We start from the raw sequence: 498,376 nt of genomic DNA, 5'->3' as shown, positions 1-498,376 counted from the left end.
GTGTCACGAGCGGTCACGGACCGCTCCCGGCGCTTTAACCCCTGGAACACTACGATCAAATAAGATTGCAGCATTCCGTGATTGCGTTGTTCTGAGGTTCTCCCTGCCTGCAGACCCCCGGATGCAAGATGGCCACGGAGTCCTTCCAGGTCCTTCAAGGAGGTGGCTTGTCAATGCCTGCAAGCCTCCTGCACTGCCTGTCAGATCGCTGGTCTGACACAGTACTCTGCAAAGTGTCAGATCAGCGATCTGACTTTGTCCCAGGGTGGGACATCACTATACAATGTAAAAAAAAGTTTTAAAAAAATGTATACCATGTAAAAATATTTTTTTAGAAATTCTTAAAGAAAAAAGAAAATATTGTTCCAATAAATACATCTTTTATGTAAATTAAAAAAAAACAATAAAAGTACACATTTAGTATTGCCACGTCCGTAACGATCCGACCTATAAAACCAGGGCTGTGGAGTCGGTAAGCCACAGTTGCGACTCTGACTCCTGGATTTTATCAGGTTCCGGCTCCGACTCCGACTCCTTCATAAATGGCCTATTTGCAACAATAAATTTACTGTTGTCAAATATTAACATCGTGCTTATTCAGTTTCTCACCATCATATAAGTAATCAGACCACTTAGAGCAAAAACTATATTTATTAGAATACATGATCTGTTTTTTAAATGTATCTACTGTCATTGTCACAGTAACTTTGTCACTGACAAAATATCTTGCAACTGATGGCTGCAAAGTTCTCTGCTCCTTTGTTTGGCTGGAAGAGCTGGGCACTGGTTCATTGGTTTGGATGCAGTCATTCTCATCCACTGCTTTCAGTACTTCTGGATGAAAGCGCTGTAAATGTCTCTTTAGATTAGAAGCTCTGGTAGGAGCATTTTTATCTTTGTCTGAATATGCACTGATCTTGGCTTCACAGCATTTGTTTTCGTCTGGATCATTTGTCATACGCTGACAGACATAATGTTTTCTATCTTGAGTGATGGTGAAATGTTCAAGTACAGCTGATTTAATGTGACGCTTCTTTGACATTCTCAGGTTTTTAATTCTGCATTCACAATCCAAATGACAATTGTTTTTCCTAAAAACAATTGTACAAAATTATTGCCAGGTTGTACAACTGATATAGTGGTCAGTAATACTGTTATTCCTCATGAACGCACAGTTAACTGATGCAAAGTTTGTTGAAAGGATAATACTTCTTAAGGTACCGTCAGACTAAGCGACGCTGCAGCGATACCGACAACGATGTCGATCGCTGCAGCGTCACTGTTTGGTCGCTGGAGAGCTGTCACACAGACAGCTCTCCAGCGACCAACGATCCTGAAGTCCCCGGGTAACCAGGGTAAACATTGGGTTACTAAGCGCAGGGGCGCGCTTAGTAACCCGATGTTTACCCTGGTTACCGTTGTAAATGTTAAAAAAACAAACACTATATACTTACATTCCCGGTGTCTGGTCAGGTCCTTCGCCTTCAGCTTCCAGCACTGACTGAGCGCCGGCCGTAAAGTACAGCGGTGACGTCACCGCTGTGCTGTGCTTTACGGCTGGCCGGCGCTCACCAGTCAGTGCGGGAAGCTGAAGGCGAGGGACCTGACCAGACACCGGGAATGTAAGTATGTAGTGCTTGTTTTTTTACATTTACAACGGTGACCAGGGTAAACATCGGGTTACTAAGCGCGGCCCTGTGCTTAGTAACCCGATGTTTACCCTGGTTACCAGTGACGACATTGCTGAATCGGCGTCACACACGCCGATTCAGCGATGTCAGCGGGAGATCCAGCGACAAAATAAAGTGCTGGACTTTCCCGAGCGACCAACGATCTCCCAGCAGGGGCCTGATCGTTGTCACACATAACAATTTAGTTAACGATATCGTTGCTACGTCACAAAAAGCAACGATATCGTTAACGATATCGTTATGTGTGACGGTACCCTTACAGTCTTCCTCTTCTGAGTAGCAGCTGTGAGATACTTGGAAGACGCACACCAAACATCTAGTCTAGAGGAGGAGCTTTACTACTAGAATTTGCAACACATTTTCACTTTGTTTCCTACATTGTAAGTAGGGGGTTGGAGCAGCATGAGGTTAACCAAGTATAAGATTAGATAAGGGCAGTGGAGAACAGTTACACACAAGAAGTAAGAAATGTCTCTATCTCCAGCAGAAATGCTTATCACTGTTGTTCATAGTTTGATAGAACACATATATTTGAGTAAAGGTACCTTCACACTCAGCAACTTTACAATGAGAACGACAACGATCCGTGACGTTGCAGCGTCCTAGATAGCGATCTCGTTGTGTTTGACACGCAGCAGCGATTTGGATCCCGCTGTGATATCGCTGGTCGGAGCTAGAAGTCCAGAACTTTATTTGGTCGTCAGGTCGGCGTGTATCGTCGTGTTCGACAGCAAAAGCAACGATGCCAGCAATGTTTTACATGGAGCTAACAACCAGCGAGAACGATAAGTGAGTCGCCGTTACGTCACTGGATCGCTCCTGCATCGTTCTGGAGCTACTGTGTTTGACGTCTCTACAGCGACCTAAACAGCGACGCTGCAGCGATCGGCTCGTTGTCTATATCGCTGCAGCGTCGCTGAGTGTGACCTTTACATTTATAAAATTCATATGAAAGTTCAATTATGAAATATAAATACATTTTTTTAAAGCTGGAGTCTGTACATTTCTACTGACTCCGACTCCAACCAAAACTAACTCCGACTCCATGACTCCGACTCCACAGCCCTGTATAAAACTGTCCCACTATTTAACCATTTAACCCCTTCAGTGAACACCGTAAAAAAAGGCAAAAAACAATGCTTTATCATACCGCCGAACAAAAAGTGGAATAGCACGCGTTCAAAAAGACGGATATGAGCTGCCATACAGCGTCATCAGCGAAAAAATAAAAAAGTTGTAGCCCTCTGAATAAAGCAATGCAAAAATAATTTTTTTATATAAAAGTTTTTATTGTATAAAAGCGCTGAAACATAAAAAATATGAGGTATCGCTGTAATCGTACTAATCCGAAGAATAAAACTGCTTTATCAATTTTACCACAAGCGGAACGGTATAAACGCCCCACCCAAAAGAAATTCATGATCAAAAATATGTCATGTGCCTGAAAATGGTACCAATAAAAACATCAACTCGTCCCGCAAAAAACAAGACCTCACAAGACTCTGGGGGCCAAAACATGGAAAAATTATAGCTCTCAAAATTTGGTGATGACAAAACTATCCCTTTGCAATAATAAGCTTTAGTGTGTGACAGCTGCCAAACATAAAAACCCGCTATAAATAGTAAGTCAAACCCCCCCCTTCATCACCCCCTTAGTTAGGGAAAAATAATAAAATAAAAGTATTTATTTCCATTTTCCCATTATGGTTGGGGCTAAATTTGGGGCTAGGGTTAGGGGTCTGTCAGGGTTAGGGGTTTGGTTAGGTGTTGGGATTAAGGTTAGGGGCGTGTTCGGGTTAGGGGTATGATTAGGGTTATGGTTAGGTTTGGGATTAGGGCTAGGGGTGTGTTCAGGTTATGGTTGGAGTTAGAATTGGGGGCTTCCACTGTTTAGGCACATCAGGGGCTCTCCAAACGCGACATCGTGTCCAATCTCAATTCCAGCCAATTCTGCGTTGAAAAAGTAAAATGGCGCTCCTTCCCTCCTGACTCTGCTGTGCACCCAAACAGTGGTTTGTTGGGGGTATATTGCGGTCCAATTTCTCCTGTTATCCTTGGGAAAATAAAAATTTGAGGGCTAAAAAATCATTATTGTGGGGAAAAAAATGATTTATTTTCACAGCCTTGCATTATAAACTGTAGTGAAGCACTTGGGGGTTCATTCAAAGTTCTCACAACACATCTAGAGAAGTTCCTTGGGGGGTCTAGTTTCCAAAATGGGGTCACTTGGGGGGGGTTTCTACTGTTTAGGTACATCAGTGGCTCTGCAAACGCAACATGACACCCGCAGACCATTCCATCAAAGTTTGCATTCCAAAACGCCACTACATCTGTTATGTTTGCTAATGACATGTGTTATGAAGGCAATCCAGAAACCCAGTGTGCTTAGCGATCAGAGCGCACACAGTGATCTGACAAATACCCAAAAATACAAGAACGAGCTCTGAGAGGTGGAAACTCTGTAGACTGCACACCTGATCCTATCCTAAACACAACTAAAAGCGGCTGTGGATTGCGCCTAACAACTACCTAGGCAACTCGGCACAGCCTAAGAAACTAGCTAGCCTGAAGATAGAAAAATAGGCCTGACTTGCCCCAGAGAAATTCCCCAAAGGAAAAGGCAGCCCCCCACATATAATGACTGTGAGCAAGATGAAAAGACAAAACGTAGGGATGAAATAGATTCAGCAAAGTGGGGCCCGATATTCTAGGACAGAGCGAGGACAGTAAAGCGAACTTTGCAGTCTACAAAAAACCCTAAAGCAAAACCACGCAAAGGGGGCAAAAAAAACCCACCGTGCCGAACTAACGGCACGGCGGTACACCCTTTGCGTCTCAGAGCTTCCAGCAAAACAAAGACAAGCTGGACAGAAAAAAAAAGCAACAAAAAAAAAGCAAAAAGCACTTAGCTATACAGAGCAGCAGGTCACAGGAACAATCAGGAGAAGCTCAGATCCAACACTGAAACATTGACAAGGAGCAAGGATAGCAGCATCAGGCGGAGTTAAGTAATGAAGCAGTTAACAAGCTCACCAGAACACCTGAGGGAGGAAGCTCAGAAGCTGCAGTACCACTTGTGACCACAGGAGTGAATTCAGCCACAGAATTCACAACAGTACCCCCCCCCCCTTGAGGAGGGGTCACCGAACCCTCACCAGAGCCCCCAGGCCGACCAGGATGAGCCGCATGAAAGGCACGAACAAGATCGGAAGCATGAACATCAGAGGCAAAAACCCAGGAATTATCTTCCTGAGCATAACCCTTCCATTTAACCAGATACTGGAGTTTCCGTCTAGAAACACGAGAATCCAAAATCTTCTCCACAATATGCTCCAATTCCCCCTCCACCAAAACCGGGGCAGGAGGCTCAACAGATGGAACCATAGGTGCCACGTATCTCCGCAACAACGACCTATGGAATACATTATGTATGGAAAAGGAGTGTGGGAGGGTCAAACGAAAAGACACAGGATTGAGAACCTCAGAAATCCTATACGGACCAATAAAACGAGGTTTAAATTTAGGAGAGGAAACCTTCATAGGAATATGACGAGAAGATAACCAAACCAGATCCCCAACACGAAGTCGGGGACCCACACGGCGTCTGCGATTAGCGAAAAGTTGAGCTTTCTCCTGGGACAAGATCAAATTGTCCACTACCTGAGTCCAGATCTGCTGCAACCTATCCACCACAGAATCCACACCAGGACAGTCTGAAGACTCAACCTGTCCTGAAGAGAAACGAGGATGGAACCCAGAATTGCAAAAAAATGGAGAAACCAAGGTAGCCGAGCTGGCCATTAGTCTGAGGATGGAAAGCCGAGGAAAAGGATAGGTCAATGCCCATCCTACCAAACCCACCATGACATCCTTAAGAGCCTCAGAGAGACCCTTTCTGAACAAAGCTGCCAGCGCAGATTCATTCCACTGAGTGAGTACTGACCATTTCCTAAATTTCTGACAATATACTTCTATATCATCCTGACCCTGGCACAAAGCCAGCAAATTTTTCTCAGCCTGATCCACTGAATTAGGCTCATCGTACAGCAATCCGAGCGCCAGGAAAAACGCATCGACACTACTCAATGCAGGGTCTCCTGGCGCAAGAGAAAATGCCCAGTCTTGAGGGTCGCCGCGCAAAAAAGAAATAATAATCAAAACCTGTTGAATAGGATTACCAGAAGAATGAGGTTTCAAGGCCAGAAATAGCTTACAATTATTTTTGAAACTTAGAAACTTAGTTCTATCTCCAAAAAACAAATCAGGAATAGGAATTCTTGGTTCTAACATAGATTTCTGATCAATAGTATCTTGAATCTTTTGTACATTTATAACGAGATTATCCATTGAAGAGCACAGACCCTGAATATCCATGTCCACACCTGTGTCCAGAATCACCCAAATGTCTAGGGGAAAAAAAAAAAGTGAACACAGAGCAGAAAAAAAAAAAAAAAATGATGTCAGAACTTTTTCATTCCCTCTATTGAGAATCATTAGTATGGCTCCTTGTACTGTTATGTTTGCTAATGACAGGTGTTATGAAGGCAATCCAGAAACACAGTGTGCTTAGCGATCAGAGCGCACACAGTGATCTGACAAATACCCAAAAATACAAGAACGAGCTCTGAGACGTGGAAACTCTGTAGACTGCACACCTGATCCTATCCTAAACACAACTAAAAGCGGCTGTGGATTGCGCCTAACAACTACCTAGGCAACTCGGCACAGCCTAAGAAACTAGCTAGCCTGAAGATAGAAAAATAGGCCTGACTTGCCCCAGAGAAATTCCCCAAAGGAAAAGGCAGCCCCCCACATATAATGACTGTGAGTAAGATGAAAAGACAAAACGTAGGGATGAAATAGATTCAGCAAAGTGGGGCCCGATATTCTAGGACAGAGCGAGGACAGTAAAGCGAACTTTGCAGTCTACAAAAAACCCTAAAGCAAAACCACGCAAAGGGGGCAAAAAAAACCCACCGTGCCGAACTAACGGCACGGCGGTACACCCTTTGCGTCTCAGAGCTTCCAGCAAAACAAAGACAAGCTGGACAGAAAAAAAAGCAACAAAAAAAAAGCAAAAAGCACTTAGCTATACAGAGCAGCAGGTCACAGGAACAATCAGGAGAAGCTCAGATCCAACACTGAAACATTGACAAGGAGCAAGGATAGCAGCATCAGGCGGAGTTAAGTAATGAAGCAGTTAACGAGCTCACCAGAACACCTGAGGGAGGAAGCTCAGAAGCTGCAGTACCACTTGTGACCACAGGAGTGAATTCAGCCACAGAATTCACAACATACATCCTTTCCGAGCCCTGAAGTGTCCCCAATCAGTAGTTTTCTCCCACATATGGGGTATCGGCGTACTCAAGACAAATTGCACAACAACTTTTGGTGTCCAATTTCTCCTGTTACCCTTAGGAAAATACAAAACTGGGGGCTAAAAAATCATTATTGTTGAAAAAAAAAAAAAGATTTATTTTCACGGCTCTGTGTTATAAACTTCTGTGAAGCACTTGGGGGTTCAAAGTGCTCACCACACATCTAGATAAGTTCCTTGGTGGGTTTATTTTCCAAAATGGTGTCACTTGTGGAGGGTTTTCACTGTTCAGGCACAGCAGGGGCTCTCCAAACGCGACATGGCGTCCGATCTCAATTCCAGCCAATTTTTCCCTCTTTCCCTTCCGAGCTCTGCCATGCGCCCAAACAGTGGTTTACCCCCACATATGGGGTATCGACGTACTCAAGAAAAATTGGACCCCAAAACTTGTTATACAATTTGTCCTATTACCCTTGGGGGAAAATAAAAAAAATTGGATCTGAAGTAAATTTTTTGTGAAAAAAAGTTAATGTTCATTTTTGTTTTTTAAACATTACAAAAATTCCTGTGAAGCACCTGAAGGGTTAATAAACTTCTTGAATGTGGTTTTGAGCACCTTGAGGGGTGCAGTTTTTAGAATGGTTTCACACTTGGGTATTTTCCATCATATAGACCCCTCAAAGTTACTTCTAATGTGATGTGGTCCTTAAAAAAAGTGGTGTTTCAAAAATGAGAAACTGCTGGTCAACTTTTAACCCTAATAATTTCCTAAGAAAAAAAATTTGGTTCCAAAATTGTCGATGTAAAGTAGACATGTGGGAAATGTTACTTATTAAGTATTTTGTGTGACATATCTCTGTGATTTAAGAGCATGAAAATTCAAAGTTAGAAAATTGCGAAATTTTCAGAATTTTTGCCAAATTTACATTTTGTTTTTTTCACAAATAAATGCAAGTCATATCAAAGAAATTTTTACCACTAACGTGTAGTTAAATATGTCACTAGAAAACAATGTCACAATCACCGGGATCAATTCAAGCTTCCAGTTAGAACTGTAAAAATGGGCCCGCTTAATAATGGTCGTGTTGTCTGGGTAGGCCTTTCTTGATTTTCTTTTCAATATTTTGGTATTTAAATCTCAGTTGTTTGACAACATCATAATTTTGTAGATCTCATGTTTCCATTAAAAAAATGGGATTCATGGGTTACCGTAGTTTGGTTTCAAGCTTGGGTGCAAAGCAAGCAGCTTCATTCAAAAGTCATCAGTTTATTATGGTTCTGAGACATAATGATCATTCCATTCAAGGATTTGCTGAGGAACTGGAGCTACATCATAGTGTATACTACTCAGGTTACAGAATATCGCAAACTAGTAATCACTAGGATTGGAAGAAGTGGGTGGTTTCCGATGCAAAACTATGGAAAGCAATGTCTCTATTTTGGTAAATTTAGTGTTGTCAATCTTCCACAGTCCTTTACAGACATCATCATCACTGGCCCACTGGGACTCACAATCTAAATACTCTATCTTTGATGTGTGTATGAAAACATGGGAAACTCCTTGCAGATGTTGTCCATGGGGCTAATCATTGAGCTTCTAAGACGGTAGATTGCCAAACAAATCGCGGGTCTTTTACAATAAAGTGGCTCTGGGATGCTTTTTCCTGGCTACTTTTCAAATTTAAAAAAAAAAAACAAACATCTGATACTGGTCAATAAAAGGAAAAATGGGCAAACATTATGCATTGGACAGAAGATCCAGAGTATTCAGAAAAAACTTGTGTTAAACACAGAGTAAAGATGCTTGACAAATGGGTGATGCTGATTGCCAAAAAGAATTGAAAAAAAAAAACACATGGTAAAAAAAAATGAAAACTTTCCTTTAATTTAGTAATGCCATCATACCAGTTGCTTCATTGGAACCAATTTCATGCTGAAACAGGACGGTACCCAGGCTGGCAGTGCAGGCAAAGTTTCTGAAGGTTACTGAGCGGTAGTAAGAGTACTCAACAAATTAATGTTGCAATACAAACTGGTTGTTACAGTGTAGCTGTCTATATTTCTGTGCAAAGTTTTGTAAATTGGTCTTTTTATTTTATAGAAAGGATATGTAATCTGATGAATCGTAACTTGTCACGTTTTAAGAGCTTGTGCAGACAGGAACAGTTGAAAACTGCTTACAATGAGCTAAATTAATAAAAGAAGCCATACTTAAACAATCCCCAATTTCTCGGCTTACTGGGTTTCCTCGCTGGTCTCTCCTTGCTCCAGTCCTGACATTCCAACCCAGACTTGTTACCATTACAAACCATTTGTGAGGCCTATAACCAGGAAATCCAAAATAATACTTTTTCCAGTCTACTGTGTTGAACATTGAATGGAACCAGTCACTAGACTCGCACACCTAAACCACCAGAACGACGACGTGCTGCTGACAACACTCACTGTTACGACATAATTTAGGAGTTTGGATGCAGTCTGGCTTGTCATGCAATGTGTAGGAAATGCGCAGTGAGCCAATGAATGCTGTTTGAGTATTTTACAGTAATTACATACGTCAGCCAATGCATGGAAACACTCTTTTTTCCCACATAATGTCATACAGGAGCGTTTCAATGGGTCCATGTTTGGTAACCTAAATCCCAGCAGTATAATTACATGCCAGTGGTTTAGGCTACAAAAACAGATTCCATTTAAATGTAGTTTTTCAAAAACGTTGATCTGTTTCTTTACAAAAAGAAAAAGTGAACATATATTCCCTTAAAAACAATCTTTAATAATTGGGTATTAAAAAAAATACCTACCCAGTGAATATTGGCTTAATTCCAAAATAGAAAACGACCTTTATTTGCGACCTAGATAGCCCTAATCTGAATACCTGCCTTACTGTGGAGGTTGGCACCTGAATAAAGACGATTGTTTGGCGCCCCATTCAACTTAGGCTATCCCTATCTCCCCTATTAAACCCTATCATGCAGGTGGGAAAACAATATTAGAATAGAAAACAGGCAGGTCAAAACGCCTATAAATCCCTGCAGGTGTATTACAGATACAAAATAGTAGCAAGAATAATGCTATTAATTATAAACTAAATCCCATAGAACAATAAGCATTAAGATAACCACTCAGAAAACCGTTATTAAATCCCTGTTAGATGGATCAGGCAACATATAAGTTAGTCAATACATTCAAAATGGTGACTATATAAAGCAGAGGGTGCACTTATCATGCATAGGGTATGTCCCGACACGTTTCCCCGCTGTTACGGTTCATCAGGAGGCCAAGAAGATGATAGCGATGTCAAAAAATGCCAGATATCATTATTAGTGATGAGCGAATTTACTCGTTACTTGAGATTTCTCGAGCATGCTCGAGTGTCCTCCAAGTATTTTTTTAGTGCTCGGAGATTTAGTTTTCATCACCGCAGCTGAATGATTTACATCTGTTAGCCAGCATAAGTACATGTGGGGGTTGCCTGGTTGCTAGGGAATCCCCACATGTAATCAAGCTGGCTAACAGATGTAAATCATTCAGCTGCGGCGATGAAAATGAAATCTCCGAGCCCTAAAAAATACTCGGAGGACACCCGAGCATGCTCAGTAGGCTTGAGCGAAACGGATGGGACAAATTCAAAAGTCGCCGAATTTTGGCAAAGTCAGGTTTCATGAAACCTGACCCGATCCTAGTGTGGGATCGGCCATGCGGTCGGCGATCTTCGCGCCAAAGTCGCGTTTCGTATGACGCGTTTGGCGCCATTTTTTCAGCCAATGAAGGAGCGTGGGCAGAGTGATGACATAAGTCTTAGGGGCGTGCCCACCTATCGTCATCTTCTCGCTTGTGCGCTGTAGCGATTTGCAATGTGTAACACCAGCTTTTCTGTTGAGAGAGAGAGATATTTCCCATTGACTTTGCATTGGGTTTCGTGTTACGGTCGATCCCCGACTTTTCGCGATAATCGGCCGATTTCACTCGACTCGACTCGACCCTAAAAAAGTAAAAGTCGCTGAACCCTAGTGCTCAGGAAATCTCGAGTAACGAGTATATTCGATCATCACTAGTATCACCATCACCATTATGAATGGATGACATTTATCCATTCATCATGACATTTGGCATTTTTTGACATCTCTATCATTTAATAACGGTTTTCTGAGTGGTTATCTTAATGCTTATTGTATGGTATTTAGTTTATAATTAATAGCATTAATCTTGCTACTATTTTGTATCTATAAAACACCTGCAGGGATTTATAGCTGTTTTTACCTGCCTCTTTTCATCTCTTTTCTATTCTAATATTGTTTTCCCACCTGCATGATAGGGTTTAATAGGGGAGATAGGGATAGCCTATGTTAAGTGGGGGCGCCAAACAAATCGTCTTTATTAGGGTACCAACCTCCACAGTAGGGAAGGTATTCAGTTTAGGCCTATCTAGGTCGCAAGTAAAGGTCGTTTTCTGTTTTGGTATTAAGCCAATATTCACTGGGTAGGTGTATTTTAAAATCTAATTATTAAAGTTTGTTTTTAAGGGAATATATGTTCACTTCTTCTTTTGAGAAATTCCTAGTCTCTTGTATGACACTGGTATGAATATGTTTCTTTACAAGAAAACTCCACCAGAAATCTGGACTTTGCTGTTCTTGGAGATTTGATTCCAGCTTTTGGATGGAATTCTTTAACTTTTGGGATATATTCTCCTATTCTTGTTTATTTCTTTTAGAATATTCAAAGAACCGAGTATAATCCCTTACAGTTGCCAGTCAATATTCCTTATTTTCTAAACTATGTTAAAGACAAAGAAGACCTATTCATTCAATTGTGTTTATTGTTCAGCATGGATTTAAATACACATCGAACAGGATGAGGTCTTCTTTGGCGAGCCGAATGTCTGACTGGTGTAGAACAATATGTAAGCTGAAGATGTTTTCACCATAGATTCTGAAATCCGGAAGCACCTAATGTCATCAAAGGCATTCCACTCTTTGGTCACAGGGTGCTTGCAAAATGCAGTGTAATGGCCAATATCTAGTTCCCCAAAATGATTCTGGAAAAAAAAAGCAGGGCAGTTATGTAACATTTTATTAAAAACACATTTTTTTTTATTTTTACATGGTTCTCTGCCTAATCACAGTTACACAAGTAAGCTGAACCTCCTAGAGGCTAAGAATATACCTTTGACATGGGCAAGTTCTTAATCATATACAGTAAACACACTAAGCCTATTGCCTATGTTAGATGCACACATACACTCTTGTGTGGTAGAACGTAGCCAATCCACACTATGCTATGATGGCTGTGCCTTTCCATATGATGTAATGGAAGTCCAGGATCATTTTCCAGTCTGAAGGAGGAGCCAAATAGAAAAGTATAAGAAAGCACTATAAATCAGCAGAGTCACAAGCACTAAATGAACAAGAAAATTTTTATGTTAAAATAAAATTAAAAACAAACACATATCCACGGGGTTAATAGACATGGGGGCTCATGGAGACAGGAGGCTAAAAAACCAAAAGACATGTATTGGAAACACTATAGAAAAGGGGCGAAGCTTAGAGATTCGTTAAGGCCTTTCGGTGTCATGGTATCTAGTTGGACGATCCACCTTGTCTCGATTTGTGCAAGTTTTTTATTGTCACCTCCTCTTATACCAACATGGAGGGCATCGATCCCCCTCACCTACAAAATTCTTGCGTCACTATTATGATACAATTTAAAGTGACGAGGGATTGTTTTCAATTCCGAAACGTCGGACACAGATGCAGTGCCAATGTCCCGCACATGCTCATGTACTCGTACTCTTAGTTCTCTTTTGGTAAGGCCCACATATATCTTGGGGCATGAACAGGTAGCATAATATATAACATTAGAAGTACCACAAGAGATACGTTGTCTAATTTTAAATTCCTTCAACCCATCTGATGAGACAAAGGTAGAGCAGCGTAGGACATTGGCGCAGGCAAGACAGTGCTTGCATGCAAAAGATCCAAACTGAGGACCACTAGTGCCAAAGGGATTGCATGGAGCCGGGACATAGTGGCTCCTAACCAGCAAATCACCAAGGTAAGCATTGCACCTTCTATTAGTCACTATTACGCTTTTAATGGAAGATGGACTGGTGTTACTGCATTTCCAGTCACTTGGCTGATGCATGCTGATCTCCAGATGCCCCCTTTTTTGATGCACTACTTCCCTTTGGGTTACGGTCTTTGGACCTTTATTACTTTAGGGATTTATGTGTATACGTGGGGTGGGGATAGGTGTGGAGGCGGGGTATACAGCAATCTGCATTGTTTATGGTTTTTTATGTATTATTGTGACATTTTACCTCTTCTATGTAACAATAAAATGAAATGACTTTTTATCAGATATAATCAGTTGGCTCCTCTGTCCTCCTATTATCGCCTGATATTGATTGGAGCTGATATTGTTTGATCAGGGATTGCAGACAATCTGTGTCGCTACTCCGGTCTTTAAGTATGTATATGGGATTCCTGACTGTTGCTATCTCCTTCCATATAAGACTCTTGAGGCTAAAGCAACCAAGAGGCAATCTTGCGATAAGCACACCAGGAAGTTGATCTTAAGAAAGCCAATGTTCTTGGCGCCTGTTTACACTTGCCAATAATAAGGAGTGTGCCTTCCTAGGACTCCTTATGTCCCTATTATTGGCCTATCTAAACAGGTGGGCAATCACCTGATGATCAAGCAAAACTTTGAATTAAATTATTTTTTAAGTAAGCTAGAAATCGCCGTCCTTGGCAGCATGTTGTCATATATAAGCAGGATAAATGCTAACGAGAACATGATCTTCACTTGTAACACCTTGTTCACAGACATGAAAGTGTACTTCAGACCCCTTACACTCCTCAGCGTTGCGCGTTTGTTCCGGCTGGCAGGCCTCAGTTACGCGTCCTTCACGTTGTCATCCTCTCCCCCCACCGCTTCCGGCGCCCGGCATGGCTGTTGCAAGCGCCGTCAATCAGCTGACCGCACACATACCTATTTAAGGACCACTTTGACCCCTCTTCATTCACATACCCCCAGGAAGAGGCCATAAAGCACACATCTATGTCCTGTTCTGTGCATCAATCCCACTAAGGTAGTACTAGCAATGTTTTTGACTGTGTCTTTGATTGCATCTCTGATTCCTACTGGTGTATTTATATGAAGTAGCAACCTTATGGATAACAGGCATTTGTTCATGTTTTCAATAGAGGCATATACTCTTATCCTACACTGGTAGTCTCATTATATGGCCGGGGTCACACTAGCCTATATCACGGACGAGTGTTGTGTGAGAAAACATCGCATAGCACCCGGACCAGTGTTAATCTATGGGGCAGATCACATCTGCGATTATTTTCGCATGCCGGCACAGAGACTCGGCCAAGTCTCGGCTCACTCCCACCCATATAAGTCTATGGGTGCGAGTGACACAGTGCACATCACTCGGATATCATCCGAGTGCTGTGCGATATACGCCGACAATGGAGGAGATGGATGAATTAATTTCTCCGCCTCCTCCGCAGCTGTGCTCCGATCCACTCTGCGCGAGAGGCTTGGAGCACAGTAGTATGACACTCGGCTCCCACTTGCAGCAAAGCAGGAGCCGAGTGTCATTAGCATATCGCATCCGAAGCTCTCGCATCGGATGCCATAAGCTAGTATGGCCCAGGCCTATGTATAATACATTTATATGCCTTTATCTCAATGCATTAGCACTTTATTTTATACATTTTTGTATTTGATATTTGTAAGGCTAGGGTCACATTGCGTTAGTGCAATCCGTTTAGCGCTAGCAGATTGCGCTAAACGCAATGTTTTTACCGGGGCCGCGTTCCGGGGTCGCGGTAACGACCCCGCTCTCGCAGATCCCCGATCTGCGAGAGCGGGGAACGGACCGCGGGCGCGCCTCGGACGCTGCAAGCAGCGTCCGTGGCGCGCCACAAAACACCGGCGCGTCGCTAGCGCGTGCCGAACATGGCACGCGCTAGTGCTGCGCGTTCCCATTGCCGTGAATGGGCGCGCTAACAGACGCGTTGCACGGTGAAATTAACGCTAGCGCTGTCCGTTAGCGCGTTCCCATTAACGCAATGGGAACCTAGCCTAAGTCTTTTAGAGATGGGTAAACCCAAACTCCTACTGTTCAAGTTCGGCCCCCTGAACACCGGGTGTTTTTCGCTCTGCCATAGCCAATCTTGCTAAAGCTGACAGCTGAGGGTTGCAGCCCACGGCTGTCAGTTTTGCCTGGCTGGTTATCAAAAATGCAGGAGAACCCATGCAGTTTTTTAAAATTATTTATTTAGAGCGCAGACGCCGGCTGATGAATACTCCCGTAAGCCGCCGCCTGCTCTGCAGTAGTCCCATCAGCTGATGCCAATAACTGGAGGTAAACTTTTTATCTCTGATCACAGCTGCGGGCTCACGTCATTTGACAGCGTGGGAACCACGGCTGTCTGACCAGTGGTAATGATTTTACCGCCTGTCACAGGCAGCATTTGCCTCGCCGTCATGCACATGACAATGTGACAAACACTGTATGTTCGGGCCCCTGATTCAAGTGAATGAGGTCCAGGTACTGTTCTTGTACCCAAACTTTTTTATTTATTTTTTTACTGTCGGCCGAACCCGAACATCCAGGGGTCCGCCCATCTCTAGTCACTTTTATCTATGATTTTCTTTTTTTGGTTGCTCTATTATATTGAACTGTACTAGCACTTTCATGGTTTTCATCTTTTATTCAATTCTCATATAAATCGAGTTCATGTCTAACTAACTTAACTCTGATTTACCACTATGGGTCATTAATATACGTGGTGATTGTCACTGCACAGGCTCTTCTGCACTTTTTTGTACCCTTTTTTATGATGTTTTTATATATCCCTTCAATAAAGATTGTTTAATTTTTATCATTTGGGCTTTACTGCTTCCCTTCTTTTGGATTCTCTTAGCTTGTCTAAAGTGGCCTTTGAATGGCTTGCCTTTAGTTGATCCTAGGTTGTTTAATGACCCAGGGTTCTCTGGTTTCAGAAGAAAAGTCTGCAGCTATTCTATGTGACTGCACACTGCCAAATCATGACCGTGTGGGATGCACGCACACTCATGATTCTCTGTATTCCCCATGCGGGTGGGCGGTCATGTGTCCGCAAGTTCGCAGAGTCTGTCTAGACCCCTGCATTTCTCTCAATTCTCTTCTTTTGTCAGACGCCAGGTGAGACTTGTTGGCACGTGACTTCATGTATTCAAATCATACATGTTTGGTCATGTGACTGCTCTCCCGTATGGGGAATATAGGGGTTACGATTTTTGCAGTGTGCAATCATATAGAGTGATTGCACACTTTTCTTCTGAGACAGGACAACCCTAGTCATATAAGGTAGGTATTATGGTGGGAGGTGAGTGTAGAGAAAATAGGATTTTCGCAAGGAGGCAGTGAACATCAAGTTCATAAATATGTGTACAAACAATTTATATACACAAAGCAAAAATATAAAAAATCACATTCTGACCTGAATGACATATCCAGGGTACCACATTAAGGTTATGTGCACACGTTGTGGATTTTGCTGCGGATCTGCAGCTGTTTTCCATGCGTTGTACAGTACCATGTAAACGTATGGAAAACAAAATCTGCAGTGCACATGCTGTGGAAAAAAACGTGCAGAAACGCAGGGGTGTTTTTTCCACAGCATGTCAATTCTTTGTGCAGATTCCATCTGCTCCTCAATAGGAATCCGCACAAAAACTGCGGCAAATCCGAGGGTAATTCGCAGTGCAGTTTACCTGCGAATTTTGCAAAAACAGTGCGGAAAAATCCGCACACCAATCCGCAACATGTGCACATAGCCTTAGAGTTGGTTGATGTCCACCAATATGTGTAACACATATGCAAGCTCTTTGTGGGCTCATCAGTTCCCTGTTCAGATACTTATAGGGTGAAAAACACATGATGACTCCAAATTTGTGATGGTCAAGGATGTTGGACCTCTTGTACTTACTACCCAGTTCTCCATTCTCAAAGCAGTGCATAATGCAGGTCTCTGAGCATACAACACTTTTTCAAGTAATCTTCTTAGGCTGAGAAAATTGGAGACAGTGTACAGACTCCAAAAAAAACAATAACCAATAAACAGCCAATACTCTGACAGCTGGAAAAATCTATCAAAGCCATATAAGCACAACTCCCAACTTTTCGCCTTTAATCAGAACTTGACATGCTACAGCCCATTGCCACTGCCTTACCTTCTTACATCAGGGATTCGGCTCACTTTATTCATGCTTGCCGTAACATCTCTCTTGGTAGACAGACTTTACTGGTGACTTGTGATGTCGAGTCTCTTTACTCGAACATTGGTCATCACGACGGTCTGCAGGCAGTAGGTTATTTTCTCAGCAGACAGAGTACTGCAGATCGCCTTCACAATTCCTTTTTAATTGATTTTCTTAAGTTTATTTTACAACACAATTATTTTCTTTTTGAGCATTCTTTTTTCCGGCAGGTATCGGGAGTGGCGATGGGCCTTCGCCAACATCTTTTTGGGCTGGTGGGAAGAAACCATCGTTTACAATTCCGACTCCTTCAGAAAACATGTCCAACATTCGCATCGGTTCATTGATGATGTCTTCTTCATTTGGACCGGTACTGAACAGGAGTGTCTTCAGTTTCTTCAGGAACTGAACCATAACAAATTCAATATTGTTTTGACGCATAATTTTTCTTTTACCTCAGTCACTTTTTTGGATTTGAAGGTTTCCACCCGGGAAAATGGCCTTATCACGGACCTCTTCCGCAAATCTACAGCAACCAACAGTTTACTCAGGTATGATAGCTTCCATCTCCTTCATACCAAAAGGGGTATTCCTGTTGGCCAATTCTTGAGAATTCGCCGTAATTGTACTTCGGATGAAGATTTTTCTTTTCAATCTAGGACTCTCGCAACTAGATTTCAAAACGTGGCTGCCCCAAGAAATTAATCTCTTTTGCATTCCAGAGAGCCTGGGGACATAGTCAGGACTCATTACTTTCCCCAACAAACGTTCCCAGGACAAATTCGTCCGTTTCATCTCGGGCTACAACGATCAATGGAGTCAGGTGAGAAACATTCTTACGTCCCATTGGGACATACTCACTACGGATGATCAAACCTCACCTCTTGTGGCCCCACCTCCCCTCATGACTGCCAAGAGGGACCCCAATTTGGGGGATATTTTGACCAGGAGCCACTTTTCACGTCCTTCCATCAGACTGAACCGGGGTACCCGCTGGAGGGGGTCACTCCCCTGTTGGGATTGTAGTGTCTGCACTTATGTTCCTGTCACCAAGGACTTCTTTACGAACCCTAATGACCAGAAAACGTATCGTTTAACGTCATACATTAACTGCAAGACTACTAACATCATTTATGCCATTGTTTGCCCTTGCAAAAGGGTCTATGTAGGTCAAACCTCTCAGGAATTCAGGAAGAGGGCACAGAAGCATTTGTCCATAATACATTTGGCATCTTCAGATGTCAAAAAGGGCAAGACCCTGACCAAACATGGTGGCTCTGTCACTAACATTCGATTTTTTGGTTTACAGAGGATCCACTTGAATACCAGAGGCAGAAATCTCAAGAAACTCCTGCGCTCCAAACTGAATCACTCTGGATTTTTAACCTACGAAGCCTGGCTCCCAACGGCCTCAATGAGGAACTCCTTTATACAAGCTTTCTGGGCTGATGTTCTTATTCACCTGTTATCGATTGAACTTTTGGCATTATTCATTATTGTTTTAGCATTGTTTTCTTGTTGTGCCATCATGGACTTCTCTGTGGGTTCATCCTTTTCTCCAATTTATTCTTATATGGCGACACTTTCTGCCTTGTAGCGGAAATTTTGTGGTCATTTACTTACTGTAATGTATCATCCTGGTAACTGTACCCTTCCCCTCGGGGCTAGCATGTACATGTGTAATTTATATATACACATGTTTATGTATATTTGTTCATCACCTTTTCTTTATATGATCATTGTTTTCTCATACACAATACTTATTTTGCCATCCCTTTTGTATCGTGTGTTTGTATATATTTTTATTCATGTATTATATTCTTAAGCAGATCTCTTGATGGCCTCTCTGCATCCTTTTCTCCGTTCGCGCAGTTTGTTCTTTCAAGGAATTCTCTTATCTTAGTTATCTTTATCATTATATATATATATATATATATATATATTTTCTTGCAGCGGACTGAACAGTGCTACTTAGTTTATATCACATAGGTCCCTTTATTATAAGGGCATGGGGAACATATGTATCCCTAATGTGCCATCATTACTTTGTCCCCCCTGTGCCTATGTTTCCAATGTTGTGCTCTCTATTAGGAGACTGTGCTCCAGGGCGTAGGCGCTGATCGGCCGGCAAGCGCTGGCCCTTTAACTGTCATTGGCTTCTTTGCGCCTGCGCACCTTGCACTTTGATACTCTTCCTTACACGGAGGGCCTCTTCTTTGGCGCATGCGTCTATCATGGCCAGGATAGGCTTCCGGGTTCGTACTGCTCTGCTTTTTTCTACACACCGGCCACATGTTATGCCTGATTGCTCCACTATTTAAGGTTGGTTGATCCTCTTCCCGACACACTTCCCCTTGCGAAGCTGCGGCTCGCAGCGATACGCGTGGGGCTTCCCACATCGCCTTGGTCCCTTGATTATTGACCCCTGGACCTGACATCTTTGACTCCTCATGTACTGCCTTATCCGGTTATCGGATGGTTTTTTCCATCTTTTGGTGTATTTTTTTTCTCTTCCCGTCTTTCTTTCTGTGTGCATTACTTACAGCTTTCCCTTATCTTCCACACAATTAGGGAGCTGTTCATCTATTTGCTAAGAGGGGCTATATGCTTATAATAGGATCTATTGTGGTCCTGTTTAAGGTCCTTTCTCTCTATGTCCCTGGGGATGCCCAGTGTGAGGTTTTCATTTGATTTAAGATTTTTATTTGCTGTAATTGGTTTTGATTTCCTGTTTTTTGGGGTCGGTTTTCTGTATGTGTGTGTGTGTATATATACATGCTGTGTTTCACTATGGTATTGTATTACTATGCATCATAGATATATGTGACTTTGAGTGATGTGCTTTGTCTTTTAAATGTTTTTATTGTGGGTCTTTTTGTCTACTAATAAATTTTGCACATGACTTCAGATATATAAATAGAATTTCCCTATTATTCTTGGTGTGCGCCTTACATGCACGGATCTTTCTATCCTCTTTGTTTAAAACTTGACATGCTACTATGACATTTCAGAAGTTTTTTTTTCTTAAACTGCTGTGACCTTTTAATTAATCGAGTATACGATATACTTACCACTACAGCATACAACTTATATTTCTGCTGTTTGACATCACATGATGACAGAAATGGAGAAAGATCCAAATGGTCCAGAGGAAAATCTACACTTGTCTTCAGCTTCCTCTTCTGATGACTTTTATATTCAAACCTGGGAAGGAGATCGGTAACATTATCGTTCTAGTAAGTCAGTTTGTGGAATATTTATGAGGGAAAAAAATTTAATGATCAACTGACTGAAAAGTTGAAATGTTTAGGAACCCCAGGCAATCAGTATGAAGTGGCAGACCACGTAATGTTACAGAGCGGAGTCACAAAGCGCTAAGGCATATAGGGGCCAACTCATCACAATCTTTACACCATTTTTCTGGCATAAAACATTTTAAAAAGTTGCAATTTTGGCATTTTCACACTAGATTCAGCCAGCTCCCCCAAAATGGGCGTAACTGGGAACCAGCAGGATGGGATGCCGATACGCCTACCTGTCAAATTCTGTCAAACTGGCAGCGTTTCTTAAGTCAGAAATGCTACTCCAGTCGCATACCAGAGTCAAGATGCACCAAATTCATTAAGTGTTTTTTGCCTCTTAATTTGGTGCATTGCACTCCAGCAGGCCCTTCATTACAAATGGCATGTGCAATGCTAGTCTTACTGAATCGGCCCCATAATGAATGAAAGTCACCAACACTTTGCTGATTCTATACAGAGTTTCAAACCTTCTTTGGCATTAAAATTAGCCCTCAATTGCATTGGGATCTTCATGGCATAAGTTTCCTTGGCCAAGCAGCTGCATGTGCCTAAGTCTTATATCAGTAAGCACAATGCCAAGTATCAGAAGGAGGAGAGCAAAGCACTGGACTCTGGAGCAGTGGATACATACTCTATGGCAGTGTTCCCCAACTCCGGTCCTCAAGAGCCACCAACAGGTCATGTTTTCAGAATTTCCTTAGTATTGCACAGGTGATGGAATTATTGCCTGTCCAGGTGATGCAATTATCACCTGTGCAATACTAAGGAAATCCTGAAAACAGGACCTGTTGGTGGCTCTTGAGGACCAGAGTTGGGGAACACTGCTGTAGTCTGATGGACGAGTCTGGGCTAGGTGAAAGCCAGGGGAACGTTACCTGCCTGATGCCTTGTGCCAACTGTAAAGTATGGGCTTTTTTTTCTGGCGTTGGCCTAGATTCCCTGCTTACGGTTAAAGGTAATCTTAATTCTTTGGAATACCAAGACAGTTTAGACAATTGTATATATCCAACTAGCATCAATGCTTGTAGCAAAAAAAGAAAAAAATTCCTCTAGGCTGCCTTTTATACAAAAAAAATTGGGTAATGGACGTTTGCAAGAATAGAATTGCATGGGTGCCGCATTAGGGGGAAGCTGTGCCACAGATCCAGAATCCAGCCATGTGCACAAGGCCTTATCATCTGAATGTTGCTCCATGTAAACATAGTTTTAGATTACATTAAACGTAGGGAATTGGTTCTGAGATATGAAAGATCTTATTGGCACATCAAATGTACTGGAAGCAGCAAATGCCAATCACACACATTGGTTCAGTGACATTTCTTGCATGACATTTACATTGGTGTGGATTTACGGCCTTGGCATTTACTGTATTACTGAAATGTATTTTACTGTATGTAAAATATACTGACACACTTTGAGCATGTCTGGTCTGATATCATACCTTTTTAAATGGAGTATTAGAATCCTAGGAAGTTTCCATATTTGGACTTTGACTGTAGCGTTTTGCTTCATTTTACAAAAGGGACAGAAGATTTTATTTGTACTGGTCAGAGTTACTTGTTGAAAGAAACATTTGAGGCATTCCTATAATGTACAAAAGATGATAGAAAAAAAGTGACAAAAAAAAGAATTTAAAAAAATATACGGCATATAAACGATATATAACTTATTGATCGTTCGGGTTGGAATCCTGGGACGCTCAGTGATACAAAGAATGGAGCTATGGATCACGGGTGTTGTATGTCTTAACTAGAAAGAAGGGACACATGCTGGATCTGCTTCATCCAGTGTCTATGGGTCGGCCAGAGAATGCCAGATCTCTGCCAGTGCTGTAGAGAATACACAGGACAAAGGTTGAGCACGTGCACCTCTGCTCCATTCAAGACAAGGTTTTCCTGAACCAAGATTTTGGGATCCAGAGAACTATTCGTTGGATTACTGGGGTCCCAGTAGTAAGATATTCCATATCTTATGGATAGAGGATATGTTATGACTCTGGGAATGATCCGTTAATGTAAAACCTTAACAGTTTCAGGTAATGTGGCATTAATCACCAAATACACCAATCTATATACATATATAAATCTGTAATATACAGTGGGGCAAAAAAGTATTTAGTCAGTCAGCAATAGTGCAAGTTCCACCACTTAAAAAGATGAGAGGCGTCTGTAATTTACATCATAGGTAGACCTCAACTATGGGAGACAAACTGAGAAAAAAAATCCAGAAAATCACATTGTCTGTTTTTTTAACATTTTATTTGCATATTATGGTGGAAAATAAGTATTTGGTCAGAAACAAAATTTCATCTCAATACTTTGTAATATATCCTTTGTTGGCAATGACAGAGGTCAAACGTTTTCTGTAAGTCTTCACAAGGTTGCCACACACTGTTGTTGGTATGTTGGTCCATTCCTCCATGCAGATCTCCTCTAGAGCAGTGATGTTTTTGGCTTTTCGCTTGGCAACACGGACTTTCAACTCCCTCCAAAGGTTTTCTATAGGGTTGAGATCTGGAGACTGGCTAGGCCACTCCAGGACCTTGAAATGCTTCTTACGAAGCCACTCCTTCATTTCCCTGGCGGTGTGCTTTGGATCATTGTCATGTTGAAAGACCCAGCCACGTTTCATCTTCAATGCCCTTGCTGATGGAAGGAGGTTTGCACTCAATGGCCCCATTCATTCTTTCATGTACCCGGATCAGTCGTCCTGGCCCCTTCGCAGAGAAACAGCTCCAAAGCATGATGTTTCCACCACCATGCTTTACAGTAGGTATGGTGTTTGATGGATGCAACTCAGTATTCTTTTTCCTCCAAACACGACAAGTTGTGTTTCTACCAAACAGTTCCAGTTTGGTTTCATCAGACCATAGGACATTCTCCCAAAACTCCTCTGGATCATCCAAATGCTCTCTAGCAAACTTCAGACGGGCCCGGACATGTACTGGCTTAAGCAGTGGGACACGTCTGGTACTGCAGGATCTGAGTCCATGGTGGCGTAGTGTGTTACTTATGGTAGGCCTTGTTACATTGGTCCCAGCTCTCTGCAGTTCATTCACTAGGTCCCCCCGCGTGGTTCTGGGATTTTTGCTCACCGTTCTTGTGATCATTCTGACCCCACGGGGTGGGATTTTGCGTGGAGCCCCAGATCGAGGGAGATTATCAGTGGTCTTGTATGTCTTCCATTTTCTAATTATTGCTCCCACTGTTGATTTCTTCACTCCAAGCTGGTTGGCTATTGCAGATTCAGTCTTCCCAGCCTGGTGCAGGGCTACAATTTTGTTTCTGGTGTCCTTTGACAGCTCTTTGGTCTTCACCATAGTGGAGTTTGGAGTCAGACTGTTTGAGGGTGTGCACAGGTGTCTTTTTATACTGATAACAAGTTTAAACAGGTGCCATTACTACAGGTAATGAGTGGAGGAAAGAGGAGACTCTTAAAGAAGAAGTTACAGGTCTGTGAGAGCCAGAAATCTTGATTGTTTGTTTCTGACCAAATACTTATTTTCCACCATAAATGCAAAAAAATTATAAAAAAAACCAGACAATGTGATTTTCTGGATTTTTTTTTCTCAGTTTGTCTCCCATAGTTGAGGTCTACCTATTATGTAAATTACAGACGCCTCTCATCTTTTTAAGTGGTGGAACTTGCACTATTGCTGACTGACTAAATACTTTTTTGCCCCACTGTATCTAAGTAATCCAGGGGCGGACATACAGCATGTGCAGCCACTGTAGCTGCATCGGGGCCCGGTGGTGGAGGAGGTCCCCTGCAGGGCGGCTAACACTGAGGGCAATCTGGCCTGTTTATCCAGCCCCAAGGGGGCCCTGGCCAGATTGCCCTCATGTGTGACAGGCAGGGAGCGATGCCTGCAGCTCCGCTGCCTACAGTAGAAAATGGCAGCGGAGCTGCAGGGATCCATCCTGCTTCCTGCCCGTGCTTCCTGTCTGACACAGCAGCGCGGCTGAATGACGTCAGCATTCAGCGTGCATCGATGTTAGACAGAAAGCTGCCGGCGATGACGATGCTGCGACTGTGGAGAACATGCGGAGAGGTGAGTGGTGTGTGTGTGAATGTGCGGATAGATGAGTGGTGTGGGTGTGTGTATATGTGTGTAGGTGGCGGAGATGTGTGTTTATGTGTGTAACATGCAGAGAGGTGAGTGGTGTGGGTGTGTGTGTAGGTGGTGGAGAGGGTAATGATGGAGGTTGTGGAAAGGGCAATGATGGTGGTGGTGGTGGTGGAAAGGGCAATGATGGGGGTGGTGGGGGAGGAGGCAATGATGGAGGTGGTGGAATCAGCAATGATGGGGATGGTGGGGGAGAAAGCAATGATGGAGAGGACAATGATCGGGGTGGTGGGGGTGAAAGCAATGATTGGGGTTGTGAAATGGGCAATGATTGGGGTGCTGGAGAGGGCAATGATGGGGGTGGTGGAGGAAGCAATAATGGAGGTGATGGAGAGGGCAATGATGGGGGTGGGGGAGAGGACAATGATGGCATGCAGGGGGAGGACAAGGAGGGATGTGGGGGATTGGGATGGGAGGAAGGGGGACTTATAATGGACTTATGAACAATGGATGGGGAGGAGGACATTAGATATGGGAGTAAAATGAACTGGGTGGTGGAAGAGGGTGCTAAGTCCCTGATAGCGTCCTCCCCAATCTCACAATTCATTGTGATGCTATAGGGGACTTAACATTTATTGGGGATTGGAAGAGGAGGCAACCCTTTATAATGAACTGAAAGGTGGGAGAAGATGCTGTCAGGGACTTGTAATGAATGGATGTTCAGCACCTGATAGCATCTTCTCCCACTTCCAAATTCATTTTGATGCTATTAAAGGGACTCTGTCACCTGAATTTGGAGGGAACAATCTTCAGCCATAGAGGCGGGGTTTTCGGGTTTTTGATTCACCCTTTCCTTACCCGCCGGCTGCATGCTGGCTGCAATATTGGATTGAAGTTCATTCTCTGTCCTCCGTAGTACACGCCTGCACAAGGCAATCTTGCCTTGCGCAGGCGTGTGCTATGGGCGTGTACTATGGAGGACAGAGAATGAACTTCAATCCAATATTGCAGCCAGCATGCAGCCGGCAGGTAAGGAAAGGGTGAATCAAACACCCGAAAACCCCGCCTCTATGGCTGAAGATTGTTCCCTCCAAATTCAGGTGACAGAGTCCCTTTAAAGTACTTAGAGTGAATGATGGGGACACAGGACAGGGACTAAAGGTACCGTCACACTCAGCAACTCAGGGCCGCGCTTAGTAACCCGATATTTACCCTGGTTACCATTGTAAATGTAAAAAAACAAACACTACATACTTACCTTCCGCTGTCTATCCCCTGGCGCTGTGCTTCTCTGCACTGACTGTGAGCGCCGGCCGGAAAGCACAGCGGTGACGTCACCGCTGTGCTCTATTTTCCGGCTGGCCGGCGCTCACAGTGCAGAGAAGCACAGCGCCGGAGGACAGACAGCGGAAGGTAAGTATGTAGTGTTTGTTTTTTTACATTTACAATGGTAACCAGGGTAAATATCGGGTTACTAAGCGCGGCCCTGCGCTTAGTAACCCGATATTTACCCTGGTTACCAGTGAACACATCGCACACGCCGATCCAGCGATGACAGCGGGTGATCCAGCTTCCCGCACTGACTGTGAGCGCCGGCCGTAAAGCACAGCGGTGATGTCACCGCTGTGCTCTGCTTTACGGCCAGCCGGCGCTCACAGTCAGTGCGGGAAGCTGACGGCGAGGGACGTGACAGACACCGGAATGTGAGTATGTAGTGGTTTTTTTTTTTTACATTTACAATGGTAAGCAGGGTAAACATCGGGTTACTAAGCGCGGCCCTGCGCTTAGTAACCCGATGTTTACCCTGGTTACCCGGGGACTTCGGCATCGTTGGTCGCTGGAGAGCTGTCTGTGTGACAGCTCTCCAGCGGCCACACAAGGACTTTCCAACGATCACGGCCAGGTCGTATCGCTGGTCGTGATCGTTGGAAAGTTGATCAGTGTGAAGGTACCTTAAGGCTATGTGCACACGTTCAGAATTTGCAGGAGAAAATTCTGCTGCATATCCTAATGTTTTGGCAGGAAGAAAGTTACATAAAATATTTTTTTTTTTCACATTTTTGCCATGCTTTTGTTACGTATTTTTCCCCATTAGTACGGTTGAAATACTCTTCAAGAATTTACATTATGCAGATTTTAATCTGCTGCAAATCTGCAAGGAAAAATAAGCAGCGTGTGCATGAGACTTTAGGGATCTCATTCACTTTTCCTGTACTGTAAAACTTTACATATATTCCATGTGCACATAGCCTTACAGGTAATTGGGGAGAGTCACAGACTGAATAATTTATAATATTGGGAGTCAGAGATTATAGTTAATGGTGGACACAGTGCTGATTATCACTTTATACTTTTAATGGTGCGTGGCTAATAGCATATAAATGGCGGGGTACATATTTGTATTCGGGGGAGACACATGTATGTATACAATATATGTGACCTTATTTTCAGGGCTACAAAGTTCATCATGACAAGACGTGTCATGTCTGGGAGATGTCAACATGAAGGTCTGACAAGATGGACAAGAAACAGGAGAAAGCGGCTCTAATCAGATGAGGCGTCAGCGGTAAGTGCCTGGATGTAAATGTTATTTTGTATAAGCACTGTGTGACTTAGAGTGATAATGTTATTTGTAAAATCCCCTATTCTACATTCTCACACTTGTGTGAAATGTCCGTGTGCTTCTATCTGATGGCACACGGATTCATAGAGTTTTATAGGTCCATTCACACATACATGAAAATCATGGATCTGAGAATGAAATCTGTGAGAGTCAGAGAATGTTCTGTTCTGATCCGATTTTGAGGATTAGAATAGGACATGCTCAATGTGTTAGTAAAAGCGGGCAGATACAGGAATGTAGCCTTATTATGTATAGCACAGCCCTTAGTATATAGTGTACTCACTTATTATGTATAGAACAGTCCCTTAGTATATAGTGTACTCACTTATTATGTATAGCACAGTCCCTTGATATATAGCGTACTCACTTATGTATAGCACAGTTCCTTAGTATACAGTGCACTCCCTTATTATGTATGGCACAGTCCCTTAGTACATAGCGTACTCACGTATTATATATAGCAGAGTCCTTTAGTATATAGTGTACTCACATATAACGTATAGTGCCGCCCTTAGTTACATAGTTTAGACTTTTATTAGGTATAACACTGTCCCTTATTACATACCATCCTCTCTAGTTATATATGGTGCAGTCCCTTATTATAAAGTTTTCTCTGCTGTTATGTATAGTGCTGTCTCTTACATAGTGCATTCTTGTTATTTTAGTTATTAACAGCGCCCTCTTTTATTACATAGTTCCCTCTCTTGTTAGATATAAAGTGACTGCTGATGGAGCAGCCGGTGACCAGACGACCAGTCCATCAGCTCCTCCATTAGAAAAGAAGCTTTCCCATGCTCCATCAGCGGTCATTGCATTATATATCTAAGGCCGGCGTCACACATGCGAGTTTTACGGATGTAAGAGCGCAGAATCTACGTCCGTAAAACTCGCAAAAAATACGGCACAATTATTCTCTATGCCCCTGCTCCTATCTGCCGTATTTTACTGATCAGTATTATACGGCTTTCTACGGCCGTACAAAATCGCAGCATGCTGCGTTTGTCACCGTACTGCGCAAGAAATACGCCAATGAAAGTCTATGGAAGCGTGAAAAATACGGATTACACACGGACAAGCAGTGTGACTTGCGAGAAATACGCAGCGCTGTTAGAGAGAAAAGCCGGTAATTCAGTGCGGTGTACAGTAAAATCACACTGACAGCTTACAGTAGAATAGGTAGAATAAATGTGTACACATAGAATAGGTATATATATATATATGTCAGTGAGACACATATATGTATATATATTAATATTTATTCCAGCGCTAGACAGCTTGAAAGCCGGTAATTCAATTACCGGCTTTTTCCTTCTCCTTCCTAAAACCCGACATGATTTGAGACATGGTTTACATACAGTAAACCATGTATTCTCTCCATTTTTTTTGCAGATTCCACACTACTAATGTCAGTAGTGTGTATCTGCAAAATTTGGCCGTTCTAGCTCTTAAAATAAAGGGTTAAATGGCGGAAAAAATTGGCGTGGGCTCCCGCGCAATTTTCTCCGCCAGAGTAGTAAAGCCAGTGACTGAGGGCAGATATTAATAGCCTGGAGAGGGTCCATGGTTATTGGCCCCCCCCTGGCTAAAAATATCTGCCCCCAGCCACCCCAGAAAAGGCACATCTGGAAGATGCGCCTATTCTGGCACTTGGCCACTCTCTTCCCATTCCCGTGTAGCGGTGGGATATGGGGTAATGAAGGGTTAATGCCACCTTGCTACTGTAAGGGGACATTAAGCCTAATTAATAATGGAGAGGCGTCAATTATGACACCTATCCATTATTAATCCAATTGTAGTGAAGGGTTAAATAAAATACAAACACATTATTTAAAATTATTTTAATGAAATAAAAACAATGGGTGTTGCAGTATTTTATTCAACGCCCAATCCAGTCACTGAAGACCCTCGTTCTGTGAGTAAAAAAACATAATAAACCAACAATATACTTACCCTCCGCAGATCTGTAACGTCCAACGATGTAAATCCTTCTGAAGGGGTTAAAACATTTTGCAGCAAGGAGCTGTGCTAATGCAGGCTGCTCCTCGCTGCAAAACCCCAGGGAATAAGGCTAAAAATAGATCAATGATCTATATTTAGCTTTATTTGCGGTGAGGCGCCCTCTGCTGGCTGTTCATAGATCGTGGGAAATTACCTAGAAAGCTCCCAGGCTTTCTAGGTAATTTCCCACGATCTATGAACAGCCAGCAGAGGGCGCCTCACCGCAAATAAAGCTAAATATAGATCATTGATCTATTTTTAGCCTTATTCCCTGGGGTTTTGCAGCGAGGAGCAGCCTGCATTAGCACAGCTCCTTGCTGCAAAATGTTTTAACCCCTTCAGAAGGATTTACATCGTTGGACGTTACAGATCTGCGGAGGGTAAGTATATTGTTGGTTTATTATGTTTTTTTACTCACAGAACGAGGGTCTTCAGTGACTGGATTGGGCGTTGAATAAAATACTGCAACACCCATTGTTTTTATTTCATTAAAATAATTTTAAATAATGTGTTTGTGTTTTATTTAACCCTTCACTACAATTGGATTAATAATGGATAGGTGTCATAATTGACGCCTCTCCATTATTAATTAGGCTTAATGTCCCCTTACAGTAGCAAGGTGGCATTAACCCTTCATTACCCCATATCCCACCGCTACACGGGAATGGGAAGAGAGTGGCCAAGTGCCAGAATAGGCGCATCTTCCAGATGTGCCTTTTCTGGGGTGGCTGGGGGCAGATATTTTTAGCCAGGGGGGGGCCAATAACCATGGACCCTCTCCAGGCTATTAATATCTGCCCTCAGTCACTGGCTTTACTACTCTGGCGGAGAAAATTGCGTGGGAGCCCACGCCAATTTTTTCCGCCATTTAACCCTTTATTTTAAGAGCTAGAACGGCCAAATTTTGCAGATACACACTACTGACATTAGTAGTGTGGAATCTGCAAAAAAAATGGAGAGAATACATGGTTTACTGTATGTAAACCATGTCTCAAATCATGTCGGGTTTTAGGAAGGAGAAGGAAAAAGCCGGTAATTGAATTACCGGCTTTCAAGCTGTCTAGCGCTGGAATAAATATTAATATATATACATATATGTGTCTCACTGACATATATATATATATACCTATTCTATGTGTACACATTTATTCTACCTATTCTACTGTAAGCTGTCAGTGTGATTTTACTGTACACCGCACTGAATTACCGGCTTTTCTCTCTAATATATGTGTCTACTGACATATATATATATATATATATATATATATATATAGACAGTATATATATATTTTCTTTTCTTTTTGGGACACATGGATCACTTCTATAGCGGTATGTTGGTTTTGCTAGCCTGCGAGAAAACCACGCAGTACGGATGCCATACGGATTACATACGGAGGATGCCATGCGCAAAAAACGCTGACACACCCTGCCTACGGAGGAGCTACGGACCACTTTTTTCGGGACTTTTCAGTGTATTACGGCCGTAATATACGGACCGTATTGTTTTACGCTGTGTGTGACGCCGGCCTAACAAGGCAGGACAGTATGTAATAAAGACAGTGCTCTATATAACCCGGTATGTAGAGGATGATACTGTACATAACAAGAGAGGGCACTGTGTAATAAGGGATGTCAATATACATAATAAAGGAGACTATGTAATATATATACATATATGTGTGTGTGTGTGTCTATATATATATATATATATATATATATATATATATATATATAAAAATAGAATTAGAGCAGCACAAAGAAAAAGTCCGGGTGCAGAGCCCCCCAGGCAAATACCAAACCTCAATTATAAAAAAGAAAAAGAAAAATTGGAGGCAGCACACCGCTTGTAGTGAAAAAGAGCTTATTTAATCAGCCCAGAAAGCGACGTTTCGGTCCCAACAGGAACCTTTCTCACTATATAGTGGGGGAAATAAGCATTTGATCCCTTGCTGATTTTGTAAGTTTGCTCACTGACAAAGATAAGAACAGTCCATAATTTTCAGGGTAGGTTAATTTTAACATTAAGAGATAGAATATCAAAAATGAATTCCAGAAATTCACATTGCATAAATTATACAAATTTATTAGCATTTTGCAGTGAGAAATAAGTATTTGATCCCCTACCAACCATTAACCCCTTAATGACCGGAGCTTTTTTCGGTTTTGCGTTTTCGTTTTTCGCTCCCCTCCTTCCCAGGGCCATAACTTTTTTTATTATGGCCATGTTATTTTTTGCAGGACAAATAGTACTTTTGAATGACACCATTGGTTTTACCATGTCGTGTACTAGAAAATGGGAAAAAAATTCCAAGTGCAGTGAAATTGCTAAAAAAGTGCAGTCCCAAACTTGTTTTTTTGTTTGCCTTTTTTTGCTAGGTTTACTAAATGCTAAAACTGACCTGCCGTTATGATTCTCCAGATTATTATGAGTTCACAGACACCAAACATGTCTAGGTTCTTTTTTATCTAAGTGGTGAAAACAAATTCCAAACTTTGCTAAACAAAAAAAAATTTTTTGCATTTTTCCGTTACCCGTAGCGTCTCCATTTTTCGTGATCTGAGGTTGAGTGAGCTCTTATTTTTTGCGTGCCGAGCTGATGTTTTTAATTATACCATTTTGGTGCAGACAAGTTCTTTTGATTGCCTGTTATTGCATCTTAATGCAATTTCATAGCCACCAAAAGAACGTAATTCTGGTGTTTTTACTTTTTTTCTCGCTACGCCGTTTAGCGATCAGGTTAATCCTTTTTTTATTGATAGATCGAGCGATTTTGAACGCAGTGATACCAAATATGTGTGGGTTTGATTTTTTTTATTGTTTTATTTTGAATCAGGCTAAAGGTTGGGTGGGGGATTTAAACTTTTATTTTTTTATTTTATTTTTTTAATTTTTAAAAACATTTTTTTAAATTTTGGCATGCTTCAATAGCCTCCATTGGATAGGTGTCATAATTGACGCTTCACCATTATTAATCTGGCTTAATGTCACCTTACAATAGCAAGGTGACATTAACCCTTCATTACCCCATATCCCACTGCTACACGGGAGTGGGAAGAGAGTGGCCAAGTGCCAGAATAGGCGCATCTTCCAGATGTGCACTTTCTGGGGTGGCTGGGGGCAGATGTTTTTAGCCGGGGGGGGGGGCAATAACCATGGATCTATTAATATCTGCCCTCAGTCACTGGCTTTACCACTCTGGCGGAGAAAATTGCGCGGGAGCCCACGCCAATTTCTTCTGCGGTTTAACCCTTTAATTTAATAGCTAGAGCACCCAAATTTTGCACATACACACTACTAACATTAGTAGTGTGGAATATGCAAAAAAAAGGGATATGAGATGGTTTACTGTATGTAAACCATGTCTCATATCATGTCGGGTTTGTGAAGGAGATAGGAAAAGCTGGCAATTGAATTACCGGCTTTTCTATAGAACACTGTTGCGTATTTCTCGAAAGTCACACTGCTGGTCCGTGTGTAATCCGTATTTTTCTCGCCCCCATAGACTTTCATTGGCGATTTTTTTTGCACAATACGGTGTCAAACGCAGCATGCGTATAATACGAATCAGTAAAATACTGCAAATAGGAGCTGGGCCATAGAGAATCATTGTACCGTGTGCAATCCGTATTTTCTGCACCTCTCATACGTCCGTAATACTCGCTAGTGTGAGGCCGGCCTTAGGCCACGTGCACACACTGTGGATTACTCTGTGGATATTTTCCAGACTGATTTTGGTAAATCTGCAGGTAACCCGCACAGCGGATTTCCTGCGGAATTACCGCGGATTTGCCGCAATTTTTTTGCGGATTCCACCTGCGGTTTTACACCTGCGGATTCCTATTATGGAGCAGGTGTAAACTGCTGCGGAATCCGCACAAAGAATTGACATGCTGCGGAATAAACAATGCTATGTTTCCGTGCGGTTTGTTCTGCAGCATGTGCACTGCGGATTTTGTTTTTCATAGGTTTACATGGTACTGTAATCTCATGGAAAACTGCTGCGAATCGTCAAACCTGCCACAGACAATTTTTAAAAACAAATTTTGTTCGTGGAAAAACCCCTTTAATGTGATCGACTTCCTCTGTCTGTAGACATGTTGCACATCTGCTGCCTTGATCAGCTGAATGATTCACTGCGCCTTTGCGAAGTTTGCGCAGGTGCAGTCAATCAGACCGCCGCCATCTTTGTGCAGACAGAGAGCGGCGGTTACATTCAAACTGCGCATGCACTCCTCCTGTACAAAGATGGCGGCGGTCAGTGAATCATTCGGCTGATCCCGGCGGCGTGTTCGCGACGGTGTTCCGCTGGTGGTACCACTAAAGAGGCTACGTACGGCGTATACAGTGTTTGTGTGTGTGTGTTGCGTACGGCATATACAGTGTGTGTTTGAGTGTGTGTGCGTGGTGCGTACGGCGCATACAGTGTGCGTGCTGCGACAGTGTTCCGGTGGTGGTACCACGCAAGAGGCTGGTACCACCAGCAGTTTCCATATTTAGACACTCATCACTTGGGTGTCCCAATATGGAGGTCGGTCAACTTCCACCGCTTGGAATTCTAAGATCCGGACACATCTAGACGGAACAGTATGTGAAGACATTACAAGGTAAGTATATATTAAGATATATATGTATACAGTTGTGGTCAAAAGTTTACATACCCCAGCTTTATTTTTTGCTTTCTTGGCCTTTTTTCAACACCAAAACTTTTCTCCACTCTTGGTTAGTGGTTGGGCGAAACCATTTATTGTCAAACTACTGTGTTTTCTCTTTTTAAATCATAATGCCAACCCAAAACATCCAAATGACCCTGATCAAAAGTTTACATACCCCATTTCTTAATACTGTGTTTTGCCCCCTCTAACATCAATGACAGTTTGAAGTCTTTTGTGGTAGTTGTGGATGAGGTTCTTTATTTTCTCAGGTGGTAAAGCTGCCCATTCTTCTTGGCAAAAAGCCTCTAGTTCCTGTAAATTCCTGGGCTGTCCAGCTTGAACTGCATGCTTGAGATCTCCCCAGAGTGGCTGAATGATATTGAGGTCAGGAGACTGAGATGGCCACTCCAGAACCTTCACTTTGTTCTGCTGCAGCCAATGACAGGTCGACTTGGCCTTGTGTTTTGGATCGTTGTCATGTTGAAACGTCCGAGTACGTCCCATGCGCAGCTTCCTGGCTGATGAGTGCAAATTTGCCTCCAGTATTTTTTTTTAATCAAAACTATTTTTATTGTGGCAATCATGATTTCCCAACAATCCATATTACATTCTTGTTTTACATATCACTGCAAATCCATCCATTTTCATGACAATGTTACAAGCATACCTGTATTGTATCATGGAATAATCTTAGAATTTTATTGTAAATCAGTTAACAAAACCTTCCCCCCCCCCCCAATTAAACTCTTCCCCCAAAACATCCCCCGTCCCTTTGTTTGGTATGTCTTCTTTTCCTATGTGCTTGTTTCTTCAACATTCACTAATGTATTCATTCTTCAGATTTTAAAATTCCTATGCCCTTCTATATCCTACTCTAACATAAATGTATTAAATATCACATCTCCAGCAAGAGCCTCTGAAACAACCCAGGTACATTTGATCCATGTTCCCCATTATTCCCCAAATTTCTTAACAGCACCTTTTTTAAAGGGAACCTGTCACCCCCAAAATCGATGGTGAGGTAAGCTCACCGTCATCAGGGGCTTATCTACAGCATTCTGTAATGCTGGAAATAAACCGCCGATATTACCTGAAAGAGGAGAAAAAGAGGTTAGATTATACTTACCCAGGGGCAGTCCTGCTCCGATGGGTGTCTCAGGTCCGCTCCGGCGCCTCCCATCTTCATTCCATGACGTCCTCTTCTGGTCTTCACGCCACGGCTCCAGCGCAGGCATACTTTGTCTGCCCTGTTGAGGTGAGAGCAACGTACTGCAGTGCGTAGGCGCCGGAAAGGTCAGAGAGGCCCGGTGCCTGCGCACTGTAGTACTTTGCTCTGCCCCCAACAGGGCAGACAAAGTACGCCGGAGCTGGAGCCGCGGCGTGAAGACCAGAAGAGGACGTCATGGAATGAAGATGGGAGGCGCCAGAGCGGACCTGAGACACCCATTTGACCGGACCGCAGCGGGACCGCCCCTGGGTGAGTATAATCTAACCTCTTTTTCTCCTCTTTCAGGTTACATCGGGGGCTTATCTACAGCATTCCAGCCTATTCCCAATTGAATGGATGCGTTAATGCCACAATCCCCCCAGATATCCCAGGATACACATTTTTGGTTTCATACCCAAATATACATTAAACACCTCTTCAACCAATTTATCCACATCCCCCCATAGCCTTCCAAGCTTGGGGCACGAAAAAACATATGTAATAAGTCAGCTTCTTCTCTACTACATCTCAGGCATTCATCTTCCCTTCTCAACTTCATTTTTTCATCATCTTTGGTGTCCTATAAACCCTATGAATATGGAACAAGTGGGATCTTCTCTGCGTTGTGTTTACTGATAATTTACCTGTAGCTTCCAATATGTCCTCCCACTCTTCAGACGATATTTCTCCCACCTCCCCTTCCCACCGTGACTTAGTGAGTGCCATAGGGTCTCACCAAATTTTACTCAATAGTGATTGATATACTAAAGAAATCAGCCCTTTCTTCCTGTTTGCTTTGACAACATGGTCTAGTAACCCGTTGGTGGATACTCTAATCGATGTTATATTATCCTGGGCCCTCAAAGCATGTCGCAATTGTAAATACTTATAGAATTCTGAATTTTTTATCTGATAAGTTTGTTTTAAATGGTCAAAGGAACAAATATACCCCACCCCCCCATATACAGTTGCATTTCACTTGTTAAAGACTAAACTTCAGACAGAAAGGCCAACAAACAAACAGCAACTGAAAACCACCGCAGTGAAGGCCTGGCAGAGCATCAAAAAAGGAGGAAACACCACGTCTGGTGATGTCCATGAGTTCAAGACTTCAGGCAGTCATTGCGAACAAAGGATTTTCAACCAAGTACGAAAAACGAACATTTTATTTAACATTGTTGAATCTGTCCAATTACTTTTGGTCCATTTAAAAACAGGGTGGCACATGTTAAGGAGCTGAAACTCCTAAACCCTTCATCCAATTTTAATGTGGATACCCTCAAATGAAAGCTGAAAGTCTGAACTTCAACTGCATCTGAATTGTTTTGTTTAAAATTCATTGTGGTAATGTCTGTAACCAAAATTAGAAAAATGTTGTCTCTGTCCAAATATATATGGACGTAACTGTATACCTGATGCAAATATCTCAACCCTTGTTTTTTCCTCACACCCCAAATCCCTCCAAATGGTATAATTCTCCCAAGTGTACAGTACAGACCAAAAGTTTGGACACACCTTCTCATTTAAAGATTTTTCTGTATTTTCATGACTATGAAAATTGTAGATTCACACTGAAGGCATCAAAGCTATGAATTAACACATGTGGAATTATATACTTAACAAAAAAGTGTGAAACAACTGAAATTATGTCTTATATACTAGGCTCTTCAAAGTAGCCACCTTTTGCTTTGATTACTGCTTTGCACACTCTTGGCAATCTCTTGATGAGCTTCAAGACGTAGTCACCGATAATGGTCTTCCAACAATCTTGAATGAGTTCCCAGAGATGCTTAGCACTTGTTGGCACTTTTGCCTTCACTCTGCCGTCCAGCTCACCCCAAACTATCTTGATTGGGTTCAGGTCTGGTGACTTTTGAGGCCAGGTCATCTGGCATAGCACCCCATCACTCTCCTTCTTGGTCAAATAGCCCTTACACAGCCTGGAGGTGTGTTTGGGGTCATTGTCCTGTTCAAAAATAAATGATGGTCCAACCAAACGCAAACCGGATGGAATAACATTCCGCTACAAGATGCTATGGTAGCCATGCTGGTTCAGTATGCCTTCAATTTTGAATAAATCACCAACAGTGTCACCAGCAAAGCACCCCCACACCATCACACCTCCTCCTCTATGCTTCACGGTGGGAACCAGGCATGTAGAGTCCATCCGTTCACCTTTTCTGTGTCGCACAAAGACACGGTGGTTGGAACCAAAGTTCTCAAATTTGGACTCATCAGACCAAAGCACAGATTTCCACTGGTCTAATGTCCATTCCTTGTATTCTTTAGCCGAAACAAGTCTCTTCTGCTTGTCACCTGTCCTTAGCAGTGGTTTCCTAGCAGCTATTTTACCATGAAGGCCTGCTGCACAAAGTCTCCTCTTAACAGTTGTTGCAGAGATGTGTCTGCAGCTAGAACTCTGTGTGGCATTGACCTGGTCTCTAATCTGAGCTGCTGTTAACCTGCGATTTCTGAGGCTGGTGACTCGGATAAACTTATCCTCAGAAGAAGAGGTGACTCTTGGTCTTCCTTTCCTGGGACGGTCCTCATGTGAGCCAGTTTCTTTGTAGCACTTGATGGTTTTTGCCACTGCACTTGGGGACACTTTCAAAGTTTTCCCAATTTTTGGACTGACTGACCTTCATTTCTTAAAGTAATGATGGCCACTCGTTTTTCTTTACTTAGCTGCTTTTTTCTTGCCATAATACAAATTCTAACAGTCTATTCAGTAGGACTATCAGCTGTGTATCCACCAGACTTATGCACAACACAACTGATGGTCCCAAACCCATTTATAAGGCAAGAAATCCCACTTAGGCTACTTTCACACTAGCGTCGTTTGGGATAGGTCGCAATACGTCGTTTTGGGTAAAAAACGCATCCTGAAAAGTTGTCTGCAGGATGCATTTTTCCCCATAGACTAACATTTGCGACGCATTGCAACGCATTGCAGCGCATTGCCACACGTCGCAAGCATCGTGCGACGGTTGCGTCATGTTGTGGCGGACTGTCCGAACAAAAAAACCTTGCGTGCAACGTTTTTTTGAGCGTTGTGTCCGCCATTTCCGACCGTGCATGTGCGGTCGGAACTCCGCCCCCACCTCCCCGCAACTCACAATGGGGCAGCGGATGCGTTGGAAAAATGCATCCGCTGCCCCCGTTGTGCGGCGCTTCCACAGTATGCGTCGGTACGTCGGCCTGACGCACTGCGACAGGCCGAGTACGACGCTAGTGTGAAAGTAGCCTAAAGGTACCGTCACACTGAACGATATCGCTAGCGATCCGTGACGTTGCAGCGTCCTGGCTAGCGATATCGTTCAGTTTGACACGCAGCAGTGATCAGGATCCTGCTGTGACATCGTTGGTCGCTGCAGAAAGTCCAGCACTTTATTTTGTCGCTGGACTCCCTGCAAACATCGCTGAATCGGCGTGTGTGACGCCGATTCAGCGATGTCTTCACTGGTAACCAGGGTAAACATCGGGTTACTAAGCACAGGGCCGCGCTTAGTAACCCGAATGATTACCCTGGTTACCAGCGTAAAAGTAAAAAAAAACACTACATACTTACCTACCGCTGTCTGTCCCCCGCTGTGCTTCTCTGCACTGGTTGTGAGCGCCGGCCAGCCGGAAAGCACAGCGGTGACGTCACCGCTCTGCTTTCCGGCCGCTGTGCTCACAGTCAGTGCAGGAAAGCACAGCGCCGGGGACAGACAGCGGAAGGTAAGTATGTAGTGTTTGTTTTTTTTACTTTTACGATGGTAACCAGGGTAAACATCGGGTTACTAAACGCGGCCCTGCGCTTAGTAACCTGATGTTTACCCTGGTTACCGGCATCATTGGTCGCTGGAGAGCTGTCTGTGTGACAGTTCTCCAGCGACCAAACAGCGACGCTGCAGCGATCAACATCGTTGTCGGTATCGCTGCAGCGTCGCTTAGTGTGACGGTACCTTAATTAAACCTGACAGAGCACACATGTGAAGTGAAAACCATCGCTGGTGACTACCTCTTGAAGCTCATCAAGAGAATGCCAAGAGTGTGCAAAGCAGTCATCAAAGCAAAAGGTGGCTACTTTGAAGAACCTAGAATATAAGACATAATTTCAGTTGTTCACACTTTTTTGTTAAGTATATAATTCCACATGTGTTAATTCATAGCTTTGATGCCTTCAGTGTAAATGTACAAATTTCATAGTCATGAAAATACAGAAAAATCTTTAAATGAGAAGGTGTGTCCAAACTTTTGGTCTGTACTGTATGTCATTCCATAGAGGGGTGTATTAAGAATAAGTTCCCATTTCCCATAATTTTGTACAAGTCCACCATATCTTATGAATAAGGAACAGGGTTGGGGCACTACGGAACCTATCCCTAAGACCATCTGATTCCAAAAAGTCTAAAATATTATTGCCACCCCACCATAAATGTAATAACCAATGCCCCTACTTCATTATTTTCCTCCAGAGCCCATCCTTTAAAATGTTGTAGTTGAGAGGCCAGAAAGAATCCCCACGTATGAGGTAATGCCAGTCCACCCTGATCCTTTGGTAACTGCAATTTCTCCAATTTGATTCTAGGTACCCCTTTCTTCCACACTAAATCTCTACAAATGTTATGCATTTTTTGAACCAGTGTTTCAGAATCCACACTGGGGAATTATGTAAAATGTAAAGGATAGATGGCATGAGGCACATTTTTGATTTGTTCTCCCAATGGTAATTTTCCCCAAGTTCCCACCTTTTTCCTTGATTTTACTGTTAAAGGGTGAAGATTCAGTGACGTATCATTCACTTCCCTAGTTACTTGAATACCTAAATATTTCATTTTTTTAACTACTGGGATTTTTGAGAAACTCCCCACTTGAAGATTGTCGTTGTTTTCTAGAGGGAGTAAACCCGACTTTCCCCGACTTTTTTAATCTCGAGAATACACCAAACCTAGCAACTTTGTCCATAATCTTCAGAAGAGATGCAGATATATCCCCCACAAACAACAATATGACTTCTGCATATAATGCTATCCTCTCCTCTCTGCATCCATAAGGAAAACCTTTTATCTCCTGGTGCTGTCTAATAATGCATGCTAATGGCTCTATTGCTATAGCGAAAAGGAGAAGTGACAATGGGAAGCCCAGCCTTGTTCCCCTGAACAGTTTGAAACTTCCCAGGTTTCCCCATTAGCCCTTACCTTTGCTACTGGGGCTTTATATAATAACTGTACCCACTTAATAAATATAGGGCCAAAGCCCATTTTTTTGCAGAGTCTCCCACATGTATCCCCACTCCACAATATTGAAAGCCTTCGTGGCATCCAAAGGAAAGCGCTGCTTTGCCCCCGTGGTCAGATTGTGCTGCCTGTAGATTTAAAAATAGCCTACGTAAATTAATGGCGGTTGCTTTGGATGGCATGAAGCCGGCCTGATTTTCGTGGACTATTGTCGTAATAACGGAGCTCAACCTATTCGCCAGTATTTTAGCTAATATTTTTATGTCTGTTGTTAACCCCTTTACCCCCAAGGGTGGTTTGCACGTTAATGATCAGGCCATTTTTTACAATTCTGACCACTGTCCATTTATGAGGTTATAACTCTGGAACGCTTCAACAGATCTTGGCGATTCTGACATTGTTTTCTCGTGATATATTGTACTTCATGATAGTGGTAAAATTTCTTTGATATTACCTGTGATTATTTGTGAAAAAAAAGGAAATTTGGCGGAAATTTGGGGAAAATTTTGCAATTTTCCAAATTTGAATTTTTATACAATTAAATCATAGAGATATGTCACACAAAACACTTAATAAGTAACATTTCCCACATGTCTACTTTACATCAGCACAATTTTGGAACCAAATTTTTTTTTTGTTAGGAAGTTATAAGGGTTAAAAGTTGACCAGCAATTTCTCATTATTACAACACCATTTTTTTTCAGGGACAACATCTCATTTGAAGTCATTTTGAGGGGTCTATATGATAGAAACTACCAAAGTTTGACACCATTCTAAAAACTACCCCCCTCAAGGTGCTCAAAACCACATTCAAGAAGTTTATTAACCCTTCAGGTGTTTCACAGGAATTTTTTGAATGTTTAAATAAAAATGAACATTTAACTTTTTTTCACAAAAAATTTACTTCAGCTCCAATTTGTTTTATTTTACCAAGGGTAACAGGAGAAAATGGACCCCAAAAGTTGTTGTATAACAATTAATAAGATGGGACGCCATGTTGCGTTTGGAGAGCCCCTGATGTGCCTAAACATTGAAACCCCCCACAAGCGATACCATTTTGGAAAGTAGACCCCTTAAGGAACTTATCTAGATGTGTGGTGAGCACTTTGACCCAACAAGTGCTTCACAGAAGTTTATAATGCAGAGCCGTAAAAATAAAAAATCATATTTTTTTACAAAAATGATCTTTTCACCCCCAATTTTTTATTTTCCCAAGGGTAAGAGAAGAAATTGGACCCCAAAAGTTGTAGTCCAATTTCTCCTGAGTACGCTGATACCCGATATGTTGGGGTAAACCACTGTTTGGGCGCAAGGCAGAGCTCAGAAGCGAAGGAGCGCCGTCTGACTTTTCAATGCAAATTTGACAGGAATTGAGATGGTACACCATGTTGCGTTTAGAGAGCCACTGATGTGCCTAAACATTGAAACCCCCCCCACAAGTGACACCATTTTGGAAAGTAGACCCCCTAAGGAACTTATCTAGATGTGTGGTGAGCATGTTGACCCACCAAGTGCTTTGCAGAAGTTTATAATGCAGAGCCGTAAAAATAAAAAATCATATTTTTTCACAAAAATGATTTTTTCGCCCCCAATTTTTTATTTTCCCAAGGGTAAGAGAAGAAAATGGACTCCAAAAGTTGTTGCATAATTTGTCCTGAGTACGCTGATACCCCATATGTGGGAGTAAACCACTGTTTGGGCGCATGGGAGAGCTCGGAAGGGAAGGAGCGCCGTTTGACTTTTCAATGCAAAATTGACAGAAATTGAGATGGGACGCCATGTTGCGTTTGGAGAGCCACTGATGTGCCTAAACATTGAAACCCCCACAAGTGACACCATTTTGGAAAGTAGACCTCCTAAGGAACTTATCTAGATGTGTGGTGAGCACTTTGACCCACTTAGGGCTTCACAGAAGTTTATAATGCAGAGCCATAAAAAAAAAAAACATTATACCACAAAAACTATTTTTTAGCCCCCAGTTTTGTATTTTCCCAAGGGTAATAGGAGAAATTGGACCTCAAAAGTTGTTGTCCAATTTGTCCTTAGTACGCTGATATCCCATATGTGGGGGGAACCACCGTTTGGGCGCATGGGAGGGCTCGGAAGGGAAGGAGCACCATTTGGAATGGAGACTTAGGTGGAATGGTCTGCAGGCGTCACATTGCGCTTTCAGAGCCCCTAATGTACCTAAACAGTAGAAAACCCCCACAAGTGACACCATTTTGGAAAGTAGACCCCCTAAGGAACTCATCTAGATGTGTTGTGAGAGCTTTGAACTCCCAAGTGTTTCACTACAGTTTATAACGCAGAGCCGAGCAAATAAAAAATATTTTTTTTCCACAAAAATTATTTTTTAGCCCCCAGTTTTGTATTTTTCCAAGGGTAACAGTTGAAATTGGACCCTAAAAGTTGTTGTCCAATTTATCCTGAGTACGCTGATATCCCATATGTGGGTGGGAACCACCGTTTGGGCGCATGGGAGGGCTCGGAAGGGAAGGAGCGCTATTTGGAATGCAGACTTAGATGGAATGGTCTGCAGGCGTCACATTGCGTTTGCAGAGCCCCTAATGTACCTAAACAATAGAAACCCCCCACAAGTGACCCCATATTGGAAACTAGACCCCCCAAGGAACTTATCTAGATGTGTTGTGAGAACTTTGAACCCCCAAGTGTTTTACTACAGTTTCTAATGCAGAGCCGTGAAAATAAAAAAAAAATTTTTTTAGCCCCCAGTTTTGTATTTTCCCAAGAGTAACAGGAGAAATTGGACCCCAAAAGTTGTTGTCCAATTTGTCCTGAGTACGCTGATACCCCATATGTTGGGGTAAACCCCTGTTTGGGTGCACGGGAGAGCTCGGAAGGGAAGGAGCACTGTTTTACTTTTTCAACGCAGAATTGGCTGGAATTGAGATCGGACGCCATGTCGCATTTGGAGAGCCCCTTATGTGCCTAAACAGTGGAAACCCCCCAATTATAAAATCCTAGTCCAAACACACCTCCAACCCTAATCCCAACGGTAACCCTAACCACACCTCTAACCCTGACACACCCCTAGCCCTAATCCCAACCCTATTCCCAACCGTAAATGTAGCCCTAACCCTAACTTTAGCCCCAACCCTAACCCTAACCGTAACCCTAACGGGGTTTTATTTTTTTATTTTTTCCCCAACTAAGGGGGTGATGAAGGGAGGTTTGATTTACTATTTATAGCGGGTTTTTAGCGGATTTTTATGATTGGCAGCCTTCACACACTGAAAGACGCTTTTTATTGCAAAAAATATTTTTTGTGTTACCACATTTTGAGAGCTATAATTTTTCCATATTTGGGTCCACAGAGTCATGTGAGGTCTTGTTTTTTGCGGGACGAGTTGACGTTGTTTTTAGTAACATTTTCGGGCACGTGACATTTTTTGATCGCTTTTTATTCCGATTTTTGTGCGGCAGAATGACCAAAAACCAGCTATTCATGAATTTCTTTTGGGGGAGGCGTTTATACCATTCCGCATTTGGTAAAATTGATAAAGCAGTTTTATTCTTCGGGTCAGTACGATTACAGCGATACCTCATTTATTTCATTTTTTATGTTTTGACGCTTTTATACGATAAAAACTATTTTATAGAAAAAATAATTATTTTTGCATTGCTTTATTCTGAGGTCTATAACTTTTTTATTTTTTTCGCTAATGATGCTTTATGGCAGCTCGTTTTTTGCAGAACAAGATGACGTTTTCAGCGGTGCCATGGTTATTTATATCAGTCTTTTTGATCGCGTGTTATTCCACTTTTTGTTTGGCGGTATGAGAATAAAGCGTTGTTTTTGGCCTCGTTTTTTTTTTGTTTTTACGGTGTGTACTGAAGGGGTTAAATAGTGATATAGTTTTATAGGTGGGGTCGTTACGGACACGGCGATATGTGTACTTTTATTGTTTTGTTTTTTTTATTTAGATAAATAAATGTATTTATAGGAAGAATTTTTTATATTTTTTGTAATTTTTTTTGGAATTTTTTTTTTTTTTTTTACACATGTGAATATTTTTTTTTTTACACTATAACATTGCACTGGGGGGGCATCATGTTATAGTGAAAGATCACTGATCTGACACTTTGCTGTGCACTGTGTCAGATCAGCGATCTGACGTGCACAGAGCAGTAAGGCTTCCCGGCACCTGCTCCGAGCAGACGCAGTGAAGCCACCTCCCTGCAGGACCCGGATGCCGCGGCCATCTTGAATCCGGGCCTGCAAGGAGGAGGAGGTGGTAAGAGACCCTCGCAGCAACGCGATCACATCGCGTTGCTCCGGTGGTCTCAGGGAAGCCCGCAGGGAGCCCCCTCACTGCGCGCTGCTTCCCCATACCGCCGGCACACCGCGATCATGTTTGATCGCGGTGTGCCGGGGGTTAATGTGCCGGGGGCGGTCCGTGACCGCTCCTGGCACATAGTGCCGGATGTCAGCTGCGATAGTCAGCTGACACCCGGCCGCGATCGGCCGCGCTCCCCCCGTGAGCGCGGCCGATCACTATGACGTACTATCCCGTCGGTGGTCATACGGGCCCACCCCACCTCGACGGGATGGTACGTCACAACGGGATAGTACGTCATATGTCAGAAAGGGGTTAATAATGAAATGGGTCTATAAGAATCTGGCAATTCTTTATCTTTTCCCTCCTTAGGCAATACTACTATTGTAGCTTCATATAGTGACTTTGGTAACTCTCCCTCATTTAATGAGCCATTAATAATTTCTAAGTAATGTGGTGCCATGGTCCTTCCTGAAATTTGTTAAAAATTTCTATCAGGATACCATCTGGTCCTGGCGCTTTGTCATTTGACATGCTTCCTATTGCTTTTTGTATTTCTTCTATGGTGACTGGTGTTTCTAGAATATTCTTGTCATCCTCGCTCAAGCTTGGTATGTGAATCCCTTGTAGGTATTTCCTTAAGGTACCGTCACACTAGACGATATCGCTAGCGATCCGTGACGTTGCAGCGTCCTGGCTAGCGATATCGTCCAGTGTGACAGGCAGCAGCGATCAGGATCCTGCTGTGATGTCGCTGGTCGGGGAAGAAAGTCCAGAACTTTGTTTCGTCGCTGGATCTCCCGCTGACATCGCTGAATCGGCGTGTGTGACGCCGATTCAGCGATGTCTTCGCTGGTAACCAGGGTAAACATCGGGTTACTAAGCGCAGGGCCGCACTTAGTAACCCGATGTTTACCCTGGTTACCATTGTTAAAGTAAAAAAAACAACCACTACATACTTACCTACCGCTGTCTGTCCCCGGCGCTGTGCTTCTCTGCACTGGCTGTGAGCACAGCGGCCGGAAAGCAGAGCGGTGACGTCACCGCTCTGCTTTCCGGCTGACCGGCGCTTAGTAACCCGATGTTTACCTTGGTTACCGGCATCTTTGGTCGCTGGAGAGCGGTCTGTGTGACAGCTCTCCAGCGACCAAACAGCGACGCTGCAGCGATCCGGATCGTTGTCGGTATCGCTGCAGCGTCGCTTAGTGTGACGGTACCCTTAGTTCTTCTTGTGTATACTCCACCCCAGTTGAATATAATTTCATGTAGAACTCTCATAGAACCTGTAGAATATCTGACACCTGAGTATGTAATCTATCCATCTATGTAAGTATCTTTCCAATAATGCTTTTATTAAACTTTTTTGACAATACAGATATAAAATTTAGATAAAACACACACAAAAAAAAAAAAAAAAAAAGGGGAATACAATTTGCACATTCTTGTATCAATCAGTAAGTAAATAAAATAATTTGCCTAAACATAACAAAGAAATAAAAAAAAAAAAAAAAAAAAAAAAAAAAAAAAGGGGGGGGGGAGGGGGAGAAGAACACATGAGGGAAATGAAGGAAGGGGGAAGGGGGAAGAGCACACGGCTTCCACTCCTACATCCTCAGGTTTATATGTCTCAATCCGCGAATCATCCTCACAGAGATGTAAGTATCTTTCAACCTGTATATATACGCGTTTTCTTTTTGAGCTTGAGCCATTTGAGCTAGTAATTTTCTCGTGTTCTCCCCCTCCTCATAAAACTGTTGTTTTAAAAACATTCTTTTATTATCCGCCTGTTCTATTTGATGTATTTTTAATTGTTTTGGGGCCTTCTTCCAGTTTTCCCTATTTTCCACACTATTGTCTTGTATAACCCAGTGTAACAGGCCAGATTAACCCCCCCCCCGCCCAGAATATACCCGGGGTTAAAGTGGCCTAGTCCAGATTATACCCCTCCAGGTCAGAATATACCCCAGCTGCTGTAGATCAGGCAGCGCACAGGGCCCCAGGCAGAGTACAGGGCCCCAGGCAGCACACAGGGGCCCCAGGGAGCGCATAGGGCCCCAGGCAGTGCACGGGGCCCCAGGCAGCGCAGAAGGCCCCAGGCAGCGCACAGGGCCCCAGGCAGCCCACAGGGGCCCCAGGCAGCGCACAGGGGCCCCAGGCAGCGCACAGGGCCACAGGCAGCACACAGGGGCCCCAAGCAGCACACAGGACCCCAGGCAGCACACGGGACCCCAGGCAGCACACGGGGCCCCAGGGAACACACGAGGTCCCAGGCAGCACACGGGGCCCCAGGCAGCACACGAGGTCCCAGGCAGCACACGGGGCCCCAGGCAACACACAAGGTCCCAGGCAGCACACGGGGCCCCAGGCAGCAAATGGGGCCCCAGGCAGCACATGGGACCCAAGGCAGCACATGAGGCCCCAGGCAGCGCACAGGGCCCCAGGCAGCCCACAGGGGCCCCAGGCAGCGCAAGGGGCCCCAGACAGCACACGGGGCCCCAAGCAGCACACAGGGGGGCAGAGACATTGCACAAGGGAGGGGGAAGAGACAGCGTGCAAGGTGGGAAGAGACAGTGAACGGGGATCCAGGCAGCACACAGGGCCCCAGGCAGCGCACAGGGGGCAGAGACAGTGCACAAGGGAGGGGAAAGTGACAGTGTGCAAGGGGGAAGAGACAGTGAGCGGGGATCCAGGCAGCACACAGAACCCCAGGCAGCGCACAGGGGGGCAGAGACAGTGCACAAGGGACAGTGTGCAAGGGTGAAGAGACAGTGCGCAGGGCCCCTGTGCGCTGTCTCTGCCTCCTGGGCGCTGTCTGGGATCCCATGTGCGCTGTTTGGGACCCCCTGTGTGATGTCTGTGGCCCCGTTCTTGAGTATATTAAAGATTAAAGCATATTAAAGATCTGATTTTTCACGCTTATGAGAACCATTGAGTGATGTACTCAAGAACAGGGCCCCAGACATCGCACAGGGGCCCCAGACATCACACATTGCACAGGGGGCGTAGACATCTTAGGCTAGTTTCACATTTGCGCACGGCTGTGTACACTCTCAGTGAAGCCCCGCCCATTGCCGCACCCGCCAATTAAGCTCCGCCCAGGTGCGCATGCGGCCTGCGTACCCTATCTTTATCATTGGGTACGCAGGCCCTGCGGATGTTTGCGTTTGCGTCCACATGCGTTGTTTTGACGATTCGGTGAACGCAAGAAAATCCAGCTTGTTGCCTTCGCCGCGGGTTGCAGCATCGTCAAAAGAACGTCAGCGGAGCTTAACCGGTGGGGCGCAGCAGTGGTCAAGGCTTCACTGAGAGCATATGCATGCGCACGGCTGTACGCAAATGTGAAACTAGGATTGAGTGATATTCTCAAGAGCAGGGCCCCAGACATCGCACAGGGGGTCCCAGACAACGTACAGTGGGTCCCAGATAGCACACAGGGGACATGCGCTCTGTCTATTTCCCCCCTTACGCACTATCTCTTACCCCCTTGCTCACTGTCTCTGCCCCCTGTGTGCTATCTGGGACCCCCTATGGGCTGCCTGGGGTCCTGTGGGCTGCCTGGGGCCCCTGTGGGCTGCCTGGGGTCCTGTGCACTGCCTGGGGCACCGTGCGCTGTTTCGGGCTCCGTGCGCTGCCTGGGGCCCCTGTGTGCTGCCTGGGGCCCTGTGTGCTGCCTGGGGCCCCTGTGTGCTGCCTGGGGCCCCTATGCGCTGCCTGGGGCCCCTGTGGGTTGCCTGGGGCCCTGTGGGCTGCCTGGGGCCCCAGTGGGCTGCCTGGGGCCCTGTGTGCTGCCCGGGGCCCCTGTGTGCTGCCTGGGGTCCTGTGCACTGCCTGGGGCACCGTGCGCTGTTTCGGGCTCCGTGCGCTGCCTGGGGCTCCTGTGTGCTGCCTGGGGCCCCTGTGTGCTGCCCAAGCCCCTGTGTTCTGCCTGGGGCCCCTGAGTGCTGCCTGGGGCCCTGTGCGCTGCCTGGGTCCCTGTGGGCTGCCTGGGGCCCTGTGGGCTGCCTGGGGCCCCTGTGGGCTGCCTGGAGCCCAGTGGGCTGCCCGGGGCACCTTTGTGTTGCCTGGGGCCCTGTGTGCTGCCCGGGGCCCCTGTGGGCTGCCTGGGGCCTTGTGTTCTGCCAGAGGCCTCGTGTGCTACCTGAGGCCCCTGTGTGCTGCCTGGGGCCCTGTGTGCTGCCTGGGGCCTTGTGCACTGCCTGGGGCCCTTGTGCGCTGCCTGGGGCCCTTGTGCGCTGCCTGGGGTGCTGTGCACTGCCTGGGGCCCCTGTGGGCTGCCTGGGGCCCCTGTGGGCTGCCTGGGGTCCTGTGCGCTGCCTGGAGCCCTGTGGGCTGCCCGGGGCCCCTGTGTGCTGCCTGGGGCCCTGTGCGCTGCCTGGGGCCCCTGTGCGCTGCCTGGGGCCCTGTGGGCTGCCTGGGGCCCCTGTGCGCTGCCTGGAGCCCTGTGGGCTTCCAGGAGCCTCTGTATGCTGCCTGGGGCCCTGTGCGCTGCCTGGGGCCCCTGTGCGCTGCCTGGGGCCCTGTGCGCTGCCTGGGGCGCCTGTGGGCTGCCTGGGGTCCTGTGCACTGCCTGGGGTCCTGTGCACTGCCTGGGGCGCCGTGCGCTGTTTGGGGCTCCGTGCGCTGCCTGGGGCCCCTGTGTGCTGCCTGGGGCCCCTGTGTGCTGCCTGGGGCCCTGTGCGCTGCCTGGGGCGCCTGTGTGCTGCCTGGGGCCCCTGTGTGCTGCCTGGGGCCCTGTGCACTGCCTGATCTACAGCAGCTGGGGTATATTCTGGCCCAGAGGGGTATAAACTGGACTAGTCCAATTTATACCCCGGGGTATAGTTTGGGCTAAGCCAGAATATACCCGGCCTGTTACACCGGCCCTCAGTTTCTCGAACTTTGTCTTCCAAGATCTCCCCTTTTTCCGTTGACTTATCTTTTACCATCTTAATTTCTCTAATTCCCCTCAGAAAGGCTTGCATCGTATCCCAAACTGTACGACTATGAGCCGTGCCAGAGTTAATTTTTAAAAAATTCCTTGATCTGCTCTGTAATATTAGCGCAATTAATTATCTTGAGCTAGAATAGGTTAAGTCAGAGGTGTATCTAGGGTTTCTGGAACCCGGGGCAAGAATTGAGTTTGCCTCCTCCCCCCCCCCCCCCAAGGACAAATGCGATTTGCACAATTAGTCATGTACCGACGAGCTGCTCTCCCTTATGCTCTCAATGTTCAGTGAAAAGCTAAGAGAAGCTCATTGTCACAGGACCATAAGTATGACAGTCACATATGAGTGAAGTGTCCATGTGATTACTACTGGAACCTGCAGAGCTGAATCCTGACATTGCAGGCTTCGGAATTCTTACAACGAATGCACTGCACACTTTTAGGATTCTCCCTTGCAGGTGGACAGTCATGTCAGCACAAGTATGTGATTTGTATACTTCTGACCACATTCCGACTAGATGTGCCTGGCCTCGCTCAGTTCATTTTCATTGAGTGAGGCCACACATGTCTAGTCAGCACGTGACTGTATGTATGTAAATTGCCAGCATGAGAGAATCCTGACAGCGTGCAGTGCGCACTGTGAGAATTCAGAAATCTGCAGTCACAAAGAATGACTGCAGACACATTACAAACCTGGACAACCCCTTTAATGCTCCTAACATAAATAAAAACATGAGAATTAGTATGACAAATAACATTTACATCCAGGTACCTTATAGATGACGTCATCTCTGGAGTCGTTCTTCTTTTCTTCATCTTGTCCAGACCCCATGATGAGTTTTCTCATCCACAGCTCGTCTCTGCAGACTTCCATCTTCTCTGGTCTTTTGCAGAAAGTCTCATGATGCCCTTAAAGGCAGAAGTATCATTATAATGCTCCTGAGTAAAAAATTGCCCCTCACTATATTGTCTGCACAAAATATGACCCCCGCACTGTCCCTCTTATGGTACATGCTCTTTACACTGACCTCTTTTTTCCATACCGGCCCCTTCTTCACACTGTCCTCTCATACTGTGTCCCCCCTATAGGGCCCAGTATTTACACTGTACTCTCTCATCACACTCCCCCTCCTTGGTATACTGTCCCCTCCTGGCTGTGCCTTTACACTGTCCCTCCATGCTACGCCCCCACTACTCAGTTTCTATTCTGTGCCCACTCACTTTTCTCCCCCATACTGTCTCCTCACACTATTCCCCTCCCTCCTCATACAGTCTCCTCTCACATCTCCCTGTTCACCACCCCCTGTTCACCATACTGTCTGCTCATATATTTACCCCCTCACTTTCTATACTGCCTACTCACCTGACTCCCCATACTGTATCTGGATACATCCCATCACCCTCACTCCCCATACTCTGTCCACATACATTTTTCACATTGCTACTCATACTGTGTCCGCATACATTCCCGTTTGCTCCCCATACTGTCTGCACCCATCCACCCATACTGTTTCCTCATGTATGACCCCCATTCCCCCATACTGTTTTCTCATACATGCTGCTCATTCCCAGTACCGTTTCCTCATGCATGCCCTCATTCCCCCATACTGTTTTCTCATACATACCCCCATCTCCCTCTTTGCTCTTCATTTTGTGTCCTCAAATCTCCACCACACAATAAAGCGCCCCATCCCCACTGCAAATCTTCCCACACACAATAAATAACCCCATCTCCACTCCAAATCTCCCCACACACACTAAATCCCCCATCCCCACTCCAAATCTCCCCCCCACACATTAAACAACCCCATCCCCACTCCAAATCTCCTCACACATATTAAATCCCCCCATCCCCACTCAAATTCTCCCCACACACAGTAAATCCCCCCATACCCACTCCAAATCTCCCCACACACAATAAATCCCCCTATCCCCATTCTAATTCTCCCCACACATAATGAACCCTCTATCCCCACTTGCATTCTCCCCACATATCCCATTATTGTCCTCTCCCCACCCCATCATTGCCCTCTCCACCATCACTATCATTGCTTTCTCCCCCACCACCCCATATCATTGCCCATTCCACGACCTCCATAATTTCCTCCTCCCCCACCACCCCATCATTGTCTTTTCCCCACCACTCCCATCATTGCCTATTCTACCACCTCCATCATTTCCTCACCCCACCCCCATTATTGTCCTTTCCACCACCACCATGATTGTCCTTTCCACCACCACCATCATTGCATTCTCCCCCACCACCCCATCATTGTTCTTTCCACCGCCTCCATCATTGCTTTTTCCCCACCATCCCATTATTGCCTTTTGCACCTCCTCCATCATTTCCTGCTCCCCTGCCACCCCCATTATTGCCCTTTCCACCACCACCATCATTGCATTCTCCCCCACCACCCCATCATTGCCCTTTCCACCACCTCCATCATTGCTTTCTCCCCTACCACCCCATCATTGCCCTCTCCATCACAGCCTTCTCCTCCACCATCCTCATTCATTGTCTCCTTTCCCACCACTCCCATCATTGTCTTTTCCATTACCACCATCATTGCCTTCTCTCCCACATCCATCATTGCCTTCTCCCCCACCACCACCATCATTGCCCATTCCACCACCTCCATCATTTCTTCCTCCCCACCATCCCCATCATTGCCCTTTCCACCACATCCATCATTTCCTCACTCCATCATTGCCTTCTCCCCATCTGCCACATCATTGTCCTCTCCTCCCCTACACACACAGACACACACAGCACCATTCACCTCTCTGCATTTTCCCTCACAGCGCTACACACACACACACACACTCTCACCGCTCTGCTGCAGCATCTCTGTCTGCAGCTTCCTCTCTCTGGCACAGCCGGCCGCTGAATGATTACTGTTACAGAACCCCCAGCACCAAGAATGTTATGCAGTATATGTATGTATAATAGTTTCCATGTGAAATGCATCAGTCCACAGGCTGCGCCCCTGGACAAGATATTCTCTTTCTGACCTCCCCCCACCTTTGTAATTCCCACAGTAAATATTGGCAGGCTCCGGCCCCCTGCGGCTATTGTAATGTAGGTCTGGCCTGCTGTGTTCCTATTGGCCTGCCCTGTGTATCTGTGTTATATATTCTGTGTGCTGTAAATAAAGGGGGTTCTTAGACTGGAAATACGTGTAGAAGCAGTCAGCTTTTATATGCTCTCATGTAATCAAGAAATTCCTGCCAGTGTCCTTCATTCAGAACAAAGCAAAAGCAGAGTGGACCTCCTGAAACACAGGGTGGTACTGAAAGAGTTACCCCAGCTTGGTAGACCCCGTTACAATTACATCATCCAGCGGTGTGGCTGTCTGAGTGAGAGGAAGCGCAGGCACGCTGCAGCTCCTCTGTTCCGGCTGTCTGCTTGACAGTCGGCACAGGGAACAGCCGACTCTCAGTCCTGGGGGCGGCAGAATGCAGCAGCCGGGGGGAGACACTTCGGTCCGCCACATTAGGTGGGCTGACTGCGCCCCTCTGCCGGCTGTGCCTGGGGCACATGCCCCGGCTGCCTCCCCTACATACGCCTCTGGGTTAAGTTTCCACCCTCACAGTTTTCTAGTGCATCCTGGAGCCACCTATATCTGCATCCAAAGTGGAGAGTGGTCTGTTAGGGATCTAGGATGATATTCAATTTTTGTGACCATTGAAATCATTTGAGCATTGCACAGAGCAATTGCTATTCTTGATAATGACTGATAAGTTGATGATGCACATGAGTATACTCTGTTGTTCAGAAACTTTTCCCTCCAATGGTCCACCAGTCCAACCTCTCTAATTTACCTTCCAAAAGGGGATATTATTCCACCCCCATCCCCCAAACTGGGAGCACTGACATTATTAAAGTCTCCTATAATCACCATTGGCAGCTCTGGGCATACTGCTACTTTTTCTAGAAGGAATCTATTTCTGCAAACGGAAGGATTTTATGTACAATTAAGCTAACCCCCTAGAGTAACTAGAGTGAATTTAGTGCAAACCATACCCCAACCAAGATCTGTGTATCAGGTTAACCTGATCTGTGTATCAGGTTAACCGTATCTTTTGTTAAATAAGTTTCTTGCTGAGCAAAGCAGAGCAGAGCACTATGGCTAAAAAAACTGGGCTGCAGATTTTCAGTCAAAAGTAAAACTCTGTTCAGTCCCTTGTGAAGGACAGTACCTCTTTGGGAAGGCATTAGACAAACTTTTGGAGAAAGAGTCAGATAAGAAGAAACAGTTTCCACCACCCCCCTTCTCTAGGTGCCGTTGGGGTGATGCTCACTTGTCCTATCGAGGATCAGGGAATAGAGGTGGCCTGGAATGCTCAGACGACAGATCCATGCGAGGAAAACCCTGGAGGAAAGATAGGGGATTCCTCTTCAATAAACCTCCCCTAGATCACATTCCAAACCTCAATGACGCCACAAATCCGGTGGGGGGAAGACTCCTACATTTTCTCCACCAGTGGTCAGCATTACCCACATCACAGTGGATAACCAATTTGTTATCTGAGGTCCTGCGACTAAGTTTCCTCAGCCCCCGCTGCGGAGGGTGATTATCACTCGGGTGGCCAAGAAAAACCAAGCCATACTAAAAAAAGAAGCTCAAAACCTCCTGCAGAAAGAAGTACTAATAAAGGTACCACATCACTAAATAGGAGAGGGATCTTACAGCACCCTTTTCCTTACACCAAAGCCAGACGGTTCACTAAGGACAACATTCAATTTAAAAGCGTTAAACAGATACATCTGGGTGGAGAGTTTCAAAATGGAAACTTTAAAGTCAGCACTAAAGCTACTCAATCCTGGCTGCTATATGGTGGTAATAGATCTAACCGACGCTTATTACCATGCACCAATCTCCGGAGAACACTAGCGGTACCTAAGGTTGGTAATGGAAATTGCTCAAATCCCCACTCACCAGCAATATCAGTGTCTTTCTTTAGGAGTCTCAGTAGCCCCTCGTATATTTACAAAAATAATCTCCGAAATTGGCGTTCTATGTGAGGAAGGAAAATATACTGCTGATACCCTATTTAGATGACTTTCTTGTCATGGCAGACGACAAGGAAAAATGCGCAAAAGCAGTCACAAGAGTGCTAGAAGTGCTAACCAGTTTAAGCTGGTTAATAAATTTCAAAAAGTCAAGACTAAATCCAACTCAGATACAGGAATTCCTGGGGATCCGTCTGGATTCAGTCAACCAAGAATGCGTCCTCCCAGAGAAAAAAATATGGACCATTCAACAAAAGATACAGCAGGTACAGTCAGGCCAACCCATCTCAGTAAGATCGGCAATGTCACTCTTGGGTGTCCTAACAGTCCCAGCAGTCAGTGGGCACAAGCCCTTACAAGAGAGTGGGCAATGGCAGATCCTGACCGAGCAGGCAGCAGATCCATAAACCTAAATAGAAAGATTCTCCTGTCTCCATGGGTGCAAGAATCATTAAAGTGGTGGTTGAGCATCGAAAACTTAAGCAATGCTGTACCTTGTTCAATTCAAAACCCGGTAGTATTAACGACAGATGCAAGTCCATTTGGTTGGGGAGAACACCTGTTAGGCCAAATTCTGCAGGGTCTATGGGAACCCTCAATGAGAGCTGCATCCTCCAACCTAAAAGAGTTAACAGATGTAAGACATGCAGAGATAGAAGTCAGAGGGAAACATGTCACCATACTCTCCGACAACAGCACCACCATAGCCTACATAAAACGACAAGGGGGTACGAGATCAAAATGCCTGATGGCAGAAACCAAAGAGCTGTTCAGATGGGCAGAAAGCAACCCTTTGTCCCTATCAGGTACACACTTGAGAGGAACAGACAATCTTGTGGTAGATTTCTTAAGTTGCCATGTATTACGCCAGGGAGAGTGGTCCCTGAATCAAGAGGTATTTGGGCAAGTCTGTGCCATCTGGGGCACGCCAGAAGTGGATCTGTTTGCCACAAGAAAGAATCGGAAGGTAAACAGATTCTACTCCCTAAACCCAAAAGAACACCCGGAAGGAGTGGATGCACTGCTGCACCATTGGCAGTTTCACCTGGGGTACGCATTTCCCCCAATTCCATTAATCCCGATAGTCCTAAAGAAGATTCGAGAGGACAAGGCTCAGATAATCCTGGTTGCGCCCTTTTGGCCAAAGAGGGCATGGTTCACATGGCTCAGACGCATGTCTATCTCGGACCCATGGATTATCATGGATATCCCAAATCTCCTGTACCAGGGTCATGTGCTTCATCCCCAAGTGCACAGACTCCATCTCACCACCTGGAACTTGAGAGGGGGCTGTTACTAGCAAAATGGTTTTCAAACCTTTTAGTAAACACTTTGCTTGCTAGCAGAAAGAAAATAATGTCAGACAAGTGCCAAAAAATATGGGAAAAGTTCCTGGAATTCTCGGGACGACAGTTGTCCAATACAAGTCAGAGAGTCCCAGTAAAGGAAATTCTAGAATTCCTTCAAAGAGGGCTGGAAAGAGGGTTATCCACTAACACCCTAAAAGTGCAAGTCTCTGCATTAGGTACATTGTTTGAGCAAAAATGTGCAGATCACCCTTGGGTCTACCGGTTCATCTGAGCCTCCTTTGCAGCCAGACCCTCAAAATCACTAACCAAGGTAGCTCCCTGGAATCTAAATTTGGTTCTAAATGCCTTAACTTCTCCTCCTTTCGAGCCCCTTACTTCTATTTCAGTAAAGGCCTTGACATTGAAAACAGTGCTCCTGGTTGCCCTGATGTCAGCTCGACGTATCTGCGAGCTGCAAGCTATCTCTGTAAATCCCCCATATACTACCTTTCTGGAGGACAGAGTAATCATAAGAACTGACCCAGCCTTCTTCCCAAAGGTTAATTCAAAATTCCACAGGGAACAGGAAATAAATTTGCCCTCATTTTGTGCAAATCCCAGGGAGAACAAACCTTCCACTGTCTAGATATTAGACGCTGCCTACTCCAATATATAGAAATCTCAAAATCCTGGTGATAGTCATCAGCCCTTTTTGTCTGCTTCCAGGGGACAAACAGGGGGAAAAAAAAGCTTCAAAATCAACTATAGCACGGTGGCTTCATATGGCTATTTCACTATCTTACTCCTCCTCAGGTCAGACTTCCCCACTGGGTGTAACGGCTCACTCTACAAGGGCCATAGCCACGTCCTGGGCTGAAAGGGCGAATGCATCTGTAGAACAAATTTGCAGAGCAGCAGTATGGTCTTCACCCTCCATTTTCTTCCGCAACTATAGGCTAGATCTAGGGCTCTCAAATCTAGCCTTTGGTAGAAAGGTGTTATTTGCTGTTGTCCCACCCTAGGAGTCTCTTCTATTTCTTCCTCTCATGTGCGGTGCTGTCATGGGAAGGGAAAAAATGATAATTACTTACTGGTAATTTGATTTTCCAGAGCCATGACAGCACCGCATTAATTCACGCCCTATCTTGGTGATGGTTGTGTGATGCGCAAAAAAAGTTTGTTAAATATAAAAGAAGGTGAATAAGAGTGACTTTGTTTAAAAAAACAAACATGTGAACTAATTAGGCGATTACCTTGCATACTCTGAAACAAACTGAGGAGAGAGGTGCGGCCCCCTTTTTTTTATCTCTGCTACAGGTTTCCTGTTCCTGGGGGCGGATACCATCTCTCATGTGCGGTGCTGTCATGGCTCTGGAACATCAAATTACCGGTAAGTAATTATCATTTTTCCATCAGTGCACTTCTCTGCATACTGGGGTAAATGCATCTTCCAGCACACTCACTCTGCCCTCCACTACTTTTGTGCGTTCTGCCCCTTTCTGCACATCATGGTGTATGGTAGAAATCGACACCTGTATTTGGCCCAGCAGTTTAGTAATACCAAGACTGCTTGTATTCACAGCATTAAGGACATCTTGCAGAGAAGGGGAGTCTATTGAAGAAGCCTCTGCAGAATTATCTCCTGCCACCTCAAAATTCCCCTCCCCCGCCTCTGCACACTGGCCAGGATCTCTCTTCCTCCAGATACAATGCTCTATATCTGGATCCTCCTCCAGCTGCTGCCCCCGGTTTTTGTACTGACCGTTTTGCTGTCATGCTAGTGGATAGCATACTTTTGGAGTTTTGCAGCCGCCTTCCTTGAAAGGTCTCTCTGCCTCCTCTCTCCTGCTGTGTGGGGACCATCTTGAATTCCAGCCTCTACTACTTCCTCTTTTCTCCGTTGTCTTTTTTATTTCATCATTGCACCTCCAGCCCCAGATTTCACACCTCAGGTCTCCAGGCAGTCTGTGGCAGCAGGGAATCTGGTTTCTTCCCCTCACTTACAGCTCTTATGGCTTTTACAGGATGTATACGGCAAAAGCTCCAAGCAAACACGACTTACTGCATTCACCTCTTGGCCACGCCCCCCTTGCCTCCAGCATTTGCTGATAATGTGCCACATTCATCTTTCCTTCAACTTTGACCAAGTTTTCTGTGACTTTGTAGCTCACACATCCCCAAAACATCAGCAATCCACCTCCATGCTTTACAGTAGGAATGGTGTTCCTTTCATCATTGGCCTTGTTGACCTCTCTCCAAATGTAACGTTTATGGTTGTGGCCAAAAAGTTCCATTTTGATCTCATCACTCCAAATTACCTTGTTCCGAAAGTTTTGAGGCTTGTTACTGTGCTGTTTTGTATATTGTAGGCAAGATACTTTGTGGCATTTGTGCAGTAATGGCTTTCTTCTTGTGACTCGAGCATGCAGCCCATTTTTCTTCGAGTGCTTTCTTATTATGCATCTTGACACCGCCACACGGCTAGTTTTCAGAGAGTACTGTATTTCAGCTGATGTTATTTGTTGGTTTTTCTTTGCATCCCAACGAATTTTCCTGGCAGTTGTGGACGAAATTTTTGTTAGTTTAGTTGACCGTGGTTTTGTTTTTACAGAGCCCCTGATTTTCCATTTCATCACAGTTTGAACGCTGCTGACTGGCATTATCAATTCCTTGGATATCTTTTTGTATCCCTTTCCTGTTTTATACAGTTCAACTACCTTTTCCCATAGATCCGTTGACAATTCTTTTGCTTTCCCTATGACCCACAATCCAGAAACGTCAGTAGCTGGATGAAAGATGCAAGAGTCTGCCTGGATCCCAGAAACTCACTCAGCTTTTACACACACACACTGATTACAAGCAAACAGGTCACAGGTCACAGGTCACAGCAGAGCGCCGGGGACAGACAGCGGTAGGTAAGTATGTGGTTGTTTTTTTTACTTTAACGATGGTAACCAGGGTAAACATCGGGTTACTAAGCGCGGCCCTGCGCTTAGTAACCCGATGTTTACCCTGGTTACCAGCGAAGACATCGCTGAATCGGCGTCACACACGCCGATTCAGCGATGTCAGCGGGAGATCCAGCGACGAAACAAAGTTCTGGACTTTCTTCCCCGACCAGCGACATCACAGCAGGATCCTGATCGCTGCTGCCTGTCACACTGGACGATGTCGCTAGCCAGGACGCTGCAACGTTACGGATCGCTAGCGATATCGTCTAGTGTGACGGTACCTTTAGTGGAGAAAAAGTTTTGGTATTATCATTCATATTCTCTGAAAAAAGGCCAAGAAAGCAAAAATTCTACCAGGGTATGTAAACTTTTGAGCACAACTGTATATATATATATATATATATATATATATATATATATATATCTTTGTCGCCATAAAAGTAGGGAGGTCCAGACACATTTCTTGCACAGGGGCCCCAAGCTGTCAATGTTCGCCCCTGAAGTAATCAGTGATAAGAACTAAAGTTGGAAAAAATGTATTTAGCATTTCTGTCTTTGTAATGATGAAATAGTGCTTTCTAAATGTTCATACATCTTACCTGGATGGAGGTTTCGTCTTGAGAGGCCAAAGGAAGTGATAGTACAGTAAAAATGTCATCCTTGTAACTTGTGTTCTCACATACCAAGCAAGTTGTGTTTTGTCTGAGAACTCCCTGTAATAAGTTGGTAATCAGAGATTCTGATGCATTGCCTCCTATACCGCTGCTGCTTCCAGCATTGCCTGAACCGGTCTTATTTTTCTGCAATGAAACAATTCTATAGATTAGTTTAAATTGAAGGCAATTTCACAAATGTCTTATTGATACTTAGGACCCGGGTAAACCTTAAAATATCCACATATATTATGCTGCACTGCAAAGCCACCATCAGCATGATAAATTGAGAAATAATAAGTTTATGAGTGACTCTTTCTCACCTCCCATATTCTGATCCCTCCATATTTTCCATTTATTATCCACTGCTACCTCTATTTTATTTTAATTCCTCACCTTTTTAACGCCTTCCCACCAAAGCCAATTTTTGTTTTTATGCTTTAATTTTTTCCTCCATTTCTTCTAAGAACCATAACTTTTCTTGTTTTCCATCAAAATAGCCATCTGTGTGCTTGAAGTGGTAGTTTTGAATAACACCATTAATGTTAACATAATGTATTTGAAAGTGCGGGTGAAATGGGGAAAAAGCGCAATTCCACCATTGTTGTTTTTTTTTATAAAACCGTTTTTATTGAGCAATAAAGGGTACATGGATTATTCAGAAGCATTAGAAAAGATTTGACAAATAGAGTTTTACAGTACTCCTTGAACATTAGACAGTGTATTATAACTATAACCAACTTCCCCTTTTCCCCCGGGGCACAAATCCACACCTTCATAGCATAATATCAATCAAGCCCAACAGGAATTTTGCTGTCAATTCGCTCTTTCATGTACCAGTCTGTAAATTGGAAGCAACCATGAATCGCCTGGCATCTAGATAATGTCTGGGCATTAATAAAAGAAGACCATGTAAGGAAAAGCCGTTCGGTGTATTTTTCTTTGTTCAATATGGACTCTATCCAGTCCATCTTGAAGAGATAGGCTACCTGTGTAGTAATTAAAGGGACTCTGTCACCCCCTCCGGCCGTTAGAAACTAAAAGAGCCACCTTGTGCAGCAGTAATGCTGCATTCTGACAAGGTGGCTCTTTTAGTTATTGGTGCAGTCAAAGCAGAAATAAAGCGTTTTATAATTTCGCAAAAATATCTGTCTTTAGTCCTGGAGGCAGGTCTTAATCCCCCTGCTGCACACGCTACACTGCCGTCACTCAAAGCTTCTTTGGCGCCGGGCGCTGCCCCCTCCGCGCTGTTTTCAAATCAAATCCGGCACCTGCGCTGTTTTGTTCTGCCTGGGGCAGGCGCAGTGAGCGTTGCCCTTCTGACCTCAGATGCAGTCTCGCAGACTGTTCCTGTGTGGCCACCCAGCTTGTGAATCCCAGCCCCGCAGTGTGCATAATGCATAACACACTGCGGGGCTGGGATTCACAAGCAGGGTGGCCGCACAGGCGCAGTCTGCGAGACTGCATCTGAGGTCAGACGGGCAGCGCTCACTGCGCCTGCCCCAGGCAGAACAAAACAGCGCAGGCGCCGGATTCGATTTGAAAACAGCACGGAGGGGGCGGTGCCCAGCGCCGAAGAAGCCTTGAGTGACGGCAGTGTGGCGTGTGCAGCAGGGGGGTTAAGACGTGCCTCCAGGACTAAAGACAGGTATATTTGCGAAATTATAAAACACTTTATTTCTCCTTTGACTGCACCAATAACTAAAAGAGCCACCTTGTCAGAATGCAGCATTACTGCTGCACAAGGTGGCTCTTTTAGTTTCTAACGGCTGGAGGGGGTGACAGAGTCCCTTTAAGCTCAAAGAAGGAGTATTATCTTGTGCCCATAAATGAAGAATTCTTTTGCGGGTTGCTGCCGCCCAGATGAATAAAATGCGGAGCTGCTGAACACAAAGCCTCACCAACTGATCTTGTGAGAGAATTTTGAATATGGCGCACTTCGGAGAAAGATGAAGAAAAAAATGTGCTGTCAGACAGAGTGGTGGGCACACAGAAAGGGGCAAAAAGTTATTAAAATGTACTGACCTTTAATAAAGATGCTGAACACTCAACGCGTTTCGGCAGCTGAGTGCCGCCTTCATCAGGTGATGGCAAAACATTACAAGCAGGTGGTTTATATATAACAAATGAACAGGAAGTGATCTGAAACCCATTAACCCCTACTTAACCTAACAATCGTCAGCATGATTAACCCCTCTCTGACCTTAGACGTACTATCCAGTCGAGGTGACCTGGGCCTATCTGACCCTCGTATAGTACATCATATGCGATCAGCCACGCTCACGGGGGGAGCGTGGCCGACCCCCGCCGGGTGTCAGCTGATTACTACAGCTAACATCAGGCACATTAACCCCCGGCACACTGCGATCAAACATGATCGCAGCGTTCCGGCGGCACAGGGAAGCATCGTGCAGGGAGGGGGCTCCCTGCGTGCTATCCTGAGACCCTCCGAGCAACACGATGTGATCGCGTTGTTCCGAGGGTCTCCTACCTCCTCCTCCCTGCAGACCTGCATCCAAAATGGCCACGGGGGGCCTTCTGGGTCCTGCAGGGAGGTGGCTTTCAAGTGCATGCTCAGAGCAGGCGCCGGGAAGCCTCCCTGCAGTGCCTGTCAGATCGCTGATCTGACACACTGCTTTGCAAAGTGTCAGATCAGCGATCTGACACTACAGTATGATGTCCCACCCTGAGACAATGTAAAGAAGTAAAAAAATATATATATTTACAAGTGTAAAGAAAAAAAATATCCTAAATAAACAAAATATATATATATATTGTTCCAATAAATACATTTCTTTGTCTAAATAAAAAAAACAAACAATAAAAGTACACATATATAGTATCGCCGCGTCCATAACGACCCGACCTATAAAATTGTCCCAATAGTTAACCCTTTCAATGATCACCGTAAAAAAAAAAAACGAGGCAAAAAACAATGCTTTATTATCATACCGCCGAACAAAAAGTGGAATAACACGTGATCAAAAAGAGGAATATAAAAAAAATGGTACCGCTGAAAACGTTATCTTTTTCCGCAAAAAACGAGCCACCATACAGCATCATCAGCAAAAGATTTCGGCTACGCCTATAAAAAATTCTTGGTTTAATGGGTAGGCTTTTTGACAAAACTGGGTCGTTCATCAGGATGAACCAATATTTATTCATCAACCTTTGGAGTGTCTGCCGAGACTGGCTGAAAGACTCAAATTTTTTACAACATCATCCCGTTCTTTTGAATAGAATATAGACTGGATCTTTTCGATGCAATCAGCTTGGGTCACTGCCTTAGTTCTATTAAAAGCATCATTATGCAGCCTTCTAGGATATCCTTTAGCCACAAATCTTTTTTTCAGAACTTTTGATTCAAGGAGAAAACTTGGTCACTACTACAAGTCTTACGTATTCTCCAATATTGCCCGTATGGAATGTTTTTAATCCAGCTGGGGAGGTGACCACTGTTGAACCCAAGGTATCTGTTCACATTGGCCTGTTTAAAATGCGTGGCTGTTGACAACTTCCCAGAGGCATCCAGTCGGATGGACAAGTCCAGGAATTGAACAGCTCCATCTGCAATGTTAGAAGTAAATGACAGCCCCCAAGAATTGGAATTCAAATGGGCCACGAATTCAATAGCCTCCTCCCTAGTGCCTCTCCATATAAAAAACAGATCATCGATGAAGCGGCGATATAAAACAATATGGGTTAGAGCCAGGGCGGACTGCGCAATGTGGACGGTTTCGAAGAGCCCAATATTTTCTGTGTTTTGTTACACTCCGGAGAAAGAGAAATAGATACACCAAAGGTATTAGTAAGATGTTGCAAGATTTTATCCCAAACCTCCCATATTTGTGGGCAGTCAAAGAGACAATAAAAAATATCAGCTGGAGAATGTAAGCATTTAGGGCAGGGAAAATCACCCGAGGGAGACATTTTAGATTTAACCTCTGGGGAGATATATGCTCTATGGAATATAATGAGAGTCATGGTTGTGTAGCTATCATATGGTAACAGAGTTAATACGTAATGTGGCTTTCAAGAGGTATTTTAACTGACAGTCAGTTAGCTGAGATACCCATCTCCCCGAGCCGGTGAAGAGTCTTACCATTGTATGGAAGGTTTCAGTGACTTGTATATAAAACTCAAAGAGTAATTCCCCACCTGAGGTTTAATAGAAATTAAGTTTAGAGGGTGCACTCTAACGTCATACTGTATATCCTGCAGTACCGGGCCTGGATAATGTCTCACTTGAGTAATAGTAAAGTTATTTCCCACCAGGATTGGGTATCTAAAGACAGTGTCTTCCAAATTAAGAGGACATTGATTGTCCACCAACATGTCACAGACCAGTCTACATCCATTATTCCTAAGCACATAATAGATGGGAGGTGGCCTGCCCTGTAGAAAGGAGGGATTGCATTGGAAGGGAAGAAACACTGAAATATGGGGGTAAAGTACACTAATTCCTCTAGCATGGTGCCATCCCAAGATTACTGACCACTAGAGTTGAGCGACCTTGACCTTTTTAGAGTCGAGCCGGGTTTCGCGAAACCCGACTATCTCAAAAGTCGGGTCGAGTGAAATCGGCCGATTATGACGTAAAGTCGGGATCGACCGAAACACGAAACCCAATGCAAGTCAATGGGGCAGCATAGTCGCCAGTGAGTGGGGGCCAGGAAAACACCTAGAGTGCCCATTTTAATGTCAAAACCATCCATTCTTCTTAATGAAGCTTGTCAAGCGTAATTTACCTTATAATAATTGGAAGGCATTTGAAATTGGGGGTCATTTGGCTAAAGTTGTGTGGGGTAGGGCTGGTTCAAGTAATTAGTGGGCCCAGGAAATCTGGACCACGTCACGGCAGTGGAGCAGGGAGAGGTAAGTATTTCAACTTTGCAAGTGCTGTGATCCTGAGCAAGCAGGGGGGGCCCACTTGTTGGCATTGGCACTGGCACAGGGCCCCTCAAAGTACAGCGGTGTGTTTGCACGGCGGGGGCGCCTCCCACCGGCAGCAACACTTTTGCGTACTATGAGAGGCCCTGTGCCAGTGACGTCGCCAACTAGTATTCCTCCCCCCACCTGATGAAGGAACCTGCACTTTCATCTGCACCTTCCTCTTTGTCCCCGTGTAAGGTGGTATGGTATGCGGGAAGAGCAACCTGACTTTCAGCAGGGTCACAATGTTGTTGTGTAGCATGCACGGGGAATATTGCGTTATGGGTCAATGTACCAGCAGACTCATCTATCACTGGCTGGGCAATGGGCACGATGAAGTGGAAACACAGATATAGGCCCAAAGAATAAAGTGGGCTAAATGCAGTTCAAAATTGGTAACACAGGAATAACCAGGGGGCATTGCAGTGGAGGACAACTGGAATGAGAGGCTGACACAGAGAGTAGGGCCAAATCAGTAAGTAGTCGAAATGCAGTTCAAAATTGGCAACCGTAGTAAACAGGCGGCACAGCTTTGTTCAGTGGAGGAGAACAGCAAGGAGTGGCAGACACCGATAGTAGGCCCCAACCCAACTAGTAGGCCAAATGCAGTCTAACATTAACAACTACTTAACGAGAGCCTGAAAATGGAATTTCAGGACAGGAAACCAGGAGAACAGCAAGGAGTGGCAGACACCGATAGTAGGCCCCAAACCAACTAGTACTCCAAATGCAGTTGTTCCATTTAACCACAATTTAATGAGAGCCTGAAGATAGAAGCTCAGGAAAGGCAACCTGGAGAACACCTTGGAGTGTAACACACCATCTCTCTCCACCCCATACCCATTTTGTAGGCCTAATGCAGTGTACTTTTCTACAACTACTAAACGAGAGTCGGAAGACCGAAGCAATGGCAAGGAAACCTGGGGAACACCTTGGAGTGTAACACACCATCTCTCTCCACCCCATACCCAATTTGTAGGCCTAATGCAGTGTAGTTTCCAAGAACTACTAAACGAGAGCCGGAAGATCGAAGCTCAGGAAAGGCAACCTGGGGAACACCTTGGAGTGTAACACACCCTCTCTCTACACCCCATACCCAATTTGAAGGTCTAATGCAGTGTAGTTTCCAAGAACTACTAAACGAGAGCCAGAAGATCGAAGCTCAGGAAAGGCAACCTGGGGAACACCTTGGAGTGTAACACACCCTCTCTCTACACCCCATACCCAATTTGTAGGCCTAATGCAGCGTAGTTTCCGACAACTACTAAACGAGAGCATGAAGATCGAAGCTCAGGAAAGGCAACCTGGGGAACACCTTGGAGTGTAACACACCCTCTCTCTACACCCCATACCCAATTTGAAGGCCTAATGCAGTGTAGTTTCCAAGAACTACTAAACGAGAGCCGGAAGATCGAAGCTCAGGAAAGGCAACCTGGGGAACACCTTGGAGTGGAACACACCATCTCTCTACACCCCATACCCAATTTGAAGGCCTAATGCAGCGTAGTTTCCAACAACTACTAAACGAGAGCCGGAAGATCGAAGCTCAGGAAAGGCAACCTGGGGAACACCTTGGAGTGTAACACAACGTCTCTCTACACCACGGAAGGGCTGATTCTTAGGAAGGAAGGCTGTTGGAAATAAGCATTGCGCGTCCGAGGGTGATTATATTCTTATTAGGTATATACTCACCCTCGGACGCGCCCTGCTTCTTTATTTGGAATGAATGTTTATTTGCAATGTGGTGTTGACTTTCTCTATTATTTTGGTAATTAATGATTTTATTATTTTCATTGTTTTGCATCTTCTCGGCAATAATATAAAGAAGACGCGACAGGACAACACTCGGTGGATGCCATATGTGTGTTTTCAATTTAAAAAACCTTTCAGTTAACTACTTGCAGGAGAAAGTAATTGTAGCTGGTGGCCATTTTTAGTACTGTACCAGATTTTAGTTGTGTGTTTGTTTTTAATGTTAAAATGTCTGCATTTGATATCTCACCAGTATTTTCTTTTTTATAAGCAAAATACTTTTTTTTTTATTTTATGATGTTGGTTCAAGGGGTACACGGGCAGCAGTAGACAGGTCAGTGGAGGCCTAGTGGAAGGAGGAATCGCAGACAGGCTTCGAAGCCCTAACATAATAAATTGGGCTGCCTGTAGGCAATTTAAAATTGGTTCCAGGGGAACACGGGCAGCAGTAGACAGGTCAGTGGAGGCCTAGAGGAAGGAGGGACCGCAGATGCGCCAATGTTTCCCCCATACCAAATTTGTAGGCCTAATGCAGTGTAGTTTCCAACAACTACTAAACGAGAGCCGGAATATCGAAGCTCAGGAAAGGCAACCTGGGGAACACCTTGGAGTGTAACACACCCTCTCTCTACACCCCATACCCAATTTGAAGGCCTAATGCAGCGTAGTTTCCAACAACTACTAAACGAGAGCCGGAAGATCGAAGCTCAGGAAAGGCAACCTGGGGAACACCTTGGAGTGGAACACACCATCTCTCTACACCCCATACCAAATTTGAAGGCCTAATGCAGCGTAGTTTCCAACAACTACTAAACGAGAGCCGGAAGATCGAAGCTCAGGAAAGGCAACCTGGGGAACACCTTGGAGTGTAACACAACGTCTCTCTACACCACGGAAGGGCTGATTCTTAGGAAGGAAGGCTGTTGGAAATAAGCATTGCGCGTCCGAGGGTGATTATATTCTTATTAGGTATATACTCACCCTCGGACGCGCCCTGCTTCTTTATTTGGAATGAATGTTTATTTGCAATGTGGTGTTGACTTTCTCTATTATTTTGGTAATTAATGATTTTATTATTTTCATTGTTTTGCATCTTCTCGGCAATAATATAAAGAAGACGCGACAGGACAACACTCAGTGGATGCCATATCTGTGTTTTCAATTTAAAAAACCTTTCAGTTAACTACTTGCAGGAGAAAGTAATTGTAGCTGGTGGCCATTTTTAGTACTGTACCAGATTTTAGTTGTGTGTTTGTTTTTAATGTTAAAATGTCTGCATTTGATATCTCTCCAGTATTTTCTTTTTTGTAAGCAAAATACTTATTTTTATATTTTCTGATGTTGGTTCCAGGGGTACACGGGCAGCAGTGCCCTGGTCAGTGTAGTAGTAGTTGAAAGAATGGACCGCAGACAGGCATCGAAGGCCTAAAATAAAAAAATTGGGCTGGCTGTAGGCAATTTTAAATTGGTTCCAGGGGTACACGGGCAGCAGTGGTGTGGTCAGTGGAGGCCTAGTGGAAGGAGTGACCGCAGACAGGCATCGAAGGCCTAAAATAATAACTATATATAAGTAGCGTGGTGTATTTATCCAATAATATTTATACCGTATAGTAGCAAAAGGATAAAATTTAACCTTTATTAGGTATATATTAAAAATAGGCCTCAAATAGGACCTGACTATAGACCAAAAAACAAAAATAATAAGACAAACCAAAATAGAAAACCAAACGTGGTATGTGCCCTATTGCCTACACAGAAAGGAAAAACGAGAAACAGACAGACAAATAACATATATTCTGCAGCACTGACCGTGCCAATACTGAGTAACCAATCCACAATAGTCTTTACAGGCTCACACAAAGTGGGCCAACTATTGAACCAACCAGCTGGACATAAATATATTTATGACACAGGATGCACCTCTATATGAAGGTATTATGGCTATAACTATGTCTATACAAACAGAATATCACCTTGTCACAGCTGGTTATTAAACCGAAGAATGTACTAATAGTATATCACTGGTAGATAACATATCATTGCTTTACCAAAATAGATATACCCAGATGGAAATAACGTCAGTGCAGAGTAGCAGACCACATATGGAGCATAGTGAGATGCCCAACAATAAAAAATAATAATACCCTTCCATATAACTTAGGGATACATGTTAACTCATTTACATATACTATGAGTGTTCCCTGAAGGATTCAGTTGTGGCATTCTTAAAAGGGTTAATGACGGTGGGGTATAGTAACGGGAACGCTGTGATACACGAGATCAGTCATGTAACCACCATGTAAATTGGTTAGATCTCACCGCGTGTTCAACTCATCACCAGCTGATCCTCTTTCTTCGTCCACCTCATATCCTGACCCTTAGTCTTTTACAGAGTGGTACTGCAGAGAGCGTCTCCCGACGCGTTTCCTCCTTGCGGATTCATCAGGGGAGAATGCTGCTGCCATTACGGGTCTCCCCCTTCTGTGTCCTTTGTAGATTAAGCTCGTGCCGCGCTGACATAAGCCCCGCCCACCTGGCGTGTGACGCGCTGCTCGAGCTTGTCCAGACTATACCAGCCGCTCACCGTCTTCATTGAACCTAGGGAATCCCGGCACAGTAGCGCATGCGCGTCTGCCGTAGCGGGGATAGAGATGTCCCAGGGTATGTGAGTGAACTGTATCTTATTCTTGATACGGGGGAATAAAGCGTAAATGTATGAATTCATACATATACCCCCCTAAGGTGTCTGTACACATTGCCGCACGGAATCAATAATCCATCCAATATGCCGCACACTTAGTCAGCACCCTAAAAACAGGACCTGCAATAGAACACCGATCCTGTTCACCAAACGACATGATTCATGGAAAAACTCAGCATATTATCATACCAATTAAGTTACAGTAGACCAACAGAGGGTTGTCTACTTTTAGTATATGACCATATCAAATATAAACTGCGAGAAACAAGGACGAGAGAGCCTAAAAAACGTAAGAATTTAAATACTGATTTGTTAATATACAGAAATATATAGGGTAAAAATTCCTATGCGCGGGACACCACCATCCATCACCAAAAAACCCAAAGGAGGGAAAAGGTGACCCTAAAAAACATTACCCTATCATAATATCCCTACTCTCCTGTCCCTGCCTGTCGCGGAGGTTGGCACCCTACAAAGAACCCTGCGCAAATGGCGCCCCCACTCGACGTCGGCTCACCCAAAACTATCTCTCCCTATAGCACCCTCATATCTACAAAGGACAGCTATAAAGAAAGAAACACAGATAGGGGGGAGAAAAGGAACTGTAGGATTTTCCAATAATTTGAAAATATTTATTAAGGTCAGATCCGTAATTAGGCGATATAAACAATCCCTAAGATCCTGACCCTACCTGTCGCGGGGGTTGGCACCCTACAGCCTTCGCATGTGGCGCCCCCACTCCACGACGGCTTGCCCTAATTGGAAACCCTATCAGATATAATCACAAAAGAGGTGGAAAAAATGGTAAAATACAGGACCACTTAAATACATACTACAGAAAACAACTGTATGATTGTGTCTCATTTAGTCCTAACGGTTGTACAGTCTTCAACATGAATATCCATCTTGTCTCTTTTTGCAATATTTGTCTGTCCCAGTCGCCTCCTCTTGGTGGAGGTATAATCCTGTCAATCCCTACGAAATAGATCTTATCGGGGTTACCCTGATGAAACTGATTCATGTGGATAGCCACGGGAGTGTCCCTTTTATTAGCAATATCACGGAGGTGCTCACCAATTCTCTTACGAAACTCCCTTTTTGTTTTACCCACATACTCCAGGTTACAATCACATGTGGCCTTGTAAATAACCCCCTTGGTCCGGCAGTTGATAAAATGCCGAATTGTGTATGTGGTACCAGTGACATTGCTTATAAAGCTCTTTGAGGGTCTGATGGATGCACAGCTTTTGCAGCCACCACACTTATAACAACCCTTAGTCTGGTTTGTCGTTAACCAAAGGCTGTTACCTGAGTCAAAATGGCTGTGAACCAATCTGTCATGAAGAGATTTGCCCTTTCTGTATGTGATCTGAGGTACCGGTGGGACATGTTTGTTTATATCCCTATCCATCTGCAGGATGGGCCAATGTTTCTGAAGAATTTCTCTGACATAATTCGACCCATTGGAATATCTAGTGATGAAGCGAATAACATTGTCTTCATCAGACTTGGGCTTGGGTATCAATAAATCTTTCCTTTCTTTTTTCAGAGATTCTTTGTAGGCCTTATTGAGTACCCCCTCCGGATATCCTCTTTCCAAGAACCGATGCTTCAAATCAATGGCTTGTTCTTGGAACACTTCATTGTTTGAGCAATTTCTGCGCACCCTTAAATATTGCCCCTTAGGGATCCCTCTTTTAAGAGGAGCAGGGTGACTGCTTTCCCACCTGAGGAGAGAATTTGTGGCCGTGTCCTTTCTGTGTGTTTTTGTGGTCAATTCACCATTAGGACGTTTATTAATGCGTATGTCCAGAAATGCCAGGCTAGTGTTGTTGGCTTCAAAAGTGAAGTGCAGGCCTAGGTCATTGATGTTTAGCCCCTCAACAAAGTTGCCAAAATCAGTGGCTTCTCCTCTCCAAATTACAAACACATCATCAATATATCTTAGCCACAAAATTATCCTCTCCTCAGGATGGGTCAAAGTGTCTCCAAAAACTACCGTTTCCTCCCACCAGCCCAGGAGCAAATTTGCATACGAGGGCGCACAAGGGCTGCCCATCGCAGTGCCCCTGAGCTGGTGGAAGTACTTCCGGTCAAACAGGAAAAAATTATGGGTCAAACAGAATTCTAGGGCCTTTATCACAAAATCATTATGTCTGTTATATTGTGTGCCTCTGGTATGTAAGAAGTGGCTCACAGCCATTAGGCCCTTGTCATGTGGTATTGAGGAGTATAGTGACTCCACGTCAATGCTGCCTAAGATCATGTCTGGGTCCAGGCAAACATCTTCCAATTTAAGCAAGAGGTCAGTGGTGTCCCGCACATAAGAATTCAGAGCTCCCACAAATGGTTTTAAGATCTTATCGATATAAACACCAAGTCTTTCTGTCAAACTGTTGTTTCCTGAAACAATCGGGCGCCCCTTTAGGGGATTGGTCCCCTTGTGAATCTTTGGAAGACAATAAAAAGTTGGAGTAACCGGATGCTTGGGTACCAGATACTCCCTCTCGTCCTTGCTTAACACTCCTTCTCTGAAGCCCTCCTCAACGATAGATCTGAGTTCACACTCATATTGTTTAAGGGGGCCATGTGGTAGTATCTTATAATCCTCCTCACCCTCCAAAAGAGAAAGGCATAGAGTACGGTATTTAATAGTATCCATTACCACCACATTACCCCCTTTATCTGAGGGCTTGATGGTAATATTTTTGTCCTTTTCCAAATTACACAGACAGTTCATTTCACTTCTGGATAAATTGTGGGAATTTTTTCTTTTTTTGTCTGATATTCTCATGAGATCTTCCGTGACCAAGTTTAAAAAAATATCAATGGAGCTTAAGTCTCCCATAGGTGGGGGCATACTGGAGCTTTTATTCTTAAGTTTGGTGAAAGGTCCCAACCCTTCCATATTGGGATCAACATCTCCCAGATGGAACAACAACCGAACGTCCTGCAATAGATCCTCTGCTATACCCAAATCTGCACATTGTTTTCTCTCTTCCCTCAGAAAAAATTTCTTCCACTTGAGACGTCTTACAAATAGATTTACATCCTTAATAACCTCAAAAGTGTCCATGTCTGAACTAGGTACAAAAGAAAGACCCCTACTTAATAATGATATTTCAATCTCTGATAGTGCTCTGGAAGAAAGGTTTACTACCTGCATATTTAAGTTGGGGGATTGGTTCGACTCCTGAGCGGATAACTGAGGTCTAAAAAATTGTTCTTGACCTAACAATAATAACACATGGCTGTAGGCAATTTTAAATTGGTTCCAGGGGTACACGGGCAGCAGTGCCCTGGTCAGTGTAGTAGTAGTTGAAAGAATGGACCGCAGACAGGCATCAAAGGCCTAAAATAATAACACATGGCTGTAGGCAATTTTAAATTGGTTCCAGGGGTACACGGACAGCAGTGGTGTGGTCAGTGGAGGCCTAGTGGAAGGAGTGACCGCAGACAGGCATCGAAGGCCTAAAATAATAACACATGGCTGTAGGCAATTTTAAATTGGTTCCAGGGGTACACGGGCAGCAGTGGTGTGGTCAGTGGAGGCCTAGTGGAAGGAGTGACCGCAGACAGGCATCGAAGGCCTAAAATAATAACACATGGCTGTAGGCAATTTTAAATTGGTTCCAGGGGTACATGGGCAGCAGTGCCCTGGTCAGTGTAGTAGTAGTTGAAAGAATGGACCGCAGACAGGCATCGAAGGCCTAAAATAATAACACATGGCTGTAGGCAATTTTAAATTGGTTCCAGGGGTACACGGACAGCAGTGGTGTGGTCAGTGGAGGCCTAGTGGAAGGAGTGACCGCAGACAGGCATCGAAGGCCTAAAATAATAACACATGGCTGTAGGCAATTTTAAATTGGTTCCAGGGGTACACGGGCAGCAGTGGTGTGGTCAGTGGAGGCCTAGTGGAAGGAGTGACCGCAGACAGGCATCGAAGGCCTAAAATAATAACACATGGCTGTAGGCAATTTTAAATTGGTTCCAGGGGTACACGGGCAGCAGTGGTGTGGTCAGTGGAGGCCTAGTGGAAGGAGTGACCGCAGACAGGCATCGAAGGCCTAAAATAATAACACATGGCTGTAGGCAATTTTAAATTGGTTCCAGGGGTACACGGGCAGCAGTGGTGTGGTCAGTGGAGGCCTAGTGGAAGGAGTGACCGCAGACAGGCATCGAAGGCCTAAAATAATAACACATGGCTGTAGGCAATTTTAAATTGGTTCCAGGGGTACACGGGCAGCAGTGACCTGGTCAGTGTAGTAGTAGTTGAAAGAATGGACTGCAGACAGGCATCGAAGGCCTAAAATAAAAAAATTGGGCTGGCTGTAGGCAATTTTAAATTGGTTCCAGGGGTACACGGGCAGCAGTGGTGTGGTCAGTGGAGGCCTAGTGGAAGGAGTGACCGCAGACAGGCATCGAAGGCCTAAAATAATAACACATGGCTGTAGGCAATTTTAAATTGGTTCCAGGGGTACACGGGCAGCAGTGACCTGGTCAGTGTAGTAGTAGTTGAAAGAATGGACCGCAGACAGGCATCGAAGGCCTAAAATAAAAAAATTGGGCTGGCTGTAGGCAATTTTAAATTGGTTCCAGAGGTACACTGGCAGCAGTGGTGTGGTCAGTAGAGGCCTAGTGGAAGGAGTGACCGCAGACAGGCATCGAAGGCCTAAAATAATAACACATGGCTGTAGGCAATTTTAAATTGGTTCCAGGGGTACACGGGCAGCAGTGGTGTGGTCAGTGGAGGCCTAGTGGAAGGAGTGACCACAGACAGGCATCGAAGGCCTAACATAACAAAAATATCAATACAATGGTATTGTCAGTGGCAGGCATTGAAGGATGTCAGCGCATAGACTAAACATTGGTGGAGCTGTGAGATAATTTTGCAAGTGGTAGAGCACTGTTTGAGCTGGGGTGGGGGAAAACTGTCTTGTGGCCGGCGGTACAGGCCCAGGGCCCCTCATATTACAACGGTGTGTCTGACGTTGGGTGCGCACCACCACCGCCAGAGACACTTTATTGTACTAGGAGGGGCCCAGTGGCAGTGCCGTCGACCAAAAGTGGGCTCACCCACCTCTTCAGACAAACTGCACTCTCACGGGTGCTGTCGCCAAGTGTCGATACCACGGCCCCGTGTGGGGAGTTTGGCCATTTAGTGAGGTGTAAACATGTCGTATGCTGGACAATCAGGTGCTGAAAATTACGAGATTGGAAAAGGCATTCAGAATAGTCCACAGGCAAGACCTTTTCATAGGAAAGCTAGGTGTCAGCCGGGCAAGGTGGGGCAAAAGATTTCGAAATCCAGTTGTGGTTCATTTTAATGAAGGTTAGATCATCTACATTTTGGGTAGCCAGACGAGTCCTTTTTTCTGTTAGTATTGAACCTGCAGCACTGAATACTCTTTCTGATAGGACACTAGCTGCCGGGCAAGCAAGCTCCTGCAATGCATATTCTGCCAATTCTGGCCAGGTGTCTAATTTTGATGCCCAGTAATCAAATGGGAATGACGGTTGAGGGAGAACATCGATAAGGGATGAAAAATAGTTTGTAACCATACTGGACAAATGTTGTCTCCTGTCACTTTGAATTGATGCTGCAGTACCTGTCCTGTCTGCGGTCATAGCAAAATCACTCCACAACCTGGTCAGAAAACCCCTCTGGCCAACGCCACTTCTGATTTCTGCCCCTCTAACTCCTCTGGTCTGCTGGCCCCTGCAGCTCGTGTGAGAACGATCACGGGCGCTGTGTGCAGGGAATGCCAGAAGCAAACGGTCAACAAGAGTTGATTGTTTGGTTGCTAATATTAGTTCCAAGTTCTCATGTGGCATTATATTTTGCAATTTGCCTTTATAGCGAGGATCAAGGAGGCAGGCCAACCAGTAATCGTCATCATTCATCATTTTAGTTATGCGTGTGTCCCTTTTGAGGATACGTAAGGCATAATCCGCCATGTGGGCCAAAGTTCCAGTTCTCAAATCTGCGGTTGTGCTTGGTTGAGGGGCAGTTTCAGGCAAATCCACGTCACTTGTGTCCCTCAAAAAACCAGAACCCGGCCTTGCCGCGCCACCAATTTCCAGTGGCCCCGGAAAAGCTTCCTCATTAAAAATATAATCATCCCCATCATCCTCCTCGTCCTCCTCCTCCTCTTCGCCCGCTACCTCATCCTGTACACTGCCCTGGCCAGACAATGGCTGACTGTCATCAAGGCTTTCCTCTTCCTCAGCTGCAGACGCCTGATCCTTTATGTGCGTCAAACTTTGCATCAGCAGACGCATTAGGGGGATGCTCATGCTTATTATGGCGTTGTCTGCACTAACCAGCCGTGTGCATTCCTCAAAACACTGAAGGACTTGACACATGTCTTGAATCTTCGACCACTGCACACCTGACAACTCCATGTCTGCCATCCTACTGCCTGCCCGTGTATGTGTATCCTCCCACAAAAACATAACAGCACGCCTCTGTTCACACAGTCTCTGAAGCATGTGCAGTGTTGAGTTCCACCTTGTTGCAACGTCTATGATTAGGCGATGCTGGGGAAGGTTCAAAGAACGCTGATACGGCTGGAGTGTACGGGCGAACGGCGGATATGTGAGCAAAGTCCACGCACTTTGAGGAGCAGGTCGGATAACCCCGGATAACTTTTCAGGAAGCACTGCACCACCAGGTTTAAGGTGTGAGCCAGGCAAGGAATGTGTTTCAGTTGGGAAAGGGAGATGGCAGCCATGAAATTCCTTCCGTTATCACTCACTACCTTGCCTGCCTCAAGATCTACAGTGCCCAGCCACGACTGCGTTTCTTTCTGCAAGAACTCGGACAGAACTTCCGCGGTGTGTCTGTTGTCGCCCAAACACTTCATAGCCAATACAGCCTGCTGACGTTTGCCAGTAGCTGCCCCATAATGGGAGACCTGGTGTGCAACAGTGGCAGCTGCGGATGGAGTGGTTGTGCGACTGCGGTCTGTGGACGAGCTCTCGCTTCTGCAGGAGGACGAAGAGGAGGAGGAGGGGGTGCGAACGGCTACAGCCAATTGTTTCCTAGACCGTGGGCTAGGCAGAACTGTCCCAAACTTGCTGTCCCCTGTGGACCCTGCATCCACCACATTTACCCAGTGTGCCGTGATGGACACGTAACGTCCCTGGCCATGCCTACTGGTCCATGCATCTGTTGTCAGGTGCACCTTTGTGCTCACAGATTGCCTGAGTGCATGGACGATGCGCTCTTTAACATGCTGGTGGAGGGCTGGGATGGCTTTTCTGGAAAAAAAAGTGTCGACTGGGTAGCTCGTAGCGTGGTACAGCGTAGTCCATCAGGGCTTTGAAAGCTTCGCTTTCAACTAACCGGTAGGGCATCATCTCTAACGAGATTAGTCTAGCTATGTGTGCGTTCAAACCCTGTGTACGCGGATGCGAGGCTAAGTACTTCCTTTTTCTAACCATAGTCTCATGTAGGGTGAGCTGGACTGGAGAGCTGGAGATCGTGGAACTAGCGGGGGTGCCGGTGGACATGGCAGACTGAGAGACGGTGGGAGATGGTATTGTTGCCACCGGTGCCCTAGATGCAGTGTTTCCTACTACGAAACTGGTGATTCCCTGACCCTGACGGCTTTGGCCTGGCAAAGAAACCTGCACAGATACTGCAGGTGGTGCGGAAAATGGTGGCCCTACACTGCCGGAAGGGATGTTGCGTTGCTGACTAGCTTCATTGGCCGAGGGTGCTACAACCTTAAGGGACGTTTGGTAGTTAGTCCAGGCTTGCAAATGCATGGTGGTTAAATGTCTATGCATGCAACTTGTATTGAGACTTTTCAGATTCTGTCCTCTGCTTAAGGTAGTTGAACATTTTTGACAGATGACTTTGCGCTGATCAATTGGATGTTGTTTAAAAAAATGCCAGACTGCACTCTTTCTAGCATCGGATACCTTTTCAGGCATTGCAGACTGAGCTTTAACCGGATGGCCACGCTGTCCTCCAACAGGTTTTAGCTTTGCCACGCGTTTTGGGCAAGATACGGGCCCAGCAGATGGAACCTGTTGCGATGTTGATGCCTGCTGCGGCCCCTCCTCCTCCGCTTCAGAACTGCTGCCGCCTGCACCCTGTTCCCCCAATGGCTGCCAATCAGGGTCAAGAACTGGGTCATCTATTACCTCTTCTTGTAGCTCGTGTGCAACTTCGTCTGTGTCACCGTGTCGGTCGGTGGTATAGCGTTCGTGATGGGGCAACATAGTCTCATCAGGGTCTGATTCTTGATCAGCACCCTGCGATGGCAATGTTGTGGTCTGAGTCAAAGGACCAGGATAGTAGTCTGGCTGTGGCTGTGCATCAGTGCACTCCATGTCAGATTCAACTTGTAATGGGCATGGACTGTTAACTGCTTCACTTTCTAAGCCAGGGACGGTATGTGTAAAGAGCTCCATGGAGTAACCCGTTGTGTCGCCTGCTGCATTCTTCTCTGTTGTTGTTTTTGCTGAAGAGGACAAGGAAGCGACTTGTCCCTGACCGTGAACATCCACTAACGACGCGCTGCTTTGACATTTACCAGTTTCACGAGAGGAGGCAAAAGAGCTAGAGGCTGAGTCAGCAAGATAAGCCAAAACTTGCTCTTGCTGCTCCGGCTTTAAAAGCGGTTTTCCTACTCCCAGAAAAGGGAGCGTTCGAGGCCTTGTGTAGCCAGACGACGAACCTGGCTCCACAGCTCCAGACTTAGGTGCAATATTTTTTTTCCCACGACTAGCTGATGCTCCACCACTACCACTACCCTCATTACCAGCTGACAATGAACGCCCCCGGCCACGACCTCTTCCACCAGACTTCCTCATTGTTTTAAAAACGTTACCAAACGAACGGTATTTGTTGCTGTCACACAACTTACACGGTTAGCTATAACTTCAGTATGATTTAGCTACCCCTTTACAGGTGGGTGAGACCACAACGAAAATCAGCCACAATGTTACACACTCTGTTGTTGTTGGCAACAAATGAGATGGCACACACGCAGGACTGTCACTGAAGCGCAAATGTAAATATTTATCTCCCACTGATTTGTGTTTGGTTTTTTTAAAAGGGAGACTTCAGAAAAAAAAAAAATTAAAAAAAATTATTTTTTACAGAAGAATTTATAAAACAAATAAAATGAAATGATTGTTTCAGGGAGAATTTAGGAAAAAAAAAAAAAAAAAAAGGCTTTGTAGGGCCCACTGAGTGAGAGAGGACGCACACAGGAGTCAGGAGTGGCACACAAGCCCAGAGGCCAATATTAATCTCCCACCGATTGATTTAGTTATTTTTTTTGGTAGATTTTGGAACCCAAATCAAGCAAAAAAATTAATAGGCTTTCTATGGCCCACAATTGGGGAGAGAGAGAGAGAGATGGCACACCCAGGAGTCAAGACTGGCACACACGCAGAAGGGGCAATATGAATCTCCCACAGATTTTTTTTTTTTTTTTCAGGGAGACTTGAGAGAGAAAAAAATACAAAAAAAATGATTTTTTTCAGGAATAATTTAGAAACCAAAGAAAATAAAATGATTGTTTCAGGGAGAATTTAGAAAACAAATAAAACAAAAAATAGGCTTTCTAGGGCCCACTGAGTGACAGATGACGCACACAGGAGTCAGGAGTGGCACACAAGCCCAGAGGCCAATATTAATCTCCCACTGATTGATTTAGTGATTTTTTTTGGTAGATTTTGGAACCCAAATCAAGCAAAAAAATTAATAGGCTTTCTATGGCCCACAATTGGGGAGAGAGAGAGAGATGGCACACCCAGGAGTCAAGACTGGCACACAAGCAGAAGGGGCAATATGAATCTCCCACAGATTTTTTTTTTTTTTTTTTTTTCAGGGAGACTTGAGAGAAAAAAAAATACAAAAAAAATGATTTTTTTTCAGGAATAATTTAGAAACCAAAGAAAATAAAATGATTGTTTCAGGGAGAATTTAGAAAACAAATAAAACAAAAAATAGGCTTTCTAGGGCCCACTGAGTGACAGATGACGCACACAGGAGTCAGGAGTGGCACACAAGCCCAGGGGCCAATATTAATCTCCCACTGATTGATTTAGTGATTTTTTTTGGTAGATTTTGGAACCCAAATCAAGCAAAAAAATTAATAGGCTTTCTATGGCCCACAATTGGGGAGAGAGAGAGAGATGGCACACCCAGGAGTCAAGACTGGCACACAAGCAGAAGGGGCAATATGAATCTCCCACAGATTTTTTTTTTTTTTTTTTTTTTTCAGGGAGACTTGAGAGAAAAAAAAATACCAAAAAAATGATTTTTTTCAGGAATAATTTAGAAACCAAAGAAAATAAAATGCTTGTTTCAGGGAGAATTTAGAAAACAAATAAAACAAAAAATAGGCTTTCTAGGGCCCACTGAGTGACAGATGACGCACACAGGAGTCAGGAGTGGCACACAAGCCCAGAGGCCAATATTAATCTCCCACTGATTGATTTAGTGATTTTTTTTGGTAGATTTTGGAACCCAAATCAAGCAAAAAAATTAATAGGCTTTCTATGGCCCACAATTGGGGAGAGAGAGAGAGATGGCACACCCAGGAGTCAAGACTGGCACACAAGCAGAAGGGGCAATATGAATCTCCCACAGATTTTTTTTTTTTTTTTTTTTTTTTCAGGGAGACTTGAGAGAAAAAAAAATACAAAAAAAATGATTTTTTTCAGGAATAATTTAGAAACCAAAGAAAATAAAATGATTGTTTCAGGGAGAATTTAGAAAACAAATAAAACAAAAAATAGGCTTTCTAGGGCCCACTGAGTGACAGATGACGCACACAGGAGTCAGGAGTGGCACACAAGCCCAGAGGCCAATATTAATCTCCCACTGATTGATTTAGTGATTTTTTTCAGGTAGATTTTGGAACCCAAATCAAGCAAAAAAATTAATAGGCTTTCTATGGCCCACTATTTGTGAGAGAGATGGCACGCTCAGGACTGGCACACAAGCCCAGAGGCCAATATTAATCTCCCACTTTTTTTTTTTTCCAGGGAAAATTTATAAACCCAATAAAAAAAATAATAATAAATAGGCTTTCTATGGCCCACTATCTGAGAGAGAGAGAGATGGCACACTTAGGACTGGCACACAAGCCCAAAGGCCAATATTAATCTCCCACTGATTGATTTATTGATTTTTTCAGGTAGAATTTAGAACCCAAATTAAGCAAAAAAATTAATAGGCTTTCTATGGCCCACTGAGTGAGAGATGGCACACACAGGAGTAAGGAGTGGCACACAAGCCCTGAGGCCAATATTTTTCTCCCACTGATTGATGTGATTTTTTCTGGTAGATTTTGGAACCCAAATCAAGCAAAAAAATAAATAGGCTTTCTATGGCCCACTGAGTGAGAGATGACACAGACAGAGATGGCACTCTAGCAGAAATGTCAATCTTAATCTCCCACAAAAAAAAAAAAAAAAAAAAAAAGGAACTGTCCTTCAATTACTATCTCCCTGCAGTAATCTCAGCCAGGTATGGCAGGCAGCAATAAGGAGTGGACTGATGCACAAATTAAATAAAAAGTGTGGACAAACAAACAAGATAGCTGTGCAGAAAGGAAGGAACAAGAGGATTTGTGCTTTGAAAAAAGCAGTTGGTTTGCACAGCGGCGTACACACAGCAATGCAGCTATCAGGGAGCCTTCTAGGGCAGCCCAATGAGCTACAGCGCTGAGGAAAAAAAAAAAAAAAGGAGCTTCCACTGTCCCTGCACACCGAAGGTGGTGTTGGGCAGTGGAAATCGCTACAGCACAAGCGGTTTTGTGGTAAATGGACCCTGCCTAACGCTATCCCTGCTTCTGACGAAGCGGCAGCAACCTCTCCCTAAGCTCAGATCAGCAGCAGTAACATGGCGGTCGGTGGGAACTCCCCTTTATAGCCCCTGTGACGCCGCAGACAGCAAGCCAATCACTGCAATGCCCTTCTCTAAGATGGTGGGGACCAGGACCTATGTCATCACGCTGCCCACACTCTGCGTTTACCTTCATTGGCTGAGAAATGGCGCTTTTCGCATCATTGAAACGTGACTTTGGCGCGAAAGTCGCGTACCGCATGGCCGACCACGCACAGGGGTCGGATCGGGTTTCATGAAACTCGACTTCGCCAAAAGTCGGCGACTTTTGAAAATGTTCGACCCGTTTCGCTCAACCCTACTGACCACAGTAGAGGGTTACGCCTAACCTCACCCTTTTATTTTACCTGGACTGTCCCTTCGGCCACTGATCCTCTCAGTCCCAGGGTTTCCCAGTTCAGATCCGCAGTACACCCAAGATCAATTAACTTTCAAGCATGTGGTTCCACATCATCTTCCTCTTTACAGAACAAGTTGAGGTACTCTCCATAGCATCTTTCTTGAGCCTTTCATAAGGCTTCATACTGCCCAGGACGATCTGTACTCCTCGTGCTGTCAGCCCACTGCACTTTAAACTTGACCTTGTCACACTACTCAACGAACTTTAACTCTATGTCTGTCCAGGAAGCACAATCCTGTTCTTATGACAAAGCCCTCCCTCTCTGGAATAGTCCCAACACTTAATTATATCTGTCTCTGCAGCTTGTTGCTGGGTAGATTTTCCTTACAAACACTATGCATCCTATAAGAGTATGCACTAAGCACATTACATTTACAATGCCTATCACATTCTATCATATGTACTTAATCTATATCTTACCCTGTGCAGTTCGATGCTATACACTACCAGCACTATGTACACTACCTTTACACTATGCATATTACCATATTGTAGTCTACATCACAATACATAATAAAAACCACAGGACATAGTTTAAACTTCACATGACATAGTATATGTAAAAGACGCATGACATTAATGACATGATGTGATTGGTAGTAATAGAGGACACGGCACTCAAGGCTTGTTGGAGGTGCACAAGTTAGGTATCCAACCCATCAATCATAAATAATAAATTACTTGGCACTCAGGAGATAGTTTTTGCAAGATAAGAAGTGAACAATTTGTTTATTAGGTACATCCAGTTCCACATATAAACGTTTTCGGTCTAATCATAAGACCTTCATCAGAAATGGTTATTGAGTACTGGATGACGTAGAAAATCTGAAAAGGCCCATAAGGTGCCAGCATCAGAGCAGTCCTGGGAGAGGGAGGGCGCCTGTGAGTCTGAGGGTATGAGAGACGAGCGCTGTGGGAAGCGAAATAATCGCAGGAGCAGGAGCGCTGTTACACCGGAGGACGCCGACGCCGTGCTGCAGGAGCGCTGTTACACCGGAGGACGCCGGCGCTGTGCAGCCCCGGGAGTCTCGCAGCCTCTGCAGCACGGCGCCGGCGTCCTCCGGTGTAACAGCGCTCCTGCGATTATTTCGCTTCCCACAGCGCTCGTCTCTCATACCCTCAGACTCACAGGCGCCCTCCCTCTCCCAGGACTGCTCTGATGCTGGCACCTTATGGGCCTTTTCAGATTTTCTACGTCATCCAGTACTCAATAACCATTTCTGATGAAGGTCTTATGATTAGACCGAAAACGTTTATATGTGGAACTGGATGCACCTAATAAACAAATTGTTCACTTCTTATCTTGCAAAAACTATCTCCTGAGTGCCAAGTAATTTATTATTTATGAATGATGTGATTGGTGTCTTCAGGGGCAGGAACACGACAGTATAGTCCAACACCCTTACAATATTACCTATATGCTATTAATAGACTCACCCTTTTCTACTTTTACCTCCACCTTATTTAATTGAGTGCTATACCATATTTAAACACACAGAGAAAAACTGGGTTAAATGAAAAATGCAGTATGCCTTTTTCTCGCATTGACTATAATAGGGAACAAACATGTCACGCACATCGGGACGGTGGGCGCCTACCTGATCCCTCAAATTAGGGGACTCCCTAATCTATCCCTGTCTCCCCGATTACCCCAGAGGATGGAGATACCGCTGCCATGTACCTTGCTGTGCTCCTATCTTAAACTTTATCTGTTCCCTCCCCCACCCAGGGGTGAGGCTGAAGTGTATTGGATTATTCTAGCCAGACAGACAAGGGTCGACAGATAGGGATGAAAGAAAACTACAATCATAAAAATATACCCACAAAACAACAGAGTGGAACACAGGGGAGGGATAGGTATGTGAAACCAAGTAAGAGAGGATGAGGATAAGCATGCAACCCAGTTCCAAGCAGAAATCTCCTGAACAGCTCTTCAACCGCCTACTCCAAACACTGAATTTACCTCCAACATCTATCCAGGAAATAGAACTATCACTGGCAATTTCCAAGTGCCAGTGATGAGCGTATATACCAAAGGAGAGTGGCTAACTCAGAACAACTGAGACAATTCTGGATGGAAAGCTCCAGGAGATCAACTGAACTGATTAACCCTTGCAATGACAGAGCAAGGAAAAAAACTGCACTGTTTTATAGGATGGTGAAGCAGTTCAAATCAGTGCAGGGTTTTGTTTGACTAGACACTAAGGTCTTCTGGTCCCTTTCTGTCACAGTATCCCCATGACAAAACATATGTAATGCTTCTCCCCCTTTTTAAAAAAAATATTGTGTAGCACCGTGATTCTCTATATACCGTAAACATTTAAAGGGAACCTGTCACCCCGTTTTTTGAGATTGAGATATAAATACTGTTAAATAGGGCCTGTGCTGTGCGTTACTATGGTGTATGTAGTGTACCCTGATTCCCCATGTATGCCGAGAAATACATTACCAAAGTCGGCGTTTTCGCCTGTCAATCAGGCTGGTCTGGTCAGGTGGGCGTGTTCACAGCGTTCTTTTCTTCCCCAGGTTTCCGTTGGTGGCGTAGTGGTGTGCGCATGTCCAAGGTCCGGATTCCCTGTGCCCACGTGAAGACACAGCGCGCGATCTGCGCTGTCATTCCTTTCATCGGTGCGGGCGGCCATCTTCCTGGGGCCGTGCGTGCGCAGATGTAGTGCTCTGCTGCACGGGGCTTCAGGAAAATGGCCGCGGGATGCCGCGCGTGCGCAGAAGAGATCGCGGCGGCCATTTTCCCAAAGCCGAGATGCAAACTCGGCTTTGGGAAAATGGCCGCCGCGATCTCTTCTGCGCACGCGCGGCATCCCGCGGCCATTTTCCTGAAGCCCCGTGCAGCAGAGCACTACATCTGCGCACGCGCGGCCCCAGGAAGATGGCCGCCCGCACCGATGAAAGGAATGACAGCGCAGATCGCGCGCTGTGTCTTCACGTGGGCACAGGGAATCCGGACCTTGGACATGCGCACACCACTACGCCACCAACGGAAACCTGGGGAAGAAAAGAACGCTGTGAACACGCCCACCTGACCAGACCAGCCTGATTGACAGGCGAAAACGCCGACTTTGGTAATGTATTTCTCGGCATACATGGGGAATCAGGGTACACTACATACACTATAGTAACGCACAGCGCAGGCCCTATTTAACAGTATTTATATCTCAATCTCAAAAAACGGGGTGACAGGTTCCCTTTAAAGGATTATTTTGTAAAACTGCCACCTTACCCTCCCCCTCAGCTACATCTCTGATGGGTTCACTTTACTTACATTTGTTAGGTCCTCATGTAATGCATTGAGGGTGTAAATCAATAATTCCTGAGCATCCTGTTGAGTACGCTTCCCAAAAGGGGGATGGAGTTTATATATTACAGCCAAGAAATCTTCTGGTGACACATACTGGTCTTTCCCAAACCACATGTCTGCCATTAGGTTGGCAAATGCATTCAGCATTTCTTTTTTCTCTCTGTGAAAGAGCCATAAATATAGAGTAGTCAGAAATATACTATGAAATGTTTTGTTTTGTGTAAAGAGACTTTTAGATATTGACTAGTTCACATGTCATGTTATAGCTCTAAGGGTATGTGCACACGCTGCGAAAAATGCTGCGGATCTGCAGCGTGTCCACAGCTGCGGGTCCGCAGCAGTTTCCCATGAGTTTACAGTTCAATGTAAACCTATGGGAAACAAAAAACGCTATGCACATGCTGCGAAAAAAAAACGCGCGGAAATGCAGCGGTTTACATTCCGCAGCATGTCACTTCCTTCTGCGGATTCCGCAGCGGTTTTACGGCTGCTCCAATAGAAAACCGCAGTTGTAAAACTGCAGTGAAATCCGCAGAAAAACCACAGAAAAACCGCGGTAAATTCGCGATAAATCCGCAGCGGTTTTGCACTGCGGATTTATCAAATCCACTGCGGTTCACATGACCGATGTCTCCACATATGTGAAAAATTCATGAATTATTCTAATCAGATTTTGGCATCAGTTTTTCTCATATGTCAAGAGAAGAAAAAAGTTTCTCCACTTTCTCTTTTCTGACAGTCCATGAAAATTGGACATCCTCATGGATTATCACAGTTATGTGTGTCTTCTGTGAAAACTACAGATAGAACTTGTACAAGAAAATTGGTCTTGTGCACGAGCCCTGAGACTAGTTTTATCCACCTGCAATATGGGTGCGTTTTACACCTGGTACTCCTCACCCGATTATGGGTCTCATCACTAAAACTGACAGCACCAGAAGATTGAGGGTGGTGGTGTTGTTTCTTCAGGTCATTACATCAGTGGACAGGATGGGACTTGCAGTACTGGTGCACAAATCAGCCATGTTAATCTGTTGTGAAAAATACCTCATGCCTTTCACACTAACATATTTGTCATCCATAATTCATTTATTTTATATTGATTGAAATAAGGTGCTAATTAGTGATGAGCGAGTGTACTCTGTTGCTCGGGTTTTCATGAGCACGCTTGGGTAACCTCCGAGTATTTATGACTGCTTGGGGATTTAGTTTTCATCCCGGCAGCTGAATGATTTACAGCTACTAGCCAGCTTGATTACATGTGGGGATTCCCTAGCAACCAGGCAACATGTACTCAACCTGGCTAGTAGCTGTAAATCATTCAGCTGAACTTTATAATATCTCTGCACTTCAGCTTTCGACATCAGCGCCAAGATGACCTTTTGGCTTTGATTCTGGTGTGTCATGAGCATTGATCATTCCCAGGTCGACCATAGGATATTCTTCAGTAGCTTGTTGAGTACCTTCTGACCTAGATGTGCATCTTCCAGCACTATATCAAATTCCTTTAGTTGTAATCTCCATCACGTTTTCCTGGCATAATATGGAAGTAGATTTCCATGCCTTTCTTCCGCACACTAATGTGGCACCCGTGAAGGAGTCACACTGAATCAGTTGGATGTTGTCAATACAAACAGCCTCATTATCACCAAAGCAGAAACAGGATTAAAAACAACAATGATAACACCCCCATCCATGCACAATAATACATCTATGTGACCCTAGGACATGATACCATAGAAACATAGGCACTCATAATGGAAGTGCAATATGCATGAATAAAGTTATCATAAGGTCATAACAATCCAGCCATAAATAATAAAATAACCATCAAGTCAATATAGTTGGCTGAGTGCACATACCATGGACCCTAGAATGTGGGTGTCCCCACAGGTGCAAGCTCGGTGTCTGAGAAAGATAAAGCAATTGTCCAAAGAAGGGGGGGTCACATAATGTGGCAGGAAGTGATTCCCCTGATGAAGCTGCACCGCAGCGATACGCATGGGACTGTCCCACACTCCCACCTTTCCACGCCATCCATCTTATTGAATTGATTATAAATTGGGTTATTCATTTTTAAAGCTGGTTATTAGATCCCACTGAATTCACAAGTAACAGCTATATGAATGTTACCTAGTGACAAACGTCTCAAACTGATGAGAGAAGAAATATTCTACGAGGGTTGTGGTGCAGCTCAGACACTGCAGGACTGCGTTCATATAACAAGTATTTCCTAAGTTACGCAGGCCAGTCAGTCCTATTCTTTTTCTGTGTGTAGAGATGCCATAATCGGAGGCAGTTGCTCCAGCTTCGCTGTAGTAAAAGAAAAGTAAAAAGTTAGTAAGTTCTGTATTATTGGATTTTTCAAGTCCTAGTGTGTTGGGTTCACACTTTGCGGTAATGAAGCAACAGAGAGTCGCACTAAGGCCTCATTCACACCTCCGTGTTCCACATACATGTTGTATTCATGTTTTTCATGGATACAACATGTATCTGTTATAATCTATAGGTCTGTTTATGTGTCTGTGTTTTTCACGCACTTTGTGTCTTTGGTAAAAAACTGACACTGATGGTGAAAACGGACACACGGACAAAACACTTATGACGCACTGCTCCAAAACACTGAGGACTCACTCATGGTAGAAATGGACACAGAGATGACACTGGTACCATTTATTCATGTACAAATTCAAGCACGGAAGTGTGAATGAGGCCTAGAATTATGCACAGAAGAAGACTGCATAAGGACTTTTACATCACTGATGGACTACTGTCAGATGGATTTTTAAAATTTGGCTAATTTGATTTTTTTCTTTAGGCAGATCCAAATATGCTGTGCAGGCATGCAGTCATATACATTGATATTTTCATTGAATTTAATTGAAATAAAAGCATCCTTTTTCAAGGTCTAATCTCTTGACAATATATAACTATACAATACCAGCTATTTCTTGAGATATGTTAAGCATAAGTCAAAAAATACATGCTTTTCTCACATAAGGTACTGTATGTTATCCTTATGGTGGCTCGCCCACACTAGTGCATAAATCAGACGAGTTTTATTGGACAATGGGGCAGAGCTAACGCATGATCTTTCTCCACTAACAGAATCAGTTTGAAATCAGATGCCACTCACCGATTCAGGTCTCTGGGTGCGTGGAAAACATCAGATTGCACTCGGATGACACCTGAGCGTGGTTCGATTTCCACAGACTCACAAAATGGAGAAGATGGAGAAATATAGTTTTATATCTTCTCCTCATAGTCTGCTATGATTCTGTCATCTGAGAGAATCGGATCACACTAAGCTGATGCTGATCAGACATTGATCCCAGTGTCATTTACAGAATTCTCTCGGATGAGAGATTCTACTGACCGTAGCCTCTCGCTAACAGCCCTGTACATTCGCTCTTCTATCTGGAAACAATGCTTAAATGACAGTGAAGTTATATACTGTAGAAGATGCTTTATTGAAATTGTGGATCCCATTAAACACATGAGGTGCCCCCCACTTGTGATCTTTACTGAGATATTTTTAATATAGTGGCAAATAAATATAAACTTTGCTAAAAAAATCTGTAACACAAAAAGCATACTGATTTATAAATCCTACAAGTATGGTTTTATGAAACTTACATTTCAGAATATGGTTTATCTTGCATTTCATTTCCATCCATTCATTAATTGATTTCCTGAACGTGGCCTGCTAGAATTATATTATGGTCGATCACTTCTCCATGTCATTGAGTACTGGGGTCTTACAGCTCATAAAGGAAAAGCTCCGAGTCAGTATTACATCACAAAGAGAATTCCGAAAGCAATGACACTATATGTAAAGGCTATAGGGGACTATCAGAGCACCAGTGCTTGATTGAGAGTTTGAAGAGGTCAATACTATATTTTTATTTTGCTGGTCTGATACTGGTCTTGGGTCTGAATGTATTTATGGCTTTGATTTAAAGGGTCTGTCCATTCTCACAAGCAAAGTCTGTTGTGACTCTATGCGACTACAAAATAAAACAATGATATGGCCCGCACACCTTTACTATCAACTTAATGTACTGGTGCACAATATACAAACATTTATTATGATGGAATATAGGCTGAACTGGATGGACAAATGTCTTTTTTCGGCCTTACTAACTATGTTACTATGTTACTATGTTACTATATAGACGATGTGTCTGCACACTGCGATTAAAGAATGCATGAACTCCAATATAAACATTAAAAAGTAAGGTACTTAGTTACCGCTTTTTAATCAAAGAGCGCAAAAGCCATCCAACCATATCAAGGTGTATCTTTAATATTGATGGTCGCTATCACTAATGTCCTACCTCTCCATGTGCCAAAACAACCAACCAGGCCAAACCTGAAAGGTGAAGTGGGAGAAAACCAGGCATAGCTCACAAGTAAAACCTAGTCTGGGAAGGATGTGTTGATAACGGTGCTGAGCCCTAAAGGGGGTCATATTCCTATATGTATATTACAAAAATAAAATAGGGACCACACACCTTTAGTATTAAATTGATGTACAGGTGCACAAATAAGTTATGTGGCCCATATACTATGTGATTACACGCTGCCGAATAGTGACAGCGTGCAATCCTGTTTCCTGGTCATTTTAACCACAAATGAAAGGCGTAAAAAACAAAAGCCAAAAAATAATGGTGAAATAGCATTGTTTTCACCATTTCACCATACTTTTTCGTTTTCTAGTAGAAGGAATGGAAAAATAAATGGTGTCTTTCAAAACTACAACATGTCCCGTGAAAGACAATCAGCCTTGATTTGTGTGTGTAGAGAAAGATGCAAGTCCAAGTTGTCACGGTTTCATAACTGACTGTGGCTTGGAAATGCTGTCAGTGACAGCTCAGTCACCCTTTGGAATCTGGAGTGTGCTGGACTGTCAGTTTTGTGAGCGACAGTTCAGTCCTCCAATCTGATCCTAAGGCATTCTGGTCTGTTAGCATTTTGATTGACTGCCCTGCTGCTCAATCTGTTCTGATTTGCTGACATTTCCCCAAGTGCCTCCCATACACAGATGATTTGCTAGGTACTTAGCTGGCATGCTGTGAGCAGCAGATTGTCAGTTGTAGCTTTGCTTTAAGTAGGTGTGTGTGTGCTTAGTCCCATGTCGGACTTCTGATCTTGTTTTTTACCTTAGATCTCTTGTGAAAATTCTCATGGATTATTCCTTCTACTTTTGAAGCTCTCTGACTTCAGGTGTCTGACACTGGACTTGGCCTCTGAATATCCGATTGTTGTACTCCCGGGTTTTTGATGTTCCCTTCTGGCATTTGATCCCGGTCTGTTTCCTGACCACACCATTGATTTACTCCTCTGTACTATGAGGCCCTCCTACTATCTGACCTCGGACCTCCTGACTACCCTTTCCCACAACTTGTTAGTGAGTAGTGACTCAGCGTCACATGTTATGTGGCATAATTTTCTACGTGTGTACCTGTGGCAAATTTTGTTTAACAAAATGAGGGTTTAAGAAAAATGTCATCACATTATGCTGTGCCAATGTGCTGCAATGACAAGACCCTTCAAGCTGTAGAGAGAGATAGACAGTAGGTTCAATTGATAAATATGTAGAACTAGATGGTAGCCCGATTCTAATGCATCGGGTATTCTAGAATATGTATGTAGTTTATTTATGAAGATTTTAGAATAATACATTGAATACACAGGATTCGGCCGGCCGGGCGGGACCAATTAGCAAAGCGTGGTTCAAATCCCACGCCAATTCGCGGCTGGACTGCGCATGTCGCTGATTGTTCGCGGCCGGCCACGTAGTATATAGCACAGCCACGTAGTATATAACAGCCCACGTAGTAAATAGCACAGTCATGTAGTATATAACAGCCCACGTAGTAAATAGCACAGCCACGTAGTACATAGCACAGCCCACAGAGTATATAGCACAGCCCACGGAGTATATAGCATAGCCACGTAGTATATAACACAGCCCACGGAGTATATAGCACAGCCACGTAGTACATAGCACAGCCCACGGAGTGTATAACAGCCCACATAGCATATAACACAGCTCACCTAGTATATAACAGCCCTCGCATGCAGTATATAACACAGCCCATGTAGTGTATAACACAGCCCACGTAGTGTGTAACACAGCCTACGTAGTGTAGAGCACAGGCCACGTAGTATATAACAGCCCACGTAGTGTATAACACAGCCCACGTAGTATATAGCACAGCCCACGTAGTATATAGCACAGCCACGTAGTATATTGCACAGCCACGTAGTATATTGCACAGCCCACGTAGGATATTGCACAGCCCACGTAGGATATTGCACAGCCCATGTAGTATATTGCACAGCCCACGTAGTATATTGCACAGCCCACGTAGTATATAACACACCCCACGTAGTATATTGCACAGCCTACGTAGTATATTGCACAGCCTACGTAGTATATTGCACAGCCCACGTAGTATATTGCACAGCCCACCCTTGGATAAGTCTGCTGCAATCTTAGGAATATAAGATAATGTTGCTCCTCGGGGGGCAACATTGCGAAATGCACGTTGGGGTCCGCTTTTCCACACCATGCTTTCAGGTTGGTGCACTATGGGCATCTTTTTCCCTTTATTATGTTTGATATAGCCAACTGTCTGTCATCTATGGATTGATGTTTTGGTACAATCTCTTCAGTATTGGCCTAATTTCATAATATGTGATCGATGGCTTTTGTTATTATTTCCCCTGCATTACTTTGACCCGTATGTTTACCTGGATTATGCAGTCATTTTATACCTTGGGTCTATGTATGAATCTTTGAATAGGAACTACCAACGGTCACTACCACATGATTTAGTGGTATATTCTATACATGGCTATCTGTTTTGGGAGTATACGTGCATATTTGTATTATTCTCTTCTTTTTGACAAACAATTTGACCAACTGCTTTGCGGACGTGGCACCTTGATGTCATTACACCCTGATTTTCCCTGCATATAGTTGTTTTTATGGTAATATTACTGTGTTTTTTTTAATTTTCTCAATAAAATTTCTATATATATTGTCAAGAAATGCTCTAAGACCCACTTTTTTTAGTTTGGTTTAATGCTTATATTTCTGTGGATGAGCTTATGATTTATGGCCCGTATTTTGGAAATTAGTTTATAAAGCAGAGCCGTGAAAATAAAAAATCATTTTTTTTCCCACAAAAATGATTTTTTAGCCCCCCAAATTTTTATTTTCCCAAGGGTAACCAGAGATATTGGACCCCAAAAGTTGTTCTCCAATTTGTCCTGAGTACGCTGATACTCCATATGTTGGGGTAAAGCCCTGTTTTGGCGCACGGGAGAGCTCGGAATGGAAGGAGCACTGTTTTACTTTTTCAACGCAGAATTGGCTGGAATTGAGATCGGATGCCATGTCGCGTTTGGAGAGCCCCTGATGTGCCTAAACAGTGGAAACCCCCCAATTCTAACTGAAACCCTAACCCAAACACACCCCTAACCCTAATCCCAACCCTAACCATAACCCTAACCACATCCCTAACCCGAACATGCCCCTAACCCTAATCCCAACCACACCCCTAACCCCAATACACCCCTAACCCTAATCCCAACCCTAACCACACCCCTAACTCCAACATACCCCTAACCTTAATCCCAACCATAACCCTAACCCTGACACACCCCTAACCCTAATCACAACCCTAATCCCAACCGTAAATGTAATCCAAACCCTAACTTTAGCCCCAACTCTAACCCTAACTTTAGCCCCAACCCTAACCCTAACTTTATCCTCAACCATAACCCTAACTGTAGCCCAAACCCTAACTGTAGCCCTAACCCTAACTTTAGCCCCAACCCTAACCCTAACTTTAGCCCAAACTCTAACCCCAACCCTAATGGGAAAATGGAAATAAGTACATTTTTAAAATTTTATTATATTTCCCTAAGTGGGTGATGAAGGGGGGTTTGATTTACTTTTATAGCGGTTTTTTTAGCAGATTTTTATGATTGGCAGCTGTCACACACTAAAAGACGCTTTTTATTGCAAAAAATAGTTTTTGCGTCTCCACATTTTGAGAGCTATAATTTTTCCATATTTTGGTCCACAGAGTCATTTGATGTCTTGTTTTTTGTAGGACGAGTTGACATTTTTATTGGTACCATTTTCGGGCACGTGACATTTTTGATCGCTTTTTATTGTTTTTTGTGAGGCAGAATTACCAAAAACCAGCTATTCATGAATTTCTTTTTGGGGGGGCGTTTATACTGTTCCATGTTTGATAAAATTGATAAAGCAGTTTTATTCTTCGGGTCAGTACTATTACAGTGATACCTAATTTATATCTTTTTTTATGTTTTGGTGCTTTTATACGATAAAAACTTAGGTTTTCTTTTTTTACACATGTAAATATATTTTTTTTTTACTTTTTTACTTTGTCCCAGGGTGAGACATCATGCTACAGTGTCAGATCGCTGATCTGACACTTTGGAAAGCACTGTGTCAGATCAGCAATCTGACAGGCAGTGCTCCAGGCTTGCCGACGCCTGCTCTGAGCAGGCGCTTGCAAGCCACCTCCCTGCAGGACATGGAAGGAGCCGGTGGCCATTTTGGATCCGGGGCCTGCAGGGAGGAGGATGTAGGAGACCCTCTGAACAACGCGATCACATCGCGTTGTTCCGAGGGTCTCAGGGAAGCACGCAGGGAGCCCCCTCCCTGCGCGATGCTTCCCTATGCCGCCGAAACGCTGCGATCATGTTTGATCACAGTGTTCCGGGGGTTAATGTGCCCGCTCCTGGCACATAGTGCCGGATGTCAGCTGTTATAATCAGCTGACAGGCGGCGGCGATCACCTATGACATACTATTCCGTTCATGGGAAGTAGGGCCCATTTCACATGGATGGAATAGAATGGGGTTAATCTTGTTGGAATGAAGCTCACTATTTTTATCTTGAACATGGCTGGAGGACTTCTTATCTTCATTATTCAGATGTCACTGTTTGTTGTCCATGTCCAATTGGGGAAAATGTATCACAAGGAGAATTTTTAGTCAATTTTGCCTGTGGCTGTGTTGCCAATATTTGCATCAAATTTATCAAAGTATCAAGCAAAGCATGAAATGTTACTCCAACTCACCAGTTTGGGTAATTTCCCACGCGGTCGGCGGGCGCGTCAAAATGACGCATCTGTATACAGGTCCTTCTCAAAAAATTAGCATATAGTGTTAAATTTCATTATTTATCATAATGTAATGAATACAATTAAACTTTCATATATTATAGATTCATTATCCACCAACTGAAATTTGTCAGGTCTTTTATTGTTTTAATACTGATGATTTTGGCATACAACTCCTGATAACCCAAAAAACCTGTCTCAATAAATTAGCATATCAAGAAAAGGTTCTCTAAACGACCTATTACCCTAATCTTCTGAATCAACTAATTAACTCTAAACACATGCAAAAGATACCAGAGGCTTTTATAAACTCCCTGCCTGGTTCATTACTCAAAACCCCCATCATGGGTAAGATTAGCGACCTGACAGATGTCAAGAAGGCCATCATTGACACCCTCAAGCAAGAGGGTAAAGGTACCGTCACACTAGACGATATCGCTAGCGATCCGTGACGTTGCAGCGTCCTCGCTAGCGATATCGTCCAGTGTGACAGGCAGCAGCGATCAGGCCCCTGCTGTGCTGTCGCTGGTCGGGGAAGAAAGTCCAGAACTTTATTTCGTCGCTGGACCTCCCGCAGACATCGCTGAATCGGTGTGTGTGACACCGATTCAGCGATGTCTTCACTGGTAACCAGGGTAAACATCGGGTAACTAAGCGCAGGGCCGCGCTTAGTAACCCGATGTTTACCCTGGTTACCATCGTAAAAAAACAAACAGTACATACTTACATTCAGCTGTCTGTCCCTTGCCGTCTATTTCCTGCACTGACTGCTGGCCGCAAAGTGAAAGTGAAAGCACAGCACAGCGGTGAGTCACACAGCGGTGACTCACCGCTGTGGCTGTGCTCTGCTTTCACTTTGCGGCCAGCAGTCAGTGCAGCAAACAGACGGCAAGGGACAGACAGCTGAATGTAAGTATGTACTGTTTGTTTTTTTACGATGGTAACCAGGGTAAACATCGGGTTACTAAGCGCGGCCCTGCGCTTAGTTACCCGATGTTTACCCTGGTTACCGGGGACCTCGGGATCGTTGGTCGCTGGAGAGCGGTCTGTGTGACAGCTCTCCAGCGACCAAACAGCGACGCTGCAGCGATCCGGATCGTTGTCGGTATCGCTGCAGCGTCGCTAAGTGTGACGGTACCTTAAGACCCAGAAAGAAATTTCTCAACAAATAGGCTGTTCCCAGAGTGCTGTATCAAGGCACCTCAATGGTAAGTCTGTTGGAAGGAAACAATGTGGCAGAAAACGCTGTACAACGAGAAGAGGAGACCGGACCCTGAGGAAGATTGTGGACAAGGACCGATTCCAGACCTTGGGGAACCTGAGGAAGCAGTGGACTGAGTCTGGTGTGGAAACATCCAGAGCCACCGTGCACAGGCGTGTGCAGGAAATGGGCTACAGGTGCCGCATTCCCCAGGTAAAGCCACTTTTGAACCATAAACAGCGGCAGAGGCGCCTGACCTGGGCTACAGAGAAGCAGCACTGGACTGTTGCTAAGTGGTCCCAAGTACTTTTTTCTGATGAAAGCAAATTTTGCATGTCATTCGGAAATCAAGGTGCCAGAGTCTGGAGGAAGACTGGGGAGAAGGAAATGCCAAAATGCCTGAAGTCCAGTGTCAAGTACCCACAAATGCTTTATGGAGATGAAGATTTCATTTTTCAGCACGACCTGGCACCTGCTCACAGTGCCAAAACCACTGGTAAATGGTTTACTGACCATGGTATTACTGTGCTCAATTGGCCTGCCAACTCTCCTGACCTGAACCCCATAGAGAATCTGTGGGATATTGTGAAGAGAAAGTTGAGAGACGCAAGACCCAACACTCTGGATGAGCTTAAGGCCGCTATTGAAGCATCCTGGGCCTCCATAACATCTCAGCAGTGTCACAGGCTGATTGCCTCCATGCCACGCCGCATTGAAGCAGTCATTTCTGCCAAAGGATTCCCGACCAAGTATTGAGTGCATAACTGAACATTATTATTTGTTGGTTTTTTTGTTTGTTATTAAAAAACACTTTTATTTGATTGGATGGGTGAAATATGCTAATTTATTGAGACCGGTTTTTTGGGTTATCAGGAGTTGTATGCCAAAATCATCAGTATTAAAACAATAAAAGACCTGACAAATTTCAGTTGGTGGATAATGAATCTATAATATATGAAAGTTTAATTGTAATCATTACATTATGGTAAATAATGAAATTTAACACTATATGCTAATTTTTTGAGAAGGACCTGTACATCCGCATGTCCTGCATACCCAATGTTAAAGATAGGTACGCAGGACGCATGTAGAAGTAAGCGGACCTAAACGGAAGAAGTGCGGAAGTGGGCGGAGCTTCAGGGAGGAAGTACGCAGCCATCCACAAAGCCCCCGTATGCAAATGTGAATGTAGCCTTAGAAGATGGATATACTGTCCACATGTCTCTCTTGAAGAACAAATGTTATTGCAATATAAAATGTGAATCGTGACTTTCGCTTATGATGTTACTATTTTGTGTGTTTTTGACAGTAGGAACTGCAAGAGTTAATGGTTGGAAGTAATTCAGAGTGGTAGGGGCTAAGTTGAAGGGAAAGAGACAGTTTCTTTTTGAGACATCAGATAGGGCCAAGAGTTCATAGAAAAAAAAGGTCTGGTGTGAAAAGTCACGCATTTCTTGGGTGTCCCTAGTAGTGAGAGGAGACAGGGAGAAAGAGATAGCGTGATCTCCAGCAGAAATGAGGAAGAGTGACTTAGGAAGAGGGATTTATCAGAGACGGGTTGTGGGAGAGGACACATACAGAACATACTGAGAGACTAAGGCTATATTCACATGTTTGTATGCTGTCCATTTCTTTTTTGGACCGCACACTGACCCATAGAGTTTCATTGATACATACACACATCAATTTTAAAACCAGATTTGTGTCTCACGCTCTGTTCTATGAGACTCAGAGCATGTCCTATTCTCATTGATTTTACATATTAAACTTGGCCATTAAAATATATGGAGATCCGTGTAATACAAATGACACACTGTATGTAGATTTAGAATTCATCCATGTACTATTATTTCAATCAAAAGAACACTTCAACAAATAGTGATATACTTCATCATACTTATTCCAGGTTGCTAAAGGCGCTGCATGATAAAAGTGCAGATTAATCACATGCTTGATTTTAACATATTTCTGATTATAATTCAGGAGAATATAATAAACCTGTGCAACTGATGATGCTGTTTGAGGACCCAAGAGGGAGTGTGGCCCTTCACAACTAGAAAAAACGTCTGGGACCTGAAAAGTGTACAATGTAATGTATAGCTTTATGAATTTTACAAAATTGTGTAATATGGATTGAATGGAGACTAGCTTAATAGCGCTACTGGGAGAGGTTAACAGATGGTCAGAGCTTTCCATTTTTTGAATTGAGCCTGTTAGAGATCAGCCATGATAGTGTAAGGATTCTAACAATGTAACTGATATGTTAATATGTGGTTAGTGCAGTGATAACTGTGCACATACTGTGTGTTTTTGTGCTTGTGACGTTTGCTGTTCTTGTATTACATGTATAAAGTTCTATGTGACGTACAGTATGCTCTATACTTTTGTTACCTGTGCAGTGTTCTTATGTGACATACCTAATGTGCGTTTTGTGCTTGTGTTATGAATGCGCTGTGCTTGCACGATGTGCATGATGACAGTTGAGTGATCCATCTGATGTGTGCTCGTGTGATGTCTGTGTCAAAAATATGTCTGTGTTTTTCTGATGTGAATTGAAACGTGTTTTTCTTGTATGACATCTGTCCCTTGGAATTTTCCTTTTATCTTTTTTTATACTCGTACATTTATACAAGGGAAAAACAATAAAATCATAGTTATTCCTCCTTCGACTTTGCTACATTTGGATGCTGCATTGAGCGGTGACATCAGTGATGTGACCTCTTATTATGGCAGTCAGTGACGAGCAGTGACGTCATTAAGGTTATCGCAGTTCATAGCCAATGAACTGCGGTGACCTTACTGATGTTACCACTTGCAGTGTGTGAAATACATCATGTGGGTACTTATGGCCTACCCCTTTGGACTATTTTATTTTTTAATGGTAATAAATGGGTAAAAGAGCGTCAGTGAATGCTTTTTACAATTAAAAGACTTTTCTCTGTGTATGTATTTATTTCTTTTGACTACAGGATTAGTAATGAGGGTGTCTTATAGACACCTCTCCATTACTAACACCTGGGCTTGATGTCAGCTGACATTAGACAGCTGACATCAACCCCAAAGTGATTACCCCAATTGCCATTGCACCAGTGCTATCGGGAAGAGCTGATGCTAAACACCAGATATTATTATTATTATAGCGCCATTTATTCCATGGAACTTTCCATGTGAAAAGGGGGCAAATATAGACAAATACATTAAACATGAGCAAAAAAAACAAGGCACTAACAGGTACAGAAGGAGGGACGACCCTGCCCACGAGGGCTCACTGTCTGCAGGGGATGGGTGAGGATACACTAGAAGAGGGTAGAGCTGGTTGTGCGATGGTTCAGTAGGTTGAGGATCACTGCAGGCTGTAGACTTCCAATTAATGCGCCAATTCTGTGGAGGCTGAGGGCTGGTGTTATAAGTCTGTGAGGGGGGCCAATATCCATGGCCTCTTTCCAGCCTATTAATATCAGCCTGTTGGGGAGAGGCTGAGCCATAAGATCAAATACTTAATTAACCTCAAGACATAAGAGGTTGAGAGAAGTGACCCATAACGTGTATTGTTTAACCTTACATAAGCTTTCTCAGATCAAAGTGAGACCCTAAAGATGGCTGCCAATTCCTGTATCAGCAGACCATGTGCTAATATCCAATATGACGCCCACCCTGATTACCTTGTGGACCAACCCACAGTGACGCCCACCTTGATGACCTCATGGACCAACCCACCCTGATGACCTCATGGATCCGCCCATGGACTTGCTCATTGCCCAACCCACTAACCAATGGAATACATCCGATCAATCCCATTTTAAAGCTAGCTGAGCCCCCTTACAGGGGTTATATAAATCTGTGTCCTGACTGAATAAAGCCCTTGGAACTAAGCCATAGATTGATCAAGGAGAATTTACATCTGACTGTGTCATATGTTATTTCTTTAGTGCGCACCTGATCAATATCCATTAGGCCAGGAGTAGGCAACTAAGTGAACATTTATTAATTGTTCAACCTAACAAGCCCACAGCTGTCTGCTTAGCCTTTTCTGGTGATTAAAATAGGGGGACCGCATATCATTTTTTTTGGTCCCCTTTTTAATAACCAGTAAAGGCTAAGTAGACAGCTGTGAGCTGATAGTAATAGCTTGGGAAACTCCATGTTTATTGCTTCCTTTCCACGCTACTAAGACCAGCTCTCATCTGTCTGCTTACCCTCAGATGGTAAATAAAAATAAGGGGGACCCAATGCCATTTATTCCTTTTATTTCTGTATTAGCTAAATACATGTACAGTAAGCTACACATGCACTGCACTAATTACGGTATATATCTCACTGACATCTTCCTATCTATCAATTTTGACGAGTCACGCTGTGAATTTACTGTACTTTGCTGATGAAATGTCAAGTGTTCCTTTGAGATGCGTGCTTAAAAATTGGACGTCACACCCATGGTCAGTGTGCTGTGTGATTTTTTTTCTCGTACCCTTCGACTTGTATTGCCATTTTAAGTGGCCATATGCAGCATGCTGAAATTGTTTCCTCATCCCAATTCCAGGTGAAGAATACTCGCAGATGAACACTTCTCATTAAATAACATTGTTGCGAGTGCAATGCGATTTTTTTTTCTCACATTGCACTCACTGATTTTATACGCAGTTGTGAGCGTACCCTAAGAGATAAGGCGCGTATACAATTCTCACACAGATGCCCCCTGTTCTCAGATGCCCCCTGGTATAATCAGTATATTGTTTAATGCACGGGTTATTCTGGCATTTAGTATAAAATCGATTACACACTTACCATTCTGAATCACTGTACATATCTGCATCTTGATCTTCATCAGAACTAGTTTCCTCATACTGGAAAACACTCAAATGGGTATTATTTCCAAGTATCTCTTCTGATAACATTTTTACAAACCTCTGTAGTGAGAAATATTCACCATAGTTTACATGTTCCATTGAATAAAGGATGAAAGCATTAATACAAGAAAACTTTACTAAAATCCCAAACGCCACCGAAAATGTGATTGGATTAATGTCTCTTCCATAGATTGGGAATATTTTGTATCCATTTAATATCTTTAACATCTTATCCATATGGTTTTCTTTATTAACAAGTGATCCATATTTTTCTCCGAGCTTGGAAACAAATTGTAGGTTTAAGCCCAGCTTGTTAAATTCTTTAAAAATTGCCTCATTTACTAAAGCTGAACTGTCAATCTGCACAGTATAATTTCTCTTACAAAATGGGATGAGAAGTTTGCGTATGATGTATAGGAATGGGATGCATTGAGCTTTCCTAAGGACTTCAGTAATTGAGTATATGTAGAAATTACAAATGTAACCAGTTTCCTTTTCCACCAGTAAAACAACTCGCAGGTCTCTGGGATGTTGGGATTCTTCAAAGTCAATTTTGTATTTTTCAATGAAAAGAAACTTTACAGGTCGATAACTTGTCCTAAAGTTTAATCCAAGTCGCTCTTGCAGCAAGTCAATTTCTTGAAACAAAGTTCTTACATTTTTACTTCCTTCTGCACAGAATAGATGGAGCAAATCTTGGAATGGTTGTTGTGAGATAGAAGTGAGATATTTTTTCATTGAAGTAGACACTGATTCTTTTGGAGATTTTCCATATGGTCCAATTAGGCCACTCAACAACAAGTCTCCCACCCATTTCAGTACGTCTGCCTGCTCCACCTCCACCAGGCACGGACGTCCATTTTTGTGCAGTCTCTTAACATTCTTGATGATTTTCTTTTGCACTCTTCCTAGTATCTGTTCATCTAAGAAGTGAAAAAATAAATGTCTTGTTGCTGCTGCTGCTGCTGCTTGGGAAATAGCTTTTCCAAACTTAGACTTGTTACCTCCGGTTAGTTTTATTCTGCCTTTCAAATGAAAACATCTTCCACAGAGCGAGCAGGAAGAAGTGGCAATTCTAACTGCCGAATAATCTTCAAAAGACCATTGTACGCATGTTAGTGTGGCGACTGTGATATCCATATCCATTAAATGGATTGTGAGGTCTCCGGAAAATCAGTATATGACATTTGCTGACGGCCTTTATTTATGGGAGTGGTTAGGGTGGTTTCTAGAGACGCCTAAATAAAGGCCACTGAGCTTTAGCAATCTGTGTACTGTACTCAGTTGTTAGAGCTACAGCAATGTCAACGACAGAATTGTATGAGAAGCAACCTGACACCTTCTGCCAAACACTGGAGCATTATATGGTGGTAAAGAGGAAACTGAACTATGACATTGAAGAGCTAACTAATCTTTCTTGTGTGCCGTCCAGATATTTGTTGAAAGTTTCTAGCAGAGTTTTCGTGTGCCCTATAAATCTGCTAAAGTATGTTGTAGAAGCAACATAGCGTTTTATTGTATTATTTTGGTGTCCTTTCGAATAAAGTTTTAGTGCTCCTTAGAGGGCACCCATCCATTAGTTTGATAGGCTTGCTGCCTTTGATCACTCCTAGCAGTGTCCATGTAAGGGCTCATACACGTGTCTGTGATTTTATTGTTAGAGAAAAGTGGTCAAAGTTTCATCAGTGTTTTTGATCAGAGTTTCATCACTTTTTTTTCTGATGAGGAAAAAAAATGTTTCCTCACCTCCTAACAATTTGTGAAAAACGATCAACATTAGGATGGAAATCGAGAGGTGTCCAATTTTTTTCAAGTACACAAAAACTTTCATTGCTGATTCTGATCTGACACTCTGATCAATATCAGATATGTATCCATGATACTGCACTGACTACAGACATATGAATGGCCCCATAGACTATTATAGGCACAAGTGCTATCCGTGAAAAACAAACTCGTAAGCAATAACCTGTTGTGGAAATGAGCCCTAAGGGGTTAAATGTATAGCACCTCTTATTTAAGGTAAAAAAAAAAAAACCTTCTGCCATATTCTGTTTTTGCTCCTGCTTTGTAGATATTGACAGATTGTCTTTATGTATGGAACTGACTGCCAGGAAATAGCTTTGGTGCTGTAATAGCAGCACAATATGTAATTGCAATGAAAGGCACGTGGTGACAGCCAACACCAGAAGACTGCAGATGTTTAACCCCTTAAGCCCCGAGGGTGGTTTGCACGTTAATGACCGGGCCAATTTTTACAATTCTGACCACTATCGCTTTATGAGGTTATAACTCTGGAACGCTTCAACGGATCTTGGCGATTCTGACAAAGTTTTCTCGTGACATATTGTACTTCATGATAGTGGTAAAATTTCTTAGATATAACGTGCACTTATTTGTGAAAAAACGGAAATTTGGCGAAAATTTTGCAATTTTCCAACTTTGAATTTTTATGCCCTTAAATCACAGAGATATGTCACACAAAATAATTAATAAGTAACATTTCCCACATGTCTACTTTACATCAGCACAATTTTGGAGTTATAAGGGTTAAAACTTGACCAGAAAATTCTCATTTTTACAACACCAATATTTTTTAGGGACCACATCTCATTTGAGGTCATTTTGAGGGGTCTATATGATATAAAATAACCAAGTGTGACACCATTCTAAAAACTGCACGCCGCAAGGTGCTCAAAACCACATTCAAGAAGTTTATTAACCCTTCAGGTGTTTTACAGGAATTTTTGGAATGTTTAAATAAAAATGAACATTTAACTTTTTTTCACAAAAAATTTATTTCAGCTCCAATTTGTTTTATTTTACCAAGGGTAGCAGGAGAAAATGGACCCCAAAAGTTGTTGTACAATTTGACCTGAGTACGCTGATATCCCATATGTGGGGGTAAACCACTGTTTGGGCGCCTGGCAGAGCTCGGAAGGGAAGGAGCGCCATTTGACTTTTCAATGCAAAATTGACTGGAATTAAGATGGGACGCCATGTTGCATTTGGAGAGCCCCTGATGTGCCTAAACATTGAAACCCCCCACAAGTGACACCATTTTGGAAAGTAGACCCCTTAAGGAACTTATCTAGATGTGTGGTGAGCACTTTGACCCAACAAGTGCTTCACAGAAGTTTATAATGCAGAGCCATAAAAATAAAAAATCATATTTTTTCACAAAAATGATCTTTTCGCCCCCAATTTTTTATTTTCCCAAGGGTAAGAGAAGAAATTGGACCCCAAAAGTTGTAGTCCAATTTCTCCTGAGTACGCTGATACCCGATATGTGTGGGTAAACAACTGTTTGGGCGCATGGCAGAGCTCGGAAGGGAAGGAGCGCCGTTTGACTTTTCAATGCAAAATTGACTGGAATTGAGATGGTACACCATGTCGCGTTTGGAGAGCCCCTGATGTGCCTAAACATTAAAACCCCCCACAAGTGACACCATTTTGGAAAGTAGACCCCCTAAGGAACTTATCTAGATGTGTTTTGAGAGCTTTGAACCCCCAAGTGTTTTTTACTACAGTTTATAACGCAGAGCCGTGAAAATAAAAATTCTTTTTTTTTCACAAAAATGATTTTTTAGCCCCCAGTTTTTCACAAGGGTAACAGGATAAATTGGACCCCAAGAGTTGTTGTCAAATTTGTCCTGAGTACGCTGATACCCCATATGTGGGGGGGAACCACTGTTTGGGCACATGGTAGAGCTCGGAAGGGATGGAGCGCCATTTGGAATGCAGACTTAGATGGATTGGTCTGCAGGCATCATGTTGCATTTGCAGAGCCCCTGATGTACCCAAACAGTAGAAACCCCCCATAAGTGACCCTATATTGGAAACTAGACCTCCCAAGGAACTTATCTAGATGTGTTGTGAGAACTTTGAACCCCCAAGTGTTTCACTACAGTTTACAACGCAGAGCCGTGAAAATAAAAAATCCTTTTTTTCCCACAAAAATGATTTTTAGCCCCCCAAATTTTTATTTTCCCAAGGGTAAAAAGAGAACTTGGACCCCAAACGTTGTTGTCCAATTTGTCCCGAGTACGGGAGAGCTCGGAAGGGAAGTAGCACTGTTTTACTTTTTCAACGCAGAATTGGCTGGAATTGAGATCGGATGCCATGTCGCGTTTGGAGAGCCCCTGATGTGCCTAAACAATGGAAACCCCCAATTCTAACTGAAACCCTAATCCAAACACACCCCTAACCCTAATCCCAACAGTAACCCTAACCACACCTCTAACCCTGACACACCCCTAACTCTAATCCAAACCCTAATCCCAACCGTAAATGTAATCCAAACCCTAACTTTAGCCCCAACCCTAACCCTGACTTTAGCTCCAACCCTAACCCTAGCCCTAACCCTAGCCCAAACCCTAGCCCTAACCCTAACCCTAGCCCTAACCCTAGCCCTAACCCTAACCCTATCGGGAAAATGGAAATAAATACATTTTTTTTAATTTTATTATTTTTCCCTAACTAAGGGGGTGATGAAGGGGGTTTGATTTACTTTTATAGCGTTTTTTATAGCAGATTTTTATGATTGGCAGCTGTCACACACTAATAGAAGACTTTTATAGCAAATACGTTTTTGCATCTCCACATTTTGAGACCTATAATTTTTCCATATTTTGGTCCACAGAGTCATGTGAGGTCTTGTTTTTTGCGGGACGAGTTGACATTTTTATTGGTAACATTTTCTGACACGTGACAGTTTTTGATCGCTTTTTATACCGATTTTTGTGAGACAGAATTACCAAAAACCAGCTATTCATGAATTTCTTTTCTTTTGGGGGAGGCATTTATACCGTTCCGCATTTGGTAAAATGGATAAAGCAGTTTTATTCTTCGGGTCAGTACGATTACAGCGATATTTCATTTTTGTATGTTTTGGCACCTTTATACGATAAAAACTATTTTATAGAAAAAATAATTATTTTGGCATCGCTTTATTCTCAGGACTATAACTTTTTTATTTTTTTGCTGATGATGCTGTATGGCAGCTCGTTTTTTGCGGGACAGGATGACGTTTTCAGCGGTACCATGGTTATTTATATCCGTCTTTTTGATCGCATGTTATTCCACTTTTTGTTCAGCGATATGATAATAAAGCGTTGCTTTTTGCCTCGTTTTTTTTCTTAAGGTGTTTACTGAAGGGGTTAACTCGTGGGACAGTTTTATAGGTAGGGTCGTTACGGACGAGGCGATACTAAATATGTGTACTTTCATTGTTTTTTTTTATTTAAAGAAATGTATTTATGGGAATTATTTTTTTTTCTTTATTTAGGATTTTTTTTTTCTTTTTTTTTTACACATGTGGAAATTTTTTTTTTTACTTTTTTACTTTGTCCCAGGGGGAGACATCACAGATCGCTGATCTGACAGTTTGCACAACACTCTGTCAGATCAGCGATCTGACTTACAGGGCTGCAGGCTTACCAAGCGCCTGCTCTGAGCAGCCCCCTCCCTGCGCGATGCTTCCCTGCACCGCCGGCACACCGCGATCATGTTTGATCGCGGTGTGCCGGGGGTTAATGTGCCGGGAGTGGTCCGTGACCACTCCTGGCACATAGTGCCGGATGTCAGCTGCGAAAGGCAGCTGACAACCTGCCGCGATCGGCCGCGCTCCCCCCGTGAGCGCGGCCGATCGCGCTGGACGTACTATTCCATGTGGGGTGGGCTGTTATGAACAGGTGATTCAGAACCACAATGGACCTAGTGGTTAAGAGCGCACAAAGTGACCTGATAGTTACTAACATAGGACGAGCTCTGAGACATGGGAACTCTGCTGACCGCAATCCCTAATCCTATCATACCACACTAGAGGTAGCCGTGGATTGCGCCTAACGCTCCCTATGCAACTCGGCACAGCCTGAGAAACTAGCTAGCCCTGAAGATAGAAAAATAAGCCTACCTTGCCTCAGAGAAATTCCCCAAAGGAAAAGGCAGCCCCCCACATATAATGACTGTGAGTTAAGATGAAAATACAAACACAGAGATGAAATAGATTTTAGCAAGGTGAGGCCCGACTTACTGAATAGACCGATGATAGGAAAGATAGCTTTGCGGTCAGCACAAAAACCTACAAACAACCACGCAGAGGGGGCAAAAAGACCCTCCGCACCGACTAACGGTACGGAGGTGCTCCCTCTGCGTCTCAGAGCTTCCAGCAAGCAAGAAAAACCAATATAGCAAGCTGGACAGAAAATATAGCAAACAAAAGTAACACAAGCAAAACTTAGCTTATGCAGGGCAGACAGGCCACAAGAACGATCCAGGAGAGAGCAAGACCAATACTGGAATATTGACTGGAGGCCAGGAACAAAGAACTAGGTGGAGTTAAATAGAGCAGCACCTAACGACTTAACCTCGTCACCTGAGGAAGGAAACTCAAAAGCCGCAGCCCCACTCACATCCACCAGAGGAAGCTCATAGACAGAACCAGCCGAAGTACCACTCATGACCACAGGAGGGAGCTTGACCACAGAATTCACAACAGTACCCCCCCTTGAGGAGTGGTCACCGAACCCTCACCAGAGCCCCCAGGCCGACCAGGATGAGCCAAATGAAAGGCACGAACCAGATCGGCAGCATGAACATCAGAGGCAAAGACCCAGGAATTATCTTCCTGACCATAACCCTTCCACTTAACCAGGTACTGGAGTTTCCGTCTCGAAATACGAGAATCCAAAATCTTCTCCACTATATACTCCAACTCCCCCTCAACCAAAACCGGGGCAGGAGGATCAACGGATGGAACCACAGGTGCCACGTATATCCGCAACAATGACCTATGGAATACGTTATGGATGGAAAAAGAAGCTGGAAGGGTCAAACGAAAAGACACAGGATTAAGAACCTCAGAAATCCTATACGGACCAATGAAACGAGGCTTAAACTTAGGAGAGGAAACTTTCATAGGAATATAACGAGATGACAACCAAACCAAATCCCCAACACGAAGTCGGGGACCCACACAGCGCCTGCGGTTAGCGAAACGTTGAGCCTTCTCCTGAGACAATGTCAAATTGTCCACCACATGAGTCCAAATCTGCTGCAACCTATCCACCACAGTATCCACACCAGGACAGTCAGAAGACTCAACCTGCCCTGAAGAGAAACGAGGATGGAAACCAGAATTACAGAAAAACGGCGAAACCAAAGTAGCCGAGCTGGCCCGATTATTAAGGGCGAACTCAGCCAAAGGCAAAAAGGACACCCAATCATCCTGATCGGCAGAAACAAAACATCTCAGATATGTTTCCAAGGTCTGATTGGTTCGTTCAGTCTGGCCATTTCTCTGAGGATGGAAAGCCGAGGAAAAAGACAAATCAATGCCCATCCTAGCACAAAAGGCTCGCCAAAACCTCGAAACAAACTGGGAACCTCTGTCAGAAACGATGTTCTCCGGAATGCCATGTAAACGAACCACATGCTGGAAGAACAATGGCACCAAATCAGAGGAGGAAGGCAATTTAGACAAGGGTACCAAATGGACCATCTTAGAGAAGCGATCAAAAACAACCCAAATGACCAACATTTTTTGAGAGACGGGGAGATCCGAAATAAAATCCATAGAGATATGTGTCCAGGGCCTCTTCGGGACTGGCAAGGGCAAAAGCAACCCACTGGCACGAGAACAGCAGGGCTTAGCCCGAGCACAAATCCCACAGGACTGCACAAACGAACGCACATCCCGCGACAGAGACGGCCACCAAAAGGATCTAGCCACCAAATCTCTGGTACCAAAGATTCCAGGATGACCAGCCAACACCGAACAATGAACCTCAGAGATAACTCTACTCGTCCATTTATCAGGGACAAACAGTTTCTCCGCTGGGCAATGGTCAGGTCTATTAGCCTGAAATTTTTGCAGCACCCGCCGCATATCAGGGGAGATGGCAGACAAAATTACCCCCTCTTTGAGAATACCCGCCGGCTCAGACAAACCCGGAGAGTCGGGCACAAAACTCCTAGACAGGGCATCCGCCTTCACATTTTTAGAGCCCGGAAGGTACGAAACCACAACGTCAAAACGGGAGAAAAACAGCGACCATCGAGCCTGTCTAGGATTCAACCGTTTGGCAGACTCGAGATAAGTCAAGTTCTTGTGATCAGTCAAGACCACCACGCGATGCTTAGCTCCTTCAAACCAATGACGCCACTCCTCGAATGCCCACTTCATGGCCAGCAACTCTCGATTGCCAACATCATAATTACGCTCAGCAGGCGAAAACTTCCTGGAAAAGAAGGCGCATGGTTTCATCACCGAGCCATCAGAACTTCTTTGCGACAAAACAGCCCCTGCTCCAATCTCAGAAGCAACAACCTCGACCTGGAACGGGAGCGAAACATCTGGTTGGCACAACACAGGGGCAGAAGAAAAACGACGCTTCAACTCTTGAAAAGCTTCCACAGCAGCAGAAGACCAATTGACCACATCAGCACCCTTCTTGGTTAACTCAGTCAACGGTTTAGCAATACTAGAAAAATTATTGATGAAGCGACGATAAAAATTAGCAAAGCCCAGGAACTTTTGCAGACTCTTCAGAGATGTCGGCTGAGTCCAATCATAAATGGCCTGAACTTTAACAGGGTCCATCTCGATAGTAGAAGGGGAAAAAATGAACCCCAAAAATGAAACCTTCTGAACACCAAAGAGACACTTTGACCCCTTCACAAACAAAGAATTCGCACGCAGAACCTGGAACACCATTCTGACCTGCTTCACGTGAGACTCCCAATCATCCGAGAAGACCAAAATATCATCCAAGTATACAATCAGGAATTTATCCAGGTACTCTCAGAAGATGTCATGCATAAAGGACTGAAACACTGATGGAGCATTAGAAAGCACGAATGGCATAACCAGGTACTCAAAATGGCCCTCGGGCGTATTAAATGCTGTTTTCCATTCATCGCCCTGTTTAATACGCACAAGATTATACGCACCACGAAGATCTATCTTGGTGAACCAACTAGCCCCCTTAATCCGAGCAAACAAATCAGACAGCAGCGGCAAGGGGTACTGAAATTTGACCGTGATTTTATTTAGAAGGCGGTAATCAATACAAGGTCTCAGCGAACCATCCTTCTTGGCCACAAAAAAGAACCCTGCTTCCAATGGTGACGACGACGGGCGAATATGACCCTTCTCCAAGGATTCCTTTACGTAACTCCGCATAGCGGCGTGCTCAGGCACAGACAAATTAAACAGTCGACCTTTAGGAAACTTACTACCAGGAATCAAATCGATAGCACAATCACAATCCCTATGCGGAGGTGGGGCACTGGACTTGGGCTCATCAAATACATCCCGGTAATCCGACAAGAACTCTGGGACCTCAGAAGGGGTGGATGATGAAATAGACAGAAAAGGAACATCACCATGTACCCTCTGACAACCCCAGCTGGACACTGACATTGATTTCCTATCCAATACTGGGTTATGGACTTGTAGCCATGGCAACCCCAACACGACCACATCATGCAGATTATGCAACACCAAAAAGCGAATATCCTCCTGATGCGCAGGAGCCATGCACATGGTCAGCTGGGTCCAGTACTGAGGCTTATTCTTGGCCAAAGGCGTAGCATCAATTCCTCTCAATGGAATAGGATACTGCAAGGGCTCCAAGAAAAACCCACAGCGCCTAGCATACTCCAAGTCCATCAAATTCAGGGCAGCGCCTGAATCCACAAATGCCATGACAGAATAGGATGACAAAGAGCAGATCAAAGTAACGGACAAAAGAAATTTCGACTGTACCGTATCAATGGTGGCAGACCTAGCGAACCGCTTAGTGCGCTTAGGACAATCGGAGATAGCATGAGTGGAATCACCACAGTAAAAACACAGCCCATTCTGACGACTGTGTTCTTGCCGTTCAGCTCTGGTCAAAGTCCTATCGCACTGCATAGGCTCAGGTCCATGCTCAGATAATACCGGCAAATGGTGCACAGTTTTACGCTCACGCAAGCGTCGACCGATCTGAATGGCCAAAGACATAGACTCATTCAGACCAGCAGGCATAGGAAATCCCACCATGACATCCTTAAGGGCTTCAGAGAGACCTTTTCTGAAAATTGCTGCCAGCGCACATTCATTCCATTGAGTGAGCACAGACCACTTCCTAAACTTCTGACAATATATCTCTACCTCATCCTGACCCTGAGACAGAGCCAGCAAATTTTTCTCTGCCTGATCCACTGAATTAGGTTCATCATACAGCAATCCGAGCGCCAGAAAAAACGCATCAATATTACATAATGCAGGATCTCCTGGCGCAAGGGAAAATGCCCAGTCTTGAGGGTCGCCACGTAATAAAGAAATAATGATCTTAACTTGTTGAACTGGGTCGCCAGAGGAGCTGGGTTTCAAATCCAGAAACAGTTTACAATTATTCTTAAAACTCAGAAACTTAGCTCTATCTCCAGAAAACAAATCAGGAATAGGAATTCTTGGCTCTAACATAGAATTCTGAACCACAAAGTCTTGAATATTTTGTACTCTTGCAGTGAGATGATCCACACAAGAAGACAGATCTTTAATGTCCATCACTACACCTGTTTCAAAAACCTGACCGGCACATCCAAACATAGACTAAGTGTGAACAGGTGCTGAACCTAGAGTCACCAACTCGTATATAGTTAAGTAAATAAGGCAGCACACTGCAACGCTGAAACATGCAAACTTGAAACACGAAATTTGAACTGCATTACTGCACTAGAAATATGAAAAATGAGAGCGTTTAGCGCATAAAAATGGCCAATTTTATGTGTACCTGGTAGCCCCTTTACGGCATCTCTCTTATACCAGGTCCTACACTTGCCTTACCTCGCTGAGAATAAACGTCTCCATCTGAATGGGTACATGGGAAACCTCTTCCTAGACTAAAATTCTCTCTCTCTGTGGAGGGGTATTGGACCTGCTGTAATTAAAACACCTGTGGCTAGGAGGCAGAGTGCACGATCAGAAGGCTAAAGAATACATTTCAAAAACCTGACCGGCACATCCAAACATAGACTAAGTGTGAACAGGTGCTGAACCTAGAGTCGCCAACTCGTATATAGTTAAGTAAATAAGGCAGCACACTGCAGCGCTGAAACATGCAAACTTGAAACACGAAATTTGAACTGCATTACTGCACTAGAAATATGAAAAATGAGAGCGTTTAGCGCATAAAAATGGCCAATTTTATGTGTACCTGGTAGCCCCTTTACGGCATCTCTCTTATACCAGGTCCTACACTTGCCTTACCTCGCTGAGAATAAACGTCTCCATCTGAATGGGTACATGGGAAACCTCTTCCTAGACTAAAATTCTCTCTCTCTGTGGAGGGTATTGGACCTGCTGTAATTAAAACACCTGTGGCTAGGAGGCGGAGTGCACGATCAGAAGGCTAAAGAATACATTTCAAAAACCTGACCGGCACATCCAAACATAGACCTGGTGGTTACTGATGGTACTGGGTGACTTGTGTTCTCTGCGGTCTCTGGTGTCCACCTGTTCCATCAGGTTATGGGAGTTTCCTATTTAACCTGGCTTTTTTGTCATTTCCTCGCCGGCTATCAATGTAATCAGCGTGTCTTTTTACCTCTGCTCCCTGCGTCTGTTATCTTCAGGACAAGCTAAGTTTTGATTTTCCTGTTCCACGTTTTGCTTTATTTTTGTCTTAGTCCAGCTTGCAGATATGTGATTCCTTGCTGCTGGTTGCTCTAGTGGGCTGAAATTACTCCTCATGTTCCATGAGTTGGCACATGATTTCAAGTAATTTCAGGATGGTTTTTTGAAGGGTTTTTCGCTGACCGCGCAGTTCACTTTTGTATCCTCTGCTATCTAGCTTTAGCGGGCCTCATTTTTGCTGATTCTATTTTCATAACTACGTATGTGCTTTCCTCTCATTTCACCGTTATTACATGTGGGGGGCTGCTATTTCTGTGGGGTGTTTCTCTGGAGGCAAGTGAGGTCTGTGTTTCTTCTGATAGGGGAAGTTAATCCTTCGGCTGGCGCGAGACGTCTAGGAATCATCGTAGGCACGTTCCCCGGCTACTGCTAGTTGTGTGTTTAGGTTCAGGATCGCGGTCAGCTCAGGTTCCATCACCCTAGAGCTTGTTTGGTTTTTGTGCTTGTCCTTTTGTGATCCCCTGCCATTGGGATCATGACAGTCCTTGACCATATAATAACTGCATGAGATCCCGGCATCAGCGCCAAAAATGTATACGTACAGAACAATTCCTATATCAAGGAGCACCCTTAACCGATAGAGCTTTGGAGGCACATCACCTCGCAGTCAGGTAGACCACGGACCCTACACTATAATAGACCAATAGTCAGGCGTATTGAGGCATTATTAACGTTGTGCCTAGTAATCCATATCTTGTCCAAATATAGACATAAAAACGCCGTCAGCCTTGCAGCACGAAGGTATAGGTAAAAAAAACACTTATCTCATGGAGACAGATGTCTCATCCCTACGCGTTTCGCCCCATATGTCAGTCCAAAGGGGCTCATCAGGGGACTGCCATCAGTGGGCACGGAGGCAGCAGGAGACGTGAGTGCTGCACGCGGTCCGGAGAAAGCTGTATAGACAACGGCATTCCCGCAATCTATATGCCGTTAACCCGGAAGTAGAAGAAAACACCTCCGGGATATCTGAGGCGCACTAGTGCGCATGTACCGAGGACCCATAGGGCAGCTGCATAAGTGCAGATCAATCAATGATGCGCACAGCCGGCACCGGCGAAGGTAATGAACAGTACATACTGCCGGGCGCGAGCTCAGCACGGAGCAACCGCAGAACGCGCAGGGCACCGCGCAGGCGCACAATGCATCGCGCCAGGAGGAGCAACCCAAATATGTGTAAAATGCAGAATATAGAGGTAAAAAAGCCAAGCCCTTGTCTGGTACACAGCTATGGAGCCAGTTTTGCAGATGCATAATAGTCAGATATGCAAGTGGCTAGCATATCTACAGGCCATAAATCGTATATACAGAATAGCATCCCATGCTCAATACCGGGTGACCACAAAGAATACGAGGCACTGTATATAAGCACGGGAGGGGAATACCCTCAAACGCATATCAAAAACCTAGGAGCCCTCATACGGTAAGCAGTACTAAGAACAATAGAAACAAATATAGCAGCGTCTCAGATATAAAGGACCCACCTGGTTAGTCGCCGGGGACGTCTTATAGGCATATATAGGACAATGTAGTCACGTGCATACATTAAACCATCTGGTCTGGAGATATTTTTTAGGAAATACATAGAAAGTGATTCACAGCAGTCATCGACTGTGGATAAACAATAGATATAAAGCGTCATGGTCTGTAAGGACCAATATAACGTCGGCAAGACGAAGGAAATTCTACGCGGATTAACCAACCTTAGAGCTAAATGAAGCTACCAAAATTTAATTGCTCATTCAGTCCCCCCGGACTGACGGATTCCATCAGGAAGATCCATCTGGTCTCCCTCTGGATAATTTTCCTGTCCCAATTCCCCCTTCTCTCTGACTGAGGGACCGTCTCAATGGGTTTAAAAGAGATAGAGCCCACATCACCCGCATGGAATTCGTTGACATGACGTGCCACAGGGGTATCACGTTGATGTAAAATGTCCCCAATGTGTTCCCCTATCCTCACTTTAAAGGGTCTTTTAATTTTACCTATGTAGTTCAACGGGCAAGTGCATGTACACAGGTAGACAACCCCTGCCATCTTGCAGTTAGCAAAGGACCTGTTGTAAAACATTCTGCCTGTGGCTGCACTTGTAAAGGTATTACTTACTGTAATGAATTTACAAAATTTACATGAACCACATCTAAATGTGCCTTGTTCCCGACGATCAAGCCAAGTGCCAACTGGTTTCGGTTTACTCAAATGGCTATGAGATACAAAGTCACATATTGATCTACCCTTTCTAAAAGTCACAGAGGGATGTGGTGAAATGATACCGCCTATATCCGGGTCCGTCTTCAGAATACCCCAAAAACGTTTTAGAATCCCCATGACCTTTTGATTTTGGTCATCAAAGGTTCCAATGAGACGTGTTATCTGATTTTCATCATCCCGAGGTTTGGGTATCAGGAGTTCAGTACGATTACAGGCAGTTGCCTGTCTACACCCTTCATCAATAACCTGTGGTGGATAGCCTCACTCTCTAAATCTTTTTTTAAGGTTGTTAGCCTTTGACTCAAAGTCCCCCAGAGATGAACAGTTTCTCTTCAATCTTAGAAACTGTCCCTTAGGGATACCCTTCCTAAGGCTAAGAGGATGGTAGCTCTCCCAGCGTAACAGGCTGTTCGATGCCGTGGGCTTATGGAAGATCGACGTCCCCAGATGTCCATCCGGGCATCTGGAAATAAACAGATCAAGAAAGGAGATCCTGTCTCTCCCTACCTCACAGGTAAATCTGAGACCCAAATCATTGATGTTTAAATGTGAGACAAAACTCTCAAAAGAGGGGCCATCCCCGGACCACAGGACGAGGATGTCATCGATGTAGCGCCCCCAGAAAACGATCCTGGGGCACCATGTCACATCCTCGTCCCGGAAGACGACGGTGTCCTCCCACCAGCCCAGGAGCAGGTTGGCATAGGTGGGGGCACAAGGGCTCCCCATAGCCGTGCCCCTGAGCTGGTGGTAGAACTTGCCGCCAAACAGAAAATAATTATGTTCAAGAATGAATTGCAATAAACTGACAATCAGTCTGTTATGGGCCCGGAGATGGGTACCCCTAGTTTTCAAAAAGTACTCTGTTGCCTCGATACCCTTGTTATGAGGAATACTACTATACAAAGATTCTACATCAATAGATGCAATGATGGTATCAGAGTCAATCCGTATATCCTCGATTTTATTAAGTAAGTCAGTCGTGTCCCTAAGGTATGATGGCAAAGCTGTGACAAAAGGGCGTAAGACATTGTCCAGGTAGACACTTGTATTCTGACATAAAGCATCAATGCCCGAGACAATCGGGCGGCCTTTTAGAGGGGTAAGCCCCTTATGGATCTTAGGGAGTGAGTAAAATGTTGCAATAGTGGGAAATTTAGGAAACATGAAATCAAATTCCCTTTTTGATATTAGGCGATTATCTAAGGCTTCTGTCAATAAATCCAACAGCATCTCAGAATAGGTGATCGTAGGGTCACTTCTCAATACCTCATAAGTTGTAGTGTCCGACAAAATAGAGTTGCACAGTGTGACATACTGGTTAGTATCCAGAATGACAACGTTTCCACCCTTGTCGGATTTCTTAATTATAATATTGGTATTCTTTTCCAGGGTTTTGAGGGCTACCATCTCAGGAGGGGTCAGATTGGAATCAATACATCTCTTTCTCGGATTGATTTTCTTAATTTCATCCATCACTAGTTTGGAGAAGATGTCAATATTCTTGTAATCCCCTGGTGGCGGTAAACGTGTGCTCTTATTTTTTAGGTCAGAGAAGGGACCTTCCCCTAACCCTCTGGCACCCTCCTCAAATAATTCTGCCAGAAGGTTCACGTCTGGTAGGGAGTCCAGGGAGATGCCCAACTGTAGGCATCTATTAGTATCGTTGTTAATGAAGAATTTTCTCCATTTTAGTTTTCTCAAGAAGAGATCAATATCTTTAGCCCAGGAGAAACAATCAAATCTAGTCGTTGGCACAAACGACATACCTGAAGCAAGAACAGATTCCTCGGCTGGGGATAAGACATGGGAGGAAAGATTAATAATGTGCTTCCTATCGCTAGAGAAACCTATCTTTTTTGACCTGTTTGCGTTCTGGTCCTCAAATCGTATGGTGGAAGATCCCTGTTCTCTAAAAAAGAGGAAACTAAGGGTAAGGACGAAGATTGTGGTGTAGGTGTCCCATCCACATTGTGCGACATCCCTCCCTCCTTGGTTTTTGGTCGGGCCCCTAGTGATCTCACCTCCGTATCAGAGATCTCAAGATCGGAGGATGAAATGTCCCCTGGAGGATGGGTGTCCTTATTAAATATAAATGCTCTTTTTTCTTTAAAATCTGTCAGATCTCGTACAAAGTGTCTATGTTTTCGGTCCTTCAAGTTGATCTGGAACTTCTCCACTGAGGTTTTAAGAGTCGCTTCTCTGTTGGTGAAATCAGGGTCTGTCTTGTATTTCAGGGCCTCCTCAATCTGGTCCTGTAATATTTTAGATGTTTTTTCCAAGGTGTTCTTTTCTTCCTCCAGCAGGATATTCATAAACCTCACTGAGGACTGGATAGACTCTCTTTCCCACTTCTCAATCAGTGTATCTGATCTAGATCGAAGAGCCGGTGAAATCTGTATCCTCAAACCCCAACCAGGAACCATTGACAAGTGGCACTGGCTGAAGGGAAGAGCCAGGCATAAATAGCCGAGCAGAAAGACAATCATTGAAAGCAGCTGCAGACTGCTAAATCCAAGGAGCAGCCATACCACTTAAAACCACCGGAGGGAGCCCAAGAGCAGAACTCACAAAAGTGCCACTTACAACCACCGAAGGGAGCCCAAGAGCGAAATTCACAACAGTACCCCCCCCTTGAGGAGGGGTCTGTTATGGCTGGCAATCAGGCAACACAGCGTGCAGTAATCAGCGCACATACAGAGATCTGGCAATAACCAAAAACAATAGGACGAGCTCTGAGACGTGGAATCTCTGTAGACTGCAGTACCTGATCTATCCTCACACAACTATAAGCAGCAGTGGATTGCGCCTAACAACTACCTATGCAACTCGGCACTGCCTGAGGAGCTGACTAGCCTGAAGATAGAAATACAAGCCTGACTTACCTCAGAGAAATACCCCAAAGGAATAGGCAGCCCCCCACATATAATGACTGTTAGCAAGATGAAAAGACAAACGTAGGAATGAAATAGATTCAGCAAAGTGAGGCCCGATATTCTAGACAGAGCGAGGATAGCAAAGAGAACTATGCAGTCTACAAAAAACCCTAAAACGAAAACCACGCAAAGGGGCAAAAAGACCCACCGTGCCGAACTAACAGCACGGCGGTGCACCCCTCTGCTTCTCAGAACTTCCAGCAAAAGACAATAGCAAGCTGGACAGAAAAAAACAGAAAACAAACTAGAAGCACTTATCTAGCAGAGCAGCAGGCCCAAGGAAAGATGCAGTAGCTCAGATCCAACACTGGAACATTGACAAGGAGCAAGGAAGACAGACTCAGGTGGAGCTAAATAGCAAGGCAGCCAACGAGCTCACCAAAACACCTGAGGGAGGAAGCCCAGAGACTGCAATACCACTTGTGACCACAGAAGTGAACTCAGCCACAGAATTCACAACAGTACCCCCCCCTTGAGGAGGGGTCACCGAACCCTCACCAGAACCCCCAGGCCGACCAGGATGAGCCACATGAAAGGCACGAACAAGATCTGGGGCATGGACATCAGAGGCAAAAACCCAGGAATTATCTTCCTGAGCATAACCCTTCCATTTGACCAGATACTGGAGTTTCCGTCTAGAGACACGAGAATCCAAAATCTTCTCCACAATATACTCCAATTCCCCCTCCACCAAAACAGGGGCAGGAGGCTCCACAGATGGAACCATAGGTGCCACGTATCTCCTCAACAACGACCTATGGAATACATTATGTATGGAAAAGGAGTCTGGGAGGGTCAGACGAAAAGACACCGGATTGAGAATCTCAGAAATCCTATACGGACCAATAAAACGAGGTTTAAATTTAGGAGAGGAAACCTTCATAGGAATATGACGAGAAGATAACCAAACCAAATCCCCAACACGAAGTCGGGGTCCCACACGGCGTCTGCGATTAGCGAAAAGCTGAGCCTTCTCCTGGGACAAGGTCAAATTGTCCACTACCTGAGTCCAGATCTGCTGCAACCTGTCCACCACAGAATCCACACCAGGACAGTCCGAAGACTCAACCTGTCCTGAAGAGAAACGAGGATGGAACCCAGAATTGCAGAAAAATGGAGAGACCAAGGTAGCCGAGCTGGCCCGATTATTAAGGGCGAACTCAGCCAACGGCAAAAATGACACCCAATCATCCTGGTCAGCGGAAACAAAACATCTCAGATATGTTTCCAAGGTCTGATTGATTCGTTCGGTCTGGCCATTAGTCTGAGGATGGAAGGCCGAGGAGAAAGATAGGTCAATGCCCATCCTACCACAAAAGGCTCGCCAGAACCTCGAGACAAACTGGGAACCTCTGTCAGAAACAATATTCTCAGGAATGCCATGTAAACGAACCACATGCTGGAAGAACAAAGGCACCAAATCAGAGGAGGAAGGCAATTTAACCAAGGGCACCAGATGGACCATTTTAGAAAAGCGATCACAGACCACCCAAATGACCGACATTTTTTGAGAAACGGGAAGGTCAGAAATGAAATCCATCGAAATATGTGTCCAAGGCCTCTTCGGGACCGGCAAGGGCAAAAGCAACCCACTGGCACGTGAACAGCAGGGCTTAGCCCTAGCACAAATTCCACAGGACTGCACAAAAGCACGCACATCCCGTGACAGAGATGGCCACCAGAAGGATCTAGCAACCAACTCCCTGGTACCAAAGATTCCTGGATGACCGGCCAGCACCGAACAATGAAGTTCAGAGATAACTTTACTAGTCCACCTATCAGGGACGAACAGTTTCTCGGCCGGACAACGATCAGGTTTATTAGCCTGAAATTTCTGCAACACTCTCCGCAAATCAGGGGAGATGGCAGACACAATGACTCCTTCCTTGAGGATACTCGCCGGCTCAGATAACCCCGGAGAGTCGGGCACAAAACTCCTAGACAGAGCATCCGCCTTCACATTTTTAGAGCCCGGAAGGTATGAAATCACAAAATCAAAACGAGCAAAAAATAACGACCAACGGGCCTGTCTAGGATTCAAGCGCTTGGCAGACTCGAGATAAGTCAAGTTCTTATGATCAGTCAATACCACCACGCGATGCTTAGCACCCTCAAGCCAATGACGCCACTCCTCGAATGCCCACTTCATGGCCAGCAACTCTCGGTTGCCCACATCATAATTACGCTCAGCAGCAGAAAATTTCCTGGAAAAGAAAGCACATGGTTTGAACACTGAGCAACCAGAACCTCTCTGTGACAAAACCGCCCCTGCACCAATCTCAGAAGCATCAACCTCGACCTGGAACGGAAGAGAAACATCAGGTTGACACAACACAGGGGCACAGCAAAAACGACGCTTCAACTCCTGAAAAGCTTCCACGGCAGCAGAAGACCAATTAACCAAATCAGCACCCTTCTTGCTCAAATCGGTCAATGGTCTGGCAATGCTAGAAAAATTACAGATGAAGCGACGATAAAAATTAGCAAAGCCCAGGAATTTCTGCAGACTTTTTAGAGATGTCGGCTGAGTCCAATCCTGGATGGCCTGAACCTTAACCGGATCCATCTCGATAGTAGAAGGGGAAAAGATGAACCCCAAAAATGAAACTTTCTGCACACCGAAGAGACACTTTGATCCCTTCACGAACAAGGAATTAGCACGCAGTACCTGGAAAACCATTCTGACTTGCTTCACATGAGACTCCCAATCATCTGAGAAGATCAAAATGTCATCCAAGTAAACAATCAAGAATTTATCCAGATACTCACGGAAAATGTCATGCATAAAAGACTGAAAAACAGATGGAGCATTGGCAAGTCCGAACGGCATCACCAGATACTCAAAATGACCCTCGGGCGTATTAAATGCCGTTTTCCATTCATCTCCCTGCCTGATTCTCACCAGATTATACGCACCACGAAGATCAATCTTAGTAAACCAACTAGCCCCCTTAATCCGAGCAAACAAGTCAGAAATCAATGGCAAGGGATACTGAAACTTAACAGTGATCTTATTAAGAAGGCGGTAATCAATACACGGTCTTAGCGAACCATCCTTCTTGGCTACAAAAAAGAACCCTGCTCCCAATGGTGACGACGATGGGCGAATATGTCCCTTCTCCAGGGACTCCTTCACATAACTGCGCATAGCGGTGTGTTCAGGTACGGACAAATTAAATAAACGACCCTTAGGGAATTTACTACCAGGAATCAAATCGATAGCACAATCACAATTCCTATGCGGAGGTAGGGCATCAGACTTGGACTCTTCAAATACATCCTGAAAGTCCGACAAGAACTCTGGGATGTCAGAAGGAATGGATGACGAAATAGACAAAAATGGAACATCACCATGTACTCCCTGACAACCCCAGCTGGTTACCGACATAGAGTTCCAATCCAATACTGGATTATGGGTTTGTAGCCATGGCAACCCCAACACGACCACATCATGCAAATTATGCAGTACCAGAAAGCGAATAACTTCCTGATGTGCAGGAGCCATGCACATGGTCAGCTGGGCCCAGTACTGAGGCTTATTCTTGGCCAAAGGTGTAGCATCAATTCCTCTCAACGGAATAGGACACCGCAAAGGCTCCAAGAAAAATCCACAACGTTTAGCATAATCCAAATCCATCAGATTCAGGGCAGCGCCTGAATCCACAAACGCCATGACAGAATACGATGACAAAGAGCACATTAAGGTAATGGACAAAAGGAATTTGGACTGTACAGTACCAATAACGGCAGAGCTATCGAACCGCCTAGTGCGTTTAGGACAATTAGAAATAGCATGAGTAGAATCACCACAATAGAAACACAGTCTGTTCAGACGTCTGTGTTCTTGCTGTTCTACTTTAGTCATAGTCCTGTCGCACTGCATAGGCTCAGGTTTACTCTCAGGCAGTACCGCCAGATGGTGCACAGATTTACGCTCGCGCAAGCGACGACCGATCTGAATGGCCAAGGACATAGACTCATTCAAACCAGCAGGCATAGGAAATCCCACCATTACATCCTTAAGAGCTTCAGAGAGACCCTTTCTGAACAAAGCCGCTAGTGCAGATTCATTCCACAGAGTGAGTACTGACCATTTCCTAAATTTCTGACAATATACTTCTACATCATCCTGACCCTGGCATAAAGCCAGCAGATTTTGCTCAGCCTGATCCACTGAATTAGGCTCATCGTAAAGCAATCCCAGCGCCTGGAAAAATGCATCAACATTACTCAATGCAGAATCTCCTGGTGCAAGAGAAAACGCCCAGTCCTGTGGGTCGCCGCGCAAAAAAGAAATAATAATCAAAACCTGTTGAATAGGATTACCAGAAGAATGAGGTTTCAAGGCCAAAAATAGCTTACAATTATTTCTGAAGCTCAGGAACTTAGTTCTGTCACCAAAAAACAAATCAGGAATCGGAATTCTTGGTTCTAGCATCGATTTCTGATCAATAGTATCTTGAATCTTTTGTACATTTACAACGAGATTATCCATTGAGGAGCACAGAGCCTGAATATCCATGTCCACAGCTGTGTCCTGAAGCACTCTAATGTCTAGGGGAAAAAAAAGACTGAAGACAGAGCTAAGAAAAAAAAATGATGTCAGGATTTCTTTTTTCCCTCTATTGGGAATCATTGGTGTGGCTCCTTGTACTGTTATGGCTGGCAATCAGGCAACACAGCGTGCAGTAATCAGCGCACATACAGAGATCTGGCAATAACCAAAAACAATAGGACGAGCTCTGAGACGTGGAATCTCTGTAGACTGCAGTACCTGATCTATCCTCACACAACTATAAGCAGCAGTGGATTGCGCCTAACAACTACCTATGCAACTCGGCACTGCCTGAGGAGCTGACTAGCCTGAAGATAGAAATACAAGCCTGACTTACCTCAGAGAAATACCCCAAAGGAATAGGCAGCCCCCCACATATAATGACTGTTAGCAAGATGAAAAGACAAACGTAGGAATGAAATAGATTCAGCAAAGTGAGGCCCGATATTCTAGACAGAGCGAGGATAGCAAAGAGAACTATGCAGTCTACAAAAAACCCTAAAACGAAAACCACGCAAAGGGGCAAAAAGACCCACCGTGCCGAACTAACAGCACGGCGGTGCACCCCTCTGCTTCTCAGAACTTCCAGCAAAAGACAATAGCAAGCTGGACAGAAAAAAACAGAAAACAAACTAGAAGCACTTATCTAGCAGAGCAGCAGGCCCAAGGAAAGATGCAGTAGCTCAGATCCAACACTGGAACATTGACAAGGAGCAAGGAAGACAGACTCAGGTGGAGCTAAATAGCAAGGCAGCCAACGAGCTCACCAAAACACCTGAGGGAGGAAGCCCAGAGACTGCAATACCACTTGTGACCACAGAAGTGAACTCAGCCACAGAATTCACAACAGGGGTCACCGAACCCTCACCAGAGCCCCCAGGCCGATCAGGACGAGCCAAGTGAAAAGCACGAACCAAATCGGCGGCATGGACATTGGAGGCAACAACCCAAGAATTATCCTCCTGGCCATAACCCTTCCACTTGACAAGATACTGAAGCCTCCGCCTCGAAAAACGAGAATCCAAAATTTCCTCAACCTCATATTCCAACTCTCCCTCAACCAACATCGGGGCAGGAGGATCAACCGAGGGAACAACGGGCACCACATATCTCCGCAATAAAGATCTATGGAAAACATTATGAATGGCAAAAGAGGCTGGAAGAGCCAAACGAAAAGACACAGGATTGATAATTTCAGAAATCTTATAAGGACCAATAAACCAAGGCTTAAGCTTAGGGGAAGAAACCTTCATAGGAACATGACGAGAAGACAACCAAACCAAATCCCCCACACGAAGCCGGGGACTAACACACCGACGGTGGTTAGCAAAACGTTGAGCCTTTTCCTGAGACGTCAAATTGTCCACCACATGAGTCCAAATCTGCTGCAGCCTGTCCACCACAGAATCCACACCAGGACAATCAGAAGGCTCAACCTGCCCCGAAGAAAAACGAGGATGAAAACCAAAATTACAAAAGAAAGGTGAAACCAAAGTAGCCGAACTAGCCCTATTATTAAGGGCAAACTCGGCCAACGGCAAGAAAGCCACCCAATCATCCTGATCAGCAGACACAAAGCATCTCAAATAGGTTTCCAAGGTCTGATTAGTTCGCTCAGTTTGGCCATTAGTCTGAGGATGAAACGCCGAAGAAAAAGACAAATCAATGCCCATCCTAGCACAAAAGGCCCGCCAAAACCTAGAGACAAACTGAGAACCTCTGTCAGACACAATATTCTCCGGAATGCCATGCAAACGAACCACATGCTGAAAGAACAATGGAACCAGATCTGAGGAGGAAGGCAACTTAGGCAAAGGTACCAGATGGACCATTTGAGAGAACCGGTCACAAACAACCCAGATAACAGACATCTTCTGGGAAACAGGAAGATCTGAAATAAAATCCATGGAAATATGCGTCCAGAGCCTCTCAGGGACCGGCAAAGGCAAAAGCAACCCACTAGCGCGGGAACAGCAAGGCTTGGCCCGGGCGCAAGTCCCACAGGACTGCACAAAAGCATGCACATCGCGTGACAAGGAAGGCCACCAAAAGGACCTAGGAACCAAATCTCTGGTACCAAAAATCCCAGGATGGCCAGCCAACACTGAACAATGAACCTCAGAAATTACCTTACTTGTCCATCTATCAGGAACAAACAGCTTCCCCACTGGACAGCGGTCAGGCTTATCAGCCTGAAATTCCCGAAGCACCCGCCGCAAATCAGGGGAGATGGCAGAAAGAATCCCCCTTCCTTAAGAATGCCAACCGGCTCAAGGACTCCAGGAGAATCAGACAAAAAACTCCTAGAGAGGGCATCAGCCTTAACATTCTTAGATCCCGGAAGATACGAGACCACAAAATCAAATGGGAGAAAAACAGGGACCATCGAGCCTGTCTGGGATTCAGCCGCTTGGCCGACTCGAGGTAAATCAGATTCTTATGATCAGTCAAGACCACAACACGGTGCTTAGCTCCCTCAAGCCAATGTCGCCACTCCTCAAACGCCCACTTCATAGCCAACAACTCCCGATTGCCGACATCATAATTGCGTTCCGCAGGCGAAAATTTTCTGGAAAAAAAAGCACACGGTTTTATCAAAGAACCATCAGAATCCCTCTGAGACAAAACGGCCCCTGCCCCAATCTCAGAAGCGTCAACCACAACCTGAAAAGGAAGAGAAACATCCGGCTGATGCAACACAGGGGCAGAAGTAAATCGGCGTTTAAGCTCCCGAAAGGCCTCAACAGCCGCAGAGGACCAATTCGCCACATCAGCGCCTTTCTTAGTCAAATCAGTAAGGGGCTTAACCACACTGGAAAAGTTGGCAATGAAACGGCGATAGAAATTAGCAAAGCCCAAAAATTTTTGAAGGCTCTTCACAGATGTGGGTTGAATCCAGTCATGAATAGCTTGGACCTTAACAGGATCCATTTCCATAGACGAGGGAGAAAAAATAAAACCCAAAAAAGAGACCTTCTGAACTCCGAATAGGCACTTAGACCCCTTCACAAATAAAGCATTATCACGAAGGATCTGGAATACCATCCTGACCTGCTTCACATGAGACTCCCAATCATCGGAAAAAATCAAAATATCATCCAAATATACAACCATGAATTTATCAAGATAATTGCGGAAAATATCATGCATAAAAGATTGGAACACACATGGAGCATTAGAGAGCCCGAATGGCATCACGAGGTATTCAAAATGGCCTTCGGGCGTATTAATTGCAGTTTTCCATTCGTCACCCTGTTTAATACGAACAAGATTATATGCCCCTCGGAGGTCAATCTTAGTAAACCAACTAGCCCCCTTAATCTGAGCAAACAAATCAGAAAGCAAAGGCAAGGGGTATTGGAATTTGACCGTGATCTTATTAAGAAGACGATAATCTATACAGGGTCTCAAGGAGCCATCCTTCTTAGCAACAAAAAATAAAACCGCTCCCAATGGTGACGAAGACAGCCGAATATGCCCCTTCTCCAAAGATTCCTTAACATTACTCCGCATGGCGGCATGCTCTGGCACAGACAGATTGAAAAGTCGGCCCTTAGGGAACTTACAACCTGGAATCAAGTTAATAGCACATTCACAGTCCCTATGTGGAGGAAGGGAACTGGACTTGGGCTCATCAAATACATCCTGGAAATCCGACAAAAACTCAGGGACCTCAGAAGAGGGGGAAGAGGAAATTGACATCAAAGGAAAGTCACTATGTACCCCTTGACAACCCCAACTAGTCACAGAAATAGATTTCCAATCCAGCACCGGATTATGTTCCTGTAACCATGGAAATCCCAGTACAACCACATCATGCAGGTTATGCAACACCAAAAAACGGCAATCTTCCTGATGTGCTGGTACATGGTCATCTGCGTCCAGTACTGAGGTTTATCCTTGGTCAATGGTGTAGCATCAATGCCCCTCAAAGGAATAGGGCTCTGCAAAGGCTGCAAGGAAAAACCACAGCGCCTGGCGAATTCTAAGTCCATTAAGTTCAGGGCAGCGCCTGAATCCACAAACGCCATTACAGAAAAGGACGACAATGAGCAAATCAGGGTCACAAATAAAAGAAATTTAGGCTGTACAGTACTGATGGTAACAGACCTAGCGACCCTCCTAGTACGCTTAGGGCAATCAGAAATAACATGAGCAGAATCACCACAGTAAAAACACAGCCTATTCTGACGTCTGAATTCCTGCCGTTCTATTCTAGTCAAAATCCTATCACATTGCATAGGCTCAGGACTCTGCCCAGAGGACACTGCCATATGGTGCACAGCTTTGCGCTTGCGCAGACGCCGATCAATCTGAATGGCTAGAGACATAGATTCGCTCAAACCAGCAGGCGTAGGGAAGCCCACCATAACATCTTTAAGGGCTTCAGAAAGACCTTTTCTGAAAATAGCAGCCAGAGCATCCTCATTCCATTTAGTGAGCACAGACCGTTTCCTAAATTTCTGGCAGTATAATTCTGCCGCTTCCTGACCTTGACACAGGGCCAACAGGGTTTTTTCTGCATGATCCACAGAATTAGGTTCGTCATACAATAATCCGAGCGCTTGAAAAAATGCGTCTACATTCAGCAATGCCGGATCCCCTGAATCAAGGGAGAATGCCCAGTCCTGAGGGTCACCACACAGCAAGGATATGTGTTATGATCTGGTGGTTTAGGAACAACATGAGACAAGCTCTGAAGGAGGTGGTATCTGTACTGACCACAAACCCTGAACCTAGCAGCGCAACTAAAAATAGCCGTGGGGGGTACCTGAAGCTCCCTAGACCCCTCGGCACAGCCTAAGATCTAACTTCCCCTAAAGATGGAAACAGGAAACCTATCTTGCCTCAGAGAAAATCCCCAAAGGAAAGATAGCCCCCCACAAATATTGACGGTGAGAGGAGGGGAAAATAACATAAGCAGAAATGAAATCAGATTTTAGCATAGGAGGCCAGTCTAGCTTGATAGACAGGACAGGAAAGGATACTGTGCGGTCAGTATTAAAACTCTACAAAAATTCACGCAGAGTTTACTAAAAATCTCCACACCTGACTAAAGGTGTGGAGGGTAAATCTGCTTCCCAGAGCTTCCAGCAAGACAGAATTAATTCATACTGATAACGCTGGATAAACATAGAAAACACAGAACGGATAAGTCCACAATCTGTGAACAGAAAAGAGCAAGCAAAAACTTAGCTTAGCTGAACTGGTCAGGATAACACGGAAATCCAAAGAGATGTGAATCCAACCAGGAACCATTTACAAGTGGCAGCAGCTGAAGGACAGAGCAGACATAAATAGCAGAGCAGAGACGATCAGTGGAAGCAGCTGAAGACAGCTATCTCCAAGGAGCAGCCACACCACTAGAAACCACAAGAGGGAGCCCAAGAGCAGAACTCACAAAAGTGCCACTTACAACCACCGGAGGGAGCCCAAGAGCGGAATTCACAACAGTACCCCCCCCTTGAGGAGGGGTCACCGAACCCTCACCAGAGCCCCCAAGCCGATCAGGACGAGCCAAGTGAAAAGCACAAACCAAATCGGTGGCATGGACATCGGAGACAACAACCCAAGAATTATCCTCCTGGCCATAACCCTTCCACTTGACAAGATACTGAAGCCTCCGCCTTGAAAAACGAGAATCCAAAATCTTCTCAACCTCATATTCCAACTCTCCCTCAACCAACACCGGGGCAGGAGGATCATCCAAGGGAACAACGGGCACCACATATCTCCGCAACAAAGATCTATGGAAAACATCATGAATGGCAAAAGAGGCAGGAAGAGCCAAACGAAAAGACACCGGATTAATAACTTCAGAAATTTTATATGGACCAATAAACCGAGGCTTAAACTTAGGAGAAGAAACCTTCATAGGAACATGACGAGAAGACAACCAAACCAAATCCCCAACACGAAGCCGGGGACCAACACACCGACGGCGGTTAGCAAAACGTTGAACCCTTTCCTGAGACAACGTCAAATTGTCCACCACATGAGTCCAAATCTTCTGCAGCCTGTCCACCACAGAATCAACACCAGAACAATCAGAAGGCTCAACCTGCCCAGAAGAAAAACAAAGATGAGAACCAAAATTACAAAAGAAAGGTGAAACCAAAGTAGCCGAACTAGCCCGATTATTAAGGGCAAACTTGGCCAACGGCAAGAAAGACACCCAATCATCCTGATCAGCAGACACAAAGCATCTCAAATAGGTCTCCAAGGTCTGATTAGTTTGCTCAGTTTGGCTATTAGTCTGAGGATGAAACGCCGAAGAAAAAGATAAGTCAATGCCCATCCTAGCACAAAAGGCCCGCCAAAATCTAGAGACAAACTGAGAACCTCTGTCAGACACAATATTCTCCGGAATGCCATGCAAACGAACCACATGCTGAAAGAACAATGGAACCAGATCTGAGGAGGAAGGCAACTTAGGCAAAGGTACCAGATGGACCATTTTAGAGAACCGGTCACAAACAACCCAGATAACAGACATCTTCTGGGAAACAGGAAGATCCGAAATAAAATCCATGAAAATATGCGTCCAGGGCCTCTCAGGGACCGGCAAAGGCAAAAGCAACCCACTAGCGTGGGAACAGCAAGGCTTGGCCCGGGCGCAAGTCCCACAGGACTGCACAAAAGCACGCACATCGCGAGACAAGGAGGGCCACCAAAAGGACCTAGGAACCAAATCTCTGGTACCAAAAATCCCAGGATGACCAGCCAACACCGAACAATGAACCTGAGAAATTACCTTACTTATTCATCTATCAGGAACAAACAGCTTCCCCACTGGACAGCGGTCAGGCCTATCAGCCTGAAATTCCTGAAGCACCCGCCGCAAATCAGGGGAGATAGCAGAAAGAATCACCCCCTCCTTAAGAATGCCAACCAGCTCCAGGACTCCAGGAGAATCAGGCGAAAAACTCCTAGAGAGGGCATCAGCCTTAACATTCTTAGATCCCGGAAGATACGAGACCAGAAAAACAAAACGGGAGAAAAACAGGGACCATCGAGCCTGTCTAGGATTCAGCCGCTTGGCCGACTCGAGGTAAATCAGATTCTTATGATCGGTCAGGACCACAACACGGTGTTTAGCTCCCTCAAGCCAATGTCGCCACTCCTCAAACGCCCACTTCATAGCCAACAACTCCCGATTGCCGACATCATAATTGCGTTCCACAGGCGAAAACTTTCTGGAAAAGAAAGCACACGGTTTCATCAAAGAACCATCAGACTCCCTCTGAGACAAAACGGCCCCTGCCCCAATCTCAGAAGCGTCGACATCAACCTGAAAAGGAAGAGAAACATCCGGTTGACGCAACACAGGGGCAGAAGTAAATCGGAGCTTAAGCTCCTGAAAGGCCTCAACAGCCTCAGAGGACCAATTCGTCACATCAGCGCCTTTCTTCGTCAAATCAGTAAGGGGCTTAACCACACTGGAAAGGTTGGCAATGAAACGGCGATAGAAATTAGCAAAGCCCAAAAATTTTTGAAGACCCTTCACAGATGTGGGTTGGATCCAGTCATGAATAGCTTGGACCTTAACAGGATCCATTTCCATAGACAAGGGAGAAAAAATAAAACCCAAAAAAGAGACCTTCTGAACTCCGAATAGGCACTTAGACCCCTTCACAAATAAAGCATTATCACGATGGATCTGGAACACCATCCTGACCTGCTTCACATGAGACTCCCAATCATCGGAAAAAATTAAAATATCATCCAAATATACGACCATGAATTTATCAAGATAATTGTGGAAAATATCATGCATGAAAGACTGGAACACAGATGGAGCATTAGAGAGCCCGAATGGCATCACAAGGTATTCAAAATGGCCTTCGGGCGTATTAAATGCAGTTTTCCATTCGTCACCCTGTTTAATACGAACAAGATTATATGCCCCTCGGAGTTCAATCTTAGTAAACCAACTAGCCCCCTTAATCTGAGCAAACAAATCAGTAAGCAAAGGCAAGGGGTATTGGAATTTGACCGTGATATTATTAAGAAGACGATAATCAATACAGGGTCTCAAGGAGCCATCCTTCTTAGCAACAAAAAAAAACCCGCTCCCAATGGTGACGAAGAGGGCCGAATATGCCCTTTCTCCAAAGATTCCTTAACATAGCTCCGCATGGCGGCATGCTCTGGCACAGACAGATTGAAAAGTCGGCCCTTAGGGAACTTACAACCAGGAATCAAGTTAATAGCACAATCACAGTCCCTATGTGGAGGAAGGGAACTGGACTTGGGCTCATCAAATACATCCTGGAAATCCGACAAAAACTCAGGGACCTCAGAAGAGGGGGAAGAGGAAATTGACATCAAAGGAACGTCACTATGAACTCCTCGACAACCCCAACTAGTCACCGACATAGTTTTCCAATCCAGCACCGGATTATGTTCCTGTAACCATGGAAATCCCAGTACAACAACATCATGCAGGTTATGCAACACCAGAAAACGGCAATCTTCCTGATGTGCAGGAGCCATGTACATAGTCATCTGTGTCCAGTACTGAGGTTTATCCTTGGCCAAGGGTGTAGCATCAATGCCCCTCAAAGGAATAGGGCTCTGCAAAGGCTGCAAGGAAAAACCACAGCGCCTGGCGAATTCTAAGTCCATTAAGTTCAGGGCAGCGCCTGAATCCACAAATGCCATTACAGAAAAGGACGACAATGAGCAAATCAGGGTCACAGATAAGAGAAATTTAGGCTGTATAGTACTAATGGTAACAGACCTAGCGACTCTCTTAGTACGCTTAGGGCAATCAGAGATAACAGGAGCCGAATCACCACAGTAAAAACACAGCCTATTCTGACGTCTGAATTCCTGCCGTTCTATTCTAGTCAAAATCCTATCACATTGCATAGGTTCAGGACTATGCTCAGACGATACTGCCATATGGTGCACAGCTTTGCGCTCGCGCAGACGCCGATCAATCTGAATGGCTAGAGACATAGATTCGCTCTAACCGGCAGGCGTAGGAAAGCCCACCATAACATCTTTAAGGGTTTCAGAAAGACCTTTTCTGAAAATAGCAGCCAGAGCCTCTTCATTCCATTTAGTGAGCACAGACCATTTTCTAAATTTCTGGCAGTATAACTCTGCCGCTTCCTGACCTTGACACAAGGCCAACAGAGTTTTTTCTGCATGATCCACAGAATTAGGTTCGTCATACAATAATCCGAGCGCCTGAAAAAATGCATCTACATTCAGTAATGCCGGATCCCCTGTTTCAAGAGAAAAAGCCCAGTCTTGAGGGTCACCACGCAGCATGGATATGATGATTTTTACTTGCTGAATGGGATCACCAGAAGAACAGGGTTTCAAAGCAAAAAACAATTTGCAGTTATTTTTAAAGTTCAAAAACTTGGATCTGTCCCCAAAAAGCAAATCAGGAGTAGGAATTCTGGGCTCTAAAGCCAGAGTCTGGACAACGTAGTCCTGGATACTCTGTACTCTTGCAGCAAGTTGATCCACACGAGAAAACAAACCCTGAACATCCATTCCAAAACATATATCCTGAACCACCCAGATATCAAGAGGAAAAAAAAAGACAAACCAAAGCACAGAAAAAAAAATGGTTCAGAACTTTCTTTTCCTTCTTTTGCGATGCATTTAATTCATTTTTGGCCACTTGTACTGTTATGATCTGGTGGTTTAGGAACAACATGAGACAAACTCTGAAGGAGGTGGTATCTGTACTGACCGCAAATCCTGAACCTAGCAGTGCAACTAAAAATAGCCGTGGGGGGTACCTGACGCTCCCTAGACCCCTCGGCACAGCCTAAGATCTAACTTCCCCTAAAGATGGAAACAGGAAACCTATCTTGCCTCAGAGAAAATCCGCAAAGGAAAGATAGCCCCCCACAAATATTGACGGTGAGAGGAGGGGAAAATAACATACGCAGAAATGAAATCAGATTTTAGCATAGGAGGCCAGTCTAGCTTGATAGACAGGACAGGAAAGGATACTGTGCGGTCAGTATTAAAACTCTACAAAAATCCACGCAGAGTTTACTAAAAATCTCCACACCTGACTAAAGGTGTGGAGGGTAAATCTGCTTCCCAGAGCTTCCAGCAAGACAGAATTAATTCATACTGATAACGCTGGATAAACATAGAAAACACAGAACGGATAAGTCCACAATCTGTGAACAGAAAAGAGCAAGCAAAAACTTAGCTTAGCTGAACTGGTCAGGATAACACGGAAATCCAAAGAGATGTGAATCCAACCAGGAACCATTTACAAGTGGCAGCAGCTGAAGGACAGAGCAGACATAAATAGCAGAGCAGAGACGATCAGTGGAAGCAGCTGAAGACAGCTATCTCCAAGGAGCAGCCACACCACTAGACACAACAAGAGGGAGCCCAAGAGCAGAACTCACAAAAGTGCCACTTACAACCACTGGAGGGAGCCCAAGAGCGGAATTCACAACAGTACAGAGCAGACATAAATAGCAGAGCATTTATTTCAAAAACCTGACTTGCACATCCAAACATAGACTCAGTGTGAACAGGTGCTGAACCTAGAGTCGCCAACTCGTATATAGTTAAGTAAATAAGGCAGCACACTGCAGCACTAAAACATGCAAACTTGAAAACACGAAATTTGAACTGCATTACTGCACTAGAAATATGAAAAATGAGAGCTTTTAGCGCATAAAAATTGCCAATTTTATGTGTACCTGGTAGCCCCTTTACGGCATCTCTCTTATACCAGGTCCTACGCTTGCCTTACCTCGCTGAGGTAAGCCTTCTGATCGTGCACTCCGCCTCCTAGCTTCAGGTGTTTTAATTACAGCAGGTCCAATACCCCTCCACAGAGAGAGAGAATTTTAGTCTAAGAAGAGGTTTCACATGTACCCATTCAGATGGAGACGTTTATTCTCAGCGAGGTAAGGCAAGTGTAGGACCTGGTATAAGAGAGATGCCGTAAAGGGGCTACCAGGTACACATAAAATTGGCCATTTTTATGCACTAAAAGCTCTCATTTTTCATATTTCTAGTGCAGTAATGCAGTTCAAATTTCGTGTTTTCAAGTTTGCATGTTTTAGCGCTGCAGTGTGCTGCCTTATTTACTTAAATAAATAGCAGAGCAGAGACGATCAGTGGAAGCAGCTGAAGACAGCTAACTCCAAGGAGCAGCCACACCACTAGAAACCACAAGAGGGAGCCCAAGACCAGAACTCACAAAAGTGCCACTTACAACCACCGGAGGGAGCCCAAGAGCGGAATTCACAACAGATATGATGATTTTAACTTGCTGAATGGGATCACCAGAAGAACGGGGTTTCAAAGCAAAAAACTATTTGCAGTTATTTTTAAAGTTCAAAAACTTGAATCTGTCCCCAACAAACAAATCAGGAGTAGGAATTTTAGGCTCCAAAGCCGGAGTCTGGACAACATAATCTTGGATACTCTGTACTCTTGCAGCAAGTTGATCCACACGAGAAAATAAACCCTGAACATCCATGCCAGAGCATAAATCCTGAACCACCCAGAGATCAAGAGGAAAAAAAAGACAAAACAGAGCACAGAAAAAAAAAATGGCTCAGAATTTTTTTTTCCTTCTTTTGAGATGCATTTAATTCATTTTTGGCCACTTGTACTGTTAGGAACTGGTGGTTTAGGAGCAACATGGGACGAGCTCTGAAGGAGGTGGAACCTGTACTGACCGCAGTCCCTAAGCTCAACACAACACTAGAAGTAGCCGTGGGATGTTCCTGTCACTCCCTAGGCACCTCGTCACAGCCTGAGAACTAACTACCCCTAAAGATAGAAACAGGAAAACTATCTTGCCTCAGAGAAAATCCTCAAAGGATAGATAACCCCCCACAAGTAATGACTGTGAGGGGAGAGGGAAAAGACATACACAGAATGAAACCAGGATGTAGCACAGGAGGCCAGTCTAGCTAGATAGATAAGACAGGATAGAATAATGTGCGGTCAGTATTAAAAACTACAAAAATCCACACAGAGTTTACAAAAATCTCCACACCTGACTAAAGGTGTGGAGGGTAAATCTGCTTCCCAGAGCTTCCAGCTTAACTGAATTAATCCATACTAACAAGCTGGACAAAACATAGAATGCACAGAACGAATAAGTCCACAACATGTGGACAGAAAAGAGCAAAGCAAGGACTTAACTTTGCAGGACTGGTCAGGATATCAGGGAACTCCAAGAGAGATGTGAATCCAACCAGGAACCATTGACAAGTGGCACTGGCTGAAGGGAAGAGCCAGGCATAAATAGCCGAGCAGAAAGACAATCAGTGGAAGCAGCTGCAGACTGCTAAATCCAAGGAGCAGCCATACCACTTAAAACCACCGGAGGGAGCCCAAGAGCAGAACTCACAAAAGTGCCACTTTCAACCACCGAAGGGAGCCCAAGAGCGGAATTCACAACAGTAACCCCCTAATAAGGTATAATGCAGCCCCCATAAAATATACTGTAGCCCACTGATAAGGCATAATGCAACCCCCCTCGACAAAGGAATTTTATTACGAAACGCACATCGGTGTGTGCGCTGTGCTAGGACTTGGCAGACCTTAAAGGTATAAGCCTCTTTTATTGATTCCATATTATAACTCACTGCATTTCTGGCACTTTATGTATCGCATTGCATCTATTTTTTTCATTGCACTTTTGAATTGTTCCTACATTGGAGAGGGATTTTTATTCATTTAATTAGGGATATATATTTCCCTTGTGGATGTGTTATTGTTTGTGTTCACTACTTTGTATATTAATTTCACACATACTTATTTGATATGAATAATTGAATAAATTCCTTTGGGGCTCTTTACTTGGACCATATAGCTTTATTGACTTCTATGTGACCCATTTTTATATTGTTTATTCAATTCTTTCCTTGGTCCGTCGCTCTGAATATTTGAGATATATATTTAATCTTAAATTTTATTTTTTTATATACTATCTTATTATCATAGCACGGGCACCTGCTTTTATTCTTATGTAGTGCTACTTGTTTGCCAAATTTTTGTAACAAAAGCAATTTTATTTGAACACTTCAGTTGTCCAGTATTTCCTTCAGTCCGTTGTTTTGGGGTACTTTTCTCTTGGTTCTTCATATTTGAATGGTATGAGGACTAGAGAAGTGGACCCTCTGGGCCACGGCTACAGAGCCCCAGAGGACGAGCGGACCAGATGGTGCCACCCCCTGTACAGGGAGCTTTAGGGACAGGCCCAAGGAGCGTGAAGCTGCAACTGCTGGAGCCAAAGGGACAACTGAGGATAGGATAAAGGGAGAACAGGAGATGGGGGAAGGTCGGAGCTACAGAGGAGACCAATATGGTGGAGGCACAAGACATACAGAGGCACCAAAGACAAAGTACTGACCGGTAAGGTGAAAACACACGTTTGACGGGACACAACTGGAACACAGGACTGGTAGATACGGCAGGAATGGTTCTAGGATGTTTTGCCCCCAGCAGTTCGCCCCCAGCAGTTCGCCCCTGGGTGCATTTCGCCCCCGCACATTTCGTCCCCAGCCTTTGGCCCCCAGGATGTTTCGCCCCCGCACATTTCACCCTCAGCAGTTCACCCCCAGGCAGTGCGTCCCTGGGTACATTTTCGCCCCCGCACATTTCGTCCCCAGCATTTGGCCCCCAGGATGTTTTCGCACCCGCACATTTCACCCCTGCACATTTCGCCCCCAGCAGTTCGCCCCCAGCAGTTCACCCCTGGGTACATTTCGCCCCCGCACATTTCGTCCCCAGCATTTGGCCCCTGGATGTTTTGCCCCCGGCAGTTCACCCCTGGATGTTTCGCACCTGGCAGTTCGCCCCAGATGTTTGCACCCTTGTGGCTCATGAATTCCGGTCAGTCATCAATGTTTCCCCAGCATTTGGCCCCCAGATGTTTCGCCCCCAGCAGTGCGCCCCCGGATGTTTGTACCCTTGTGGTTCATGAATTCCCGTCCATCATCAATATTTCGCCCCCAGCCGTTCGCCCCCGGCAGTTTACCCCCAGATGTTTGTACCCTTGTGGTTCATGAATTCCTTTCCATCATCAATGCTTCGCCCCCAGAAGTTTGCCCCTAGCAGTTCGCCCCTGGATGTTTGCACCCTTGTGGTTCATGAATTCCTGTCCGTCATCAGTTTCGCCCCCGGCAGTTCGACCCCGGATGTTTGTACACTTGTGGTTCATGAATTCCCATCCATCATCAATGTTTTGCCCCCAGCAGTTTGCCCCCAGCAGTTCGCCCCAGGATGTTTCACCCCCGAATGTTTCTCCTACAGCATTTTGTCCCTGGATGTGTCACCATCTGATGTTTCGCACCTAACATTTTGACCCCAGATGTTTCACCCTCAACTTTTGGGGTCAACATGCAGGGATCAAAACATCTAGGGCTGAACATACCTGGGGTAAAATATACAGGACCCCAATTGCTGGGGATTCCTGTGGCTGCCCTTTCAGCAGCTCACCCAGTGCCTCTTCTGGCTGGCCTTAAAGGAGTAGTATCACCCTAGAACAAAAAAATGGACATACTTACCTGTCGCAGCTGCAGCTCCTTGGGTCACGGAGTGCAGTCTAGCAGTTCCCCGTGATGTCTTCTCCTGCTTCTGGCTGTCTTTTCATCTTCCCTGGATCACTGATCCATGAAGCATGATGAATACCGCAGCAGTAAGGCCGAATGTCTCCAGGCCGCTCACTGACATGACGTCACTCCTGCCCCATTCATCAGTCAATCCAGGGGGCAGGATCAATAGTTGGCGGTTTGTAAGTAAAGCACTGGCAGTAGTCCCAGGAAGGGGAAGGTAGACAGCCAAGTCCCTGTAGCTCCAGCCGGGCACCCCCAATAGAGGATATAATAACAGGTTATAGAAGAAAAAGCCAGTCCAAGGAGCGCAAAAAAAAAAAGGACTCTGACACCAGGTTGGGTAGAGCCACAATGCATTTCAATGGCATACACTGGCTTCTTCAGGTGGTCCACCTGAAGAAGACGGTGTATGCCGTTGAAACGCATTGTGGCTCAACTCAACCTGGTGTCAGAGTCCTATTTTCTGCGCTCCTAGAACCGGCTTTTTCTTCTATCTCCTGTCACCAAGACTCATGGTGGCCTCTGGATCCAGCATGGCCATCACCAGCCCACACAGCCAGGAGTAGATTAGGCAAAGATGAGCAGAAGACCTCTAGGTGAGTACCAGGAGGGGAAGATCAGAAGCATGCTTACTGCAACATGATTGCTGAAGCATACTGCCTTATTTTGATTTTGCTGTTCGGCATGAGAATACACCTTTAATGCAGGCTATGTATGGAAGCAGGGGGATTGTTGACTGACTACAGGGTTAAACCCACCAACCATCTCTGCAGAACTGAGATATTGGCTTTGCTGAACTAAAGTGGTGGTTAACCAGCTTCTACAGAACCTCTTTATCAGGTCTTCAGATGGGGGGTTTTGGGAATAGCCCTCACAGAACACTCTGCCAGTATACATAAGAATGGAGCAGCAGATAAAAGTGGTATTCTCACTTCAGGATCCGTTCTTCTATGGATACCCATTCCTCAGATTAGGCCAAGAATAGGGTCCAGTTGTATTCTGCATTGAACCAGCTGTTTATGGCTAGTTTCACATTAGCATTTGCATGAGCTGCAGAGGGCTGCAGACTTCCTCCATGAAGCCCCGCCCACGGCCGCACCTCCACCGCTAGCTCCACCTACTTCTGCATGCGGCCGGCATGCGGCCTGCGTACCTATCTTTAACATTAGGTACGCAGATCGTGCGGCTGTATGCGGATGCTTCCGCATGCATCGTTTTGACGATGCGGAGAAAAAAAATTGCTACAAGCTGCGTTCTACGCTGGTCGCCGCATCGTCAAAATGACGCATGTGGAAGCATCCGCATACAGCCGCACGACCTGCGTACCTAATGTTAAAGATAGGTACGCAGGCCGCATGCCGGCCGCATGCAGAAGTAGACGGAGCTAGCGGCGGAGGTGCGGCCGAGGGCGGGGCTTCACGGAGGAAGTCTGCAGACCTCCGCTGCTCATGCAAACGCTAATGTGAAACCGGCCTATCAGCAACTTTCAGCACCAACGACAATGACAAGTGACTGAAAGCTGCAGCCATAGCTCTCCATGATTTCAGTGAGATCCAGAGAAGATGTGACAGTGCCTGGCAAAGAGCTGATCCACCGTGCCATGCCTTATACAGGGGCATGCACTGCTCTGTGCAGAGAAATGCATGTTCTGGATGGGACTCGGTTGTGTTCATTTGGGCTTTCAGCAACAAATGGCCCTTTGGGGACAACCATTAAATTGGTGTTGCCCTTAGTGAATATGAGTTTGACACCCCTGATCTAAGACAAGTGACCATCATTTTACTGTCATGTACTAGTGGTGTTACACTTAATGGCTTCTTTTTGTCATCCATTACATATCATACTGTATCTAGTGATGAGCAAACTCGATCTGGAAAGTTCAGGGTTTGTATCGAACATTGCCTGCTCGGGTTCAACCACACCAACCCCAAACAGGCAATGTTCGGAGTTTGCTCATCAGAAAATAAAAATTACTTCTCTCCCTTTTGCTGAGGTCCCGACCTGTGTGGAGAGTCTTCTTGGCCAAGGGAATCCCTAGCTAGGAATCCTGAAAGGGATTCCCTCAGGTAGGATGACTTATTCACACAATGTGGAAGTGCATGGAAGAGGACTGAAGAGGACCCTCCGTGTCTGCCGGTACCTCAGCAAAGGGGTAAGTAGCAATATATATATTTACTATCTGGTTAGTGATGAGGATGTGGTGGACAGATCCTCCACTCTGAGTCTCCATACCCATTGAGTTCAATGGAGATGGTAGTTTGGGGGTGCTGAATCTGGTAGGTTCATTTCTCACTAATCATATTTTGGGTCTAAGATGTATAAATGTGATCAAATTACAGTTTTTTTTAATTCCAAAACTTTGAGTTTTCTAGATAAGTAACTTTACAAACAGACAGAAAAATATTAACAATTGGTCAAACCAACCAACAATGCAGAACAATATATTTAAAGCGTAACTCTAAAAAAAAGCCCCCAAACTTTTGATATGTTATAGCAGGGGTCCCCAACTCCAGTCCTCAAGGCCCACCAACAGGTCATGTTTTCAGGATTTCCTTTGCATTGCACAGGTGATGCAATTATTACCTGGACAAGACTAAGGAAATCCTGAAAACATGACATGTTGGTGGGCCTTGAGGACTGGAGTTGGGGACCCCTGTGTTATAGTACCTGGGTCACTGATCTTTTTCAATGGCGAACCCCTTCCAGCAGCTTTAGTTTATTTTTTTAAATATATTTTATACATTTTATTTAGTTTTGTGTGAAAAGTCGCATCCGAGTTACAGCAGCAGGCTCTATGTGCTGCAGGATTTCAGTGGTTACTAAGGAAGTCGGGTCCCCTTGGTAGCAGAAATTGTGGCCAGATTCAGGCTTTCTGTGATACATTCAGGGCTGTTCGATCACAGCCCTCTGGAAAGTTCCCCTTCCCCTCTTGTGCTAGGTCCTGGACAAGAGGAGGGCTTCCCCCTGTGTAAAGCCAGTAAAGGACTGAGCACATGGGGCGTTGGGGAGCTTTGCAGGGGGCTGTGAACCAGAAGCCCTATATACATCATAGGGAGCACATTGATGCCTCTTTCAGACTTGCTGTTTTCCTGGCGATTACCGTGGCGGTTTAAAACCGCAGCGGTAATCGCCAGGAAGATAGAACATTTTTTTAAATGGAAAACCATTCGGCTTTTGCTGCACAGTTTTTCCCTCAATTTGAGCCCCTTGACTTGCATTGGGCAAATCGAGTGCTATGTAGTGGTTTTCTTGGCAACTACTGCCGCGGTTTTAAACTGCTGCGATAATCGCCAGCAAAACCGCTAGTCTGAAAGAGGCCTGACAGTTGCAAGTCCCATGTAGCCATTCCTCCCTATCGTCCATCCAAAAGTTTTGCTACTAAGGCAAAGCAACCTCCTTATTAGCCACTGAAATCCTGCACAACACATGGAGCTGCTGCTGAAACTTGGATGGGACTTTTCACACAGAAGTGAAGTTGCTGGAAGGGTTTCTCCATTGGAAAAGAAGATTAGTGCCACAGGTACTATAACATAGCAAAACTTGTTTTTTTTTTTTTAGAGTTACGCTTTAACTATATAAATTAAAACTGCTAAACAAGAAACATAAAGGGTATAGAGGGGGAAGGGTTAGAGAAAAAGAGGAAAGAAAAGAAAAATTGCAGGTGTTAATGTTTGAATTATTTTACAGCTAAATATATGACCATCAACTAAAATTCGAAGCTGTAGGCGATGCCTCTCAGATAATCTATCAAGATTCTATTGCTGAAATCTTGCACAAAATGTTTAACCCTTGCTGAAATTGCAGCGTATTTTTTGTTTCTTGCAGTGGTGAGATTTTCTGCTATTATGTGAATAATTTCTAAACTGTGGAGCTCTTGCTAATGTTTCAGACAGTTAATGAACCGGTATATATTTGGGAAAAGAGTACTACATGTTTCTTGAAAGCTATGGTGGCATCCTTCAACATTATTATTTGTTCGCTGTTGATCATTTAATGTTCGTTCATACATATTCCAAAAATTAACTGGAAACATAGGTGCCTGATGTCCTCTGCGAGTCATTTGACCAATATAGGTATCTTCAAAATAGTTGGCAATGGGTATGGTTTCTGGTGGAAATTCAGGATTTTCCACTAACTCTTCAAATGAAGGGACAACATTCTGTGTTGGTAGAAAGGCAAGGGCAGGTATCATACGTTTCATGGTCACCTTGATGTTGCACCTTGAGTCCTTCAATTTGAACTTTACGCCAAACTGACTGTGATAGGTGGAAGAAGCAACCGGTCTTCTTGAGGTTGAGAAATTCATTCTCAAATGCCTGGATTGCAGCTAGTTCAAAATCCAACATCAGGTTGTGTGGCTGCAGTCCAGGTTGCATGTTCTTCAGCTCTTGTAGCAATCTCTGGTACGTTGAACGGCTCTTGTCCGTCAGTAAGGTGTACATTACAGGAACAAGGCCGCTGTGGACTACATGATTTGTATAAAGTTGCTTGAATAGGGATAGTATAGTGGAAAAAATGCCATCAGCAAACCACTCTTTACTTTGGGCCAGTAGATGGAGATTGTACTGCAGTGCGCAGGCGCCGGGCCTCTCTGACCTTTCCAGGTGCCTGCGCACTGCAGTACTTTGCTCTGAAAAGTACGCCTGCGCCGGAGACGCAGCGTGAAGACAAGAAGAGGACATCATCGTAAGAAGATGGGAGGCCCCGAACCGGACAACCATTGGACCAGAACAGAACCAAGACCGCCCCTGGGTGAGTATAATCTAACCTCTTTTTCTCATCTTTCAGGGTACATCGGGGGCTTATCTACAGCATTGCAGAATGCTGTAGATAAGCCCCTGATGCCGGTGGCCACAGCTTATAGGTGAAAAATTGGGTGACAGGTTCCCTTTAAGGTCCATTCACATGAACTAAGTAGTTGCAGCAGACAATCTGCAGCTAATTTATAGCAGAAAATTCTACACTAAAATTAAAATCTAGTGATGCGGGTTTGATGCGACAACCTTGTCCTCTGGCTGTGATTGACAATGGCTGGATACCTGCAAATCATGGTTGGTGGACAAGGTTACCACTCTGCTTATGAACATGGCAGACCACTGTATCTTAAAGGCAGGACTTCTACTTTAAAGCTGAGCAGAGAATTAAACTGCAACTAAACAAGTGAGGCATAGTGGGAATCAGTGGGTCTCATCCTACATGTACTATTCTCAAAGTTTCCCTTTAAGGCAAAAAAATCACATAGTATTCTATATCAACTCTTTGTAATATATAATTTTTCACATTTGTGCAACATAAATTTTGCAATAATTCTGCATAATGGAAATGTTAAATGCTTACCAGAGTCATGCAGAAGGAACTGCTGCTGGATGCCATCAATATTGATCTCCTGGGGAATAACATTTTGATCAAGGGTTTGGGGCAACCTTAGAATATTGCCAAGTTGCCTTGATAATTGTATTGTTCTCTTCAGTGATGCTTTCTTTGGGAGAAGTGCTACAACATTAGAATGGGCTCCTGAAATGACTTATGTGAGAATCTGTTGTGGTGTCTCCTGTGTTGTCCTTGCCCTGGTGACTGCCTCATTGACAAGTAGGATTGCTTCAGGTCATGCTACTTGGGCTGCGTGGTTATGGGGATTGGTTACTTTCACCGCTTCATTGGTCCAAACACGTCCCTTGCAAGTTGACCATTTTTCACACACCCAGATGGAATGGACATCGTCAGCCGTTCGTTTGGAAAATACGTAAATATGATTCTCGTAGACCAACTTCTTCTTCCCACGTTTGGATAGAACTGAATTCATACTTGTAGAAAGTGAATTGCTGTGGAAGCTAACTGATTTTTTTGTGCTAGTACACCTCTCTTTGTAGAGATTTTAGACACTGCTATATTCTGATGTAAAGATGGAATAAGAGCTAGTCTAAGGTAACTTGCAGCATGAAAATTGTTACATCTGCAACAAAACTTGCAAACAAGCAGGTCAGTGCTGGGTCAGGTAAAAATTCTCAAAATGTTTTGATTTTAGAGTGGTTTACATTCCCCACCTAAATCAGGCCTCATTCACACTACATTTTTTTAATCTGTTTATTTTTTTTGTGTTATGTTTTTGCAGCGCCCCAGAGACCTGGTCGTTGCAGTAACGTTGCTCTGCCACTAAGGGGAGTGATGGTACGTCTGATGGCACTAAAGGAGTTCTTCTGACTAGGTATCACCAGCACACATTACACTTCACACTCCGGCCACTAGGGGGAGCAAAAGGTTTCATTTATTAGGCCACTCCTCACACTGGTAAAACTAGGGTTTGGATAGGAAGTTAGTCAGAAGCTGACTGGGTTTTGTTCAGGCAACATCCCGTGGCAGGGGGTGTTGCGGGGGAAGATTCAGGGGGGTCCCTGTCAGGCGTGGGAACCTGGCAGGCACCTAGCAACAAGGATAGAACATTACGGAGCCGCGCCTGCGCTATCTGCGGCGGCATCCAAAGAAAGGACACAAGGCGAAGGATATTGTGGACAGTGAGAAACGAGATCAAAGCACAAAGGAGAGCCAGTAGGAGTCGTGCCCGGAGAACGGCAACATCCTACTGAGGCGCGTAGTCGGTGCCTGGAACACCGAGGAAGTAACTGACTTTATGCTTTACTTCAAATACCGCAGGACAGTTAATTATAGGTTGGCTGTCTACCTTACATCACCTAAGCAGACATAGGGGTCAACGCTTGGAGAGGGGCATCTCTACGGTCCCGGAAGAGCTCCGAGCCTTCCCGTCAAACGGGTGCGTCCTAGTCATAACAAACCTGGGGGACGGAAAATAGAAAGAACGAGAAAGAACTGGAACAAACGAGAACAGAAGTTGTGAGGACTATCCCGAATGCTCAGCAGGGAAGCACTACCACACACAGGCGCTAGTGGTAGGCCACGATTTCCACCTGCAAAGGGACCTCTGGATGTGCCTTCGGACCGGCCGGTCTCAGACAGCCCTGTTAACCGTGCTCTGGATTTAGGATCCTGAAGTTTTCAGTAAAGAGGTAAAGAGACTGCAACCTTGTGTCCTCGTTATTGACTGCACCTCACACCATCACCATCTGCACTACTGGGAAGCCCTGGGGACATACTTCACCCGTGGGAAGGTATAGCATCTAGCTGCCATCACATCACCCCAGTGGACCCCAAGCAGCGTCGGTCGCCCTGACCGAACACCACAGGTGGCGTCACGAACCCTTGACAAACTATCATCAACCCTTTCATTGGACGCCTCTTAGCAGGGTCACGGACCGGGTCCAGCCACCGTGACAACCCCAGAACTGAGACAGAGAGGACCGGTACCAAGTGACCTGTGGCCCTGTGTCTGGGGGCGCTCCATTTTTGTAACACAAAAATGTTTTAGAAAAGTTTTGGAGAATGTCTTGTTAAATTTGCGGGCAAAATGCACTGACACTATAATGCAATCAGTTGTGAGGTTAACAGATGGAAACAGTTGATTTAACATGTCACAAAAGTGCAGCACTCTGTACAGTACTTTTGTGGCATGTGGATTGATGACGGACGGGAATTCATGAACCACAAGGACAAACTAGCTAAACATCCAAACACAAAATTCTGGGGGCAAAACAGGGTACAAATATCCGGGGGCGAACTGCTGGGGGCGAAACATTGATGACGGACGGGAATTCATGAACCACAAGGGTACAAACATCCGGGGGCGAACTGCTGGGGGTGAAGTGCTGAGGGCAACACATTGATGATGGACAGAAATTCAATAACCACAAGGGTACAAACATCCGGGGGCGAACTACTGGGGGCGAAACATTGATGACGGACGGGAATTCTACAAACATCCGGTAGCGAACTGCTGGGGGCGAAACATCCGGGGGGCCAAATGCTGGGGACGAAATGTGCGGGGGCGAAATGTACCCAGCGGTGAACTGCTGGGGGCAAAATGTGCAGGGGTGAAATGTGGAGGAGCGAAACATCCTGGGGGCCAAATGCTGGGGACAAAATGTGCGGGGGCGAAATGTACCCAGGGGCGAACTGCTGGGGGCAAACTGCAGGGGGTGAACTGCTGGGGGCGAACTGCTGGGGGCGAAACATCCAAATCCCGGTATTGGCACCTGTCCATGCTGCCAAAAGTAGCAAGTCCTGCTGGAGAATGAAATTTCCATCTCCAAAAAGCTTGTCAGCAGAGGAAAGCATAAAGTGCTCTAAAATTTCCTGGTAGATAACTCCGCTGACTTTGGTCTTGATAAAACACAGTGAAACTACACTAGCAGATGACATGGCTCCACAAACCATCACTGATTGTGGAAACTTCACACTAGACCTCAAGCAGCTTGGATTGTGTGCCTCCCAGCTCTTCCTCCAAACTCTAGGACCTTTATTTCCAAATGAAATGAAAAATTTACATTCAACTGAAAACAACACCTTGGACCACTGAGCAACAGTCCAGTTCTTTTTCTCCTTGGCCCAGGTAAGAAGCTTTTGGCGTTGGTCTTGAGTGGTTTGACACAAGGAATGCAACACTTGTAGCCCATGTCCTGGATACGTCAGTGTGTGGTGGCTCTTGAAGCAATGACTCCAGTAGCAGTCTACTTCTTGTGAATCTCCCCCAAATTTTTGAATGGCCTTTTCTTAACAATCCTTTCAAGACTGCGGTTATCACAGTTGCTTGTGCACCTTTTTCTATCACACTTTTTCCTTTCACTCAACTTTCCATTAATATTCGGAAAGAGGAAAAATATGCTGCACTCACCCCAAGATAGCAGTGAAGATCGTGAACTTTATTGGAGGAGATAAATGAAATACACCCGTCAGGACATCAGGTATACAGGAGGCTGTATTGGAGTACGGACGACGGCCGTTTCGCACACACAGGTGCTTCGACGGGTCCAGATAGTAGATTACAACACGTCATTTCCTTTTAAAGGATCTCTGATGTGTATACATAATCAAAACCGTGAATATAATGGTTCTATCTTTCATACTCGTTGTGGCTTTCCATTAATATGCTTGGATACAGCACTCTGTGAACAGCCAGCTTCTTTAGCAATGACCTTTTGTGGCTTACCCTCCTTGTGGAGTGTGTCAATGACTGCCTTCTGAAAATCTGTCAAGTTAGCAGTCTTCCCCATGATTGTGGAGCTTACTGAAACAAACTAGGGGACCTTTTTAAATGCTTAGGAAGCCTTTGCAAGTGTTTTTTGTTAATTATTCTTATTTAATGAGATAATGACTTTTGGGTTTTCATTGGCTGTAAGCCATAATCATCAACATTAACAGAAATAAGAACTTGAAATAGATCACTCTGTTTGTAATGACTATGTAATATATGAGTTTCACATTTTTGATGATACTCTAACTTTGTGAGAAGCACCTGTATATTAGTAAGAGATCTGAATGTATTCTCATTATACAGGGAATAAAGCAAGGTGTAAATACATTACACAGGATATCCAGCAGTGTGTGTACAAGTATACTCTGTTGTAAACATACATGCAGATAGGAGCGAGAGCAGGGTCTGCAGAGAAAGCTTGCAGCATTCACAGATACTGAGTGAGCTCTGCTGAATGCAGCCCTGGCCCCCATCAGATTCCAGGGCCCAGAAGTGAGGGAGAATGTGCCATGACATCACAGCTAGAGATGAGCGAATTTGATCAGGTCCCTGCTTATTTGACAAGCTATAGCGCTGACCGAATAAGCTGCATGTGTCGTGGCTGTGTGACAGTCACAACACCTGCATGGAGAGCCTGTGTGTTGGGCTTGAATCACAGCAAGCAGGAGATTCTCCCCCAGAAACCATGTGACCAGAATAGGAGCTCAGGTTATAGCAGGATTTGGACTTAAACTCTATAGCGCCACCTGTTGGAAGTAGCGATCCTACAAGTCACAATCAACCCTTTAACGAGTCGTGCAATATGACTTAGGATAAAAGCCAAATCAATACCTCAATCCGCAGACACGGTGTTTCGGGCTGTTGGCCCTAGTCAGTGCGAAGCATGAGAACTAATTTGGCTAGGTGAGAGGCTCTGGACTGGGGTCTAAGGGGTATCGTTTCTCCTTATGGAGAGTGACATACCATCTCTGGCTTGTCAAGGTAAGGAGGCTTATTCGCCATGCGCTATAGAGTTTAAGTCCTCTTTTTCTCAGAAGAGGCAATTTGCATATTATATTTCCCAGAGGAGCATTGCATGGTGAATAAGCCTCCTTACCTTGACAAGCCAGAGATGGTATGTCACTCTCCATAAGGAGAAACGATACCCCTTAGACCCCAGCAGGATTTGGCAAAGCAAAGTATTTAATGAAGTGCTCATCTATGGGAGTTAGGGCACATGAAACATACATGTAAAGTAGTGGCTGGCCCTTTTACGTATAGAGGGAACACAGATGGTGAGGAGAACTTGAAGAAGAGTTGGGAAAGGTGAAAGAGTAATAAAAATGTAATATTCTACGTTTATCCTCCAGATGCCAGAGCATTAAATTTGTTATTCACTACAAATCGAATTCTCTGGTAAGATCTGGTTGATTTGCAGAATCGATCTCTAGTATAATCAGATCTAGAAATGCAATAGAACAGATGGCAGTGACAGGGCAGGAGGTAATGGGGTGATTGGCACTAAAGGATGAAATGGTGAGAACAGATACTGAACTTTAGAACCACTCATTACATGGGTCACACTTTGTTTCTTGTCATCAAATTACTTCTCAATGGATTCAGTTCTATAATATGTTTAGCAAGTACGGTAATATTATCCAAGACAAAAATTGTCTTGGATAAAATTGTGAATAATTTCTATTATAAAAAGGCCAATTTTGTCTCTACCCGTGCCCTAATGACATTCAGTAATTGCAGACTGAGGCTTGAGTGATCACAGAGAAAATAAAAATAAGAGATAACACGTCAGACAATATATGGAGCATTTATTGGATGCGGAGCAAGGTTATAGCTGAGTTACAGACTTTAAGACCAGATTCTAAGATTGTTCGTGATTTCTTCCACCTTTTTGATGAAACCAGTCATTAACAGAATCTGCTCTTATCTGTAAACCAGTCGGTCTTCAACTCTTCCTTCCTTTATTGGACAGTGCAGCTTTTTTTGTTTCTGGTGACTTTGTCAGCTTGCTTCCCGTCTTTCATCTTCTTCAGCGCTTCTATGATCTAATTACACAAGGATCAGAAGTATGTTACTTTATTACATGACATAAAAACAGAGAAGTTTTACATAATGCAACATACTGCACTTTGCTATACAACCAACCTCGTGCAGGACAAATGTGACATCTATCTAGTGTAAGGTCCTAATGCAGCCTCGTATGCCTCCACGAGTGGTATTCTAGCATTGTATCTGAGATTGATGAAAATAGTTACTACACTTAAAATATATACGTATAATATATATATATATATATATATATATATATATATATATATATATACAGTGGGGCAAAAAAGTATTTAGTCAATCAGCAATAGTGCAAGTTCCACCACTTAAAAAGATGAGAGGCGTCTGTAATTTACATCATAGGTAGACCTCAACTATGGGAGACAAACTGAGAAAAAAAAATCCAGAAAATCACATTGTCTGTTTTTTTAACATTTTATTTGCATATTATGGTGGAAAATAAGTATTTGGTCAGAAACAAAATTTCATCTCAATACTTTGTAATATATCCTTTGTTGGCAATGACAGAGGTCAAACATTTTCTGTAAGTCTTCACAAGGTTGCCACACACTGTTGTTGGTATGTTGGCCCATTCCTCCATGCAGATCTCCTCTAGAGCAATGATGTTTTTTTTCTTTTCGCTTGGCAACACGGACTTTCAACTCCCTCCAAAGGTTTTCTATAGGGTTGAGATCTGGAGACTGGCTAGGCCACTCCAGGACCTTGAAATGCTTCTTACGAAGCCACTCCTTCGTTGCCCTGGCGGTGTGCTTTGGATCATTGTCATGTTGAAAGACCCAGCCACATTTCATCTTCAATGCCCTTGCTGATGGAAGGAGGTTTGCACTCAAAATCTCACGATACATGGCCCCATTCATTCTTTCATGTACCCGGATCAGTCGTCCAGGCCCCTTTGCAGAGAAACAGCCCCAAAGCATGATGTTTCCACCACCATGCTTTACAGTAGGTATGGTGTTTGAGGGATGCAACTCAGTATTCTTTTTCCTCCAAACACGACAAGTTGTGTTTCTACCAAACATTTCCAGTTTGGTTTCATCAGACCATAGGACATTCTCCCAAAACTCCTCTGGATCATCCAAATGCTCTCTAGCAAACTTCAGACGGACCCGGACATGTACTGGCTTAAGCAGTGGGACACGTCTGGCACTGCAGGATCTGAGTCCATGGTGGCGTAGTGTGTTACTTATGGTAGGCCTTGTTACATTGGTCCCAGCTCTCTGCAGTTCATTCACTAGGTCCCCCTGCGTGGTTCTGGGATTTTTGCTCACCGTTCTTGTGATCATTCTGACCCCACGGGGTGGGATTTTGCGTGGAGCCCCAGATCGAGGGAGATTATCAGTGGTCTTGTATGTCTTCCATTTTCTAATTATTGCTCCCACTGTTGATTTCTTCACTCCAAGCTGGTTGGCTATTGCAGATTCAGTCTTCCCAGCCTGGTGCAGGGCTTCAATTTTGTTTCTGGTGTCCTTTGACAGCTCTTTGGTCTTCACCATAGTGGAGTTTGGAGTCAGACTGTTTGAGGGTGTGCACAGGTGTCTTTTTATACTGATAACAAGTTTAAACAGGTGCCATTACTACAGGTAATGAGTGGAGGAAAGAGGAGACTCTTAAAGAAGAAGTTACAGGTCTGTGAGAGCCAGAAATCTTGATTGTTTGTTTCTGACCAAATACTTATTTTCCACCATAATATGCAAATAAAATGTTAAAAAAACAGACAATGTGATTTTTCTGGATTTTTTTTTCTCAGTTTGTCTCCCATAGTTGAGGTCTACCTATGATGTAATTTACAGACGCCTCTCATCTTTTTAAGTGGTGGAACTTGCACTATTGCTGACTGACTAAATACTTTTTTGCCCCACTGTATATATATATATATATATATATATATATATATATATATACAGTATATACACACACACACACAACACCACCAAATGATTGTGCTGAAGGAAAATAGCCATCAAATTTCTCAGAACAATCTTTAAACCATTGGGTGGATTCGCAGGTGGCAATTTTTTTGTTACGTATGCTTTTAAAACTCCTACCGAATTAGGAGCATCTGTGTATAAATGGGCTTTACACTACTGGACAACTACAGCCTATGGTGCTTTCACATTACGTTTTGTCACCCATTTCTTGGTCCCCTCGGTGCTTATGTCCGAATCCCCTGCAAAATGGGATACAGGTGTATACGCAGACAGGGCCACCCACCCTGTCTGCTACATATTCGCCCAAAATTTCGTTTTGTGGGGGTTCGGACACAAGACCAATGAACGGATAACAAAACGCAATATGAAAGCACCCTTAATTAATTCAGGATTCGTATTAAATTAGAAACAGCTTAGGCTCACCTCCTGTAATATTACCGTTCTAGCTGTTGCTGGATGGTGATGTAAATTGTGATGTCACTTGTCTGCTGCGGCCAGAGAACAGATGGTTGTCAGTTGCAGCTCAGGGTTGATGTCTACTCTGATGAAATAATAATGTTTGCAGCAGGCAAGTGGCTGGTCATTGGCTTCAGCCTGTACGTGACACAACAAGCCACGTTGCTCTCCGGAAACAGCAGCACTGATATCGCTAGAATGGCGCCCCTCTAGGAGGTGTGTATACACTGTTTATATTTTAGGGTCCTGAATTGATAAAGTTGGGGTTGTGCAGCAGTGTAAGACCCCTAACAGCCACAACTTGAAGTTGAGATTTGACCATGTCTGTTAACTATTTAGATGCCGCTGTCAACTGGCAACTGGAATTAAATGGAGCAGATGCCAGTGTGTGTGTGTGTGTGTGTGTAGATAGAAACCTATCGGTCCCAAGGACGTGATCATGAGGTATCAATGGGCTAATCAACCAACTAGAATAATATTAGGATATACTTAATTGAACAACCAAAAAGAGACGCAATATCCTAAAAAAAATGTGTCAGGGATACATTTGTTACTATTTCCTGAATTTTTCCTACCCCACCCGAACCCAGGTGGTTGATGTTGGTAGTCATACATTTAAGTATATTTAATTGTCTATGAGATTTTTAGATATTATTAATAAAGCATTTTTTTTAGGATATTGCGTCTCTTTTTGGTATTAATGGGCTACCATGTCAGCTGAGGACCTACTAAAGGCTCCATGTCTGCCAAATTGGTGCTCATGTCAAGTTCAGCAAGTGTCGAATTGCAATTTATAGTATAAGCAATGACAATCACAGAATCAAGTTCCCTAAGGGATCTAAAAAAAAATAATGTAAAAAAGAAAAATAAAGTAAAACGTTTTAACACATATGTTCAAATGACACATATGTTCAAAAAAGTATTAATTATACACAATCAACTCTAAAAGCAGTATTGCCAATTTAGATAAGCATAGCTTCCAAATATATATTTTTCCAATTAATACACTCCAATCCTTAGTCACTATCTTGACACATTTCGGTAGTCCAATTCAGGCCAGGCCATCAGAAGACATACCAAACGTTAATTACAGAAAGCAGGAGATTTCATGTCTAGATGAAATGGAGTCTCATTTGCAAAGCAATACATGTGCTTTACCAGGAAAATGCTCCTTTATTGTAGCCCTGTATGTTACTTTGAAATTCTCAGAGAAAACAGAATAAAAAAAAAGAGAGGTGAACAGGGACTAAAGTTATCCATGTGAGGGTGTGACCCCGCCTGATTGACAAAGAGAGAACTGCCAATCAAGTCAAGCCAGGTGGGGACCCACCCAAGTTATTTGTTCTGCCTATTCTCGACCCCACCTTAAGCCATGTTTCCACTAAAACAAAACATTTCAGAGTAAACATGTAATTATGTCGCCTAATTTATGCTGCTTTTGTTTAGTGACAATAAATTGCCCAACAGGTTCTCTTGTTTACCAGCCCAGGATAAAAACAAATTACAAATTGTCTGCGCTGTTGGAAAGAAGTCTCTTGCTGCGATATTCTTTGAAGGTTAATTTATTATCCATTACAGGTTTCAATGCCATACTGGAATCTTTATCAAGTGTAAAAAAGAAGACCTGTTTGTTTGTTTATACAGTACGGTTTATCCACACTGCTGATAAGGAATGAAGATCCTGATCCTGGAGTTTTTAAAACTGGATTTTTTGCCTTTATGGTTCTTTAGTCAACGCTTTTCAAAGTTCAGAGCCCCTGACGTAGCTACCTAGCGGTGGCGATACGTGTCGGGCATCTCCACAGGCTCCCCCACATATGGCCGTTTAAGTATCGCTTTATCGGGTTCTTTCTGATGGCTTATGAGTATGCTTCTTTTGATATTTCGGTACCCTGCCCACTTATTCTCTGTGGGTTATGACTCTTTCTAGTGGTCTTGTTCTATTGGAGATAAAGGGTTTTCCTCTATATCGAAGCCCCCACTATTTGTCAAGGCCCGTTTTTTGAGCATTGGTATCATTATTAGGCTTTTTCATTTTTATACTGTTACATGCATATGTTTTTAATCTGTTATTTTTTGTGTGTTTTGTTTTTTTTTGTGCCTTATTATAGGAACACAAACTATTTATTCCCATTATATTGTATGTTTTACAAATTATCCAGTCATTCATGTTTACATTGTTGCATGTTACTCTTTAGCCTTGCATGTACCTTGATACTTCGACATTTGGGGTAGGGGCCTTTTGGCTTCATTATGAGCCATATGTGCTGTGATTATGTCAGGTCAGTGACTTTTTAAATGTTTTTATGAGTATGGTCTGTCTTGTACTCTATCAATAAAATGTTCTAATTGTTTGAGGTGATCCCTGGTATTGGTCAGAAGCTTTCTCTGTTGTAATCACTTTTCAAAGTCATTCCAGACTGCTTCCTCAGGACAAAGACCGTACATATAGATAATAGAAAGTGAACATATTTATACTAAGGATTTGAAAAAAAAAGGGAGCCAAAAAGACACATTACAGACCAAAGTTCAATTGCTTGCCGTTTTTTAAAAGTTCAAAAAGAAGAGAAATTAGAAAAGAGAATTTCTTAAAAGGGACTAAAAATATGTGTCAGTATGCTTTTATTGTTGTGTCTCTTTAAAAGTGTTATCATCAATATATAAATAAAAATATGTATATAAAAATATCTTGTCTCTTTAAAACTTGGACTCGAATTGGAATCATGGAATCCTCCATGGTCTGACACCCTACTCCATGGTCTGACACCCTCCTCCATGGTCTGACACCCTCCTCCATGGTCTGACACCCTCCTCCATGGTCTGACACCCTCCTTGTATGCCCTTCAGTTCATATACACACCGAGCCACGGAGAACTGAGTCAGAATAGCCGGTAATGGATGAGTAACCGTGACGAAAAGCTGCTGAGGTCCAAATAACTGGTAGACGATGAGTGAACATGACAAAAAGGAAAGTTATTTGAGTGGATATTCTAGACTGTGTTCAAAGTGGAATACATGTGAGAATTGATTCATTTGTGGCAAGTGGGAAAAAGGAATAGTTCTTTATTATGAGAAGAATGTAGATGTGAAATAGAACTCAAAGAAAAGGGGTGGTCAGAGGAACTTTTTGTAGATCTACCTACGTGATTCACTGTGTGAAAGGTTACCTGCCATACGGCCAGGAATCAGTCCAGTGCGTGCGGCAGAGAAAGGAGACTAAAAGAACATGGATGTATGATCATGTGCGTGATCGCGGACTAACATAAATGATCATATTAAAAACATGCTGGTGTTATATTTTTTATGCTTCTTTTCTCTCTCTTCTTTTTCCTCTCTGTCCTTGGATTTGCAGTGAGCTGTTTATTTCTATACATGGTTGTGTGATACACAACCTTCTCAGGTTGGTGGATCCTTTCATACATTATGCCAGTACAGCCTTGAAATGCGTAGTGGATACTAAAGAATCTCCCAAGAATATTGCAACAGACTTCTTTCCAGCAGCACAGACTATTTTTCAGCTTACGTTTTGGTAAACTCCATCTGGCGGCTTTCCCCAACGACGGGGCAGCGGCAGCTGGCTAACAAAACCTTTATATTGGTTGTGTCCTCACGTAACCACATAAGGTGAACCTATTGTATATACTAGGGTTTTACCCTATGGGGCGCTTCTTTCTTCAGTCATTGCTTCCTCGGGTTCTCTGTATTATAATCTGCTCTCTCATACTAAGGCTTCCTTTACCAATTTAACTGCAAGTAAAATTAAAATATTAACACTTACATCTTTTGGATAAGGAAACCCTCCACATTCTAGTTTAGAAAAGATCAACTCATCATTCACTTTCACTTCAAAGCTTCCTGTAAGTGAATACAATAATACTATTATTATTAATAATAACAAATAATAATAATAAAATATTAATTATGCCATTCTACTCAGTGTGCAGGCATGATTTGAATTCAAGACCAAGAGACCCATTTCACATAGTGGAGAAACACCTGACATTCCTCACTAAAATACCATCCTGGCATACTGCTCACTTGTTTATGACCCTTAGCACACGCCACAACCGAAACTGGATTATTAAAGAGAAGTAATTTATGGCTGAAACAGAGATAAGTGCTATATAACTCATAAACTACAGATAGTACCCAGCACTCCTTGAAATACATGTGATCTGAGAGAAAGAGTCTTTTGGGGTTCTGGTACATAGTATTAGACAAAAAGTGAGTAATAAAAAAAAAAATAATAGCCAGTCACAGGTAGCAAACTCATGTAGAGCTGCAATGGCTACAGATGGATGTGATTTATGACCTAGTGCTCCTACCTGTCCACCATGGAAAGATAAAGAGACAATTATTTGAAATTGGTCATTAGCCTATACTAACAGCTTGGTCTGCCTGGAGGGTGTGGAATTTTAAACCCCATCCTCTCCTCCAGAGCATACAATTTTTTGTGGGTAACAGCGCTTTGAATATTTTTTATCATTGCAACCGATAAACAATAGCCCATGTTATTTATTATTATTAAAAAAAATGTCTGTGCAAAATGGATTCTGAATTCATCCCTTGATGACTGGGAGATCTCCTAAGATATAAGCGAGTGTGTATATATATATATATATATATACACATAATCTCTATCTGTGGTACAGTATATCCACAAGATGTCAAATACCCTACAGATTGGGTCACACATTTAGGGCCACCACCTATTAACATAATGGAGTCTAATCTCATGAAGTGGTTGCTATAGTCAATCTCTTGGCTACTATAGGTAGAAATGTTAGGACATATGCTGTGGATGTATGAAATACCCCTTTAACACACCAGGCAGTATTGGGAAGGAATAAAACTACATTGTGCCCATCTTGTAATGTAGGTGGTATATTGTAGTACTCTCCTATGGTGACATATTTTCTCAATACTGACACATACCATAAACAGGCTTATTTATAGAGAAACGTAACGTGTACTCACCGACTCTGCCAACACCACCGCTAATCTCCGCATCAGGTACATGCTCCTTGATTTCAAAGGCAAGCTCCCGATACCGGGGCTCGTACCCTCACCTTCCACTACAAGGCAACAGGAGGAAAGTTTCATCAATCAAGGTTTGGACTGCGGGATTTACTTTTACACCTGTTTTCTCTTCTTTTAACTTGTGTGTAATACTTCACCCATGTACTATTAATGAACTTATTAACGCCAACAGTGCTGTATATTACCAGGTAGAGGTGCAATGCTGATCAGGGGTCAGGAAATACAGCTGAAATCAACTCAGAAAATCTTGAAAATGTTCAAGAAGAGACATAAATGTGCTCGAAGACAGATCCTGCCATCATTCATTTCTAAGAGAACATAATCCCACGTGCGTTATATAAATGATAAAGATCGGGGCTCCAGTATCTGATCTATCAGCCATACATCTTACCAGTATTCTACGTGAATCTTCATGGCTTGTTTCTGCATGCTGAGGATGCCTTGTGATGTGGAAGGCTGTAGTGCTGGGACTGATGGGAGTGGTAGAGGAGGACCTGGCTTTGGAGATCTGCCTAGTCATCCAACTAGTGTTTTCTCTGTCATGTGACTTGTAATTTGAAGCCAGCAACACAATACCCTGCTTGCTTAGATTCTGAGACAACACTCATGGGAGTAATAAAGGTCTAGAAACAATCTCTGAGGCGGCACAGATATAAGGCCTGACTTTACTATGGCAACCGTGTGTGGTAAATAGAAGCGCCTCTACGTAAGGACCATTAATATGGAAAGCACATCCCAGACAACTGTCAGTATATGGCTACACAGAACCACGATCAATAGTATTCAAGGGCTGAACTCATTAACATATAGCACTACACAAAGAAAGTAGGGGAACCTACGGAGTATATATGCAATGCCAATCAAAAAATATTTTTATTATTGAAAATTAAGACATACATGAATAAGAAAATCTAAAAAACATATCTTACCAGATGCACATGCAAGGGAACATAGGCAAATGCAGGAGGTGAAAAAACAGCAACAGCATGCATAATGTAGTATAAATATATGGTAATCCCCAGGGAGATGCTGGAATCACATGGTTAAACTTTCCATAACATGTGAAAAAGCAAAGGGGAGACTTAAATAACCATATTAAGACTTACATTTAGATATCACCTGCTGCCTGCAGTGTTCCCACTGCCCCAACGCACGTTTCGTTAGCTCTTCATCACTACTCCTCATATCGTTCAGAACATATTAGCTAGGTTATGTGTTATCAGTCCTTGATACTAAAGAGGTGGCAGACCCATTTTTAATTGTCTTCAATGAATCCAAAATGTTATATGTTTTCACATGGAATGAAGTAAAGTAGACTGAATATATGGAGTTTTGGCCAGTGCCAGGACTATTCCTATCTTCTGTGAATGCATGCAAAGAAAGCTGATACACATACTTTTTATATAAATATTTACACCATACTGTATGTCACAGTTAGTAACTTCTGCAACCACTATTGCTACAATGTGCTGTATGCAACAGGATACAATGTCACTATAGCATTGCTGAACATTGAGTTACGCTCTCATATGTGGCCACAATATTTCAAAAGGCAAAATATAAAGTTATTACAGGTTGGGTTGTCTTGATGCTAGAAAGCCATTATGGTAAATAGTAATGCTAAAATGTCAGCATACAGACATTACAAGGCCAGATTCACACCTCTGAGGTTTGTGGTCTGGGTATGGACTGAAATACATGGACCTTTCACAGGGTTCCTGGCTCAACCTCGACAGCCTCATACATGTATATGCCTATGAGTCTGTGGAGTATAGGCCAGGAGACCCCCGGTCAATCCTGAGAAACACAGATGATGTGTGAATCCCGCCTTAGTGTAATTTGTAGTTTTCTGAGGTTTACATGTCATGTGCTTTTATATTTTAGGGAATGTTTACTACTCATTTGTAATAATTAGGCTACTTTCACACTAGCGTCATTTGGGATACGTTTTGGAGAAAAAACGCATCCTGCAAAATTGCTTGCAGGATGCGTTTTTTCTCCATAGACTAACATTAGCGACGCATTGCGATGCTTTGCCACACGTCGCAACTGTCGTGCAACGGTTGCGTCGTCTTGTGGTGGACCATCGGCACCAAAAAATGTTGCATGTAACATTTTTTGGTGCGTTGTGTCTGCCATTTCCGACCGCGCATGCGCGGCCGGAACTCCGCGGCCTCCTCCCCGCAGCTCAGAATGGGGCAGCAGATGCGTTGGAAAAATGCATCCGCTGCCCCTGTTGTGCGGCGCTTCCACAGTATGCGTCGGTACGTCGGCCCGACACACTGCGACGGGCCGAATACGATGCTAGTGTGAAAGTAGCCTTAGGGTATGTGCACACGTCTGGATTTTTAGCGGTTTTTTTGCAGAATTTCGCTATAAAAACGCTATAAATCCGGTAAAAAAACGCTAACATTATGCATCCTATCTTTTAGAATGCATTCCGCATTTTTTGTGCATATATTAGCGTTTTTTTCCGCAAAAAAACGCATTCCGCAAAATAAACGGACATGCTCATTCTTTTTGCGGATTTTTGCGGATTTCCTATCAAAAAGGACATTCCGGAAAAAAAAAATCCGCAAAAAATCTGCGCAAATTCCACGAGAAATCCGTGCGAAAAAAGGATGCGGATTTCTGGCAGAATTCTCAGGATTTTGTCAGGAAATAATCCTGACGTGTGCACATACCCTTAGACTACATAAATGTTGATATCCTTGACTCTTATCACAATGGTTCATGATGGCTAATTACTCTGGTGCATTTGTAGACTATCTAGTCTAAAACCTCCTATCCACCTTAAATGGCTGTTGGACGAACAATGGTTTGGCCGGCTGCTTTCTTGGCTGACTCTCTCCCATACACAACTGACATTAGACTAATGTGCATCCATGGGCGTAAATTTGCATAATTTATTTGGGCAATTTCACACGTTCAGATAACGCTCCCTGCATTTCATTCATTCCCCAGTCGTTTACAGCCAGGAGCGGCCGCATTAGCATTAGCCGGTTGTAAAATGTAAACGCCCCCAGATATGGATTACTATGTGGGACTTGACTGTATGGCGGACAGGTATGGTATATTGTTGGTTTTTTATTTTGACTTTTTTCCAGGAGATCGAGGGCTTCGTTTGGAATGGCAGAAGAATAAAGATGGAAAAACTGTGTATATTGTTTTATTTCATTAAAATACTTTTTTCTTACCTTGAGTGTTTTAACAACTGTGGGATTAGTAATGGACAGGTGCCTTATTGACACCTCTCCATTACTAAGCCAGCTTAATGTCACCTTACAATAGGAAGGTGACATTAACCCCTCATTACCTCACATGCCAATGCTACAGGGCAGTGGGAAGAACTGGGCAAAGCTCCAGAATTGGTGCATCTAATAGATGCGCCTTTTCTGGGCAGCTGCGGGCTGCTGTTTTTAGGCTGGGGGCCCATATCCATAGCCCCTTACCAGCCTGAGAATAGCAGCCCGCACCTGTGAGTTTTGCCTGGTTGGTTGTAGAATATAGGGGGGATCCCACTCCATTTTTTTTCTTTCATTCATTGTCCGCTGCTCGCTGGCAGATCAGAGGACAATGGATGAGAGCCGGATTCAGTACCAGGGGACAGTGGCTTACAGTACCGCTGTTTCTCCCGCCACCGTCCGTGCGCACGTGTGCGGGCCATTTGGAAGGCCGTGTGGCCGGGAAAAAACAGACATGTCTACGTGTTTTGCACATGGACAAACGGTCTGTAAAAACACGCTGACATCTGCATAGACCCATTCATTTGAAAGGGTCTATGTGTGTCAGTGTCTCCGGTACGTGAGAAAACTGTCACTACACGTACCGGAAGTACTGACGTGTGAAACCGGCCTTAGATGGATTACTTTTAAATTACTTTTTAGCCCACCTTTAATAAATTTGGTGTATATTACAAGCTGCACCCCGTTTTCAAGATACTTTCTAAAAGTGTCCAGTAAGGAGCAAATGGCAAGATCACCAGAATTCTGGTGTATTTTAATTATTAAATTTCCACCTCGATTTAATCATTTTGCTATACTGTATCTAATAAGAAAAAAAATGAGAAAGATCCACATATGATGTCACTAAACAAAGCTGTCTTACTACAGCAGTAAGTATAATAAGTATAATATGAATATTTCATTTTTGAGCGGGAATTATATTGGAAATTGTAGTTTCCAAAATTTGTAGGCGAACTAATTACCGTATATGCAATGTCAAATAGCATTACAATGTGTCTGTGCAGCAGTGGCACACAATATATCACTGTGAAAGCCAGGCTTATTATGAGGAAAACAGGCAATAAATACGGCAGTATATATCAGAATTCATAAAGAATATATATTTTGCAAAAAAAGTCTTTTATTTAAGTATAAAAATTATCAAGAACAATAAACAACAAAATTACACAAGCCGTCTTACTTGAAATATAATGATCTCTTTTTTTTTTTTTAAACCAGGTTTTATTGGTTTGGTGATCAGTACTCATACTATGAACAATTTGTACATTTTTTTTTTATTTTATCAACACAAATTCAAGTGTTTCATGATAATACCTGTATATTCCAGTAATGTTTTTCATCTGTAAACTAATGCATATAATCCAGATGCCTGTTAACAAAGCTTTTACATGACAATGCAGTAAGCAGATAAAGGTAATCTGCAACTGAAATACATTAAAAAATGTAAGAAAAATAGAAAGAACACCCCCTCATCATAAAATCTAGTATCTATATCTTCATTCATGCAGTTATTTTATCTGAAATTTAAAAAAAAAAATGCTTATGCTGGGATTTCCAGTGGCAGGAGGATTCCATGGGGATGATGATGTTAGGGAACATGTCACTAAGGTTTATGAGAGTAATCCGGAGACATGCTAATATACTGGCAGTGAGGACATACTTACTAACATTACTGTTGGTATACAAGGAACATTTAGGATCTACTTTGGAACGCCTCAAACTCAAGGTGGGGATTACATAAAGCCCACCCCTTTGTTGGCTTGAGACAGCTCAGAATTTACTTGCATACTTCTTAGCTGTCCCAAATTTGTTGGGACTCTCAGAATTTTGAAGATATTTGCAGATACAGTCTCGGTTAATTTAGTCCTGCTGTCAAGCATGCATGGTCCAGATAACTGGTTAGAGTTGTATATGGCGGCATAATTGCTTTTGTTCAACATATTAAAGTGAATATGTCAGCAGGTTTTGCTATGTAAATAAGGCAGCACACTGCAGCGCTAAAACATGTAAACTTGAAAACACGAAATTTGAACTGCATTACTGCACTAGAAATATGAAAAATGAGAGCTTTTAGCGCATAAAAATGGCCAATTTTATGTGTACCTGGTAGCCCCTTTACGGCATCTCTCTATATACTCCTCCTCCTAGCTTCAGGTGTTTTAATTACAGCAGGTCCAATACCCCTCCACAGAGGTCTCACATGTACCCATTCAGATGGAGACGTTTATTCTCAGCGAGGTAAGGCAAGTCTAGGACCTGGTATAAGAGAGATGCCGTAAAGGGGCTACCAGGTACACATAAAATTGGCCATTTTTATGAGCTAAAAGCTCTCATTTTTCATATTTCTAGTGCAGTAATGCAGTTCAAATTTCGTGTTTTCAAGTTTACATGTTTTAGCGCTGCAGTGTGCTGCCTTATCTACTTAACTATATACGAGTTGGCGACTCTAGGTTCAGCACCTGTTCACACTTAGTCTATGTTTGGATGTGCCGGTCAGGTTTTTGAAAAGCAGGTTTTGCTATGTGATCTGAGAACAGCATACAGTAGGGACAGAGAGCCTGATTCCAGTTATGTAAAATGATAAACCTTTGCACTCAACTTTAATGCTCAGGGGAAGTTTTATTGTAGTACTAAAACGTTTCGGTCCAAAACATACAGGACCTTCATCAGTTACGTACTAATGAGTAAGCACTATGTGTGCCCAGGTCTAGCGGGGGACACCGCGTCTGACCTGGGCACAAATAGCTACTATCCCGCAGCCTATCTGGCGCGACTCTCATGGTTATTTCAGGCGCTGCCTTCCTCGTGCCCTGGGACTTGCTTGTTACACACCTTGTCCCTATACTTACTCATTAGTACGTAACTGATGAAGGTCCTGTATGTTTTGGACCGAAACGTTTTAGTACTACAATAAAACTTCACCTGAGCATTAAAGTTGAGTGCAAAGGTTTATCATTTTATGTACTATAAGGTGTGGGAACCTACCTTTTGCACCATTACTAATAGTGCACGCGCTGTTACCATTAACGTGATTCCAGTTATGTGTCACAGCACACAGCCTAATAAGTCACACATCCCTGGAATCAAGATCTCTACCCCTACATTATGCTGATCTCAGAGTGGGGCAGGCGGCACAGTGGTTAGCACTGCAGCCTAGCACAACAAAATGTATGTATGTGCTGTGACTTAATGGTCTTGCAATTTTCTCCATTTTACTAGCCAAAAAATGTAAGAATTTTTCAGAAAACGATGCAGTTTGTCGAAACCTAGCTGTGTGTAAAGTACACGTTGTTAGGATTCAGCTCTGATGTGATTTGCACAGATGAATTATTGTGACAACTAGAGTCTTTGGTGCTTCCATCAATGTTCTATTGAGAGACCGGATTGAGACTCTAGAGGGCACATCACCACAAGTATGCTGATCTCATATGAGCCGTCTTGTGAGGAGCGGCAGGAGAGTAGAAACAGCAGAGTCCTAAGAGTGAGCACATTACACACAGCTAGGAATAGGCAAACTGCAGGGCTTGCCGAAAAAATTCTGCATGACTGCATATCCCCTTTAATAAACCGGAAACTCCCTTCTCTTCAAAAAGAGGTTCTGCAGCAGTTGTAGAGTTATTAAGGAATTCTTGGTGCATTACGTTATACTATGAAATAGTGAAACTTTTGTCATATGCCTTTACAGACTGATAAACAGCTAACATCATCACAATTCTCATCAGATACAATTTGCTTTGTATATACCTGCACTGAGCCCGGTAATTGCTATCTGTCATACTGCATATATGACGAAAGTAGTTTTGCTACTTGGTTACGATTATTCATGGGCTTGACTCACAAACTGGTTGTACTGGTTAGAATAAATGAGTAGATATGACAGGAATACAAATGTTGGTTTAATGTAGATTATTAGATACAGTTTTACTTTTAGCATTTTTTATTTGTTTAAAGGGGTTTTCCAGGATTGGGAAAAATTAGGCTAAGGGTAGTAAATCACTGAAAACCCCCCAAAACAAAACGATTACTCACCAGGTAACTCCCCAGCCACCCCAATTTCACTCTGGCGCCCTTCACTAATCTTTTGCATCAATCGCATCCTATGTACTTGCATGACCCTTGGAAGCCAATCACAGGCCTTAGCAGAGTTCAGTACGAGACTGCTGAGGCCAGTGATTGGCTGCAGCAGTCACAGGGGTAGAGGACATGTGACCTCTGCAGGAAAATACAACAAGGCCAGCGCTGGACCGGCAGGGTATGTATCGGGTCAGTTACAGTCGGTTTGTTAGTTTATGATTTTTATTATTTTTAGCCTAATTTTTGTGAACCCCAGAAAACTCTTGTAATATAGTAATCTCTAAACAGACATTTACAGTTTTGTTCTTAGCTGTTATGTATGACTGAATAGCCAAATAGCTGGTGATGACTCTTGTGGCCTCCCATAGTGCGGACGTCACTAAACTCCCATATTTTCTTTCTGCATACAATGTAAACGACCTCTAATATACTGAATTAGAGGAAGATGCTAAATACAACAGAATTGTGCGCGCAGATTGTCACGGTGACACAGCAAATACTGTCGCTGATAATAGGACACCTATTCCCAGGCAAGGTACGCAGCGAGCAGTCATCAGTCCCTGCATGACAGTGAGAGGTTGTTCACTTGAGCTTCAGTCCTGCAGCTTTCCATAGAGACTTGAGATTTCCCTCGAAGCAAAGCAGCATCTGTGATGTACTCATTTCTTTTCATTTCTGTGACAACAGAGAGCAAAAAATAGCTGAAGAGTGTAATAACATTCAGTGTTCAAAGCATATATACATTTCCTCCATTCTAAGCAGATATAGCACTTAAAAGGGAATTCAGTGGCCAGGTTTCTGCTGCCCCATCTGAGAACAGCGTGATATAGGAAAAAAGACCATGATCCAAGCAACGTGTCAATTTCTAGGCTACTTGCTGCAGTTTAGATGAAATCTGCTGCTGATCTACCAGTTCTCTGAATGATGAGCTCTGTATAATCCCATCTACGCCACTGATTAACAACTTTCTGTTTGCACTGTTCATAGGCAGAAAGCTGGTAATCAGTGTTGGGGTTTTAGATAGCTAACAAATATGGAGTACTACATAGCAGCAGGTTTACAAGTCTTAGGCTACGTTCACATTTGCAGTGCGCCATGCGCCCCTATATTTAACATGGGGGGCGCATGGACATGCGTTGTGTTGCGTTTTGTGACGCATGCGTTTTTTGGGCGCAAGCGTCAGGGCGCAGAGGACGCTGCTTGTTGCATTTTTTTTTGCGCTATAAAAATGAACGCATGCGTCACAAAACGCAGCATTTTGCTGCGTTTTGCATGCGTTCTTGCATGCGTTGTGCGTTGCGTCGCCGACGCAGCACACAACAACGCAAATGTGAACGTAGCCTTAGTAATGATAATATGCTCATAAAGCAGTGATTTTCTCAATACTACCGCAAGGAGCTGAGTAAGGGACACATCAATGGAATCAAGGTCTGTGTCTCTACATTTTGCTGCCACTATCTTACATAATGAATATTATATTTTTTTTTTTAACCCCTTCCCGACCTGTGACGCGACGTAGGCGTCATGAAAGTCGGTGCCAATCCGACCTGTGACGCCTATGTGGCGTAATGGAGGGATCGCGTCCCTGCAGATCGGGTGAAAGGGTTAACTTCAATTTCACCCGATCTGCAGGGACAGGGGGAGTGGTACTTTAGCCCAGGGGGGGTGGCTTTTCCCCCACGTGGCTACGATCGCTCTGATTGGCTGTTGAAAGTGCAACAGCCAATCAGAGCAATTTGTAATATTTCACCTATGAAATTTGGTGAAATATTACAATCCAGCCATGGCCGATGCTGCAATATCATCGGCCATGGCTGGAGACCGCGCTCTGACCCCCCACCGACTGACAGCGGCGATCTGCCACTGCTGTCAGTCTTTCCTCCCCTCCGTTTTGTGCTCCGCTGCCCTCCGCTGCTTTCCTCTCCCCTCCTCTCCGCTCCGGTGCCCCCCGCTGTCTGATCCCACCCCCGTACCGCTGGAGTCCCGGAAACCCTCCCGGTTTCCGTCCGGCATCATCGATGGGCGCCGCCATTTTCCAAAATGGCGGGTGCATGCGCAGTGCGCCCGCCGAATCTGCCGGCTGGCAGATTCGTTACAGGTACATTTTGATCACTGTGATATAACGTATCACAGTGATCAAAAAAAAAAAAGTAAATAAAGCCCCCCCCCCCCCTTATCACCCCCATAGGTAGGGAAAATAATGAAATAAATAAAATATATTTATTTTTCCACTAGGGTTAGGGTTAGAACTAGGGTTAGGGCTAGGGTTAGGGATAGGGCTAGGGTTAGGGTTACAGCTAGGGTTAGGGTTATGGCTAGGGTTGCAATTAGGGTTAGAATTAGGCTATGTGCACATGGTGTGGATTTGGCTGTGCATTCGTGGCAGTTTTCCATCACGTTTACAGTATTATGTAAGCCTATGGAAAACCAAATCCGCTGTGCCCATGGTGCGGAAAATACCGTGCGGAAAGGCTGCATTATATTTTCCGCAACATGTCAATTCTTTGTGCGGATTCCGCAACATTTTACACCTGTTCCTCAATAGGAATCCGCAGGTGAAATCCGCACAAAAAACACTGGAAATCCGCAGTAAATTTGCAAGTAAAACGCAGTGCATTTTACTTGCGGATTTTTCAAAAACAGTACGGAAAACTCCGCACACGAATTTGCAACGTGGGCACATAGCCTTAAGGTTAGGGCTGGAACTAGAGTTAGGGTTGGAATTAGGGTTAAGATTAGATTTAGGAGTGTGTTGAGGTTAGGGTTAGGCTTGTGGTTAGGGTTGGGATTAGGGTTGGTTGTGTGTTGGGGTTAGGGTTGGGATTAGGGTTAGGGTTGGGATTAGGGTTAGGGGTGTGTTGGGGTTAGGGTTGTGGTTAGGGGTGCTGGGGTTAGGGTTGTGATTACGGTTATGGTTAGAGTTGGGATTATAGTTAGGGGTGTGTTGGGGTTAGTGTTGGAGATAGAATTGAGGGGTTTCCATTGTTTAGGCACATCAGGGGGTCTCCAATCACGACATGGTGCCACCATTGATTCCAGTCAATCTTGCATTCAAAAAGTCAAATGGTGCTCCCTCCCTTCCGAGCCCGGACGTGTGCCCAAACAGTTGGTTACAGCTGGTTACTCAGCAGGAAGTACGGCGGCGTCTAAAAATCACTAAAATTGACAAATCTCTGGGCCCGGATGGGATACACCCCCGAGTACTGCAGGAATTAAGTACAGTCATTGATAGACCATTATTTTTAATCTTTAAAGACTCCATAATAACAGGGTCTGTACCACAGGACTGGCGTATAGCAAATGTGGTGCCAATATTCAAAAAGGGCACAAAAACTGAACTTGGAAATTATAGGCCAGTAAGCTTAACCTCTACTGTGGGTAAAATCCTGGAGGGCATTCTAAGGGATGCTATACTGGAGTATCTGAAGAGGAATAACCTCATGACCCAATATCAACATGGGTTTACTAGGGACCGTTCCTGTCAGACAAATCTGATCAATTTCTATGAAGAGGTAAGTTCCGGACTGGACCAAGGGGACACAGTGGACGTAGTGTATATGGACTTTTCAAAAGCTTTTGATACGGTGCCACACAAAAGGTTGATATATAAAATGAGAATAATGGGGATAGGGGAAAATATGTGTAAGTGGGTTAAGAGCTGGCTCAGGAATAGGAAACAAAGGGTGGTTATTAATGGAGCCCACTCGGACTGGGTCGCGGTTAGCAGTGGGGTACCACAGGGGTCAGTATTGGGCCCTCTTCTTTTTAACATATTTATTAATGACCTTGTAGGGGGCATACAGAGCAGAATTTCAATATTTGCAGATGACACTAAACTCTGCAGGGTAATCAATACAGAGGAGGACAATTTTATATTACAGGATGATTTATGTAAACTAGAAGCTTGGGCTGATAAATGGCAAATGAGCTTTAATGGGGATAAATGTAAGGTCATGCACTTGGGCAGAAGAAATAAGATGTATAACTATGTGCTTAATTCTAAATCTCTGGGCAAAACCGTCAATGAAAAAGACCTGGAAGTGTGGGTGGATGACAAACTCATATTCAGTGGCCAGTGTCAGGTAGCTGCTACAAAGGCAAATAAAATAATGGGATGCATTAAAAGAGGCATAGATGCTCATGAGGAGAACATAATTTTACCTCTATACAAGTCACTAGCTCGACCACACTTAGAATACTGTGCACAGTTCTGGTCTCCGGTGTATAAGAAAGACATAGATGAACTAGAGCGGGTGCAGAGAAGAGCAACCAAGGTTATTAGAGGACTGGGGGGTCTGCAATACCAAGATAGGTTATTACACTTGGGGCTATTTAGTTTGGAAAAACGAAGGCTAAGGGGTGATCTTATTTTAATGTATAAATATATGAGGGGATAGTACAAAGACCTTTCTGATGATCTTTTAAATCATAGACCTGAGACAGGGACTAGGGGGCATCCTCTACGTCTGGAGGAAAGAAGGTTTAAGCATAATAACAGACGTGGGTTCTTTACTGTAAGAGCAGTGAGACTATGGAACTCTCTGCCGTATGATGTTGTAATGAGTGATTCATTACTTAAATTTAAGAGAGGACTGGATACCTTTCTTGAAAAGTATAATGTTACATGTTATATATACTAGATTCCTCGATAAGGCGTTGATCCAGGGAACTAGTCTGATTGCCGTATGTGGAGTCAGGAAGGAATTTTTTTCCCCAATGTGGAGCTTACTCTTTGCCACATCGGTTTTTTTTTTGCCTTCCTCTGGATCAACATTTTACGGCATGTTAGGTTAGGCTATGGGTTGAACTAGATGGACTTAAAGTCTCCCTTCAACCTTAATAACTATGTTACTATGTTAGTACTGGCTGGTGAATCTAGTCTACTGTCTAGTCTAAGTTTATACCATTTTACTTGGCTTACTTTGCTCCACAAATTTTCAGCAAATCCCTGCTCATTTTTGGTACATAGGATTGTGATATAGACCAAGTCCTTCCTCCACCTATTTTCTGGTGGACCATGATTCTTTTTCAACATGTGGAAAATGTGTCTAGAACACATCTGAAGTATGTCAGGTGTGGTGCAAACCACGAAAAAAAAACAGTTTTCCAGATTAAGCAAGATTATTGCTGCATGAAGCCCCATAGTCTCTACTTACCGGGTAGTTTCAGATGTCTGCAGCATGTGTTGCATTGATGTTTTGTACAGAAGTTTTTAATGGCATCATCCCCCAGGTTGGCTGGTCCAAATATCATATCATGTGACCTGGGAAAAGGAAGAAATATGTAAAAAAGGATGCAAGGAATGTGTGACCTTTATTATCATTCAGTTTTAATGTGCATTGTAGGCAAGCTTTGCATTCTTTCATGTTTCTCTTCAGGTTAGTTTTAGATAACTTTTTTGCCCCTGTTCATGCTCTATTGGGGGCTTCTATTTGAATCAGAAGAAGATAGGATTCAGACGTGCAGCTGAATAAGCTTTTGACTCAAATTAGGCAAGCAAAACCCAAAACATTAAAAAAACAGAACAAAAAAAAACGAAACTTTAGACACTGTTATTCTTCTTTCCACCAGTGTCCATCACTTAGACGAGAAACAATAACATAGTAGATCACACTATTGTGTCCAGCTAAAATGATGGACACCACCAAAAAGAAGGTCAAACAAAGTCCTAAGTCCCATGTTGTGAATTTATTTTCCTAAGGCTACTTTCACACTTGCGTCCGTATGCGGCCGTCACAAAGCAAAATTCGGCACAACGTGGGCAACGGATGCAGTTTTTCAACGCACCCACTGCCCATTCTAAGTCCCGGGGAGGAGGGGGCGGAGTTTCAGCCGCGCATGCGCTGTAGAAAATGGCGGATCCGATGTACGAAAAAACGTTACAGTGAACGTTTTTTTCATGCCGACGGTCCACAAAAACACGACGCATCCAGTGCACGACGGACGCGACGGATGGCCATCCGTCACAATCCGTCGCTAATACAAGTCTATGGGAATTTTTTTTGCAGGATCCTGCATTTTCAAAAAACGACGGATTGTGACGGAAGCTGAAAAACGCAAGTGTGAAAGTAGCCTAACTGATGCCAGCGGCTCCATCAATGGTATGGAAGTCCTCGTCAGAGACAGTGGCACAGATATGGTCTACTCCTGGTCTAAAGATATGATTGCAGCTTCCATTGATTCTAGTCATATGTACCTAAAACCTAAGACATGTACCAATTGGAATTAGTGTGCTGTCCTTTAAAGTGTTTTCTGAGATTAGAGAAAGGAGCCGGCATATTTTTCTGTAATTGGTTGCTATGGGTAGCAAAGAAAGTTTTAATTTTAGACAGTTTTAATAGTCCCCCATTAGTCTAATAAAACATTAAAGGGTTAACCTGCAATAGATTTGATATCACATCCTATTATGGAGTAAGAAATGCAGCAATGTAAGAATATATTCTGGCCAAGAAAAGAGTACAAGATCAATTTTGCACATTCTTTCTACACCTTAATGTTCACAAATGACGCTTATTTCAGGGTAGCAGGACAGGTAATTGCAGTCTTGAGTGGGATTTTTAACATTCCTATTAGAACATGTTATGTAACGTGCTGCAGACATTCCTCTTATATAAAGCCAAGTCTCACCTGTGCTCCCCTGCTTTAATAACAGATGGATCTGTCAGATTTTCACCGACACCTGAAGGAAACAAATGAATATGAATACAGGATAATATGTGTGTTAGGTTTCTTAACACAGACCGTTCGCGTGACATACATCAGCGACCTTCACTCTCTAACTGCTTAATTGTCACTTAGTGAAGAAGATAGCTAATGGTTGGAAAATGACGATATGTAAGTAAGGTAACCGCGCAGATTCAGATGAACGATAGCTGATGTCAACACAAAGATGTATGTTGCTGCATAATTCAATTTCATGTTATTATTAAAGCCCAGGCAGGCATATCAACTCACCTGGTTTTACAAGGAGTCACCCTGTTTTAACCCTATATCAACCGATCACCCTGGGAGAATCTACTATATAATTGTCTAAGGGTAACTTCCGTCTGTCTGTCTGTCTTTCTGTCTACCTGTCATGGATATTCATTGGTCGCAGCCTCTGTCTGTCATGGAAATCCAGGTCGCTGATTGGTCGCGGCAAAACAGCCATGACCAATCAGCGACGGGCACAGTCTGGAAGAAAATGGCCGCTCCTTACTCCCCACAGTCAGTGCCCGGCGCCCGCATACTCCCTCTGGTCACCGCTCACACAGGGTTAATGCCGGCGGTAACGGACCGCGTTATGCCGCGGGTAACGCACTCCATTACCGCCGCTATTAACCCTGTGTGTCCCCAACTTTTTACTATTGATGCTGCCTATGCGGCATCAATAGTAAAAAAATGTAATGTTAAAAATAATAAAAAAACAAAAAACCTGCTATACTCACCCTCCGTAGTCCGCCGAGCCGCTCGCGCCTGCCGCCATCTTCCGTTCCCAGCGATGCATTGCGAAATTACCCAGAAGACTTAGCGGTCTCACGAGACCGCTAAGTCTTCTGGGTAATTTCACAATGCATCCTGAGAACGGAAGATGGCGGCAGCCGCGCGCCTATCGCCGGAGCTTCGGTGGATCCCAGGGGTGAGTATATAACAATTTTTTATTTTAATTATTTTTTTAACAGGGATATTGTGCCCACACTGCTGTATACTACGTGGGCTGTGTTAGATACCGCGTGGCTCTGTGCTGTATACTACATAGGCAGTGTTATACTCCGTGGGCTGTGCTAGATATTACGTGGCCATTTTTATATACTGTGTGGGCAGTGTTATATACTACGTGACTGGACAATATACTACGTGACTGGGCAATATACTACGTGGCTGTGCTGTATACTATGCGGCTCTGTGCTGTATACTACGTGGCTCTGTGCAATATACTATGTAGCTGGGCAATATACTACGTGACTGGGCAATATACTATGTGGCTGGGCAATATACCACGTGACTGGGCAATATACTACGTGACTGGGCAATATACTACGTGACTGGGCAATATACTACGTGGCTGGGCAATACACTACATGACTGGGCAATATACTACGTAGCTGGGCAATATACTACGTGACTGGGCAATATACTATGTAGCTGGGCAATATACTACGTGACTGGGCAATATACTACGTGGCTGGGCAATATACTACGTAGCTGGGCAATATACTACGTGACTGGGCAATATACTACGTGGGCTGTGCAATATACTACGTGGACATGCATATGCTAGAATACCCGATGCATTAGAATCGGGCCACCATCTAGTCAGCTATCATCATGATTATGAGGTCCCACAGTTTAAGAAAAAGGAATAATAACAGAAGTCAGTGAAAGGGCTCACAGTGCAGGGATCACAGAATGGGATGTGGAAACATTTCTATGGCAGAGTGGGAGGATCTTGACAGGGAAAATCTCGATTAACAAGGCACAGAATAGGTCTGAATTATTTCTGGTGCACAGGGTGTGTATAGGACCCCCAAAGCATAATGTAAGATGGGCCTTAGAGGAGAGGATGCTTGTCTGAGATGTAACGAGGAAGGAGCGGATTTAATGCATATGTTTTGGTCTTGTTCCAAACTGGCTGAACTGTGGGGGAATGCTGGAAAATTAGTGATGGAAGTTACTGGTATTTAAATTTCACTTGATCCCAAGATATGTATTTTGGGTTTGGTAGGGGATGAGATAGGGTCTGACCCAACCCAATTGACCATAAGCAAAATATTATGCCAGGTTAGAAAATCCATAGCCAAACACTGGTTCGCGCACAAGGCCCCCCCAGGATAGAATAAATAATCCGATGTCTAAACAATAGAATTCTTATGAAAAAGAAGGTTTATATTCAAGAGGGAGCAATAACGAAATTTGGTAAGTGATGAGGAACCTGGATTAGATGTTCTAGGGTGGTCTCTGAGGAGTTGGAGAGAGATGTGGTCTTTAATTATCTATTTCTCTAATAAAAACATTTTTGAAACTTAGTTTGGTTGCACACCAGTAAGGGAGGGGGATTAGTTGGGATTGGGTAGTGCTTTGTTCAGTTTTGTGGTTTCTTCCTCTTTGTCATTTTCTTTTATATACAAAGAAAAATGTAAATGATTTGTTGCAATGCAGTTGTTTGAGATACACAATGATAAGTTGTATGGATAATGTTGATTATGACAAATGGTTAAATGAATAGCTTTAAAAAGGACCATAATAAGACCCTAAAAAACTCTACCTAGCCACGTAGGTAGAGACACGTGATAGCTAGGTATAAGTGTTTACATGTATCGGGATTTTTGCATACACTGGCTCATGTTGTAGTTAGGCGTCTAGTGGATATTGATATCTGATTTTACAAATGTTACTTAGCCCAGACCATTAAAATACCTTGCAAGTCCAGAACCAGAAATTCTCCTCTGGTATATTCGTAAGTCCAGTGACTGAAGGCCAGCATTGTCTTCTCCAGCTTGTTAGATGGTACACTTTCACTACCAGTGTTGTTATTGTATTTTCTAAACCTTCCTGCCATGAATTCTTCTACTGTAAACCACTGACTAACTGAGTGACAGTACAAGAGGAACACTTCCAAAAAGCTGCCAACAAAGAAACAAATGTAAAACAAATATAAAACATTAAGAATTCTTATACATCTCTTCTACTCCCTTTCCATCCAGCAATAATATAGGTGTTTTGGAGGGGAGCTACCACCACATTTTCCCCAGGTGTTGAGTGTCATTGGAGGGCAAAAAAACAACTTTTCCAGACCCAAGGTATTTAGATACAGTGTGAGGCTACAGCTCTGGCTAATGCTCCTGTGATCCCCCCAGTCTTTATTTATAGCCACTGACATGTTACCACGCTCTGTACTACAGTTATCATGGTGGAGTGCTAAGATGTAGCTAAACCCCTTCATGACCCAGCCTATTTTGACCTTAAAAACCTTGCCGTTTTTTGCAATTCTGACCAGTGTCCCTTTATGAGGTAATAACTCAGGAACGCTTCAACGGATCCTAGCGGTTCTGAGATTGTTTTTTCGTGACATATTGGGCTTCATGTTAGTGGTAAATTTAGGTCAATAAATTCTGCGTTTATTTGTGATAAAAACGGAAATTTGGCAAAAATTTTGAAAATTTCGCAATTTTCACATTTTGAATTTTTATTCTGTTAAACCAGAGAGATATGTGACACAAAATAGTTAATAAATAACATTTCCCACATGTTTACTTTACATCAGCACAATTTTGGAAACAAAATTTTTTTTTGTTAGGAAGTTATAATAGGATAATAGGAGAAATTGGACCTCAAATATTGTTGTCCAGTTTGTCCTGAGTACGCTGATACCCCATATGTGGGGGTAAACCACTGTTTGGGCGCACGGCAGGGCTCGGAAGGGATGGCACGCCATTTGGCTTTTTAAATGGAAAATTAGCTCCAATCATTAGCGGACACCATGTCACGTTTGGAGAGCCCCTGTGTGCCTAAACATTGGAGATCCCCCAGAAATGACACCATTTTGGAAACTAGACCCCCAAATGAACTAATCTAGATGTGTGGTGAGGACTTTGAACCCCCAAGTGCTTCACAGAAGTTTATAACGCAGAGCCATGAAAATAAAAAAAAAAAATTATTTTCTCAAAAATGATCTTTTAGCCTGCAATTTTTTATTTTCCCAAGGGTAACAGGAGAAATTTGACCCCAAAAGTTGTTGTCCAGTTTCTCCTGAGTACGCTGATACCCCATATGTGGGGGTAAACTACTGTTTGGGCACATGCCGGGGCTTGGAATTGAAGTAGTGACGTTTTGAAATGCAGACTTTGATGGAATGCTCTGCGGGCGTCACGTTGCGTTTGCAGAGCCCCTGATGTGACTAAACAGTAGAAACCCCCCACAAGTGACCCCATTTTGGAAACTAGACCCCGAAAGGAACTTATCTAGATGTGTGGTGAGCACTTTGAACCCCCAAGTGCTTCATAGAAGTTTATAATGCAGAGCCGTGAAAATAATAAATACGTTTTCTTTCCTCAAAAATAATTATTTAGCCCAGAATTTTTTATTTTCCCAAGGGTTACAGGAGAAATTGGACCCCAAAAGTTGTTGTCCAGTTTCTCCTGAGTACGCTGATACCCCATGAGTGGGGGTAAACCACTGTTTGGGCACACGTCGGGGCTCAGAAGGGAAGTAGTGACTTTTGAAATGCAGACTTTGATGGAATGGTCTGCGGGTGTCACGTTGCGTTTGCAGAGCCCCTGGTGTGCCTAAACAGTAGAAACCCCCACAAGTGACCCCATTTTAGAAACTAGACCCCCCAAGGAACTTATCTAGATATGTGGTGAGCACTTTGAACCCCCAAGTGCTTCACAGACGTTTACAACGCAGAGCCGTGAAAATAAAAAATCATTTTTCTTTCCTCAAAAATTATGTTTTAGCAAGCATTTTTTTTGATTCACAAGGGTAACAGGAGAAATTGGACCCCAGTAATTGTTGCGCAGTTTGTCCTGAGTATGCTGGTACCCCATATGTGGGTGTAAACCACTGTTTGGGCACACGTCAGGGCTCGGAAGTGAGGGAGCACCATTTGACTTTTTGAATACGAGATTGGCTGGAATCAATGGTGGCGCCATGTTGCGTTTGGAGACCCCTGATGTGCCTAAACAGTGGTAACCCCTCAATTCTAACTCCAACACTAACCCCCCCACACCCCTAACCCTAATCCCAACTGTAGCCATAACCCTAATCACAACCCTAACCACAACCCTAATTCCAACCCTAACCCTAAGGCTATGTGCCCACGTTGCGGATTCGTGTGAGATATTTCCGCACCATTTTTGAAAAATCGGCGGGTAAAAGGCACTGCGTTTTACCTGCGGATTTTCCGCGGATTTCCAGTGTTTTTTGTGCGGATTTCACCTGCGGATTCCTATTGAGGAACAGGTGTAAAACGCTGCGGAATCCGCACAAAGAATTGACATGCTGCGGAAAATACAACGCAGCGTTTCCGCGCGGTATTTTCCGCACCATGGGCACAGCGGATTTGGTTTTTCATATGTTTACATGGTACTGTAAACCTGATGGAACACTGCTGCGAATCCGCAGCGGCCAATCCGCAGCCAAATCCGCACCGTGTGCACATAGCCTAATTCTAAAGGTATGTGCACACGCTGCGGAAAACGCTGCGGATCCGCAGCAGTTTCCCATGAGTTTACAGTTCAATGTAAACCTACGGGAAACAAAAAATCGCTGTGCCCATGCTGCGGAAAAACTGCACGGAAACGCAGCGGTTTACATTCCGCAGCATGTCACTTCTTTGTGCGGATTCCGCAGCGGTTTTACAACTGCTCCGATAGAAAATCGCAGTTGTAAAACCGCAGTGAAATGCGCAGAAAAACCGCGGTAAATCCGCCATAAATCCGCAGCGGTTTAGCACTGCGGATTTATCAAATCCGCAGCGGAAAAATCCGCAGAGGACCAGAATACGTGTGCACATACCGAAACCCTAACCCTAACCCTACCCCTAACCCTACCCCTACCCCTAACCCTAACCCTACCCCTAACCCTACCCCTACCCCTAACCCTAACCCTATTCTAAAATTAGTGGAAAAAAAAAATTTCTTTATTTTTTTATTGTCCCTACCTATGGGGGTGACAAAGGGGGGGGGGTCATTTATTATTTTTTTTATTTTGATCACTGAGATATAATCTATCTCAGTGATCAAAATGCACTTTGGAACGAATCTGCCGGCCGGCAGATTCGGCGGGCGCACTGCGCATGCGCCCGCCATTTTGGAAGATGGCGGCGCCCAGGGAGAAGACGGACGGGACCCCGGCTGGATCGGTAAGTATGATGGGGTGGGGGGGGACCACGGGGGGGGGATCGGAGCATGGGGTGGGGGGATCGGAGCGCGGGAGGGGTGGAACGGAGCACGGGGGGGCTGGAACGGAGCACGGGGGGGTGGAACGGAGCACCGGGGGGGTGGAACGGAGCACCGGGGGGGGGGGTGGATCGGAGTGCAGGGGGGGTGATTGGAGCACAGGGGGGGTGATTGGAGCACGGGGGGAGCGGACAAGAGCACGGGGGGGAGCGGAGCACTGGATGGAGGGGAGCCGGAGCAGTGTACCGGCCAGATCGGAGGGCTGGGGGGGCGATCGGTGGGGTGGGCTGGGGGCACATTAGTATTTCCAGCCATGGCCGATGATATTTCAGCATCGGCCATGGCTGGATTGTAATATTTCACCCGTTATAATAGGTGAAATATTACAAATCGCTCTGATTGGCAGTTTCACTTTCAACAGCCAATCAGAGCGATCGTAGCCACGAGGGGGTGAAGCCACCCCCCCTGGGCTAAACTACCACTCCCCCTGTCCCTGCAGATCGGGTGAAATGGGAGTTAACCTTTTCACCCGATCTGCAGGGACGCGATCTTTCCATGACGCCGCATAGGCGTCATGGGTCGGATTGGCACCGACTTTCATGACGCCTACGTGGCGTCATGGGTCGGGAAGGGGTTAAAGACAAACACTTAGAGAAGACTCATTACTATTAGTATTATTAATAGAAGTTTGCTGCTATACCACTTGTTGCTTCAATGTATCAAACAACGCTGCACAAAACTTACCGTGGGGAGTACGCAATTGTTTTTGGTTTCATTTGATTGAAGGCATAAAGTAGTTTTTGAGCAGCTCTCTGTTGCTGGATTTCCTATGAAATGTCAAACTAAAGATGAGTTTATTATCTTCCTAAAAGGGCTTGTGTGATGCCTAAAAGGTCCTCTATAAATGTCTATTTTAAACTGCTAGCAACTTTTGTAATTTGCTGTACCTTCACTACTCTTTTGCCTTTTTGGCTAATCCTTATATGTGCATTTTTTTCTTTATGTCTTGTGACACGTTGCTTGAGAGGTGGTCATCAGAAAGTGGTGATGAGTGATGAATGATCACCGTGCCCCCAATGATGACATCCTGTTCCAGGCGAGGTAATAGAAAGGAGAAGTGAGCGCAGGGCCATCCTATTGATGATGTTTGAGACTCCCGTTAAAGCTAGCGTCACAGGACATAAAGTAAAAAAACATATATGGGGATTAGTTGTAAAGGGAAAATTATAGGGTATTTTAAAATAAAGCAAACATTTTAAAATAATTATAAAAGTCGCTGGGGCTTAAAATAGATACAGTCATGGCCGAAAATGTTGGCACCCATGAAATTGTTCTAGTAAATTAAGTATTTATCCCAGAAAATTATTGCAAGTATTGTTTTGCTATACACGTTTATTTCCTCTGTGTGTATATTGGAACAGCACAAGAAAACAGGGCAAAAAAGGCAAATTGGACATCATTTTAAACAAAACCCCCAAAATGGGTCGGACACAATTGTTGACACCGTCAACTTAATATTTTGTTGCACACTCTTTTTGAATAAATAACTGCAATCAATTGCTTCCTATAACCATCAACAAGCTTCTTACACCTCCTGACTGGAATTTTGGACCCTTCTTCTTTTGCAAACTACTCAAGGTCTCTCATATTTGAAAGGTGCCTTGTCCCAACAGCAATTTTAAGATCTTTCCACAGGTGTTCAATGGGATTTAGATCAGACTCATTGCTGGTCACTTCAGAGCTCTCTAGCGCTTTGTGTCCATCCATTTCTGGGTGCTTCTTGAAGTATGTTTTGAGTCATTGTCCTGCTGGAAGACCTATGACCTAGGACACAAAGCCAGCTTTCTGACACTACATTGCGACCCAAAATCCATTGGCAATCTTCAGATATCATGATGCCTTGCACACAGTGAAGGTAACCAGTGCCAGAGGCAGCAAAACAACCCCAAAACATTTGAATCTCCACCATATTTGGCTGTAGGTACTGTGTTCTTTCTTTGTAGACCTCATCCATTTTTATTAAATAGTACAATGATATGCTTTGCCAAAAAAGCTCTATCTTGGTCTCATCTGTCCACAAGACACTTTCCCAGAAGGATTTTGGCTTACTAACGTACATTTTGGCAAACTGCAGACTAGCTTTTCTTATGTCTGTGTCAGCAGTGGGTTCCTCCTGGATCTCCTGCCATAGCATTTCATTTCATTCAAATGTTGACGGATAGTTTACACTGACACTGATGTACCATGAACCTGAAGGACAGCTTGATTGGGTCTGCTTATCCACCATCTGGATTATCCTGAGTTGTAACCTTTCATCAATTTTTATCTGCCGTCCATGTAGAGGGAGATTAGCTACAGTGCCATGGGTTGTAAACTTCTTGATTATGTGGGACAAAGGAACATGAAGGTCTCTAAAGATGGACTTGTAACCTTGAGATTGTTGATATTTTTCAACAATTTTGGTTCTCAAATGCTCAGACAAGTCTCTTCTCTTTCTGTTCTCCATGCTTAGTGTGGTACACACATACACACAATTAAAAGATTAAGTCAACTTCTCCCCTTTTTATCTGGCCTCTGGTGTGATTTCTATGTTGCCCACACCTGTTACTTGCTATAGGTGAGTTTGAACGTGCTTGAAACAAAATTGTTTGCTTTAAGTTTTGGAAAGGTGCCAACAATTTTGTCCTGCCCATTTTGGGGTTTTGTGTGAAACTATGTGCAATTTTCCTTTTTTTTCCAGGTTTTTTTTTTTTAATTTTTGTATTATTCCAATACACACAAATATAATAAACATGTGCATAACAAAACATGTATAATTGCAATTCTGGGAGAAATACTTCATTTCCTGGAACAATTTCAAGGGTGCCAACACTTTTGGCCATGACTGTATTTAAAAAGTGAATTTTAGGTATCAGACAACCCTGTTAATGATCAACAAAGTGAAATATAAACTAATTTGCCCTGCTTATTCATCACTCTCTACAAACTTCTTTAGAGAGAGTGACGGATAATCTGAGCTGTCTACTGAGTAACAAGGTTGAAGACAAAACAGAAAATATCTACAACACTCACTCTGAGGCATAACTGGAGTACGGTTTCTGCCTTGTAAACTTTTGACCAGGTATCTATCACCTCAGGGAGGAAGGATTTGATAATGTAGAGGTGTCCAGCCTTGAGGATGTCATTATGAGACCAGGTACATGCTACTTTCACGGCCTTTCTTAATCCTCCTCCCATCTCTTCTTTACTAAGTATCTCTATTGTGGCATAGAAGCCATTATGTGACCAGGAGGACATGCTGTTATTTAGGATGCCAGGAGAACTCTCGTCCAGGCGATACACAGTGACCAGCTCTCCTGTAATAAGGCAGAAAAAAGAAATCTAAATAATACCCATAACAGTCCATAGGGTTCAGTTGTAATATCAGATGCAGACCATGGACAAGGGTCACACTGTATGCAAAAAGTATTTTTTTTCTACTCCGTAAAACAATTTTGGCAAAGATACATTGTCCACTTACCTACTGGAGGGAGCGGGGTAAAGGGAATACTCTGGGAAAGACGATACAAGTTATTTCTTTCAATGGCTGCAGGAAGCATAAGTGTCATTATTAATACCATCAACACTAAAGAAATACTTGCTGAACATAATATAGTTTGCCTCAAACAATACTTACCAGAATAATAGAAAGATGTATCCATGGATGTTTTGAAATTACATCCAAACTCTGGAAAAAAAAGCAGAATTGGTTCCAAATAATTTTTATTTTTAATTCCTTTCTCAGTTTTGCCTGTTTTTTTTTTTTTAAAATAATAAAAAAATATACTTTCTATCTACATTTCTAATTGTCAATCTATTTTCAAATATTTTAAAATATGTTCATAAGAGGGAAGATACTGTATATTTTTCACTCTGCAATCTGTAGAACTTTATGGGAGATATTAAAGGGAATCTGTCACCTGAATTTGGCGGGCTATGTAAATGCGCTGTTTTCGGTCCGATGGGCGGTGTTTCTTCTTTTTTCCTCCACTCCATCCTTCCCCGCTGTCCGCAATATTTTCCGGAATTGGATTAGGAGTCCTCTGTAGTTCTAGCGTGCAATGCAATCTTGTCTCGCGCACTTGCAGTATGCTTTGCCCATCTGCGGGCAAAACTGAAAAGCATTACTGTGCATGCGCCGGCGCACTATGCCCCGGAACACAGAGAAATACTTCCGGAACATAGTGCGCCGGCACATGCGCAGTAATACTTTTCGGCTTTCCATACCATGCAGAAGAAAAAGAAAAAGAAGCGCACTTACCCCGGTACGGTGGTCACAACTTTATTCGGACATGTATTAAAACAATAGCAGGGAGGAATGTGAAAAACAAACGGACCTCTTTTCGCTTGTCGCCGCAGTAAAAACGTAAGAGACCAGCTAGTACGGAATAGATTTGCATCCAGACGGGAGAATTGGTTGGGTGGTAATATGCCAAAAGGTAATTTCAAGTGCGGACAGTGCAATTTTTGCGCATATCATCTTACGGGCAATAGTATTAGAATTGGTCCTATTCAACACGTAGTACGCTATTTTATAACATGCAGGTCCACATATACTGTTTATATTATTTTTTGCCCTTGTGGCTTCTTTTATATCGGTAAGACCATTCGGCCTTTGTTTATTAGGATTAGGGAACATTTCAATTCTGTCCAGACGGGAAAAGGGGTCTCCAAATTGATCAATCATGTGAGGACTTACCATGAAAGCGATGTACAGACCTTGCGGTTTGCAGGACTGGAAAGAGTTGTTTCGCCGAAACAGGGAGGAGATTGGAACTGCCTCCTGTTACAAAGAGAAGGGAGGTGGATACTCCGTGCAGGTGCCTTGGGCCCATTAGGCTTGAATGAGAGAATCGATACGTCGGTCTTTTTGTAAAGTTTTGTTAAACAATGTATTTAATTATCGTCTTCAGATTTTTGCTTAGTATTTTAGTATCGTTGTTTTTAACTTTTGTATTGTTGTTCACTTGCACTCATGTTTCGTAGATAGGTGATTTGTTCACCTGATGTGTGATGAAGGGGGAGGAGTAGCACAAACCTGTGGAAGTAAAAGAACGCTCCTCACTTCCTCTCGTCATCAAGGACCTGTTGAAGTGCTATCCAGCACGAAACGGCCGTGTCCGTTTGTTTTTCACATTCCTCCCTGCTATTGTTTTAATACATGTCCGAATAAAGTTGTGACCACCATACCGGGGTAAGTGCGCTTCTTTTTTTTTTTCTGCATGGTATGGATTGTTATGGACTTTTTTGAAGCAGCACCCCCAATGGTATTGGAGGGGATTTATACTTAAGGCATCTTACACAGATACATTATTGGGGTTGAAGATTTTTAGGGTCAGGCATACAGCAGCAGTGCAGTGGGGCTCTTTCCTTCTTGGCTGATACTTTTCAGCTTTGCCCACAGATGGGCAAAGCATACTGCGAGTGCGCGAGACAAGATTGCATTGCACACGCGTGAACTATGGAGGACACCTACTCCAATTCAGGAAAATATTGCTGACAGCGGGGAAGGATGCGGTGGAGGAAAAAAAGAAGAAACACCGCCTATTGGACCGTAAATAGGGCATTTATATGGCCCGCCAAATTCAGGTGACAGATTCCCTTTAAACAAGTTGAGCATGCTGTTACGAGAGTGACAGTAAGGATGCTCAACGACTTAGTCCTCCTTACTGATGGTCCCCGATTCTAGTTATCCAGTGGTAAAACCTTCATTGATCTACCACCTTTAAAGGGAAAACCCCTATCTGAAGCTGTACAGATCCTCATGCAGTGAGCTCTTGTCCACCAGTCATAGCTGAACTGTCAAGTCAGGAATGTTTCAATTCATGTTCAAAAAGGCCCCCCATCCCACACCACTGTTATTTTACACTATGAGACTTTCTCCAGCTACCAAGAGCACTCAACAGATCACTAGATTCCTCACTCAACTAACTACTCATTGGAATCTTATTTGCAGCGAAAGAAATATAGTTTCTGGAAAGAAAAGTCTTACTTGTGAAGCCTTCTTTCTGAAAAGACCTAAGAAAATGAGAACTTAAGTTAGAATATCAGTTAATAAATTTGATAAAAATCAAAGAAAAAAGATCTGCAGACCACATTGTTATATAAAAAAGACCTACATAAAAATGGTACAAAAGCAGTCATAGATAGCCAGTGTACAAAATACTGTACAGTCCCAACTATACATGTAAAAGTCCAGTAATGTTATCCAGATGATTTGATAAGTATCCAATGTTGCGGTTAAACAAGGTCCCAGTATATCCACAACTAGTTCACTAGTCTGTGTGTAGATCCTGAGGAGTGTACTGTTGTCGTAGAAGCGTCTCATAAGGCAATACCAAAAGAGGCTGACTGCAATCAAAAGAGTTAAAGGCCCATACAGTGAGACATCTCCTGCTTCGAACAGAGTCGTGGATCAAAGATAAAAAAGTTCATCCAATGTGTTTCAAAGGAATCATAAGGATCCAATCGACGTAAATAGGTCAGCGTCGCTCCAAACAATTACAAGATCAATTGTGCCTCTTTAGATCCATCACAGTTTAGTCCCTAAAAGCAAAACGTTCAATTTCACTGTTATGTCCGGTTGGTGGATTGAATCCTCAGGAGTCATGATCCCTGACAAAGAAGGACGATTTCTTTGAAACGCATTTGATGAACTGTTTCCTTTTTGATCCACAGCTCTGTCCATGGTGGGTGATGTCACACTGTATTGGCGTTTCACTCTTGATTGCTGTTAGTTTGTTTAGGCGACATTGAACGGGGGCGCATCTACAACAACCGTACGCGCCTTATAATCACACAGACTAGTGAACTATTCAGGGACATATTTGGATCTTGGTTTACCACAAGATTGGATACTTATCGAACCATCTGGATTACATTACCGACCTTCCAAGGGCCAACCAAGACACTGTATGGAAGATCAAAGTGTCTAATAGAGCAAGGAAGATGTGCCAAATTGATGACAAACTTTACACAATTTCTACCTGTCTGATCTAGGTATACACTGTTTAAATTTTGGACACTATTTGTTCCAACAGATTAAAAGAGGAATATTGTTAATTTATTAAAACTGTCTGCAAAAGGGTGCAAAAGTTAGTAAATATGTATCATATTCTTGCAAACAGTAAAATGGGGGACAGAAAGAATTTGGTCCAATATTATATATTGCCAAAATCCCTAATTCAGGTCAATAGCATTGCAGAAATGTGTGTTAGTACCAGAATTCTTGCAAATAAATGAGCTAATAAGTATGCACTATCCTATTATAATAATAATCTTATTTTTTTTATATAGCGCTAACATATTCCACAGCGCTTTACAGTTTGCACACATTATCATCGCTGTCCCCGATGGGGCTCACAATCCAAATTCCCTATCAGTAAGTCTTTGGAATGTGGGAGGAAACCGGAGAACCCGGAGGAAACCCACGCAAACACGGGGAGAACATACAAACTCCTTGCAGATGTTGCCCTTGGTGGGATTTGAACCCAGGACTCCAGCGCTGCAAGGCTGCAGTGCCAACCACTGAGCCACCGTGCTGCCCTAATAATTAAATAACTAAAATGTCAAATGCTAACGTACAAACTGAATCAGTGAAAATGCATGACATTTTACTTTTTGTTCAGTGATAACTTATTAGGTGCCATAGTCTATTTAAATGGAACCTGTCAGCAGGATTCTGCACAGTAACCTACAGACAGTGTCAGGTTGGTGCCATTATACTGATTAAAATTATATCTTGGTTGGTGAAATTTGTCTTGTGGTTGCTATTTAATCTTAATCTTTCTGTATTTTATTCTTCTCTGTTTCAATTTTTATTTTCAGTTTTGAGTTAATGATATAGTCGTGCCCTGGGGTGGCCTGTGGCTGTGGTTAGGATCTTCATGTGGTGCTCTCATTAGGTATTCGTCAGTATGGCTTCTGATGGGTCACCTCTATATACACCAATGACAGCTACTGCGCAGGTGCGGCGGTGGGTGCCATTTTCAAATGAATTTTTTTAATGTCAGGATAACCTCAACCACAATAATTATATACACAGTACACATGCGATTATGCTGCAGCGCAGGTGCCATGGCTGGCGCCTGCATGCAGAAGGATTTTTTTTCAATACGTATATATAATATTCATTATGTAAACTAGGGGGCAGGTCATTGAGGAAACAATGACCTGTCAGAGGCCATAAAGATGAATTCCTAATCAGAGCACCACATGAAGACCCCCCACAGGCCACTCAAGAGCACGAGCATATTATTAACTCAAAACTACAAATAAAGATTAAACAACAACCCCAAGACGGATTTCATCAACCAAGGTATCGTTAAAATCAGTATAACGGTGCCGACCTTACACTGTCTGTAGGTTTCTGTGCACAATCCTGCTGACAGGTTCACTTTAACATCGACTTTGAAATACAGCCTGTGCTCATTTGAAGAAATGTTCTCCAATATTCAGAGATCATAAAAAAGAGGTAAACTTACAACTTGTGGCTTGAGGAGTATCGACTGTTATACTGCTCCTGTTTATAAAAAAAATATATATAATCTGTCATAAGATTCATGCTACCTGAAACACAGGCAGTATAAATCAAAGTTTGGCTGCACAATTGAAGTCAGTATACATATAAGTCCATAGACAACCTAAACCACAAAGATTATACTCCATATGTAAATATGTTTATTAGAACCCAAAAACGAGGGAACAAGGAATGTACAAGTGATTCTCAATAAATTACAATATCATCAAGAAGTTAATTTATTTCAGTTCTTCAATACAAAAAGTGAAACTCATATTATATAAAGTCATTACAAACAGAGTGATCTATTTCAAGTGTTTATTTCTGCTAATGTTGAGGACTATGGCTTACAGCCAATGAAAGCCCAACAAATTAGAATACTTTATAACACCAGCTTAAAAAATTATTTTGAAATCCAAAATGTTGGCCTACTGAAATGTATGTTCAGTAAATTCACTCAATACTTGTTGGGTCTGGTGTCTCTCATCTTCCTCTTGACAATACCGCATAGATTCTCTATGGGGTTAATGTCAGGCAAGTTTGCTGGCCAATCAAGCACAGTGATAGTGTTGTTTTTAAACCAGGTATTGGTACTTTTGGCAGTGTGGACAGGTGCCAAGTCCTGCTGGAGAATGACATTTCCATTGGTTGTAAACACTTGAAATAGATAGATCACTCTGTTTGTAATGACTCTATATAATATATGAGTTTCACTTTTTGTATAGAAGAACTGAAATAAATTAGTTTTTTGATAACATTCTACTGAGAAGCATCTGTATATAACAATAGTGGAATTTAATTAATACATTAATGGAAAAATCAATAAAATGGATGCTTCATGTCAGACTAAAAAGGCACAGCAACAGACAGACAGCCCTTCCAATGTGACATATAGAGTTATATTAGGCTAAGTGGTTGTTGTTGGATTTCTTTTTAAATAGTCACCTACACATTTGCTTGAATGACAAACATTGGCTACATGGATGTATTAAACTAGGTCTCACAGTGGGTACAACACCCGAATTAATGATATAGGGCAAAGTACCTTTTAAAATATTCAAACATAGGTGCATGTGACCATGGAAAAAAGGACTATAGATTATGCTTATGCAGAGATGTATTCGTATCCACACTTACAGTATATAAACAAGTACTCACAGAGATAGCCCTAAAGTGCATGTGCAAACAGATATTACTGCTATTGGAGCAACAGACAATATCATATGAGAAATGAAGACTGCCTCATTACATATAGCATGTTCGTCAATTGTAGACTAAAGGTTGAAACCACATTAAATAAAGTGCATGCACACGCCCCCGGAAGAATCATCGGCAAAATGCGCATTGGGGTGGGAGACACAGCAATCTCTGACTCACAACCCAGGTATAATTTGTTGAACATGCACTTTATTTAATGTGGTTTCAACCTTTAGTTAATGCTGCCCCAGGACTCACTGATATATATAAAAATAAACCACAATACTCAACTCTCCTCCTCGCTCCCACGCTGATTCCGGCGGCAGCTCTGCTCTGATGTCAGGAGCTATGCTGCAGTTGGCCTGGCAGACAACAGGTACATCACTTCATCGCGCACCTGCTGTTTGTCAGAGGCAAAGGGGAATGATGGGAGAGGGAGCATCAGCTGATGCTCTTTCCTCCATTAGTGCGCACTGGGGGCGGTGCTTACTCTGGGAACCCATGGCTTATGGCACTATAGTGGCCGCATGTGCTGGGGGCCCCTGAGGGGGGTGGGGGCCCAGGTCTGCAGGCCCTGATAGCGGGCAATGTTAGCTGCAGCCTGCCGCAAACACTGCCCGCTATTAAAGTGAAATGAAGTCACACCTCTCCACGCCCATAAGGGCATGGGGAAGCATGAATATTCATTTCACTTTAGCAGTGGGAACAGGCTTAGGCTTCCTGGCACCAGCGGCCCCCATAGCAGCTGTGTGATGTGCTGCTATTAGCGAAACGCCACTGGCTGGGGGGCCTGGAGCAGCGGGGGCCCTAGGCAGCTGCTGGCCCTGTATGCCAGCAGGTGTCAGTGCCTGGGCCCACCGGAGAATCCTCTAGTTCTTTGGTGGCCCAGTCTGACCTTGGTGGCAAGGACCCATCGGTAACATTTACTCTGGGGGTTCACTGTTCAGCTACAAGCATAGATTACATGACCCTAACTCACAAATTGACTTCTGCTTCCATAAAATAGTACAGTAGGTAGCTTGTTGAATGAATGAGGAGATGCTGCTTTTGTCTGTACATAATGTAAATGTATTGGGCCAACTAATGCTCATGTTGGGGAGTAAGTAGCTCATTCCTGCACAGGGGCCCAACGGGGGATTCTCTTGTTCTCCTGTGGGCCAGGCCAACCATGGCTACACTGCTTTAGTTGATAGGTCTCTTCTGTGTGTACTTAGGCAGGGACCTGTCAATCACCTGGAGTGAGGAGGGGAGAAGCCATTCGGGAGCCGCACTGGAACAGTCAGGTCTTTCCCTGTGGTCAATGGATGGCTGTTAAAACTATGTTATCTCTGAAATGTAGCAGTCCTTCAGAGAAAAATATACTTGGTTGTAATAATGCAGCCAGGCTCAGATTAATGCTTCCCTTGGTTCAGGCAGTATGAATCTAGTGACAGGTTATCAATAAAATAATATTCCCCAGGTAGCAGGGCTACCTCCAGGCATATCAGGTAAATTATCTAATGTGATGCTGTCATATCGTGTAATAGATGTTCACTATACCGACCTTTAGTAATGCTGCTGTAGAGTCTGTCTGGGGCAGGTCCTCACATGACATCGATCTACCATCCAAATCAACTACATTAGAGAGAATAATACCAGGAGAAAGAAAATCAAACCTAGATTGTCACTATTTTTCAAAAGAGGATTTACCTTAAATGTTTGACATGATCATTTGTTTTTAACTACAGTATATAGGTCCATCATTTTGTACTGATAAATTCTAAAATTGATCTTGATAGGTGTGGAGCTCAGTCTTCTCTTAGGGTACCGTCACACAGTGGCACTTTGATCGCTAGGACGGCACGATCCGTGACGTTCCAGCGATATCGTTACGATCTCGCTGTGTCTGACACGCTACTGCGATCAGGGACCCCGCTGAGAGTCGTACGTCGTAGCAGATCGTTTGAAACTTTATTTCGCCGCTGGATCTCCCGCTGACATCGCTGAATCGGCGTGTGTGACGCCGATTCAGCAATGTCTTCACTGGTAACCAGGGTAAACATCGGGTTACTAAGCGCAGGGCCGCGCTTAGTAACCCGATGTTTACCCTGGTTACCAGCGTAAACGTAAAAAAACAAACACTACATACTTACCTTCCGTGTCTGTCCTCCTGCGCTGTGCTTCTCTGCACTGGCTGTGAGCGCCGGCCAGCCGGAAAGCACAGCGGTGACGTCACCGCTCTGCTTTACGGCTGACCGGCGCTGACAGTGCAGAGGAAAGCACAGCGCCGGAGGACAGACACCGGAATGTAAGTATGTAGTGTTTGTTTTTTTACGTTTACGCTGGTAACCAGGGTAAACATCGGGTTACTAAGCGAGGCCCTGCGCTTAGTAACCCTATGTTTACCCTGGTTACCCGGGGACTTCGGGATCGTTGGTCGCTGTAGAGGTGTCTGTGTGACAGCTCTCCAGCGACCAAACAGCGACGCTGCAGTGATCGACATCGTTGTCGTATCGCTGCAGTGTCGTTTCAGTGTGACGGTACCCTTAGGCTCTGTGCACATTGTGTATGAGTCTTGTGTTTGGTGTAATTGATGAAAAAAGCGCATCTTCATAGAATGTATTCATAGGGGTTCGTTCAAACGACAAAAAATGTCTTATGCGTCTTTGTCAGGCAGGTATATGCCGGTATACTTTTTTTCTACTGTTCAGGAAAGCAGTTTGCACTTATACAACGGGCCACCACAGAAAAATCTATAACGCGAGATATGTCTTTTGACTTAATAAATACTTTAACACTGTGTGCACCTTCCCAGAGACAACTTAATTTAGATGGATTTATTCATCTCCCATTCAATTCAAGAACAAATTTGTCTTAGCAAGCTCTTCAGCAAATAATTTTTTAGATTTCTTGATACACAGGATTCCAGGTAAACTTTAATTTTGTATTTAGGGGTATATGAGAACTAAAGCAAAATTCTTTGCATTACTTGTTTTGTACTGATACTGAATATTAGGCTACATTCTCACAATGAGTATTTGGTGGCTTTTTGATGTAGCAGATTTTCTGCAGCATTCCTGCACCTACTAGGTAACTTAGGTTTATTCAGTTTTTTTTTTTTACATTGAAATTTTAAGTGCATTTTTTCCATGGGTTTTTATTACGTATTTGACTTTGCAGTTTCTCTATTTTATTGTGTCATGTTATAAATAAAGTTGCTTTGTTTTAGATACTTCCTGGTATTTAGCTTTGACAAAACCTTATTTATAGTGTCATGTTTCGACATCATGGGCTACATGTGCTTCTCACAAAATTAGAATATCATCAAAAAGTTAATTTATTTCTGTTCTTCAATACAAAAAGTGAAACTCATTATATAATATATAGAGTCATTACAAACAGAGTGATCTATTTCAAGTGTTTATTTTTGTTAATGTTGATGAAAACCCAAAACTCATTATCTCAGTAAATTGGAATTAACAAAAAAATACCTGCAAAGGCTTCCTAAGAGTTTAAAAAGGTCCCTTAGTCTGTTTCAGTAGGCTCCACAATCATGGGGAAGACTGCTGACTTGACAGATGTTCAGAAGGCAGTCATTGACACACTCCACAAGGAGGGTAAGTCACAAAAGGTCATTGCTAAAGAAGCTGGCTGCTCACAGAGTGCTGTATCCAAGCATATTAATGGAAAGTTGAGTGGAAGGAATAAGTGTGGTAGAAAAAGGTGCACAAGCAACTGGGATAACCGCAGTCTTGAAAGGATTGCTAAGAAAAGGCCATTCAAAAATTTGGGGGAGATTCACAAAAAGTGGACTGCTGCTGGAGTCATTGCTTCAAGAGCCACCACACAGACGTATCCAGGACATGGGCTACAAGTGTCGCATTTCTTGTGTCAAGCCACTCATGACCAATAGACAATGCCAGAAACGTCTTACCTGGGCCAAGAAGAAAAAGAACTGAACTGTTACTCAGTGATCCAAGGTGTTGTTTTCAGATGAAAGTAAATTTTGAATTTCATTTTGAAATCAAAGTCCCAGAGTCTGGAGGAAGAGTGGAGAGGCACACAATCCAAGCTGCTTGAGGTCTAGTGTGATGTTTCCACAATCAGTGATGGTTTGGGAGCCATGTCATCTGCTGGTGTAGGTCCACTGTTTTATCAAGACCAAAGTCAGCGCAGCTATCTACCAGGAAATTTTAGAGCATTTCATGTTTCCCTCTGCTGACAAGATTTTTGGAGATGGAAATTTAATTCTCCAGCAGGACTTGGCACCTGTCCACATTGCCAAAAGTACCAATACTTGGTTTAAAAACAACAGTATCATTGTGCTTGATTGGCCAGCCAACCCGTCTGACCTTAACCCCATAGAGAATCTATGAAGTATTGTCAAGAGGAAGATGGGAGACACCAGACCCAACAATGCAGACGAGCTGAAGGTAGCTATCAAAGCAACCTTAGCTTCCATAACACCTCAGCAGTGGCACAGGCTGATCGCCTCCATGCCACGCCGCATTGATGCAGTAATTAATGCAAAAGTAGCCAAAGCAAGTATTGCATGCATTTACTGAACATACATTTCAGTAGGCCAACATTTCGGATTTTAAAATTATTTTTCAACCTGATGTTATAAAGTATTCCAATTTACTGAGATAATGACTTTTGGGTTTTCATTGACTATAACCCATAATCATCAACATTAACAGAAATAAACACTTGAAATAGATCACTCTGTTTGTAATGACTCTATATAATATATGAATTTCACTTTTTGTATTGAAGAACTGAAATAAATTAACTTTTTGAAGATATTCTAATTTTGTCAGAAGCACCTGTATGTGTTTTTCACCTGCGGATTTTCTGCATCAAATGTAATTCTATGATGAAAGTCTATATATAGAACTCAGTGTTGACATGTGAAAAATCTACACATAAAACTCAGAAATTGACATGTTGCAGATTTGAAAAATGCACCACAGGTCAGTTTGCACAACGTAAAAAACAAATGTACAGCAGGAATGAGAGGTCTGTAAATCCCATACACGTCCAGTGTCAAAAACTCACCAACAATTAATCGGAGAACACAACATTGAGGTCCAGAGCAGCATTCACAGTTTAGCAGACTTCAGAACTGAAATCTTTAAAATTCCTTGATTTCTTAATTTACAGGCACAATCAGCGCTTCACAATATTATGGTGTAGAAGAACTATTACACCAGCAATCAAGCATCTGTCTGCTAAAAAACTGAGCCTGCAGCCTTACAATAGTCAGTATAACCAAACACTTTACCCCTTTTGTGTTTTTGTTTTTTCCTCCTTATTCCAAGAGCAATAACTTTTTTATTTTTCAGTCCACGTGGCTTGTATAAGGGCTTATATTTTGCGGAACAAATTCTAGTTTTGAATGACACCATTCATTTTAGCATAAAGTGTACTAGAGAACAGGAAAAAAATCCAAGTGCAGTGAAATTGAGAAAAAAAGAGCAATTCTGACATCGATTTTTGGGATTATTGTTCCCGTTGTTCACTATGTTGCAAAATTACCTGGTGTCAAGATTGTCCAGGTCAGTACAATTACAGCAACATTAAACTAAATAAAGTTTGAAATTTGGGGAAAAAATTTGTTTTTCTTGTGTTGTCATTTTCCAGGACCAATAACAATAACATTTTTATTTTTTCTGACAATTAATCTTTGTGAGGGCATTGACACCATTTTGGGATAGATAAAACATTTAGATCGTTTGTTATTGCTTTTTATGCGATGTTGAGCAATCAAAAAAATCCAATTTTGGTCTTTTTAATTTTTTCTGTTTATAATGTTCACTGATCTGGTTGAATAATTGATAGATTGAACGTTTATACTAAATATGTGTATTTTTCATTTTTTAATACGTTTATTTTTAGTGGGAAAAAAAGGGACAATTTGAATTGTTATTTTTTTTGTAATTTTTTAAAATCTTTATTTTTTTTTACTTTTTACTGTATTTGTTGGTCCCTTGAGCGGACTTGCGCCTGCAATCGTCTAATAACTTATACTATAACAGCAATTAAAAATACATCTGCATTGTTTTATATAGCACAAATCATGGTTTTCTTTGAAGCCCATCCACTGGTTTGGTTTTAGAGGAGTACAGTAATGACAAACATGGGGGTCTACATCAGACCCCCAGCCACCATAGCAAGCCATCGTTATGCCACAATAGCGTTGCGAGGGTTCGAGGGGCGATGGGCACTTAGAACGGCGTGCCCCTTGACTACATGCTGTAAATGCCATTGTCAGCAATTGACAGTAACATTTAGCAAGTTAATAATTGTGGGGAAAACTCAGCTCTACTTGCAGCTGTTAGGCCTCATTCAGACTTCTGAATTTTGTGCATGAGTGCTGTGCTATCCTCGATTTTCATGGATAGCACTTGTACCTGTGATAGTCTATAGGGCCATTCAGGTATCCCACTTTTTCCTCTGACAGAGTGGCTGGCGTAAACATTCGAATTTGATCGGAGAGTCAGATAAAAATCGGCAGTACAAATCAACGGGTCCGTGAAGAAAAAAATCAATTTTCACTGACTGTCGGAATGGAGCAGGTGGAGAATTTTTTTTCTCTTCATATGATAAAATCGGATGACACCTAGACCAAACTCGGACCACACTTTGATCAAACTCTGAATGTCTGAATTAGGTCTTAGAGGAAGATCCTCGTAAACATCCATTACGGGGCAGGCTCAGTCTCTGAACTCTCTCCATAGACTCAATCTTGACTATTGCTTTAGATTTTCACTGAATCTCAGGAAAGGGTTAAATAAGTTAACTAAAAATGAGCCCATAGAATGCAGAATTCCTGTACAAATTCAAATGTACAGTCACAGGAAAAAGTATAAAAGGAAAACAAACTTTAATAGTAATATTAGTATGGAATATGGGAAAACCGATTTATATGATGCTAGTGAAAATGATCGTTGACGTGTTTGACCAGCTCTTCATCAGGAACACGGATCCAGGACCCCTCATTTACAAAGTCCCTTCAGTTTTATGACAAAGGTATTCCTAAGCAATGAAACATTATCTGTGAATGGTGTAGACAAGGCATTGAATCATATGGTTACATGAAGTATATATTACATACATTGGCTTCTGGATATTGTAGAAAAATGTTGTGGTAGGTCCTCTAATGCTGTACATGAATGTGTTTTTCTGAGATTTTCCTCGTCGTTGCAGCATGACTGTGATTGAGATTAAGATAAAAATTATCCTTGAGGTCATCCTATGATTTTTAAAAAGAAGCACATACCCCTCCATTCCCCACAGTGTGATAGTTACTGAATTTGAATGCAGCATTTGAACATATCTGATTTTAGTGGGACCGACCGACCATCTGTTCTCTTACAGGAAACCTGAGAACCCAGAGGAAACCCACGCAAACACGGGAAGAACATACAAACTCCTTACAGATGTTGTCCTTGGTTGGATTTGAACCCAGGACCCCAGCGCTGCAGTGCTAACCACTATGCCATATATAGGTGTCTGGCAGCGGCTATCTCCCCTCTCTTCAATGAAAATAAATGAACACTCGGCTCAGAGTCTCCATTTTTGGAATTTGAAGATTTTCTTTATTTATTTGTAATTATTTATTAGCTAATATTTCTTACCTACACTACTGCAGTGGTCAATATTGTTTAGCTAAACCCTTTACCAAGCTACCAAGAATAGGAGTAGTGTTGTCTCATGAAAATAAGAGTAGCCGAATCTACCTCCATGCTTCACAAGTGTACACTGCCTCTGTGCACCTAGCCTACAGTTATACATCTGGAAATGTTTCTGATGTAAAGTGTAACATTTCAATAGGCCTCCATTCACTCGATAGGGGGAATAGTGTGTTTTTCGCCCTGTATCTTTCCAATATGCATCGATATACCATTTAACTGCATAAAGAAAGCGCTGTACACTGAACTTACACAGAGGGCCACTTAAAAAAAAGGTATACCATGCGATATACTGTATGTTTCTTTAAAGTGGGTCCCTATGGTTGATGGAAGCCTTGAAGCAATCCTGACTCTGACCACTGTCGGATGCATACCTCCTGAGTGGATGTGCCCGACAGCGAACACAAACATAACATATAATTGACCGCTAGTGATGGGCGAACACTAAAATGCTTGGGTGCTCGTTGCTCGGGTCGAGCAAATTGGAATGCTCGGATGCTCGACCCGACCAATGAGCCCAATGTAAGTCTATGGGAAACTCAAGCATTTTTCCGCTCGGCGATCTGTAGAGAGTCTAGAAATTGAGGAAATCGATGGGAGCAGTGCTCATATGACATGTGAACAGCATAGGGAACAATGTTGTCTTATGCCAATTTTACAGACTCACAATAAAACATACAACAATGAAACCAAAATGAATTTTCCTGAGAAATATGTTAAGGAACATTCTTTCTAGGGTAATGACTTGTATATAAGGCAAAATAAATAACCAAAAACAATAATGCTCCTCACCTTGGGCTATGTTCACACGTAGCATTTTTGATGCGTTTTTGAACTTTAGCATTATTTTTAACCAAGACAAATGCATTCACTGGGAAATGTCATTTCAACATTTTACAACCTTATCTGGCCATTTCGTGTGTGACACATCATCAGACACATCCTGTTTCATTTATGAAGGAGGGACTCTGAAAGTCACAAAGCCTATTTTTATAGGGCCATCAGGTGGCCTTTACTATTCTTAACCCCTTTACCCCCAAGGGTGGTTTGCACGTTAATGACCAGGCCAATTTTTACAATTGTGACCACTGTCCCTTTATCAGGTTATAACTCTGGAACGCTTCAACGCATCCCGGTGATTCTGACATTGTTTTCTCGTGACATATTGTACTTCATGATAGTGGTAAAATTTCTTTCATATTACCTGCGTTTATTTGTGAACAAACGGAAATTTGGCGAAAATTTTGAAAATATCGCAATTTTCCAACTGTGAATTTTTATGGAATTAAATCACAGAGATATGTCACACAAAATACTTAATAAGTAACATCTCCCACATGTCTACTTTACATCAGCACAATTTTGGAACCAACATCTTTTTTTGTTAGGGAGTTATAAAGGTTAAAAGTTGACCAGCAATTTCTCATTTTTACAACACCATTTTTTTTCAGGGACCACATCTCATTTGAAGTCATTTTGAGGGGTCTATATGATAGAAAATAACCAAGTGTGACACCATTCTAAAAACTGCACCCCTCAAGGTGCTCAAAACCACATTCAAGAAGTTTATTAACCCTTCAGGTGTTTCACAGGAATTTTTTGAATGTTTAAATAAAAATGAACATTTAACTTTTTTTCACAAAAAATTTACTTCAGCTCTAATTTGTTTTATTTTACCAAGGGTAACAGGAGAAAATCGACCCCAAAAGTTGGTGTACAATTTGTCCTGAGTACGCCGATACTCCATATGTGGGGGTAAACCACTGTTTGGGCGCATGGCAGAGCTCGGAAGCGAAGGAGCGCCATTTGACTTTTCAATGCAAAATTGACTGGAATTGAGATGGGACACCATGTTGCGTTTGGAGAGCCACTAATCTGCCTAAACATTGAAACCCCCCACAATTGACCCCATTTTGGAAAGTAGAACCCCTAAGGAACTTATCTAGATGTGTGGAGAGCACTTTGACCCACCAAGTGCTTCACAGAAGTTTATAATGCAGAGCCGTAAAAATAAAAAAATCATATTTTTTCACAAAAATGATCTTTTCGCCCCCAATTTTTTATTTTCCCAAGGGTAAGAGAAGAAATTGGACCCCAAAAGTTGTTGTACAATTTGTCCTGAGTACGCTGATACCCCATATGTGGGGGTAAACCACTGTTTGGGTGCTTGGCAGAGCTCGGAAGCGAAGGAGCACCATTTGACTTTTCAATGCAAAATTGACTGGAATTGAGATGGGATGCCATGTTGCGTTTGGAGAGCCACTGATGTGCCTAAACATTGAAACCCCACACAAGTGACACCATTTTGGAAAGTAGACCCCCTAAGGAACTCATCTAGATGTGTTGGGAGAGCTTTGAACCCCCAAGTGTTTCACTACAGTTTATAACGCAGAGCCGTGAAAATAAAAATTCTTTTTTATTCCTACAAAAATTATATTTTAGCCCCCAGTTTTGTATTTTCCCAAGGGTAACAGGAGAAATTGGACCCGAAAAGTTGTTGTCCAATTTGTCCCGAGTACGCTGATACCCCATATGTGGGGGAACCACCGTTTGAGCGCATGGCAGAGCTCGGAAGGGAAGGAGCGCCATTTGGAATGCAGACTTAGATGGATTGGTCTGCAGGCGTCACATTGCATTTGCAGAGCACGTGATGTAACTAAACAGTAGAAACCCCCCACAAGTGACCACATATTGGAAACTAGACCCCCCCAAGGAACTTATCTAGATTTGTTGTGAGAACTTTGAACTCCCAAGTGTTTCACTACAGTTTATAACGCAGAGCCATGAAAATAAAAAATCCTTTTTTTCCACAAAAATTATTTTTTAGCCCCCAGTTTTGTATTTTTCCAAGGGTAACAGGAGAAATTGGACCCCAAAACTTGTTGTCCAATGTGTCCTGAGTACGCTGATACCCCATATGTTGGGGTAAACCCCTGTTTGGGTGCACGGAAGAGCTCGGAAGGGTAGGAGCACTGTTTTGCTTTTTCAACGCAGAATTGGCTGGAATTGAGATCGGACGCCATGTCGCATTTGGAGAGCCCCTGATGTGCCTCATCAATGGAAACCCCCCAATTATAACTGAAACCCTAATCCAAACACACCCCTAACCCTAATCCCAACCGTAAATGTAATCCAAACCCTAACCCTAACTTTAGCCCCAACCCTAACTTTAGCCCCAACCCTAACTGTAGCCGTAACCCTAGCCCTAACCCTAACCCTAGCCCTAACAGGAAAATGGAAATAAATACATTTTTTAAATTTTTCCCTAACTAAGGGGGTGATGAAGGGGGGGTTGATTTACTATTTATAGCGGGGTTTTTAGCGGATTTTTATGATTGGCAGCCGAGATGCTTTTTATTGCAAAAAATATTTTTTGCGTTACCACATTTTGAGAGCTATAATTTATCCACATTTTGGTCCACAGAGTCATGTGAGGTCTTGTTTTTTGCGGGACGAGTTGACGTTTTTATTGGTAACATTTTCAGGCACGTGACATTTTTGATCGCTTTTTATTCCGATTTTTGTGAGGCAGAATGACCAAAAACCAGCTATTCATGAATTTCTTTTGGGGGTGGCGTTTATACCGTTCCGCGTTTGGTAAAATGGATAAAGCAGTTTTCAGTTTTATTCTTCGGGTCAGTTTGATTACAGCAATACCTCATTTATATCATTTTTTATGTTTTGGCGCTTTTATACAATAAAACTATTTTATAGAAAAAATAATTATTTTTGCATCGCTTTATTCTGAGGACTATAACTTTTTTCTTTTTTTGCTGATGATGCTGTATGGTGGCTCGTTTTTTGCGGGTCAAGATGACGTTTTCAGCGGTACCATGGTTATTTATATCCGTCTTTTTGATCGCGTGTTATTCCACGTTTTGTTCAGCGGTATGATAATAAAGCGTTGCTTTTTGCCTCGTTTTTTTACGGTGTTCACTGAAGGGGTTAACCAGTGGGCCAGTTTTATAGTTCGGGTCGTTACGGATGCGGCGATACTAAATATGTGTACTTTTATTGTTTGTTTTTTTTTATTTAGATAAAGGAATGTATTTATTGGAACACATTTTTTTTTTAAATTATTTATTTATTTAGGATTTTTTTTTTTACACATGTAATTTTTTTTTTTTTTACTTTTTTACTTTGCCCCAGGGGGTGGGGGACATCACAGTAAAGTGACAGATCGCTGATCTGACACTTTGCTGTGCACTGTGTCAGATCAGTGATCTGACGTGCACAGCTCCAGGCTTACAGGTGCCTGCTCTGAGCAGGCGCTTGTAAGCCACCTCCATGCAGGACCCGGATGCAGCCCCGTGGCCATTTTGGATCCGGTCCTGCTGCAGGGAGGAAGGTAGGAGACCCGCCGTCACATTGCGTTGCTCTGAGGGTCTCAGGGAAGCCCACAGGGAGCCCCCTTCCTGTGCGATGCTTCCCTATACCGCCGGAACACTGTGATCATGTTTGATCGCAGTGTGCCTGGGGTTAATGTGCCGGGGCGGTCCGTGACCGCTCCTGGCACATAGTGCTGGATGTCAGCTGCGATAGTCAGCTGACACCCGGCTGCGATCGGCCGCGCTCCCCCCGTGAGCGCAGCCGATCACGCTGGACGTAAAATTCCATCCTTGGGAAGTAGGGCCCACCCCACATGGACAGAATAGTACGTCCAATGGCAGAAAGGGGTTAAAGGGCCAGCAGTCGGCCCTCACTATTCTTAGAGAGCCAAGTTTTGTTGTGCCCATTATTAAACAGTGGGTCTCCTATACTGTTATTGCGTATGCATTGAGTGGCAGGGCTGCCCAAAATTTGGATGCACCCCAATACCCCTTTGAAGAGACGTACAGGAGGGCCTTCTGAAAACAATGTTCCCATTATTAGGAAGTATGTCTCCCACACTGTTTGCCTATGCAGTGAATGCAAGAGCTGCCAAAAATGTGGACCTACTCCAATGCCTCTTGGAAGAGACGTAGAGGAGGGCCTCATGAAAAAAATGTTCCCATTATTAGGAAGAGGATCTCCCATAGTGTTTGCCTATGCAGTGAATCAAGGGCTGCCAAAAACTTAGAGGAACTCCAATGCCCCTTTCAAGAGATGTAGAGGTCAGAGGACCTCCTGAAAACAATGTTCACATTATTAGCAAGTGGGTCTCTCATAGTGTTTCCCTATGCAGTGAAAGCAAGGGCTGCCAAAAATGTGGAGGCACTCCAATGCCCCTTGGAAAAGACATGGAGGAGGGCCTCATAAAAATATGTTCCCATTAGAAAGGAGTTTCCTATACTTGTAATGCCCATGCACTAAGTGTATGGGCTGACAAATATTTAACCCTTGGGGGGTATACATGAACATACTGTATAACAATTTTTTTTATAGACATCATAAACACCCTTTAAAAAAATTATGTGAGTGTTGCATCACGGACCTCGGTCACCCTGGTGATGTGGTGGAGGATGAAGAGAAGGAGGAGGACAACAGCAAATAGCCAAAATCAGGAAGCATATAACCATGTGTGGGTGTGAAGAGGTGCATGGGAATAGACCTCCCAAAAAAAGGACACTGGATTTGAGTTTATGTTACGCTACTATCATTTAGTGGTGTTGAGACGTCTGGCCCAATCTAGCCCTTGTTCATTTTTATAAGTCAGTCTGTCAGCATTTTCAGTTGACAGGTGGATGCGCTCATGAGTTACAATTCCACCAGCAGCACTAAGGTGTAGAGAACCAGTTCATGCCACGTGTCCAGCTTGGATACCCAATAATTATAAGGCACAGAGGAATCACAGAGGATGTTGGTACGATTAGCAAGGTACTCCCTCAGCATCTTCCCAAACTTTGCAGTCCTTGTGAGAGTACCCCGCGCCTCAGGGCCTGTGCGATGGGAGGATCTGAGAAAATTCTCCCAAAACTTTGATAATGTTTCCCTGCCTCTGCTGAATTGGAGTTGTGCCTCTCTCGCCTGTACTCCGTGGTTGCCCAACGAGCTGTGACCTCTGCCGCCAGTGTTTTCAGATGGGAATTTTTTAATATTTATGCAACAAGGGCCTTCTGGTAATGCCCCATTTTAGTAGACCTGTCCGCCTTAGGAATAAGAGATAGGAAATTCTCCTTGTAGTGTGGGTCTAGAACTGTCACTAACCAGTAATGACTGTCACCCAAAATTTTGAGAGCGCGAGAGTCACAGGAAAGGCAGCGTAACATAAACTCAGCCATGCATGCCAGACTGCTAACAGGTAAGACTTCCGTGTCCTCATGAAGAGGACAACTGACCATGCTCTCCTCCTCCTACTCCTCCCTGTCCTCAGGCCATCCATGCTGATCAGACGGTATGACAGTTGTGCAGGTAGTACCGTCTATAGCACATGAAACTAGCTCCTGTTCTTTCTCCTCCTCCTCTTCCTCATTGTCACCCAACCCACGTTGGGATGAGATGAGGCTGGGCTGTGTGTAATCACCCTGTATGGTTCCTTGCTCCATCTCATCATGATCTGCCTGCAATGCATCCTATTTGATTGTGAGCAGAGAGCATTTCAGAACACAGAGAAGTGGGATGGTGGCGCTAATTATGGCATCATCGCCGCTCACCATCTTGGTGGAGTCATCAAAGTTTTGGAGGATGGTACATATGTCTGGCATCCAAGTTCACTCCTGAGGTCTTATGTGTGGAGTCTGAACTGAATATCAATGGCCTTGTTGATGCTGGTAGTCAACAACTGCCCTCCTCTGCTCACAAATCCTTCCCAACATCTGCAGTGTAGAGTTCAAAAGGGTGGGCCTATCACACACCAGTCGGTGAGCCGGAAGCTGCAAATGCTGCTGAAGAACAGCAAGGGCGGCGGAAGCTGTAGCTGACTTTCTAAAATGGGCACACAGGTGGAATACTTTGACAAGCAAATCTAGCAGCTCCGGGTAGGTTTTGAGAAACCGCTGAAACACGAGGTTAAGCGCATGGGTCAGTCATGGTACATGTGTGAGCTCGCCTCACTTCAGAACCGCCACCAGGTTTTGGCCATTGTCACACACGACCATGCCTGGCTGTAGGTTCAGTGGTGTAAGTCACAGATCTGCCTGCTCTTTCAGAGCTGTCCACAACTCTTCGGCATTGTGTGGTTTGTCACCTAAGTGCATTGCGCGGTTTGTCACTAAGCATATTAGCACAGCCTGTTGCCGCTTGGCTAAGGCAGTGCTGCAGTGCTCCCAGCTTGTGACTGATGTGGTCATTTCACAGATGGAGGCTGAAGAGGATGAGGAGGTGCAGGAGCTGTAGACTGTGGGGGAACCCTGGAAACAGGAACACATGGGCTACTTGCACAGTGAACAAGTCTGTATGATCATGTTCACACACCACCAAGAAACCTGAAGACACAAAAGAGAATAGTAAAACCAAAAACACTCAGTTTGAAAAAATGTTGCAGTAATCCGCAAGTGCTAGTAAAAGATGTAAAAAACAGGGTATTTGGTTGATACGTTTTTTGAAAAAAATGTATACTAAGCTGCTCTACCAATCTTCACGGTATACCCTTATCAGAGCAGATAAGGGTATACCGTGAAGATTGGTAGAGCAGCTTAGTATACATTTTTTGCAAAAAACATATCAACCAAATACCCTGTTTTTTACATCTTTTACTAGCACTTGCGGATTACTGCAACATTTTTTCAAACTGAGTGTTTTTGGTTTTACTATTCTCTTTTGTGTCTGTGGGGGAACCCTGATTGACCTAGGGCCCGCAATCCTTGGCATCGGGAGGATGTTTTCCATCCCAAGGTCCGACTGGGTCCCGGCTTCCACTATGTTAACCCAGTGTGCCATCAGCGAGATGTAACATCCCTGCCCACAAGCACTTATCCACGTGTCCGGGGTTAGGTGGACTTTCCCAGTAACTGCATTGTTGAGGGCACGGCTAATGTGGGACACGTGCTTGTGTAATACGTCACACAGGGAGGAATAGTGGCGGCTGGGGACCGAGTACCGAGGGTCACCGCTGCCATCAGGTAGCGGAAAGATTCCATCTCCATGAGCCTAAAAGGCAACATTGTGAGTGCAAGCACTCAAAAAATGTGGGAATTTAGTATTGTGGCCTGTGGGGCGTTGGCTGCGCATTTGCACTTGCGTTCCAAGGACTGCTGTATGGATAACTGAAGGCTGCACTGGGACAAGGACGTGGACGTGCTTGCTGATGGAGCTAGTTGAGTGTGTGTAATGACAGGTGCAGGGCAGGAGGCATCCTTGCATGCACTATGGACAGGGGATTGGCTTGCACATACAACAGCGGAAGAAGCAGTGTTGTCACCTGCAGACTGTTCCTGGACCCTGGGTTTCGGCCCACAAAGTCAGGTGCTTTGCTGCCATGTGCCTGATCATGCTGGTGGTGGTCAGGCTGGTAGTTTTGCTACTCCTGCTGATGCTGGCCTGGCAGGTGATGCAAATGGCCTTTTTGGGGTTATCGGCAGAGTCTTTAAAAAACAACTAGATTCGGGAAGACCTAACAGTTGTACTGGCAACTTCCGTCGTGTTGGTGTTACGGGGAATGGTTGCCCGCTTTCTGTCTATGGCCAGCACATTGCTCCTTCCTGCCTGTTGTGGCGCTCACCTCCCTCCCCGTGTGCTGCTGTCCTTACTCTGCATGTCCTCCTGCCAGGTTGGGTCAGTTACTATATCATCTACCACTTCGTCTTCCACTTCTACACCCTGGTCCTCCTCCTGACTTTCTGGCAATTGTGTCTCATTATCGTCCACATCTTGTGACACTTTCCCTCCATCGCCTTCGTGTTACCGTGGCTGCTCAAATATTTGGGCATCGCTACATGCGATCTCCTCTTGCCCTGCTTTAAGTGGTCCGGGCGAAAGGCCCAAATCTATAAATGGAAAAGTGAACAGCTCTTTGGAGTGTCCAAGTGTGGGACTCAGTTGTTCCCGGGCACTCGGCATGGAGAGAGGTAGGAGGATCAGGGTGAGGAATATGCGGTGCAGACTCATGGCTACTGAGACTTGACCGTGTGGAAGACAGGGTACTGGTGGTAGTGACAAAGTGACTGGAAGCATTATCCGCTATCCAACCAACAACCTTTTGACACTGCTCTGGGTTCAATAGTGGTGTGCTACGGTCCCCTAGTAATTGGGACAGGAAGGTCGGGCGAGAAGATGTGGGTGTTTGTTGTGGCACAATATCAGCTTGCCCACAGCCTCGGCCTCTGCATGCACCATCACCATCACGTCCAGTTCCCCGTCCCTTGCCATGCGCCTTGCCCATTTTAAATGGAGGACAATATTTTCCATGTTCACTACTAATGGCTGAATTTGGAGCAAACTTATATGTGATCTGTGTGACGGACAAATCACAGTTTTAAATAGCTGGCCTGTAGGTAACTATTGTTAACAGCAAACAGGTGTACAGGTGTCAATAACTTCGCTAACACACTGCAACAAAATTTAAATGGAGGCCCGAAATGGCAGAATTTTGAGCTCACTTATATGTAATCCGTGTGACGGACAAACCACAGTTTTAAATAGATGGATTTTAACGCTGTAAGGATCTGACTGTATTCTGGCCCCAGATACCTGGGACTATGTCTAGAAATATCTTGAAAAGCAGCAGCAGCAGATAGAACTGGAATGAACCCTCTTGCTATATGCACTGCAGTCTGCCACATACACTGCCTGCCTGCCTAGCCCTGATATCTATGTAGCTGGATTAGTCCTCAGAGTCAGGACCATTAGTTGATATGGATATGTGTATAATATATTGTGGTATACCTACACTGACTAAGAAACAAGCAAATCTCTCCCTAGCTCAGCAGCAGCTCTCCCTACATTGCCTGATTCTGTAGTAGAATGTGACGAGCATGGCGGTGCCTGGTCTGATATAGACCTGATGACGCTGTGCGGCCAGCCAATCACTGTAATGTCACAACCAACATAGCTGTTCATTGGCTATCTAAAGATCGCCAAACATGCAGGGCGGGGACCCGAGCTCCCGCCGAGCAACCCCGGAAATACTTGGCGAGCTCCAAGCATCTCGAGCAGTGAGATGCTTGGGCGAGGACCGAGTAGTGGCAAGCATGCTCGCTCATCACTATTGACTGATTAGTTCCATTTATCTAAACATAGGTGGTTTTTATTGTACCAAGCACATGGATTTCTCCAATCCCTATTGAAATAAACAGGAAAGTCAGATATTTCTACAAGAATTCTGCTGCATGCAGGGTCGGACTGGTCCACTGGAGAACCGGCAGACTAGGGCCTCCCGTTCAACTAGGGTCTCCTAGCCCACGCTGCTGCTATGAGGCCCGTAAGCCAGGGGCAGCTGACGACAGCGCTGGCCATCAGTGCGAGCCACATTCAACTGTATAGATGAATAGACGCTGATTGATACAGTTGACAGCAATAACAGAGGAGAGTCAGATGATTCTCCTTCTCCAATCATTCCCCTCTGCCTCTGACACAGCAGTTGCACGATAACATCACTTCATCGCGTACCCGCTGTGTGTCGGGCAGACGACAGTGAAGCTGCTGATACTGGAGCAGAGCCAAGAGCAGCAGTGAATGAGGAGGAGGGGTGAGCATTGTGTATATATATATATCTTTATACCTTGTAATGTCTTCACATCCTGTTCTGTCCAGATGTGTCCGGATGCCAGAATTCCAAGAGGCGGAAGTTCATCGACCTCCATAGTGATGAGTGTCTCAATATGGAAACTGCTGGTGGTACCAGCCTCTTGCGCGGTACCACCAGCAGAACACCGTCGCACCACACACACACACTGTATACACCGTATGCATCACACACACAAACACACACTGAACATGTCGTACGCACCACACACACACACACACACACACACTGTATACGCCGTACGCAACACACACACACTGTATACACCGTATGCAGCCTCTTGCACGGTACTACCAGCGGAACACGCCACCGTCGGGCTCAGCCGAATGATTCACTGACCGCCGCTATCTTTGCACAGAAGGAGCGCATGCGCAGATTTAATGTTACAGCTGCTATCTGTCTGCACAAAGATGGGGCGGTCCGATTTACTGCGCCTGCGCAAATTCAGGCGCAGTGAATCATTCGGCTGGTCCCGGCGGCAGATGCGTGACGTGTCTACAGGCAGAGGAGGCCGGTCACATTAAAGGGGTTTTCCCACGAACGAAAGTTCATTTTAAAAATTGTCTGTATCTGACCGTTTACGGAGCATACCACATCTGGGCACGGGAGGAAGCAAAAGACAATACTGACATAACATCAGGGGATCACGGAGGATTTCTTTTGTCAGGTAAAATATTTCACTGACTGTTTTTAAACAATATTTTACCTCACAAAATGTATCTTCCTGCTGTAATGTCAGTATTGTCTTTTGCTTCCTCCCCTGCCCAGGAGCTGTGGTATGTTATGTACACGGTCAGACACAGATAATTTTTAAAATGAACTTTCGTTCGTGGGAAAACCCCTTTAATAAGCAAATATCAACGCCAACATGGCTCCTCCTAAAAAGTACACCAATGTCAAAGAAGAGAGCACAGACGGGAGAAGTCAGCACATGGGGAAAGAGAGAGTGGGTAGGTGGGTGAGCACATGGGGGGAGAGATTCTCAACACTGCAAAGCCTGCACCCATCGTGACATTACCGCCCTCTCGATGCGATAGCATTGGACCTCCATCTAGTATATATATATATATATATATATATATATATATATATATATATATATATATATATATATATATATATATATATATATATATATATATATATATATATATATATCAGTGAGTCTGTCCTGGTGGCCATAGGACTGTAGGACTGTGGGGCTAGATAATATTCTAAGGGGTGGGGGGCTACATTATACTCTATGACGGTCTACATTATATTCTGTGGGGAGGGGCCTCATTATACCCTATGAGGGGGCCTGCATTATACACTGTGAGGGGGATGCATTATATCCTATGAGGTGGGCTGCATTATACCCTATGAAAGGGCTGCACTATACGCTATGAGGGGGCTGCATTCTATGGGGAGCTGCGTTATACTTTATTAGGGGGCTGCATTATACCCTATGAGGTGAGCTGCATTATACCCTATCAGGGGGCTGCATTATACAAGATGAGGGGGGCTGCATTATATCCTATGAGGGTGGCTGTATTATACCCTATAAGGAGGTTGCATTATGAAGGTCAGAAGGCCGAGTAAGCAAATGAATATAAACACAAAGCAGAGAAGCCGAGAGGATCAAACAGACCAGATCAAGCACGGAGAGCAAAACGAACAACACAGTATGCTCACGCACACCAGGGGGGTCAGGCACACAGAACAAATGAAAGTATAACTGACAGAGAATCCTAGTCCAGCGTGGGTATAAATATCCCTCCCAGATCCAAAATGAAGCCACAATAATTAACCCTGAGAGGGCAGGGCATTAACCCTGTCCAAACAATGACAATTATACCCTGAAATTAATTTGTTTTACCGCACAATTGGTGATCTTGTATTTATTTCTATGTAGCTACATAGTGGGCCCCAAGAGTGATTTTCTCTGGTGGGACCAAGGTGCTCTAGTCCGACGCTGGCTGCATGTGACACCCTTTTAATACATCATTATCAGACAGCATTGTTTACCTGCATCACATAATGCGAGATACTGGCTGAATAACCTGATATGTATAACATATCATTACATATCTTAGTATCATCCCCTGATTATTCTTTATCGGTTTAAAAAATATGTCTGTTATAAAAACTAAAATTACCTCTATGTCAGAAAAGTCTTGCTTTGCTGCTGGAGCCTTGATTCCTACAGTGAAAAAAAAAAAAAACAATATCATAAATGACATATACTCACTGTCACCATCTTTAAAAGGTTCTGGTATTTAAAGGCATTATTGCGCAATTGGTACTAAAATTATTAGAAATTAGCACATTTAGTGACTAATCCACAGCCAAGACTTTTGATGAACCTTTGCATTTTAGCCTGCTTGCATAGGTACTGCATAGTTTCATAGTTTTTAAGGTTGAAGGTAGATTTAAGTACGTCGAGTTTAACTACCCTAACATGGTGATCCAGGTTACAGGTTGAACCCAATGGACTTATGTATACCTTAAACCTTAAAGACATGGTATATATCATGTGCTCCTTACATGAATCATAGGAAACTTGAGGTTTTCTCTACCAAGTTTTCCCTTGCTAAATAGGTTGTCGAGTGATACCTTGCAGACGAGTGTCCCACCCCTGGGACCCGCACCAATTGACAAAGTAGATTTTTTATCTCCCTTATTATGTTTGCATTACAAAATGGTGCGGTAGGTCAGACATCCGACTGTCGCTCTACTAATTTTCTATAGGCCTGCTGAAAAAAGCTGAATTTAACACTATTGGAAATGAATGGAGCGCAGGTTGCAGGTTGATCATTTATTTTCACTGCTTGTTCCATATAAGTAGAAAGAATTACACTGAAATATGAAGATCAAATTTATTATGAGTATTTGTCAGATTTCCTGGCCTGTGTTTTTTTTTCTCATGAAATAACTATAACTATATATATTCTTATAACTATGTGTTATGCCAATTATTCCTTCTACGAATTTATGAATACTTTTAGAACTGGGTGTTACAAGCTGGGAGATGTATCCATACAGTCTAACATTGTCCAAAAGTGTTGAACATAGCACACTGTGTAGGACTCACCCAGGGGTGTAACTACAATAGCTGCAGGGGTTGCGATTGCACCCAGGCCCTGATACCTAAGACACCCAAAAAGTCCCTCTCCCATACTGAAAACACCAATACTATTAAAGACTTTCGATAATTGGGGGGTCAAATTGGAGTTTTTGCATTGGGGCCCATGAGCTTGAAGTTACGCCACTGGACACATGTCTTTGACAAGTTAAATGGTAATGTCAATGTATTCATAAATTGTCATGATGATTAACAGAGGAATAGGAAAACTCTGCTGAAAAAGAGAATGGACAGCACCTCCAAAAATCATACATTGATCTAATGCCACTAGGCAAAAATATATATAACTGAACATGAGGTTCTTAGTTTAGCATTCTGATCAGACTGTATGAAGCCCACTGTTACTTCATGGCGAACCTCTTAGTGGGTCTGTGAGGCAGTGACAGGTGTTATATGCGAAGGTTGCTATGTGTCCCCCATGATGTGCAAAAAAGCATATGGAGGTCACGAGAGTGCATTGCAGTCACAGGCCTAGCTGTGATTGCAATGCAGAATAAAAGTGAACTTTGGTCTTGGGTAAGCGATTTGTCCAAGGCAGATTTAAAAAAACCTGCTCTGGGCTTTTATTTTTGCAGTCCGTTTCCTTCCCAGCTGGGTTTTCCATGTGGCCTATGGCCACAGGTTCCTTGTAAAAACCCCTGAAGTAGAAGTTTGTTTGTGTCAGTTTTGGTTTTGCAAGCGTGCAGAGCCAACCTGTGTGAAGCAACACAGAGACAAGCTGAGCCAATAGGCCTGGTACCCCTCAGCGTGCATGGTGGTGCAGTCGCCCACAGTAACTGGTCCCGATTACAGAAGATCTTGTTTCCCTGGCTGCGATCCGGATGATACCATGTGCTATTCATTTATGTTAGTTTTGGACATTAAAAACACATTTTGCTTTGAACTTTGCTGGGTCATTGCCTCACCGGTGCACAATGTGGATACCGCTGCACTACAGAGTCTCTATCCACTTAACAGAGAAGAGCCGTGAGCCGACCACCGCCATAGCGACAATGCAGGAAAACTCTGCCTTACATGAGAACATGATCCTTAATTATTTTATGGGGTATTTAAGTATTTACTAAAATATATTAATGGAATTGACCTATAGCCCCCTATTTTGTACAAATATAATTTGGTCATTCTGTTTAATTAACCCAGAAGCTAGAATTGATCAAAACTTAGCAAGCTGAAGAAAATAAAAAATAAAAAAGTTCTTATAGTTATATCATCAAAATACAGTAATCAATAATGTTAAAACGCTAAAAAAGGAGTAATCAGGGATCAAAAAGGGATTGTTGATTCTCTCATATTTTTTATCCAAATTATATCACTGCATGCAAAAAAGGGTAGACAAAAACAACAGTTATGTTACCTGGACTTTTAGATTGTTTCCAGAGTTTTTGAAATACTCCTGTAATTTTATTATTGCTACTGTGTTGACCTTTACATTTTTTTACAATAGTATCGCATTTATCTCCATTTGGTGATGCTACTGGCAATGGTTGTTCAGTTGTGGCAGATTCCAATTCAGAAGATAAAATAGAATATGGACCTTCATCTCCAGAATTATTTTCATAGATAACTTTGCCGTCATCATCAGTAAATGCACAATTAACAAATCCTTCCTCTTTGAATGTTTTATCAATCAATGCTGAACTGGATGAATCTGGACTTTTTGGTAATGGACTCTTTTTTGACTGAACAGTTGTTGATACATTTATAACTTCAGAAACCCTGTTTGGTTTGGATTCAAAATTTGCAATTGTTACATGAGACCTGCTTTTTAGAGATTTTTGTTTGCCATAATCAATGTTATTATCATCGGAAGCTCCATGCTGGAATTCCGGGAGATGGTCAGATAAGTAAAATAAAGCATTGTGTACAGGAGCAAAATCTGATCCATTGATTCTTTGCAGTGAATTTGAAGTCTTAGTAAACTTTTCTATACCAGATTGTGAGAAGGAGCGAGCCAAAATTTGGCTGCTTTTGCTCTTTTTCCATGCAGTTGATTGTCCAAGTCCATCATCAGTGGTTTGCTTTGAGAGGCTTAAATCACAAGACATCATGCTGTGGCTCCTTTTGGATTCCATGGCTTTTTGTGCAGTGAGGGTCTTTATTGAATCCAATGTAAAACCTGAGAGATCCTGCAGATGGCCAATGTGATCATCTAAATGGTGAAGTAAACTTTTAATGAAGTTGACATGACCTCTAACATCCTTCATGTCTTCAAATACATCTTCAACTCTGCAAAAAATAGAAATAATGGAATGTAGTGGATGTACAAGCATATGAACAACCGTGGAAACATAAACATGCTAATTTATAATGGAGTTGTCAAGAATAGAAAGCATTACAGCGATCACCATGTACGTACGGTATAAGCAAATGTAAAACCATTCAAATATACACTGCTCAAACAAAAAAAGGGAACACTAAAATACCACATCACAGATTATTATTATTTTATTATTATTATTTATTTATATAGCACCATTAATTCCATGGTGCTGTACATGAGAATGGGTTACATACAAGTTACAGATATCACTTACAGTAAACAAACTAACAATGACAGACTGATACAGAGGGGCGAGGACCCTGCCCTTGCGGGCTTACATTCTACAGGATTATGGGAAAGGAGACAACAGGTTGAGGGTTGCAGGAGCTCCGGTGTTGGTGAGGCAGTATCTCCGGTAGTGATGAGGAGGAGGCAGCGGGGTCAGTGCAGGCTGTAGGCTTTCCTGAAGAGATGGGTTTTCAGGTTCCGTCTGAAGGATCCGAATGTGGTTGATAGTCGGACGTGTTGGGGCAGAGAATTCCAGAGGATGGGGGATATTCTGGAGAAGTCTTGGAGGCGGTTGAATGAGGATAAGTGTGGAGGAGAGAAGGAGGTCTTGGGAGGACCGGAGATTATGTGAGGGAAGATATCAGGAGATTAGTTCAGAGATATATGGAGGAGACAGGTTACGGATGGCTTTGTAGGTCAGTAATAGTAATTTGAACTGGATACGCTGAGGGAATGGGAGCTAGTGAAGAGATTTGCAGAGGGGGAAGTGGAGGAGTAGCGAGGGGCGAGATGAATTAGTCGGGCAGCAGAGTTAAGGATGGACTGGAGAGGTGCATGGGTGTTAGCAGGGAGGCCGCAGAAAAGGATGCTGCAGTAGTCATGCAGGGAGATGATGAGGGCATGCACAAGCATTTTAGTAGATTGACGGTTGAGAAAAGGACGGATTCTGGAGATATTTTTGAGCTGGAGGCGACAGGAGGTGGACAAAGCTTGGATGTGCGGTTTGAAGGACAGGGGAGAGTCAAAGATTACTCCGAGGCAGCGGACTTCCGGTATGGGGGAAAGCATGATGTCGTTGATTGCGATAGATAGGTCAGGTAAGGAAGATCAATGGGATGGAGGAAAGATGATGAGTTCAGATTTGTCCACATTGAGTTTGAGGAAGCGAGAGGAGAAGAAGGAGAATATGGCTGATAGACACTCTGGGATTCTGGACAGCAGAGCGGTGACGTCTGGGCCATAGAGGTAGATCTGAGTGTCATCAGCATAGAGGTGGTACTGGAATCCATGGGACTTTATGAGTTGTCCCAGGCCAAGTGTATAGATAGAGAAGAGTAGGGGTCCTAGAACAGAGCCTTGGGGGACTCCAACAGAGAGAGGGTGGGATGAGGAGGTAGTGTGGGAGTGGGAGACGCTGAATGTGCGGTTGGAAAGGTACGAGGAGATCCAGGATAGGGCGAGGTTTTTGATGCCAAAGGAGAAGAGGATCTGTAGTAGGAGGCAGTGGTCAACTGTGTCAAAAGCAGAGGACAGGTCTAGAAGGAGGAGGACAGAGTATTGTCCGTTAGCTTTGGCGGTAAGTAGGTCATTAGTGATTTTGGTCAGGGCTGTCTCAGTTGAGTGATGGGGGCGGAAACCAGATTGTAGATTGTCAAAGAGCAAGTTAGATGAGAGGTGGAAGGAAAGTTCAGAGTGGACGTGCTGCTCCAGGATTTTGGAAGTGAATGGGAGCAGCGATATTGGGCAATAGCTGGACATAGCAGTTGGATCGAGGGCTGGATTTTTAAGGATAGGCGTGATTGTGGCATGTTTGAAAGCAGAAGGGAAGGTGCCAGAAGTTAGTGATAGGTTGAAGATGTGGGTTAGGGATGGGATAAGTGTGGTGGTGAGGTTGGGGAGGAGGTGGGATGGGGTCGAGCTCACAGGTGGTGAGGTGCGATTTGGAGAGGAGACAATTAAGCCCCCTTCAGTGATGTTGGATAGGGAGGTTATGGGGTTTGGGCATTGGTCTGGTATACAAAGGGATTGTGGTGGTTGAACAATGAAGACTTGCCTTGTCTGGTCGATCTTATTTTTAAAGTGTGTGGCAAAGTCCTCAGCAGAGATGAGGGAGGTTGGAGGGGGAAGTGGGAGGCAGAGGAGGGAGTTAAAGGTTTTGAATAACTGTTTGGGGTTGTAGGATAGGGAAGATACAAGGGTTGTGAAGTAGGCCTGTTTAGCAGAGGTGAGAGCAGATTTAAAAGTGAGTGTTGCTTGTTTGAATACAGTGAAGTCATCTTGCGAGTGTGTTTTCTTCCAACGCCGCTCTGCAACCCTGAACACTTGCCGGAGCTTTTTAGTGGTGTTATTGTGCCAACCCTGTCTATTGATACGTCGCATTCTACCATGGACGAGAGGGGCAACCGTGTCAATAGCTGATGTGAGAGTGGCATTGTAGAAAGCAGCGGCACTGTCTGTGTCGTGGAGTGAGGATATGGATGCCAGTGGTAGGATGGAGTCAGAGTGTGTGGGTGTCTAGGTGTGCAAGGTTTCTGCGTGGGTGCGCATGTTGCTGGGCATTGGTGACCGTTGAGGAGGACAGGGATGAGAAGGTGAGCAGATGGTGGTCAGATAGAGGAAAAGGGGAGGTGGTGAAGTTAGATAGAGATGAGACGGGTGAAGACGAGGTCTAGTGTATGTCCATCTGTGTGGGTGGCTGCAGAGGACCACAGAGTAAGTCCAAAGGATGAAGTAAGGGACAGACATTTGGAGGCTGTTGACTGAAGGGTATCAATGAGGATGTTGAAGTCACCCATGATGATGGTGGGAATGTCAGCAGAGAGAAAGTGAAGAAGCCAGGTGGAGAATTGGTCAATAAAGGCAGTGGCCGGGCATGGAGCTCAGTATATGACGGCCACTTGCAGGTTGGAGGGAGAGTAGATGTGTTCAGATATCACTGAATTAAATATTCCAGCTGCAAATCTTTATTCAATACATAGTGGAGTGCATTGAGAACAATAAAAAATAACAATGATCACTGTAAATAAAAAGTAATATCCCATGAAGGTCTGGATTTGGAATGATGCTCAAAATTAAAGTGGAAAATCAAATTACAGGCTGACCCAACGTCAGTGGAAATGCATCAAGACAAGGAAATGATGGTCAGTAGTGTGTGTGGCCTCCACATGTGTGTATAAAGTCCCTTCAACGTCTGGGCATGGTTCTGATGAGGCAGCAACTGTTCTCCTCAGGGATCTCCTCCCAGACCTGGATTAAAGCATCAATCAACTACTAGACAGTGTGTGGTGCAACATGGCATTGGTGGATGGAGAGACATGATGTCCCAGATGTGCTCGATTAAATTCAACTCTGGGGAATGGGCAGGTCAGTCCATAGCATCAATGCATTCATCACGCAGGAACTGCTGACACACTTCAGCTACATGAGGCTTATCATTGTCATGCATCAGAAGAAACCCAGGGCCCTTTGTACCTGCATATGGTCTCACAATGGGTCTGAGGATCTCATCCCGGTACCTAATGGCAGTCAGGGTACTTTTGGCTAGCATAGGGAGAGCTCTATGGCCCTCCAAAAAATGTCTTCCCACACCATTACTGACCCACTGCCAAAACTGGTCATGCTGGAGGATGTTGCAGAATGGTCTTCACGACGTCTCCAGACTCTGTAAACTTGCTCTCTTTCATGAAGAGCACAGGGTGCCAGTGTTCTCTGGCAAATGCCAATCACTCTGCATAATGTACGTGTCATGATCCAGGTCGGGGTTTGCCTGCTGCTTTTCGTTCCCCGGCCTGGTCATGTAAGGGTTAACCTTTTCTGCCTCTCTCAGGGATGGGGGTGGCTATTTCTCGGCGCTGTTTCCGATAACTCTTGTCAGTGATAGTTTCTGCTTTCGGCTTGAGGTGCTGACCCAGTTCGCCCAGTGTGTGTCCTTTGCCTTCTGACTTCCCAGCTTAGTGTGCTCCTCTCCCCATCCCTTGTTTAGTATGTTTCCATGTGCCTGTTTCCTCGCTGTGCATGTCCCGGTTTGTACTCTGACATGCCCTGCTGTACTCCGTGTCTGTTTCCTCTTGTCCTACCTGGCTCCGACCCTTGTGCTTGTGTTTGACTACGCCTCCGTCTCACCCCGTTCTGATACTGTGCTCCCGACTGGCTTATGACCTTTGGCCTGTCTCCGACACTGCTCTTGTCTCTCTCCTTTGTACTACGTTCCCAGCTGTGTACGATTTGGCATGTTAGACCTCTCTCCTGCCATCTATCGGTGGTTTCCCGACTGCTGGTCCTCACTTGTGGGGAGCTGCTGTATTCCGTTCTTCCTTGCCCCCTGGTGGTTGTACCTGGAATAGCGTCTCAGGTACCCACGACATTATCACTGACCCTATTTAGTTTAGTGGGGATTTACTTCTTGTTGCTGTTTTCTGTGGTATGGACCCCCTTCAAGTTCTGACAGAGCAGATTGCCGGTCTGACCCAAACGATGCAAAATCTATCTGTGGAGCATGGGGCCTTGGCCACATCGCATCAGCAGGTACGGAGGGAGTTGGATGAGACAGTTAAGGTAGCCTGGGGTGTTTCCTCTGCATCTAGCACTAATGATGGTTATGTGTCTGTTGTTTCTTTGCCCTCCCCTGAACCTTCTGAAAAACTACCAGACACCTTCTCTAGAGAGAAGGAAAAATTCTGGGTGCTTAGGGAGGGTTGCATGCTATTGTTTTCCCTTAGACCCCGATCTTCGGGGGATGAGAGTCAAACGGTGGGTATAATTATATCTTTACTGAGAGAGGGTCCGCAGTCTTGGGCTTTATCTTTACCCCCAACTGCCCTGGAGAGAATGTCTGTGGATAGGATTTTTGAGGCCCTGGGGCTGATTTATGATGAACCGGACAGGGTCAGGTTGACAGAGGATACAATAATGGGTCTCTCAGGGACAGCTCTCTGCTGAATTGTACTGTTCAGAATTTAGGCAATGGCTTCCGGAGATGTCCTGGAACGACTCGGTGCTCAGGTGCCAATTCCGGAGGGGACTATCTGACCATCTTAAGGATGCTCTGGCCCTCCATCCGCTGCCCAGTTCTCTAGAGAAGGCTATGACGCAGGCTGTCCGTATGGACCGGAGACTACGGGAAGGGAGAGTCATGCAACGGGAGACACAATTGATCCCAGGGAAGCCAGAGTTTGTGCCTCAAGCTGAACCTATGGAGGTAGGGTCCACCACCTTCAAGGAAAAGGAGAGGAGAAGGGAAGCTCTGTTTCTATTGTGGGGCTCCAGGAAATGTCCGAATACCACAGGTGGCATCACGAACATAAACTCTATCCCTTTAAAGACCTTTCCCTTTTACACAGACGTCCCAGGGCCACGGACCGGGTCAGCCACCGTGACATCCCCCTGTGAACCGAAGGACCTGGTACCGAGTACCTCACGGCCCCATGGGGGCGATCCACTAATTATTATCGGAAGCTTATTAGGGGGTTCTCGCAGGTGGTCAAACCCCTCACTGAACTGACTAAAAAAGGGGTCGATATCAAGAATTGGACAGCCTCAGCCGAAGTGGCATTCTTTTCATTAAAAAGATGTTTCATTTCCACCCCTGCGTTGATTCAGCCATCTGAACCTTTTATTGTTGAGGTGGACACATCGGAGGTGGGAGTGGGGGAGGTGTTGTCCCAGGGTCCTGCCACCCTTACCAATTTAAGACCCTGTGCCTTCTTTTCTAGAAAATTTTCGCCGGCAGAAAGAAATTATGATGTTGGTAACTGAGAGTTGCTAGCTATTAAATTGGCATTCGAGGAATGGAGGCATTTTTTAGAGGGGGCGGCCCATCGAATCACAGTAATTACTGATCACAAGAATTTGTCCTACATTGAGTCTGCCAAAAGGTTGACTCCTAGGCAAGTTAGGTGGTCACTTTTCTTTCACGATTCCAGTTCTCTATCACCTTTTGGCCTGGCTCCAAAAATGTCAAGGCTGATGCCTTATCTCGTAGTTTGGATCCTATATCACCTCCCGAACCTCCCTCCTCCATTCTTCGACATGGTGTGGTTGTCGCTGGGGTTTCCGTGGTACTGAGTGGGAGATTCATGTGGGCTCAGTCTCTTGCACATCGTCTAAGCTTGTCAATAAGCTTTTTGTGCCTGTTCAATTTTGACTCAAGGTGCTCCGGGAATTTCACGATTCGGCTCTGAGTGGACATTCTGGAATCTCGGCCACCTATAGTGCCATTGCTAGATTGCTTTGGTGGTCTTCATTGGCCTTGGACGTTGTGAAGTTTGTGTATGCCTGTGAGGTTTGTGCTCGTGCTAAAAACTCCCATAGCCAGCCAGCTGGGGAATTGGTGCCTTTGCCAATTCCAGACAGACCATGGACTCATCTGTCCATGGATTTTATCACCGATGTTCCTCCTTCTAAGTGTAATAAGGTCATTTGGGTGTTGGTGGACAGATTTAGTAAGCAGGCACATTTTGTGCCATTGACAGCTTTGCCCAATGCTGAAATCTTATCAAAATTGTTTGTGAAACATGTGGTACGGTTGCATGGTTGCATGTGTTTCAGATAGGTGGGGTACAGTTTGTATCCATGTTTTGGAGGGCTTTCTGTACAAGTTCGGGTATTTCTTTGTCCTTTTTGTCCGCCTACCATCCGGAGAGGACCAATGAGTCTCTAGAACAAATTCTACGGTGTCTGACCACAGCACGGCAGGATGATTGGTGATCTTCTTTGCCTTTGACTGAGTTTGCCTTTAAGAACTGCATTAATCAGTCCACGGGCACCTCCCCTTTTTCTGCAATTATGATTTTCACCTTCATTTTGGGGAATTTTTTCCTTTGGATTCAGGGTGTCCAGGGGCATATCAGGCGGTTGGGGGAGGTGTAGAGGGAGGTCCAGAGGAAGATTGGGGAGGCTCAGGGAAAGTATACATTTTTTGCTGACAAAAATGATCTGTGGGGCCTGTATTCCGGGTTGAGGATAAGGTACGGTTTTCTACTAGGAATATAAACAAAAAGCAGATAGGATCAGGCTCAACCCCAGTTAGGAGCTCAGGGATAAAGCGGTAAAGGTACCTTCACACATAACGATATTGTTAACGATATCGTTGCTATTTGTGACGTAGCAACGATATCGTTAATGAAATCGTTATGTGTGACAGCGACCAACGATCAGGCCCCTGCTGGGAGATCGTTGGTCGCTGAATAAAGTCCAGAACTTTATTTCGTCGCTGGACTCCCTGGAGACATCGCTGGATCGGCGTGTGTGACACCGATCCAGCGATGTCTTCACTGGTAACCAGGGTAAACATCGGGTAACTAAGCGCAGGGCCGCGCTTAGTAACCCGATGTTTACCCTGGTTACCATCCTAAAAGTAAAAAAAACAAACACTAGATACTTACCTACCGCTGTCTGTCCTCCAGTGCTGCGCTCTGCACTCCTCCTGTACTGTCTGTGAGCCGGAAAGCAGAGCGGTGACGTCACCGCTCTGCTTTCCGGGTCCCAGACAGTACAGGAGGAGAGCAGAGAAGCAGAGCGCAGCGCTGGAGGACAGACAGCGGTAGGTAAGTATCTAGTGTTTGTTTTTTTTACTTTTAGGATGGTAACCAGGGTAAACATCGGGTTACTAAGCGCGGCCCTGCGCTTAGTTACCCGATGTTTACCCTGGTTACCGGCATCGTTGGTCGCTGGAAAGCGGTCTGTGTGACAGCTCTCCAGCGACCAAACAGCGACGCTGCAGCGATCCGGATCGTTGTCGGTATCGCTGCAGCGTCGCTCAGTGTGAAGGGGCCTTAAGACAATACAAAAGATCTAACCCCGGCAAACTCCAAAATCGTGAAGACAGAAGTGTTGCTTTCAAAGTTTTTTCAAATATCTTGTGCAAAAAAGAATGATTTCCAACGTTTCGGCTCAGGCATGAGCCTTTGTCAGTAAGACAGTCTTCTGGTAGTTGTATCGTATGTAGGTCCTGGGCTCTCAGATTGCCCTATGGAAGTCTGTCAAAAGTGGTCTTGATTGGCCAGCAGAATGGAATTAAATAAAACTGTTCACATCCATAGTAGCCTATCCTTTGTTATCAATTGCTAGGAATACAGTTGTATTGAAGTAGACTTATCCTTTGTATCTTTAAGATTCAGCCTCCACACTAAAGCGGTCCCTAACAAGGACACAGGGTGGGAGCCACATGCCAGCTGCAGCCTTTTCTATGAACAGTGAATAAGGCTCATTGTGGTCTAACTACATCTTACAACACCTTATGCACATTCCATTACTTTTTAAAGATACAAAGGCTAAGTCTACTTCAATACATCTGTATTCAGTGGAGAGTGATCTGCTGCCTGAAACATCTTTCAGCATGATTGGTTTGGCAGTGGGTCAGTAATGGTGTGGGGTGGCATTTCTTTGGAGGGCCGCACAGCCCTCCATCTGCTTGCCTGACTGCCATTAGGTAGCGAGATGAGATCCTCAGACCGCTTGTGAGACCATATCCTGGGTTCTTCCTAATGCAGGACAATGCCAGACCTCATGTGGCTGGATTGTGTCAGCAGTTCCTGCAAGATGAAGGCATTGAAGCTATGGACTGTCTGTTTCCCAGACCTGAATCCAATTGAACACATCTGGGACATCATGTCTCGCACCATCCACCAACGTCACGTTGCACCACAGACTGTCCAGGAGTTGACGGATGCTTTAGTCCAGGTCTGGGAGGAGATCCCTCAAGAGACCATCCGCCGCCTCATCAGGAGCATGCCAAGACGTTGTAAGGAGGTCATACAGGCACATGGAGGCCAAACACACACTTCTGAGCATCGTTTCCTTGTCTTGAGGCATTTCCATTGAAGTTGGATTAGCCTGTAACTTCATTTTCCACTTTGATTTTCAGCATCATTCCAACTCCAGACCTCCATGGGATATTAGTTGTGATTTACGTTGATTGAATTTTTAGGTTTTATTGTCCTCAACACATTCTGGAATATCAGGAAAACTAAAAAAAAATCCTTTCAAATTAAGCGATAAAAGCTTTGACTCTAAGAAAGGTAAAGTTAAAGGAAACCTGAAAGCTTATACATGCTGTCCAATTCCCAAGCAACAGTTTCTGATTACATTATTTCAGCCATATATATTCTTCTCTGAAATAAAGCGCTGTTTCATAGAAAAGCATAGTTTAAAACAAAACATGGTTTAATAACACCCGTGGACTGAGCCACATAGGAGACTACTTGGAAAGGCAGGTCCTTGGCAACTTGTCCCTGCCCACTAGGAATACCCCTGCTTTTTGTCGGAACTGTAGGCAGAGTTATCTTCCTGCTCTAGGCCAGAGAAACCAAGAAGAGACCTGCCCACAGGCCCAACCCGCAGCACAAACAGTCTCTCTCTTTGTCTATGATGATGAACATTTTTGTGCTTTTGTGCTTTGGGGCTTTCTCTGGCTTAGAGCAGGAAGATAACTCTGCCTACAGAGTCTCCTGTGTGTCCACAGTCCCACCCCGAAGCACGGGCATATCATTAACTAAAAACTTCAAACACTGATTACACAAGAACGATTAGATGGATTTCTGCACCCCAGGTATCATTTTACAACCTGATAGTGTCTATAAGTTACTTAGCAAAATCCTGCTGACAGGTATGCTTTAAGATCAAAATTAACTCTGTCACTAAGGGGTTAAGTGGATATGCTGCTCATTACAATGCATTTCTGAATTCTGTTTTGGAGAATTTATGAGAAAAATAGGTGATATATCTCCAATTATATTCTTTGGATTATTCAACAAATTTGAAAAACAGGTCAAATTCTACCAGATCTGAGCAGATATATGGCGGTGCAGCAATAGTTACCACAGCCATGTTGCCCAGCGATAGGCCTAAAACATCACTGCTCTAGAGGAGATCTGCATGGAGGAATGGGCCAACATACAGGGCCGTATTTAGAGTTTATGCTGCCCTAGGCACTTTTCGTGCTGCCTCCCCCATTGGTCAGTATGACTAATGCAGAGACTGTCGGCAGGGACTTACGTTACTTTCACATCAGCGATTTTTGCCATTTGCAGCAGATCCGGCAGTTTTTCCGCATCTGCCGCATAATGGATCACTTACAGTAACACAGCGTTCGGCCTCATTCATTCCCTCTGGGACTTGCAGACATATGCGACACTTGCGGTTTTGCTGTGATCCTGCAAATGCGGTACTTGCAGCAATGGAAAAAAAACGCTGCTAGCGGTATTTTTTTGTCTCACCACAAGTGCAAAACCGTAAGTGCTGCACATGTCCGCAAGTCCCATAGGGAATGAATGAGGCCAAATCTATGTATATGCCCATGTAGCTCTATAGTGGCCATAAATACTTGCAGCGCTGACCCCCGTCACGCGAGTCACGTGATCGGGGGTCAGCGCTGCGTTGCCATAACAACCTGAGGTATCCTCGAGACCTCTATGGTTGTTGATGCTGGATTGCTATAAGTGCCACCGTGTGGTCGGCACTCATAGCAATGCTGTAATTCTACTACATAGAGGTGATCTATGCATCACCTTTATGTAGCAGAGCCGATCAGGCTATGCCAGCTTCTAGACTCCCATGGAGGCTACTGAAGCATGTCAAAAGTTAAAAAAAAAAAAAAGGGTTTAAAAATTAAAAAAAGTAAAAGTTTAAATCAGCCCCTTTCACCCAAATCAAAATAATAATCAAACTTACACATATTTGGTAACGCTGTGTTCAGAATCACCCGATCAATCAATAAAAAAAAAAAATGAATTAACCCGATCACTAAACAGCATAGCGGAAAAAAAAATCAAAACACCAGAATTACTTTTTCTGGTTGCCGCGACATTGCATTAAAATGCAATAATGGGCGATAAAAAGATTGTATCTGCACAAAAGTGGTATCACTAAAAACGTCACCTCGGCACGCAAAAAATAAGCCCTCACACGACCCCAGATCACGAAAAATGGAGACGCTACGGGTCTCGGAAAATGGCGCAAATTTTTGGTGAGATAGCACTTTTGCAATTTCACTGCACATGGACTTTTTTTTCCCCACATTCTCGAGTACACAATATGGTAAAACCAATGGTGTCTTTCAAATGTACAACTAGTCCCACAAAAAAATAAGCCCTCACATGGCCAGACAGACGGAAAAGTAAAAAAGTTATCGCTTTGGGAAGAAGGGGAGTGGAAAACGAAAAAAGCTCCAGTTATGAAGGGGTTAATATAATCAAACAAGTCCCATTATGTTCATAAAGGAGATTCTTAGACTTGTAGTTCCACTAACTGCTGAGCCCCGTCCTCTTTTAGAGGGGGGAGATGGGACACATCAGATGTAAACCATCAGATGTAGCAGAGCTGAAGCGGTCATGCTGCCCTGTATGTGCTGTGTATTAGACCAGCAGCCCCCGGGGTTATGTCAGAGCATCGCAGAGGAGCATGATGGGACATTAGTACAAGACGTAATGTGAGCAGAGGCGTCTGATGCCCAATAAATGTGGTATATAAGAAACCACAATAGTACGATTCCCCCAGATAACACACAACTCCCTCAGCTCTGCTACATCCATACTGATGCCGCCTCTGCTCTGCTACATCCATACTGATGCCGCCTCTGCTCTGCTACATCCATACTGATGCCGCCTCTGCTCTGCTACATCCATACTGATGCCGCCTCTGCTCTGCTACATCCATACTGATGCCGCCTCTGCTCTGCTACATCCATACTGATGCCGCCTCTGCTCTGCTACATCCATACTGATGCCGCCTCTGCTCTGCTACATCCATACTGATGCCGCCTCTGCTCTGCTACATCCATACTGATGCCGCCTCTGCTCTGCTACATCCATACTGATGCCGCCTCTGCTCTGCTACATCCATACTGATGCCGCCTCTGCTCTGCTACATCCATACTGATGCCGCCTCTGCTCTGCTACATCCATACTGATGCCGCCTCTGCTCTGCTACATCCATACTGATGCCGCCTCTGCTCTGCTACATCCATACTGATGCTGCCTCTGCTCCGCTACATCCATACTGATGCCACTGCTGTCGGGTCTCCTAGTAACAATTTTGCACAAGTCTTGACACCTGGAGATGTCACATTGTGTAATAATTCTGTTTTACATTTAGTAAGACCATAGGCTTTTCACTAGATTTCTAATGCATGGAGCCGATTTGCACCATCCACTAAGCTGCGGCGCTGCAGTGTGTGCTGGGACCTGTAGTTCCACTCAAGCTGCACAGCTATAAGCTAGTAAGTAACCCCTGCCACAGAGACTGGGGGCTGCATATCCCACCTGTAGCTTCTAAGACTCCCAGCACAAAGTCTGCCTCCCATTCTAATAAGTAAAACAAGCTGTGCAGTCCGCCCCCCTTCCCCCACACCAGCTGCAGCGGACTGAGGAGTCAGACCAGACACACAGCACTGACCTGCTGGAGGTCACTCGGCAGAGCAAGGAGCCTGGCCGCATCTGCAGTGAACCGGAGCAGCTCCTGCTAGGTGTTGAGGAGAACTAGGAACCACGTGACACAGGCAGGTCACATGACTCGCCCCTGCAACATCTCCGCTCTGAAGACAGACAGACTGACTGACTGACTGAGCCGAGGTGGGTGGGCGGGGCGACCCCAGACTATGAACCCGAACTAAAATAAAAAAAAAAAAACAAAAAACAAAAAAAAAAACACCTTGCTCGGGTGCCACCCCCCCAGCATGCTGCCGCCCCAGGCACCTGCCCTCCAGTGCCTAATGGCAAATACGGCCCTGCCAATATACCACCAACAGTGTGTGCCAACCTTGTGAAGACTTACAGAAAATGTTTGACCACTGTCATTGCCAACAAAGGATATATAACAAAATATTGAGATGAACTTTTGTTAATGAGCAAATACTTATTTTCCACCATATTGTGCAAAATAAATCTTGCCAAATCAGACAAGGTGATTTTCTGGATTTGTTTTCTCATTTTGACTCTCATAGTTGTGATCTACCTATGATGTCCATTACATGCCTTTCTTATCTTTTTAAGTGGGAAAATTGCACAACTGGTCACTGATTAAATACCGTACTTTTTTCCCTCACTGTACAGAGCTCCTGTATATAATGTCACTGGTGTTAGAGGCCGGGACTTCCCTGCCAGGTGGGATGTATCGCAAGCATTGTTTGTTGCTCTCATCTCCCATTCAAGGTCCAGCCACCAGGTCTGCTGCTTAGCACAGTCATTGGTTCCAGCATCTTGCTCAGGCTCCTGTTATACATGTGGTTACTGCTTGCTCTCCAGCTAAAGTCTATGGTAACCAGTGGTATACATAGGTAGCCCCACTCCTGGAGTCTAAGTCCAGAAATCACCTTACTGAGCATGTCAGTGATGTGGTGCCTTGTCATTGGTGCTCGGATGCTTTCCGCTCTGGAGATGTGGCAGCTCTTGATTGGTCCACGGACGACGCCCCATCTGACCGATTGTGAGTGTTTGGGGTGGAGTCTGGCGCATAAAGGGCTTTCAGCAAAGCACGCGGGTGTGCTAGCGTCACTTGTGTTTTTTGTATGTGTGGGTGGATACACTATCACTCTGTCTGTGCTACCGTGATGGGTGTCAGAATGTGTTCAGGGATGGCCCTGTGCTATTAGAATTCCGGCTCCTCCAGAGAGGAGGTTTGCTGTGTGTTCTCGCGGACTGTGAATATTTGCTATCTGTTTCTGTTCTGTGTGTATGCGATACAACCTGTGGGGTTAACAGGGTATTGCACCACAGAGCAAGTTCAACCCACGTGTTCTTTTGCAGTGGTTCTAACAGGGTATTGCACACTTCCTATTGTCCCTGTACCTCTCGGTGGTTAACTGAGTAGGTACTCCTCCCCCTGTGCACCTCTGAGTAGTATTTGGGTTTGATTTTCTGTGTTCCATTCACAGTGTGGAGTTGACTCAGTGTGTTTAAGGCACTTCCGTTTTTACAATCTGCACAGGATCCGTCAAAATGTTGAAATGACGGATCCTGTGCAGATTGTAAAAAAACGGGTCCACTGGGCCTGTTTTTCTGACGGACTCATCGAGGCTATGTGCACCTGTTGTGTATGCGTCTTTGCAGCGGTTTTCCACTGCAAAAACGCATACACAACACAACCCATGTTCCAGCGTTACCGATGCTCGCGCTGCTCCCGGCAGCTGGCGTTCCCAGTTATGCCTTGCGTTACAATGACCTCTGATGACGTAGCAGTCTCACAAGACCGCGACGTCATCGGGTCATTGTAATGCAAGGCATTACTGGGAACGCCAGCTGCCGGGAGCATCGCTGTGCGGGACGCCGAAAGGTGAGAATACTTTGAATTTTTTTTTTAACATTATATCTTTTTACTTTTGATGCTGCATAGGCAGCATCAATAGTAAAAAGAGAGAGTGAGCGAGAGAGAATTTCCCTGACGGGAAATTCTTCCGCGCATGCTCAGTTTGAAAAGATGGCATCCGTCGCTGGATTCCTGCTTTTCACAGTCAGTGATGGAAACTGCGCCCATAGGCTTCCATTATAGCCAACGATGGGCAGCGCAGGATCCGTCGCTGAGCGATTTTCCGATGTGCAGAAAAAACGTTCCTTTGTGCATTTTCTCTACCCGACGGACAGCAATTTTACAATGGATCCAGTGCACGACAGATGAAACATCCGTTACAATCCGTCGCTAATACAAGTCTATGAGAAAAAACGGCATCCTGTGAGAAAAATCGCAGGATCCGTTTTTTTCACAAAACGACGCATTATGATGGGAAATGAAAAACTGAAGTGTGAAAGAGGGTCTAAGGAGGAACATTCACAAGTTTTTTATCCATCATTCACACTAGCAGCAGTTATTCATCTCTGCACGATGGACCCCGGGTTGCGATTGCACTATATAGTTTTGTTTAATTTAGTGCAATCCGCCAACACTAACAACTGGTGATCACTGTATTACTTGTACACTATATACAGAGCTCCTGTGTATGTCACTGGTGATCACTGTATTACCTGTTCACTCTATACAGAGCTCCTGTGTATAATGTAACTGGTGTTAAAAACAATGTTGTTAGTATTGTGGTTTTTATTAATGTTCAGTATTGTAATATTCGGTCACTATGTCATAATAAGTGGTCCGGTCATGCTGTGGTGGTATTTGTCCCTGTATATGGTATTATTCGGTCACTATTTGGTCTGGTCTTGGTGTGGTGGTATTTCTCCCTTGTATGTGGAATTATTTAGTCGCTATATGCTGGTAATGTGTTCTGGTCATGGTGTATTTCTCTCTTGTACAGTATGTGGTATTATTCTGTCACTACTTGGTGGTAATATCTAGTCCTGTCACGATGTGGAAGTATTTCTCCCTTGAATGTGGTATTATTGGTCTTGGAATAGTGAATTGTGCTGTGTAGGGTGGCTAATTGCTCTCTCTGATATCAATTAGGAGAAGATTCTTTATTTCAATTAGTGATTAAATACTTGGAACAAGATGCATTTACAGGGGTTCTCTGGTGAAAACAAATAATCATATCTCCACAGGATAAGTGATAAGTTATTGATTGATGGGGTTCGAATGTGAAGCTTTAATTCCCATTAGACTCGAGCGGCATGCTCGACTTGACCACTGATCCATTCATTCACTCAGTGGCTGGGAGTGCTGCTCTTGTTTTTTTCTGAAAGCTCCACAAAGAATGAATAGAGCTGAGGTCAGAAAATCCCCCCTGCCGCTGCATTTTCAAATGGGGATAAAAGTGTTAGGGATAAAACTTCCCAATTCTTCTGATCGGTACGGTTTCCAATGGTTGGACCCAAACTATCAATAAGTCATCACCTATCCTGTGGAGCCCATGGATCGGTGTGTTTTAACCAAAAAAGCTACCGTAATTGTAGATTCCAGTTATGGTGACTCACAGTAGATGTGCAGGAGCAGCCTGTGTTTTACAGTTGATGCTCCACTATAACAAGGATAACGGCTAACAGGTATTTGCATATAGCTGTAGGGTGGGCCCCTAGGGTCAATTTCTTTTGTGGGCCCCAGACATCCCAGTCTGACGCTGTCTCCTAGAGAAGAAATTCTCCATATTTTGTGATCACTCAGGTACAGTGAAAGAAAAACCTGTAATCATGTAATACTAAGCAAAATCATCTAATTTGCTAATCTACATATATATAATTGTCTAAAGGGTACTTCCGTCTGTTTGTCTGTAACTTCCGTAACGGAAATCCCGGGTCGCTGAGTGGTTGCGGCCAATATTATCGATATTGCCTATGCAGCATCAATAGTAAAAACAGATAATGTTAAAAATAATAATATAAAAAAAAATTATATTCTCGCCTTCCGGCGTCCGGGGCACACTTTCCCGCTCCTCGCGACGCTCTGGTCCCAAGAATGCATTGCAGCAATGACTCGAGATCACGTAGCGGTCTCGCGAGATGATGACGTCTCGCAAGACCACTACATGATCACGGGTTATTGCCGAAAGGCATTACTGGGAACGGAGCGTCACGTGGAGCATCGCGTGGAGCATCGCTAAAGGACTGGGATGGATCCGGGGGCCGCCGGAAGGTGAGTATATAACTATTTTTTATTTTAATTGTTTTTTTTTTAACAGGGATATGGTGCCCACATAGCTATATACTACATGGTCTGTGTTATATACTACGTGGGCTGTGTTATATAATGCATCAGCTGTGTTATATACTACATCGCTGTGCTATATACTACGTGCCCTGTGTTATATACTACGTCGCTGTGTTATATACTACGTGGCTCTGCTATATACTACGTGGGCTGTGTTATATACTACATGGTCTGTGTTATATACTACGTGGGCTGTGTTATATACTACATGGGCTGTGTTATATACTGCGTGGCCTGTGTTATATACTGCGTAGGCTGTGTTATATACTACGTCGCTGTGCTATATTCTACGTGCCCTGTGTTATATACTGTGTGGGCTGTGTTATATACTGCATGGCCTGTGTTATATACTACGTCGCTGTGCTATATTCTACGTGCCCTGTGTTATATACTGTGTGGGCTATGTTATATACTGCATGGCCTGTTTTATATACTACATCGCTGTGCTATATACTACATGCCCTGTGTTATATACTGCGTGGCCTGTGTTATATACTATGTTGCTGTGCTATATACTACGTGCCCTGTGTTATATACTGCATGGCCTGTGTTATATACTACATCGCTGTGCTATATACTACGTGCCCTGTGTTATATACTGCGTGGCCTGTGTTATATACTACGTCGCTGTGCTATATACTATGTGGGGTGTGTTAGATACTACGTGGCTGTGCAATATACTACGTGGCCTGTGTTATATACTACGTTGCTGTGCTATATACTACGTGGAGTGTGTTATATACTACGTGGCTGTGCAATATACTACGTGGCTGTGTTATATACTACGTTGGCTGTGTTATATACTACGTGGACTGTGCTATATACTACATACATATTCTAGAATACCCGATGCGTTAGAATCGGGCCACCATCTAGTGACATATATGTCGGAAAATTCTTACAATTTCATGTAGTGTCACTTTTTCTTCCCAATTGATATGTTCTTTTTAAGAATTATAAACAGTCTTTATTCTAAAACTCCAGTATTATAAAAACCAAATAAATAAGTTGAAATCCTATATTTAGGCTTAGCAATGTTTACCAATCAGTTTCATGTACGTAAAGGTACCGTCACATTTAGCGACGCTGCAGCGATATAGACAACGATGCCGATCGCTGCAGTGTCGCTGTTTAGGTCGCTTGGAGACGTCAAACAGTGTAACAGCAGAACGATGCAGGAGCGATCCAGTGACGTACTTATCGTTCTCGCTGGTTGTTAGCTCCATGTAAAAACATTGCAGGCATCGTTGCTTTTGCTGTCAAACATGACGAATCACGCCGACCTGACAACCAAATAAAGTTCCAGACTTTCAGCAACGACCAGCGATGTCACAGCAGGATCCTGATCGCTGCTGCATGTCGAACACAACGAGATCGCTATCCAGGACGCTGCAACGTCACGGATCGTTGTCGTTCTCGTTGTAAACTTGCTCAGTGTGAAGGTACCTTAATCGGAGAACACTATCTTTAAAAAAAAATCAATATTGCTAAAATAACAGATCACAAGACGTAACAACTAAATATTATAGTATTTTCACTGTTCCTGTTGTGTGTCAAGAAGCAATTTCCCAATAAAATGTACCTTTCTGATGTTACACGAATTCTTTCATCACTCTTTGAATGATTATCATCTTTTTTATCTTTAACATAGATCTGGACACATTCTTCTTCAAATTCATGCAGCCTTTTTTTCTCTTCCTCGGTCAAGAAGAGTTCTGTGGGCAAGTAGGAATAAAATAAAGGAGCTTTGCTCTGTTGGATTATGAAAACAGAAACATCGGAAAATAAATACTGAAGATTTAACTTACTTGGGGCCTGAGAACCTGATCTCTTTTTCCATCCACACAACCAGTTTATGACAGCATATAAATGGCTGAAGACAATAAAGGGTGGTGGAAGCACAGGCTTATTGTGGTAAAACATGACAAAATAATAGCGCTGAAATTTCCACAGATGATCAGATATGGTTTTGCATTCCAAATACACGTTACTGTAAAACACAGAATTTTTAACACCATTAGTTGCAATGAATAGTACATATTTTAGTTACAGCGGGTGAATTATCAATAAGTATTGAACACATCACTAATTTTTAAAATAAATATATTTCTAAAGGTGCTATTGACATGAAATTCTCACCAGATGTCATTAACAACCCATCCAATCCACAAAGGCAAAAAAAAATCAAACTATAGATGCCCATGAATTAAATTATGTGTAATAGTGAGAAATTACACAGGTAAAAAGTATTAAACGCGCTTACTGAAACTTATTTCCTACTTCGTAGGAAAGCTTGTTTTGCTTTTAATTTATTTTACACTGCTCAAAAAATAAAGGGAACACCAAAATACCACATCCTAGATATCACTGAATGAAATATTTCAGTTGCAGATCTTTATTCATTACATAGTGGAATGCGTTTAGAATAATAAAACATAAATATGATCAATGTAAATCAAAATCAATATCCCATCTCGGACTGGATTTGGAATGATACTCAAAATCAAAGTGGAAAATCAAATTACAGGCTGACCCAACTTCAATAGAAATGCATCAAGACAACTAAATGATGCTCACTCAGTAGACTGTGTGGCCTCCCAACAACATCTGTGCATGCTCCTGATGAGGATGGCGGATGTTCCCCTGAAGGATCTCCTCCCAGTCCTGGATTAAAGCATCAGTCAACTCCTGGACAGTGTGTGTGCAACGTAGTGCGTTGGTGGATGGAACAAGACGTGATGTCCCAAATGTGCGCGATTGGATTCAGGTCTGGGGAATGGGCAGGCCAGTCAAAAGCATCAATGCCTTCACCATGCAGGAACTGTTGAAACACACTTCAGCCACGAGGCTTAGCATTGTCATGCATCAGAAGGAACCCAGGATCCACTGTGCCTACATGTGGTCTCACAATGGGTCTGAGGCTCACCCGGTACCTAATGGCAGTCAGGGTACCTCTGTCTAGCACATTAGGGCTGTGCGGCTCTCCATAGAAATGCCTCTCCACACCAATACTTTACCACTGCCAAACAGGTCATCCTGGAGGATGTTACAGGCAGAAGAACGTTTTCCATGATGTCTCCAGACTCTGTCACATCTGTCACATGTGCTCAGTGTGAACCTGCTCCCATCAGTGAATAGCACAGGGTGCCAATCCAATGTTGAATCTGTCAATCTTGGTGTTCTCTGGAAATGCCAATTGCCCTGTATGGTGTGGGGCTGTAATCACAACACCAACTTGTGGACATCGGGCCCTCAAACCATCTTCATGGAGTCTGTTTCTAACAGTTTGAGCAAACATATGGATGTCAGTGGCCTGCTGGAGGCCATTTTGCAGGGCTTTGGCACCTGAGCAATTTCTGTGGGTTGTAGACACAGCCTTATGCTAGTGTACAGTGCCTTAGGGGTGAGAGCAATGACAAAATGCAAAAGTGACCAAAACAACAGCCAAAAAAAAAAATGAGAACAGAGAAATGGTCTGTGGTCACCATCTGCAGAACCACTCCTTTATACGTATTGTCTTGCTAATTGCCTATCATTACTACCTGTTGTCTGTTCCATTTGCACAACGCAGGAGAAATTGATTCACAATCAGTGTTACTTCATAACTGGACATGATGATTTCACAGAAGTGTGATAGACTTGGAGTTACATTGTGTTGTTTAAGTGTTCCCTTTTTTGAGCAGTGTAGTAAAATATAAAAAACTATATAAATTTAGTATAGCCACAGTTGTACTTTCCTACAGAATAAAATAGCATGCCATTTTCACTGCACAGTGAATTCTGTCACATTGAAAATCTACCAACATAGCCGAATTGTTTTGTGTTTTATATTCTACCTGACAAAGTACGGAAAAATACAAATGCACAAAAATAGAAAATGGCCAAGGATTAAAGGGGTGAGAATAAAGCTTACAATATGAATTAAATGTTTTTGCAAAAGTCTTATTAAGTGCACATGGTTACATGGTTTCCTTGGCAGCCATACTGACCAGCAGGCTACTTGTGTTTCTCCATGTACAATATAAAGCCACATTCACACATTCATGTTTAGACACACACGTGGAAAAAATGATACCGGTCTCATCAGTGTTTTGATCAGTCTGTCTGTAAATAAATCCAACACATTTGTGCATCATCGACGTGTGAATGAGCCTAAAATTAGGCAGGTAAGTGATTGATGTCAATCCTATCAAACTCACCGAATAAGATATTGATGTCCATGAAAAAAGTAGATCATACTGTAATTTTTTCCATGCTAGCTATAAGTAAGCTCAGTCATATTTGTTCAGCATCAATAGTGGGGTGTTTTAGGTGTTAAAAAGATTAATTAAAGAACATGCTATAAATGATTGTTTTACTTACTTAAAGATTGCAATGAGAAGGTTAACCATAATGATGTATTGTACGAATACATAAACAGCCTGCAAAAATCCATTTAGCCAACTTCCGGTAACACAGAGTTCTGGAGTGACACTGTCATTCGCACAAGCTAAAAATAAAATAAAAGCAATAAAACAACAAAAAAATAAAAAATAATGAAACAAATAGATGTAGACTTATAAAACATATATGATGTATATATACTGTATACCGTATCTTTCGCTTTGTAAGACACACTTTTTTCCCCCTAAACTTGGGGGGAAAGTGGGGGTGCGTCTTAGAAAGCGAACATGCCTTACCGGAGAGAAGGTCCGGGTGTCTCCGGGTGCCCGGCGGTTGCTGCGGCTGTCTCCGGTGCCCAGCGGTGCTATATGGGTGTCCGGCGCTGCCCGGGGCTCTGACGAAATTTTGCGACAGGCCAGAGCCTGCTGCACTTATAGGGTTCCACGTGCGCTGGTCTCCGGGAATATGGCCGCCGCCGGGGGCGGCGCATGCGCTGATGGTGATCTTGGGATCAAGACCTCGAGAGATGAGAGTTCAGCGCTGATTGCAACCGCCGGACACCCAGAGGCACCCTGCAGCAGCACAAGAACCCCACAGCAGCACAAGATCCCCGCAGCAGTGCGCCACACATCGGAGCCCCCACTCATCCCTATATACCCCAAAGAAAATATTTACTGACAACAAATAACAAAATTTTATTAATTAATTTTATTTTTAAAAAGACAAAACACAATCAATAACCTTTTTATTAAAACATATATATATATATATATGTATAATCTGAAATAAAATATGAGTAAAAATATATACCCGTATTTTTCGGACTATAAGACGCACCGGACTATAAGGCGCACCCAGGTTTTAGAGGTGGAAAATAGGGAAAAAAATATTTGAAGCAAAAAAATGTGGTAAAATATTTAATAACATAAATAACATACTATTACAAGTGGTGTTATTATATATAATAGTATGTTATTATGTTGGAAGCTGCGGGACCAGTGTGGGGTCTGTACAGTACTATATGAAGATGCTGGAGGGTGAGTACAAGAATGGGGGCACAGGGCTTATATTTAAAGCACCACTCCAGCACTGCAAAATAACACTGGAGTGCTGCTTTAAAATCCCATGGGAGAACTATAACTCCCAGCATGTCCTGCAGATCCTATGACATGCTGGGAGTTATAGTTCACCAAAGGAGTGGCAGAGTGCTTTATTGTGTTTTGTAAAGACTAACCTCTTAAATGTGGCAGCCAGCCACACTGTGGTGAGGTAAAAGCATCCCATGACTGCACACAGAGCTTTCCCTCGTTTCCTTTCCACAGCACAGGTTATGAGGAAGCTGCAGATTCTAGTGGAGAGCCTGAAGGACCTGTGATGACGTCAAGAAGAGGGAGGGCTCTGAGCTGCCATGTGATGCTCCAGCCCGCCCACTCCTGACATCAAACAGGTCCTGTTTGTGCACAGCACTTGGCGTCCAGCCCAGGCATGGCAGGCAGGTATGCAGCAATCTCTCTCCTCTGGCCCCTGCTGCTGCTGCCTCCTCTCCCCCAGACACACAGACCTCCCCAGCTGCTGCAGGAATCAGCGCTGGAGAAGCCATGTGTGTCCCTGCTTAAGTGCAGTATTCATTTGCTGCTCCCGGCTCACCACTCAGCTGATAGGTGGGCGGGAAGCCACTAATGATTATTCACTGCACTTAATCAGCCGGACCACATGGTTTCCCCAGCGCTGATTCTGGGCAGCGGGGACATCCTGAAGTGGCATAACAGTGCGATCCCACTCACTGCTGCCCCCCTCCCCACATGCTACATCCGTACCATAAGACGCACCCACACTTTCCTCCCAAATTTGGAGGGAAAAAAGTGCGTCTTATGGTCCAAAAAATACGTTCTGTACAATATAGACCAGTATGTGGGGGGGGGGAAGGGGGCTAGGGCACACCAAAACTGATTGATAACAAAATACAATAATATATATCAGGTAGGTAAAAGTATGATCTAATAAAAAATATATATAATTAAATAATAACACGGCTGACATAATACATTACATCTATTCACAATGAAATATAAAAAATATATGTATATATATATATATATATATATATATATATATAAAGTTGATATTAAATAAATAATATTTCATGTGATAAATAAAAAATAAATAATAATAAAAAATGCAAAATGATATACGTACACAAACCAAACGCCAAAACTTAATGAGATCCAATAATAATTAAACACATATCCATATGTAATGAACCTATAATTGATACATAATTGGTGACATGATGAAAAAAGTTTTATATAAGAGAAATATATCTGATATAATGAAATAACAAAAAATAAATCAAAAAATAAGAAAATAAAAAAATAAAAAATAAAAAAATATAATAAAAAATAAAAATGATAAAAATAAAAAAAATATATAGAAAATATATAAAATATATGTGTGTGCAAATAAATATGTGAAAAAAGTAAATATATAAATAAATATCAGTGGAAAAATAAATGAATAAATAAAACAACTGTGTGAAAAGTACTACAGACCATCCAAAGTATAAAAAAGTGTAATAAATAAAGTGCCAAAAAAATTAAAGCTGTAATGTGTATATATAAAAAAAACAATGTGATAAAAAATGGTGAAAAGTGATGAATGAATTAATTGTAACTATATATGTGTTTAATAACATGGTAATATAATATATATGAATGTAATTAAAGTGATGGTACTATGTGAAATTGAAGTAAAAAATGATGAGGGGAAAGTTGATTATATATACAATATGTGAAAAAGAATAAAATACATAAAAGGTATATACTGAAGTGTAAATGTGGTATACCGCCAATATAATCAAGTGAACAGTTGTGTATGAATGGAGTGATTGATAATATAGATAAAATAACTAGACAAGAAACCAATTATATATCATAAATTATAGATATGGCATATGGTGTGACCTGATCTCATATGAATCCTCCAAAGGGTAGGCGCATAAATGGTATAAGATAAAAATAAAAATAAATACTATGCACATAACAAAATATCAGCCGTGTATACCAACCAGATATGCGTGCCACAGCCCCCTCACACACCACTCCAGTGAGGGGGCTGTGGCACGCATATCTGGTTATTAGATCATACTTTTACTTACCTGATATATATTATTGTATTTTGTTATCAATCAGTTTTGGTGTGCCCTAGCCCCCCCACATACTGGTCTATATTGTACATATATATTTTTACTCATATTATATTTCAGATTATACATACCGTATATACTCGAGTATAAGCCGACCCGAGTATAAGCCGACCCCCCTAATTTTGCCACAAAAAACTGGGAAAACTTATTGACTCGAGTATAAGCCTAGGGTGGAAATGCAGCATTTACCGGTGAATTTCAAAAATAAAAATAGATAATTATTTCCCCATAGCTGTGCCATATAGTGCTCTGCACCGTTCATATTTCCCCATAGCTGTGCCCCATACAGTGCTCTGCACCGTTCATTTTGTTCCATAGCTCTGCCCCATACAGTGCTCTGCACCGTTCATTATTGCCCCATATCTGTGCCCAATATATGCTCTGCACCGTTCATTTTGTCCCATAGCTGTGCCCCATACTGTGCTCTGCACCGTTCATTTTGTCCCATAGCTGTGCCCCATACTGTGCTCGGCACCGTTCATTATTGTCCCATAGCTGTGCCCCATATATGCTCTGCACCGTTCATTATTGTCCCATAGCTGTGCCCCATATAGTGCTCTGCACCGTTCATTATTGCCCCATAGCTGTGCCCCATATAGTGCTCTGCACCGTTCATTTTGTCCCATAGCTGTGCCCCATACTGTGCTCGGCACCGTTCATTATTGTCCCATAGCTGTGCCCCATATATGCTCTGCACCGTTCATTATTGTCCCATAGCTGTGCCCCATATATGCTCTGCACCGTTCATTATTGTCCCATAGCTGTGCCCCATATAGTGCTCTGCACCGTTCATTATTGTCCCATAGCTGTGCCCCATATAGTGCTCTGCACCGTTCATTTTTGTCCCATAGCTGTGCCCCATATAGTGCTCTGCACCGTTCATTATTGTCCCATAGCTGTGCCCCATATATGCTCTGCACCGTTCATTTTGTCCCATAGCTGTGCCCCATACTGTGCTCGGCACCGTTCACTTTGTCCCATAGCTGTGCCCCATATAGTGCTCTGCACCGTTCATTTTGTCCCATAGCTGTGCCCCATATAGTGCTCTGCACCGTTCATTATTGTCCCATAGCTGTGCCCCATATATGCTCTGCACCGTTCATTTTGTCCCATAGCTGTGCCCCATACTGTGCTCGGCACCGTTCATTATTGTCCCATAGCTGTGCCCCATATAGTGCTCTGCACCGTTCATTTTGTCCCATAGCTGTGCCCCATATAGTGCTCTGCACCGTTCATTTTGTCCCATAGCTGTGCCCCATATAGTGCTCTGCACCGTTCATTATTGTCCCATAGCTGTGCCCCATATAGTGCTCTGCACCGTTCATATTGTCCCATAGCTGTACCCCATTTATGCTCTGCACCGTTCATATTGCCCCATATCTGTGCCCCATATACAATGCTCTGCACCGTTCATTTTGTCCCATATCTGTGCCCCATACTGTGCTCTGCACCGTTCATTATTGTCCCATAGCTGTGCCCCATATACAATGCTCTGCACCGTTCATTTTGTCCCATATCTGTGCCCCATACTGTGCTCGGCACCGTTCATTATTGTCCCATAGCTGTGCCCCATATACAATGCTCTGCACCGTTCATTTTGTCCCATATCTGTGCCCCATATACAATGCTCTGCACCGTTCATTTTGTCCCATATCTGTGCCCCATACTGTGCTCGGCACCGTTCATTATTGTCCCATAGCTGTGCCCCATATATGCTCTGCACCGTTCATTTTGTCCCATAGATGCTCCACATAAATCTGTGCCGCTGCTGCTGCAATTAAAAAAAAAAACCCATACTCACCTCTCTTGCTTGCAGCTGCCAGCGTCCGGTCCCGGCGTCTCGTCCCGGCGTCTCCGCTCCGACTGATCAGGCAGAGGGCACCGCGCACACTATATGCGTCATCGCGCCCTCTGACCTGAACAGTCAGAGCGCAGACGCCGGGAAGATGGAGCAGCGCCCGGCGGCTGGAACGCGGACAGGTGAATATTACATACTTACCTAGTCCCAGCGATCCTCGCGCTGTCCCTGCCGTCACAGCTGGTCTTCGGTGCCGCAGCCTCTTCCTCTATCAGCGGTCACGTGGGACCGCTGATTAGAGAAATGAATACGCGGCTCCACCCCTATGGGAGGTGGAGCCGCCTATTCATTTTTCTAATGAGCGGTCCCACGTGACCGCTGAAGAGGGGAAGAACTGCAGCACAGAAGACCGTGGGACGGCAGGGACAGCGCCAGGATCGCTGGGACTAGGTAAGTATACCCTCACCCCCTCACCCGCCAACCCTGCCACCCACCTTGACTTGAGTATAAGCCGAGAGGGGCACTTTCAGCCCAAAAATTTGGGCTGAAAATCTCGGCTTATACTCGAGTATATACAGTATATATATTTTTTTTTAATAAAAATGTTATTGATTGTGTTATGTCTTTTTAAAAATAAAATTAATTAATTTTGTTATTTGTTGTCAGTAAATATTTTCTTTGGGGTATATGCTTTTTGTGGAATATTTACTTTATTAGATATATTTTCAATATTATTTGGTATTTCTTTTCTATATAGGATTTCTTCCCCACTCATCCCTGCCTGCAGCCTGGAGCATCACCCCACTCCTGCCTCCTCCAGCAGCGACCCTGAAACCCTGCTTCACTGCAGCCACCACCCCCAGTAAGCAATAAGATGCAAGGATTGTAAGAAGCACCACCAATTTATTAAAAAAAAATTTTTTTTTTCTCCCCAAAATTTGGGGTGCGTGTTATAATCCAAATTATACGGTATATACTTTTTATATACAGTGGGCATGGAAAGTATTCAGTCCCATTTACATTTTTCACTCTTTTTTGAATTTACCAAATGGCTGCAATGAAACAAAGTTCATTTTTTTTCTCAATAATGTACACTCTGTACAAAATCTTGACTAAAAAAAACAGAAATGTAGTCATTTTTGCAAATTTATTAAAAAAGGAAAACTGAAATATCACATGGTCATAAGTAGTCAGACCCTTTGCTCAGTATTGACTAGAAGCACACTTTTGAGCTAGTACAGCCATGAGCCTTCTTGGGAATGATGCAACAAGTTTTTCACACCTGGATTTGGGGATCCTCTGCCATTCTTCCTTGCAGATCCTCTCCAGTTCTGTCAGGTTGGATGGTGAACATTGGTGGACAGCCATTTTCAGGTCTCTCCAGAGATACTCAATTGGGTTTAGGTCAGGGCCCTGGCTGGGTCAGTCAAGAATGGTCACAGAGTTGTTCTGAAGCCACTGCTTTGTTATTTTAGCTGTGTGCTTAGAGTCATTGTCTTGATGGAAGGTAAACCTTTCGGCCAAGTCTGAGGTCCAGAGCACTCTGGAAGAGGTTTTCATCCAGGTATATCTCTGTACTTGGCCGCATTAATGTTTCCTTCAATGACAACCAGTTGTCCTGTCCCTGCAGCTGAAAAACACCCCCATAGCATGATGCTGCCACCACCATGTTTCAATGTTGGGATTGTATTGGGCAGGTGATGAGCAGTGCCTGGTTTGTCCCCACATACCGCTTAGAATTATCACCAAAAAGGTCTATCTTCATCTCATTAGACCAGAGAATATTATTTCTCATAGTCTGGGAGTCCTTCATGTGTTTTTTTTTAGCAAACTCTATGTGGGCTTTTATATGTCTTGCACTGAGAGGCTTCAGTCGGGCCACTCTGCCAGAAAGGCCCAACTAGTGGAGGGCTGCAGTGATAGTTGACTTTGTGGAACTTTCTCCCATCTCCCTACTGCATTTCTGGAGCTCAGCCACATTTATCTTGGGGGTTCTTCTTTACCTCTCTCACCAAGGCTCATCTCCCACGATTGCTCAGTTTGGCTGGACTGCCAGGTCTAGGAAGACTTCTGGTGGTCCCAAACTACTTCCATTTACGGATTATGGAGGCCACTGTGCTGTTAGGAACCTTGAGCACTGCAGAAATTCTGTTGTAACCTTGGTCAGATCTGTGCCTTGCCACAATTCTGTCTCTGAGCTCCTTGGCCAGTTCCTTTGACCTCATGATTCTCATTTGGTCTAACATGCACTGTAAGCTGTGAGGTCTTCTATAGACAGATATGTGCCTTTCCAAATCAAGTCCTATCATTTAATTAGGCACAGCTGGACTCCAATGAAGGAGTAGAACCATCTCAAGGAGGATCACAAGGAAATGGACAGCATGTGACTTAAATATGAGTGTCTGAGCAAAGGGTATGAATACTTATGACCATGCGATATTTCACTTTTTCTTTTTTAATAAATATGCAAACTTTTCTACATTTCTGTTTTCTTCCAGCCAAGATGGGGTGCAGAGTGTACATTAATGAGAAAAAAATAAACTTTTTTGAATTTACCAAATGGCTGCAATGAAACAAAGAGTGAAAAATTTAAAGGGGTCTGAATACTTTCCATACCCACTGTATGTCTGTGATTTAAGGGTATGAAAATTCAAAGTTGGAAAATTGTGAAATTTTCAACATTTTAGCCAAAATTCATTTTTTTCACAAATAAACGAAAGTCATATCAAAGACATTTTACACCTATTATAAAGTACAATATGTCATGAAAAAACAATCTCAGAATCACTGGGATCCATTGAAGCGTTCCATAATGATTACCTCATAAAGTCACAGTGGTCAGAATTGTAAAAATTGGCCTGATCATTAATGTGCAAACCACTCTCTGGTGGTAAAGGTGTTAACCTGGTGACAGGTCCTTTTGAAATTTACAAATGAAAAAATACACATCAATGCACTTGTGCAGTGCAGAACTTACCATCTATTTCATATGCAAACATTTCACCATATGTCATCCAGTATGGACGAAACACTATATCTTTAGCAAGGGACCAAGAAGGTTCTTCATTAGGATAAAGGATCGCCGTTCTTGGCACGCCAAAGGAAAATACTACTATTCCCATTATAACTACAATGAAAAACATTCTTGTCATCTAAAATGGAAAAAAAATATTGATTAAAAGAAATGTTAAAGGGAAGTCCGGCACTGCACATGTTATTTGTAAGTGACAATTTAGTTTCTTTTTACATGACAAATAAACTGTGCAAAACACACTCCAATCGACTATATTGGAAGTTGATTGATGCTCCTTTAGTTAAATTTAAATGTGTCAATTATTTTGATTTTTTTCACGCCAATGGCAGTTCACACAATCACCCACCCCAAAATATAGTTCATGTTATTGCTGGCAGCACATTTATTGATAAGAGAGGATGTGCAACAAAGAAAAAAATTTTAATTGTTTTATGTCATGACTCATCATAAAAGACACAACTAGAAAACAAATTATTACTCAAGGTGATGTCTTGGGTGATGATTGGGATCATCACTTAATTACATTTGTCTATGACTATCGAATAATTTGTTCTAAATAATCCCCCTAAGTTTTTTTCACAAGTTTTTCTTAAAAGAGTTTTCAGGGAATAGAAATAAATAACTAACTAAAGGAAATATAATTGTAAATGAATTGAAAAAATATCTTTTAGCAAATTACACTTGTTTTAGAGGCAATCACTATAGAATTAAAATGCCCACTGTTTTGTGGCAAAGACAGAAACCTGTTCTAGCATGCTAATAGGACCGGTGTCTGTGAGTGTGTAAGGAGGTGAAGCACAATAAGAGTCCAGGGCGGTTACCTTCTCGGCTCTGTGCCTGGAACCATTGAGCTGTGCTACAGGTTCCCCAGGGGGCAGACTTAGAGACTGGGACAGAAAGGGAGCCGGGCAGAGAGCGGGAAAGGCACGCGTGCAAGGAACAGGGCAGCGTGAGCAGCGGTCAGAGCAGGGTGCAGCTGCGCTCCGGGAAAGAGAGAGAGCTCCCGGTCAGAGGACAAATACAGGGAGATTGCCCAGAAAGACTGCATCTTGTGAGTACATTAAAGCGGACTCTGCTGTGACTGGAGAGGAGCGCTTTGAGACCCGTGTAGAGACATTGGCCCGTGTAGAGACTGTGACCCCCTGGTACCCGTGGTATCAGTGTAACATATAATCCCTTTAAAAACAAATATATTTATTTAGAAATAGTCTAAAAAAATACCACTTCCCAGTGAACACAGAAAAATGGAATACAGAAACGAATCCACTAAGTGCACCTTTCCTCACAGATAGCCCTACACTCACCTACTATCCCTTCCTGACAGTGGAGGTTGGCACCCTGATAGATATTTTGGCGCCCCCACTCCGCGACGGCTGACACCTGCTATCCCTATTAATGTAACTAGTCAGCTATAGGAGGGAAAACAATGAGCAATAAAAAGAAATGAAGGAAGATGTAGGGTAGAGAAAAACTAAGGTGCACAAAAAACCTATATACCGTACTCCCTCAATAACATCCCATATAAAGCCACAAAACACTGGAAAAAATATATATATAAAGTAGTATACTCCCAGCGTTTCAATGTAACGGTCCCATTGTACACCAGCATTAGATACAACTATGTGCATAAATGGCGAGATGGCAGTGGGAGGGCAGGTATACGGTAACAAAAGACCTGGTTAAGTCTAAAATAGACAAATTGCATGGCAGCACCCCCTTAGCAAAAAGTATATTTCAGAGTGCAGGACAATGCAACACATCTCAGTATGGCTACAGCATGATACTATGCTGGTGAAAAATACCAAAGGAATATCTTGAGCCACACACTGGCTGAACCAAACAAAGTCCAGTGGGCTCTAATGGGCTCAATAATAGGTACCTATACTCATGCACAGTCAAAAAGACAAAAATAGATGATATCAACAGCAGCCAGTGAAAGGGGTGTTAGCCCAAAAATAAACACTTAGCTGTCAGTATAACGCCCCGACGCGTTTCCCCGTCATACGGTTCCTCAGGGGGCATGGATGATGATAAACCAGAGGTCATAGATACAGGTGTGTTGTGAATTCTGTGGCTGAATTCACTCCTGTGGTCACAAGTGGTATTGCAGCCTCTGGGCTTCCTCCCTCAGGTGTTTTGGTGAGCTCGTTGGCTGCCTTGCTATTTAACTCCACCTGAATCTGTCTTCCTTGCTCCTTGTCAATGTTCCAGTGTTGGATCTGAGCTACTGCATCTTTCCTGTGGCCTGCTGCTCTGCTAGATAAGTGTTACTTAAACCAGGGATTCAAGCTTCAGGAGGCTAATTTGCATATTCCAGGTGCCTTCTGGGAGAAGCGAAGTCTCCCTAAGCTAGAAGATCGTTGGGTACAGCCGGGACCAGCTGCTTCGAAAGCATCACCAAACCAGGGATTCAAGCTTCAGGAGGCTAATTTGCATATTCCAGGTGCCTTCTGGGAGAAGCGAAGTCTCCCTAAGCTAGAAGATCGTTGGGTACAGCCGGGACCAGCTGCTTCGAAAGCATCACCAAACCGCGCGCCGTAATTTTTGCCTGTAGGACATTATTGCAAGAGAGCTTGGCTGAGTAGATTACACAAGAAGGAAAACACACAGCAAGTCAGCAGGATCTAGGAGCAACATGGCAGATGTGACAACCTACATGGTGAGCTGCAGCATGTGCTACATGTTCACAGATCGACCAGAAGAAGAATCCAATTTCACCTGTCAGAAGTGTAGACTAGTGGCCCTTTTAGAAGAAAAGGTGCGGGGTCTGGAAGAAAGAATAGCAACTTTGAAACTCATCAAAGAGAATGAAGACTTTCTAGACAGAACAGAAGCATCTCTACTGGTCACAGAAGGTGCAAAAAGTGTCAGAGAACCTCCAAAAGCAGATGAGTGGAAGCATGTGACCAAAAGAAGCAAGAAGACCGTGGAGAAATCACCAACCACACAACTGAAGAACTGATATCAAATCTTTGTAGAGGATGAAGATGGCACACCTAAGAATGAAGCAATACCAGCAAGCAAAAAAGAAAAGGGCACACAGCAACAAGTGACAGCAAAAAGTACAGCCAAGAAGCAACGAAGAGTGGTGGTGGTGGGAGACTCACTACTGAGAGGCACCGAAGCAGCCATCTGCAGACCGGACATAACTGCAAGAGAAGTATGCTGCCTTCCAGGTGCGATGATCAAGGATGTGACCGATAGGATACCAAAGCTCTTCAGCTCCAAGGACGTCCACCCATTTCTTCTGATACATGTTGGCACCAATGACACGGCAAGGAAGGACCTACCGACAATCTGCAAGGACTTTGAAGAGTTGGGGAAGAAAGTAAAGGAACTGGATGCACAGGTAGTTTTTTCTTCTATCCTTCCAGTAGACGGGCATGGCACCAGGAGATGGAACAGGATCCTTGATGCAAACAACTGGCTAAGACGATGGTGCAGACAACAAGGATTTGGATTCCTGGACCACGGTGTGAATTACTGGTATGATGGACTCCTCGCCAGAGACGGACTACACCTCAACAAACCTGGGAAACACACATTCGCCAGAAGACTCGCTACACTCATCAGGAGGGCGTTAAACTAGAAGAAGAGGGGACGGGAAGAAAAACATTAGACTCGAACAAAGACGACCCAGGAAAACATACTCAGAAGGGAGGTAAGAACATTTCTAAAACAATCCACAGTGAGGAGATTGGAACAAAACAATATCCTCTAAACTGCATGCTCGCAAACGCCAGAAGCCTGACAAACAAGATGGAAGAACTAGAAGCAGAAATATCTACAGGTAACTTTGACATAGTGGGAATAACCGAGACATGGTTAGATGAAAGCTATGACTGGGCAGTTAACTTACAGGGTTACAGTCTGTTTAGAAAGGATCGTAAAAATCGGAGAGGAGGAGGGGTTTGTCTCTATGTAAAGTCTTGTCTAAAATCCACTTTAAGGGAGGATATTAGCGAAGGGAATGAGGATGTCGAGTCCATATGGGTTGAAATTCATGGAGGGAAAAATGGTAACAAAATTCTCATTGGGGTCTGTTACAAACCCCCAAATATAACAGAAAGCATGGAAAGTCTACTTCTAAAGCTGATAGATGAAGCTGCAACCCATAATGAGGTCCTGGTTATGGGGGACTTTAACTACCCGGATATTAACTGGGAAACAGAAACCTGTGAAACCCATAAAGGCAACAGGTTTCTGCTAATAACCAAGAAAAATTATCTTTCACAATTGGTGCAGAATCCAACCAGAGGAGCAGCACTTTTAGACCTAATACTATCTAATAGACCTGACAGAATAACAAATCTGCAGGTGGTTGGGCATTTAGGAAATAGCGACCACAATATTGTGCAGTTTCACCTGTCTTTCACTAGGGGGACTTGTCAGGGAGTCACAAAAACATTGAACTTTAGGAAGGCAAAGTTTGAACAGCTTAGAGATGCCCTTAATCTGGTAGACTGGGACAATATCCTCAGAAATGAGAATACAGATAATAAATGGGAAATGTTTAAGAACATCCTAAATAGGCAGTGTAAGCGGTTTATACCTTGTGGGAATAAAAGGACTAGAAATAGGAAAAACCCAATGTGGCTAAACAAAGAAGTAAGACAGGCAATTAACAGTAAAAAGAAAGCATTTGCACTACTAAAGCAGGATGGCACCATTGAAGCTCTAAAAAACTATAGGGAGAAAAATACTTTATCTAAAAAACTAATTAAAGCTGCCAAAAAGGAAACAGAGAAGCACATTGCTAAGGAGAGTAAAACTAATCCCAAACTGTTCTTCAACTATATCAATAGTAAAAGAATAAAAACTGAAAATGTAGGCCCCTTAAAAAATAGTGAGGAAAGAATGGTTGTAGATGACGAGGAAAAAGCTAACATATTAAACACCTTCTTCTCCACGGTATTCACGGTGGAAAATGAAATGCTAGGTGAAATCCCAAGAAACAATGAAAACCCTATATTAAGGGTCACCAATCTAACCCAAGAAGAGGTGCGAAACCGGCTAAATAAGATTAAAATAGATAAATCTCCGGGTCCGGATGGCATACACCCACGAGTACTAAGAGAACTAAGTAATGTAATAGATAAACCATTATTTCTTATTTTTAGTGACTCTATAGGGACAGGGTCTGTTCCGCAGGACTGGCGCATAGCAAATGTGGTGCCAATATTCAAAAAGGGCTCTAAAAGTGAACCTGGAAATTATAGGCCAGTAAGTCTAACCTCTATTGTTGGTAAAATATTTGAAGGGTTTCTGAGGGATGTTATTCTGGATTATCTCAATGAGAATAACTGTTTAACTCCATATCAGCATGGGTTTATGAGAAATCGCTCCTGTCAAACCAATCTAATCAGTTTTTATGAAGAGGTAAGCTATAGACTGGACCACGGTGAGTCATTGGACGTGGTATATCTCGATTTTTCCAAAGCGTTTGATACCGTGCCGCACAAGAGGTTGGTACACAAAATGAGAATGCTTGGTCTGGGGGAAAATGTGTGTAAATGGGTTAGTAACTGGCTTAGTGATAGAAAGCAGAGGGTGGTTATAAATGGTATAGTCTCTAACTGGGTCGCTGTGACCAGTGGGGTACCGCAGGGGTCAGTATTGGGACCTGTTCTCTTCAACATATTCATTAATGATCTGGTAGAAGGTTTACACAGTAAAATATCGATATTTGCAGATGATACAAAACTATGTAAAGCAGTTAATACAAGAGAAGATAGTATTCTGCTACAGATGGATCTGGATAAGTTGGAAACTTGGGCTGAAAGGTGGCAGATGAGGTTTAACAATGATAAATGTAAGGTTATACACATGGGAAGAGGGAATCAATATCACCATTACACACTGAACGGGAAACCACTGGGTAAATCTGACAGGGAGAAGGACTTGGGGATCCTAGTTAATGATAAACTTACCTGGAGCAGCCAGTGCCAGGCAGCAGCTGCCAAGGCAAACAGGATCATGGGGTGCATTAAAAGAGGTCTGGAGACACATGATGAGAGCATTATACTGCCTCTGTACAAATCCCTAGTTAGACCGCACATGGAGTACTGTGTCCAGTTTTGGGCACCGGTGCTCAGGAAGGATATAATGGAATTAGAGAGAGTACAAAGGAGGGCAACAAAATTAATAAAGGGGATGGGAGAACTACAATACCCAGATAGATTAGCGAAATTAGGATTATTTAGTCTAGAAAAAAGACGACTGAGGGGCGATCTAATAACCATGTATAAGTATATAAGGGGACAATACAAATATCTCGCTGAGGATCTGTTTATACCAAGGAAGGTGACGGGCACAAGGGGGCATTCTTTGCGTCTGGAGGAGAGAAGGTTTTTCCACCAACATAGAAGAGGATTCTTTACTGTTAGGGCAGTGAGAATCTGGAATTGCTTGCCTGAGGAGGTGGTGATGGCGAACTCAGTCGAGGGGTTCAAGAGAGGCCTGGATGTCTTCCTGGAGCAGAACAATATTGTATCATACAATTATTAGGTTCTGTAGAAGGACGTAGATCTGGGTATTTATTATGATGGAATATAGGCTGAACTGGATGGACAAATGTCTTTTTTCGGCCTTACTAACTATGTTACTATGTTACTATGTTACTTTGTTTTTGTTTCCGTTTTTTCTGTCCAGCTGTGCTATTCTCTTTTGCTGGAAGCTCTGAGACGCAAAGGGTGCACCACCGTGCCGTTAGTTCGGCACGGTGGGTCTTTTTGCCCCCCTTTGCGTGGTTCTGCTTTAGGGTTTTTTGTAGACTGCATAGTTCTCTTTGCTATCCTCGCTCTGTCTAGAATATCGGGCCTCACTTTGCTGAATCTATTTCATTCCTACGTTTTGTCTTTTCATCTTGCTAACAGTCATTATATGTGGGGGGCTGCCTATTCCTTTGGGGTATTTCTCTGAGGCAAGTCAGGCTTGTATTTCTATCTTCAGGCTAGTCAGCTCCTCAGGCAGTGCCGAGTTGCATAGGTAGTGTTAGGCGCAATCCACTGCTGCTTTTAGTTGTGTGAGGATAGGTTCAGGTATTGCAGTCTGCAGAGATTCCACGTCTCAGAGCTTGTTCTATTGTTTTTGGGTTATTGCCATATCACTGTATGTGCGCTGATTACTGCACACTGTGTTGCCTGATAGCACAGCATAACAGTACAAGGAGCCCAAACCAATGATTCTCAATAGATGGAAAAAAGAAGTCCTGACATCATTTTTTTTTTTTTTCCTCAGCTCTGTCTTCAGTTTTTTTTTTTTTTTTCCCTAGACATTAGAGTGCTTCAGGACACAGCTGTGGACATGGATATTCAGGCTCTGTGCTCCTCAATGGATAATCTCGTTATAAATGTACAAAAGATTCAAGATACAATTGATCAGAAATCTATGCTAGAACCAAGAATTCCTATTCCTGATTTGTTTTTTGGTGACAGAACTAAGTTCCTGAGCTTCAAAAATAATTGTAAGCTATTTCTGGCCTTGAAACCTCATTCTTCTGGTAATCCTATTCAACAGGTTTTGATTATTATTTCTTTTTTGCGCGGCGACCCACAGGACTGGGCGTTTTCTCTTGCGCCAGGAGACCCTGCATTGAGTAATGTTGATGCGTTTTTCCAGGCGCTTGGATTGCTTTACGATGAGCCTAATTCAGTGGATCAGGCTGAGAAAAATTTGCTGGCTTTATGCCAGGGTCAGGATGATGTAGAAGTATATTGTCAGAAATTTAGGAAGTGGCCAGTACTTACTCTGTGGAATGAATCTGCGCTGGCAGCTTTGTTCAGAAAGGGTCTCTCTGAAGCTCTTAAGGATGTCATGGTGGGATTTCCTATGCCTGCTGGTTTGAATGAGTCTATGTCCTTGGCCATTCAGATCGGTCGTCGCTTGCGTTAGCGTAAATCTGTGCACCATCTGGCGGTATTGTCTGAGAGTAAACCTGAGCCTATGCAGTGCGACAGGACTATGACTAAAGTTGAACGGCAAGAACACAGACGTCTGAACAGGCTGTGTTTCTACTGTGGTGATTCCACTCATGCTATTTCTAATTGTCCTAAGCGCACTAGGCGGTTCGATAGCTCTGCCGTCATTGGTACTGTACAGTCCAAATTCCTTCTGTCCATTACCTTGATATGCTCTTTGTCATCGTATTCTGTCATGGCGTTTGTGGATTCAGGCGCTGCCCTGAATCTGATGGATTTGGATTATGCTAAACGTTGTGGATTTTTCTTGGAGCCTTTGCGGTGTCCTATTCCGTTGAGAGGAATTGATGCTACACCTTTGGCCAAGAATAAGCCTCAGTACTGGGCCCAGCTGACCATGTGCATGGCTCCTGCACATCAGGAAGTTATTCGCTTTCTGGTACTGCATAATCTGCATGATGTGGTCGTGTTGGGGTTGCCATGGCTACAAACCCATAATCCAGTATTAGATTGGAACTCTATGTCGGTAACCAGCTGGGGTTGTCAGGGAGTACATGGTGATGTTCCATTTTTGTCTATTTCGTCATCCATTCCTTCTGACATCCCAGAGTTCTTGTCTGACTTTCAGGATGTATTTGAAGAGCCCAAGTCTGATGCCCTACCTCCGCATAGGAATTGTGATTGTGCTATCAATTTGATTCCTGGTAGTAAATTCCCTAAGGGTCGTTTATTTAATTTGTCCGTGCCTGAACACACCGCTATGCGCAGTTATGTGAAAGAATCCCTGGAGAAGGGACATATTCGCCCATCGTCATCACCATTGGGAGCAGGGTTCTTTTTTGTAGCCAAAAAGGATGGTTCGCTAAGACCGTGTATTGATTACCGCCTTCTTAATAAGATCACTGTTAAGTTTCAGTATCCCTTGCCATTGATATCTGACTTGTTTGCTCGGATTAAGGGGGCTAGTTGGTTTACTAAGATTGATCTTCGTGGTGCGTATAATCTGGTGAGAATCAGGCAGGGAGATGAATGGAAAACGGCATTTAATACGCCCGAGGGTCATTTTGAGTATCTGGTGATGCCGTTCGGACTTGCCAATGCTCCATCTGTTTTTCAGTCTTTTATGCATGACATTTTCCGTGAGTATCTGGATAAATTCCTGATTGTTTACTTGGATGACATTTTGATCTTCTCTGATGATTGGGAGTCTCATGTGAAGCAAGTCAGAATGGTTTTCCAGGTACTGCGTGCTAATTCCTTGTTCGTGAAGGGATCAAAGTGTCTCTTCGGTGTGCAGAAAGTTTCATTTTTGGGGTTCATCTTTTCCCCTTCTACTATCGAGATGGATCCGGTTAAGGTCCAGGCCATCCAGGATTGGACTCAGCCGACATCTCTGAAAAGTCTGCAGAAATTCCTGGGCTTTGCTAATTTTTATCGTCGCTTCATCTGTAATTTTTCTAGCATTGCCAGACCATTGACCGATTTGACCAAGAAGGGTGCTGATTTGGTTAATTGGTCTTCTGCTGCCGTGGAAGCTTTTCAGGAGTTGAAGCGTCGTTTTTGCTGTGCCCCTGTGTTGTGTCAACCAGATGTTTCTCTTCCGTTCCAGGTCGAGGTTGATGCTTCTGAGATTGGAGCAGGGGCGATTTTGTCACAGAGAGGTTCTGGTTGCTCAGTGTTGAAACCATGTGCTTTCTTTTCCAGGAAATTTTCTGCTGCTGAGCGTAATTATGATGTGGGCAACCGAGAGTTGCTGGCCATGAAGTGGGCATTCGAGGAGTGGCGTCATTGGCTTGAGGGAACTAAGCATCGCGTGGTGGTATTGACTGATCATAAGAATCTTACTTATCTCGAGTCTGCCAAGCGCTTGAATCCTAGACAGGCCCGTTGGTCGTTATTTTTTGCTCGTTTTGATGTTGTGATTTCGTACCTTCCGGGCTCTAAAAATGTGAAGGCGGATGCTCTGTCTAGGAGTTTTGTGCCCGACTCTCCGGGGTTATCTGAGCCGGCGAGTATCCTCAAGGAAGGAGTCATTGTGTCTGCCATCTCTCCTGATTTGCGGAGAGTGTTGCAGAAATTTCAGGCTAATAAACCTGATCGTTGTCCGGCCGAGAAACTGTTCGTCCCTGATAGGTGGACTAGTAAAGTTATCTCTGAACTTCATTGTTCGGTGCTGGCTGGTCATCCAGGAATCTTGGGTACCAGAGAGTTAGTGGCTAGATCCTTCTGGTGGCCATCTCTGTCATGGGATGTGCGTGCTTTTGTGCAGTCCTGTGGGATTTGTGCTAGGGCTAAGCCCTGCTGTTCACGTGCCAGTGGGTTGCTTTTGCCCTTGCCGGTCCCGAAGAGGCCTTGGACACATATTTCGATGGATTTCATTTCTGACCTTCCCGTTTCTCAAAAGATGTCGGTCATTTGGGTGGTCTGTGATCGCTTTTCTAAAATGGTCCATCTGGTGCCCTTGGTTAAATTGCCTTCCTCCTCTGATTTGGTGCCTTTGTTCTTCCAGCATGTGGTTCGTTTGCATGGCATTCCTGAGAATATTGTTTCTGACAGAGGTTCCCAGTTTGTCTCGAGGTTCTGGCGAGCCTTTTGTGGTAGGATGGGCATTGACCTATCTTTTTCCTCGGCCTTCCATCCTCAGACTAATGGCCAGACCGAAAGAACCAATCAGACCTTGGAAACATATCTGAGATGTTTTGTTTCTGCTGACCAGGATGATTGGGTGTCATTTTTGCCGTTGGCTGAGTTCGCCCTTAATAACCGGGCCAGCTCGGCTACCTTGGTCTCTCCATTTTTCTGCAATTCTGGGTTCCATCCTCGTTTCTCTTCAGGACAGGTTGAGTCTTCGGACTGTCCTGGTGTGGATTCTGTGGTGGATAGGTTGCAGCAAATCTGGACTCAGGTAGTGGACAATTTGATCTTGTCCCAGGAGAAGGCTCAGCATTTGGCTAATCGTAGACGCCGTGTGGGTCCCCGACTTCGTGTTGGGGATCTGGTTTGGTTATCTTCTCGTCATATTCCTATGAAGGTTTCCTCTCCTAAATTTAAACCTCGTTTTATTGGTCCGTATAGGATTTCTGAGATTCTCAATCCGGTGTCTTTTCGTCTGACCCTCCCAGACTCCTTTTCCATACATAATGTATTCCATAGGTCGTTGTTGAGAAGATACGTGGCACCTATGGTTCCATCTGTGGAGCCTCCTGCCCCTGTTTTGGTGGAGGGGGAATTGGAGTATATTGTGGAGAAAATTTTGGATTCTCGTGTCTCTAGACGGAAACTCCAGTATCTGGTCAAATGGAAGGGTTATGCTCAGGAGGATAATTCCTGGGTTTTTGCCTCTGATGTCCATGCCCCAGATCTTGTTCGTGCCTTTCATGTGGCTCATCCTGGTCGGCCTGGGGGTTCTGGTGAGGGTTCAGTGACCCCTCCTCAAGGGGGGGGGTACTGTTGTGAATTCTGTGGCTGAATTCACTCCTGTGGTCACAAGTGGTATTGCAGCCTCTGGGCTTCCTCCCTCAGGTGTTTTGGTGAGCTCGTTGGCTGCCTTGCTATTTAACTCCACCTGAGTCTGTCTTCCTTGCTCCTTGTCAATGTTCCAGTGTTGGATCTGAGCTACTGCATCTTTCCTGTGGCCTGCTGCTCTGCTAGATAAGTGTTACTTTGTTTTTGTTTCCGTTTTTTCTGTCCAGCTGTGCTATTCTCTTTTGCTGGAAGCTCTGAGACGCAAAGGGTGCACCACCGTGCCGTTAGTTCGGCACGGTGGGTCTTTTTGCCCCCCTTTGCGTGGTTCTGCTTTAGGGTTTTTTGTAGACTGCATAGTTCTCTTTGCTATCCTAGCTCTGTCTAGAATATCGGGCCTCACTTTGCTGAATCTATTTCATTCCTACGTTTTGTCTTTTCATCTTGCTAACAGTCATTATATGTGGGGGGCTGCCTATTCCTTTGGGGTATTTCTCTGAGGCAAGTCAGGCTTGTATTTCTATCCTCAGGCTAGTCAGCTCCTCAGGCAGTGCCGAGTTGCATAGGTAACATAGTAACATAGTAACATAGTTAGTAAGGCCGAAAAAAGACATTTGTCCATCCAGTTCAGCCTATATTCCATCATAATAAATCCCCAGATCTACGTCCTTCTACAGAACCTAATAATTGTATGATACAATATTGTTCTGCTCCAGGAAGACATCCAGGCCTCTCTTGAACCCCTCGACTGAGTTCGCCATCACCACCTCCTCAGGCAAGCAATTCCAGATTCTCACTGCCCTAACAGTAAAGAATCCTCTTCTATGTTGGTGGAAAAACCTTCTCTCCTCCAGACGCAAAGAATGCCCCCTTGTGCCCGTCACCTTCCTTGGTATAAACAGATCCTCAGCGAGATATTTGTATTGTCCCCTTATATACTTATACATGGTTATTAGATCGCCCCTCAGTCGTCTTTTTTCTAGACTAAATAATCCTAATTTCGCTAATCTATCTGGGTATTGTAGTTCTCCCATCCCCTTTATTAATTTTGTTGCCCTCCTTTGTACCCTCTCTAGTTCCATTATATCCTTCCTGAGCACCGGTGCCCAAAACTGGACACAGTACTCCATGTGCGGTCTAACTAGGGATTTGTACAGAGGCAGTATAATGCTCTCATCATGTGTATCCAGACCTCTTTTAATGCACCCCATGATCCTGTTTGCCTTGGCAGCTGCTGCCTGGCACTGGCTGCTCCAGGTAAGTTTATCATTAACTAGGATCCCCAAGTCCTTCTCCCTGTCAGATTTACCCAGTGGTTTCCCGTTCAGTGTGTAATGGTGATATTGATTCCCTCTTCCCATGTGTATAACCTTACATTTATCATTGTTAAACCTCATCTGCCACCTTTCAGCCCAAGCTTCCAACTTATCCAGATCCATCTGTAGCAGAATACTATCTTCTCTTGTATTAACTGCTTTACATAGTTTTGTATCATCTGCAAATATCGATATTTTACTGTGTAAACCTTCTACCAGATCATTAATGAATATGTTGAAGAGAACAGGTCCCAATACTGACCCCTGCGGTACCCCACTGGTCACAGCGACCCAGTTAGAGACTATACCATTTAAAACCACCCTCTGCTTTCTATCACTAAGCCAGTTACTAACCCATTTACACACATTTTCCCCCAGACCAAGCATTCTCATTTTGTGTACCAACCTCTTGTGCGGCACGGTATCAAACACTTTGGAAAAATCGAGATATACCACGTCCAATGACTCACCGTGGTCCAGTCTATAGCTTACCTCTTCATAAAAACTGATTAGATTGGTTTGACAGGAGCGATTTCTCATAAACCCATGCTGATATGGAGTTAAACAGTTATTCTCATTGAGATAATCCAGAATAACATCCCTCAGAAACCCTTCAAATATTTTACCAACAATAGAGGTTAGACTTACTGGCCTATAATTTCCAGGTTCACTTTTAGAGCCCTTTTTGAATATTGGCACCACATTTGCTATGCGCCAGTCCTGTGGAACAGACCCTGTCGCTATAGAGTCACTAAAAATAAGAAATAATGGTTTATCTATTACATTACTTAGTTCTCTTAGTACTCGTGGGTGTATGCCATCCGGACCCGGAGATTTATCTATTTTGATCTTATTTAGCCGGTTTCGCACCTCTTCTTGGGTTAGATTGGTGACCCTTAATATAGGGTTTTCATTGTTTCTTGGGATTTCGCCTAGCATTTCATTTTCCACCGTGAATACCGTGGAGAAGAAGGTGTTTAATATGTTAGCTTTTTCCTCGTCATCTACAACCATTCTTTCCTCACTATTTTTTAAGGGGCCTACATTTTCAGTTTTTATTCTTTTACTATTGATATAGTTGAAGAACAGTTTGGGATTAGTTTTACTCTCCTTAGCAATGTGCTTCTCTGTTTCCTTTTTGGCAGCTTTAATTAGTTTTTTAGATAAAGTATTTTTCTCCCTATAGTTTTTTAGAGCTTCAATGGTGCCATCCTGCTTTAGTAGTGCAAATGCTTTCTTTTTACTGTTAATTGCCTGTCTTACTTCTTTGTTTAGCCACATTGGGTTTTTCCTATTTCTAGTCCTTTTATTCCCACAAGGTATAAACCGCTTACACTGCCTATTTAGGATGTTCTTAAACATTTCCCATTTATTATCTGTATTCTCATTTCTGAGGATATTGTCCCAGTCTACCAGATTAAGGGCATCTCTAAGCTGTTCAAACTTTGCCTTCCTAAAGTTCAGTGTTTTTGTGACTCCCTGACAAGTCCCCCTAGTGAAAGACAGGTGAAACTGCACAATATTGTGGTCGCTATTTCCTAAATGCCCAACCACCTGCAGATTTGTTATTCTGTCAGGTCTATTAGATAGTATTAGGTCTAAAAGTGCTGCTCCTCTGGTTGGATTCTGCACCAATTGTGAAAGATAATTTTTCTTGGTTATTAGCAGAAACCTGTTGCCTTTATGGGTTTCACAGGTTTCTGTTTCCCAGTTAATATCCGGGTAGTTAAAGTCCCCCATAACCAGGACCTCATTATGGGTTGCAGCTTCATCTATCTGCTTTAGAAGTAGACTTTCCATGCTTTCTGTTATATTTGGAGGTTTGTAACAGACCCCAATGAGAATTTTGTTACCATTTTTCCCTCCAGGTAGTGTTAGGCGCAATCCACTGCTGCTTTTAGTTGTGTGAGGATAGGTTCAGGTATTGCAGTCTGCAGAGATTCCACGTCTCAGAGCTTGTTCTATTGTTTTTGGGTTATTGCCATATCACTGTATGTGCGCTGATTACTGCACACTGTGTTGCCTGATAGCACAGCATAACACAGGTGCCCTGATGCCCAGGCAGACCTGTGCATGAGTATAGGTACCTATTATTGAGCCCATTAGAGCCCACTGGACTTTGTTTGGTTCAGCCAGTGTGTGGCTCAAGATATTCCTTTGGTATTTTTCACCAGCATAGTATCATGCTGTAGCCATACTGAGATGTGTTGCATTGTCCTGCACTCTGAAATATACTTTTTGCTAAGGGGGTGCTGCCATGCAATTTGTCTATTTTAGACTTAACCAGGTCTTTTGTTACCGTATACCTGCCCTCCCACTGCCATCTCGCCATTTATGCACATAGTTGTATCTAATGCTGGTGTACAATGGGACCGTTACATTGAAACGCTGGAAGTATACTACTTTATATATATATTTTTTCCAGTGTTTTGTGGCTTTATATGGGATGTTATTGAGGGAGTACGGTATATAGGTTTTTTGTGCACCTTAGTTTTTCTCTACCCTACATCTTCCTTCATTTCTTTTTATTGCTCATTGTTTTCCCTCCTATAGCTGACTAGTTACATTAATAGGGATAGCAGGTGTCAGCCGTCGCGGAGTGGGGGCGCCAAAATATCTATCAGGGTGCCAACCTCCACTATCAGGAAGGGATAGTAGGTGAGTGTAGGGCTATCTGTGAGGAAAGGTGCACTTAGTGGATTCGTTTCTGTATTCCATTTTTCTGTGTTCACTGGGAAGTGGTATTTTTTTAGACTATTTCTAAATAAATATATTTGTTTTTAAAGGGATTATATGTTACACGGTTTTTGATTATCCCTTTTGTTTATTTGTTTTTTGGATGTTTTTTCTTACCCGTGGTATCAGTACAGAGACTGTGACCCCTGGTACCCACGGTATCAGTGCAGAGCCCCTGATTCCTGGTGAGAGACTTAACAGTGCAGAGCCCCTGATTCCTGGTGAGAGACTTAATAATAGACTGACCATCGTTTTCCCGGGATAGTCTGTGCTGTAAAAGCTAAAGACTCAGAGCCTGTGCATATCACATTAACTCCCGAAACCCCAGGAAGCGGGCTCCTAGAGACTACTTTGCCCACGGACAACAGAGGGACGACAAGTGCCTCTGTTTCTCGGCGCCTACGTTGGAGAAGACGACCCTTCAAGCAAGTCCTCATCAGACTGATAAGTGTTCTTTTCTCAAGAAATCCTGCTTACTTCTGTTACACTGTTTGACTCCCATATATTTGCACTGTTCATTGCTAGTTATATTCCATTGCTTCCTCCCTGTGAATAGAACCTGATTCCTGTTATTAAACCCCTCAACTGTTGGTCTGTCTGTTCCGTGGTGACACACTCAGTACCTGCATACTATTACATTTGGCGTAGTCGGCAGGATGTCACACGGTAGCGCAGAAAGGGCAGACCAAGCAGCTGGGGAAGTTCCCAGGTCTAGCATTTCCCTGGGAGCCATGTTGAATAACACTGGGGAACACAATTTTTTAGGAGTTAGGTCAGACAACTGTTCTTAACTAATTTTTGGATGCTGAATCCAGAAATGATCTCAGTTTTTCTCTATCACGTCAAGTTTAATGAACTACAGCATTGTTGTCTTCTCAAAAATATGTAAACTACTGTACCTAAAAAGTGTTTTGTTTTTTTAAATAGTACAAATAGGCATTTACGACGAGAGGAAGGAGGAGCAGACATGATCTGAAACAAAGGAAATATGTACATATGTAAATAAAACACTGAGATGGAAAGTTACAAGCTTTGAAAACTAACAAAGAAAAAAATCATAAAAGATATATAAATTACAACTAAGCGCCCAATGTAAAGAGAAAAGCTATCACAAATCCTATTTATTCCTACTATGATAAATTTTTTGTGTAAAGATATTGATAATTATGACGTATTGGGAGCTGCACACACCTCTCACCACACTGTCTCAGTTGTGACTACTCTTACAAGTTGCCACGTAGCTCTATATGAGTCGAATTGTAATCAGATAACAAGTCTTATTACAGATATCAGTGCAATTGTGCTTCTCTGGCAGGTAAGTTGTGGAGGAAAAACTTGACGTGCTAGAAAAAAACTGACTACATTTTTGGAATCAGCATGCCAATTTTAGTATAAATCAGCTCAAAAACCTAACTCGATTCTTTGGAATGCACTACCTAGGTTAATACGATTAATCCCCAATCCCCACAGTTTTAAGCGTGCCCTAAAAACTCATTTGTTCAGACTGGCCTACCGCCTCAATGCATTAACCTAACGATCCCTGTGTGGCCTATTTATAATTAAAAAAAAAAAAAAAAAAAAAAAAGGTTCCTCACATCATGTTCTCATACACTTTATGCAGTTAATAGCCCTCTGTGTCTGTACTGCTACATACTTAGGCAGGTAACTGGTTCATGCAGCTTTACATGAACACCTGAGCCTTACACTATAGCTGGTCCGAATAACTAAAGCAATTGTTACCATCCACCTCTCGTGTCTCCCCTTTTCCCCATAGTTTGTAAGCTTGCGAGCAGGGCCCTCACTCCTCTTGGTATCTATTTTGAACTGTGATTTCTGTTATGCTGTAATGTCTATTGTCTGTACAAGTCCCCTCTATAATTTGTAAAGCACTGCGGAATATGTTGGCGCTATATAAATAAAAATTATTATTATTATTATTATAACTCAACAGAAAGTTTTTTCAAATTGTTCCCCAGTGTAATTTGCCAAGGTTCACTGGAACAATGTAATGCTGTGGAGTTGGACAGAGCGTATCCGGGGAATGATGTGGATGCATCCCATGACACCAGCCCTGGAGGCAGAAATTGCATTGATGGCCCTGGAGGGGGAGGCGCGGGATTCTGTCAAGAATAGGTCCCCCGGGAGAGAGATACCCTGGACAAAGTGCTGCGCAAACTTGAGGAGACGCATGGCGACCCCACTGACGTAGGGGAACTTCGCATGCGACTGTTTCACCGGGTACAACGGGAGGGGGAGACCGTGACCCAATTCATGAACGCCCTACAAGAGCTTCACAATGCTATCAGATGAAAGGATGGTGTAGGGGTTGGGTCAGTTGATGTGGTGCTCAGAGATCAGCTGGTGACGGGACTGCGTGACGCAATGATGAAACAGGCACTCCGAGAGCACATGCCAGTAAAGCCAGACATGACTTTCTCTGAGGTTGGTAGTGAGGCGCGTGTGTGAAAACAAGAACAGGAAGTGATGGGGCTGGTGGGAAGGGTGCAGAGCGGGGAGGTAACCACCACCGCAGACAATATCCCGCAGTGGGTGGAGGACCTGAGAATGGAGATTAGACAGGTCCATGAAGAAATGGCGGCCTCCAGAAGAACTCAGGCAGAAGGGCCCGGCCCTCTGGTGCGAGACAGAGAAGCTGCCCTCCTAAGGGAGGGTGAAACTACCAGAAGGAGAAGCCCTCTTACATGCTACACTTGTGGAGAAGCCGGCCACATTGCTCAATGGTGTCCCCGGTGTAGCCGACCATCCCCGCGCCCTCCTTTAAACTAGGTGGCTCTGAGCTCGAGGGGCACCGCTCGGACCATGAAGAACAGAGGAGGAGTAGTAAAAGTCCCCACAGCCTTGTTTCCATGTGCCCTCTTGTCCGGGCACAAATCAATGGAAGAGCAGTGCGGTGCTTGATAGAGACCGGCTCACAAGTGACCACCATGCCTGAGAGAGATTTCCGCCATCACTTCACAGAGGCGCCACGGCCCGAATGGGGCCCTGTGATCAAACTTATGGTGGCCATCCTGGTCACAGGGGTGGTATGGATGAACATAGAGGTCTGCGGAAAAGACCTCAGGAGAAGAGGAGTGGTTCTGGTGGATGGAGAGGTAGCTAGAGACCATACCGTGACCCTGGGCATGAATGTGTTAAAAGACCTCGGAAGCCTGGTTTTCAACGAGTCCCCGGAACAGTTCCTGCAACAATGGAGTGACCAAACCCCCCAGAGAAGGGTCTATCAACAACTGATACGGACCACCCAGGTCCGGGAAGCGTACAGTGACGGAAAGGAACTCGGCAAAGTCGTCGCCCCCGCCTCAGTCAATCGAGTGTTGCCCCCTGGGCAGATGGTGCTTCCCCTGCCTATACGAGCCGGCATCCCGCTGGAAGGGGTCGAAGTCCAAATTGAGCCCAGCAGAGCCGACCAGCTGCCATCAGGAATATTGGTCGTGCCGTCCCTGGCTACCATGCGGGATGGAACTGTCCTTGTGCGCTGCATAAATTTGGGGGAGACAGATATAACTTTGCCCCCTAGAAGTGAAGTCGCCCAAGTCCTGGGCCTCCCAGACAAGTTGGTCCCAACTGAAGCGGTACAGCTGACCGCAAGGCCAGAAGATCCGTGGCTGGTGACCGTCAAAGCGGAGGGAGCTCCGGACCCCAGATTACTGCAAGAAGGGAGCCAGATACTGGAACGCATGAGGGCGGAGCTTTCAGAACTTACTCCGCAGCAGGTACCTCAGGTGGAAGCCATATAGGGGAAATTTCAGGAGGCGTTCGCCAAAGATGAAGATGACTTTGGACATACCACGGCCATCACTCATGAGATACCCACCGGGGATCCGGCACCAATCCGGGAATGGTACCACCAAATACCCCCACAGATGTACCAGGAGGTGAAGGGAATTATGTCAAGCATGCAGAAGAAGGGAGTTATACGCGAGAGTCAGAGCCCGTGGGCTGCCTCTATAGTCTTGGTGAGAAAGAAAGACGGGTCCTTGCGGTTCTGTGTGGACTATCGTGGCTCAACGCTTGCACAGGGCGGGACTTGTACCCACCGCCCAGAATAGAGGAGTCCCTGACGGCCCTAGGGAATGCCAGATATTTCTCCACGTTACACTTGGTCAGCGGCTACTGGCAGGTGCCCATGTCTGAGCAAGACCGAGCCAAGACTGCTTTCATCCTTCCGATGGGACTGTATGAGTTCGACCGGATGCCCTTCGGCCTAGCAAACGCCCAAGGAACATTTCAACGACTCATGGAGAGATGTCTGGGAGACCTGAACTTTGAAGCCACCTTGATATACTTGGATGATATCATCGTCTTTGCCCCCCCCACCTTTGAGGAGCATCTGCAGAGACTAGAGCAAGTTCTGAGTCGGCTACAGAAGTATGGCTTGAAAGTGAAACCCCAGAAATGTCACCTCTTCCGTACAGAGCTTGAATACTTGGGACACGTTGTATCCGCTGAGGGGGTGAGGCCTTCCCAGGAGAAGATCGCTGCGGTACAAGAATGGCCAACTCCAAAACTGTGAAAGATGTGCGTGCATTCCTGAGGATCACAGGATACTTCAGACGCTTCGTAAAAGACTTTTCCTGCCTTGCTGATCAACTCCTGGAGTTGTTGAGGGGAGTGCCCTCTTGCGCCAAAAACAGGAACATACAGTGGGGGAAGCGTCAGGAGGAGGCATTCTTGGCTTTGAAGAAGGCTCTGATGGAGGCCCCCATGCTGGCCTACGCTGACTTCACACAACCGTTCATCTTGCACACTGATGGGAGCCTACAGGGCCTCTGGGCCGTACTATCGCAGATGCAGGATGGGAAAGAGCGTGTCATCGCATACGCCAGTCAGTCTTTGCATGACTCGGAAAAGAATCCAGAAAACTACAGTTCGTTTAAGCTGGAGTTGTTGGCACTGCTGTGGGCAATGACTGAGAAGTTCGCGGAATATCTGGCTGGCTCAGAAGTTCATGTACGCACCGATAACAATCCATTGCCCCATCTCGAGAATGCCAAGTTAGGGGCCCTAGAACAACATTGGGTAGCCCGAATGACCAAGTTCCGATACAGAATTTCATATAAAAGAGGAGCTGAGACTGTTCATGTGGATGCCCTCTCCCGAGTAAACTATCGCAAACCAGCACCCAGCCAGGATGAAGAACTGGAAGATGTGGAGGTTCCAGGTTTTGGAGAGACTGCCAGGACGGGGGCAGTGACGCGAGAAATTGAACAGGAAGAGGCCTCTGTGAATTTGCTGGAGCAGCCCCGCGATGAGTGGGTCCGAGTGCAGCAGGACGATCCAGAGCTAGCTCAGTTGAAAAGGTAGGTTGTGTCTGAACAAATGCCCAATCGGCACGAGAGGAGGTCCATGTCACCTGAAGTACTGAAGATGCTACGCCAGTGGGAGAGGCTCCAGTTGCGGGATGGTATCCTGTACCGGAAGGTATTCCTGCAAACAGAACTCAGTCTTGTATGGCAGACGGTGATTCCCTCTCCTTGATAAATCAGGTGGCTAAGGAAGCACATGAGAAAGGAGCACACTTTGGGCCAGAAAAACTTTCCAGTGGTTACAGCACCTATTTTATCATCCCAACTTAAGGAACATTGTGGAGAAAGTATGTCAGCAATGCAGAAGCTGTGAGCTGGTCAAACCACCAGAACAACGAGCCCCCACAGAGACGGTGAGGTCTTCTGGCCCCATGGACCTACTGGCAATAGATTACTTGACAATTGGACCAGCACACCAAGGCTATGAGCATTGCTTAGTGATGATAGACCACCTTACTAAATTTGCCGTAGTGACGTCCACGCGGGACCAGACTGCCGAGTCTGCTGCTCACTCAATTTGCAAACACATCATACAGGTGTACGGGTGTCCCAAGCGCATCCATTCTGATCAAGGGGCCTGCTTCCTCAGAAGAGTGATGGAGGAGCTGCACCAGCTATACAAAATCGAAGTCCCGGATCATCCAATATCATCCACAGGGAATGGGGCTTGTGAAAGATTTAACCACACTCTGATTCAAATGCTGAGGACCCTGGAAGAGGACCAGAAGGCGAAGTGGACTGAGTCCGTCCCTGAATTGGTGTGGGCGTATAACAATCGGAAACACAGCACCACCGGATTCACCCCCTACTCTTTGTTCTTTGGCCGACCCAGGAAGGGATTGGCAGAGCTGGAGCTGGAACCCGAGCAGGACTACTCACGGACGGGGATGTACTCCTGGGTTCAAGAACATCGTCGTCGGCTGCGGACAATTCAATGTCTAGTGCAGAACGGGCTGCAAGAATTGGAGCATCCCCAGGTAGCTCCTCAAAAGGGGACAGCCCTGCGGCCTGGAGACCAAGTCTTAGTGAGGGAAAGCTCCCTCACAACAAACTAGAGCACCGGTGGGAGAAAAGGCCATACCGAGTGAAGCGGCGGCTTGGCAATGGGGGTCCCGTTTATGAGGTCCAGCCCAAAACGGAAGAGGGGACTCCCACCCACACACTGCACAGGAATATGTTGCGTCCCTGTTTGTCTCGAGATCCTGAATCAGTCCAATTGGCTCCAGCGCCCCCACCGGCTGCGCCAGTGATCAATGTAGATGTGGAAGACGAGGAAGACTCCCAATCTTTCCCAGGGAACCCAGAAACAGGGCTGGTGCCTGAAACTACCAACGTATCGGAGGAAACCTCGACTCCTCCCACAGCAGTTGACACCACCGCCCCTGCTGATTTGAGACGCTCTGAACGTTCAACAGCTGGTGTACCCCCTGTTCGCTACAATCAGGACGAGTTCATCTGGCAGCAGATTGTGCAAGGACTGGAAGATTGCCAACAAGAATTCCTGAAAATATCGCCCGTGGAATGGCGAGCAGAAAGAGGGGGGAATGTAAGGAGGTGAAGCACAAGAAGAGTCCAGGGCGGTTACCTTCTAGGCTCTGTGCCTGGAACCATTGAGCTGTGCTACAGGTTCCTCAGGGGGCAGACTTAGAGACTGGGAAAGGAAGGAAGCCGGGCAGAGAGCGGGAAAGGCACGCGCGCAAGGAACAGAGCAGCGTGAGCAACATAAGCAGCGGTCAGAGCAGGGTGCAGCTGCGCTCCGGGAGAGAGAGAGCTCCCAGTCAGCTGACAAATACAGGGAGATTGCCCAGAAAGACTGCATCTTGTGAGTACATTAAAGCGGACTCTGCTGTGACTGGAGAGGGGCGCTTTGAGACCCGTGTAGAGACATTGGCCCGTGTAGAGACTGTGACCCCCTGGTACCCGCGGTATCAGTACAGAGACTGTGACCCCTGGTACCCACGGTATCAGTTCAGAGCCCCTGATTCCTGGTGAGAGACTTAATAATAGACTGACCATCGTTTTCCCAGGATAGGCTGTGCTGTAAAAGCTAAAGACTCAGAGCCTGTGCATATCACATTAACTCCCGAAACCCCAGGCAGCGGGCTCCTAGAGACTACTTTGCCCACGGACAACAGAGGGACGACAAGTGGAGCTGTTTCTCGGCGCCTACGTTGGAGAAGACGACTCTTCAAGCAAGTCCTCATCAGACTGATAAGTGTTCTTTTCTCAAGAAATCCTGCTTACTTCTGTTACACTGTTTGACTCCCATATTTTTGCACTGTTTTATTGCTAGTTATATTCCATTGCTTTCTCCCTGTGAAGAAAACCTGATTCCGGTTATTAAACCCCTCAACTATTGGTCTGGTTGCTCCAAGGTGACACACTCAGTACCTGCATACTATTAGAAGTGCATGCAGTAAGAGTCTTAGCACCCTCTCTCCATGTATAGCAAGATGTACTGGAAATACCTGGGAGGCTTAGGTAAGAAGAGACCACTCACACCCTATCTGATCTGATACTGGAGATGCTATGCTGGAGTATCTGAAGAGGAATAACCTCTTGACCCAATACCAGCATGGGTTTACTAGGGACCGTTCCTGTCAGACTAATTTCATCAATTTCTATGAAGAGGTAAGTTCCGGACTGGACCAAGGGAACCCAGTGGACGTAGTTTATATGGATTTTTCAAAAGCTTTTGATACGGTGCCACACAAAAGGTTGATAAATAAAATGAGAATAATGGGGATAGGGGAAAATATGTGTAAGTGGGTTAAGAGCTGGCTCAGGGATAGGAAACAAAGGGTGGTTATTAATGGAGCACACTCGGACTGGGTCGCGGTTAGCAGTGGGGTACCACAGGGGTCAATATTGGCCCCTCTTCTTTTCAACATATTTATTAATGTTCTTGGGCAGCACGGTGGCTCAGTGGATAGCACTGCAGCCTTGCAGCGCTGGAGTCCTGGGTTCTAATCCCACCTTGGACAACATCTGCAAGGGGTTTCCTCTGGGCACTCTGGTTTCCTCCCACATTCCAAAGACATACTGATAGGGAATGTAGATTGTGAGCCCCATTGGGGACAGTGATGATAATGTGTGCAAAACTGTAAAGCGCTGCGAAATATGTTAGCACTATATAAAAATAAAGATTATTATTATTGTAGGGGGCATAGAGAGTAGAATTTCAATATTTGCAGATGACACTAAACTCTGCAGGGTAATCAATACAGAGGAGGACAATTTTATATTACAAGATGATTTATGTAAACTAGAAGCTTGGGCTGATAAATGGCAAATGAGCTTTAATGGGGATAAATGTAAGGTCATGCACTTGGGTAGAAGTAATAAGATGTATAACTATGTGCTTAATTCTAAAACTCTGGGAAAAACCGTCAATGAAAAAGACCTGGGAGTATGGGTGGATGACAAACTCATATTTAGTGGCCAGTGTCAGGCAGCTGCTACAAAGGCAAATAAAATAATGGGATGCATTAAAAGAGGCATAGATGCTCATGAGGAGAACATAATTTTACCTCTATACAAGTCACTAGTTCGACCACACTTAGAATACTGTGCACAGTTCTGGTCTCCGGTGTATAAGAAAGATATAGCTGAACTGGAGCAGGTGCAGAGAAGAGCGACCAAGGTTATTAGAGGACTGGGGGGTCTGCAATACCAAGATAGGTTATTACACTTGGGGCTATTTAGTTTGGAAAAACGAAGGCTAAGGGGTGATCTTATGTCAATGTATAAATATATGAGGGGACAGTACAAAGACCTTTCTGATGATCTTTTTAATCATAGACCTGAGACAGGGACAAGGGGGCATTCTCTACGTCTGGAAGAAAGAAGGTTTAAGCACAATAACAGACGCGGATTCTTTACTGTAAGAGCAGTGAGACTATTTATTATTATTATTATTATTTATTATTATAGCGCCATTTATTCCATGGCGCTTTACATGTGAGGAGGGGTATACATAATAAAACAAGTACAATAATCTTGAACAATACAAGTCACAACTGGTACAGGAGGAGAGAGGACCCTGCCCGCGAGGGCTCACAATCTACAAGGGATGGGTGAGGATACAGTAGGTGAGGGTAGAGCTGGCCGTGCAGCGGTTTGGTCAATCGGTGGTTACTGCAGGTTGTAGGCTTGTCCTACCAGACTATGGAACTCTCTGCCATATGATGTTGTAATGAGTGATTCATTACTTAAATTTAAGAGGGGACTGGATACCTTTCTTGAAAAGTATAATTATACAGGTTATATATACTAGATTCCTTGTTAGGGTGTTGATCCAGGGAACTAGTTTGATTTCCGTATGTGGAGTCGGGAAGGAATTTTTTTCCCCGTATGGAGCTTACTCTTTGCCACATGGTTTTTTTTGCCTTCTTCTGGATCAACATGTTAGGGCATGTTAGTTTAGGCTATGGGTTGAACTAGATGGACTTAAAGTCTTCCTTCAACCTTAATAACTAGGGTTGAGCGACCTTGACTTTTTTAGGGTCGAGCCGGGTTTCGCGAAACCCGACTATCTCAAAAGTCGAGTCGAGTGAAATCGGCCGATTATGGCGAAAAGTCGAGGATCGACCGAAACACGAAACCCAATGCAAAGCCAATGGGAATTTTTTTTTTTTTTTTTTTTTCTCTCTCTCTCTCTCTCTCTCTCTCTCAACTGAAAAGCTGGTGTTACACAGTGCAAATCGCTACAGCGCACAAGCGACAACATGGCGATAGGCGTCCACGCCCCTAAGACCTATGTCATCACTCTGCCCACGCCCCTTCATTGGCTGAAAAAAATGGCGCCAAGCGCGTCATACGAAACGCGACTTTGGCGCGAAAGTCGCGTACCGCATGGCCGACCCCACACAGGGATCGGGTCGGGTTTCATGAAACCCGACTTTGCCAAAAGTCGGCGACTTTTGAAAATGAACAATCCGTTTCGCTCAACCCTATTAATAACTATGCAACTATGTATATATACCAGGGGTGTAGAGGTAAGAAGAGTCTGCTCACACTGCTGTCCACCTTGTCTCTCCTCTTATACTGAAGATACCAGGAATGCTTAGAAAAGAAGAGGACGCTCAAAATGAGGTTCAACTTGTCCTTCTGATGGAATATTGGAAATACCGAAGGCATCGAAGGTAAAAAGAGGTCGCTCATACTGCTGTCCATCCGGTCTATCTGATCTGATACTGGAGATACTATGAATGCTGAGGTAAGAAGAGGCCGTTCACACTACTACTAATCACCTTATCTTGATGATCTAATACTGGAGATACCAGGTGTGCTGAGGTAAGAAGAGGCCGCTGACACTGTGGTCCATCTTATGTTTCTGATCTAATACTGAAGATACTAAGGGTGCTGAGGTAAAAGGAAGCTGCCCACACTTCTGTCCATCCCGTCTGATCTAATATTGGAAGTACCAGGAGTGCTGAGGTAAAAAGAAGCAGCTCTTTCTGCTGTCCACCTTGTCTTTCTGATCAAATACTGGAGATACTAAGGGTGATGCTGTAAAAGGTGGCTGCCCACATTGCTGTCATAGAATCATAGAATGTTAGAGTTGGAAGGGACCTCAGGGTCATTGTGTCCAACTCCCTGCTCAATGCAGGATTCACTAAATTATCTCATACACGTACTGTCCTTTCATACATTTATACATAAAATAAGATCACCCCTTAGCCTTCGTTTTTCCAAACTAAATAACCCCAAGTGTAATAACCTATCTTGGTATTGCAGAACCCAAAGTGCTCTAATAACCTTGGTCGCTCTTCTCTGCACCCACTCTAGTTCAGCTATGTCTTTCCTGTAGACTTCTGTACATGTATTTTTTTTTGTTCTTCTTGTCCAGATGTAGAATCTTGCATTTTCCCTCTTAAATACCATTCTATTAGTAGCTGCCCATTGTTCAAGCTTACCTAGATCCTTCTGAATCCTTCCTCTGTCTTCTCTAAGGCTACTTTCACGCTAGCGTTGTTTTGAATATGTCGCAATGCGTCGTTTAGGGGAAAAAAACGCATCCTGCAAAGTTGTTTGCAGGATGCGTTTTTGCCCCATAGAGTAACATTACTGACGCATTGCGATGTATTGACACATGTCACAACCGTCGTGCGATGGTTGCGCCGTGTTTTGGCGGACCGCCGGGAGCAAAAACGTTAAATGTAACGTTTTTTGCTGCCGGCGGACCGCTTTTTCTGACCGCGCATGCGCGGCCGGAACTGTGCCCCCACCTCCCCGCACCTCACAATGGGGCAGCCGATGCGCCAGAGAAATGCATCCGCTGCCTCCGTTGTGCAGCGCATCAAACGCTAGCGTCGGAATCTCGGCCCGACGCATTGCGACGGGCCGAATCCGACGCTGGTGTGAAAGTAGCCTAAGCTTTGCATGTTCTGCAAATCTGATCAGTATACCTTCAGTTCCCTTATCTAGATCATTTATAAAAATGTTGAACAACACTGGGGTCAAGACACCCTATCTGATCTAATACTGGAGATGTCATGGTTCTTAGGAATGAAGAGGCTGCTCGCACTGCTGTCTTTCTGAATGCTGAGTAGCTACTGTGATCTATGGGTAGTGTGACATTATGTGGTATAGGACATCTGCATGACAGCAGCAGAGGAGCTTCCTACTGCACATACTCACAGGTACCTGCCCTTTTAACATAAAACAGGTTTCTCCACTTTATTAAGCCGGCAGCTATTTCAAATCTATGATTACCTCCTGAGTAGTGTTGAGCATTCCGATACCGCAAGTATCGGGTATCGGCCGATACTTGCGGTATCGGAATTCCGATACCGAGATCCGATATTTTTGTGATATCGGGTATCGGTATCGGAAGTGTAAAATAAAGAATTAAAATAAAAAATATTGTTATATTCACCTCTCCGGCGGCCCCTGGACATCAGCGGGAGGATCCGGCGTCCGGCACGGCTTCTTTCTTCAAAATGCGCGCCTTCAGGACCTGTGGAATGACGTCCCGGCTTCTGATTGGTCGCGTGCCGCCCATGTGACCGCCACGCGACCAATCAGAAGCCGCGACGTCATTCCTCAGCTAAAGTCCTAGAATGAGCGCCTTCTAGGACCTGAGGAATGACGTCGCGGCTTCTGATTGGTCGCGTGGCGGTCACATGGGCGGCACGCGACCAATCAGAAGCCGGGACGTCATTCCACAGGTCCTGAAGGCGCGCATTTTGAAGAAAGAAGCCGTGCCGGACGCCGGATCCTCCCGCTGATGTCCAGGGGCCGCCGGAGAGGTGAATATAACAATATTTTTTATTTTAATTCTTTATTTTACACTTTAATATGGATCCCAGGGCCTGAAGGAGAGTTTCCTCTCCTTCAGACCCTGGGATCCATGAGGATACATTCCGATACTTGATGTCCCATTGACTTGTATTGGTATCGGATATCGGTATCGGCGATATCCGATATTTTTCGGGTATCGGCCGATACTATCCGATACCGATACTTTCAAGTATCGGACGGTATCGCTCAACACTACTCCTGAGACAAATGTGTCAATTGCTAATTAAAGGTATTTAAAATTGTATTTATGACATTTATTTTAGTTTTCTTTTCCCAGAGAACTCCTTTAATCCTATTTATTTAATTAATAAATTCTAAGCAAGTTTTAATAAATTGAAAATAGGCCTAATACCTGTATACCAAGGCTGTTAAAGGGTTTGTTCAGAAGTGTGATACTTATTTCCTTGTCCATAGCATAGGTCTTCAATATCAGATCTGTGGGAGGGCTGACATTGGTCAGCTCCAATGGCGGATAGATGTAAACAGCATATAAAGCCAGAACACCACAGGTCGGTACGCTGTGTAGTGGTCACTTCCAGGTACTGCGTCTTCTTTTTAAAAACGAATAGAATTTGAACTGCAGTAACTGGAAATGAAAACTACAACAGTGTATGAAGCCATGCCGTTTTGTCTCTGAACACTCTTTACAAGCATCAACATCCAGAGCCAATAACAGCTGATCAGTGGGTGGGGTTGTCAGGAGTCTTATCATGCAAACAGGTAAATTATTATTATTATTATTTATTATAGCGCCATTTATTCCATGGCGCTTTACATGTGAGGAGGGGTATACATAATAAAAACAGGTACAATAATCTTGAAGAATACAAGTCACAACTGGTACAGGAGGAGAGAGGAAATAATATATCATTCCTGGACAACCCCTTTAATTCCATCATTCTGGTCCCCCAAAAGGAGGTTCTTCATACACTACATATCGTTAATATCACAGGTGATACAACCACTGCTCTGTGTTACAGGGCTGCACACCAACTCCTCTTTTCCTCCCTTCAGCTCTGTAATTATTGGCTGGAGCTGCACTCTCTACTCGTTTTCAGCTATTTCCATCTGCTGAAGATAGTGAAAATGCTTGTGCACTAACACAAGATCCATGATAGGGTAGAGAAATACATTGCGATCACTTATGAGAGTTCAATGGATTTTATCTGATTTTAACTCTGATATAATCACACAACATTTACACCAGTAAAAAGCACTGCAAATCTTACAGATTCATGGACTTGAGACTTACTAATCAAAATCTTACCATTTTTCCAATCATGAAAACATACGGCCCAGCATCTTGACTCACATTTAATATGTCTAATAACTTTACGAACCAAAATATTGTGTTCAGACAGTATATTAATCTTCCGGCAACAAACACTAAGTCTTCAGAAGATTCATTTGTGACATTTCTGGAACCAAATCTCAAAGAAAAACCGACAAAGAAAGTCAATATTCCCAGGAATTCATTAACATTGAAGTAGCTGCGAAGCCATACTTTTAGCTTCTGAGTACTTTTCCCAGCTTCTGAAATAAAAACCTGGAACACAGAAAGTACAAGAATGCTTTTTATTTGTGTGGGAAAAAAGAAATATAATGAGTAAATTGTATTATATTACATTTAAGTGCATATAATGCAAGTGTATTTTCTAAATGGAAAAACTATAGAACAGATTGAGAAAGATAAAACAACATTTCCACTGTGCTAGACAGTGAGCAATGTGGGAGATATAGTAATTCTTTAACTTCCAGATTTCTGGTGTAAAGCTCCAGAGTGTCATGGCTTCCCTTTATAGCTTTGACTGAATGATCCCAGTGATATAGAATTGGAATCTGTGGTTTCTTTTATGTTTGTGCTGCTTTGAAACAAAAAATAATACTGTATGGAACTTTTAAAGGAACCCGTGACAAAGAGGTTGTCCACTACTTTATCATTGATCACCTATCCTTTCCATTGCTTCGTCTACCGTCATTTCATTTACCTAGTAAATGCTGTACATGGTATTGTTTAATTGACGTGAATAAGATAATGCTGCTGCTACTAAGTAGACATTGTGCAAGTAAATGGACCTGCAAAACACAAAGTGTCCCCGTCTCATCAAACATCTGATCATCTGGGACAACAGGGATGCTAAAAGCCTTACCAATGAGTATTGTGATCCAAGAAAACTCCCCTAAATTAGTTTACAAGTCAATAAAGCATTTTAGAATGACAGTAATTTAAAAGTTTTTTTGCAACGTACTCACCTCCCGTATTCTTTCCACAGCAGTGGTGACTATAAAAGATAACACAATCCATTCTTGAACAGAAGGCATGCTTTCCATTTTAACCAGGACCACATAGGTGTAGAGCATTAAAAATGCCAGGTATGCCAGCTAAAACAAAAGAAGCAAACCTCAAAAAGTTATCAATAAATATTATATGAAATGTATTGTATAGTCGTTCCTTGTAACAAACTTTGACAAGCCTTACAGTATCAGCATTTTCTTGCCCGAACATTTGCGGTTGAAATAAGGCTTTTATGGGCTATACACTTTTTGTGAAGTGTTGGATTTACAGTTTGCTTTTTTAAGTTTGATGAGTGTGAGAGTCAGCTGGGTAGTGTGTTTCAAAGTATGAAGATGAAAGGGAGAAATCTTTGGAAGATGATGGGGGATCTTGTAAGGATTAGACAAGCAGACAGTGAGTTTTTTTGGTACTTACCATAAAATCACTTCCTTGTAGTCTTTATTGGGGGACACAGAAATCATGAGTGAAGTCTGCTTTCACCTGGAGGTTGTCAGTAATAATACACATTAAAAAAAAGTTGGCTCCTCCCCGGTAGATTACGCCTAGTCTACCGGCAACAAGCGAGAAAGCAGTTCGAAAAGCAACAGACCAAAAAGAAAGAACAACCACTTCGAGAAAAAAGCAACATAAATGCACATTTGAATGGGTAAATAATGGAAGGTTCACTGTCACCCAATGAAGGCTAGAGATATTATGGTAAGTACTAGTGATGAGCGAGTGTATTCGTTGCTCGGGTTTTCCCAAGCACGCTCGGGTGGTCTCCGATTATTTGTAATTGCTCGGAGATTTAGTTTTTGTTGACTCAGCTGCATGATTTATGGCTGCTAGCCAGCCTCAGTACATGTGGGGGTTGCCTGGTTGCTAGGGAATCCCCACATGTATTCAAGCTGTCTATCAACTGTAAATCATGCAGCTGAGGCAAGGAAAATGAAATCTCTGAGCAACCCAGGCAACGAGTACACACGCTCATCTAAATATTCTCATTTCTTGGGTGGGACTTATTAAAGTAGTTCCTGGGGTGGGGAATAACAATAATAATAACAATGTTACCACAGGAAGAATATTCATTACTCAGCTAACTACCCAAGCAACTACTGCTTGCAAGAACTTCCTACCAAGATTTGTGTTTGCTGATGCAAAGGTATGTACTCTGGAAAACCTAGAAAAAGTATGGACTGATGAGGAAATAGCCACCCTACAGTGCCTGGTGACATATGTCCAAGGAGGCTCCAACAGATTGGGTAGCGTGAGCCGAAACCCTGAAAGTACGGTAAGTGCTCTGGCCTTAACCACGTCAAGCTTGTGCCAAGCTCTCCAGAAGGATGGGGGGTCTAAGGAAAGAAGCAGAGAAGTATAATGTCCTTATTGAGGTGAAAAAAAAAACCACCGTACGAAGCAGAGAAGGACTAAGTAAAGAATAAGGAATGGAGAGTGGCAGGAGAGGGCAGCCAGCTCTGAAACCTGCCTGATAGAGATTCTTGCTATAAGGAATGCCACCTTACAGAAATAGGCCCCTTTCACATATCAGTTTTTTGCCATCAGTCGCAATCCGTCGAATTTTGAAAAAAATGGACCCGTCGAAGATTGTGAAAAACTGATGCGACGGATCCGTTTTTTCGATGGATCCGACTAGGGGGGCTGGCTAAAGCATCCTAAAAAAATCGGAGCATGCTCAGTTAAAAAAACGGAATTCATAGCCGAATTCCATCATTTGACGGATCCAGCGCCCATAGGCGTCCTTTCTAACAAATGACGGACGGCGATGGATCCGTCGCTGTCCATTTTTTGGATGAAGACAAAAAACGTTACTTTGTCTGTTGTCTCCGGCTGCCGGACAGGCAATTTTAAACGGATCAGGCAAATGATGGATGAAACGTGAGGCCATCCGTTGCTGATACAAGTCTATGAGAAAAAACGGATCCAGCGGCATCAGTTACTGGATCCGTTTTTTTCAAAATTTGATGGATTGCAACTGATGGCAAAAAACTCATGTGTGAATGGGGCCATAGCCAGAATGGTGAGAAATTCCTGATCATCTCAAATGGCAGGTACTGAAGATCGTTGAAAAGAAGATTAAGATACCAAGGATCCAAGTGGGGTAGGTACTGTGCTCTTCAGTGGGCCACCAACTGAAGAAAAGTCTTGACCTGAGGATTGAAAGCCAGATCCCTTTGGGATAGAACAGGAGATGTGGAAACCTGGCCTTTGAAGGAACAAAAATCCAATCCCAACAGCTTTGACTGCATAAAGAAGGAAAGAGCTGTAAAGGATAAAGACATAGGAGCAAAGTCATTGAACTCACATCAACCAAATAAAGCCCTTCTAAATGTAATGGTCTATAGATAACAATGAGGGCTTTTGTGCCTCGATCATAGTCTGAATAATTGGATCAGAAAGGTCTGATTCAACAGCCAAGCTGTTAAATTGAGCCACCGTGAATTCTGATGGAAGAGCAGAAACCATATGAAAGTAGATCTGGACAGTCCAAGAAGCTCCACGAGGTGTCTGTGAGGAGGTTGATCACTTCCACGTATCATTACTTTCAAGGCCAGTCTGGAACGATGAAGATGACGGAAACCCTCTCTGTCGTGATCTTCATGAGGAGACTGGGTAGGAGGGGCAGTGATGGAAACCCATAAGGCAGGGAGAAATGTGACCAAGGGATTGCCAAAGCATCGGACATAATTACCAGAGAGTCCTAATACCTGTCCACTAACCTTGGAATCAAAGACGACAAATCTGACTGATGAACTCCAGATGAAGTGACCACTCTCCTGTGGATAGCCCCTCATAGCTTGAAAATTCCACTGCCCAATTGTCCATTCCTGCTCTGTCTATCACTGAAATCTACTGCACTCTGCTCTCTGCCAAATCCAAATCTCTACCAAGGCTAATCAACTTAGAGTTCCTCACAAATGCTTGATGTATGCCAACAATCTGGCATTGTCCGACTGGATCCAGACAGGCAGATCAGAAAGAAAGTGCTGCCAAAGAAGAAGAGACCCGCCCTCCTGCTTCTTCCAACAACCTTGAACGGAAAACTGTGTGAAAACTACTCCCCAGCTGAGTAGGATGGTGTCCATTGTCAGAATCTTCCACTGATACTACAGAGATGAAGTCCGGCAACAATCAAGAGACTGGTGGACAAGAAAAGATAGATGGACCAACAGATCCAAGGAGACAACAACCCTGTATCAACAAGAAGGAAGTGCACTATGCAAGGGTCTAGAATGAAGATGAGCAAATGTAATTGCCTCAAAGCTTGCCAACAACTTGCCCAGGATGCTCCTGCAGAAGCAGAGGAGGTTTCTCAATGGCAATCTCAGGTAATGGATGAAGAGCCGATCTCTTATCTTCAGGGAGAAAAATACCTTAGCCTGAGCTGCTTCAAACAACATCTCAAGAAAACATAGACGTTGTGCCAAGATCAGAGAGGACTTCTACCACTTGAGAATCCACTTGAAGCCTGAGTTCTGTAGAGTCTCTAGGTTTTCCACGTGGGAAGAAAACTTGATGAAAACATCATCCAGGTAAGTGATAATAACGACCCCACTGGTTTGAAAATGAGCTATAACTGTTGCCATCCAAAGGGAACAACCAGAAATGGAAAAATATCCTGTTTGACCACAAAGTGGAGAAACCTTTGGTGAGTGTAATAGATGGAAATGTTGAAGTAGGCATCCCGAATATCCACTGAAGGCAGAAATTCCCAGGGAGGGACAGTGCGAAGAGACTCCATCTTGAAGTGACGCAGTTGGATCACATTGTTAAGTAACCTTAGGTTTAGGATGTGCCGAACTAACTCTAAAGCATTTCCTAGGCAGAACCGGGACAATGACTTCTGCCTGGAGTAGGGAGTCCTAGGAGGATGAGACCTGAAGAAACTGTCATTTGGAAGATTAGTGAATGCTATCCCGTAACCAGAGGAACCGACTTCTATGAGGGAAGCAACCTTGCTGATTGGCTGGTGAAGGATGGAGATGTGACCTAGTGAGACAGTAAGCTAAATTAGAGTCCCAGACATGCCAAATATCCAGGGGCACTGTGGGCTGCACAGGAAAGACTGGAAAGGGAATGGTGCGGCCCCCTAACCATGGAGCCGGAGGGACCCGCATTCGGTTGGAGGGATGTTATGAACAGGTGATTCAGAACCACAATGGACCTAGTGGTTAAGAGCACACAAAGTGACCTGATAGTTACCAACATAGGACGAGCTCTGAGACGTGGGAACTCTGCTGACCGCAATCCCTAATCCTATAATACCACACTAGAGGTAGCCGTGGATTGCTCCTAACGCTCCCTATGCAACTCGGCACAGCCTGAGAAACTAGCTAGCCCTGAAGATAGAAAAATAAGCCTACCTAGCCTCAGAGAAATTCCCCAAAGGAAAAGGCAGCCCCCCACATATAATGACTGTGAGTAAGATGAAAATACAAACACAGAGATGAAATAGATTTTAGCAAAGTGAGGCCCGACTTACTGAATAGACCGAGGATAGAAAAGATAGCTTTGCGGTCAGCACAAAAACCTACAAACAACCACGCAGAGGAGGCAAAAAGACCCTCCGCACCGACTAACGGTACGGAGGTGCTCCCTCTGCGTCTCAAAGCTTCCAGCAAGCAAGAAAAACCAATATAGCAAGCTGGACAGAAAATATAGCAAACAAAAGTAACACAAGCAAAACTTAGCTTATGCAGGGCAGACAGGCCACAAGAACGATCCAGGAGAGAGCTAGACCAATACTGGAACATTGACTGGAGGCCAGGAACAAAGAACTAGGTGGAGTTAAATAGAGCAGCACCTAACGACTTAACCTCGTCACCTGAGGAAGGAAACTCAGAAGCCGCAGCCCCACTCACATCCACCAGAGGAAGCTCATAGACAGAACCAGCCGAAGTACCACTCATGACCACAGGAGGGAGCTTGACCACAGAATTCACAACAGTACCCCCCCCTTGAGGAGGGGTCACCGAACCCTCACCAGATCCCCCAGGCCGACCAGGATGAGCCAAATAAAAGGCACGAACCAGATCGGCAGCATGAACATCAGAGGCAAAAACCCAGGAATTATCTTCCTGACCATAACCCTTCCACTTAACCAGGTACTGGAGTTTCCGTCTCGAAATACGAGAATCCAAAATCTTCTCCACTATATACTCCAACTCCCCTTCAACCAAAACCGGGGCAGGAGGATCAACGGATAGAACCACAGATGCCACGTATCTCCGCAACAATGACCTATGGAATACGTTATGGATGGAAAAAGAAGCTGGAAGGGTCAAACGAAAAGACACAGGATTAAGAACCTCAGAAATCCTATACGGACCAATGAAACGGGGCTTAAACTTAGGAGAGGAAACTTTCATAGGAATATAACGAGATGACAACCAAACCAAATCCCTAACACGAAGTCGGGGACCCACACAGCGCCTGCGGTTAGCAAAACGTTGAGCCTTCTCCTGAGACAATATCAAATTGTCCACTACATGAGTCCAAATCTGCTGCAACCTATCCACCACAGTATCCACACCAGGACAGTCAGAAGACTCAACCTGCCCTGAAGAGAAACGAGGATGGAAACCAGAATTGCAGAAAAACGGCGAAACCAAAGTAGCCGAACTGGCCCGATTATTAAGGGCGAACTCAGCCAAAGGCAAAAAGGACACCCAATCATCCTGATCAGCAGAAACAAAACATCTCAGATATGTTTCCAAGGTCTGATTGGTTCGTTCAGTCTGGCCATTTGTCTGAGGATGGAAAGCCGAGGAAAAAGACAAATCAATGCCCATCCTAGCACAAAAGGCTCACCAAAACCTCGAAACAAACTGGGAACCTCTGTCAGAAACGATGTTCTCCGGAATGCCATGTAAACGAACCACATGCTGGAAGAACAATGGCACCAAATCAGAGGAGGAAGGCAATTTAGACAAGGGTACCAAATGGACCATCTTAGAGAAGCGATCACAAACCACCCAAATGACCGACATTTTTTGGGAGACGGGGAGATCCGAAATAAAATCCATAGAGATATGTGTCCAGGGCCTCTTCGGGACTGGCAAGGGCAAAAGCAACCCACTGGCACGAGAACAGCAGGGCTTAGCCCGAGCACAAATCCCACAGGACTGCACAAACGAACGCACATCCCGTGACAGAGACGGCCACCAAAAGGATCTAGCCACCAAATCTCTGGTGCCAAAGATTCCAGGATGACCAGCCAACACCGAACAATGAACCTCAGAGATAACTCTACTCGTCCATTTATCAGGAACAAACAGTTTCTCCGCTGGGCAACGGTCAGGTCTATTAGCCTGAAATTTTTGCAGCACCCGCCGCAAATCAGGGGAGATGGCAGACAAAATTACCCCCTCTTTGAGAATACCTGCCAGCTCAGGCAAACCCGGAGAGTCGGGCACAAAACTCCTAGACAGGGCATCCGCCTTCACATTTTTAGAGCCCGGAAGGTACGAAACCACAAAGTCAAAACGGGAGAAAAACAGCGTCCAACGAGCCTGTCTAGGATTCAACCGTTTGGCAGACTCGAGATAAGTCAAGTTCTTGTGATCAGTCAACACCACCATGCGATGCTTAGCTCCTTCAAGCCAATGACGCCACTCCTCGAATGCCCACTTCATGGCCAGCAACTCTCGATTGCCAACATCATAATTACGCTCAGCAGGCGAAAACTTCCTGGAAAAGAAGGCGCATGGTTTCATCACCGAGCCATCAGAACTTCTTTGCGACAAAACAGCCCCTGCTCCAATCTCAGAAGCATCAACCTCGACCTGGAACGGGAGCGAAACATCTGGTTGGCACAACACAGGGGCAGAAGAAAAACGACGCTTCAACTCTTGAAAAGCTTCCACAGCAGCAGAAGACCAATTGACCACATCAGCACCCTTCTTGGTTAAATCAGTCAACGGTTTAGCAATACTAGAAAAATTATTGATGAAGCGACGATAAAAATTAGCAAAGCCCAGGAACTTTTGCAGACTCTTCAGAGATGTCGGCTGAGTCCAATCATAAATGGCCTGAACTTTAAGAGGGTCCATCTCGATAGTAGAAGGGGAAAAAATGAAACCCAAAAATGAAACCTTCTGAACACCAAAGAGACACTTTGACCCCTTCACAAACAAAGAATTCGCACGCAGGACCTGGAACACCATTCTGACCTGCTTCACGTGAGACTCCCAATCATCCGAGAAGACCAAATTATCATCCAAGTATACAATCAGGAATTTATCCAGGTACTCTCGGAAGATGTCATGCATAAAGGACTGAAACACTGATGGAGCATTAGAAAGCCCGAATGGCATAACCAGGTACTCAAAATGGCCCTCGGGCGCATTAACCCCTTCATGACCCAGCCTATTTTGACCTTAAAGACCTTGCCGTTTTTTGCAATTCTGACCAGTGTCCCTTTATGAGGTAATAACTCAGGAACGCTTCAACGGATCCTAGCGGTTCTGAGATTGTTTTTTCGTGACATATTGGGATTCATGTTAGAGGTAAATTTAGGTCAATAAATTCTGCGTTTATTTGTGATAAAAACGGAAATTTGGCGAAAATTTTGAAAATTTCGCAATTTTCACATTTTGAATTTTTATTCTGTTAAACTAGAGAGTTATGTGACACAAAATAGTTAATAAATAACATTTCCCACATGTATACTTTACATCAGCACAATTTTGGAAACAAAATTTTTTTTTGCTAGGAAGTTATAAGGGTTAAAATTTGACCAGCGATTTCTCATTTTTACGAGATTTACAAAACCATTTTTTTAGGGACCACCTCACATTTGAAGTCAGTTTGAGGGGTCTATATGGCTGAAAATACCCAAAAGTGACACCATTCTAAAAACTGCACCCCTCAAGGTACTCAAAACCACATTCAAGAAGTTTATTAACCCTTCAGGTGCTTCACAGCAGCAGAAGCAACATGGAAGGAAAAAATGAACATTTAACTTTTTAGTCACAAAAATTATCTTTTAGCAACAATTTTTTTATTTTCCCAATGGTAAAAGGAGAAACTGAACCATGAAAGTTGTTGTCCAATTTGTCCTGAGTACGCTGATACCTCATATGTGGGGGTAAACCACTGTTTGGGCGCACGGCAGGGCTTGGAAGGGAAGGAGCGCCATTTGACTTTTTGAATAAAAAATTGGCTCCACTCTTTAGCGGACACCATGTCACGTTTGGAGAGCCCCCGTGTGCCTAAAAATTGGAGCTCCCCCACAAGTGACCCCATTTTGGAAACTAGATGCCCCAAGGAACTTATCTAGATGCATAGTGAGCACTTTGAACCCCCAGGTGCTTCACAAATTGATCCGTAAAAATGAAAAAGTACTTTGTTTTCACAAAAAAATTCTTTTAGCCTCAATTTTTTCATTTTCATATGGGTAACCTGATAAAATGGATCCTAAAATTTGTTGGGCAATTTCTCCTGAGACACCAATACCTCACATGTGGGGGTAAACCACTGTTTGGGCACATGGTAAGGCTCGGAAGGGAAGGAGCGCCATTTGACTTTTTGAATGAAAAATTATCTCCATCGTTAGCGGACACCATGTCGCGTTTGGAGAGACCCTGTGTGCCTAAACATTGGAGCTCCCCCACAAGTGACCCCATTTTGAAAACTAGACCCCCCAAGGAACTTATCTAGATGCCTAGTGAGCACTTTAAACCCTCAGGTGCTTCACAAATTGATCTGTAAAAATGAAAAAGTACTTTTTTTTCACACAAAAAATTCTTTTCGCCTCAATTTTTTCATTTTCACATGGGCAATAGGATAAAATGGATCATAAAATTTGTTGGGCAATTTCTCCCGAGTACGCCGATACCTCATATGTGGGGGTAAACCACTGTTTGGGCACACGGCAGGGCTCGGAAGGGAAGGCGTGCCATTTGACTTTTTGAATGGAAAATTAGCTCCAATTGTTAGCGGACAGCATGTCGCGTTTGGAGAGCCCATGTGTGCCTAAACATTGGAGATCCCCCACAAGTGACCCCATTTTGGAAACTAGACCCCCCAAGGAACTTATCTAGATGCATATTGAGCACTTTAAACCCCCAGGTGCTTCACAGAAGTTTATAACGCAGAGCCATGAAAATAAAAAATAATTTTTCTTTCCTCAAAAATGATATTTTAGCCTGGAATTTCCTATTTTGCCAAGGGTAATAGGAGAAATTGGACCCCAAATGTTGTTGTCCAGTTTGTCCTGAGTACGCTGATACCCCATATGTGGGGGTAAACCACTGTTTAGGCGCACGGTAGGGCTCGGAAGGGAAGGCACGCCATTTGGCTTTTTAAATGGAAAATTAGCTCCAATCATTAGCGGACACCATGTCACGTTTGGAGAGCCCTTGTGTGCCTAAACATTGGAGATCCCCCAGAAATGACCCCATTTTGGAAACTAGCCCCCCAAAGGAACTAATCTAGATGTGTGGTGAGGACTTTGAACCCCCAAGTGCTTCACAGAAGTTTATAACGCAGAGCCATGAAAATAAAAAAAAAAAATTATTTTCTCAAAAATGATCTTTTAGCCTGCAATTTTTTATTTTCCCAAGGGTAACAGGAGAAATTTCACCCCAATAGTTGTTGTCCAGTTTCTCCTGAGTACGCTGATACCCCATATGTGGGGGTAAACCACTGTTTGGGCACACGTCCGGGCTCAGAAGGGAAGTAGTGACTTTTGAAATGCAGAATTTGATGGAATGGTCTGCGGGCGTCACGTTGCGTTTGCAGAGCCCCTGGTGTTCCTAAACAGTAGAAACCCCCCACAAGTGATCCCATTTTAGAAACTAGACCCCCCAAGGAACTTATCTAGATATGTGGGGAGCACTTTGAACCCCCAAGTGCTTCACAGACGTTTACAACGCAGAGCCGTGAAAATAAAAAATCATTTTTCTTTCCTCAAAAATGATGTTTTAGCAAGCATTTTTTTATTTTCACAAGGGTAACAGGATAAATTGGACCCCAGTAATTGTTGCGCAGTTTATCCTGAGTATGCTGGTACCCCATATGTGGGGGTAAACCACTGTTTGGGCACACGTCGGGGCTCGGAATTGAGGGAGCACCATTTGACTTTTTGAATACGAGATTGGCTGGAATCAATGGTGGCGCCATGTTGCGTTTGGAGACCCCTGATGTGCCTAAACAGTGGAAACCCCTCAATTCTAACTCCAACACTAACCCCCCCACACCCCTAACCCTAATCCCAACTGTAACCATAACCCTAATCACAACCCTAACCACAACCCTAATTCCAACCCTAACCCTAAGGCTATGTGCCCACGTTGCGGATTCGTGTGAGATTTTTCAGCATCATTTTTGAAAAATCCGCGGGTAAAAGGCACTGCATTTTACCTGCGGATTTTCCGCGGATTTCCAGTGTTTTTTGTGCGGATTTCACCTGCGGATTCCTATTGAGGAACAGGTGTAAAACGCTGCGGAATCCGCACAAAGAATTGACATGCTGCGGAAAATACAACGCAGCGTTTCAGCGCGGTATTTTCCGCACCATGGGCACAGCGGATTTTGTTTTCCATAGGTTTACATGGGACTGTAAACCTGATGGAACACTGCTGCGAATCCGCATCGGCCAATCCGCAGTGTGGACACATAGCCTAATTCTAAAGGTATGTGCACACGCTGCGGAAAACACTGCGGATCCGCAGCAGTTTCCCATGAGTTTACAGTTCAATGCAAACCCATGGGAAACAAAAATCGCTGTACACATGCTGCGGAAAAACTGCACGGAAACGCAGCGGTTTACATTCCGCAGCATGTCACTTCTTTGTGCAGATTCCGCAGCGGTTTTACAACTGCTCCAATAGAAAATCGCAGTTGTAAAACTGCAGTGAAATGCGCAGAAAAAACGCGGTAAATCTGCCATAAATCCGCAGCGGTTTAGCACTGTGGATTTATCAAATCCACAGCGGAAAAATCCGCAGAGGACCAGAATACGTGTGCACATACCGAAACCCTAACCCTAGCCCTAACCCTAACCCTAACCCTACCCCTAACCCTACCCCTAACCCTAGCCCTACCCCTAACCCTACCCCTAGCCCTAACCCTACCCCTAGCCCTAACCCTACCCCTAACCCTACCCCTACCCCTAACCCTAGCCCTAACCCTAGCCCTACCCCTAACCCTACCCCTAACCCTAACCCTATTCTAACATTAGTGGAAAAAAAAAATCTTTATTTTTTTATTGTCCCTACCTATGGGGGTGACAAAGGGGGGGGGGGGGGTCATTTATTATTTTTTTATTTTGATCACTGAGATAGATTATATCTCAGTGATCAAAATGCACTTTGGAACGAATCTGCCGGCCGGCAGATTCGGCGGGCGCACTGCGCATGCGCCCGCCATTTTGGAAGATGGCGGCTCCCGGGGAGAAGACGGACGGACCCCGGCAGGATCGGTAAGTATGATGGGGTGGGGGGGAGCACGGGGGGGGGATCGGAGCATGGGGGGGTGAATCGGAGCGCGGGAGGGGTGGAACGGAGCACGGGGAGGGTGGAACGGAGCACGGGGGGTGGAACGGAGCATGGGGGGGTGGAATGGAGCACGGGGGTGGATCGGAGTGCAGGGGGGGTGATTGGAGCACGGGGGTGAGCGGAAAAGAGCACGGGGGGAGCGGAGCACAGGACGGAGGGGAGCGGGGCAGTGTACCGGGCAGATCGGAGGGCTGGGGGGGGCGATCGGTGGGGTGGGGTGGGGGTACATTAGTATTTCCAGCCATGGCCGATGATATTTCAGCATCGGCCATGGCTGGATTGTAATATTTCACCCGTTATAATAGGTGAAATATTACAAATCGCTCTGATTGGCAGTTTCACTTTCAACAGCCAATCAGAGCGATCGTAGCCACGGGGGGGTGAAGCCACCCCCCCTGGGCTAAACTACCACTCCCCCTGTCCCTGCAGATCGGGTGAAATGGGAGTTAACCCTTTCACCCGATCTGCAGGGACGCGATCTTTCCATGACGCCACATAGGCGTCATGGGTCGGATTGGCACCGACTTTCATGACGCCTACGTGGCGTCATGGGTCGGGAAGGGGTTAAATGCAGTTTTCCATTCATCGCCCTGTTTAATACGCACAAGATTATACGCACCACGAAGATCTATCTTGGTGAACCAACTAGCCCCCTTAATCCGGGCAAACAAATCAGACAGCAGCGGCAAGGGGTACTGAAATTTGACTGTGATTTTATTTAGAAGGCGGTAATCAATACAAGGTCTCAACGAACCATCCTTCTTGGCCACAAAAAAAGAACCCTGCCCCCAATGGCGACGACGAGGGGCGAATATGACCCTTCTCCAAGGATTCCTTTACGTAACTCCGCATAGCGGCGTGCTCAGGTACAGACAAATTAAACAGTCGACCTTTAGGAAACTTACTACCAGGAATCAAATTGATAGCACAATCGCAATCCCTATGCGGAGGTAGGGCACTGGACTTGGGCTCATCAAATACATCCCGGTAATCTGACAAGAACTCTGGGACCTCAGAAGGGGTGGATGATGAAATAGACAGAAATGGAACATTACCATGTACCCCCTGACAACCCCAGCTGGACACAGACATTGATTTCCAATCCAATACTGGGTTATGGACTTGTAGCCATGGCAACCCCAACACGACCACATCATGCAGATTCTGCAACACCAAAAAGCGAATATCCTCCTGATGCGCAGGAGCCATGCACATGGTCAGTTGGGTCCAATACTGAGGCTTATTCTTGGCCAAAGGCGTAGCATCAATTCCTCTCAATGGAATAGGATGCTGCAAGGGCTCCAAGAAAAACCCACAGCGCCTAGCAAACTCCAAGTCCATCAAATTCAGGGCAGCGCCTGAATCCACAAATGCCATGACAGAAAAGGATGACAAAGAGCAGATCAAAGTAACGGACAAAAGAAATTTCGACTGTACCGTACCAATGGTGGCAGACCTAGCGAAACGCTTAATACGCTTAGGACAATCAGAGATAGCATGAGTGGAATCACCACAGTAAAAACACAGCCCATTCCGTCGTCTGTGTTCTTGCCGTTCAGCTCTGGTCAAAGTCCTATTACATTGCATAGGCTCAGGTTTATGCTCAGGTAATACCGCCAAATGGTGCACAGTTTTACGCTCACGCAAGCGTCGATCGATCTGAATGGCCAAAGACATAGACTCATTCAGACCAGCAGGCATAGGAAATCCCACCATGACATCCTTAAGGGCTTCAGAGAGACCCTTTCTGAAAATTGCTGCCAGAGCACATTCATTCCATTGAGTGAGCACAGACCACTTCCTAAATTTCTGACAATATATCTCTACCTCATCCTGACCCTGACAGAGAGCCAGCAAGATTTTCTCTGCCTGATCCACTGAATTAGGTTCATCATAAAGCAAACGCATCAATATCACATAATGCAGGATCTCCTGGCGCAAGGGAAAATGCCCAGTCTTGAGGGTCGCCACGTAATAAAGAAATAATGATCTTTACTTGTTGAACTGGGTCACCAGAGGAGCGGGGTTTCAAAGCCAGAAATAGTTTACAATTATTTTTGAAATTCAGAAACTTAGCTCTATCTCCAGAAAATAACTCAGGAATAGGAATTTTAGGTTCTAACATAGGATTCTGAGCCACTAAATCTTGAATGTTCTGTACACTTATAGCGAGATTATCCATCAAAGAGGACAGACCTTGAATGTCCATGTCTACACCTGTGTTCTGAACCACCCTGATGTAAAGGGGGAAAAAAAGACAAAACACAGTGCAAAGAAAAAAAAATGGTCTCAGAACTTCTCTTTTCCCTCTATTGAGAAGCATTAGTACTTTGGGCCTCCAGTACTGTTATGAACAGGTGATTCAGAACCACAATGGACCTAGTGGTTAAGAGCACACAAAGTGACCTGATAGTTACCAACATAGGACGAGCTCTGAGACGTGGGAACTCTGCTGACCGCAATCCCTAATCCTATAATACCACACTAGAGGTAGCCGTGGATTGCTCCTAACGCTCCCTATGCAACTCGGCACAGCCTGAGAAACTAGCTAGCCCTGAAGATAGAAAAATAAGCCTACCTAGCCTCAGAGAAATTCCCCAAAGGAAAAGGCAGCCCCCCACATATAATGACTGTGAGTAAGATGAAAATACAAACACAGAGATGAAATAGATTTTAGCAAAGTGAGGCCTGACTTACTGAATAGACCGAGGATAGGAAAGATAGCTTTGCGGTCAGCACAAAAACCTACAAACAACCACGCAGAGGAGGCAAAAAGACCCTCCGCACCGACTAACGGTACGGAGGTGCTCCCTCTGCGTCTCAGAGCTGTTGTGAATTCTGTGATCAAGCTCCCTCCTGTAGTCACGAGTGGTACTGCGGCTTCTGAATTTCCTTCCTCAGGTTATGAGGTTAAGTCATTAGGTGCTGCTTTATTTAACTCCACCTAGTGCTTTGATCCTGGCCTCCAGTCAATGTTCTAGTATTGGTCTTGCTTCCTCCTGGATCGTTCCTGCGGCCTGTCTGCTCAGCATAAGCTAAGTTCTGCTTGTGTTACTTTGTTGCTATATTTTCTGTCCAGCTTGCTTTTTTGGTTTTGCTTGCTTGCTGGAAGCTCTGAGACGCAGAGGGAGCACTTCCGTACCGTTAGTCGGTGCGGAGGGTCTTTTTGCCCCTCTGGCGTGGTTGTTTGTAGGTTTTTGTGTTGACTGCAAAGCTATCTTTCCTATCCTCGGTCTATTCAGTAAGTCGGGCCTCACTTTGCTAAATCTATTTTATCTCTGTGTTTGTATTTTCATCTTAACTCACCGTCATTATATGTGGGGGGCTGCCTTTTCCTTTGGGGAATTTCTCTGAAGCAAGGTAGGCTTATTTTTCTATCTTCAGGACTAGCTAGTTTCTCAGGCTGTGCCGAGTTGCATAGGGAGCGTTAGGCGCAATCCACGGCTACCTCTAGTGTGGTTTGATAGGTTTAGGGATTGCGGTCAGCAGAGTTTCCACGTCTCAGAGTTCGTCCTATGTTTTGTGGTTTTTGTCAGGTCACTTGTGTGCTCTGAACATCAAGGTCCATTGTGGTTCTGAATTACCTATTCATAACAGTACTGGAGGCCCAAAGTACTATGCTTCTCAATAGAGGGAAAAAAGAAGTTCTGAGACCATTTTTTTTTCTTTGCACTGTGTTTTGCCTTTTTTTTTCCCTAGACATTTGGGTGGTTCAGGACACAGGTGTGGTGATGGACATTAAAGGTCTGTCTTCACGTGTGGATCTTCTCACTGCAAGAGTACAAAATATTCAAGACTTTGTGGCTCAGAATTCTATGTTAGAACCAAGAATTCCTATTCCTGATTTGTTTTCTGGAGATAGAGCTAAATTTCTGAGTTTCAAAAATAATTGCAAACTGTTTCTGGCGTTGAAACCTCGCTCCTCTGGTGACCCAGTTCAACAAGTTAAGATTATTATTTCTTTATTACGTGGCGACCCTCAAGACTGGGCATTTTCCCTTGCGCCAGGAGATCCTGCATTATGTAATATTGATGCGTTTTTTCTGGCGCTCGGATTACTGTACGATGAACCTAATTCAGTGGATCAGGCAGAGAAAAATTTGCTGGCTCTGTGTCAGGGTCAGGATGAGATAGAGATTTATTGTCAGAAGTTTAGAAAGTGGTCTGTGCTCACTCAATGGAATGAATGTGCTTTGGCAGCAATCTTCAGAAAGGGTCTCTCTGAAGCCCTTAAGGATGTCATGGTGGGATTTCCTATGCCTGCTGGTCTGAATGAGTCTATGTCTTTGGCCATTCAGATCGGTCGACGCTTGCGTGAGCGTAAATCTGTGCACCATTTGGCGGTATTATCCGAGCATAAACCTGAGCCTATGCAGTGCGATAGGACTTTGACCAGAGCTGAAAGGCAAGAACACAGACGTCAGAATGGGCTGTGTTTCTACTGTGGTGATTCCACTCATGCTATCTCCGATTGTCCTAAGCGCACTAAGCGGATCGCTAAGTCTGCCATCATTGGTACGGTACAGTCGAAATTTCTTTTGTCCGTTACTTTGATCTGCTCTTTGTCTTCCTATTCTGTCATGGCATTTGTGGATTCAGGCGCTGCCCTGAATTTGATGGACTTGGAGTTTGCTAGGCGCTGTGGGTTTGTCTTGGAGCCCTTGCAGTGTCTTATTCCATTGAGAGGAATTGATGCTATGCCTTTGGCCAAGAATAAGCCTCAGTATTGGACCCAGCTGACCATGTGCATGGCTCCTGTGCACCAGGAGGATATTCGCTTTCTGGTGTTGCAAAATCTGCATGATGTGGTCGTGTTGGGGTTGCCATGGCTACAAGTCCATAACCCAGTATTAGATTGGAAATCAATGTCTGTGCCCAGCTGGGGTTGTCAGGGGGTACATGGTGATGTTCCATTTCTGTTTATCTCATCATCCACCCCTTCTGAGGTCCCAGAGTTCTTGTCTGATTACCGGGATGTATTCGATGAGCCCAAGTCCAATGCCCTACCTCCGCATAGGGATTGTGATTGTGCTATCGAGTTGATTCCTGGTAGTAAGTTTCCTAAGGGTCGACTGTTTAATTTATCTGTACCTGAGCACTCCGCTATGCGGAGTTACGTAAAAGAATCCTTGGAGAAGGGTCATATTCGACCGTCGTCATCGCCATTGGGAGCAGGGTTCTTTTTTGTGGCCAAGAAGGATGGTTCGCTGAGACCTTGTATTGATTACCGCCTTCTAAATAAAATCACGGTCAAATTTCAGTACCCCTTGCCGCTGTTATCTGATTTGTTTGCTCGGATTAAGGGGGCTAGTTGGTTCACCAAGATAGATCTTCGTGGTGCATATAATCTTGTGCGTATTAAACGGGGCGATGAATGGAAAACTGCATTTAATACGCCCGAGGGCCATTTTGAGTACCTAGTTATGCCATTCGGACTTGCCAATGCTCCATCAGTATTTCAGTCCTTTATGCATGACATCTTCCGAGAGTACCTGGATAAATTCCTGATTGTATACTTGGATGATATTTTGGTCTTCTCGGATGATTGGGAGTCTCATGTGAAGCAGGTCAGAATGGTGTTCCAGGTCCTGCGTGCTAATTCTTTGTTTGTGAAGGGAACAAAGTGTCTCTTTGGTGTTCAGAAGGTTTCATTTTTGGGGTTCATTTTTTCCCCTTCTACCATCGAGATGGACCCTGTTAAGGTCCAGGCCATTTATGATTGGACTCAGCCGACATCTCTGAAGAGTCTGCAAAAGTTCCTTGGCTTTGCTAATTTTTATCGTCGCTTCATCTGTAATTTTTCTAGTATTGCTAAACCATTGACCGATTTGACCAAGAAGGGTGCTGATGTGGTCAATTGGTCTTCTGCTGCTGTGGAAGCTTTTCAAGAGTTAATGCGTTGTTTTTCTTCTGCCCCTGTGTTGTGTCAACCAGATGTTTTGCGTCCGTTCCAGGTTGAGGTTGATGCTTCTGAAATTGGAGCGGAGGCTGTTTTGTCGCAAAGAGGTGCTGATTGCTCGGTGATGAAGCCATGCGCCTTCTTTTCCAGGAAGTTTTCGCCTGCTGAGCGAAATTATGATGTTGGCAATCGAGAGTTGCTGGCCATGAAGTGGGCATTCGAGGAGTGGCGTCCTTGGCTTGAAGGAGCTAAGCATCGCATGGTGGTCTTGACTGATCACAAGAACTTGACTTATCTCGAGTCTGCCAAACGGTTGAATCCTAGACAGGCTCGTTGGTCGCTGTTTTTCTCCCGTTTTGACTTTGTGGTTTCGTACCTTCCGGGCTCTAAAAATGTGAAGGCGGATGCCCTGTCTAGGAGTTTTGTGCCCGACTCTCCGGGTTTGTCTGAGCCGGCGGGTATTCTCAAAGAGGGAGTAATTGTGTCTGCCATCTCCCCTGATTTGCGGCGGGTGCTGGAAAAATTTCAGGCTAATAAACCTGATCGTTGCCCAGCAGAGAAACTGTTTGTCCCTGATAGGTGGACGAATAAAGTTATCTCTGAGGTTCATTGTTTGGTGTTGGCTGGTCATCCTGGAATCTTTGGTACCAGAGATTTGGTGGCTAGATCCTTTTGGTGGCCGTCTCTGTCGCGGGATGTGCGTTCTTTTGTGCAGTCCTGTGGGATTTGTGCTCGGGCTAAGCCCTGCTGTTCTCGTGCCAGTGGGTTGCTTTTGCCCTTGCCGATTCCGAAGAGGCCTTGGACACATATCTCTATGGATTTTATTTCGGATCTCCCCGTCTCTCAAAAAATGTCAGTCATTTGGGTAGTTTGTGATCGCTTCTCTAAGATGATCCATTTGGTACCCTTGTCTAAATTACCTTCCTCCTCTGATTTGGTGCCATTGTTCTTCCAGCATGTGGTTCGTTTACATGGCATTCCAGAGAACATAGTTTCTGACAGAGGTTCCCAGTTTGTTTCGAGGTTTTGGCGAGCCTTTTGTGCTAGGATGGGCATTGATTTGTCTTTTTCCTCGGCTTTCCATCCTCAGACAAATGGCCAGACTGAACGAACCAATCAGACCTTGGAAACATATCTGAGATGTTTTGTTTCTGCTGATCAGGATGATTGGGTGTCCTTTTTGCCGTTGGCTGAGTTCGCTCTTAATAATCGGGCCAGCTCGGCTACCTTGGTTTCACCGTTTTTCTGCAATTCTGGGTTCCATCCTCGTTTCTCTTCAGGGCAGGTTGAGTCTTCGGACTGTCCTGGTGTGGATACTGTGGTGGACAGGTTGCAGCGGATTTGGACTCATGTAGTGGACAATTTGACCTTGTCCCAGGAGAAGGCTTAACATTTCGCTAATCACAGACGCTGTGTGGGTCCCCGACTTCGTGTTGGGGATTTGGTTTGGTTGTCATCTCGTTATATTCCTATGAAGGTTTCCTCTCCTAAGTTTAAGCCTCGTTTCATTGGTCCGTATAGGATTTCTGAGGTTCTTAATCCTGTGTCTTTTCGTTTGACCCTTCCAGATTCTTTTTCCATCCATAACGTATTCCATAGGTCATTGTTGCGGAGATACGTGGCGCCTGTGGTTCCATCTGTTGATCCTCCTGCCCCGGTTTTGGTGGAGGGGGAGTTGGAGTATATAGTGGAGAAGATTTTGGATTCTCGTGTTTCGAGACGGAAACTCCAGTATCTGGTTAAGTGGAAGGGTTATGGTCAGGAAGATAATTCCTGGGTCTTTGCCTCTGATGTCCATGCTGCCGATCTTGTTCGTGCCTTTCATATGGCTCATCCTGGTCGGCCTGGGGGCTCTGGTGAGGGTTCAGTGACCCCTCCTCAAGGGGGGGGGGGTACTGTTGTGAATTCTGTGATCAAGCTCCCTCCTGTGGTCACGAGTGGTACTGCGGCTTCTGAGTTTCCTTCCTCAGGTTATGAGGTTAAGTCGTTAGGTGCTGCTCTATTTAACTCCACCTAGTGCTTTGATCCTGGCCTCCAGTCAATGTTCTAGTATTGGTCTTGCTTCCTCCTGGATCGTTCCTGTGGCCTGTTTGCTCAGCATAAGCTAAGTTCTGCTTGTGTTACTTTGTTGCTATATTTTCTGTCCAGCTTGCTTTTTTGGTTTTGCTTGCTTGCTGGAAGCTATGAGACGCAGAGGGAGCACCTCCGTACCGTTAGTCTTTTTGCCCCTCTGCGTGGTTGTTTGTAGGTTTTTGTGTTGACCGCAAAGCTATCTTTCCTATCCTCGGTCTATTCAGTAAGTCGGGCCTCACTTTGCTAAATCTATTTCATCCCTGTGTTTGTATTTTCATCTTAACTCACCGTCATTATATGTGGGGGGCTGCCTTTTCCTTTGGGGAATTTCTCTGAGGCAAGGTAGGCTTATTTTTCTATCTTAAGGACTAGCTAGTTTCTCAGGCTGTGCCGAGTTGCATAGGGAGCGTTAGGCGCAATCCACGGCTACCTCTAGTGTGGTTTGATAGGTTTAGGGATTGCGGTCAGCAGAGTTTCCACGTCTCAGAGTTCGTCCTATGTTTTGTGGTTTTTGTCAGGTCACTTGTGTGCTCTGAACTTCAAGGTCCATTGTGGTTCTGAATTACCTATTCATAACACAGAGCTTCCAGCAAGCATGAAAAACCAATATAGCAAGCTGGACAGAAAATATAGCAAACAAAAGTAACACAAGCAAAACTTAGCTTATGCAGGGCAGACAGGCCACAAGAACGATCCAGGAGAGAGCTAGACCAATACTGGAACATTGACTGGAGGCCAGGAACAAAGAACTAGGTGGAGTTAAATAGAGCAGCACCTAACGACTTAACCTCGTCACCTGAGGAAGGAAACTCAGAAGCCGCAGCCCCACTCACATCCACCAGAGGAAGCTCATAGACAGAACCAGCCGAAGTACCACTCATGACCACAGGAGGGAGCTTGACCACAGAATTCACAACAGAGGGAATGCCCAGAAGACAGAAGGAAGAGCGCAAAATATGAAGAGAGTTAAAGAAACTTGTATGTCCTGCTACTAGACTGCCACGGGAATGCCATGACTCTGTGACAAAGATGTTGCAGAAAAGACTACAGGGAACGCCAGTGCAACAAAGGGCCCCACTAAGGCACATATCTTAGGCACCACTCCAGCAGTTTTTATTTCAGTACTGGAGTGGAGCTTTAAATGTAAGCCCCCTGCCCCGTTCTTATACTCACTTTCTGACAGCTTCACCTTTAACCGACACTGCTCCAATCCTGCGGAGCCATCTTATGCACGTAACTTCTGACTGTCTGGAAGTCAGAAGGTACATCACAAGAGCTTAACGCAACTCTATGAGAGCCAGAATCAGGCTCTCATAGAGAAGTATTGAAAAGTGACCTCTAGCGCGCTCCATGAAACAGTGGAGCAGCTGGCAGTTCACTTTTCACTGGAGGCCGACAGAAGCAACACTGGAAAAGGATGAAGGCAGCAGCAAGTGAATATGAGGCAGGGGCCAGGGGAAATACATTTAAAGCACCACTCCAGGGGTGCAATATAAAAAAAACACTGGAGTGGTGCTTTAATTGTCCTGAAGAGATGTGATTTGTGGTCCTGGAAGTCCTGGCTCCATCTTCTCTTCCATACAGTGTGCCACACTCAGGGTGCAAGCAGGATTCAAAATGCAAAAGGACAGTCCTTCATGGTATCTGATTGTTTACTTTTGTTGATGTACTATGGTCCACCCTCCTGACAAGAGAGGATACAGACTAACCACTCTAGTCTGTACTCTAAGTCGCTTACTGAGGTGACGCAGAGTTGGCCACGCTTTTCTGTTACCCAATTTAAAGGAAAATAAGAGTGAGGTTAGTTCTTAACATGACAAGCCACAGGCAGAAACTGGTCTGAAACTCACATCCCTGTCTATCTCATATGTGACACTGTGCTAAAACGAGTAGCTTGGTGTCAGTAGGCTAGGTGTAGTCTGCTGGGGAGGTGCCAAATTTTGTTTTTAAGGTGAATTATTAGTGTTAGTGTCCAGATGGCACCAGACTTCACCCATGATTTCTGTGTGCCCCAATTAAGAATCAAGCTTTGTAACGAGGACTAGATATAACATGCTGGAAGGTTTTCAGTTGATTAGAGATGCACAATATAGAGAGAACACGTTGTGGACGGCCTTGTATGTCATTGTCACTAGAAGAGTTAGAACAAGAAGTGGGTTAGGGAGGAAGCCGCAGAGGAGGATGTTACAGTAGTCCAACAGGATATTATGAGGACATGTACAATCATTTTGGTTTACTCAAGATTTGTAATGGAGCGGATTCATTAAATATATTTTAGAGGTAGAAGAAGTTTTTTCTACAGTATCTAATATATAATTGCCTAGAATACTACTTCCTGCAATTTGTGCCAACTTCCGTGGCTTTGTCCGGAGCTAATGTCCGGAGCTAATGTCCGGAGCTAATGTCCGGAGCTAATGTCCGGAGATTAATTGCCTAGAATACTACTTCCTGCAATTTGTGCCAACTTCCGTGGCTTTGTCCGGAGCTAATGTCCGGAGCTAATGTGCGGAGATAATGTCCGGAGCTAATGTCCGGAGCTAATGTCCGGAGATAAGTGACGTCAACAGTGTCCAGTGTCTGATTGGTTGCCGCCTGCTGTGAGCGACCAATCAGAAACGTGCCGTACTGTGACACACTCCGCCTGCCATTTTGGTGTGATATTTGAATTTTTACCTCACAGCAAGTTTCTACTGCGTGGAGGCGGGCCCAGTGACGTTGCTCTTCAAGCTCCTGCCGAATTTCGTCAAAAAAATGATAATACCATTTACCAAAACTATATATATTTAGTTGTGAAGTGGTTCAGTGACATTTTCACACCAATTTTGAACTTTTGTTTGGTGTTTTCTCCATATACTGCCTATTATTTTTGTTCTTTCTTACTATTATTTATTAATTGTATTATTCTTACATTTGAATAAATAAAGTATATATGGATTCTAGACTCCCGATTCTTTAGAATCGGGCTGCCATCTAGTATGATATAAAAGGACAAAAATTATAAATGACGATTAAATAAAAAGTTGGTTTACCGTGTTAAACCAGAACTTCACAATTGGTGCGTGGTAGAATGCAAAATATTTCTGCGCCAGTGGAAGACGGTGAGCTTTTCCTTTCATTCTCAAGCCAGGAACATATTCTTCAAATCCATCAAACAATTGGGCTCCTTTTTGAATACCCTAAAATATACATCGTACAGTCTGTACTTGTATTTCTACAGATATACATAAAGATTAAAGATACTATAGTATCAAGAGTTGATACTGACCAACCTAATTAGATTTTAACTGACGTGGTGAAAATTAATATTTTTGCTTTGAAAGATTCTATTTAACTTTAAATTAAGAATAATGCTTCTATTATTTTTTATGTTAGTGACTAGTTACATTGGGGGGGAGGGAATGCAATTGACAAGCATCCATAGCATATTAATATGAAGAATAAGAAGTAAAATGACTATTCACGATATCATTCTGCATCCTAAGCCAGATTAACAGTCAGAGGGACATTTTTGACATAGTGACTGCTTAATAATTAGACTTTACCTCAACACCTCCTTCTACAGAAAACTTCACCACTGGATTTTCATTTACAATCATCTCATGAGCATCTTGGGACACAGGAATATGGGACATTTGTGCTCTTGATTTGTATTCCAACAATGGTATTACTGGTGGAAGCAGAATGCCAATAATCACCTGGAGAAAATGATGCAAATATGGTCAATATATTAATTCTTTTAGGACTCATGTTGGGTCCTCAGAACAAAGCATTTTTTGTTTGTTTGATTATAGTTGCATTCAAAGGGTCATAACAATTATATTTTCCTTTGACCTGAAGGTTTGTTTTTTTTCTTTGTGGGGAGAAATTGTATTTATCGGTGGCACCGTTTTGGGTTCCATATGACTTATCAACTAACTTTTATTAACTCTTCATGGGAAAGAAACAAACACCAATTTTGCCATTGGTTTATTTATTTTTTCATTTTTTAGTTAATCATACTTTGTGGTGGATGTGGAGACACTATACTGTGTCATACAGTATCATACTGTCTAGAAAGCTATAGGTGGATCATGATGTGGTGTTTCATACTGTGTGAGGAGTTGTGGGAGTGATTATATTGTGTGAGAAACTGTGGGGCATCATAATGTGTGTGGGCTGGTGACTTACGGCATCATATTGTTTAAGTGGTTACTGTGAGGGCATCATACTGTGGGAGAGGGCTACTGTAGGGGCATCATACTGAGTGGAGGACTGTAGGGGCATCATACTGTGTGTGAGTCACTGTGCCATCATCTTACGGTGTGTGGGTCACTGTGGTGATATGTTAGTGGAAACACTGGGGATATCATACTTTATGGGGGACACTATAGGGGAATCACACTCATAATCATGTGTTGGGGCTCTGGGTGCATTATACTAAGTTGGAGGCAGGGGTGTAACTAGAACGGGTGCAGGGGTTGCAATCACACCCGGGACCTGGAGCCAAGGGGAAAAAGACTATTGCTATTAAAAAGTCAAAATATTTGGGAGCCACGTGGGAGCTTTTGCATCGGGGCCCATGAGTTTCAAGTTACGCCACTGGATGGAGGTATTGTGGGGACCTCATACTGTGTTGAGAGCATTGTGGTGTCATAATACTACGCTTGTGGTGGTACTGTGGGGAGAATTCACTGTGGGGGTATCATACTGGGTGTGTGTGCATTTTTGAGGAAATTACACTTTATGGGACCATGACAGTGTTATCTTAGTGGGTGAGAAAACCAAGGGTCTTCAACAGAGGCACAATTACGGTGTCCATGCCGCAATACATATCCTTCTCCTTGTTTGGAGGTATGTGCTTCTGTGATTTCACCTATGTACTGTGACCCCGCCAAATAATTATTTACATGTCCACTCATATGAACACCCACTGTTCATGAGAACCTTGGTATAAACAAATGGAGTGTAAACTTTTTTTTATATTTCCTCATAAATTGCTGTTTTTGTATAGTAAATATCCCCAAATAAAACCATAACAGTTACCTTACACCAATTATTTTTCCTTAGATTCAGGCGTCCTATCCACATATCTGTCAGCAGTTTCTGAGTGCACGCGTGGGAAACAAATGATCGAAGTTTTCCAGAAACAGCGAGTTTAAGGCAAGTTAGATTACTCCAGTTGGTCAGCTGATATGTTAGAAGTTTCATTGTCATTATTTCATTCTGTTTATAGGTTTTATCCAGGAGTTCTATTGCAAGGTTCCCAAATTCTCTAAATACAGGACAAAGAGAAAATATAAGAAATACATACAGTATGTCTATATATTAGAAAAATACATACAGAAACATACTATACAGTGAAACCTCATTGAGAAGACCAAACAAAGTGGAATTAAAAATGTTCTAACGACTATCTTCTCAGAGAGGACAGTCGGTATACATAGTATGTAAAGGTGCTGAAAGGTGTTACACACTGTCATTGTGTGTATATAATATTAAGGTATATGTATATATATTTTAATAATTAGTAATGGTCTATTTTGCAGTAGTTGAACAGATAAAACACTATAAAATATTTGCAGTTACGTGGAGTAGGCTTTTAATTTTTCAGGTGTATCATCAAAGATGTCCCACTGTCGAGCCTCATGGGACATAGCTTTGTAAAGACATCTTGCAACCAATGCCTTGGCCATGGATTCTTCGTCACGTTGCCAGAAGAAGAGCGCCATCTTTTGTCTCTTCATTAACACTGCCCAGATCAGAAGATCATTAAATGGATAATGGAAAGGTCTCTCGTTATCATCCCCAGTTCCAAGAGTTCCAGCTTTACATGACATTTGCAGATTCTCTTTTTCACATCCACTATCCTATAAATAAGTAACCAGGAAAATTAGTTATATGTAGGGGATATCTGCTGGGCTGACTTGTACTTAGAGACATTGGGCCCAATTCATTATTGCATTTGCAGCTGCTCTTTGTCTGATTTTAGGGTTTTATCACCTGTTTTTTATTTGCTCCTAATTCTTCCTTCTTGACATTTTTAAGACTATTTTATGAGTTTGCCTGTTTTTTTTTATGTTTGCAATTGTGGGCCGAGTTTGGGGTTTCCAGATGTTTTTGGCTGATTCATCAATTGCATCTTTTTAAAAAGTAGCAAAATTTGTTTCAAATGTACCCCAGTCTCCTCTTGTAGTAAATTTAAGTATGCCAGTTATTTTGCTGCAATTTTTGCATGATATTTTGTGAATTTTTACATTAAAGAGTCAAAAACAAAAGATAAAGACAAAAATAAAAATGAATTTTGATGTTGCACACAATTTGCAATGGGCAGCACGGTGGCGCAGCCTTGCAGCGTTGGAGTCCTGGATTCAAACCCCACCAAGGACAACATATGCAAAGAGTTTGTATGTTCTCTCGGTGTTTGCCTGGGTTTCCTCCGGGTACTCCGGTTTCCTCCCACACTCCAAATACTGATAGGGAATTTAGATTGTGAGCCCCAACGGGGACAGCGATGATAATGTGTGAAAACTGCGGAATATGTTAGTGCTATATAAAAATAAAGATTATTATTATTATTATTATTATTAATTTGCGAACCATTTTGAAGAATATGGCGCAAAGAATACTACAAGACAGAAAAGTGACTTTAAAAACGCTGGAAATGATGAATCAAGGCCATTGTCTAAGTTTGAGCCATCATAATTCTTCAGTTGTCTGTGCTAGCTATCATTGTTCTGCAATACTTTTGGGTACCTTAGCTTTATAGGGCTGCGCTGTTTGAAGAAAGTGATTATGCCTTGTCTTTTCTCTTCTTTGTGTTTTGCCGAAGGTTTCTTTGCTTTGAGAGGCACTGACTGACTTTTGCATACAGTTCTGAAAAATAAATTTGAATAATTAAAAGCGATATGGCCTAAATACCAATTCCTCAGTATCTACCTTAAAGCTTTATATTATTCCCAGAATCAAATAAATCCATTTTTTTACATCTTTTTGGAAATATCTTATTATTATCAATTTTTTCATTTGCTCTTATTGTATATTTTTATGCATCTGCATGGCTGTAAATATGGGGTTGCAGAAACTGCAGTCGCACTTGTGCCTGTGTAGGCCCTTATGCCCCTCTGCTTTGTGTGTATGTACATGTTTTATCTGTTATCCCAATTACCAAGTTTTCTCAACTCGTGTATTGGGAAATCACTGGATAAATCACTGCATAAGTCATTAATGTTAAATCAATGTACTTATAACCTACACATTTGGTAAAAATTGTTGGTACCCTTCTGTTGACACAGGAAAAACCCCACAATGGTCACTGAAATAACTTGAAACTTAGGGTACCTGTCCACTGTCCGGATAAACGGCGCTTTGGACGGAGCGGAAAACCCGCTCCGCCCAAAGCGCCGCCCCCTTCTGAACGCACGGTGATTCCGGATGTGTTCATTGCACACATCCTGAATCTCCGCACCCCATACATAGGGCCCTGTGATTTACCTTGCGGCGACGGAGTGTCGCTGCAAGGTAAACAGACATGCTGCGTTCTAAAAAGACGCGCCGCATGTCCGTAAACGGAGGGCCGCCGGGTGCATGTTCGCACACATAGTGCAGACAGGATTTCATAAAATCCCCTCCACTATGCGGTAACATCTGGACGCTATGGGTTAAACGCTGTGGTTGTATGCAGCGTTGAATCCGCAGCTAATCCGGATGTAAACCGGCCCGCGGACACATACCCTTACAAAAGTAATTTTCAATTTAAATTTACTTAATATCAATTAATGAAAATCAGACATTGCTTTTGAATTGTGGTTCAACAGAAGTTTTTTGCTTTTTTTTAAACAAACTAATGACAAAAATGAAGGTACTCTTAACTTGATATTTGATTGCACAACCTTTTGAGAATATCCAAATGGCTTGATAAAGACTTAAGTATTATATAATGTAATAAAAAAGAAAAATATAATTTTTGCTATTGTGGAAGCTGTTGTCACTCTCTTCACCTTTTGGATATTCTTGAGGATTGGGATCATCTTCTTTTTGGCATGCCTGCAACCACTATCTTCATATCAATTTATTTCGGGTGAGGTGCTGCCCTACACATGCTATTTTTAAAGGGACTCTGTCACCTGAATTTGGCGGGCTCTGTTAATGGTCAGATGGGCGGTGTTTTCTGTTCTTTCATGCACCCCTTCCTTTCCCGCTGGCCGCAATATTGTCTTAAATTTGACTAGGTTTCCTCCGTAGTACACGCATGCGCAATGCAATCTCGCCTTGCGCACGCGCAGTATGCTTTGCCCAACTGCGGGCAAAGCCGAAAAGCATTAATGCGCATGTGCCGGCGCACTATGTCCTGGAACACAGCGAAATACTTCCGGGACATAGTGCGTCGGCACATGTGCGCTAATGCTTTTCCTTTCCCGCTGGCTGCAATATTGTCTTGAATTTGATTAGGTTTCCTCCGTAGTACCCGCGTGCGCAGTGCAATCTCGCCTTGCGCACGCGCAGTATGCTTTGCCCAACTGCGGGCAAAGCCAAAAAGCATTAGCGTAGCTCTTTTAAAGACAAGTATGATAAGTTGATATGCAAATGAGGTTGAAGAGATATTGTAGATTTGAAGCCTCTGTCAAACCAGCTCTATTTCCCGTCAGCGCCACCGCAGGCAAAGAAGCTATCAGTCAAGCAGGAGGAGGCAGCAATGGGCAGGGAATACATGTGAATAACTTGTCTTGGAAAAAGCTACATGCACATATAATTAGTTTGTGGTGTGAAATCCTGCTGACAGATTCCCATTAATCCACTAAATCTCACATCATTTTATTTTCATGTTCTTTGAAACCATTGACATAATTGTGAGTAAATTGTAGTGACATACTGTAGCCAGTGGCATAACGACTGTGAGAGAGGGGGCCCGCCGATGCCAGTGCCTATTACAGCTGGATGTACCTCTCTTATATCACTGTTTTTATTATGTATGTTCTGTGACATAACTGTAATACTTATTCCTGTTTAGTGACATCAGTTTATGCATCTTCAGTGTAAAGGTTCCCACTAGAGATGAGCAAGCACTAAAATGCTCAGGTGCTCGTTCCTCAAACCGAGCAATCCCTAATGCTCGGATTCTTGTTACGAGTGTAATGGAAGTCAATGAGAAAGCCGAGCGTTTTTCCGGAAGACCCTACAAAGAGGTCTGACAGGTAGTGAAAATGTTGAAATCGATGGAAAAAGTACTGAATGGAAAGAGAACAGCATGGGGAAGACACCTTGAAGTATATCTGACTCCCCGATCACTATCAATGGTGTCACACTTCTACTCCACTTTAAGGACTGACAATAAAACATTCAAAATCGACAAGAAATTGGCATTTAAATGAAAAAAAAAAATGTTAAGGAACATTCTTTCCTGTATAATGACTTTTATATAAGACACAATTTAAAAAGAATTATAAATAAATTACTTAAGTAAACCAAAATCGACATTTTTAGTAAAAAATTGAAAATTTCAGTGTAATTTATGAATGAAGCAAGAACTGCCAAAAAAGTGATATGAGGGACTCAGGTACACCCTGTATTAGACATAAAAGAGTACCTCATACACATTCTGTTCAAATTGTCATGTAGTGGTACTCCTAGACTCATAAAGACTATGCACTAAGTGAAAAGCCTTCCAAAAATTACAAGCAAGGTCATCCATACATCCTTGAAGGCACCAACTGTAGTGCCTCATTCAAATTTTGCGATCAAAGTGTAGTTGACATATGTACTCCTACACTCATAAAGGCTTTGTGTAACACCCCTGGTAACCGGTTGTTACAGTGGCATTGCTTTCCTCTCGGGGAGGGTGATGCCATGCTTGGAAGCGAGGAAGGATTCCTTTAACAGGTAACCAGTACATATACACCAGAGAGAATAGCGGGCACCACTCTAAATAGAATAACCCGGGATCAACCATATGCATATAGAAGAAACCATGGGACATAATACAAGAAAAAGGATATGCATAACTATGGGATCAACCAGGAAATAACTTTATTAATACAAAAAGCACAGCAAGGTAAGACACACATTTAAAAGCATTTAAAAACCAAAAAACAAACATGTGGCAAATACGCTACATGCAATACCCCCAGCAAGTGGAAGACAAATGCCAACCAGCACCAAATAAATTATGACACATTGGATAAATTATATATATACACCTGTCTAATAATGGCTGCCCTTCTACTATCAGTTATAAACCACTCATATCATACACTTTAACCACGAAATAGTGCTAGGAACCGGACACCGATTTCATATTCCATATATATTTACCAAAGAGTGCCACATCAAAATAGGTACCACGAAGTTGCAGCAAATATTACCCCCAAGCCTGGGAGCAAAACATATACTAAGGTCCAAGATCCTAAAGGGTTAGCCCAAAGACATGGGCATAGGGCAGAGATGCAGCAGCCGAGATTAAGGTGCTCGTGCTGGTGGGATGGGAGCCCTATGCCCATGTCTTTGGGCTAACCCTTTAGGATCTTGGTGTCCGGTTCCTAGCACTATTACGTGGTTAAAGTGTATGATATGAGTGGTTTATAACTGGTAGTAGATGGGCAGCCATTATTAGACAGGTGTATACATATCATTTATCCGATGTGTCATAATTTATTTGGTGCTGGTTTGCATTTGTCTTCCACTTGCTGGGGGTATTGCATGTAGCGTATTTGCCATGTGTTTGTTTTTTCATTTTTAAATGCTTTTAAATGTGTGTCTTACCTTGCTGTGCTTTTTTGTATTAATAACGTTATTTCCTGGTTGATCCCATTGTTAGGTAACCAGTACATGCAACACTGTTTTGACTACAGACCAGAAAGGGGGAGCTCGAGACCCGGATTCAGGGGACCTTCCCTATATAATCTGGCCTTGGGGAGGAGTTAGTCTGTGAGAGGAGATTGTGAGAGGGACAGAGGCGAGAGGAAGCAGAGAGAGTCTGAGAGAGGAAAGCTGGGGCCGTGCAGAAAAGTGGTGCTGCAGCTCCGAGAAGGAAGAAAGAGAAACAGAGCAGTCTGTAGAAGATTGAGAGGGGAAGATAATCACAGGAGAAGTAAAGCTGTGACTAAGCTTCCTCCACGCTGAAGCGCAGAATACCGGTAGCCAGAAGATCGAGGTTGTGGGGGTAACTCTATGCCCCACAGCAGAAACCGGCAGACAGGAGATTGCAGATCGCCTGCCCACCATTAACACCCGAAGGCACAGCAGCACATAGAGCTCGGAGTCATCATAGAGACACCTGTAAAAAGGCTCGCGCTGTCTGCCATGCGGGTAGTGTCCTACTAAAAGGGACAGAGAGAAAGTGAGGACCTTGTGCGAGGCCTAAGGCAGCAAGGGACTACAACACAGCAAAATGAAAAAGGGGAGAAGCCAGCACTGCTTATGGTCAGAACACAATACTGTTGTGAATTCAGCTTTTGGGCTCCCTCCGGTGGTTGTAAAGGGTAATGCAGTTGTGCCTGGATTGCAGGAGTGGACATGTGTATCTACTAATTGCAGGACTGACTGGGGTATATAGCTTTGCAGGATCCTTTAGTCAGTGCCAGTTGTCCATTGTTCTTGAAGGATTCACTTCCCTGCTGGTCTCTCCAGTTTGCTGTGTTTTTCTACAAAGATAAGTCCTGGCTTTGTTTTTGCTGTCCACCTGCAGTGGACCTTATAGTTCTGTGCATTTTCATGTTTTTGTCTTGTCCAGCTTGGTCTGTGAAGGATTTTTTGCAGCCTAGCTATTTCTCTGGAGATGCAGATATACCCCCCATGTCTTTAGTCAGATGTGGTGATCCGTATTTTCTGCGGTGGATATTTTCTAGTGTTTTTATACTGACCGCATAGTACTCTGTTCTATTCTTTCTTTTTAGCTAGTATGGCCTCCTATGCTAAAATCTGATTTCATATCTACGTATTTTATTTCCCTCTCCTCTCACAGTCAATATTTGTGGGGGGCTATCTATCCTTTGGGGATTTTCTCTGAGGCAAGATAGGTTTCCTGTTTCTGTCTTTAGGGGTAGTTAGATCTTAGGCTGTGCCGAGGGGTCTAGGGAGTGTTAGGTACCCCCCACGGCTGCTTCTAGTTGCGCTGCTAGGTTCAGGGTTTGCGGTCAGTACAGGGACCACCTTCTCCAGAGTACGTCTCATGCTGCTCCAAGGCCACCAAATCATAACACAATACATAAAGTGCACATGCACATATTAATTTCTAACTGTATATCAAAATGAGACATTTAGCAAACAATTGATCAATTCTTTGAGCCACTCCGACACACCAAGGCATTCTCATAATGGGGCAGTCCTACTCTACGATTTTTATATTCGATGTGCCATTACAGCCTCCTAAATGTGTTGGAAGCAAGACCACATTAATCCCACTTTACGCTTTTTATATTCTCTGTGCTATTACGGCCTCCTAAATGTATTAAAAGCGGGACCATATTGAATGCAAACTGTACCTGTAGCATTTCAGAATCACTTCCATGGCGCCAGAAAGGGCACGGACCGAATAACACAGGTGGCTTCACGAACAAACTTTATAAACTTTATTTCCCATTTACTCAAACCCCTTTTATTGGATGCTCAGTGCCACGGACTAGGACCACCCCTTTAATGACCACCGGACCAGGCCCGAGTACCACAGGGTCCTAGCGGGCGCTCCAAACTTGGCGTCATGAACAGGATGGACCCATTAAAATGGGTCTTGTGCACCTAAGAGACTGTGCTTAATTGAGAGATCATTGATCAGCTAATTGCCACCAAAACCGCCATCTTTATAGCACCATATGGCGTGCAGGAGGAGAAGGACGTGTTGTCGTGGGTGAATCTTGGAAAAATGGAGCAAAAGTTATGGCCGCCCCTCACCATACTATTATGTCCGAGAGATCTGTCCATCAACAAGGGAAGTCCGCCTCCTAGTCTGGGATGGCAGGAATCGGAGGAGAAAGGACCACCCACAGAAGAGAACATGGGAGCAGCAGGAAGGTGTGGCCCAGAACCCAGCCAGCAAGATGGTGAGCAGAAGTCACCCGGAGGATGGGAAGGAAGCAGGAAGCTGCCCCAGCCAAAGGGAGAAGAAAGAAGACCTGCCGTTAGCAATGAACCCGGAGGTTCTTGGAGCCGAGGTGGAGGAGCTATGCTGTCAGCTCCGGCGGTCATGGTTCCATTGGAGCAGCAGAGGAGCAAGCTTCCGATACACCAGCCTGCAATGGAGAAATCCAGCACTGGAGACCCAGCAGCGGCAGGTAAGGAGACCGACCCTGTACCGGTAGCCGGAGACACCCTAATAGGGCCTGTAGATGCTCCGACACCCCTACCACCTGGCCAGGTGTGCAGATTAATTGATTGGGAGCAGCCCTGGGATATCGCACATACCTCCACAGCCCCACTACAGCCGTCAAGGGGGACACAGGAAGAAAATGGAGAATGAGTGATGTTCTGGTGGGAGCACTCCGGCACTGACCTGATCGAGTTCCCCAGAGAGGCCCAGGCTGAGGGAGAGTGTCTGGAGGTCATCAGCCAGAAGGAATATTGCCAGCAGCAGGCGCTCAAACAGGAGCAGGAGGACTGAGAGCGGGACCTCCGACGCAGGGCTATAGAGGACATATCCATTTTGACTCCCCCATATATCCATCCTGGCGCCCTCATATATCTATCCTGGCCCCCTCATATATCCATCCTGGCCCTCCATATGTCCATCCTGGCCCCCCATATGTCCATCCTGGCTTCCCCATATATACATCCTGCAGTATACTTATTCACATGCAAATACATCAAGCTAATGCAAGGATTTAAATTGGACAAAAAGGTAGCTTTTATTTATGCTAGTTAGTGATGAGCGAGTGTACTCGTTACTCGGGTTTTCCCGAGCACGCTCGGGTGACCTCCGAATATTTGTTAGTGTTCGGAGATTTAGTTTTCATCACAGAGCTCCTGTATGTAATGTCACTGGTGATCCCTGTATTACCTGTACACTGACGCAATATACAGAGTTCCTGGGTATAATGTCATTGGTGATCACCACATTACCTGTTATGAAAGGCAATTCAGAATCACAATGGACATGGAGGTCAGAGCACATACAGTGATCTGACAATAACCCAAAATAATAGAACACGTGGTAACTCTGCAGACCGCAATCCCTAATCCTATCAAACCACACTAAAGGTAGCCGTGGAGCGCTCCTGACCAGAACCTAGGCGCCTCGTCACAGCCTGAGAAACTAGCTAGTCCTGAAGATAGAAAAATAAGCCTACCTTGCCTCAGAGAAATTCCCCAAAGGAAAAGGCAGCCCCCCACATATAATGACTGTGAGTAAGATGAAAACACAAACATAGAGATGAAACAGATTTAGCAAAGTGAGGCCCGACTAGCTGAACAGAACGAGGATAGGGAAGATAACTTTGCGGTAGGCACAAAAACCTATAAATAACCACGCAGAGGGGACAAAAAGACCCTCCGCACCGACTAACGGTACGGAGGTGGTCCCTCTGCGTCTCAGAGCTTCCAGCAGGCGAGAAAAACCAATAAAGCAAGCTGGACTGAAAAATAGCAACAAAATAACATAAGCAAAACTTAGCTTTGCAGAGCAGCAGGCCACAGGAATGATCCAGGGAAAAAACAAGTCCTACACTGGAACATTGACAGGAAGCATGGATCAAAGCATCAGGTGGAGTTAAGTAGAGAAGAAGCTAACGAGCTCACCAGATCACCTGAGGGAGGAAACTCAGAAGCTGCAGTACCACTTTCCTCCACAAACGGAAGATCCCTTAGAGAATCAGCCGAAGTACCACTTGTGACCACAGGAGTGAACTCTGCCACAGAATTCACAACAATTACCTGTATACTGACACTATATACAGAGCTCCTGTGTATAAATTCACTGGTGATCACTGTATTACCTGTACACTTATACTTACTAGATACAGAGCTCTTGTATATAATGCCATGGGTGTAATAACAGTGTTTTTAGTATTGTGGTTTGTATTGATGATCAGTATTGTACTATTCGGTCACTATATGGTCTGGTCAAGGTGTGGCAGTATTTGTCCCTTAAATGTGGTATTATTCGGTCATTATGTGGTGGTAATATGTAGTCCAGTCATGGTGTGGTGGTTTTTTTCCTTGTATGTGGTATTATTTGGTTGCTATATACGTGTAATATGTGGTATGGTCATGGTGTGGTGGTATTTTCTCCTTTTATGTGGTATTATTCGGTCACTATGTAGTCTGGTCATGTTGTGGTGGTATTTCTTCCCTGTACGTGGTATTATTGGTCTTGGTATAGTGGATTGTGTTGTGTTATGGAGGTAATTTGTTCTATCTGGTATTAATTAGGACAAGATTCTTTATTTCCATTGGAGATTAAATACTTGGATCACAGCGGCGGAGATGCACTACTGGGGTTCTCCACTGGAAAAAAGTAACCACCCCTCCACAGAATAAGTGATAATGTATTGATTGGTGGGGGTCTGACTGCTTGGACCCAATCAGCAAAATGTGGAGCTTTTATCCAAATTAGACTGGAGCGGTGTGTGTGACTTGACCACTGATCCATTAATTCACTCTGTGCCTGCGAGGGCTGCACTTGTCTGGAAGCCCCAAAGAGAATAAATTGAGCTGTGGTCAGACATCCCACCTGCCGCTACATTTTAAATTGGAAAAAACTTCTGCAGTCTTCCTATCTGTGCAGTTTCTAATGGTTGGACCTAAACAATCACCTATCCTGTGGAACACATGAATCTTGCGTTTTAACCAAAGAACCCCTTTAACCCCTTCCCGACCCATGACGCCACGTAGGCGTCATGAAAGTCGGTGCCATTCCGACCCATGACGCCTATGCGGCGTCATGGAAAGATCGCGTCCCTGCAGATCGGGTGAAAGGGTTAACTCCCATTTCACCCGATCTGCAGGGACAGGGGGAGTGGTAGTTTAGCCCAGGGGGGGTGGCTTCACCCCCTCGTGGCTACGATCGCTCTGATTGGCTGTTGAAAGTGAAACTGCCAATCAGAGCGATTTGTAATATTTCACCCATTATAACGGGTGAAATATTACAATCCAGCCATGGCCGATGCTGAAATATCATCGGCCATGGCTGGAAATACTAGTGTGCCCCCACCCCACCCCTCCGATCGCCCCCCCCACCCCCCCGATCTGGCCGGTACACTGCTCCGGCTCCCCTCCGTCCTGTGCTCCGCTCCCCCCCGTGCTCGTGTCCGCTCCCCCCGTGCTCCAATCACCCCCCCGTGCTCCAATCACCCCCCCTGCACTCCGATCCACCCCCCCCCGTGCTCCGTTCCACCCCCCCGTGCTCCATTCCAGCCCCCCCGTGCTCCGTTCCACGCCCCCCGCGCTCCGTTCCACCCCTCCCGCGCTCCGATTCCCCCCCCCGTGCTCCGATCCCCCCCCCCCATGGTCCCCCCCCACCCTATCATACTTACCGATCCAGCCGTGGTCCCGTCCGTCTTCTCCCGGGCGCCGCCATCTTCCAAAATGGCGGGCGCATACTCAGTGCGCCCGCCGAATCTGCCGGCCGGCAGATTCGTTCCAAAGTGCATTTTGATCACTGAGATATAATCTATCTCAGTGATCAAAATAAAAAAAATAATAAATGACCCCCCCCTTTGTCACCCCCATAGGTAGGGACAATAAAAAAAATAAAGAAATTTTTTTTTTTCCACTAATGTTAGAATAGGGTTAGGGTTAGGGTTAGGGGTAGGGGTAGGGTTAGGGTTAGGGTTAGGGTTAGGGTTAGGGGTAGGGGTAGGGGTAGGGCTAGGGTTAGGGTTAGGGGTAGGGGTAGGGTTAGGGTTAGGGGTAGGGGTAGGGTTAGGGCTAGGGTTAGGGTTAGGAATGTGCACACGTATTCTGGTCCTCTGCGGATTTTTCCGCTGCGGATTTGATAAATCCGCAGTGCTAAACCGCTGCGGATTTATGGCGGATTTACCGCGTTTTTTTCTGCGCATTTCACTGCGGTTTTACAATTGCGATTTTCTATTGGAGCAGTTGTAAAACCGCTGCGGAATCCGCACAAAGAAGTGACATGCTGCGGAATGTAAACCGCTGCGTTTCCGTGCAGTTTTTCCGCAGCATGTGCACAGCGATTTTTGTTTCCCATAGGTTTACATTGAAATGTACACTCATGGGAAACTGCTGCGGATCCGCAGCGTTTTCCGCAGCGTGTGCACATACCTTTAGAATTAGGCCATGTGCACACGGTGCGGATTTGGCTGCGGATTCGCAGCAGTGTTCCATCAGGTTTACAGTACCATGTAAACATATGAAAAACCAAATCCGCTGTGCCCATGGTGCGGAAAATACCGCGCGGAAACGCTGCATTGTATTTTCCGCAGCATGTCAATTCTTTGTGCGGATTCCGCAGCGTTTTACACCTGTTCCTCAATAGGAATCCGCAGGTGAAATCCGCACAAAAAACACTGGAAATCCGCGGAAAATCCGCAGGTAAAACACAGTGCCTTTTACCCGCAGATTTTTCAAAAATGGTGCGGAAATATCTCACACGAATCCGCAACGTGGGCACATAGCCTTAGGGTTAGGGTTGGAATTAGGGTTGTGGTTAGGGTTAGGGGTGTGTTGGGGTTAGTGTTGTGGTTAGGGGTGTGTTGGGGTTAGGGTTGTGATTAGGGTTATGGCTACAGTTGGGATTAGGGTTAGGGGTGTGGGGGGGTTAGTGTTGGAGTTAGAATTGAGGGGTTTCCACTGTTTAGGCACATCAGGGGTCTCCAAACGCAACATGGCGCCACCATTGATTCCAGCCAATCTCGTATTCAAAAAGTCAAATGGTGCTCCCTCACTTCCGAGCCCTGACGTGTGCCCAAACAGTGGTTTACCCCCACATATGGGGTACCAGCATACTCAGGACAAACTGCGCAACAATTACTGGGGTCAAATTTCTCCTGTTACCCTTGTGAATCTAAAAAAATGCTTGCTAAAACATAATTTTTGAGGAAAGAAAAATGATTTTTTATTTTCACGGCTCTGCGTTGTAAACGTCTGTGAAGCACTTGGGGGTTCAAAGTGCTCACCACATATCTAGATAAGTTCCTTGGGGGGTCTAGTTTCTAAAATGGGGTCACTTGTGGGGGGTTTCTACTGTTTAGGCACACCAGGGGCTCTGCAAACGCAACGTGACACCCGCAGACCATTCCATCAAAGTCTGCATTTCAAAAGTCACTACTTCCCTTCTGAGCCCCGACGTGTGCCCAAACAGTGGTTTACCCCCACATATGGGGTATCAGCGTACTCAGGAGAAACTGGACAACAACTTTTGGGGTCCAATTTCTCCTGTAACCCTTGGGAAAATAAAAAATTCTGGGCTAAATAATTATTTTTGAGGAAAGAAAACGTATTTATTATTTTCACGGCTCTGCATTATAAACTTCTATGAAGCACTTGGGGGTTCAAAGTGCTCACCACACATCTAGATAAGTTCCTTTCAGGGTCTAGTTTCCAAAATGGGGTCACTTGTGGGGGGTTTCTACTGTTTAGGCACATCAGGGGCTCTGCAAACGCAACGTGACGCCCGCAGAGCATTCCATCAAAGTCTGCATTTCAAAACGTCACTACTTCAATTCCGAGCCCCGGCATGTGCCCAAACAGTGATTTACCCCCACATATGGGGTATCACCGTACTCAGGAGAAACTGGACAACAAATATTGGGGTCAAATTTCTCCTGTTACCCTTGGGAAAATTAAAAAATTCTGGGCTAAATAATTATTTTTGAGGAAAGAAAACGTATTTATTATTTTCACGGCTCTGCATTATAAACTTCTATGAAGCACTTGGGGGTTCAAAGTGCTCACCACACATCTAGATAAGTTCCTTTGGGGGTCTAGTTTCCAAAATGGGGTCACTTGTGGGGGGTTTCTACTGTTAAGCCACATCAGGGGCTCTGCAAATGCAACGTGACGCCCACAGAGCATTCCATCAAAGTCTGCATTTCAAAACGTCACTACTTCACTTCCGAGCCCCGGCATGTGCCCAAACAGTGATTTACCCCCACATATGGGGTATCAGCGTACTCAGGAGAAACTGGACAACAACTTTTGGGGTCAAATTTCTCCTGTTACCCTTGGGAAAATAAAAAATTGCAGGCTAAAAGATCATTTTTGAGAAAATAATTTTTTTTTTTATTTTCATGGCTCTGCGTTATAAACTTCTGTGAAGCACTTGGGGGTTCAAAGTCCTCACCACACATCTAGATTAGTTCCTTTGGGGGTCTAGTTTCTAAAATGGTGTCATTTCTGGGGGATCTCCAATGTTTAGGCACACAGGGGCTCTCCAAACGTGACATGGTGTCCGCTAATGATTGGAGCTAATTTTCCATTTAAAAAGCCAAATGGCGTGCCATCCCTTCCGAGCCCTGCCGTGCGCCCAAACAGTGGTTTACCCCCACATATGGGGTATCAGCGTACTCAGGACAAACTGGACAACAATATTTGGGGTCCAATTTCTCCTATTATCCTTGGCAAAATAGGAAATTCCAGGCTAAAAAATCATTTTTGAGGAAAGAAAAATTATTTTTTATTTTCATGGCTCTGCGTTATAAACTTCTGTGAAGCACCTGGGGGTTTAAAGTGCTCAATATGCATCTAGATAAGTTCCTTGGGGGGTCTAGTTTCCAAAATGGGGTCACTTGTGGGGGAGCTCCAATGTTTAGGCACACAGGGGCTCTCCAAACGCGACATGGTGTCCGCTAACAATTGGAGCTAATTTTCCATTCAAAAAGTCAAATGGCGCGCCTTCTCTTCCGAGCCCTGCCGAGTGCCCAAACAGTGGTTTACCCCCACATATGAGGTATCGGCGTACTCGGGAGAAATTGCCCAACAAATTTTATGATCCATTTTATCCTACTGCCCATGTGAAAATGAAAAAATTGAGGCGAAAAGAATTTTTTTGTGAAAAAAAATTACTTTTTCATTTTTACAGATCAATTTGTGAAGCACCTGAGGGTTTAAAGTGCTCACTAGGCATCCAAATTAGTTCCTTGGGGGGTCTAGTTTCCAAAATGGGGTCACTTGTGGGGGAGCGCCAATGTTTAGGCACACAGGAGCTATCCAAACGCGACATGGTGTCCGCTAACGACGGAAATAATTTTTCATTCAAAAAGTCAAATGGCGCTCCTTCCCTTCCGAGCCTTACCATGTGTCCAAACAGTGGTTTACCTCCACATGTGAGGTATTGGTGTACTCAGGAGAAATTGCCCAACACATTTTAGGATCCATTTTATCCTGTTGCCCATGTGAAAATGAAAAAATTGAGGCTAAAAGAATTTTTTTGCGAAAAAAAAGTACTTTTTCATTTTTACGGATCAATTTGTGAAGCACCTGGGGGTTCAAAGTGCTCACTATGCATCTAGATAAGTTCCTTGGGGCGTCTAGTTTCCAAAATGGGGTCACTTGTGGGGGAGCTCCAATTTTTAGGCACACGGGGGCTCTCCAAACGTGACATGGTGTCCGCTAAAGAGTGGAGCCAATTTTTGATTCAAAAAGTCAAATGGCGCTCCTTCCCTTCCAAGCCCTGCCGTGCGCCAAAACAGTGGTTTACCCCCACATATGAGGTATCAGCGTACTCAGGACAAATTGGACAACAACTTTCGTGGTTCAGTTTCTCCTTTTACCATTGGGAAAATAAAAAAATTGTTGCTAAAAGATAATTTTTGTGACTAAAAAGTTAAATGTTCATTTTTTCCTTCCATGTTGCTTCTGCTTCTGTGAAGCACCTGAAGGGTTAATAAACTTCTGGAATGTGGTTTTGAGTACCTTGAGGGGTGCAGTTTTTAGAATGGTGTCACTTTTGGGTATTTTCAGCCATATAGACCCCTCAAACTGACTTCAAATGTGAGGTGGTCCCTAAAAAAATGGTTTTGTAAATTTCGTTGTAAAAATGACAAATCGCTGGTCGAATTTTAACCCTTATAACTTCCTAACAAAAAAAAATTTTGTTTCCAAAATTGTGCTGATGTAAAGTAAACATGTGGGAAATGTTATTTATTAACTATTTTGTGTCACATATCTCTCTGGTTTAACAGAATAAAAATTCAAAATGTGAAAATTGCGAAATTTTCAAAATTTTCGCCAAATTTCCGTGTTTATCACAAATAAATGCAGAATTTATTGACCTAAATTTACCACTAACATGAAGCCCAATATGTCACGAAAAAACAATCTCAGAACCGCTAGGATCCGTTGAAGCGTTCCTGAGTTATTACCTCATAAAGGGACACTGGTCAGAATTGCAAAAAACGGCAAGGTCTTTAAGGTCAAAATAGGCTGGGTCTTGAAGGGGTTAATGTAAACTACCGTAATTGTACATACCAGTTATGGTGTGTGCACAGTAGATGTACAGCAGCTACCTGTGTTTTACAGTCAATGCTGCATTATAACGGGGATAACGGCTAACAGATATTTGCATACAGCTGTAGAGAGGGCCCAAGATATCCCAGTCCTATGAGTACTTTCATAAAAATGCATCAAAGTATGTTTCTTAGAATCAACTATGCACCAAATTGGCATCTACATTTATTTAACTATTTTCGCAAACATTAATTATATTGTATGGCTCAGTACTAGATGATAGCTCGCTACACATAAGGTAGCAGTTAGCTACTCTCTATAGAAAAGAGCGGGCAGCTAACTGTATACCTATAAATGCAAAAACAAGTTTGGTAATACTTGGGGAGTATAAATACATTGTTGATGAGGTTTTGTGGTAAACCGCCAATATTTTTGCTAGGATTTAAAAAAAACAAAATAAGACAAAAAGCCATACACGTTGATGCAGACCAGGTTTCTTGCCTACTTACTAGACCATAGTTATTTAATTAATAAAATACCTGTTTTAAAAGTTTGTACATAGCTCTGAAGCCTTTCTTGGTGTAGCTGCATCTAAATGTTCCACCCATAAGGTATTCAATAACTAGTCCGATGTCCATGAGATTGATCTTGTATTCTGCTGATAGATTACCCTGAAATAAAGTCCATGATTACTAAACTATGTAATAAACATGAAAGGGAACCTGTCACCACTGTTGTGACATAGCCGCTAAAAATATCACCTTATTCAGTGTCTGCGCTGCATTCCCTAAATCCTTATATACTCTCTTGACTCCCCCTGTATGCCCCCCGAAAACCTTTTTAATTTCTCCAGCGGTGTATCATAATCTTCTCGGTCCGGTCCAATGGGTGTTGCTTCGGGCTGCTCCATCCCTGCCCCGACTGCTGCTCACTGTACTCCTTCTTTAATTGATGTGGATGATGCCTCCTGCGTCATCCACATAGCCATGCAGCACCTCAAGCCTGTGCAGAAACGTTGCATCTCACACCTGCCCAATTGCAGGCAAACCTGAAAAACAGAAGGGCGCATGCGCCGCACACATATTTCCGGCTCATGTACCGGAACTACTTCTATGTACTGGAAATACGTTTGCTGGTGCATGTGCAGTTCTGGAGGAGGCGTCATCCATATTAATTAAAGAAGGATGGTGAGCAGCAGCCAAAGGGAGAGATGGAGAGGCCTGAAGCAACACCCATCGGACTGGACCAAGAAGATTACCATACAGCGCACGAGAAATTAAAAAAAAATTTTGTTGGTAAACAGGGTGTGTCAGGGGGTTATATAAGGATTTAGGGAATGCAGCGCAGATGCTAAATAAGCTGCTATGTCACTAAACTGGTGACAGGTTCGCTTTAATTAAAAAGAAAAATAGCAAAGAAAAAACAAAAAGCAAATGTATACTGGCACATTGGACATGTTTTACATGGCATATGCAATATAAAATTGTCTATATATTGGTAAAGTTGACTTAGGCCATATTCAAACATTTAGTATTTGGTGAGTCTTTTACCTCAGTATCTGTAAAGGTACCGTCACACATAACGATATCGTTGCTTTTTGTGACGCAGCAACGATATTGTTAAGGAAATCGTTATGTGTGACAGCGACCAACAATCAGGCCCCTGCTGGGAGATCGTTGGTCGCTGAGGAAAGTCCAGAACTTTATTTCGTCGCTGGATTTCCCTCTGACATCGCTGGATCGGCGTGTGTGACGCCGATCCATTGATGTCTTCACTGGTAACCAGGGTAAACATCGGGTTACTAAGCGCAGGGCCGCGCTTAGTAACCCGATGTTTACCCTGGTTACCAGCGTAAACGTTAAAAAAACAAACACTACATACTTACCTTCAGCTGTCTGCTTCTCTGCACGCCTCCTGCATCCTGTGTCAGCGCCGGCCAGCCGGAAAGCAGAGCGGTGACGTCACCGCTCTGCTTTCCGGCTGACCGGCGCTGACAGTGCAGAGGAAAGCACAGCGCCGGAGGACAGACAGCGGAAGGTAAGTATGTAGTGTTTGTTTTTTTAACGTTTACGCTGGTAACCATGGTAAACATCGGGTTACTAAGCGCGGCCCTGCGCTTAGTTACCCGATGTTTACCCTGGTTACCGGGGACCTCGGGATCGTTGGTCGCTGGAGAGCGGTCTGTGTGACAGCTCTCCAGCGACCAAACAGCGACGCTGCAGCGATCGACATCGTTGTCGGTATCGCTGCAGCGTCGCTCAGTGTGAAGGTACCTTAAGCCAAAACCAGGAGTGGTGACATGCTTCTATTATTCTTTTCTTCTGAATGTTCCACTCCTGGTTTAGGCTTACAGATACTGAGGTAAAATATTGACCAAATACTGATCGTGTGAGCGTGGCCTTACACTGTGACCAAGCTATTACCTGTTCAGCTATGTAAGGCAAATTCTTATTTAGAAGACTATTGATTTGATCATCCTAAATAAGCCTGACATCCAGACAAGTATAAAGATGAGCAAACCAAATAAATCCTTTAGAAAAAAAAATTATTATTTACAATTTTTAGTTTTAAAAATGGAAATGGAATTACAGTAAACTGACACTGCAGCAAACTTAGCTGAAGTAGGCTGGATTTCAGCAAATGCCACAATCTGTATTTAATTATCAGAAGGTGGCAAGAATTCCTATGACTACTTAGCAATTCAAATTAAAAAGACAGATTAAAAATTGAGTCAGTCTCTTCCCCACTCCCCATTTTTCCCTTTTTATTCTCTGACTTCGAAAGCTACGTTCCGATGAGCTTTTGGTGCGTTTTTGACGTTGCGCATTTTTGCTGTGTCAAAAATGCAGGCCTTACAATTCTAGCAGGTAAAATACACCCATGTGTTTTAAGTGCATTTCTGCCCTGGAAATGTATCAAAAAGGCATGTAACCCCACCTAAATATGTCAACAAAGTTTTGTCAAAGCCAAATAAAAGAAAGAATCAAAAACAAAGCAGCTTAAGGCTATGTGCACACATTCAGGATTTTTCACGTTGTGTTAAGCTATAAAACCACAAAAAAATGCAGACATTAAGCATCCTATTATTAGAATGCAATCCGCAATTTTTGTGCACATGTTGCGTTTTTTTCCGCGGCGGAATCGCATTCCGGAAAAGACGCAGCATGTTATTATTATTATTATTATTTATTATTATAGCACCATTTATTTCATGGTGCTTTACATGTGAGAAGGGGTATACATAATTAAAACAGGTACAATAATCTTGAACAATACAAGTCACAACTGGTACAGGAGGAGAGAGGACCCTGCCCACGAGGGCTCACAATCTACAAGAGTTCATTCTTTGTGCGCAATCGCTGGGATTCCGCACACATAGGAATGCATTGATCCGTATGTGGCTATGCCCACCATGCGGGAAGTAAGCAGATCATATGCGGTTGGTACCCAGGGTACAGGAGAGGAGACTCTCCTCCAGGCCCTGGGAACCAGATAATTGTAAAAAAAAAGAATTAAAATAAAAAATCATGATATTCTCACCTTCCGGCGTCCCCGGCAGTCTTCCTGCTCCACGCGATGCTTCCGTTCCCAATAATACATTGCAAAAATGACCTGTGATGACGTGCGGTGTCGCTTGCAAAACGCTAGTGTTTAGCGGGAATGCGCATGCCAATTCCGCATACGATATACCCGTGGCAGGAGTTGCAAAATTGCCAAGGAAATTTCCGCTGCAATTCTGCAACGTGTGCACTTAGCCTTATTTAAAGCATGACACACCAACAAGAGACAAAAACTGAAGCGTCAAAAACACAATAAAAATGCTTGTTAAAAAAATGAACCCAAAAAATGTAATGAAAAACAACCTAGTTTAAATAATAGGTGCAGAAATTCTGCAGGCTCAAAACCTCACCAAAAGCTCATCATGAGAATGTAACCTAATTCGTTAATTAGAATATTGTTCTCCTCGATTGGAGAACGCAAGTTTAGTTTATTTAGACTGCGTTCCCATGATGAGCTTTTATCGCATTTTTGATGCTACGTGTTTCCCTGTGCTAAAAAGGCAGTGCTTTACAGTTCCAGCAAAGTGGATGGGATTTCTAGAAATCTCATGACCACGGAGCTTCTTATTTACTTTGTGCAAACTCAGAGGCGCGTTTTGCAAATCCGCAGCATGTTAATTTCTCTTGCAGGTGCGCTGAGTTTTCTGTGCAGATTTTCCCAATAGACATTTGATGTGGAAAATTCACAGGTAAAAAATGCAGATGGACCTTTTAGCTGCATTTAGTTCGCACCTCTGTATGGCAATGAAGTTCAGTGAAATCAAAATACCAGAAAGTATCAAAAACAAGCCAGCTTTATTTAAAGAATGACACACTAAACAGAGACTAAAACCGCAGTGATAAAAATGCATGTTATAAAACCCCACACAAACGCAATGAAAAAAACGCTATTTTTCTTAATAGGTGCAGAAATGGTGCAGCAATTTTGCAATATCAAAAACACACCAAAAGGTCATTGGTGTCGTAGCTGTCACAGGGATAGCACGACAGAGATGGGTCAGAAAATCGTGGCGTCTGGTTACACAAACCCCTGCACATATTAGATCTGCTTCTTCCTATTAGCAGTGCAGGTTTATTGCACGGGTAAATCAGGTTTGTCTATCTCCTGGAGCTCTCTATCCTGAATTGTCTCAGCTGTTCTGTGTTTGCCACTCCTGTCAGGTACACTGATGAGCAAAAGGGTAACAACATTTTGAACTTTTGACATTCAGGCTCCATATCTCACCATCCACTACACCTTTGAATGTGAGACTACCATCATTTTATATACAATCATCTTGCCTATCTCATACATAAAGTTGACCTGTAACTATTTAGCATATGATTGGTTATTAGATTCTTGTTATGTCACTGCATTGTAACTGTTTTCCTCCTGGTGGTGGAAAAATCTTTTTCTTCAAGTATACTACAAAATATAACCTGTTCTCACATTTCATAATAGCTCAGCATGTTATTGAGGTTATTCTCAAGCAAAACATCACTGGTTCAAATAAAGGAGCAGCCATGAAGAAGATTTCACAAGAAAAAAGGAACAGCATCTTCCTGGTCATCGATAGCAGTCTCACGGCCATGCAAATTGCCAAACTGTATCATGTGAATGCTAGTTGGAAGAAAACAAAATTATGTCCGTCAATGCATTCAAAAGCCAAGAGGTGGACATCCAGGCAAAATATCAGAGTCAACGAGTTGGCTGATCGCAAAGTCTATCAATTCTGGAACGACAAACACGCCAGTGGATGTGGCTCATATGCCTCATAATATTGGGATCACAGACATCCATGTAAGCACCGTGAGACAAACATTACACATGTCTGGAATGGTGGCCAGAAAAAAGATGAAGAAACCTTGACTTCAATATTGTCATAAGAAGAGTTGGTTCAAGTTTTCAAAAAAGTACTAAAAGTGTACACTAGCAGATTGAAAATGAGTGATTTGGAGCGATGAGACGAAAGTCAATAGATTAGGCTCTGATGGGGGCAAATGGGTCTGGAAGAATCAAGGGAAAAAGAGGCTAACAGATTGAGAAATTGAAGGACCTGTCACGTTCGGTGGAGGAACAATGATAATATTGTTTCATAGTCAAAGGCATTGGATACTTGATCTGGGTTTCAATGCTGAGCTATATGCGAGTATCCTACAAGATGAGTTACTTCGTACACTCAAGTACTATGGGTATGAAAAGGATGACATAGTGTTCCAGCAGGTCAACGACCAGAAGGATACGTAAAGATTGGTGATGTAATGGATCAATCACAATGAAGTAGAGGTACTGGACTGACCCCCACAGTCCAACATCAACCCAATCAAACACTTTTGGGTAGAACTGAAGATAAAGCTGTATACATACCAAAGTGAGTTGAACATATATGCACCAACTTTGGGAACATGTAGAAAATATGTAGGATCAGATTTCGGTCAAGACATGCCCAGAAGGATTCAGGCAGTGTCGAAAACCAAAGTTGGTTATACAAAATATTATCAAAATAAAAAAAAATTAAGCTTTTTAGGAGCAAAACAGTAAAAATGCAGTGACATAACATGAATCTACATAACTAGTTATATGCTAAATAGTTGCAAATATATGTGTCAGATAGCCAAGATGATTGTCTATAAAATGATGGTAAATCAAAAATTATAAGTTAAACCCCACCTCATATAGGCAGGGTCCTACAGGACACTACTTGGGACGCACGTCACAACCAGGGAGTTCACCCTGGAAAAAAGTCCATACCAAATAGTAGAAAAGACAGCGCCTCAAACGTTGGTGAAAAAAAATCACATTTTATTCCGCCTCCTGTGGTAACGTTTCGATCCAAAAGATCTGTGCTTGAGAAAGAGCTTTTGGATCTAAACGTTGCCACAGGAGGCGGAATAAAATGTGATTTTTTTTTCACCAATGTTTTGGGTGCTATAAAATGATGGTAGTCTCACGTTCAAAGTAGTGGATGGTGAGTTATGGAGCCTGAAAGTCAAAAGTTCAATTTTTTTTTACCCTTTTGCTCATCCGTGTATATACGCTCACCTCTTGCATTAGGGAATTGCTGATGACAGTTACAACTTCCTGGTTTAGTAGTGAAGGAGAGTTCTGATTTAGTAGAAGTTGGTTGGTGTAGTTTACAGGAAATATCTGCTTGGATTTGGTATTGTGTATTTATCCTAATCCTCTCCCATTTGGTTTACCCCCTCCAACTGTTCTCTTGATTTCCACTCAATTGCTTGGTGAGTGTATTTTTAGAATTGTAGTTTCCTTTGATCCCTGTCTGTTTCCCCTGTCTGTGAGGTTTGTGCTATCCTATACACATCCATACATCCCTGGGCCGCCTATCTCTATACACAGAGCGGTGACTGAACCCACGCCGCAGTCACACCTATGACTGAACGTTGAACGCTGCTGAAAGAAATAAAGTTAATTTCCTCCCAGCAGCTGGGGTCTCAGACCATTATTAACCTGCAGATTAATCCAATATCTGCAGGTTAATAGCGTTTTTCATGTGACATGTTCCATATAAGATTATTTTCACATGTTTTTGTGTTTTTTAAATGAATAAAACTGATTAAGCATAATGATTGAGTCAGTTGATGGTAGAAGAGCCCATATCCAACCAGAGGGTATTTAAACAGAGGGCTATTGTCTGTAGTTGGTTGTGGGTGGCAGCCAATGAAATGTTAAACTTCGGCTACTTTCACACTAGCGTTGTATGACGCACGTCGCAATGCGTCGTTTTGCAGAAAAAACGCATCCTGCAAAGTTGTCTGCAGGATGCGTTTTTTCTCCATAGGCTTGTATTAGCGACGCATTGCCACACGTCGCAACCATCGTGCGACGGTTGCGTCGTGTTGTGGCGGACCGTCGGCACGAAAAAACGTTGCATGTAACGTTTTTTGGTGCGTTGTGTCCGCCATTTCCGACCGCGCATGCGTGGCCGGAACTCCACCCCCTCCTCCCCGGAGCTCACAATGGGGCAGCGGATGCGTTGTAAAACTGAATCCGCTGCCCCCATTGTGCTGCGCTTTCACAGCATGCGTCGGTACGTCGCCACGACACATTGAGTCATGCGTCGTACGACGCTAGTGTGAAAGTAGCCTAATACTCAGCAGTGGCAGACGGCAACACTTTTCTCTTGTGCAGGAGGTAATTCACGGTGTCTAACTAGAAGTGAATAAGGCATTGAGGAGCATGTCAAGACCTTTTATCGTAGAGGTTGACGCTTCTGAGGTGGGGGTGGGGGCAGTTTTGTCTCAAGGTCCTTTCACCCTTACTAATCTTAAGCTGTGCGCCTTCTTTTCTAAAAAAAATTCTCTTCTGCCGAGAGAAATTATGATGTCGGCAATAGGGAATTGTTGGCGGTTAAATTGGCCTTTGAAGAATGGAGGCATTACTTGGAGGGGGCCGTCCATCCCATCACAGTTATCACTGATCATAAAAATCTGGCCTATATCGAGCCTGCCAAGAGATTGACCCCCTGACAGGCTTTGTGAGCGCTTTTTTTTTCCTCGCTTTCATTTTACTATCACATTCCGCCCGGGATCTAAGAATATTAAGGCTGATGCTTTATCCCGAAGCTTTGATTCTGTGTCCCCTCCAGAACCCCCCTCCTCCATTCTTCAGCCAGGAGTAGTGGTGGCCGAAATGTCATCTGATTTACAGAGAGAAATTTTGGAGGCACAAACGGGGGCTACTACTAATAAACCTTCAGGTAAATTGTTCGTACCTGAACATTTCCGTCTCAGACTCCTGCAGGAGTTTCACGATTCTGTGTTAAGTGCTCATCCTGGGATTGCAGCTATTCGGGGGGCAGTTGCGAGAGGTTTCTGGTGGCCCTTTATGGTATCAGATATAAAAAAGTTTGTGACTGCATGTGGGGTGTGCACTCGTTCTAAACGTCCTCATGTCTGATCGGCCGGGGAATTGATGCCTTTGCCAATTCCGGATAGACCATGGACACATTTGTCCATGGACTTTATCATGAATCTTCCTCCTTCCAGGGGCAACTCAGTGATATTGGTGGTGGTGGATAGGTTCTCCAAACAAGCCCACTTTGTACCTCTGCCCACATTGCCGGCTGCTGAAACCTTGGCCCGCTTATTTATACAGCATGTAGTTCAGTTGCATGGAGTGCCTGTGAATGTTGTGTCAGACACAGGTGTGCAGTTTGTACCCAGGTTTTGGAGGGCTTTCTGTAAGAACCTAGGGATTACGTTGTCCTTTTCCTCTGCCTATCACCTGGACTCTAATGGACAGACTGAACGCATGAACCAATCTTTGGAGCAAATTCTGAGATGTCTGGCCTCTTCCAGACAGGAGGACTGGTGTGATGTATTGCCCGAGGCAGAATTTGCGTTCAACGGTCGTGTGAGTCAGTCTACAGGGAAGTCTCCCTTTCAGGTCAACTATGGGTTTAACCCACATTTTGGGAGTTTTTCTGCATGGATTCAGGTTGTCCTGGGGCCGAATGCCTGGTACAACGTTTGAGAACTCTTTGGAGCGAGGTTCAGAGGAACATCTCTAAGGCCCAGAAAAGGTACAAAACGGTTTGCAGACAGGAGTTGGGGGTCAGGTCAGGCGTTTGTAGTGGGGGAAAGGGTCTGGCTATCCACCCGTAATATCAAACTTAAGATACCCTCTCTGAAGCTGGGCCCCAAGTTTATTGGTCCTTACAAAATTGTGAGGGTTGTCAATCCGGTGGCCTACAGACTTCAGTTGTCCACCTCCTTTAAAATTTCTGATGTTTTCCACAGGTCCCTGTTAAAGCAAGTGGGGATGGTTAGGGAGGACTCTTCATTCCATGCTCCTCCAGTATTGGTAGAGGGGCATCTAGAAAACGAGGTGGGGCGTATCATTGACTCCCGGTGGGTGCATCGGAAGCTCCAGTATCTGATACACCAGGGTATTCTCTTGAGGATTGCTCATGGGTCCCGGCCAGTTTGGTGCATGCCGATCGACTGGTGCGGGCCTTTCAAGCAAGATACCCAGAGAGGCCTGGGAGTCCAGTGGCCCCCCATCAAGAGGGGTGTACTGTCATGGTTTGGACAGGGTTCATGCCTGCCCTCTGAGGGTTAATTGTATGTGGCCTGCTTTTGGATTTGGGAGGGGTATTTATATCCACTCTGAACCTGGATTCCCTGTCAGTTATACTTTCATTCTGTCTATGTGGTACTTCTTTGCTTGATTTGATCTCAGGCTTTCACCTGACTATCCTTGCGTCTCACCCCCGGTACCTCATTTGACCTCGGCACGTTTGACTTCTCTCCGGCGCTGTCTGGCTCCCTGGCACTCCGGTGCGTGTCTCCACCCTTGGCTACTCCCCCTCAGTCACATGGTTCAGGCCCTGCTTGCTGCCCAGTGAGTTCTCCCCCACTCTGCTCATGTCTCCCCTACTGCTGTGAGCCGCCCGCCTTGCGGCAGGTACACCCAGGGTTCATGACAGTTATGATGACATGTGACTCCAGCGCAGGGTCCAATCAGCGCTGACGTCACTGTCTCTGCTTTCTGTCGAATTGAACATGAAGAGGAAGTCAGAGTCTGGACTTCCTCTTCATGTTAAATTTTTCTGAAGACAGGGACAGTGACGCCAGCGTTGATAGGGAGCCGGGTACCACGTGTTATGCAACCGCACAAGAGCTCTGAGGAGTATAGGCTTTTTTATTTCATTAGGGCCTAGCATGGGGAATGAGAAGGTGTTGTCTTACTAGTGGACTACCCCTTTAAGGAGTCAAATGCCATATTTTAGGCCCCATAATGTGGTTTACCACTCATTTATCCAAAAGAAAAAGCATTTATAAAGGTTTTGGGTTTTTTTAACGGTGCTTGAAATTCTTATATTCTAAAATTCTTACACTGGCTAAATAAGATACTTTATACATGACCTTGCATAGCTCTTGTACATTATACAATCACTGGATACCTTCTTAACATCCTGGATGAGATGTAGTATGGTGTCTTTACTTGTGTTCTGTGTCTGAAACAAGTAAGAGAAGGCAAGTAAGTTCTAAAATGTCAGTTGTTAAAGTGCAAATTTTTCATGGAAACACTACATAACAGGCATGCAATTTACATAAGAACATGACTACTTTGAAGCTTGGCTGCTTTGTGACTACTGTATGTTGAACAGGCCTCAAATAAAAGTTTGTATACAGTTTTTTTGTCTTTTGTCAATGTGACATGCAGAAGTAGTGCTGAGTGCTGTTGCTTCAAAATCATCCAGCAACTAGAGGGGTTAATACAGTCACAGGAGACAGAGAGTGGTTAGTAGAGCCCTAGGGGGATTGTGAGGAACTTTTTTTCTATTCTGGCAGCAGCCGAAGGGGTGTGTGTGATCCATCTCTCACAAAAGTTCAGGCAAGTGAGCCATAGGGACACAGGATTCCATTAAAGAGTGAAGCTGGGCTGATCCCTGTACTGCTAGTTGAGAAAGTGTATCAGGAACAGGAAGATAAGTACTGGAAGGAATTGTGTCACTGGAATCATCTTCCTCAGCAAACGCCCCCCCTCCATCTCACTGTGCTAGAAGGAATGCTGTGTACCCATAGCTTCAATGCCTTCATCTTGCAGGACACACGTGGTCTGGCATTGTCCTGCATTAGGAGGAACCCAGGGCCAACCGCACCAGCATATGGTCTCACAAAGGGTCTGAGGATCTCATCTCGCTACCTAATGGCAGTCAGGCTACCTCTGGCGAGCAGATGGAGGGCTGTGCGGCCCTCCAAAGAAATGCCACCCCACACCATTACTGACCCACTGCCAAACCGGTTATGCTGAAGGATGTTGCAGGCACCAGATCTTTCTCCGGGGCATTTCCAGACTCTGTCACGTCTGTCACATGAGCTCAGTGTGAACCTGCTTTCATCTGTGAAGAGCACAGGGTGCCAGTGGCATATTTGCCTATCCTGGTGTTCTGTGGCAAATGCCAAGCCTCCTGCACGGTGTTAGGCTGTGAGAAAAACCCCCACCTGTGGACATCGGGCACTCAGACTATCCTCATGGAGTCAGTTTTTAACCATTTGTGCAAACACATGCATATTTGTGGCCTGCTGGAGGTCATTTTGCAGGGCTCTGGGAGTGCTCCTCCTGTTCCTCCTTGGACAAAGTCTGAGGTAGCGGTCCTGCTGCTGGGTTGTTGCCCACCTACGGCCCTCTCCACGTCTCCTGGTGTATTGGCTTGTCTCCTGGTAGCGCCTCCAGCCTCTGGACACTACGCTGACAGACACAGCAAACCTTCTTGTCACAGCTGACATAGATGTGCCATCCTGGACGAGCTGCACTACCTGAGCCACTTGTGTGGGTTGTAGAGTCCGTCTCATGCTACCACAAGTGTGAAAGCACAACCAACATTCAAAAGTGCCAGCCAGAAAGCATTGGTACTGAGATGTGGTCTGTGGCTCCACCTGCAGAACCACTACTTTATTGAGTGTGTCTTGATAATTGCCAATAATTTCCATCTGTTGTCTATTCCATTTGCACAACAGCATGTGAAATTGATTGTCAAACAGTGTTGCTTCCTAAGTGGACAGTTTGATTTCACAGAAGTTTGATTTACTTGGAGTTATATTCTGTTGTTTAAGTGTTCCCTTTATTTTTATGAGCAGTGTATATACATCTTTCCGCCTATTCCCCTACACTCCTTGCCCTTCCCTTTCTCATATGCAGTTCATTCTCCGCTACTAAATATCTAGGCTATGGATGTTTACGAGATTAAGGATATTTTATTTTTTTACTTTTCGTGACAAACATTCTATTTTTTTTACTTATTTCCCTTATATTTCTCCTTCCTTTCTTCAGAAACATTATCATAATTGGGTAATAACAATATACTTTCACTATGAACACACATTCAGAGTGGCATTTCTTAATTTTTCTCCTTGCTTCTTAATTGCTGCCATTCGTTGTATTCATGGTTTCCAAATAGGATGAACACCTTTATTTGTTTCCTTTTCCTATTCTGTTGTTAAAGTGTTCCCTTTATTTTTTTAAGAGTGTACTTCTTATTTCAGGCCAGAATTACTTATTGTACAGTGTATGGTATTGATTTCAACGTTGTCCACAAAATTACTAGGTTGGATTTCCAAGAGATAAAATGGCTTAGGAACAGGATAAAATGTAAAAAAAAATTCTTCTTTTTAGAGACACAAATTAGTCTGTATTGAGTGCCTGGGAGATGTTTCACTTCTGACTTCAATTTGCAGTTTTATTATTATTTGAGACATTTGATATTTTGATATCTTGTTATACCATAAATAATTCTTTTGAATGAAAGGAGTAGAATCTTCTGATTCGTAAATGTCAATAAATGTTCTGAATTATTTTTTACTACAAGAAACTTCAGAATCTTCTCTGAAAAGAATAAGGTCCCTATCTGGTGTGCATGATGTTTTCCATTATTGGCACATCTTACTGCTACAAGCAGCCATAATTTCAAAACCTGGATGATCACAATTTTGGCTTCATTTAACAAAATTTAGCCAAGGAAACAATGTGTCTTCACCACCAGAATTTAAGCTAAGAGTACTTACTGCATTGTACAATTCTTCCAGCCTGGGGATTGTAAGAAACCTGTGCATACTGATGCCATGCTCTATAAGAAGTTGGACAAATGCCACTCTATCCATTACAAGTGCATCTAACATGGCTTGTTCTAATGGTGCAGTCTGTAGAAAGGAATTGCCAATTAGAAAATTATTTTATTATAAATGTAGTAAATAGTGATATTATGTGTATCAAATTTATGTGAGATTAAAGCTGTGCAAGAGAAACTTAGCATTAGTTATATTCGTATTAAAATATACTGTATACATACCAACCACTGTTGTCCGTGTATGAAAATGTAATTTTTGGCAATATCTACTCTGTCCCAGGCCAAGGCAAGAACAAGTTGATCATAAGGAGACATATTTGTACCTGAAAGCACAATAAAACATAATGATAAACCTTTACGTTTGCAATTGTTATTAGTTCGTCCATTTATTTTTAGTGTTATGTAAAATGTTATAGGTAATTAATACAATCATCCTGGAAAATAACCAATGAGTAGCAAGTTATTAAAGCCTCATGCTTATAGAAATGTCAGTCCCAGGGTAACGGAGTCAATGTGCCCCCATTTCTACCTCAAACTCATTCAGATGTCCATTTTACCACACTGAATGGCACTTGAAAGTTTATAAACCCTTCAGAATTTTCCATAAATTTCAGCATAAATTGGATGTAAAACTATATCAGATTTTCATACAAGTTGTAAAAGTAGATAACGAGACAAATCAAACAAATGTAAAAATATTAGGTTTTGGTACTTTTTAAATTAGTCAAATGATCCAATATCACATTTCTATGAGTTTCCAAATTATGTGAACTTTTGCTTTCAGTATCTGGTGTGACGCCCTTCTGCAGTAATAGCTGTATCTAAACCTTTCTGTCTGACTGTAGATTGGTAGAGTCTAGGGTTGAGCGAAACGGGTCGAACATTTTCAAAAGTCGCCGACTTTTGGCTAAGTCGGGGTTTCATGAAACCCGATCCGACCCCTGTGCGGGGTCGGCCATGCGGTACGCGACTTTCGCGCCAAAGTCGCGTTTCAATGACGCGAAAAGCGCCATTTCTCAGCCAATGAAGGTAAACGCAGAGTGTGGGCAGCGTGATGACATAGGTCCTGGTCCCCACCATCTTAGAGAAGGGCATTGCAGTGATTGGCTTGCTGTCTGCAACGTCACAGGGGCTATAAAGAGGCGTTCCCGCCGACCGCCATCTTACTGCTGCTGATCTGAGCTTAGGGAGAGGTTGCTGCCGCTTTGTCAGAAGCAGGGATAGCGTTAGGCAGGGTCCATTAACCACAAAACCGCTTGTGCTGCAGCGATTTGCACTGTCCAACACCACCCTCGGTGTGCAGGGACAGTGGAAGTTTTTTTTTTTTTTTTTTCCCCTCAGCGCTGTAGCTCATTGGGCTGCCCTAGAAGGCTCCCTGATAGCTGCATTGCTGTGTGTACGCCGCTGTGCAAACCAACTGCTTTTTTCAAAGTACAAATCCTCTTGTTCTCTTGTTCCTTCCTTTCTGCACAGCTATCTTTTTTGTTTGTCCACACTTTTTATTTCATTTGTGCATCAGTCCACTCCTTATTGCTGCCTGCCATACCTGGCTGAGATTACTGCAGGCAGGGAGATAGTAATTGTAGGACATTCCCTGTTTTTTTTTTTTTTTTTTTTTTGGTGGGAGATTAAGATTGGCAATTTGGCATTTCTGCTAGAGTGCCATCCCTGTGTGTGCCATCTCTCTCACATAGTGGGCCATAGAAAGCCTTTTCATTTTTCTGTATTTTTTTTTGTGGGGTGTATAAATTCTCCCTGATAAAAATACAGTGGGAGATTAATATTGGCCTTTGGGCTTGTGTGCCAGTCCTGAGTGTGCCATCTCTCTCACAAATAGTGGGCCATAGAAAGCCTATTTTATTTTTTTTTGGGTTTTATAAATTCTCCCTGAAAAAAAGGGAGATTAATATTGGCCTCTGGGCTTCTGTGCCAGTCCTGAGCGTGCCATCTGTGCCAGTCCTGAGCGTCCCATCTCTCTCACAAATAGTGGGCCATAGAAAGCCTATTTAATTTTTTTTTTGGTTTTATAAATTTTCCCTGAAAAAAGGGAGATTAATATTGGCCTCTGGGCTTGTGTGCCAGTTGTGAGCGTGCCATCTGTGCCAGTCCTGAGCGTGCCATCTCTCTCACAAATAGTGGGCCATAGAAAGCCTATTTAATTTTTTTTTTGGTTTTATAAATTTTCCCTGAAAAAAGGGAGATTAATATTGGCCTCTGGGCTTGTGTGCCAGTTGTGAGCGTGCCATCTGTGCCAGTCCTGAGCGTGCCATCTCTCTCACAAATAGTGGGCCATAGAAAGCCTATTTAAATATTTTTTTGGTTTTATAAATTCTCCCAGAAAAAAAGGGAGATTAATATTGGCCTCTGGGCTTCTGTGCCAGTCCTGAGCGTGCCATCTGTGCCAGTCCTGAGCGTCCCATCTCTCTCACAAATAGTGGGCCATAGAAAGCCTATTTAATTTTTTTTTTGGTTTTATAAATTTTCCCTGAAAAAAGGGAGATTAATATTGGCCTCTGGGCTTGTGTGCCAGTTGTGAGCGTGCCATCTGTGCCAGTCCTGAGCGTGCCATCTCTCTCACAAATAGTGGGCCATAGAAAGCCTATTTAATTTTTTTTTTGGTTTTATAAATTTTCCCTGAAAAAAGGGAGATTAATATTGGCCTCTGGGCTTGTGTGCCAGTTGTGAGCGTGCCATCTGTGCCAGTCCTGAGCGTGCCATCTCTCTCACAAATAGTGGGCCATAGAAAGCCTATTTAAATATTTTTTTGGTTTTATAAATTCTCCCAGAAAAAAAGGGAGATTAATATTGGCCTCTGGGCTTCTGTGCCAGTCCTGAGCGTGCCATCTGTGCCAGTCCTGAGCGTCCCATCTCTCTCACAAATAGTGGGCCATAGAAAGCCTATTTAATTTTTTTTTTGGTTTTATAAATTTTCCCTGAAAAAAGGGAGATTAATATTGGCCTCTGGGCTTGTGTGCCAGTTGTGAGCGTGCCATCTGTGCCAGTCCTGAGCGTGCCATCTCTCTCACAAATAGTGGGCCATAGAAAGCCTATTTAATTTTTTTTTTGGTTTTATAAATTTTCCCTGAAAAAAGGGAGATTAATATTGGCCTCTGGGCTTGTGTGCCAGTTGTGAGCGTGCCATCTGTGCCAGTCCTGAGCGTGCCATCTCTCTCACAAATAGTGGGCCATAGAAAGCCTATTTAAATATTTTTTTGGTTTTATAAATTCTCCCAGAAAAAAAGGGAGATTAATATTGGCCTCTGGGCTTCTGTGCCAGTCCTGAGTGTGCCATCTGTGCCAGTCCTGAGCGTCCCATCTCTCTCACAAATAGTGGGCCATAGAAAGCCTATTTTTTTTGGGGGGGGGGTTTTAGAAATTCTCCCTGGAAAAAAAAAGGGAGATTAATATTGCCCTTTGGGCTTGTGTGCCAGTACTAAGCGTTCCATCTCTCTCTCTCTCTCTTAGTCAGTGGGCCATAGAACGCCTATTTTTGGTTTTATTTGTTTTCTAAATTCTCCCTGAAAAAATCATTTTATTTTATTTGGTTTCTAAATTCTTCCTGATAAAATCATATTTTTTTTATTATTTTTTTTTCTAAAGTCTCCCTGAAAAAAAAAAAAAAAAAAAAAAAACAGTGGGAGATTAATATTGGCCTTTCTGCTTGTGTGCCAGTCTTGACTCCTGGGTGTGCCATCTCTCTCTCTCTCTCTCTCTCTCTCTCTCTCTCCAATTGTGGTCCATAGAAAGCCTATATTTTTTTTCCTTGATTTGGGTTCCAAAATCTACCAGAGAAAATAACTCCATCAATCATTGGTAGAAAAATATTGGCCTCTGGGCTTGTGTGCCACTCCTGATTCCTGTGTGCGTCATCTCTCAGTCAGTGGGCCATAGAACGCCTATTTTTGGTTTTATTTGTTTTCTAAATTCTCCCTGAAAAAATAATTTTATTTTATTTGGTTTCTAAATTCTTCCTGATAAAATCATATTTTTTTTATTTTTTTTTTTTCTAAAGTCTCCCTGAAAAAAAAAAAAAAAAAAAAAAAACAGTGGGAGATTAATATTGGCCTTTCTGCTTGTGTGCCAGTCTTGACTCCTGGGTGTGCCATCTCTCTCTCTCTCTCTCTCTCTCTCTCTCTCTCTCTCCAATTGTGGTCCATAGAAAGCCTATATTTTTTTTCCTTGATTTGGGTTCCAAAATCTACCAGAGAAAATAACTCCATCAATCATTGGTAGAAAAATATTGGCCTCTGGGCTTGTGTGCCACTCCTGATTCCTGTGTGCGTCATCTCTCACTCAGTGGCCCATAGAAAGCATATAGTTTGTTACATTTGTTTTCTAAATTCTCCCTGCAAAAATCAATTTTTTTTTTTTTGGGGGGGTTTCTAAAGTGTTCCTGAAAAAAATAAAAATAAAAAACAAATAATAGTGTGACATTAATATTAACATTTGTGCTTCAGTGACAGTCCTGCGTGTGGGGCATCTCTCTAATTTGCAGCCACCAAAAAAAGAGTGTGTAACATTGTGCCTGATTTTCGCGGTGGTCTCACCAACCTGTAAAGGGGTAGCTAAATCATACTGAAGTTATAGCTCACCGTGTAAGTTGTGTGACTGCAACAAATAACGTTAGTTTGGTTACGTTTTTAAAACAATGAGGAAGTCTAGTGGAAGAGGTCGTGGCCGGGGGCGTTCATTGTCAGCTGGTAATGAGGGTAGTGGTAGTGGTGGAGCATCAGGTGGTCGTGGGGAAAAAAATATTGCACCTAAGTCTGGAGCTGTGGAGCCAGGTTCGTCGTCCGGCTACACAAGGCCTCGAACGCTCCCTTTTCTGGGATTAGGAAAACCGCTTTTAAAGCCGGAGCAGCAAGAGCAAGTTTTGGCTTATCTTGCTGACTCAGCCTCTAGCTCTTTTGCCTCCTCTCGTGAAACTGGTAAAAGTAAAAGCAGCGCGTCGTTAGTGGATGTTCACGGTCAGGGACAAGTCACTTCCTTGTCCTCTTCAGCAAAAACAACAACAGAGAAGAATGCAGCAGGCGACACAACGGGTTACTCCATGGAGCTCTTTACACATACCGTCCCTGGCTTAGAAAGTGAAGCAGTTAACAGTCCATGCCCATTACAAATTGAATCTGACATGGAGTGCACTGACGCACAGCCACAGCCAGACTACTATGCTGGTCCTTTGACTCAGACCACAACATTGCCCTCGCAGGGTGCTGATCAAGAATCAGACCCTGATGAGACTATGTTGCCCCATCACGAACGCTATACCACCGAACGACACGGTGACACAGACGAAGTTGCGCAGGAGGTACAAGAAGAGTTATTAGATGACCCAGTTCTTGACCCCGATTGGCAGCCATTGGGGGAACAGGGTGCAGGCGGCAGCAGTTCTGAAGCAGAGGAGGAGGAGGGGCCGCAGCAGGCATCAACATCGCCACAGGTTCCATCTGCCGGGCCCGTATCTTGCCCAAAACGCGTGGCAAAGCCAAAACCTGGTGGAGGACAGCGTGGCCATCCGGTTAAAGCTCAGTCTGCAATGCCTGAAAAGGTATCCGATGCTAGAAAGAGTGCAGTCTGGCATTTTTTTAAACAACATCCAATTGATCAGCGCAAAGTCATCTGTCAAAAATGTTCTACTTCCTTAAGCAGAGGTCAGAATCTGAAAAGTCTCAATACTAGTTGCATGCATAGACATTTAACCACCATGCATTTGAAAGCTTGGACTAACTACCAAACGTCCCTTAAGGTTGTTGCACCCTCGGCCAATGAAGCTAGTCATCAACGCAACATCCCTTCCGGCAGTGTAGGACCACCATTTAGCGCACCACCTGCTGTATCTGTGCAGGTATCTTTGCCAGGCCAAAGCAGTCAGGGTCAGGGAATCACCAGTTTCGTAGTAGGAAACACTGCATCTAGGGCACCGGCGGCAACAATACCATCTCCCACCGTCTCTCAGTCTGCCATGTCCACCGGCACCCCCGCTAGTTCCACGATCTCCATCTCTCCAGTCCAGCTCACCCTACATGAGACTATGGTTAGAAAAAGGAAGTACTTAGCCTCGCATCCGCGTACACAGGGTTTGAACGCCCACATAGCTAGACTAATCTCGTTAGAGATGATGCCCTACCGGTTAGTTGAAAGCGAAGCTTTCAAAGACCTGATGGACTACGCTGTACCACGCTACGAGCTACCCAGTCGACACTTTTTTTCCAGAAAAGCCATCCCAGCCCTCCACCAGCATGTTAAAGAGCGCATCGTCCATGCACTCAGGCAATCTGTGAGCACAAAGGTGCACCTGACAACAGATGCATGGACCAGTAGGCATGGCCAGGGACGTTACGTGTCCATCACGGCACACTGGGTAAATGTGGTGGATTCAGGGTCCACAGGGGACAGCAAGTTTGGGACAGTTCTGCCTAGCCCATGGTCTAGTAAACAGTTGTCTGTAGCCGTTCGCACCCCCTCCTCCTCCTCCTCCTCCTCCTCCTCGTCCTCCTGCAGAAGCAAGAGCTCGTCCACAGACCGCAGTCGCACAAACACTCCATCCGCACCTGCCACTGTTGCACACCAGGTCTCCCATTATGGGGCAGCTACTGGCATACGTCAGCAGGCTGTATTGGCTATGAAGTGTTTGGGCGACAATAGACACACCGCGGAAGTTCTGTCCGAGTTCTTGCAGCAAGAAACGCAGTCGTGGCTGGGCACTGTAGATCTTGAGGCAGGCAAGGTAGTGAGTGATAACGGAAGGAATTTCATGGCTGCCATCTCCCTTTCCCAACTGAAACACATTCCTTGCCTGGCTCACACCTTAAACCTGGTGGTGCAGTGCTTCCTGAAAAGTTATCCGGGGTTATCCGACCTGCTCCTCAAAGTGCGTGGACTTTGCGCACATATCCGCCGTTCGCCTGTACACTCCAGCCGTATGCAGACCTATCAGCGTTCTTTGAACCTTCCCCAGCATCGCCTAATCATAGACGTTGCAACAAGGTGGAACTCAACACTGCACATGCTTCAGAGACTGTGCGAACAGAGGCGGGCTGTTATGTTTTTGTGGGAGGATACACATACACGGGCAGGCAGTAGGATGGCAGACATGGAGTTGTCAGGTGTGCAGTGGTCGAAGATTCAAGACATGTGTCAAGTCCTTCAGTGTTTTGAGGAATGCACACGGCTGGTTAGTGCAGACAACGCCATAATAAGCATGAGCATCCCCCTAATGCGTCTGCTGATGCAAAGTTTGACGCACATAAAGGATCAGGCGTCTGCACCAGAGGAAGAGGAAAGCCTTGATGACAGTCAGCGATTGTCTGGTCAGGGCAGTGTACATGACGAGGTACCGGGCGAAGAGGAGGTGGAGGATGAGGAGGATGATGGGGATGAGTATATTTTTAATGAGGAAGCTTTCCCGGGGGCACGGGAAATTGGTGGCGTGGCAAGGCCGGGTTCTGGTTTTTTGAGGGACACAAGTGACGTAGATTTGCCTGCAACTGCCCCTCAACCAAGCACAACCGCAGATTTGACAATGGGAACTTTGGCCCACATGGCGGATTATGCCTTGCGTATCCTCAAAAGGGACACACGCATTACAAAAATGATGAACGATGACGATTACTGGTTGGCCTGCCTCCTTGATCCTCGCTATAAAGGCAAATTGCAAAATATTATGCCACATGAGAACTTGGAACTAATATTAGCAACAAAACAATCAACTCTTGTTGACCGTTTGCTTCTGGCATTCCCTGCACACAGCGCCCGTGATCGTTCTCACACGAGCTCCAGGGGCCAGCAGACCAGAGGTGTTAGAGGGGCAGAAATCAGAAGTGGCGTTGGCCAGAGGGGTTTTCTGACCAGGTTGTGGAGTGATTTTTCTATGACCGCAGACAGGACAGGTACTGCAGCATCAATTCAAAGTGACAGGAGACAACATTTGTCCAGTATGGTTACAAACTATTTTTCATCCCTTATCGACGTTCTCCCTCAACCGTCATTCCCATTTGATTACTGGGCATCCAAATTAGACACCTGGCCAGAATTGGCAGAATATGCATTGCAGGAGCTTGCTTGCCCGGCAGCTAGTGTCCTATCAGAAAGAGTATTCAGTGCTGCAGGTTCAATACTAACAGAAAAAAGGACTCGTCTGGCTACCCAAAATGTAGATGATCTAACCTTCATTAAAATGAACCACAACTGGATTTCAAAATCTTTTGCCCCACCCTGCCCGGCTGACACCTAGCTTTCCTATGAAAAGGTCTTGCCTGTGGACTATTCTGAATGACTTTTCCAATCTCGTAATTTTCTTCACCTGATTGTCCAGCATACGACATGTTTCCACCTCACGAAATGGCCAAACTCCCCACACGGGGTCGTGCTATCGCCACTTTGCGCTTGGACCCTTGAGAGTGCTGTTTGTCTGAAGAGGTGGGTGTGGCCGCTTTTGGTCGACGGCACTGCCACTGGGTCCCTCATAGTACAATAAAGTGTCTCTGGCGGTGGTGGTGCGCACCCAACGTCAGACTCACCGTTGTAATATGAGGGGCCCTGTGCCTGTACCGCCGGCCACAAGCCAGTTCCCCCCCCCCCAGCTCAAACAGTGCTCTACCACTAGCAAAATTATCTCTCACAGCTTCACCAATGTGTAGTCTAGGCGCTGACATCCTTCAATGCCTGGCACTGACAATACCATTGTTTTGACATTTTTGTTATGTTAGGCCTTCGAAGCCTGTCTGCGGTCACTCCTTCCACTAGACTTCCACTGACCATACACTGCTGCCCATGTACCCCTGGAACCAATTTAAAGTGCCTACAGCCAGCCCAATTTTGTTATGTTAGGCCTTCGAAGACTGTCTGCCGTCACTCCTTCCACTAGACTTCCACTGACCATACACTGCTGCCCATGTACCCCTGGAACCAATTTAAAGTGCCTACAGCCAGCCCAATTTTGTTATGTTAGGCCTTGGAAGCCTGTCTGCGGTCACTCCTTCCACTAGACTTCCACTGACCAGACCACTGCTGCCCATGTACCCCTGGAACCAATTTAAAGTGCCTACAGCCAGCCCAATTTTGTTATGTTAGGCCTTGGAAGCCTGTCTGCGGTCACTCCTTCCACTAGACTTCCACTGACCAGACCACTGCTGCCCGTGTACCCCTGGAACCAATTTAAAATTGCCTACAGCCATGTGTTAATATTTTAGGCCTTCGATGCCTGTCTGTGGTCACTCCTTCCACTAGGCCTCCACTGACCACACCACTGCTGCCCGTGTACCCCTGGAACCAATTTAAAATTGCCTACAGCCATGTGTGATTATTTTAGGCCTTCGATGCCTGTCTGCGGTCACTCCTTCCACTAGGCCTCCACTGACCACACCACTGCTGCCCGTGTAACCCTGGAACCAATTTAAAATTGCCTACAGCCATGTGTTATTATTTTAGGCCTTCGATGCCTGTCTGCGGTCACTCCTTCCACTAGGCCTCCACTGACCACACCACTGCTGCCCGTGTACCCCTGGAACCAATTTAAAATTGCCTACAGCCAGCCCAATTTTTTTATTTTAGGCCTTCGATGCCTGTCTGCGGTCCATTCTTTCAACTACTACTACACTGACCAGGGCACTGCTGCCCAAGTACCCCTGGAACCAATTTAAAATTGCCTACAGCCATGTGTTAATATTTTAGGCCTTCGATGCCTGTCTGTGGTCACTCCTTCCACTAGGCCTCCACTGACCACACCACTGCTGCCCGTGTACCCCTGGAACCAATTTAAAATTGCCTACAGCCATGTGTGATTATTTTAGGCCTTCGATGCCTGTCTGCGGTCACTCCTTCCACTAGGCCTCCACTGACCACACCACTGCTGCCCGTGTAACCCTGGAACCAATTTAAAATTGCCTACAGCCATGTGTTATTATTTTAGGCCTTCGATGCCTGTCTGCGGTCACTCCTTCCACTAGGCCTCCACTGACCACACCACTGCTGCCCGTGTACCCCTGGAACCAATTTAAAATTGCCTACAGCCAGCCCAATTTTTTTATTTTAGGCCTTCGATGCCTGTCTGCGGTCCATTCTTTCAACTACTACTACACTGACCAGGGCACTGCTGCCCAAGTACCCCTGGAACCAATTTAAAATTGCCTACAGCCATGTGTTAATATTTTAGGCCTTCGATGTCTGTCTGTGGTCACTCCTTCCACTAGGCCTCCACTGACCACACCACTGCTGCCCGTGTACCCCTGGAACCAATTTAAAATTGCCTACAGCCATGTGTGATTATTTTAGGCCTTCGATGCCTGTCTGCGGTCACTCCTTCCACTAGGCCTCCACTGACCACACCACTGCTGCCCGTGTAACCCTGGAACCAATTTAAAATTGCCTACAGCCATGTGTTATTATTTTAGGCCTTCGATGCCTGTCTGCGGTCACTCCTTCCACTAGGCCTCCACTGACCACACCACTGCTGCCCGTGTAACCCTGGAACCAATTTAAAATTGCCTACAGCCAGCCCAATTTTTTTATTTTAGGCCTTCGATGCCTGTCTGCGGTCCATTCTTTCAACTACTACTACACTGACCAGGGCACTGCTGCCCAAGTACCCCTGGAACCAATTTAAAATTGCCTACAGCCATGTGTTAATATTTTAGGCCTTCGATGCCTGTCTGTGGTCACTCCTTCCACTAGGCCTCCACTGACCACACCACTGCTGCCCGTGTACCCCTGGAACCAATTTAAAATTGCCTACAGCCATGTGTGATTATTTTAGGCCTTCGATGCCTGTCTGCGGTCACTCCTTCCACTAGGCCTCCACTGACCACACCACTGCTGCCCGTGTAACCCTGGAACCAATTTAAAATTGCCTACAGCCAGCCCAATTTTTTTATTTTAGGCCTTCGATGCCTGTCTGCGGTCCATTCTTTCAACTACTACTACACTGACCAGGGCACTGCTGCCCAAGTACCCCTGGAACCAATTTAAAATTGCCTACAGCCATGTGTTAATATTTTAGGCCTTCGATGCCTGTCTGTGGTCACTCCTTCCACTAGGCCTCCACTGACCACACCACTGCTGCCCGTGTACCCCTGGAACCAATTTAAAATTGCCTACAGCCATGTGTGATTATTTTAGGCCTTCGATGCCTGTCTGCGGTCCCTCCTTCCACTAGGCCTCCACTGACCTGTCTACTGCGGCCCGTGTACCCCTTGAACCAACCTAATAAAATATTTAAAAAATTAATTTGATTATAAAAAATAAGATCGTGTTGAGATCTCAAATGCAGACATTTTAACAATCAAAACAAACACACAACAAATATCTGGAACTGTACTACAAAGGTCCAACAGCTACAATTTCTTTCTCCTGCAAGAAGTTAACTGAAAGTTTTTTGGAGTTGTTAACACAGATATGGCATCCACCGAGTGTTGTCCTGTCGCGTCTCCTTTAAATTATTTCCAATAAGATGTTAAACTATTAATTTAATAAAATCAATAATTAAAAAAATAATTGAGTAAGTCAAAAGCACATTGCAAATAAACATTAATTACAAATCAAGAAGCATGGCGCGTCCGAGGGTGAGTAGATACCGAATAAGAATATAATCACCCTCGGACGCGCAATGCTTATTTACAACAGCCTTCCTTCCTAAGAATCAGCCCTTCCGTGGTGTAGAGAGAGGTTGTTGTTACACTCCAAGGTGTTCCCCAGGTTGCCTTTCCTGAGCTTCGATCTTCCGGCTCTCGTTTAGTAGCTGTTGGAAACTACGCTGCATTAGGCCTACTAATTGTGTATGGGTGAAACAGTGGCGCATCTGCGGTCCCTCCTTCCACTAGGCCTCCACTGACCTGTCTACTGCGGCCCGTGTACCCCTTGAACCAACCTAATAAAATATTTAAAAAATTAATTTGATTATAAAAAATAAGATCGTGTTGAGATCTCAAATGCAGACATTTTAACAATCAAAACAAACACACAACAAATATCTGGAACTGTACTACAAAGGTCCAACAGCTACAATTTCTTTCTCCTGCAAGAAGTTAACTGAAAGTTTTTTGGAGTTGTTAACACAGATATGGCATCCACCGAGTGTTGTCCTGTCGCGTCTCCTTTAAATTATTTCCAATAAGATGTTAAACTATTAATTTAATAAAATCAATAATTAAAAAAATAATTGAGTAAGTCAAAAGCACATTGCAAATAAACATTAATTACAAATCAAGAAGCATGGCGCGTCCGAGGGTGAGTAGATACCGAATAAGAATATAATCACCCTCGGACGCGCAATGCTTATTTACAACAGCCTTCCTTCCTAAGAATCAGCCCTTCCGTGGTGTAGAGAGAGGTTGTTGTTACACTCCAAGGTGTTCCCCAGGTTGCCTTTCCTGAGCTTCGATCTTCATGCTCTCGTTTAGTAGGTGTCGGAAAGTAGGCTGCATTAGGCCTAAAAAATGGGGAATGGGGTGGAGAGAGATGGTGTGTTACACTCCAAGGTGTTCTCCAGGTTTCCTCGCCATTGCTTCGATCTTCCGACTCTCGTTTAGTAGTTGTAGAAAACTACACTGCATTAGGCCTACAAAATGGGTATCGGGTGGAGAGAGATGGTGTGTTACACTCCAAGGTGTTCCCCAGGTTGCCTTTCCTGAGCTTCTATCTTCAGGCTCTCATTAAATTGTGGTTAAATGGAACAACTGCATTTGGCGTACTAGTTGGTTTGGGGCCTACTATCGGTGTCTGCCACTCCTTGCTGTTCTCCTGGTTTCCTGTCCTGAAATTCCATTTTCAGCCTCTCGTTAAGTAGTTGTTAATGTTAGACTGCATTTGGCCTACTAGTTGGGTTGGGGCCTACTATCGGTGTCTGCCACTCCTTGCTGTTCTCCTCCACTGAACAAAGCTGTGCCGCCTGTTTACTACGGTTGCCAATTTTGAACTGCATTTCGACTACTTACTGATTTGGCCCTACTCTCTGTGTCAGCCTCTCATTCCAGTTGTCCTCCACTGCAATGCCCCCTGGTTATTCCTGTGTTACCAATTTTGAACTGCATTTAGCCCACTTTATTCTTTGGGCCTATATCTGTGTTTCCACTTCATCGTGCCCATTGCCCAGCCAGTGATAGATGAGTCTGCTGGTACATTGACCCATAACGCAACATTCCCCGTGCACGCTACACAACAACATTGTGACCCTGCTGAAAGTCAGGTTGCTCTTCCCGCATACCATACCACCTTACACGGGGACAAAGAGGAAGGTGCAGATGAAAGTGCAGGTTCCTTCATCAGGTGGGGGGAGGAATACTAGTTGGCGACGTCACTGGCACAGGGCCTCTCATAGTACGCAAAAGTGTTGCTGCCGGTGGGAGGCGCCCCCGCCGTGCAAACACACCGCTGTACTTTGAGGGGCCCTGTGCCAGTGCCAATGCCAACGAGTGGGCCCCCCCTGCTTGCTCAGGATCACAGCACTTGCAAAGTTGAAATACTTACCTCTCCCTGCTCCACTGCCGTGACGTGGTCCAGATTTCCTGGGCCCACTAATTACTTGAACCAGCCCTACCCCCCACAACTTTAGCCAAATGACCCCCAATTTCAAATGCCTTCCAATTATTTTAAGGTAAATTACGCTTGACAAGCTTCATTAAGAAGAATGGATGGTTTTGACATTAAAATGGGCACTCTAGGTGTTTTCCTGGCCCCCACTCACTGCCGACTATGCTGCCCCATTGACTTGCATTGGGTTTCGTGTTTCGGTCGATCCCGACTTTACGTCATAATCGGCCGATTTCACTCGACCCGACTTTGGACATAGTCGGGTTTCGCAAAACCCGGCTCGACTCTAAAAAGGTCAAGGTCGCTCAACTCTAGTAGAGTCCATTCTGTTTAGATGTGGTTTTGTATCCTTTTGAGGCTGATGACCAACAATAACTTGTCTTGTACGGTGTTCATTTTAAGAGTCAAGTATCAGAATGAGGTATCAGACAGAGTATTTCTGATGTTTGACTTTGATTTGTGACCATGTCCTAAAATGAACACTGTAGTCTTCTATAGTCCTCAGAAATCACCTTTGCATGAAGCACTGTACACTTCCACAAATGTGTTGAGAAGAGTAGACTTTGCTAGACCCCTGTTCTTTCAATAAAATAGGTCGCCTACTCACACCAAATTGTCATTCCATTGATTGCAAATACCAGACTCTAATTTAACCCCTTAGTGACAGAGCCAATTTGGTACTTAATGACCGAGCCAATTTTTACAATTCTGACCACTGTCACTTTATGAGGTTATAACTCTGGAACGCTTCAACGGATCCCGCTGATTTTGAGATTGTTTTTTCGTGACATATTGTACTTCATGTTAGTGGTAACATTTCTTCGATATTACTTGCGATTATTTATGAAAAAAACAGAAATGTGGTGAAAATGTTGCAATTTTCAAACTTTGTATTTTTATGCCCTTAAATCAGAGAGATATGTCACCAAAAATAGTTAATAAATAACATTTCCCACATATCTACTTTACATCAGCACAATTTTGGAACCAAAATTTTTTTTTGTTAGGGAGTTATAAGGGTTAAAAGTTGACCAGCAATTTCTCATTTTTACAACACCATTTTTTTTTAGGGACCACATCACATTTGAAGTCATTTTGAGGGGTCTATCTGATAGAAAATAACGAAGTGTGACACCATTCTAAAAACTACACCCCTCAATGTTCTCAAAACCACATTCAACAAGTTTATTAACCCTTTACGTGCTTCACAGGAACTGAAACAATGTGGAAGGAAAAAATGAACATTTAACTTTTTTTTGCAAACATCTTAATTCAGAACCATTTTTTTTATTTTAACATGTGTAAAAACAGAAATGTAACCATAAATTTTGTTATTCAATTTCTCCCGAATACGCCAATACCCCATATGTGGGGGTAAACCACTTTTTGGGAGCACCGCAGAACTTGGAAGTGAAGGAGTGCCGTTTTACTTTTTCAATGTAGAATTGTCTGGAATTGAGATCGGATGCCATGTCGCGTTTGGAGAGCCCCTGATGTACCTAACCAATAGAAACCCTCCACAAGTGACCCCATTTTGGAAACTAGACCCCCCAAGGAACTTATCTAGATGTGTGGTGAGAACTTTGAATGCCCAAGTGCTTCACAGAAGTTTAGAATGCAGAGTCGTGAAAATAAAAAATATTTTTTTTTCCACAAAAAAGATATTGTAGCCCCCAAGTTTTTATTTTCACAAGGGTAACAGGAGAAATTGGACTGCAATAGTTGTTGTCCAATTTATCCTGAGTACGCTGATGTGCCATATGTGGGGGTAAACCACTGTTTGGGCGCACGGCAGAGCTCAGAAGGGAAGGAGTGCCGTTTTGGAATGCAGACTTTTATAGAATGGTCTGTGGGCGTTATGTTGCGATTGCAGAGCCCCTGATGTACCTAAACAGTAGTAACCCCCCACAAGTGACCCCGTTTTGGAAACTAGACCCCCCAAGGAACTTATATAGATGTGTGGTGAGAACTTTGAATGCCTAAGTGCTTCACAGAAGTTTATAATGCAGAGTCATAAAAATAAAAAAATATTTTTTTTTTCCACAAAAAAGATTTTGTAGCCCCCAACTTTTTATTTTCACAAGGGTAACAGGACAAATTGGACCCCAGAAGTTGTTTTCCAATTTATCCCGAGTACGCTGATGCCCCATATGTGGGGGTAACCCACTGTTTGGGCGCACGGCAGAGCTCAGAAGGGAGGGAGCACCATTTGACTTTTTGAGCGCAAAATTGGCTGTCGTGTTTGGAGAACCCCTGATGTACCTAAACAGTGGAAACCCCCCAATTCTAGCTTCAACCCTAACCCCAACACACCCCTAACCCTAATCCCAACCTGATCCATAATCCTAATCACAAACCCTAACGATAATCACAACCCTTACCCCAAAACAACCCTAATGTCAACCCTAACCATAACCCTAATCAAAACCCTAAATCCAACACACCCTTAATCCTAATCTCAACCCTAACCTCAAACCTAACCCTAATCCCAATACACCCCCAATCACAACCCTAACCATAACCCTAATCCCAAACCTAACCCTAATCCCAAGCGTAACCCTAATGCCAACCCTAACCCTAATACCAACCCTAATCCAAACCCTGACCCTAATCCCAACTCTAACCCTAACCTAACCTCATTTTGAACAAGAAACGGATCCTGCAAATGTGCCCGCAGGATGCGTTTTTTGCCCATAGACTTGTATTGCCGACGGATCGTGACGGATGGCCACACGTCGCGTCCGTCGTGCACTGGATCAGTGTTTTGGCGGACAGTCAGCACAAAAAAAGTTCAATGTAACGTTTTTTTGTACGTCGCATCCGCCATTTCTGACCGCGCATGCGTGGCCGTAACTCCGCCCCCTCCTCCCCAGGACATAGATTGGGCAGCGGATGCGTTGAAAAACTACATCCGCTGCCCACGTTGTGCACAATTTTCACAACATGCGTCGGTATGTTGGGCCGATGCATTGCGACGGCCCCGTACCGACGTAAGTGTGAAAGAAGCCTAACCCTAAATTTAGCCCCAACCCTAACCCTAAATTTAGCCCCAACCCTAACCCTAAATTTAGCCCCAACCCTAACCCTAAATTTAGCCCTAACCCTAAATTTAGCCCCAACCCTAACCCTAAATTTAGCCCTAACCCTAGCCCTAACCCTAACCCTAGCCCTAGCCCTAGCCCTAACCCTAGCCCTAACCCTAGCCCTAACCCTAACCCTAATCCTAACCCTAACCCTAGCCCTAACCCTAGCCCTAACCCTAGCCCTAACCCTAATCCTAACCCTAGCCCTAACCCTAGCCCTAACCCTAACCCTAATTTTAGCCCCAACTGCTCTTCTCCTGCCGGCCGGCAGATGGAGACAAATGGCGGGCGCACTGCGCATGCGCCCGCCATTTTCTTTTGCCCAGAAGATGCCGGCGGCCAGGAGGAGCAGCAGGAGGATCCAGGGACACCGGTGAGTATGATAGGGTCCCCGAATCCCCCTATTTCTCTGTCCTCTGATGTGCGATCACATCAGAGGACAGAGAATTACACTTTGCTTTTTTTTTTTTTTTTTGCGGTCGCTGGTAAACAGTTAATTACCGGCGATCGCAAAACAGGGGTCGGTAAAATCAACCCCGATCATGCTACCCCCGGCAGCCGAGACCCCAAAGATTCTCCCAGGGCCGACTGGCGGGCGCATTGCGCATGCGCCCGCCATTTTGAAGATGGCGGCGCCCACCGGGAGCCACGAGGAGCACCTGGGGAGATAGGTGAGTATCGGGGGTGTTATGACCTGGTGGTTAGGAGCACCCGGTACGACCTGATAGTTAAACTCACACAGGACAAGCTCTGGGATGTGGGAGCTCTGCTGACCGCAACCCCTAATCCTATCACACAACTAGAAATAGCCGTGGAGCGTTCCTGACTCTCCCTAGACGCCTCTTCACAGCCTAAGAGCTAGCTAGCCCTAAAAACTACAAAAGACCACGCAGAGTGTGCAAAAAGACCTCCGCACCGACTAACGGTGCGGAGATGCCACTCTGCATCCCAGAGCTTCCAGCTAGCAAGACAAAAACATGAGAACCAGCTGGACAAGGAAACAATGAACAAATAATAACTATCAGGAACTTAGCTTCTGCTGGAGAAGACAGTTCACCAGAAAGATCCAAGAGCGAACTGAACCAATGCAGGAACATTGACAGCTGGCATGGAGTAACGATCTGAGTGGAGTTAAATAGAGCAGCCAACCAAAGGATAAACCACGTCACCTGTGTAAGGAACCTCAGAAGCAGCAGCTTCACTCACAGCCACCAGAGGGAGTTCATGGACAGAACTCGCCGAAGTACCATTCACGACCACAGGAGGGAGTTCGACAACAGAATTCACAACAGTACCCCACCCTTGAGGAGGGGTCACCGAACGCTCACCAGATCCCACAGGCCGATCAGGATGAGCCAAATGAAAGGCACGAACTAGATCGGCAGCATGAACATCAGAGGCAAAAACCCAGGAATTATCTTCCTGACCATAACCCTTCCACTTGACCAGGTACTGGAGTTTCCGTCTCGAAACACGAGAATCCAAAATCTTCTCCACCACATACTCCAACTCCCCCTCGACCAACACAGGGGCAGGAGGATCAACGGAGGGAACCATAGGCGCCTCGTATCTCCGCAACAACGACCTATGGAACACATTATGGATGGCAAAAGAAGCTGGAAGGTCCAAACGAAATGACACAGGATTAAGAACTTCAGAAATCTTATATGGCCCAATGAAACGAGGCTTAAACTTAGGAGAGGAAACCTTCATAGGAACATGACCAGATGACAACCAAACCAAATCCCCAACACGAAGTCGGGGACCAACACAGCGCCGGCGGTTAGCGAAACGTTGAGCCTTCTCCTGGGACAATGTCAAATTGTCCACCACATGAGTCCAAATCTGCTGCAACCTGTCCACCACCATATCCACACCAGGACAGTCCGAAGGCTCAACCTGCCCTGAAGAGAAACGAGGATGGAAACCAGAATTACAGAAAAAAGGAGAAACTAAAGTAGCTGAGCTGGCCCGATTATTAAGGGCGAACTCAGCCAAAGGCAAGAAGGACACCCAATCATCCTGATCAGCAGAAACAAAGCATCTCAGATATGTTTCCAAAGTCTGATTAGTTCGTTCGGTTTGGCCATTAGTCTGAGGATGGAAAGCCGAAGAAAAAGACAAATCAATGCCCATCTTAGCACAAAAGGACCGCCAAAACCTCGAAACAAACTGGGAACCTCTGTCCGAGACGATGTTCTCTGGAATGCCATGCAAATGAACCACATGCTGGAAAAACAATGGCACCAAATCAGAGGAGGAAGGCAATTTAGACAAGGGTACCAAATGGACCATCTTAGAGAAGCGATCACAAACCACCCAAATGACCGACATCCTTTGAGAAACAGGGAGATCAGAAATAAAATCCATGGAAATATGCGTCCAGGGCCTCTTCGGGACCGGCAAGGGCAAAAGCAACCCACTGGCACGAGAACAGCAGGGCTTAGCCCGAGCACAAGTCCCACAGGACTGCACAAAAGAACGCACATCCCGTGACAAAGAAGGCCACCAAAAGGATCTAGCGACCAAATCTCTGGTACCAAAGATTCCAGGATGACCAGCCAACACAGAACAATGAACCTCAGAGATAACTCTACTAGTCCATCTATCAGGGACAAACAGTTTCTCCGTAGGACAACGGTCAGGTCTATCAGCCTGAAACTTCTGCAGCACGCGCCGCAAATCAGGGGAGATGGCAGACAAAATTACCCCCTCTTTAAGAATACCCGCCGGCTCCTGAACACCCGGAGAGTCAGGCACAAAACTCCTTGACAGGGCATCAGCCTTCACATTCTTAGATCCCGGAAGGTATGAAACCACAAAATCAAAACGGGAGAAAAAGAGCGACCATCGAGCCTGTCTAGGATTCAACCGTTTGGCAGACTCGAGATAAGTCAAATTCTTGTGATCCGTCAAGACCACCACGCGATGTTTAGCTCCTTCAAGCCAATGTCGCCATTCCTCGAATGCCCACTTCATGGCCAACAACTCTCGATTGTCAACATCATAATTGCGCTCAGCAGGCGAGAATTTTCTAGAAAAGAAGGCACATGGTTTCATCACCGAGCCATCAGAACTTCTTTGCGACAAAACAGCCCCTGCTCCAATCTCAGAAGCATCAACCTCGACCTGAAACGGGAGCGAAACATATGGCTGGCACAACACAGGGGCAGAAGAAAAACGACGTTTCAACTCCTGAAAAGCCTCTACAGCCGCAGAGGAACAATTGACCACATCAGCACCTTTCTTGGTCAAATCAGTCAACGGTTTAGCAATACTAGAAAAATTAGCGATGAAGCGACGGTAAAAATTAGCAAAGCCCAGGAACTTCTGCAGGCTCTTCACAGATGTCGGCTGAGTCCAATCATATATGGCCTGAACTTTAACAGGGTCCATCTCGATAGTAGAAGGGGAAAAAATGACACCCAAAAATGAAACCTTCTGAACTCCAAAGAGACACTTTGACCCCTTCACAAACAAGGAATTCGCACGAAGGACCTGCAACACCATTCTGACCTGCTTCACATGAGACTCCCAATCATCCGAAAAGACCAAAATGTCATCCAAATATACAATCATGAATCTATCCAGGTACTCTCGGAAAATGTCATGCATAAAGGACTGAAACACAGATGGAGCATTAGAAAGCCCGAATGGCATAACCAGGTACTCAAAATGGCCCTCGGGCATATTAAATGCTGTTTTCCATTCATCACCCTGTTTAATTCGCACAAGATTATACGCCCCTCGAAGATCAATTTTGGTGAACCAACTAGCCCCCTTAATCCGAGCAAACAAATCAGACAGCAGCGGCAAAGGATACTGAAATTTGACTGTGATCTTATTAAGAAGGCGGTAATCAATACAAGGTCTCAAAGAGCCATCCTTCTTGGCCACAAAAAAGAACCCTGCTCCCAATGGTGACGACGACGGGCGAATATGACCCTTCTCCAAGGATTCCTTTATATAACTTCGCATAGCGGCGTACTCTGGCACAGATAAATTAAACAGACGGCCCTTAGGAAACTTACTACCAGGAATCAAATTAATAGCACAATCGCAATCCCTATGAGGAGGTAAGGCACCGGATTTGGGCTCTTCAAATACATCCCGGTAATCTGATAAAAACTCAGGGACTTCAGAAGGAGTGGAAGGCGAAATTGACAACAATGGAACATCACCATGTACCCCCTGACAACCCCAGCCGGACACATACATAGATTTCCAATCCAACACTGGATTATGGACCTGTAGCCATGGCAACCCCAAAACGACCACATCATGCAGGTTATGCAACACCAAAAAGCGAATATCCTCCTGATGTGCAGGAGCCATGCACATGGTCAATTGAGTCCAGTACTGAGGCTTATTCTTGGCCAAAGGCGTAGCATCAATTCCTCTCAATGGAATAGGATACTGCAAGGGCTCCAAGAAAAAACCACAGCGCCTGGAAAACTCCAAGTCCATCAAATTCAGGGCAGCGCCTGAATCCACAAATGCCATAAAAGAATAGGACGACAGAGAGCAAATCAGAGTAACGGACAAAAGAAATTTAGACTGTACCGTACCAATGGTGGCAGACCTAGCGAACCGCTTAGTGCGCTTAGGACAATCAGAGATAGCATGAGTGGATTCACCACAGTAAAAACACAGCCCATTCCGACGTCTGTGTTCTTGCTGTTCAGCTCTGGTCAAAGTCCTATCACACTGCATAGGCTCAGGCCTATGCTCAGAGAATACCGCCAGATGGTGCACAGCTTTGCGCTCACACAAGCGCCGATCGATCTGAATGGCCAAGGACATAGACTCATTCAGACCAGCAGGCGTGGGAAATCCCACCATGACATCCTTAAGGGCTTCAGAAAGACCCTTTCTGAAAATTGCCGCCAGGGCACACTCATTCCACTGAGTAAACACAGACCACTTTCTAAACTTCTGACAGTACACCTCCGCTTCATCCTGACCCTGACACAAAGCCAGCAAGATTTTCTCTGCCTGATCCACTGAATTTGGTTCATCATAAAGCAATCCAAGCGCCAGAAAAAACGCATCAACATCACGCAATGCAGGATCTCCTAGCGCAAGGGAAAATGCCCAGTCTTGAGGGTCACCACGCAATAAAGAAATAATGATTTTTACTTGTTGAACGGGGTCACCAGAGGAGCGGGGCTTCAAAGCTAGAAACAGTTTACAATTATTTTTGAAATTCAAGAACTTAGATCTATCCCCAGAAAATAAATCAGGAATAGGAATTCTAGGCTCTAACATAGGATTCTGAACCACAAAATCTTGAATGTTTTGTACCCTTGCAGTGAGATGATCCACACAAGAGGACAGACCTTGAATGTCCATATCAACACCTGTGTCCTGAACCACCCAAAGGTTTAGGGGAAAAGAAAGACAAAACACAGTGCAAAGAAAAAAAAATGGTCTCAGAACTTCTCTTATCCCTCTATTGAGATGCATTAATACTTTGGGCCAGCTGTACTATTATGACCTGGTGGTTAGGAGCACCCGGTATGACCTGATAGTTAAACTCACACAGGACAAGCTCTGGGATGTGAGAGCTCTGCTGACCGCAAGCCCTAATCCTATCACACAACTAGAAATAGCCGTGGAGCGTTCCTGACTCTCCCTAGACGCCTCTTCACAGCCTAAGAGCTAGTTAGCCCTAGAGATAGAAAATAAAGCCTACCTTGCCTCAGAGAAATTCCCCAAAGGAAAAGGCAGCCCCCCACATATATTGACTGTGAGTAAAGATGAAAGTCACAAACGCAGAAATGAAACAGGTTTCAGCAAAGGGAGGCCAGACTTACTAAACAGACAGAGGATAGGAAAGGTATCTTTGCGGTCAGCACAAAAACTACAAAAGACCACACAGAGTGTGCAAAAAGACCTCCACACCGACTAACGGTGCGGAGATGCCCTCTGCATCCCAGAGCTTCCAGCTAGCAAGACAAAAACATGAGAACCAGCTGGACAAGGAAACAATGAACAAATAATAACTATCAGGAACTTAGCTTCTGCTGGAGAAGACAGTTCACCAGAAAGATCCAAGAGCGAACTGAACCAATGCAGGAACATTGACAGCTGGCATGGAGTAACGATCTGAGTGGAGTTAAATAGAGCAGCCAACCAAAGGATAAACCACGTCACCTGTGTAAGGAACCTCAGAAGCAGCAGCTTCACTCACAGCCACCAGAGGGAGTCCATGGACAGAACTCGCCGAAGTACCATTCACGACCACAGGAGGGAGTTTGACAACAGAATTCACAACACGGGGGGCTATCTGGGACCCCCTTTCTCTGTCCTCTGATGTGCGATCACATCGGAGGACAGAGAAATTAAAAAGAGATCGCGGTTTGTTTGTTTTTGCGATCGCCGGTAAACGGTTAATTACCGGCGATCGCAAATGCGGGGTCGGTAAAAAAAAACCCCGAATCATGTTCTCTGGGGTCTCGGCTACCCCCAGCAGCCGAGACCCCGGAGAAAATCCGACTCTGGGGGGCGCTATTCACTTTTTCCACAGCGCCGTTAATTAACGGCGCTGTGGTTTAAGTACCCTTAGCGGCCGCCGTTAAAAGGCGTATTGGCGGTCGCTAAGGGGTTAATCTTCAAGTCAATTGCTAATCCTTAAGGGACATTTGCCAGTCACAGACATGTGATATTTGATCATTTTCCTCAATAAAAAAACAAAGTCTGATATTTTTGACTCATTTGTTTAATTTGGTTGGCTTTACCTACTTTTATGACTTTTGTAAAAATTTGATGTAGTATTAGGTCAAATTTATGCAGAAATATGGAAAATTCTGAAGAGTTCGCAAACTTTCACTGTATGTGTTCTACCCAAATTTTTTATGCATAGAACACGTACCAGTTATAGCCTATGTGGATATTGACATGTGCGTATTCTTTTGTGAACCAAGTGTCAGTGTTTTTTTAAGACAAGTTTGTTTTTAATTCAATTCATGGATCAAATCAAATTGTTTTGATAGATGCTATCATTTTTTTTCCATGCAAGTAAAACTAATGAAACACTAAAAACTGACACTCTGACCAAGCATTGATGATAATCTGATCCAGCACACTAATCGAATTACGGTAGGTCCATTTTTTCACATATAAGAAAGAAAAGCATGTCTGAATGAGGCTCAAACAAATAAAGTTGCACTCTAGTGATAAAGCATGTAAATATGTAATATATGAAATATGAATAGCAATACTGCTCTAGATAATAAGAAAAAATAGAGACGCTTAGCACATAATTTGGCCAATTCATGTATGCCCAGCAACCAATGACAAGTTGGTCTCAGTTCTGCTAGGAATCTACGTGTCTAGTGTGAATACCTCTCTTAAGCTGAAAGAGAGTCTCCAGCCTGTGGTGGTTTTAATTGCAGCATGATCCTATCTATCCAGAAATTCAGGCTTCAGCCTAAGAGAGGTATTCACACTAGACACTTAGGTTCCCAGCAGTTTTGAGACCGCCTTGTTGTTGGCTGCTTGGCTGAATTGGCCAAATTATGTGCTAATAAGCGTTTCTATTTCTTCATATTATCTAGAGCAGTATTGCTATTCTTATTTCATATATTACATATATACATGATTTACAGTAGCACTACAGAGTGTAGCTTTATTTGTTTGTTGTACATGGAGGTGGCTACTTCTAGTTCGCACCTGTACACACCAGTTTACTGATTTGGAAGTGCCAGTCAATGTTTAGAATGAGGCTCATGCCTGACAAAAACAAAGCATGTTTACGCAGATTACCATAGGCCCTGACATCTGCCGAGGTTTGTTTGCTGTTGATTCTGGCCTAACCTAAGCATGAAAGTTATGTGATTTAAATAGGATCTGTCACCAGGTCAAAAGTGGTTGGTTGTTGCCATTAGTTAATTCTCACTGATTGCATGAATAATACATTATTTTTAAGGCTCCAGAGATAAAGAGTCAGGAACTTTTTATCTCATGCTAACTCTTATGGTCTTCACCAATGGGCAGGCTCACAGGTTTCACTTGGGGGTGTTTGTCTTCGGCTAATCTGCATTATTATCCTGTGAGCTATGCCTCTTTCAAGGACCATAACAACTACCACTAGAGAAAGTGGCCTGATAGCTATGGAGCAATATGGTGGGCTAGAAAAAAAATGGAATACTAGAGGGAGCAGTGGGAATAAAATAACAGTAAAATATGCCCTACTTTGACCTGGTGACAGGTCCCCTTTAAAAAAAAACAACAAGTCAGGCTTTGTAAATCAACAATACTTTCAGAGTCCCTGAATCTAAATTGTATGATCATATCTTACATCTACTAAATGCAAGTATTTCAGTCACAGACCACATATTGTCATTTAGAGACTAACAACTCTCCTGTAAATATCATTAGATACTGACTTTTTAGCAGTGATGTAAGGATTGCGACATCAATATCTTGTTGTTCTTCTGGCCCAGCATGGAACACAGTTATCTACAACAGGCAGATATAAAGATAAAAAACATTAATTAGATTTAAATGGAATCTGCCAACAGATTTTTGCTATGTATTCTGAAAACAGAAGGAGACACATCCCTGAATTCTGTGTTTCAGGCTCTATCACCTGTCAAAGTGCTGCTGTTGAGATTAATATTGCTGGACCAATCAGGCAACTAAGCAGCTCACTGTCTACGGACTTTGTACACAGAGAGCCTGGTCAGGGCAGAGTTAGCTGTGGTGTGGGTGGGCTTAGCTGTGGTGTGGGCAGAGTTAGCTGTGGTGTGGGTGGGCTTAGCTGTGGTGTGGGCAGGGTTAGCTGTGGTGTGGGTGGGATTAACTTTCTCAGCTCTGCTTAATTTCTGAGTCTAAAAACTCTGATTGTGTTAGAACCGCTGTACCCAGTAATCTAAGTGATACATCGTTATATTCAGATTCTCTTTTCCTACATTAAACTGCTCTCAGATGAGGTAGCAAAAACCTGCTGAGAGATTCCCTTTAATATTTAAAAAAAAAATTTTTAGGAAGTTATAACATTGAAAATAGTGTAAACCGGTGATGATTCCCAGAATCTTTAATAGTTATCCATTGATATTAGCAGTTCATTGTATTGCACAAATTTAAATACATAAATAGGAGTATGGGAAAAATGAATATGTATGCAATGAGTATATGTGTGCATCAGTGATTGGAACATTTGTAACTCAAACAGAGGTACAGTAAGTGGACCAGGTAGGAAAGCAACCTACAGTGTCAAGCCTAGCTATAAAAAAGGAGACCGTCCTTAAAAGGTTTGTCTCCCAAACAAAGTACATTTTAATTAATAAATCTTGGAATAATAAAAATGTTTCACAACTGGATGTGTTAAAAAATATTCCTGTGCTGAGATAATGTGCCCCTGCCATGTACTGTGTAATGGCCGTGTCTGACCGTGCAGTGTTGCTTCACTTCATGAGCTGAATGTACCGCATCTACAGGCAAGGTGAGGAAGTAAAAGAGTATACAGATAGGACAGCACAGGATCACAGCTGATTCTTTCTGTGAGTTAAAATATGTTTTTGAACAGGCAGGGAAATGTTTTACCTCACAGAATGTAGCAGCTGTGAACCCCTGCTGTAATATCTATATTTTTTTTGCTTCCTCCCCTGGTCTGGAGATGTGGAATGAACAGACCATGTCCCTGCACGGTCAGACACAGTCATTACACAGTACACAGCAGGGGAACATTTATAAGATTATCTCAGCACAGGAACATTTTATTCTAACGCATCCAATTGTGGAAATTAGTATTAGTCCAAGATCTATTGATTAAAATGTACTTTGTTAATGGGAGAATCACAAAACATGCCCCATGACAGTGAATAATCTTCCCTTTAAACTATACCTTCAATTAGACGGATACATCAGTAATAATATGATCATAAGTTTTCCCACTATTGGGGCTGCAGCTAATAAGGAGCTATTTCAATAATTTGTAGTTGCCTGGCAGCACCGTCCTATTGAAATCAATTGGTTGAATGTGTAATGCATGGAAGTGCAGCTGAAAATGGACAGAAAGCACACATAGGGCATTACCCAGCTACATGAGTTTTTAGGTGTGGTATTTGCACACCTTTTGAAAAAGCTTAGTAAAATATCTAGCTGCTTCTCCGCTAGTTAGAAGAGTTTAACGTGGATTCGGAAACAGAACAGGAAACATTGAAAATGCTGCCCTGCTGGTGGAAATAAAGAATTCCGAGATCCTTAATGGTCACATAGTATGCGGTTTATCCTCAACACGTTTGAAGTCATGCTAACTTTTTCCTCAGGTGAACAAGAAAATAGAGGGAACAGCAGTGAGGTGTCATTTTAAATAGCTCTGTCATTCAAAAAATATACTACTACTATATTTCTTGTGTTACTGATGTGTTTTGCTCTGGCAAAAATTAAAAGACCACTGCAAAATGTCCAGTTTGTCTGATTTTTCTCTTTATAGGTATATTGTTCAGTAAAATGTAAATTGTTTTTTTAATCTATAAACTTCTGACAACATGCCTCCGAATTTCCAAGCAATAGATTTTGTATTTTTTTCTGAAAAGGAGAAATGGTCAAAATTAAAAAAAACAAACAAACGCAGTGCTTTCAGACCTCAAAAAATGCCAAGAAAACAAGCTCATAAATCATTTAAAAACAACAATACTAATGTTTTAACTCAGGAAGAGTTCAGAAATCAATATTTTGTGGAATAACCATGATTTTTGATCACAGCTTTCATGCATCTTGGCATGCTTTCCACCAGTCTTTCACATTGCTTCTGGCGCAAAAATTTAAGCAGTTCTTCTTTGTTTGATGGCTTGTGACTATCCATCATCCTCTTGATTATATTCCAGAGGTTTTCAATGGGGTTCAGGTCTGGAGATTGGGCTGCTCATGACAGGGATTTGATGTGGTGGTCTCTTAATTTTTGCCAGAGCTGTATATATCTTACTCCTCATACTTATTTAATTAACATTAAAACAGAAACACATGAGCTGTGCACACAGTAAACAGGCCTTTAGGGCATGGTTCACACCACCAGGAGACAAAGCACACAAAAAAGGCACAGTAAAACAAAAAAAATACTTTGTTGCAAAAAAATAACAGTGAACAGCAAGTGCTAATAAAAAGGTGGAAAGACACAGGGTATTTGGTTAATACGTTTTTTGCAAAAAATGTATATTAACCCCTCTGTGACCTTAGACGTACTATCCCGTCGAGGTGCCCTGGGCTTATCTGACCCTGGACGGGATAGTACGTCATAGCCAATCGGCCGCGCTCACGGGGGGAGCGCGGCCGATCGCGGCCGGGTGTCAGCTGCTTATCGCAGCTGACATCCGGCACTATGTGCCAGGAGCGGTCACGGACCGCCCCCGGCACATTAACCCCTGGCACACCGCGATCAAAGATGATCGCGATGTGCCGGCGGTGCAGGGAAGCACCGCGCAGGGAGGGGGCTCCCTGCGGGCTTCCCTGAGCCCCCCGCAGCAACGCGATGTGATCGCGTTGCTGCGAGGGTCTCCTCACCTCCCTCCCTGCTCGAGCCCCGGATCCAAGATGGCCGCGGATCCGGGTCCTGCAGGGAGGGAGGTGGCTTCACAGAGCCTGCTCAGAGCAGGCACTGTGAAGCAGCCTGCACTCCTATCAAATCAGTGATCTGACAGAGTGCTGTGCAAACTGTCAGATCACTGATCTGTGATGTCCCCCCCTGGGACAAAGTAAAAAAGTAAAAAAAAAATTTTCCAAATGTGTAAAAAAAATAAAAAAAAATATTCCAAAATAATGAAAAAAAAATAAAAATATTATTCCCATAAATACATTTCTTCATCTAAATAAAAAAAAAACCAATAAAAGTACACATATTTAGTATCGCCGCGTCCGTAACGACCCGACCTATAAAACTGTCCCACTAGTTAACCCCTTCAGTAAACACCGTAAGAAAAAAAAAAAAAAAACGAGGCAAAAAACAACGCTTTATTATCATACCGCCGAACAAAAAGTGGAATAACACGCGATCAAAAGGACAGATATAAATAACCATGGTACCGCTGAAAGCGTCATATTGTCCCGCAAAAAAAGAGCCGCCATACAGCATCATCAGCAAAAAAATAAAAAAGTTATAGTCCTGAGAATAAAGCGATGCAAAAATAATTATTTTTTCTGTAAAATAGTTTTTATCGTGTAAAAGCACCAAACCATAAAAAAATGATATAAATGAGGTATCGCTGTAATCGTACTGACCCGAAGAATAAAACTGATTTATCAATTTTACCAAACGCGGAACGGTATAAACGCCTCCCCCAATAGAAATTCATGAATAGCTGGCTTTTGGTCATTCTTCCTCACAAAAATCGGAATAAAAAGCGATAAAAAAAGTCACGTGCCCAAAAATGTTTTCAATAAAAACGTCAACTCGTCCCGCAAAAAACAAGACCTCACATGACTCTGTGGACCAAAATATGGAAAAATTATAGCTCTCAAAATGTGGTATTGCAAAAAATATTTTTTGCAATAAAAAGGGTCTTTCAGTGTGTGACGGCTGCCAATCATAAAAATCCGCTAAAAAACTCGCTATAAAAGTAAATCAAACCCCCCTTCATCACCCCCTTAGTTAGGGAAAAATAAAAAAAAATGTATTTATTTCCATTTTCCCATTAGGGCTAGGGTTAGGGCTAGGGTTAGGGCTAGGGCTAGGGTTAGGGCTAGGGTTAGGGCTAGGGTTAGGGCTAGGGCTAGGGTTAGGGCTAGGGTTAGGGTTAGGGTTAGGGCTAGGGTTAGGGCTAGGGTTAGGGCTAGGGTTAGGGCTAGGGCTAGGGTTAGGGTTAGGGCTAGGGTTAGGGCTAGGGTTAGGGCTAGGGCTAGGGTTAGGGCTAGGGTTAGGGCTAGGGTTAGGGCTAGGGTTAGGGCTAGGGTTAGGGTTAGGGTTAGGGCTAGGGTTAGGGCTAGGATTAGGGTTAGGGTTAGGGTTGGGGCTACAGTTAGGGTTGGGGCTAAAGTTAGGGTTAGGGTTTAGATTACATTTACAGTTGGGAATAGGGTTGGGATTAGGGTTAGGGGTGTGTCAGGGTTAGAGGTGTGGTTAGGGTTACCGTTGGAATTAGGGTTAGGGGTGTGTTTAGATTAGGGTTTCAGTTATAATTGGGGGGTTTCCACTGTTTCGGCACATCAGGGGCTCTCCAAACACGACATGGCGTCCGATCTCAATTCCAGCCAATTCTGCGTTGAAAAAGTAAAACAGTGCTCCTTCCCTTCCGAGCTCTCCTGTGTGCCCAAACAGGGGTTTACCCCAACATATGGGGTATCAGCGTACTCAGGACAAATTGGACAACAACTTTTGTGGACCAATTTCTCCTGTTACCCTTGGGAAAATACAAAACTGGGGGCTAAAAAATAATTTTTGTGGGAAAACAAAAAGATTTTTTTATTTTCACGGCTCTGCGTTATAAACTGTAGTGAAACACTTGGGGGTTCAAAGTTCTCACAACACATCTAGATAAGTTCATTGAGGGGTCTAGTTTCCAATATGGGGTCACTTGTGGGGGGTTTCTACTGTTTAGGTACATTAGGGGCTCTGCAAACGCAATGTGACGCCTGCAGACCAATCCATCTAAGTCTGCATTCCAAATGATGCTCCTTCCCTTCCGAGCCCTCCCATGCGCCCAAACGGTGGTTCCCCCCCACATATCGGGTATCAGCGTACTCAGGACAAATTGGACAACAACATTTAGGGTCCAATTTCTCCTGCTAACCTTGGAAAAATACAAAACTGGGGGCTAAAATATAATTTTTGTGGAAAAAAAAATATTTTTTATTTGCATGGCTCTGCGTTATAAACTGTAGTGAAATACTTGGGGGTTCAAAGCTCTCACAACACATCAAGATGAGTTCCTTAGGGGGTCTACTTTCCAAAATGGTGTCACTTGTGGGGGGTTTCTACTGTTTAGGTACATTAGGGGCTCTGCAAACGCAATGTGACGCCTGCAGACCATTCCATCTAAGTCTGCATTCCAAATGGCGCTCCTTCCCTTCCGAACCCTCCCATGCGCCCAAACGGTGGTTCCCCCCCACATATGGGGTATCAGCGTACTCAGGACAAATTGGACAACAACTTTTGTGGTCCAATTTCTCCTGTTACCCTAGGGAAAATACAAAACTGGGGGCTAAAAAATAATTTTTGTGGGAAAAAAATTTTGTTTTATTTTTATGGCTCTGCATTATAAACTTCTGTGAAGCTCTTGGTGGGTCAAAGTGCTCACCACACATCCAGATAAGTTCCTTAGGGGGTCTACTTTCCAAAATGGTGTCACTTGTGGGGGGTTTCAATGTTTAGGCACATCAGTGGCTCTCCAAACGCAACATGGCGTCCCATCTCAATTCCTGTCAATTTTGCATTGAAAAGTCAAACGGCGCTCCTTCCCTTCCGAGCTCTCCCATGCGCCCAAACAGTGGTTTACTGCCACATATGGGGTATCAGCGTACTCGGGACAAATTGGACAACAACTTTTGAGGTCCAATTTCTTCTCTTACCCTTGGAAAAATAAAAAATTGGGGGCAAAAATATAATTTTTGTGAAAAAATATGATTTTTTATTTTTACGGTTCTGCATTATAAACTTCTGTGAAGCACTTGGTGGGTCAAAGTGCTAACCACACATCCAGATAAGTTCCTTAGGGGGTCTACTTTCCAAAATGGTGTCACTTGTGGGGGGTTTCAATGTTTAGGCACATCAGTGGCTCTCCAAACGCAACATGGCGTCCCATCTCAATTCCTGTCAATTTTGCATTGAAAAGTCAAATAGCGCTCCTTCCCTTCCGAGCTCTCCCATGCGCCCAAACAGTGGTTTACTGCCACATATGGGGTATCGGCGTACTCAGGACAAATTGGACAACAACTTTTTGGGTCCAATTTCTCCTGTTACCCTTGGTAAAATAAAACAAATTGGAGCTGAAGTAAATTTTTTGTGTAAAAAAGTTAAATGTTCATTTTTATTTAAACATTCCAAAAATTCCTATTAAACACCTGAAGGGTTAATAAACTTCTTGAATGTGGTTTTGAGCACCTTGAGGGGTGCAGTTTTTAGAATGGTGTCACACTTGGGCATTTTCTATCATATAGACCCCTCAAAATGACTTCAAATGAGACGTGGTCCCTAAAAAAAAATGGTGTTGTAAAAATGAGAAATTGCTGGTCAACTTTTAACCCTTATAACTCCCTAACAAAAAAAAAAATTGGTTCCAAAATTATGCTGATGTAAAGGAGACATGTGGGAAATGTTACTTATTAAGTATTTTGTGTGACATATCTCTGTGATTTAATTGCATAAAAATTCAAAGTTTGAAAATTGCGAAATTTTCAAAATTTTCGCCAAATTTCCGTTTTTTTCACAAATAAACGCAGGTACTATCAAAGAAATTTTACCACTATCATGAAGTACAATATGTCACGAGAAAACAATGTCAGAATCACCAGGATCCGTTGAAGCGTTTCGGAGTTATAACCTCATAAAGGGACAGTGGTCAGAATTGTAAAAATTGGCCTGGTCATTAACGTGCAAACCACCCTTGGGGGTAAAGGGGTTAAGCTGCTCTACCTAACATCAAGGTATACCCATATTAGAGCAATCCTAACAAATGTATGTAATCCCTATCTGATGTATTTAAAAACCTGGTCATATGTATAATACCTGTATGGGAAGGATTCAGAAAGGTAATGCCCAATGTGGACACGCAGCATAGAACGACTTTTATGTGCACGGCTCACAAGGAGTAGTGGAAACCTCTCTAGTAGTGTTGAGCATTCCGATACCGCAAGTATCGGGTATCGGCCGATACTTGCGGTATCGGAATTCCGATACCGAGTTCCGATACTTTTGTGGTATCGGGAATCGGTATCGGATCCATATTAATGTGTAAAATAAAGAATTAAAATAAAAAATATTGATATACTCACCTCTCCGGAGGCCCCTGGACATCACCGCTGGTAACCGGCAGCCTTCTTTGTTTAAAATGAGCGCATTTAGGGACTTCCATGACGTCACGGCTTCTGATTGGTCGCGTGCCGCTCATGTGACCACCACGCGACCAATCAGAAGCCGTAACGTCATTCTCAGGTCCTAAACTCCTCATTCTAGGAATTTAGGACCTGAGAATGACGTCGCGGCTTCTGATTGGTCGCGTGGCGGTCACATGAGCGGCACGCGACCAATCAGAAGCCGCGACGTCATTCTCAGGTCCTAAACGCGCTCATTTTAAGCAAAGAAGGCTGCCAGTTACCAGCGGTGATGTCCAGGGGCCTCCGGAGAGGTAATTATATCAATATTTTTTATTTTAATTCTTTATTTTACACATTAATATGGATTCCAGGGCCCGAAGGAGAGTTTCCTGTCCTTCAGACCCTGGGAACCATCAGGATACCTTCCGATACTTGGTGTCCCATTGACTTGTATTGGTATCGGGTATCGGTATCGGCGATATCCGATACTTTTCGGGTATCGGCCGATACTATCCGATACCGATACTTTCAAGTATCGGACGGTATCGCTCAACACTACTCTCTAGTCTTGTAGAAACAAGAAAACAATAGATTAACCCCTTTACCCCCAAGGGTGGCTTGCACGTTAATGACCGGGCCAATTTTTACAATTCTGACCACTGTCCCTTTATGAGGTTGTAACTCTGGAATGCTTCAACGGATCCCAGTGATTCTGACATTGTTTTCTCGTGACATATTGTACTTCATGATAGTGGTAAAATTTCTTTGATATTACCTGCGTTTATCTGTGAAAAAATGGAAATTTGGCAAAAATTTTGAAAATTTTGCAATTTTCCAACTTTGAATTTTTATGCAATTAAATCACAGAGATATGTGCAGCGCTCCAGAGACCTGGTCGTTGCAATAGTATCGCTCTGCCACTAAGGGGAGTGATGGTACGTCTGATGGCACTAAAGGAGTTCATCTGACCAGTAGTGTTGAGCATTCCGATACCGCAAGTATCGGGTATCGGCCGATATTTGCGGTATCAGAATTCCGATACCGAATTCCGATACTTCCCGCGTATCGGATACCGGAATCGGAAGTTCCCAGAATTCAAACAGAACGCAGCAGCCAATGAGGAATGATTGGAAGTGTGGGCACATCCTGTTTAGCATGGTGGGCATGTAAGTACTGGCAAGGCTGTGATTGGCTGCTGAAATACATAGTAACATAGTAACATAGTTAGTAAGGCCGAAAAAAGACATTTGTCCATCCAGTTCAGCCTATATTCCATCATAATAAATCCCCAGATCTACGTCCTTCTACAGAACATAATTGTATGATACAATATTGTTCTGCTCCAGGAAGACATCCAGGCCTCTCTTGAACCCCTCGACTGAGTTCGCCATCACCACCTCCTCAGGCAAGCAATTCCAGATTCTCACTGCCCTAACAGTAAAGAATCCTCTTCTATGTTGGTGGAAAAACCTTCTCTCCTCCAGACGCAAAGAATGCCCCCTTGTGCCCGTCACCTTCCTTGGTATAAACAGATCCTCAGCGAGATATTTGTATTGTCCCCTTATATACTTATACATGGTTATTAGATCGCCCCTCAGTCGTCTTTTTTCTAGACTAAATAATCCTAATTTCGCTAATCTATCTGGGTATTGTAGTTCTCCCATCCCCTTTATTAATTTTGTTGCCCTCCTTTGTACTCTCTCTAGTTCCATTATATCCTTCCTGAGCACCGGTGCCCAAAACTGGACACAGTACTCCATGTGCGGTCTAACTAGGGATTTGTACAGAGGCAGTATAATTCTCTCATCATGTGTATCCAGACCTCTTTTAATGCACCCCATGATCCTGTTTGCCTTGGCAGCTGCTGTCTGGCACTGGCTGCTCCAGGTAAGTTTATCAGATTTACCCAGTGGTTTCCCATTCAGTGTGTAATGGTGACATTGATTCCTTCTTCCCATGTGTATAACCTTACATTTATCATTGTTAAACCTCATCTGCCACCTTTCAGCCCAAGTTTCCAACTTATCCAGATCCATCTGTAGCAGAATACTATCTTCTCTTGTATTAACTGCTTTACATAGTTTTGTATCATCTGCAAATATCGATATTTTACTGTGTAAACCTTCTACCAGATCATTAATGAATATGTTGAAGAGAACAGGTCCCAATACTGACCCCTGCGGTACCCCACTGGTCACAGCGACCCAGTTAGAGACTATACCATTTATAACCACCCTCTGCTTGCTATCACTAAGCCAGTTACTAACCCATTTACACACAATTTCCCCCAGACCAAGCATTCTCATTTTGTGTACCAACCTCTTGTGCGGCACGGTATCAAACGCTTTGGAAAAATCGAGATATACCACGTCCAATGAATCACCGTGGTCCAGCCTATAGCTTACCTCTTCATAAAAACTGATTAGATTGGTTTGACAGGAGCGATTTCTCATAAACCCATGCTGATATGGAGTTAAACAGTTATTCTCATTGAGATAATCCAGAATAACATCCCTCAGAAACCCTTCAAATATTTTACCAACAATAGAGGTTAGACTTACTGGCCTATAATTTTCAGGTTCACTTTTAGAGCCCTTTTTGAATATTGGCACCACATTTGCTATGCGCCAATCCTGCGGAACAGACCCTGTCGCTATAGAGTCCCTAAAAATAAGAAATAATGGTTTATCTATTACATTACTTAGTTCTCTTAGTACTCGTGGGTGTATGCCATCCGGACCCGGAGATTTATCTATTTTAATCTTATTTAGCCGGTTTCGCACCTCTTCTTGGGTTAGATTGGTGACCCTTAATATAGGGTTTTCATTGTTTCTTGGGATTTCACCTAGCATTTCATTTTCCACCGTGAATACCGTGGAGAAGAAGGTGTTTAATATGTTAGCTTTATCCTCGTCATCTACAACCATTCTTTCCTCACTATTTTTTAAGGGGCCTACATTTTCAGTTTTTATTCTTTTACTATTGATATAGTTGAAGAACAGTTTGGGATTAGTTTTACTCTCCTTAGCAATGTGCTTCTCTGTTTCCTTTTTGGCAGCTTTAATTAGTTTTTTAGATAAAGTATTTTTCTCCCTATAGTTTTTTAGAGCTTCAATGGTGCCATCCTGCTTTAGTAGTGCAAATGCTTTCTTTTTACTGTTAATTGCCTGTCTTACTTCTTTGTTTAGCCACATTGGGTTTTTCCTATTTCTAGTCCTTTTATTCCCACAAGGTATAAACCGCTTACACTGCCTATTTAGGATGTTCTTAAACATTTCCCATTTATTATCTGTATTCTTATTTCTGAGGATATTGTCCCAGTCTACCAGATTAAGGGCATCTCTAAGCTGGTCAAACGTTGCCTTCCTAAAGTTCAGTGTTTTTGTGACTCCCTGACAAGTCCCCCTAGTGAAAGACAGGTGAAACTGTACAATATTGTGGTCGCTATTTCCTAGATGCCCGACTACCTGCAGATTTGTTATTCTGTCAGGTCTATTAGATAGTATTAGGTCTAAAAGTGCTGCTCCTCTGGTTGGATTCTGCACCAATTGTGCAGTGATGTCACTCTGCACTATAAAAAACGCTGCCGCCATTTTGCGCTCACTCTGCTGTGATTTCAGTTAGGGACAGGACGCTGTGTTCTAACTGAGGGCCAGTTGAGCTAGCTAATTGCTTTATTTTCCTTTCCAAAGGCTAATTTAGCAAAACGCTGTGTGTTCTTCACTGTTCACCTTGCTCTTGCCTTGCAGCGCTGTTTTAACAGCGTTCTGCAAGGTCTCTGTGTGTGTGTGCAGCTCACTCTGTAGTCTGTGTGCAGCCATATACCCGGTTGTATTCAGCTCAGGGGGGGTTCACACTGCCTCACACAGTTGTCCTTTTTTGCTCATAGTGCAGCCTGCTGCACATTTTTTCTCAAATTTCCTATTAGTGTTTTTCCACCCGTCTCCAGCTAAATTGTGGAAAAACACTACATAGGATAACCTAGAGGGGGTTTTTTGGGCCTTGCAGCGCCGTTTACGGCTGTCTGCACGGTCTCCGTGTGAGCCCAGCTCGCCCTGTAGTCTGTGTGCAGCCATAGCCGGTTGGATTCAGCTCAGGGTTCGTTACTGGCTCATACCTTGAGAAAAATTTTCCTTTCTTTCAAATAGTGCAGCCTGTTTAAAAATTTTAAAAAAAATTCCCTATTAGTGTTTTTCCACCCGTCTCCAGCTAAATTGTGGAAAAACACTACATAGGATAACCTAGAGGGGGGTTTTTGGGCCTTGCAGCGCCGTTTACGGCTGTCTGCACGGTCTCCGTGTGAGCCCAGCTCGCCCTGTAGTCTGTGTGCAGCCATAGCCGGTTGGATTCAGCTCAGGGTTCGTTACTGGCTCATACCTTGAGAAAAATTTTCCTTTCTTTCAAATAGTGCAGCCTGTTTAAAATTTTTTTTAAAAATTCCCTATTAGTGTTTTTCCACCCGTCTCCAGCTAAATTGTGGAAAAACACTACATAGGATAACCTAGAGGGGGGTTTTTGGGCCTTGCAGCGCCGTTTACGGCTGTCTGCACAGTCTCCGTGTGAGCCCAGCTCGCCCTGTAGTCTGTGTGCAGCCATAGCCGGTTGGATTCAGCTCAGGGTTCGTTACTGGCTCATACCTTGAGAAAAATTTTCCTTTTTTTCAAATAGTGCAGCCTGTTTAAAAATTTAAAAAAAAATTCCCTATTAGTGTTTTTCCACCTGTCTCCAGCTAAATAGTGGAAAAACACTACATAGGATAACCTAGAGGGGGTTTATTGGGCCTTGCAGCGCCGTTTACGGCTGTCTGCACGGTCTCTGTGTGAGCGCAGCTCGCCCTGTAGTCTGTGTGCAGCTATAGCCGGTTGGATTCAGCTCAGGGTGCGTTACTGCCTCATACCTTGAAAAACAATTTCCTTTTTTTCAAATAGTGCAGCCTGTTTAAAATTTAAAAAAAAAATTCCTATTAGTGTCTTTCCACCCGTCTCCAGCTAAATAGTGGAAAAACACTACATAGGATAACCTAGAGGAGGGTTTTTTGGCCTTGCAGCGCCGTTTACGGCTGTCTGCACGGTCTCTGTGTGAGCGCAGCTCGCCCTGTAGTCTATGTGCAGCTATAGCCGGTTGGATTCAGCTCAGGGTGCGTTACTGCCTCATACCTTGAAAAACAATTTCCTTTTTTTCAAATAGTGCAGCCTGTTTAAAATTTAAAAAAAAAAATTCCTATTAGTGTCTTTCCACCCGTCTCCAGCTAAATAGTGGAAAAACACTACATAGGATAACCTAGAGGAGGGTTTTTTGGCCTTGCAGCGCCGTTTACGGCTGTCTGCACGGTCTCCGTGTGATTTAAACTAGCTCTGTAGCCCGATCTGCACAAAAAAAAAAGTAAAGTTCACCAAACACAACTTAACACTTGTGTAGGCCACATTTGAAAAATAATAAAGTTTAGTCCACACTTTACAACATTAGTGTTTCTTACACCTGTTAGGAGGAGCATTTCAGGAATAAGCACGCTAAGGCCTTAGTACTTTTCTGCTTATCTTTATCTGTCAACCAAGATGAAGAGGGCAGGGAGTAAGGCACGTGGGCGTGGGCGCGGAGCAGGGAGAGGAGCAGGGAGAGGACGTGGTGATTCTGTGCCTGCTGCGGGCGCCGGTGACTCGTCGTCACTCAGTTTCAGCAGGGAACAGTCCTTCATGCGCAGCTTTGTCGGAGAGCGCCGTGCACCGCTGCTGCGTGAAGACCAAATTGAAGCCGTTGTCGGGTGGATGGCAGCTAACGCCTCGGCATCGACTTCAGTTAGTGCCACATCCTCTCAGGCACAGAGCACTGGAGAGCAGCCATCTGTCTCTTCACCACCTGCCAAATTGGCCAGGCAGTCAGAGAGCCCAGGACAGGAGCCGTCTCTACTTCTGTTCTCTGAATCTCTTGGCTTGGAAACAGGGGGCCAGCCAAGCAGCATTGGAGAAATGGAAGAAGAGGCAGTGTGCAGTGATGCCCAACAGCTTTTTCTCTCTGACTCTGAAGAGGCAGGTGGGCCAGTGCCTCCGGTGACCACAGCGCAGTACGCATCTGATGATGAAACTCAGGTGCCGCTTTCTGATGCGTACTGTGCTGCCGAGACTACCCAGGAGGAGCAGTTGGTGGCAGAGGGTAGTGGAGATGATGAGGTCCTTGACCCATCGTGGCGTGAGGAACAGGAAGGTGGTGGGAGCAGCTCTGAGGAAGAGCTTCCCCTTACGGGCCAAAGAGGGAGAGGGAGGGGGAAGACTGCGGAGCCTGTAGCCTCCACTTTGGCACCCGTTAGGAGCCTGTCTCTTTCCAAAGCCAAAAAGGGCGCTCCCAAGACTTGCAGTGCCTGGTCCTTTTTTGACACAGTTGCAGATGACATTTGTTTTGTCAAATGCAAGCTGTGTCATCAGAAAGTAAAAAGAGGAAAAAGTGTCAGCAACCTCAATACCACAAATATGTGGAAACATGTGCGGACCAGGCACGCGGTGGAGTTACAGAAACACAGTGAAGACGTAGGCCAAACAACAGCGGCAGCTACCACCTCTTAATCTCGTGTTGCCTCTTCCTCCACTGTTGTCCAGAGACCTAGTGTAATTCCACCCACAGCACCACCTTCCCAGTCATCCTCACACTCCCAGTCTACTCTACAGCCATCGGTAGTACAGGCATGGGAGAAAAGGCGGGCATTCTCGGCCAACCACCCCCGAGCACAGGCTCTGAATGCAGGCATTGCCAAACTGTTGTCCCTGGAAATGCTCTCATTCAGGCTGGTGGAGACTGACAGCTTCCGTGACTTGATGGCATTGGCAGTCCCACAGTACAAGGTGCCCAGCCGCTTTTACTTCAGCAGGCAGGCTGTCCCTGCCCTGCACAGGCATGTTGAGGCAAACATAAAACATGCGCTACTGAACGCCGTCAGTAGCAAGGTCCACCTCACCACTGATGCGTGGACCAGTCAGCATGGACAGGGGCGATATGTTTCCCTCACTGCCCATTGGGTTAATGTTGTTGAGCCAGGTACAGATCGTGCGAGTGGCGCAGGACGTGTCCTGCCCACTCCAAGGATTGCAGGAATCCAGTCTGTACGCATCGACTCCTCCTCTTACACCAGTTCCTCAGATTCCTCTCTGCAGGATCCGTCACAGTCCACCTCCACATGGACCCGTGAACGTTTACCTATGACCGACATGAGCACAGCCGTGGCCAAACGTCAGCAGGCCGTCTTGAAACTAGTTTCATTGGGGCATCGAAGCCACACAGCGCAGGAGCTCTGGAATGCCATCAAGCAGGAGAGCGATGTGTGGTTACTGCCAGCGAATCTCCAGCCAGGCATGGTAGTGTGTGACAATGGCCGAAATCTGGTGGCAGCTTTGGCCCTTGGCAACCTCACTCACATCCCATGTCTGGCACATGTGCTCAATTTGGTTGTGCAGAGTTTTCTGAGGGACTATCCGGATCTTGATGCCCTGCTGCACAAGGTCCGCCTAGAGTGTGCTCACTTGCGGCGTTCCAGCTTGGCCAGATCCCGCATTGCTGCTCTGCAGCGCCGATTCCGCCTTCCGGAACACCGCATCATATGTGACCTACCTACCCGGTGGAATTCCACGTTACATATGTTGGAGCGGTTGTGTGAGCAGCAGCAAGAAGTTATGGAGTACCAGCTGCATCAGGCGCAAAGAAGTCGCAGTCAGCGCCGATCAGACTTCACAACCACAGAGTGGGCCACTATGAAGGACGTCTGCCAGGTTTTGCGTCCTTTTGATTATTCCATGCGGATGGCAAGTGCAGATGATGCACTAGTCAGCATGACTGTCCCCCTTATCTGCCTGCTTCAGCAAACTTTGCAAGGGTTAAGGGATGATGTTGTGGAAGAGGTGGAGGATGAGGAGTCACCTTTTCCATCAGCTTCTGGAGAGTCAGCGCCACGTGGTTCCTCACAAAGGGGTACGCAGGGGCCAATTTGTGAGGAGGATGAGGAGGAGTCAATGGAGGAGGAAGAGCTCCGTCCAGAGGAGGGAGCGACACAATTGTCCAGTGGTCAGTGTGTACAGCGAGGGTGGGGTGATGACGAGCGGGCAGAGATCATGTCTCAAGCAGGGGACAGCGTTTCTGGGCCAGTTGGCACTCTGCAGCACATGGTGGATTTCATGCTGCAGTGCCTGAGAAACGACCGCCGCATCGACCACATTCTCAACATGCCTGATTATTGGGTGTTCACCCTCCTCGATCCTCGCTACCGGGACAACGTCCAAAACCTCATCCCTGCATTGACCCGGGAGCGTAAATTGCGGGAGTACCATGACACACTGGTGAATTCCATCATCTTCTCCTGTCCAACTGAGAGGAGTGCTGCTAGTGCTTTACAAAGCAGCTCAGTGCGTCGAGGCAGTGGGGGAGGCTCTGCCCAAAGAGGGAGCAGAAGCAGTGCCTCTGCCCAAGGCAAGCCCAGTATGGCACAACTCTGGCACACTTTTGTGTGCCCGCCCCAAATGTCTACACCATCACCGGCGGCTCCAGTCAGCAGGAGGCAACGGTTCCGTCAGATGGTGACAGACTACATGGCTTGCCCTCTTACTGTACTCCCAGACGGCTCTTCCCCGTTCAAGTTTTGGGTCTCTAAGCTGGATACATGGCCAGAGCTAAGCCAGTATGCATTGGAGGTGCTGGCTTGCCCTGCGGCTAGTGTCTTATCGGAACGTGTCTTTAGTGCCGCAGGTGGTGTACTAACAGACCGTCGCATGCGACTATCCTCCGATAACGTTGACCGGCTTACTTTCCTGAAAATGAACCAGGCCTGGATCTCGCAGGAATTTGCCACTCCTCTGCCTGATTAAGTAATTGGGTGTCATCCAGGTCTCCTGCTGTGTTCATCTTTCTACCACCTGAACTGCTATTCCTGGGCTCCAACACCGCCAGTTGCGGCTCAGAAGTGCAGGCTGCACAGTAAAAACATACGACCCAGTGTTATTGGGTTTCAGTAACGTCAGCTGATCCCCAGCTGTGTAGCCGGCAATGTGTCCTGCGACCGCCACGCTGGCACAACAACCTAAATGTAAGGGAACCTGTCCCCCCCCGTCGTTTGTTACTGAAAGAGCCATCTTGTGCAGCAGTAATGCTGCACAAGGAAAAGGTAGCTCTTTTTTTTTAGCTCCTTGCACACGCAGAACTTAACACTTATAAAATGTGTTCACTGATACCGTTATACTGTCCCGGAGCTGGGACTTTCCTTCGCAATGTGACGCAGCACAGCCGTCATTCCTACCCCCTTGGTGCCATGCGCTGCCTCCTCAGCGTTGTTTTAAGCTGTCACGGAGCCTGCGCTGTTCTGTTATCCCTTGGGCATGCCCTATTTGCGCTGCCTGTCTTCTGACATAATTTGGTGTCAGGCTGGCTGCGCCTGTGCGGCCGCGCTGCCCGAGATCCCGCCTCGCTGTGTCTTCTGATTGAGTCACACTGCGGGCCTGGGATCCATGGGCATGCGCAGTGCATATCTTCCCCTCGGGCTCTCGCTCATTTCCCTCCGCCTTCTTTAGACTGTGCGCCGTCAGCTGATCCCTAATAGCATGCCACGGCCGTGACACCGCACAGTCTGAAGAAGAGGGAAGGAGGGGAGTGAGAGTCGAGGATATGCACTGTGCATGTCCATGGTTCCAAGGCCCGCAGTGGGATTACGTTGGACGAGACTGCGAGGTGGGATCTGGAGCAGCGTGGACGCACAGGCAGTGACAGCCTGACACCAAATTATGTCAGAAGACAGGCAGCGCTAATTGGGCATGGCCAAGGGCTAACAGAACAGCGCAGGCTCCGTGACAGCTTAAAACAACGCTGAGGAGGCAGCGCACGGCACCAAGGGGATAGGAATGACAGCTGTGCTGTGTCCCTTTACGAAGGAAATTCGCACCTCCGGGACGGTTTAACGGTATAAGGGGACACATTTTTAGTGTTTACTTCGGTGTTTGCAAGGAGCATAATTAAAAGAACCACCTTTTCCTTTTGCATCGTTAGTGCTGCACAAGATGGCTCTTTCAGCTACAAACGTCTTGGGGGGGGGGTTAAAGGTTCCCTTTCAACTTGCTCCAATCAGGCTTCGGCCTACACTCTGTTCCTCTGCTCCTCCTGCTGTCCCTGGGCTCTAACACCGCCAGTTGGTGCCTGGAAGTGCTGTGTGCACAGTCAACAGTCGCTCCTCTGTTATTGGGGTTCAGTAACGTCAGCTGATCCCAAGCTGTGTGTGCGGCAATACCTCCAATCTGCTCCTCCTGCTGTCCCTGGGCTCTAACACCGCCAGTTGGTGCCTGGAAGTGCTGTGTGCACAGTCAACAGTCACTCCTCTGTTATTGGGGTTCAGTAACGTCAGCTGATCCCCAGCTGTGTGTGCGGCAATACCTCCAATCTGCTCCTCCTGCTGTCCCTGGGCTCTAACACCGCCAGTTGGTGCCTGGAAGTGCTGTGTGCACAGTCAACAGTCGCTCCTCTGTTATTGGGGTTCAGTAACGTCAGCTGATCCCCAGCTGTGTGTGCGGCAATACCTCCAATCTGCTCCTCCTGCTGTCCCTGGTCTCTAACACCGCCAGTTGGTGCCTGGAAGTGCTGTGTGCACAGTCAACAGTCGCTCCTCTGTTATTGGGGTTCAGTAACGTCAGCTGATCCCCAGCTGTGTGTGCGGCAATACCTCCAATCTGCTCCTCCTGCTGTCCCTGGGCTCTAACAACGCCAGTTGGTGCCTGGAAGTGCTGTGTGCACAGTCAACAGTCGCTCCTCTGTTATTGGGGTTCAGTAACGTCAGCTGATCCCCAGCTGTGTATCCGGCAACGTGTCATGCGACCGCCACGCTGGCACAACTAAAATGTAAGGGGACCTGTCCCCCCCCCCCTAGGCGTTTGTTACTGAAAGAGCCGCCATGTGCAGCACTAATACTGCACAAGGGAAAGGTCGCTCTTGAAATTATGCTCCTTGCAAACGCTGAACTACACACTCATGTAATGTGTCCCCTCACACCGTCCAACCGTCCCGGAGGTGGGACTTTCCTTTGTAATGTGACGCAGCACAGCCGTCATTGCTACCCCCTTGGCACCGTGCGCTGCCTCCTTAGCGTTGTTTGATTCAGTCATGGACCCTGCGCTGTTATGTTATCCCTTGGCCATGCACAGTTTGCGCTGCCCGTCCTCTGACATCATTTGTTGTCGTCCTGGCTGCGCCTGTGCGTCCACGCTGCCCGAAATCACACCTTGCAGTGTCGTCTAATGTGATCCCACAGTGGGCCTGGTATCCATGGCCATGCGCAGTGCATATACTAGCCTCTCACTCCCCTTCTTCACGCTTCTTCAGACTAGGCGGCGTCAGCTGATCCCTAATAGCATGCCACGGCCGTGACGCCGCAGTCTGAAGAAGCAGGAAGGAGGTGAGTGAGAGGCGATGATATGCACTGCGCATGCCCATGGATCCCTGGCCCGCAGTGGGACTACATTAGATGACACTGCAAGGTTGGATCTCGGGCAGCTTGGACGCACAGGCACTGCCAGCCTGACACCTACATGATGTCAGAAGACGGGCACCGCTAACTGTGCATGGCCAAGGGATAACATTACAGCGCGGGCTCCGTGACAGAACCAAACAACGTTGAGGAGGTGGCGCCCGGCACCAAGGGGGTTGGAATGACGGCTGTGCTGTGTCACATTACAAAGGAAAGTCCCACTTCCGGGATGGTTTGACGGTGTGAGGGGACACATTATATGAGTGTGTACTTCAGCGTTTGCAAGGAGCATAATTTTCGGAGCCACCATTTTCCATGTGCAGTATTACTGCTGTACAAGATGGCTCTTTCAGCAACAAATGCCTGGGGGCAAGGTTCCCTTTCAACTTGCTCCACTGCAGGCTTCGGCCTACACTCTGCTCCTCTTTGATTCCCTGGGTTTCAACACTGTCAGTTGCCACCTGGAAGTGTTGTCTACACAGAAAAAACACTAGGTGATGTGTCAGTGGGGTTCAGCACCGCCAGCTGTTCCCCTGCTGTGTAGTCGGCAACGTGTCCAGCACAAGCCACGCTGGCACAACAGAACAAAAGCTGCCACCAGTGCAGGCTTCGGCCTACACTCTGCTCCTCTCCGCCTCCTGCTGACCCTGGGCTCAAACACCTCCAGTTTCTGCCCGGAAGTGCTAGCTGCACAGAGAAAAACACCAGCCAATGTGTTAGTGGGGTTCAGCAACGCCAGCTGTTCCCCTGCTGTGTAGCCGGCAACGTGACCTGCAAACGCCACGCAGGCACATGAACTGAAATTAAAGGGAACCTGGCCCCACCCCCCCAGGTGTTTCTATGTATAACAGCCACCTAGTACAGCAGTACTGCTGCATTTGTACAAGGTGGCTGACTTTTTCTCCTTGCCCACGTGGAACTCAACACGTACAAAATGTGTCTCATTGAGACCATTCCACTGTCCCTGAGGTGTGACTTTCCTTTCTAATGATACGCAGCACCCCCCTTGGTAGCGTTTCCCGTCTTTTGTCATCATGGTTAGCTGGCTGCGCCTGTGCATCCGCCCTGCTAGAAACAACGCCCCTCGTTGTCATATTTATTTTGTCAGCGAGGGTGTGGTTTATGGGCACGAGCAGTGCATATGTTCGCCTGTCTTAACTCATCTCCTTCCGCCTTCTTCAGACTGTGCGGCCTCCTGGCCGTGGTAGGCGATAAGGGATCAGCTGAGGCCGCCCAGTCTGAAGCAGGTGTAAGGACATGTGTGAGCGGCAAACCTATTTACTGCACAAGGCCACGAATCCCAGCCACGCAGTGCGATTTTTTGAAAACACTGTGGGTCTGGGATTCATGTCCATCGCTAACCGCAACGGCCGACATGAAATGAGGTCAGAAGACAGGAAGCGCTCACAGCGCATGGCCAAGGGATCACAATAGCGCAGACTCCTGTACAGCAAATAACAACGCTCAGGAATCTGCGCCCAGTACCTAGGTGCAAATTTTGACACCTGTGCTGCGTCTCCTTAAAAAGACAAGTCACGCCTCCACAACTGTTTGACAGTATAATGGGCTAAATAGTGTACGTGTTTTATTCAGCGTGTGCAAGGAGCAAACTAAATAGAGCAACCTTTTACTTGTGCAGCATTAATGCTGCACAAGGTGTGGCTCTTGTACCTTGCAACACCTGAGGGGGGGTTAAAGGTAACCTTTGAAATTGGTTCAACTAGGCTTCGGCCTACACTCTGCTCCTCTCCTCCTCCTGCTGACCCTGGGCTCTAACACCGCCAGTTTTTGCCTGGACATGCGATCTGCACAGAGAAAAACACCAGTCAATGTGTCAGTGGGGTTCAGCAACGCCAGCTGTTCCCCTGCTGTGTAGCTTGCATCGTGTCCAGCACAAGCCACGCTGGCACAACCGACCAAAAGCTGCCACCAGTGCAGGCTTCGGCCTACACATTGCTCCTCTCCTCCTCCTGCTGACCCTGGGCTCTAACACCGCCAGTTTTTGCCCGGACATGCGAGCTGCACAGAGAAAAACACCAGTCAATGTGTCAGTGGGGTTCAGCAACGCCAGCTGTTCCCCTGCTGTGTAGCTTGCATCGTGTCCAGCACAAGCCACGCTGGCACAACCGACCAAAAGCTGCCACCAGTGCAGGCTTCGGCCTACACATTGCTCCTCTCCTCCTCCTGCTGACCCTGGGCTCTAACACCGCCAGTTTTTGCCCGGACATGCGAGCTGCACAGAGAAAAACACCAGCCAATGTGTTAGTGGGGTTCAGCAACGCCAGCTGTTCCCCTGCTGTGTAGCCGGCAACGTGACCGGCAAACGCCACGCAGGCACATGAACTGAAATTAAAGGGAACCTGGCCCCACCCCCCCAGGTGTTTCTATGTATAACAGCCACCTAGTACAGCAGTACTGCTGCATTTGTACAAGGTGGCTGACTTTTTCTCCTTGCCCACGTGGAACTCAACACGTACAAAATGTGTCTCATTGAGACCATTCCACTGTCCCTGAGGTGTGACTTTCCTTTCTAATGATATGCAGCACCCCCCTTGGTAGCGTTTCCCGTCTTTTGTCATCATGGTTAGCTGGCTGCGCCTGTGCATCCGCCCTGCTAGAAACAACGCCCCTCGTTGTCATATTTATTTTGTCAGCGAGGGTGTGGTTTATGGGCACGAGCAGTGCATATGTTCGCCTGTCTTAACTCATCTCCTTCCGCCTTCTTCAGACTGTGCGGCCTCCTGGCCGTGGTAGGCGATAAGGGATCAGCTGAGGCCGCCCAGTCTGAAGCAGGTGTAAGGACATGTGTGAGCGGCAATCCTATTTACTGCACAAGGCCACGAATCCCAGCCACGCAGTGCGATTTTTTGAAAACACTGTGGGTCTGGGATTCATGTCCATCGCTAACCGCAACGGCCGACATGAAATGAGGTCTGAAGACAGGAAGCGCTCACAGCGCATGGCCAAGGGATCACAATAGCGCAGACTCCTGTACAGCAAATAACAACGCTCAGGAATCTGCGCCCAGTACCTAGGTGCAAATTTTGACATCTGTGCTGCGTCTCCTTAAAAAGACAAGTCACGCCTCCACAACTGTTTGACAGTATAATGGGCTAAATAGTGTACGTGTTTTATTCAGCGTGTGCAAGGAGCAAACTAAATAGAGCAACCTTTTACTTGTGCAGCATTAATGCTGCACAAGGTGTGGCTCTTGTACCTTGCAACACCTGAGGGGGGGTTAAAGGTAACCTTTGAAATTGGTTCAACTAGGCTTCGGCCTACACTCTGCTCCTCTCCTCCTCCTGCTGACCCTGGGCTCTAACACCGCCAGTTTTTGCCTGGACATGCGATCTGCACAGAGAAAAACACCAGTCAATGTGTCAGTGGGGTTCAGCAACGCCAGCTGTTCCCCTGCTGTGTAGCTTGCATCGTGTCCAGCACAAGCCACGCTGGCACAACCGACCAAAAGCTGCCACCAGTGCAGGCTTCGGCCTACACATTGCTCCTCTCCTCCTCCTGCTGACCCTGGGCTCTAACACCGCCAGTTTTTGTCCGGACATGCGAGCTGCACAGAGAAAAACACCAGTCAATGTGTCAGTGGGGTTCAGCAACGCCAGCTGTTCCCCTGCTGTGTAGCTTGCATCGTGTCCAGCACAAGCCACGCTGGCACAACCGACCAAAAGCTGCCACCAGTGCAGGCTTCGGCCTACACATTGCTCCTCTCCTCCTCCTGCTGACCCTGGGCTCTAACACCGCCAGTTTTTGCCCGGACATGCGAGCTGCACAGAGAAAAACACCAGTCAATGTGTCAGTGGGGTTCAGCAACGCCAGCTGTTCCCCTGCTGTGTAGCTTGTAACGTGACCTGCAAACGCCACGCAGGCACATGAACTGAAATTGAAGGGAGCCTGCCCCCCACCCCCAGGTGTTTCTATGTATAACAGCCACCTTGTACAGCAGTACTGCTGCATTTGTACAAGGTGGCTGACTTTTTCTCCTTGCCCACGTGGAACTCAACACGTACAAAATGTGTCTCATTAGAGACCATTCCACTGTCCCTGAGGTGTGACTTTCCTTTCTAATGATACGCAGCACCACCCTTGTTAGCTCTGCCCGTCTTTTGACATCATTGGTTAGCTGGCTGCGCCTGTGCGTCTGCCCTGCTCGAAACAACGCCCCTCGGTGTCTTATTTTTTTGGACAGCGAGGGTGTGATTGATGCAGTGCATATGTTTGCCTGTGTTCACTCATCTCCTTCCGCCTTCTTCAGACTGGGTGTCCTCATGGCCGCGGCAGGCGATAAGGGATCAGATGAGGCCGCCCAGTCTGAAGCAGGTGTAAGGACATGTGTGAGTGTCAAACATATTTACTGCACAAGGCCACGAATCCCAGCCACGCAGTGTGATTTTTTGAAAACACACTGTGGGTCTGGGATTCATGTCCATCGCTAACCGCAACGGCCGACATGAAATGAGGTCAGAAGACAGGAAGCGCTCACAGCGCATGACCAAGGGATCACAATAGCGCAGACTCCTGTACAGCAAATAACAATGCTCAGGAATCTGCGCCCAGCAGCTAGGTGTAAATTTTGACACCTGTGCTGCATCTCCTTAAAAAGACAAGTCACGCCTCCACTACTGTTTGACAGTATAGTGGGCTAAATAGTGTACGTGTTTTATTCAGCGTGTGCAAGGAGCAAATTAAATAGAGCAACCTTTTACTTGTGCAGCATTAATGCTGCACAAGGTGTGGCTCTTGTACCTTGCAACACCTGAGGGGGGGTTAAAGGTAACCTTTGAAATTGGTTCAGCTAGGCTTCGGCCTACACTCTGCTCCTCTCCTGCTGACCCTGGGCTCAAACACCGCTAGTTTTTGCCCGGAACTGCTAGCTGCATAGAGAAAAACACCAGTCAATGTGTTAGTGGGGTTCAGCACCGCCAGCTGTTCCCCTGCTGTGTAGTCGGCATCGTGTCCAGCACAAGCCACGCTGGCACAACTGACCAAAAGCTGCCACCAGTGCAGGCTTCGGCCTACACTCTGCTCCTCTCCTCCTCCTGCTGACCCTGGGCTCAAACACCGCCAGTTTCTGCCCGGACATGCTAGCTGCACAGAGAAAAACACCCACCATTGTGTCAGTGGGGTTCAGCACCGCCAGCTGTTCCCCCGCTGTGTAGCCGGCAACGTGTCCTGCAAACGCCACGCAGGCACATGAACTGAAATTGAAGGGAGCCTGCCCCCCACCCCCAGGTGTTTCTATGTATAACAGCCACCTTGTACAGCAGTACTGCTGCATTTGTACAAGGTGGCTGACTTTTTCTCCTTGCCCACGTGGAACTCAACACGTACAAAATGTGTCTCATTAGAGACCATTCCACTGTCCTTGAGGTGTGACTTTCCTTTCTAATGACACGCAGCACCCCCATTGTTAGCGCTGCCCGTCTTCTGACATCATTGGTTGGCTGGCTGTGCCTGTGCGTCCGCCCTGCCCAACACAACGCCCCTCGTTGTCTCATATATTTTGACTGCGAGGGTGTGATTGATGGGCACGAGCAGTGCATATGTTCCCCTGTCTTCACTCCCCTCCTTCCGCCTTCTTCTGACTGTGCGGCCTCATGGCCGCGGCATGCGATAAGGGATCAGCTGAGGCCGCCCAGTCTGAAGCAGGTGTAAGGACATGTGTGAGCGGCGAACATATTTACTGCACAAGGCCACGAATCCCAGCACCGCAGTGTGACTTTAGGAAAAGGCACTGTGGGTCTGGGATTTATGGCCATCGTTAACCGCACCGGCCAACATGAAATGAGGTCATGAGACGGCCTGCACTAACAGGGTATTGCCAAGGGATAACACAAGAGCGCAGTTTCCTGTACTGCAAATAACAACGGTAAGGAATCTGCGCCCAGCACCTAGGTGTAAATTTGTACACCTGTGCTGCGTCTCCTTAAAAAGACAAGTCACGCCTCCACTACTGTTTGACAGTATAATGGGCTAAATAGTGTACGTGTTTTATTCAGCGTGTGCAAGGAGCAAAATTAAGAGAGCAACCTTTGACTTGTGCATCATTAATGCTGTTCAAGGTGTGGCTCTTGTACCTTGCAACACCTGAGGGGGGGTTAAAGGTTACCTTTGAAATTGGTTCAACTAGGCTTCGGCCTACACTCTGCTCCTCTCCTCCTCCTGCTGACCCTGGGCTATAACACCGCCAGTTGTAGCCTGGAAGTGCTAGCTGCACAGAGAAAAACACCAGCCAATGTGTTAGTGGGGTTCAGCACCGCCAGCTGTTCCCCTGCTGTGTAGCCGGCATCGTGTCCAGCACAAGCCACGCTGGCACAACCGACCAAAAGCTGCCACCAGTGCAGGCTTCGGCCTACACTCTGCTCCTCTCCTCCTCCTGCTGACCCTGGGCTCAAACACCGCTAGTTTTTGCCCGGAACTGCTAGCTGCACAGAGAAAAACACCAGTCAATGTGTTAGTGGGGTTCAGCACCGCCAGCTGTTCCCCTGCTGTGTAGTCGGCATCGTGTCCAGCACAAGCCACGCTGGCACAACTGACCAAAAGCTGCCACCAGTGCAGGCTTCGGCCTACACTCTGCTCCTCTCCTCCTCCTGCTGACCCTGGGCTCAAACACCTCCAGTTTCTGCCCGGAAGTGCTAGCTGCACAGAGAAAAACACCAGCCAATGTGTTAGTGGGGTTCAGCACCGCCAGCTGTTCCCCTGCTGTGTAGCCGGCAACGTGTCCTGCAAACGCCACGCAGGCACATGAACTGAAATTGAAGGGAGCCTGCCCCCCACCCCCAGGTGTTTCTATGTATAACAGCCACCTTGTACAGCAGTACTGCTGCATTTGTACAAGGTGGCTGACTTTTTCTCCTTGCCCACGTGGAACTCAACACGTACAAAATGTGTCTCATTAGAGACCATTCCACTGTCCCTGAGGTGTGACTTTCCTTTCTAATGACACGCAGCACCCCCATTGTTAGCGCTGCCCGTCTTCTGACATCATTGGTTGGCTGGCTGTGCCTGTGCGTCCGCTCTGCCCGACACAACGCCCCTCGTTGTCTCATATATTTTGACTGCGAGGGTGTGATTGATGGGCACGAGCAGTGCATATGTTCCCCTGTCTTCACTCCCCTCCTTCCGCCTTCTTCTGACTTTGCGGCCTCATGGCCGCGGCATGCGATAAGGGATCAGCTGAGGCCGCCCAGTCTGAAGCAGGTGTAAGGACATGTGTGAGCGGCGAACATATTTACTGCACAAGGCCACGAATCCCAGCACCGCAGTGTGACTTTAGGAAAAGGCACTGTGGGTCTGGGATTTATGGCCATCGTTAACCGCACCGGCCAACATGAAATGAGGTCATGAGACGGCCTGCACTAACAGGGTATTGCCAAGGGATAACACAAGAGCGCAGTTTCCTGTACTGCAAATAACAACGGTAAGGAATCTGCGCCCAGCACCTAGGTGTAAATTTGTACACCTGTGCTGCGTCTCCTCAAAAAGACAAGTCACTCCTCCACTACTGTTTGACAGTATAATGGGCTAAATAGTGTACGTGTTTTATTCAGCGTGTGCAAGGAGCAAAATTAAGAGAGCAACCTTTGACTTGTGCATCATTAATGCAGTTCAAGGTGTGGCTCTTGTACCTTGCAACACCTGAGGGGGGGTTAAAGGTTACCTTTGAAATTGGTTCAACTAGGCTTCGGCCTACACTCTGCTCCTCTCCTCCTCCTGCTGACCCTGGGCTATAACACCGCCAGTTGTAGCCTGGAAGTGCTAGCTGCACAGAGAAAAACACCAGCCAATGTGTTAGTGGGGTTCAGCACCGCCAGCTGTTCCCCTGCTGTGTAGCCGGCATCGTGTCCAGCACAAGCCACGCTGGCACAACCGACCAAAAGCTGCCACCAGTGCAGGCTTCGGCCTACACTCTGCTCCTCTCCTCCTCCTGCTGACCCTGGGCTCAAACACCGCCAGTTTCTGCCCGGACATGCTAGCTGCACAGAGAAAAACACCCACCATTGTGTCAGTGGGGTTCAGCACCGCCAGCTGTTCCCCCGCTGTGTAGCCGGCATCGTGTCCAGCACAAGCCACGCTGGCACAACTGACCAAAAGCTGCCACCAGTGCAGGCTTTGGCCTACACTCTGCTCCTCTCCTCCTCCTGCTGACCCTGGGCTCAAACACCTCCAGTTTCTGCCCGGAAGTGCTAGCTGCACAGAGAAAAACACCAGCCAATGTGTTAGTGGGGTTCAGCACCGCCAGCTGTTCCCCTGCTGTGTAGCCGGCAACGTGACCTGCAAACGCCACGCAGGCACATGAACTGAAATTAAAGGGAACCTGGCCCCACCCCCCCAGGTGTTTCTATGTATAACAGCCACCTTGTACAGCAGTACTGCTGCATTTGTACAAGGTGGCTGACTTTTTCTCCTTGCCCACGTGGAACTCAACACGTACAAAATGTGTCTCATTGAGACCATTCCACTGTCCCTGAGGTGTGACTTTCCTTTCTAATGATACGCAGCACCCCCCTTGGTAGCGCTTCCCGTCTTCTGACATCATTGGTTGGCTTGTTGCGCCTGTGCGTCCGCCCTGCCTGAAACAATGCTCCTCGTTGTCTTACTTATTTTGACTGCGAGGGTGTGATTGATGGGCACGAGCAGTGCATATCTTCGCCTGTCTTAACTCATCTCCTTCCGCCTTCTTCAGACTGTGCGGCCTCATGGCCGCGGCATGCGAGAAGGGATCAGCAGAGGTTGCCCAGTCTGAAGCAGGTGTAAGGACGTGTGTGAGCGGCCAAAATATTTACTGCTCAAGGCCACGAATCCCAGCACCGCAGTGTGACTTTATGAAAAGGCACTGTGGGTCTGGGATTTATGGCCATCGTTAACCGCACCGGCCAACATGAAATGAGGTCATAAGACGGGCAGCTCTAACAGGGCATTGCCAAGGGATAACACAAGAGTGCAGACTCCTGTACAGCAAATAACAACGCTCAGGAAGCTGCGCCAAGCACCAAGGCGTTATTTGGGACACCTGTGCTGCGTCTCCTTAAAAAGCCAAGTCACGCATCCACTACAGTTTGACTGTAGAATGGGCTAAATTGTGTACGTCTTTCATTCAGCGTGTGCAAGTAGACAAATTAATAGAGCAACCTTTCACTTGTGCAGCATTAATACTGCACAAGGTGTGTCTCTTGTACTTTGTAACACCTGAGGGGGGGTTAAAGGTTTCCTTTGAAATTGGTTCAACTAGGCTTCGGCCTACACTCTGCTCCTCTCCTCCTCCTCCTGCTTCACCACGGGCTCTAACATCGCTAGTTTTTGCCCGCAAGTGCTAGCTGCACAGAGAAAAACACCCGCCATTGTGTTAGTGGGGTTCAGCAACGCCAGCTGTTCCCACACTGTGTAGCCGGCAAAGTGTCCTGCAAACGCAACGCTGACACAAAGCTGCCTCCAGTGCAGGCTTCGGCCTACACTCTGCTCCCCCTGCTTACCCTTTGCTCCAGCACCGCTAGTTGGGGCTCTAGGAAGACAATCTTTAATAGGCAACGCATCTGGGTTCCAGCACCGCCAGCTGGTTCTCGGCAGTGTTTTTGTCACAGGTACTCCCTCGTGCCAAACCTGGTTTCAGCACCGTCAGCTGTTTCCGGGTTGTGTCAAACTCGCTGAGACGCCTATGCTTGCCCCGTCGTGTTGCGGTCGGGTTAGCCAACTCCAGGGTGCCTCCAGTTTAGGAGCTTCCTATGTGGGCTGCATGAATTGGTAGTCAAGGCTCGTTCTGTAGTGCCAGTAGGCCCAGCTCCCCCTGTAGGACTGTTGGGGTTCGGTAACTGCGGCTGCCTCGCGGCCTAGCTGTTCTCTCCTCTCCTGTGGCCTTCGGGTCCACCACCTGGTTCCAGCACCGTCAGCTGGTTCCAGGCCGAGCCTTTGGCTTAGGTGCCTCCTCCTGGGTATCCGAGTTCCGCCAACGTCAGGCGGTCCTTGGTAGTGCTTTTAAGTGCGGGCACCTACAGCTTAGTAACCGGGTTCCAGCACCGCCAGCTGGTCCTCGGTCGTGCCATTGGCTCTTGCACACTGGGGCAACGCATCTGGGTTCCAGCACCGCCAGCTGGTTCTCGGCAGTGTTCTTGACACAGGTACTCCCTCGTGCCAAGCCTGGTTTCAGCACCGTCAGCTGTTTCCGGGTTGTGTCAAGCTCACTGAGACGCCTATGCTTGCCCCGTCGTGGTGCGGTCGGGTTAGCCAACTCCAGGGTGCCTCCAGTTTAGGAGCTTCCTATGTGGGCTGCGTGAACTGGTAGTCAAGGCTGGTTCTGTAGTGCCAGTAGGCCCAGCTCCCCCTGTAGGACTGTTGGGGTTCGGTAACTGCGGCTGCCTCGCGGCCTAGCTGTTCTCTCCTCTCCTGTGGGCCTTGGGGTCCACCACCTGGTTCCAGCACCGTCAGCTGGTTCCAGGCCGAGCCTTTGGCTTAGGTGCCTCCTCCTGGGTATCCGAGTTCCGCCAACGTCAGGCGGTCCTTGGTAGTGCTTTTAAGTGCGGGCACCTACAGCTTAGTAACCGGGTTCCAGCACCGCCAGCTGGTCCTCGGTCGTGCCATTGGCTCTTGCACACTGGGGCAACGCATCTGGGTTCCAGCACCGCCAGCTGGTTCTCGGCAGTGTTCTTGACACAGCTACTCCCTCGTGCCAAGCCTGGTTTCAGCACCGTCAGCTGTTTCCGGGTTGTGTCAAGCTCACTGAGACGCCTATGCTTGCCCCGTTGTGGTGCGGTCGGGTTAGCCAACTCCAGGGTGCCTCCAGTGTAGGAGCTTCCTATGTGGGCTGCGTGAACTGGTAGTCAAGGCTGGTTCTGTAGTGCCAGTAGGCCCAGCTCCCCCTGTAGGACTGTTGGGGTAAGGTAACTGCGGCTGCCTCGCGGCCTAGCTGTTCTCTCCTCTCCTGTGGACCTTCAGGTCCACCACCTGGTTCCAGCACCGTCAGCTGGTTCTCGGCAGTGTCTTTTGCTCTTGTACCTTCTGCTCCCCATCCTGGTTCCAGTACCGTCAGCTGGTTCCGGGCAGAGCCTTTGGCTTAGGTGCCTCCTTCTGGGTATCCAAGTTCCACCAACGTCAGGTGGTCCTTGGTAGTGCTTTCGGGCACGGGTACCTCCTGCTTAGTAACCGGGTTCCAGTAACGTCAGCTGGTCCTCGGTAGTTCCATTGGCTCTTGGACCTTCGGCTACCCATCCGGGTTCCAGTACCGTCAGCTGGTTCTCGGCAGTGTCTATTGCTCTTGTACCTTCTGCTCCCCATCCTGGTTCCAGTACCGTCAGCTGGTACCGGGCAGAGCCTTTGGCTTAGGTGCCTCCTTCTGGGTATCCGAGTTCTGCCAACGTCAGGCGGTCCTTGGTAGTGCTTTTTAGCACGGGTACCTCCAGCTTAGTAACCGGGTTCCAGTAACGTCAGCTGGTCCTCGGTAGTTCCATAGGCTCTTGAACCTTCGGGTAGCCATCCGAGTTCCAGTTCCATCAGCTGGTTCTTGGCATTTTCTCAGCCTTCTTGTACCTTCTGCTACATTTCCAAGTTGAAGACCCTAAAGTCGACGACCCGGAAGACCACCCCGATGACGACGACGACCCGGAAGACCACCCCGATGACGACGACGACGACGGCGGAGACGACGACGGCTGAGACGACGACGGCGGAGATGACGACACTGGAGACGACGACCCTGGAGACGACGACATGGAAGACCGAGAAGCAGAAGAACAAGAGGCTGCAGAACAAAGAGCAGAAGAACATTAAGCATAAGACTTAATATCAGAGCAAAAGATATTATCTAAATTATATGCAGAAGAAGACTAAGCAGTGTATGGGGGTGAGTCCGTTCCTCCTCGTGGTGCCCCTGGATAAAGCCTGATGCTGCAGGCCAAACTGAACGCGGACAAATGTAACTTTTGTGACTGGCAGAACGGAAGGTGTAATCTTCCAACTTTTATAGATAACAACTACGGGAATGCCTGTCACAAATGAGAATATGATGAAGAAGTAGAATAGGAAGAATAATAACAGTGGAATAAAAAGAATATGTAGAATAGGAAGAATAATAATAGTTGAATAAAATGAATATGAAGAATGTAATAAAAAAAAAAGGTAATGGATAAAGAAGAAGATGAATAAGGTGAAGAAGAAGTTGATGTCAAAGATGCTGATGATGATGAAGATGAAAGTGTGGGAAAAGAAAAAAAAAAAAAGAAAAAAAAGAAGGGGAAGGGCGTGGAATAGTGAAACATCAATATCTGACAAAATAAATAAAAAAATTTACATAGTCAATATCTTTGTCACTCCGAACGTCTTAAAAAAAAACAAAAAACATGCTATTCTATTTGATTGGGATAAACCTCTATGACTTTAATGTCTCCGCCACCTCCCCAAATACATCCGGCATTATTCTTAGTTGTTTTCCTTCATGTAGAATGAACCTACAAGGCAAGAAAGGGTTTATTTTAATTCCGATATTTTGGTCCCATTGACTTGCATTGGGATCGGGTATCGGTATCGGCGATATCCGATATTTTTTGAATATCGGCCGATCCTATCCGATACCGATACTTTCCGATATCGGAAGGTATCGCTCAACACTACTGACCAGGTATCACCAGCACACATTACACTTCACACTCCGGCCACTAGGGGGAGCAAAAGGTTTTATTTACTATGCCACTCCTCACACTGGTAAAACTAGGGGTTGGATAGGAAGTTAGTCAGAAGCTGACTGGGTTTTGCCCAGGCAACATCCCGTGGCAGGGGGTGTTGCGGGGAAGATTCAGGGGGGTCACCTAACAGACATAGGGGGCAACGCGTGGAGAGGGGCGTCTCTAGGGTCCCGGAAGAACTCCGAGCCTTCCCGTCAAACGGGTGCGTCCTAGCCATAACATACCTGGGGAACAGAGAACTAGAAAGAACTGGAACGAATTAGAAAGAACGAGAATAGAAGTTGTGAGGACTATCCCGAATGCTCAGCAGGGAAGCACTACAACACACAGGCGCTAGTGGTAGGCAACGATTTCCACCTGCAAAGGGAACTCTGGATGTGCCTTCGGACCGGCCGGTCTCAGACAGCCCTGTTAACTGTGCTCTGGATTGCGGATCCTGAAGCCTTCAGTAAAGAGGTAAAGAGACTGCAACCCTGTGTCCTCGTTATTGTCTGCACCTCACACCATCACCATCCACCTTACTGGGAAGCCCTGGGGACATACTTCCCCTGTGGGAAGGTTCACCATCTAGCTGCCATCACATCACCCCAGTGGACCCCAAGCAGCGTCGGTCACCCTGACCGAACACCACAGGTGGCGTCACAAACACCTAACAACTTTCACCACCCCTTTCATTGGGCGCCCCTTAGCAGGGTCACGGACCGGGTCCAGCCGCCGTGACAATCCTGGGACTGAGACAGAGAGGACCGGTACCGAGAGAACCTGTGGCCCTGTGTCTGGGGGCGCTCCAACTGTCACACAAAATACTTAATAAGTAACATTTCCCACATGTCTACTTTACATCAGCACAATTTTGGAACCAAAATTTTTTTTTTAGGGAGTTATAAGGGTTAAAAGTTGACCAGCAATTTCTCATTTTTACAACACCTTTTTTTTTAGGGACTACATCTCATTTGAAGTCATTTTTAGAGGTGTATATGATACAAAATACCCAAGTGTGACACCATTCTAAAAACTGCACCCCTCAAGGTGCTCAAAACCACATTCAAGAAGTTTATTAACCCTTCAGATGTTTCACAGGAATTTTTGGAATGTTTAATTAAAAATGAACATTTAACTTTTTTTCACAAAAAAATTTACTTCAGCTCCAATTTGTTTTATTTTACCAAGGGTAACAGGAGAAACTGGACCCCAAAAGTTGTTGTACAATTTGTCCTGAGTATGCCGACACCCCATATGTGGGGGGTAAACCACTGTTTGGGCGCATGACAGAGCTCGGAAGGGAAGGAGCGCCATTTGACTTTTCAATGCAAAATTGACTGGAATTAAGATGGGACGCCATGTTGCGTTTGGAGAGCCCCTGATGTGCCTAAAGATTGAAACCCCCCACAAGTGACACCATTTTGGAAAGTAGACCCCTTAAGGAACTTATCTAGATGTGTGGTGAGCACTTTGACCCAACAAGTGCTTCACAGAAGTTTATAATGCAGAGCCGTAAAAATAAAAAATCATATTTTTTCACAAAAATTATCTTTTCACCCACAATTTTTTATTTTCCCAAGGGTAAGAGAAGAAATTGGACCCCAAATGGTGTTGGGAAATTTGTTCTGAGTACGCTGATACCCGATATGTGGGGGTAAACGACTGTTTTGGCGCATGAAGGAGCGCCGATTGACTTTTCAATGCAAAATTGACTGGAATTGAGATGGGACACCATGTCGTGTTTGGAGAGCCCCAGATGTGCCTAAACATTAAAACCCCCCACAAGTTACACCATTTTGGAAAGTAGACCCCCTAAGGAACTTATCTAGATGTGTTTTGAGAGCTTTGAACCCCCAAGTGTTTCACTACAGTTTATAACGCAGAGCCGTGAAAATAAAAATTCTTTTTTTTTTCACAAAAATGATTTTTTAGCCCCCAGTTTTGTATTTTCACAAGGGTAACAGGATAAATTGGACCGCAAAAGTTGTTATACAATTTGTCCTGAGTACGTTGATACCCCATATGTGGGGGGAACCACTGTTTGGGCGCATGGCAGAGCTCGGAAGAGAAGGAGCGCCATTTGGAATGCAGACTTAGATGGATTGGTCTGCAGGCATCACGTTGCATTTGCAGAGCCCCTGATGTACCCAAACAGAAGAAACACCCTACAAATGACCCCATATTGGAAACTAGACCTCCCAAGGAACTTATATAGACATGTTATGAGAACTTTGAACCCCCAAGTGTTTCACTACAGTTTATAACACAGAGCCGTGAAAATAAAAAAATATATATTTTTCACAAAAATGATTTAAAAGCCCCCAGTTTTGTATTTTCACAAGGGTAACAGGATAAATTGGTGCGCAAAAGTTGTTATACAATTTGTCCTGAGTACGTTGATACCCCATATGTGGGGGGAACCACTGCTTGGGCGCATGGCAGAGCTCGGAAGAGAAGGAGCGCCACTTGGAATGCAGACTTAGATGGATTGGTCTGCAGGCGTCACGTTGCATTTGCAGAGCCCCTGATGTACCCAAACAGAAGAAACACCCTACAAATGACCCCATATTGGAAACTAGACCTCCCAAGGAACTTATATAGACATGTTATGAGAACTTTGAGCCCCCAAGTGTTTCACTACAGTTTATAACACAGAGCCGTGAAAATAAAAAAATATATATTTTTCACAAAAATGATTTTTTAGCCCCCAGTTTTGTATTTTCACAAGGGTAACAGGATAAATTGGACCCCAAATGTTGTTGTACAATTTGTTCCGAGTACGCTGATACCCCATATGTGGTGGGAACCACTGCTTGGGCGCATGGCAGAGCTCGGAAGGGAAGGAGCGCCACTTGGAATGCAGACTTAGATGGATTGGTCTGCAGGCGTCACGTTGCATTTGAAGAGCCCCTGATGTACCCAAACAGTAGAAACAACCCAAAAGTGACGCCATATTGGAAACTAGACCTCCCAAGGAACTTATCTAGATGTGTTGTGAGAACTTTGAACCCCCAAGTGTTTCACTACAGTTTATAATGCAGAGCCATTAAAATAAAAATTCTTTTTTTTTTTCACAAAAATGATTTTTAGCACCCCAATTTTTATTTTCCCAAGGGTAACAAGAGAACTTGGACCCCAAAAGTTGTTGTCCAATTTGTCCCGAGTACGCTGATACCCCATATGTTGGGGTGAACCCCTGTTTGGGCGTTGGGCGCACGGGAGAGCTCGGAAGGGAAGGAGCACTGTTTTACTTTTTCAACGCAGAATTAGCTGGAATTGAGATCGGACGCCATGTCGTGTTTGGAGAGCCCCTGATGTGCCTAAACAGTGGAAACCCCCAATTCTAACAAACCCAAATCCAAACATACCCCTAACCCTAATCCCAACAGTAACCCTAACCACACCCCTAACCCTGACACACCCCTAACTCTAATCCAAACCCTAATCCCAACTGTAAATGTAATCCAAACCCTAACCCTAACTTTAGCCCCAACCCTAACCCTGACTTTAGCTCCAACCCTAGCCCCAACCCTAACCCTAGTCCTAACCCTAACCCTAGCCCTAACCCTAGCCCTAACCCTAGCCCTAACCCTAGTCCTAACCCTAACTTTAACCCTAGCCCTAACCCTAACCCTAGCCCTAACCCTAACCCTAGCCCTAGCGCTAACCCTATCCCTAACTCTAACCCTAGTCCTAACCCTAACCCTAACGGGAAAAAGGAAATAAATACATTTTTTAAAATTTTATTAATTAATAATATTAATTTTATAATTTTTCCCTAACTACGGGTGTGATGAAGGGGGGTTTGATTTACTTTTATAGCGTTTTTTATAGCGGATTTTTATGACTGGCAGCTGTCACGCATTAAAAGACGCTTTTTTTTAGCAAAAAAGTTTTTGCGTTTCCACATTTTGAGACCTTTAATTTTTCCATATTTTGGTCCACAGAGTCAAGTGATGGCTTGTTTTTTTGTGAGACGAGTTGACGTTTTTATTGGTAACATTTTTGGGCATGTGACATTTTTTGATCGCTTTTTATTCCGATTTTTGTGAGGCAGAATGATCAAAAACCAGCTATTCATGAATTTCTTTTGGGGGAGGCGTTTATACCGTTCCGCGTTTGGTAAAATTGATAAAGCAGTTTCATTCTCCGGGTCAGTACGATTACAGCGATACCACATTCATATCATTTTTTAATGTTTTATCGCTTTTATAGGATAAAAACTATATTATAGAAAAAATAATCATTTTGGCATCGCTTTATTCTCAGGACTATAACTTTTTTATTTTTTTGCTGATGATGCTGCATTGCGGCTCGTTTTTTGCGGGACAAGATGACGTTTTCAGCAGTACCATGGTCTTTTTGATCGCGTGTTATTCCACTTTTTGTTTGGCGGTATGATAATAAAGCGTTGTTTTTTGCCTCGTTTTTTCTTTCTTACGGTGTTTACTGAACTAGTGGAACAGTTTTATAGGTTGGGTCGTTACGGATGCGGCGATACTAAATATATGTACTTTTACTGTTTGTTTTTATTTAGATAAATGTATTTATGGGTATAATTTTTTTTTTCTTTATTTAGGATTTTTTTTTTTTTTTACACATGTGAATATTTTTTTTTTTACTTTTTTACTTTATCCCAGGGGGGGACATCACAGATTGCTGATCTGACAGTTTGCACAGCACTCTGTCAGATCAGCAATCTGACTTACTGACTTGCTCTGAGCAGGCACTTGGTAAGCCACCTCCCTCCCTGCAGGACCCGGATGCCGTGGCCATTTTGGATCCGGGCCTGCTGCAGGGAGGAGAGGTAAGAGACCCTCGCAGCAACGCGATCACATCGCGTTGCTGCGGGGGTCTCAGGGAAGCTGTTGTGAATTCTGTTATCGAACTCCCTCCTGTGGTCATGAATGGTACTGCGGCGAGTTCTGTCCATGGACTCCCTTTGGTGGCTGTGAGTGGAGCTGCTGCTTCTGAGGTTCCTTCCACAGGTGACGTAGGTTATTCTTTGGCTGGCTGCCCTATTTAACTCCACTCATATCGTTACTCCATGCCAGCTGTCAATGTTCTTGTACTGGTTCAGTTCGCTCTTGGATCTTTCTGGTGACCTGTCTGTTATGTTTGCTAATGACAGGTGTTATGAAGGCAATCCAGAAACACAGTGTGCTTAGCGATCAGAGCGCACACAGTGATCTGACAAATACCCAAAAATACAAGAACGAGCTCTGAGACGTGGAAACTCTGTAGACTGCACACCTGATCCTATCCTAAACACAACTAAAAGCGGCTGTGGATTGCGCCTAACAACTACCTAGGCAACTCGGCACAGCCTAAGAAACTAGCTAGCCTGAAGATAGAAAAATAGGCCTGACTTGCCCCAGAGAAATTCCCCAAAGGAAAAGGCAGCCCCCCACATATAATGACTGTGAGTAAGATGAAAAGACAAAACGTAGGGATGAAATAGATTCAGCAAAGTGGGGCCCGATATTCTAGGACAGAGCGAGGACAGTAAAGCGAACTTTGCAGTCTACAAAAAACCCTAAAGCAAAACCATGCAAAGGGGGCAAAAATAAAACCACCGTGCCGAACTAACGGCACGGCGGTACACCCTTTGCGTCTCAGAGCTTCCAGCAAAACAAAAGACAAGCTGGACAGAAAAAAAGCAACAAAAAAGCAAAAAGCACTTAGCTATACAGAGCAGCAGGACACAGGAACAATCAGGAGAAGCTCAGATCCAACACTGAAACATTGACAAGGAGCAAGGATAGCAGCATCAGGCGGAGTTAAGTAATGAAGCAGTTAACGAGCTCACCAGAACACCTGAGGGAGGAAGCTCAGAAGCTGCAGTACCACTTGTGACCACAGGAGTGAATTCAGCCACAGAATTCACAACAGTACCCCCCCTTGAGGAGGGGTCACCGAACCCTCACCAGAGCCCCCAGGCCGACCAGGATGAGCCGCATGAAAGGCACGAACAAGATCGGAAGCATGAACATCAGAGGCAAAAACCCAGGAATTATCTTCCTGAGCATAACCCTTCCATTTAACCAGATACTGGAGTTTCCGTCTAGAAACACGAGAATCCAAAATCTTCTCCACAATATACTCCAATTCCTCTCCACCAAAACCGGGGCAGGAGGCTCAACAGATGGAACCATAGGTGCCACGTATCTCCGCAATAACGACCTATGGAATACATTATGTATGGAAAAGGAGTCTGGGAGGGTCAAACGAAAAGACACAGGATTGAGAACCTCAGAAATCTTATACGGACCAATAAAACGAGGTTTAAATTTAGGAGAGGAAACCTTCATAGGAATATGACGAGAAGATAACCAAACCAGATCCCCAACACGAAGTCGGGGACCCACACGGCGTCTGCGATTAGCGAAAAGTTGAGCTTTCTCCTGGGACAAGATCAAATTGTCCACTACCTGAGTCCAGATCTGCTGCAACCTATCCACCACAGAATCCACACCAGGACAGTCCGAAGACTCAACCGGTCCTGAAAAGAAACGAGGATGGAACCCAGAATTGCAAAAAAATGGAGAAACCAAGGTAGCCGAGCTGGCCCGATTATTAAGGGCGAACTCAGCCAACGGCAAAAAGGACACCCAATCATCCTGGTCTGCAGAAACAAAACATCTCAGATATGTTTCCAAGGTCTGATTGGTTCGTTCGGTCTGGCCATTAGTCTGAGGATGGAAAGCCGAGGAAAAGGATAGGTCAATGCCCATCCTACCACAAAAGGCTCGCCAAAACCTTGAAACACACTGGGAACCTCTGTCAGAAACAATATTCTCAGGAATGCCATGCAACCGAACCACATGCTGAAAGAACAAAGGTACCAAATCAGAGGAGGAAGGCAATTTAGCCAAGGGCACCAGATGGACCATTTTAGAAAAGTGATCACAGACCACCCAAATGACTGACATCTTTTGAGAAACGGGAAGGTCAGAAATGAAATCCATCGAAATATGTGTCCAAGGCCTCTTTGGGACCGGCAAGGGCAAAAGCAACCCACTGGCACGAGAACAGCAGGGCTTAGCCCTAGCACAAATCCCACAGGACTGCACAAAAGTACGTACATCCCGTGACAGAGATGGCCACCAGAAGGATCTAGCCACTAACTCTCGGGTACCAAAGATTCCAGGATGACCAGCCAACACCGAACAATGAAGTTCAGAGATAAGTTTATTAGTCCACCTATCAGGGACGAACAGTTTCTCTGCTGGACAACGATCAGGTTTATTCGCCTGAAATTTTTGCAGCACCCGCCGCAAATCAGGGGAGATGGCAGACACAATGACTCCTTCCTTGAGGATACCCGCTGGCTCAGATAAACCCGGAGAGTCGGGCACAAAACTCCTAGACAGAGCATCCGCCTTCACATTTTTAGAGCCCGGAAGGTACGAAATCACAAAGTCGAAGCGGGCAAAAAATAACGACCAACGGGCCTGTCTAGGATTCAAGCGCTTGGCAGACTCGAGATAAGTCAAGTTCTTATGATCAGTCAATACCACCACGCGATGCTTAGCTCCTTCAAGCCAATGACGCCACTCCTCGAATGCCCACTTCATGGCCAGCAACTCTCGATTGCCCACATCATAATTACGCTCAGCGGGCGAAAACTTCCTGGAAAAGAAAGCACATGGTTTCATCACTGAGCAATCAGAACCTCTCTGTGACAAAACCGCCCCTGCTCCAATCTCAGAAGCATCAACCTCGACCTGGAACGGAAGAGAAACATCTGGTTGACACAACACAGGGGCAGAACAAAAACGACGCTTCAACTCCTGAAAAGCTTCCACAGCAGCAGAAGACCAATTAACCAAATCAGCACCCTTCTTGGTCAAATCGGTCAATGGTTTGGCAATGCTAGAAAAATTACAGATGAAGCGACGATAAAAATTAGCAAAGCCCAGGAACTTTTGCAGACTTTTCAGAGATGTCGGCTGAATCCAATCCTGGATGGCTTGGACCTTAACTGGATCCATCTCGATAGTAGAAGGGGTAAAGATGAACCCCAAAAATGAAACTTTCTGCACACCGAAGAGACACTTTGATCCCTTCACAAACAAAGAGTTAGCACGCAGGACCTGAAAAACCATTCTGACCTGCTTCACATGAGACTCCCAATCATCTGAGAAGATCAAAATGTCATCCAAGTAAACAATCAGGAATTTATCCAGATACTCACGGAAGATGTCATGCATAAAAGACTGAAACACAGATGGAGCATTGGCAAGTCCGAACGGCATCACTAGATACTCAAAATGACCCTCGGGCGTATTGAATGCAGTTTTCCATTCATCTCCTTGCCTGATTCTCACCAGATTATACGCACCACGAAGATCTATCTTAGTGAACCAACTAGCCCCCTTAATCCGAGCAAACAAGTCAGATAACAATGGCAAGGGATACTGAAATTTAACAGTGATCTTATTAAGAAGGTGGCAATCAATACACGGTCTCAGCGAACCATCCTTCTTGGCTACAAAGAAGAACCCTGCTCCCAGTGGTGATGACGATGGGCGAATATGTCCCTTCTCCAGGGATTCCTTCACATAACTGCGCATAGCGGCGTGTTCGGGCACGGATAAATTAAATAATCGACCTTTAGGGAATTTACTACCAGGAATCAAATTGATAGCACAATCACAATCCCTATGCGGAGGTAGAGCATCGGACTTGGGCTCTTCAAATACATCCTGATAATCAGACAAGAACTCTGGGACCTCAGAAGGGGTGGATGACGAAATCGACAAAAATGGAACATCACCATGTACCCCCTGACAACCCCAGCTGGATACCGACATGGAATTCCAATCCAATACTGGATTATGGGTTTGTAGCCATGGCAACCCCAACACGACCACATCATGCAGATTATGCAACACCAGAAAGCGAATAACTTCCTGATGTGCAGGAGCCATGCACATGGTCAGCTGGGCCCAGTATTGAGGTTTATTCTTGGCCAAAGGTGTAGCATCAATTCCTCTCAATGGAATAGGACACCGCAAAGGCTCCAAGAAAAACCCACAACGTTTAGCATAATCCAAATCCATTAGATTCAGGGCAGCGCCCGAATCCACAAACGCCATGACAGAAAACGACGACAAAGAGCATATCAAGGTAATGGACAGAAGGAATTTGGACTGTACAGTACCAATGACGGCAGACCTAGCGGACCGCTTAGTGCGCTTAGGACAATCAGAAATAGCATGAGTGGAATCACCACAGTAGAAACACAGACCATTCAGACGTCTGTATTCCTGCCGTTCAACTCTAGTCATAGTCCTATCGCACTGCATAGGCTCAGGTTTAACCTCAGGCAGTACCGCCAAATGGTGCACAGATTTACGCTCGCGCAAGCGTCGACCGATCTGAATGGACAAAGACAAAGACTCATTCAAACCAGCAGGCATAGGAAATCCCACCATGACATCCTTAAGAGCCTCAGAGAGACCCTTTCTGAACAAAGCTGCCAGTGCAGATTCATTCCACTGAGTGAGTACTGACCATTTCCTAAATTTCTGACAATATACTTCTATATCATCCTGACCCTGGCACAAAGCCAGAAAATTTTTCTCAGCCTGATCCACTGAATTAGGCTCATCGTACAGCAATCCGAGCGCCAGGAAAAACGCATCGACACTACTCAATGCAGGGTCTCCTGGCGCAAGAGAAAATGCCCAGTCTTGAGGGTCGCCGCGCAAAAAAGAAATAATAATCAAAACCTGTTGAATAGGATTACCAGAAGAATGAGGTTTCAAGGCCAGAAATAGTTTACAATTATTTTTGAAACTTAGAAACTTAGTTCTATCTCCAAAAAACAAATCAGGAATAGGAATTCTTGGTTCTAACATAGATTTCTGATCAATAGTATCTTGAATTTTTTGTACATTTATAACGAGATTATCCATTGAAGAGCACAGACCCTGAATATCCATGTCCACACCTGTGTCCAGAATCACCCAAATGTCTAGGGGAAAAAAAAAAAGTGAACACAGAGCAGGAAAAAAAAAATGATGTCAGAACTTTTTCTTTCCCTCTATTGAGAATCATTAGTGAGGCTCCTTGTACTGTTATGTTTGCTAATGACAGGTGTTATGAAGGCAATCCAAAAACACAGTGTGCTTAGCGATCAGAGCGCACACAGTGATCTGACAAATACCCAAAAATACAAGAACGAGCTCTGAGACGTGGAAACTCTGTAGACTGCACACCTGATCCTATCCTAAACACAACTAAAAGCGGCTGTGGATTGCGCCTAACAACTACCTAGGCAACTCGGCACAGCCTAAGAAACTAGCTAGCCTGAAGATAGAAAAATAGGCCTGACTTGCCCCAGAGAAATTCCCCAAAGGAAAAGGCAGCCCCCCACATATAATGACTGTGAGTAAACGTAGGGATGAAATAGATTCAGCAAAGTGGGGCCCGATATTCTAGGACAGAGCGAGGACAGTAAAGCGAACTTTGCAGTCTACAAAAAACCCTAAAGCAAAACCACGCAAAGGGGGCAAAAAAAAACCCACCGTGCCGAACTAACGGCACGGCGGTACACCCTTTGCGTCTCAGAGCTTCCAGCAAAACAAAAGACAAGCTGGACAGAAAAAAAGCAACAAAAAAGCAAAAAGCACTTAGCTATACAGAGCAGCAGGACACAGGAACAATCAGGAGAAGCTCAGATCCAACACTGAAACATTGACAAGGAGCAAGGATAGCAGCATCAGGCGGAGTTAAGTAATGAAGCAGTTAACGAGCTCACCAGAACACCTGAGGGAGGAAGCTCAGAAGCTGCAGTACCACTTGTGACCACAGGAGTGAATTCAGCCACAGAATTCACAACACCTGTCTACTCCAGCAGAAGCTAAGTCCCTGCTAGTCATTTATTTGTTCATTGTTTCCTTGTCCAGCTGGCTATCATGATTTTTCCTTGCTAGTTGGAAGCTCTGGGATGCAGAGTGGCACCTCCGCACCGTGAGTCGGTGCGGAGGTCTTTTTGCACACTCTGCGTGGTCTTTTTGTAGTTTTTGTGCTGACCGCAAAGATACCTTTCCTATCCTCAGTCTGTTTAGTAAGTCTGGCCTCCCTTTGCTGAAACCTGTTTCATTTCTGTGTTTGTGACTTTCATCTTACCTCACAGTCAATATATGTGGGGGGCTGCCTTTTCCTTTGGGGAATTTCTCTGAGGCAAGGTAGGCTTTATTTTCTATCTTTAGGGCTAGTTAGCTCTTAGGCTGTGAAGAGGCGTCTAGGTCGTGTTAGGTACACTCCACGGTTATTTCTAGTTGTGTGATAGGATTAGGGGTTGCGGTCAGCATAGCTTCCACTTCCCAGAGCTTGTCCTGTGTGAGTTTAACCATCAGGTCGTCCGGGTGCTCCTAACCACCAGGTCCATAACAGTACAGCTGGCCCAAAGTATTAATGAATCTCAATAGAGGGATAAGAGAAGTTCTGAGACCATTTTTTTTTCTTTGCAGTGTTTTTTGTCTTTCTTTTCCCCTTAACCTTTGGGTGGTTCAGGACACAGGTGTAGATATGGACATACAAGGTCTGTCCTCTTGTGTGGATCATCTCACTGCAAGGGTTCAAAACATTCAAGATTTTGTGGTTCAGAATCCGATGTTATAGCCTAGAATTCCAATTCCTGATTTGTTTTCTGGAGATAGATCTAAGTTCCTGAATTTCAAAAATAATTGTAAACTGTTTCTAGCTTTGAAACCCCGCTCCTTTGGTGACCCCGTTCAACAAGTAAAAAATATTTCTTTGTTGCGTGGTGACCCTCAAGACTGGGCATTTTCCCTTGCGCCAGGAGATCCTGCATTGCGGAATGTAGATGCGTTTTTTCTGGCGCTTGGATTGCTTTATGATGAACCAAATTCAGTGGATCAGGCAGAGAAAATCTTGCTGGCTTTGTGTCAGGGTCAGGATGATGCGGAGGTGTACTGTTAGAAGTTTAGAAAGTGGTCTGTGCTTACTCAGTGGAATGAGTGTGCCCTGGCGGCAATTTTCAGAAAGGGTCTTTCTGAAGCCCTTGAGGATGTCATGGTGGGATTTCCCACGCCTGCTGGTCTGAATGAGTCTATGTCCTTGGCCATTCAGATCGATCGGCGCTTGCGTGAGCGCAAAGCTGTGCACCATTTGGCGGTATTCTCTGAGCGTAGGCCTGAGCCTATGCAATGTGATAGGACTTTGACCAGAGCCGAACGGCAAGAACACAGATGTCGGAATGGGCTGTGTTTTTACTGTGGTGAATCCACTCATGCTATCTCCGATTGTCCTAAGCGCACTAAGCGGTTCGCTAGGTCTGCCACCATTGGTACGGTACAGTCTAAATTTCTTTTGTCCGTTACTCTCATTTGCTCTCTGTCGTCCTATTTTGTTATGGCATTTGTGGATTCAGGCGCTGCCCTGAATTTGATGGACTTGGAGTTTGCCAGGCGCTGTGGTTTTTTCTTGGAGCCCTTGCAGTATCCTATTCCATTGAGAGGAATTGATGCTACGCCTTTGGCCAAGAATAAGCCTCAGTACTGGACACAATTGACCATGTGCATGGCTCCTGCACATCAGGAGGATATTCGCTTTTTGGTGTTGCATAATCTGCATGATGTGGTCGTTTTGGGGTTGCCATGGCTACAGGTCCATAATCTGGTATTGGATTGGAAATCTATGTCTGTGTCCGGCTGGGGTTGTCGGGGGGTACATGGTGATGTTCCATTGCTGTCAATTTCCCCTTCCACTCCTTCTGAAGTCCCTGAGTTTTTGTCAGATTATCGGGATGTATTTGAAGAGCCCAAATCCGGTGCCTTACCTCCTCATAGGGATTGCGATTGTGCTATTAATTTGATTCCTGGTAGTAAGTTTCCTAAGGGCCGACTGTTTAATTTATCTGTGCCAGAGCACGCCGCTATGCGGAGTTATATAAAGGAATCCTTGGAGAAAGGTCATATTCGCCCGTCGTCATCACCGTTGGGGGCAGGGTTCTTTTTTGTGGCCAAGAAGGATGGCTCTTTAAGACCTTGTATAGATTACCGCCTTCTTAATAAGATCACAGTCAAATTTCAGTACCCTTTGCCGCTGCTGTCTGATTTGTTTGCTCGGATTAAGGGGGCTAGTTGGTTCACCAAGATAGATCTTCGAGGGGCGTATAATCTTGTGCGAATTAAACAGGGCGATGAAGGGAAAACAGCATTTAATACGCCCGAGGGCCATTTTGAGTACCTGGTTATGCCATTCGGGCTTTCTAATGCTCCATCTGTGTTTCAGTCCTTTATGCATGACATCTTCCGAGAGTACCTGGATAGATTCATGATTGTATATTTGGATGATATTTTGGTCTTTTCGGATGATTGGGAGTCTCATGTGAAGCAGGTCAGAATGGTGTTCCAGGTCCTTCGTGCGAATTCCTTGTTTGTGAAGGGGTCAAAATGTCTCTTTGGGGTTCAGAAGGTTTCATTTTTGGGTTTCATTTTTTCCCCTTCTACTATTGAGATGGACTCTGTTAAAGTTCAGGCCATTTATGATTGGACTCAGCCGACATCTGTGAAGAGCCTGCAGAAGTTCCTGGGCTTTGCTAATTTTTACCGTCGCTTCATCGCTAATTTTTCTAGTGTTGCTAATCCGTTGACAGATTTGACCAAGAAAGGTGCTGATGTGGTCAATTGGTCCTCTGCGGGTGTAGAGGCTTTTCAGGAGTTGAAGCGTCGTTTTTCTTCTGCCCCTGTGTTGTGCCAGCCAGATGTTTCGCTCCCGTTTCAGGTCGAGGTTGATGCTTCTGAGATTGGAGCAGGGGCTGTTTTGTCGCAAAGAAGTTCTGATGGCTCGGTGATGAAACCATGTGCCTTCTTTTCTAGAAAATTCTCGCCTGCTGAGCGCAATTATGATGTTGGCAATCGAGAGTTGTTGGCCATGAAGTGGGCATTCGAGGAGTGGCGACATTGGCTTGAAGGAGCCAAGCATCGCGTGGTGGTCTTGACGGATCACAAGAATTTGACTTATCTCGAGTCTGCCAAACGGTTGAATCCTAGACAGGCTCGATGGTCGCTGTTTTTCTCCCATTTTGATTTTGTGGTTTCGTCCCTTCCGGGCTCTAAGAATGTGAAGGCTGATGCCCTGTCAAGGAGTTTTGTGCCTGACTCTCCAGGTGTTCCTGAGCCGGCGGGTATTCTCAAAGAGGGGGTAATTTTGTCTGCCATCTCCCCTGATTTGCGGCGCGTGCTGCAGAAGTTTCAGGCTGATAGACCTGACCGTTGTCCAGCGGAGAAACTGTTTGTCCCTGATAGATGGACTAGTAGAGTTATCTCTGAGGTTCATTGTTCGGTGTTGGCGGGTCATCCTGGAATCTTTGGTACCAGAGATTTGGTGGCTAGATCCTTTTGGTGGCCTTCTTTGTCACGGGATGTGCGTTCTTTTGTGCAGTCCTGTGGGACTTGTGCTCGGGCTAAGCCCTGCTGTTCTCGTGCCAGTGGGTTGCTTTTGCCCTTGCCGGTCCCGAAGAGGCCCTGGACGCATATATCCATGGATTTTATTTCAGATCTCCCTGTCTCTCAAAGGATGTCGGTCATTTGGGTGGTTTGTGATCTCTTCTCTAAGATGGTCCATTTGGTACCCTTGTCTAAATTGCCTTCCTCCTCTGATTTGGTGCCATTGTTTTTCCAGCATGTGGTTCGTTTGCATGGCATTGCAGAGAACATCGTCTCGGACAGAGGTTCCCAGTTTGTTTCGAGGTTTTGGCGGTCCTTTTGTGCTAAGATCGGCATTGATTTGTCTTTTTCTTCGGTTTTTCATCCTCAGACAAATGGCCAAACCGAACGAACTAATCAGACTTTGGAAACATATCTGAGATGCTTTGTTTCTGCTGATCAGGATGATTGGGTGTCCTTCTTGCCTTTGGCTGAGTTCGCCCTTAATAATCGGGCCAGCTCGGCTACTTTGGTTTCGCCTTTTTTCTGTAATTCTGGTTTCCATCCTCGTTTCTCTTCAGGGCAGGTTGAGCCTTCGGACTGTCCTGGTGTGGATACGGTGGTGGACAGGTTGCAGCAGATTTGGACTCATGTGGTGGACAATTTGACATTGTCCCAGGAGAAGGCTCAACGTTTCGCTAACCGCCGGCGCTGTGTTGGTCCCCGACTTCGTGTTGGGGATTTGGTTTGGTTGTCATCTCGTCATGTTCCTATGAAGGTTTCCTCTCCTAAGTTTAAGCCTCGTTTCATTGGTCCATATAAGATTTCTGAGGTTCTCAATCCTGTGTCATTTCGTTTGGCCCTTCCAGCTTCTATTGCCATCCATAATGTGTTCCATAGGTCGTTATTGCGGAGATACGTGGCGCCTATGGTTCCCTCCGTTGATCCTCCTGCCCCGGTGTTGGTCGAGGGGGAGTTGGAGTATGTGGTGGAGAAGATTTTGGATTCTCGTATTTCGAGACGGAAACTCCAGTACCTGGTCAAGTGGAAGGGTTATGGTCAGGAAGATAATTCCTGGGTTTTTGCCTCTGATGTTCATGCTGCCGATCTAGTTTGTGCCTTTCATTTGGCTCGTCCTGATCGGCCTGGGGGCTCTGGTGAGGGTTCGGTGACCCCTCCTCAAGGGGCGGTACTGTTGTGAATTCTGTTATCGAACTCCCTCCTGTGGTCATGAATGGTACTGCGGCGAGTTCTGTCCATGGACTCCCTCTGGTGGCTGTGAGTGGAGCTGCTGCTTCTGAGGTTCCTTCCACAGGTGACGTAGGTTATTCTTTGGCTGGCTGCCCTATTTAACTCCACTCAGATCGTTACTCCATGCCAGCTGTCAATGTTCTTGTACTGGTTCAGTTCGCTCTTGGATCTTTCTGGTGACCTGTCTACTCCAGCAGAAGCTACGTCCCTGCTAGTCATTTATTTGTTCATTGTTTCCTTGTCCAGCTGGCTATCATGATTTTTCCTTGCTAGTTGGAAGCTCTGGGATGCAGAGTGGCACCTCCGCACCGTGAGTCGGTGCGGAGGTCTTTTTGCACATTCTGCGTGGTCTTTTTGTTGTTTTTGTGCTGACCGCAAAGATACCTTTCCTATCCTCAGTCTGTTTAGTAAGTCTGGCCTCCCTTTGCTGAAACCTGTTTCATTTCTGTGCTTGTGACTTTCATCTTATCTCACAGTCAATATATGTGGGGGGCTGCCTTTTCCTTTGGGGAATTTCTCTGAGGCAAGGTAGGCTTTATTTTCTATCTTTAGGGCTAGTTAGCTCTTAGGCTGTGAAGAGGCGTCTAGGTCGTGTTAGGTACGCTCCACGGCTATTTCTAGTTGTGTGATAGGATTAGGGGTTGCGGTCAGCATAGCTTCCACTTCCCAGAGCTTGTCCTGTGTGAGTTTAACCATCAGGTCGTCCGGGTGCTCCTAACCACCAGGTCCATAACAGAAAGCCCGCAGGGAGCCCCCTCCCTGCGCGATGCTTCCCTGTACCGCCGGCACACCGCGATAATGTTTGATCGCGGTGTGCCGGGGGTTAATGTTCCGGGAGCGGTCCATGACCGCTCCTGGTACATAGTGCTGGATGTCAGCTGCGATAGGCAGCTGACACCCGGCCGCGATCGGCCGCGCTCCCCCCGTGAGCGTGGCCGATCGCGTATGACGTACTATCCCGTCACTGGGAATTAAGTCCCAGGTCACCTTGACGGGATAGTACGTCATATGGGATTAAGGGGTTAAGGATGCTCCGCCGCCTGAGGCAAAGTATTCAATTTGCTTCATGATAGCAGCACCCCTGCCCATGCTGTTTTCAGATTACATAGCAAAAACCTTCTTCTTAATGTAGTTTTTTAATACAAATAATACCTGCGGTTTCGATCGATCTCACTGCATTCCCTTTCTATTTCTCATATATCTCTTACACACTTTTATATATATATCATATTTTTATCTTAATTTTTTATTATGCACAATAAATACACTGCTCAAAAAATAAAGGGAACACTAATACCACATCCTAGATATCTCTGAATGAAATATTCTAGTTGCAAATGTTTATTCATTGCATAGTGGAATGTGTTCAGAACACTAAAACATAACAATTATCAATGTAAATCAAAATGAATATCCCATGGAGGTCTAGATTTGGAATGATACTCAAAATCAAAGTGGGAAATCAAATTACAGGCTGAACCAACTTCAGTGGAAATGCCTCATGACAAGGAAAAGATGCTCAGTATTGTGTGTGGCCTCCACATGCCTGTATGACCTCCCTACTGTACAACGCCAGGGCATGCTCCTGATGAGGCGGCGGATGGTCTCCTGAGAGATCTCCTCCCAGACCTGGACTAAAGCATACGCCAACTCCTGGACAGTCTGTCGTGCAATGTGACGTTGGTGGATGGAGCGAGACATGATGTCCCAGATGTGCTCAATCGGATTCAGGTCTGGGGAACAGGCGGGCCAGTCCATAGCTTCAATGCCTTCATCTTGCAGGAACTGCTGATTCACTCCAGCCACATGAGGTCTGGCATTGTCCTGCATTAGGAGGAACCTAGGGCCAACCGCACCAGCATATGGTCTCACAAGGGGTCTGAGGATCTCATCTCGGTACCTAATGGCAGTCAGGCTACCTCAGGCGAGCAGATGGAGGGCTGTGCAGCCCTCCAAAGAAATGCCACCCCACACCATTACTGACCCACTGCCAAACCGGTCATGCTGAAGGATGATGCAGGCAGCATATTGCTCTCTACGGCATCTCCAGACTCTGCCACGTCATATGTGCTCAGTGTGAACCTGCTTTCATCTGTGAAGAGCACAGGGCACCAGTGGCAATTTGCCAATCCTGGTGTTCTGTGGCAAAGGGCAAGTGTCCTGCACGGTGTTGGGCTGTGAGCACAACCCCCATCTGTGGACGACAGGCACTCAGACCATCCTCATGGAGTCTGTTTCTAACCGTTTGTGCATTTGTGGCCTGCTGGAGGTCATTTTACAGGGCTCTGGCTTTGCTCCTCCTGTTCCTCCTTGCACAAAGGCTGAGGTAGCGGTCCTGCTGCTCATTTATTGCCCTCCTACGGCCCTCTCCATGTCTCCTGGCAGCACCTCCTGCCTTTGGACACTACGCTGACAGACACAGCAAACCTTCTTGCCACAACCGGCATTGATGTGCCATCCTGGATGAGCTGCACTACCTGAGCCATTTGTGTGGGTTGTAGAGTTTGTTTCATGCTACCACGAGTGTTAAAGCACAACCAACATTCAAAAGTGACCAAAACATCAGCCAGCAAGCATTGGTACTGAGATGTGGTCTGTGGTCCCCACCTGCAGAACCACTCCTTTATTGATGGTGTCTTGATAATTGCAAATAATTTCTATCTGTTGTCTATTCCATTTGCACAACAGGATGTGACATTGATAGTCAAACAGTGTTGCTTCCTAAGTGGACAGTTTGATTTCACAGAAGTTTGATTTACTTGGAGTTGTATTCTGTTGTTTAAATGTTCCCTTTATTTTTATGAGCAGTGTATATACATCTCTCCACCTATTCACCTACACTCCTTGCCCTTCCCTCTCCCATATGCAGTTCATTCTCCGCTACTAAATATCTAGGCTATGGATGTTTACGAGATTAATAATATTTTATTTTTTTACTTTTAGTGACAAACATTCTATTTTTTTTTACTTATTTCCCTTATATTCCCCTTTTTTTCTTCAGAAACATTATCATAATTTGGTAATAAAAATATACTTTAACTATGAACACACATTCAGAGTGGCATTTCTTAATTTTTCTCCTTGCTTCTTAATTGCGGCCATTCATTATATTCACAGTTCCCAAATAGGATGAACACCTTTATTTGTTTCCTGTCCCCCTCCTCTAACAAAATTCAACACATTCTCTCACATAATTTTTCACACATTTTTTTCTTGCGTGTTTTACACATAGCTTATATATTTATTTTTATACCCGTCTTTTGTACATATCCTTCCTATAGCCCATTTCACACACTCTCATTCTATTTGCATATAATCTAAATCACAGAGTTTTGACATCATTATTTATTTAGTGAACAAATATAATCCTATAATATTCTCTCTTGTAACTGTATTCTCTTCACTCACTTATGTATTTCCCTCACAACAATTTAATTTCCCTTCACTATAATTAATCCCACATATTCAACTAAACACACACTAATCCTTGGCTATCAAATAAAATTATCTTTTTATTGGATTCCCTTTTTTTCACCTTATCCTTTCCTCATGTCTCTTCTCACTTCTTTGGAGTAGAACACCTATGCACCTTCTTCTTCACTATCTGAGCCATCATAAATAACAGCATTACATGTTGCCTCACCTTGATTCCTCTTGCAGACAGGGGGCGTGCAGGAAATCGCAGGGAGGCAGAAGACATCAGGAGACGGTAAGCGGGCGAAGAGCAGGAAGCCGCAGGCAGGCGGAAATCATCCAAGTGTCCACTGGCAATCGCTGAGCAGATCAAGGTGTACAGAGCTAACAAAGGTCCAGCATCACTGAAGTCTTAATACCAAGACATAGGTGTGAGCCTTGCAGACTATTATATAGAGCCCGGCTAATGCGCACATGGGATCACGCCAGGCTATCTACAAAGCTCGACATGGAGCACAACAGACTCTAGCGGACTGAGGTGAGAAAAGCAAGACACAGATCTAGAACAGGTGTGTAACAATATCACTCACATTCCCCAACTCTTAATATCTTTTCATTTCCGTTTCTCGCTGTTGTATTTTTCTATTTAGCTTTATTTATGAACAAAAAACACTATCTTCACCTCTAATGGGCATTTTTATTTATTGTCTTGGCGCTAGTATTTTGAATGATAGAGCTATTTTAACTGACAGTTGCTGTTCCCTCTTTTTTTGTGATTCTCCTGAGGAAGTAGTCAAGATGACTTTGAAAAGCATTGAGAATTAGACACATACTATCTGAAGATTTAGGATCTCGGAATTCCTTTTTTTTTCCCACCAGCAGCCCATCATTATTTGCATTTCTGTTCCTGTTTTTAATACATTGAAGTGACAGTTCTTCAAGATTAAAGACACTCTGAGTAGTCAGTCTCAGAATTTGTAATAGGGATTTCAAAATGCGTTTCAAAAACCAAACAACACATTTAAGACAAGCAGAAAACAACGCCTTTAAGAGAAACAGAAGTACGGTCTGAAAGTGCAATTAGACATTCAGGGATCATGGAACTCACTAGGTGCTTGGTCTTCATGCATGCCATTAAAGTTTGGAATATATGCAGGGCTTCGCTATGATTGAGGCCGAATGTTTTCTTTATAGCGGTAATAATATCACATTGTACACCATCCAAAAGATTTCTGAGAACAAACAAGGAAAATAATAATAAAATAATTTGTTTTTCACTATTTCTCCCAATGGTGCAAATTACTCTCTTACCCTTGGCTCTCTGTCTGCTTATAAACATATACCAGGAGGTCAGCTGCTCTGCCACTTCCTTCACAGACTACCACTGGCACTGGAGGTATTTGTTGAAGATAGTCAAAGACTGTAAATATAGTGTTGGGACCACCTTCTAGTATCAGAGCCACAATTGGAATTCGCTTGCCAGTCCCTAAAAAATACATATTATTTCAGCACTCCATGAAATGTGTTAAAAATCAATCTAAGAAATTTCTCTAAAAGAATGATATAGATTAATTTTAAATATGTTATCTTCTCTACATTTCATTGAAGTTAACCACACAAAGAAATTTGTACAATCAGTATCAGTTAAAGGACAAATTACTGGCATGAATTTGCTGTAGAGAGATTCTGCTTTCTAATTCCTGTCGTATGCGAGTGTCTGCTCCGTATTGTCCAACTGTTCCATCATCCACCAAGATAAAATGCGTGTGACTTCTGCTCAATTTATGCAGTTTGCTCAGAGGATTCCGCAGTGTCTGATATGGAGCTTCAACCTTCAGGGAATAAAAAGCACAATGTAAGTAATAAATGCAAAGAAACAGAAAATATGGGAAACATTGGAGAAATGTGGCTTACATTTCTTCCAAGCAGATCGTGTCTACCATCAATTAGACCCCATGGCGCTATTCCAATAGTGCACACTTTATGGCTCAGATGAGAAGCGTGGTCCTTCAAAGCATCTTCAATGTGTTCTGCAACACCTTTAAAAGAACATCTATATATATAATTGTCTAAGGGTTTTTCCGTCTGTCTGTCTGTCTGTCTGTCTGTCTGTCTGTCTGTCCTGGAAATCCCGGCTCTCTGATTGGTCGAGGCCGCCAGGCCGCGACCAATCAGAGACCGGCACAGCGTCGACGTAGAAATCCCGCGTCTCTGATTGGTCGAGGCCGCCAGGCCTCGACCAATCAGCGATGGGCACAGCGACGATGATGTCATAAAGGACGTAGAAATCCCGCGTCTGATTGGTCGAGGCTGCCAGGCCTCGACCAATCAGCAACGGGCACAGCGACGATGATGTCATAAAGGACGTAGACATCTCACGTTTCTGATTCAGCGACGGGCACAGCGACGATGATGTCATAATGGTTGCCATGGCGACGATGATGTCATAAAGGTTGCCTCGACCAATCAGCGACGGGCACAGTCTGCCGCGAATTCTGGAATCATCATTGTCCATATACTACTGGGACATGCATATTCTAGAATACCCGATGCGTTAGAATCGGGCCACAATCTAGTCTATACATATAAGACCTGGCAGCCCAACCCAAGTCTAATCACAGGTCCAGCAGAATTTAATGACCTTTTCCAATGCAAATGAATAATTATACAATTTTGTTTGATAAATTACCATTATTCACGCCTCCTGTCAGTATCCAGGCTCTTGTAGTCCCTGCAGCTTTAATAAATCCCTTGGACAGTGCATCTTTAATACGAGGGTGAAGGTCAAATTTCTGTGTACCACCATGTACAGAAATAAGCAGTTTGGGAAATTGCATTCTCCATTCTTTGACCATGAGTTGAAGTATATCTTCAATCTTACTGTCACAAGACAATCTAACAAACTAAAAATAATAGATGTAATTAGACTTCACATAACCGTAGAATTTTTTTTTCTACCAATTCATCCTGGTAGTATTGAAAATAATGAAATCATCTGGTCAAACACTGCGTCTGCTCCAGTAATTGTGTAGAAGCTGGGCTCAGCAGTAGGACGCATGAGATATTAAGCCTAGTGATTGCCTGCAGTGCTGTTGGCTAGAGATAAGCGAATTTGTTCAGGTCCCTGCTTATTCGGCAAGCTATAGTGCTTACCGAATAACCATAGCGGGAACCCGGATACATGGAGCGCTCCGGCTGATCTGCTGTTCGGCTCCGCAGCTGCATGTGTCGCGACTGTGTCACAGTCACAGGACATGCATGAATAGCCCAACAAACAGGCTTCGGAACATCTGCAAATGTGTCTATCCTGTAAATATTATAATATATGTCTAACTATAGGTTTTTTTCTCATACTTGTGTTTCCAATTGTGAGAATGACTGTTCTGAAGACATATCATAAAATAGATATGCCAAATTCCACTGATCATTACAATTTTTGGTCTACATGGTGTGAAGCAGTGAGGGGGATCATATGTGACGGTCGATATGTGTCCCCCAGGATGCGGACAGAGTCTTATTAAACCCGCTGGAGCACCTTGTGTTCACAGCAGAACGCCTGTGAATCGCAAGGCAAAATAAAAGAAAGAGTGGATCGGGTCCAAGTAGTTGACCCAGTCAGATTTTTAGGAAAACCCATCAATAGCTTTTTAGAGGGATTTGCAGGTTTGGTAGTGGGGCGAATCCCTCTCTCTACTCCGGGTTTTGGAAGTGGCTCTATGGCCACAATTCAATTTAAATCTGTCAGTTTTGCATGTGGTGTGTCAGATTGGAATTTGCAAGCTAAAGAACAGGAGGCTCTGTGGAACCCAGGTCTCTGTGGAGCTAACACAGAGTCAGGGACTTCAAGGTGGCTGACGCACCCAAGAGACACGGCGGTGCCATTGTCCACGGCAACAGGTTTTGAACACGGACTGTATTTGTGGAAATCCAGTTGCGATTCAGAGGATATCTCTCCTGTATGTGAGTCTGAATAAAGACATGGTTTATGTTGAACTTTCAGTGGTCCCTACCTATTTGTCGCACTGCACCAAACCCGCTGCACTACAGTGGCCATGCATTCAGTTACATGATATAATACAGTATAATATATTACGATATATAATATACAATGTAATGAATTTACCTAGTTATTGATTCATCTAAAGAATGAGATAAACAAATGTATTTACCTTGGCTTTACAGCCTTGTGAACCACCTTGAAAGTCAATGGTGCCATATGCGTTTGTAGGACTTTTGACTGTGTCTTTCTCCACTGTCCAAGTCTCTGATTGTGTTTGACCATCTCCAAAACTTGTGACAGCGTTTCCAGCAAAAGGTCTGTGTTCTTTAATCAAACGGCCACAACAACACCTATTGACACATAAATATTCTCCATGTTGATTGAGGTAACCTAGAAATCTACAGGAGGAAGATCTACACATGCCATGTAGTATTTATAGGGCTTTATAACTAACCGGACAAGCTGTTGGCAAATCTGACACCCGGGAATGCATCTAATGAAAGTAAACAAGAAATGGGTTATTAGGGTTATTAATTTCATTCTATGCTACATCTACAAAATTATTATTATTATTATTACTATTTTTATATGACCAACACTTTGAGGATTGGTAAATTGGGTTAACTAAAAGCATCTAAATTAATTATTTTTACCACATTACCCCCTTTTATATTGTGTATGACAAAAAATGTTAACTCACACCAAAGAATTTAAATGTATTTTCAGGTAAGCATTTGGGCAATATAAAGAATTAAATATGACTCTTAGATAGGACTTCCTTCCTGCTTTGCATCTACAGTACAGACCAAAAGTTTGGACACACCTTCTCATTTAAAGATTTTTCTGTATTTTCATGACTGAAAATTGTACATTCACACTGAAGGCATAAAAACTATGAATTAACACATGTGGAATTATATACTTAACAAAAAAGTGTGAAACAACTGAAATTATGTCTTATATTCTAGGTTCTTCAAAGTAGCCACGTTTTGCTTTGATGACTGCTTCAAGAGGTAGTCACCGGGAATGGTCTTCCAACAATCTTGAAGGAGTTCCCAGAGATGCTTAGCACTTGTTGGCCCTTTTTCCTTCACTCTGCAGTCCAGCTCTCCCCAAACCATCTTGATTGGGTTCAGGTCTGGGGACTGTGGAGGCCAGGTTATCTGGCGTAGCACCCCATCACTCTCCTTCTTGGTCAAATAGCTCTTACACAGCCTGGAGGTGAGTTTGGAGTCGTTGTCCTGTTGAAAAATAAATGATGGTCCAACTAAATGCAAACCGGATGGAATAGCTGCAAGATGCTGTGGTAGCCATGCTGGTTCAGTATGCCTTCAATTTTGAATAAATCCCTAAAAGTGTCACCAGCAAAGCACCCCCACACCATCACACCTCCTCCTCCATGCTTCATGGTTGAAACCAGGCATGTAGAGTCCATCCGTTCACCTTTTCTGCGTCGCAAAAAGACACGGTGGTTGGAACCAAAGATCTCAAATTTGAACTCATCAGACCAAAGCACAGATTTACACTGGTCTAATGTCCATTCCTTGTGTTCTTTAGTGCAAACAAGTCTCTTTTGCTAGTTGCCTGTCCTTAGCAGTGGTGTTCTAGCAGCTATTTTACCATGAAGGCCTGCTGCACAAAGTCTCCTTTTAATAGTTGTTGTAGAGATGTGTCTGCTGCTAGAACTCTGTGTGGCATTGACCTGGTCTCTAATCTGAGCTGCTGTTAACCTGCGATTTCTGAGGCTGTGACTCGGATAAACTTATCCTCAGAAGCAGAGGTGACTCTTGGTCTTCCTTTCCTGGGGCTGTCCTCATGTGAGCCAGTTTCTTTGTAGCGCTTGATGGTTTTTGCCACTGCACTTGGGGACACTTTCAAAGTTTGCACAATTTTTCGGACTGACTGACCTTCATTTCTTAAAGTAGTGATGGCCACTCAAATTTCTTTACTTAGCTGCTTTTTTCTTGCCATAATACAAATTCAAACAGTCTATTCAGTAGGACTATCAGCTGTGTATCCACCAGACTTCTGCACAACACAACTGATGGTCCCAACCCCATTTATAAGGCAAGAAATCCCACTTTTTAAACCTGACAGGGCACACCTGTGAAGTGAAAACCATTCCCGGTGACTACCTCTTGAAGCTCATCAAGAGAATGCCAAGAGTGTGCAAAGCAGTCATCAAAGCAAAAGGTGGCTACTTTGAAGAGCCTAGAATATAAGACATAATTTCAATTGTTTCACACTTTTTTGTTAAGTATATAATTCCACATGTGTTAATTTTTTTTTTATTTAAATAGATTTTTATTGAAAGTAAACATGAACATTACATTTTATGCATTTTCCAGTATATTACAAAGTTTCTTCATTTTCCAAACCCCCAACAATCCCAACAAACCCCAAACCTCCCCCTCCCCTGACAGCTCCTTCCCAATTATACTTTTGTTACCAGTATTGATGGCTCTTTGAGCCGCTTGACTCACTTATGACCGCTTGTTCCTCTAGCAATCTCCTCCCTTCAAAGGCCCTCATCCTCCCATTTCCCATATCTACTCATCCCAGCTCGAGCCACGGAGACCACATTTTGTCAAACATTTCTGTTTTCCCACGTCTTTTGTAGACCCCCTTTTCCAGATTGAGACCATGTTTAACATATTTCAGGAATTCACCCCTTGTAGGTGGCTCCTCCTTGATCCAGTTCCTTGCTATCACCTTCCTAGCCATATATAATAGCCTAGCTATTGCTATCTTCCAGGTGTTATCCACTCTAATTTCCTCCACATATCCCAGTAGGCACAACATCGGATCTCTCGGCACTCTGCATTTATACGCCCCTTCCACACGGCTCAGTACCACCAGCCAAAAAGCAACCAGTCTTGGACATGTCCACATCATGTGGTATATTCCTGCATTCTCAGTCCTACATCTCGGGCATTCAGAGTCAGCACGCAACCCCGCTCTGTGTAACACTTCCGGTGATTTATAAACTCTGTGCAAGATGTATAGCTGCGATAGTCTATACGGCTCACTTAGTGACACTCGTGGAACCCACTCCAACACCGACTCCCAGGTTTCATCCTCCATTGGGCATAAATCTCTTTCCCACTTAGCTCTCGCTTTTAGAGGGAAATCCAGCAAATATGCATGCAGTAGGTCCTTATAAAGGGTTGAAATGACTCCCCTTGTGGATCCTTCCCCACACACGTATTCCTGAACTATGTCCTCCTGGATCTCAATACCATCGCCCTTGTTTTGAGCTTTAAAAGCGTGTTTCATCTGGGCATATTGATACTCCCCAGTCGGTCTCAATCCAAACTCCCCCTGCAGCTGCGAAAAGGACTTTAACACTCGTTGTTGAATTATCTGAGCAACCAAATGGATTCCTTTGGCCTGCCACTCTGTCAGCACTCCAAGAGCCGCAAACTCAACCAAATTATTATTAAGCCATATCGGTGTAAATTTAGTCAGTCCCGTAACCCCCCGAATCTGTCGCAGTCTGGTCCATAATTTATGTATCAAAAACATAGTTGGATACAATTTCCCCAATACGCCCAAGGAGCCATCCTCCAGACACTGCACCACCGGTCGTCGGTTTGTCACCCCCTCCATCAAGTGTTGTACCGCACCGGAGGACGCCTCCCGCGCCCAGCCCTTCAAATGCTGACTCTGGGCTGCAAGAAAATATAACTCAGGGTTGGGCAAAGCCAATCCTCCATCTTCCTTGGGTCGCTGAAGCGTCTCCAGGCCAATACGTGGGTACTGCCTCCCCCATATCAGGCTTCTAAAAAGAGCATTAATCTGCCGGAACTTCCCACGTGGAATCCAAACTGGCGCGTTATGTAGGACGTAGAGTATTTTGGGCATCAGAACCATTTTAATAAGATTAACCCTACCCACCACCGATAGGTGTAATTTATTCCACGCATCTACTTTTGCCTTAAGGACGCCCATGAGAGGAGTCAAATTCCTATACAAAAACTCTGTAACTGGCATCGAGATCCATATTCCCAGGTATTTGAAAAGGGATGCCACCTTAAGCCGCCCCTCTCCCAATGGCTCACTTCCACTCTCCTCCACCCCATCCACCTCAAAGAGGACCGATTTATCCCAATTTATCCTCAGTCCCGACAAGGCTCCAAATTGTTTCAATGATCTCGATGGCCCCTTTCAAGGTGTCGTCCGGGTCCGCCAGGAACAGTAAGATGTCGTCTGCATATAACGCAATCTTCTCCTCAACACTCCCATATCTGAACCCAGGGACCTCATCCGACTGTCGGATCTTAGCGGCCAGTGGCTCCACAGCTAGGGCAAACAGAAGGGGCGACAGTGGGCATCCCTGCCTCGTACCTCTGGCCAACTTTATAGGCTGAGAAAGTTCCCCATTCACTCTGATTCTAGCTGTTGGTAATGAATATAGCAGTTGAATCCACGACACAAATTGCGGTCCAATACCCATACACTTCAACACCCGCCAGAGATATCCCCACTCCACACTGTCAAACGCCTTATGGGCATCCAAGGATGCTCCACATGTGTTAATTCATAGTTTTGATACCTTCAGTGTGAATGTACAATTTTCATAGTCATGAAAACACAGAAAAATCTTTAAATGAGAAGGTGTGTCCAAACTTTTGGTCTGTACTGTATCTCTGCCCATATCTTCATTGATTGACAGGTCAGACTCTATCAGAACTGGAGAAGTGCGACGAAAGATGGAACACAAGTAGATGGAAAACTACACTAAACTGGCTGACCACACCAAGGGTGCATGTCCTTGGTTTCAACAATCGTTTTGTGTTGATAAACTCCCTTTAATGTTGTGTCCTAAACCTCAATTAATGACATGATTTTTTTACTTCTATGTATCAAGATTTAATATTTGCACTAATTTCATGTACGTACATAAGCCATTTCTGGTAATATGGCACACATTTGATTTTTTTTTAATTATGAAAATCAGTTTGTACACTAATAGACTTTTGGAATTCACGTGAAAGCAATGGCAAAAGGCAAACTGGATAAATATACCGGTTTATGATAACTAACTTGATACTTTGAAAGGCCCAAATATCTGTTACAGTTTGAAAGGTGTGTCTGTTTCATCATTTATGTAAAGGTGATCTTAACAGATTTCTTTAACTCTTGTCTACAGATTTCTTTTAAACCTTATAACACCTCCTATGCATAAGAAACGTTTGACCTGTTCCATGAATAAGCACCATGTTAACAAATTATAAGTACGTTGTCTGAATTTGCACATACCGTTTTTAATTATATAATAGCAGCTGGATGCTTACACATGCAGTATAAATTACTGTATATACAGTGCTATTCTGAATATGCAAGTGTACTATATTTGATGCTAAGACATGGTGAAGTCAACAGAAGAAAGTCATGTGTACCAGACTCAATGGGATAGTTGTGAATTTCTTTTAGCACACCAAGTATCTCCTGTCCTGAAGATCTGATACAATTTATTTAATAGACCTCTAATATAATACTAGAGATGTTTCTGGGAAAAGTTTCTCCTTGTGGAGACTTCCAAGTACTTTGCGTTATCATTATTCCACGGTCTACAGACCTTCATTCCTACCACCTTCGAGAGACTGTGCAAGTATAGTTAAGCAACAAGAGGTTTAATATCTAGTATTTACAATATTCTACAGGCTCCAGATTCCTTTACTAGACACTCTTACATGCTCAAATGGGAGCAATATCGGGGTAAAACACTGACCGTGGTAGAATGGAGAAATGTTTGGATCAGAGCAGCCAAGACTGCATCTTGTATTTCATACAAAGAAAATCAGTACAAAATCCTTCTTCTCTGGTACCATATGCCTGAATTTTTACATAAAATGGACCCATCTATTCCTTCCGTTTGCTGGCATTGTGTCCTGTGTAGAGGTTCTATATTTCACATTTTTTGAGAATGTCCACTGATTAAATCATTCTGGGCGATACTCCAACTCCTCATTAACCCCTTTCTGCCAGCTGATGGGATACTATGTCAGCTGGCAGTATCCCCCCGCTTTGAGGTGGGCTCCAGCGGTGAGCCCACCTCAGAGCCGGGACATGTCAGCTGTTATCGCGATCCACCCGCGCCCATTAACTAGTTAAATGCCGCTGTCAAACTGTGACAGCAGCATTTAACAAGCGCCGCCGGACGCACGGCCGGAAGCACTCGCACTGCTGACTCCCATCACATGATCAGGGGTCATCGGTTCATTGCCATAACAACCAGAGGTCTCCTTGAGACTTCTATGGTTGTTAATGGCCGATTGCTATGAGCGCCACCCTGTGGTCGGCGCTCATAGCAAGCCTGCAATTCTGCTGCATAGAGGTGATCTGTGCTTCACCTCTATGTGGCAGAGGCGATCGTGTAGTGCATGCTTCTAGCCTCCTATGGAGGCTTTTGAAGCATGCCAAAAAAAAGTGTTTAAAAATATAAAAAAAATTAAAAAATATAAAAGTTCAAATCACCCCCCCCCCTTTCGCCCCAATTAAAATAAAACAATTAAAAAAAAAATCAAACCTACACATATTTGGTATCACCGTGTTCAGAATCACTCGATCTATCAATAAACAAAAAGGATTAACCTGATCGCTAAACGGGGTAGTGAGAAAATAAATCAAAACGCCAAAATGACGTTTTGGTCACCGTGACATTGCATTAAAATGCAATAACGGGCGATCAAAAAAACGTATCTGCACAAAAGTGGTATAATTAAAAACATCAGCTAGGCACTCAAAAGATAAGCCCTCACCTAACCCCAGATCACGAAAAATGGAGACGCTACGGGTATCGGAAAATTGCACAATTTATTTATTTTTTAGCAAATTTTGGAATTTTTTTTCACCACTTAGATAAAAAAGAACCTAGACATGTTTGATGTCTATGAACTCGTAATGACCTGGAGAATCATAATGGCAGGTCAGTTTTAGCATTTACACATAAAGTAAAAGAAGGCTGACAGCACTCACTCTCTTAGGGCGCTCGTTCCACGTCCAGGGAACCCTTCCCGGATATCGTAGCAGCTTCAAGGTAAAGGGACAGCGCTCCACTCGGGTGTTTTAAGGTCCAAAAATCTTTATTCCAGCCATAATAAAAAGGTAACAGCAACGTTTCGACCGTACAATCGGTCTTTTTCAAGCATACACCAAAGTGTTTGGGGCCGTCTTAAATAGTGTGGACACCACGCAGGGAGCCAATCACCATTGTAGACCCACCCCCTTAACCATATAATATATACAAATAATAAAAACAGTCCCAAAAGGGACATCAAACATATGTGCAAGTGTGCATCATTTAAAACTAGAACAACGCCATATAGATACATGCTTTTAATAGCGCACAATAGTTCAAAGGTATGCCGTTCATCTTCTGATTTTCATGCAAGTATACGCTGCATATTCGTCTCCATAGTAACAAATCACCAATAGGGGGCACTTCCTGTGTACTCCTGGCCACTCATGTCCATTGGCGCCATGTTCCACATTTGGCCAATCGAATTAATCGATATACTATGTGCGGCACAGCGTCTCCAATGAAGTTGATTCTATCAGGAGGAATGTACTCACGCTTAATCGCCATAGGCTCCCACAGGGTCCCTGCACTGAACGGCAGACGCGGGCATCCGTCATGGAGTGCAAGCGTCAGCGCTCCACGTCATAGCAACGCCCCATCACATGATCGGGATGGAGCTGCAGCCAAACGCGAGGCGCCTCTGCAGCACCTCCCGCCAGTCTCACGTGACTGTCTTCAGCGTCGGTAACCCAGGAGACATCAGCACACAGGCTCCCATAGGGTACCTGCACCGAATGGCAGACGCGGGCATCCGTCATGGAGTGCAAGCGTCAGCGCCCCACGTCATCGCCACGCCCCATCACATTATCGGGATGGAGCTGCAGCCAAATGCAAGGTGCCTCTGTAGCACCTCCCGCTGGTCCCACGTGACTGTCTTCAGCGTCGGTAACCCAGGAGACATCAGCACACAATAATAGAGTCCACCCTCATTTTTAGTTGACTCTCATAGCATTAAGCAATATATAGGGCAGCACGGTGGCGCAGTGGTTAGCACTACAGCCTTGCAGCGCTGGGGTCCTGGGTTCTAATCCCACCCAGGACAACATCTGCAAAGAGTTTGTATGTTCTCTCCGTGTTTGCGTGGGTTTCCTCCGGGCGCTCCGGTTTCCTCCCACATTCCAAAGACATACTGATAGGAATTCTAGATTGTGAGCCCAATCGGCTTGGATGGTAAACATATCATTCATTCTCTGAGCTGAAATATCCTGCATGTCTATTGCTCCAGTCCCTGACAGCAAGCAGCTTGGATGGTAAACATATCATTCATTCTCTGAGCTGAAATATCCTGCATGTCTATTGCTCCAGTCCCTGACAGCAAGCAGCTTGGATGGTAAACATATCATTCATTCTCTGAGCTGAAATATCCTGCATGTCTATTGCTCCAGTCCCTGACAGCAAGCAGCTTGGATGGTAAACATATCATTCATTCTCTGAGCTGAAATATCCTGCATGTCTATTGCTCCAGTCCCTGACAGCAAGCAGCTTGGATGGTATCTGAGTCATTCTATCTTCGGCATTGAATCCTGCATGTATCTATATATGTTAGTCATACTATTATGCCTTTGTGTTTATAGATATTTAACTCACTTTTGCATGTCCTTACTCAGAGAGATCACATAACTGTTTCAAAGTGCTTTATGATCCATGTAGACCTGGACATTTGTTTATCTGATCACTACATTTATTGTGTCCTGTTGTCTCAACTGAGTTAGATTGATTGCTAACGAGCTTTAACACAAAAAAAAAAAAAAGAGATCTAAGGGCTAGCCTTCTATAAATGTAGATGTAGCTTGGGGATGCATTCGTGCAGGGGTGCATTCGTGCACTGTTATTCGTGTATTTTTTATTCAAAGTACTTTTTTTTCTAAGTACTCGGCAGTTATAACATGGCAGTAAGACAGGGCAGGAGACAGGTAAGACAATCTAAATCTAATCCATATTCACTTGAAACAGCACAAATACTCACCATATTTATTTGTATAATCTATATTCTGGCTGCTGCATTCACTCACATTCACCGCCCTCGCATTAACTCTCTACACTCCATCCATATCGGCCCCTCTGTCCTTGCCTCTCCTATGTATAGCACTCATGCTCTATTCACATTGCTTAACAGCACAGATCCATTCAGTCCCAACATCCAACACAAGAGACGCTCTCACAAATCACTTAACCATCTGCTCACTCTTTCGATCCTCCTTCTCCTAGTCGCTGGAGACATATCTCCAAACCCCGGCCCCCCATGTTATAGCCAGTCAAACCTCCCAATTGCTACACCCAGAAACCCCTCTAACCTTATTAATATTCCCTGCATGCCTGCTGTCTCTTTCAATTGTGCCCTTTGGAATTCTCGCTCTGTGTGTAATAAACTCTCCTTCATCCATGACTTCTTCCTTTCTAATTCTCTTAATCTCCTGGCTCTTACTGAAACCTGGATCCAGCAGTCAGACACCACCGCTGCTGCTGCTCTTTCATATGGTGGACTACACTTTTCTCATACCCCAAGATCAGACAACAGAGCAGGTGGAGGCGTTGGTCTGCTCCTTTCACCCAAATGTACTTTCCAAGTTATCCCCCAAGTACCCTCACTTGTCTTCCCTTCCTTTGAGGTCCATGTGGTCAGACTCTACGTCCCCTTCTCCATGCGAGTGGCGGTGGTGTATCGTCCTCCCGGCCCCTCTCATCAGTTCCTGGATCACTTTGCCACCTGGCTTCCACACTTTCTCTCCTGTGACACCCCCACCCTTATCATGGGTGATTTCAACATCCCCATTGCCTCTCCCCTCTCCCCATCTGCTTCTCACCTTTTATCTCTATCCTCCTCTTTTGGCCTCTCGCAGCATACTAACTCTCCAACACATGAAGATGGAAACTCCCTTGACTTGGTCTTCTCCCGACTTTGCTCAGTGGATGACTTCACAAACTCCCCTCTCCCGCTCTCTGACCACAACCTTCTTTCATTCTCTATCAAGAACTGCCATCCCGCTCAGGTCACCCCCACTTTCCACACCTATAGAAACATACAGGCCATTAACACCCAGAAACTTATGATGAACTTGCAGTCCTCATTGGCCCCTATTTCCTCCATCTCATGTCCTGATTCTGCATTGAAGCATTACAATGAAACCCTGCAAAGTGCTCTGGATGAAGCTGCTCCTCCTATACATAAAACAACTCGGCACAGACGGCAACAACCGTGGCACACGCTGCAAACACGTTTCCTGCAGCGGTGCTCCAGGTGCGCAGAACGTCTGTGGAGAAAATCTAATCTACCCGAAGATTTCATCCATTATAAGTTCATGCTAAAGACATACAATTCTGCCCTTCACCTCTCCAAACAAACCTACTTCAACACCCTCATCACCTCCCTGTCCAATAACCCTAAACGTCTCTTTGACACGTTCCAGTCCCTACTCAACCCAAGAGAGCAGGCCCCAACCACGGATCTCCGTGCTGACGATCTGGCCAATTACTTCAAAGAAAAAATTGACCACATTCGACAGGAAATCATCTCCCAATCTCTTCATACCATGCACTGTCCTCCCTCCCCCACTGCATCTAGTTCACTCTCTGACTTTGAAGCAGTTACAGAAGAAGAAGTAAGCAGGCTCCTTGCATCTTCGCGCCCGACCACTTGCACCAGTGACCCCATTCCGTCACATCTCCTCCAGTCCCTTTCCCCGGCTATCACCTCTCACCTAACAAAAATATTCAACCTTTCCCTCACTTCCGGTATTTTTCCCTCCTCATTTAAGCATGCCATCATACATCCATTACTTAAAAAACCATCCCTCGATCAAAACTGTGCCGCTAATTATAGACCTGTCTCTAATCTTCCCTTCATCTCTAAACTCCTCGAACGCCTGGTCCACTCCCGTCTTACCCGCTATCTCTCAGATAACTCTCTTCTCGACCCTCTTCAATCTGGCTTCCGCTCTTTACACTCTACTGAAACTGCCCTCATTAAAGTCTCTAATGACCTACTAACAGCTAAATCTAATGGTCACTACTCCATGCTAATTCTCTTGGATCTCTCTGCAGCATTTGACACTGTGGATCATCAGCTCCTCCTCACTATGCTCCGCTCCATTGGCCTCAAGGACACCGTTCTCTCCTGGTTCTCCTCCTATCTCTCTGACCGATCCTTCACTGTATGTTTTGCTGGTTCCTCCTCCTCTCACCTTCCCCTTACTGTTGGGGTTCCTCAAGGATCAGTCCTAGGCCCCCTACTCTTCTCGTTGTATACTGCCCCTATTGGACAAACAATCAGTAGATTTGGTTTCCAGTACCATCTCTATGCTGACGACACCCAATTATACACTTCTGCTCCCGATATCACACCGACCTTTTTAGAAAACACCAGTGATTGTCTTACCGCTGTCTCTAACATCATGTCCTCCCTCTATCTGAAACTAAACCTGTCAAAAACTGAACTCCTCGTGTTCTCTCCCTCTACTAACCTACCTTTGCCTGACATTGCCATCTCCGTGTGCGGTTCCACCATTACTCCAAAGCAACATGCCCGCTGCCTTGGGGTCATCCTTGATTCTGACCTTTCATTCACCCCCTACATCCGATCACTGGCTCGCTCTTCTTACCTGCATCTCAAAAACATTTCTAGAATTCGCCCTTTTCTTAATTTCGACTCTGCAAAAACTCTGACTGTTTCACTTATTCATTCTCGTCTGGACTATTGTAACTCTCTACTAATTGATCTCCCTCTTGCAAAACTCTCCCCGCTCCAATCTGTCCTGAATGCTGCAGCCAGGATCATATTCCTCACCAACCGTTACACCAATGCCTCTACCCTGTGCCAGTCATTACACTGGCTACCCATCCACTCCAGAATCCAGTACAAAACTACTACCCTCATCCACAAAGCACTCCATGGCTCAGCACCACCCTACATCTCCTCCCTGGTATCAGTCTACCACCCTACCCGTGCCCTCCGCTCCGCTAATGACCTCAGGTTAGCATCCTCAATAATCAGAACCTCCCACTCCCGTCTCCAAGACTTTACACGTGCTGCGCCGATTCTTTGGAATGCACTACCTAGGTTAATACGATTAATCCCCAATCCCCACAGTTTTAAGCGTGCCCTAAAAACTCATTTGTTCAGACTGGCCTACCGCCTCAATGCATTAACCTAACGATCCCTGTGTGGCCTATTTATAAAAAAAAAAAAAAAAAAAAAAAAAGGTTCCTCGCATCATGTTCTCATACACTTTATGCAGTATTAGCCCTCTGTGTCTGTACTGCTACATACTTAGGCAGGTAACTGGTTCATGCAGCTTTACATGAACACCTGAGCCTTACACTATAGCTGGTCCGAATAACTAAAGCAATTGTTACCATCCACCTCTCGTGTCTCCCCTTTTCCCCATAGTTTGTAAGCTTGCGAGCAGGGCCCTCACTCCTCCTGGTATCTGTTTTGAACTGTATTTCTGTTATGCTGTAATGTTTATTGTCTGTACAAGTCCCCTCTATAATTTGTAAAGCGCTGCGGAATATGTTGGCGCTATATAAATAAAATTATTATTATTATTATTATTATATAGTAAAAAAAAAATACAGAAGATTACATGCTATAATAATACAGATATAAGGTATCGCAATCAGATACAGATAGCATAGAGCTCATTAACCTTACCCTCACTCCATAAATATTAAAAAATATAGCGCACCTCCATAGAAGCAAATGCATACTAAATAACGCAACAGATGGTACAATAGATGGGACAGTCGGAAAGCATAAACCAAAAATATACAATTTAACCTGTATATTGTAGTATATTGTGCTAGGTAAGCACTCCATTCTCATTTTATATCCCACTGCATAGTACACCGACTGTCTCATCCAGTGTCCATCTGAAAAAACAAAATTAAAAATACACATAAATGTATCAAAATGGTATTAAAAACAACACAGATGCTGTCTAGAAAGGGGAACAGGACACATGACTCTCACTCATCAGGGAATTAAACTATCTAGGGGTACATATATGTGGGTTAAATTCTAGATTTAGACCCCTAGGTTGTAATGTACCCAATGTGTAGATCCATCTCATATCTTTAGCTTTGAGTATCCCTAATCTGTCTCCACCCCTTCTCAGAACTGGAACACTATCAATAACTCCCGGCATCAGGGGCTTATCTACAGCATTCTCTAATGCTGTAGATAAGCCCCTGATGTCACCTGAAAGTTAAGAAAAACACGTTATATTATACTCACCCAAGGGACATCCCGATGCGGTCCGATGGACGTCGTGGTCTGGGTCCAGCGCCTCCCATCTTCATACGATGATGTCCTCTTCTTTGCTTCCTGCCGTGGCTCCTGCGCAGGCGTACTTTATCTGCCCTGTTGAGGGCAGAGCAAAGTACTGCAGTGCGCAGACGCCGGGAAAGGTCAGATAAAGTTTCTGAATATTTTCCCATGCTACAGAGTTCATGCAGCCAGGGGGCGAAGCTTCGGTGACGGCACCACTAGTCACTGAAGCTCCGTTCTCTGCATTCATTCATTCCCCAGTCTTTTACAGCCGGGAGCGGTCGCTTTAGCTGCGCTCCTGGTTGTAAATGTATTTAACCCCTTCAGATGGATTTACAGCATAGGGTTTGACTGTACGGCGGACAGGTATGGGATATTGTTGTTTTTTTTGGGGGGGTGTTTTTTTTACAGAAGATCGAGGGCTTCGCTTTGGATTGAGAGTACAATAAAGATATTAAAATTCTGTGTGCTTCTTTCTTTCATTAAAATACTTTATTCTTAATTTGTGTGTATTTTTAACCCTTTCCTACTATTGGATTAATAATGGATAGGTGTCTTATTGACACCTCTCCATTATTAACTAGGCTTAATGTCACCTTACAATAGCAAGGTGACATTAACCCCTTATTACCCCATATTCCAATACTACAGGGGAGTGGGAAGAGAGTGGCTTATTGCCAGAATAGGCAAATCTTACAGATGCGTCTTTTCTGGGGTGGCTGGGGGCAGATGTTTTTAGCCAGGGGGTCAATAACCATGGTCCCTCTCTAGGCTATTAATATCTGCCCTCAGTCACTGGCTTTCCCTGTCTGGCGGGGAAAATAGCGCGGGAGCCCACATCATTTTTTCTGTGAATTAACCCTTTAATTTAACACCTACAACTCTCAAATTTTACACACAAACATTATTACTGAGGGATATGTAAAAATCTAATGGATATGAAATGGTTTACGGTATGTAAACCATGTCTCATATCCTGTCGGGTTCGGTAGTGATTTAGCAAAAGCCGACAATTGAATTACCGGCTTTTCTGCTATCTAGCTCTGTACTAAATATCTATATATATAATCGTCTAAGGTTCATTTCCGTCTGTTTGTCTGTAACGGAAATCCCACGTCGCTGATTGGTAAATTCGTGAGGGCGGAGGGTACCGCTGAATATATAACTGTTGGGGCTCACCGTGGACTTGGAAACATAGCAACTAAACCCATAGAGAAAGATCAAGTCCACACGGAAGGGAGCACCACAACCATATGTAAAAAATACAAAATCTTTTATTAGTGAGCTTTTACAAAAAATAATGCAACACACAAAAAGATACATCACACAGAAAAACGGATAAAACATTAAAAGTCCAACAACAGCACAAGTCTTGGCAAGTCATATCCTAATATGATAATGTAGGAAAAGAGTGACAACCCACATCCCCAACTACTCCAGCATGGTCATACAATACAATATAATGGCCTGTGGTATAACCATATACAATGTGCTTAGTATACAAAAACAATTAGTTATATATACATGGTTCACAGATCAAAACAACACAACAATATGAGCAAATAAGTGTAGACCTGCTAATATCACAGTACCATGTAGCCCTACAGGTAACATAGTAACATAGTAACATAGTTAGTAAGGCCGAAAAAAGACATTTGTCCATCCAGTTCAGCCTATATTCCATTATAATAAATCCCCAGATCTACGTCCTTCTACAGAACCTAATAATTGTATGATACAATATTGTTCTGCTCCAGGAAGACATCCAGGCCTCTCTTGAACCCCTCGACTGAGTTCGCCATCACCACCTCCTCAGGCAAGCAATTCCAGATTCTCACTGCCCTAACAGTAAAGAATCCTCTTCTATGTTGGTGGAAAAACCTTCTCTCCTCCAGACGCAAAGAATGCCCTCTTGTGCCCGTCACCTTCCTTGGTATAAACAGATCCTCAGCGAGATATTTGTATTGTCCCCTTATATACTTATACATGGTTATTAGATCGCCCCTCAGTCGTCTTTTTTCTAGACTAAATAATCCTAATTTCGCTAATCTATCTGGGTATTGTAGTTCTCCCATCCCCTTTATTAATTTTGTTGCCCTCCTTTGTACTCTCTCTAGTTCCATTATATCCTTCCTGAGCACCGGTGCCCAAAACTGGACACAGTACTCCATGTGCGGTCTAACTAGGGATTTGTACAGAGGCAGTATAATGCTCTCATCATGTGTATCCAGACCTCTTTTAATGCACCCCATGATCCTGTTTGCCTTGGCAGCTGCTGCCTGGCACTGGCTGCTCCAGGTAAGTTTATCATTAACTAGGATCCCCAAGTCCTTCTCCCTGTCAGATTTACCCAGTGGTTTCCCGTTCAGTGTGTAATGGTGATATTGATTCCTTCTTCCCATGTGTATAACCTTACATTTATCATTGTTAAACCTCATCTGCCACCTTTCAGCCCAAGTTTCCAACTTATCCAGATCCATCTGTAGCAGAATACTATCTTCTCTTGTATTAACTGCTTTACATAGTTTTGTATCATCTGCAAATATCGATATTTTACTGTGTAAACCTTCTACCAGATCATTAATGAATATGTTGAAGAGAACAGGTCCCAATACTGACCCCTGTGGTACCCCACTGGTCACAGCGACCCAGTTAGAGACTATACCATTTATAACCACCCTCTGCTTTCTATCACTAAGCCAGTTACTAACCCATTTACACACATTTTCCCCCAGACCAAGCATTCTCATTTTGTGTACCAACCTCTTGTGCGGCACGGTATCAAACGCTTTGGAAAAATCGAGATATACCACGTCCAATGACTCACCGTGGTCCAGCCTATAGCTTACCTCTTCATAAAAACTGATTAGATTGGTTTGACAGGAGCGATTTCTCATAAACCCATGCTGATATGGAGTTAAACAGTTATTCTCATTGAGATAATCCAGAATAACATCCCTCAGAAACCCTTCAAATATTTTACCAACAATAGAGGTTAGACTTACTGGCCTATAATTTCCAGGTTCACTTTTAGAGCCCTTTTTGAATATTGGCACCACATTTGCTATGCGCCAGTCCTGCGGAACAGACCCTGTCGCTATAGAGTCACTAAAAATAAGAAATAATGGTTTATCTATTACATTACTTAGTTCTCTTAGTACTCGTGGGTGTATGCCATCCGGACCCGGAGATTTATCTATTTTAATCTTATTTAGCCGGTTTCGCACCTCTTCTTGGGTTAGATTGGTGACCCTTAATATAGGGTTTTCATTGTTTCTTGGGATTTCACCTAGCATTTCATTTTCCACCGTGAATACCGTGGAGAAGAAGGTGTTTAATATGTTAGCTTTTTCCTCGTCATCTACAACCATTCTTTCCTCACTATTTTTTAAGGGGCCTACATTTTCAGTTTTTATTCTTTTACTATTGATATAGTTGAAGAACAGTTTGGGATTAGTTTTACTCTCCTTAGCAATGTGCTTCTCTGTTTCCTTTTTGGCAGCTTTAATTAGTTTTTTAGATAAAGTATTTTTCTCCCTATAGTTTTTTAGAGCTTCAATGGTGCCATCCTGCTTTAGTAGTGCAAATGCTTTCTTTTTACTGTTAATTGCCTGTCTTACTTCTTTGTTTAGCCACATTGGGTTTTTCCTATTTCTAGTCCTTTTATTCCCACAAGGTATAAACCGCTTACACTGCCTATTTAGGATGTTCTTAAACAATTCCCATTTATTATCTGTATTCTCATTTCTGAGGATATTGTCCCAGTCTACCAGATTAAGGGCATCTCTAAGCTGTTCAAACTTTGCCTTCCTAAAGTTCAATGTTTTTGTGACTCCCTGACAAGTCCCCCTAGTGAAAGACAGGTGAAACTGCACAATATTGTGGTCGCTATTTCCTAAATGCCCAACCACCTGCAGATTTGTTATTCTGTCAGGTCTATTAGATAGTATTAGGTCTAAAAGTGCTGCTCCTCTGGTTGGATTCTGTACCAATTGTGAAAGATAATTTTTCTTGGTTATTAGCAGAAACCTGTTGCCTTTATGGGTTTCACAGGTTTCTGTTTCCCAGTTAATATCCGGGTAGTTAAAGTCCCCCATAACCAGGACCTCATTATGGGTTGCAGCTTCATCTATCTGCTTTAGGTGTCGATAGAAAACAATGGACCCCACAGGCAAATAAAGATCAATGCCTAAACGGCCTTTAACCAATGCAGCCATGCTAAATGAAGGGATTTCCGTTACAGACAAACAAACAGACTGTAATGTAAATCCCGTGTCGCTGATTGGTCGTGCCCGGCCGGCCGCGACCAATCAGCGACAGGCTTTACTATTGATGAACAAAGAGAGAAGATATGCAAACCAATGGGATCCACCTTAAATAATCAATTTTATTGTACAAAAGTCATAATCCATAAACAGAGCCAGGCAAGACATACATTTAAAAACATTTAAAACAATGATATAGCTGCCTATGCAGCATCAATAGTAAAAAGATATAATGTTAAAAATAATAAAAAAAATAAAAAATCGTGCTATTGTCACCTTCCAGCGGCCCCCGAAGCCTTCCCCATCCTCGCGATGCTCTCGGCAGCTCCATTCCCAGTAATGCTTTGCGAAATGACCCCAGATGACGTAGGATCACGCAAGACCACTACATCATCACGGGTTATTGCCGCAAAGCATCACTGGGAACGGACCTGGCGAGAGCATCGCTTTCTCCTGGGCTGGATCCGGGGGCTGCCGGAAGGTGAGTATATAACAATTTTTTATTTTAATTATTTTTTTAACAGGGATATGGTGCCCACACTGCTATATACTACGTGGGCTGTGCTATATACTATGTGGGCTGTGTTATATACTCCATGGCTGCGCTATATACTACGTGGCTGTTATATACTACGTGGTTGTGATATACACTAAGTGGGCTGTGCCTGTGCTATATACTATGTGGTTGTGCTATATACTACGTGGCTGTGCTATATACTACTTGGACTGTGCTATATACTAAGTAGATTGTGCTATATACTACGTGAACTGTGCTATATACTACGTCGACTACTATATACTACATGGATTGTGCTATATACTACGTGGACTGTGCTATACACTACGAGGGCTGTGTTATATAACAATGTATAATACACTACATGGACTGTGCTATATACTACATGGGCTGTGTTATATACTACGAGGCTGTGCTACATACTATGTGGATTGTGCTATATACTACGTGCACTGTGCTTTATACTACGTGGGCTGTGTTATATACTACGTGGGCTGTGTTACATACTACGTGAACTGTACTATATACTACATGGGCTGTGTTACAAAACACGTGGACTGTATTATATACTACGTGGATTGTGCTATATACTACGTGGACTGTGCTATATACTACGTGGGCTGTGTTACAAAACATGTGGACTGTACTATATACTACGTGGATTGTGCTATATACTACGTGGACTGCTATATACTACGTGGCTGTGTTATATACTACATGGACCGTACTATATACTACGTGGATTGTGCTATATACTACATGGACTGTGCTATATACTACGTTGATTGTGCTATATACTACGTGGACTGTACTATATACTATGTGGGCTGTGTTATATGCTATGTGGGCTGTGTTATATGCTATGTGGCTGTGCTATATGCTACGTGCGCTGTGTTATATGCTATGTGGCTATGCTATATACTACCTGGGCTGTTATATGCTATGTGGCTGTGCTATATGCTACGTGGCTGTGCTATATGTTATGTGGCTGTGCTATATACTACGTGGGCTGTTATATGCTATGTGGGCTGTGTTATATACTACGTGGCTGTGCTATCTACTATGTGGCTGTGCTATATACTACGTGGCTGTGCTATATACTATGTGGGCTGTTATATGCTATGTGGCTGTGCTATATGCTATGTGGTTGTGTTAGAATCGGGCCACCATCTAGTAAATATATATATATGTGTATATATATATATATATATATATATATATATATGTTTTCAAGAATATTTGAGCCCATGTGTCCATTATATGTCCATTTTGCAAGCCGGTGAGAAAATCTCGCCATACCGATGTCATACGGATATTTTTTGAAAAAAATCGCATGCTCTCACTGCACACGGATCACAGTTCAGGAAACATGTGTGTGTGGCACCCGGGATAGGGCATCGGCATTTCCATTCTTGCGACCTGCTCGATACTTGATCTTGAAGTTGTAATTAGATAACCGGGCTATCCATCGCTGTTCTAACGCACCTAATTTGGCTGTGTCCAGGTGGGTCAACGGATTGTTGTCAGTATAGACAATAAATTCTGCAGCGGCCAGATAGTGTTTGAAACGTTCAGTCACAGCCCAAACTACTGCCAGTAGTTCCAATTTGAAGGAGCTGTAATTTTCTGAATTTCTTTCAGTAGGCCGGAGCTTTCTACTTGCAAAGGCGATGACTTTCTCCTGACCTTCTTGCTTTTGTGACAGCACCGCTCCTAGTCCCACATTACTGGCATCGGTGTAGAGGATGAAAGGTTGATGGTAATCTGGGTATGCCAGAACCTCTTCTCCGGTTAGTGCCTTCTTTAGTTGTTCAAAGGAGTCTTCCCTTTCGTCGTTCCACTGAAAAGGAGGGTTTCGGTTTGAAGGTTTCTTCGTCTGCCCTACCAAGGTGTCTTGCAAGGGTGCTGCCAACTTGGTAAATCCTTTTATAAATCTGCGATAGTAACCCACCAATCCCAGGAATTGTCTCACTTCTTTTGCGCTGGTAGGTCTTGGCCAATCCCTTATGGCGCTTATTTTCTCGGGATCTGGTGCTACTCCCTCCGAACTCACGATGTGTCCCAGGTACTGTACCTTTGGCTTGAGAAGGTGACATTTGGATGGCTTGACTTTCATGCCATACCTGGATAAGGCTTCGAACACTTCTGCCAGGTCTATTAAGTGTTGTTCGTAAGTCTTTGAGTAGACGATCACATCATCTAGGTACAGGAGGACGGTCTCGAAGTTCTTGTGTCCGAGGCAGCATTCCATCAGCCGCTGGAAGGTACCGGATGCGTTGCAGAGTCCGAACGGCATGCGATTAAATTCACATAGACCCATTGGTGTGGTGAATGCCGTCTTTTCCTTATCTCGCTCAGCCACAGGGACTTGCCAATACCCGCTTGTTAAGTCTAAGGTGGAAAAATAATTAGCAGATTTCAAAGCAGTTAAGGACTCTTCTATCCTAGGCAAGGGGTAGGCGTCTTTATGGGTGATGTTATTAATCTTCCGGTAGTCTACGCACATTCTCATGGTTCCGTCCTTTTTTTTGACAATCACTAGAGGGGCCGCCCAGGGGCTACAGCTGTCTCTTATTACCCCGGCCTGTTTCATCTCCCTCAGCATATCTTTTGCACATTGATAGTGAGCGGGCGGTATGGGTCTATATCTTTCTTTTATTGGGGGATGGTCACTGGTGGGGATTGTGTTTTCTACCCCTTCTATCCGTCCGAAGTCCAATGGGTGTTTACTGAAGACTTGTTCATATTCCGTCACTAGCCTATACACTCCTTGTTTTTGATGGGTAGGTGTTGAATTTATGCCCACGTGTAGCTGTTGGCACCAATCCTCCATTTCTCCATCTGAGCCATTGCCTTCCACCTGACAGGTTGGTTCTAAGGGCTCAATGGTTGTGATGGCATTGTTGTCAACAGTATATAGCTTTGCCATTGTAGCATACCTTGGCAAAGTGACCTCTTCCTCTCCACAGTTCAAAAGTCGTACCGGCACTCGTCCCCGGTGTACCTCGACTATCCCTCGTGCTGTGAGTATAGTGGGCCTGCTGTCGGTGTACACTGGTTCTATTAAGGCTTGATAATCTCGTCCCTTAGTACCAATGGCTGCTCTACACCATACCAGCATTTCTGTTTTTGGTGGGATTACAATAGATGTTGGATCACTTACCCTCACACTGCCGATTTCTCCACCTGCAACTTCTACCTGTTGCCTTAACATCAATACTTTTATTTCCCTCCGGAGAACTCTCTGCTGGCAGGATTGGGCAGTTTCAGCAATTTGCTGTAAGACAGAAATGACTTCGGAAAAGCAGTTCTCTAACACATTCATTCCTATCAATACAGTTGGTTCACAGTTCCGCCGGTCAACATCAACAACAATTATACCCTGTTTCTTCAATTCTACTTTACCAATCTTTATGGTCATCTCCCTGAATCCTAGTTTCGGTACCAACTTACCATTACTGGCCCATATATCTAGTTCAACATCAGAGGGCCCTTTATCAATATCTGCATCAGCCCAGTACCTCTTATAAAGGATATACGGTATAGATGAAATCTGGGAACCTGTGTCCAGCAAAGCGTTGAGGGGCATTCCGTCCAGCACGATAGGGATAATGGGTCGTCCTCCGATGTACCTGTCGTGCCAGGGTGTTGGGCCTTGAAAGTTCATTCCTGCGAAGCGGCCCGCATTCCCAGGGGATTCCCGTTTAAATCACAATCTCGTGCAAAGTGGCCTGGCTGCTGGCAACGGCGGCAAATGGGCTGTCCATCCGGTTGGTAGCGGTCGCGGGGTCGTCCTCTCCATGTCGGGTATCTCCGGGGTCTCATCCATGGAACACCTTCTCTACGGTTTGACAACTCCATCTTGGGTCCTCTCATCTCCTGCATGGTTTTAGCCATTGAAGCAACAACATCAGTTAAAGAGTCAAGCTTTTGTTGAAGAGCCTCATTAGTACTGGGCCCCAGGGGCTTAGCAATGGCCCCGGACATAGCTGATGTCACTGGTACTCCATGTTGTTGAGGAGCCTCTGCCATGAGTTGCGCAGGATCCTGATCCCGAGGTGCCTCTGCCAGCTGGAGACGTATAACGCTCTCCTTTAATTGGGCAAATGTCAATTCAGGGTTCTTAAAAACAAGCATGCTCACATGCCCCCGGTGAGAAGGGGTGTAGAGTCCCTCAATAAATTGATCTCTTAGCAGTTTATCCGCTCCGGTGTTAAAAATGGGTTCAGCCAGTGTAAGTGATTTAAGGGCTTCCTGCAGGTTTAAAGCAAAGTCTCTCACGCCCTCATTAACTTTTTGTTTGCAATTAAAGAATCGTACTTTAGCTTTGCTGCTGGCAGTGGTTTCAAATGTAGCTTTTAATCCAGCAAATATGCGTTCAACAGTGCCTTTTAGATCAGCTGTCCATGCTGTGACTTCTCGCTTAGCATGGCCACTTAACTGCATCATCAGGAGACTAACACGCTGAACTTCACCCACAGGGAACATGTCAAAATGGGCCAGCATCTTTTCTCTGAAATCGTCAAGGGTATTAGGCTCACCTTCATACATTGGAAGCCATGGGCCACCCGGGGTATATGGCATCAGCACCGGCATGATGGGCGCCACTCCTTGCACCACTGCACTACCGGACTCTCTATCGACACTCTGTCTTTCAGCTGCATTAGCGTCGCCGGGTGCTGCGGCGTCTCCGTGCTGCGACATACTGTGCCCCCTTAGTTAATCCGGACCCTTCCGGTCCTCCGCTTCCGTCGGGATAGTGTAGATTCGTTCCGCTGTGCAGCAGGATCGATTTTCCCCTTGCTCTGATGTCTGAGCGCTCAGCTTGGTGCCGCCCACAATGACACGCCCCCTGCTGCTCCCACCCACCGCGCTCTGTAATGGCGGATTCTGAAGTTTTTCAGTTAGACTGGGGCTCAGGTGATGGCGTAGCTCAATTAACAGTCTCGTGCCTAACGGTTATGAAGTGATTACCTCAGGGGATGGCGGCCATCTTTACTCCATTATAACCAATGGGGAAAAGTCACTTTCAATAGTTTTCAATGGAGAATGGATTTTTCTTTAATAAAGTCAATTTTCAAGATTTTTCATCCAAGTTTTCACAGTTTTGGGCTCCAATCACGGCACACAATACCCGGTATACGGGCTGGCTAGATCCTGTTCGTGACGCCAATTGTGACGCCCAAGAGACCGGGGTACCCAGCACCGGACCAATGGGGTCTGTCTGTTGAGGGGGGTGTCACGGGTGGCTTGACCCGGTGCTGTGGCCTCAGGCAATGCACAGTGTAAAGGGTATCATGAGGGAACAGGCACTTACTTGATCAGCAGCAGGTTCTCCCAGCGGTGATGATCCCAATCCTGGATAGATGGCTATTGTCCAAATGAAAGACTGAGGCACTGAAACGTTTAACCAGTTTACTTTAACAAAAAAGGATTTACAACCAGTCCTGTCACCGGAGTCTGTATGGGAACTCTGAGTTACTTTGACCCTGCCGGGGTCTTCGCCTCTTATTGTACGCAATATCTGTGTGGCCCTGCTGCTGTATGTGAACTGGCTGCCGGCCCAATCTGTCCCCTCCGGGTCCTGGTTCGACGGGCAACCCGAGTCCTTTTATCGGCTTACCCCCTCCAGGAGTACCGCTGAACTCTGTGTCTGTTGCTGCGTCCGACCCTAGTGAAGCTGATATCACCTCACGTTTTTCCGGTTGCTGTATTATATGTAATGAATACAGCCACGGATCCGGTATCCGTCTTTGCGCCTGTTCTGGGTAGTGATTAATGCTACCCGGTTCTCACAATGTCCTTTTTCTCTATCCCTCTTCTCCTCAGGCCGGTGATTTAGGCCTGGTAACAGTCACAGGGCTGTTAGAGATTCAACTGTATGACCTCTCACTTTCAGCTCCTTAGCCCAACTGCCAACTCTTCTCTCAGACCAGAATGGATCAAGGGGAGTCTCTGGAGCTCCCCCTTCTGGCCGGAGGTGGTAGTGCAGTCTTGCTATTTTAGTATTTGCATTTACTGTCAGTAACTATTTTTGTGGCAAATACCCCTAGGGGTGCCACATGTGCGATTCTCGTCCGTGTAAAACGGACAGATTTTTTATATGTTGTGTGTGACACCAGCCTTAGAAAAACTGTTGCAGGTAGAAACTCTAAGAAGGTAAAAAAATTAATAAAATGGGTACCCAATTTTGTAAGTGTCTATGACAGGCACATGTTCTATATGTACAGTAAGGTTTGCAATCATGTGAATCACTTACCTGTGAGGTTCTCTTGAGTTTGGTATGATAGAAACACAATCACGCTTATAAAATGTTCTCTCTGTCCACGGTACACTAATCTGAAAAACAAAAGTGAAACAGCACAAGATTTATTTATGCCGAGGTAAAGTCAAACTAGTCTCAGGCCATACTAAGCGTCCTCCTTGTGGGCTGTGACACTATTGTAGGTCCCATATAAATGGAAAAGGTTAATTTTTGTTCGTTCTTTCACATGTAATATAATGGTAATATGCTCACAACTGAAAGTGAACATGCACATATTTCATGTAGATGCAGGGTGGACCTTTCTTATTATTTATTATGCAGTGCTTATATAGCACTATCATATTCTGCAGCGCTTTACACACATTATCGGCACTGTCCCCATTGGGGCTTACAATCAAAATTTTCCATCAGTATGTCTTTGGAGTGTGGAAGGAAACCAGAGTACCCCAAGGAAACCCACGCAAACACGGGGAGAGCATACAAACTCCTTGCAGATGTTTTTGGTGGGATTTGGACCCCAGCACTGCAAAGCAACAGTGCTAACCACTGAGCCACCGTGCTGGCCTATTATTCAAGACCTTTACATCTTTTCCTTTATTATTCCCTAAGAAAAATCTGCAATATTACCCCACCTGCCTGTTCTTTGTTTCTTTAGCGAATCTTTTCTAACCCCTTTTCAGACCAAGTCTCAGAATGCGACTGCTATTTATTCCTGTTACAGTCTGATGCTCTCAAAAATTATACAAATACAGATACACCGCTCGCCTGATTTTTTAGACAGTAATTATTTTTTGTTTGCATCTGTGCATATATCAAGAGATTCAAACAGATCTTTCAGCTTTAAGTGGTTATCCCATTTTAGAAAACTTATTTCCATTGGCTCACTTCATTGTAAAATAACAAATTGGGATTTACTTACCCTCCCTAGGTCCATCGCTGTGCCTCCACCTTTGCCTTGGTCTCTGAAGTTTGGCTACAGCAGTGGCGCCATGTCAACAGTGCCGCAGCAAATCACTGAGCTCAGTGCCTCTGCTGATGTAAATGGCAAAAGCATCTGAGCTCAGTGATTGACTGCAGCGCCATCAACGTGACATGACTGCTGCAGCTAGCAACGGAGATCGGAACAATGAGGCCTTTTGGCTTCACTTGGCTCCATGTTACTTCACACAGGCTCAGCTTTGCTCTGCAAGTTTGCAAACCAAGACTGACACACCCAACCCTATGCTGCAGGAATTTTAAATGAAATCTGTGGCCATGGGCCACTTGTAAGACCCAGCTTGGAGGAAGCGGACCGCCCCTATAGTCCGCTCTAAAAGTAAAAGCCCACGCCAGGTTTTCTGAAATCTGCCTTGGGCAAATAGCTTGCCCAAGACCAAACTTACTTTTCTTTTGCACTGCAATCACAGCTATGCCTGTGACTGCAATGCACATGAGTCGCCCGCCAGGGCTTAGGGGTACTCGGTACCGGGTCTGGTACTTAGAGGGGATGTCACGGTGGCGGCGTGGCCCTGGTTGCCCAAGTAAAAGGGAATGTTCTTAAAAGGGTTTTGAATAAAGTTTGTGTTCATGACGCCACCTGTGGTATTCGGTCAATGGGGACCGACGCTGCTTAACCCTTATCCGGCTGAATAGGTACAATTGTAACTATTCCGTTTTAAAATTGCAATAACTTTTTTTTGAAAAGACGTAGAGGGCTGAAATTTCGTGACATCTCTACATTTTTGGTCCAGAATATATTGGCCAAATTTCAATAAAATATCTCCACCCGCTTCCGAGATAAGGGGTCGAGATCTTTTTGCATCCATAACAAGCTGCATAGGTACAAATGTACCTCATATATTTTGAATGAAGATAATGCAAGGGAAAAAGCATAAATTTTTTTTTAATGATAATGCTATTTAACTATTATAAACAAGTAAAAAACTGTTCATTTACATTATAAAAGAAAATGTAAGAAACTTTTTTTTATTGATTTTCTTTGCAAGTAATGCATGTTGGCTTTGCTACAGAGTGTTCATCGCAAATGGGTTTCACACAAACCACACAAGACTTTCTAGTCTTGCGTTGTTTTCGCCTCAGGTCTCTGCAGACATAGCAACTACCAACAACAGGGGAGGGTCCACGACTACCATGAGGTATTTTGGGGCCAGCTGCTGGCTGCGATGCTACCACAATGCATCGTCCAAGCACCATTTCTACTGCACCTCGAAGAAAATGGTTTCTCATTATCATTTTGTTTGTACTACGATCTTCAATTGCAATCATACACAGCTGATTTGCGAGATCTTTCAGGAACTTTCTTCGTTGATCCTTTGCCCTGAAGCTTGGATTGTGTTCTCTGTAGATGATGTAGGATGCTAACCCACTGACATCAATCATATTGTAGAAAAATGCCAAAGTCCAACGTGATGTTCGTCGTTTCACAGTGTACTCTCCCAACATTTTATCCATAACATCAACGCCACCTTTTGTTATGTTGTAGTATTTTATTATCTCTGGCTTGGCTGCTAGTGTCTCTTCAACTTCTCCCGTCATGTGCATAGATGATAGAAGCACGACTGATTTGTTCTTCTTTGGTACATATGAACAGACTGTTGCATCATGATTGTAGGCAAAATTTGTCGAGTATACAGGCCTTTCTTTGGCAGGCTGCATGTTGTTAGGTAGGAACCTTTTGTTTTTTCTCACTGTACCAACTAGTGTCATGTTCCAGGAGTTCAATACCTTAGCTAGTTCCATGGTTGTAAAGAAGTTATCGGTGGTGACATTTCTTCCAGAGCCTTTATACGAGCTCACTAGGTCCAATACTGTTCGTTCTCCAATGTTTACTTGTCGAGGACCATCAGTTGGTTTCCCAGTGTAGAGCTGACCTTGTAAAGGGTAGGCATTTGATGAGTCACAAGCCCAGAAAATCTTTATGCCATATTTAGCTGGTTTTGAAGGTATATACTGGGTAAATTTAGTATGACCTCTAAATGGAAATAATTGCTCGTCGACGGTGATACAATGATATGGCTTGTAGGCTCTCTCCAGATTACTGTTCAGCATTGTCCAGATGTCCCGTATTGGTGCAGCTTTATCTGTTTGCACACGTTCTGCACGTGTATTTTCGTTGTCAAACCTGATAAATCTGAGTATCATCTTGAAGCGGTCACGAGACATGGCTGCACGTATAAGAGGCAGAGCAGCAACATTCCACATTTCCTCCAGATTCTCTTTGTTGGCTCTGTGCACACCAGCAGCAATCAGTATGCCCAAAAATGCATGAAGTTCAGTTTCAGTAAATTGCTTGAATGTTTTTTGTGGTGGCCGTTTGGAAGAATCAGGAAAACGTTGTACCAGTTCGTTGTTGTAAGCATCACAAACTCTCTTGGCCTTTCGATTCGTTTCCCGTAATATGATGTCACACATCTCGGGAGTCATGATGGACTTGAATAGCTCTTTTGCTGTATATAGGTTGCTGATTGCTGCAGGGCCACCTCTTTGTCGTAGGACATTACGAGATTTTGTTTGTGCATTTGGCAGTGGATTACTGCACCATTGAGTTTCATCCTTAGCAGTCCAAATGTCGCCTGCACTTTGAGGCACAGAATCATCCTCAACACTTTCGTCTGATTCGTATTCATTTTCATGCTCTATGACCATTTCTTGTTCAATGTCTGAATCTTCTTCAGTAACATCCACTTGTGGTACATAGTTTTCATCATCAGATGGAACATATGGTTCATCCTCATGCTCAGAATCAGATTCTTCTAGCATTCGCATTATTTCGTCAGACGTAAATCTGTAAATATGAAAAAATGTAAAATAAATAATTTTCCGAAATACTACATTATTGGCTTTTCACAAAATTATACTAACCTGCAAACACGTTTTCTTGGATTATGGCGGAAACTAGATCCAGCATTACTATCACTCATGATGACTTGCTAGATGAATTTTGGCTTCGTATTTTGTGCTGAATATAAATAAAACATCGTAAAACAATATGTAGATACTAATTATTATCCATTTTTCGTATAAAAATTATACCTATAGTGATAAGTTTCATACAAAATATATGTAAGCCAAGTCCAGGCTGAAAGACAATTTGACTGTTCTGTCCCCACATAATGAGAATAAAGGTATAACTGGCTGTTAGATGCTGTGAGACTTTCCTACCTTCGTTTCCAAGAAATTGAAGACTTCACAAGCCTAGAAATGTGTGCTCACAGCAATGAGATGAACAGCAAAATGGCTAATGAGAGGAGGGAGGCAGGAAGACAAGTAGAAGCCACTCCCAGTTTGAATTAACTTAATTGACAGCAACATAAGTGACCAGTAACAACACTGAACAATAGATATCAGCATAACATTTGTAGCTGAATGAACTTTAGTTTCTGAAACCAAGTAAAGTCTTCCCACAGTGGAGGTATATGTGAAGGTACAATTGTACCTATGCAGCCTGTTAAGGTTGTAAAATTATGCAGCCTGACAAGGGTTAAAGGGGTCCTCTGGGGTGATGGTATGGCAGCTAAGATGGTATAACTTCCCACAAGTGAAGTTGGGTACCCAGGGCTCCCGGTGTGTAAATGAAGATGGTGGGTGGTGCGGTAAGAAGCAGAGGACACAGGGTTTGCAGTCTCTTTACCTGAAGACTTCAGGCAACCACAATCCAGGGCACCAGATCACAGGTACAGGCAGGGTCCAGCCAGCTTGGAAGTAAATTCAGAGTCCCCTTTACCAGGTGGAGTTAAAAGCCTTCCTACTAGCACAGTGGTGTAGTCTCTTACTGCCTATGGCTTCTGTCAAGGTCCTCACAGTTCTCTCTGTCCTCCTTAAAGGTGGGACACTAACCCGTATGACAGGTGGCTCAAGCCTTTTTACAGGGTCTCTATCACGGCCCGGGCTCTATGTGCCACTGTGTCTCCTGAATATTAGGGCAGACAGGTGATGTGAAGTCCGGCTGTCCTGCCGGATTCTGCTGTAAGTCTTGGAGTCCCTCACAACCTCGGTCTTCTGGCTACCGGTATCTGCGCTTTGCAGGGAGGTAGCCCTATCGCAGCTGTCCTCCCCAGTTGTCACTCTCCTTTGCTTCGCTCTCCTCCATGCTCAATACAAGCTGTTCTTCCTTCTGTGTTATCTCTATCAAGGAGCTGCAGCACTTTTTCGTGGCTGCACGGCCCCTCACTTGCTCTCTCTTCTGTCTCAGACTGCTGTATGGCACTCACTGACAGGAACTGACTGACTTTCCCTTCACACCAGAATATATATATAGGGGAGCCACCCACAAGCTGGATCAGAGCTCCCCCTTCTGGCCTGGAGTGTGAACATGTTGTATGCTTGTGGTTACCTGATAAAGATCATCCTTCGCTTTCAAGCGTGACATCACTCTCCTCATGAGGAAAGCAATGCCACTGTGACAACCAGGACCCTGGGGTGTCACACATGCCAGCGGGCTCAATACGCTTCTGTGCACATCCTAGGGGACACATAGCGACCCTCGCATAAAACACCTGTCGCTGCCTCACAATGGCTATAAGAACATCTCCAAAAAGTATGATGCTACTTTCACTACAGCTTCACATACAGTTAGGGCTGGAAATATTTGGACAATGAGTCATCGTGATTTCAGCTCTGCATGCCACTATTTTATATTTAAATTGAAACAACCGAGATGTAATTAAAGTGTAGACTTTCAGCTTTAATTAAAAGGGCTGCAAAAAAAATAGCCTGTGAAATGTCTAGGAATTGCAACCATTTTCCACAAAACCTCCTATTTCAAGGTAAGAAATTGGACAAATGAACTTTACCATAAATAAACAGTTAATTTTTCATACTTTGTACAGAATCCTTTGCAAGCAATCACCGCCTGAAGTCTGGATGCCATGGATATGGTTTCCTCCTTTGTGATACTTTGCAGGCCTTTACTGCATCTGACTGACGTCAGTTGTTGCTTCTTTGTAGGTCTTTATACCTTATTTTTTGTCTTAAACATGTGAAATGCGGCTCAATGGGCCTGAGATCTGGTGATTGACTCGGCCATAGCAAAATATTCCACTTCGCTGCCTTAAAAAACTCCTGGGTTGCTTTTGCAGTATGTTTTGGATCATTGTCCATCTGTACTGTGAAGCGCCATCCAATCAACCAATCGTCCAATCAACCTTGCCGCATGTGTCTGAATCTGAGCAGAAAGTATCGCCCTGTACACTTCAAAATTCAGCAGGCTGTTTCTGTCATCAGTCACATCATCATTAATCCCTTCCCGACATGTCCGCTGTGGGAACTACATTTCCTGCAAACCACGGTACAAGTATGGCTCCACGAATGCAGGGGGGATCACGCTGAGAGCCGCTGCGAGCAGGTGCAGGTGTCAGCTCTAGGTGAGAGCTAGAATAATGTTCAATCACTGCACACTCTTGATAGATGCTTGTGAGAATTTCATTGTACAGCTACAGATGCAGAACTAACACAATTCAGGTGCTGGGATAGAGAAAATGGTGAGGTGACAAGAACGTAACATTTTGACCCTCACAGGGTCTTATTCATGTAGTCATTGTTGACAAGGATCACTGAACGGTATAAAGGATATTATGATTGCAAAGGACAACTGGGTCCAGGGAGGTCCAGCGCACCTGAGCATTGGATTATAGGCTGCAACGTGAGAGCTGACACCATGCAGCAATGCCCATGTTTGGTGCTAGCACCAATTGTGGGTATTTAACCCCTCTGATGACACTGTCAATAGTGACAATGACATCGCGGAGCATGGCACAGGGAGTGGGCTCCCTGTGTGCTTCAATCAGCACAATGCTATGAGATCGTCATTTTATGCTGCAAAGTCAAGCTGCCATATAGCTCAATTGGCACGATCCCACTGAGGGTCAGTCAGAGGACAGCACAACACACACTCAACAGGATGGAAATGGGGAGAGTAAGCAAATGAGGGATGGGACACCTTCTGAGCTCCAACCTGAGCCTGCTCTGCACTCCTTCCCCCCGCTGCCATCACAAACCTTGTCCCTCGCTGTCACCTTGCACTGCCCTAGCTATTTCACTGGCCGGCAAGGGCTCTAGCCTCACCATTGCAGATGGTCCAACACAGGGGTGGTGACAAGCACGAGACTGACAGGGTAAAAACACAACACTTTGCTTCCAGACTCCGCTGCCAAGCTCCACACCTGCAGAGTACATGGAAACAGGACCCTGAACTCCAGAAGTAGCTGATACAGCGCTGACACCAGAGAACTGAAAGGCTGGTCACCATAGAATAACTATCACCAACAGTCAGCTGATGCATCAGGTGACTATTTAAAGGATGGTAGGAGTGGTCACCACCCACATCTGCTGACCTGGCTCAGCAGCTGCAGCATGCTGACAGCAAGGAAAACCAACATTAACCCCTGCTGGCCTGATAGGAAAAATCTACATTTAAATTATAGTGGAACCAGAGCTGCCATGAATCCAAAAATGGATTGACACACTACCCCCCTTTCAAAGAAGGGCCTCTGGACCCTTAACACTGGATCTCAAAACATCGTACGGTGAGGATGCATGGATCCAATAGGATTCACCTCGGCAGTCACCTGATCCTCAAGTTTACGGCAAATGCAGCCCAATGGAGATGGCAATAACGTAGGCTCTGGAGGCGCAACAAATCTCCAGAGCACCAATCCGTGGAATGCGTTGTGTACGTGCATTACTGGGGGTAACTCCAGTTGGAAAGTCCCCGGGCTGAGAATGGCCAACACCCGATATGCCCCGATCACCCTAGAACTTCAGGTCCCAGATGCGTACTTCCATCTGATGTTTCTAGTGGACACCCACACGTACTCATTCATTTTGTTTGAATTTTTTTTTTTTCTGTGAAGCACATGGGAGTTCAAAGTGCTCAATACACATCTAGATAAGTTCCCTATGGGGTCTAGTTTTCAAAATGGTGTCACTTGTGGGGTTTTCCCACTGTTTAGGCACATCAGGGGCTCTCCAAACACAACATAGCGTCCACTAATTTTACCAGCAAATTTTACATTCAAAAAGTGAAATGGCGCCTTCCGTGCTCTGCCGTGCTCCCAAACAGTGGTTTTCCCCACATATGGGGTATTGTCACGCTCAGGAGTAGAAATTGGACCACAGATTGTGTGGTCTATTTTCTCCTGTTACCTTGCAAAAGTAAAAAAAATTAGGTCTAAAGGAACATTTTTTGTGAAAAATAGTTAATTTTATTTTTTTTCCCTTCCACATTCCTTAATTCCTGTGAAACACCTGAAGGGTTAATAATCTTTTTATTTATTATTATTATTATTATTTATTGTTATAGCGCCATTTATTCCATGGCGCTTTACATGTGAGGAGGGGTATACATAATAAAAACAATTACAATAATCTTAAACAATACAAGTCATAACTGGTACAGGAGGAATGAGGACCCTGCCCGCGAAGGCTCACAATCTACAAGGGATGGGTGAGAATACAGTAAAACTAAAGTAAACTTCTTGAATGTAGTTTAGAATGGTGTCACCTTTGGGTATTTTGTATCATATAGACCCCTCAAAGTCACTTCAAATATGAGGTGGTCCATAAAAAAATGGTTTTGTAAATGCTTTTGTAAAATGACAATTCATTGGTTAACTTTTAACCCTTATAACTTTCCAACAAAAAAATTACATTTCAAAAATTGTGCTGTTGTAAAGTAGACATGTGGGAAATGTTATTTGTAAACTATTTTGTATGACACATCTCTCTGATTTAATTGCACAAGAATTAAAAGTTTGAAAATTGCAACATTTTCACCAAATTTCCGATTTTTTCACAAACGTAAGTCATATCAAACAAATTTTACCATCATCATGAAGTACAATAAGTCACGAAAAAACAGTCTCAGAATCAATGGGATCCATTGAACTTTTCAGAGTTATGACCTCATAAAGTGACAATCGTCAGAATTGAAAAAATTTGCCTGATCAGGAAGGTGAAAATATGCTTCTGGGTGAAAGGATTAAACAATAGTGACCCAGTGCCATTGGAACCATGCATGCTTAGGCCATCACACGGCCTCCACCATGTTTAACAGAGGATGTGGTGTGCTTTGGATCATGAGCCATTCCATGCCTCCTCCATACTTTCTTCTTCCCATTATTCTGGTGCAGGTTGATCTTAGTTTCATCTATCCAAAGAATGGTTTCCAGACCTGGGCTGGCTTCTTTGGATGTTTTTTGGCAAAATCTAATCTTGTCGTTTTTTTAAGGCTTATTAATGGTTTGCATAGTGCTGTTATTGACTGCAAATAGTTGGTGTGTCCCAACAGGGATAAGACCCTTCATATATACAGTGGGGCAAAAAAGTATTTAGTCAGTCAGCAATAGTGCAAGTTCCACCACTTAAAAAGATGAGAGGCGTCTGTAATTTACATCATAGGTAGACCTCAACTATGGGAGACAAACTGAGAAAAAAAAATCCAGAAAATCACATTGTCTGTTTTTTTAACATTTTATTTGCATATTATGGTGGAAAATAAGTATTTGGTCAGAAACAAACAATCAAGATTTCTGGCTCTCACAGACCTGTAACTTCTTCTTTAAGAGTCTCCTCTTTCCTCCACTCATTACCTGTAGTAATGGCACCTGTTTAAACTTGTTATCAGTATAAAAAGACACCTGTGCACACCCTCAAATAGTCTGACTCCAAACTCCACTATGGCGAAGACCAAAGAGCTGTCAAAGGACACCAGAAACAAAATTGTAGCCCTGCACCAGGCTGGGAAGACTGAATCTGCAATAGCCAACCAGCTTGGAGTGAAGAAATCAACAGTGGGAGCAATAATTAGAAAATGGAAGACATACAAGACCACTGATAATCTCCCTCGATCTGGGGCTCCACGCAAAATCCCACCCCGTGGGGTCAGAATGATCACAAGAACGGTGAGCAAAAATCCCAGAACCACGCGGGGGGACCTAGTGAATGAACTGCAGAGAGCTGGGACCAATGTAACAAGGCCTACCATAAGTAACACACTACGCCACCATGGACTCAGATCCTGCAGTGCCAGACGTGTCCCACTGCTTAAGCCAGTACATGTCCGGGCCCGTCTGAAGTTTGCTAGAGAGCATTTGGATGATCCAGAGGAGTTTTGGGAGAATGTCCTATGGTCTGATGAAACCAAACTGGAACTGTTTAGTAGAAACACAACTTGTCGTGTTTGGAGGAAAAAGAATACTGAGTTGCATCCATCAAACACCATACCTACTGTAAAGCATGGTGGTGGAAACATCATGCTTTGGGGCTGTTTCTCTGTAAAGGGGCCAGGACGACTGATCCGGGTACATGAAAGAATGAATGGGGCCATGTATCGTGAGATTTTGAGTGCAAACCTCCTTCCATCAGCAAGGGCATTGAAGATGAAACGTGGCTGGGTCTTTTAACATGACAATGATCCAAAGCACACCGCCAGGGCAATGAAGGAGTGGCTTCGTAAGAAGCATTTCAAGGTCCTGGAGTGGCCTAGCCAGTCTCCAGATTTCAACCCTATAGAAAACCTTTGGAGGGAGTTGAAAGTCCGTGTTGCCAAGGGAAAAGCCAAAAACATCACTGCTCTAGAGGAGATCTGCATGGAGGAATGGGCCAACATACCAACAACAGTGTGTGGCAACTTTGTGAAGACTTACAGAAAACGTTTGACCTCTGTCATTGCCAACAAAGGATATATTACAAAGTATTGAGATGAAATTTTGTTTCTGACCAAATACTTATTTTCCACCATAATATGCAAATAAAATGTTAAAAAACAGACAATGTGATTTTCTGGATTTTTTTTCTCAGTTTGTCTCCCATAGTTGAGGTCTACCTATGATGTAAATTACAGACGCCTCTCATCTTTTTAAGTGGTGGAACTTGCACTATTGCTGACTGACTAAATACTTTTTTGCCCCACTGTACCTATGTGACTAGGTGGTATGTTTTCCTTCAATTGAGGATACTTTCCCTGGACACCTGACTCTGGCTTTAAAATACAATGACTGAGTTGATTAATGAATCTAATAATTGCACCTTTATTTAATTATACTTACCACTGCACTTTAACCATAGTGTTATTTACATCTACAGTATATTTTGATATCATATCTATTATATAAACTATTGTCATATTTGTGCTGGTGTCTCTGAACAGTAGAACAATGTATCACAACTTCAGCGTCTGCTAAATCTCTCCTAAAGGTCTTTTGCAGGGGTTCGGATTTGCCCCTCTAGCAATCATACTTGCAGATCTCACTGAAATTTTGCTTGATCTTCCAGACCTTATCTTGACCTTCCTGTTAACTGCCATTTCTTAATTACATTTCGGACTGAGGAAAGGGCAACTTGAAAACTCTTTGCTATCTTCCTATAGCCTTCTCCTGCTTTGTGGGCCTCCCCCATTTTCATTTTCAGAGTGCAAGGCAGCTGCTTAGAAAAACCCATTGCTGCTGTTTTTGGCACAAGGTTAGAGGAGGTTGAGTTTTTATAAAGCTGGGAAATTTGCATCACCTGGTATTTGCTAACGATGATAGTGAATAAGTCATAACCCTAACAAGCTAATTAACCCCTTACCGGCATCGGACGTACTATACCGTCCGATGCCGGCTCCCCTGCTTTGATGCAGGGCTCCGCGGTGAGCCCGCATCAAAGCCGGGACATGTCAGCTGTTTTGAACAGCTGACATGTGCCCGCAATAGGTGCGGGCAGAATCGCGATCTGCCCGCACCTATTAACTAGTTAAATGCCGCTGTCAAACGCAGACAGCGGCATTTAACTACCGCTTCCGGCCGGGCGGCCGGAAATGACGTCATCGCCGACCCCCGTCACATGATCGGGGGTCGGCGATGCTTGTATATTGTAGCCATAGAGGTCCCAGAGACCTCTATGGTTACTGATGAGCGGTGGCTGTGAGCGCCACCCTGTGGTCGGCGCTCACAGCACACCTCCATTTCTTCTATGTAGCAGAGCCGATCGTGCTGTGCCAGCTTCTAGCCTCCCATGGAGGCTATTGAAGCATGGCAAAAGTTAAGAAAAAAAGTTTAAAAAAATGTGAAAAAAATAAAAAAAACATAATAGTTTAAATCCCCCCCTTTCACCCCAATCAAAATAAATCAATAAAAAAAATATCAAATCTACGCATATTTGGTATCGCCGCGCTCAGAATCGCCCGATCTATCAATTAAAAAAGTATTAACCTGATTGCTAAACAGCGTAGCGGGAAAAAAATTCGAAACGCCAGAATTACGTTTTTTTGGTCGCCGCGACATTGCATTAAAATGCAATAACGGGCGATCAAAAGAACGTATCTGCACCAAAATGCTATCATTAAAAACGTCATCTCGGCACGCAAAAAATAAGCTTTCAACCGACCCCAGATCATGAAAAATGGAGACGCTACGAGTATCGGAAAATGGCGCAATTTTTTTTTTTTTTAGCAAAGTTTGGAATTTTTTTTCACCACTTAGATAAAAAATAACCTAGTCATGTTAGGTGTCTATGAACTCGTACTGACCTGGAGAATCATAATGGCAGGTCATTTTTAGCATTTAGTGAACCTAGCAAAAAAGCCAAACAAAAAACCAATGTGGGATTGCACTTTTTTTGCAATTTCACCGCACTTGGAATTTTTTTCCCGTTTTCTAGTACACGACATGCTAAAACCAATGATGTCGTTCAAAAGTACAACTCGTCCCGCAAAAAATAAGCCCTCACATGGCCAAATTGACGGAAAAATAAAAAAGTTATGGCTCTGGGAAGGAGGGGAGCGAAAAACGAACACGGAAAAACGAAAAATCCCCCGGTCATGAAGGAGTTAAGGTCTGAATCTTTGGTCAAAGTATTCTGAGCACACAAATCTCCAAGGGTGCCCAATTTTTTGCCCATTTTCCTTTTTGTAATTTTTAAAAGGTAAAAGATTAAAAAATATATTTTTAAATAAAATACAAAGGAAATGTGTAATCTGTAACTTAAATCCTTTAAGAGATCATTTCATCTTCATCTTGCTTAACTCTTCACAATAACAGTAGTTTTGACACAGGGTGCACAAGCTTTTACATACCACTATATATATATATATATATATATATATATATATATATATATATATATATATATATATATATATATATATATATATATATATATATATATATATATATATATTGTGGTGCAGTGACAAGTGTTGCAGCCAGGGGGCGCTGCATGTGCACTTCGGGATGCACATGGAGACATAATTGGGTTGAAACAGCAACTGGTCATGTGATTGATGGACGCTATGTATCACAGAGGTAGGTGGCCCTGTGATGGAAGCCTGGGTATGTTTTGCTCAAGCAGATCTACTACTGAGGGATTTGTTTACATTGGGAAGGCTTCCAGGTGATTGGAGAGATGGGTGGGTCTAGTCACCTACAAACCCACCCAAAGAGGCGTGTCTGAATACGTAAGTTGGTTTTGTGTTGAAGGACCTGTGGTGATGTCACACTCACCTGACTAGCCATGTGACAGGTACCTGGGTGTGGTTACACCTATGAAAAGTAGGTGTGTGTAGCACACGGTGGGAGTGTTTGGGAGACTGCAACTGTGGACAGACTTCCATGTGTCCTGGCTGGACACTACAGAGTGGCCTGGGTGCTGCAAGGTCCTGGACGGTCGGTGTTGGAGGCTCCTAGGAGTGGAGTCCTCCTGGAAGCACCTGGAGACCGTAGACCTGGATGGTCTGTGTTGAGGACCTGGGACTGACGTGAAGTCAGTGTGAGGAGTGGACTCCTGAAAGGTAACCCCGGACTGGGGGAATTGTAATATACAGCAGAGAAGCCTATCTGCTACATGTACTGTCTGATGTCCTTTAATGTTTCGTGGCTGGATTGCAATGGACTGTACATCATATGGTTTATGCAGTTTAATAAACCAGACTCATGTGAGGTACCGTGCCTAAGTGCTTGAATCTTGTGCCAAGCGAGTGTCCCCCAACACACTCAGGTAGCGTAATCTTACATATGGTGGAGAATGCGAGGGGCAACGGTCCAAGAAGCACATGTTGCAGCGCTGGCTGATCTGACCCAGAGAACGGTCTGAGAACCGGGTGTAACAGACAGGAGTCTGTGCTGACTGGGGTCAGTGAGAGACTGTGAAGTTTTTTTTCTCAAGTCAGCTTGCTGTGGCTCGGTGAGGTCACGAAGTTTGCTGTGGCTCGGCGGGGTCACGAAGGTGACAAGCGGCTTGCTGTGGATCGGAGGGTCCACGAAGGTGACAAGCGGCTTGCTGTGGATCGGCGGGTCCACGAAGTCTGCGGCAGAGCATTGTGGAGTACGGCTGCAGTTGCAGCAAGAGGTTCAGCAGCAGCAGCTTGTGATTACCAGCAGGAGCTGGAGAATTGAAAAAAAAAAAAAAATTATTTTTTTTTTCTTTGCAGACTCTTAAAGGGCCAGTACAAGCTCAGAGACATAGGGGTGTACTGTGCGAACTGGGGCCTGAGTGCCGTGGGGAAGTCCACGGGGTGTCCCTAAAAGGGGTGGTGTCCATAAAAGTGGGCGGTGACCCAAATGGGGATGATTGCCCAAAAGGGGGTGGAGTCCCAAATGGGGGCGGTAACCCGAAGAGGGGTAGTCGCCAAAAAAGAGGTGGAATCTCGAGGAATGGTGGTTTCTCAAAAGGGGCAGGAGCATACCAAAGAGGTACCACAGACAAATTGGTGCCCGGGGTCTGTGAGTTATGTGTGTCCGGTATGTTGTGTGAACTATCCACCTGGTGAAAGTTTACGGGGGTGTGTCATACGGATGCAGGAGATGGAAATGTATGGACTGGTCGATTCTGGGGGCCCAGTGACTCTACTAACGGTTGCACCTGAGGGACTTGAAATACCCGGTAGGAAAATCAAGGTCACCTGCATCCATGGGCACACTAAGCATTTTCCTATAGTCAGGGTGGTCCTAGAGATGGCCAAAGACCGTGCAATCCATGATGTGGCCGTAGTCTCAACCTTACCCTGCCCAGTGATAATTGGCCGGGACTCTAAGTTCTTCACAGACTTGTGGGAGAAGGGAGTGTCTTTACAACAGGTGAATGGAGGGCTCTCAGTTGGTGGGGTTGCGTACGTTAAAACATGTGTTCCTCCCAAAGTTGAAGGGTCAAATGTCGGGTTGACCAGTGGGGAGGGAGCGTCTGCCCAACTTACGGACATGTCACCTGGTGTGTACCCCAAGAAGACTGTAAGTGACGTGGTTAATAAAGCCCCTGAAGCTGACACCCCGTTAGGGAGCAGCGGGAAGGTTCACCATGTTGTGGGGGGTGAGACTGGCTCTGGGGGTGACTGTGACATGTCATGGCCAGTAACAAACGCTAGAGCGGAGTATGACGCTGTGCTATCAGAGGTACTGACACAGAGAAACGACAGGGATCCACAGGCTGAAGTCATGATAGCGGTGGCAGCCATTCCAGAAAATGTGACCTGTTTAGATGGGGACGGCTGGTTCCCGGATGACCGATTGGGTGGTGGTGACTCCCATTCAGACAGTGACGAAAGCGGAAAAGAAGGCAGTAAGACTGACTCTGGTATAAATAGCAAAGCTTCCTCCCGTCGCCGGAGATGTAAAAGAGGGAAAGTGGCTGAACAAATTGCACCCTCGGAGAAGAGTGTTAAAGAGGAGACAGGGACAGGTGCCAACAAAGATAATGTCCCTGAGATGGAAGTCGCCAACTCCGCGCAGCTGGATCAGGTGCATTACCTGGAGTCCGAGCTCGCAGCAGTCAAGGCCTGCTTTGTAGTGAAGGAAGCACAGGGGTTCCAGGAACTCTCTAAAGGATTGTCTCATGAGAAGCAAAAGGTAACAGATTTACAGGCCGAGTTAAGGCATCTGAGACAAGCCGCTGAGCACAGAGTAGATGAACTGGAGAAGGAAGTCTCTGAGCTTAAACATCACCTGTTAACGTGGCAAAGTGTGAATAAAGCCTTAAAGGAAGATGTGGATTTGCTCAGGGAAGCATTAAATGGTCTTCTGCAAGAGAAGGAGATGCTGGTCACAGACTCACAGCAGCAGTACCAGAGTGGTAACGAGGTGAAGTTGCCAGTGCCCATCCTGGCCAGGGTTCTGGAAGACTGTAAAGCGGAGGAAGAATTGGCACTCAAAGCAGAACAAGACAGTCACCCAGTCGTGGCAGATGTCTTAATGGAAAGGTCCATAGAAGAACAGGAGCCGTCCGTCCATGAAGAGAGTGAGACCCCGCTCTTCAAGAGTGTGATAGATGTACCCGAGGATGTGCAAGAAGCCTGTACCAGTGAAGGTGTGCATGAGGCCTTTAGAAAAGCGGTGGAAGCATGTAGAGTGCACTGGGCACCAGAGACTAAACAGTTGGTGATACTGTCGACCATGGAAGTCACAGTTAAGCGGGTAGCTGTCCTGAAGGATATGCACCTACAATGTCTTCGCACGAAACAAATGATCCTGTTGAGGAACAAGGAAGCAGCTCGACGTTTGGAGCATGCCAGGAAAGCGCAAAGTCGGCTGGGCTTTGTGGAAGACGTCATTCAAGTACCCAGAAGTCTGGTGGGGAAAGTCATTGGAAGATTTGGAAAAGTGATGCAGGACCTGGTGAATAGATCCCGTGTGGTAAGACTGAGGATTCCGGATGATGGTGAAGTCCAGGTATCTGGTGAAGATGAGATGGTTCCATTGGTTGTAATTGGCTCAGTAGATAGCCTTGGGAACATTCGAGTGCTTCTTGAATACCGAGTGAGGTATCTAAAGGAGATAGAGCAGCTAAGACTGGAACGTCTGAAGATTAATAAACAGCTGCAGAATATAATATGGCGACCACTTCCAACCCAGAGTATGGAGATACGAAAAGGCACCCTAAAGAGAAGAGCCCAAAGAAGTGACTCTTCTGTTAACTCAGGGCTGAGTGACCGAGGTGGGAGACCTGGTAGCAGACGTAGTAGCGGAGGCTCAGACTCAGACCAGACAGTCAGCTCGTCTGTAAGTAGATTGACCAAAAAGGGTCTGCTGACACAAACGGATGGTGACTCAAGGGTTGAAGCCCAGGACCAACAAACTGACCGGTGGGGGAGGCCTATCAAAGGTGACGTGGGTTCCCGGTATAGGAACCCCGGGTTTATGTCATGTGTCCACCACAATAGGGTTAAACAAAGGGGGGAGGTATGTGGTGCAGTGACAAGTGTTGCAGCCAGGGGGCGCTGCATGTGCACTTCGGGATGCACATGGAGACATAATTGGGTTGAAACAGCAACTGGTCATGTGATTGATGGACGCTATGTATCACAGAGGTAGGTGGCCCTGTGATGGAAGCCTGGGTATGTTTTGCTGAAGCAGATCTACTACTGAGGGATTTGTTTACATTGGGAAGGCTTCCAGGTGATTGGAGAGATGGGTGGGTCTAGTCACCTACAAACCCACCCAAAGAGGCGTGTCTGAATACGTAAGTTGGTTTTGTGTTGAAGGACCTGTGGTGATGTCACACTCACCTGACTAGCCATGTGACAGGTACCTGGGTGTGGTTACACCTATGAAAAGTAGGTGTGTGTAGCACACGGTGGGAGTGTTTGGGAGACTGCAACTGTGGACAGACTTCCATGTGTCCTGGCTGGACAATACAGAGTGGCCTGGGTGCTGCAAGGTCCTGGACGGTCGGTGTTGGAGGCTCCTAGGAGTGGAGTCCTCCTGGAAGCACCTGGAGACCGTAGACCTGGATGGTCTGTGTTGAGGACGTGGGACTGACGTGAAGTCAGTGTGAGGAGTGGACTCCTGAAAGGTAACCCCGGACTGGGGGAATTGTAATATACAGCAGAGAAGCCTATCTGCTACATGTACTGTCTGATGTCCTTTAATGTTTCGTGGCTGGATTGCAATGGACTGTACATCATATGGTTTATGCAGTTTAATAAACCAGACTCATGTGAGGTACCGTGCCTGAGTGCTTGAATCTTGTGCCAAGCGAGTGTCCCCCAACACACTCAGGTAGCGTAATCTTACAATATATACAGTCATGGCCAAAAGTATTGACACCCCTGCAATTCTGTCAGATAATACTCATTTTCTTCCTGAAAATGATTGCAAACACAAATTATTTGGTATTATTATCTTCATTTAATTTGTCTTAAATGAAAAAAACACAAAAGAGAATGAAGCAAAAAGCAAAACATTGATCATTTCACACAAAACTCCAAAAATGGGCCAGACAAAAGTATTGGCACCCTCAGCCTAATACTTGGTTGCACAACCTTTAGCCAAAATAACTGCAACCATCCGCTTCTGGTAACCATCAATGAGTTTCTTATAATGCTCTGCTGGAATTTTAGACCATTCTTCTTTGGCAAACTGTTCCAGGTCCCTGATATTTGAAGGGTGCCTTCTCCAAACTGCCATTTTTAGATCTCTCCACAGGTGTTCTATGGGATTCAGGTCTGGACTCATTGCTGGCCATCTTAGAAGTCTCCAGTGCTTTCTCTCAAACCATTTTCTAGTGCTTTTTGAAGTGTGTTTTGGGTAATTTGTCCTGCTGGAAGACCCATGACCTCTGAGGGAGACCCAGCTTTCTCCCACTGGTCCCTACATTATGCTGCAAAATTTGTTGGAAGTCTTCAGACTTCATAATGCCATGCACACGGTCAAGGAGTCCAGTACCAGAGGCAGCAAAGCAACCCCAAAACATCAGGGAACCTCCGCCATGTTTGACTGTAGGGACCGTGTTCTTTTCTTTGAATGCCTCTTTTTTTCTCCTGTAAACTCTATGTTGATGCGTTTGCCCAAAAAGCTCTACTTTTGTCTCATCTGACATTCTTCCAAAACGTTTTAGGCTTTTTTAGGTAGGTTTTGGCAAACTCCAGCCTGGCTTTTTTATGTCTCGGGGTAAGAAGTGGGGTCTTCCTGGGTTTCCTACCATACAGTCCCTTTTCATTCAGATGCCGACGGATACGGTAGTACGGGTTGACACTGTTGTACCCTCGGACTGCAGGGCAGCTTGAACTTGTTTGGATGTTAGTTGAGGTTCTTTATCCAACATCCATACAATCTTGAGTTGAAATCTCTTGTCAATTTTTCATTTCTGCCCACATCTAGGGAACACCAAGAAAACCATCCTTCACACAATATCAAGTAAAAACCATATATACTTTATTGAAAATTTCTTAAAAAGTAAACAGTGATAGATAAAATCCACAGCACAGGAAAAGAAGGTGGGCTGTCCAGGAAGTACACTCCAAGTATAATAATAACTAAATCCTAATACATGACATATGTGCCAAGTGACCATGTACATACATGCAGAGGAAAATGGGTAAAAAAGGACACAATATAAAGTAAATACAAAGTGTATATAATATAATAATTACCTATGGAGCGCTCCTGGAGACCCACCACACCTGACGCGCGTTTCGCAATGAAATGCTTCGTCCAGGGGTGGTTGGGTACTAGCCAGAGAAGGTATATATGTCCCTAAGGACCAATAAAAATGGTGCTAGAGTTGATTGCAAGATGACATACTCCTGTGTGCACACATGCGCAAAGGAACCCTTAATGCGGCCAACACAGAAGCAGCTGACCGATAGATAGCAGGAGAACAAGATACAGAGCATGCGTCAGAAACAAAACGCCGTGGCAACAGTAACAACACCTGATCCGGTAATTAGATCCACTAGTCCAAAACAACGCCTACCTTCCATATCGCGGCTACAAGCCACACACAGACACAGCCGACATCATATCCGGTGCAACCCACGTAACCAAGGTCACCAGATACATATCATCAGCGCGCATATTGAATGCACCGCACCTCCCAGCGCGCACAGACCGGTGACCATTTCCGGTGCACAGAAAATGCACCTTCCATATCGCGGCTATACGCCACACACAGACACAGCCGACATCATATCCGGTGCGACACACGTAACCATGGTCATCTAGGGAGGTTAGCCACAGTGCCATGGGCTTTAAACTTTTTGATGACACTGCGCACGGTAGACAAAGGAACATTCAGGTCTTTGGAGATGGACTTGTAGCCTTGAGATTGCTCATGCTTCCTCACAATTTGGTTTCTCAAGTCCTCAGACAGTTCTTTGGTCTTCTTTCTTTTTTCCATGATCGATGTGGTACACACAAGGGCACAGGACAGAGGTTGAGTCAACTTTAATCCATGTCAACTGGCTGCAAGTGTGATTTAGTTATTGCCAACACCTGTTAGGTGCCACAGGTAAGTTACAGGTGCTGTTAATTACACAAATTAGAGAAGCATCACATGATTTTTGGAACAGTGCCAATACTTTTGTCCACCCCCTTTTTTATGTTTGGTGTGGAATTATATCCAATTTGGCTTTAGGACAATTCTTTTTGTGTTTTTTTTCTTTTAAGACAAATTAAATGAAGATAATAATACCAAATAATTTGTGTTTGCAATCATTTTCAGGATGAAAATGAGTATTATCTGACAGAATTGCAGGGGTGTCAATACTTTTGGCCATGACTGTATGTGTGCGTGTGTGTGTGTGTGTATATATATATATATATATATATATATATATATATACATGTGGCATAAACCAAAGCAAAGTGAACATAAACACAGCCCTTAGGGCAAAACAGTAAAGACAAAACAAAATGGTATACAGTCTCTGTATCTGTGGAAACCCTCCGGCCCTGGATAATAACCACTCATTGGTTCAGTTATTCCTTCCCAGGCATAAAATGCTGGAGTTCCTCTCTTGAGCCCTACAAAACACCTAATGACTCTGGAGGCTGAATATTTAAGCCCCAGACCACACCCTGGGGTGGTGATAAGGTGGAAAACCTGCCACCCGCTCTATGTTGTCCACAAAAACGCATCCCTTAAAATGGCCATTTAAAGGGAACCTGTCACTCCAAAAATCTAAGATGAGCTGCAGCCACCGGCATCAGGGGCTTATCTACAGCATTCTGTAATGCTGTAGATAAGCCCCGATGTAACCTGAAAGATGAGAAAAAGAGGTTATATTATATTCACCCAGAGGCGGTCCCGCTGCGGTCCGGGTCCGATGGGCGTCGCGGTCCGGTCCGGGGCCTCCCATCTTCTTACGATGACGTCCTCTTCTTGTCTTCATGCTGCGGCACCGTCGCAGGCGTACTTTGTCTGCCCTGTTGAGGACAGAGCAAAGTACTGCAGTGCGCAGGCGCTGGGCCTCTCTGATCTTTCCTGGTGCCTGCGCACTGCAGTACTTTGCTCTGCCCTCAACAGGGCAGACAAAGTACGCCTGCACCGGAGCTGCGGCGTGAAGACAAGAAGAGGACGTCATTGTAAGAAGATAGGAGGCCCCGGACCGAACCACGATGCACATCGGACCCGGACCGCAGCGGGACCACCCCTGGGTGAGTATTATATAACCTCTTTTTCTCATCTTTCAGGATACATCGGGGGCGTATCTACAGCATTACAGAATGCTGTAGATAAGCCCCTCATGCCGGTGGCCACAGCTCATCTTCGATTTTTAGGGTGACAGGTTCCCTTTAACCCCTCTTAACACACAGTGTGCTGGAGGAAACTTCTGAGTTGTAAATCACTGAATCTAACAGCCTCAGTGAAACATATCTTCCCTCCAGCACTTTACCAGTGAATTTGTCACAATATATATACATACAAAAATGAAGATCAATACAACAAAACCCAGACTCATATTTAGATAGTGCGCCAAAAGTGACGCAATTGATTACATATTACTCCAAGAACATCATATCTCAAAAAGGAGGACAGATGGAGTTTTTAAAAAGTATGTACAAAAATCTTTATTGACCCAAAAAGACAGATAAAACCATGTGCTGTAAAGGCACCACAAAAAGTGGTGGCATTTAGTACAAAGTACAGCTCTATTCACAGGGGATTAATCAAAATGTCCTGGTTAGTGCATTCCAAAGAATTGGCGAAACTCGTGAGAAGTCTTAGAGACAGGAGTGGGAGGTTCGGATTATTGAGGATGTTAATCTTAGGTCATTAGCAGAATGGAGGGCACGGGAAAGGTGGTAAACTGAGACAAGGGAGGAGATGTAGGGTGGTGCTGAACTGTGGAGCTCTTTGTGGGTGAGACTGATGAGTTGATATTGAAATCTGGAGTGGATGGGTAACCAGTGCAATGACTGGCAGAGGGTAGAGGCGTCGGTGTAACAGTTGGTGAGGAATATGATCCTAACAGCAGCATTCAAGACAGATTGGAGAGAGGGAAACCGATTAGTAGACAGTTACAATAGTTCAGATGACAATGAATAAGAGCTACTGTAAGAGTTTTTGCAGAGTTGAAAGTAAGAAAAGGTCGATTTCTAGAAATGTTTTTGAGGTGTAGATGACAAGAGCGAGCCAGTGATCAGATGTGGGGGTGAATGAAAGATCTGAATCAAGTATGACCACAAGACAATGGGCATGTTACTGGGGAGAACCACACACAGAAATGGCAATGTCGGGCATAGGTAGGCTAGTGGAGGGAGGAAATACAAGGAGTTTAGTGTTGTGAATTCTGTGGCAGAGCTCCCTCCTGTGGTCACAAGTGGTACTTCGGCTGATTCTCTCTGTGAGCTTCCGTTGGTGGAGGACAGTGGTACTGCGGCTTCTGAGTTTCCTTCCTCAGGTGATGTGGTGATGTCGTTAGGTGCTGCTCAATTTAACTCCACCTAGTGCTCTGATCCTGGCCTCCAGTCAATGTTGTAGTATTGGACCTGTTTCCTCCTGGATCGTTCCTGTGGCCTGCTGCTCTGCATAGCTAAGTTCCGCTTTTGCTATTTTTATTGCTGTTTTTTTCTGTCCAGCTTGCTATTTGTTTTTTCTTGCTTGCTGGTAGCTCTGGGACGCAGAGGGTGTACCTCCGTGCCGTTAGTTCGGTACGGAGGGTCTTTTTGCCCCCTTTGCGTGGTTTTTTGTAGGGTTTTGTGTTGACCGCAAAGTTACCTTTCCTATCCTCGCTCTGTTCAGAAAGTCGGGCCTCACTTTGCTAAATCTATTTCATCTCTACGTTGGTCTTTTCATCTTAACTCACAGTCATTATATGTGGGGGCTGCCTTTTCCTTTGGGGTATTTCTCTGAGGCAAGGTAGGCTTATTTTCTATCTTCAGGCTAGCTAGTTTCTCAGGCTGTGCCGAGTTGCATAGGGAGCGTTAGGCGCAATCCACGGCTGCCTCTAGTGTGGTTGGAGAGGATTAGGGATTGCGGTCAGCAGAGTTCCCACGTCTCAGAGCTCGTTCTATGTTTTTGGGTTATTGTCAGGTCACTGTATGTGCTCTGACTTCTATGTCCATTGTGGTACTGAATTACCTTATCATAACAGTACTGGAGGCCCAAAGTACTAATGATTCTCAATAGAGGGAAAAAAGAAGTTCTGAGACCATTTTTTTTTCTCTGCACTGTGTTTTGCCTTTTTTTTCCCCTACACATTTGGGTGGTTCAGGACACAGGTGTAGCGATGGACATTAAAGGTCTGTCTTCATGTGTGGATCAGCTCACTGCAAGAGTACAAAATATTCAAGACTTTGTGGTTCAGAATTCTATGTTAGAACCAAGAATTCCTATTCCTGATTTGTTTTTTGGAGATAGAACTAAATTTCTGAGTTTCAAAAATAATTGTAAACTATTTCTGGCTTTGAAACCTCGCTCCTCTGGTGACCCAGTTCAACAAGTTAGGATCATTATTTCTTTTTTACGTGGCGACCCTCAGGACTGGGCATTTTCTCTTGCGTCAGGAGATCCTGCATTAAGTAATATCGATGCGTTTTTCCTGGCGCTCGGATTGCTGTACGATGAACCTAATTCAGTGGATCAGGCAGAGAAAAATTTGCTGGCTCTGTGTCAGGGTCAGGATGAGATAGAGGTATATTGTCAGAAATTTAGGAAAGTGGTCCGTACTCACTCAATGGAATGAAGGTGCACTTGCAGCTATTTTCAGAAAGGGTCTCTCTGAAGCCCTTAAGGATGTCATGGTGGGATTTCCTATGCCTGCTGGTCTGAATGAGTCTGTCTTTGGCCATTCAGATCGGTCGACGCTTGCGTGAGCGTAAATCTGTGCACCATTTGGCGGTATTATCTGAGCATAAACCTGAGCCTATGCAGTGCGATAGGACTTTGACCAGAGTTGAACGGCAAGAACACAGACGTCTGAATGGGCTGTGTTTCTACTGTGGTGATTCCACTCATGCTATCTCTGATTGTCCTAAACGCACTAAGCGGTTCGCTAGGTCTGCCACCATTGGTACGGTACAGTCAAAATTTCTTTTGTCCGTTACCTTGATCTGCTCTTTGTCATCTTATTCTGTCATGTCATTTGTGGATTCAGGCGCTGCCCTGAATTTGATGGCCTTGGAGTATGCTAGGCGTTGTGGGTTTTTCTTGGAGCCCTTGCAGTGTCCTATTCCATTGAGAGGAATTGATGCTACGCCTTTGGCCAAGAATAAGCCTCAGTACTGGACCCAGCTGACCATGTGCATGGCTCCTGCACATCAGGAGGTTATTCGCTTTCTGGTGTTGCATAATCTGCATGATGTGGTCGTGTTGGGGTTGCAATGGCTACAAGTCCATAATCTAGTATTAGATTGGAAATCCATGTCTGTGTCCAGCTGGGGTTGTCAGGGGGTACATGGTGATGTCCCATTTCTGTCTATTTCGTCATCTACCCCTTCTGAGGTTCCAGAGTTCTTGTCTGATTACCGGGATGTATTTGATGAGCCCAAGTCCGATACCCTACCTCCGCATAGGAATTGTGATTGTGCTATCGATTTGATTCCTGGTAGTAAATTCCCAAAAGGTCGACTGTTTAATTTATCTGTGCCTGAGCACGCCGCTATGCGGAGTTATGTGAAGGAGTCCTTGGAGAAGGGGCATATTCGCCCGTCATCGTCGCCATTAGGAGCAGGGTTCTTTTTTGTGGCCAAGAAGGATGGTTCGCTGAGACCTTGTATAGATTACCGCCTTCTAAATAAGATCACGGTTAAATTTCAGTACCCCTTGCCGTTGTTATCTGATTTGTTTGCTCGGATTAAGGGGGCTAGTTGGTTCACCAAGATAGATCTTCGTGGTTCGTATAATCTTGTGCGTATTAAGCGAGGCGATGAATGGAAAACTGCATTTAATACGCCCGAGGGCCATTTTGAGTATCTAGTAATGCCATTCGGACTTGCCAATGCTCCATCAGTGTTTCAGTCCTTTATGCATGACATCTTCCGAGAGTACCTGGATAAATTCCTGATTGTGTACTTGGATGACATTTTGATCTTCTCGGATGATTGGGAGTCTCATGTGAAGCAGGTCAGAACGGTGTTTCAGGTCCTGCGTGCTAATTCTTTGTTTGTGAAGGGATCAAAGTGTCTCTTTGGTGTTCAGAAAGTTTCATTTTTGGGGTTCATCTTTTCCCCTTGTACTATCGAGATGGACCCTGTTAAGGTCCAAGCCATCCATGATTGGACTCAGCCGACATCTCTGAAAAGTCTGCAAAAGTTCCTGGGCTTTGCTAATTTTTATCGTCGCTTCATCTGCAATTTTTCTAGTATTGCTAAACCATTGACCGATTTTGACCAAGAAGGGTGCTGATGTGGTCAATTGGTCTTCTGCTGCTGTGGAAGCTTTTCAAGAGTTGAAGCGTCGTTGTTCTTCTGCCCCTGTGTTGTGTCAACCAGATGTTTCGCTTCCATTCCAGGTCGAGGTTGATGCTTCTGAGATTGGAGCAGGGGCTGTTTTGTCGCAGAGAAGTTCTGATTGCTCGGTGATGAAACCATGCGCCTTCTTTTCCAGGAAGTTTTTGCCTGCTGAGCGAAATTATGATGTGGGCAATCGAGAGTTGCTGGCCATGAAGTGGGCATTCGAGGAGTGGCGTCATTGGCTTGAAGGAGCTAAGCATCGCGTGGTGGTCTTGACTGATCATAAGAACTTGACTTATCTCGAGTCTGCCAAGCGGTTGAATCCTAGACAGGCTCGTTGGTCGCTGTTTTTTGCCCGTTTTGACTTTGTGGTTTCGTACCTTCCGGGCTCTAAAAATGTGAAGGCGGATGCCCTGTCTAGGAGTTTTGTGCCCGACTCTCCGGGTTTGTCTGAGCCGGCGGGTATTCTCAAAGAGGGAGTAATTGTGTCTGCCATCTCCCCTGATTTGCGGCGGGTGCTGCAAAAATTTCAGGCTAATAAACCTGATCGTTGCCCAGCGGAGAACCTGTTTGTCCCTGATAGGTGGACGAATAAAGTTATCTCTGAGGTTCATTGTTCGGTGTTGGCTGGTCATCCTGGAATCTTTGGTACCAGAGAGTTAGTGGCTAGATCCTTTTGGTGGCCATCTCTGTCGCGGGATGTGCGTTCTTTTGTGCAGTCCTGTGGGATTTGTGCTCGGGCTAAGCCCTGCTGTTCTCGTGCCAGTGGGTTGCTTTTGCCCTTGCCGGTCCCGAAGAGGCCTTGGACACATATCTCTATGGATTTTATTTCAGATCTTCCCGTCTCTCAAAAGATGTCAGTCATTTGGGTGGTCTGTGATCGCTTCTCTAAGATGGTCCATTTGGTACCCTTGTCTAAATTACCTTCCTCCTCTGATTTGGTGCCATTGTTCTTCCAGCATGTGGTTCGTTTACATGGCATTCCAGAGAATATCGTTTCCGACAGAGGTTCCCAGTTTGTTTCGAGGTTTTGGCAAGCCTTTTGTGCTAGGATGGGCATTGACTTGTCTTTTTCCTCGGCTTTCCATCCTCAGACTAATGGCCAGACCGAACGAACCAATCAGACCTTGGAAACATATCTGAGATGCTTTGTTTCTGCTGATCAGGATGACTGGGTGTCTTTTTTGCCTTTGGCTGAGTTCGCCCTTAATAATCGGGCCAGCTCGGCTACCTTGGTTTCGCCGTTTTTCTGCAACTCTGGGTTCCATCCTCGTTTCTCTTCAGGGCAGGTTGAGTCTTCGGACTGTCCTGGTGTGGATACTGTGGTGGACAGGTTGCAGCAGATTTGGACTCATGTAGTGGACAATTTGACCTTGTCCCAGGAGAAGGCTCAACATTTCGCTAATCGCAGACGCTGTGTGGGTCCCCGCCTTCGTGTTGGGGATTTGGTTTGGTTATCTTCTCGTCATATTCCTATGAAGGTTTCCTCTCCTAAGTTTAAACCTCGTTTCATTGGTCCGTATAGGACTTCTGAGGTTCTTAATCCTGTGTCTTTTCGTCTGACCCTTCCAGATTCCTTTTCCATACATAACGTATTCCATAGGTCATTGTTGCGGAGATACGTGGCACCTATGGTTCCATCTGTTCATCCTCCTGCCCCGGTTTTGGTTGAGGGGGAGTTGGAGTATATTGTGGAGAAGATTTTGGATTCTCGTGTTTCAAGACGGAAACTCCAGTATCTGGATAAGTGGAAGGGTTATGCTCAGGAAGATAATTCCTGGGTCTTTGCCTCTGATGTCCATGCTCCCGATCTTGTTCGTGCCTTTCATATGGCTCATCCTGGTCGTCCTGGGGGCTCTGGTGAGGGTTCGGTGACCCCTCCTCAAGGGGGGGTACTGTTGTGAATTCTGTGGCAGAGCTCCCTCCTGTGGTCACAAGTGGTACTTCGGCTGATTCTCTCTGTGAGCTTCCGTTGGTGGAGGAGAGTGGTACTGCGGCTTCTGAGTTTCCTTCCTCAGGTGATGTGGTGATGTCGTTAGGTGCTGCTCTATTTAACTCCACCTAGTGCTCTGATCCTGGCCTCCAGTCAATGTTCTAGTATTGGACCTGTTTCCTCCTGGATCGTTCCTGTGGCCTGCTGCTCTGCATAGCTAAGTTCCGCTTTTGCTATTTTTATTGCTGTTTTTTTCTGTCCAGCTTGCTATTTAATTTTTCTTGCTTGCTGGTAGCTCTGGGACGCAGAGGGTGTACCTCCGTGCCGTTAGTTCGGTACGGAGGGTCTTTTTGCCCCCTTTGCGTGGTTTTTTGTAGGGTTTTGTGTTGACCGCAAAGTTACCTTTCCTATCCTCGCTCTGTTCAGAAAGTCGGGCCTCACTTTGCTAAATATATTTCATCTCTACGTTTGTCTTTTCATCTTAACTCACAGTCATTATATGTGGGGGCTGCCTTTTCCTTTGGGGTATTTCTCTGAGGCAAGGTAGGCTTATTTTCTTTCTTCAGGCTAGCTAGTTTCTCAGGCTGTGCCGAGTTGCATAGGGAGCGTTAGGCGCAATCCACGGCTGCCTCTAGTGTGGTTGGAGAGGATTAGGGATTGCGGTCAGCAGAGTTCCCACGTCTCAGAGCTCGTTCTATGTTTTTGGGTTATTGTCAGGTCACTGTATGTGCTCTGACTTCTATGTCCATTGTGGTACTGAATTACCTTATCATAACAGTTTAGTTTTTGATAGGTTCAGTTTCAGATAGAGGGAGGACATGATGTTAGAGACAGTGGTAAGACAATCACTGTTGTTTTGTAATAATTCAGGCATGATGTCAGGAGTAGAAGTGTATAATTGAGTGTCATCAGTATAGAGATGGTACTGAAAACTAAATCTACTGATTGTCCAATAGGGGCAGTGTACAAGGAGAAGAGGAGGGGGACTAGGCCTGATCCTTGAGGAACCACAACAGTAAGGGGAAAAGGAGAGGAGCAGGAGCCAGTAAAAGATACAGTGAAGGAATGGTCAGAGAGGTAGGAGGAGAACCAGGAGAGAACGGTGTCCTTGAAGCCAATGGAGCAGAGCATAGTGAGGAGGAGATGGAGATTCATAGTGCCAAATGCTACAGAGAGATCCAGGAGAATCAGCATGGAGTAATGAAAATTAGATTTAGCTGTTTGCAGATCATTACAGACCTTAAGGTACCTTCACACTCAGCGACGCTGCAGCGATACCGACAACGATGTCGATCGCTGCAGCGTCGCTGTTTGGTCACTGGAGAGCTGTCACACAGACAGCTCTCCAGCGACCAACGATCCCGAGGTCCCCGGGTAACCAGGGTAAACATCGGGTTACTAAGCGCAGGGCCGCGCTTAGTAACCCGATGTTTACCCTGGTTACCAGCGTAAAAGTAAAAAAAACAAACACTACATACTTACCTACCGCTGTCTGTCCCCGGCGCTCTGCTTCTCTGCACTCCTCCTGCACTGTAACCGCTCTGCTTTCCGGCTGACCGACGCTCACAGCCAGTGCAGGAGGAGTGCAGAGAAGCAGAGCGCCGGGGACAGACAGCGGTAGGTAAGTATGTAGTGTTTGTTTTTTTTACTTTTACGCTGGTAACCAGGGTAAACATCGGGTTACTAAGCGCGGCCCTGCGCTTAGTAACCCGATGTTTACCCTGTTTACCAGTGAAGACATCGCTGGATCGGTGTCACACACGCCGATCCAGCGATGTCTGCAGGGAGTCCAGCGACGAAATAAAGTTCTGGACTTTCCTCAGCGACCAACGATCTCCCAGCAGGGGCCTGATCGTTGGTCGCTGTCACATAGAACAATTTCCTTAACGATATCGTTATGTGTGAAGGTACCTTTAGTGAGTGTACTTTCAGTAGAGTGGAAACTGGACTGTAGAGGGTCAAGAAGAATGTGATCTGATGTAAAGCAAATTAGACGGGAGTGGACCAAGAGGGATGGTTTTTTAAGTAATGGATATATGTTGGCGTGTTTAAATGAGGAGGGAAAGTTACTGGAAGAGAGAGGTTGAATATTTTTGTTAGATGAGTGGTGACAGCTGGGAAAATGGACTGTAGAAGATGTGAGGGATTAGGTTCACTGGTGCAAGTAGTAAGGTGAGAAGAAGCAAGGAGCCTGATCACTTCTTCTGTGACTCATTCAAATACAGAGGATGAGATAGATGCAGTGCAGGAGGGAGGACAGTGCATGGTATAAGGGGATTGGGAGAAAATTTCCTGTCAGATATGGTAAATGTTTTCTTTGAAATAATTGGCCAGATCACAGCGCTGAGATACGTGGTTGGGGCCTGCACTCTTGGTTTGAGGAGGGAATAAATAGTGTCAAAAAGATGCTTAGGATTGTTGGATAGTGAGGTGATAAGGGTGTTGAAGTATGTTTATTTGGAGAGGTGAACGGCAGATTTGGATGTTCTAAGCATAAACTTATAATGGATGAAATCTTCAGCCAGATTGGATTTTCTCCACAGACATTCGCACACCTGGAGCACCGCTGTAGGAAACGTGTTTGCAGTGTGTGCCAGGGTTGTCGCCATCTGGGCTGAGTTGTTTTATGTGTAGAAAGTGCAGCTTCATCCAGGGCATTTTCAAGTGTTTCATTATAATGTTTCAGTGCAGAGTCAGGTCATGAAAGGGATGAGATAGGGGCCAATGATGACTGTAAAGTCTTCATAAGTTTCTGGGTGTTAATGGCATGTATATTTCTCTAAGTGTGGAAACTGGGGGTGTTCTGAGCATGGTGACAGTTCTTGACAGAGAATGAGAGCAGCATGTGGTCAGAGAGTGGGAGAGGGGAGTTGGTAAAACCATGCACTGAGCAGCGACAGAAGAAAACTAGGTCCAGTAAATTTCCATCTTCATGCATAGGAGAGTTAGTAAGCTGTGAAAGGCCAAAGGAGGAGGTTAGAGATAAATGGTGAGTGGCAGATGGGGAGAGGGGTAAAGCAATGGGGATATTAAAGTTTCCCATGATAAGGGTGGGAATGTCACAGCATAGAAAATGTGGAAGTCAGGTGGCAAAGTGATCAAGGAACTGATGGGAGGAGCCTGGAGAATGATATACAAGCGCCACTCGAAGGGAGAAGGGGATGTAAAGTCTGACAGCGTGTACCTCAAAAGAAGGGAAGATAAGTGAGGGTGCTTGAGGGATAACCTGAAAGGTACATTCAGTTGATAGGAACAGACCAATGCCTCCACCTGGTCTGTTGTCTGATCTTGGGGTATGAGAGAAATATAGTCCATCATATGAGAGAGCAACAGCTGCGGTGGTGTCTGACTGCTGGATCCAGGTTTCAGTAAGAGCCAGAATGTTAAGAGAATCATAAAAGAAGAAGTTATGCATGAACGAGAGTTTATTACACACTAAGCGAGAATTCCAGAGGGCACAGTTAAAAGAAACAGAAGGAATGCAGGGAATATTAATGAAATTTGAGGGGTTTCTGAGTGTAGTAGGTGAGGGGTTCGACTTACTATAACATGAAGGGCCACAGTTGGGAAAGATATCTCCTGTGACTAGGAGAAGGAGGATAGGAAGAGTGAGCAGATGGTTAAGTGATTTGTGAGAGCATCTCTTGTGTTGGATGGTGGGACTGAATGTATATGTGCAGTTTAGCATTGTGAAAAGGGCATGAGTGCTGTGCATAGGAGACGAGAAGACTGAAGGACTGATCAAGATGGAGTGTAACGAGTTTGTGCAAGGATGGTGGATGTGAGTAAATGCAGTAGGCAGGATATAAATTTTACAAATGCATTTGGTGCATATGTGTTGCAATCAAAATGTTCTGGAAACAGGTTTCTATAAATGTCTTACCTGTCTCCTATACACAGTACAGGCCAAAAGTTTGGACACACCTCATTTAAAGATTTTTCTGTATTTTCATGACTATGAAAATTGTAAATTCACACTGAAGGCATCAAAACTATGAATTAACACATGTGAAATTATATACTTAACAAAAACGTGTGAAACAACTGAAAATATGTCTTATATTCTAGGTTCTTCAAAGTAGCAGGGGACCAAAATAATATCCGTCAGACTATATATATATATATATATATATATATATATATATATACCCCACTGAGAAAAAGGCCCAACGAAGGACGAAGGAGTTGGTTCTCCGAAACGCGCGTCGGGTGACGTGCCGACTGGTAACCGGGTTGCATCGAGGGTCTTCCATAGGAGGTAATACTATCCTGTACAGCGTTTTTGCTGGTTGTTATTTTGTTAGGTTATTGGTCGCTTAGGACCTTTTGCCTCTTATGGCGGCGGTGTGAGGAGGGTGCACAATATACCAGTGCACCCCTATGTTGATGAACTATGTGTGGTCCTTGGCGTTTGTGTTGATGTTTAGGTAGGGGCCTTTTTCCCAGTGGGGTATATATATATATATATGTATAGTCTGACGGATATTATTTTGGTCCCCTGAGGCGCCCTGGACACTAATATAATTTTACTCACCTGCCACAGCAGTACTCTTTTCTGGTTGCTTTATCCCCCTATATGTACATCCGTTACCTGGGGACCTAGGTTACACTGTCGGCATGTTTTTGCACGGTGACAGTTTGGTGCGGTATCTCGCACCATGTGTCCACTTTTGTCTCATTACTGTCTGATTACCTGTTTGCTTTTTTACTGTTTATATGTTCTAAATAAAGAGTATTTTTACTAATATCAACCAGTCCTGGTCGTTCTTTGTGATTTTCACACCCCAGTTTGTTGTTTCTTTACGACTTGGTGTATCATGAATCCAACATAGGCGCAACATTTTGATTTTGCATTGTTGATTATTGCGTGACGTTGCTGTATATTACCTATTTTGCTGTATTAAGCAAGACTCTTTGTAGATTGTAAGCTTGCGAGCTGGGACCTCACCCCTAATGTCACTGGTTAAAAATTGTCTTAACTTGTACTGAATTTATTGTCTCTACATGTCCCCGCTTAATTGTAAAGTGCTGCGGAATATGTTGGCGCTATATAAATAAAAATTATTATTATAAATCCATCTTCTCTCTGACAGCACAAAGAGGTTGATGCCTACACCCTGATGCCAATGCCAATTTATTTTTCATTTAGGATAGTCCTCCTCAGCAGTACAATCTCCACTAGACTGGGTAGAATTAAAAAAAACTCTGTTAAAGTGTCTTATAAAGTGTTTACAAATTATAAGCAGATGACAGCATTACATGTGCAGGTGGAGCATACATTGAATATTCCATACTTGTAAGGCAGTGATAAAATGGTCCAAAGGTGGCCCTTAGAGATTTAATAATTAAAATATAGTCTTACATAGCAAAACTGAAAAAACCCCATAAATGTATCAATTTCAGCATATTTCCCTAAAATGTTAATCCAGATGATAATAAAACACAACAAGGTAGAAGCCAATTCTCCTTATCTTGGGTAACAATTTCTTTTACACTACAAATACAGCAATCAGAAGAAAACCCTAAATTATTAACAATTCTCCCGTAGATTAGTGCTTATAATTTGTCATAATTTGTATACTTTACACTTAAATGGGTTCTGTAGGTTAATATTTAGGTAGCACCGTAGTCGGACTCTCCAATATAAACTGTTACAATTTGGTCCGTATCACCGTTGTCAATTTTATTTTTAATTTTTTTCTGGACAGCTTCTCAAAAAAATCACGGACAACTTTTTTTTTTACAGACACATTTGATGACCATAACAAACCATTAAGATTATAAGTGATACGTATCTACAGACGATATCTCCTATATGAAGATATAAGCTGCATTCACTGTCAACTGGAAAAGGGTGATAAATAGTTATAAAAATCTGTACAAGTTTCTCTAGCTGTAAAAAAAGCCTTATTTTTATGGACTGTCCACGACTTACTAGATGGTTGGCAACCTTCGTCTCTATTCTTATTTTTTCATTCCTGCACATGCCCAGACATTTATGTATATATGATATGATAGTATATATAGCAGTCTGTAACAGATAACCCCCTCACCTTCCCACCTAATACACACGTTATAATACAGGACACACTGAAATAACACCAACACATTTCTGTAAAGGTAATAATAGTTGCTTAACCTGAAAGTAAAAACTGATAAGGTAGAAGCTGTGAAAGTTAAGTAACTGGGAAAACTACTTGTTCTACAGTTCGTTATACAATTGTTGCTTGTGTGTCTTGTATATATCTACATATGCTTAATTGAATAGTCACTTAAAGTATCTCATTCACATTGCACAATAAACTCCTACTAAATAAACTCTCTATTCAAAACCTTGTAGTGCCAGGAAGGGGGAGCGCCCACACAGTAACAAAGGGCATCCTATAATAAAGCAACAAATACAATAAATGAGCAGCATACCTCATTCATGACTCCAAATCTTCAATTGCTTGGACTGACTTCAAGAGTCTAAACCTTAGCCTTTCCTTAAGGTCTGGGACTCCAGCTCAGACCAGTCTAAAGTGGGACATTGCTGCTCTGCACTTTAAGCAAATTCAGCTTAAATTTCAGAAATAGCATTTCAGGAATGTCCCTCTTTGCCATGTGGGAACTGCCAAAGGACTTTCTAAGCCATTGTCTGTTAGCAAGAAACTATCAGAAACCAACCAAACAGGTCTGAGGCGAGAGTTGAAAGTGCAAGAGTTATTGTAACATAACATGTCCTAAGGCAATCTTTAACATAATGGCACTTTACATTCTAAAAATAACTGTGATCATAAAATGCATCAATGTAACAGAATAGGTAGAAATGTACCCACAATTTAGGCAGGTTTTAAAAGTGTCTTTTATGCATTTTTGGATCAACCTTGTCTCCTTCTTATGCATGGTGTCACCACATTCAGTATCAATAACTTGCCCAAAAGCTTGAACAATATATCTTCTTCCCGTGTCAATTAAAAAAATATCTTTTATGTATTAAATGTAAAATATATAACTTTTACCTTAATATAACTGTAGAATGACTGTTGAAAAAGAAATGATGTACATTGTTGCTCTAAACGATCTACTAGACTGGAGATGATTATCAAAAATACCTTTACTTTAATATATTGAATAAAATATAGTTACTGAATCTGATCTGCAGATCATTCATTTGATATTACTGGTAGGACAAAATGATTAAAAATGACAGTACTTTGATATGTTTTCTTACCGAGACTCATTGTGTTTTATCTCTTTACCGTTTGCCTTTTATAACTAGACTTCTGAAGTCATGTAGGTAACGCCTCGGGCCAATGAAATAAAATCAAGGCATAGTGTTCCATCATTCATAAAGGTTTGTCACATACAGTATATTCTCAATGTCAAAATAGAGTGAAAATAAAACATACATTCTCAATATTCTCCAAATGCCACACGCCATTTAAAGACCAATTTGTTGCCTGTGAAACCACAAGGAATTTGAAATCCTTTGGGGAGGGAATAATAGTTAATAATAGTTAATAATAACTTTCTAATAAGTGCGCAATCTCAAAAAGAGATTTATTGTATTTAAAAATACAAGTAGTAAACTTAGAATGCCAAAAAATGCAATATTCAATGGAACCCAGATCAATGCTTATTATTATTATTTTGGGCAATTGTATAACCAGCAAAGAGTTGTCCTCAAAGCTATATTGTACTGAATGCATTAAAGGGATTGTCTCACCAGATTTTTGCTCCCCCATCTGAGAGCAGCATAAAGTAGGGGAAGTATCTCTGATTCTACTATAATGCTAGGCCACTTACTGAGCTTTTCACTACAGTTTTACTAAAACACTGTTTTACCTGATGCAGCCCTATCTGTCCACTCAATGACGAGCTCCATCTATAACCCCGACACCCCACTATTGACCGGCAGCTTCCTAACTATGCGCAGTGTATTCAGATTGTTGTTAATCAATCATGTGGGCAAGGCTAGAAGAAGACAGGATGAGCTTCAATACATAAAATAATACTTTTTATCAAAACTACAGCAATGAGCCTAGTAAGTGACACAGAGCTAGAATCGGGGTCTCTTTAATTTATACTTCCCTCAGATTGGGCTACAGTTTTTTTTAAATAAATTCTAAAATTTATAAAAAATCTCTTGACAATTTTATCTTGTGGCTAACTAGTAATGGATGCAGCTGCAAGACTAATCTTAATATAATTTCTTATTTATGCCGGCCGTCACTTCAACAATTACCTTTTTCCTTGAGAATTACATTTTAAACTTTTATCCTATCATTCAAGACTGTCAGTAATCCTGGCCGGTATCGGTTTCTCCACTAATCCCTCCTTTTGTGCCTATCCATGCACATCACAGTAGTCTTCATCTCCGGTAACCACCACCCAACACCATTATCAAAGACTTCTTTCTTGTCCTGTGAAATGTTTTCCCGTTCCATAAGAATATCCACCAGAATGCAACGTTTGAAGAAGTCCCTGAAAATCCATCTCTTTAAAGAAGCCTAGAAAAATACCAAGCTACTAAACTGTTCTACTCCTTCCCTCCTTGTCTTATCGGTGTCCTCTCTTCCTTCAGGCTTTGCATTGACCAGAGATCCAAAATGAGTAGATGACCCACTTATCTGAGCATGTATACATATTTATTAGGTTAAGAAATGCCTTTGTTCCTATTGTGTTACCCACTCCCCTAGTAGAATGTAAGCTTTTCACCAGCACCCTTTTAATGTTTTTATTTGTGTGTTTCGGGGCTTATCTGGGACTTTTATATTAGGATAGATCCTCAATATCTGATCGGTGGGGGTCTGACACCCAGCACGCCTGACGATCAGATGATCCCGGCTGTCCCTGATATCAAACTTTTCTCTATAAACCTATAAATACTACTGGTGATGTCGGATGTGCTGGAAATATTGCAATGTTTGCTTTGCTTCTGTAACGTCATTCGACTTTTACAGTGAGTGTGTGTCAAAGTATAATTTTAGTACTGAATGGACTTAAATAATTTTGCGTCAGTACAAATCTTAAAAGTTCACAGATAAATTGACTATGGGGGATAAGGTGTACACCTCTAGAGCTCAGATAGTATTCTGTAGCTTGTGTCCCTATATCGTGTGGAATGCTGCTGTATAGGGCTTCTACGTCAGTTGATGCTGATTGTGCATTTCCGCTCACTATGATATCTTCTAATTTGAGCAAAAGGTCAGAGGCGTCACATATGTAAGATGGCAGTGCTGTGACAAATTGTCTTAGAACCCGATCAATGTATATACCTCAATTCTGTGGTTTTGCAGGTGTCTTTTGAAATATGAAAGCTTTCTCATTTTTGGAGATCAGTTTTGAATCCAGAGCAGAGTTGAGTATAGCGTTTTGTTTTGCATTAAAGGCGTCAGTGGAATCCTTGCGTAACACATCAGATGTTCATTTATCTGTTAAGTAATTCATGATCACTAAATTGCCTCCTTTGTCAGATGCCTTAAAAATAAGGTTATTATTTTCAGATAATATATCCAAAGCTTTTCTCTCAAATGAGGATAAATTAGTTTTTTTTATTTCTTTCTGAGAACTCAATTTCTTAAGATCTGCTGTAATTAGTTTAGCGAAAATGTCAACATTATTGTTATCCGATCCAGGAGGCATTTTAGTGGCACATGGTTGGACAGTAGGAAATTTGGCATTTTTTGGTGTGGTAATTGCACCTTTTGCAAATTTGTTGAGGTTGGTGATCAACCCACAGTTCCGCAATCCTCATCGCTGTCTCCCATTGAGATGAATGGGAGGCATAAAATAAGCGGACGCAGTGGATAGTCAGTGTGGCTGTCCGCGCCAAATTTCTGCTTGAAGATCTGCCATGTAAACTAGCCCTAATAATTATCCCATATGTTGTGTATAGGGGAGAAGTGTTTGGTTACTAGAATATTCCCTTTAATACAGGAAACTGTACCATGTTGCAGGCAGTCAGTAGGGCTGTACTTAGTAGTTTGCAGGCAGGTAGCAGACAGAGAAGGCCTCCAACTTCACACTGCATGAGCAGGTAGGGGGGCACAAGAAGAGTAGCAGGTGAGTGGGCCAGAGGGTGGGCGAATGAGAGATTGGATGTAGGAATGGGAGGTCGGACTGGTGAGTAGGCGGGTGCCACCTAATCACTGTCGGGTCCTCAACTCCTGCATATAATGTGCAAGGGGCGCACCGGCAGTTTAGGAACAGAGGGCGGGTAGGCAACATCTGATGACACTGATGTCAGACTCGGCCAACCCCATCTGCTGCGACCATACAATGTAAATAGCTTAAGCTGTGAATAACTGGGGCCCTGGGGCTTAATAAAGCAAAGTAAAGTAATTTGCCTCGGCCCCAGCATGCCACGCTGTCTGCGAGGTCGTTTATGCAGGAGCTAGGCTGTACTGCCTCAGCGCAGGCTGCACAGCATGTCTCACCTAGTCCGGGCCTGCTTCTGCTCCCTGGGCCCCATACACCAGTAAGGGCAGTAATGGCTTGATGGTGGCCCTAAGCTGTCCCATCACATATGGCAGACAATTTCTGAGAGGGCACCCAAAAACTTCTATATGCATTACTGAAAACATTTTTATGCTTTTGTACCACAACCCTGTACTTGTGTTTACTCTATTCTGATTGTTTAGCTGGTATCATTATGAAAAGCCCATACACCTTCCTGTGTGGAGTTATCCACAAGAATTAGAGTGGTAGTGAGAAACCATATATGATCTCTGCTACCAAAGACAGCAACACTCTTGTCCACTGGTATTTCAGCTCAGCCCTATTCACTTGCAATACAGTAACTAAGTTCTTGAAATTTCAACAACCATATTAGATATCAGGATGCACTGATGGATTCCAATTCACTCAAATTACAGTAATAGTATAGCAACATATAGCTTTACATGTCTTGATTTTATGTGTGAGTTCACAAGGTAACTGTGCTTACATTCCTGCTATATTTTTTAACCATTGAACTTTTGTTCTTTTGTGGGCCATAAATGTTTACTAACAAACATGCAGCTAAAATAAATTGCTTATTTTAAAAAAAAAAAAACCATCACTGCTCCAGAAACATTCTAGGGTGCTACAAAATAAAAATTATAAATTGCTTAAACAGAATCTGTCAGAAGGATTTCACCTTTCAAACTGTTTATATACACATGTAGCTCTTTCAAAGACAAGTCCAGCCATACATTTACATGGCCATCCGCTCCTCCGTTACTGAGAAATCAGTGTTTGAATCAATATGCAAAGTAGGGTGAAGGAGGGAGAAGAACTATTTGTAGATCTGAAGCCTTTGTCACTCCAGCTCTATTCCCCACCCAACGCCGCCTGCTTGACTGACTGCCTCTATGCTGCGTGACTTCAGACAAAGGAGCCATCAGTCAAGCAGGAGGAGGCGGTTCTGGGCAGGGAATAGAGCTGGAGAGACAGAGGCTTCTGATCTACAAATAGTTCTGCAGCCTCATTGGCATATCAATTCAAAAGCAGACCTCTAAATAAAAGAGGAACAGAGTAAAGGAGTTGTTGGACTGGTCTTTGACAGAGTTACATGTACTGTACATATAAATAGTTTGGAGAGTGAAATCCTGCTGACAGATTCCCCTCCATACTAATAACTTATTGATAATAGTAATAAATGTCATTGTAGAGCTACAGATAAATAATGTTACAGCCATCGCAAAGGTGAGAAGTGCTGCATTTATTTCAGGGGTAAATAGAAAGCTTCATGGCTGATATGTCTCATCTTTTGAGTTGAATCTTTGAAGCCCTAAAGCCAGATGAGCAGTTGCTGTACCAATGTAATCTGTGCTCCAGTGCAGGATGGACCAATTGGAATAATGGAGACGGTAGGGAGTAGACAGCTACTGGAGGAGTTGAGTGGTCTTCCATTAGGAAGCTGGAAGCTCAGCTAATTGAGATGGATGAAGCAGAGTAATAGAGGCACAGTTACTAAGGTAGAACAGAATATGTCACAGTGTAGCAGAATACAGCAGCAGGCTATAGCCCAGAATGTGGTATGACAAAGCTAAAGGTATAGCAGAGTTCAGTGAAATTATTGTGACAATGTAGGAAAGTTGAGTAAGTCAGGAGACTTAGCGTAGCAATGTAGCAAAGCCAAGTGAAGTAGCAGAGCCAAGTGAAGTAGCAGAGTTTGTCTGGACATCTTGTGCAGAGTTGACACAGTGGAGGTGAGTTTGTTAGGAAGAGCCAGAGCTAAGTTTGTTAGGAAGTCCAATAAATCAGTGTAGAGTCTGATATAGCATAGTAAACTTGGAATAGCAGAGCTAACTTAGCAAATTAAGTTGGAATCATATTATCAGCTATAATCCGACTACCTGAATACACAGACAACAACTTGCCACTTGACAGCATGATTATAGAGGTGCATGCCAGGTTACCATTGTAACCTAAGGTTCAAAAGAAGAGAGAGAGCTGGCAGCATAAAGAAGAAGAGGAGCCTGGCACTGGATACTTAAGGCCCCCATAAACATTAGACCAATGTTTCCCAAACTCCTGTCTTTATGGCCCCAAACAGGTCATGTTTTCAGGATTTCCATAGTGTTGCACAGGTGAGAGAATTCCTTATGCTTTTGATGAAACTGCCATCACCTGTGCCAACCAAGATGGCTGTTGGTCAAACTATTGGCCAAATGATGGTCAGCCATCTAGTATGTATGGTAGCTTTTAGAAAGTAATAATGGCATTGTAGTAAATCAGCATAAGCAATGAAGTACTATACATATGAAACATGCTACATTGTGCCTTTTGTTCCATTTATATCACACCTTCAGTTTTAGATCAAGCCTTGAATAAACACATAGACTACACCACCATCTTTTCTTATTTCCACTTGCAAGTAACCCTTTTTAGCAAGTATTAGGCAATGACTTTTACAAGTGTAGACTTGCAGAGATCGGAATGTCATCATGGACAGGAGGCAGATCCAAGAGTTAACAAATTTATTAACATATGAAAACTCACGCAGGGAGAAAATGGGTATGGGTGGCAAAGGATATAACGATATGGGTACTGGAGGGGAGAACAGGGAAAACAGGTGTTAGGCGAATGTTCAAAAAGGGGAATGAAGAGTATAACTTATCAGTCTGTCGGCTTCTTGATTGCAGTGTCTCGGTTTCCAACAATGGCACCGACAACAGCGACACATGATGTCTCGGGGTTGTCCTGGATAGACGGAGGTCCGGTCCCTCGATGCAGATAGAGAGTCTTTGCTACACTAGGCGGGTTCCCGTACCTGCGGTTTCCTCGTACTGGTCTCAGTTCTTTATACGGTATCACCGTAGCGTGGTTCTGCTCTGCAATGTAGGCGGGGAAGGAGTCGGTATGTCCTGGCTCAGTCACTGGTACAAGGCTAGGCCACACGCACGCAGCAGTCATTGGTCTCACGTGTGAGTAACCTCCTGGCATAGGGGACGTCGGGACAGTCGCTGTCTGATGTCCGTGAGCAGTGGACACAATTACAGGGGTTTCACTAGGTGGGCCTACGCTTACAAGATGCCCCGCTATAAAGGCCTGCACCTCAACCTGCTGCACACTGTCTTCCCGCCAGAACTCCTGTCATTCTCCCGCACGCAGCCCTTTTTACCTCTGACCCGCTCCCTGCTGACAAGTTTAAAAGATCGGTCCGGGCCACAAAGCTTTCCCCCGTGCAACAATGATGACAGTCCCAACAGTTCCGGAACCAGCGCAAGAGAGGTATCCCCGGTCATCTTCTTACAGAAGCTGTAAGAAAAATACTAAATTCCCCCAAAATACTCCCCCCTTTACAAATCACCTATTTACAGTGACCTATTTTCTACTTGTCTGTTAAATAGCAGGTGACTACTCCTCAAAAGAAAGAAACTCTTATCTACCTTATCAACTGATTGCTCCAAGAGAAGCTTCTGAAATGCTGCTGGGAAAATCTAATATTACCAATGTATGTATGCAACATGTGACTGTCCAAGGCAAACATGAAATATTGTTTCTAGACACTTTCCAATCTAGATAATGAGTTTCATGCTGTGGCATATGGTAAGGAAAAAAGGTAATATTATAGGGCAACCCCTTCAAGCACTGCAGCAGGGATTAAAAGCTACTGAAAAGGTGAAACGTTTAGATTTCAATTTTCCCAGGAAAAAGTGCATGAAGCACATGTAGTGCAGACCATGAAATTCATTAGAATTGTATGTTCATTGTTTACACATTACGAAGTTGATGGGACTGTGAGCTGTAATGATTTTCGCAGTCATTTTGAATCTTCAGGGAGGAAACATTGTATACTCGATATATCTTTTTTCAATCTCTTGATAGCACCCTTGGAAAAAGCTCTCTGTTAAACAGGAAACCTGACAGCTAAAAGAAGGACATTTGATTTGATCAAAACCATTCCATTGTAGCTCTGGCAATATGTCTATACAGTCGCTGTACTGCTGGAAGGTGAACCTATACTCCAGTCTCAAGTCTTTTGCAGCCTCTAACAGCTTTTCCTCCAGGATTGTCCTGCATATAGCTCCATCAATCTCCCATCAACCGAGAACAGCTTCCCTTTCCTGCTGCAGGGTGATGCTGCCACAATCATGTTGTACGGTTGAAATGTTGTTTTTAGGGTGATGCAGCGTTAGTTTGCCGCTACACATAGCAATTTGCATTTAGCCCCAAAGTTCTACTCTGGTCTCATCTGACCAAAGCACCTAACTCCACATACTCGCTCTGTCCCCTACATGGCTTCTTGCAAACAGGACTTCTTATGGCTTGTTTTCAAAAGTTGTTTCTTCTTGCCACGTTTTCATAAATGCCAGATTTGTGAAGTATAAATCTATTAGTTGTCCTGTGGACATATTCTCCCACCTGAGATGTGGATCCCTGCAGCTCTTCCAGAGTGACTCTAGGCCTCTTGGCTGCTTCTCTAATTAGTGCTAACCTTGCTTTGGATATCAGCTGAGGTGGACGGTAATGGAAGGTGGAAGGTTTGCAATTGTGCCATACTCCTTCTGTTTTTCGATGATGGATTAGACAGTGCTCAGTGAGATTTTCAGAGCTTGGGCTATTTTTTTTAATAACTTAACTGTGCATTACTCTTCTCCACAACTTTATCCCTGACCTGTCTGGTGTGTTCTTTGTTTTTTTTTCGCTGCGGTTTGATCCATAATTATTATTACACATTTATATAGTACCCTTTATTCCGTGGCGCTTTACATGTGAATAGGGGAAAATATAGACAAGCACAATAAACATGAGTAATACAAGGCACACACATGTACAGAAGGAGAGAGGACCCTGCCCACGAGGGCTCACCCCTGCCCACGAGGGCTCACAGTCTACAGGGGATGGGTGAGGTTATACTAGGAGGACAGAGCTGGACGTGAGGCGGTTCAGCAGAATATGTGTGTGGTTTTCCTGAGGAAGAAGTCATAGAGACTTCGAAATGCGTTGAATAAAGCCACAATTCCTTTGTATCAATACATCCGGTTTTCATTTGTTCAGCAGCACGGATGATATCCACTACACTAATCTACCTCATTTGGTTCCTGATATGGTAAATGCCTGACCCGTGGATCTGCAGCAGCTGACGTTTATATGCCCTTTCAAAGGGGCACTAGGTGAGCAGTTTTCTGAATAACAGATTCTGAAATTGTCAGATAAGACCCTATGTGCGCTTCTTCTCTCCTACAGTTTCTTTGTTTGATAAAATCCCAATAAAATATATTTAAGTTTGTGGGTGCAATGTGAAAGCATGTGGAAATGTTCACAAGGTATGAATCCTTTTTTAAGGCGCTGTATACACAAATATTTGTATGCATATTCAAATTAGGTACACAATCAGGACATACAAAGAAAACATGCACATACAAATACATTACACACGTGTATGCTTTGTACAAACATGCAGACAAGCAATATGCATACACATAACCACGTGCTTATACACAATGACACTTGTGATGCACTTGTTCAGACAACACTTAGAATGTTTCATTTTCCCCTTTTCACTTTCATAGCTGTAACAGTCATAACTTTATTTTTACATACGCTTCATATTTTATTTACGCCGTTTATCGATCGGCATAAATAATATATTGACAGGTTTGTACGGTTCTTACAACTTCAGGAATACCAACTACGTTCATGTTGTTTACTAGTTTGTGATATTTATTTAGAAAGAAAAATTGTTTTTTTTTTACCTATGATGTACTGTTATTAACAATGGAGCCATATAAAGAACCAAATAAGGGGCATAACTCACATAGTATACCAAAAACCTACAGAGTGTATATACCCATAAAATAGACTTTATTACGGTAATTAAAACACAAACATACAAAAAATATATAGTTCATCAGAGGGTGCTAGGCACACATGCAGAGGAACACTAACACATACGGGTGGTGACTATAAATACATGTGTGTACTTTCCAAGTAGAATGTGCCCTAAAAAAGTTACAGCAGACTGATACTGAAACTTATGGCGGGTCTGATTTATCTTCTGATAGCTTTACTAAAGGCAATTACCTCATTGATTCTCTGAAACTTGAGTAACAGGTTTTCAAAAATTCTCCAGATGGTACAAAGGTACTCAGATTGACATCTAAATAATCAAATTCTTGAGATAACTCTAGACAAATAGTGATTTGTTCACTGGATATGGCCAAGAACTTCAGCTATCTAGAGTTGGAGGAACTGTGAAGGATGGGTTTTGGCAATTATTTTATCAGAACTGTTAAAATACCAAAAAGCAAAGGTTAGCTTGAGCACTGTACTTACAGAAGCTCAAATGTAGAAAGAAATGTACTTTCTTTGGACAGAGAGCATGACAGAGTTAACCTATCTTCGCTGCTTTTTGTAAAGGACATTAAAGTTTTGGCCACATGAATTAGGACACATTCCAGCATATAAGGCATTTGTCAAGAGGTTTAGAGAAAAAGGTAGCCCTCTATGTCGCCGATATGTTTATTTTTCTGGAAGATTCAGGGAATTCAGTGCACTATGTTATGTTCACTGTTCAAACATATGAAAGATATTCACGTTGATCTATGAACTGAACAAAGTCATAGTTGATGGCAATAGACAGACTCTGGCATTAGAAATACTCCTGGGAAACACATCAACTATTAAATATTTTGGGATAAAAGTATCAGTCTCAGTCAAGTTTGAAAAACTAAGCCTAGAACCATATTATTGAGGTTTAGGCAATAACATGGGTTTAGTTTTTTTTATGTTAATGCAGGTAATGCCAGGATAAAATTAATAACTCTTCAGAAAGGTAAAGACGAAGAAGATCTAGTAGTATCTAACCTGAAAATAAACTATTTTACTGCCGTCCTGCAGCATCTTAGAGTGTGTGGGCTGCTGGATCAAGAATACAGTAAAACCATGTAACAGAGATTTCTGAATACAGAGTATTTGATTGACCATGATGATACATAAGGTGTGGTGGAAAGTAAAGCTTGCCATAGACATTAAATGGCTGTTGGCAGAATGATGGTTCTGCCGATGATATGACTAACAGCCATCTGAGCCGACTTTCCTATACACAGGAGCGCTCCTGTGTTCTCTATGGATTCTGACTAATATTATTATCTATTTATTTAATATATGGGAGAACAATGCGATTAGCAGTCTGATAACAGGCTTGCATGATCGACATCCCTCCCAACCATCAGTTGGCCTGCGCCCTCCTACATATTTCACCGTAAGCTGAACCCAACGATTTTTTATTTTTGGGGGGTCGCCAACATTAGTCTAATGTGTATGGGGGCCTTAATACATTTACTGGCATTGTGGACAGTTTGCTGATAATCCCTATTTGGGACACACCAAGACTAAACTGCCCAGCCTGGAGGGCTTTAATAGGTGGAAATACTGTATATAATGTATAACATATTTGAAAATTCTAGCCTTTTTGCAAATTAAAAACCTAAACTCTTCTCATAACTAGAGTACAAACTGATTTCCATCCACGTCCAAGACATCTCATTAATGGCTGCAATTGAGGCATGCAATTAATATAGAAAATGCCAAAAAATGGAAAGACAGGTTAGCATTGATTCACTGTCCCATTATAGAAATTCTAAGATATCTAGTCGGCTCAGGCATTTTATGTCTAAAACGAGATATTAGCCAAACGTAATTTAATATCTTTATTTATGATTGGGAAAAGGGAAGTTATTAAGTTTTAGGATTGATAATTGCTCAATAGTTTTAAAAAAATATTGTTACTTTTCACTTATGTTACTAGTCCCCCTACGGCAAAGGTCAGGTGAATGGGCCATGCTAAAGAAAAAATAAAATGAAGTTGACGGGCCACATTCCTTGCAGGACAAGATTACTTTTGCAGTGATACAATTTATTTTTCTATATGACCTTTTGATTACTTTTTCCTCCATCTTTTTGTGCGTCAGTATAATGAAAAAACTACATTTTTGCTATGCCTGTATTTTTTTAACTTTTAGGCTGGCGTCACACTGGCGAGTTTTACTGACGTATGAGCGCAGAAAATACATCCGTAAAATACGCATAACATACGGCCCAATTATTCTCTATGCCCCTGCTCCTATCAGCCGTATTTAACGGATCCGTATTATACGGTCTTCTACGGCCATAGAAAATCGCAGCATGCTGCGTTTGTCATCGTATTGCGCAAAAAATACGCCAATGAAAGTCTATGGGGGCGAGAAAAATATGGATTACACACGGACCAGCAGTGTGACTTGCGAGAAATACGCAGCGGTGTTAGAGAGAGAGAAGCCGGTAATTCAGTGCGGTGAACAGTAAAATCACACTGACAGCTTACAATAGAATAGGTAGAATAAATGTGTACACATATCAATAAAAGAAAAAAAGCAAGCAGCACAGCCTTTAGAAGACCACATCAATCTGTGTGTCAGGAATCTGGAGCATTCTGCTCCAGTCCCTGACAGCAAGCAGCTTGGATGGTAAACATATGATTCATTCTCTGAGCTGAAATATCCTGCATGTCTATTGCTCCAGTCCCTGACAGCAAGCAGCTTGGATGGTATCTGAGTTATTCTATCTTCGGCATTGAATCCTGCATGTATCTATATATGTTAGTCATCCTATTATGCCTTTGTTTGTATTTATAGATATTTAACTCACTTTTGCATGTCCTTACTCAGAGAGATCACATAACTGTTTCAAAGTGCTTTATGATCCATGTAGACCTGGACATTTGTTTATCTGATCACTACATTTATTGTGTCCTGTTGTCTCAACTGAGTTAGATTGATTGCTAACGAGCTTTAAAAAAAAAAAAAAAAAAAAAAGAGATCTAAGGGCTAGCCTTCTATAAATGTAGATGTAGCTTTCGTGCAGGGGTGCATTCGTGCACTGTTATTCGTGTATTTTTTATTCAAAGTACTTTTTTTTCTAAGTACTCGGCAGTTATAACATGGCAGTAAGACAGGGCAGGAGACAGGTAAGACAATCTAAATCTAATCCATATTCACTTGAAACAGCACAAATACTCACCATATTTATTTGTATAATCTATATTCTGGCTGCTGCATTCACTCACATTCACCGCCCTCGCATTAACTCTCTACACTCCATCCATATCGGCCCCTCTGTCCTTGCCTCTCCTATGTATAGCACTCATGCTCTGTTCACATTGCTTAACAGCACAGATCCATTCAGTCCCAACATCCAACACAAGAGACGCTCTCACAAATCACTTAACCATCTGCTCACTCTTTCGATCCTCCTTCTCCTAGTCGCTGGAGACATATCTCCAAACCCCGGCCCCCCATGTTATAGCCAGTCAAACCTCCCAATTGCTACACCCAGAAACCCCTCTAACCTTATTAATATTCCCTGCATGCCTGCTGTCTCTTTCAATTGTGCCCTTTGGAATTCTCGCTCTGTGTGTAATAAACTCTCCTTCATTCATGACTTCTTCCTTTCTAATTCTCTTAATCTCCTGGCTCTAACTGAAACCTGGATCCAGCAGTCAGACACCACCGCTGCTGCTGCTCTTTCATATGGTGGACTACACTTTTCTCATACCCCAAGATCAGACAACAGAGCAGGTGGAGGCGTTGGTCTGCTCCTTTCACCCAAATGTACTTTCCAAGTTATCCCCCAAGTACCCTCACTTGTCTTCCCTTCCTTTGAGGTCCATGTGGTCAGACTCTATGTCCCCTTCTCCATGCGAGTGGCGGTGGTGTATCGTCCTCCCGGCCCCTCTCATCAGTTCCTGGATCACTTTGCCACCTGGCTTCCACACTTTCTCGCATGTGACACCCCCACCCTTATCATGGGTGATTTCAACATCCCCATTGCCTCTCCCCTCTCCCCATCTGCTTCTCACCTTTTATCTCTATCCTCCTCTTTTGGCCTCTCGCAGCATACTAACTCTCCAACACATGAAGATGGAAACTCCCTTGACTTGGTCTTCTCCCGACTTTGCTCAGTGGATGACTTCACAAACTCCCCTCTCCCGCTCTCTGACCACAACCTTCTTTCATTCTCTATCAAGAACTGCCATCCCGCTCAGGTCACCCCCACTTTCCACACCTATAGAAACATACAGGCCATTAACACCCAGAAACTTATGATGAACTTGCAGTCCTCATTGGCCCCTATTTCCTCCATCTCATGTCCTGATTCTGCATTGAAGCATTACAATGAAACCCTGCAAAGTGCTCTGGATGAAGCTGCTCCTCCTATACATAAAACAACTCGGCACAGACGGCAACAACCGTGGCACACGCTGCAAACACGTTTCCTGCAGCGGTGCTCCAGGTGCGCAGAACGTCTGTGGAGAAAATCTAATCTACCCGAAGATTTCATCCATTATAAGTTCATGCTAAAGACATACAATTCTGCCCTTCACCTCTCCAAACAAACCTACTTCAACACCCTCATCACCTCCCTGTCCAATAACCCTAAACGTCTCTTTCACACGTTCCAGTCCCTACTCAACCCAAGAGAGCAGGCCCCAACCACGGATCTCCGTGCTGACGATCTGGCCAATTACTTCAAAGAAAAAATTGACCACATTCGTCAGGAAATCATCTCCCAATCTCTTCATACCATGCACTGTCCTCCCTCCCCCACTGCATCTAGTTCACTCTCTGACTTTGAAGCAGTTACAGAAGAAGAAGTAAGCAGGCTCCTTGCATCTTCTCGCCCGACCACTTGCACCAGTGACCCCATTCCGTCACATCTCCTCCAGTCCCTTTCCCCGGCTATCACCTCTCACCTAACAAAAATATTCAACCTTTCCCTCACTTCCGGTATTTTTCCCTCCTCATTTAAGCATGCCATCATACATCCATTACTTAAAAAACCATCCCTCGATCAAAACTGTGCCGCTAATTATAGACCTGTCTCTAATCTTCCCTTCATCTCTAAACTCCTCGAACGCCTGGTCCACTCCCGTCTTACCCGCTATCTCTCAGATAACTCTCTTCTCGACCCTCTTCAATCTGGCTTCCGCTCTTTACACTCTACTGAAACTGCCCTCATTAAAGTCTCTAATGACCTACTAACAGCTAAATCTAATGGTCACTACTCCATGCTAATTCTCTTGGATCTCTCTGCAGCATTCGACACTGTGGATCATCAGCTCCTCCTCACTATGCTCCGCTCCATCGGCCTCAAGGACACCGTTCTCTCCTGGTTCTCCTCCTATCTCTCTGACCGATCCTTCACTGTATGTTTTGCTGGTTCCTCCTCCTCTCACCTTCCCCTTACTGTTGGGGTTCCTCAAGGATCAGTCCTAGGCCCCCTACTCTTCTCGTTGTATACTGCCCCTATTGGACAAACAATCAGTAGATTTGGTTTCCAGTACCATCTCTATGCTGACGACACCCAATTATACACTTCTGCTCCCGATATCACACCGACCTTTTTAGAAAACACCAGTGATTGTCTTACCGCTGTCTCTAACATCATGTCCTCCCTCTATCTGAAACTTAACCTGTCAAAAACTGAACTCCTCGTGTTCTCTCCCTCTACTAACCTACCTTTGCCTGACATTGCCATCTCCGTGTGCAGTTCCACCATTACTCCAAAGCAACATGCCCGCTGCCTTGGGGTCATCCTTGATTCTGACCTTTCATTCACCCCCTACATCCGATCACTGGCTCGCTCTTCTTACCTGCATCTCAAAAACATTTCTAGAATTCGCCCTTTTCTTAATTTCGACTCTGCAAAAACTCTGACTGTTTCACTTATTCATTCTCGTCTGGACTATTGTAACTCTCTACTAATCGGTCTCCCTCTTGCAAAACTCTCCCCGCTCCAATCTGTCCTGAATGCTGCAGCCAGGATCATATTCCTCACCAACCGTTACACCGATGCCTCTACCCTGTGCCAGTCATTACACTGGCTACCCATCCACTCCAGAATCCAGTACAAAACTACTACCCTCATCCACAAAGCACTCCATGGCTCAGCACCACCCTACATCTCCTCCCTGGTATCAGTCTACCACCCTACCCGTGCCCTCCGCTCCACTAATGACCTCAGGTTAGCATCCTCAATAATCAGAACCTCCCACTCCCGTCTCCAAGACTTTACACGTGCTGCGCCGATTCTTTGGAATGCACTACCTAGGTTAATACGATTAATCCCCAATCCCCACAGTTTTAAGCGTGCCCTAAAAACTCATTTGTTCAGACTGGCCTACCGCCTCAATGCATTAACCTAACGATCCCTGTGTGGCCTATTTATAATAAAAAAAAAAAAAAAAAAAAAGGTTCCTCGCATCATGTTCTCATACACTTTATGCAGTATTAGCCCTCTGTGTCTGTACTGCTACATACTTAGGCAGGTAACTGGTTCATGCAGCTTTACATGAACACCTGAGCCTTACACTATAGCTGGTCCGAATAACTAAAGCAATTGTTACCATCCACCTCTCGTGTCTCCCCTTTTCCCCATAGTTTGTAAGCTTGCGAGCAGGGCCCTCACTCCTCCTGGTATCTGTTTTGAACTGTATTTCTGTTATGCTGTAATGTCTATTGTCTGTACAAGTCCCCTCTATAATTTGTAAAGCGCTGCGGAATATGTTGGCGCTATATAAATAAAATTATTATTATTATTATTCACGGGAGGTGCTCGTGTGTAAACCAACAGTGAAAACATCCGATAGATAAGAGCAAAACACGGCAACACTCACCGATCCTGTGATGCAAAGCTTGTCTTTATTAAAGCTTTTGTCAACACATAAATCTTCATGCCACGGGGGAGTACGATGGAGTGAGGAGTGAACAGACAAGGACCCCAGAAAAGGCACATCTGGAAGATGCGCCTATTCTGGCACTTGGCCACTCTCTTCCCATTCCCGTGTAGCTGTGGGATATGGGGTAATGAAGGGTTAATGTCACCTTGCTATTGTAAGGTGACATTAAGCCAGATTAATAATGGAGAGGCGTCAATTATGACACCTATCCATTATTAATCCAATTGTCTGAAATGGTTAAAAAACACACACACATTATTACAAAGTCTTTTAATGAAATAAAGACACAGGATGTTGTAATATTTTATTAGACTCTTATTACACCTGAAGACCCTCGCTCTGTAACAAAGGAAAAATAAAAAAACAACAATATCTCATACCTTTCGATTGATCTGTCACGTCCCACGATGTAAATCCATCTGAAGGGGTTAAATTATTTTACAGACAGGAGCTCTGCTATAATGCAGCTGTGCTCCTGGCTGTAAAACCCCAGCGAATGAATGGAAAGTAGGTCAATGACCTGTAGTTACCTTCATTCGCGGTGATGCGCCCTCTGCTGGTTGTCCTCATATGACCTCGAGCGGGGGAACTTTTCAGAATATTTTCCCAGCCTCGAGGTCATATGAGGACAACCAGCAGAGGGCGCATCACCATCATAATTGACGCCTCTCCATTATTAATCTGGCTTATTGTCACCTTACAATAGCAAGGTGACATTAACCCTTCATTACCCCATATCCCACAGCTACATGGGAATGGGAAGAGAGTGGCCAAGTGCCAGAATAGGCGCATCTTCCAGATGTGTCTTTTCTGGGGTGGCTGGGGGCAGATGCTTTTAGCCAGGGGGGCCAATAACCATGGACCCTCTTCAGGCTATTCTTTCTTTCTTTCAATTTTCTTTTTATTGAAGTTTTAATAATTACAGACAAGTGGTACATCAAGAACTACGCCTCTTCAGGCTATTAATATCTGCCCTCAGTCACTGGCTTTACTACTCTGGCGGAGAAAATTGCGCGGGAGCTCACGCCAATTTAACCCTTTACTTTAATAGCTAGAGCGCCCAAATTTTGCACATACACACTACTAACATTAGTAGTGTGGAATATGCAAAAAAAAAAATGGGGATATGAGATGGTTTACTGTATGTAAACCATGTCTCATATCATGTCGGGTTTAGGAAGGAGATTGCAAAAACCGGCAATTGAACTACCGGCTTTAAAGCTATCTCGCGCTGGATGAAATATTAATATATATAAATATTAAAATATATATATATATATGTGTCTCACTGACATAATATATATATATATATATATATATATATATATATATATATATATATATATATATGACAGTATATATGATGTTACGATTTTTTGAGAACATGGATCCATTGTATGTCCGTATGTCGGTTTTGCAAGCCTGCAAGAAAATATCGCAGTACGGATGCCATACGGATTACATACGGAGAATGCCATGCGCAAAATATGCTGACACACCCTGCCTATGGAGGAGATACGGACCACTATTTTGGTGACTTTTCTGCGTATTACGGCCGTAAATTACGGACCGTATTTTTATACGCTGAGTGTGACGCCGGCCTTACTGTGTTAAATCGTATTGGTTATGGCACAGTTCTATATCATAGGTCATTACAGACGAGTCAATACAAAACGTGAACTTTTTTTTTTGTTCCATTTAGTTTTTAACAGGAAAGAAGAGAAATCCAGCTCCGGAAGTAAAATCAAAAATTTTTTAATTCAAAATTTTAAAAACAAAAAAGAAGAAAGGAAAAACGGCTGCTGGACATGACCCCAGTGATTACCGGAGGAGAAATGCTGTAAGTAACTGAACACGTTTCGAACACGTGTAGTGTTCTTAGTCCTCAGTTTTTACATAAAACTTTTTCAGAAAAATTTTATCTGTTAATTTTTCCCACTTTCATTTTTTTTCTACTTTATTACAAGTCTTCGATTTTTTTCTTCTTTACTTGGTCTTTTACTTGCCTGATCACTGATCATGTACCCAGGAACACTTCTGTACTGCAGGATATTAGATCTGTCAGTTTCAGGTCACATTTAGTATTTGTGCATTTTTCCTCAGTATTTGTAAGCCACAACAAGGAGTGGGTGATAAATACAGAGGTGGTGACGTGTTTCTATTATACTTTACCTCTGATTGTTCCACTCCTGGTTTTGGTTTACAAATACTGAGGTAAAATACTGATCGTGGCCTTAAACTGACCCGTTGCCTGTTAGACCCTGCTTATTATACAGCCTTACAGGCAAATGCAGTTAGCTGACCCTAAAAGCAATTATAATGTCCCCTGTTTTTAAGCTATTAATTGGAGATTTAAAATGTAAGGGGCGTAAATCATGGGATCACTTCTGCTTGGCAAAATTCCAAAATGTTCTCTTGACAGTGCCCCCCCTCCCCAACAACAACAACAAAAAATTAAATTAAATAATATCACAGTTTATTTGGCCAAACTGGACAAGCAGAATAAGACTTTTTACACCTTGATCTTCCTTGTCACTATTGGAATTAGACATGAAGTCACAAAGGCATACTATCGCTGATCACATGATACTTTTTATACATGTCCTACTTCAAGCTGTTCAGGCTTGAGAACCAACTACCAATTAAGTAAATCGGGTGATGTGCATCTCTGTTACGAGGAGGGGTGTTGTCTAATGACATCAAAACCCTATATAATGTGTGCTTAATTAGGCAACTTTCTTTCCTTTGGCAAAATGGGTCAGAAGAGAGATTTGACGGGCTCTGAAAAGTCCAAAATTGTGAGATGTCTTGCAGAAGAATGCAGCAGTCTTGAAATTGCCAAACTTTTGAAGTGTGATCACCGAACAATCAAGCATTTCATGGCAAATAGCCAGGAGGGTCGCAAGAAGCGTGTTGGGAAAAAAAAGGCGCAAAATAACTGCCCATGAATTGAGGAAAATCAAGCGTGAAGCTGCCAAGATGCCATTTGCCACCAGTTTTGCCATATTTCAGAGCTGCAACGTTACTGGAGTAACAAAAAGCACAAGGTGTGCAATACTTAGGGACATAGCCAAGGTAAGGAAGGCTGAAAAATGACCAACTTGGAACAAGAAACATAAGATAAAACGTCAAGACTGGGCCAAGAAATATCTTAAGACTGACTTTTAAAGGTTTTATGGACTGATGAAATGAGGGTGACTCTTGATGGGCCAGAGGCTGGATCAGTAAATGGCAGAGAGCTCCACTCCGACTCAGATGCCAGCAAGGTGGAGGTGGGGTACTGGTATGGGCTGGTATCATCAAAGATGAACTTGTGGGACCTTTTCGGGTTGAGGATGGAGTGAAGCTCAACTCCCAGACCTATTGCCAGTTTCTAGAAGACAACTTCTTCAAGCAGTGGTACAGGAAGAAGCCGGTATCGTTCAAGAAAAACATGATTTTCATGCAGGACAATGCTCCATCACATGCCTCCAACTACTCCACAGTGTGGCTGGCCAGTAAAGGTCTCAATAAGAAAAAATAATGACATGGCCCCCTTGTTCACCTGATCTGAACCCCATAGAGAACCTGTGGTCCCTCATAAAATGTGAGATCTACAGGGAGGGAAAACAGTCCACCTCTTGGAACAGTGTCTGGGAGGCTGTGGTGGCTGCTGCATGCAATGTTGATTGTAAACAGATCAAGCAACTGACAGAATCTATGGATGGAAGGCTGTTGAGTGTCATCATAAAGAAAGGTGGCTATATTGGTCACTAATTTTTTAGGTTTTTGTTTTTGCATGTTAGAAATGTTTATTTCTAAATTTTGTGCAGAGATATTGGTTTACCTGGTGAAAATAAACAAGTGAGATGGGAATATATTTGGTTTTTATTAAGTTGCCTAATAATTCTGCACAGTAATAGTTACCTGCACAAACAGATATCCTCCTAAGATAGCCAAATCTAAAAAAAAAAACCACTCCAACTTCCAAAAATATTAAGCTTTGATATTTGAGTCTTTTGGGTTGATTGAGAACAGAGTTGTTGATCAATAATAAAAATAATCCTCTAAAATACAACTTGCCTAATAATTCTGCACACGGTGTATTCCATGGTGCTTTACATGTGAGGAGGGGTGAGGGGTGTACATAATAAAAAATAAGTACAATAATCTTAATCAATCAATACATGACTGGTACAGGAGGAGAGAGGACCCTGCCCGCCACAATCTACAAGGGCCAACATTACAAGTAATGTATCTCAACTGAAGTCCTAAACTAACTCCAAGAGGTCATGTTTTCGGGATTCCCTTAGAACTCTACAGATGATTTAATTATTGTTATACCTCAGAAATTGACAGTCGCTTTCTCTAATGATGACCGATAGAACTCGAGTACCTAACGTTTTATTTAACATCTAGTCCCTTCCTAACATGTAGAAGATCAGTCCCCCACCCATACCTGGGATGAGATGTTAATCCCTAAAGATACACTAAAGTATCAAGGAGTTCTGTAGATAGGTGGAACAGTCTACTACATGCCACTAGGAGCCCTCCCACATTATGCGAAACCTCTCCCTGGCTTGATTATCATGATGCAATTGGGGATGCATTAGTGGTTTTGATTCAGAAATACAGAGATAGACCAAGAAACCATAGAGAATTACGCCTCCTTTAAACCTGGTAGCACTGGCTTTTTCTCCTTGCCTTGCCTCAGGGAGGTGACAGCCACTGCAATGATAGTTGAAAAGGTTACTGAGATTTTCCTGGAAAATCTACTGTTGTCTCATTCTGTGCATTCAATGCTGTCAACAGCATAGGTCTATTGCCAGACTGAGCAAGCATGATTGTGCGCTACTTGCACCCCCCAACTTTGACATTTTTAGGTGCACTAAATCCAGTCACTAATGTATCAGATTTGGAATAGATAGGGTAAACAAGCTGAGCTGACATTTTATTGATGAATCTAGGCTTTATTATATGGGCACCCCCACACAACGTAGGCAGAGGTAAATGAGTAGGCTATAGTGGAGGCAAACCAGATACTCAGGCAAATTTGAGCTTACGTTGCTGAATTTATTGCCCTCACACTACCCTGTTAACTGGCAAAGAAAAGGGATATGAATAGATCTATAGAGCTGTGCTAAAGGTTTGGGGCAGTGTATCATTTTGGGAATATATGGCTGCAGAAATTATTACCCCAGAGGGATCCATGCACTATAATGAGGCAGCAGAGTTACTATGAACTCAGTCTGGCCTCTGTTCAGCATTGTCCTTCTCAGAGATGCACAAAACTGTGGCAGAGGGCATTTTTATGCACACCTAAAAAAGTATTTTACAGTGAGTACACAAAAATCCCTGTTTCTCCTTCGCCTCATTGGGGGACACAGGACCGTGGGACATCCGGAAAACAAAAGAAGACATCAGGCTTCATGTTACAACTGCCTAGATGTGCGCCACCGCAGCCTGCAGAATTCTTCTGCCCAGCCCCGCATCAGCCGACGCTTGAGTATGAACATTATAGTGCTTCGAGAAAGTATGTAGGCTGGACCAAGTCGCGGCTTTACAGACCTGCTATGCTGACGCATGATGCTGAATGGCCCAGGAAGCACCCACTGACCGAGTGGAGTGTGCTTTGATCTCCGCTGGGATAGGCTTACCTCTGATGCGTTAGGACTCCTGAATGGTGGAACGAATCTACCTAGCTATCGTGGCCTTTTAAGCAGCTAGACCAGAGGCGTAGCTAGGGTTTTGGTACAGGGGGGGCAAAGCTTCTGAGTGGGCCCCTAACCAGATAACCTTGATTACAACTCGATGACACCCCCTAATAGTGGAGAACCTCAGCAGATGACCGCGCTGTTACTGAAGATAATCTCTATATAATGACCAAAATGGATATTACCGCCATATGGTCAGTGGTAGATCCCAGCCCTACAGAGCATATAAGAGATCACAGCACAGTTATAGATAATGACTTAACGTTGACGTTCATTATGATGGAATCGTCACTTTTCCCGTCTTTACCATCTGGCCCAGACCGACATGACAACTTCTTCCAGCTACAACTCGTCTGCAGAGAAAACAACAAAGACACGTTTCACTTCTCACATGCCAGCCATCACCATCTATTCCCAACCTGCACAAACCCCTCATCCTGCTGACACCCCAATACTGAGCCCATACTGCCGTATGTCTCCCTATTACTACACCTGATACCCCAATACTGAGCCGCTGTTGCCATATGTGTCCCTATTACTGCGCCTTTTACCCCAATACTGAGCCGCTGCTGCCGTATGTAACCCCATTACTGCACCTGATACCCCGATACTGAGCCGCTGCTGCCGTATGTGTCCCTATTACTCCACCTGATACCCCAATACTGAGCCTCTACTGCCGTATGTGACCCTATTACTGCACCTACTCTGTGGTTCTTTGTACCCTCTAAATTCTAAAGCACCCCTCTATAATATAGTAATGCTGGGTGCAAGTGCCCTAGAAAACAGAGCCCACATTTTGCCCCCTAGAAAGTAATAATGCCCTCTGTGTGCCCCTTTGTTAGCCCCCGAGTTCCTCTATTACAATAAGTGCCACTTTACATTTAATAATGTCCCGAGACTCCCCCCCCGTACAGCTCCCCTATACACAGTATAATGCCCCTAACTGTATAGTACCACCCACACAGTATACTGACCCCTTAGTAGCCTTCAAACTGTTTGATGGTTCCAACACTAATTCCCCCACTGTATGATGGCCCAATAAATAACCTCCATATGGCATAATGTGCCAGATAGTCCTCAATATAGCACAAGGCAGCACCCCCATAGGCAGACCCTGTAGTATAAGGCAGCACCTCCCATAGGCAGATCCTGTAGAATAAGGCAGCACTCCCCATTAGGCAGATCCTGTAGAACAAGAAAGCACTCCCCCATAGGCAGATCCTGTAGAATAAGGCAGCACTCCCCCCCATAGGCAGATCCTGTAGAATAAGGCAGCACTCCCCCCTTATAGGCAGATCCTGTATATAAGGCAGCATTCCCCCTTAGGCAGATCCTGTAGAACAGTGGTCCCCAACTCCAGGCCTCGAGGGCCGCCAACAGTCCAGGTTTTCAGGATTTCCTTAGTATTGCACAGGGGTTGGAATCATCACCTGTGCAGATGATCACATTACCACCGATGCAATACTAAAGAAATCCTGAAAACCTGCACTGTTGGTGGCCCTCGAGGCCTGGAGTTGGGGACCCCTGCTGTAGAATAAGGCAGCACTCCCCTCCATAGGCAGATCCTGTATATAAGGCAGCACTTCCCCCCATAGGCAGATCCTGTAGAATAAGGCAGCACTCCCCTCCATAGGCAGATCCTGTATATAAGGCAGCATTCCCCCTTAGGCAGATCCTGTAGAATAAGGCAGCACTCCCCCCCCCATAGGCAGATCCTGTAGAGTAAGGCAGCACTCCCCCCATAGGTAGATTCTGTATATAGGGCAGCACTCCCCCCCATAAGCAGATCCTGTAGAATAAGGCAGCACTCCCCCCTATAGGCAGATCCTGTATATAAGGCAGCATTCCCCCCATAGGCAGATCCTGTAGAATAAGGCAGCACCCCCCATAGGCATATCTTGTAGAATAAGGCAGCACTCCCCCCATAGGCAGATCCTGTAGAGTAAGGCAGCACTCCCCCCATAAGGAGATCCTGTAGAATAAGGCAGCACTCCCCCATAGGCAGATCCTGTAGAATAAGGCAGCACTCCCCCTATAGGCAGATCCTGTATATAAGGCAGCACTTCCCCCCATAGGCAGATCCTGTAGAATAAGGCAGCACTCCCCCCCATAGGCAGATCCTGTAGAGTAAGGCAGCACTCCCCCCATAAGCAGATCCTGTAGAATAAGGCAGCACTCCCCCATAGGCAGATCCTGTAGAATAAGGCAGCACTCCCCCTATAGGCAGATCCTGTATATAAGGCAGCACTTCCCACCATAGGCAGATCCTGTAGAATAAGGCAGCACTCCCCCCCATAGGCAGATCCTGTAGAATAAGGCAGCACTCCCTCCCCTATAGGCAGATACTGTAGAATAAAGCAGCACTCCCCCCTATAGGCAGATACTGTAGAATAAAGCAGCACTCTGCCCCTCTATAGGCAGATACTGTAGAATAAAGCAGCACTCCCCCCTCTATAGGCAGATACTGTAGAATAAAGCAGCACTACCCCCCTCTATAGGCAGATACTGTAGAATAAGGCAGCACTCCCCCCATAGGCAGATACTGTAGAATAAAGCAGCACTCCCCCCATAGGCAGATACTGTAGAATAAGGCAGCACTCCCCCTATAGGCGGATACTGTAGAATAAGGCAGCACTCTCCCCCATAGGCAGTGACGTCATCGCGCCCGCTGTCAGATGGTGTGGCGGATGATGAGAGGAGCGCAGCGCTGCGCTCCTTCCCTAATCACTGCGGTGAGCTATACAGCTCACCGAGCGATGACGAGCGGGGGCCCACTGCTGGCACCAGGCCCCCGCCTGCTCAGGGGCCCCATAGCGGCAGAGCAGGGAGATCGCTTCTCCCTGCTCTTCCGCAGAATGTAACTGCATCGGCGCGCTGATGCAGTTACAGTAGTGTAGCTCCGGGTGGGCCCCCTCAGAGCGTGGGGCCCGGGGCGATAGCCCCCTCTGCCCCCCAGGTAGCTACGCTACTAGGCTAGACCCTTCCTGTGACCCTCAGGAAGCACAAAGAATATGTCCTTCGGAAAGACGCAGTCCTCGAGACGTACCTTCAATAGAAGAGAAAAAGATGCAGCAACACTTCAAAATCCAGTGACGATAAAAACCTTAGTGCTTTATTTCAAACGAATTGCATGGACAAGGTGAAACAAGCAGGTACAAGGCAGATGATACAGGCAGAGAAACAGGACGACAGCCGTTTCGTGTTATGCACGCATCCATGGGTCACTCCCTGTGCATAACGCAAAACGGCCGTCGTCCTGTTTCTCTGCCTGTATCATCTGCCCTGTATCTGCTTGTTTCACCTTGTCCATACAATTCGTTTGAAATAAAGGACTAAGGTTTTTATCATCACTGGATTTTGAAGTGTTGCTGCATTTTTTTCTCTTCTATTGGATTTCCTCATGTGCATTTCATGTCATGCACCTTCAACACCGTGAACTGTGTTTCTGCATTGATGCCTGTGATTCAGAGACAACTCTATCACACCAGTGAGTAAAGGTACCGTCACATTTAGTGACGTCACCGCTGTGCTCTGCTTTACGGCCGGCCGGCGCTGACAGTCAGTGCGGGAAGCTGATGCTGGGGGACGTGACAGACACCGGAATGTGAGTATGTACTGTTTATTTTTTCAACTTTTACAATGGTAACCAGGGTAAACATCGGGTTACTAAGCGCGGCCCTGCGCTTAGTAACCCGATATTTACCCTGGTTACCAGTGAACACATCGCTGGATCGGCGTCACACACGCCGATCCAGTGATGACAGCGGGTGATCAGCGACCAAAAAAAAGGTCAGGATCATTCCCAGCAACCAACGATCTCCCAGCAGGGGCCTGATCGTTGATCGCTGTCACACAACGATTTTGTTAACGATATCGTTGCTACATCATAAAAAGCAATGATATCGTTAACGAAATCGTTATGTGTGAAGGTACCTTAAAGCACACTACTCAGTGCCATTCTTTTTGCTGTCTTTTTTATTCTCGAGACATACCTTCTCAGAGCTCTGACTACATCCAGAGTATCGAGAGAGCCCTTTCCACCCTGTGGGCTGGAGTTGGACAAAATGAAGAAGAACAATGCCCTCATTAAGGTGAAAGGATTGAGACAACCTTGGGTAAAAAGTATGGGGATGGCCTAAGGACAACCTTGTCCTGGTGGAAAATAAGGAAAGGCACCCGACGGGACAGAGCAGCCACCTACGAAACCCGCTTGATTGATGTGATTGCAACGAGAAAGGCAACTTTCCAGGACAGAAAGGTGAGCGAAATGTCCTAAAGCGGTTCAGAAAGAGCTTTTTGTAAGACTCCCAGGACCAAGTTAACCCCTTCATAACCCCAGCTTTTTTCGGTTTTGCGTTTTCGTTTTTTGCTCCTCTCCTTCCCAGAGCCATAACTTTTTTATTTTTCCGCCAATATGGCCATGTGAGGGCTTATTTTTTGTGGGACAAGTTGTACTTTTGAACGACATCAATGGCTTTAGCATATCATGTACTAGAAAACAGGAAAAAAAATTCCAAGTGCGGTGAAATTGCAAAAAACTGCAATCCCACACTTGTTTTTTGTTTGGCTTTTTTGGTAGGTTCACAAAATGCTAAAACTGACCAGCCATTTTTATTCTCCAGGTCATTACGAGTTCATAGACACCAAACATGTTTAGGCTATTTTTTATCTAAGTGGTAAAAAAAAAATTCAAAACTTTGCTAAAAAAAAAAGCACAATTTTTCGATACCAGTAGCGTCTCCATTTTTCATGATTTGGGGTTGGGTGAAAGCTTAGTTCTTGCATGCTGAGCTGACGTTTTTAATGATACCATTTTGGTGTAGATACGTTTTTTTGATCACCCGCTATTGCATTTTAATGCAATGTAGCGGCAACAAAAATAGAGATTCTGGTGTTTCAAATTTTTTTCTCGCTACGCCGTTCAGTGATCAGGTTAATCCTTTTTTTATGGATAGATCGGGTGATTCTGAATGCGGCGATACCAAATATGTGTATATTTGATGTTTTTAAATTGCTTTATTTTGAATGGGGCAAAAGGGGGGCGATTTAAACTTTTATACCATTTTAATTTTTTTCATATTTTTTTTAAAACATTTTTTTTTCTTACTTTTGCCATGCTTCAATAGCCTCCATGGGAGGCTATAAGCTGGCATAGCCTGTTCGGCTCTGCTACATAGGAGCCATGCTCAGATCGCTCCTATGTAGAATTGCTACCACAGGGTGGCGCTCACAGCAATCCGGCATCAACAACCATAGAGGTCTTCAATCGACCTATGGTTGTCATGCCGATGCATCGCTGACCCCCGATCACGTGACTGGGGTCAGCGATGCACGCATTTCTGGCTCGATGGCCGGAAGTGCTAGTTAAATGCTGCTGTCAGCGTTTGACAGCGGCATTTAACTAGTTAATAGCAGCAGGTGGATCGCGATTCCACCCGCCGCTATTGCGGACACATGTCAGCTGTACAAAACAGCTGACATGTCCTGGCTTTGATGCGGGGTCACCACCGAAGCCTGCGTCAAAGCGGGGGTTCTGACCTTGGACGTACTATCCCGTCCGAGGTCAGAAAGGGGTTAAGGTCCCTAGGGTCTAAAGGCATGCGATAGGGGGGAAGCACGTGTGTAACCCCCTGAATAAACGTCTTCATTTGAGGTTTTGTCGCAATCCTACGTTGGAATAAGACCGATTAAGAGGATATCTGGCTCTTGAGCGAGATGAGCGCCAGGCCTGAGTCAAGACAGGTCTGAAGGAACTCTAAAATGGTGGGAATAGAGAAAACGAGGGGAAGATGTCCACGAGCTTTGCACCAAGCAAAAAATGTCTTCAATGTATGGTGATAAATGCATATCGACGCAGGTTTACGAGCACTGATCATTGTGGACGCGACCTGTTGTGAAAGACCAGCCAGGGTCAGAATCCAGGATTTACCAGCCAAGCCTTAAACAGGGACACTGAGTTCTGGTGGTAAATCGGTCCCTGGGAGAGCAGATCTGGACGATCTGGCAGTCGCCAGGGTACGTCTGCGACAAGGTGCACCAACTCTGCGAACCACGCCCGGTGTGGCCAATCCAGATTGATCAGGATCACTGGAACCCCTTCCGCCTTGATCTTGCTGATGACTCTCGGAAGAAGCGGCAGCGGGGCAAAAATGTACGGAAGATGGAACTGGCGCCACAGAAGAACCAGGGCATCCACTCCTATGGCTCTTGGATCTCAAGACCGAGCTATGAATCTGGAGACTTTGCAATTCAGTCTGTACACCATCAGATCCACATCCAGGGTCCCCCAACAAAGACAGATCTGTTGGAAAATTTCTGGATGAATTTCCCACTACCCCGAGGCGAGACCCTGACGGCTGAGGAAGTCTGCCGCCCAGTTTTCAACGCCTGGTATTTGCACTGCTGAGATTACCGAGTGGTTCCTCTCTGCCCATCGAAGAATGCGAGATACCTCGCACATGGCCGCCATGATGGTTGATGTATGCCACAACCGAGGCATTGTCCCTTGACTAGGAGGTCATCCAGATAGGGTAGGACGACCATGCCCCGAGAGTGCAGGATGGACATGACAGCAACCATGACTTTTGTGAAAACCCTAGGAGAGGTAGCGAGGCCGAAGGGCAAAGCCATGAATTCAAAGTGCTGTTTGTGAATGGCGAAACGCAGGAACATTTGGTGGGGGAAAAAAATTGGGATGTGCAGGTAAGCATCTCAAATATCGATGGATGCTAGAAACTACCTTTTTCCATTAAGGTGATGACTGAACGCAGAGACTCCATGTGGAAATGACGGACCATGACAAACTTGTTTAGAAGTTTGATGTCTAGTATGGGTCTCACTTTTCCGTCCTTTTTTGGGACAACGAATAGGTTGGAGTAGAATCCCTCGAACCTTTCATTTTCCGGAACCGAGACAATGACGCCATTGCGGCGCTAAGAGTCTATGGCCTGGGAAAGAGCCTTTTCCCTTGTCCGTGATGCTGGAAGTCAGGAAGGAAAGAAACGAGCTAAAGGACGTGAAGAAAAATCGATTTTGTATCCGGAAGACACCAGGTCTCTGATCCATTCGTTGTGAACGACCTGGTGAAACAGAAGTAGGCGACCGCCTACCCTGCTGGTGTCGACCGGATAATCCCATGAGTCATTGGGCGGAAAATCTCTGGGACCTAGATCCCTTAGATCCAGACTGTTTGGGCAGACCCTTCCATTGCCGATTGGACCGAAAGGATGTCTGGGGTCCTCTGTTCCTACATCGAGAGCATCCTGATCCCGAAGAGGTAGTAGTAGTCGACCAAACCGGATTGGCACGAAAGGATCAGAAACGGATTTGTCGCTGCTGCCAAAAAGGACGCCTAAGCCTCTGCTGGGGAAGCAATTTGCTCTTTCCTCCCATAGAATCCGAGATAAGCTGATCCAGCTTCTCTCCAAGCGCCCACTCTGGTAAGGAAGAGATGTCAGAGACTATTTTGATGCAGAATCCACCATCCATTCTCTGAGCCATAAAGACCGTCTGATCGTGATTGCATTTGCCGACAGAGCCGCACAGTTGGCCGCATCCAAAGAAGCGTGTACCAGGTAATCTCCTGCCTGAGAAATTTGGCTAGCCAGCTGTGCTGCCTCCGGAGGAAGATTACTGCTCTGAATGGAATTAGCCAAGGTCTCCTACCAGGAAACCATTGCTTTAGCTACCCACGCTGCAGCAAAGGAAGGACATAGAGCCGCACCTGAGACCTCGAAGAGAGATTGAGCCAAATTTTATATCTGGTGGTCTGTGGGATTTTTAATAGATTGTCCGTCCGGCAGGGATAGAAGAGTTTTGAATGCCAAGCGAGAGACTGGTGGGTCTACTACAGGGGAATCGGCCCAATCTTTTTTCAGATCGGCTGAGAAAGGGTACTTTGCCTCAAACGGTTTTTGTCACTCCCTGTGCCAATTAACTGTATCCCAAAACTCCGGGTGAATGGCGAATGTTCTATGAGGACGCTTGGCTTTTTTGCTGATTCGGCACAGAGCCGGAGTCTTCATCAACCTTCTGAGTTTGGTTGACAGCCTCAAACAGAGAATCAAGCATCCTCTGAAAGTCTGGCGAGTCCGGATCTAAGGAGACGTCCGATTCATACTCAGAATCGAGTTCACTACCAACGTCTGGAGAGGGAGAACGAGAAACGGAGCTCATGGACACCATGGCACGTGATTGTACGGGAGACACACTACGTATCCGTTTCCTAGACGCTTGTATGTTTCTAGACTGTGTGGCCCCTGCTAGCCGACTGTTCCCGTGTAGTGGAGGGATCCTCTGCATCCGAAGTGCGAACTCCACGATTCCCAGAAGGAAGACTGAAGGAATCACGCGCTTTGGCCAGAGAAGTCATAGATTGAGAAAGATGAGACCCACTCAAGGGATCGAAGGACACTGGCTCAGTGTCAGCGGGGGGCTTCTGTGCACATTTGGGGTTACAGGCTTTGCAGAGCGGCAAACTCAGCTTTTGGAAACGCAGACTGGCAGGAGTTAGATGAAGTGAAAAAGACAGAGTCTTATGGGACTTTTTAGGTGCCTGAGATTGGGATGTCATGTACACCTATGTGCCCCCTTAATCATGGTTCCCAGAGGATAGGATACTGAAAGTGAGAGAGCACTAAGTGCAGCACTCCTTACCCAGGCCCTGTGTCCCAGCCACGAGAATCACACTCCACATCGTTATCTGGGCAAGCAGGTTTCCTGAGCATCCTGAGGCCCTGTTAGCTTGCGACAGGGTGTAGTAAGATGGCCGACGAGATTTCTTGGGCACCTCTCGTTCACAACGAAAAACGCTGAAAAAGTTGGCTGGGCCACGTAAACGCATCATAGCGGGGCGGAGCTTTGGCCTGTAAAAGGCCAAAGCTGGGGACTAAATTTATGCCCCCAAAAAATGGAAAACGTCCCCCCTGCCAGGAAAAGTCTGCTGCCTGTGCCCAGACTGCTCAGAGCTGCCCATTCTTAGTGCTTAGGCTGGAGATGTCCTTCAGAAGCTGCAGGTACCTTCGCTGTAGTGCAGCTACTTCCGTTGTGCTGCTGTCGCTGGTGATTTTTTGGACGGTGGAGGAATAAGTTTAAAATCCCTCAATCCACTCTCCCTCTCATAGGGACATGGAGAGGAACCGTCTGCCTCCTTGCTTGATCTGCTAGACAGTGGTGGAACAGTGGGGGCTGCACGGACGCAAAAACGGAGGGTGCCTCTGTGCATCCAAGGGGTTCCATCCTGGTGGACAGGGTTGGATGTCCGGCATTAGGCCTGGCTGCAGAAGAAGATACATGGAGGCGACACTCCATGTGCTCGTCTGTTGAAGGTGAGGGGAGATTAGTGCCCTTTAAGAGACCCGTTGCCCCTAAAAATCAGCCCAGGCATGGCATCCTACGTCGCAGGAGAGGATACGTGGAGGCAACACGTGCTCGCCTGTTGGTTCAGGGAGATCGGAAAGCACCAGTTGCCCCTTCGTCCAGGTAAAAAATCTTAAGAATTAAAATAAAAAAAAGTTTTTGGTCTGAATAGCAGACTCTTGTGCCTCCTATGGACACTAAGGAAGAGCTGGTTCTCTAGGAGCCAGAAGGAGGGTGTATACTGCAGAGGAGGAGCTAACTTTCTTTGTATTAAAGGGAAGGTGCCACCAGTTTTCTTGTATTTTGTTTTTTTGTGAAATTAAGCTTAAAATAGTAATTAAAATGTATTAATGCAATGTTTGCACTGTTTGCAAACATTTCTATATGAAAAATATTATATATTTTTCTACAAATATACATATTTACCACTAGGGGGAGCATTTTCCGTTTTAGACCTCAAGCAGCTATAGTAAGATTTAGCAGCTCTGCCCCAGGGATATTAGACCACGCAAAAGGGGAGGGAAACGGTGATGTCAGCAGTTACTGCTCCAACAGTAAGAATGAAGAGCAGCATCACAGGGCAGCACCATTTTGTGTGTGACTGCCCTGTGACCTGCTGTCACCAGCAGTTACTGCATCAGAGTGACAGCTCGTATATGTGACAGCTCGTATATGTGACAGCTCGTATATATATGCAGCATGTATGTAGCATGCATGTATGTAGCACGTATGTATGGAGTATATATATTCGTATATTCGTATATATATGCGGATTTTTCCGCAGCGGAATTGCAAAATCCGCAGTGAAAACCCATCGCGGTTTTTACTGCGGATTTATCGCGGTTTTTACTGCGTTTTCTTCTGCGGATTTTCAACTGCAGTTTTCTATTGGAGCAGCTGAAAATCCGCAGAAAAGAAGTGACATGCTGCGGAATGTAATCCGCAGCGTTTCCGCGCGGATTTTTCTGCAGCATGTGCACAGCGTTTTTTGTTTCCCATAGGTTTACATTGAAATGTAAACTCATGGGAAACTGCTGCGGATCCGCAGCGGTCAAATCCGCTGCGGATCCGCAGCAAAATCCGCAAAGTGTGAATATAGCCTAACTGTCCCATAATTGGCTAATGTGTCAATCACTGTCATTGTAGCAGGCATCGTCTGATGGGACTTGTAGTCCCATCGGACGATGCTTGCACACACGCATAGAGACCCCCCATGCCGCACAGAGACCCCCCCACGCCGCAGAGACCCCCCCAAGCCGCACAGAGAGGGAGAGCGACACAGGGGAAGAGTGCAGTTTACCGGAGATCACTGGGACTGTGTGCAAGTGGGGAGTCGGAGACAGAGCAGGGGGAAGCACACACGGCAGCGTGTGAGAGCAGAGGATGTCTGCCCAGAACCTGCAGTGCCTGGAGTACAGAGGAGCAGTCAGGCTACGTTCACATTGGCGTTCCGCCAATGTGCGTCGCTGTTGCGCCGGCGACGCAGCGGCGACGCGCCCCTATGTTTAACATAGGGGACGCGTGCGTCGTTTTGGTGGCGTTTTTCGCCACGTGCGTCGTTTCCGACGCTAGCGTCGGACGCAAGAAAACGCTACATGTAGCATTTTCTGTGCGTCCGATTTTCGTCGGAAAACGACGCACGCGTCGCAAAACGCGCGCGTTTTAGCGTGCGTCGCGCGTTGCATCGCCGACGCACGGCGGCGCAACGCTAATGTGAACGTAGCCTCAGTGCTTCTGTCCTGCGATAGAGAGCAAGTGGAGCTCAACAAATAGCACTGGACTATAATAAAATGGCAGCTAGTCACACCTACAGCAGTGAGTTGTGCAGCCCACAGAGGCGTGCCCAGCTCACTGCTAATGCTGCTGCAATGTTACAGATAGGAGATAATAGACCGGCTCGGACCCTATGTCCATGGGGTGCCGTAATCTGACACTGATAGTGACCTGCTACTGCTGCAAAACCAAGATGTCAGCCCCAAGTTCCTTCTTTCTACTCATATATCACACAAAATCAGTTTTACATGCATTCAAATCTGGGTTATAACAGCATGTTATGCTACATTACATTGATTAATTAATGATCTACAAACGCGGTACCTTCCCTTTAAATTGGTATCAGCCTCCTAGTGGCAACAGAATACACCACAATCCTGTGTCCCCAATGAGGCGAAGGAGAAAGAGGCTTTATTTATTTATTTTGAGAGCTATCATTTTTCCTTATTTCGGTCGACAGTCATGTGAAAGCTTGTTTTTTTTTTTTTTTTTTTTTTAGGGACAAATTGACAGTTTTTATTAGTACCATTTTCAGGCACATAAAATTTTTTGATAGTTTTCCATTCTGATTTGTGGGAGGCAGAATGAATAAAAACCTGCAATTGTTTTTGATTTTTTTTTTTTTTTTTTTAACCCCTTTCTGCCATTAGACGTACTATTGCGTCCATGTGGGGTGGGCTTTACTTCCCAAGGACGCAATAGTACGTCATATGCGATCGGCAGCGCTCACGGGGGGAGCGCCGCCGATCGCGGCCGGGTGTCAGCTGTTTATCGCAGCTGACATCCGGCACTATGTGCCAGGAGCGGTCACGGACCGCCCCCGGCACATTAACCCCCGACACACCGCGATCAAAGATGATCGATGTGCCGGCGGTACAGGGAAGCACCGCGCAGGGAGGGGGCTCCCTGCGGGCTTCCCTGAGCCCCCCGCAGCAACGCGATGTGATCGCGTTGCTGCGAGGGTCTCACCTCCCTCCCTGCTCCCTCCAGCCCCGGATCCAAGATGGCCGCGGATTCGGGTCCTGCAGGGAGGGAGGTGGCTTCACAGAGCCTGCTCAGAGCAGGCACTGTGAAGGCTGCAGCGCTGCATGTCAGATCAGTGATCTGACAGAGTGCTGTGCAAACTGTCAGATCACTGATCTGTGATGTCCCCCCCTGGGACAAAGTAAAAAAGTAAAAAAAAAAAATTTCAAATGTGTAAAAAAAAATAAAAAAAAATATTCCAAAATAATGAAAAAAAAAATAAAAATATTATTCCCATAAATAAAGAAATGTATCTAAATAAAAAAAAAAAAAAACAATAAAAGTACACATATTTAGTATCGCCGCGTCCATAACGGCCCGACCTATAAAACTGGCCCACTAGTTAACCCCTTCAGTAAACACCGTAAGAAAAAAAAAAAAAAACGAGGCAAAAAACAACGCTTTATTATCATACCGCCGAACAAAAAGTGGAATAACACGCAATCAAAAAGACAGATATAACTAACCATGGTACCGCTGAAAACGTCATCTTGTCCCGCAAAAAAAGAGCCGCCATACAGCATCATCAGCAAAAAAATAAAAAAGTTATAGTCCTCAGAATAAAGCGATGCAAAAATAATTATTTTTTCTATAAAATAGTTTTTATCGTATAAAAGCGCCAAAACATAAAAAAATGATATAAATGAGGTGTCGCTGTAATCGTACTGACCCGAAGAATAAAACTGCTTAATCAATTTTACCAAACGCGGAACGGTATAAACGCCTCCCCCAAAAGAAATTCATGAATAGCTGGTTTTTGGTCATTCTGCCTCACAAAAATCGGAATAAAAAGCGATCAAAAAATGTCACGTGCCCGAAAATGTTACCAATAAAAACATCAACTCGTCCCGCAAAAAACAAGACCTCACATGACTCTGTGGACCAAAATATAGAAAAATTATAGCTCTCAAAATGTGGTAACGCAAAAAATATTTTTTGCAATAAAAAGCGTCTTTCAGTGTGTGACGGCTGCCAATCATAAAAATCCGCTAAAAAACCCGCTATAAAAGTAAATCAAACCCCCCTTCATCACCCCCTTAGTTAGGGAAAAATTAAAAAAATGTATTTATTTCCATTTTCCCATTAGGGCTAGGGTTAGAGTTAGGGCTAGGGTTAGGGCTAGGATTAGGGTTAGGGCTAGGGCTACAGTTTGGGTTGGGGCTAAAGTTAGTTAGGGTTTAGATTACATTTACGGTTGGGAATAGGGTTGGGATTAGGGTTAGGGGTGTGTCAGGGTTAGAGGTGTGGTTAGGGTTACTGTTGGGATTAGGGTTAGGGATGTGTTTGGATTAGGGTTTCAGTTATAATTGGGGGGTTTCCACTGTTTAGGCACATCAGGGGCTCTCCAAACGCGACATGGCGTCCGATCTCAATTCCAGCCAATTCTGCGTTGAAAAAGTAAAACAGTGCTTCTTCCCTTCCGAGCTCTCCCGTGTGCCCAAACAGGGGTTTACCCCAACATATGGGGTATCAGCGTACTCAGGACAAATAGGACAACAACTTTTGGGGTCCAATTTCTCATGCTACCCTTGGGAAAATACAAAACTCGGGGCTAAAACATATTTTTTGTGGGAAAAAAAAGGATTTTTTATTTTCACGGCTCTGCGTTATAAACTGTAGTGAAACACTTGGGGGTTCAAAGTTCTCACAACACATCTAGATTAGTTCCCTGGGGGGTCTAGTTTCCAATATGGGGTCACTTGTGGGGGGTTTCTACTGTTTAGGTACATTAGGGGTTCTGCAAACGCAATGTGACGTCTGCAGACCATTCCATCTAAGTCTGCATTCCAAATGGCGCTCCTTCCCTTCCGAGCTCTGCCATGCGCTCAAACGTTGGTTTCCCCCAACATACGGGGTATCAGCGTACTCAGGACAAATTGGACAACAACTTTTGGGGTCGAATTTCTCCTCTTACCCTCGGGAAAATACAAAACTGGGGGCTAAAAAATAATTTTGGGGGGAAAGATTTTTTTTTTTAATTTTCACGGCTCTGCGTTACAAACTGTAGTGAAACACTTGGGGGTTCAAAGCTATCACAACACATCTAGATGAGTTCCTTAGGGGGTCTAGTTTCCAAAATGGTGTCACTTGTGGGAGGTTTCTACTGTTTAGGTACATTAGGGGCTCTGCAAATGCAATGTGACACCTGCAGACCATTTCATCTAAGTCCTCATTCCAAATGGAGCTCCTTCCCTTCCGAGCCCTCCCATGCGCCCAAACAGTGGTTCCCCCCCACATATGGGGTATCAGCGCACTCAGGACAAATTGGACAACAAATTGTGGGGTCGAATTTCTCCTGTTACCCTCGGGAAAATACAAAACTGGGGGCTAAAAAATAATTTTTGTGGGAAAAAATTTTTGTTTTATTTTTACGGCTCTCCATTATAAACTTCTGTGAAGCCCTTGGTGGGTCAAAGCGCTCAGCACACATCTAGATAAGTTCCTAAGGGGGTCTACTTTCCAAAATGGTGTCACTTGTGGGGGGTTTCTACTGTTTAGGTACATTAGGGGCTCTGCAAACGCAATGTGACACCTGCAGACCATTCCATCTAAGTCTGCATTCAAATGGCACTCCTTCCCTTCTGAGCCCTCCCATGTGCCCAAACAGTGGTTCCCCCCACATATGGTGTATCATCGCACTCAGGACAAATTGGGCAACAAATTTTGGGGTCCAATTTCTCCTGTTACCCTCAGGAAAATACAAAACTGGGGGCTAAAAAAAATAATTTTTGTGGGAAAAAAATTTTGTTTTATTTTTACTGCTCTGCATTATAAACTTCTGTGAAGCACTTGGTGGGTCAAAGTGCTCACCACACCTCTAGATAAGTTCCTTAGGGGGTCTACTTTCCAAAATGGTGTCACTTGTGGGGGGTTTCAATGTTTAGGCACATCAGTGGCTCTTCAAACGCAACATGACGTCCCATCTCAATTCCTGTCAATTTTGCATTGAAAAGTCAAACGGCGCTCCTTCCCTTCCGAGCTCTCCCATCCGCCCAAACAGTGGTTTACCCCCACATATGGGCTATCAGCGTACTCAGGACAAATTGTACAACAACTTTTGGGGTCCAATTTCTTCTCTTACCCTTGGGAAAATAAAAAATTGGGGGCGAAAAGATAATTTTAGTGAAAAAATATGATTTTTTATTTTTACGGTTCTACATTATAAACTTCTGTGAAGCACTTGGTGGGTCAAAGTGCTCACCACACCTCTAGATAAGTTCCTTAGGGGGTCTACTTTCCAAAATGGTGTCACTTGTGGGGGGTTTCAATGTTTAGGCACATCAGTGGCTCTTCAAACGCAACATGACGTCCCATCTCAATTCCTGTCAATTTTGCATTGAAAAGTCAAATGGCACTCCTTCGCTTCCGAGCTCTGCCATGCGCCCAAACAGTGGTTTACCCCCACATGTGGGGTATTGGCATACTCAGGACAAATTGTACAACAATGTTTGGGGTCCATTTTCTCCTGTTACCCTTGGTAAAATAAAACAAATTGGAGCTGAATTAAATTTTTTGTGAAAAAAAGTTAAATGTTCATTTTTATTTAAACATTCAAAAAATTCCTGTGAAGCACCAGAAGGGTTAATAAACTTCTTGAATATGGTTTTGAGCACCTTGAGGGGTGTAGTTTTTAGAATGGTGTCACACTTGGGTATTTTCTATCATATAGACCCCTCAAAATGACTTCAAATGAGATGTGGTCCCTAAAATAAAATGGTGTTGTAGAAATGAGAAATTGCTGGTCAACTTTTAACCCTTATAACTCCCTAACAAAAAAAAATTTTGGTTCCAAAATTGTGCTGATGTAAAGTAGACATGTGGGAAATGTTACTTATTAAGTATTTTGTGTGACATATCTCTGTGATTTAATTGCATAAAAATTCAAAGTTGGAAAATTGCGAAATTTTCATAATTTTCGCCAAATTTCCGTTTTTTTCACAAATAAACGCAGGTACTATCAAATAATTTTTACCATTGTCATGAAGTACAATATGTCACGAGAAAACAATGTCAGAATCACCAGGATCCATTGAAGCGTTCCAGAGTTATAACCTCATAAAGGGACAGTGGTCAGAATTGTAAAAATTGGCCCGGTCATTAACGTGCAAACCACCCTTGGGGGTAAAGGGGTTAATGTTGTTCCGCGTGTGGTAAAATTGATAAGGCAGCGTTATTCTTTGGGTCAGTATGATTACAGCCATACCACATTTATATAATTTTTCACAAACTTTTATAGGAAAAAGCAGTTTTTGGCGTCTCTATGTTTTTATGGCGTTCAGTGAAGGGACTAATGAGTAGCGTTATGGGGCAGGTCGTTCTGGATGCAGCGATACAAAATGTTTACTTTTTATTTTTTCCCCATAAAAATTCTTATTTATTGGTACAATATATATCTTTTATTTTATGTGAGGTCTGAAACACATTATATATATATAGTTTTTTTTCTTCACTTTTTTACTTAGTCCCTCTATGTCTATGGGACTTCCACTTTTTGCAGTCTAATTGCAATTATAAAGCATA

General features: G+C 44.4%; 2 protein-coding genes and 2 pseudogenes across 2 annotated transcripts; all 4 read right to left on the bottom strand.

Annotated features, from left to right (window-relative positions):
* Positions 1 to 11,812: 11,812 nt before the first annotated feature.
* Positions 11,813 to 100,812, bottom strand: USP50 (ubiquitin specific peptidase 50). Its single transcript, XM_069766071.1, has 7 exons — positions 99,607 to 100,812; positions 86,584 to 86,763; positions 84,415 to 84,610; positions 59,421 to 59,621; positions 22,018 to 22,160; positions 20,346 to 20,478; positions 11,813 to 12,049 (listed from the first exon to the last, which is right to left on the bottom strand). The coding sequence occupies exons 1-7, from the start codon at positions 100,806 to 100,808 to the stop codon at positions 11,846 to 11,848; spliced, it is 2,259 nt and encodes a 752-aa protein (XP_069622172.1). The 5' UTR covers positions 100,809 to 100,812; the 3' UTR covers positions 11,813 to 11,845.
* A 45,708-nt stretch (positions 100,813 to 146,520) lies between these two features.
* On the bottom strand, positions 146,521 to 154,771 carry LOC138676601 (migration and invasion enhancer 1-like; annotated as a pseudogene).
* A 5,057-nt stretch (positions 154,772 to 159,828) lies between these two features.
* On the bottom strand, positions 159,829 to 400,134 carry LOC138674576 (transient receptor potential cation channel subfamily M member 7-like; annotated as a pseudogene).
* Positions 400,135 to 400,238: 104 nt separating this feature from the next.
* On the bottom strand, positions 400,239 to 459,256 carry LOC138674575 (transient receptor potential cation channel subfamily M member 7-like). The gene is made up of 5 exons (XM_069762393.1): positions 459,239 to 459,256; positions 425,300 to 425,379; positions 401,364 to 401,402; positions 401,079 to 401,259; positions 400,239 to 400,292 (listed from the first exon to the last, which is right to left on the bottom strand). The coding sequence occupies exons 1-5, from the start codon at positions 459,245 to 459,247 to the stop codon at positions 400,239 to 400,241; spliced, it is 363 nt and encodes a 120-aa protein (XP_069618494.1). The 5' UTR covers positions 459,248 to 459,256.
* Positions 459,257 to 498,376: the final 39,120 nt, after the last annotated feature.

This window comes from Ranitomeya imitator, chromosome 4 (genome assembly GCF_032444005.1).
Source record: "Ranitomeya imitator isolate aRanImi1 chromosome 4, aRanImi1.pri, whole genome shotgun sequence".
NCBI classification, from domain to species: domain Eukaryota; kingdom Metazoa; phylum Chordata; class Amphibia; order Anura; family Dendrobatidae; genus Ranitomeya; species Ranitomeya imitator.
This window is presented reverse-complemented; position numbering and strand designations above follow the sequence as displayed.

What these genes read in the sequence shown, in the direction of transcription:
- USP50 (XM_069766071.1), bottom strand. Translation starts at nt 100,808, where the DNA reads ATGGATATCACAGTCGCCACACTAACATGCGTACAATGGTCTTTTGAA. An exon ending in AAGACGAAACCTCCATCCAG is followed by an intron (nt 22,161 to 59,420) that starts GTAAGATGTATG and finishes TGTACATTATAG; the next exon opens with GAATGCCTCAAATGTTTCTT. An exon ending in CTAATACTCCATTTAAAAAG is followed by an intron (nt 20,479 to 22,017) that starts GTATGATATCAG and finishes TCTCCTTCCCAG; the next exon opens with GTTTGAATATAAAAGTCATC.
- LOC138674575 (XM_069762393.1), bottom strand. An exon ending in AACTCAAGAGAACCTCACAG is followed by an intron (nt 401,403 to 425,299) that starts GTAAGTGATTCA and finishes TACTTTCATTAG; the next exon opens with ATGCATTCCCGGGTGTCAGA. An exon ending in ATTTGCCAACAGCTTGTCCG is followed by an intron (nt 401,260 to 401,363) that starts GTTAGTTATAAA and finishes ATGTGTCAATAG; the next exon opens with GTGTTGTTGTGGCCGTTTGA.